General features: G+C 48.8%; 2 protein-coding genes and 1 long non-coding RNA gene across 5 annotated transcripts; 1 reads left to right on the forward strand and 2 right to left on the reverse strand.

The window, feature by feature from the left end:
* Positions 1 to 72,127: 72,127 nt before the first annotated feature.
* Positions 72,128 to 101,885, reverse strand: MDH1 (malate dehydrogenase 1). Its single transcript, XM_048501724.1, has 9 exons — positions 101,727 to 101,885; positions 88,485 to 88,583; positions 87,355 to 87,451; positions 85,195 to 85,370; positions 81,473 to 81,595; positions 80,423 to 80,599; positions 74,955 to 75,068; positions 74,446 to 74,535; positions 72,128 to 72,951 (listed from the first exon to the last, which is right to left on the reverse strand). The coding sequence occupies exons 1-9, from the start codon at positions 101,727 to 101,729 to the stop codon at positions 72,826 to 72,828; spliced, it is 1,005 nt and encodes a 334-aa protein (XP_048357681.1). The 5' UTR covers positions 101,730 to 101,885; the 3' UTR covers positions 72,128 to 72,825.
* Positions 101,886 to 102,747: 862 nt separating this feature from the next.
* On the forward strand, positions 102,748 to 411,078 carry LOC125435538 (WD repeat containing planar cell polarity effector). 3 transcript variants are annotated; one of them, XM_048501743.1, is made up of 18 exons: positions 102,751 to 102,863; positions 141,389 to 141,485; positions 182,334 to 182,416; positions 183,574 to 183,618; positions 184,636 to 184,686; positions 186,819 to 186,889; positions 187,141 to 187,200; positions 208,137 to 208,251; positions 212,099 to 212,232; positions 246,698 to 247,307; positions 257,917 to 258,105; positions 264,587 to 264,710; positions 281,797 to 281,860; positions 310,461 to 310,563; positions 370,090 to 370,246; positions 402,237 to 402,313; positions 406,115 to 406,143; positions 410,685 to 411,078. In XM_048501743.1, exons 3-18 carry the CDS (start codon positions 182,356 to 182,358, stop codon positions 410,724 to 410,726), a joined length of 1,932 nt encoding a protein of 643 aa, XP_048357700.1. In that variant the 5' UTR covers positions 102,751 to 102,863; positions 141,389 to 141,485; positions 182,334 to 182,355; the 3' UTR covers positions 410,727 to 411,078. The 3 variants fall into 3 exon arrangements, with proteins under 3 accessions (XP_048357692.1, XP_048357700.1, XP_048357707.1); XM_048501735.1 differs by lacking the exon at positions 141,389 to 141,485 and having other exon boundaries at positions 102,748 to 102,863; XM_048501750.1 differs by lacking the exons at positions 102,751 to 102,863; positions 141,389 to 141,485 and adding an exon at positions 171,141 to 171,145.
* Positions 162,199 to 183,238, reverse strand: LOC125435563. The gene is made up of 3 exons (XR_007244890.1): positions 183,201 to 183,238; positions 175,188 to 175,190; positions 162,199 to 162,420 (listed from the first exon to the last, which is right to left on the reverse strand). It is a non-coding gene; the product is annotated as an uncharacterized LOC125435563 (long non-coding RNA).
* Positions 411,079 to 442,780: the final 31,702 nt, after the last annotated feature.

Consider the following 442,780-nt stretch of genomic DNA (forward strand, 5'->3'; position numbering starts at 1 on the left):
CCCCACCTGGAAGTTGGCAAGCTGTTTGTGGGGCCCGATCTCATGTGCTGGACTCAGTGCAGTGAGTCCAGCATGCAGGGTCGGGCCCGCTCCCCCCCCCCGCTTTTTGAGGCTCTGAGTCTTGGGAAGGGAAGTGGGGGGGGGGCAATCCTGCATGGTAGAGTCAGTATGCTGAGTCCAGTACTCAGGATCAGACCCGCTTCTCCCCCCCCCCCACCTCACTTCCTGAGGCCCGGAAGTCTTGTGAAGAGAGATGGGGGGCCCCAATCCTGTGTGCTGGAGTCAGCATGCGGAGTCCAGCATGCAGGATCAGGCCCACTTGTCCCCCCACCTCACTTCCTGAGGCCCGGAGGGAAGAGAAAGGGGAGGTGATTTCTTGGTGCCCCACCCGCCCCGCCCCCACCAGCCAGCCACTTGCCACCTAACTGGTGATGATCACGTGGTTGCAGGAGTCCGGTAAGTGTTGAAGGGTGAGTGGAGGGGGGACCTGTATGGGGTGGTTGGAGGGAACAGACCAGGTGCTCAGGAGCAGCAGCAGAAGGCCATTGCTTTCACATCCTGCACGTGAGCTCCCAATGGCACCTGGTGGGCCACTGCAAGCAGCAGAGAGCTGGACTAGATGGACTCTGGTCTGATCCATCAGGTTAGTTCTTATGTTCTTATGTTCTTAACAGGATTGTTTGGGGATTAAATGGTGTTGTTTGGGGGGAGGATGGAAAGCGGGAGGCTTGGTGCAGGGGAGGATGGAATGGGACAGCTTGAGGTTGGCGTAGGGTGGAACAGGGAGGTTTGGGTCTGGCTGAGGGCTCACTGCTTGGGAGCTGGGAGATTGCAGGAGGGGGAGTGGAATGGCCAGGGGGGCAGCAAGGTGCACCTGGGGGCAAGGAGAGGGGGGGCAGATGAGTGGGGAGGCTTCGGCGAGGGGGAAGGGGGAAGCAAGACAGCGCTGGCCGCCTTGCTGTTTGCGGGGTGAGAGTCAGGAGGAGAAGGATTCTAGGGGACCCACAGAGGATTGGCAAATTACTGCCAGTGCTCCACAGAGCCTCGTTTGGTGCTTGGTGGGGTAGAAGTCGATGTGGGGGATTGGGGGCTTCTGCCAGGCTCTGTGGCGCATTGGTGGCTTACCACCAGTTCAGGGCCCAGGATGGTGTGGTAGGGGGGCTGGTTGGATGGAGGGCGGGGCAACAGGAAGGCTGTTCGGGGGCAATGGTCTGCAAGGCACCACTTCCCCACTTCCACCATAGCTGGGGGGGGGGAGGTTGGAGGACAGGTGGGGCAATGGGGAGGATGTTGGGCGTTGGCAGGACAGCCGGCCACAAGGCACCATTTTCCTGTCGCGGAGGCCTGGTTGAAGGGGTGGTTGGAGGGCAGGCAGGGCCATGGGGAGTCTGTGGGGGGACGGGTACAGCAAGATAAAAAATGAATTGATAAATAAATCAGGAGCAGCAGTGGCGTAGGAGGTTAAGAGCTCGTGTATCTAATCTGGAGGAACCGGGTTTGATTCCCAGCTCTGCCGCCTGAGCTGTGGAGGCTTATCTGGGGAATTCAGATTAGCCTGTGCACTCCCACACACGCCAGCTGGGTGACCTTGGGCTAGTCACAGCTTTTCGGAGCTCTCTCAGTCCCACCTATCTCTCAGGGTGTTTGTTGTGAGGGGGGAAGGGCAAGGAGATTGTCAGCCCCTTTGAGTCTCCTGCAGGAGAGAAAGGGGGGATATAAATCCAAACTCTTCCTCTTCTTCTAAATACAGCAAATTTCTTGAAACACAAAAGTGCAAATCATGCTTCAAAAATTGTTTGCGGCAAAGTTTTGTATCCTATCTGCTCTAAAACCGGCTTTCCAACCAAACGACTACATTTGGCACCCAGACCTGCCCTGAGCACTCAAATTCCAAAAGGAATTACATCTATAACTGCTACAAGGGAAGCCCACATTCTCACACACACACACACCTGCTCTATCACACTCTGAAATCTCAACCGTTTCGCAACACGTTTATCAAAACAATAAAACAACAGATCAGAGAATACACTCGCTATCCAAAGACGCCTTGAAGGCACAGAATTCTTCTGAAGCAGAGGGTACAACAGGAAAAGCCAACACGATTGAAAAACAAAACGAGTGCCTTCCTCGTATACAATACAACAACCTTTATAGGGCATATTAAAATAGGCTCCAGAGCATTACAGACATTTCTGAAGTACAAATCAAACGTACATTCAAAACACAGACAGATAAACTGTATCTAGCATTGGGCGTTACTTAGAAAATTATGTCTTCCTTGTATACTACATTAAAGGCTGCTCTGAAATCTCACTTGAGGTTAACCTGCACCGCTTCCCTAGATTAGGGTTTGGATTCATAAAAACTACAGCTTACTTATGGCAACACCATTCGGTTTTCAAGCCAAGAAACATTCAGAGAGGGTTTGCCATCGCTTGACTCTACATAGAAACCCTGGATTTCTGGGGTGGGGTGGAGGATCTTTCTTCCAAGTATTAACCAGGGTTAGTATCTGGTGAGTATCCTAAGCAGTGGTGGGATCCAAAAATTTTAGTAACAGGTTCCTATGATGGTGGGATTCAAACTGTGGCATAGTGCCAATGGGGCTGGGCGGGGCATGACTTGAGGCGTGGCCCGACATTCTAGGTGAGACATTCCTGGGCCGGGGGTTGTGTCAAGGACAGCCCAGCCACTGCACGCCAGGGGTCATTGGGCAGGAAACAGGTACGCACGCAGGTGCAGGCTGCCACGCACGCCGGTGCACCTCCTGCTAGACTGCTTCAAGTTCTGCGCGCTACTGTAGAGGAGGGGCGCAACTAAGGCAAAAATCACATGGCAAAATCACCAATTAGTAACCCCCTCTCGGCACACACAAATAATTAGTAACCTACTCTCGGGAACCTGTGAGAACCTGCTGGATCCCATCTCTGATCCTAAGGTCTGATGAGACCAGGGCTACATTAAAGCACGTAAGAACAAAAATATATCAGATACAAAGAGTTACTTAAAGCATGATGGGAAGCTGCAGCGTTCCCGATGGGTGGTGGTGGTTGTTTTTCATAACTGACCCCGCACAATACCATTTACTGCTTTTGAACGCCATCTAATTTTCGAGAGAGCTGAAAGCATTTGAGAGACATCCAAGGTCTGCTTGAGCGTGGAAGACTAGTTCTTTGGATCTGGGCAATAGTTTCATAGGATCTGTTTCCAAGGGTTTGGATAAGCCTAACGGAGATTCGCTACTCCTTCTCCTGATGTTGTACCAGCAGGATCCAACAGTGAATTGGAAACATCTTTGAACAGTGACTTATGCTATCCAGCATGGAAAACCATTGTTCCAAGAAACATAACTCTTTGGCTTCCAGCCTCTGCCGTCTCGCAGTTAATGGGAATACTTGTTTTTAACTCGCCTTTTTCTTTCTAAAATAGACATATTTTGGAATTTTTCCCACTGCTGCTCTTTTATCACTCGGTGATAAACACTGACCTGTCCAGCCAATTCCTTTTAACTTGTTTTAGTTGCGACAACAGCAACTGTTGCCCATTTATCCTTCCTGCCGCTGTCTGTTTTTCTTACACCATTTTGAATGTGTTTATTGGAAACATGTTCCATCGATCACCAAATAACTCACTGCCAAACGATTCTGCTTAGACTGCAGTCTTAATAGCAAGAGGGAAAACCTATTGGCATTACAGAAAGTTTTAAAGTTCATTGACTTAACTCCTCGCTGAATTGAGAAAAAGTTAATTCCCGGGAGTTTCATTGGCATCCTAGCTGTTACAAGTACCTCAGAAGTTCTGAAATATAGCATGTACCAGGGATGTCCAACTCTGGCGCTTCAGATGTTCACGGACTACAAATCCCATCAGCCCCTACTGTCTGCATTTTCCAGCATTTTTAAAATTCATATATTATACTATTACAATAAATGCAGGTTACTACTTACTAACCCCTATACTTGAGTTAATGTGCAGGATAAAATATTAATTGATTTCAACACACACACAGAGGCTATGAAGTCACAGCGACCCCACGGGTAAGGGAGGGGAGTGAGTGAGTGGTGGCATGCCAGGGAGGGGAGGAAGGGAGCCCGGCATCTGGACCTGCCCCACCCACCCTCGTGAAGGGAGGGGAAGGAGAGGGGTGGCATGCAAGGGAAGGGAGGGAGGGAAGTGAAGGGAGAGGTGGCATGCAAGGGAAAGGAAGTGAGGGAGGGAGGGGAGGGACGTGAGGGAGGGAGGGAAGTGAGAGGAGGGGAGGGAAGTGAAGGGAGAGGTGGCATGCAAGGGAAAGGAAGTGAGGGAGGGAGGGAGGGGAGGGATGAGAGGGAGGGAAGTGAGGGGAGGGAAGTGAGGGAGGGAGGGAAGTGAAGGGAGAGGTGGCATGCAAGGGAAGGGAGGGAGGGAAGGGAAGTGAGGGAGGGAGGGAAGTGAGGGAGGGGAATGAGTGAGGAGTGGCATGCAAGGGAGGGGAGTAAGGGAGGGGAGGGAATGAGGGGTAGCATGCAAGGGAGAGAAGGGAGGAGTAGAGGAAGAGGTAGCATGCAAGGGAAGGGGAGGGAGGGAGGGGTGGCATGCAAGGGAGGGGAGGGAGGGGGTTCTCCAGGCAAGAGATGTTCAGAGGTGATTTGCCACTGCCTGCTTCCACATCACACCCCGCCTTTCTTTGCAGGTTACCCATCCAAACACTAACCAGGGCCAATTCTGCTTTCCCTCCAAGATCTAATAAGATCAGGCTAGCCCAGGGGTAGGGAACCTGCGGCTCTCCAGATGTTCAGGAACTACAATTCCCATCAGCCCCTACCAGCATGGCCAATTGGCCATGCTGACAGAGGCTGATGGGAATTGTAGTTCCTGAACACCTGGAGAGCCGCAGGTTCCCTACCCCTGGGCTAGCCTGAGGCTAACTTGGTCAGAGCTTCAACATACATGGGCAAAGCAAAATCAAAGCATAGAAAAAACATACATAAATATTTCCTAAAGACAAAAAAATAATTTTACTAGAAAGAGGCAATACCAAACTTCAAAAATTAAAATGAAATGTAAATTGATTTACTGTGTACAATATTTTTCACGTGCATCTTTTTCTCTATTTTACAAGCATACTAATATTATTTTAGAGCAAAACACTGGCAAGCCAGCTTTTGATCTCGTCTTGAAACCCCATAAGGGGACACCACTTGACCAAGCTTTACACACACAGAGAGAAACAAATATTGTTTGTTTCTGCAAGCCAAAATCTGTTCATATTTTCAGTTTCCACTTGACAGAAATTTACACACACATACAAATATTGTTTTGGATACATATAACTGCAAGCCAAAACATTTTCATACTTGTTAAAAGCTGATCTTAACAGAATTTGGACAATACCACTATAGAAAACTGCTATAGACGCAATCCCACTGTATCACTGGGCAAAGTGATACAAAACACAAGGGGGGGGGGGGTTCCCCCAGAGGAATCCTTGCAAGATACGGTATAGCCATAGGCTGCTACCATGCACCATTACAATAAATAATGCTAATCACAAGTTATCTCCAGATTACCATTCGAAAATACATCACAGCTGATAAACTCTTGGACTTGGGATAACTTTTGATTTGGAGGCTTGCTCAATTGTCAACTTACTACACGGCTTCGGGCAAGTTGCTGACACTCAGTATCCATTCGCCATGTGCAAAACGACGATTGTGACGTCCATCACTAGACTTCTACTACTCGTAGCAAAGATGAATGAAAAGAGAACACGCTGTCTTTAACCTTACATACAAAGCTATGTATCTCCAGCACTTTCTCTATTCAGTTCCACTTTTTAGATAGCGTTCTTTAGGTGTGTTCTTGCACGTTTTTACTGAATTATTTTAAATGTTGTTTAATGTTCAAATAGGGAGCCCTGTGGCGTAGGAGGTTAAGAGCTCGTGTATCTAATCTGGAGGAACCGGGTTTGATTCCCAGCTCTGCCACCTGAGCTGTGGAGGCTTATCTGGGGAATTCAGATTAGCCTGTGCACTCCCACACACGCCAGCTGGGTGACCTTGGGCTAGTCACAGTTCTTCTGAGCTCTCTCAGCCCCACCTACCTCACAGGGTGTTTGTTGTGAAGGGGGAAGGGCAAGGAGATTGTCAGCCCCTTTGAGTCTCCTGCAGGAGAGAAAGGGGGGATATAAATCCAAACTCTTCTTCTTCTTCAAAGAGGTAAGCTAAAAGCTTTGCTCGTAACCCAAGTCTGATTCTGACAGATGTTGGTTTCAGGTGAACGGCTCGAGGTTGACTCCATCCTTCCGAGGTCAGTAAAATGAGTATCCAGTGTCAGATGACCGGGAAAAGAAATTGGCAAACCACCCCATAATGACCCAGAGTTTGCACAGGGACTACCTTTAGTTTGATGACCAAATGCTTTCATGTTTGCTATCTAAAAACTCTATTCCAGTGCAAAGGCAACATTAAAATGTCTTAAATAAATGAATAGAGCACTGGTCTAGTAACATGAACTACTAGGACCTATAATAATAATAATAATAATAATAATAAGAGTTGGATTTATATTTGTAGGAAAGTTATTAACAGAAGCCCTAACATTTACATTACGATCACATTTAGATTTGTTCTACATTTTGAAGTTACACAGATGTCAGCTAAAGCTTGAATCACTGTCCAAGGAAGCAACCCGCTTAGAAAATGAGTAATGTTGTCTGGTTATGAACACAGAATTTGAAAGAAATCCAACACAATCCGCCCAGAATTAAGCACTTCTTCTAAAGGAACATTTAAGCGTGTGTTTGCTGCTCTTTCTATCTCTCACAGGTCGATATGTTCATGCTCTACCGAGTTCAGAAGAACTTATTTCTAAGTAACTGTTCATGGAATACTAGTTACCTTATAAGTGTTTCTCTCTGATGGCAGGTCCATTACATTTGAGGGAAACTGCTATGTAAGGCACCTGATGAAGGTATTTTAAATATGTCACAGTACACCTTTAAACATCTTTGGAATTTCACTCCACAAATTCTGGAATCAATTTTTTGCTATTTAATTCTAGGGCCAAAACAAATTCACCCCCCACATGATGAGAAAACCACCCCTTGGGGGAGGGCGTTATATAAACTGAACAAATAAATCAATAACCTTGACGTTTCGACTGACAATAGGGGACAGCACACATTTCTTGATCTAAAATAATGTGGTTCAGTAGCTCTCAACAAAAAAGAAAAGAAAAGAAAAAGACAACACTAAGAAACCAGAAAGAACATGCTTCAGCAAAAACAGCAACAATTTTAAAAAATTCTAATGTGATTCAATATTTGATACATATGCAGAAACATGACACACAGATATGGGGAAGAGTTATGATACTGTGTTTCCCCGAATATAAGACAGTGTTTTATATTAATTTTTGCTCCCAAAGATGCGCTATGTCTTCTTTTCAGGGGATGTCTTATTTTTTCTGTGTTCTGTTCGTCGGGCATGCTTCCAAACAAAAACTTTGCTATGTCTTACTTTCGAGGGGATGCCTTATATTTCGCACTTCAGCAAAACCTCTACTATGTCTTATTTTTAGGGGATGTCTTATATTCGGGGAAACAGGGTACAAGTATTTAATTGTACATTTATAGAATTTACTCCATAGTCCTATAGCTGAAACCTGTCATACAAAGTACCCAGGAGAAGATTTAAGCATGCTTTACTGACTACACAATGACTGTCATAAATAATCTGGTCCACAGGTTATAGATCCAGTGGTTTCTCAAAACCTATACTGAGAAAATCAATGTTCTCAAATAGCAGGTTTTTAAAAATATAAATATATACTGGGTGGCTTGGGAAAGGGCATACTGTTCCCTACACATCATGTTTCAGTCTCCCATTCTCCCCAATTGATAAAACTATAATTTTAGCATATTCTACATTTTAGCCTACTGAAAACTGCCCAGTAGTTGTACATATCCAATACAGATCTGTTCTGTATTTTAAATGACGGCAAAACTCAGCATACCATGGGAGACATTTTGTTTGACCTAATATTTTCAAACCATTTGGCTGATAGTAAAAAAAGTCAACCTCAACTTCTAAGCCTAGTACTGAAATTTACAAGAAGGCTGGAAAGTACCATAAGTGGCTACTGGTAAAGGAAAGGACATGACAACTGTCAAATGGTTTGGAATTTTAGTATATATTTGAACTCCAAGACTATTATAAACCCCTACAATTTATCAAGATGATTTGTGATATTACTCAAACCAGCAGCTTGTGAAAATGTAAGTGAAACAATTTTTTATGCAAAATGGCCTCCTTCACTATTACGTTTAAAAACTGCAACATGCATATGTAAAGAAAAAAAAAACATTATAGACTCTGTGCTGGGCAAACTGTAACCGGACTGCTTACTTCTCGTCTGCTTACAAGGTTACTTGGCGTCTGGCAGCTGGCCCGTAAAAAATCATACTGCCTGTAGAGTGCCCCAGGATACAAAGATCAAAGTACTCTGGACAGTTGTACATACAGGTATTGAAAATGTCAGGCCCAACAGCTAACAGAAATACTTGAATTACCAAGCATGTCTGGCAGGACAGAAGGGCAAAGAGAGGATTCATTCATTTAAAAGAACCTCAAAGAACCCTTCCCCTGAATTGTGGGGGACCGGGGAATGCCCAGTGCAACACATCAAAGTCACAAGACCTCTCCAAACAATTTCTCACAGGCTATTCCCAATTTTGCAAGAGACGATTCTGAAAGTCATATCTCGTATACACACCGAAAAATGGAAAAGACAGTCACAATCCACCAAATCCACTGCATGCTAAAATGTATTTACAACAAATTCCAGGAAGAGGTAGGATTGTCAATAGCCATAAACTGTGAGTTAGAGAGTCTAGCTGATAAATTGTGGGTTTATAACTGGGCAGCCCCCTTCTGCAATGTGCCACGTTCAAAGCCACAACTGGACAGCCTCCTTCTGCAATGTGCCACCTTCAAAGCCACAACTGGACAGCCACCTTCTGAAATGTGCCACGTTCAAAGCCACAACTGGGCAGCCTCCTTCTGCAATGTGCGGGGGGGGGTGGGAGGGGGGGGGGGTGGGGGGGGGGCTTGGGGGGGGTGGGTGGGGGGGGGGTTGGGGGGGGGGCGAGGTGGGGGGGGGGGGGGGTGGGGGGGGGGGGGGGTGGGGGGGGGGGGGGGTGGGGGGGGGGGGGGGTGGGGGGGGGGGGGGGTGGGGGGGGGGGGGGGTGGGGGGGGGGGGGGGTGGGGGGGGGGGGGGGTGGGGGGGGGGGGGGGTGGGGGGGGGGGGGGGTGGGGGGGGGGGGGGGTGGGGGGGGGGGGGGGTGGGGGGGGGGGGGGGTGGGGGGGGGGGGGGGTGGGGGGGGGGGGGGGTGGGGGGGGGGGGGGGTGGGGGGGGGGGGGGGTGGGGGGGGGGGGGGGTGGGGGGGGGGGGGGGTGGGGGGGGGGGGGGGTGGGGGGGGGGGGGGGTGGGGGGGGGGGGGGGTGGGGGGGGGGGGGGGTGGGGGGGGGGGGGGGTGGGGGGGGGGGGGGGTGGGGGGGGGGGGGGGTGGGGGGGGGGGGGGGTGGGGGGGGGGGGGGGGGGGGGGGGGGGGGGGGGGGGGGCGAGGGGGGGGGTGGGGGGGGGGGGGGGGGGGGGGAGGGGGGGGGCGGGAGGAGGGGGGAGGGGGGGGGTGCGGGGGGTGGGGGGGGGGGGGGGTGGGGAGGGGAGGGTGTGGGGGGGGGGGGGGGGGGGGGCGGGGGGGGGGGGGGGTGTGGTGGGTGAGGGGGGGGGGGGGGGGGGAGGGGGGGGGGTGGGGGTGGGGGGGTGTGGGGGGGTTTTGGGGGGGGGGGGGGGGGGGGGGGGGGGTTGGGGGGGGGGGGGGTGGGGGGGGGGGGGGGTGGGGGGGGGGGGGGGTGGGGGGGGGGGGGGGTGGGGGGGGGGGGGGGTGGGGGGGGGGGGGGGTGGGGGGGGGGGGGGGTGGGGGGGGGGGGGGGTGGGGGGGGGGGGGGGTGGGGGGGGGGGGGGGTGGGGGGGGGGGGGGGTGGGGGGGGGGGGGGGTGGGGGGGGGGGGGGGTGGGGGGGGGGGGGGGTGGGGGGGGGGGGGGGTGGGGGGGGGGGGGGGTGGGGGGGGGGGGGGGTGGGGGGGGGGGGGGGTGGGGGGGGGGGGGGGTGGGGGGGGGGGGGGGTGGGGGGGGGGGGGGGTGGGGGGGGGGGGGGGTGGGGGGGGGGGGGGGTGGGGGGGGGGGGGGGTGGGGGGGGGGGGGGGTGGGGGGGGGGGGGGGTGGGGGGGGGGGGGGGTGGGGGGGGGGGGGGGTGGGGGGGGGGGGGGGTGGGGGGGGGGGGGGGTGGGGGGGGGGGGGGGTGGGGGGGGGGGGGGGTGGGGGGGGGGGGGGGTGGGGGGGGGGGGGGGTGGGGGGGGGGGGGGGTGGGGGGGGGGGGGGGTGGGGGGGGGGGGGGGTGGGGGGGGGGGGGGGTGGGGGGGGGGGGGGGTGGGGGGGGGGGGGGGTGGGGGGGGGGGGGGGTGGGGGGGGGGGGGGGTGGGGGGGGGGGGGGGTGGGGGGGGGGGGGGGTGGGGGGGGGGGGGGGTGGGGGGGGGGGGGGGTGGGGGGGGGGGGGGGTGGGGGGGGGGGGGGGTGGGGGGGGGGGGGGGTGGGGGGGGGGGGGGGTGGGGGGGGGGGGGGGTGGGGGGGGGGGGGGGTGGGGGGGGGGGGGGGTGGGGGGGGGGGGGGGTGGGGGGGGGGGGGGGTGGGGGGGGGGGGGGGTGGGGGGGGGGGGGGGTGGGGGGGGGGGGGGGTGGGGGGGGGGGGGGGTGGGGGGGGGGGGGGGTGGGGGGGGGGGGGGGTGGGGGGGGGGGGGGGTGGGGGGGGGGGGGGGTGGGGGGGGGGGGGGGTGGGGGGGGGGGGGGGTGGGGGGGGGGGGGGGTGGGGGGGGGGGGGGGTGGGGGGGGGGGGGGGTGGGGGGGGGGGGGGGTGGGGGGGGGGGGGGGTGGGGGGGGGGGGGGGTGGGGGGGGGGGGGGGTGGGGGGGGGGGGGGGTGGGGGGGGGGGGGGGTGGGGGGGGGGGGGGGTGGGGGGGGGGGGGGGTGGGGGGGGGGGGGGGTGGGGGGGGGGGGGGGTGGGGGGGGGGGGGGGTGGGGGGGGGGGGGGGTGGGGGGGGGGGGGGGTGGGGGGGGGGGGGGGTGGGGGGGGGGGGGGGTGGGGGGGGGGGGGGGTGGGGGGGGGGGGGGGTGGGGGGGGGGGGGGGTGGGGGGGGGGGGGGGTGGGGGGGGGGGGGGGTGGGGGGGGGGGGGGGTGGGGGGGGGGGGGGGTGGGGGGGGGGGGGGGTGGGGGGGGGGGGGGGTGGGGGGGGGGGGGGGTGGGGGGGGGGGGGGGTGGGGGGGGGGGGGGGTGGGGGGGGGGGGGGGTGGGGGGGGGGGGGGGTGGGGGGGGGGGGGGGTGGGGGGGGGGGGGGGTGGGGGGGGGGGGGGGTGGGGGGGGGGGGGGGTGGGGGGGGGGGGGGGTGGGGGGGGGGGGGGGTGGGGGGGGGGGGGGGTGGGGGGGGGGGGGGGTGGGGGGGGGGGGGGGTGGGGGGGGGGGGGGGTGGGGGGGGGGGGGGGTGGGGGGGGGGGGGGGTGGGGGGGGGGGGGGGTGGGGGGGGGGGGGGGTGGGGGGGGGGGGGGGTGGGGGGGGGGGGGGGTGGGGGGGGGGGGGGGTGGGGGGGGGGGGGGGTGGGGGGGGGGGGGGGTGGGGGGGGGGGGGGGTGGGGGGGGGGGGGGGTGGGGGGGGGGGGGGGTGGGGGGGGGGGGGGGTGGGGGGGGGGGGGGGTGGGGGGGGGGGGGGGTGGGGGGGGGGGGGGGTGGGGGGGGGGGGGGGTGGGGGGGGGGGGGGGTGGGGGGGGGGGGGGGTGGGGGGGGGGGGGGGTGGGGGGGGGGGGGGGTGGGGGGGGGGGGGGGTGGGGGGGGGGGGGGGTGGGGGGGGGGGGGGGTGGGGGGGGGGGGGGGTGGGGGGGGGGGGGGGTGGGGGGGGGGGGGGGTGGGGGGGGGGGGGGGTGGGGGGGGGGGGGGGTGGGGGGGGGGGGGGGTGGGGGGGGGGGGGGGTGGGGGGGGGGGGGGGTGGGGGGGGGGGGGGGTGGGGGGGGGGGGGGGTGGGGGGGGGGGGGGGTGGGGGGGGGGGGGGGTGGGGGGGGGGGGGGGTGGGGGGGGGGGGGGGTGGGGGGGGGGGGGGGTGGGGGGGGGGGGGGGTGGGGGGGGGGGGGGGTGGGGGGGGGGGGGGGTGGGGGGGGGGGGGGGTGGGGGGGGGGGGGGGTGGGGGGGGGGGGGGGTGGGGGGGGGGGGGGGTGGGGGGGGGGGGGGGTGGGGGGGGGGGGGGGTGGGGGGGGGGGGGGGTGGGGGGGGGGGGGGGTGGGGGGGGGGGGGGGTGGGGGGGGGGGGGGGTGGGGGGGGGGGGGGGTGGGGGGGGGGGGGGGTGGGGGGGGGGGGGGGTGGGGGGGGGGGGGGGTGGGGGGGGGGGGGGGTGGGGGGGGGGGGGGGTGGGGGGGGGGGGGGGTGGGGGGGGGGGGGGGTGGGGGGGGGGGGGGGTGGGGGGGGGGGGGGGTGGGGGGGGGGGGGGGTGGGGGGGGGGGGGGGTGGGGGGGGGGGGGGGTGGGGGGGGGGGGGGGTGGGGGGGGGGGGGGGTGGGGGGGGGGGGGGGTGGGGGGGGGGGGGGGTGGGGGGGGGGGGGGGTGGGGGGGGGGGGGGGTGGGGGGGGGGGGGGGTGGGGGGGGGGGGGGGTGGGGGGGGGGGGGGGTGGGGGGGGGGGGGGGTGGGGGGGGGGGGGGGTGGGGGGGGGGGGGGGTGGGGGGGGGGGGGGGTGGGGGGGGGGGGGGGTGGGGGGGGGGGGGGGTGGGGGGGGGGGGGGGTGGGGGGGGGGGGGGGTGGGGGGGGGGGGGGGTGGGGGGGGGGGGGGGTGGGGGGGGGGGGGGGTGGGGGGGGGGGGGGGTGGGGGGGGGGGGGGGTGGGGGGGGGGGGGGGTGGGGGGGGGGGGGGGTGGGGGGGGGGGGGGGTGGGGGGGGGGGGGGGTGGGGGGGGGGGGGGGTGGGGGGGGGGGGGGGTGGGGGGGGGGGGGGGTGGGGGGGGGGGGGGGTGGGGGGGGGGGGGGGTGGGGGGGGGGGGGGGTGGGGGGGGGGGGGGGTGGGGGGGGGGGGGGGTGGGGGGGGGGGGGGGTGGGGGGGGGGGGGGGTGGGGGGGGGGGGGGGTGGGGGGGGGGGGGGGTGGGGGGGGGGGGGGGTGGGGGGGGGGGGGGGTGGGGGGGGGGGGGGGTGGGGGGGGGGGGGGGTGGGGGGGGGGGGGGGTGGGGGGGGGGGGGGGTGGGGGGGGGGGGGGGTGGGGGGGGGGGGGGGTGGGGGGGGGGGGGGGTGGGGGGGGGGGGGGGTGGGGGGGGGGGGGGGTGGGGGGGGGGGGGGGTGGGGGGGGGGGGGGGTGGGGGGGGGGGGGGGTGGGGGGGGGGGGGGGTGGGGGGGGGGGGGGGTGGGGGGGGGGGGGGGTGGGGGGGGGGGGGGGTGGGGGGGGGGGGGGGTGGGGGGGGGGGGGGGTGGGGGGGGGGGGGGGTGGGGGGGGGGGGGGGTGGGGGGGGGGGGGGGTGGGGGGGGGGGGGGGTGGGGGGGGGGGGGGGTGGGGGGGGGGGGGGGTGGGGGGGGGGGGGGGTGGGGGGGGGGGGGGGTGGGGGGGGGGGGGGGTGGGGGGGGGGGGGGGTGGGGGGGGGGGGGGGTGGGGGGGGGGGGGGGGGGGGGGGGGGGGGGGGGGGGGGGGGGGGGGGTGTGGGCGGGGTGGGGGTGGGGGGGGGGGGGGGGGGGGGGGGGGGGTGGGGGGGCGGCGGGGGGCGGGTGGGGGGGGGGTGGGGGGTGGGGGTGGGGGTCGGGGGGGGGGGGGGGGCGGGGGGGGGGGGGGGTGGTGGGCGGCGGGGGGGGGGGTGGGGGGGGGGGGGGGGGGGCCGGGGGCCGGGCGGGGGGGGGGGGGGGGGGGAGGGGGGGGGGGGGGAGGGGGGGGAGGAGGGGGGGGAGGGGGGGGGGGGGGGGATGGGGAGGGGGGGGGGGGGGGGGGGGGGGGGGGGGAGGGGGGGGGGGGGGGAGGGGGGGGGGGAGCAGCATTCTCTCCTGACGTTTCGCCTGCATCTGTGGCTGGCATCTATCAGATCCTCTGAAGATGCCAGCCACAGATGCAGGCGAAACGTCAGTAGAGAATGCTGCTAGAACACGACCAAACAGCCCGGAAACTACACAGCACCCCAAATGAGAAATGTTTTTTTTTCTACTAGGAATGAGGAGATGAGTCATAAGGGAGAATGTTTGTGGCAGGAGGAGATAAGACTGTTGGATGACTGAGGTGAAGGGCAAGGCTTGTATCAGATTGTATGTATCATCATCATCAACCTTTTATTGGCATGAGTTTAAAATACAACAGAGAGGTTGAGGAGAATCAAGTTAAAATAAGCAAGTTCAAACATTTCCAGCAGTTAAAACAATAAATAAATAAATAAACTAAAATCTGTGGCGAATCTGTGGTGCCAGCGCCAGAGAGATTTGGGCAACGTCTAGGGATCTCTGAGGAGACTGATCACAAAGCAGATGAAAGATCTGACCTTGTCCCGGATGAGTAAGGCGTAGTTCTCAGTATATCTAGGTCTATATAATTGTCTTCTAGATGAAGGGCATATAGTTAGCAATCTAGGAGGGGATGTGCTCGATTGTTTCAATGGCTTTTTTTTTGTGAAGGCAGGGACCGCGTTCTTTGTTGGTATGGGATCTGGAGAAATCTGCAGCTCAGGACTTTTGCTGAGGAGTAGGGCCGTTCCAGTCCGAGGCTAGCATTAAAAGGTCTACGTCCAGATGCAGCGAAGATATATTGTAGAAATACCTCGGTAGCCCTTTACTGAGGGGGGGAAGGTAGGAACCCTCAGGTAGAATGCCCTTCATGTACTGAGTAGAAAGCAGTTGGTTTTCATCATCTAGTAGCCTTAGCGACAGAAGTTTGACTATTTGTGCTTCGTCCATGTTTGTGAAGAAAGAAAATCTAAAAGCGAAGCCCTAATGAATTAATTTTTTCTTGATCAAGAAGACTCCAAAGTGGAGAGATAGGAATCCGAGAAGCATTGGCTTTGTTAGGCTGTCCTGTTCTGATGTCGAAAATGGAGGAGGCGCAGCCAGTATCGAAGTGAGGAGAGCCATATACGTGTTTCGAGAAGATTTAGACCTAATTCCGAACATAAAGAGAGATATGACACGCTGTTCGAAATTCCAAGTAGTTTGCGAAAAAGCTAGATTGTATAGACTCAAGAGGCTTCAGATTATGGTTTAGCCAAACTGGGGCACCATACAAGGTTTTTGGAATCAGTCTGCCATCAAAGGCTCTCACAGCGGCTGGAACGCATTGACCCCCTTGGGAGTAGAAGAACCGCCTAATTGCTGCTGCGCACTGATTGGTGGAGAGGGAGATGTGTTTGTACTGCTCGGTCCAATTCAGATTATATTGGAAACGGATTCCTAAGTAGTTGAAACTTTTGACTTGGTCAATTCTGTTCCCATTGATAGACCATGCTGATGGTTTCCACGATTTTGAGAATGTCACAATTTTGGTCTTCTCATAGTTTATTGTGAGTTGATTGCATTCGCAGTAATCTGCAAAGGCGTGGAGTAATCGTTTCAGGCCTATCTTGGTGCGCGAGAGTAGAACCGTGTCATCGGCGTATAAAAGAGTGGCCAAGGGTGCGTTGCCAAGGATGGGCAGATTGTATGTATTGAGCATGCTTAATAGGCTAATGCATATTAACTTCTCCTCCTGTTCTGACGACAAATTGTATTATAATGAACGTGCAGGAAGAATACGGGAGGGAACAACATATTAAGGAGGAACATGTAAATAGGCAGACCGGAAAGTTGTGACTCTAAGTACCCTTAGCCAATGGGGGAACAGAGAGGGTGTGGCAGAGGCGTAGCTGGGCCAGAGTGCGCCTAGTGTGCACTCTGTGTTTTCAGCTCAGGCCCTTACCTTAGTGCGGAGGCTGGAGAAGTGGCCCTGTTCTCCTTTCGGAGGGCCTGGCTTCCGGCCAGGGTGGGAACTACACTTCCCATGAGACCCTGGGGCTCGCAAGGTCTCCTGGGAAGTGTAGTTCCCACCAGGCCATTTTCAGCCTGAAGGGAACAGGCCGCTTCTCCAGCCTGCACTGTTTCACAAAGGTCAGTGTGGGGGGGCACCGCAGGGGGGTGGGAGGGAGGCACCGCAGGGGGCAATTTTCCGTGCCCCCCCAGGCACGCACCCGGTGCAATGCGCCCTCCCCAGCACCCTGGTAGCTCCACCTCTGGGGTGTGGCGAATTCGGGAGAAGGGGATATACATGCTGTCGATATACTCTTTCGGCTGAATCTGCCCATGTCGGGAGGGCTTCCCTTTCTTTCCAAATAAAGCCACCAGAAACTCTCCTCTGTTGGCTTGATAATTTGGTAAAGAAATATTGGGCGCCACAATGGAAGCTTGGGCCGGTCGCTATAAGTCAGCTGTGAAAGAGCTCTGGTCTCATCAGATATGGAAGCTAACCAGGGTTGGCCCTGGTTAATACTTTGATGGGAGACCACCAACGAACTCCAGGGTTGCTACACCGAGGCAGGCAATGGCAGCCACCTGTGCCCAGACCTGGATGGCCCAGGCTAGTCTGATTCTTTCAGATCTCAGAACCTAAGCAGGGTCAGCATTTGGGTGGGAGACCACCAGTGGTGGGATCCAAAATTTTTAGTAACAGGTTCCCTTGGTGGTGGGATTCACACTGTGGTGTAGCGCCAATAGGGCTGGGCGGGGCACGACGGGGGCGTGGCCGGGCATTCCGGGGGTGGGGCATTCCTGAGCGAGGCTGTGGCAAGGACCTTGGGCGGGAAACGAATGCACGCAGGCACAGGCTGCCACGCACGCCGGTGCACCTCCTGCTAGACTGCTTCAAGTTCTGCGCGCTACTGCTGAGAGGAGGGGCATCACTAAGGCAAAAATCACGTGGCAAAATCACCAATTAGTAACCCCCTTTCGGCACACACAAATAATTAGTACCCTACTCTCGGGAACCTGTGAGAACCTGCTGGATCCCACCTCTGGAGACCACCAAGGAAGTCTAGGGTTGCTATGCAGAGGCAGGCAATGCAATGGCAAACTACCTATGCCCTGACCTGGATAACCCAGACTAGCCTGATTCTTTCAGACTTCCAGCAGAGTGCCTGTTGCATTTCTACAAAGGAAAAGAAGAAGAAGAGTAGAGGAGTTTGGAATTATTCCCCACCTTTCTCTTCTGTAAGGAGACTTGAAGGGGCTTACAAACTCCTTTCCCTTCCCTTTCACATAACAGACATCTTGGGAGGTAGGTGGGGCTGAGAGAGTTCCAAAGAACTGTGACTAGCCCAAGGTCACCCAGCAGGAACATGAGGTGCAGAAGCAAATCCAGTTTTGCTAGATAAGACTCTGCGGCGCATGCTGCTTACGTGGAGAAGTAGGGAATCAAACCTGGTTCTCCAGATCAGAGTCCACCTGCTCTTAACCACTTAACCAGACGAAACATCCAGGTGAAACAACATTTGCTTGTGCTCACAAGAAGTTGTAGAACGTAGGATGAGGTTCATAAAAGAGATCCTTTGCAATGAAAACTTTACTGGGGCAAATAGAGTCCAGTTACGCTTTTTGGCTTCCAGTTGCTATTTCTTGTTTACTTCTGAATTTTTGTTAAAAAAAAAAGCTAATTCCTTTATATATGATGTCATGTGTGTTCCTCCTCGCTGGGTGTTCCTGCTCACACAGGTCCAGGAAAAACAACCTAAATTAGTTCAAATGCCAATCAAAACCTTCAGTTTGATTTCCTGGACGTTGGAAAATGTATTCTATATTTTTTTTAAGTGACCATTTCATTGAGGCATTACAGCATGCTCATCTCAATTTAGAAGGAGAAGAAGAGTTGGATTTATATCCCGCCCCCTTTCTCTCCTATAGGAGACTCTAAGGGGCTTACAAACTCCTTTCCCTTCCCCCCCTCACAACAAACACCCTGTGAGGTAGGTGGGGCTGAGAGAGCTCAGAAGAACTGTGACTAGCCCAAGGTCACCCAGCTGGTGTGTGTTGGAGTGCACAGGCTAATCTGAATTCCCCAGATAAGCCTCCACAGCTCAAGCGGCAGAGCAGGGAATCAAACCCGGTTCCTCCAGATTAGAGTACACTTGCTCTTAACCACTACACCGCTGTTAACAGCCGAGATGAAGGGCCGCGTTATTCATAAACTCCTTCAAATCAAAGATTCTGTGACTGTCAAATGAATGTACTCAATTAATCTGTACATGTGTTACTGACTGTCCTAAATATGAAGCAGAAAGGAAAACGTTTCTAAGCGGATAGCTACACTTGCCCCCTTTCCTGATGCTGTGAAATTAAACTCAAATAAACTATGAATGAACCTCATTTGTGTTTTATGATCACAAACTTCCTGCTCAGGTGAGAATAAGTTATTTTCACTGAAACGGAGCCAAAGCAGGGTTTCATGGTCCATTTATATGCTCTGTCATTCACATCTAAAATTCCATAATTAAAAAAAATGTATAAATAGAAACACATTTGGAACAGCTCAGTCATTTCTGTGATTTCCTACTAGATTTGTGGGCACAGATTTCAAAGATTTTTATTTGTAATGGTTGCGGTGGGTTTTCCGGGCTGTGTGGCCGTGGTCTGGTGGATCTTGTTCCTAACATTTCGCCTGCATCTGTGGCTGGCATCTTCAGGGGTGTATCACAGAGGGAAATCTGTTACACACTGTGTCCAGACAGAAGGGAATGTTTTAGTGAACCAACTTGCTATGCAAAAGGTGTGGTTGATAGTATAGCGTTGCAGGTGCAGGTTTTCAGACCAGGAAGTGATTCACATTTATTTGTAACGTTAGACAAAGGAATTCAACAGTTTCCTCATATCCAGGAATTTCAGAATACATCACTTGATCCCTCATGTGACCTGGTCAGAAACAAGAAGGATCACACTGAAACTTGGGAAAAATGATTTTGTGCAGACTTACATAGGAAGAGCAGCTGCTACTGGTTACAGATATTAAGCTGTGTGAAAACAACAGCAAAAAGCCATATATATACGTATGTACGTACGTACGTATATATATATATATATATATACCCTGTTTCCCCGAATATAAGACATCCCCTGAAAATAAGACGTAGTAGAGGTTTTGCTGAAGTGCGAACTATAAGGCATCCCCCAAAAGTAAGACGTAGCAAAGTTTCTGTTTGGAAGCAGAACAGTACACAGAAAAATAAGACATCCCCTGAAAATAAGACATAGCGCATCTTTGGGAGCAAAAATTAATATAAGACACTGTCTTATATTCGGAGAAACACGGTATGTATGTATGTATGTATGTATGTATGTATGTATGTATGTATGTATGTATGTGTGTGTGTGTGTGTGTGTGTGTATGTATATGTATATGTATATGTATATGTATATGTATATGTATATGTATATGTATGTATATACATACGTGTGTGTATGTGTGTGTATATGTGTGTGTATACATATACATATGTATACATGTATATATACATAAACATATGTATGTATGTATGTATGTATGTATGTATGTATGTATGTATGTATGTATGTATGTATGTATATGGCTTTTTCTACTGTTATATATATATGGCTTTTTCTACTGTTGTTATATTGCTTCTTGTTATATATGCATGCCCGACGAACAGAACACAGGAAAAATAAGACATCCCCTGAAAATAACACATAGCACATCTTTGGGAGCAAAAATTAATATAAGACACTGTCTTATATTCGGGGAAACACGGTATGTATGTATGTATGTATGTATGTATGTATGTATGTATGTATGTATGTATGTATGTATGTATGTATGTATGTATGTATGTATGTATGTATGTATGTATATGGCTTTTTCTACTGTTATATATATATGGCTTTTTCTACTGTTGTTATATTGCTTCTTGTTATATATGCATGCCCGACGAACAGAACACAGGAAAAATAAGACATCCCCTGAAAATAACACATAGCACATCTTTGGGAGCAAAAATTAATATAAGACACTGTCTTATATTCGGGGAAACACGGTATGTATGTATGTATGTATGTATGTATGTATGTATGTATGTATGTATGTATGTATGTATGTATGTATGTATGTATGTATGTATGTATGTGTCATGTATCCCACTTGGGGAATAATTTGGGGGCAAGGATCCATTCCCATCATTTAATTTTAATAGCACATTCCCATTTGCCAGCAGATGTAACAGAACATAAAACACCACTGCTATAAACAATTCATTCAAACTGATTTCATCATGGTCGGAAAGTGATTCGTCTTCAGGTATGGCTCAAATCTGTTTTTCGGGAGCAAGAAAAGAGTCCCAGCACTCCAGATCAGCAAGGTTGGAACAAGGAACACACAAGGAAGAGGCCAGTAATGGAATGACTGGGACAGTGTGACTAGGTATGGTTTGTGCAACATCCTTGCAAATAATGCTGGTTCCTTGTCATCTTGGCAAGCAGCAAGGCTCTACCTGTGAGCATTCTACCCCACCTGGAACTTCCCAGCTTCTTCCACAATGGTGCTCAATGACTCAGGAACTTTGTGTGACTCTTTAAAATGCTACCTGTCTGTGGCTCTGTTGAGCACTGTTTCCTAGTGCAGAATCTGCCCCAGGTTTCAGGAAAATGGGCAAGGCCGTAGTCCCCACTGTCAGAGGGTCTGGAGAACAGGTAAGCTGTGAGCTGTCCTGATTGGTGGGTCTTGGGCCAGAGAAACAGTCTCATCCTATCCCAGTGATGGCGAACCTTTTCGAGACCGAGTGCCCAAATTGCAACCCAAACCCCACTTATTTATTGCAAAGTGCCAACCCGGCAATTTAACCTGCATGCTGAGGTTTTAGTTTAGAAAAAAACAGTTGGCTCCCACTTCCTCCGCCCCACCCACTCGAGCAGGGGCCAGTCTGCTCTAGCTTGCAGCAAGTCCCATGCACACCGCTCTGTGCCTCTCTAGCATCTCTGCCTCCTCTGCGCCCCCCGCCCCTCAGGCAGCAGCCACCCGGAGCACAGGCACCAGCCCCGCCAGCCAAGTCCTCCCTGCCCACCATGGTGCGTGCATATCGTGCTCAGAGGCCCAGGCCAGCCTAGATGTGTGTGTGGTGTGTGTGTGTGATTTTCCGCCCCCTACATGAGGAACTCTGTGTGCGCGTGCCCACAGAGAGGGCTCTGAGTGCCACCTCTGGCACCCGTGCCATAGGTTCGCCATCACTGTCCTATCCAGTACAACGTAATACAGTCTCCTTTATTTCAAATACTGAAACTCTAAAGGGTGCTTCAGTTTCAGACTTGGAATTTGCAGCTTCGCCCTTCTTAACGCTGCTGTGCGTTCGTGAATAGCGGGTGCCACGTGATAAAATTCCTTCTCCTGGTAATTACAGCCTCCTCTGTGTAGTTTTATCAAGATAGCGGCAGTTACAATGATTGCTGCGAGAGTCTGGAGAGGAGGGCATTTAGCTTTGGTAACTTAATACAAAAGCTTGAGTTAATTTGTGGCGAATTGCTACGTTTTTTTCTCTCTCCCTGAGGCCCTTTTCCACAGCAGGCTTTTAAAAAATGCAAGTATAGATACCCAACCACACACAATATCATTACCGTATGCTTGAAAAGCTCGGAAAACAGAAGGTAGGTACACTTTCATTACACTTCCACATCTCAGTTTTCGCCAAGCTTGTTCCCTGATGGGGATGAGTTGTTCCATGTGTTACCGCGCTGCCTGGGTAACTTTTATTCTCCCAGATCCGCCAGCTCTCAGCAGCGCAGAGGAACAGAAATGGGACCCAACACGGCGAGAATAGTGAAAATAAAAATGAGTTTATTGAGATGCTGACCTACGTGTCAGCACCTCCGCACCACGGCAACTGCAACTGCCTAGCAGCTTTACAGCAACTTTTATAAACAGTCTCCCGCCCGGGAAATCCGGGAGGGTACAGGACAACCTACAATCATTCATTCACAAATGCATAGGAACCAATCACTCATCCACAAATACATAGGAACCAATTAGAGTCCAGAGGGCAGTCCCTTCTCGAATTTCGCGGCCGAAGCAGGGCGAGGCGATGACGTAGGCACAGGCGGGAAACACACAAAAGAGTCCTTTCGGGTGCTTGGGGCCAGGAAACGAAACCTAACTATGATGGCACCCTTATCTGCCTGCTGGTGGGATTAAGGCGGATGGATGTGCTTCTTCCGGGGTCCCTTTTGTCAAACGTCCATTCATGGTGTTTGCAAATGAAAGGGACATGCCCAGGTGGAGCAGGGGTGGATTCCTGCCTTGAGCAAAGGAGGATTCCATACGGATACAAGTACAAAATACAACTGTAATTCCTACATCCTACCTAATACAACTCGTTCCTATCTAACTTATAACGAAATAAAACATAATTTCACCTTTATTGAAGAGCAAGATCAGAAATGGAATAATTCATTTCTGACTCCGCTATCAGATTTTTTTTAAATAAGTGAGTTATCTGTATTAGCTGGTGAGGTTAATACTGTGTTCGTTAAGAGTCCAGAAAAACTGAAGACTATATTGCTCCTTCAGAGAAATTACTAAAATGGGATAGTGGTCAGAATATTACCCTGTTTCCCCTAATATAAGACATCCCCGGAAAATAAGACATGGTAGAGGTTTTGCTGAAGTGCGAAATATAAGGCATCCCCCGAAAGTAAGACATAGCAAAGTTTTTGTTTGGAAGTATGCCCAACGAACAGAACACGGAAAAATAAGACATCCCCTGAAAATAAGACATAGCACATCTTTGGGAGCAAAAATTAATATAAGACACTGTCTTATATTCGGGGAAACACGGTATACTAAGTATGGGAAGGCCCAGGTCAAAATCCTTGCTTATCATGAAAACCACTGATGGACATTTCCTCTGTGAATCTCTCTAGCCCAGGGGTGTCCAACTCTGGTACCCCAGATGTTCATGGACTACAATTCCCATCAGTCCCTGCCAGCATGGTCAATCGGTTCTACAATTAGTCCATGAACATCTGGGTGCCCTAGTTGGGCACCCCTGTTCTAACCCCTCTTTTAAAGCCACCCATCCTGATAGTCATCACCACACCCCTGGATAATTAATTCCACAGTTTAAATTTACTAGTTCCTAGTAGCGATATTTGCTTGACTTTTATTTATTTTTATTTTACTTTATTTATTGGATTTTTCCACCGCCCTTCCCCAGTAGGGTCAGGGCAGTTTCCGACATCCGACGAGACAAATAGAGAACATTATAAGTACATTAAAACTTACGCTATAAAATTAAAATTAAAGTAGAACGGCATAAAACTAACCATCAGGAGATTTATACATGGCTCCACCTTCTGTTATAATTTTACCACTTAATTTAGTAGAACAACACGTAGAGAACAGCCAGATTCAAGAACTAATGAATCTTAGGAAGGCAAAATGTAACTACCAGTTGCTTTGCGTCTTTTCCTGTTTATTCCCCCACCCCATGCCCCCAAAAGTCACAGAAACATCTTTTTCCCCTTTGCTGATGCCAGACTTTGCTCCGGCTCACTGCTGAGACAACGTGAAAGCTTGTCTGGAGCAGACGAAGGTGGAGGCTGGGCCCTTTGCAGTCGCGACTGACGTCTACAGCATTTCAAAGCTCCACATTAGCGTGCAGTGGAATTTCCCACACAGAGGTCCTTCTTGGCTTTGCTCCTGAGCCCTTGAAATATTAAAGACGCACTCTTGCGCTTGTAGCTTTTGCCTCCGTCAAAATGCAGACTCCGTAGTCAGTGGAAATAAGGTTTTGACTGCTACTGTGACGTCTGCACCCCACCTCTTACTGACTCCAGTAGGTCTTCTTGGGGTTCTGTGGAACTTACTATCAATGGAGCATGCTTGGTCTGGAAATCGGTTGTAATTCTGGAAGAACCCCAGCCATTTCCTTGAGGTTGGCAACCCTATTAAAAGCATCAAGGGCTGTGGGAATGGGTAAAAAAGGCATCCATACTCCCCCTGTCCCCTGTGCACTCACTGCTGCTGCCCCAGACCTCCTAGGGATGCCAACTTCCAGGGGGGACCTGGAGATGCCCTGGAGTTACCTCATTTAGAATTGCTCATTGAAATTTGGATCAGGCACAGAGGTGGGATCCAACCAGTTCTCACCAGTTCTCTAGAAATGGTTACTAATTTTTTTCTGAGGGCCGAGAAGGGGTTACTAAAGCAACCTCCCTGCCCAACAGGGACTGGAGGTGCGTGTGTGCGGCGGCACCACTGTTTGAATCTCACCACCATCGGAACCTGTTATTAACATTTTTGGATCCCACCACTGGCCAGGCACCATGTGCGTGGGGAACTGTGGGGAAACCCATAACAATATTAAAAATCATGATAGTATTTTTATATTTATATATTTAAAAATCATGATAGGAGCAGCAGTGGCGTAGGAGGTTAAGAGCTCGTGTATCTAATCTGGAGGAACCGGGTTTGATTCCCAGCTCTGCCGCCTGAGCTGTGGAGGCTCATCTGGGGAATTCAGATTAGCCTGAACACTCCCACACACGCCAGCTGGGTGACCTTGGGCTAGTCACAGCTTCTCAGAGCTCTCTCAGCCCCACCTACCTCCCAGGGTGTTTGTTGTGAGGGGGGAAGGGCAAGGAGACTGTCAGCCCCTTTGAGTCTCCTGCAGGAGAGAAAGGGGGGATATAAATCCAAACTCCTCCTCCTCCTCCTCCTCCTCCTCCTCCTCCTCTTCTTCTTCTTCTTCTTCTTCTTCTTCTTCTTCTTCTTCTTCTTCTTCTTCTTCTTCTTTTCTCTCTCTGTGATGTAACAAACTCCGTGTTGTGCTCAAATTGCAGCGTTGTTTCACTGTGCTGTAATGACAACAACAACAACAGACCTTTATTAGACATAAATATCAAAATAAAATCCTAAAACAATAATTATGACAGAACAGCTGTAATGTCTCTCTGGCATGATTATAAGTCCGTGTTTTCTACATATTCATACATGACTGGTGCAGACGTCTTTATTTTTGTCATCAAGTCGCAGCCGACTTATGGTGACCTCTTAGGATTTTCAAAGTCACATATGTTGAAGGGTGGCTTGCCACTGCCGGTCTGCATGTCTCGACCCTGATATCCCTTAAATGGTCTCCAGTCCAAATTCTATGGAAAATCCTATGGAGTAGCTGCAAGTCAGTCCAGGACTGACCCGGCTTAGCTTCCAAGATCTGATGAGATTGGACCGGCATGGGCCATCCAGGTCATGGCAAGAGGTGGTTTGCCATTGCCTGCCTCTTTTATCAACCCTGTTTTTCCTGGTGGTCTTCCATCCAAGTGCTAACCAGGGCTGGCTTAGCTTCCAAGATCTGATGAGATTGGACCGGCATGGACTATCCAGGTCATGGCAGAGGTGGTTTGCCATTGCCTGCCTCTTTTTAGCAACCCTGGTCTTCCTGGTGGTCTCCCATCCAAGTGCTAACCAGGGCTGGCTTAGCTTCCAAGATCTGATGAGATTGGACCAGCATGGGCCATCCAGGTCATGGCAAGAGGTGGTTTGCCATTGCCTGCCTCTTTTTAGCAACCCTGTTTTTCCTGGTGGTTTCCCATCCAAGTGCTAACCAGGGCTGGCTTAGCTTCCAAGATCTGATCAGATTGGACCAGCATGGGCCATTCTAGTCATGGCAGAGGTGGTTTGCCATTGCCTGCCTCTTTTTAGCAACCCTGGTCTCCCATCCAAGTGCTAACCAGGGCTGGCTTAGCTTCCAACATCTGCCGAGACTGGGCTAGCCTGGGCTACCTAGTCCATGGCTGCCCACAGCTCCACTAATTATGCCATCCTAAATGCATTGCCTTGAAGGGATATAAAAGGATGTAATTATGTGGAGAGCAGCAATATAAATTACAGCTGTTCTTAACACTCACATCTGTGGCTGTATCATGTCTGATTTACTGGATGGCATCGTTTCCCTTAACAGCCTGATGGGAAAAGAAGTTCTGCTCAAGGAAACTCACGCAGGAGGACTGGAATACGATACTGTTTACTTAGTAATTTTGTATGCTCGAGTCATGTTGCCAAAAGAAATGGGGTTGTCTGGGCAGCGATCTCCAGCATGTAGTTTTGTCTGTTGATGAAGTAAACAAGGAACAGGCCGGTTGTGATGACGGCTTGTTAAAACCTAGGCACACATACTTGTACTTTACGTTAACGTCTGGCTTATAATTAAACCCAGACAGTGCCTGGGTGTGGTTTCTTCACCTTCTCCTAAAGGCACAGATAGTTCTTTCAGAGCTTGGGGTGGAAATGTGCCAAACCCCCCCCCCCCTTAATAGGCTACACATTCCTACACAGTGAGGCAAGGGAGGGGGGGCTGATCTCTGGTGTGCCAGTGTGAAATTCGCCTGACTTGGGGGCTTTGACGTTTTCTTCCCACATACATTCTGTCATCAAATCACCTGTAACACGGATCTTCGTATGAATTATAGGGCGTTTCCCCACTTGCCACGTACCCCCCTATGCCGCGCGCTGCTCTCAGCGCACACCATTTCTGGCGCGCGCCCGGGCTTCCCCACAAAGGGGTAATCAAAAGGCGCCGTTTGGGAGAGCGCCAGGAATGGCGCGCGCTGAGGAGGCGCGACAGCGGCAACGTCAGGGCGGCTTCGTTGTCGCCGCCCCTGCAGTGGGGAGTGCCGGGGGACCCCGCGCTACTTGCCTACGGTAGTGCGGGGCAGAAGGTAAGTGGGAAAACGCCCATAGTGTGGCGCAGAACTCATGAAGTAAAATTTGATGCATATTTGCTTTTGGTGTACACACACGATGGCTTCCTTTTTATCGTTTTTCAAACATTTTGCAACTAGATGGCGTGACTTTTGCCTTGGGATTTGTACACAGTGAATTTATCAGCATGGTGTAGCCATTAGAAGCAGGTGGACTCTGGAGGACCGGGTTTGAGTCTCCACTCTTCCACATGAGCAATAGATAGACTCCTATCTGATGAACCAGGTTTGATTCCCCATCCTGCATATGAGTGGCGGGCTCTAATCTGCTGAACTAAGTTTGTTTCCCCACTACTACGTACCAAATCTGCTGGGTGACTTTGGGCTAGTCACAGTTGTCTCTGAACTCTCTCAGTCTTACCTACCTCACAAAGTGTCTGTTGTGGGGAGGGGAAGGGAAAGTGATTGTAAGCCGCTTTGAGACTCTTTATGGTTGAGAACAGGGTATAAATCCAAATTCTTCTTCTTCAGCAATGGCGCAGTGGTTAAGAGCAGGTGCACTCTGATCTGGAGGAACCGGGTTTGATTCCCCGCTCTGCCGCTTGAGCTGTGGAGGCTTATCTGGGGAATTCAGATTAGCCTGTGCACTCCCACACACGCCAGCTGGGCCCCTTTGAGTGTCCTACAGGAGAGAAAGGAGGGATATAAATCCAAACTCTCTTCTTCTTCTTCTTCTTCTTCTTCTTCTTCTTCTTCTTCTTCTTCTTCTTCTTCTTCTTCTTCTTCTTCTTCTTCTTCTTCTTCTTCTTCTTCTTCTTCTTCTTCTTCTTCTTCTTCTTCTTCTTCTTCTTCTTCTTCTTCTTCTTCTTCTTCTTCTTCTTCTTCTTCTTCTTCTTCTTCTTCTTCTCCTTCTCCTTCTCCTTCTTCTCCTTCTTCTTCTGCCTGAACAGCACATAGGCTAGGCATTGTATAATACATAATATCACCTACATTTGAGTCCAGTAGTACCTTTGAAACCCACAAGATTTTCACGCTTTCAAGAGTTAAAGTTCCCTTTGTCAGAAACCTTTTGACTCTGGAAAAATTATACCCAGAAAATCTTATTGGTGTCTAAGACATTACTCATCTCTTAAGTAGCTGCCCTATTGCAGACTAACTCAGCTACCCTCTGAAAATATAGAATATAGATAATATAGATACTATATTCCATCATATGTAGATAGACTCCACATAGTGCGGATCAGCCCAGCTTTTAAGTTTCTTTTTCCTCGGAAGAGTTGAATAGCCAGGTCACGAATCATTCACAGGACTACTTCGGTATACATAAATCTACTGAAAAAGAAAACATGTGTTCGCACAAATAAAATGGAAAAGGGCAATGGAATTCAGCTCCCAAAAACAACAAAGAAAGCTAGACAGGACAGGATTTGAGCCAGCATTCACTCTGTGAAGGTAACATGAGACCCTGAGGAACTTTAAGGGCCCCTAGAGAAGAATGCCAGGAATCCAGAGAATTTCCAAAACAGGAAGCAACCCCATTGGTTGCAGACACTGTCTGTCAACACGCAGCAAGAAGCAAACAATGGGATGTATAGTCTGGACCTGACCTGGAAGACCTAGGCTAGCCTGATCCGGTCAGATCTTAGAAACTAAGCGCAGGGTCAACCAGAGGTGGGATCCAGCAGGTTCTCACAGGTTCCCGAGAGTTGGTTATTAATTATTTGTGTGTGCTGAGAGGGGGTTACTAATTGGTGATTTTGCCACGTGATTTTTGTCTTAGTTACGCCCCTCCTCTCAGCAGTAGCACGCAGAACTTGAAGCAGTCTAGCAGGAGGTGCACTGGCGTGCATGGCAGTCTGCGCCTGCGTGCATTCGTTTCCCGCCCAAGGACCAGCGCAGCAGCTGTGTCCTTGCCACAGCCCGGCTCAGGAATGCCCCGCCCCCAGAATGCCTGGCCAAACCCCCGTCACACCCCGCCCAGCCCCATTGGCGCTACGCCACAGTTTGAATCCCACCATCAGGGGAACCTGTTACTAAAATTTTTGGATCCCACCACTGGGGTCAACTTTAGCTAATCTATGGATGGGAAACCTCCAAGGGATACCAGGGTCTTGACATAGAGGCAGGCGACGGCAAACCACCTCTGAATGTCACTTGCCTTGAAAATCCTATGGAGTAGCTGCGAGTCAGATGTGACTTTACAGCAAAAAAAATTGGCCTAGATCATAGGTGTCAAACTTGCGGCCCTCCAGATGTTATGGACTACAGTTCCCATCATCCCATGCCAGCATGATGCTGAAAGGGGATGATGGGAACTGTAGTCCATAACATCTGGAGGGGCGCGAGTTTGACACCGGTGACCTAGATGAACACAGAAAACAAAGAGAGAAAAAGGAATCAGGGGACCTTAACAAGACCCCTAAGAATTCTGGGAACAGAAGATTCCATTCTTGCCAGAGGCTCACGCTCATTTCCATTAAGGAAATTTCTTAATGCAAAGCAGTGACATTCTTCTTCGACAAGCAGGGCAGTTTCTTGCTCCAGCACTTGGTTTGAACTACGCAGAAGAAGCTCGGAGTAGGTTCTCCTTGGGGGACTGAAAATAGCCCAAAGAGCACTCAGAGACAAGCAGGTAGCCGCTCATAACCAGGTTGCCCGAACCATCCAAAGTCCATTCCGCTTACTTTAAAAAGCATGGCCATTAATATTTAAAGGTGGGTCTAAGTGCTATTCCAAGCTGCGTATTTGAATACCCAAGGGTAGAACTGCAGAAAAACTCATAATGCCTCTCTCTTAAAAAATATACAGCCTCTAATGTTCTCTGCTTTGTTCTAAAAACCAACCCCCACAAGCATCAGTGGAAGTAAGCGAGAGCATAATTTTACCTTGTAGAAATTACACCATCTGCTCCACGGACCTAAAAATACCCATAAGCAGAAGCAGGTCTTGGAGGCAGTATTCCGAAAGCTGTCTTGATTTCTGCACTCCCAAATACGATTGCACCAGTTTTTCTTGGTATGAGGGCAGTCTGACTTTCCCAAGGGAATATTCACACAAGACTGAAAGTCATTCTTGCTTCGGCGGTTCCGTAATATAATTAAATCAATGCAGTCAATACCAATTCCAATCACTTAAATATACAGCATGGGGCAGAGTGCTTGCACATCGCAGAATATCCCTGTTCTATTTTCACGTCCACCATGTCAACCATCAAAAATAAATGGAAGTCTGGTGGTGGAAGCGTGTGAGGTCAGAACCCTGTTGTGGCAATTGACAGTGGCTTGCTTGGTGCCCAGGACCAGGTCTCTGCCCAAGCAACTGAGGCATGCGCAGAGTGCCTAGGGCAAGTGGTGCAGGAGAAGGCAACAGATCTGTTATCAGAAACGATGGGGGTCTGTCCCTTTTAGAGCGGGGAACTGGTGAGAGCAGACCTTTGACTTAGCAAGCGGTCCAGCATCTAGAGAGCTTTGTTGCAAGATCAGCTTTTGCGAGAAAATCCACAGGCGAGCACAATAAAATTGAACAAATTTATTTACGGATAATAGGAGTACACAAGCACACAATAATCAAATCAGCAGAACACACACATCATCCTAGGACAGTGGTGGCGAACCTATGGCACAGGTGCCAGAGGTGGCACTCAGGAAGGCCACTCTCTGTACGCAGCACGCAAACAGAGTCCACCCCCCCCCCCCCCACACACACACATCTTGGCTGGCCTGGGCTGCTGGGCTCGATTATTAGCATTAAACCTAAGACCTCGTTTTGGGGAGGCAGTGAAGGTAGCCCTGTTAAGCGCTGTTAAACCCCACTGATTTTCATGCGAAGAACTAAAGCGCGATCCTTTACCTGGAAGTAAGCTCGGTTGCTGGCAATGGGGCTTGCTTCTGAGTAAACCCTCCTAGGGTTGGGATTCACCCATTGGAAGAGTTGCTTGGTGGTAGCAAAGCCACCGAATACCACCAAGCTTACTCCCGAGTAACGCACACCTCGGAGCCAACCATTTTTTTCTAAACTAAAACCTCAGTATTCCGGTTAAATTGCCATGTTGGCACTTTGCGATAAATAAGTGGGTTTTGGGTTGCAATCTGGGCCCTCGGTTTCGAAAAGGTTCGCCATCACTGTCCTAGGATATAAGCAGTGTTGAGCAGAGAAGTTTGGAATAGATTAAGGAAATGGGGAATAAGGGTTATAGTCACCTGGTCTTGGAGTGGAATGGTTCAATCAGCAGAGCTGAGAGACCTGTGCTAGCTCTGGTAGAAGAAAGAACAACACATTGGGGACAATATCAACGGACAGGTGTCCAGAGATATTGAACACTGGCTACTGGGAGAGGGGGCTACTTGTAGGGGGAAAGGGACCTTTCAGGGCTATACAGAGTGGCTCTATCTCCCAGGACAGAGGGGAGGTCTGCCTTTCCAGGGAAAGACAAGGGACAGACATCAACTGAAGTTGTTGTGATGGGTTTTCCAGGCTGTGTGGCCTTGGTCTGGTAGATCTTGTTCCCAACGTTTCGCCTGCATCTGTGACTGACATCTTCAGAGGTGTATCACAGAGGGAAATCTGTTACACACTGTGTCCAGTGAGAAGGGAATGTTTAGTGAGGTATATATTGTCCAGATCTGCCAGACCACGGCCACACAGCCCGGAAAACCCACAACAACCAATTGAATCCGGCTGGGAAAGCCTTTGACAATACATCCACTGAAGTGTTGAGTCATTAATCTAATATTTGAGTACTTAGCCTGATGGGCTGAGCTGGGAGTGCCTGGAGGTGGGCAGAGCTGAGTCAATTCACAGCTCTAAAACAATGGCAATGTCAATAAGGTGGTCATTAGAGGGAGATGAGTCAGAGGAGGAAGTTTTGAGTTAATGCAATACTGGCAGAAACACTTGGGATGAACGCATTAACAAGTCCTTGGTCTTCTCAGGGTGAAAAGTCCAGAGTTGGAGATGGGAAGCAAAAGCTTTCAAGGCTGCTGAATCCCTTTAGGAAGGGTGTGAGGCAGGTATTTTGCAAGATCGATATAGGCAAGGACAAGTCCAGACAAGCTTTCATTGTTCTTGTGGGTACGCTAGCCAATGCAGAGAATGGGTTCCCCATCTTGGCAAGGCACTGCTAGATCGCCCAAGGTTTGGCACCGTGGGTAGAGACCAGAGGTGGGATCCAGCAGGTTCTCACAGGTTCCCGAGAGTAGGTTGCTAATTCTTTGTGTGTGCCGAGAGGGGGTTACTAATTGGTGGCTTTGCCACGTGATTTTTGCCTTAGTGACGCCCCTCCTCTCAGCAGTAGCGCACAGGACTTGAAGCAGTCTAGCAGGAGGTGCACGGGCGTGCGTGGCAGCCTGCGCCTGCGTGCATTCGTTTCCCGCCCAAGGACCGGTGCAGCGGCTGCATCCTTGCCACAGCCCCGCCCAGGAATGCCCCGCCCCCGGAATGCCCAGCCACACCCCTGTCATGCCACGCCCAGCCCCATTGGCGCTACGCCACAGTTTGAATCCCACCACCATGGGAACCTGTTACTAAAATTTTTGGATCCCACCACTGGTAGAGACACCGTTGTCCTAAAATAGAGAACCATGGTTGGTCCAGCAACAGCTATGGTTTGTGCAAATCCTTGCCTTCCAGACCCACACAGGCTCCTGCTGAGTCCAAGACAAACACCTGGGAGGTTGTCAGCCCCTGCTCCAAGAATGTCTGTCCAACACTCATCCGCCCCCCCCCCCACCATTTTGTTTGCCAAGACACCACCATCTTCACAGGTAGATGTTGGCCGTTGTTTCTTCTGCTCTTGGGCTAAAAGGTTGCCTACCCTGAACTAAAGGTTCTACCAGCACAGTTCAAATGGTAGAGCTTCAGTGTGGATTGGTTCATACTGTGACAAAATGCAGTTTCTGGTGTACTGTAGTAATGTAATGGCCATTTGTGCACTTGTGGTCTCCTTCACATGGAGACTACATTGGGCGTCTTAGTTGATAGTTCCATGGGAATGTCAACTCAATGCATGGCAGCTGTGAAAAAGGCAAACTCTATGCTGGGGATAATTAGGAAAGGAATTGATAATAAAACTGCAAGGATTGTCATGCCCTTATATAAAGCCGCGGTGCGACCACACTTGGAGTACCGTGTCCAGTTCTGGTCGCCACATCTCAAAAAAGGATATCAAAGAGATAGAAAAAGTGCAGAGAAGGGCAACGAGGATGATTGAAGGATTGGAGCACCTTCCTTATGAGGAGAGGCTGCAGCGTTTGGGACTCTTTAGTTTGGAGAGGAGATGTCCGAGGGGGGATATGATTGAAGTCTATAAAATTATGTATGGGGTAAAAAATGTTGACAGAGAGAAAATTTTCTCTCTTTCTCACAATACTAGAACCAGGGGGCATTCATTGAAAATGCTGGGGGAAAGAATAAGGACTAATAAAAGGAAACACGTGTGATTGGTGTTTGGAATATGCTGCCACAGGAGGTGGTGATGGCCACTCACCTGGATAGCTTTAAAAAGGGCTTGGACAGATTTATGGAGGAGAAGTTGATCTATGGCTACCAATCTTGATCCTCCTTGATCTGAGATTGCAAATGCCTTAGCATACCAGTGCTCGGGAGCAACAGCCGCAGAAGGCCCTTGCTTTCACATCCTGCACGTGAGCTCCCAAAGGCACCTGGTGGGCCACTGCGAGTAGCAGAGAACTGGACTAGATGGACTCTGGTCTGATCCAGCTGGCTTGTTCTTATGTTCTTATGTTCTTATTCCCTTTGGGTTTGATTCTGTGTTATGCACATGTTTCACCCCTTTAGCAGTCATCTCACCTTCAGATCAGAGAATCCCCACAGTTTCTGAATGCTCTGAAAGAGTGACTTTTCTGCTCTCTTTGCAGGGAAACAAAAGATATAGCACCACAGCGCCAAGCCTTTATTGGCATATAAGATGATACAGGTAAAATACAGGGGGGGGGGGGACAAAAACCAGATTTAAAACAATCCTCAAAGAGAATGATAACAAAGAATCTCTTAATAACAGAGTGATACAACAAAGTTAAAAAAACAGAACTATCCTTTAGAGTGCATAATTTTTAGTAAAAACTTGGCCACCAATTCACAAACTACAAGATCAGAGTTATTTAGCAAGTACAAGATCTTTTGAGTATCTGGAATCCTGTCACGCTTCAAGGGAAGAGCATTTTTGCAGGGAAAGTGTAACCTACTGTGGGTTCTGTGGGGCAGAACTCGGAAGGAGTTGCAAAGAACTAAATTTTAAAACAAAATGGTTTACTTCCTTAACAAATAATACTTTTAACATTTAACTTTTAACAATTTACAGTCCTTCTAGGTTGCATTTCAAGTCCTTATCTTGACAATCTACTGATAAATGCCAAGTCCTTCCTGCTGGTGGTTGGCTTATGAAGACTTCAGAGGCTTGGTGAATGGGATCCAAGTTGATGAAGGTCCCCAAACAAACTCCCATCAATTACATACATAGCAAGCCCTGAAACAATAAATTCTCTAACATTTACAAATATAGCAAAAATAAACAACTCCCTTCCCACTAGTTCCCAACAACTTTGCAGTTACCTTAAACAAGGTGCTAAGAGCTTATAAAGAATTAAATCAAGGTCCCAGCCTGGTAGCCTCACAGCTTCCTCCAACTTCACCAGTTTTTGCAGCCTTCTGCTCCTTTGAGTCTCCACTCCTTTCTGGGTCAACCCATTCTGAACATAGGGGTTACACAAGCAGAGATCAGTATGTGTTTAGCTTTCTTCAGGTTTTCTTGCTCCTTCCCACCTTCCCCTGGCCTCACCACAGCAGTTCCGCCAACTCTTTGGGAAACCATTTCAGAAGGATCAGAAGAGCTTTTTCTCAAAGAAAAACATTTCACTCTCAAGGTCAAAGACCCAGTGAAATTGACAAGAACTTGGCATGGTCTAGCAAGCTAATGCCAGACCAAAGTCAGGTGTGTCGTGTCATGTTGAAGATGGAGCAAGCTTGTTTTCTGCTGCTGCAGAGACCAGGACAAGGAGTGATAGATTCAAAGTGCAGGAAAAGAGATTCCACTTAACCATTAGGAAGAAATTCCTGACAATAAGGGCTGTTCGACAGTGGAATACGCTTCCTTGGAGTGTGGTGGAGTCTCCTTCTTTGGAGGTTTTTTAAACAGACGCTGGATGATCACACGTCCAGGGTGCTTTGATTGTGTGTTCCTGAATGGCAGGGGGTTGGACTTGATGGCCTTTGAGGTGTCTCCCAACTCTATGATTCTAAAGCAGGGGAAATAAGGCAGCAGGCAATCTCCCCAAATACAGGTTGCATGGAAATGGGGAGGGGGAGCGGGCAAAATGGCGGATCAGCTCAGCTAGGGTCCCTTCTCAGGGGGAGTATCCCTCTGTAAACAAAAAAACACAGGAAAGGCCCGCCACAGAGCGAACAGCTGCATGGCAGAGGTGGGGTCCAGCAGGTTCTCACAGGTTCCCGAGAGTAGGTTACTAATTATTTGTGTGTGCCGAGAGGTGATTGGTGATTTTGCCACGTGATTTTTGCCTTAGTGACGCCCCTCCTCTCAGCAGTAGCGCGCAGAACTTGAAGCAGTCTAGCAGGAGGTGCACCGGCGTGCGTGGCAGCCTGCGCCTGCGTGCATTCGTTTCCCGCCCAAGGACCGGCACAGTGGCTGCGTCCTTGCCACAGCCCTGCCCAGGAATGCCCTGCCCCCAGAATGCCTGGCCCCGCCCCCGTCATGCCCCATCCAGCCCCATTGGCGCTACACCACAGTTTGAATCCCACCACCATGGGAACCTGTTACTAAAATTTTTGGATCCCACCACAACTGCAGGGTAATTCGTGCATGCTTGAATTGCCAATATTGTGTCAGTGCCCAGAGATGCGTCTGTGATCTTTTCCCACTTGGGTTAGGCAGAGTAAAGTATTATTTCGCTTTTAATTGAAGACATAGCATGAGAGGTATAACAGCCTCTATGTTTCAGGAAGTCTATGCCTACATTAAAATTTAAGTCTAGTCTCCCAGCCCTGAACTGGATAATTGTCAGATCGCGATACTGGAGACAATACACAGAATCATGACGGCTAGTCAAGTCAAGTCAAGTATTTATTGTTTGAGCCATTGGCTATAACAATACAGAGATACATGCAGTTAAAACTTTTTTGATCCCAGCAAGTACCTGGCTTTTGCAAAGAATACAGTACATTTATCTGCTCAGGCTTCCCGCCACAAATCCCTCCCCTCCCAAATTCTCACAGAATGCAAAAGGAATGAAACAGGAAGATAGCAGTTTTGGAAGTGTGAATGTCTCAAGGACAGCATAGCGATAGTTGCAGGCACCTGCTACCCAGAGGTGGGATCCAGCAGGTTCTCACAGGTTCCCGAGAGTAGGGTACTAATTATTTGTGTGTGCCGAGAGGGGGTTACTAATTGGTGATTTTGCCACGTGATTTTTGCCCTAGTTATGACCCTTCTCTCAGCAGTAGCGCGCAGAACTTGAAGCATTCTAGCAGGAGGTGCACCGGCGTTTGTGGCCGCCTGCGCCTGCGTGCATTCGTTTCCTGCCCAAGGACCGGCGCAGTGGCTGCATCTTAGCCACAGCCCCGCCCAGGAAAGCCCCGCCTCCGGAATGCCCGGCCATGCCCCCATTGTGCCCCGCCCAGCCCCATTGGCGCTACACCACAGTTTGAACCCCACCACCATGGGAACCTGTTACTAAAAAATTTGGATCCCACCACTGCTGCTACCCCCTGCTGCCGAGCAGAGATAGCAAAGAGAAAGATCCATTAACGTTTCTAAGGCTGGGGTCTACCCAGGTGCGAAATCTTACCCCTGCCCTAACCCTTTTGATGGCAGAGGCACCTCCTGTCAATGACCCAGGCTAGCCCGATCTCATCAGATCACGGAAGCGAAGTACGGTTGGCCCTGGCCAGTGTTTGGATGGGAGACCTCCAAGGAATGTCAGAGTCCCCCCTCAGAGGCAGGCAATGACAAACCATCTGTGAACCTCTCTTGCCTTAAAAACCCTACAGGGTCATCATGAGTCATGCACCACTTGACAGCAAAAAAGAAGAAAAAATTGGTTCTGGTGGGTTTTCTGGGCTGTGTGGCCGTGGTCTGGTGGATCTTGTTCCTAACATTTCACCTGCATTAATTTCTCTGTTACTGTAAAAAACTCTTACTGTAAAAAAAAGTTCCTAATTTCCAGCTGGTATCTTTCTGTCCATAATTTAAACTCATTCTAGCAAGTCCTATCGTCTACTGCCAACAGAAACAACTACTTCTCCTCTAATTGACTGCCTGTCAAATACTTAATACTTTCAAATACTTAATTTTGTTTCTAGAAATCAAAAGAAGGATACTTTCCTGAAACAAGGAACTTTACCATATTTCTAAAACATGTTTGTAAAACAGCCCAACAGGGAGAATTATCCCGTTTTCTACCTTCGCTAACCAGCCACATAGGAAACAACAGGACTTTATGATTTTTGGACCTAATGGAATTTCTAACGGAAAAGCAGACCCAATTAGTAACCCCCCTCTCGGCACATACAAATAATTAGTAACCCTCTCTCTGGAACTGGTGAGAACCTGCTGGATCCATCCTCTGGGCAGAGGGAAAGGGGGTGCAAGGCAATTAAGCTGAGCAGAGATAAGAAGGAAAGGGGTTTTGTTTTGTTTGTAAGAGGAAGGTTTCGGAAACAAAGAGGCATTCTCCTCAGAAGGAGGCTGCAGCAAAGCAGGAAATAAAACTGAGCTGCAAGAGTCCAATAGGAGGACAACAGAGTCGGAGAAATAAAACGCTGCATATCTGACCTCATAGCACGGGAAGACGTTTTGAAAACGTTTCAGAGAAAAGAATCGTAAAAGGGCTTTCATGCAAAATGTTTTCAGGCTGGAAATAAAATGTTTTCGAAACCAAGGGTGGGGGAACAGTGCAGAACAGCACAGAGGATCCCCCCCCACAAACACACACACCTGGTAATGTATTGTCGAAGGCTTTCACAGCCGGAATCACTTGGATGCTGTGTGGTTTCCGGGCTATATGGCCGTGTTCTGGCAGCATTCTCTCCTTTAGCATTCTCTCCTTAATGTTTAAAAATATTTGTGCAGAAAGGACAACAGTTTCCCAGGGCCAATTAGAAGTGATGTCTTTAAAAAAGTTGAGTCCAGGTTCCCTACAGCCGCACTGATGCTAATGGAAATATCAGTTTACATCGACTATTGTGTGGTTCTTGTAACTAAAAATGCTGGGAATTGTACCTGGACACAAAGCAGAGCCACGGGAGAGCTCAATGGGCTAAGCCAGCGATGGCGAGCCTTTTTGAGACCGAGTGCCCAAACTGCAACCCAAAACCCACTTATTTCTAAGGTTTTAGTTAGAAAAAATGGTTGGCTCTGAGGCGTGCGTTACTCAAGAGTAGGCTTGGTGGTAGTTCATGGCTTTGCTTTGAAGCAACCATGCAACTCTTCGAACGGGTGAATCACGACCCTAGGAGGGTTTACTCAGAAGCAAGTCACATTGCCAGCGACCGAGCTTACTCCCAGGTAAAGGATCACACTTTAGTTCTTTGCATGAAAATCAGTGGGGTTTAACAGTGCTTAACAGGGTTGTCTACACTGCTTCCCCAAAACTAGGTCTTCGGTTTAATGCTAATAATCCAGCCCAACGGCCCAGGCTAGCCTAGATGTGTGTGTGTGGGGGGGCGATTTCCTCCCCACATGATGAACTCTGTTTGTGCGTGCCCACAGAGAGGGCTCTGAGTGCCACCTCTGGCACCCGTGCCATAGGTTCGCCATCACTGGGCTAAGTAGTGTTGAGAATCCTGCTCTGGTTCCTACATTTGATTTTACAGTACACCCGCAACCAAAAGTGGTAAAAAAAACCCCAGCTCTAGAGGTGTTACTTGTACATCAATCTTACGGTACATAATGGTTAAACATTCAAGTAAGCATTCAGATAAACTGGAGATGGGGCACTAAGGAACAGAGAAATCTCGGAAGGGGTGCAAATAATTCAGTGCGGCTCCAGAGAAAGGAAGGCTTATGAAAACGGTAATATAAATCAGTTGGTCTTGGCAGGACCGGCAGGGAACAAAGAGTCATTTCTCAGAACTGTGCCACTTTGAAATGAACTCTTACAGAGTAATGAAGTCAATATTTGTAGATCAATTCCTTCCTCCAGGAATAAAGTGAAATTGGAGTGTGCAGTGTATTTCTTACCAGGGTTAGGTAGAGGAGCAGCAGTGGTGTAGTGGCTAAGAGCAGGTGCACGCTGATCTGGAGGAACCGGGTTTGATTCCCAGCTCTGCCGCTCGAGTTGTGGAGGCTTATCTGGGGAATTCAGATCAGCCTGTACACTCCCACACATGCCAGCTGGGTGACCTTGGGCTAGTCACAGCTTCTCAGAGCTCTCTCAGCCCCACCCACCTCACAGGGTGTTTGTTGTGAGGGGGGAAGGGCAAGGAGATTGTAAGCCCCTTTGAGTCTCCTACAGGAGAGAATTATTATTAATTCGATTTGATAAACCGCCCTACCCCCGAATGGCGTATAAATCCAAACTCCTCCTCCTCCTCCTCCTCCTCCTCCTCCTCCTCCTCCTCCTCCTCTTCTTCTTCTTCTTCTTCTTCTTCTTCTTCTTCTTCTTCTTCTTCTCACAGGCTCACAGCCCCCGCCTCTCACCAGCCGCAGCCACAACAGCAGTCAAGGCCATCAGTCAGTCTCAAGCAAGTAGACCTTCCTCACTTAGCAAAAAGCTAGACAAAGGAACACCCAGAACAGCCATCAGAAACCGCACTCCAGCCGGCTCCCAGCACCAGCCTCTCACACAGCACCCTCAGTTAATCCTCCCCAAGGCTCAGGGAACAGGAAAACAGCCAGCAGCTCTGTCCTCAGCTCTGTCTCCCAGCCCCACTGACTCAATGACGCCTCGGGCAGGGAGGAGCCTTGCAATTCTGAGCCACCCATGCCACTATATGCTTATAGAAACAATAACTGCACTTTGCCCATGCAAGAAACACTCCGCAAGGGAAGGCAACGTCTCCCAGGGATGTTGACCACTGGGACCTAGGAGAAACTTCTTCTGCAACTTTTGATGATATGTGCAGAATCAGGTTGTCTTAGCAGCACCAAGCCTTGACTCGACTCTGACATCCTTATGATGTCTCTTCTTGTTAAGATGGCAAGCCCAGGAAACATGACATGCCCATTTTTTAGCTACTGCACACTGGGACTGTAGTTGCGACTGTCGGCGTGAGGAGGTTGGGAAGGGGGGCAAAGGGACAAGAGCGACAGCGATGAAATGCTGAAGGATCTGGTCGAGTGGTGGGATCCCAAAATTAGCCAATTACAGGTTCTCATGGTGGGATTCAAACTGTGGTGTAAGCATGTGGCAATATAGGGCTGGGCGAGGGGCACGATAGAAGAGGCATGGCCAGGCATTCTGAGGCAGGGCATTCCTGAAGGGCTGTGCTTGGGCAGCAGCCACTGTGATCATGGTAGGGAAGCGAATGCATGTGCAGGCTGCCCCGCACACTGCGGGACCTCCTGCTTCTAGACTGCCTCCAAGGTTTCAGTAGCTACTGCTGAGAGGAGGGTATAACTAAGGCAAAATCACATGGCCAGAATCACCCATTGTAACCCCTCTCGACACACAAATAGTGAAGTAACCTACTCTCGGGGAACCTGTGAGAACCTGTTGGATCCCCGCCTCTGAATCTGATTGCAACTGAGCGTTCAGATCTTCCTTAAAGGATTCCTTTAAGAGTAGGAAATAGGAAACGAACATTCTTCACTTACTTTGAGCAAACGATATCAACCAATGTGGTGTCACAACTTGTCATCCGTGCTTAGCGAAAACACGAAAGGCAATATGTTGCTTTTCTTTGAATTTCATAATTCTAACTGCATGGGTATAGGGCAGAAGTGGATTCCCTGTAAGTCCATGGTGACGGAAGGCCGAACTGGCGTCACAGAGTCTATTTCAGCTTGCACCTTTGCTGTACACAAAACAACATTCATGATCAGTGGGAGAAAAAACAGTTCCTGAGCTATCAGAATGAGATGAATTTGCCATTTTATATAAGAAGAAGAGGAGGAGGAGGAGTTTGGATTTATACCCTTCCTTTCTCTCCTATAAGGAGGCTCAAAGGGGCTTTCAATCTCCTCCCCCCCACAACAAAAACCCTGTGAGGTAGGTGGGGCTGAGGCTCTATTGAAGAACTGTGACTGGCAAGGTCGCAGCTGGCATATGTTGGAGTGCCCAAGCTAATCTGGTTCCCAGATAAAGCCTCCACAGCTCAGCCAGAGCAGGGGAATCAAACCGATTCTCCATCTTAGAGTGCTGCTCTTAACCACTATGTCACTGCTGCTCTGGCTCTGTATGCAGTGGGGATTCCCTCGCCAAAATATACATCCTAGATTTGCTGTTGCTGGTTGGTTTAGGGATCTCTAAAATCTTCAGGATCGTGGCTTCCCAAATTTCCCTGGATTTCTGAAAAGGTCAGGGACTACCTGCTGCTCTCTGCCTTGTTTTGGATTATTATTCTTGTGTTTCCTGGGCAACAGGATGGAGAGAGAAAGGGAGACATCTGGGGACTCAGAGAGGAGTCGAAGATCTGTCCACCACCAATAAGAAGAGTTGTAGAAGTTGCATGTAGCATGGAGGAGGATAGTCAGAACTGAATTGCTCAAACCAAAAGCGACCCATTTTCTCCCGAGGGTCTGGTTTCTGACTGCTTCACGAGGACCCGGTGGACTGGTCTCACTTCCTTGCCTTATTTTTTACTTCACTTACTGGACAGCTTCAGAGGGCCACGTGTTGGTCTTTAGTAAGCGTGATGGGAGTCCAGTAGCACCTTAGAAGACTCCCAAGACTTTCAGGGTATGTGAACTTTTGAGAGTCAAAGGTCACTTTGTCGAATACAAAGGTGAAATGGAGGCCTCAGACCTTACATCAGTGAAGGTGTGGGGAATGTCGCCGTCGAAGCATGGGGTGATACAAAGGTGCATTGCGCATTATGGTAACGATTGATGCTTCTCTGCTCAATCAGCAGTATGCAATTGACTGCATACCTGTGTGGCAACCTGGTCTGGGAGGTGGTAGATCTCAGCATTGTTGTTAGCTAAGGTAAAATCACCAGGGCTAGCTACTGCCCACGCTTTAATCCACACCCGGTGGCCCACAAGGTAAGCTCTCTGCCACCATCAAATACAGTTAGCCAGAAGTGAAGACCGTGGCACAGCGGAAGGCCTGTTACTGAGAGCGGGGAGTCAGCAGCCTTGGCCTCCAGCAACACGATAACAAAACACCACAAGAAGCAGATGCTCTATAATTGAAGTTACACGGTTTATGTATAGTGCAGCTATATACAAGTATTTACAGAAGCAAGGGAACAAATGGACAGCATGCTTTCATGAGCGTGGAAGTACCCTAACCAGCAGCACACAGTCCACATCTGTTTGGTATATATACAAGCATGGACCAATCGGTGTAAAGTCACAGTCCTGTACAAACTGGTTTGCGATCTGGTTTGGCGGTCAGCTCACTGCCTCTTATCGGCCAGGTATTTTGTCGCCAGATCACTGATCTGCTCCAGCACACAATATGCTTTCAGTGAGTATTGCTATACTCCTGACAGTTAGGAATCAAGTAGGCCAGGGGTCCCCGTGAATATAGTGGCAACAGACAAAAGGGTGCAAGTTTCAGGACCTGCACCTGCACGGTCCTCCTGAATCCCGCGTCTCAGAAACAGTGTTAAGGCGCCCGAAAACTGCTTTCGAACCGAATTAAATTGGAAGAGCGAGGCACCTTCACTGGAACTGGGTATGTGGGTGCTCCAGCGTCTTGAAACAGTGCTCCTTTAAAAGAAGATGTAGGGCTGACAATGGGCGAAGTAATTAGCAATAGGGACTGCGGCTTTCCCCTGGATGGTCTTTCCCCAAAAAAAAACCCTTTAAGAGGCCGCTGCTGTGAGCGCAGGTCATTTTCCTGGAGTGCAGATGCGCCAGCAGAAGATAGTTTCCTGTTCACGAACCGAGGGACTCTGTGGAACGCGGCTGGTTCCTAGCAGTGGTGCCCTGGAGAGTTTGCCAAGGAGCTGTCCAGCCCTGTGACCTCTCACCAGGAAGGCTTATAGAAAGCTGCGACCATCGCGTGACTCCCCACAACAAGGGCAGTGATGTTGATACCAATGGCATGGCATGCTCGTTCTCTGGAGGAATGTCATCTCTAGCGAGTGCAGGGGTTGGCTTAGAAGAAAAGGAGAAAGCAATATAACCCCCTCCTTCACCTGACCAGGGTCACAGCAAAACCCGGTCATGTGGTTGCAAAGGGAAACAACTTTTGTGTTTCTCTGTGCTCCATTTGTTCCTTGCCTTGGTGTGCCCCACCTTTACACCTCTTCATAGTTGTGGAGTCTCTGGGCGGGCAGTGGGCCTAATGGGAATATTAGGCTCAGGATGGAGGGATTGGGCATAGGCGGTGGTGAGGTGCTTCCTGGAGTCCTAAGGTTTCCTGGCAAGATCTGCTTTGAGATCCTGGGCCAGAAAAGAGACACTGTGACTGGACCTCCTCTTTTGCCTGAGCACCTGCCCTCTACTCACGTGTGACAGGAGTTTCCTCCCAGCTGGGTGACACTGTCAACTTGCACTATTCATGTCTGCTCCCAACTTTCCAAGCCTGGACTTTGAACATGGTGAGAGTCAACATGGAAAGATTGTTTCTATTACCTGCTTTCAAGCTCTCAGTCACTTTGAGGAAGCAGAGGAAAGTTCTCCTGTCAGGTAAGGATATCACAAAACAAGCTGTTGCTAGGTTTGTGTGTGTGTGTCAGCAGCTGGGAACAGTCAGTCAGGGCCCTAGACTCTGTCAGAGGCTAAACTCTAACAGAGTCACAGGAGTGGTGATGGCCACTAACCTGGATAGCTTTAAAAGGGGCTTGGACAGATTTATGGAGGGATTTATGGCTACCAATCTTGATCCTCTTTGATCTGAAGTTACCCAAAATGCCTTAACGAGCCAGGTGCTCAGGAGCAGCAGCCGCAGAGAGCCATTGCTTTCACCTCCTGCATGTGAAGGCTCCCAAAAGGCACCTGGTGGGCCACTGCGGTAGCAGAAGGCTGGACTAGATGGACTCTGGGTCTGATTCAGCTGGCTTGTTCTTATGTTCTTATGTAGGGAGTCCTCAAAGAGGCGAAATGGTCACAACTGAGACACCAGACTAGGATGCATCCATCCTTCAGACATCAGTGACCACATCAGCTCATTTAGCATTCTCGGTCAGAAAGGAAGCATTTGCAACTTCATACCAGACATATCTATTAATTAAAACATAGAACCTCACAAAGACATGGAAGATGGTTTTGGTTATGAGAAATTGCTATATGTGATACAAGAATAAAATATGATTGCTGATAATCTCCTGGACAGGCACCAGGGAAGCAGGGACCTACCTGAATGCAGTAAACCTGTGGCTTAGGTATGGTGGAAGGTCACCAGTTGGGTAGAAGTGGATGCGGACCTAGAGCCATGGTAGGGAAGAAGACTGTCTCCATGGCTGGAGGTCACCCTCCACCCGACTATCCAGGTGCAGGGTAGCTCTAGGGAAAGATTTAAAGATGGCTGCACTGGACAGCTGGGTGGTGGAAGAAGCAAAGATGCATGGAGAGTGCAAGGCGACGGGTGAGGCGGCACCGTGAGCACAGGGCAGATGATTGTGTGTTCCTTTGACTGTGTGTTCCTGCATTGCAGGGGGTTGGGCTTGATGGCCTGGGGATATCTTCAACTATGATTCTATGAAACTTGGTAGCTGAGCAAGAAGTCCTGGAACTACCTCCTGGATGGCCTCTTTCAAAAAGCTCTTTGTTGCAAACCTTCCTTTAATTTGTGGGTGAGTCTTCAGAGAATGGGTGTCCGGCTGCTTCCGAGCCTCTCACACTAGCTGGGCCAGCTGGCGGGACTAACCCCAAACTAGGCAGTTAACTTATCCCTTTCTAAATAAAAACTTGTTTGCTGCTCCATGACTATTCATACTTTTTTGAAAACTGTGAGTTTAAACCAGAGATATAAGTGCTAGTTGGCACTTCAGATGTTAACACAGCAGAAGGATGCCAGTTAAATAATGAGGAGTCAAGCGATTGGTAGTACTTCTGTGAACTTCTGGATGAATGGCCATGTGCAGCAAAGCCCAGCGCAATGTTGTAGGCGTCGTTTCTGTCCCAGCTAGAAAAAAACAGATCTAATGTTGAAAATATCAAATTCTCCTCATGGAAGCAGCAGCAGCACTACCTCCTTTTCAAAGAAAAAATTAGAAGAAAAAAGACATACATCCAGGAGCTAAGCCGGTCCACACTGACATCACAATGAGATTCTCAGGTCTCACTGACATCACAATAATTCTCAGGACCAAACAGGATCATAGCTGTAACAGCGAAAATGATGGACCTTACAGCCTTAAAGGAAAAAACCAAGCCAACTGATGGTCAGATGTTCCTGAGCGAGAGAGGCTAAGCACAAAATGGCAGCCATAGAATGTGGCTAAGCACAAAATGGCGCCCCCAGAATGTGGCTAAGCACAAAATGGCTGCCACAGAGTGAGGCTAAGCATAAAATGGTTGCACTGGTCTAAAGTGACTTTGCGAATCCTGAGCCAAATCCTGCCCTCTCTGCCTTAGTTCGTTCGGCTCTTGAATCCATTTGCACAATGTCTCCCTGAGCCAGTTTGCTTCCCTTTGCAAAACGCAGTTTCTGAACCAGGACAAAATTCTAGTTTAGTGCAACCTTTCTGCCCAGGCAAGGGGATGAGGGGAGGTTATCAGTAGAGGGCATAAATGAAAAGCAAGTTAAACGTGTTGCAATGTGTGCTAATATTTATTTTTGTTACAGCTGTTGGGTGGATGATTTTTTTAAAAAAAATCTTGTGCAACAGATGCCTTTGGTCAGTTGTGGGGCTCACAGAGCAGCAAGAGAGCATGAGCTAAGGGCGTGCACAGAATATTTTGCTGGCACTGTTAAAAGCGTCAGAACGCTCTTTCACAAGCCGTACAGAGTCAACCGAGGACAAGAAACAAATAACTTATTGTACGAAGTTATTCAGTGCCAAGATAAACTCTGTGCTATTTCTGGCAGAAAGAGAGAATCCAGCGATAATTCCCCTGTAGCCGACGGCACTTCCATCAGCGGAACAACTCCCAGGATCCACAAGGATGGGCGAACTTGGGTTCTGGAGTGGAAAGGAGGACTCAGGAGATGTTCTTGTCACCCCTTCTGTTAGCAGGAAAAAAATATTCTGGATGCAACCCAGATGTTCTTTAAAAAATAGCTGGCAGTAAGGACCACATAAGGTGGCATATGGGAGCGGTTTCTCGTTTCTTTCATTTTATTGTCTCAATTAATATCCTCCAGTTACTTACTTAGAGCCCCATCCGGAAGGTAGGTGCCATATTCCAGTGCCATATTCCAGTGCTGGGGGGGGGCTGCCCCCCAGCACTGGAATATGGCACTGAATGCCACACCAGCATACCTGTGCCCCCAGTGGTTGTGTAGCAGGGGCAGGGCCAGAGGCCACAGTTAGGACTTAAGCCAGCTTTTGGGTTGGCATCAGTTCGATTTCGATTTCGAATACCTTTAATGGCATATAAATAGTTTAAGATTAACATTGCAAGATAATAACAGCCTTTACAACTTCTGATGAGTTAAAATAACACCATTAAAAAATTTAGCCACCGCTTCCAACAACTCGTAGTTGTGGCTGTTTAAAAGATATATAACCTTCTGTTTATCTGTAATGCCTTCACTTCCATGCAGGAAGGGGATTATGTGCTTCTTCCTACCTATCTCATAAAAAGGGACAATTCAACAGCATATGAGATACTGTTTCCACAGAACCCATGCCACACGGGCATTTCCTTTCTTTATGTGGGATTCCAAGGTGGCGTCCAAGGCTAAAGGCAGAAGGCAGGGTATTACACCTAGCTAAGGTGATTGCTCTACGCCACCGGGCCTCAACCAGGAGATAAAGGCTACAATTAATCTATCCACAGGTATTCCCAGAGAGATCGGGGAACAGGTTTTATTAGCTTCCTCTAGCATCTGTTGAAACTCTCTATCAAAAAGTCTCTTCTTGATAGCCCCATAGACCTTCTGCTCTGTTAACATTAGCAGGTCCTCCAAGGAAATGGGTTGGCATCAGTTCATTGCGGTCCCGGAGGCTCCTCGGCGGCAAGGAGGCTGTTTGACTTTTTCAGTTTCCCCGTGCTGCCAGGAAGGCTCTTTGGAGGCAACGGCTGGGCGTCGCTGCGGCGCCACAGCTGAGGGCCCGGCTCGTGGGTGGAGCTGCCCTTCTTCGATGAAAAAAGCGCAAAGAGCTTATATCTGTTCTCCTACGGGCTGTTTGTGATTCTGGATGGGGAAGGGAGGGAACCACTAAGAATGCTGTAAGTGAAGGGCTTTGTGCTGTTTCTTGATCTCAAACTCCAGAGGGGGACTTGACTAAAGAGATAGAGAGGTCAAGACACGAGGCATATGTTTCTCTGACAATATCTCTTCGTGTGTAGATGGCTCCTTTCAGGGCAACTTCCTCCCTTCCTGCTTCTTCTCACACCTCCACTCTCCCACACACCTCTTCTCTATCCTGCAGCCATGCAGGTCCTGTATCTTCCTTTATCCTAATTAGTTAGACTAGACCAGTGGTTCTCAACCTGGGGGTCACGACCAGAGGTGGGATCCAGCAGGTTCTCACAGGTTCCCGAGAGCAGGTTACTAATTATTTGGGTGTGCTGAAAAGGGGTTACTAATTGGTGATTTTGCCACGTGATTTTTGCCTTAGTTACGCCCCTCCTCTCAGCAGTCGCGCGCAGAACTTGAAGCAGTCTAGCAGGAGGTGCACCGGCGTGCGTGGCAGCCTGCACCTGGGTGCATTCGTTTCCCGCCCATGGACCGGCGCAGCGGCTGCGTCCTTGCCACAGCCCCGCCTAGGAATGCCCCACCCCTGGAATGCCCAGCCACGCCCCCGTCGTGCCCCGCCCAGCCCCATTGGCACTATGCCACAGTTTGAATCCCACCACCATGGGAACCTGTTACTAAAATGTTTGGATCCCACCACTGGTCACGACCCCTTTGGGGGTCGAACAACCCTTTCACAGGGGTCGCCTAGGACCCTCTGCATCAGTGTTCTCCATCTGTAAAATGGATAAATGTTAGGGTTGGGGGTCACCCCAACATGAGGAACTGTATTAAAGGGTCGCGGCATTAGGAAGGTTGAGAACCCCTGGACTAGACAGAGGCGTAGGGCCAGTGCTGGGATTTAAATAATTCAACAACCTGTTCCGATGGTGAGATTCAAATAATTTAACAACTGGTTGTTTACAAGCACCATTTTAGCAACTGGTTCTGCCGAAGTGGTGCGAATCTGCTGAATCCCACCACTGCATAGGGCCCACGGGGACTTGTGGGGTCACATGTCCCAGGAATAGGCCATTTGGGGGGCAGAAAATCACCCCACACCCCTCCTTCTTCCCCCTGGGTTTGGCCCTCCAGCAGAGGCCAGTCCCCATCCCCCACAAGAGCATGGGCCGGGCAGCTCCGAGGAGGAGAAGGACCCGAACTCATCTGCCCCCTCCCCTCCCTAGCCAGCAAGGCCTTTCCCGCCCGCCCGCCCGCCTAAGCAAGCAAGCAAGCAAGCAACCAAGCAAGCAAGCAAGCAAGCAAGCAACCAACCAACCAACTTAGCACGCACCAGTCAGCAGCAGCAGTGAGGGGGGGGGGCAAAGAGGCCTGCAGCCAGTGGCATGGAGCATCCATGGCTGGCAGGCACCTCCCAGCTCCAACCCACTAGATGTACATAGGGGTGGGGAACTCTGTGCATGGTCTGAGACCACTAGGTGGGGCTGGGTGAGTGGTGACCCCTCCCCAGGCCTCACTGTCCCTAGACGGCGGGAGTCTCGGTACGTGTCCAGGCCGGGCATGGGGCTGCCACTGCCAATTTGACCACTACGCATGGCTGGAGCTTCCCGGGACAGCTGGCCACCCGCTCACCTTGGAGGAAGAGTGAGGTGGAAGGTGAGTGGGTGGCCAGCTGTCCCGGGACGCTCCAGCCATGTGGGCCAGCTGCCCCCTCACGGGAACCCATCTCTGTTGCTTGCACTCCTGTCAGGAAACCATGGAAGTGATCTTCCCCCTCCCGCACAACCATCTCTGCAGCAGCCGCCACCCCCCTCCCCCGAGAAGGCAACAGGCAGGCACCCTCCAGCTTTAGACCCAAGCTCAGCTCCTGGGACCCGATCCCGTGCTGTCCAGTCACCAAGGGGCACTAGGGAAAATGGAGCTGGGGGGGGCGCAAAACTCAGAATTTTCCACAGGCTCCATTTTTCCTAGATACGCCTCTGAGACTAGCTCGGGCGTTTCCCCACTCACCTTTAGTTGCGGGGCACTTGCGGCAAATAATCCGGGGGCGTGCTGCGTTCCCCACTACCTCAGCGGCAGCAACGCAGCGACCCCAATCCTGCCGCTCTCCTTCCTCCTTTGCGTGCGTTATTTTAGTTCCTGTTTGGCCGAGCAACTTTTCAAAAACCCCGCACTGAGCACGGGGGAGTGGGGAAGCCCAGGGGGTGACTCCGGGTTTAAGTTTCCCGCCGTTGCTGGTGAAGTAGAGCCCTCCGTCCAATTAGGCAATGGCGGGGTGTGCGCTATGCATGCGCAGCCTGGGTTTTAATTTTTTTCCTGTTTAATGCTGAAACACGTCTCCATGTCGTTCCAATACACTAGCCCAAAAAAGCCTTCCTGGGGCAAGAATTTTAATTGAATCGGATGTTGCTGCTTTCATTTTCTTGCGAGATAAAGTGAATTCCAGACTCCGAGAGGAATAGAAGGGACGACACGGCTTTGCCCCTGGACGGCATACAGCCGAGCTGGGCCGTCGTGGGTTCCCTTCTGTCCCAGACGACGGCTTTGCAGACAGGGCTTCTTCCTCTCTGCCTCGCAAGTTGCCAACAGGAGACGACAAGCATTAAATGCAACAAGAAGAAAGAGGGGAGAAGGCAAGGTGAATGGTCGGAGCCAGAACGCTAATGGAGGTGATTCATTCCAGGCGCCATCGAGCATCCCTCTCCGCTGCCTTGCCAGCCCCGGGCATGGCTCGTTGCTATCGGGGCCACTTTGCTTCGATGGGCCAGAGGGGAGCGAGTTTCTACATTAAATGCAGCTTTGAGGAGACTCCGATGATATCCATTAATCGCTCGGAATAAAGCGATTGGAAGAGGGAAGGTCAATTCCTTCGCATAGTTATAGGAAGAAAATTACTATTAAATATGGGGGGGGGGGGATGGTTAAAAAGAATTCCTTATTTTACTCAGCTCTCAAAATAACACCCCCCATCCCCCATTAATTAGGTTTTTTTCCCTACAAAGCCATGACGGGAATTCTGGCTACTGATTTCCCGTGGATTCGTCGGCACAGAGTGGAGACGTGGTTTTGTCCTTTTGAAAATTAAAAAAAAAACCGCTCCAGAACAGCGCAGCAACCAATCAGGACAGCCCCTGAGCAGATCGTGGAGAGTCCTGCATAGCTGCTGCGTGGCTGCAAAATTCATTTGACCAAGGGGAGGAAGCTGTGGTGGGGACCGTAAGCCCACGCTCAAAAGATCCCGCAGAAAAGGAAACCGCAGCAATCGGCCACCATTTTGTAAGTGGGGAAACCACCATGGAAACTGCATTTACTCTCCATCCCATCTAGAAATGGAGCTCCTGCAATAAATAAAGTTCACCCACCAAGATGGGCACGGATTCAAGGGGTTTGTGGTAGGTTTCACAGCTCTCAGCAATCTGTTGACATAGGCTGAATTGGTCCAAAGTAGAACCTGAAGGTGGCCAAGGGGCCCCCAGTTCGCTAACTGCATCCAACATCTTATCCACCCAAAATACCTCACAGATAAGGTTCAGATTCCTAGTAATTTGGGACCTTTCTGCCAAGGGCATCAATGACCAAATTATCCTAAATAATTGAGCTGGGTGAGAACTGGCGAATGCAACATTGCCCCCAGAGTATTCTTTCTTTGCGACCTTCAAGCAAACTGAAAGAGAAGTGTGTGTGACTCCTTGCACATCCATCAAACACAAAAATGACAAATTTACTTGCTTAAGCTGATGACTTGATTGCAGCATATGAAAATCCAGATGACAGCAAGGAAACAAGGAATCATCTGAACAAACGAGTTGAAGTCCAGGAAATAGGGGACGTTGCACATTACCTAGGCATTCAAGTACAGAGGGAAGAAGATGGAAGCTTTCCCAACAACCAAGAGCAAAAGATTAAAGACCAGATAAAATTCCTGAGGGTGGAAGAAGTCAATTCAGCACCAACTCCCAAGGAAATTAGCTATGTGAAGCAGCAAGTCTGCGCGCAAGAGCTGCCTGCTAACAGTGCACCTCATGAAGCATTGGGTAAGTCTCTTCACATTAACACACTGACTAGACCAGACAGTAGCTCACCAGTAGACTTGCTATGTAGAAAGGTTGCATCACCAACTAACAAAAAGACTGGAATGCTATTAAGATGCTTGTGGGGTATCTGAAGGGGACTGCTCACTATAAGCTTATGTTGCCAGTTTAGAAAACCCTTAAGTTAATGGCATATGTAGATGCAGACTGGGGAGCAGATATCAGTGGCGTAGCTACCATGGGGATGGGTGGACAGGCGTCCCGGGCAGACGCCGTTGGGGTCACATGGGAGTGGAAAATCGCCCCCACACCCCTCCTGCTCCCCCCCTTGCCCCGCCCTGCCAGGCCCAGCAGAGGCTGCTGCACATGCCCCTACCTGGCCTTTCCAGGCCCTGCCGCTGTCTAAGGTAAGTGGGGCATGTGGGGGAGGGGCACAGAAAACTCATGGGGGGCAGAAAACTCAGGGTCTGCCCCAGGCTCCATTTTCCCTAGCTACGCCCCTGGCAGATATGAATGGAAGAGAATCCACCAGTGGCCACTTATTTTTCTATGGAGGAGGGGTCATAAGCTAGTCAAGAAAGAAACAGGATATAGTAGCATTATCTAGGACCGTGGTGGCGAACCTTTGGCACTCCAGATGTTATGGACTATAATTCTCATCAGTCCCTGCCAGCATGGCCAATTGTAGGGGCTGATGGGAATTGTAGTCCATAACATCTGGAGTGCCAAAGCTTCGCCGCCACTGATCTAGGAAGAAGAAGAATATGTACCAGCAGCATGGGGTTGTCAAGAGATACAATGGCTCCGTCAGCTACTGACAGACCTAGGGATAGATGTTATCTCAGCTCATAGAAGTGCATGAGGACAACCAGAGCTGTATATCCCTGTCCGAGCAAGAAGATATAAATATGTGTACCACGCACACTGACCTAAAGTATCACCTGGTAAGAAAGCTCCACAGAGAAGTTACCAAGGTGATGTATTGCCCAACAGGAGAAATGATGGCAGACGTTTTTCACTAAACCACTGTATATCAACAGATAATAAGGTTAAGGATTTCCCTTTACACGCACACACTGCTTGCTGGTGCGCTGATAACATCTGTAGTTCCTGCAGCTGTATTTCAGTAAAAAAATTATTTAAACTTCAGGAAACTGCTCACGGGCCTCCTGCTGCTGCTGCTGCTGCTGCCTTCTGACCCCTAATCTCTGGCAACATTTGTGAAATTAAGCTCTAGGCCTTCAGCAAAAGTGAGTGAAAGTTAGCTGCAGCTTTTCCCCTACTGGGAAAAATCTCCATTGCTGTCTACATGTAAGGCTTCAGTACTTGGGAACCAAGCCATGACTTTGACTTAATGAGCTGAATCCTGCCAATTTTTTTCCAGTCACCTAATTCTTCCCCATGTAGCTCCCAAATGGCCTTTGTTCATGCCAACTCCAGCGGTCCCCAGCCCAGCTTTTTTGACGGAAAAAGGGGAACCCTTCTCCCTTTTTCATACGCTCAAAAGCTCATTGGATCCAGCCCAATGGGCCATGGTCATTCCACGAGCATGCCTATAAATGTGGCAAGGTTCCACTCCAGATGTTCAATAGTGAGTCAAATGAAGACATTCCAGCCTTTTTCACAGTGCCCACAGGATTCCTCCTGACGTTAACAGGATTCCTCCTGACGTTAACAGGATTCCTCCTGACGTTAACAGGATCTCTGTAGTCTGAAGATCAGTTGCAATTCTGGGAGCTGATGCCCAAAAGCTGGTAATCCAACTTGGCTGAGTTGCTGTATTAACAAACAAATGAAAAGAAACTTGATATTTGAAATGCCCTCTTTAGGGAGAAGCGGTGACCTACTTGAGATACATAATTGGAGTGCTAAAAAAGACAAGGCACCACCCCCACCACGCCAGTTCCAAAGAGCACTAAAAAGATGTTTCAGCATTAACAGCTGCGGCTGCACTTTCGAGTTAATGGATAAATGAAACACATTAAGAGACAATTGTGAAAGACAGTGGAAGAAAGAGCTGGCCGAAAGATATTAAACGATAACTTGCCTGGAATGTTTGCTCAGGCACCGTGCAGCTATTTAAAACACTGGCAACAGAAACAAGACACAGGAATATTGGTGGAGGCCAAAGGCTTTCACGGCGGATTCAGCTGGTTGTTGTGGGCTTTCTGAGCTGTGTGGCCATGGTCTGGTGAATCTTGTTCCTAACGTTTTGCCTGCATCTGTGGCTGGCACCTTCAGAGGTGTATCACAGAGAGAAGTCTGTTCATTCTATATCAGTGGCGTAACTTGGCAAACTGTAGCCCTGGGCAAAACCTGAATTTGATGCCCCCCCAGGCGCATGCCCAATGCAACACGCACCCCCCCCCCCTTGTAGCTATGCCCAGTGGCGTATCTAGGCAAACTGGAGTTTGGCGCCCCCATGGGCAGCTGCCCTCCCCCACTGTGACCAAGCAATGATTTTTTACACCAGGTTGTTTCAAAGTCACCATCACATTATAGAACATGCCCCAACTCACAAATCTGAGCACAGCAATAAGCCATGCCACATAGCAGAAATAATTTTTTGAAAACAGCCTCATCTCCTATTAGCTCCCATTGGAAACAATGGGGGATGGGGCACCCCTTTGGGAGTCCATAACTTTGGACTCCCTGAACCAAACCTCACCAAACCTGTGTGATAGCATCAGGAGAGTCTCCCAAAACATCTCTGAAATTTGGGTGCTGCTAGCCTAAACAATGCGCCCTCTGCAGGCTAAAAATGGAAAAACACTGAAAATACAAAAAATCCCACAAACAAACCTGCGCCCCCCACAGGGCTGCGCCCAGGGCAACTGCCCACTTTGCCCAATGGGAGGAACGCCTCTGTTCTATATCCTTTCGTTTTAATTCTATTTTTCTTTGGGCTTCTCTCTCTTCCCTTTCTTGTGCCATTCTGACCAACTGTAATTCCCTTTCTGCTTTTTATTTCTCAGGTTGTGTTTCTTGCTTTATCTTCCAGAGCTCTACTTGGTCACTATTCACAATGTCGTCAGTTTCTGTGCTACCCCCTGTAAGCAACAAACTCACTTCAGTCCCCTCAAGTGCTTTTACTTCAATAGGAGGCATTTTGACAAAACATTTACCTCACAAATTTTCTTAGATATTTATATCTTTATATAAACTGACATTGGTTCATTCCACACAGCCTAATAAGATGTGCCTGGGGGCTCTAAAATGGTATCCCGGGAAGGCACTCTACGCAGCTTTCTTCCAAAGATGTCTTTAGGATGCCTTCTTTTAGCTCAGGACGGTTTTTTTGAAGAATGCTTCAAAGTTCACCTTTTCCCCCTAAGCCACCTGCAAGACATCCCCTGAAATGCAGAGCTCAGCAGGCCTCTTATTTTTCTTGCCCAACCATTTTGCTCTCTGTATTGTCGAAGGCTTTCACGGCCGGAATCACTGGGGTGCTGTGTGGTTTCCGGGCTGTATGGCCATGTTCTAGCAGCATTCTCTCCTGACGTTTCGCCTGCATCTGTGGCTGGCATCAGATCCTCCGGAAACCACACAGCACCCCAGTTTTGTTCTCTGCTCAGTTTCACCCTCAGCTTTCGCCCAACATTTTATGTGCTGGTGAAGGGATTCTCCCTGCCTCCATTCTCTGAAAGTTGCCCTAGGACATTTGCTCTTCAGGCTCTGATCCCAGGCGTCTTTTCAGCCCCAAAAGTACATAGTTGTACTCAGCTCGTCCCAGAGGTGGGATCCAGCAGGTTCTCACCAGTTCCCGAGAGTGGGTTACTAATTATTTGTGTGTGCCGAGAGGGGGTTACCAATTGGGTCTGCTTTTCCGTTAGAAATTCCATTAGGTCCAAAAATCATAAAGTCCTGTTGTTTCCTATGTGGCTGGTGAGCGAAGGTAGAAAACGGGATAATTCACCCTGTTGGGCTGTTTTAAACACATGTTTTAGAAATATGGTAAAGTTCCTTGTTTAAGGAAAGTCTCCTTCTTTTGATTTCTAGAAACAAAATTAAGTATTTGAAAGTATTAAGTATTTGACAGGCAGTCAATTAGAGGAGAAGTCGTGGTTTCTGTTGGCAGTAGACGATAGGACTTGCTAGAATGAGTTTAAATTATGGACAGAAAGATACCAGCTGGAAATTAGGAACTTTTTTTTACAGTAAGAGTTTTTTACAGTAACAGAGAAATTATTAATGCCCCGCCCCCGGAATGCCCGCCCACGCCCCCGTCGTGCCTCGCCCAGCCCCATTGGCGCTACGCCACTGTTTGAATCCCACCACCATGGGAACCTGTTACTAAAATTTTTGGATCCCACCACTGGCTGATCCTGTCAATTCTAGCAATAGGTAGTTTTCCTGTTGTTGTTTTTAACTTGTTGAGCTATCTCTGAAGCGATGCAGACACACATAAAGAATCTTAGCCACTCGAAAGACGGGTCTGCCACCCATTGAAAAACACTGGGTTGACCTGCCCTCCATGGACCAACAAGTTAATCCACAGAGGGCAGTTCAACCCAATACTTCTTGATGAGAGGCTGGTCTTCTGACTAAGATTCTCATATTCATGTTTGCATAGCTACAGAGATAGCTCACCAATTTTTTTTTAAAAAAATAGGAAAACTATATATTTCTGGAATTGGCAGGACCAGCTGAGTACAGCTATGTACTTTTGGGGCTGAAAAGGTGCCCAGAATTGGAGCCTGCAGAGCAAATGGCTGCAGGGAGAATCTCTGCAGTCGCACACAAAATGTCGGGTGCAAGGCGAGAGTGAAACTGACCAGAGAGCAAAACAGTCAGCCAGGAAACAGCCTTTCCCCCCCTCTGACCCCTTTGCTGTCTGGAAAGCACACCAGAAGCTGGCTCTTTTTAAGATGTCCCCGGGACATCTTATTTTGGGTGTGTGGAGTCACCCAGAGGTGGGGTCCAGCAGGTTCTCACAGGTTCCCAAGAGTAGGTTACTAATTATTTGTGTGTGCCGAGAGGGGGTTACTAATTGGTGAGTTTGTCCCGTGATTTTTGCCTTAGTTACGCCCCTCCTCTCAGCAGTAGCGCGCAGGACTTGAAGCAGTCTAGCAGGAGGTGCACTGGCGTGCGTGGCAGCCTGCGCCTGCGTGAACTCGTTTCCCGCCCAAGGACTGGCACAGCGGCTGCGTCCTTGCCACAGCCCCGCCCAGGAATGCCCGGCCATGCCCCCGTTGTGCCCCGCCCAGCCCCATTGGCGCTAGGCCACAGTTTGAATCCCTCCACCATGGGAACCTGTTACTAAAATTTTTGGATCCCACCACTGGAGTCCCCTCTTTATAAGACGTCCCACAGACATCTTTTTTTGTGCTGTGCAGAAGAGATCATTTACTACACTGTCACTAGAGGGGAGGAATCAGGAAATGTGTCCTTGCCCCAAGTAATGGAATTAATTACAGCTGACTGAATCTGAGGGGAAAAGTAAACACTGGTGAATGTTTTTCTATCCCCACTTGTTTCTATGTGCCATAGGATGTTTTCTCTGTAAATGAATTAATGTTAGTCCATTTGCTGAATCAAGCAATAACCTCTCCCCAGTGGTGTAACACCAAGGGGACGGAGGGTGCATGATGCAAAAGGCACATGCCGGTGTGGGGGTGTGGCGGGGGCATTCCGGGGCACGGCGGGACCGTTCTGGGGTGTGGTGCAGCAGGCGTGGCGTGGCGTGGCAGGGGCACAGGACACACGTGTGCCCCGGGCACAGTTCCCCCTCACTCCGCCACCACCTCTGCCTCAGCCCTTTTAAAGGAACAGGAATCCCCAGCCTTTGCTAACTTGTCCAATTAAAATACAGGTAGTGGGTGCCATAACTCTTCAACATTTCAGGCAGATTCTTTGCTTAACAGGATGCCTTTTCAAATGAATTGTTTTAAATCCTTTTCTTGCATACATAAAGCTTATCAGACACTTGCTGGGCAAAAGCCCACCCCCTTTTAAAAAGCCTTCATGGGTGCCGGGAAAGGTGTCAGCGGCACCAGGGCACCCACGGTTTCCAAGTTTGGGGATCCCTGCTTTAAACTGCCCTCATTTCGTCCTCAGATTTTACTTTGAATGTCACCCATGTCATTTTAGCGTGACTGTTAAAATATTGACCCCTTAGTTAATGTTTGCACATTTTCTACTTCAGTCTGCGGCTTCTGCTCTCTGTTCTCCTCTGTGTTTGTCGACCGTGGCCTATATTTGCCATTCATGCTCTTACCGTGGCATTTTGATGAATAACATTTTGGCTCATCTCCTTCTATACTTATCAGAATTCTGCTCTTTGCCAGAAGCTTTTCTTGTTTTTCTAGGTCACCACCAAATTCACTCCCTGCGACAGTTGTTCAGATGATGTCAAACAAAGCTAAACCATACCTTAATTTCAAAATGCACGAGAGAGAATATTACAGATGCTGGTATTCTGTGACTGAGAAAATGCCATAGACCTTAGAGAATAGCATCACCCAGAAATCTGACAGCAATATAAATAACACTGTATATTGAGTTCCATAAAGAATCACTAGTCCCCAAATCCAGAGCCGGATTAGGATCCGCAAGAGTGCCGGATTAGGATCTGAGAAAGCAAGGTTTGGATAACCTGTATCTGGACACTTGGTGGGTGATCATAGAAGAGTTGGAAGAGACCCCAAGGGCCATCAAGTCCAACCCCCTGCAATACAGGAACACATAATCAAAGAAGAAGAAGAAGAAGAGTTTTGGATTTATATCCCCCCTTTCTCTCCTGCAGGAGACTCAAAGGGGCCTACAATCTCCTTGCCCTTCCCCCCTCACAACAAACACCCTGTGAGGTCGGTGGGGCTGAGAGAGCTCCGAGAAGCTGTGACTAGCCCAAGGTCACCCAGCTGGCTTGTGTGGGAGTGTACAGGCTGATCTGAATTCCCCAGATAAGCCTCCACAGCTAAGGCAGCAGAGCTGGGAATCAAATCCGGTTCCTCCAGATTAGATACACGAGCTCTTAACCTCCTACGCCACTGCTGCTCAAAGCACTCCTGACAGATGGCCATCCAGCCTCTGCTCCAAAGAAGAAGACTCCACCACACTCCGAGGTAGTGCATTCCACTGTCAAACAGCCCTTACTGTCAGGAAGTTTTTCCTGATGTTTTGGTGGAATCTCTTTTCCTTCTCCTTGAACCCATGACTCCTGGTCCTAGTCTCTGGAGCCACAGAAAACAAGCTTGCTCCCTCACCAACATGACATCCCTTCAAATAACTAAATCCCTAAATCATTCCTGGTAGGGCAAGGATTCCAGATCTTTTTACCATTTTGGTTGCCCTCCTCTGGACACATTACAGCTTGTCAATACCTTTCTTGAACTGCGATGCCCAGAACTGTACACAATATTCCAGGTGAGGTCTAATCAATGCAGAATAAAGAGGTACAATTACATCCCTCGATCTAGACACTGTACTCCTATGGATACAGCCCAGAATTGCACTGGCTTTCCTGGCTGCCGCATCTCACTGTTGACGCATGTTCAGTTTGTGGTCTACTAAGACTCCCAGATCCCTTTTGTGATCTTGAGCCAATCACACACTCTCAGGCAAATTTCCCTCACAGACTTGTTGTGAGAATAAAATTAAGAAGGGGAGAATGCTGTAAGCCACTTGGGTCCCCATTCGAGAGAATGGTGGGGAAATAAATAAAGTAAACAGATGTAGATATATTGCATATATGGCCTCATTGCCCCTGTTTCTCTATATGTGTTGTTTGTCTGTGTATGCCACAACTCTCTCAGACTCAAGAGAAATTCCTTGGAAGTTGCTGCCACCAGTTACAAATGTTGGAGGATACCTTGCTCTAGGTCAGTGGTTCCTAACCTGGGATACACATACCCCCAGGAATACGTGCCAGAGCATTTGGGGATGTGCGAAAAAATTATGGAATCAGTTTGCTAATATGGGGGTACAATTTTAGGGAACTGGGTTGCCAAGGGGTACGCAAGTGAAAAAAGGTTGAGAACCAGTGCTCTAAGTCAACCAATAATCCCCTTTCCCAACATCATCATCATCATCATCATCATCATCATCATCATCATCATCATCATCATCATCATCATCATCATCATCATCATCATCATCATTATTGTTATTATTATACACATAACAACACAATACAAGTGTCTGGAATTCATCTCTGAATATCGAGTCCTTCCCAAGGACCTAGGATATTAGAGGTATTTGCGTAGAATATGTGCAGTTCCTAGAAGTGCTGCTTTCTGCAGCATGTGGGCTGATGTTCTGTCCAAGTTTAGGCTTTCCAGATGTTTTTCAAGATTTCTTGAGATTCCTCCTAGAGCACCGACTACTAGTGGGATGATCATCATCATCATCATCATCATCATCATCATCATCATCATCATCATCATCATCATCATCATCATCATCATCATCATATAATATTATAATAATATAATATTATAATAATATAATATATTATAATATTATTATATTAATATTAATATTATTAATATTATTAATATTTGATTGATTAATTAATTTAATAGACCGCCCTACCCCCGAATGGCTCAGGGCGGTGAATGGCTCAGGGCGGTTCACAAAACAATCATCATTTGAATACAGCAAATAGTTTCAATTAAAACAATAAATAAATTAAACATTAAAACACTAGCTGCAGTGATCTTCCACAATTAAAATAAGTAGATGATGTCCGGCATTAACCCCCCCGGGAGGGGACTGGCCGATATTCAGTCAGCAGATGACAAAGCTATAAGGAGCAACAAAGAAGGGCATGTGTGCGAGCAGGGTGATTCTACCTGTGGTTCCTGTTTCTAAGGTCTACCTGGTATGTGAACTCAAAGTGTCCAACCCTTGGGTAAAGCAACCTAGAAAGTCTCTTAAAAGCCAAAAGAACAAATTGTACAGAAAAGGGGAAAAAACAGTTTTATTCTACACACACAAAGATAAGCTAATCAGGAATTTTTTTTTTTAAAAAAAAGTGAAACTACAGAATAGAGAAAACAAAAGCCAAACCATTTCCTTGCCATTCATTTGTATTCATATTTCTACCCTGCTTTCTCTGGGCTCAAGGTGATTGGCGGCGGTGGAAAATGCTGTCAAATTATACCTCCAAAGTGTCTCGCTTTTGAAAACTCTGCAGGGTTGCCATAAGTCAGCTGTGACGGGATAACACTTTCTACCACAACATAAAGCTAGTTGGGACTAGTAGTTCAAAAACAATCTGATAGATTGGCAAAGCGATGAGAAAGTTTAAATAAAAATAATTATAATATTTCTGTAGACAAGTGTAAAGGTAAAGGGTCATTACTGACTCATTACTAGGAGACTCTGCGGTGGCATAGTGCCAACGGGGCAGGGAGGCACAACGCCCCAGGCGTGGCGGGGGTGTGGCTGGGGCGTTTCCAGGGGAATGACTGGGGTGTTCTGGGGGTGTTCCAGGTGGGGTAGGGGCAGACAGAAGTGGGGTGGGGGCGCAGGGCACGCATGCGTCCCGGGTGCAGTTCTCCCTCGCTCTGCCCCTGAGACTATGTTTACGGGGTGGTTTGCCATTGCCTACCCTAGTTGTCTATACTTTACCCCAGAGGTGGGATCCAGCAGGTTCTCACCAGTTCCCGAGAATGGGTTACTAATTATTTGTGTGTGCCAAGAGGGGGTTACTAATTGGGTCTGCTTTTCCGTTAGAAATTCCATTAAGTCCAAAAATCATAAAGTCCTGTTGTTTCCTATGTGGCTGGTTAGCGAAGGTAGCAAACGGGATAAATTCTCCCTGTTGGGCTGTTTTTAAAACATGTTTTAGAAATATGGTCAAGTTCCTTGTTTAAGGAAAGTCTCCTTCTTTTGATTTCTAGAAACAAAATTAAGTATTTGAAAGTATTAAGTATTGGACAGGCAGTCAATTAGAGGAGAAGTCGTGGTTTCTGTTGGCAGTAGACGATAGGACTTGCTAGAATGAGTTTAAATTATGGACAGAAAGATACCAGGTGGAAATTAGGAACTTTTTTTTTACAGTAAGAGTTTTTTACAGTAACAGAGAAGTTATTAATGCCCCGCCCCCAGAATGCCCAGCCACGCCCCCAGAATGCCCTGCCCAGCCCCTTTGGCGCTACGCCACAGTTTGAATCCCACCACCATGGGAACCTGTTACTAAAATTTTTGGATCCCACCACTGCTTTACTCCCAGCAAGCTGGGTATTCATTTTACTCATCTTGGAAGGATGGAAGGCTGAGTCAGTCTTGAGCTGACTGCTTAAAACTGACTTACATTGGGATTAAATTCCAGTAATGAGCAGAGCTTTGATCACAGCACTGCGGCTTACCCCTGTGCTCTACGGGGCTCCTACTGACAAAAAAAAAAAAATTGCCATAAATCCCTCCTATTCCATCCAAGTCTAGCCTGGCAGCAGGCCTTGAGAGTTACAGGAAGCGGATACTTAATGGTCAACATTCATCCAGCACCTAACACTCCTGAATGAGTAATGGAAAGAGGCAAATAGGCTGCTGTATCAGGCAGAAGGGAAGTGTCTGTTTCTCCTGTTTTCTTTCTCATGCTCTTTTCAAGAGCTAGATGTCTGGGCAGGTATTTCGAATGAAGCTGCTGCCGCATTCTAACTTGGCCGGCTTTTAGACATTCACTGGCTCATTCCGCACATGCAGAATAATGCACTTTCAAACTGCTTTCAGTGCTCTTTGAAGCTGTGTGGAATAGCAAAATCCACTTGCAAACAGTTGTGAAAGCGGTTTGAAAACACATTATTTTGCGTGTGCGGAAGGGGCCACTGACATTTTCTGGAAGTGATTTGATTGTAGTGTAGTAGTTAAAAGTGATGGATTCTAATCAGAAGAAGCGAATTTGATTCCCCACTTCTTCTCATGAATGACGGTGGGCACTAATCTGGTGAACTGGACCTGTTTCCCCACTCCTCCACTTGAAATCAGCTGGGTGATCTTAGGCTTGTCACAGTTCTCTCCAAACTCTCTTAGCCCCGCCTATCTCACAAGGAGGCTTTCCCCACTACAGAAGGGAGCTAAGGTCGACTCGGTTCCCTTCAGTGGAGGGCGATTCCAGGCTGTCCCCACAGCAACTGAGTTGGCCCCCTGGAACCGAGCTAAGTGGGCGGGATCATCTTGGTGTCTGTTTCGCTCCTCGATCGTGATTGGCGCTTGTGTTACGGCGGGAAACGGGAGCGTTCTTTTTTTTAACAGTTTTTACAGTTTACAGTTTACAGTTACATGCGCTTTCTGCCTGCCACGACTCTCCCGTTCTGCGCATGCCACAAAAGCGGCTCGTGATTGGTTGAACGGATGAGGTGTCGTTTCGATGCTTCCCCACTTCGAAGCGGTATCGACCTTGTTCCGGCAAAAAAGTGTAGTTCATAACTGCGACAAGGATGTCACAGTTCGGGGGGGGGGGGGGAACTGAGACAAAACAATGTTGAGCTCAGTGGCAGTGGGGATTCACTGAGGCGAACCTAGGTAGAAACCAGTTCAACTCTGTCAGTGGGGAAAGCCCCAAGGTGTCTCTTGTGGGGAGAGGCAGGGAAGCAGTTTGTAAACCGCTGATCTCCAGAGAAACCCAGTTGCAGGAACAGGACCACGGTTGAAACGTTCAATGGAAGCTAAAGAAGAACATGTGCAGAAAGGAAATAGTCACCTGAGGTCTTCTGCAAATCCTCGGAGGAGCCATAAGTATGGGTTTCTCTTCTCTTGTTACAACAGTACGAGCAGAAGAAATCTCTGTTTCATTTTCTTGTGTAACACTCTGTTCTGCAAGAGAGACGGGCACAAAAGGCTGAATGGTCACCCCCATTCTCTCCTGCCTCCCTCACCCCCTTTCTCTCCTGCCTCCCCCACCCCCATTCTCTCCTGCCTCCCTCACCCCCTTTCTCTCCTGCCTCCCCCACCCCCATTCTCTCCTGCCTCCCTCACCCCCTTTCTCTCCTGCCTCCCTCACCCCCATTCTCTGCTGCCTCCCTCCTTTCTTCCTAACCACAAGCCCAGGACATGGCATACAGTCTGTCTCCTTCTTCTCCAGTCTCAGCCTTGGCAGGAAAGTTCCTCCCAACAAAGACTCTTATGTGCAGCCTTGCATCTCCTTCAATGAGCAGGGGAAGGGAATGTTTGCTCATGAAGAAGCGCTGAATGACGAGTAATCCAGGGAGGGAGGGAGGAGGTGAGGGAAAATGTACAGTCCTGGTCAGTGGATTCTTATAATCAGGGACTCAGAAGGATAACAAACATTTTTTGCTCTTGCTAAGACTGCTGGTGCGCAGGTTGTCATCAGTGGTGGGATCCAAAAATTTTAGTAACAGGTTCCCATGGTGGTGGGATTCAAACTGTGGTGTAATGCCAATGGAGCTGGGCGGGGCACGATGAGGGCGTGGGCGGGCATTCCAGGGGCGGGGCATTCCTGGGTAGGGCTGTGGCAAAGACGCAGCCGCTGCGCCAGTCCTTGGGCGGGAAACGAATGCACGCAGGCGCAGGCTGCCACGCACGCCGGTGCCCCTCCTGCTAGACTGCTTCAAGTTCTGCGCGCTGCTGCTGAGAGGAGTGGCGTAACTAAGGCAAAAATCACGTAGCAAAATCACCAATTAGTAACCCCCTCTCGGCACACACAAATAATTAGTAACCTACTCTCGGGAACCTGTGAGAGCCTGCTGGATCCCACCTCTGGAAGGGACTCTGTTCTACATGGAAGTCAATGCAGACAAAGCAGGTACAAAGTCTGAAACCCCTTGGCCATGGTGACGCATTCTTCATGTTCTACAGGCCAACCAAAGCAGGTCTATCAGAAGTAAGCTTTACTTCTCAATGGGGCTTACACCCAGGAAAATGGAAGCCCTAATTCCAATCCTCATTGATATCTGGAAATATCTGGAAAGACTCTACAGAAGGAGCATATGTTTGCCTTCCGACTCTAAGGTTAATGTGTTTTTTCTTCTCCCCTAGTTCTCCGGACGGCCTTCCTACCAGCTTCCTCTCTTCCGGCTCCACCTGCGGGCTGAACAGAGAATTTGCAACCGTTTGGAGGAATGGTGCTGAGAAAGGCTTGCTTCTGCTATTTAAATTGGCATCGGTGTTTTAGTGCAGATTAGAATTTTTACAGCAATGGTTTGTCAGATGTCAAATTGAGTACCGGGGGGGCGGGGGGCTGGTATCACCAAAGCGTTAGGGTTCCTACATCCTCTCATCCTTATTGTTGAGTTTATTGGGTGTCTTTTTAACCCTGTAATAAGATAATATGCTGTCATATACAATTAGAGAACCTGGACCACATAGTTCTCCAAGAATTCTTCTTTTTAAAGCAGGGGTTCCCAGCGTGGTCTGTGGGTGGGGCCAGGTGGATTTTTCCCCAATCAGATTTCCGATTGACTATTGGAGATTTGATTGGCTATGCAGACTTTTGAAAATGTTTCTTTGGGATGAAGAAGAAGAAGAAGAGTTTGGATTTACATCCCCCCTTTCTCTCCTGCAGGAGACTCAAAGGGGCTTACAATCTCCTTGCCCTTCCCCCCTCACAACAAACACCCTGTGAGGTGGGTGGGGCTGAGAGAGCTCCGAAGAGCTGTGACTAGCCCAAGGTCACCCAGCTGGCATGTGTGGGAGTGCACAGGCTAATCTGAATTCCCCAGATAAGCCTCCACAGCTCAGGCGGCAGAGCGGGGAATCAAACCCGGTTCCTCCAGATTAGATACACGAGCTCTTAACCTCCTACGCCACTGCTGCTCCACAGCACAAGGATAGGCACTGCGGTACTGAGGTTAAACTGGCAATTATTTTGTGGCAATTATTTCGTGGCTGGCTCCGTTTCCCGTGGCAGCTGTTTTTGTGGAAGACATGTTGTTGCTCGGCCCACTATGCTGTGTCAGAATTCCAAATGTACCTGCAGGCTCAAAAAAGGATGGAGATCCCTGTTATAAACTACCTGGCCCAGGTATCTCTCGGATTTATCAGAGTAGACAGCTCAAAAAGAACAATTCTTACGAGAACTAATTCAGATTCTCTACCTGGACAACCCAACAACTTGAGTGCAAAAAAAAACCCACACCAATAAAAAGTTTGGTAAAGTCAAGATTTGTTAATGCTGAACAATTCTTGTGACTTTGGCCTGTTCCGCACACGCAAAATAATGCGTTTTCAAACCACTTTCACAACTGTTTGCAAGTGGATTTTGCCATTCCGCACAGCTTCAAAGAGCACTGAAAGCAGTTTGAAAGTGCATTATTCTGCATGTGCGGAATGAACCTTTCTGACACACTTCAAAATTACTTCATTACTTGGGTATCTGTTTATTATGAAATACAGAGCTAGTAAAATGACTTTTTGCACACGTCTCATTTCCTCATTCTTCTACTTGTGTAGAGATGCTTAAGGCCAGAAATTAATACGTTTTTCCATGTTGGAATTTGTTAATCCTTGGCATTGATCCTATGTGTAGAATACTGTGCCATTTCGTGCTTTTTTATAGTAACTGTGAGGATTAAACTGCAAAAGTTGTGCTCATAAACCTGGAATTAAGATTGTTATCCTTAATGCCCCCCCCCCCCTCCCAGCCAACTCTTGTAAAAGAACCATATCGGGATAGGGGACAACATATTGAATGTGGGGTGCCGCAGGGGGCGATCCTCTCCCCGATGCTTTTTAATATCTACATGCGCCCCTGGCAAGTTTAGTCCGGAGTTTCGGGCTGCGGTGCTATCAGTACGCCGATGCATTTCACTCCAGCTCGTGTTCACGATGGAGGGCAGCCCGTCTGCGGCCCCTGGAGCTCTCCAGTGCTGTTTAGAAGCTGTAGCTGGGTGGTTGAGAGCAAGTCGGTTGAAGCTACACCCTGCAACGCTGGAGATAGTCCTTTTGTAGTTTGGGACCCGAGGGGAGAGACCCGGTGTGGATCTTTTGTTTGCCGTCGCTAAGCGGCAAGGTCTTACATCTAACCTCCGACTGTTAAGAGCTTGGTGGCTTTGGACCCGACATTATCAATGGAGGGCCAGGGTCCACTCAAACTGCCAGATAAGCTTTTTTACCATCTCGGCGATATATGCATGAGACAAAGGTAGCCCCGTGATCTGTCCAATACGTTCTGACCCTGGCCACAGTGATCCATGCAGCGGTCACCTCTAGGCTGGATTATTGTAACGCCGCATCTACGCTGGCCTGCACTCTGTCCGGTGATCGGAAATTGAAACTTCGCTCTCAACATGCACGGCAGCCAGACTACTTACAGGAACAGCTAGTTGGGACTGGATTACTCCGGTCCTATACCATCTACACTGACGCTGCCCATCGAAGTTCCAGGCCATCTTCAAAGTGCTGGTCTTGACCTTCCCAAAGGCCATTATTAAGCGGCATTGGGCCTACATATCTGAGGGATCGCATCTCCCATTACTGCTCCTACTAGGGCCCTCGGCTCTACGGAGAAGCGGTTGCTGGAAATCCCTGGCCTGCAAAAAAGATCCGGCTAGCCTCAACAAGGGGGGCCAGGGCTTTTACTCAAGCCCTGGCTCCCTACCTGGTGGAGACAGGCTCCCCTAAGGAGACCAGGGCCCTGAGGGACTCTTCAGAGTTTCACTTGGGGGGCCTGTAACAAAAGCCGGTTACCTGTTCCGCCAGGCTTTTGGCCAGCCGGGATGACCATCTGACCCCCATACCATCTTGGTCTCCTGTGGGCGGGAATGGGGTTGGGATAAGTCGCCATCTGTAAATTGTAAATTTTAAATTGTTTAAATTCTATTAATTTAAAATTGTTATAGATTGTTTTATATTTGTATTATGATGTTGATGTACACCGCCCTGAGCCCTTCGGGGGAGGGCGGTTTAAAAATGAAATAAATAAATAAAATAAATAATATATTATAGGCTTGGGGTTCTTGTTATTTTAATTGTTTGCCATCTGTGGGTTTTTAATTCAGTATTAGTTTTAATGTTAAATTCTATATTCAATGTTTAAACTTTGTGGAAAGCTTTGTGTTGGTTGGGAAGGGAGGAGGTATTAATCTAATAAAATAAAATAAAAATATGGTTTCATTTAAATAAAGTTTTTTTCTTTAGTTTTCTATAAAATCAGAATGATTTGCTGAGAGCCACTCTGAAAAATCATGTGGTACAACCAGAGGCGTAGCTCCAAGGGGGTGGGAGCGTGCGCACGATGCACCGGGCGCGCACCCCTGCAGGGGTGTGGGTGAGGGCATTCCGGAGGCATGGTGTGGGCGTTCCAGGGTGTGGCGAAGGATGCACCAGCGCACTGGGCGCTTTTCTTCCCTGTTACGCCTCTGGGTACAACCTTTTCTAGACTGTACCACTCCTTGTTCTGGGGATGTAGTGCTGTTTAAATGTTTCCTGTGAAGAAAATAACAAACCCCTTGGACGTTTTTTTAAAAGCGTGGCTTGAAGCGAAGATATTTCTCTTTGTCATGTGTGGGGAACCATTCATCCCATTGTACAGGCTGCCCACCGTATCAATGAGCACTATACTAAATGGTCTTAAAGATTTCTGATCTCTATCTTATTTCAGCAGCAATCCCAGACGCAGTCAGATTAAGATGCGAAGAGCGCCTTTTCCCCCCAAACATCCCTACTTTAACATTTAATTCAGGTCCATCTGGGCCTTAAAGTGTATGTGCATACCAGTCTCCTATAGAAACCAACCATAACAGAGGTGAGGGTATATAAGGAACAGGATGTTTTTTCCGCTACAGACCATAGAATTTCCTCTGCTTGAAAGATGCCATCTCTACAGGCCTTTGGGATTAACTTCAAAAAATGTTTCCATTTCTATATATTTAAACTGGATTAGATAGGATGGTTTGTTTCCTGCTTCATTTGCTCTTGTGGCTGTTTTAGCTGATTTTTTATTATAAACCACCTATAGTACTTATGAAAGTACTATAGGAGCAGCAGTGGTGTAGTGAGTAAGAGCTGGTGTACTCTAATCTGGAGGAACCGGGCTTGATTCTTCACACTTCTTCACACAAATAAACACTTCTTCACGCAACGTGTGATTGGTGTTTGGAATATGCTGCCACAGGAGGTGGTGATGGCCACTAACCTGATAGCTTTAAAAGGGGCTTGGACAGATTTATGGAGAAGTCGATTTATGGCTACCAATCTTGATCCTCTCTGATCTGAGATTGCAAAAGCAGACCAGGTGCTCGGGAGCAACAGCCGCAGAAGGCCATTGCTTTCACATCCTGCACGTGAGCTCCCCAAGGCACCTGGTGGGCCACTGTGAGTAGCAGAGAGCTGGACTAGATGGACTCTGGTCTGATCCAGCTGGCTTGTTCATATGTTCTTATGATTCCCCACTCTGCCACTTGAGCTGTGGAGGCTTATCTTTGGGAATTCAGAGTAGCCTGTGCACTCCAACACATGCCAGCTGGGTGACCTTGGGCTAGTCACAGTTTTTCTCTTAGCCCCACCTACCTCACAGCATATTTGTAGTGAGGGGGGGGGGAGAGAAAGGGGGGATATAAATCCAACTCTTCTTCTTATATAGAAAGGTGGCACAGAAATGTTCCATATGCTAAAATGTGTCCCTTCCATTTTCTGATCTGCTGATTTCCTTGGAAATATATATCATAAAAGCTTTTGAGATTGGGCTAAGCCTACCTTCGTTCCACTGAAGGAAATCAAACCTTTTCTCTGAACATCAACTGCGCGTTGTAGGTACTGGCAAAAGTTAGATTCTCTTCCCAGCTAACATAATCAGGATCCTGCACAATGTAACAGCTGTGGACAAGATGTCAAACCACCCAAGGCCAGCCCCCCTCCCCCCCCAAATGTGCACTAGATGAAAGCAGTTTTTGGGAACTATTTGGACATGATCAAAACTTGCTCTCTACTTGAAGGACCCCAGCATCAGGGTCCAGACCATCTACTACCTGCAAGGTCCACCTTCAGAGGCAATAATTTTTTCTCATTTAAGTGAATTATGTATTGTCGAAGGCTTTCACGGCCGGAATCACTGGGGTGCTGTGTGGTTTTCGGGCTGTATGGCCGCGTTCTAGCAGCATTCTCTCCTGACGTTTCGCCTGCATCGGTGGCTGGCATCAGATCCTCTGAAGATGCCAGCCACAGATGCAGGCGAAATGTCAGGAGAGAATGCTGCTAGAACACGGCCATACAGCCCGGAAACCACACAGCACCTTAGTGAATTATGCTTTTTCTTCCCCAAGAACTGAGTGGCTGAGTCACTATTAGTAAACAGACCAGCGGCATACCAGAAGATAATGGTGCCTGGGATGAGTACTGGAACGGTGCCCCTCCCCCAGCTTGCGCCTTCCTCCCCTCAAATTGTGCCCCTACCTCTCCAAACCAGCGGCGGGCAGGAGGAAAGGGACTCTGGAGGGCAGGTGAGCAGAGGTGGGGGGAAAGGGATTCTGGAGGGCAGGCGAGCGGAGGTGGGGGGAAAGGGACTCTGAAGGGTGGTCGGCAAGTGGCCAAACGTGCCCCCATGTGATTTAGGCAAGAGGCGCCTGGGGTTGAAGTCCCCTCATGTCCATCCCAGTTACGCCATTGAATCAGACTGCCATCACAGATATAATTTGAAATGGACAGATTAATAAACCTTGCCTCCCACAAGTCTCAGTACTGGGGTGTTTGGGGTCCACTGTTAGGGGTCAAGAAAGCAGGTGCATGGCGCTTCTGAGATAATTCGGCACCTTTGTAATAGACATAGGACAGCCATTCTCAACCAGGGTTCTGTGGTTTGCCCAGGGGTGCCGTGAGCATGTCCCAGGGGTACTGTGGCAACACTACCGCCCCCCCTCATTTTTGTGGTGTCTCCCATCGGCACCAGCAAGGACATGGAGCTGGCCCATGGGGCAGGGCCTGCCACAAAGTCAGCAGCCACCACCATCCCCAGTGCTTCCCTTCACCCTGGGAGGGGAAGGTGGGGGGTGTGGCAAGCAGGGGCAATGGGAGGGGATGGTGGAGGGTGGCGGCAGGGGTACCGTGAGATATGAAGAGTGAGGCCAAGGGTACCCTGACCTCGAAAAGATTGGGAAACACTGACATAAGAGAATGGTAAGAAAAACTTGCTCCATGACACTGCCCAGTATATAGTTAGATTTGAGTCCAGTAGCACTTTAGAGACGAACAAGAGTTTCAGAATGTAAACTTTTGAGAGTCAAAGCTCCCTTCATCAGACACGAGCAGGAAGGGTGATCTTGGAGTCCTTTTATCCTAATCAGGAGGTGGTTTTGCAAGGAATGTTTGTAAAGGATGCAAGGCACTATGCATGTTGTAATCAGCTTGATTAGAGTCCAGGGGATATGCTTGGGGCAGAAAATGAGCATTTGTTGTTAGATAAGAATCCTATTTCCTCATTCAGCCCTGGGGATTGTTCGAAACTTGTGAATTACCTTGCACCTTTGCATTCTTTCCAACACCCCTCCCACCTTCTGCCTAGGATAATAAGACTTTGATCTCCACTTTGGTTCTGCTGTGTCTGACAAAGGAAGCGTTTTCTCTGGAAAGTGAAAACCCTGAAACTCTAGTTGGTCTCTTAAGGAGGAGGAGGAAGAAGAAGAAGAAGAAGAAGAGTTTGGATTTATATCCCCCCTTTCTCTCCTGTAGGAGATTCAAAGGGGCTTACAATCTCCTTGCCCTTCCCCCCTCACAACAAACACCCTGTGAGGTGGGTGGGGCTGAGAGAGCTCCGAGAAGCTGTGACTAGCCCAAGGTCACCCAGCTGGCGTGTGTGGGAGCGTACAGGCTAATCTGAATTCCCCAGATAAGCCTCCACAGCTCAGGCGGCAGTGTGGAGAATCAAACCCGGTTCCTCCAGATTAGATTCACAAGCTCTTAACCTCCTACGCCACTGCTGCTCACTGGACTCAAGGAGCTACTGGACTCAAATAAAAACTGTTCTGCTGCTGACTAACACAGAGCCAGTGCGGTGTAATGGTAAAGAGAAGGCAGACTCTAATCTGGAGGCCCAGGTTTGATTCCCCACCCCTTCACATGAGCGGTGGATTCTTATATGGTCACAGTCACAGTTCCTTCCAAACTCTCTCAGCCCCACCTACCTCACAAGTGGTCTGTTGTGGGGAGAGAAGTGGCGTATCTGCCTGGGGACGGAGGGGTACGCCTTGTTCCTGGTTACATGGGGGGTGCAAAATTGCCCTCCCCATGTGACTAAGTCCGGCGCGAAGATGACGAGACAGCAGGAAGTCCTGCTGCTTCGTTGTCTTCGGGCTCCCTCGGCCCCACCCATGTTGTCATTGACATGGGTGGGGCCAAAGACACCCGAGGACACCATCCCCACCCACCCCTCCCCCAGGCACCCAGGAGCCTGCAGCATCGCTTCTGCTCCCCCAGGCACCCCTCCCCCAGGCACCCGGAAGCCTGCAGCCTTGCAGAGAGCAGAAGACACTGCCATCCTCCAAGAGGTGCTTTTATAAGCACTGAAGCCAGGGGTGGGGCCACACCCCGGGGGCGGGGGGCATCACCCCCCAAGCCCCACCCCCGGCCTCAGTGCTTATAAAAGCACCTCTCGGAAAATGTCTCTTCTGCTTTCCCCAGAGGGGAGGGCAGAAGCCGGGCTGCCGGGAGAGGGGGGGTGCGGCTTGAGGCAGAGCCCTGCCTCGAGGCACAGCGGGCAGGAGACAATTTGTCTCTGAGCGCCATTTCTACCTGATATGTCTCTGGAGGACAGGAAGGGAAAGGAGCTTGTAAGCCACCTTGAGTCTCCTTACAGGAGAGAAGGATAGGGTATAAATCCAAACTCTTCTGCTTCTGTCTTCTGAAACTGCCCCTCCATATTATAAAATCAGAAGCTACTGACCAGCCAGAATACATGAGTTCCTGGATGTGCAGTTAGAGAAGGGTATTTTCTCATCAGCCGAAAACAATTTGATTTATTTCTTATAATCACCATGACATCTGGGTAAATACTTAAATCACAGTCTATTTGTCGTGGAGCGTGTGCTTCATTTATTTCCCTGTATAGTTCCAAGTATTCAAGCCATTTTGTGTCTAGTATTGCTTTATTTCATAACGTCATGTGATTGGTTTTCTGGTGAGGATTTTTATTTTACACGCCTTACTAAGAGCAAATGAAGAAAGGTTACAGAAGGTTGACACAGGAAAAAAATGACAAGTGCTAACTCAACATTTCATATCATTTCTAGGAACGTTTCCCGATGGCCAATCTGTATACATTGTCACATTCCAAACTACATTTCCAACTTCGGTTTTAACAGTAGAAGGAAATTCAATGCTCCGTTTTTCTTTTCTAGAAAGTGCACGGGTACATTCTGTTTTTACTTTTAATAATCTAGTACAAGAGCCCACTCTGTCCAAATCACCTCTTAATTTTGTGCGGACGGCTTTGGTGTAACTCACACTGAAAGACGGCTGGTGCCCTTTCAGCTGCGGAGGCAAAAGGAGTCTCACGGTAACTATGCAACACCGGAAGCAAACGGTACTGAGCAGAGAAGATTTGGTCGAGTCTGAAAACTACTATTTTTTTTTCAAGAGCGGCTTGTGCAATCATATATTTACTAAGAGCACTCGATAATAGGCACAGATAACCTTTTACGATGCGTGGATCAGACACGGGGGAAAAAACAGCGGACACAGTAATAGCATTTGGTGCTGGATTCAGAGACGACTTTTAGACTCCTCTGGACTCAAGTGGTCTCCTGTCTCCTGGCCAGCACCTAGTCACGCACTGGACAAATACTCCACAGCCGTCTCCTTTTCCTCCATTAACTCCTTAGTGGTCAAATCCATCTTCTCACGAGAGAAGTCGTTGATGGGAAGGCCTTCAACAAACTTCCATGATCTATTCTGTTGGGAGAATAAGACCGGTAAGTTCATCTGAAACCAGGTAGTGCAATTGGATCGCTATACAATTTGATGAATTAATTGGGGGGATGGGTGGGTTCTGCAATCTGCGGCTCTCCAGATGTTCATGAACTACAATTCCCAATTGGCCATGCTGGCAGGGGCTGATGGGAATTGTAGTTCATGAACATCTGGAGAGCTGCAGGTTGCAGACCCCTGATACTAGGCTCCCGACCATGAACTTGTTGATGAAAGCCTAGATAAAGGGCGCGCCACTTCAGTTCAAGTGGCTTCAACTGTGGCGACCCCCCTCCCTCTCCTGTGTGTGGGGCTGACAAGCCGTCCCACCGTCCCTTTCCGAGGTGTTGGTCTCCTCGACTGCAGCCCCGGTCTTTGGGGCTCTCAACAAAGTCAGCTGCCTGAACCACAGGGTGCTGACGGGGGGGGGGGAGTACCCTCCCTTTCCTACTGTAGGCACTCCCTACCCTCGGCCAGGGTTCTCGACCGCCCTGCCTGCTAGGGTTGTCCCAGCCAGCCCCCCTCCCACCAGTAAGCGTCCCACCACCTGGTTGCTGGCCCTCGCCCCCGTGAGCCTTCCCCGCTCGTTCTCTCCTCCTTCCTTCTTCCTATCTCTTTTCTTCTCCTTCTTAGTTTCTCCTTCCTCTCTTGCCCCCCTCTCTATCTCTTCTCCGCAGTGCCTACTGCCTCCTTCTTCCATGCTTCTCCTTCTCACTCCTTCCACTTTCCTACCCGTCCTCCGTTCTCCACCTCCCAGCTTCCACAACACCCTCCCACATCCCGCTGTGCGAAGACTCGCCTGCCTGGCTCTCTCCTCCTTATAAGCCCTCGCAGGGGCTTCTGGGGCGTTCCCTGACCCGCCCCCGCACTCCACTGAAGGCCCGACGAGCTCCAGCTGAGCTGTGTCGTGGCCACTTCGCTGCCCTTCCTGCGGCCCGTCGACACTCCCTCGCGTGGGCGTGTCCTCACCGGGTCCAGCCGCCGGCTCGCGGCAGGCCCCGCCCCCGGCTGAACGAGTCCGGGGCGAGCTGTTGCGGCGACCCCTGGACATCAACTCTAATCAGTTAGGGGAGGGGCTGCAGCTCAGTGGTCAGAGTATCTGCTTGGCGTGCCAAAGCGTGCTCCACCTGGCTCCCAGTTGACAGTTGTTTGATGAACGATAAATGCTCTTGCATCAAAGCGCCATATTCAATGATGCCCAGAGTAGTGGTTTTGACAAAGGCACCGCATAAAAATGAATGTTAATTCTCATTAATTCAGAACGATCTTCTAATGATTCAGAACGATATTCTAGTACTATTTTCTCATCCGCTGCATCCAACTGACCGCACTATCATCTTTTTGTGGAACAGAGTATAGGAAGATACTAGAAGCTTCCCATAACATCAATATTATGAAAAAAAATCACATCAACGAATCTAAACTTAACAGTGCTCTTATCCACTTAACTGGTGTTTCAGACACACGTTTCTTGCATACCTTTATGACAACTGGGAAGGAGTAGATCAGATCCTCGGGGATGCCGTATGAATTTCCATCAGAAATGACACCCATAGACACAAATTCACCCTTCAAAGGGAAGAACAGAGTGGCTCGTTTTGTATAGTTGTGAGAATTTATGCACAACGGTTGTACAAGGGAGATTTTATAGCTTGCTATGGCCCCTTCCGCACACGCAAAATAATGCGTTTTCAAACCACTTTCACAACTGTTTGCAAGTGGATTTTGCTATTCTGCACAGCTTCAAAGAGCACTGAAAGAAGTTTGAAAGTGCATTATTCTCTGTGTGTGGAATGAGCCTATGTTTGATCGTATTCTAGCACATCAAAAAAAAAAGATCTACTACCTCAAAACAAATGATCACATTTGCGTAAATGATCACATTTCTCTACCAAAGAGTTCATGAAAGGGTCCATCAACTGTCCATGCCCAGCATAAAGAACAGCCACATAAAGGCTCACACCTTCCTAGTCCACGGCAGTGCTTACCTCTGGAGTGCCAAACCAGATGTCCCTCACGTGATCACAGATGGCTTTGGCCGCTGACATGGCGCTCGAGAGCTTCCGGGCCTTGATGACAGCTGCGCCCCGCTGCTGAACCGTCTGCAATGTCGACAGAAAGAAACGACTGGGGTTATATGAACCTGGTGCCACAACATGTACAGAAGCCCCAACCTGGACGTCCCAGGCGAGTCTCCGCCTTGTCAGATCTTTTATTTTATTAATTAATTAATTAATTAATTAATTAAATTTATGGGCCGCCTCATCCCTGAAGGGCTCGAGGCGGCTCACAACACGGCTGTTTCAACAGCAACAAAACCTTCGGGAACGTCTTACCCCATATGTCCCTGCACGGCCTCTATGTTCATCAGAGGCCAATTTGCTGGTGGTCCCTGGCCCCTCAATGATGCGACTAGCCTCTACCCGGGCCAGGGCCTTTACAGCTCTGGCCCCGGCCTGGTGGAACACCTTACCACCATCTATCCGGGCCCTGTGGGATCTTGGAGAGTTCCGCAGGGCCTGTAAGACCGAATTGTTCCACCGGGCCTTTGGGGGGGCCGGCCGCTGATGAGCGCTCCTTTCCCCCCCCTTTTCTTCCCCTTTTACACTCTGGGTCTTAATACTTATGGGGGCCCTCCGCTCTCTTATCTTGTTTTCTTCCAGGGTGGGTTTATGAAGTTTTATGCTGGACGCCAATGTAATTTTGTTAATTTATTGTTTTAATGGGGGTTTAATGTAATTGTTTGTTTTATTGTGTTGTTCACCGCCCAGAGCCCTTCGGGGGAGGGGCGGTATATAAGATTAATTATAAATAAATAAAATTGATACAACACAAAAGTTAACCCATTAAAACTCAGCAGCAATTAATAACAATACATAATTAAAACGACGAGATTGTGTCGAACACATATACACAGGCGCCCAATCTAGAGGCCGAAGAAGAAAAGAAAAAAGAAGAAGAAAGAAGGGGAGGAGATAGGCAGGGCCCAAGATGAAATTAGGGCCCAACCAAGGTGGTCCAGACAGGCAGCTTTGATGTCAGTTTCAGTGGGGGGCGGTGGAACCGCGGCCGGCCCCTCCAAAAGCCCGGTGGAATAGCTCCGTCTTACAGGCCCTGCGGAACTCGCCAAGGTCCCGCAGGGCCCGGACAGCTCGAGGTAAAGCATTCCACCAGGCAGGGGCCAGAGCGGTAAAGGCCCTGGCCCGGGTCAAGGCCAGCCGCATCCTCGCAGGGCCTGGGATCACCAGTAGTTCTGCCGCCGTTGATCGTAGCGGCCTATGTGGGACATAAAGGGTGATGCTGTCCCGTAGGTATGTTTTAAGCTAAGCAAGGTTGGTCCTGGATAGTAGTTGGGTGGAAGACCACCAAGGAAATCCAGAGTTGCTATGCACGGGCAGGTAAAACACCTCCAAACATCTGTTGCCTTGAAAACACTACGGGGTTGACAGCGAAAAGAAAAAAGCGCTGCAGGTCCTACAAAATGTCCCGAACAAGAGCTGTGCTGCCTCCTAAGCCAAACCCAGGTTCAGCCATGATAAATCCAGGTCCTCCCAATTTATCCTGAAGTACCTGGTTCACGTATGGCTACATTTATCCCAAATTCAAAACAGCTCAGTTTTGGATTTGGGATAAACGTAGCCATACATAATGGAGGGGATGCAACCACCTTTTCCACCAATGAAAAAAAGGAGGAAGGGTCCTCCTTTTGGACCACCCACAAAGTTTGTACTGGCACCAACATGGACAACATGTGAAACAGGGGCTAGAATTAAGGGGAGGGGGTTGGGGAAGATTGAGTAGGAAAGTTGGTAGGATCTATCTCAGTATCACCTACATGACTGTGTTGCCCAGTAACAGGGGCGTCATGTTCACACAATTGCCACCTGCCCGTAAATCCTTGCTTAGAAGTTGTGGATTACTACCTACCAGCTACCCTCTCCATCCCCCATTACAAATTCCTTCCTTTTTTATTCAGCAACACAAGTCAACGAAGAAAGAGAGTACAATGTATTGTCGAAGGCTTTCACGGCCGGAATCACTTGGGTGCTGTGTGGTTTCCGGGCTGTATGGCTGTATGGACCTCTCTGACAACCATTACGTCAGACTACACAGAGAAGCCATTGAAATCCACAAGCACATGGACAATTTCAATAGAAAGGAAGAAACCATGAAAATGAACAGAACTTGGCTGCCAGTGTTGAAAAATACTAGAGTCAAGATAGTGTCTAACCAGCTCCACACAAACATAGGATGACTATAGACAAAGGAAACAAAGGCCAGGATACTTCTATTCAGATGCTCCCACTATTGACCTTGCTATCTCCATTGTTACTCCCACGCTATAGACTTCATGGTTACTCATACTTTCCTATTCAGATGCTCCTCACCCATTGACCTTGGCTGTTCTTCTTCAAGTTGCCTCTCACAGACAATGTTTCTTCACCCACCCAACAGGTATATACACTCCACTTGCTTTCCCAACATCAGATCCTCTGAAGATGACAGCCACAGATGCAGGCGAAACGTCAGGAGAGAATGCTGCTAGAATACGGCCATACAGCCCGGAAACCACACAGCACCCCAAAGAGAGTACAGTTCAGTTCCTGCTTTTGAGTGGGTAGGGATACAAGTATCTGTGAAGAAGATACACCCTCATTGCCAGATCTCTTCAAGATCTCCTTCCACCATCGGTGACTCAAGTCAGCTTTGACTTGACTTTGGGTGGTAAGAAGATTTAGGGGCAACCAGGGAAGGACCTGCCCTGGATACCTCAGGCTGGCCCAATCTTGTCGGATCTCAGAAGCTAAGCAGGGTGAGCCCTGGCTAGTATTTGGAAGGGAGGCCTCCAAGGAATACCAGAGTCAAGATGCAGAGGCAGGCCGTGGCAACCCACCTCTGAACACCTCTTGCCTCGAAAACCCTACTGTTGGGTCGCCATAACGATTCGGTGGCAAAGAAAAGGGAAGGCAACCTAATAGCTCTGCAAGATGTTGTGAAGCCTCTGAAACTTTGTCTAGAGCAGGGATCTGCAACCTGCGGCTCTCCAGATGTTCATGGACTACAAATCCCATCAGCCCCTGCCAGCATGGCCAATTGGCCATGCTAGCCAAGAAGATAGAAACAGTGTGCCAAGCACGATGCAATAGAACCGAACAACTCAAAAAATCAAAATTGGCACACTGACCTGGATCTGTATGTAGATATCATTTGTAATAAACAATTCAAAGCAACATTTGTTCAAAGTTATTTTTTCATTGTTATTGCACACATGTAAATCCACTTACACTAATGCTAACCCTATTCTGATATACTATGAAAGAATTAAAGTGCATAATATATATAAAGTGCCAGTGTCAATAAATCATATCAATGTACAATTTCATAATTTCATTCAAGATATGATGACGAAGGTCCATATGAGACTTCAGACTAATGAGTTCCAAAATTTTCTTAATATGTCCATTGTTGCTTTGAATTGTTTATTACAAATGATATCTACATACAAATCCAGGTCAGTGCGCAAATTTTGATTTTTTGAGTTGTTCGGTTCTATTGCAATTGGCCATGCTGGCAGGGGCTGATGGGATTTGTAGTCCATGAACATCTGGAGAGCCGCAGTTTGGCAAACCCCTGGTCTAGAGGAGTCTGCTTGGAGTCATGGAGGAAGTGTGGAAGTGGCCATCGTTAACCTCCTTTGCTTCGTGACTGAAGATGGAGAACAGTCAAATTCCTAGGCAGTGGTACATAGCTGGGGCTTATTCAAGATCGGTATGCATTTGGTTGACGTTTCAGGAGATGAAAAGGCCAACTTCCACAGCACCCTTTACAGCAGGGCTCCCCAACTTTTCTTTGTGTCTGCAGGCCCCTTTGAAACTCTTACACAGGGTGGTAGGAACCGTCCCAAAATGGCTGCAGCAGGAGGTGGAACCAATCACAGATGGCTGCCAGGAGGGGCAATGGAGGAGGTCCGAGTGCAGTGAAAAAGAGGGGCAATTTTAAAAACACGCTAGGAAAGAAGAATGAGACAAAGAATAAAACCGACACGGTTGAGGCAGCCGCCACTGAAGCGACATAATCTTAATTTTCACAACCAGTCAGATCTCCGACGGCCAGTCAAAAATGGCCCGTATCAGGGGTCTGCAACCTGCGGCTCTCCAGTTGGCCATGCTGGCAGGGGCTGATGGGAACTGTCGTTCATGAACATCTGGAGAGCTGCAGGTTGCAGACCCCTGGCCCATCTACTTTACGAAAACAGTTGATAGACACCATGTGCTTGAAGGCTGCGGGAGAGTGTTAGTTTCTCCCTGCTTGGAAGGGACCTCCATCAACCCCCTGGCAAGTCGCATCATTTCAATACTGATAATTTTTGTAGAGAAAGTCGGCAGGCAAGCAATCAAAATTGTTCTTCTGGCTAAGTTTTCTGATACGATTCCTCTTTTACTTGTCACGTGTAAGGACATAACACAAAGAACAATAGCAATGAGTGTGAACCAGCACTCAACACCTCTTGCTTTGGAATGTTTGCTACTCCTGCCACACAATTGTGCAGCGGTGGCGAACCTATGACACGGGTGCCAGAGGTGGCACTCAGAGCCCTCTCTGTGGGCATGCACAAACAGAGTCGCACCCCCCACACACACACATCTAGGGTGGCCTGGGCCACTGGGCTAGTTTATTAGCATTAAACCTAAGACCTAGTTTTGGGGAAGCAGTGTTGATAATCCTGTTAAGCACTGTTAAACCCCACTGATTTTCATGCGAAGAACTAAAGTGTGATCCTTTACCTGGGAGTAAGCTCGATTGCTGGCAATGGAGCTTGCTTCTGAGTAAACCCTCCTAGGGGCGTGATTCACCCGTCGGAAGAGTTGCACGGTTGCTTCAAAGCAAAGCCACCGACTACCACCAAGCTTACTCCCGAGTAACGCACGCCTCGGAGCCAACCGTTTTTCCTAAACTTAAACCTCAGTATTCAGGTTAAATTGCCGTGTTGGCACATTGTGATAAATAAGTGAGTTCTGGGTTGCAATTTGGGCACTCGGTCTCGAAAAGGTTCGCCATCACTGCAATTGTGTTATGGGGGGGTTGGTGCAGAGGCGGAGCTACCAGGGGACCGGGGGGGGGGGGTGCGCGTTGCACTGGGCACGTGCCTGGGGGGGAATCGCCCCCCTCCCCCCACACACTTACCTTTGTCAAACAGTGCAGGCGGGAGAAGCAGCCTGTTTCCTTCAGGCGAGCCCCAGGGTCTCATGGGAAGTGTAGTTCCCACAAGGTCATTTTCAGCCTGAAGGGAACAGGCTGCTTCTTCAGTCTGCACTAAGGTAAGGGGTGGGGCAGGGAGGGGAGGTGGGGCAGGACACCACGGAGAGTGTGTGTGGAAAACACAGAGTGCGCACCTGGCGCACTCTGGCCCAGCTAGGCCTCTGGGCTGGTGGGAACGCACAGGATGACAACGTACCGCAATGAAGTCTCCCTTAAGCCAGTTGTCATCTTTCACTGCTTTATAGACGCCAATTTCGTTGCCTTGCACTTTGACCTTGGCATGGCTGACATCGGGATATTGAGTGGAAGAGTGATTCCCCCAGATGATGCAGTTCTTTACATCATCCGCACGCACGCCGACTTTCAGAGCAATCTAGACGAAGGGAAAGGAGGGAGAGAGGAAAAGAAAAGGTTGCTGCTGTTAGTGTTGCCATTTCTTTTTTTAAAAATATTTTTAATTGATATTTCGGAATTATTACAGATTGATATTGTAGATCGTATATTTCATCCTCCATATCCTCCCCCCCGCCTCTTCTTTAGATGCGCAGCAGCAGGTCCATTCTGTTCAATCTTCTTGTCCATTTTTCTTCTGTAATTCCAATTTCGTTTAACCAGTCTTTGAATTCCATCCAGATCCACTTCATATCTTTTAGTTTTTCTTGCCATATTTGATTTCTTGACATGATGTCGAAAATTTCTAATTGTATTTGCTCCCATATATATTCCAACCATTTCTGCATTGTCCATATTTTTTTGTCTTTCCACCCCAATGCAATTACTGCATGGGCCGCTCTGATCATGAATTTGAAAAGCTTTCTCTTTCTTTGTTCTATTATTATATAATCTGATATGCCAATGAATAATAAATCTATATTTATCTTTATTTTTACCTTTACATATTTTTCTATATATAAAATTTTCCCACATATTTTTTACTTCTGTACATTCTAACCACATACGGGTATATATTGCATTTTTATCCCCACAATGCCAACATTTCGGACTGAGTCCACTTATCATATATGCCAACTGTTTCGGTGTTCTATACCATTTTAATATTAGTTTCTTCTCCAGTTCTGCATATTTATCTATTTTTATCTTATTTATATTATCTATGGTCCACCTAATAAGATCCATGTCTTAGAGTTGCCATTTCTAAAACCTGCTTTAAAAGACATTATTTGTTTTAGATCACACACACAACAAACGTCTCTCTCCCTCCAGGACCAAGAAGACTAGTTTGTACCTGGGATTTAGCTCTGTTGTGGTCCAGACGAGTCAAACAGCTGAAGTTCTCTTTTGGGATGGATGGAGCAGATTTGGAGGCAGTCAGGCAGTTGGTATTGGCTGGATTGCCCACCACAATGACCTGTGGGAGATTGCGAGAAGAATGTGAAACATATTTACACTGTCTGTTGATTTAATCAATCAACTGAACTTCTTCAGTTGCCTGCAAACTGCATCAATTAAAAAGGCTATTTGCTGAAACAGAGATGCTGCATAGAGATATTGTCATAAGTGATGTCACGCCAAGCCTGCGGGGTAGCAAGCTGGCTTCAGTAAGATTTGGGTTCTTTGCTTTAAAACTCCACTCCAGCTGAGTTCTCAACGATTTTTATTGTAAAAATTCAAAACAAAGAAATAAAACAAACTTTGGTTACAGAGATCTCTCTGCTAGGCACATCCCTTTTGGATTCCTTTGTCCCCATTCCGGGAACCCATGGCCCAGAGATGCTTCCCTGACCACCTCTGGAGATGAAATCTAAAATCCTTTGTTTTCACCTTCTCAGGAAAACTGTGTTCCGGCCACGAGGTAATTTAGGCCTTTGAAGTTGCATCCTGGCACCTTTGCATGTCTTCCTGTTCTCCATCCAGGAGATCAAAGACCCAAGATGCTTTTCACAGTCATGTGTGATTTCCCTTTGCTCTAGCGATAAGAAGTGAACTAAAATAATCTGCTCAGCAACCATTATTAACAGGAAAGGTAGTCTTCAGTATCTCTTCTTCATGCTGTATTACAGGGGAACATGAGAAACCACGGAAAGTACATATACAGCTCTGGGCTGTTTAGATAAAAGGTGTTTAGATAAAACTTGTGCTAAACAAACAACAATTCAACTTGCTTCTGACTTCTAGAAAGAGAACACACACACTGGGAGTCAGCGTGGTGCAGAGGTTATGAGCAGGTGGACTCTAATCTGGAGAACCTGGTTTGATTCCCCACTCCCCCACATAAGCAGTAGACTCTTATCAGGTGAACCAAATTTGCTCCCCCACTTCTGCATTCCTGCTGGGTGACCTTGGGTTAGTCACAGTTCTCTCAGGACTCTCTCAGTCCCACCTACCTCACAAGGTGTCTGTTGTGGGGAGAAGAAGGGAAGGAGTTTGCAAGCTTCTTACAGGAGAGAAAGGCGGGGTATAAATCTAAACCCTACTCTTCCAAACTCTTCTTTATAAAAAACATAAACTCTTGTTACAAAAACTGTGGCATATCCTGTTTAAAGTGGAGTAAGACTCCTTTCCTAAATCAGGGATCCCTAAACTTTTTGAGCCTGCAGGCAACTTTGGAATTCTAACACGGGGTGATAAATGCCATCATAAAATCAGAGGTGGGATCCAGCAGGTTCTCACCAGTTCCCGAGAGTGGGTTACTAATTATTTGTGTGTGCCGAGAGGGGGTTACTAATCAGGTCCACTTTTCCGTTAGAAATTCCATTAGGTCCAAAAATCATAAAGTCCTGTTGTTTCTTATGTGGCTGAAGGTAGAAAACGGGATAATTCTCCCTGTTGGGCTGTTTTAAAAACATGTTTTAGAAATATGGTAAAGTTCCTTGTTTAAGGAAAGTATCCTTCTTCTGATTTCTAGAAACAAAATTATTTGAAAGTATTAAGTATTTGACAGGCAGTCAATTAGAGGAGAAGTAGTTGTTTCTGTTGGCAGTAGACGATAGGACTTGCTATAATGAGTTTAAATTATGGACAGAAAGATACCAGCTGGAAATTAGGAACTTTTTTTTACAGTAAGAGTTTTTTACAGTAACACAGTAACATAGAAATTATTAATGCCCCGCCCCGGAATGCCCAGCCACGCCCCCGTCGTGCCCGCCCAGCCCCATTGGCGCTATGCCACTGTTTGAATCCCACCACCATGGGAACCTGTTACTAAAATTTTTGGATCCCACCACTGCATAAAATGGCCTACACAGGAGGCAGGGCCAAGCACAGAATGCCAGGTCGTGAGATGATGCATAAGTCTAATAGCGACTCTTCAACATTTCAGGCAGAAACTCTAACAGGATGCTTTCAAGTCTGCACAGTCAATCAAATCTTCAGAGGCCAATCAGAAGCCTTGCTGGGAAAAACTCCACTTGGCTTCTAAAAATACTCAGCAGGGCCCTGGAAAGGGGTTGATGGGGAGCCCTTCCTAACATTTTAAGATAATCTATGTTTTCCAGCTTGATCAAAGTGCAACCCCATCCCTCAGTGCTTAATATTGTACAGCTGTGGTCCCCAACCTTTTTTTGAGCCTGGGCGCACCTTTATAATTCCAACACAGTTCAGTGGCTGTCACAAAATGGCTTGAGGCAGGAGGCGGAGCCAGACAAAACATGGCTGCCGCAGCTGACCCTCAGCCACACAGCGAAGATCCTTGTGCTGTGGTGGCAGTGGTTTCCAAAGCAACCTGTTTCGAAGCCTGTAGAGTCAATCAAACCTCCAACAGTCATCCAGAAGCAAAACCTCCGCTTGGCCTGGCCCACTTTCTAAAAAACCCTTGGTAAACACCATGAAAGGTGCTGGTGGGTGCCATGGTGGACACTCCTATTGTACAGAACTATTAGGTATTTTTTAATAGAAGTGACACTTAAAAAAGGAAGAGCGTTATCTGTGATGGGCAAAGCTTGGAAGGTCACTGCCAACTAATGGTAGGTCAACTTTGTTTTGGTCCAACCTGCCTTCATGCAATCCTTCAGTGCTCCACGTGCTTCATGTGAAATCGTCTTAATGATTTTTGGAAGAGGCCTCTAAAGTTGATGTGGCGTCCCACCCCCCCCTCGCCCGGGCCCTTTGGGCGGTGTATCCTTCTCCCTAACCTGGGGGTTGGTCTCCCCAGACGATGACTTTCCCAATTGGCCCAAGGGCCAAGAAACCACCACGCCCACAAAGCACTGGGTATACGGGGCAGCCCTCGCCACGCCACCCTCCTCCTAGTAGGTCTCCTTGCCTCCCTTCCCGTCTGGCTTGAGAGTTTACACCCTCCCTCCCTCCCTTGTTGCTTCACAAGGAGAGGAGTTTCCATGGCCTTGTCTCTCCCCTGTAGCCTCACAGGGAGAGGTGTTTACAGCTTGTGTGAACGACTCCCACCCTGTTACTGCACAGGGTGGGGACCAGCTTGAACTGGGGTCTAGGAGGTTCTCAAAGGAGGTCTGGGCTTCAGGGTCCTCTTCCCTCCTTCCCACTTCCCACCATTGAACTGTCCCTTTCCCTTGTCTCTTCACACCACCCCCCACATTCTCTGCTGCTGCGGCAGCTCCAGACTCGCCCTTTCCCACTTCCTTATATACCTTCTGCCCTCTCATTCCTCTTCCTCGTCCCAGCTGCTTCTCCAGCCCATCTTCTACAGCTGCCTCAGCTGTGGGCTTGCTGGGCCTAAGCCTCCTCTCTTCCCTGCCTTCCCCTTTGAACAAGGCCTCTAAGGCCTTCACCCTCCCTGCAAGAGGCTCCTCTGCAGCCTTCCCATCTCCCGCAGTGCCAGCTGGTGCGGGACTCAGTGGGGTAAGTCCGGGCGCTGCAGCCGAGTCCGGACAGTTGACTAGTCTTAACACCATCATCTTGCAAGGTGGAGAGAAATGTGGGGGCAGGGTGGCTGATGCTGAGATAACACAGCTGGCACAAGGGCACTTCGTGAGCTTACGGCCAAATGGTGCAAGTCCACAGGACGCATCTGGGTTATGTCCTAGATGCACTCACCTTGACCGTTTTCTTGGCGTACTTGTCCAGTGCCGAGCCTTGGGACTTAAAGATTTTCACGTTGGCCTTGAGTAAATCTTTCCGCTCCATGCCCTCTTTCCTTGGCATGGAGCCAACCAGAATGGCTACATCGAGGTTTTTAAAGGCAACATCTTCTTTGTCTGTTGCAATGACCTCTGCCGAGCAGAAACAAAGAGATCAACAGTGGCATTGGTAAACTGAATTACAGCAACATTTGGCGGACAAATCTCAGAATGAACCCAGTGTGAATACAGCTTCAATCAAAATCCCAAGGCTAGTCAGAAGAATGTCATTCCACACATAAAGCAGTAAATTATACTACTGATAGGCAAGTTTTATTTCTCTCTGCCAAGAAACTTCTGTTTCCGTCGGAATAGTACAATACAATACAATAGACCTTTATTGGCATAAGAAACAAAAGCGTGAGTATAGACCATCACTAAATTTAAAAGAGTTGTACATGGCGTCTATGAGTAGTTTTACATTCTAAAATCACACTTCATTTATAAAAATAACGAAGATTAAAAATTTTTTGTCCATTCCATTGTACACGGGATTGTGAACAGGTATAGTAAAACTACACTTAAAAGACAGGATTAAGATATTCGTTATTCATAGCCTATTTACTAAAAAAGTATAGCCTTCCCCAAGATCTATAAATTGTATATACTAATTAATACTATAAATTACTATAATACTATAAATTACTAATACCATAAATTACTAATACTATAAATTAATTAAATGTCCATAAAATGCAATAAATAACAGTGAGCTCCTTATAAACACCTTCTAAAATACCCCAGGAGTATCAGAGGTATGGAGTATTTCACATTTAAATAGTTTTGTACTTGCTTATTTTACATACCTCTTAAGGACATGACTTGCAGCAAATAACTGGCTATTCTCCCAAGTATGGAAGGATTATTACTGTTTAACAATTTTGGGATTGATATTTTGGGGGGCACATTTCCCATTATCGGTAGTACTAAAGCTTCCCTCTGGGGATTATATTTTGGGCAATAGTCGGAATAGTACCAGAACAGGGGCTCATAGCCAAATATCTTGAACTATTAACTGAACCCCAACAGAGATGGATTATTACAAGGGCCAGATGCAATACTTTTCCATCGGCCATTACAAAGGGTCGCTACCTATCTATCCCTCTCCAGGATCGAGTCTGTCCACACTGTAAAAACCAAGTGGAGACTCTTGCTCACATTATACTTGACTGTCCGAGATATGTGGGTATTAGGAATTTCTCTCCTGGGCGGGTCTTAGACAAATCTGAAAGAGACTCTGACAACTCTGTGTGGAGTTTTTGTTAAATAACATAGAGGCCATGCTCTTGAAAAAAGTAGCAAAATTTCTTTTACAAGTGACAGAATTTTCTAAGTAACGTCCAATGCTAGATACATTTTATCTGTCTGTGTTTTGAATGTTCTTTTGATTTGTACTTCAGAAATGTCTGTAATGCTCTGGAGCCTATTTAAAATGCCTAATAAAGGTTGTTGTATTGTATTGAATATTGAAACTTCTGTGCCTATGGAAAGAAGGGTGGTAATTTGTACAAAAGCAAGTTAGCTTCTATTATTTGATCTTATCTAAACACTAAGCCGTTCTAGACCAAGGGTCCCCCCAAACTTTCTGAGCTTGCAAGTACCTTTGGAATTTAAAAAAATAATAATTTTTTTTTACAAAAAAGAAAAAAAGGAACCAGGATCAAACATGGTTACGGTTAGTATCAGAAACGAAGAGACAAAACCAAATTATACATATAATATTATATAAAAATTTAAAAACAATTACCAACGATGGCTATTCTTGATATAAATTCTAATAATCCAAAGTATATAAACGACACTGCTAAATTACTTCTATTATAACTTTCTAATTTCCCCCCCACAAAATAAAAGTGGTATTGACATATTATTTTTCATAATGTAATTGAATGCATGTGGCAAGCACTGCTCATGCAAACTTGATACCTCCTCTGTTTCCAACCCATAATAATGAGCAAGTCTGCCAATAAGGCCTCTTGCCCTGTCCCCTTTAGTCCTCCAGTCTAAATGTCTGCAGGCCACATTGCTTCTTTGCACAGAACCAAAAGTCAGCGTCAGATTTGTTTCGAGGGGTCACCTCTTAACAGCGGAAGAGCGCAATCTTGCAGTTCCATAACGACGCCGTCCAACACGGCCATCATAGGAGTGATATCCAACAGTATAAGAACAAGAGGCTATAAAGAAACAAAATAAAATGGTAACGAAACAAAATAAAATGGTAAAGTTATGCAAAATGACTTTGTTCAACACGCATCAACCACAGCCAGGCAGATTATTATTCTTTTTGTGCCGTGATAAAAAAAACATTCACTTCATTTATAGTCCGCCTTTCTCGCAGAGACTCAAAACAGCCTACAGCCATTAAAAGTCAATAATACAGCAAGAGTTAAAATATGACAAAAACTGTCCAGAAAAACATTTCAGAGGCATTGGCAGGTCCATTACAGAAATGGACAAAATAAACATACAAGCAGTCAGATTTTATTTTACAGTTCTGTGACAGAAACATACTCTGCAGAGTACCCTGTAACATAGGCTCATTCCGCACATGCAGAATAATGCACTTTATTTATTTATTTATTTATTTATTTATTTATTTATTTATTTATTTATTATATTTGTATACCGCCCTCCCCGAAGGCTCAAACTGCTTTCAGTGCTCTTTGAAGCTGGGCGGAATGGCAAAATCCACTTGCAAACAGATGTGAAAGTGGTTTGAAAACGCATTATTCTGCGTTTGGGATCCAGCACCACATAGTGCTGGTGTGGTGGGTAAGAGAAGTGGACTCTAATCTGAAGAACAGGGTTTGATTTCCTGCTCCTCCACATGAGAAGCAAACTCAATCTGGTGAACCAGGTTTGATTCCTCACTCCAACACATGAAGCCCGCTAGGTGATCTGGGCTAGTCACAGTTTTCTCAGCCCCACCTAGCTCAGAAGGTATCTGTTGTAGGGAGGAGAAGAGAAGGTGATTGTAAGCTGCTTTGAGACTCCTTAAAGGTAGAGCAAAGCCAAATTCTTTTTCTTCTAGTGGAAACCACATTTCCCACAATGCAACATTTGTTTCCTCTACTCAAAGAAACCCAAACCAAGTAGGAGTCAACAGAGCTTTAGCCTTGGTTTTGGAGGCTTGATACCAATACAGTGATAGCCTGTAGGCTCCGCATTACTGCGTATGAGTATAATACAATTCCCTTTATCTCTTACCTGATCTTTGCCAAAAACATCACCTTTAGCAATGCTGTAGAGCAGAGAGTAGGCAATCTGACCGGCGGCCCCAGTCACCAGGACTCTGATTGGCTCAGACTACAAGAAAAAACATATTTGCGGTCATCAGTGTGAGCATCAAGCAACGCATCCTCTCTTGTTATAGATCCAGTAAGCACTTACAAAGTTCAGTGAAGACCTATCATGATAAAACGCCTTGGCCAATCTATATATATAAAAAGCTTTCCGTGTATGTGTTGATGACAGGGTACCTCAGTAACTGCTGGGCCAATTCCTCTGAAAATTCCCAGCCAGTCAGTCAGGCGAGAGTGTTTTCAGATGTTCACATACCTGAAATTTCATACCTGGCCCAGGTAAAAACGCCTTTTTCTTGGCGCTCCCTGGTGAAGGACAGGGAGGGGCCTGTGTGTAACTGTCACTCTTAGAATGTTCGTGCCCTTAGAATGTTCACTCAGATGGCCAAAGATGAGCAGTGGAAACAGCACATAGGCAGTAACTCGAGTGGAAGTGAAACACATACACACACATACACACGAGGGAGAGGGGAGGAGGAGGAGGAGGAGGAGAAGAGGAAGAGGAGGAGTTTGGATTTATATCCCCCCTTTCTCTCCTGTAGGAGACTCAAAGGGGCTGACAATCTCCTTGCCCTTCCCCCCTCACAACAAACACCCTGTGAGGTAGGTGGGGCTGAGAGAGCTCTGAGAAGCTGTGACTAGCCCAAGGTCACCCAGCTGGCATGTGTGGGAGTGTACAGGCTACTCTGAATTCCCCAGATAAGCCTCCACAGCTCGGGCGGCAGAACGGAGAATCAAACCCAGTTCCTTCAGATTAGATACACGAGCTCTTAACCTCCACTGCCACTGAGAGGGAGGGGTGGCATCAGAGATGGGATCCAGCAGTTTCTCACAGGTTCCCGAGAGTAGGTTACTAATTATTTGTGTGTGCCGAGAGGGGGTTACTAATTGGTGATTTTGTCACATGATTTTTGCCTTAGTTACGCCCCTTCTCTCAGAAGTAGCGCGCAGAACTTGAAGCAGTCTAGCAGGAGGTGCACCAGCATGCGTGGCAGCCTGCGCCTGCGTGCATTCATTTCCCACCCAAGGACTGGCACAGCGGCTGCGTCCTTGCCACAGCCCCGCCCAGTAATGCCCCGCCCCTGAAATGGCCGGCCATGCCCCCGTTGTGCCCCGCCCAGCCCCATTGGCGCTACGCCACAGTTTGAATCCCGCCACCATGGGAACCTGTTACTAAAATTTTTGGATCCCACCACTGGTTGGCATGCAAGGGAAGAGAGGGAGGGAGAGGAAAGGGACGGTGGGGGAGGCATGCAAGGGAAGAGAAGTGAGAGAGGGAAGAGAGTGAGGGGTGGCATGCAAGGGAGGGGAGGCAGGGGCCCAGCATCTTGATATGACCCACCCACCCTAGCGGAGGGAAAGGGAAGGGAGGGAGGGGGAGGGGTGGCATGCAAGGGAAGAGAAGTGAGGGAGGGGAGACAGTGAGGGGTTGCATGCAAGGGAGGGGAGGCAGGGGGCCCAGCATCTTGATATGACCCACCCACCGTAGCGGAGGGAAAGGGAAGGGAGGGAGGGGGAGGGGTGGCATGCAAAGGAAGAGAAGTGAGGGAGGGGAGACAGTGAGGGGTTGCATGCAAGGGAGGGGAGGCAGGGGCCAGGCACCCTAGATTCCCTGAATACTGCAGTTACAGTTAAGAAAACCAGGCATGCATTACTCAGGAGTAAGCTCAGTACATCAACCATGACATACTTTGAATGGCTGCGTCGCACCCCTCAGAGGGTTTCCTCAGAAGCGACACCCATTGCCACCAACCAAAGTTACTCCCAGGTAAAGGATCATGACCAGCCAGCCTAGATGTGTGGGAGGGGTGCCTTTCCATTCCCCCCCCAAGGAATGCGGGCACACACATCACTGACATCGCACAGTATCAGGCTGCATGTTTGCATGAGCATGTACTGCTGGCCTCTGCAATTGATTTGCTGCTACTGTTCCTTTCCCATTTCACCACAATAAGCCACAGCAACGCGTGGCCGGGCCACGCTAGTCTATATATATAAAAATCTATCAGTTCGTTTTTCTGCTGACAGGTAATCTCCCAAACTACTGGACCAATTGCTTTGAAATTTTCACACAACATAGCATTCACGTGCGGCCAGGTTTTCATACTGTTTCCACACCTCCTGTTGTGTACATGTCACAACTGTGCCAGTTATTGTGTACATGCTACACCTGTGACAGTTGGAACCACAGTTCTGTTCCGCAACAGCGCCATCTGCTGGCTGTCAAAGCAACACCCTCTGATACAAGGGAACCAACCATGCCTTCCTTGAAAACCACTGCCTTATGGAGTGAAAGGGATGCGGCGGGCTATCTGCACATGGCCCACCCACCCTAGCAGAGGAAGGGGAAGATGAGGGAGGGTCCGGGGGTTTGCTGGACCAAACGCTCTGAAATTTGAACACAACATAGCTCATGCCTCCCAGCGTCTTTTACGCTAGACAATTCGCCTGCAAGGGAAGGGCGTGAAAGGGACAGGACCAGCCCACCTGGACATGGCCCACCCACCCTACAGAGGAAGGGGAACGTTAGGGAGGGACCTGCAGGGTTGCCATGCAAGGGAATGGGAGAGAGGGAGGGGAGCGAGGGGCCCCTTGCCTCTCCCCTCCCTTGCAAGCATTGTGCAATGACACATGTTCGAACCGTTCGCTTCCCCTTTTCTTCCTTTTCCACTTCACCCGACTCAGCCACAGCAAGGCGTGGCCGGGCCCACTAGTTATTTAGGAAAAAGGAGTTCTGCTGACTTCCAACAGAAAGCTACCTATAAGCAGCGAGGAAATAACAGTTCAGTACTAAAACAGCTGGAACTTATTTGACTGACTTGCTTCCATTCCGTCTACAATTCTAATGGTCCCACCACCCTCCGGCCTGAATTCTGCCCCTCCGCTGTCCAAAGTTGGAAGCCGCCATCCAACTGAAGCATCTCTTCCTCCGACAGAACAGCCAAATGTTGGAAGAAGCTTCTTTCACCGGAGAAACTTCTCCCAGCCTAAGATGGGGAAACGTGTTTATTTTAGAACAGTATTTTTTTAAGAACATAGTTTAAATTAATTGAAGACCTTCCTATGATAATTCCAAGGAGAACAACGAATGCTGCAAGTTACATGACAGACAATATTGAGAATACGACATGCAAAGTACAAATTGCAAAAAGGTTAATTGCAAGTTTTATAACAAGTACAGTTAGAGAGCAGCAGTGGCGTAGTGGTTAAGAGCAGGTGCATCCTAATCTGGAGGAATCGGGTTTGATTCCCTGCTCTGCCGCTTGAGCTGTGGAGGCTGATCTGGGGAATTCAGATTAGCCTGTGCACTCCCATACACACCAGCTGGGTGTCCTTGGGCTAGTCACAGTTCTTCGGAGCTCTCTTAGCCCCACCCACCTCACAGGGTGTTTTTTTAATTTATATCCCCCCTTTCTCTCCTGTAGGAGACTCAAAGGGCTTACAACTTCCTTGCCCTTCCCCCCTCACAACAAACACCCTCTGAGGTGGGTGGGGCTGAGGGAGCCCCGAAAAGCTGTGAGTAGCCCAAGGTCACTCCCAAGGTGTGGGAGTGTACAGGCTAATCTGAATTCCTCAGATAAGCCTCCACAACTCAAGCGACAGAGCTGGGAATCAAACCCGGTTCCTCCAGATCAGAATGCACCTGCTCTTAGCCAGTGCTCTTAGCCACTACGCCACTGCTGCTTACAAGGAGATTGTAAGCCCCTTTGAGTCTCCTACAGGAGAGAAAGGGGGGATATAAATCCAAACTCCTCCTCCTCCTCCTCCTTTTCTTCTTCTTCTTCTTCTTCTTCTTCTTCTTCTTCTTCTTCTTCTTCTTCTTCTTCTTCTTCTTCTTCTTCTTCTTCTTCTTCTTCTTCTTCTTCTAAATGCTTAGGCAGGCATTGTCTTCTGGCCTTGTGCCAGATCTTCTATTCATTGAACTTCTTGAAACTTAACACTTAAAGAGGTAAGGGGTTGTCTCCGGGTACACAGATTTGCAAAGTGACAGTGGGATTAAAGTCTTTTTCTCAACTCTGCGTGTTTATTTTAGAACATTTTTTACTGTAAAGAAGAGGCATGTAATCTCTGCAGACACAAATTCTCACTTGTGATAACTGCAAAATCATGCATCTGTTATATTTTCTAGAAGAAAAAATTGCCCAAAATAATCTTACAGTAATCTCTGGATGAGCTTGACATTGCAAATTAAATAGGGGGAATTATTTACCAAAATTTTTAAAACAATGCATGAATATATAGTCTCATGCTACATAATAAATAAAACCGTAATTTTTGTTTCATAATGAGTAACTTCTGGACTGTAATGTATCTTAAACAGAAAACTATTTAAACTATCTTTAGATAAGTTTTTCCTTAAAAAAGCATTTTATTTTAAAAAATCCAATGTAAAATTTAAAAATATAATAATAATAATAGTAGTAGTAGTAGTAGTAGTAGTAGTAAGCATCATCGACATAGCAGTCCCCGGTGACAGCAGGGTCATTGAAAAAGAACACGAGAAGGTCACTAGATACCCTGATTTGAAAATCGAGCTTCAGCGTCTATGGCACAAACCAGTTGAGGTCGTCCCAGTGGTAATCGGCACGCTGGGCGCCATCCCAAAAACACTAGGGCAGCACTTGAAACATCTTCGAATTGACAAAATTAACATCTGTCAAATTCAGAAGGCAGCCCTGCTGGGATCCGCACGAATGCCACGCTGATACATTACAACTTCCTAGGCCTCTGGTTGAGGCTCGAATTGTAATGAAGGCCAACAACCAGCTAAAGATCTGGCAGCTGTGAAATCTACAATCATCATCATCATCATCATCATCATCATCATCATCATCATCATCATCAAACATTTATTTTTATCCACCCCCTATTCTACATCTGCCTAAACTGAAGAGAGATCGTTAATGGATGACATAGTGGTGGGAATGGGGGAAGGCTGTTAAAAACAGAAACTGAAATGCCTGGAGTCTTCATAATATATAAATCAGGTTTTTGCCTTCAGCTAATCGTGTCACAAGAACAATGGGTAATAGCCGTCTGCAGTCCAGTATCTGCATCAAACTGACATAGTACCTGGGGAGATCAAAAGCTGATTGTGCGACAGAGAACACAAAGAGTAATTTGGCACCCCTTCTGTTAAAGGTCTAATTGCAGACGGAGAAGAAACCGTGCTCCGGAAAGTGTGCATTTATGCTCACTTTTCAAAATTGGTCACCGAAGGTTCGCCTTTCCAAAAGCCAGGTATTAGTTACGCTTGTTTTACGAGATGCAGGACAAAGATATTTCTTTGGGGCTGTTTGGCTTTTCAGAACAAGAGAGATTAACTTCACTCAAGGAGCTGCCGCAGATGGGCTAAAAAATCTTGGACCCAAAAAAGGCTTAACTAAAATCAAGGTAAGTTTGCCGAAGCCACTGTTACCTACCAGTTCGGTCACAGTATGCAAGCAGCAGAGGCAATTAGCTCTGAACAGAACTGGTCTAAACCAGAAAACTGAGTGATATCTTGTGGGCTTTTTCTGCTGAGGAATTTGCACTTGGGATGTGCAATTATAAGATTACATAGCACTCTCGAGAAGAAATTTGAGGAGCGGAGAAAGTTTAGTTCTTGTTAGAAATGCGCTGTCAGCGTATACAAACTTGAAAAAAAAAATCAGGATTCATGGCCGGAATAAATCACATACCCTAACACGAATGTTTAAAAGGATGCCATTAAACTTCTTTGACATACGGCTGATGGGCTTGTACAGACCAAGTAAGTGGGATTCAAAAACTAAACTTTCTATGCAAAAATTTCATAAGGCAATTTTGGATTTGACTATAAGGAGTCGTAAGGAGCTTGGAGATTCCCCTATTCTTACATATTGTTTTGTGCCACGTGAGGGAAACAGAATTTGTGGCCCGCTGGCAAGGATCAGCATAGAAGTTTTTGAGCCACTGGAGGCAGGTGCGAAACACGTGTAAGGCCACCTCGAATCAAACAGTCTGTTCCTGATACTTTGACTATCTCTGGCTATAGTCCTAAAGACATGTTCTTGGCAGTAAGTCACACTGAATAAAATGGAACATACTTCTGTGCAGACATGCTTAGAATTGCTTTCTCTGTTTCGGAACAGTTATGATGCGTCTCTGGTTTGTTCGTTTGTAACAAGTTGTTTGATGCGTCTTGCGGGTTTGCACCAGATGTGTTTTGCATTATTGGTTTGTGTTGTAGCTGCGGTGTTCTTTTAACATGCCAATAAAGGCTTTCTGTTTCCAGTTGTTTGGCGATTGTTTGGTTTTTATTATCTTTGACAATGAGCCGGTTTGAGCTACCCTGGAGGTAGATGTGTGGATACGGAATTGGTTTTGAAAAGCAGAGCTGATTTTTTAAAACTTATATTTTTGCTCTTCGATCTTTTCTGGCTTTGTGGGCTCCATTATGTGATTGTTGTTGTTGTTGTTATTGTTATTATTATTATTATTATTTATTAGATTTACTAAACCGCCCATCCCCTAAGGCTGTGGTGGCGAACCTTTGGCACTCCAGATGTTATGGACTACAATTCCCATCAGCCCCTGCCAGCCTGGCCAATTGGCCAAGCTGGCAGGGGCTGATGGGAATTGTAGTCCATAACATCTGGAGTGCCAAAGGTTCGCCACCACTGCCCGAAGGGCTCTGCTTAGAATTACAACTGATTGCTTGGAATTACAACTGATCTCTAGACGACAGAGATCAGGTCACTCGAAGAAAAGGGCCGTTTAGGAAGGTGGACTCTATGGAAATGGACACAATGAAAATTTTATTTATTTGATTTGATTTATATCCCACCCTATCCCCGCAGGGCTCAGGGCGGTCACAACATAAGCTTAAAACAATCATTAAACATAAAAAATATAGTATCCCAATACAATAATAAAAACCAATTAATAATAAATACTAAGCACCAGGCTAACAGTTAAAAAGCGAAGGCATTAAATGATCTTTCTCCACCTTTCTCCCCTCCACAAGCCACACCCTCCTCAGGCTCCACCCACAAATCCCCAGGTATTTCCTAACCAGGGGCTAACAACCCTATTATATGAAAAATAAACCCAGCAAAATTAGACCCATTCATGGCAGTGGCGGAGCTACAACAGGACAGGGGGGACAAACACCCCGGACGCAGGCACGGGGGGGGGGCAGAGAATCGCTCCCCCCACCCCTCCCCACAGGTTCCCTCAGGCTCCCTCCATGGCCTGCAACAGCCCCCACGGACCACAGCAGGCTGCTTTTTTCACCTTTAAAAGGCAGGTAAGGGGTGTTGGGGGCGCGCAAGAGGGGCACGTGGGGGGCGCCATTTTGCCCCAGGCACCATTTTCCCTTCCTATGGCACTGATTAATGGACAATGCAGACACTTCTACTATGCAAGAAAAGATAAAGACTTTGAAAATATCCAACAGAAAAGAAAAACTCCGAGGAGTCCATCAAAAGAAACAGATGGCAGAGAGCCACTAAGACCTAGTTCACCTATGTAGGAGAATGAAAAGATAGAACAGACCGGGATGAAGGTGATGGATTCCACTGCTGGACATTAAAAACTCCGTTCAAATACAAAACATGCAGAACAGAGAAAGAAATTCTAACCTTCCTGATTGCTTGCTACCGTATTTCCCCGAAAATAAGACAGTGTCTTATATTAATTTTTGCTCCCAAAGATGCGCTATGTTTTATTTTCAGGGGATGTCTTATTTTGCTGTGTTCTGTTCGTCGGGCATGCTTCCAAACAAAAACTTTGCTATGTCTTACTTTCGGGGGATGCCTTATATTTCGCACTTCAGCAAAACTTCTACTACATCTTATTTTCAGGGGATGTCTTATATTTGGGGAAACAGGGTATGCTGGTTTTTTTTTTTTAATCACATCTCATTCTAGAGAGGTATTTCCCTGCACCCAACTGTACTCTGAAACACCATTCTACAGCGATCTCGGATCTCTGTCGCCTCGTTCTCCTGCCATTTGTAAGCTGGGCTCACGTGTCGGCCACAGGAAACAAAGGACAGGAGAAACTCAATCCCCTCAAAAGCTTCGGAGAAACTTAAAAGGGAGATTTTGCAAGCAGCCGGGTGGAACGGGATTTCTAAATTGCTCACCTGCCCCCTTTTAATTCCAAGCACATCGCCAGCTTGTCCTGTGCGAATAGTCAACTTAATAAACCCATGTTTGTCGGTAGGACAGCGGCGTGGCACAAGATTGGAGTTTCTACATACTCAGGTTGGCAGATATGTATCGGGGCTTTACATAGCGGAAAAGATAAGGAGTGAGAACGATCATTATAATCTAGTCGCCACAGAACATAGAGGGCAGTTGAGTGCTCATGGGAGGGGAGGAGGAACAGGGAAATTGGCAAAGGAAGAAGGTGTGGGTCATACAGTGCCCATTTCCCCCTAATTTCAACCCCAATTGAAACAATAGTTTTCAAGGCAGGAGACGAACCTCTGCGTAGCGACCCTAGACGTCCTCGGTAGTTTCTCATCCAAGTGCTAACCGGGATCAACCCTACTTAGCTTCTAAGATCTGCCCAACCCTAACCCATCCACGATAGGGCAATGCAGCCCAGAGCTCTCCAACATGGTGCTGGGGACATCATAGCACCAGCCAAGTGTTTTAAGGAAGTGGGTGGGACCAGGTAGGGGTTTTGCCCAGAAAGTCTTCTGATTGGCCAAACGGTTTTTTTAAAAAATCTTGCTTTGACAGCAGCTGACAACACAGCACAAGGATCTTCACTGTGTTACTGAAGTTAAGGGGTGGCAGTTATGTGGTTGGGTCTGCCTCCTGTGGCAGCCATTTTGTTTCAGCACCCACAGTGCCACATAAAAATTCCAAATGTGCCTCCAGACCAGCCATTCTCAACCAGGGTACCAGGGTACCCTGGGGTGCCGTGAGCATGTCCCAGGGGTGTACCTCAAGGACAACACTACCCCATTTTGTGATTGTGTCATGCCCATCCGAGCGCCAGCAAGGACATGGAGCTGGCCCATGGGGCAGGGCCTGCCACAAGGTCAGCAGCCACCCCCCCAGTGCTTCTCTTCACCCTGGGAGGGGAAGGTGGGGGGTGTGGCAAGCAGGGGCAATGGGAGGGGAAGGTGGAGGGTGGCGGCAAGGGTACCATGAGATATGAAGAGTGAGGTCAAGGGTACCCTGACCTCGAAAAGGTTGGGAAACACTGCTCCAGGCTCAGGGACACCTGCAGGTTGGGGACTCCTGCTGTAGCCATTAGACTGCCAAAATTCAGAAGTTACAAATCAAATCAGAGTTCAGCAGCCCCTGTGCTACGGGGGCAAGGGGAGAACTTCCAATTCTGTGAGGAGACCTGTTTCAAAACAGATAGACACAAATAGCCATTGCAAAGAACTAGCGCAACAGAGAATCAAGAAGGAGCATGAAACTGGACAAAACAGAAGCTAGCATGGAGAAGAATATCTGAAAGGCTGGCTTCCTTCCTTCCTTCCTTCCTTCCTTCCTTCCTTCCTTCCTTCCTTCCTTCCTTCCTTCCTTCCTTCCTTCCTTCCTTCTGTGCTTCCTTTCTTCCCTCCCTTCCTCCTTCCTTCCTTCCTTCCTTCCCTTCCTCTGAGCAGCAGTGGCGTAGGAGGTTAAGAGGTCGTGTATCTAATCTGGAGGAACCGGGTTTGATTCCCAGCTCTGCCGCCTGAGCTGTGGAGGCTTATCTGGGGAATTCAGATTAGCCTGTGCACTCCCACACACACCAGCTGGGTGACCTTGGGCTAGTCACAGCTTCTCGGAGCTCTCTCAGCCCCACCTACCTCACAGGGTGTTTGTTGTGAGGGGGGAAGGGCAAGGAGATTGTCAGCCCCTTTGAGTCTCCTGCAGGAGAGAAAGGGGGGATATAAATCCAAACTCCTCCTCCTTCTTCTTCTAAGAAATATTTCAACTTTTGAAAAGGAGGCTGCTGGATCAGGAGCACCAAACTAATTGAAAAGGCCACAAGCTCTTGCTCCCCTCTTGCCCTGGGAAGCAGCGGGGCTAAATATCTTCATCAATTAATCCCGCCCAGGTCTCGTAGTCGTAATCAATCAAATCTCCAATAACCAATCAGAAGCCCTATATAGGCTCACCCCACACACTTTCTAAAAACCAGGAAAACCATGGGGTCATTGTTGGGCATCACTATGTATAACCATTTCCCCACTATTATATATTATTTTCCACACATGCAAGGAAACATGAGTTACATGTCCTAAAACACCTTGAAGGTGACCTCCCCCTGAAAAATGAAAAAAATTGTGTGAGATTTGTACGGAGGAGAAGGAGGGATTAAGAGGGGAATTGAACAGGGTGAAAAACACAGCAGAGATTCTGACAAGAGGTTACAGAGCACAGCAAATCGCTTTCCTAAAAGGAATAATCCCTGAACTAGAGATCTCTATTCAACCCTGTCCAGAGCAGGCTTTTTTAAAAAGCAAAGATGGTCCCATTTTTTTCAGGGGTTTCTCTGCTCTGCAGCCATACAGACTTAAAGCTTACTTTAAAAAAAAAAAACCACGAGTGAAAACAGGAGTTGTCATGATTCTATACACGTGCCTTTATGAAATAACAAATCCTGCAATCTTGGCTAGGGAAAACTGTCAGGCTTTCGGATTAAATCTCAACATGGAGGGTGATCTTAAAGAAAATAACTTTCTCAAGCAGATGCTCCTCCGTGCCAGATGGCAAAGGTTTTTAGGCGCTAAAATTAGGGCATGCAACATACAGAGAAATGTTGCAACGTTTATGTCTGATTTTCATGAGATACTCGGATTGTACGGGAATGAAAGAACCAGTGAGAACATTAAGCTGTAGCATGTTTAATGGATGACATTGAGCAAGAGTATTTTTTTGCCGGGCAGGGATGTATAAGTGTTCACTAACCAGTTCTAGGAGGAAAAGCACAAGGTGGAAATTCAGTTTTCTCTATACTGGGATTTTTAAGCCTCGGCTATGAGCTGTAGCGTCAGTGCAGTACAAAAACTCAGAAGACATGCTTTTCAGTCGGAGCAATCCATGATACAATCCACCGGTTGGAACAAACCTTTTCTGTCATAGCGGAATGGGTTGCAGCACTCCGGAATCGGTAGCAGAACAGAAAAGCTGGAACCAACAGACTGATTTAACACCTAATGCAATCTTTAGCAATACCCAGCAGAAAAATCACGGTCTTCTACGATTACCAGAGAGGGAAAGCAATGGCAGTTGTTAACAAAATGCCAGGGAATGCAACTGTATTTTACATTGGCTGTTGATTACAGCTGTTTCCCCCTAATCTCCATTTAATCCCAGTGATGTCAAAGTACAAAGCATATTTCCTGGCCAACCTAGACATAGTATGAAAGATCCACATTTTAGATTACACAAGATAACACCACTTATTCCTGGAGAGAAGGCCAAACGTTCAATTTGGACCGTGCGAGATAACAGTCCCGCCTGTTACACGGTAGAGTATTATGTGCTGCAGGGACAGATCAGGAAAAAATGTGCATGCGTGCCTGACTCTCTCAAGTTGGGCATGCCTGCCCTGCCTTCTCCTCCCAGGGTTCCAGATGTGCGGCCACACGCTTCTAACAAGAAAAGGATCGGCACACGAACAACTTCCAGCAAGAGTCACTGACCAATGCGAGACTGCGATTTGTCAGGCTTTTCCTTTGGCAAATATCAAGGTGTTGAAACCTGCCAAGAATCAAGCGTGCATCCGCTTGAAGAGCACCTTGAAAAGGATCCTCAGCCATGCCAGCAATTCCTTCCTGATAATTCAAAGGAAGCTGCTGTGAGCCGAAAGAAGGCAAAAAGAGGGTTGTGATTGGAGCTGCTAGGCTGGCAGGTCCCCCGGCATCAATCTTTGAAAAGGGAAATCTCAAGCACCTCCATGAACAACAATGACCTAGTAAAGTCCGATTTGAAACTCTTCTCCCTCGCTGGCCATTTTCCTTCCTTTCTCCTCTGCTTCTGCCGCTTGCAGAGACTTCAAGGTGCCCTGCTGAACAAGGAGGTGTGTAGGCCTTCCTCCAATCCCAATAAGGGGACTCAGGACTCGTTCCGTTCCACTCTCCCATTCACAAGCACTAAAAGTTCTCTCCTACCCCTCAGCTCTAACACCCCCCCACCCCCACTCCTTCCCCCCTGCCCTTCAACCATTACCTGCTGCAGGCAATTTTCCATTTTCTTCTCAGGTCTGAATGAAACAATCTGTAGTGTGGACTGCACTATGCAGGGTGGCGGGTTCCGGTCCTGCACCGTCGTTTGCATAAAAAGTCTCCAGAACAGAGGATACGGTTCCAGCCCTCTTTCCTGGGTCATTTTTTAATTTGCAGGAGGGGTTTAAAAGAGGGGAGTATTCCAAGGCCCCTTCCGCACATGCAGAATAATGCACATTCAATCCACTTTCACAATCCGTTGAAAATTGATTTTGCTATTCCACACAGTAAAATCCAGCTTCAAAGTGGATTGAAAGTGCATTATTCTGCATGTGCGGAAGGGGTCCAAGACGTGTTTCTCAACCCGCATTTGCCCAACTCAGCTTTTCACCTCCTCATTCATATCTCAGGTGTGCACAAATTAGGTTCCGGACAAGACATGGTTCACTTAACACCCTTTTGGGTTTCAGTGCCAAGGAATTCTTCTGAGCCACGCAAGTGCAACCGTAAGCAGGCCTTAAGATTTCCTCCCCCTCTGCCCCAAGAAGAAAGGGCAATTCCCACAAGAATCACAACGTCAAGGTGGGCTATTCCATCATATTTTTCTCTTGGGGTGGGGCGGATAATTCATAGCTCTTGCCAGCTACAAAATAAACACGCTAGATCTTTTTTTCCGGCTCCCCCTTCTTGTTAAGACACCCTTATCGCCCATCCCACAATCGCCAGTCCAGGAATACACTCTTGCTCTGCAAAAGCGTGGGTTCAAATCACGACTCCGTTATGCAGTTTACGGGATGACTTTCGCCAGTCCTATTCTACCTGATCTACCTTGCAGGGTTGTTGTGAGGGCTAAGGACAGGGAAGAGAACCATGCAGCTTGGAGGAAGGGCATAAGACCAAAAAGCGGCAAAGAGCTAAAGGACATTTATCTGCCTTGTGCATTTTCATGCATTCATATTGAGCCCCCGCCCCTTCGTCTCCCACAAGTTCAGTATCACTAACCATGATGATAATAGGAGAAATGACCACTTCTGCTCCTCGAGGTCACCTCTAAGCACAATCACTCCACTCCAGCGATGAAAGGGAGACCGAGAGCACCGCTGGGAAGGTAACCCAAAAGGGGTGGAGAAAGAATATCTCGCCCCCCTCCCGGTCTCCTTTTACCACCTGGTCACTGTAGTCCTCAGAGCTTCGACGTGCCGCTAGGCGAAATGCAACCGCGGCTTCATGGAACTACAACTCCCAGCATGCATCGGAGACTGGCGCCTTCGCCCTCACGACAGGTTTGACGGACAAGACTAAGCGCAGGCTGGCCGTTCAGATTTGCGCATGCTCCCAGGGTCTGGCGAAGGAGAGACTTTAGGAACTAACGGAAGGTTCGTGGTTTGACGTAGGACTCACGCGCTTCTTGGTGAGGAGGGTGACATTGATAAGCGCATGCGCAGGAGAGCCATGCTTCTATAGGATCTGGAGCGCCGCCATCCTCTTTTACGCATGCGCAAGACTATTTTGGGACGGTTCTGGTGCCTTTTCAGGGCAGTGTGGCCGTGGTCTGGTGGATCTTGTTCCTAACGTTTGGCTTGCATCTGTGGCTAGCATCTTCAGAGGTGTATCACAGAGGGAAGTCTGTAACCCTATACACACCTATACCATACACACATATATAAACACACATATATACACAACTCTATATGATCCAAACAGAAACATATAAATATGTGTTTGTGTACATATGTGTGTGTGTGTTTGTGTACATATACTTATACACAAACAAATACACTGATATATATATACACACACACACACACACAAACAAAAACACACAGGCACCCATATATGTTTATATATAGTCTGCGCTCTGATCGCGGCCACTAACGCGGTTCAGGGACTCAGACGAAAACGAGACCGGAAGTGCTGCTAAAAACCACCTCATGGCTTCCCGGCGGGCAAACTTTTCCGCGCACGCGCACATTGAACCTGAGGCGAAGTGGGCGGAGCCAGCCCTGTTTTTCCCTTCCCCCCCCCCACCGAACGGACGCTTCGCCGGTTGCCTGGCGACGAGAGGAGCGCGCGCGCCCGACGGAGCGGAACGGCCGCTTTCCCCGCCGCTGCTTGGCTGCCCCGCCGCCCCCGCGACTGGTGAGAGCTCCGGGCTGGGCGGGAGAAGGAGGCTCGAGGAGGGTTTTGACGTCTTGCCAGATTTCCTCGCGTGGTTCTGGGCCTGGCTTCTGGGGTTGCTAACTTTGGGTCGGGAAATTCCTGGAGATTTGGGGAGGGGAACCTGGGAGGATCGGGGTTCGAAGAGGGGAGGGTCCTCAGCAGGGGATGATTCCGTAGAGTCCAGCCACTTTCTCCAGGGAAACTGACCTTTATGGGCTGAAGGGTGGATGCCATTCTCCATGCCCCACCTGGAGATTGGCAAGCTCAGCGCTGCCCTTGCTGCTGGCGCGCGCGCGCGTTAAAGCTGTTCTAACGGAGAGCGGATGCCCGGCTTCTGCTGCCTGCCTCCATTCACATGGCTCAAAGAGTCCACGTTACTCGGAATGCACAATTGCACTGGAGTCTACTGGGACCTCTTTCCAAGGATGGCTTTTTACACCCAAATACACTTTAGCAATCATTTGCAAATGGATCTCCCTGTTTTGCAATATCTGGTCATTGTCTGTAAATAAAGTCTTCTTCTTCTTCTTCTTCTTCTTCTTCTTCTTCTTCTTCCCTGTTTTGCACAGCAGAAAATAAATAAAATAAAAACCCACATGCAAATGGTTTTGAAAGTGCATTTGCCGATCAAGCTAGTTTCAGAAGTTAGGTGCAGTGGTCTGCAGGAGCACAGCAAGATTTGGGTCCAATAGTACATTTGACACACACATCCCGATTTTGGGAGGTGGGTGGTTGTGAGTTATCAAGGATCAGTTATCTGGCAAAGGGAACTTAGACTCTTGAAAATCTACACCCTGAAAAATCTTGCTGCCAAGCCGAGAAGGCGCTAATGGACTCAAAACTAGTTGCGTTTTCCAGTGTGTGTGAAAGATCAGGAGTGGAAAATTGCCTGGTGCTTTATAGACTAGCAAAGCGAAGAACAGACAAGGGAAGTACACACTGCATCAATAGGACGTAGATCAAGGGATGTGATAGGACGACTCTATTCTGCCTCGGTCAGCCCTCACCTGGAATACTGTGTCCAATTCTGGGCACTGCAAGGATATTGACAAGTTGGAACGATATTGACAAGTTGGAATGGGACCAGAGGAAAGCGACCAAAATGCTGAAAGGCCTGGAATCCATGCCCGCCTACAAGGAGAGACTTAGGTTTGTTTAGTCTGCAGAAGAGAAGGCTAAGGGGTGAGATGATAGCCATGTTTAAATATTTGAAGGGATGTCGCGTGGACGAGGGAGCAAGCTTGTTTTCTGCTGCTCCAGGGATTAGGACAAGGAATACCGTGTTTCCCCGAAAATAAGACAGTGTCTTATATTAATTTTTGCTCCCAAAGATGTGCTATGTCTTATTTTCAGGGGATGTCTTATTTTTCTGTGTTCTGTTTGTCAGGCATGCTTCCAAACAAAAACTTTGCTAGTTTTATATGCCTTATATTTCTCACTTCAGCAAAACCTCTACTACGTCTTATTTTCCGGGGATGTCTTATATTCGGGGAAACAGGGTAATGGATTTAAGATACAGGAAAAGAGATTCCATGTAAACATTAGGAAGAACTCCCTGGCAGTAAGGGCAGTTCCAACAGTGGAATACGCTGCCTCGGAGGGCAGTAGAGTCTCCGTCTTTGGAGGTTTTTAAACAGAGGCTGGCTGGCCGTCTGTCAAGAGTGCTTTGACTGTGTATTCCTGCATGGCAGGGGGTTGGACTGGATGGCCCTTGGGGGCCACTGTAAATCTGTGATTCTATAAGTACTGGCCCTCGTGGCATTGCGAGTGTTGCAGAAAGCAGTCAGCTCAACAATGGGTATTAGCACCCCTGTCACTCCCTCCTAAAGTTAGGGGAGGAAAAAGGCAGGGGGGAAAGCAGTTGGTTAACTGGCATCAGTTGTAAATGAAGGGTCTGAGCAAAATGGCCTTTGAGGCTTTAGCAGAGTTGCTAAGTGCTTAGTTATGCGTACTCCAGACCACTGGTCACCTTCTGGAGCCGGGGTGTCAAATTCATTTGTTGTGAGGGCCAGATAGGACATCAATGTGACTTGGGTGGGTTGGGCCCAGGGAGGGGTGGCTGCCTCAGCTTGCTTCAGAATGGTACTGGGGGTGGGGGGTGCTTGTACTAGTGAGCCTGCAGCAGGGATGGGGTGGCTCCCTTGAAGAAGAAGAAGAAGAAGAAGAAGAAGAAGAAGAAGAAGAAGAAGAAGAAGAAGAAGAAGAAGAAGAAGAAGAAGAAGAGGAGGAGGAGGAGGAGGAGGAGGAGGAGTTTGGATTTATATCCCCCCTTTCTCTCCTGTAAGGAGACTCAAAGGGGCTGACAATCTCCTTGCCCTTCCCCCCTCACAACAAACACCCTGTGAGGTAGGTGGGGCTCAGAGAGTTCCAAGAAGCTGTGACCAGCCCAAGGTCACCCAGCTGGCGTGTGTGGGAGTGCACAGGCTAATCTGAATTCCCCAGATAAGCCTCCACAGCTCAGGCGGCAGAGCTGGGAATCAAACCCGGTTCCTCCAGATTAGATACACGAGCTCTTAACCTCCTACGCCACTGCTGCTCCTATTAATAATAATAATAATAATAATAATAATAATAATAATAATAATAATAATAATAATAATAATAATAATAATAAACACAACACCCCAGACATAACAGTGATAGAGAAAAAACATGTTTGGATCATAGATGTTGCTGTGCCAGTTGACAGCAGGGTAGAGGGAGGGACAAAAGAGCTGGGAAAAAGAGAGATCACAAAATACAAGGACCCACAAATTGAAGTTGAACCATTGCTGTGTGAAAAAAGAACAACAGTAAATCCCACTAGTGAGTGTTCCAGGTGCTCTCAGGGAAGGAATCCCAAAGAGAAATCTTAGAAAAAAACATCTGGAAAGCCTCAAACTTGGACAGAACATCCAGTCCACACATGCTGCAAGAAAGCAGCACTTCTAGGAACTGCACACATTCTGCATAAAAATTACCTCTAATATCCTAGGTCCTTGGGAAAGGGACTCGATATTCCAGAGATTAATTCAGACACTTGTGCTATGTGTTGTTATGTGTATAATAATAATAATAATAATAATAATAATAATAATAATAATAATAATAATAATAATAATAATAATTATTATTATTATTATTATTATTATTATTATTATTATTTATTAGTCTTGATAGACCGCCCAACCCCCGAAGGGCTCTGGGCGGTGTACAATGAGACATAAAACAAATACAATATAAGATAGGATGCAACTTGGGTGGGCTGGGCCCAGGGTGCGGTGGCTGAACTCACTAATAAATCCCATGGAATTCACTAGGATTTTCCCCACTATAATAAGGTTTTGTGGTTTCCTTTATTGACCTGATGTACCACATCTGTAAGCATAATGAGGTAGACTAATCAAAGAGAGCAGTCCCTGAATAGTTATGGACTCTCAAAATGTATCCCCATCTACTATTAGCTCCCTTTGGAAACAATGGGGGATGGGGCACCCTCTTTGGGGGTCCATAACTTTGGTCCCCTGAACCAAACTTTACAAAACCTGGCTGGTATCATCAGGATAATCTCTTGCTGATACCAGCCAGGTTTGATGATGTTTGGTTCAGGGGGTCCAAAGTTATGGATCCCCAAAGTGGGTGCTCCCATCCCCCATTGTTTCCAATGAAAGCTAATAGTAGATGGGGCTACCCTTTTGAGGGTCCATAACTTTGGACCCCCTGAAACAAACTTAAGAACATAAGAACATAAGAACAAGCCAGCTGGATCAGACCAAAGTCCATCTAGTCCAGCTCTCTGCTACTCGCAGTGGCCCACCAGGTGCCTTTGGGAGCTCACATGTAGGATGTGAACGCAATGGCCTTCTGCGGCTGTTGCTCCTGATCACCTGGTCTGTTAAGGCATTTGCAATCTCAGATCAAGGAGGATCAAGATTGGTAGCCATAAATCAACTTCTCCTCCATAAATCTGTCCAAGCCCCTTTTAAAGCTATAAAGGTTAGTGGCCATCACCACCTCCTGTGGCAGCATATTCCAAACACCAATCACACGTTGCGTGAAGAAGTGTTTCCTTTTATTAGTCCTAATTCTTCCCCCCAGCATTTTCAATGAATGTCCCCTGGTTCTAGTATTGTGAGAAAGAGAGAAAAATGTCTCTCTGTCAACATTTTCTACCCCATGCATAATTTTGTAGACTTCAATCATATCCCCCCTCGGCCGCCTCCTCTCCAAACTAAAGAGTCCCAAACGCTGCAGCCTCTTCTCATAGGGAAGGGTCCTCCAGTCCCTCAGTCATCCTTGTTGCCCTTCTCTGCACTTTTTCTATCTCCTCAATATCCTTTTTGAGATGCGGCGACCAGAACTGGACACAGTACTCCAAGTGCGGTCGCACCACTGCTTTATATAAGGGCATGACAATCTTTGCAGTTTTATTCTCAATTCCTTTTCTAATGATCCCCAGCATTGAGTTTGCCTTTTTCACAGCTGCCATGCATTGAGTTCACCAACTTCACCAAACCTGGGTGGTATCATCAGGAGGGTCTCCTAAAGATACTCTGAAATGTTGGTACTGCTAACACAAACATTCCTCCCCTGACAGGCACCCTCAATTTTTCCCCAGATTCTCCCTTTAAATCACCCCCCCCCCCTTCTGAGTGGATTTAAATGGAGAATCGGGGCTTACAGAGCTAGTTTACTGTTCTTCTTTGAAATAAATATTCAAAAACATTTAACCTACTGATGCCTCAATTAATGTAATTTTATTGGTATCTATTTTTATTGTTGAAATTTACCAGCAGCTGCTGCATTTCCCACCCTCGACTTATACGCGAGTCAATAACTTTTCCCAGTTTTTTGTGGTAAAATTATGTGCCTCGACTTATATGCAGGTCGACTTATACACTAGTATATACGGTAATTCAATAAACAAATGCTTTTACAGGTACCTTTAAGACAAAAGGTAGACATGCAATTTTAAGCATGCTGAATAATTCTAATGAAATGTAGTGGGACTTCTGAGTAACTCTGTTTACGATTGCATTACATAGCCACCTCATATTTTCCTACTATTACCAGACAAATCTATTCTCTGCAACCTCCTGCCTACTGAGGCGCAAGTTCTACGGAATTCCGTGAAACTTGTTTCCCAATAAACACACAGGATCAGATTGCGAGGGGAAAATTTCTTCCTGACTGCCTCCGCGCAGGCTTCACATGAACAAACAGAAACCCTCTGGAAAGGTCCGTGTTCTGTTTGCATAGCGGCTGGGGATTTAAAGTAATTAAAAGTTAGTGCCATAAGAATTGCGCATAGAATTGAGAGTTGGTGTGGGGGTAGAAGAAGAAGAGTTGGAATTTATGCCCCACCATTCTCTCCTGTAAGGAGTCTCAAGGCAGCTTACAAGCTCCTTTTCCTTCCTCTCCACACAACAGACACCTTGTGAGGTAGGTGGGGCTGAGAGAGTTCACACAGCAGGAATGTACGAGTGTGGAAACACATCTGGTTCACTAGATAAGCCTCCGTCAGTCAGGTAGAGGAGTGGGGAATCAAACTCGGCTCTCCAGATTAGAATCCACCTTCTCTTACCCACTACACCATGCTGGTAAGAGTCTTGGACTGCACCTGGGGAGACTGGAGCTCATATGCCTCACTCTGCTAGGAAAATCTCTGAATAGCAATGGGCCCATCGTTCTCTCTCATTTACCTCACAGTGTTGTAGCGATGAAATGAAGGGGGGAATATATCCCCTTTTGCTGGCTTATTGAATCACTCTGCGTAATCTGCTACCCTGAACTCTTAGAGGAATGGTGAGATGGAAATAAATGCTTTAAACTACGTGGGTAGTGTATAGTCCTGATCTGCCCCCTCCCCTCCCAGTTCTCAGAAGCTAAGCAGGGTCGGCCTTGCTTAGTATTTGGATGGGCACCCTCCAAGACTGTAATGTTGGTTAAATGGCAGGCAGGCACGGAAAGCATCTGCACCCTCTTAAAGTGGCACCAAGGGCATGTTCCCTGCTTGCCCCACCCTAGATACGCCTCTGCCTCCAAGGAATACCAGGGTTGTGATGTGGAGGCAGGCAACGGTAAACCACTGTCTGATGTCTCTTGCCTTGAAAACTCCATTAAGGGTTGCTGTAAGTCAGCTGTGACTTGATGGCACATTAAAAATAGTGCTTAGAGCAGTGGTGGTGAACCTTTGGCACTCCAGATGTTATGGACTACAATTCCCATCAGCCCCTGCCAGCATGCCTGATGGGAATTGTAGTCCATAACATCTGGAGTGCCAAAGGTTCGCCACCACGGGCTTAGAGTGTGAGCCATCTTTGTAGAATCAAAGTGTCCTTTAACTGAATTTGGATTTGAATTAAAAAAAAACAACTGAAATTGATCCAGGCTTCAGTAGTGACAGCTTTCCCTTCGTCTTCCGGTGCCTGGTGGTCACTTTCAGGTGCCTTGTCCTTCAAGCTGAGCAACTTCCAGCGAGTTCTAGGGCGAAGTTACTTTTTAACATTGCCGTTTGCAAAACTGAATGAATAACTGAAGACGGTAGAGGGGGCCCCCTGACACTTTAAGCGAATGTTAAGTGACTTTCGCCTGCATAATTGCTTGGGATTTGCATCATGAATTTTCATTAGGTGCAAAGAGTTTGGCCAGAACTGAGGTTAGAAAAAAAACTAGCAAGCCCAGTATTCTTTTGAGGAGATACTGGATGGAGGCCAATATATGATGGAGACAGGGGAAAGGATCTCTTTCAGAAAGCTAGCTGGTGGGAGCTTTCTGTTGTCAGTCTGTTGTACCAGCCTCTTAGTACAATTGTACGGTCCACCCTTAAAGCAGATTGCTCAGTTGTTTTCCCATAGCATTGATGCAGCAGAAGGGAAATATATTATTAGAGAGTAATATGAATATATAAGTTTTAAGTATTATTTGTTAAGATAGAGTTAGGTGTTAGTAAAGGTCTTAAATTGGATTGGATAAGACAGAGTTAAAATATACTATAGATTGTAAGTTTAGGAAGTGAAAGCCATAAGCTATAAGCAGATAAGTTAAGATAAGATTAGAATTTAAGAATATAAAGCAGTGGTTCTCAACCTTCCTAATGCTGTGACCCTTTAATACAGTTCCTCATGTTGTGGTGACCCCCAACCATAAAATGATTTTTGTTGCTACTTCAAAACTGTAATTTTCTGATGGTCTTAGGCGACCCCCGTGAAAGGGTCGTTCGATCCCCAAAGGGTTGCGACCCACAGGTTGAGAACCGCTGATATAAGGGATAGTATTGTTAAGAAAAGTTATACCACAAATGTTCAGTTGGATATAGCACTATCCATATATACCTGCCTTAATTTTATCACTACAACACTGTGAGGTGAGAAAGAATGGCTGGCCCATTGTTACTCAGAGATTTTCCAGGCAAAGTGAGGCATACAAATACAGCAATAAATTTTTTTTGCCCTCTGTTTCTACCTGAAACTTCAAAACCAGGTGTTCAGTGTGTGGTGTACACATGATGTTATACAGTGGAACCTTGGTTTTCATTGACTGCGGTTATCATCGGTTTTGGTTTTCGTCAATTTTTTCTGTGAACATTTTGTCTCGGTTTTCATTGGTTGCCTCGGATTTTGCCGCTTTCGCCGTTTTTGTCGTCTTAGATCGCTGCTCATTTCCTATGGAAATCAATGCCTCGGTTTTCGTCGGTTTCAGATTTTGCGGATTGTTTTCGGATGGATTACCGACAAAAACCGAGGTTCCACTGTACTTTAAAAGTATTATGTAAGCATAAAGATATTGATGCATCGTGTGATCCTCAGTGGCTATAAGCCCCAGTGGGTTCATTGATACCTGCTTCAAAGGAAATGTATATAGGATTTTAACCTTAGTTACTTTTTTTTCCAGTAAATGTTTATTGAAGTTGCAACATTACAAAAAAAAACATGCACTATATATCAGTTAAATTTTTTTACATGAAATTGACTTAAAACGAGAAGAAAGTATAAGTAATATAGACCCCTGTTGGGGATTGTCATATTCATAATGTACATCTTATTCAACTACACTTAGGTTTGACTTCACCAATCGTTATGTTATTCTCTGGGGAAAAAATAATTGATTGTTACTAGCCATCTATGTTACACAACAAACATTATCGTTCTTTAGTTACTATCGTTCGTTAGTTACTTAAGGATTCATTTGCAAGGGCCATTCTGTTAGAACATGTTGTTATGTGTAGTACATTCAGGAGTACAAATAAAACAGTAACTGAACAAAAGAAATGTAAGGAGTTGTTGTTTGTGGTAGTTAGCGTAGATGGAACTTGGTGATTTCAGCAACCATTTTATGCTAAAAGTCTTTTCATTTCTTTTGTTCAAAACTGGTAGGGTAACATTATTAAATGTTGCTTGCTTTCTCCCACCTCTTTAGATCAGGACTGACCTAAATAGCCTTCGCAAACATTCGAAAAACTAGACACACGCACCGGTTAAATCTGTGAATTTAGATCTGCAGGGGGGTTTTGAATTTATAGTTCCGACTAGAAATTAATTCTACTGAAGCCGGAAACAACAGGACACAAAACTAGTGAGCCAGTTTTTAGCTACCTGCTTCGGGATTTCTGCGCTGCTCAGCACTTGTTCAAGTAATCTTTAACTCAAATTGCAGGAAATACTTGAAATTCCATTCTAACCATATCCAGCAGAGAATATTAAAGCAATATTAAGTTTCGCATACCTGAAGCAAAATGCTCTCACAGCATCTTAGGCGCATGAATGTTGCTGGAACACACAGAATTATAGACTAATATTTCATTTTACTCAGTCTAAAATGAGAGCCCAATTTTAATTCTTTCTCCGAAAACGTAGCAGACCGCGGGGGAAAATGATACATTTGAATGTTCTGTTTTAATGTAGTCTAAAGTTTAGCGTCTTCCCTTGTAGTGCTAATACTATAGAATTTTCGGAACTTTTTAGAAAAGAGCTCCATGCACTCTAATAGAAACCGTATCAGGTTGTATGGAATATGTGAAGTTCAGTAATTGCTTTTGTGCTGGTGACGTCAAACAGGGTTGCGTTTGGGGCTTTCTGCTGGCTACCAAGGGAATGTTTGCAGTTATGGCACCACTTCGATTAGTGTAACTTTACACGGGCACAGGGGCATACAGGCACGCAAAGGAGTCTCTGGCCCCTTCCGCACACGCAAAATAATGCGTTTTCAAACCACTTTCACAACTGTTTGCAAGTGGATTTTGCTATTCCGCACAGCTTCAAAGAACACTGAAAGCAGTTTGAAAGTGCATTGTTCTGCATGTGCGGAATGAGCCTCTGATAGAGAACAGCATAAGAGGTTTTGCAGAATCCAACAGCTATCATGATATCACGCTAGTCGAAGAATCATGATGTGACCACGCGGTTCCACTCCTCCCTTCACTGACTCCATATCCAATCTTGGCACAAAGCCAGGAGTATAATATAAAGCTCAGTGGGGGAACAAGGCTAACTCTTTTGATGTGTTGCATAGGTAGGGTTGCTGGCCTCCAAATGGTAACTTGAGATCTCTTGGGAGTCCAGCTGATCTCCAGGCAACAGAATTCCCCTAGAGCAGGGGTTTGCAACCTGCGGCTCTCCAGATGTTCATGGACTACAAATCCCATCAGCCCCTGCCAGCACAGCCAATTGGACCTGCTGGCAGGGACTGATGGGAATTGTAGTCCATGAGCATCTGGAGAGCCGCAGGTTGCAGACCCCTGCCCTAGAGAAAATGACCATTTCGGAAAGTGGACTATATGGTACCCCTCCCCAAACTTTACCCTCCTTAGGCGCCACCGCCCCCCCCCCCCAATCTGCTGATATTTCCCAACCTGGAGCTGGCAACCCTATTGTCAGGATGGCTTTGTTGGGAGCGGGAGCTTTCTGGAGTGTTTTTCGCTTTTGCAGGTGCAACGCTGTCTACCTGGTCTGGCCGTGGAGTTCTGCTGCTGGAACGGGCCTCCAGGCTGGGCTTCTCTTTGACTCTCTGTTCCCCTGTGGGGGTGGGGAGCGTGCTTTCTATATTATCAACTGCTTGGCGCCTTTTCGCCAGAAACGTCTTCCTTTGTTCCTCGCATGCCTGTCAAGAAAATCCTTGAGAACTTGCAAGTGGTTTGTTGTCTGATCGGGGAACTAACACCTATGCATAAGGCTGTACCCTTTGCTTCTGTGGCTAAATAACTGTGCTTTTGGTGAAGGGGGAACCTGGTGAAAGGGCACCCAGTTCCAAGTGAATACCGCTATCCCTGTGCGAGTGCTGTTCCCGTCACCCAGTATCAGAATTCCAAAGGTACTTGCAGGCTCGAAAAGGTTGGGAACCCCTTCTCTAACTAACATGTCTCATTGGCTATTCTCTCTAACATGTCTCATTGGCTGTTCTCTCTAACTAACATGTCTCATTGGCTATCCCTGCTTAAGCTTCAATAGTTTGAGGCCCGTACAAATGGGGGATAGTTGAAATAGTTGTGTCTTGTTCGCTAACTCTTTGTTGCAACCATTCCCTAAATAGAAGAAGAAGAAGAGTTGGATTTATATCCCCCCTTTCTCTCCTATAGGAGACTCATACAAACTCCTTTCCCTCCCCCTTCACAACAAACACCCTGTGAGGTAGGTGGCGCTGAGAGAGCTTAGAAGAACTGTGTCTAGCCCAAGGTCACCCAGCTGGCGTGTGTTGGAGTGCACAGGCTGATCTGAATTCCCAGATAAGCCTCCACAGCTCAGGTGGCAGAGCGGGGAATCAAACCCGGTTCCTCCAGATTAGAGTACACCTGCTCTTAACCACTATGCCACTGCTGCTCCTGTGTGTGCGAATGTTGTAAGATGACCTGCAGATCTCCCAGGTGCATTTTATCAAATGCTAACTTTTTAACAGTCATGGCAAACAAGCGTCTTGTGAGGTGAGCTTTCATAATTCATACCTCTCAAAGCCCATTCATCTTTGCAATATGAAATTAAAATTAAAAAAAATTAAATAGCATATTTGGCACTGTTATATCTATGTGCTGCAATCAGGATGTTAGTTTTGGCTCATGCCAGACACTTCTCGAAGCAGTATAAAAATTGATTTTGATCGTAGATCCTCATGCGTATTGCTGGCTCTAAAATACTAAGGGAAAAAAACAGAAGCGCAACCAGATGCGTATAGGTTACATTACTAAGGTTGTGCAAGTTTGGCACATATTTTAAGAATCAGTTTTTAGTCATCAAACCAATTGATATAGCGGAATTTGCCACAGTAAGTAACATATTTTTACAGTTCTGGCAGAAGAGACTTGCATCCAACCATGAGTCTAAATATTTGTGTGTTGTCTGCCTGTTTCATGAAAGAAAACAAGCAGAAAGACGTAGTATTGTAAGGGACAACACACAGCATATTTAAACTCATGTTTAGATGTATGTCCTGACAGAACTATAAAAATGTGTTATTGTGACAAATATCATTATATCAATTGTTCTGATGAATAAAAATTGATAGTTAAAACACATGCCAACAATGTGACTAATACAGGCTCTACAATGCTGTCTTTTTAACAGTGTAATCCAGAAATCCCCAGCCTTTTTGTGTCTGTAGGCACCTTTGGATAAGGTGACCAGATGGTCACCTTTATGAACCGGGACGGGGGTTAGGCGGCCGCGTAACAGGGCGGGAAACGGCAAGCCCCAGAAGGCCGTGCTCCAGAGGCCGCGCCCGGGAGGCTGCAGCACTGCCTTGGGCCCCAGAAGGCAGTGTGGCAGCCTCCCAAAAATCGGGACAATTTAAATTAGACGCGGGACAAATTGTTTGAAGGCGGGACTGTCCCGCCAAAAGCAGGACATCTGGTCAGCCTGCCTTTGGAATACTGATAAAGGGTGATGGACACAACTTCAAAATGGAAGCCAAAGGAGGCAGATCTGACTACAAAATGGCTGCCACAAAAGGCAGAGCCCAATCACAAAACATCGAGGCGTTGAAGTCATGCATACCTCCAACAGCAATTCTTCAATATTTCAGGTAGAAGCTTTGTTTAATTGGATAACCTTTTAAAATGAGCATATTGGTTCAAAAACTTTTTTGCACACACACCGCTTACCTTCAGTCACACAGTGAAGATCCTTCAGATGTAGTGGCAACTGTTGATTTTATACGGAAATGTTGTTATTCTGCACACAGACTTTTTGATGCTCGGACTGAGGGATCCTTTCTCCCTGACATTATCCCAGTGGCGTAGCTATAATGGGGACATCTGTGGACAAATGCCCCGGGCGCCCCGCTGTGAATCATGTGGGGGGCAGAGGTGGGATCCAGCAGGTTCTCACAGGTTCCCGAGAGTAGGTTGCTAATTATTTGTGTGTGCCGAGAGGGGGTTACTAATTGGTGATTTTGCCACATGATTTTTGCCTTAGTTATGCCCCTCCTCTCAGCAGTAGCACACAGAACTTGAAGCAGTCTAGCAGGAGGTGCACCAGCGTGCGTGGCAGCCTGCGCCTGCGTGCATTCGTTTCCCACCCAAGGACTGGCGCAGTGGCTGCGTCCTTGCCACAGCCCCGCCCAGGAATGCCACACCCCCAGAATGCCCAGCCACGCCCCTGTCGTGCCCCGCCCAACCCCATTGGCGCTACGCCACAGTTTGAATCCCACCACCATGGGAACCTATTACTAAGATTTTTGGATCCCACCACTGTGTGGGGGGCAGAAAATCACACCCCTACCCCTACCCCCTTGCTCTGCCAGGTCCAGCATAAGCTTTTCTGCCAGCTGCTCTTTTTCAGCCAGCTGAACTAAGGTAAGTAGGCGGGAAGTGGGGGGGGGCAGGGCGCTCCCACTTTTTAGCCATTCAGCCGGCTGCTCTTTGCAGCCAGCTAAACTAAGGTAAGTGGTCGGGGTTTGGGTGCCACGCGGGGGGTGGGGGCCGGGCACCATCCCCCCCACGCCTCTGCACAGAGGTGGGATCCAGCAGGTTCTCACCAGTTCCCGAGAGTGGGTTACTAATTATTTGTGTGTGCCGAGAGGGGGTTACTAATTGGGTCCGCTTTTCCACCTCCACGCCCTCGCCTCCCCGAGAGGCATCCTGCCTTTGAACATGAAGGTTCCATATAGCAATTGTGACTAATAACGTAACTCCCTGAACTGGGTTAATCCCCTCCAGGTACTGCAATTCATTGATTCTCAGCCTTTTGTACCTTTTATCTCTATCAAAGAACCTGTGTGTTTCGCCATTGCTGTGTTCAGATTTGTGAGGGGGCATTTTCTGTAATGTGATGATGATTTAGAAATGACCTGGTGCAAAAAAAATGGGGGGGGGGGTCGTGGTGGGGTGGCTGCCTATGGGGGGGGCATCCAACTCAGGTTTTGGCCAGAGCTCAGATTTGCCTAGGTACGCCTCTGCCCCCTTTGCTGAGGAGGAGCTGGTGAGGGAACCTGTTATTAAAATTCCACCACTGCCTCTGCGTTACCCCTGTTACCTGCATAAGCAATTTTCAATTAGTAGATTTTCATTGGCCAACAGAGCCGGTTCTTTTGAGTCATTCCTGTAAGATGAACATGAGAATAGATGGGAAAAGATACCTAAGAGAACTTTGAGAATGTGTTTTAATGCAATGATCCTTTAAGGAACTGACCTTATTCCTTCTTACGACAGCTTACGGCCTTTTGTACTAATACACAGAAACAAAGCGAACTGCCTTCCAAGCGCTTGTTTTCACAACAGGACTTTAGCTATTAGTTTTCTGACATCACTCTAGCACCGCTGTGCTAACTCTTGCTGTTTCTACAAATGCTGTGGTTGTTTTTCACACTGGTCATTTGTGCAAAAGTAAAATTACACTTGTAGATGTCTGCTACTCTTATAGATGAAAATTATCTGTTAATTAGGAATGTGCTAATTACAGCTTCATTATATCATGAGTCCAAAAAAACCCCTCTCTTTGGATAATGTTACATCCCAAAGGAATTAATGAATATAACTAGTTTAAAACATATAATTCTGTAAAAATGCTTGTTTTCAGACGGTTGGGGCACGTGCTGTATTATTGGTGAAGTAATACACATCTGTCTGGTCCTGGATAACCCAGGCTAGCCTGATCTTGTCAGAACTTGTTAGAAGCTAAACAGGATCAGCCCTGGGTTAGTTTTAGGATGGGAGACCACTGAGAAAGGCCAGGGTTGCTATGCAGAGGCAGGTGATGGCAAACCACCTCAGAACATCTGTTGCCTTCAAAACTCTATGCAGGAGTGGCCAACCAATGGCGCTCCAGATAAGAAGAACATAAGAACATAAGAAAGAGTCTGCTGGATCAGACCAGAGTCCGTCTAGTCCAGCTCTCTGCTACTCGCAGTGGCCCACCAGGTGCCTTTGGGAGCTCACATGCAGGAGGTGAAAGCAATGGCCTTCTGCGGCTGCTGCTCCCGAGCACCTGGTCTGCTAAGGCATTTGCAATCTCAGATCAAGGAGGATCAAGATTGGTAGCCATAGATCGACTTCTCCTCCATAAATCTGTCCAAGCCCCTTTTAAAGCTATCCAGGTGAGTGGCCATCACCACCTCCTGTGGCACCTCCTGTGTATTATATGCCAATAAAGGCTTGGTGCTACTACTCTGAAGGGGGAAATGATAGTTCCAGCAGCCTTCCCCATCTATCCTTCTTTTCCCCACTTCGCTCACAAACCTTTGCTTTGGATGGGAAAGAAGGGTGGTGTTTTTTCCCCACTCTTCCTCTTCCATCAAAGATACTGTTTGCCTCATCCCGAGAGAACCTAGAGATGACTGCATATTATTTCCCTTACAGGACAAGGTAGTGATGGTAGTAGAGTGCTTTGGAGAAACAGCAGAAGAAAATCTTTCTGTACCCGTGCATGCAGATCTTTCCTGGATGGAACATCATACTTTTTTTTTTTTGTAGAAGCTGCTGTTTTGTGACTGGGCGCTCCCAAGGTCTTGAAAACAATTAAGAAACTCCCAGAGACACTGTTGGCTGGATGTCAGTGTGACTCAAGGATTGCAGAAGAGGACCACGTTGTCCATTTCATGTTTGGCCTAATATTCCTGGAAAAAAGAATGGCCGCCACTTTCTTCTTCGCTTCCGTGGAGGAGTAGCCGGCGAGAACGGCGCACTATGACAACTGTGAAGGGCACATAAATTTTTTAAAAATGCAGATTGAAAATGGAGATTGGTGCAGTGTGGCAAATTGGTACAGTGACGGGAATCTTAAGAGAAATATGATCAATTAATTGGACTGTTCAGGAGGCAAGACAGCAGGCATTGAAGGCATTAAATGGCTAAGAATTAGGAGTAGTAAAAGGAAACACTTCTTCACGCAACGTGTGATTGGTGTTTGGAATATTCTGCCACAGGAGGTGGTGATGGCCACTCACCTGGATAGCTTTAAAAGGAGCTTGGACAGATTTATGGAGAAGTCGATCTATGGCTACCAATCTTGATCCTCCTTGACCTGAGATTGCAAATGCCTTAGCAGACCAGGTGCTCGGGAGCAGCAGCAGCAGCAGCAGCAGCAGCAGAAGGCCATTGCTTTCACATCCTGCAGGTGAGCTCCCAAAGGCACCTGGTGGGCCACTGCGAGTAGCAGAGTGCTGGACTAGATGGACTCTGGTCTGATCCAACAGGCTCTTAAGTTCTTATGGGTGCAACATGCCCACGTAAGGGAGCAAAGGTTTCCTGCCCATAGTTATTTTGTTTGTGAAGTGTTGGGAATTTGGGCAGCAGTTGCATGGTTTACTTTCGTTTGGTGACCATTCTACGGATGGGAAGCTGCGCGACTTGCCTGCTGGCATTTTTACTGATGCTAATGATGCACAGACTAGTTTTCATAATGTTACAGCTGCAGTTCTGGACCAAATTATGTGGATGCACGATGTATATAATCGGAGGATATTTGAGAGGGATTTTGCACTTACTTGGGTGGTTCCAGGTGCAAGTTGATTGTGACTGCTGTTTGTTACATTTCCTGATGGAAGATTTAAGTTTTTGTGTTTATTTTATTAGGCTGTTTACCTGTGTGAGTTCTTGGGAGATCTGATAGAAAGTTTTTGGAAGTAACAAAGAAGAAAGGCAGGATGCAAATTTTGTAAACAAATTATTGAAATAAATATTATCGATGTAGATCAACATGTAGCTTGTGTGCTGTAGACCCCGTTCCTAATAGACCTCATTAAAACCAGAGGTGGGATCCAGCAGGTTCTCACAGGTTCCCAAGAGTAGGTTACTAATTATTTGTGTGTGCCGAGAGGGGGTTACTAATTGGTGATTTTGCCACGTGATTTTTGCCTTAGTTACGCCCCTCCGCTCAGCAGTAGCGCGCAGAACTTGAAGCAGTCTAGCAGGAGGTGCACTGGCGTGCGTGGCAGCCTGCGCCTGCGTGCATTCGTTTCCTGCCCAAGGACCGGCTCAGCGGCTGCGTCCTTGCCACAGCTCCACCCAGGAATGCCCCGTCCCCGGAATGCCCAGCCATGCCCCCGTCGTGCCCCGCCCAGCCCCATTGGCGCTACGCCACAGTTTGAATCCCACCACCATGGGAACCTGTTACTAAAATTTTTGGATCCCACCACTGATTAAAAACACTTTGAAAACTATTAAAATACATGCAAAACATGAAACGCTGGTGAGGCAGAAGGGATGCCCAAAGAAACAAAAAAAGATTTCATCCACTGGTGGAAGATGGCAGCGGAAGGGGAAAGAGGGATCTCTCTTCAGGGACAGTTCCAGAGTGTTGGTGCCATGACCAAGAAGGCCATCTCCTGAGTTGTCATCAGCCATTTCAGATGACAGGGGCATCTGAAGCAGGGCTTTTGAAGATGACTGAAATGGTTCATAAGGGATTAGGCAGTCTTTCAGATCTGTTGTCCCAAACCCCTACAGGGCTTCAAAGAGGTGCCTGGAATTGTGGCTGGAAACAAATTGGAAGGCAGTGTAGACAGGCTAAACATGGACTGATGCGGTCCCTGTGGTCCAGGGGTGTCAAACTTGCGGCCCTTCAGATGTTCATGAACTACAATTCCCATCAGTCCCTCCCAACATGAGCATTGGCCAAACTGGCAAGGGCTGATGGGAATTGTAGTTCATGAACATCTGGAGGGCCGCAAGTTTTGACACCTGTGCTGTGGTCCGTTCCAATCAACATCCTGGAATGGAAGGCTGCCCCCTTGTGAGGCCCTGCCATGGTTGGTAATCTCTGGCAGTGCCCACACTGGTTTCATTTTTGGGCGCTGCCAGCCCCTCCCAGCCGGGTGCCACCAATATGGATTAGACCAGTGGTGGCGAACCTTTGGCACTCCAGATGTTATGAACTACAATTCCCATCAGCCCCTGCCAGCACGGCCAATTGGCTATGTTGGCAGGGGCTGATGGGAATTGTAGTCCATAACATCTGGAGTGCCAAAGGTTCGCTACCACGGGATTAGACTGTTATCGGAATTTATGCTGCATACTGAACTTTAAATGTTTTTGGATGTTTTATAAGTAATTTATTGGTCTTTATTGTAGAATGTTTAGAGGGACTAGAGCCCTTTGGGGATGCAGGCGGTCTACGAAATCTAATGAATGAATGAATGAATGAATGAATGAATGAATGAATGATCCATTCCAACCAATACAGCATTCTGATATGGGCCCTATGATCTGATATGGTTCCTGCGATGCATGCCAGTCAATATAGCATTCTGTACTGGTTAAAGTTTCCAAACAATTTTCAAGGTTAGCCTCCCCTAAAGGCTTCTCACTGCTGCCACAACTACTACTACTTTGACAGTGTCTGGATGCTGTAAGGTGTGAATGGATTTTTCAGGTACAGACTGCACATGGGAACACCCTTAGTAGGGACAGAACTTTGAGCATTCCTGCTATGACCTGGAAAGATGATCCTCAAGGATGATGAGTGGCTGCTCATCCCCCCCCCCCCATATCTTACAGACTACAGCACAGGTGTCAAACTCGTGGCCCTCCAGATGTTATGGACTACAGCTCCCATCATCCCCTGCCAGCATGATGCTGGCAGGGGATGATGGGAACTGTAGTCCATAACATCTGGAGGGCTGCGAGGTTGACACCTATGGACTACAGAATGACTAGTAGAACTGTCTCCATCACTGCATGTCCACGATAGGTACCCCTTTACTCATCACATGACCAACTAGCAACAGTGCAGAAGCCAAACTAGAACAAGAGAGATGACAACCCTCCTTCACCCTGGAATGCTGACAGTATTGTCTGTTCGGGCCACCCGCTCCATAGGTCTCAGATCACGCAAGGGAAAAGGCGCCTTGAGTCTTTGGCCGGTGGCAGTGCAACCTCAGCTTGTGGGTTCTGTGGGGCAGAAATTGGAATGAGTTTGCAACAACAAATTTTAAAAACAATATGGTTTACTTTCTTAACATATAACATCAAACATCAACATTTAACATCACACTTCAAGGTCCTGTTCAGGTTGCATTTTCAAGTCCTTATATTTACAGTCTACTGATACTGCCAAGTCCAATTCTTCTTTGCAAGTGGGTTTGCTCCTGAAGACTCCAAGGGCTTGATGAACAGGATTCAACATGATGAAGGTTTCCAGGAGAACTCTCACTCATTACAACACAAAAAAAAACCCTTAACAAGGGCGCCCAAGCAATACTGAGATTCTCACTGCACTTTGGGGAGAGCATACATTCCTGAAGCCGTTAAATTGTTTAAGGCAAAACTACCTACCACAAATATATGGAGCCCAACTAGGCAACATATCCAACTTTACACCTCTGGAAAAAGTTACAACAACATTCCTTAGATCTCTATTCAATACACCAAAATGCACGTCCAACACTGTATTGAGACATGAAGCAGGAATAGCTAAAGTGGAAACTATAGTCTGGAAGAGAGCCATCAAATATTGGATTAAAGTCCACCTACACCCCCAGGGCCTATTACCAGCATTTCTGTCAACATCACCATACCCAATCTGGTCGGAGAAGATTATCCTGAAGCTTAAACAGATTGGGCTAGACCAGGGGTCGGGAACCTTTTTCCCTCAAAGAGCCATTTGGCTCACCCTCCCCCCCGCCACTCTCCACCGCTCGCCTGCTTCACTTGCTCGCTCATACCATCTCCACACTCATTCCCACCCACCCCGCCTGCAGGGCAGGCGTAGATGGGCCCGACTTGGGTTATCGTCTCTTCTTGTGTGGTCTCTGCGATGGGGGTGAAATACGCTTCCCCCTGCTGCTGCTGCTGCTCTGTTTTTTCTGCTGCTGCTGTTTGTTTCTGCTGGGCCGAGCCACTACCGCCCAAGGTGCCCGTGACTGCATTTTCTCCCCCTCCTTCTCCTCCTCCTCCTCCTTCGCTCTCGCTGGTCCCCCTCCCTTCTATGGCCTTGGCCCGCTCCTTGGACTGATAAGCGAAACGCCTCAAAAAATCCCCTGCGTTGCCAACTCCCGTTGTTTTCGGCTGGGGGATCCTGGACTGTTTTGGGGATTTCTGGGCGAACGGCTGGTGCTGGGGGGCCCCAACTCGCGCGGTGGGCTGCTGGGCTGGGCCTCCCCCTCCTCCCGATTTCTCGGCTCTCTCCGATGCTCCCTTCTGTTGGCCGGGGGCGACTTTCGGCCCTCCCGTCCCCGTGGGTGGTCTGAAAATTTCGGATCCTGTTGGGATCTCTCCGGGGTCTCCCTCCGGTCCCCGCTGGGGGGTTGGTCCGGACTGCCCCGCTCCCTCCGGCTTTGTTTCGAATTTTGTTTGATGGGGGGCTGTTTTAATTTTTCCTGACCAGGTGGTAACCGCCGGGGCTTCGTGCCGGGGTGGGTGAGGTGCGCCGGGGTCTGACGATCCCCTCGACACCTTTTCCCCAAACCCTAACCCTCCGGGCGGCGCTGTACCCCCACTTTTACGGGGGGCCCTTTTTGGCTCTCCCGGGTCGGGTTTCGGTCCCGCGGCTTTGTGCCGGTGTGGGGCGTCTGCATCTGGGGCTGCCGGTCCTCCCTGGCGTGTTTCCCCGTGTCCCCCCCCCCGGGGGGCTGCGTGTTGTCGTTTGTTGGGCAGGGGGCGATTTTAATGTGGAAGGCGGGGGAAGACGGACCCAGCGGCTCGGCCTTGCCGGCCGCCGGGAGACTGAAGCGCCCGCCCTGCTGCTTGCAGGGCGGGTGAAGACGGACCCGGCGGCTCGGCCTTGCCGGCCGCCGGGAGACTGAAGCGCCCGCCGGGGGAAGACGGGCCCGGCGCTCGGCTCATGGAGCCGCAGAACAGCGGCAGAAGAGCCGCATGCGGCTCGCGAGCCGCGGGTTCCCGACCCCTGGGCTAGACCCTATGCTGATGCTTGAATGGGACTTGCCCTTAGCTCTTAAGATGGTATATCAACGATTGGACGACATTGACTACCAAAATGATAATGCCCTACTTCCTGCCTCTAAGGGTGGTTCATTGAAATCTGGTAGTGGTACGCCCCTCACATTCAACATATGCTACCATAGCCAACACCGATGGGCCTTTTCTAGAGCACGGCTTGGACGTGATCATCTATGCTTATAGGCAGATTTGGGAAAACCCCTTGGCATTTGAGGATATGTGCTTGTAACTCTGGGGACGTTGATTCTATGATACATATCTTGTTACACTGCATGCTGCATAAGGCAGAAAGAGAGCTCTTTATTTTACCTCTGCTTGTGCAACACAGCTTGATAATTGCAAAGGATCCTGACCAAGAGATCAGGAAAATGCTGTTGGAAGACAAGGATGCAACCATCTCCCAGCAGGTAGCAAAGTTCTGTGCATTGGCGTATAAAAAACGCAAGGGCCTACTTAATCAGGGATGAGCTGAAAGCCAAACATTCATGTAAATGGTTAGCTGTAATAATTGTTGTAATTTGCTGTTGTGAATGTGTGCTGTTGTTTTGTTTTGTCTTTGCTGGCCTTTGGCCGTATTAAACTATCTATCTTGCAAGTGGGTTGGCTCCTGAAGACTCCAAGGGCTTGATGAACAGGATTCAACATGATGAAGGTTTCCAGGAGAACTCTCACCCATTACAAACATAAAAAACCCTGAAACAATAAACTCCAACATTTACAACATAGCAAATATAAACAACTACCTTCCCAGTAGTTCCCAACAACATTGCAGTTACCTTAACAAGGTGTTAAGGGCTTATAGAAATCAAAGTCCGAGTCTGGTAGCCTTGTCTCCTCCAAACTACATGAGCTCTGCAGCTTTGAGTCTCCACCCCCTACTGGGTCATCCCATTCTGAGCATGGGGGTTAGAGCAGCATTGCTTGGAGTGGCTGGCAGTCTCTGAGAAATGCAGATGCGCACAGATGGTCTTTATACTTCTAAGAGCGAAGGACTTTCTGCACCTCTGCCACAAGTGTGGGAGACCTGGTTGAGCTAGTGCACCTAGGGTGAACAATACACAACACAACAGGCAGAGTTGTGCCACCCACTCCCAACTCCCAGGTAGGGCTGATGCTCTCTGAAGGCTCCTGGGAGTCTGCGCTGTGATTCCCTCTTCCACAACTTCTCAATGATGCAGTTATACTCTGTCTCAGAAAAGAAAACGTTAGTAAGGCCAATTGAGGTGCTGCAGTCAAAATACGCTTCCACATTAGAATATAGTCCTGAACAAATATTAAAATTCATTCATTTTTGCATGCTGTCTTTGTCAAAAACATTATTTTGGGCATTATCGAACATGGTACTTTGATACAAGAACACCAAATGCTAAAATTTCCCCGGCCCCTCAATGATGCGGCTGGCCTCCACACGGGCCAGGACTTTTACAGCACTGGCCCCGGCCTGGTGGAACACCCTTCCTCCAACTGTCCGGGACCTCGGTGAATTCCGCAGGGCCTGTAAGACTGTGTTGTTCCACCGGGCCTTCGTAGTGTCCAGCCACTGATATGGTGCCCCCTCGCTGCTCTTTGCCTTAGCGCTGTTACATCAGGGTCCCCTCATATTGAGGGGCCCGCCGTCCCCCTTCTTGGGGTAGGTTTTAATTGGGGTTTTCTGGACGCCTCTTGTTTATTTATTTAACTTTTATCCGCTGTTTTATGTGAGCTTTTAGGTTGTTTTATTGATGATTAATGGGATGGAGCTTATGTATTTGTGTTTTGTGTATGACCTGCTCCTGCTTGATGTTTTTGAATTGTGTTGTTCACCGCCCGGAGCCCTTCGGGGATCGGGCGGTATAGAAATTGAAGAAATAAATAAATAAAAATAAATAAATAAATAAAATAAAATGTATTTTTTAAACTTTAAAATAGATGGGGGAGCATGGCTAAGTAGGCGCCAGGACCCAGGCGGAGCATTTTACAGCAAAGAAGATCTGGCATGTTGAGATCTGCAGCCAAGGAATATACAACCCTACTAACATGTTTTTTCTGAGATGAATTATAGCGGTTTACCCAGGGAGGGAGGGCTCTGATCTCTCTGTCCTGGGGAAATACCACTATGCAAACCTGCCTGAAGAAACTTGGTGAGGAGAGCATCAGAATGTCTGGTTATGAGCCCCCCCCCCCTTTCATTTCTCCATTGCATTCCAACAGCTTATGTTTTAGTGCAAACCCCTAGGATCCAATGGAGAGATTTCCCTTGTGAGTGTGGATCAGAAGTCTCACTTTCTGACTCCCATTTCCTACTCAACCCCCTGGGATGCAATGGGGAAATTTCATGTCGGGGAAGGGAGGAAGAGTCAGATGTGGCATTCTGACCTCCCCCAACTTATCAGTTTTGTTACATTATATCTGTAAGGAATTCCATAGAAGCAGAAATAAAAGGCTCTTTGGTGTAAAAGACCGTTTATTCAGACATCTTAGAAAGCTCAAGTACACGCAGTGGCAGGAATAAGATCTCCCGCCAGAAACACAGGTCGGTAACCCTGTCCATCCCATCCCCCCTCCCCGATTCCCATGGGAACGGAGGTCCCATCCCTCGCAGAGATAAGGTCTCCTCGCCGAGAAGCTGGGCCCACGCCTGGCTGTGGAATGTAGTCAGCCAGGCTGCTGCCCTCTCATCAACACCATTGAATCCTTTACACTCTGCCTCCCTTAAAGGAAGACCCTCCCCAGGTTTGTGCGGAAAGGCGCTGCAGTGCTAGGCCAAGGGCGGGCCGCCAATATTTTCTCGGAATAAACCCATTGATTGGTACCCAGAGAATAATTCCCACCCAAGAGATTAAATATTGTAAGCTGCTATAATAAGTTTTAGAGTCCAGGATGGCGCCAATTTCAGTAATGCTTTGGCCACCAATAATAGTCGGTGGGGCTCTCCGGCTTGCCAGGCAGAATGGAAACGGAGCCTTTTGAGTAAACTGGAATGGAAGACAGGATGAATGTTACTAAGAGAGTTAGGTAAATCCAGCACCCGGCAGTGACATCATTAATCACTTAGTAATCTGGAAAAGGTCCCACTAATCTTTGCCCAGTTTAGAAAAAATTTATGCCTCTGAGATTTTTGGTAGACAACACACCTGGTGGCTCTACCACGAGGGAAACTGAAGGCAAGCTTATCCGGCTGCAGCTTTTGGGAGTCTTTAGCCTGTTGTAAGGCAGTCTGGACCCATTTCCACCGCCAGATGAAATCCATTGTTGAAACCTCAGATCCAATGCTTCCGCAGGTAGTTGCGCAACGGTGGGAAGGAGCCACCAGACACAATTTCAAGGGGGTTTTTCGTACTGCTATGAACCGCATTGTTATAGCCGCATTCGCAAACGGAATGAGCTCGCACTCCAATTATTCTGGTGGTAGTTGGTGTAACAACGCAATGATGCTCTGAACGGTTCGCTTCTCTCCACTCACCACACTTTGAACGTGGTAGGGCGGCAATCACCGGGCGCCCTAACAACTCCTAGAAAAGCTTTCCAGAACTTTGAAATGAACTGGGGCCGCTGGGTCGAGACCACCTTAACGGGGGGCGGAGGTAGACGGTAAACATGCTGAATGAACAGACGAAGCTAACTTAGGAGCCGTGGAGGGGATGGAAGCACATGGGAATAAAATGGCTTGTCGAAAATGGGTCCACCACCACCCACAAGACCGTTGCCAAGGACTTTCTGGCAAAATCTGTAATAAAATCCATGAGATGACTTCCCAGGGGCGGGAGGCCACCGAGAGGTTTCAACAGACCATGGGGCTTTCCCGGACGGCTCCGGCTTCTGCACAAACAGAGCAACCTTTAATATACGCCTCACGTCCTTACATCGCCACCAGAATTCCACGCGGCCAATGCAGAGTTTTTAGAAAGCCAAAATGTCCAGCCGAAAGGGCATCATGGCAGGCCTCGAGAACCCGCCTGCTTGGCGGAGGGAGTGGCGCACGCATCAACAATCCCCCCCGCCACACGCCATTCTCCCTCCAAACGCACTGGGAGTCGCCCTCGCCGAGGCGCCTCGGCCGCCTCGGGCCCTCAAGTCTCTCTGGGGAGGAAAGGAGAGACCTCAGACTGGGAATGGGCGGAGAAGGAGGAGTGATGTCTGAGATCGGGTGACAGCCAGCCCCTAATTGGGAGGGGAGAGAACAGTGCTGAATGTCTCGTGTTGGCTCCACCCTCGGGTAGGGCGAGCCGCATCAGCCAGTTTTCTATTGGTTTTTTCCGGGAAAAAATGGACCGCGGAAAGAGAAACGAGAAAGAAATCGCCCAACGGTTGTTTCATGGACATCTTGAGAGGGCTGCCAAGTTCTGTGATCCCACCAAACTTGAAGGGGTGTTTAGCCCCTCCAGCCAGTGGCCAAGGGAGTGCTACTTTTAATGGCCGCAGTCTCTTTATCCCCCCCCACAGTCCAGCTGAGTTCAGTGCCAATCGAGAATTTCCTTTTGATAAATAAGCACACGGAACCAGCCTATCATCTTTATTTCTGCAACAGGGTTGCCCTGCTTTGTCCGAGGCATCCACGGAACTACAAACGTAGGATCTGGGTCAGGGTGCTTTAGATAGGTTCGTGGTGTGCTAAGACTTTGGGTGCTGAAAGGCTGTCTGACATTCTTCAGACCATGGTAAAGGCCCCGGCTTATGACAGTGGATCTTTACCCTAGTGCGTAAGAGGTCTGCAGAGGAGAGTCAGTTCAGCTAATTGGGGGGTATAAAGTCGCATAGAAATTAGGCAAAACCTAGAAAAGATTGGAGTTCTTTCGTTGGTGGTGGGGGCCGCCATTGAGGACCGTGATCAATCTTAGTAAGCAGGATCCATTTTAGGCCCTCGGCTTAGATTCGTAACCCAAATAGTCAATAGAAGTTTGGTGGAAACAGCACTTGGAAAGTTTGGCAAAGAGGGAGTTGTTGAGCAAGCCGCTTCAATACTTCCCAACCAATGCTTCTTATGCCTCCATGGTTTGTGAATAAATTAAAAACGCCATCTAAGTACACCACTACTCCTTGTACAATAAATCATGGAGAACTTCATTGATATGGGCCATAAAGCTCCAAACTTTATAATTTAACCCAATGGCATTATTGGCATTCAAAACTGTCCAAACTTTGTGTTAATGCAGTCATGTTCATAGCCTTCAGCAATTCTGACCCTGTAGTAAGCTTCTCCCTCAAGTCCAACTTAGTAAAGATGCTGCCCCTTTGCCCACGCGCCTAAAAGGCCTTTGATCAAAGGCAAAGGGTATTTATTGGACAGGAGACTGCATTGAGACTCGGTAATCTGTGCAGAGCCAGAAAGACCCATCTTTCTTTTGGCAAACAATTCAGGAGCAGCATGTGTGTTTGGTAGCCTCACTGCATGAACCCTCACGAGCTTAGGTTCTTGTCTAAGAAGGCACGGTTCCTTCTCTCATTGACTCATACGGTAGATTCTACCTGGGCAGTTGCTCTGGCTGGGTATTTTCACGATTTTGCAGTCAGTGTCTCTGGGTGGCAACTGATCGATTCTTTACCCTGGAAATACTCTTGGCTAGATCTTGGTACCGGTGGGATGCCGGGTGAATCGGGACAATCGCTGATGAAGCCAGGGGTGTGTGTGTCAGGAGAAGTCGAAGCCTCCCCACCATGTGTTCCCGCAGGAGGGTCAGTGAATTCCAAGATCCTTTCTTTCCAAAGAATTTGGTTCATGTAACAACAACCATGGCATGCCCAAAACTATGGAGGTTTGGCCACTGGCGCCAGAATAAACTAATTTTCTCCCAATGGTCGGCGAGCTGAGGAGAACCGCTGCTTTTGAACTGGGCCGGTCCTTCGCCCCGAGGACTGCCGCCCATTTGGGTGCGAGGAAAGGTATGGGCTTAGCCAGGGGATTCTGGTCTAGACCTATTCACCTGGGGCCGAGATTAAACAATGGAGCAGCCAGAATCCGCTGGGCGGGCTGAGGCTATAATAATGAAAGTATGCTTAGCGGGTTGGCCAGAAACTTTGGATTAGAATAATGGGAGCCTGCCTTCACCTCACCGCTGGCCTGAGTCGAACCCATGTCCATTGGGGTTGAAGAAAGGCAAATGCTTCTCCGGTCAGCTTCTTCGATGACTGCTTTAGACGACGTCTGGGGCGGCCCTGATTTGGTGGCTTGGTAGATGGGCAAGGCCGGAGTGGTTGGCTTCTGTTTCTTCGGCATATGGCTAGATGACCGGACCTCCCGCAGAGTAAAGACAATCCCAGTCGGCGACGGGCCGGAGGTGGTCTCGGTAGGGGCTGGGCTTGGCTTGGTGGACGAGTGGCCGGGCTTGGCGTGGGCGGCCTCCGCACGAGCGCATCTGCCATATCGCCACTTGGGATCCCAACAATGCAATCCAATCAGCAATAGTGCGGGGACCAATTGAAAACACCGCTTCACGCAGCTTGTCACGACAGCATCCGGGAGTAGAAGTATTCGGTGATTTCATGCCAGGCCACTCAGGAGGGAGTCGAGCAGCCGCCGCGACGGTTCACGGGCAAACGGTAAACGAAAGGTTGCCTTGCTGAATAGTTTTGATGGTGCTGATAGCTTCCATTTTCCGCACCTGATCTTGGAAGCCGCAGCCCCTCAAGGCTTGGAGGAATGGCGGGTACCGCGGCGAGAATCTTCTTCATCTTGCAGGTTCAAAAGAGTCACAAACCAGTCGGCTGTTGTCCCATCCAGGACTGGAGCCGATGTCTCGTGATTTTTTCAAGGCCAGACCGTATAAATCATCATAGTCCTCCATGTGGGCACGAGTTGCAAGATGAAGTAGGAAGTTTGGAAGCGGTCCCATCGAAACGGGCAGGTATTGAGGTCTGTAGTAAACCCTCTCCATCGCCTCTTTGGCTACTCGCAGAGGGGCGCGTTGCGCAGGCTGAGCGGCTGAGGTGCCGCGCCGGGGGCCGGAATCGTGGAGGTATCAACGCCGGTGCCGCTGGTGTTCCCGTGGGGAGCTGGTCCTGGAAGGTGGCTGGACTCCAGCAGCTGCCGCCTCCTCTGGCTTCGCTGTACCCGCGGATACGACTCCAACTTGGGCTGTCCTGGTCTGCTGCTTCAGTTCCTCTCCGCTGCAGCCAGCCTCCTTGCGAAATAATGCATCCTGGTGCGCGATGCAAAGCTGCTTTCTCCCGCTCCAATTTAGCTAGTTCGGGTCTCCGCTGAACAGCTGCAGCAGTTCTACTTCGAAATGCGAAGGCCTGAACACTTTCGTTGACGCTTGTAAGTTCAGTTTGGAGTGTTCCAGGACTTTATCATAATTTATGATCTTATGATATTGCCGCTGGAGCTACTTCTTTGGCACGGGTCCAATTCGAAGTTGGACTTTGCGCCGCTGCTCCCCGGTCTCTCTGCAGGTTTTCACGCCTTGCTGCAGCGCTGTTCCCGCCTTCCCCATAGCTGGCGCTCACGGGCCCATGCTTCTGGGCATCTCGCAGTCGCCCACTTCCTCATCCCAGCTCTCTTCGGCGGGAGAGGGAACAGATCCGCCAGGCCCGACTCCTCGCCGCCTGGAAGCTGGTGGCATCGCCCACCGCGGCTCCATCGGGCATCTCTGCAGCCAGCTGGTCCGATCAGGGGGTCTGATCGAAGCACGCAATGGATAATTCTCCCAATCCCTGCATAGTCCCAGCGAGTGTGTCACCGGTGGCTCGGATCGGGCCCTGTGCGCTGTGCCAATGGAGGGTTCTTTGGGGAGCATCACCAAAATCACGAGTCCAGGAATCGCTCAATATGGACTCCTGGGTTGCCGCATGAAAGGTGGTCAGGCCCGGCTCCTCCGGGTGACAGAGTTGCATCTGAGGCTCTGTAATCCACACGAGAAGCAGGTAGATATCCTGGATCCACAGGCCGGGATCCATAGACAAGTTTCCCAAAGCGACTCTTGGCGTCCCCTATGGTCGAGTCTTACAGCGTCCCTCTCGCTCCAACGGGAGTAAAGGAAGACTCGCGTGCTGACATTTGAGGGGATCGGAAAGGAAGTCACCAGCGGTGACCCTTTCTCCCGCCGGTTCCTCCAGATCCAGAAGGGAAAGGACTGGCGGAAGACCCTCTTTGGGGAGCTACCGCACCTTCCCCAGAAACATCCAACCTCTCCATGCCGAGGCACCAGAGGTCCACTGCACTAGGAATATAGATGAATTAGTTAGATTCTCAAGCCACAATGTAAGGAATTCCATAGAAGCAGAATAATGTGGCTCTTTTGGTGTAAAAGACCGTTTATTCAGACATCTTAAGAAAGCTCAAGTACACGCAGAAATTGGCAGGAATAAGAGATCTCACGGCCAGAAACACAGGTTATAACTCTGTCCATCCCATCCCCCCTCCCGCATTCTCATGGTAACGGAGGTCTCATCTCCCCAGAGATAAGGTCTCCACCGTGGAGAATGGCTGGCCCATCGCCGGCTGTGGGGAGATGTGAGTCAAAGGCCAGGCGGCTGCCCCTCTCATCAACACCATTGAATCCTTTACAATATCACGTAGTAGTGGAATGATCTTGCTGATCTTCAAGAGGTGCTCCGGCTAGTCCTCCGAGTTGTCTGTGCAACCAGCAATTTCCCTGACTCTCTGACCAATGATGTGCTGCGCTTCCAGCTCACTCAACCCTTAGCCGAGGTTCACTCCGACTCTTTGGTACACTGCCACCACATGGGTTGTTTTCGGAAGTACTCGCCAAGGGGACCAGCGCTTCCAGCTTTCCACCCTGTGCTGCAGTTCTAAGGCTCGGCCTGATGTCTTTGTCTCCAGATACCCAGCAGCTCATCCTGTGGGGAGTTTACCACACTTGCGCATTGCCGGGGACTTAGTAGTTTAGGCACTCTCTCTACTTCCCTTGTCCTGGCACCCATTTTAAATATCAGGTTTCAGTGGTAGAGGTTTATGTGGTATGGAGAACAACTACTAGCGTCAGTTTTTTCTTTTGCTATCAAGTTGCAGCTGACCATGGGGAACCCTGTAGAGCAGGGGTCCCCAAACTTTTTAAACCGGGGGCCAGTTCACTGTCCCTCAGACTGTTGGAGGGCCGGACTAAAAAAACTATGAACAAATTCCTATGCACAAATGATTTTAAAATATTTGATTTCACCTTTCAGCCTTTCTGTCATGGTCTATTTTTAGAACAGTGACCAAAGTATGTCAAGTACAGGGTGGGCTCCAAATATTGTTGGGGAGGCTGTGGAATACCTTCCCCTGTAAAAAAAAAAAAAGCAGAACTTTCCCAATGAAGCATTCAATCTAACCCAGGATCAGGTATCTTCCTGGGTTCTTTCCTCCCTAGCAGCCAGCGAGCGATTCACCAGCCTGGCTGATGCCAACGGGAGTGGGGCAGAACAGAAAGCCTGAGAGCAACACATGGAGTAGCGAGAGGGAAGGGCGGAGCAGGCGTTGCCACATGTAAGGTTTCCAACTCTGGGTCAGAAAATTCATGGAGATTTGGGGATGCAATCTGAGAAAGGCAGGGTTTGGGGTGGGGAGCCCACCGCCCAAAGTAGTCATTTTCTCTAGGAATTGATCTCTGTCACCTGGAGGTCAGCTGTAATTCTGGGACATCTCCAGGCCTCCCCTAGAGGTTGGCTACTCTTACATAGAGGTAGGATCCACAAATGTGTCTTCTGCCTGTGATCAGCAATGTTTAGAAAGCAGCAACTCCAGTCACAGAAAAAGAGCAGACCTGTGGGTATTGCCTTGTTGCATAGGCTGGTTGGGGAGAAAGGAGCCCAGGAGCCCAAGGGAGCCGATCTGGCAGACCCTGAAGGCCGCGGGTATATCCAGAGCTCTGTTTTCCCTCCAGCAGACCCAACAGTCAAAGCCGCCTACCAGCCCGTCCCACAGGGTGGGGGGTGGGGATCACCCTGTTTGCTTTCAGCTGGCCTTGTTGGCAGGGGCAGAGGTGGGTAGCCCCATTCTCGGGTTGTGGGTGGCCTGAAGGCAGACAAGCGACTGCAAGCACAACAACCCAGTGGGAAATCCTCCTGCACCGCCAGACCCACGCCCCACATCAACTGCCGTTGGGGCTGGTTCCTCCTCCCCCTCGAGCCCCCACTGCACATGAATGGAGCCATTGCCGCCATGCCTGGCGGGCCAGATAAATGCCTTCAGGGGGCCACATTTGGCCCCCGGGCCGTAGTTTGGGGACCCCTGCTGTAGAGTTTTCAAGGCAAGAGATGCTTGGAGGTGGTTTGCCATTGTCTGAGTCACCAGAGTTAGGAGCAGCTGTGGCGTAGGAGGTTAAGAGCTTGTGTATCTAATCTGGAGGAACCAGGTTTGATCCCCAGCTCTGCCGCCTGAGCTGTGGAGGCTTATCTGGGGAATTCAGATTAGCCTGTACACTCCCACACATGCCAGCTGGGTGACCTTGGGCTAGTCACAGCTTTTCGGAGCTCTCTCAGCCCCACCTACCTCACAGGGCGTTTGTTGTGAGGGGGGCAGGGCAAGGAGATTGTCAGCCCCTTTGAGTCTCCTGCAGGAGAGAAAGGGGGGGATATAAATCCAAACTCCTCCTCCTCCTCCTCCTCCTCCTCCTCCTTCTTCTTCTTCTTCTTCATGACTGGTATTCCTTGGAGGTCTCCCATCAAAATACATGGGCCGATCCTGCTCAGCTTCTGAGATCTGACAAGATCCAGGCGAATATCTGTAGTAGTGAAGGAGGTATTAAAAGGAAAAAGTCCGCACATGTACTATGCACAGTGACTGAAGAAAATATACAAAAGACAGGTGTAAATATGCAATTTTCCTGCCCCGCACTCTCTATATTCTAGCCGATCTTATTCTATAGCAGGCTCCTTAACTTAAAAGTTGCAGTCTTCGAAAAGCTTCCCACTACGTTGGCATCTTGGTCTAGGAGCCAGTCCTTCGTCTGCTCCACGTGACGAAAGCACCCATAAAGATGGAACTAAAGTGTGAACATTCCTCTCTCCAGATGTAGCCAGCCAAAATGGGCCTGCCAAAATAGATTGTTTTATCTCCTGTATTTCTCACCCCTCGTGTGTTAAAGAAACTTTCCCTGAAACTTCCAGGAATATACAGTCTAGCCCAGGGGTCTGCAACCTGTGGCTCTCCAGATGGTCATGGACTACAAATCCCATCAGCCCAATTGGCCATGCAGGTTGCAGACCCCTAGCCCCTCACACCGCCTAGTATTGTGGTGGCGAACCTATGGCACTCCAGATGTTATGGACTACAAATCCCATCAGCCCCTGCCAGCATGGCCAATTGGATTTGTAGTCCAATTGGATTTGTAGTCCATAACATCTGGAGTGCCATAGGTTCGCCACCACTGGATCTTTGTCCTATCTAGCAAGGTTTGAGCTGACCACTCCACTGTCTCTGCCCGGGCTGAATCTTTGGTAGGATGTTTTGGAGGTCACTCGTTCATGGGGTAACAATAAGTCACGAGTGACTTGACAGCAATAGTCCCTCTAAACGTTCTGTAGTGCCGCATGGAACTTCAACAATGCTGGGGGCGATTCTGCACATGAGTAAAATAGGTTCGACCCAGTTCCCTGAGAAGGGTACTGACCTAGGTCGAAGCCATTGTTGTTCCCCACTGCAACCAGCTTGATCCCAGCTCGGAGGGCGGAATCATCCTGTGCCTCTTCACCGCTCCGTTCCGATTGGCTGCTGTTCTACGGCCATGTTCCATCTATCCCCACACATGTTATAAAAAAAACTGCCACAGGAATGGAGGGACGAAGGTGGCGTATTTTGATTGGCCAGCTGTACGCATGCCCGAAACGCTCAGCTGTGATTGGCTGAATGGGGGACTCCTGGCATCAGAGATTCCGCACTTTACTGGAATCGAGCTGAGTTTGAGCGTGGTTCCCTGAAAAAGTAGTAGTCCCCAACTGGAGTCGGAAATTTGACTGTTACCTGGGGCGAAGCTGGTACAAAACCACGTCGATCCCAGTGGTTGTGCGGAGCACTTAGGTCAAACTCAGCTTGAACTTAGGTCGATAACGCAAGTGCGGAATCGACCTGGGAGAGCTCCCACTGGTGGACAGCCCCTTATCTGCATGGCATCAGTACGGTGGCTGCGTGACTGCGCATGCATGCACCCTACAGGGAAGGTTGCTCGGCAGTGCTTAACACACATACTTGTGCATGCACACACAGGGGAAAGACTTGAAAGCAATTGACTCCCTTTTTTCTGAGACAGAGTATAACTGCATCATTGAGAAGCTGTGGGGGAGGTCTTTAAGGTCTTTTTCTCAACACTGTATGTTTATTTAGCAACATTTTTGCTGTGAAAGAAGAGGCATGTAATCTCTGCACATGTTCACATTTGGAGAATTGCAAAACGAAGCATCTGTAATAATTTCTTCTAGAAAGAAAAATGGCCCAAAATGATCCTACAGAAACCTCTGAAAGAGCATGGCATTGTGAATGAATTCAGTTGTCCCAAAATTAAAACATTGTATGAATAGACGGCCTCCTGCTACATAATTAAAAACGAATCCTCATTTCACGATGAATAATCTTTGGACTATAATGTAACAACAACAACAACAACAACTAGCCTTTATTAGCATACAAAACAGGACAGAATTTCAAAGTAAAACAAGATTAAAAAACACAGTTAAAATGACTAATTTCCAGTATAAAATTTGCAACAGTCTCACAAAAGAGCACATCAGAGCTGTTCAGGAGGTTGGGTATCTTGTAACACTCTTGCCACTGAGAACATTGCAGGAAAATGGAATTCATGTATTTCATGCATATCTTATCATATTTAGGGCATACAAACAGAGAGTGTTTCAACTGTAACCAGATCACAAGAACCAACCCTTTTAGAACGTTCTGTATTCTTACATCTTCCCTCCAGAAGAGCTGATGGCAATACATTACATCTTTGGACTGTAATGTAAAGTAGAAAATTATCTTTAGACAGATTGTTCCTCAAAAAGCATTTTAGTTTTTTTTAAATTTCAATTTAAAATTTAAAAATCTGTTTTAAATTTTTTAAAAATTACTTTTTATCTACCCTGCTTTTTTACCCATTTGATCTCACAAGCATACATCCCTCCCTCAACTTCACTTCTTACATTCTGAACCAAAGCATATTGGCTTTACTGAAAAGCTTACTCTGCAGGTTCATTGTGAAACACAAACCTTTGGCATAATTTCTCATTTTCCCTTTAGTAAAATTCTTCACAAGTTGTGGGTAGCAATAAAACTTCTTTGAATTGAATGGAGCTAGCATATCACTTTAAACTTTTTACTGCTCTAATACAGGGGTAGGGAACCTGCGGCTCTCCAGATGTTCAGGAACTACAATTCTCACCAGCCCCTACCAGCATGGCCAATTGGCCATGCTGGTAGGGGCTGATGGGAATTGTAGTTCCTGAACATCTGGAGAGCCGCAGGTTCCCTACCCCTGCTCTAATAGTTTTCTCCTTCACTCTCCTACCGTGATCAAAGAATATTATTCTGGCAAAGGGAAAATAACAGCATTTTGCCCTATGACTTTTTATGTGAGATCCCCCCCCGCCCAATTCTGCTTCCATGAAACATATGGAAGGTTCGCCATCACTGGACTAGGCAAATGAAATGGACCTTTGGACAGCCACCTCTGCATCCAAAGAAAGGACCAAATGTTGCAGCATCCTCAAGGTGCAAACTTGCTGGCCTTGGTGTGTCGTCTGCTGCTGCTTCAAAAATTCCCCCCCAAATTCCCCTTTAATTTCTTATGCCAACCCGCAATATATCAGAACCGGGATGGGGGGGAATCGCAATGGGGAAGGCATAACTCTTCTGACCCGAATGGATCAAGGGCCTGGTTCAGCTATCCAACCAGGCGTCCACGTGTTTTTAGAGAGGCCAGGCCCCAACTCAGATTCATTTGTTATGCACCACTACAAAGAATCACAGATAATCATGTGACGCTGCTTTCATTCCGAACGATCTGTAATTCTATATTTTCAGAGAGGACGCATTTCTGGAACACCTGCAGGTTTCCATAGGAGTCTAAACGCAATATGCCACACATTTTTACACCATGGTCGCTTGGACGACAGTGAAAAATAAGTTGCAATTGTTTGTCATGCTGATTGCTCAGAGAAAGAGAAATAGTAAAACAAGTTCATATCCCCAGGCATCCTGCACATCTGAGTTATTACTAGCGTACATTCTTTAGCTGACAGTGACTGCGGTAAGCTCAGTGTAATGACTTTTGACTAACTTTCTTAATCCTTCACCTTATGCACGGAGCAGTCAATCTTTGTGTTGTCAGCTGAAATATCTTTGCTTCAGTTGCAATCATAAAAGGTCCCGAAGGTCCCCCCAAATCTATCTATCTTCAAATAGACATGCTTACAGCAAAAATCTCCTGAAGGGCTATTATGTATGTTAATAAATCCAAAAAGACATTCTTCCCACACTTGCTATATCTTTGAGGAGAAAAAAATGCCATTTACCCTTCCATTTGTGGGGCCGTTGATCTCAAGAATGGTCTGCTCTTTCTTCAAACATGTTTGCCTTCAGTGGCGTAGGAGGTTAAGAGCAGCAGTGGCGTAGGAGGTTAAGAGCTCGTATATCTAATCTGGAGGAACCGGGTTTGATTCCCAGCTCTGCCGCCTGAGCTGTGGAGGCTTATCTGGGGAATTCAGATTAGCCTGTGCACTCCCACACACGCCAGCTGGGTGACCTGGGGCTAGTCACAGTTCTTCTGAGCTCTCTCAGCCCCACCCACCTCACAGGGTGTTTGTTGTGAGGGGGGAAGGGCAAGGAGATTGTAAGCCCCTTTGAGTCTCTTTACAGGAGAGAAAGGGGGGATATAAATCCAAAACTCTTCTTCTTCTTCTTCTTCTTCTTCTTCTTCTTCTTCTTCTTCTTCTTCTTCTTCTTCTTCTTCTTCTTCTTCTTCTTCTTCTTCTTCTTCTTCTTCTTCTTCTCAGTTCCTGCAAATGGGTTTTTATTCACCCTGCATGTTTTTGCAGGTATAACATCATGTCTTTGGGGATGAGAGTAGCACCCAGTAAAGTGCAGGATTCTGTCCCACATCTGTGGCCTGCTCCCAAATATTGCCCACTGGTCCCTCTTGCATTAATGGAGTACCATCAACATACCTTGTTTTCAGAGGCAGAGTATCGCCCTTAACTTTAACGGAAGGTGGGCCCTGTTCTCTGTTTACTAATGTCTGATATTACTGCGCTATTCAAAATGAGAAAAGCTGTGGTTTTATTTTTTTTTCTAGGAAGCATCTCTTGCTACATTGCCATAGAAGATTGCTTCTATGTAATCTGATGCCAGTTCAGTTTTCCTTTGGCATGAGTGTTGGTAACACCTGGACAGGAAAGGAGACTATTGGCAGTAACTTTGTTCTTTGAATGGACTGAAGCCTACTTCTTAGTGTAGTTTAAAAGTCCCCCTAAGAAGTGTGAAAATTCTTTGTATCGTTCTTCATTTGGGCAGGAATGCTCCCTCCATCATACTCCCAAAGTACCTCATCAGTTTCTTTGCCATTTGAAATGTAAAGGGGTCTTCTAATTGCATATTTGGTGCCTGTGGTAGTTCTATCCCCGTGGCCTTCAATTTCTTATAATTTGCCTTGGATTTTCCTAGAAAGCTAATTTTCTGTGCTGCGAGTGGGAATGAAAGCCTGAGGTTCTCTGTCACATTAAGAATGTAATCTGTGATTCGTATATGTATACATATATAACACATACATTTAATCTGAAAGCCCATTTTCCTTTTCCTTGGGAAAGATGGCAGTCACCTGGAATTTGGTAATCCTTTAATTTAAGTATACATGTCAAATGTTTGAAGAATAAGCTTTTCATGTATAATTTTTAATGAATTGAGTGGAATGCGCTTCTCTCTTCTAGAGTTGGGGATAATGGATGTGGGGAACAATATTGCGGGAACAGCTGTATAACTGGAACATGTATAATTTCTGCCAATGTGACCTTTTAAAGGTATGATTCTACTCCAGCAGTGCTCAACTTTTACGAGACTGGTGGCATTTTTGGAATTCTGACACAGTGGGTGCCTCGGCAAAATGGCTGCCTCAGGAGGCGGAGCCAGCCATAAAATGGCTGTTACGGCTGACCCCCAGTTGCATAGTGAAAGAGTCTTCTGGTGTGGTGGCAGCTGCTGCTGAAGCAATGTTTTGAAAAATCTTCAAGCCAGTCAGAAGCTATGCTGGACCAAAGCCCCACCTTGTCCTGCCCACTTAAAAAACTCCCAGTGGGTGCCAGGAGAAATGTCAATGGGTGCCATGGTGTCCACGGGTGCCATGTTAAGGATTCCAACTCTACTCAGTTACGACTGCAAATTGAGGTTGAGTTGTATGGGCATCATCTCTGGGCTCTGTCCTGTCATATAACCATCTGGCTATCTTGTTCAGAAGTAGTCAACATATGTTTAATAGCTATGGAAAGCTAGTGTGCTTAGAGGGCATACATAGTGTCACTCTTGGCAAATATAGGTCCTTATGGCAGAAGTCACTTAAAACATTTCCAAGAGATTTCGATCTTCCCCTTTATCACAATGTTTGTCCACACTCACTCCCTCGAAATGATTCATGGCTTCTGTGAGGTGTTTTCCCCTTCTTTTTTTGGTTATTTGTTTCCCCACTCCTACATTCCTGCTGGGTGACCTTGGTCTAGACACAGTTGTTTCAGAAGGAGAGGAACGGAGGGAGTTTGTAAACCACCTTGTGTCTCCTTCACAGAGAAAAAAAGGGGTGTAAATCTAATTATTATAATTTGTAGAATTGATTCTTCAGTGTTTCCTAGCTGCGATTCTCCGTAGCTGTGTATTCGATGTGTTCAAAGATTTAATTGGCCATGCTGGCAGGGGCTGATGGGAATTGTAGTCCATAACATCTGGAGTGCCAAAGGTTCGCCACCATGGGACTAAGGCATAGAGGAAACAAATTGCCACCCACACATTTTCTTATTAATTTGGTGGAATTAATTCTAGATAACAGTTATTTCAGGTTCATGGAGGAATTTTATCTTCAAACTACTGGACTCAGTATGGGCAGTAGTTTCGCCCCTTCCGCTGCCAACTTGTAGATGGAACAATTTGAACTGACCTATATTTTAAATGTAGAAAATGATCCATTCTATGATAATTTACTTGTGTACAAACGGTATATTGATGACTTACTATTTATGTTTAAGGCACCTCTTGAATTTGGTGTATTTCTTGAATGGATTAATAGCCTTCAAAATAGCCTGTCATTTAGTGGTCAGCCGGATCTGGTTGAGATGAACTACTTAGACACCACAATATATGTAACTGCGGACCGAAAAATAGCTTTTAAGCAATTTCGAAAAATAAATGATTGTAATAAGGCACTACATTTTAGGTCCTTCCATCCAAAACATCTACGCCAGAATTTACCGTACACGGCGTTGATAAGAGCAAAACAAAATTGCACAGAGTGCAGCGAGTTCAGACGGGAGGCACAGAGGATTGTTACCAACTATTATAGTAGGGGTTATCCGGTGAGCCTCTTAGAGCATGCATGGGATAGAGTAAGTAGGGTAGATCGGGGAACGCTGTTAAGTTCCCCCCACCTCTACGGCAAGGATATGTTGGTCCTTAGAGTATACCAATCTAGCTGCGGACATAAAAAGGAGTATTTTCCGTCATTGGCATATAGTGGCTGATCTCCCTGGTTGTAGAGTACCACCACTAATTGGACTCCGAAAAACACAAAATATCAGACAAAAAAATAATTAGAGCGGACTTGCAAATGAAACAACATACATTACCCATACACCCAGGACATTCTCCATGCGGTAAATGTTCCCAATGTCGACGTTCTATGACTACAGATAGTCTGGAGATTCCAAGAGATGGAATTAAGTGGTCGTTAAAATCGTTTACTTCTTGTGAAACAACACACTGTGTTTATGTCATTCAGTGCCCCTGTCCAAAATTATACGTGGGGAAGATAGTACGCGCCCTTAAGACGTGTATCTCCGAGCACAGAAGTTGTATCCGGTTGGGTAAAGAAGATGCTCCCTTAGTTGACCATTTCCGAGAAATGAAACATTCAGACTCAGACCTCTGTTTCTATGTAGTGCAACATTTCAAGGATATAGTGCCCTTTGTAAATATAGACAAGAAAATTTTACAGGCTGAAAACAGGTTAATTTACACTTTCTGTACTAACAAGGTGGGCTTGAATAAGGCATTGGAATTTGCCTGCCACCTATGAGTCATCACAGGTGTTACTAATTACAGATCATCTGCGCAGCACCAAATAGGGATCAATTACTGGAATAGAGTGGAAAACACACCACCAAAGGCAGGATGGGAAAGACAGCTCTGAGGAGAGATTGTAAGTGTCTGACTTTAGATTTATGAATGAAATTGTTTTTTTAATGAATGAAGTTGGACATCCTTATGAATGAAGCTGTATATGTATATGTATGATGGGATATAGTTCTAGAAACAATGACTGATGTACAAACTTTCTGGATTTATTTTCAGATTACCCGTAGGAAACCTATAAAAATTAGATACATTAGCATATGTTGCTGAAGAAGGAGTCAAAAAACGCGACTTATGCGCAAAGCGTTTCCTCTGTTTGCTTAGATATGATACTTAAGTGGACTGCCAAAAACTGAATAATGATGAAATAGACCAATGTATGGAGGACGGAAAAATAGAATTTGGTTCCTATGAATTATGAGTTTGGAATTATGAAATATGGATGGATATCCTTTAGGAATTATGAATGATAAAATTTGGATTTATGTATGAAATATGAAGATATATGAAATGAAATAAGACGACAAACTGAAATAATAGTAAAGAATATTTAATTCACATCAGCTTGAGTGCAATGGTTTGTTGTATTGTTTGACGTAGTGCATGCTGCACTCAGTTTTTGTAAATCTTTTGTGGAAACACTTCAAAATAACCATGGTCATTATTTATTTTCTTCTATTTGTTCCTGTGCCTATTATTAATTGTTTAGCACGGTGCAATTAAGCAGGTGCACCTTTCCTATCATTTACTTCAGCTTTTTACCAGCTGCCGCATCTTTTCCTCTCTTAATAGTGGTGTCACCTTCCTAGTTTTAAAATTGGCACATGAGATTCCTGTTAAGAGAAACAAACTATGCTTCTGTGTTGATCATAGACCTAGTGATTAGCGAAAGGTACTTGCCTGTGACCTGGCTCCACCATATGGGTAGAAACTCAAACTCCACCCTGAAAGAAATATTGAAATTAGTATGTTCCAATCATAGTAAAAATTAGGTTCCTTGGTCTCCCTTCCATGTATCAGGCAAGTTTATAAGCTAACCATTTCCAGAGAAATTACTTTCTAATGCTGTTTTATGTAGTGAGCTTGAAATTGCCAGTTTTCTTAGAACACACTCAAATATTTGTTGTATTATCAGTGCAAAGTAGCCTGGCAGATCAGGGGGAATGAAATATGTTATATGTTTTCTGTGTATTCACTCATACCAGAATTTTTTTCTGGTAATTTTGAACAATGGTATCATTTTCTGCATACCTTGAATCTAATTTAAAACAGAGAAGAATGGTTGGGTGCTAATTAATGGCTATAATTTCATCGAATCATTATGAATGTGGAGTGTAAAACAGGCACATAGGTAAACTTTTATTTGAAAGCAGTTAAAGTTTAATGGGTCCTGCTCTGAAAAATTCCAGAGTGCAATGATATATACAAATAATTTGTATTTAGCCTGACTATAGTTGTGAAGTCTGGACGGTTCCATTCATATAATAGAATACTTCTTTCGTAAGCCAGACGCATATCTGTGTTTGATGACTCTAAAGGTGAGCGTGGGGATCTACACTACCAGTAAATACAGTCGCATAACCATCTTCTTTGTCTGTTGTGGGGATCGCAGAGTAGGTGTCTGTTTCCTTTGATGTTCATATAAAACAGATAAAAATGCATAAATTGCTTATAATCAGAGATGAATTAAAGCCAAATAGCATCCCAGAGGACAAAGCTCCCCAGGCACCCCATCAGTAGCCTAACCAAATGACAGACCTAGGGGAAACTTCAAAGCTGCAAATATAACTGCCAGGGATATCCACAAAGAATCTAGATGCTAATGGAAACCTAATTTTCACAGTTCTGAGATGTCTTGGTTTTCTAGCCAAAAAAAAAAAGTGAGAGATGCTACTCATAAACAAATACTTGGTCAAATTTTCTGTTTTGTGATTCTTTCAAGAAAACATAGCAAACGAATGTCTGATTACAACCGAAAACATTCCGCATTATTAACATTGTCTAAAGAATATATTGTTGGAAATGGGAACGCACTACTTCAGGGTGGAAGAATATTCTTGGGAATGTCTTCACTTCTTATAATCAGTGTAAAATTTTACTCCGCTTCTCAAATTGCATATATATGAAAAAAAATGACTATTTATTGCATACTGAGAATAAGGCAAAATTTGGGGAACATATTTTGTCCCTACAATGGCTACTGGTGGAATAAGAATAATTTTTCTTCCAACAGTCATCACTTCTGTTTCTTGCCTGTTTTGACCAACTATTCAATAGCATAATTCGCTTAAGTCCGAAATTTCAGTTTTCGCTTTTTTATGAGTTAAACATTTAATTAACTTTTTGTTCAGTTGTTTTTGTACCATGATACAACAGGTTGTTGTACCAGGAAATGGTTTTTAGGGGAGAGTTCCTTAAATTGGATGTTACTGTCAAAAATGAGCACAAGGAATATATAGCAACCCTATAGGAGCAGTAGTGGCGTAGGAGGTTAAGAGCTCGTGTATCTAATCTGGAGGAACCGGGTTTGATTCCCAGTTCTGCCGCCTGAGCTGTGGAGGTTTATCTGGGGAATTCAGATTAGCCTGTACACTCCCACACACGCCAGCTGGGTGACCTTGGGCTAGTCACAGCTTCTCGGAGCTCTCTCAGCCCCACCTACCTCACAGGATGTTTGTTGTGAGGGGGGAAGGGCAAGGAGATTGTAAACCCCTTTGAGTCTCCTACAGGAGAGAAAGGGGGGATATAAATCCAAACTCTTCTTCTTCTTCTATCCACAAACTGGGTGTCCGGCTGTGGCACCACCTCCACCCCTGGCCACCGCTCCCAAAGAGGCTCCCTGGAGGCATGGGGGGGGCTGGAAAAGTCAAACAGGCTCCCCGCTGCTGAGGAGCCTCTATGGCCCCAGTGGACTTAAGTTCAAAGCACAACCTACCAGTATAACCCTAGCAAAGGCCAGGAGGGAGCCGACTAAGGGCAGCTTCTCCCCTAACCATGCCCCCAGGCCACTCTGCTACATCATTGGCGGCAGCAGGGGTCCTGGGATGCTGACATGGCATCCACTGACATGTTCCATCACTGGGGGGCAGCAGTGGCCACATTCTGGGGGGAATCACTCCTCTACCAGGGAAAGTGCCTTGGGAAGGGCAAATCCACCGACACGGCAGCATGGTGTTCCCAGGAGTGCATTGCCCCGCCCCCCGGATGGGAGTCATATTCCTGTGAAGCCATCATATCTGCATATTGTACTTTGGAGCTCACACAGATGCAAAGAGAGTGTATCCCTACCCTTTGGTTGACAAACAGATGCTACACATTTTTAATTCAGATTTATTTGATGATCTAAAAGTGCTGTAAGTATCCACGTGCTTGTAATATTTGTATATACTGTTCAAAGATAGAGATGATAAATAAAATATTATTATAGTCTGGGGGGGAAACTTTACTGGCAAAAGGCCAAGAGTACAATCTTATCAGATTACAAAACGTACTTCTTTTCAGTCCATTAACATTCCTATGGGACATAATTTATTAGACAAAAGTGTATTTGTTACTGTTCCCGTTAGTATCCTTCTCTTAGAAACTACTTTTCTCAACCTCTTTCAGGAATTTTTTTTAACCTCTTCGGGAAAGTCTTGGGCAAAAGTCTCAGTTTTGGCCTAACAGCATCAGATGTGAAACCCAGATTTCCTATAAACAGAAGAAGAGAAGAAGAAGAGTTTGGATTTATATCCCCCCTTTCTCTCCTGTAGGAGACTCAAAGGGGCTTACAATCTCCTTGCCCTTCCCTCCTCACAACAAACACCCTGTGAGGTAGGTGGGGCTGAGAGAGCTCCGAGAAGCTGTGACTAGCCCAAGGTCACCCATCTGGCGTGTGTGGGAGTGCACAGGCTAATCTGAATTCCCCAGATAAGCCTCCACAGCTCAGGTGGCAGAGCTGGGAATCAAACCCGGTTCCTCCAGATTAGATACACGAGCTCTTAACCTCCCACGCCACAGCTGTCCAATTCTCTTGTTCAAAACCTATCTTACTGAATAACAAGTTCAGGAGACTATTCCACACATGTTTAAGGTGCTCACTTGTTTATTGCTGTGATTAGAATAATATTTAACAATTGTGTGCACAACAGAGGAAACTTTCAGACAATCCCTTTTTATTTGAGGTTCAAGAACAATAGTTCGGGATGGCCAAGAATTCCTTTGATAAGCTTCAACTGATTTGCCGGTTGTTTCCTTTCCTGGCCAAGATACGGATTTTCCAGAAAAAAAATTGATTCAGAAAACTTTCATACTGCAATAAGGAGAGCATGACCTAGCTTTTTTAAAAAAACTTGTTTTATAAAATTTAAAGAGTGCATCGTGTTAACTTTAGCCTTCACTAGCAGCAAACGCTTGAACTGAAATGTTTGATAAGAAAAAAATAAATTGTGTGGTTTGAATGTTAAATTGAGACAGAGCCAAAGCTTTATGAAGAACTTATAATAATAATAATAATAATTATTATTACACTTTCAAACATAATAATACAAACATTAAGAGACAATAGAGCCTCTTAACTTCCCTTAAGTTGGCCTTGGTGTTAACCTTTAAGGCCTTGCGCTGCCTGGGACCTACGTACCTGCGGGACAGTCTTACCCCATATGTCCCGAATCGGTCTCTGCGCTCGGCAGAGGCCAACTTACTGGTGATCCCTGGCCCCTCAATGATACGGCTGGCCTCCACCCGGGCCAGAGCCTTTACAGCTCTGGCCCCCGCCTGGTGGAACGCTCTCCCGCCAGCTGTTCGGGCCCTGCGGGATCTTGCTGAGTTCCGCAGGGCCTGCAAGACAGAGCTGTTCCACCGGGCCTTTGGGGAGCCTAGCCGTTGACAGGGGCCCCCTCCCTCTCCTTTTATTTTACAACATCAAGTGGATCCTACCGCCCCTTCCCCTCTTGGGTTTTTTTTGGAGAATTGAAGCTGGTGCCATCTTGTCTTAATGTTAATTTTAATAATGCTGTATTTTAATGGGGTAGGGTTTATTTTTTATTAGAGCCATACTAATTTATATTTACTAGATTTTAACTTGATATTGTGCTCTATTATATGTTCACTGCCCTGAGCCCTTTGGGGGAGGGCGGTCTATAAACCCAATAAAGAATAATAATAATAATAATAATAATAATAATAATAATAATAATAATAATAATAATAATAATAATAATAATAATAATAATTTTCCTCTTAAATTTAAGCAAAGGCACTGAAAACTACTAACATGCTAATTTTGCACCTCCAATATGACGGAGTCCATCAGTGTGTTTTTTGGCACTGGCTTGCTTCTGAATAACTGGTGATAAAATGTAAAGGGTTCTGACAGAGGCAGGAAAGACAGGGACCTCTGAGTTGCTCTCTACCAGCTGACTGCCTAGCAAAGCACAAAGCTCATCCCCGGCAGGTGTGTCACCGCCTTGTGTCGACGGCACGAAGGTTGACACAGATTTCCTGATGTCTCCAGACTTGGCAGCCTCCCCCTACGGCTATGCGGGGAGCAAACCCTCCCTCTCTTTGGAAACCAAAGACGCACAGCATCCCAGCCGAAAGCAAGCAGTCGATCCTGGCTTCTCGCCAACCCTTCAACGCAGGAGGCGCTTTAGAAGAGCCCAGGAGGCATCACCTTGGCATCTGCAGAAAGCTCTAATTTGGAAGCAGCTGCCTCTTTTGTTGGGCAGCGCTGGCCTTGGAGCCTCCCTGTGTTGTTGCAGGACCTCCCAAGCTTATGTGATGGTCCCTGTGGCAGCCATTTTGTAGTGGTGTCCATTATTCCTTCTCAAAGTTCCGCAAGTTTGCACAAGCTCATCATAGTTGAGGACCAGTAGATCAGGATAAGTGGAAAAGTGTTTGCATTTAGCATTTGGTTAATCCCAACTGGTGAGGTGTGCACAGAATACATAAAGCCATGTTTATACTGTTTATTGATTGATTTGATTTAATATCTCCTCCCTCTTCAAGCTCAGACAGCGTACAACAATCATAACACAATAAAAATACTTAAAATATTTAAATATCACATCAATATATTACAATACCCTGCTACAGTCCTATGATTCTGTAAGCTACCAAGTGGCGATTAAATCTAACCCAGTACAAATATTGTCGAAGGCTTTCACGGCCAGATTCAACTGGTTGTTGTGGGTTTTTCAGGCTGTGTGGCCGTGGTCTGGTAGATTTTGTTCCTAACGTTTCGACTGCATCTGTGGCTGGCATCTTCAGAAGCGTATCACAGAGATAAGTTTGTTTAACTGTGGCTGGCATCTTCAGAGGTGTATCACAGAGAGAAGTCTGTTAAACATGACTTCTCTCTGTGATATACCTCTGCAGATGCCAGCCACGGATGCAGGTGAAACGTTAGGAATAAGATCCACCAGACCACACAGCCCAGAAAACCCTCAACAACCAGTACGAATAGATTTGACATGCCAAGGAACCCAAACAATGTCAAAATAATGATAATACAAGGTTAATGGTTGAGTAGAGGATACGATTTGATGCAAGTTGATGGGGAGGCTTTGGATGTTAACTGTAAGTGCCTCAAACAGGCCCTGTGGAACTGTATTACGTCCTGCAGGGCTCTGATCTCATCAGTCAGAGCATTCTATTAGGCTGGAACCAGAGCTGAAAAAGTCCTGCCCTGATCAAGGCAAACGGGACTTCCTTGGGGCTAGAGACCACCAGTATATTTGAATCTGCTGAAGAGAGAGTTCTTGGGGAGACATACCAGGATAGTTAGAGTTGGCGTTTAACTGTTGACCTTTACATTTCTATATGGTCTGGCCAAGGTACACTGAAGACCATCATTCTTCCTTATGGCCCCTTCCGCACAGGCAAAATAATGCGTTTTCAAACCATTTTCACAACTGTTTGCAAGTGGATTTTGCTATTCCGCACTGCTTCAAAGAGCACTGAAAGCAGTTTGAAAGTGCATTATTCTGCATGTGCGGAATGAGCCTAAGGCCCCTTCCACACACACAAAATAATGCGTTTTCAAACCACTTTCACAACTGTTTGCCAGTGGATTTTGCTATTCCGCACTGCTTCAAAGAGCACTGAAAGCAGTTTGAAAGTGCATTATTCTGCATGTGCGGAAGGAGCCTAAGATTGGTTTATGGTTTATTAGATTTGTATACCGCCCTCTCCCGAAGGGCTCAGGGTGGTAAACAACAGCTGCAATAGCAATACAATATCATATAATAGGCAACAAACATCAAAGAACATACTATCAACAACATGAAATAAATATCAATATCTTACAGTGAAACATTCTAGCTACAATACGTATAACCTTTTCAACATAAGGTTATAACAAAAGCATCCACATCATATCAAATGTTACATAAACCAAGGCATTAATAATCATAACATAACATCATGGAATAACAGAGTAGCAACATTTTAACATTTCAACAACATCAGCATCATGACATCCTTAGCAGCATAAACAAAACGTAATGAATAGATGGTGACTTTCTCTTTCCAGAATACAAATACCAGAAACTGAGGCCATTTCTGCACGGCCACGCTGGCGGTTGGGTCGGCGTACATGACACTGACCCAACCCCCCCCCCGGGACCGTTCGCATGTTTGGGAAAGGGGGGGAATGGCGCCTTCCAGCTGCTGCCGTTCGCACTGCAGCGGTTGGAAGCTGCTGTTTCCCAAAAACCTCGCTCGGGGAGCGAGGTTGGGAAACAGCGGCTTTGCGCCGCTGGGGGGGGAGCGAGGGCAGCGCGGCTACGATGCAGCTGCGCCCCCCATGTGAACAGCTCCCTAGGGACGGCGTTTTTGGCCCGTGCGGAGGCCGGAGGACACGGTAGGGTGCTGTTATTGGCCCGTGCGGAAAGGGCCTAACACACACACACCCAGTCACTACAGTTAGCACAGGAAGCCTGGCGTACAAATAGAATCAAGCACATTCTACCAAGCTGACACACAAGCTAAACTAAACTGACTCTAACTAACACTGGCTGAATGCTATAATGTAAACACTACCAAGATAATAACATCATCTGGGGAAAACCTAAAACAACTTCACTAAACAGCAACAACAACACGTCAGACTAAACAATGTGGTTATGAAGATCTCCTTTCTGTACAGTTTTCCTTGTAGGTTCTGCTGCATTTCCCCCCAATGGCTGAATAGGGTTGTTGTAAGGATAAAATGAAGAATTGGGATAATGTTGTAAACCACTTTGGGTCCCTATTTTGAGACTGCCGATACATTGGTGTATATACAAATCCAGTGTAAGATCCTTTGTGGTTTTCTATTTATATATTTATTGCTTATATTTATATCCTGCCCTCCCCTGTCTAGCAGGGCTCAGAGCGCCTCGCAACAAAATGATACAATACTTAAAACTTAAAACGCACTATATACGTTTCTAGTTGCAGCGAGGTGCAAACACGTTGGCCAAATCTCTTCAGTAATTCTTTATAAGAGTAAGCATGCAAAGCCAAATTCCACTAAGTAAGAATTTTGGTCATCTTGTGATCTAACTTCTTGTACATTCATCCATGATATTGTATCAAAAATAAGACAGAACAGTCTCACTTAGCCATTGGCATTGTACACAGAGGTGGGATCCAGCAGGTTCTCACCAGTTCCCGAGAGTGGGTTACTCATTATTTGTGTGTGCCGAGAGGGGGTTACTAATTGGGTCTGCTTTTACGTTAGGAAATTCCATTAGGTCCAAAAATCATAAAGTCCTGTTGTTTCCTATGTGGCTGGTTAGCGAAGGTAGAAAACGGGATAATTCTCCCTCTTGGGCTGTTTGAAAAACATGTTTTAGAAATATGGTAAAGTTCCTTGTTTAAGGAAAGTCTCCTTCTTTTGATTTCTAGAAACAAAATTAAGTATTTGAAAGTATTAAGTATTGGACAGGCAGTCAATTAGAGGAGAAGTCGTTTCTGTTGGCAGTAGACGATAGGACTTGCTAGAATGAGTTTAAATTATGGACAGAAAGATACCAGCTGGAAATTAGGAACTTTTTTTTACAGTAAGAATTTTTTACAGTACCAGAGAAATTATTAATTCCCTGCCCCCGGAATGCCCGGCCACACCCCCATCGTGCCCCGCCCAGCCCCATTGGCGCTACGCCACTGTTTGAATCCCACCACCATGGGAACCTGTTACTAAAATTTTTGGATCCCACCACTGGTGTAAATGTTCAGTTCCTCTCTCCCTTTTCTGTGCGTGCCCTAGCTGATCATATTCTCAGAACTCAGAAGTTCCCTCCTTCTAAAAGCGTCCCTTCTCTTTTTGTCACTGTTCAGGCGCCCAGCCCCTTGCCTCTCCCACGTAGCCACGGTGCCTTCCAGCCAGGCTCAGGGGTGTGAGCTACTTCTTCAGCCAAAGAGACCTTCCCCCTCTATGTCAAGTGGATTTATTATCTCTGTGTGCCCATTCTCTGGGGATTCAGAAAAGCATTTCTTGAAATCTTGAGTCAAATGCAGTGTGCCCTCCTTCACTTCCTTCTCCTTCTATGCATCAGCTTCAAATTGGACGTGTGAGTTGACCATTTCATTGTCTCCGGCGAGGGAGGCCATTGATATTTCCAGAGCTTTGTGTGTGAGGCTGGAAAGCGATTGACTTCCCCCCCTCAATCTCTGTTTGTCAACTTTTTAACAAGCTAAAGGTGACAGTTCTGTGCAGCCCAACTCCCTAAATTACAACCTCTGTCTCCATGAGGGTTTGCTAAAGAAGAGTATATCTTTAGAACAGGGGTAGGGAACCTGCGGCTCTCCAGATGTTCAGGAACTACAATTCCCATCAGTCCCTACCAGCATGGCCAATTGGAGAGCCGCAGGTTCCCTACCCCTGCTTTAGAACAACCCTGTAAAGTTGGAGAATTTGGACTGATGTGAATCCACACGTAATATATGGCAGATGCTGCTTGTCTGAACGGAAGGAAGCCAAGGGCTTCGGATTGGGAAGATGATCTGCCATCAGCACAGCCTTCAACCTCCAGCTGGGAGTGGAGTCGATCTGGTTCAAAATTTCTGGCTTTTTCAAGAGATCACAGCGGCTTAACTTCATTTCTTGCTTCAAATCACAGAACGTTGCTTGCCAGCACTTTGCTAAGAGCAGTCTGTAAAGTGCTTAGGATAGCAGCTAAGCCAGAGGTGGGACCCAGCAGGTTCTCACAGGTTCCCGAGAGTAGGTTACTGATTATTTGCGTGTGCCGAGAGGGGGTTACTAATTGGTGATTTTGCCACGTGATTTTTGCCTTAGTTACGCCCCTCCTCTCAGCAGTAGCGCGCAGAACTTGAAGCAGTCTAGCAGGAGGTGCACCGGCGTGCGTGGCAGCCTGTGCCTGCGTGCATTCGTTTCCCGCCCAAGGACTGGCGCAGCGGCTGCGTCCTTGCCACAGCCCCGCCCAGGAACACCCCGCCCAGGAATGCCCGGCCACGCCCCCGTCGTGACCCGCCCAGCCCCATTGGCGCTACGCCACAGTTTGAATCCCACCACCATGGGAACCTGTTACTAAAATTTTTGGATCCCACCACTGAGCTAAGCCCAACATGAGAGCAAGGCAAAGAGATGCCCAGTGTGGGCCCACATGAACACAAGTCTGAACTCTCCATAGAAACCCAAATGACTTGAATGAGGCTATCAGACTTTGGTCACATCCCGAGAAGAAGAGTCACTGGAAAAGACAATAATGCGAGGAAAAGTTGACGGCTGTCGGAAATGAGGAAGACCAAACACGAGATGAATTGACTCTGTCTTGGAAGCCGTAGGCCTCAGTTTGCAAGGCCTGATCAAGGCTGTTAATGATAGGATGTTTTGGAGGCCATTCATTCAATGCTGGCTTTTTCACCATTACTCATTACTATTCTAGTGTCTCTTTTGGAGCAGCAGTGGCGTAGGAGGTTAAGAGCTCGTGTATCTAATCTGGAGAAACCAGGTTTGATTCCCAGCTCTGCCGCCTGAGCTGTGGAGGCTTATCTGGGGAATTCAGATTAGCCTGTGCACTCCCACACATGCCAGCTGGGTGACCTTGGGCTAGTCACAGCTTCTCGGAGCTCTCTCAGCCCCACCTACCTCACAGGGTGTTTGTTGTGAGGGGGGAAGGGCAAGGAGATTGTCAGCCCCTTTGAGTCTCCTACAAAAGAGAAAGGGGGGACATAAATCCAAACTCTTCTTCTTCTTCTTTTGGTGCTTTACAGATGGGGAGAAATGGTTGCTGAGATGAACAGTAACAGGTAGGCACCTCATGACTGTGGCAATGAGATGGGCACATGGTATGCAAAATAATTGGCTTCTGATGCAGCCAGTTCACACAAGAAGAGCCAGTGTGGTAGAGTGGTTAAGAGTGGCTGACTCTGATCTGGTGAACTGGTTTAGATTCTCCACTCCTCCACATGAAGCCTGCTGGGTGACCTTGGGCTAGTCACAGTTCTCTCTAAACCCTCTCAGCCCCACCTGCCTCACAAGGTGTCTGTTGTGGGGGGAGGAAGGGAAGATGGTTGTGAGCTGCTTTGAGATCTCTTAGGCCCCTTCCGCACACGTAGAATAATGCGTTTTCAAACCACTTTCACAACTGTTTGCAAGTAGATTTTGCTATTCCGCACAGCTTCAAAGAGCACTGAAAGCCGTTTGAAAGTGCATTTTTCTGCATGTGCGGAATGAGCCTTACAGGAGAGAAAAGTGGCGTATCAAAACTAGCTCTTTTTCATTTCCATGGATTGGATCTGCAGTGGTGGAGAACCTATGGCACGGGTGCCAGAGGTGGCACTCAGAGCCCTCTCTGTGGGCACACACAGAGTTCCCTCTGCCCCATCACTAGGCTGGCCTACCGCATTTTGGCTCGATTATTAAAGGCATTAAAACCTAAGACCTAGTTTAGGGGAAGCAGTGTAGCAGTAACTTCCCTGCTTGAAGCCGCCTGTTTAAACCCCACTGGATTGCTTTCATACAAAGCACGATCCTTTACCTGGGAGTAAGCTTGGTTGCTGGCAATGGGGCTTGCTTCTGAATGAACACTCCTAGGGTCGTGATTCACCCGTTGGAAGAGTTGAACAGTTGCTTAAAAGCAAAGCCACCGACTACCATCAAGCTTACTCCTAAGTAATGCACGCCTCGGAGCCAACCGGTTTTTTCTGAACAAAAACCTCAGTATTCAGGTTAAATTGCCATGTTGGCACCTTGTGATAAATAAGCAGGTTTTGGGTTGCAATTTGGGCACCCGGTCTCGAAAAGGTTCGCTATCGCTATCGCTGTGATAGTGTAAAATCTCTGCTGTACCTCAGACATTACCCAGGGCTGTCTGGTAGCAAGTCCTGTAAAGCGTTTGAACTGGAGACCTCATGCCTGCCAACTGTATGCCCTTCCGTCTGGTCTTTCTTGCAATGATTTGTTTGTACATTGCCAGTTGTGAGGGATTGCAGTTGCTCCGTGATTTGGGTCTCTTCGTGCAAAAGGAGTGTGGAGTATTAGATGTACTGCTGTTCTACAAGGGAACGATTCTGAGTGTGCGTGTTGCAAAGTCCCAGCTGAGTTCCGGTGACCCGGTAGGGCTTTTTAGGCAAGAGACGTTTGGAAGTGGTTTGTCATCGCCTGCCTTCACCTCGTGACCCTGGCAGTCCTTTGAGGACTCCCATCCAAATATTTGCCAGGGTCAACCCTTCTTGGCTGCTGAGAGCTGCTGAGATTTGTATTTCAGTTTATACCCTGCAACCTGCGGCTCTCCAGATGTTCATGAACTACAATTCCAATTGGCCATGCTGGCAGGGGCTGATGGGAATTGTAGTTCATGAACATCTGGAGAGCCACAGGTTGCAGACCCCTGCGGGAGTAGGGCTAGCCTGGAGCTATCCACATCAGGGTAGTACTTCTGTAGATGTGCATAAATAAATAAATAAAGAAGAAGAAGAAGGAGGAGGAGGAGGAGGAGTTTGGATTTATATCCCCCCTTTCTCTCCTGCAGGAGACTCAAAGGGGCTGACAATCTCCTTGCCCTTCCCCCCTCACAACAAACACCCTGTGAGGTAGGTGGGGCTGAGAGAGCTCCGAGAAGCTGTGACTAGCCCAAGGTCACCCAGCTGGCGTGTGTGGGAGTGCACAGGCTAATCTGAATTCCCCAGATAAGTCTCCACAGCTCAGGCGGCAGAGCTGGGAATCAAACCTGGTTCCTCCAGATTAGATATACGAGCTCTTATCCTCCTACGCCACTGCTGCTCCTAGAAGAAGAAAAAGAATATCCATTTTTAAAAAACCACAACTATCTGGAGCAGTGGTTTTTAACCCTTTAACCCATTGCCCTAAAACTGTACTCCATACAAGCAACTTCATTACATAATTTTTTCCCACATACCCTCAAATGCTCTGGTGCGTACCCCTGGTTGGGAAGCACTAATCTACAATATTTAATTGACATATTTTTTATCAGTTTCCTTTTTATTCAGGTACCAGATTGGCTGAGGCCTTTTTGTTTTCTTGAAGTATCTCTAGCCTAGCAGAGAAAAGTGGCAGCATAATTTAAACTGTGCAGGAGAAGACCAAATCTAAGGAAACCCCACAATTCCTTGAAAAAGAAGAAGAAGAAGAAGAAGAGGAGGAGGAGGAGGAGTTTGGATTCATATCCCCCCTTTCTCTCCTGCAGGAGACTCAAAGGGGCTGACAATCTCCTTGCCCTTCCCCCCTCGCAACAAACACCCTGTGAGGTAGGTGGTGGGAGACTGAGAGAGAGCTCCGAGAAGCTGTGACTAGCCCAAGGTCACCCAGCTGGCGCAGGTGGAGAATTAATACATGGGGCTAATCTGAATTTCCTGTAGGATAAGCTCTCCATTTTTCAGCTCAGGCGGCGGAGCTGGGAATCAAACCCAGTTCCTCCAGATTAGATACACGAGCTCTTCACCTCCTACGCCACTGCTGCTCCATTCATTAACTGTGGGCTGGTCTTGTTCTAATCTATACTATTCAGTTCTGATCAGACTATTGGTGCTAATGGAAATAAGAAGGTAAACATAAAAGATTTTAAAAATTTTAACCGTTACTTGGTGGGGAAAGCTGTTTGTCTTGAGCATAATACAAAACATTTGGAAAACCTCTGTGTCTGTAGTAATGGGTGAAGAGAGAGATGGGCAGATATGTTTTGCTTTGGAGTTTTCACAGCATATGTTCATAGTGGACACTCATGTAGAAATGTTCCTCATTGATTTTGTTTGTTTTATTTACTTCCTGTTCGCCCCACAATAGTTAGATGGACAAAGATCCAAACGCACAGCATGTAGTGAAGGGCAGGACAATAGGTCATCCTGTAAAGGTTATGAAATATTTTTCAACACTAGATGGCACTATTGTGTAATGTGTGTATTGTGGTGTGGCCACTTTCTGTAGTGAACCCTGCCTGTAATACCTTTTCAAGTATTGGAATTAGTTTTAAAAGTTATGGAAAAGTTATTAAAATTCTATTTTTGCTTGGAAAATCCCCAGAATGTTAACTTAAACCTTTCTTTTCTATGCATTAAGCAAGGAGTGTCCTGGGATCATTTAAGTTATGTAGTGAAGCCTGCATACTAGTAGTTATATAGTGCTACTAGTCAATAATACTTGCACTATGTTGAAATTATTCATTACTTTGAATCCAGGAGAAAGAGAGAGAAGTCATTCAATTGATGCTTTCTGCTAGATGAGGAACAGGTAATTTCAGATTCATTCTGAATATCATAAAACAGACTTCCCTTGTATTACTCCAGGAACACCTTAAAATGCCTTAGGATTAAAGCAATTATGTGAAATCCTATATTGCCTGCATTTGAAGCTGGTGGTTGATCGGGTAAAAGCACGAAATACAGCTCTCTCCTATCTCCCGACCTGACAGAATGGCGAGTGTGGGTCGCTCCCATCTTGTCTACCAGAATTATGCACGCTTCAAGTGATCCCACAATATTAAAAAAAATAAAAATAAATGGTGTTGGAATGATCTAAAATATTGTGTGTGTGTTTCTTTAAAATGACAGATACATTGTAGGAAGAAGGGTGTGTGTGTAAAGGGATAAGTAAGGGAGGGGCTTGGTTGTTACTGGAGAGTGACTATAAAGAATCTGTGCCAAATTGAGAGAGTCAGTCAATTTGGGCAGAGCTGAGAGAGAGAGAGAGAGAGAGAGAGAGAGAGAGGCTGTCTGTGCTAAACTTATAATGAAAAGATGGCTTGATGAGGTTAACAGCCTACAGTTATACAAGTGGAGGACCAAAGACATAGGAAGAAACATTGAGCGATTAGAAATGGAGTCAAATCCTAATATGGTCTCAAGAGATGTAAAGGAGAGAGTGGATTGTTGTGTAGGGGAAGTCACCTCAGCAGAAGCAGTTGCCTCAGATTGTTTTATTTATTTTTAATTATTTCGTGAAACCTTTAAGCTGAAGAACGTATATCAATAAAAATGTGGTTTGTTACATTTCACCTGGAATCCCACACTAGTAGTGTCTTCAGGATCGCATTAGCCTTTCGAAACAGCTTTCAAGATCAGACACACGACTTCAGCAGGAAATAGAAAGGGATTTGGAATTAAATTCCTGGTGGCAGCGATATATAGATATGGAAAGAATGTAATAAACAAACATTGTTTTGCACCCATCATGTTTATTGAGAAAGAAATAAGAGAGTGGTCATTGCAGGGATATTCACCGTTTTAGCAATGTGCCATAATTGATGTTTGTAACACTTTGATATAATTTTTTAAAAGGCAATAATCTGGTTGAAAATGTATAGATGTTCTCCCTCTGAGCTGGAGGACATTTTCTATGTATTCCCTACTAGTCAGGGGGACACAAGGATTCTCCTTCCTGTTTCCCGTAGGTCTTGGCTCCTCCTCTGTCCTTTTTCCTGCCTCAAAGGGAGAGCAGCTCTCCTGGTTGCCTGTGCTATCGCCTATCTATATTCTGCTCTGTTCTTATTTAAATTTTTACCTTTACGTTCAGTCCTCATTCTCCTTACTTTGCCATTCCCTTCTGAGGCTCGAAAGAAGGGTTGGGTAGGGGCGAGCTCCAGATTGGAGCAAATTTGTCTACTTGCAAGGCTTGCAAGACTGTGCCGTGCAGCTGTCCGAGCCATGCAGCAGGATTCAGTGCAGAATCTTCCTCTCAGAGGAGGATTTGGTGGCTCCAGTGGTGGGATCCAAAAATTTTAGTAACAGGTTCCCATGGTGGTGGGATTCAAATTTCCAGTGGCAAGTAGGGCTGCCTAATGGGGCTGGGCGCGGCACTACTGACAGGCGGGGCCGGGACATTCTGGAGAGGCGGGGCCTTTAATTCATTTTCTGTTACTGTAAAAAACTCTTACTGTAAAAAAAAAGTTCCTAATTTCCAGCTGGTATCTTTCTGTCCATAATTTAAACTCATTATAGCAAGTCCTATCGTCTACTGCCAACAGAAACAACTACTTCTCTTCTAATTGACTGCCTGTCCAATACTTCATACTTTCAAATACTTAATTTTGTTTCTAGAAATCAAAAGAAGGAGACTTTCCTTAAACAAGGAACTTTACCATATTTCTAAAACATGTTTTTAAAACAGCCCAACAGGGAGAATTATCCCGTTTTCTACCTTCACTAACTAGCCACATAGGAAACAACAGGACTTTATGATTTTTGGACCTAATGGAATTTCTAACAGAAAAGCAGACCCAATTAGCAACCACCTCTCGGCACACACAAAGAATTAGTAACCCACTCTCGGGAACTGGTGAGAACCTGCTGGATCCCACATCTGTGCATAACTACAGAACGTAATAAAGCAAAATATACACACGATATTAAAACCCTTAAAGCACAGCAGCATTAACACAGCCACCATTGGTCGACCTCAATATGTTGACGGCGCCCGATCCCAAGGCCGGGATATGCATGCATATCCTTTATGCATGCAAGATTTAATTGCCTGTTTCCAATGGTCTTGCTGGGTCATCTGCTAAGGATCCCTTTTTTGGTCTGGCTATGTCCTTGCTCTCTTCAGTCAGTGGACTCCTTGGTCCATATCCTTTTGCAATGCCCAGTTGAGGCTAAAACAATTGTGCCATGTTTTAATAAGTGTCCCATGTTTTCTCAAGCAACTTCAGAGCAAAAGGCTCCGTTCCTTCATCCCTGGAGGAACCGGGTTTGATTCCCCGTTCTGCCGCTTGAGCTGTGGAGGCTTATCTGGGGAATTCAGATTAGCCTGTGCACTCCCACACACGCCAGCTGGGTGACCTTGGGCGAGTCACAGTTCTTCTGAGGTCTCTCAGCCCCACCTACCTCACAGGGTGTTTGTTGTGAGTGGGGAAGGGCAAGGAGATTGTAAGCCCCTTTGAATCTCCTGCAGGAGAGAAGGGGGGATATAAATCCAACCCTCCTTCTTCTTCTAAAATAAATGCATATTTGAAATTCCGTCTGAGATTATTGACAAAGAAACTCATTATCCGCTAAAATGGAATGGGAGCAAAAAGATAGTTCTCTAATCAAAATGATCCCAAAGGAATCTAAGCAACCTGGACAGCTCCCAGAGGTGTCCATGAAAAGTGAGCAAAAAGTTATTGACTTGGTAAATTACGTGTTCAAATTTTAAAAACCCAGAAATTGTCGATAAAGACGAATAAAGCCAATATACATCAGCTATGGGGACAGATGAAGCAAGCAAAATGAAGAAGAAGAAGATGAAGAAGATGAAGAAGAAGAGGAGGAGGAGGAGGAGGAGGAGGATATAAATCCAAACTCTTCTTCTTCTTCTCAATGTACTTATTTTGTTGCTTGTTCTATAGAGTCCGCAGGGAGGTGTTTTTACACATCGATCTTATTTAAGTTTTATGGTTTGATTGTTCAAGACTTTGGTATAAGAACAGGGAGGGCTGAAAGAAGGATCAGGAAAACCATGCAGCTCATTCCAGAAAGCAATTCTTTCTCTCCGTGAAAGGATTTAACAGACTTCTAAAAGCGGTTCTCTTTGCTGCCAACACTGCACTGGACTCCTAGTCTTTCTTTGCCAGGACGTTGGCTTCAGTAGCAGCAATGCAACACGTGTTGTGGCTCAGAGCCTGGCAAGCCAACTATTGTGTTTGCATACCCCTTTCAGGGGGACAAATTATTTGGAGACGCTCTCGACAGTATCTTAATAGAATCTAAAGAGAAAACCATAGCCATGCCAAGACGTTTATGACGCTCAGACTGAAGGCCTCTGGGAAACGCTTCCTTTGGGGCCCAGCGCACGTTGCCTAGATTCAAATTCGACAGTCAGAGGAGCGAATGGACCCAATCCAGACAGCCATCCCAAAGGAGATCCCTGAAGATTCAGCTTCCCTGAAGATTCAGCTGGAGATTCAGCTTCCGAGTGGACAGATCTGGGCAAGATGTGACGGCCAGCATGACTCTGGAGTTGCCCCAGCAGTGGTACGACTGGTTCTTTTCAAGGACGCCTGGATCCCATCCGGTCAACAAACCGCCTTGCGCTCCTCGACTCACAGTACGACACTGTATATATCTTAACGATTCTTGACTGTTCCTTGCTGTTCTCTTGCAATTTAATCAGCAAACCAAACATCTTCGCAAATTGTTCGCAAACTATTAAGCATAATACTCTGTCTATCACTGCAAAAAGGAGGAAACAGGAAGAAGAATTCTTGTTCCGGCCTCCCTGACTAGATGGTGGGAAACCCCCAGAAGATGTTCTCTTCTGCTTGGAGGAGGACCCTTCAGGGTACATTTCCAGTGGTCATTTGTTCACATCCCTCCAGTACCTGATTTATTGGCAATCTAGCCAAGTAAAGACTGAGATCACTCCTAAGCTCTGCCCATCCCCCCACCCCCAGTTGTCGGTACATCGTTGAGCAAAAGTCTAATCTTTGAAAGACCTTCCAAGATTTTTTTTTGCTGGTGGAAATCCTCCTTTGAATCTGTCTTCACCTCTTTGGATGTTTGGTAAACATGATTAGAGACTCCAGTTTGCCTAAAAAACTACACACGAAACTGATTTGTCATACCTCACAGGTATAAAGGTTTCATAAGATCAGCCAAACTATTATTTACCTCACTTTGTTATTCAAATGCATTGGCTACTTGACAAAACGTAATAAGTGAGGATTTAGGTGACCTGGAAACCACCACGGAGTTGGCTCCGGCTCCTAAAACGCTGCGTTGCTGTTCGGGGCTCGAGGCAACGCGCCAGCACAAATAGCACCCACTTAAGCAGAGCTGATGCCACCGGGGCCCTTTCAGGATCAAACTTTCGTACCAAAAGCCTAATCTTCTATATGCAGTTGCTTATTATATATGGTGCATGTGATGTAAACGCCTCTCCCATCTAATTACATAAATATGTTTGAAGTAACATGACTTGGCATTATTATCAAGTAGCGCAGGAACACGTGTGTTCGGCAATCCTAAAAGCTGGCAAGTCAAGGAGAGTTGTGTTACTAAGCTGCTCACTTTTTCAGTGGAAAAGCCGAGGTCAAAAAGCCAGGCCCGCTTATCGCGGAAAGTTTCCTCCCTCTCCCTTTCATAGAAGACTGCAAACCACACTTGACTGTCTCTTCTCTGAAATATACATCAGTTGTATGGCAGTGGAATCAATTCTACAGAGACTCCTTAGCTCCAGAGAAGCTTCTTTGGAGGTTTTTAGAGGCTGGATGGCCATCTGTCCGGAGTGCTTTGACTGTGTATTCCTGCAGGTCAGGGGTTGGACTGGATGGCCCTTGGGGTCTCTTCCAACTCTATGATTCTGTGGTCGCTTGTGGTTCAGAATTATTTGCCCCCGAGAGATGAGTACAGTTTTCATGTGGGTACTTTTGACAAACTTTGTCCATATTTTCGGATTCTGAAACAAATTCCTCTTTCCCCTACTGCAGTGCTCTTCTAGCCCTTCCCACCCTATATATCACTTCTGTGGCAAGAAGAAGAAGAAGAAGAAGAGGAGGAGGAGGAGGAGGAGGAGGAGGAGTTTGGATTTATATCCCCCCTTTCTCTCTTGCAGGAGACTCAAAGGGGCTTACAATCTCCTTGCCCTTTTCCCCTCACAACAAACACCCTGTGAGGTGGGTGGGGCTGAGAGAGCTCCAAGAAGCTGTGACTAGCCCAAGGTCCCAGCTGGCGTGTGTGGGAGTGCACAGGCTAATCTGAATTCCCCAGATAAGCCTCCACAGCTCAGGCAGCAGAGCGGGGAATCAAACTCGGTTCCTCCAGATTAGATACACGAGCTCTTAACCTCCTACGCCGCTGCTGCTGTACTTGTTCATACAACAGTATTTACGACTAGTTAATAAATAAAAGTGACATGGAAAGATCACTGATATTCTCTCAGGAGCTAGCATTTTGAGAGAGGGAGAAAGATTCATTGTTGTGTGTATTTGTATTTGTGTATTTGTATTTCAACTTGTGTGTATTTGTATTTCATTGTTGTGTGTATTTGTATTTGTGTGTATTTGTATTTCAACTTGATTTATTGCAGAAGCCTGTTAGTCCTAATGCCACTTCCATGAAGTTCTATTTTCTCCTAGACCAGGGGTCGGCAACCTTTAGCGCCCAAAGAGCCATTTGGCCTCGCCTCCCCAAGCCCTGCCCCCACCCCGGCCTCTCCAAGGCCCCCCTTCAAGCAGGGGTGTAGCTAGAGTAAATGGAGCCCGGGGCAAAATCTGAGTTTTGCGCCCCCCCCCCCCCATTTGGGCAGCGTCCCTCCCCCACCATGACCAAACAACATTTTTCTGCACCAGGTCATCTCAAAGTCACTATCACATTATAGAACATGCCCCAACACACAAATCTGAACACACCCAGGGCTCCCTAGTTTAAACAACATTGAAAGTGATGCTATTTTTTGAACGCGGGAAATCCACCCTGAAACAGCATCACTTTTAATATTGTTTAAGCTTCTACAAAGCCCAGATTCTCCTTTTAAATCCACCTTAAGAGGGGTACTCTGGGCTCCCTAAGGTTTAAACTAACGCATTGAAAGTGATGCTTTGCTTTCGGGGGGTAGATATCCCCACCCCAAACAGCATCATTTTCTGAATGTATTTGTTGGTTATTGTGGAGTTTTCTGGGCTGTGTGGCCGTGTATCTTGTTCCTAATGTTTCACCTATGCATCTGTGGCTGGTATTTCCAGTGATTGTTATCACCAGAAGAAGTCTATTATACACTGTGTCCAGCCCTTTCTCTTATAACAGAACTTCTCTCTGTGATGCACCTCTAGAGATGCCAACCACGAGATGCAGGCAAAGCAGTTAGGAACAAGATCTATCAGACCACGGCTACACAGCCTGTAAAACTCACAACTACCAGTTGAATCTGGTTTTTTGAAAGCCTTCAACAATACTTTCAATTTTTTTTTTTTTTAATCTAGAGGAGCCCAGATTCTCCCTTTAAATCCCATTCCAAAGGAGGTGGATTTTAAAAGAGAGACAATTCCCTGGGGGAAAATTCGAGGAGGTGCCTGTCAGGGGAGCAATGTTTAAGCTAACAGTACTAAACTTTTAGGCTATCTTCAGAGAGACTCTCCTGATTTAACCACCGCAAGGTTTGGTGATTGAAGTTTGGTTCAGGGGGGTTCCAAAGTTATGGACCCTCAAAGGGAGTAGCCCCATGCTACCATTAACTCCATTGGAAACAATGGGGGGATGGAGCTTACCCCTTTTGCAGGGGTCCGCATAACTTTAGACCCCCTGAACCAGCCACCAAACCTGGGTGGTATCAGCAGGAGACTATCCTTATGATACCACCTAGGTTTAGTGAAGTTTAATTCAGGGGATCCAAAGTTATGGACCCTCAAAATGGTAGCCCCATTTACTATTAGCTCCCATTGGAAACAATGGAGGATGGGGTCACCCATTTTGGGGGTCCATAGCTTTGGACCCCCTGAACCAAACTGCACCAATCTTGGCTGGTATCATCAGGAGAGTCACCTGACAATAGTCTGAAATTTTGGTGCTGCTAGCCTAAAAACTGCGCCCCCTGCAGGCCAAAAATGGAAAAAACCTGAAAAATAGAAAAAGCCACTAACGAACCTGCAATTTTTGCGCCCACCACAAGGTGGCGCCCGGGGCACTTGTCCCCGGATGTCCCCATTGTAGCTACGCCTCTGCCTTCAAGCCAAGCGGGCGGGATAGACAGTGGCAGTGATGCCAATAATGGCAAGTTGCACTTGGGAAGCAGCGAGTACGCCTCCTTCCCCGCCCCCTCCTTCCTCCCTCTGGCGTCCTTTCCTCTCCTTCCCAGGCGCCAGATGAGAGAAGGAGGGGAAAGGACGCCGGAGGGAGGGAGGGAGGAGATGCGCTCACCACATCCCAAGTGCAACTTGGGGTCATTGGCGTCACTGCTGCGGAGCCGCAGTACAAGGACGAAAGAGCCGCATGCGGCTCCGTAACCACGGGTTGCCGACCCCTGTCCTAGACCAACCAAAGAAAGTAAGAGACCCTTGCTATCTGAGGCTAGGCAGGTGGGAATTGAAAAGCAGGTCTTCCTTGGTGGTGACACCAACATTTGTAACTCCCTCCAGGGAGATTAGTCTGTTTCTCTCGATCGTCTTCCGCCAGTGGGTAAAGCTTTCTTTGTTTTGTTTGACGTTCCCTCTCTAACTCTTACTAGCCTTTCTCACAATCTGTGCATTTTATGTTTTATTGTGCTTTGTGGGTTTTAAATTATATTCTTGTATTTTAAATGTTTGTAATGTCTGCAACGTTTTAATGTTTTGTTTTGATGTTTGCTGTCCTGGGGACCCTGAATTGGGTGGAAAGATGGCAGAGAATGCTCCAAATAATTTTTTTTAAATGACCACTGTCTGGAAATAGTGACTGGAAATAGAAATTGCAGTTTGGATACCTTCGGTTTGTGCGTGCGTGCCCGCTGTCAAGTCACAACTGAGTTATGGTGACCATGTTGGGTTTTCAAGGCAAGATACATTCGGAGGTGATTTTCCATTGCTACCTCCATGTGGACTGAGAGAGTTCTGAGAGAACTGTGATTGTCCCAAGGTATGTGGAGGAGTGGGGAATTGAACCTGGTTCTCCGGATTACAGTCCACAACTCTTAACCACCACACTATACCGGCTCTCTTGGTCTGATGTTTCCACCTGCTTTTACCAGCCTTCCTCTCTGTTGGTGTGTTTTTATGGTTCTAGCATTAAACGATTTCGAATACCTAATGGCATATAAATAGTTTAAGATTAACATTGCAAGGTAATAACAGCCTTTACAACTTCTGACGAGTTAAAATAAGACCATTTAAAAATTTAGCCACCGCTTCCAACAGCTCGTAGTTGTGGCTGTTTAAAAGATATATTACCTTCTGTTTATCTGTAATGCCTTCACTTCCATGCAGGAAGGGGATTATGTGCTTCTTCCTACCTATCTCATAAAAAGGACAATCCAACAGCATATGAGATACTGTTTCCACAGAACCCATGCCACACGGGCATTTCCTTTCTTTATGTGGGATTCCAAGGTGGCGTCCAAGGCTAAAGGAAGAAGGCAGGGCATTACACCTAGCTAAGGTGATTGCTCTACGCCACCGGGCCTCAACCAGGAGATAAAGGTACCGGGCTACAATTAATCTATCCACAGGTATTCCCAGAGAGATCGGGGAACAGGTTTTATTAGCTTCCACTAGCATCTGTTGAAACTCTCTATTGTGCTCTATTTGTTTTGAATACTTTATGTTCTTGTAATTTAAATGCTTGTTAACGTCTGAAATGTCTTACAGTTTTGAGGTTTGCTGCCTTGGGGATCCTGAGGCCCCTTCCGCACGTGCAGAATAATGCACTTTCAATCCACTTTCCCAAATGTTTGCAAGTGGATTTTGCTATTCCGCACAGTAAAATCCAGCTGGAAAGTGGATTGAAAGTGCATTATTCTGCATGTGCGGAAGGGACCACAATCAGGTGGGAAGGCAGCATAGACACGTTTTCAAGAAACTGAAAAAATATGAACACTGTCTAGAAATAGTGACAGGAAATGGATCCCTTCGGTCTGATGTTATCACCTGCTTTTTCTTGCAGGAGACAGCCTGAAGGCCGATCCCAAACATTTTGTTTAGAAGTTCTAATTTCAGACCTGGGTCTTTATCGCAGCAGATCTTTGGCAGGGCATTCTGAAACCCATCTCGCAGGCTTGTGTGAAATGTGTCGGTGGATCTGCATAACACAATCCCTTCTATTGAAAAGGGCAGCTCGCACTTTGTCGACAGAATTAGATATTCATTCATCAAAGTAACTGAACATTACCTTGAAATCCCGGTGAAGCCAGTGAGTCTTAAGGGTGTGCCCGGGCTAGCTTAACTACTGAGCAAACCAAATCATTTCTTGGAACAGCTGATTTGGGGGGGGGGCTGGGTGCCATTTACTAGGCTGTGCGGGATTACCAGCCTAGATAGAAAGCACGTTGGTCCAAATCCTTTCATAGAACCTTGGCCAGTTGCCATGAAAAATGTAGCTGAGACTTCAGAACTCTGGCTTCGTTCTATCTCAATCATGGCGTTGGGATGTTGCGCGCCACAGAGTTCTTCAGTTGACTGCCTTGAAGACCGAAAGCGTTTGCACGGTCTACCCACACGAGTGAACTCCTTCCCTGCCTTGTTTATCTGCTTCTCGATGCCAGAGGATCCCTGGGGAAGGCATCAGGGGGCGGAAATCCGTCCTGAGACGCCACAGACCGCGCATGCGCTGTGGCTGTTGGAGCTTTGATGTGGCGCTGCCTCTTCCCTCTTGGGGTTGGGTTTGCTGTCTCGGGCGTGTGCGCATTTCGGGTTCAGGGTGAAAAGTGGAGCGGTTGTGCTGGGGATTACCTCTTAAAAAGTTATTCCACTGCTTGGGATGACTGCCCAAGTCTTCTTCCGTCCACTGCTGTTTGCATGCTAAGTTTATCAGCATAACCTCCTCTACAACTGGAGCTGCAATAGGTATCCGTGGCCTGTCTCTGTTCCCTACCCTGAAATAATTTCCCCCTTGCAGCAGTGGCGTAGGAGGTTAAGAGCTCGTGTATCTAATCTGGAGGAACCGGGTTTGATTCCCAGCTCTGCCGCCTGAGCTGTGGAGGCTTATCTGGGGAATTCAGATTAGCCTGTACACTCCCACACACACCAGCTGGGTGACCTTGGTCTAGTCACAGCTTCTTGGAGCTCTCTCAGCCCCACCTACCTCACAGGGTGTTTGTTGTGAGGGGGGAAGGGCAAGGAGATTGTGAGCCCCTTTGAGTCTCCTGCAGGAGAGAAAGGGGGGATATAAATCCAAACTCTTCTTCTTGCTGGAGGTGCTTCCCCAGTGGCAGTTTCAGGGTCTAAAACCAAGACTCAAAAGCAGCCACAAGGACTTGTTTGAGACCGCAGGAGTACACTAAAGTATAGACACGCTTTGGAAACGAGTTTGGTTTGCATGGGTTGGATCCAGCATAAAATTTATCGCTTATGCTCGAGCTCTTGCATTATGTTTTACTGTTTGTATATTGTTGTGAACCGTCCCGAGCCTGAAAAGGGGAGGGCGGTATGGAAATCTAATAAATAAAATAATAAATGTAGAAACACAAGCAAAAGACAGCAGTGAGCAGGGCTGGGAAAAGTTATCGAGGGAACGTCAAACAAAACCGTGGAAGAAGAAGAAGAAGAAGAAGAAGAAGAAGAAGAAGAAGAAGAAGAAGAAGAAGAAGAAGAAGAAGAAGAGGAGGAGGAGGAGGAGGAGGAGGAGGAGGAGGAGTTTGGATTTATATCCCCCCTTTCTCTCCTGCAGGAGACTCAAAGGGGCTGACAATCTCCTTGCCCTTCCCCCCTCACAACAAACACCCTGTGAGGTAGGTGGGGCTGAGAGAGCTCCGAGAAGCTGTGACTAGCCCAAGGTCACCCAGCTGGCGTGTGTGGGAGTGCACAGGTTAATCTGAATTCCCCAGATAAGCCTCCACAGCTCAGGCGGCAGAGCTGGGAATCAAACCCGGTTCCTCCAGATTAGATACATGAGCTCTTAACCTCCTACGCCACTGCTGCTCCTCCTTAACCTCCTACGCCACTGCAGAAGGCCATTGCTTTCATCCTGCACGTGAGATCCCAAAGGCACCTGGTGGGCCACTGCGAGTAGCAGAGTGCTGGACTAGATGGACTCTGGTCTGATCCAGGAGGCTCTTTCTTATGTTCTTAAGTTCTGCCTGCCTGCCGCGCTGTATGAGCCAGGTCTGTTTTCATAGTGGGGAACCTCCAATGGTACTGATGACATCCCCCCCCCTTGTTTTGATATGTTTACTCTGTGTAGGTATGTTATCTACCTACTTTTGACCTTCTGCCGTTAGTTTGTAATGGCTTCTCCCAGCTGCCCTTCTGTTTGCTCAGTACCTGCTGTCTGATCGTGATGTGCCGCGCGTGTCTTGACTCATGCGTGCTTTTACCTTCATGCTGCGATATCAATAATACACTTCTAATTAACTGCATAGCACCCCAGTTCATGTTTGCATCTCTCTTCGTTCTCTGATTCAGCTTCCTATTGTAAGACGATTGACTTTGATGTGAAGTGTGGGACATATTGCATGCCATGCGTGACCTTATATTATTTCCCGGCAAAACCTGGCATCAGCTCAACGAACTGCAGTATTCAGGGAAGTAGATAACGGGCCTTTCCCCACTTACCTTCTGCTGCGCGCTACTCGGGCCAAGTAGCACGGGGTCCCGGGGCACTCCCCACTACAGGGGTGGCGACAACGCAGCCGCCCCGACGCTGCCGCTGTCACTCCCCCTCAGCGCGCGTCATTCCTGGCGCTGGAGGAAACGGCGCCTTTTGACAACCCCGCACAGAGTGCAGGGTCGTGGGGAAGCCAGGGCGCGCACCAGAAATGACGCACGCAGTGAGTAGCGCGCAGCGACGGTGGTAGAGGGAAAAGTGGGGAAAGGCCCAACGTTTAGCATTGTATGACGAATTCGACTTGTAAACGAAGGAAGTTTTGAACTATACCTTAGTTACACAAAGTGGTACGTTACACCTTATACTAATAAGGCTTTTTTGAATGCTCAGATAATTGGCGAGAAGGGGTGTAACATACTGTTGAGCTGAAAATTCAAATGTTAGGATAAATATGCAGACAACAGGAAGAGTAGGGTAGTTTAGGAAGCCATTCCTGACTCCTGCCTAATTGGAAACGTGTTAATTGGACAAAAAAGTACTCTAATGGTATTCCTCATATGCATTACTTTTTATATGTTGGATTTTTTTTGTGTGTTAAATTGGTTGGGTCTTACTAAGTGGCACCCAGCCAGCCTTCCTCGGAGTGCCCGCTATAAATCCATCAAGACTTCTAATGATGGAAATTGGACTAATTAGCTTGGCTACACAAACAAAGGGAGAAAGTATAATGTAATAAATGTGCTAATTGATGCCTAGGGTGGTAAGGTTACAGTTATTTTGTTATATGAAACCTCAGCTGTCTGCACAAGATTTTTGTGCTGGAACAATGAACTGCTGTAACTACAACAGCAGTCTGTGGAACAGGACAAAGAAAACATAAACTCAAGAGGTCATCCTTCTCCTTTGCTAGTTAAAATGAAGAGAGTGTTATCAAAAAGAGAACAGGGGCCAAAACGCACAGAGGGCCAAGGTTAAATGGCTTGGCTACATTGTATTTATTTGCAGCATATTTCTGCATTTCTTTTCTAAACCTAGAATGTGAACATAAGAACATAAGAACGAGCCTGCTGGATCAGACCCAAGTCCATCTAGTCCAGCACTCTGCTACTCGCAGTGGCCCACCGGGTGCCTTTGGGAGCTCACGTGCAGGAGGTGAAAGCAATGGCTTTCTGCTGCTGCTGCTGCTGCTGCTGCTGCTACTCCCGAGCACATGATCTGTGAAGGAATAATTCAGACAGTGGCACATGCAGAACTGAACACCGTACTCCAAGTGCGGTCGCACCACTGCTTTATATAAGGGCATGACAATCTTTGCAGGTTTATTATCAATTCCTTTCCTAATTATTTGCAGGTTTATTATCAATTCCTTTCCTAATTATCCCCAGCATAGAGTTTGCCTTTTTCACAGCTGCTGTGCATTGAGTTGACATTCCCATGGAACTATCAACTAAGACGCCCAAATCCCTTTCCTGGTCTGTGACTGATAGCACTGACCCTTGTAGTGTGTATGTGAAGTTTGGATTTTTTGCCCCTATGTGCATCACTTTGCATCTTGCTACACTGAACTGCATTTGCCATTTCTTAGCCCACTCACCTAATTTATCAAGGTCTGCTTGGAGCTCTTCACAATCCTTTGTGGTTCTCACCACCCTACATAATTTGGTATCATCCGCAAACTTGGCCACCATGCTACCTACCCCTACTTCCAGGTCATTTATGAATAGGTTAAAGAGCACTGGTCCCAATACGGATCCTTGGTGGACACCACTCCCTACATCTCTCAATTATGAGAACTTCCCATTTACACCCACCCTTTGCTTCCTGTTTCTCAACTACTACTACTACTATTACTACTACTACTACTACTACTACTACTACTACTACTTTTTCTTCTTCCAGTATTGACCCTTCTTACTTCCTTGCTCACAATTTAAACTACTGTCCAATCCCCTGCTCTTATTTTAACTGTTTTATTTCTTGTTGTGTGATTATTTGAGGAACTACCTTTAGTATTGTGTTGGTATCAGGCTTCAAAACCCAGAAACAAATCTCCCAAAACTGGGTGTATGTAACCTGGACCAGAACCAAGTATTTGTGCAAGAGGTTTCTCTCTTAAACTCTCTCTCTCTCTCTCTCTCTCTCTCTCTCTCTCTCTCACTCACTCACTCACTCACTCACTCACTCACTCTCTCACACACACACACAGAACGGAGCCCCTTGGGGATGGGGCGGTATAAAAATCTAAAGAATAAATAAATAAAATAAATAAATAAAATCTAAATTTTAGTTAAAAGTAATTTACAGATTATATATATTAGGTCTGCTATCCCGAGGAAGACAATAGCAAACCTCTGCTTATCTCTTGCCTTGATAACCCCCATGGCACGCTTCACCTTTTATGTTTTAATATGTTTATTTGTCTGTGTATGTTTGTTTTGACCTAACGTTTAGAACTTTTAATTCTGTCTGCCCCCCACCCCACCGCACCCTCCAGACAAGCAGGGAAATTAAAACCAACGAAGCTCATTCATAGCTCTCCATAACAAACTGTGATCTGAAAACTGGGAGCCAGTCCAGTGAAAGTTAGCTCAGTCTGGCCAATTTTTCTTCTCCCCTCCGGTATTAATAATGGTTTTGTGTTAAATGTGCGCAGATGCCAACTGTTCTGTTGCAACTCAGAGATAGAAGAAGAAGAAGAAGAGTTTGGATTTATATCTCCCCCTTTCTCTCCTGCAGGAGACTCAAAGGGGCTGACAATCTCCTTGCCCTTCCCCCCTCACAACAAACACCCTGTGAGGTAGGTGGGGCTGAGAGAGCTCCGAGAAGCTGTGAATAGCCCAAGGTCACCCAGCTGGCGTGTGTGGGAGTGTACAGGCTAATCTGAATTCCCCAGATAAGCCTCCACAGCTCAGGCGACAGAGCAGGGAATCAAACCCGGTTCCTCCAGATTAGATACACGAGCTCTTAACCTCCTACGCCACTGCTGCTCCATGTTTTGCTCCATAGAAACCGTGTTTTGCAGTTCAGTTACTTAAAGGCATTGCTTTATATCAGCGATGGTTTGTATCATGTGCCACATGAAACCCTGCTTAATACCGGGGGAAGAAAAGTGAAGGAAAATCAATCCACAGAGGTGAGATTGTGCGTGCTGAGACAGTCGGCTTCTGATTTGCAAACCGTTGCTGAAAGAATCGATATTTTTGCTTCACCAGGGAAGGGTAGACCAAAAATATACTTTGGCACCAAAGTTTCCTGTCAGCCGCGCAGCCACCTGGCCACCATATTGATGCTGTGCAAATAAGGGACTGCCTCGCAGGGGGAACTCTCCTGGGCAGCTCAATTTCATGCAGTGTTTGGGAAGTTCTGCACAGCACTGTGGAACAGTTAGAGGAATTATTGTTGGACATTCGAGCTTTTTTAGAGGTGCAGACCAGATAGACTGCTTTCTCTCTTTCTCTCTCCCACCCCCCACCCCCACCCCCAATAATCTGCATCTCTTGAGGACAGAATGTCTCTCTCCAGCAACTCAGTTAGGAACTCTAACAATTGATTTGGGACATGTTTTCCAAAATTATGTTGGTATGAGCAGCAGTGGTGTAGGAGGTTAAGAGCTCGTGTATCTAATCTGGAGGAACCGGGTTTGATTCCCCGCTCGGCCGCCTGAGCTGTGGAGGCTTATCTGGGGAATTCAGATTAACCTGTGCACTCCCACACACGCCAGCTGGGTGACCTCGGGCTAGTCACAGCTTCTCGGAGCTCTCTCAGCCCCACCCACCTCACAGGGTGTTTGTTTGGAGGGGGGAAGGGCAAGGAGATTGTCAGCCCCTTTGAGTCTCCTGCAGGAGAGAAAGGGGGGGATATAAATCCAAACTCTTCTTCTTCTTCTCTTCTAAGACGATCAACATACACAGCACGACTCTGTTTTGCGCACACTGAAAAAGTTTGGAGTGTTTCAACAGGTTTAGTCAAGTATCTGCCTCAAGGAGGTCTGGAGAGCTGACATAAGCGTTTTCTGCACTCCATAACTACCCCAGGGGAAAACTGGGATCATACATACCAGGCTGTTTGTATCTTGGTTTCTCCCTTCATACAGTTGTCCATTATCGTGTTAAGACTGGGGTGAAGTACTCCAGGTAATTATGCATGAGCCCCCGATTCAGTTTCATTTTCCACGCAAACATTTCTGCGCACGCACGATCATTCCTGTTTTCCCAACGTTCTGATTGGCTGAAAAGAATTGCCAATTTACCGATTCTTGAAAACCCCGGGATAAGGGAAATCTCACGGGGCGGGCCCGATTTAGGGCTGGAAGCCATGTGTAAATCATGCGCAGACCGGGATATTTCACCTCCCCATCCCAGGATATTTGGTCTGTGCAAAAAGCACCATATACAACTTTAAAAAGACAAAAGAAAGAAACTGAGGCCCTTTCCGCACGGGCCAAATACGGCGCCCTGGGGACGGCAAAAACGCCATCCCCAGGGAGCCATTCGCACAGGCAGCACTGCTGAAATGCAGCAGCGCTGACCTGGCTCCCCTCCACCTCCCCCAGAGCGGCGTCAGGCCGCCTCCAAAAACCTTCCTCCTGGAGGGAGGTTTTTGGAAAACAGCGTGTTCCTGCCGGCGCAGTGCGAACGGCACCACCGGGAACACGCTGTTTTCCCCGTCCTCTCCCACTCACCTCGTTGTCCTGTGTCACTCTACTGGACTGCTGAGACCCTCCCTCGCTGTCCTCCAACCCCTGGAGGTCGGAGGGCAGCGTGGGCAGGTCTTAGGAGTCCAGCAGGGCGATGCAGGACGGTGTGGTTAGTGGGGGGACGGGGAAGAGGCGGCTCTGTGCGGAGCCGCCTCTCCTGCGCCAGCCTCTGCGGGGGCCGCTCACACGGTCCCATGCGAACGCCCCTCACCCCTCCACCGGCAGAATTCCTGCCGGTGCAGGGACGCCCTTTCCGCACTGCGGAAAGGGCCAGAATCTGAGTTTTGTTAGGGTAAATGAATGCTCATGGAATGCTAGTGGCCCAGTCTGGGGAAAGGGGGTGAAACAGCTTCAGGGAGAGGCGGAATCACCTCATGTTGACACATTTGCCCCCACCACCGGTATGGGGAGCGAATGTTGGTGGTTTCCAGCTGGTCCTCAGCTCTGCAGTGACGAAAGGTGTACCTGCCCTGTGGAGGGCTTTCAGGTGGGTGGGGTTTTTTGCCTTTTGGCTGCTTCCTCACGCCACCTGAAAACCCCTTGGAGGCAGGGGGCAGCACTGTAGCAGCACCGTCTCTGGCCTCGGGCATATAATTAAGTATATAACCTGAACACGCAAAATCCAGGTTCTTATTTTTTATCTTGTTATTATGATTACTGATCATTCTTTACGCCCACAAACAACTGTGATCTCCTACGATATTATTGCGGAACTCATGACATTTTGTGTTTGTGTAACCCCCCCATGCTCAGAATGGGTTGACCCAGAAAGGGGTGGAGCAAAAGGCTGCAGAGCTCATGTAGTTTGGAGGAGACAAGGCTACCAGACTCGGACCTTGATTGGTATAAGCCCTTAACACCTTGTTAAGGGTTTTTTTTGTGTGTTGTAATGAGTGAGAGTTCTCCTGGAAACCTTCATCATGTTGAATCCTGTTCATCAAGCCCTTGGAGTCTTCAGGAGCCAACCCACTTGCAAAGAAGAATTGGACTTGGCAGTATCAGTAGACTGTAAATATAAGGACTTGAAAATGCAACCTGAACCGGACCTTGAAGTGTGATGTTAAATGTTGATGTTTGATGTTATATGTTAAGAAAGTAAACCATTTTGTTTTGTTTTTTAATTTGTTGTTGCAAACTCATTCCAAGTTCTGCCCCACAGAACCCACAGATAGAGGTTACATTTGTGCTTAAAGAATATGGAAAATGTTCCATACATGAAAACCAGAGCCTTACTTGAACAGAGCCTTTTCTGACCCTCGTGTTTGCCCTAATATACTAAGCACATGATATAATTTTGGTATTGTTACACATGTAAATGTCTCAAAATTGAAAGCTCTGTAGCTATAACATGACTATTTATAATTGCAAAGATAGGACTTATTTCCAGACTTCTTAAAAATGTGAAGAATTAATTCAGTGGAGCATGAAACAACTTCTCAGCGAATGGAAATAAGTTTACAGTGTGTGATTTTCATGCCACTATTCTTAGGTTATCAGATAATGTATTTCTTTTCAGTGATTATTATACAAGCCATAGTTAGGCCTTTTTTCTTATAATATGAGTTTCAGTGTGACTTTCAAATCAATATGGAATATTATTGTGCCTCCATTGGAGTATTGCTGTAAAAAGGCACATTTGTACAGCTAATGCTGGCAAACATTTATAATTTTGACAAAGCTCGATGCTCATACACACACTCTGTTAAATACTACAGTTTTGAATAGCAAAATCTGACTGTTAGCCTTTTAAATTGACATATACCTATAAAGGCTTGGTGCTACTGTAACCCCCATGCTCAGAATGGGTTGACCCAGTAAGGGGTGGAGACTCAAAGCAGCAAGAGGCTGCAGACCTCATGTAGTTTGGAGGAGACAAGGCTACCAGACTCGGACCTCAATCGGTATAAGCCCTTAACACCTTGTTAAGGTAACTGCAATGTTGTTGGGAACTACTGGGAAGGTAGCTGTTTGGTTTTGCTATGTTGTAAATGTTGGAGTTTATTGTTTCAGGGTTTCTTTTTGTGTTTGTAATGGGTGAGAGTTCTCCTGGAAATCTTCATCATGTTGAATCCTGTTCACCAAGCCCTTGGACTCTTCAGGAGCCAAGCCACTTGCAAAGAAGAATTGGACTTGGCAGTATCAGTAGACTGTAAATATAAGGACTTGAAAATGCAACCTGAACAGGGCCTTGAAGTGTAATGTTTGATGTTTGATGTTATATGTTAAGAAAGTAAACCATTTTGTTTTTAAAATTTGTGGTTGCAAACTCATTCCAAGTTCTGCCCCACAGAACCCACAGATAGAGGTTACACTACTACTTTTAAATTGGTGAATTTTTAGGGCAGCAAAGGAAAAGCAGCCTTTTCCAGAGCAACATTCGGCAGATTTACTTAGAATCTTAGAATCAGATTTACTCAAGAATCTTACTTAAAGTGGCCTTTACTTCTAGGAAGTGCACTTAGAATAGCAGTGTTAATGGAATTCCACCAACTTGCGATGGGGTGTGGCAAGGAGGAATTAAGGCTGTCTTACTAAAACAGTTTTAAAATGTTTAAGCTGAATCGATGTCATAGAACTCATGGTAATCAAGTGCATAGTTAAGTGCTTGAGTGCCATTGATATTTGATGGATGGCTCTTGTTGGATTAGAGAGAGAGAGAGAGAGAGAGAGAGAGAGAGAGATCATATAACCAGAAAACAATTCACAAACCCAGAAAAGAGTAGTTTATTTACAGCCATTGACCAATGATATTACAAAATAAAATCAAACAACTCCTGAAACAGCTGCACTTACATTGACAAAAGTCCCCCTTATGACATAGTTGCATCACACATTTGCAGTTGGGTGCCTTCTTTGCAGCGTTAAGATGAATGGGATATATAACTCCAGTAATCTTCAGTCGTGCATGTATAGTGCTGAACTGTCACATTTGCTTGGAGGATTTTAATTGTTGTAACTTGAGGCTGTTTGATGGCTTGTTTGTCCGTCCGACAACTTTTGCTCTTGATAATCAGCCACTTTGGCTTATTGTATGCCGCCGTAGGGGAGCGACAGGCTGGATCAGGAAGATAGTAAAGCTGGTGACCATAAGGTCAGCCCTTGGATCTCAAGGATTATTCTAACAGCTGGCTACAATCTCCCCCTTTTGGGTTCGCTCCATGCTGTCCTGGATGAAACTGATTTTTAATGCTGTTTCAATCAGGTTTCAGGTTGATATACAAACCACCTTGGCTTCTCTGATAAGCGGGTACTGGAAGAGATGGGGATGTGTGTATTGATTCTCCTGACATCTGATTCCATCAGCCATGGTATCCCTGTGGACTGTTTTGGGATTCGGTCTCATCCTGGCTGATGACAGGTTCCAGAAGGTGGTACTGGGGAACTCTTTTCTGGCAGTTGTACCTTCGAGTTCTGCAGGGTTCTAGCCGAGGTCGTCAGGAGATTTGTGAATCACAGGCCCTTTCCGCACGGGCCAAATAGGGCGCCCTGGGGACGGCAAAAACTCCATCCCCAGGGAGCCGTTCGCACAGGTGGCACTGCTGAAACACAGCAGCGCCGACCTGGCTCCCCTCCACGTCCCCCAGAGCGGCGTCAGGCCTCCTCCAAAAACCTCCCTCCTGGAACGGCACTGCTGGGAACACGCTGTTTTCCCCATCCCCCCCCCACTCACCTTGTCATCCTGCGTCACTCTGCTGGACTGCTGAGACCCTCCCTCGCTGTCCTCTGACCCCTGGAGGTCGGAGGGCAGCATGGGCGGGTCTTAGGAGTCCAGCAGAGCGACGCAGGACGACGAGGTGAGTGGGGGGGATGGGGAAGAGGCGGCTCCGAGGTGAGTGGGGGGATGGGGAAGAGGCGGCTCCCCCCTCTGCAGGGGCCCCTCGCACGCTCCCGTGCGAACGGCCCCCACCCCTCCACCGGCAGAATTCCTGCTGGTGCAGGGGCGCCCTTTCCGCAGTGCGGAAAGGGCCACAGTGTCACATTAGTAACTCAAAGCTCTGCTTCTCTTTTTAATCTAAATGTGATGGGGCTGTAGGCATACTTCAAAGGCTTAAAGACCAGCTAGTGCAGGGGTAGGGAACCTGCGGCTCTCCAGATGTTCAGGAACTACAATTCCCATCAGCCTCTGTCAGCATGGCCAATTGGCCATGCTGGCGATGAGGTTGATAATCACAGTTCTTGAACATCAGGAAGCTTGCAGGATCCCCTGTTCTGTTTATGGATGGTTCAGATGATGGGTCCCCTTCCCTCTCCCCTTCCTCAGGGTGGGTAGGCCATGACCAAATGCTAAGACCCCTCCTCTCCCCTATTGTCTGTTGTGGGGAGAGGAAGGGAAATGAGTTTGTAAGATGTTTTGAGACTCGTTGCAGTAGAGATAAGTGGAGTATAAATCCAACTCTTCTTCTGTGGAGGTTGTTGGGGCACCTCAATTTCACTGTCACTGTTCATAATGTTACTTGCAGGGGGCGCCTTTTGTGATCACATCCAGCCTGTGTTGCGCCAGCTGCATTGGCTCCCAGTGGAATTCCGAATCATCTTCAAGGTGTGGGTTCTGACCTTTAAGGCCTTACGCGGCCTGGAACCCTCGTACCTTAGGGACCGCATTACCCCATATGCCCCTACTCGGCCTCTGCGTTCAGCAGAGGCCAATTTGCTGGTGGTTCCTGGCCCCTCAATGATGTGGCTGGCCTCCACCCGGGCCAGGACCTTTACGGCCCTGGGCCTGGCCTGGTGGAACACTCTCCCTCCAGCTGTCCGGGCCCTGTGGGACCTCGGTGAGTTCCGCAGGGCCTGTAAGACCAGGTTGTTCCGCCGGGCCTTTGGAGTATCCAGTCGCTGAGTGCGCGCCCCCCCTTAAACCCTTACACAGTTATTTTACCATCTTATGCTACCCTCTTAGAGGGGAGTCCGGCCGTTCCCTCTTTTTAGGGAGGCCTTTAAATAAATTGGGTTTTGGGACGCCTGATATTTTTGCACTGACAGCTGTTTTTAATAGATTTTATTGGTTTTAGTAAATGTACTGATTGTTATGATATATTGTACACATGTGGATATTGTTGTGCACCACCCAGAGCCCTTCGGGGATGGGACGGTCTACAAATCCAAACAATAAATAAAAATAAATAAATACTTTTTAGTTCCATATCAGATTAGTGATTTCTTGCAGTATCCTCTATACCAGGGGTAGGGAACCTGCGGCTCTCCAGATGTTCAGGAACTACAATTCCCATCAGGCCCTACCAGCATGGCCAATTGGCCATGCTGACAGAGGCTGATGGGAATTGTAGTTCCTGAACATCTGGAGAGCCGCAGGTTCCCTACCCCTGCTCTATACCATATAAGAGGCATATATAGTATTTTTATGTACAAGTCTATCAGGATCCATCAAGATTCAATTTTGATTAGATCTGCAGAGCCAACTATGTGAACTAATTACTTGATTTTTTTAAAAAAAGTTTAGATTATGATGTGTATTGCGGTTTAATTTCCTCTTCCAGGTCACAAAACCAGTGAATCATACATGTATTCCGTTACACCATTCTTCTGAAAAACATTATTACTTCATTTTAGTCCAGAAAAGTCTATGTAGCACATTGGCTTTTAGACAAAAATAATTTTAAAAAAGTTAAAACACAGCGGAACGAAATACAATTCCCGAATTAAAAGGGAAAAAAAGATATTATTGCAATTACATTAATTACAACTTTGAAGCTGTCATTTGTTGCTGTTAATTTTATGCAACAGTAAATCTTCAGAAAAATTAAACGCTGGGAAGTTTTCTGCTATATTCTTAACTGATTGGGTTTTAGCTTTACAATGCTTGATGAAGTTAATTTTAATATGTTTGATGATAAATAATAAATATGGCACTGTTCCTTTTATTCACCAGTAGCCTAGTAGTCTAACAGGCCACCAATAATTGGAGGTGGTGTAAGAACATCACTGGTGTGTTACAATTATTGTAAAAAGACAACATCACATTCATATTTGTAGTTCCTGAACATTCATATTTATACTGTAGGATAAATAGTCTGCTTCAGAGGAGGGGGCATTTAAAACTCTGACCCTTCTTAACTCTTGGCTAGTTTCCTTCTTAAATTAATAAAATAGTGATTAGTCCCTGCTCTGCCAGAGCTCCTCTCAATTTCTCCCTGCATCCTGTGACTTTTCCCACAGATTATTGACAAAATAAACAGAAAGGGCACGTTCGCATATGCAGAATAATGCACTTTCAATTCACTTTCAATGCACTTTGCAGCTGGATTTTACTGTGCGGAATAGCAAAATCCACCTGCAAACAATTGTGAAAGTGGATTGAAAGTGCATTATTCTGCAGTGCCCAGAGGAAAAATCATACAAAGACTAAATAAGTCTGGCTGTTGTGGGCTTTCCAGGCTGTGTGGCCGTGGTCTAGTAGATCTTGTGTGGCTGTGGTCTGGTAGATCTTGTTGCTAACATTTCACCTACATCTGTGGCTGGCATCTTCAGAGGTGTATCACAGAGAGAAGTGTGGTACACACAACAACCACTTGAGTCCGGCTGTGAAACTTATAGAGTACAGTGTATTCTTCAACAATACACTAGTGTATTGTTGAAGAAGAAGAATAGTGTAGAAGAACACACTAGAAGAATAGTGTATTCTTCAACAATACACTAAATAAGTCTAGTTATTTACCTTCCCGTTGTTTGCATTGCATTGTTTAACTCCCCAACTTCCTAAGTTCTTGTAACTCTTTCAACCTCTTGACGTTTTTGTAGTAAAATTAATTTCAGCATTAAGTGTTAAAGTTATGGTTTTAAAAAAATAAAAGCAAAACCCACTTGCAAACAATTGCCACTGCGGGTGCTGTGTGGTTTCCGGGCTGTATGGCCGTGTTCTAGCAGCATTCTCTCCTGACGTTTCGCCTGCATCTGTGGCTGGCATCTTCAGAGGATCTGATGTTGGGAAAGCAAGTGGAGTATATATATCTGTTGGAGTGTCCAGGGTGGGTGGAGAAACATAGTCTGTGAGTAACAAAGAAGGCAACCAGGTCAATAGTTGAGGGCATCTGAATAGAAGTATGAGTAACAATGAAGACTAGCCTGGGCGTAACACTGGAGATAGCAAGGTCACTGGTGGGAGCATCTGAATAGAAGTATCCTGGCCTTTGTTTCTTTTGTCTATGGTCATCCTGTGTTTGTGTGGAGCTGGTTAGACACTGTCTTGACTCTAGTATTGTTCAACACTGGCAGCCAAGTTCTGTTCATTTTCATAGTTTCTTCCTTCCTGTTAAAATTGTCCATGTGCTTATGGATTTCAATTGCTTCTCTGTGTAGTCTGACGTAGTGGCTTTCAGAGTGGTCCAGAATTTCTGTTTTTTCAAATAATATTCTATGTCCAGGTTGGTTTATCATGTGTTCTGCTATTGCTGATTTTTCTGGCTGAAATAGTCTGCAGTGCCTTTCGTGTTCTACGTCAGACTACACAGAGAAGCAATTGAAATTCACAAGTACATGGACAATTTCAACAGAAAGGAAGAAACCATGAAAATGAACAGAACTTGGCTGCCAGTGTTGAACAATACTAGAGTCAAGACAGTGTCTAACCAGCTCCACACAAACACAGGATGACCATAGACAAAAGAAACAAAGGCCAGGATACTTCTATTCAGATGCTCCCACCAGTGACCTTGCTATCTCCAGTGTTACGCCCAAGCTATAGTCTTCATTGTTACTCATACTTCTATTCAGATGCCCTCAACTATTGACCTGGTTGCCTTCTTTGTTACTCACAGACAAGGTTTCTCCACCCACCCTGGACACTCCAACAGATATATATACTCCACTTGCCTTCCCAACATCAGATCCTCTGAAGATGCCAGCCACAGATGCAGGCGAAATGTCAGGAGAGAATGCTGCTAGAACACGGCCATACAGCCCGGAAACCACACAGCACCCAAGTGATTCCGGCCGTGAAAGCCTTCGACAATAAATTGCCACTGCCTTTCTTGTCTTGTGCAGCTTTGACAAATTATTGTTTTGTTTAATAAAAATTAATCGTGAGACTTTTTTTGCAAATGGTTGTTAATACTTGCTTGCCAATTTACTTATTGTGACGGTTAAATTAATTATTATAACTGTTTAACCATTTTAACTGTTTTGACTGTTTTCATTATTTTAATTATTTACTCATTTTTTTAAACCGATTTTATGTGAGCTGCTCTGAGCCCTTGAGGAGGGAGTGATGTACAAATCGAACTAACTAATTGACTAAATATAAAGATGTCATAAGATGGTAGGAGATCATTTACATTTTTTGGCAGCTATTACATTGCTGAGGGACTTACGCAAGCCGCAGACGAAGAGAGCAACAAGAAATTCTGAGTATCGCTGAAAATTTGTGCAAAGTTGTCATGCAGAAATTTTTTCTTTTAGATAAAATTCATACAGAGGCCGCATTAGAAATTATTTGACGTACTTAGGAAATCATGCACTTGAACTGTATATATATGGAGAGAGAGAGAGAGAGAGAGAGAAAGCACATGTATTTTACATGGCTCCCAGACTAGTTGCGTTGGCTGTGATGACTACCCTAAATTCTCCTATATGTCCTTTCCTCTTTCCTCTGTATCTACCATTTCCCTGAAAATAAGCCCTACCATGATTTTTCAGGATTTTGGGAGGATGCTTGAAATATAAGCCCTACCCCCAAAACAAACCCTAGTTACAGATTCCCTGGCACAGCTGATCTGGTCATGTGGGGGGCGCAAAATCATGCAAAAAAAAAGACATCCCCTGAAAATAAGCCCTGACACATCTTTGGGAGTAAAAATTAAGACCCTGTCTTATTTTTGGAAAAACATGTTATCATCCACTGCCTCTTCAAGCCAGCAACTCTGTAGCGCTGTTCACAAGTTACAGTGAACACATGTATAGTCAGTGGACCATGTATACTAAGGTGACCAGATGGTCACCTTTGTGAACCGGGACGGGTATGGCTGAGCGTAAGTGCTGGTATACGTAAGCGTAAGGCGCAGTCGCGAGGATGAATCAGCCTGGAGCTCCCGTAAGCCTCACCGCTGCTGACAGGGCGAGGAAACGGCAGCGCCTCAGAAGGTCGCACTCCCGCGCCCGTGCACGGGGGAAGAGCTATCCGATCACCTGCTTAGCGCCCAGAAGCCGGCAGTGCGGCAGCCTTTCAAAAACCGGGACACTTGAAAAAACCCGCAGGACGCGGGACAAATTGTTTTAAGGCAGGACTGTCCCACCAAAAGCGGGATGTCTGGTCAGCCTAATGTATATGCTATTTTTCTTTAGCCATATGTTGAGTAGTTCCTATGTTACGTTCAATGCATGTAGAACTGGACATGTGATTTCAGCCCCATGTTTACCCAGATACTGGTCCCAATTTTTTGTTTGTACCCGCATCAGCAGACATTTTCCTTGAGGGCAAAGCTTGCAGTCATAAGGCTAAACTCTGGGTTTGAAAAGAAGACAGAAACATAACTTATGTAATCTGTGCCAGTTCCATTTTGATTATAAACTCATGGGAAACGGGTGGTTCGTGTTGCTGTTCTGTTTTACAGATGAGTGCCCATGAAGGAGCTTATATTCTTTTTAAAGTTAAATTTCTTTTTACTGTCTTCCTTCCTGTAGAATTAGTCGGCGATTGCATCAGATGGCTGCCTTTCTTTCTGAAATGCATCTTTGGTCTTTGAAGAGCACCTTACGTGCAGAAGGTAAAGACATTATTAGTGAATTTCCACCGTTTTAAAAACAAGTTGAAGGTTGACGTGGTCTGGTTAATATTCACATGTATTGTGCCTCTTAAAAGGAAACATAAACTGTGTGACGACTTTTTAATCCTACCTACTGTCGCCTTTTGTTTCTAAACCACCAATCTCTGGCCTGCAGTGGTTTCAGATCTCTTTAACTTTCAGGTGTCGAGAAAAACATTATTTCCCAAACAGTGTCCATAGGAATAGCTGTTTCTGCAAATCCTGGGCTGTAACATGAGCACATGAGAAAAAGCATTCGTAAATTGCAGAACTAAACCTGTGCCATAATGCTTGTTCCTAATATAGCAGAGCTATGCATCATTTTATTATTATTTCACAGTAGTAGTTCAAATTCCCTCTGTCTCACTGTGTGCGGGCAGATTTCTTACCGGATTTGGCCAAGCAACTGGGGAAAGAGCCTTGCAGGTGAAGGAAGGTCTCAGCTGAAGGAAGGTTTATAGTTTTGTGGCTGTTGTGGGTTTTCTGGACTGTGTGGCTGTGGTCTGGTAGTTTTTGCTCCTCACATTTCACCCACTGTTATGGTTTTTCTGGGCTGGGCGGCCGTAGTCTGGTAGTTTTTGCTCCTAATGCTTCGCTTGCATCTATGTGGGCAAAATGTTGACAGCAAAAACTACGAGACCACGACCACACAACCAGGGAAAAACCACAACCCAGTTGTTTCCATCTGTGAAAGCCTCCGACAATACATTTATGTATTGTCGAAGGCTTTCACGGCCGGAATCACTTGGGTGCTGTGTGGTTTCCAGGCTGTATGGCCGTGTTCTAGCAGCATTCTCTCCTGACGTTTCGCCTGCATCTGTTCCTGGCATCTTCAGAGATGCAGGCGAAACGTCAGGAGAGAATGCTGCTAGAACACGGCCATACAGCCCGGAAACCACACAGCACCCAAGTGATTCCGGCCCGGAAACCACACAGCACCCAAATACATTTATGGCTTTTTGTTTTGTGTAGACCTCACACACCCGCACATCTCCAGCATTCTTGTGATTTCATGCAGTGATTCTTAATCCATGAAATATTGGCCCAGCGCCCAATAAAGCGTGTTTGATTTCAGTTGCCGAAACATAGCGCTATATTCTGTTTTCTTCATGATATAGACCAAGACATTGGGATCTATCACTACTGCGACAGGAAAGAACCAGGTAAGGTATAAACGTTTATGGTGATAAAGAATATATACTCTTGAACTATCCACCTGAAGAATCAGGGCCTCCTTCCCAACATGCAGAATAATGCACTTTCAAACTGCTTCCAGTGCTCTTTGAAGCTGTGCGGAATGGCAAAATCCACTTGCAAACAGTTGTGAAAGTGTTTTGAAAACCCATTATTTTGCGTGTGCGGAAGGGGCCAGGGTTTTTTTTAAGCTGCCAGGACTGTAATAAAAACATATCCTCCCCAATTTTTCCATTAAGCAGTACTTTATTGTATTGTGCTGAGTGACCTTAATTTCCTCTACATTTACTATAGTTTAAAAAATTGTTAGTTCAAATTGTTTTTGTGCATTGGGCTAACAAAGACCAAAAAAAAATCCTTCCCAAGTTTTAGCCTCCTCAAGCAAGAACACGGGATTTAAACGTAATGCGATATTTCAGAGTGATCTTGGGCATGCCCAAGTTATTTTTCATTTATTTGAGTTCCAGCAGAGGGCATTGTAAATTCATAGGAGCGTGCCGGAGTCGGCCTTCTGGATATTCCTTACCTATTTGAAATGGGCATTTTGGAATGAATGATCAATTTTCTTTATCTGATTAATCCTTTTAATCCTGGAAGACTCAGGATGGGCCAAAAGGTCTTTTCAGCTAGAATTACTTCCTGTTTTAGGCCAGGTTAAAGCGATGGCTTCTGAGGGCATCCCGTGTCGTTCCCGTCAGGTTTTAATATGTTGCCTCCACAATTCCGTTGACAGACCGACTCAGCTTCTGGTCTGGATTCAGTCGCAGTTGACTTCACTGACTGATTAGACTAAAGCCTCTCTGAACTTGGCCCACCTGTTCGGACGGCTTCGGGTTTTCGGCTTGTGGCAAATTTCAGGCATCTGCCCCTGCGAGGAAAACTTCAGAACTTCTGCCTGCTTCCAAACTTCTGTATTTTCCCAGCTCTTTTTTTTTTTTTTGGTGATGCGTAACGCTTAAGATTAACTTTTCCCCACTTCTTTTTAGAGTCACCACGAAACCCGGGTTACTTACAAGAGAAGCAACAGTTCGCACAATGTAAGGACTTCAGTTTCCTCAGATATACATGTGTTGGAAAGAAACCATATATGTTCAGCCATTTCTTTTTGTTTCTTGTCCCCTCCCCTCCCTAACAAAAATGTTAAGCTAAAGTCAGAATTTGGGCTCTGTTAGGGGAGAGGCTGCTTAACGGGTCGTAGCAATGCTTCCCTCAAGCTACTTCTGGCCTTATGGGGGGGAAAGCTACTGATATACTTACTGTTCTCCCAAGGAGCATAATAGCCCAGTCTTATCAGATCTCAGGAGCTAAGCAGAGTCAACCCCGGTTAGTGCTTGTTGGGAGACGGCCAAGGCGGTCCAGGGTTGCTATGCTAGTGTGACCAGACGTCCCGCTTTTGGCGGGACAGTCCCGCTTTTCACCAATTTGTCCCGCGTCCCACAGGGTTTTTTAAACGTCCTGATTTTTGGAAGGCTGCCACACTGCCTTCTGGGGCGCTCCCCTTTTCCCGCCCTGTGACAGGGCGGGAAACAGGGGAGCGCCCCAGAAGGCAGTGCGCTCCTGCGGCCGCGTGTGCGCGAGTCCTGCTTTAAAAAGGTGAAAATCTGGTCACCTTACGCTATGCACAGGCAAGCAATAGCAAACCGCCTGTGTATGTCTCTTGCCTTGAAAACCCTACAGTGTTGCTATAAGCAGACTGGGACTTGGCAGCAAAAAAGAGAAGCCCATTCACTTCTATGGACTTAGGAAGGTGTTTGTGGATGATCCCGTAAAGGACCTTGACGGCAAGTGATTTTTGAGTAAAGAAATGGCCAGAAGTGGAATGGTTAAGCAACTGTTCCCTGCCCTTGCCCCGCTGTGGCACAAAAGGTCACCCCAGAAGTGCTCTCGCTTTCCCTAGGAAAAGTGAGAAGCACATGCAGGACAAGAGGAAATGCATTGGGGAACGAACCCTGATTCGTCTCCTCTCTCTCTGTGCCACCAAAAGTAAGTGTGTCAGATCAAGAGTTCTTGCCCCGACGTGTTTCCGGTCCAGAGGCTAGCACCGGGTGCGCAATGCTCCGGGCGTGCACCCCTGTGGGGGCATAGCGAGGGCGTGGCAGGGGTGTCCCGGGGTGGAGGACGCACTGGTTCACCGGACGCTTTTCCCCCTTGCTACGCCTCTGTTCCGGTCCCGCCGCGTGCCCGGCGCTGGTGGACAATTGACCTTATGTGTGGATAAGGATGCTTGCGTTTATTGAGTGTGGCTGAAATGGGTTGACCAGTGTAATTTTAGTAAGGTACAAAAAACAGCCATGCAGCTACATGTGCAGAATCATTTGGTCAACCCCTTCAATTGTTAAATAAACTTGAGTTTACATTTAGGACACATACTGGCACAGAGATAGCCAGGATTCTGTTTTCATCAAACTAACTACTGAGAAGTTTCCATGTGGAGACTGGAGGCGAGGTCAGCTCTGCTCGCTGGCGTTGTGCTGCGTACCTGTCCTGTCTCTCACCCCGGGCACTGTTTTAAGTAGCTATGCTTCTGCATTCTATTATTTTTTAAAAAATACGAATTAAAATAATCAAACCAGAATTCAAATGTCATAACAAAAGTCTGTTTGCCAGTGAGGAACTTGCTGACCATGTGATCCTAAAAATAGTTTAGTGCCACAGTTTGAAAGTCGTTGGTCAAACTGAATTACAGTTGGTAGTGAGTCTGGTTACAACTGCTAAAATGTGTATACCTTCTTTTGGGAAGAAGGTACACATCTCAAATGTCTACAGCCCTCGTAGCCCTGGGTGTACAGCCCTTGTCAAATAAAGAAGAATTATTCTGGACAACAAACACATTCGTTTATTCGGAGAGTGATACGGCTGTTAATGTACTAGAGCAACAACTGTCACAGCAGTGTTTCTCTTTATATGTTTCTTTAATAGACTAAATGTCTTTTCATATGAAAAATTACCAATGAAATGTAGTAAAATCTAGTGGTCAACCCTTCAGTAGTAAAATCTAGTGGTCAACCCTGAGCCCTTCGGGGTAAAATCTAGTGGTCAACCCTGAGCCCTTTGGGGGGGCGGTTTACAAATATAATTCATCATCATCATCATCATCATCATCATCATCATCATAATAGTGTCGGTTATTTAGTAACTATATATTTTATCTTCTTTTTTCAATTGCCAGCTCGAGATTATCCATGGGTGCTTAAGAATAAACGCCCGGAAAAGCTGCACGATACGCTTAAGGAGCTAGAGGTACCTTTTCCGAAAGTTTCAGACATGGCAACAATTAATCCAAGTCTTCAAACTTCTTTCAACAGCTTTAATTTTCATAAAAGATAGTTCCTTCTGGCGATAAACGTGCTTTTGTCTGGCGGGCTGTCCAAAACAATTCAATCTTTGTTAGGAACCTCAGGGCAATCGCTTGTCCTTGAAAATCAGAAGTAGTTTAACCACAAGCAAAATGTACCACCAACTAGATACTACTGTTTTCTGTTGTCCTTCAGGAATTGATGCAAAACAGACCGTGCGTGCTGAGCAGATGGAAGAACAAATACGTCTGTCAGGTAAAATGTTTTGACATACTCTTGTGAACTTCACTCAGCACGGCTGAATCATTAGGTGGCTGACGGAACGGCGCAAAGTTAACTTGGAAAGAAAATGCAAAAAGAAAAAAGAAAGCAGTTCTGCAAAAGAGATTTTTAACGTGTGTGTTTATTTCAAGTAGAAACAGGAAACAGTTTAACGAAGCTGTGAAAACGGATACGTTCAAAAGGGGGCATCAATAGCGCGTGGGATCTGGTGTCCGCGTTTAAACTGAAGCGTGAGGAATATTCAACAACTTTGAACTCAGACATACATTTTTATTTTTTTATTTTATTTTATTATCAAATTTTTCCAATTCCAAAGCCTTTATTGGCATTATAAATTACAGAGTTAGTAAAAAGGGGCATTTATCTACTGAGACATTAAAATACATTAAAACAACGTTGAACATTCACAACATTCACGCACACATAAAATAATTTAGCCGTTACTACTATGAGGGCAATGATTGCTCCTGACCAAATAGTTCCTCAAAAAACTTGCAACATTCTCACATATGAGATCACAGGAACCGTTGAGTAGAAAATTCATAACAGATGGTAGCCTGACATCGTTTGAGCTCTCTATCAATGGACAGATGTATATAGAGCGTAACGACTCGTACATTGGACATTCCAATAGTACATGTTGAACAGTCTCAACAACGGCCATATTACATTGGCATAACCTGTTCTCATATGGAGTTATTATCATATTTATATACCGCCCCATCCCCTGAGGGCTGTGGGTGGTGAACAACAAAATAATGTTACATAAACAGTAGTAACAACAAATAATTAATATAAATATATAGCACCATTAAAACATAAAATTACAGCGTTCCACTTGGCGTCCAATATTAAAACTATCAATAAAAACCCCTCCCAGAGAAGGGACGGTAGATCTAGGTGTCACAGCTCCTAGGATGTTAAAAGGGAGAGACAAAGAGGGCGTTCACCATCAGTGGCTGGCCTCCCCAAAAGCCCGGTGGAACAACTCGGTCTTACAGGCCCTGCGGAACTCTCCAAGATCCCGCAGGGCCCGGACAGTTGGAGGAAGAGAGTTCCACCAGGCAGGGGCCAGGGCTGTAAAAGCCCTGGCCCGGATGGAGGCCAGCCGTGTCACAGTAAATTGGCCTCTGCCAAACGCAGAGGCCGTGTAGGTACATATGAGGTAAGGCGGTCCCGAAGGTACATGGTTTCAGAAAGTTCAGGTAGTCACAGAAGACATTCATTACATTTTATTCTGGAAGCCTTTTTCTGCACAGCCCAGAGGCGGGACATTTTGAAATAACCACCTACCGTGTTTCCCTGAAAATAAGACAGCGTCTTAGATTAATTTTTGCTCCCAAAGATGCGCTATGTCTTATTTTCAGGGGATGTCTTATTTTTCTGTGTTCTGTTCGTCGGGCATGCTTCCAAACAAAAACTTTGCTACGTCTTACTTTCGGGGGGATGCCTTATATTCCGCACTTCAGCAAAACCTCGACGACGTCTTATTTTTCTGTGTTCTGTTTGTCGGGCATACTTCCAAACAAAAACTTTGCTATGTCTTACTTTCGGGGGGATGCCTTATATTTCGCACTTCAGCAAAACCTCTACGACGTCTTATTTTGGGGGGATGCCTTATATTCGGGGGAACAGGGTAGCTAAATTAGTTGTCAAATGGAGCAAAGTGTTCAAGTGCTCAGAGGCCACTGTGGCGTATGTTATGTCTGTAGTTTGTATCTACATAAATATCCATGTAATGTATAAAGAAAACATCTGCTCACATCCTTGTTAGCAGCATGGGAAGTGGGAACAGGTTGGCTTCTTTGAGTGTGTGATCCAGCGTCTTCTAATCAACAGCTTCTTCTTCTTCTTGAAATATGTTTAATGTATTTTTAACTCATTAAAGCCTATTTCTGGCCCTTTTATCTTTGGTGTTGAACAAACATGCCCTGGAGGTTACCGCAACCTAGCCAAAAGTGTTGAACGTTGTTGAATATTACAAATCTGTGGCTTAACCCGCAGCCCTCAGCCAATGGCATTGATGCAAGCCCCATTAAGAACCGGTGGAACGCTTTGATAGCTGTAGCTGTACTTTGCAAAGCTGAAATTTGCATTCATTTGTAACAATAGTGTGTGTTTACAGCAAAAAGTCTGTTTAATATGTTTTGACAGCCCAACCCTGAGGGTGTTGCGGCTAGGGATGGGGCTGCTACCGCACTGCTGCGCCACACTTGGAGGACTTTCAGGCAGCATAGAAAGGCACACAAAACACACAAAAAACCCAGCTGCCTGACAAGCCCCCTTAAAGCAAAATGGACCTTTGCCACAATTTCATGAGGCATTAGTCAGCTGCTGGGGGTGGGGGTGGGGGGCATTCCCGGATTGAAACCCCGGTGGAAACTGACTAAAGTTGGCTCCACCCCCTGGGAATACCCCTAGCCTGCCCCCATTTGCACCAGCGTCCTCCATTAAGCCGGCACAGCTCTGGGGGAGGCACCCTCTTCCGGGTCAGGTGCCGCAGAGCTGTGTGGCACCCATCACCCTCTTTGCTCACCCTGCCAGCATAGCTGCTGCGTATGCCATCCAGGTGGACAAACATGTTAGCGTAAGCCACACCGCTTCCAAGATGCACCCCCCCTCCTGGATTGGGCTGTAAAATATTTATATTTATATGTTTCACAAGGCTGGCCCTGGCCCCTGCCTGGTGGAATGCTCTCCCTCCAGCTGTCCAGGCCCTGCGGGACCTTAATGAGTTTCACAGGGCCTGTAAGACTGAGCTATTCCGCCGGGCTTTTGGGGAGACCAGCCGCTGATGCCCCCTCCTCTCCTCTCCCCCTTACTATTTAACAACTGGGGTCTTATTGTTCCCTCTCAGGGGAGTTTAATTATTGGACGCCATCTCCTGTTATTGTTGCTGTTGCTGTTCGATATATTTTATGATTGGACGCTGTATTTTAATACACTATCGTCATTGTAGGATGTGTGCTTTTATTCTTGTTGTAAACCGCCCTGAGCCCTCTGGGGGAGGGCGGTATATAAGTTCAATAATTAATTAATAGATAGATAGATAGATAGATAGATAGATAGATAGATAGATAGATAGATAGATAGATAGATAGATAGATAGATAGATAGATAGATAGATAGATAGATAGATAGATAGATAGATAGATAGATAGATAGATAGATAGATAGATAGATAGATAGATAGATAGATAGATAGATAGATAGATAGATAGATAGATAGATAGATAGATAGATAGATAGATAGAGGGAACTTCTTATTCACAACCATTCAAAACAGAATCTGTTAAAATAACCACAGAACCAACAGCCATAAGATAAGGAAGATTCAAATACCATGCAGCTATCACAAAGGACTAAGAGCAATTTTTAATTTTTTTGCTTCATATATGGTCCACTTTTTTTCAAAGAAACTCAATTCAATCAGCAATTGAGTGCTAATTTTACTGTTATTTTGTTGTCCGTTGCTGCTTGTTTTGTTGATTGTTCAACTACTGATTTGACTGAGTCTCTATGAGAAAGGTGGACTGCATATGAAGTCCATGAGCCAAACAGTTTCAAGACTGGCATCAGGCAAATAGTAGGGAGAAGTTCCGTAACCAAACCATCATCATAATGAATCAGTCTTAAGTATCGAATGTGTCTGTGTGCAAAATGCCACCATGTCATGGCTGACTTACAGCAGCCCACAGGGTTTTCAAGGCAAGAGACCTTGAGAGGGGAATTGCCATTGGCTACCTCTGCATTGTGACCCTGGACCTCCTTGGTGGTCTCCCGTCCAAGTGCTAATCAGGGCCGACCCTGCTTAGCTTCCAAGATCTGATGAGATTGGGCTAGCCCAGGGGTCTGCAACCTGTGACTCTCCAGATGTTCATGGACTACAGTTCCCATCAGCCCCTTTTTTGCATTGGTCTTTTACCAAAGGGAAAACAGTGTTCAACCAGGGAGAAATGGAACAGAAGATGCAATAGGGGAAATTCAGCCAGAATCAATTAAGAGGTAGTACAGGAATACCTGACTTCTTTGAACGAATTCATAACTCCAGGGTCTGGTGACCTACATCCCAGGGTAGAAGAACTGGCAGAAGTTGTCTTAGAACCACTTGCTATAATCTTTGAAAACTCCTGGAGAACAGGAGAAGCCCCACAGGCTGGAGGAGGGTAAAAAGGCGGAAAAAGAGGACCCACACAATTAACTCCTATTCAGCCTGACATCAATACCAGGAAAGATTCCAGAGCAGATCATTAAACAGACAGTCTGGAAGCACTTAGAAGGGAATACTGTGATCACTAAAAGTCAACCTGGCTTTCTCAAAAAGGGAATACTGTGATCACTAAAAGTCAACCTGGCTTTCTCAAAAAGGGAATACTGTGATCACTAAAAGTCAACCTGGCTTTCTCAAAAAGGGAATACTGTGATCACTAAAAGTCAACCTGGCTTTCTCAAAAAGGGAATACTGTGATCACTAAAAGTCAACCTGGCTTTCTCAAAAAGGGAATACTGTTGATCCTGAGAGTCAGCCTGAGAAACTTTCTCAAAGGGAATGCTGTGATCACTAAAGGTCGAAACCTGGCTCAGCCGGGCTTCACCAAAGCCTAACCTGGTTTTCTCAAAAGGGAAGACAAATAACACACTGACTAAATAACCTGGCTTTCTCAAAAGCTGTGGCTGACTCTATATATTCTCTAAGTGCTTCCAGACTGTCTGTTTAATGATCTGCTCTGGAATCTTTCCTGGTATTGCCAGACAAAGTGTCATCAATGTGTGTCAGCAAACTAAATACTCTTCCCAAGCTCCTTTTTTCTCCAATATCTCCTCAATATTGGTTTTTGAGATGTCCTCTACAGACTAAATTGATTTGCAACCTGTGACATGCAGTAAACTACCTTCCACTGTTGTTGTAAGCAAAACTGTCTTGCCTTTTTCTTGGGCTAGTACGGTGATAAGAGCTAGAAAAAGAAGAGAAGAGTTTGGATTTATAACCCGCCTTTCTATCCTGAAAGGAGACTCAAGGCGGCTTACAAAGTCCTTCACTCCCCACAACAGGCATCTTATGAGGTAGGTGGGGCTCAGAGAGTTCGGAAAGAACTGTGACTATCCCATGGTCACCCAGCAGGAATGTAGGAGTGGGAAATCAAATCCAGTTCACTAAATAAGAGTCCACCACTCATGCGGAATCAAACCTAGTTCTCCAGATCAGAGTCTACCGCTCATGTGGAGGAGTGGGGAATCAAACCTGGTTCTTCCGATTAGAGTCCACCTACTCTTAACCACTACACCACGCTGGCTCTAAATGTTGAGCCTAGTCAACTTTCCTGGACCAGTGGATGAGCTGCAGAAATAACAAGAGCAGGGACAATATTTTTTTTTAAAGCTCCATCTTGCAGAACTGATTTAATGAGCATTAATCCATGGGAAGTCCTCCTCATCCTAAATTATAGCATATCTTAAATCATGTAATCTTAAATAACAATATAAATGTTTATAGACCCAGCCCATATGACAAAGGGCCCTTTGGTGCCTCACATATTAAAAGTACTAATGAGCAAATTACCATGTAAACTTTCATAGGCTGCGGCAGACATTTATTAGAGGTGTGATATGACTGAAGAGTTGGCAGCATTATACATATTCATTGCAGAAGATCTAGTGCATAGGTGTCAAACTCACAGCCCTCCAGATGTTATGGACTACAGGGGATGATGGGAACTGTAGTCCATAACATCTGGAGGGCCGCGAGTTTGACACCTATGATCTAGTGCAGGGGTCTGCAACCTGTGGCTCTCCAGATGTTCATGGACTACAATTCCCATCAGCCCCAGCCAGCCTGGCCAATTGGATGAATGTTGGATGCCAGCATGGCCAATTGGAGGAATGTTGAGCACCAATGAATAAAGGATCCCACTGAGAATACTTCCTCGTTTTTATCTACGTGTTGACCTGCCTGCAAAGTCTAGCCTGAAGATTCAAAATACAGTTGACATAAAAGTAGAATTTTTTCCAGTTCAGTATTTTTAACGCCCTGGTACATTACATGTTTGTTACATTTCCATTGCATTTGCAAATGTAGCAAGTCTGCCTGCAGCCCTGTGAATCGACATTTTGTGTTGACTTTTGGAAATCAACGCTGCTATTTATTCTTTCAGGCCAACATCTATAATTGCAGGACTCCGACATATGCTTAGCAATTTTGTGTAGTTCCTTGGGGAAACTACTCTGTCATTTGACAAATTTCAGAGCGTAACAGTGTTGGCCTGCAGCAGAACGGCTAGATTTGAGACTGGTAACACCTCAGAAACCAACAAGATTTTGGGGATCCATCAGTACCCTGTTGAAGGGAGCTTTGAATCTTGAAAGCTTAACACCCCAAACTGTAAGGGACTACTGGACTTAAATCTCTAAAGCTGTATTGGACTCAAATCTAGCTGTCCATCTGTCAAGTGTTTTTTTTTAAATTGGATATCTGTAACAGAAACAGTTGATTGCTTGTTGCATCCTGGAGTCTGCTCATATATATCCCAAAAAATGGCCCGATACAAAGTTTTAATAACATCTCGTTTTAAAATTTGGACAGAACGTATTGTTGGGGAAATAGCAGCATAAAATTGGTTTGGCAAAGCGTATTTATCTTATTTCCCCCAGCTATTATTTGACTCTTGCATTTTAAAAACGTGCTTAGAACTGCCACAGATAGATTCAGAGCAGATAATTAGCTATGGACTTGCGTCTCTCCTTCACCTGCACTTCTCTGCTGCAGTTGGAGAGGACAGTCAATTCTTCGGATAAGTCAGAAACCTCTTTCTTTTGCTGTCATCTTCCTATCAGGGGTAGGGAACCTGCGGCTCTCCAGATGTTCAGGAACTACAATTCCCATCAGCCCCTACCAGCATGGCCAATTGGCCATGCTGACAGAGGCTGATGGGAATTGTAGTTCCTGAACATCTGGAGAGCTACAGGTTCCCTACCCCTGAACGCAAGCAAATTCTACATCTCGTAGACTGTGTGTTCCAACAGCTTAGTAGCATCTGCTGCTGCTGCTGCTACTGCTACGCAGAGCAATTTCAGAAGTTCTCAGCCAGGAGCCACCTGCTTATTACCGCCTCTTTTTTTCCTTTTAAATATTTCCCACTATGATCAGTCACTGAAACAGATGTGGAGAGGGAGATGAGGAAGCTTATGGTGGCTTGTATATCTTCTGATGCAATTTCATCAGTCTGTCTCCTGAAAGGACCTGAATTGTCATCAGACCTATAGGAAGAAGTTCTGGTTCCCTTCCTATCCAGGTGGGGGGGTTGCCTCCAGGAAAGGCCTCCAATCCTAAGGTGGTAACATTAGCATATGCCAACAAGTAGTAGTAGAAGAAGAGTTTAGATTCATATCCCACCATTCTTTCTTGTAAGGAGACTCAAGGCGGCTTACAAACTCCTTTCTGTTCCCCTCCCCACAACAGACACCTTGTGAGGCAGGTGGGGCTGAGAGAGTTTGGAGAGAACTGTGATTGGCCCAAGGTTACCCAGCAGGAATGTAGGAGCGGAGAAATAAATTTGGTTCACCAGATAAGTCTCTGCCACTCAGATGGAGGAGTGGGGAATCAAACCCAGTTCTTCAGATTAGAGTCCACCTGCTCTTAACCACTTCACCACACTGGCTCTCACCAAAGAGTGTTGATCCAGGTTGAGGATGAGAAATGTTGTTCAAGAGTGAAAGACTGGATGAGATGTTTTAAATAGTTTGGTTTGTATGTGTTGGTCCTGGAATGCAAACGGTGGGCAGGTGGGAAAGTTTTAAATAAAAATTTGAACAGCCTTCATTGATGCTGGGAAGATCAATAGATACTGGCACAGCCGTTTGTGGACTGTATACTAATTTACTTAATTAACCCTGCCTGCACATTCATTCCTCCCCTTCTTTTCTTTCCCTTCCAAGTCTCCCGTGTTGCAATCCTTTTTCTCAAATTTCGTTGACCTCTTTGGAACAGTTCAATACCTACCGTTTATTGAAGGCATAACCAAAAAGATCTCTCTACTCTCAAAGATTATTAAGGTTGGCACACAATGTGCTGCATCCCTGCGTAATAACGTGCAGCGATGTGTTAATACAATAAACGCATCCTTGTGTAACTTTAACAACGATGTGATCGTAATCTCGGCTGTTTCTGATTTTGTATCATATTGGGGGGCGGGGTGTAAAATTATACGCTGACTTATTGATTTTTTAACTGACCTGCGTGGCATATGATTTTCCAGCTCTTTTACAAGTCTCAGCCGTCAAAAGTGCCATGTGACTAAAACGTGACGATCTCCTCGTCGGTCGCCTTCGTGCTGTAATTTGCTTATGTACACGTTTGCTTGCCTTTGCCTGGCCAGAGCTTGATGATCAGATAAGATGTGCCGCGCTATGTGCTGATGCGGCTTGTACGAAGAGCTACGTAGCAAGTATGAGCAGGTGATCTGGTTTTGCAATCTGTGTAGCAACACGGCAACAGGGCTCAAATCAAGACAATTATGCAGATCCGACATTTGAGACGTTCGCGTTGGGAACGAGTCGTGTCAACGCAGCTCCTTGCGCATAGTTGTAGTGGTTTGTTCTATTATCCATCGGGCACTCCCAGGGGCAAGCCCTAGTAATTTCGTTTCAGTGAGTGTTGGCGCAGGTATCAGCCCCTGGAAGGATAGCAATCGTGAGCTACAAACACATCTGTACCCATTGTTATGAAATTTAAGCCACCTTGAGTTCCTGTTGGGAGAGGGGTGAGCTACAAATATTTTAATAAATAGAGAGCTGTGTGCAGTTCTGGTCACCATATTTCAAAAAGGAGATTGCAGAACTGGGAGAAGTACAGAAGGGGGTAACCAAGAGAATTAAATGAGACTGCTGGGGGGCTCTATGCCCAGGGCCTGGACAAGGGGCTATGTCCTTTACACTGCAGGGGGCTTCAGTAGCCTCACCATCCAGACTGGAGGCAGCTGCCTGCCTCCTCCACTTGCCCCCTCCCCATTCCCCACCACCAGTTCCAGTCTGCTGCCTTCCAAAGACATAGAGTCCACTCACTGCATGGCCCTGCCTTGCCCTCAGTTGCTGGCCCTGGGGGCTTTGTGATTCTCAGTGTCCAGATGACGGCTGGCCCAGCCGCCACCACTCATCTCGAAGTGAAGGGCAACAGGTATGTTTGGTATATATAATCCTGTCAAGCAAAGTTGCGGGCGGAAATGTGGATTGTGCGGCGCATCAAATTAGAATAGTTATCTGTCAAAAGACCAGCCTTTTTACCTCAGAAGTTCATTAAAACATAAGCAGAACTTTACTTAAACTGAGAGGGGTATTTACATTATATACACAGCATCACATAATAGTTACAAGCATAGCTAATGGTTTGTTACGATATCTTATAGTCTAGTCAGAGCACATTTCTATATCATTTGGTTTACAACAGTATACAGAGCACAGAGAAACATCTTTCTACTCAGTCAGTCAGAGAGTCTCAAAGAGTGTGTGGGAGGGAACAGAACACTACCAACGGATTTTAACTGTCATCTTCAGAATGTTCGTGCAGCTTCCCAGAATTCCATGCTGCTCTTGCTGCTGCTGCATGCAAAGCAAGGCTGGAAATTCCAACACAAAGATGGTCCATGACATCAGCTGGGAATGACAGGGAGAAGGGGCCTGGGGTATGGGAGCAGAGACCGGTGCCTCCATCCATGCCGACAGTCATTCTGTCCTCGTCCATGTCCATGACCCATGCTCGCAACCGCCTTGCCTCTCTGGCCCCTGACTCTGCAGCCTGGACACTGTGGTCCATCTTCCCATTGCTCTATGTCTTCTTGGCTCAGCACAATGGGGCAGATCCCTGAGTCGTGGAGTTCCAGTTTTCTTTTCTGGGGGGCAACCCCCCACCAAAATCACCTCCATAATAGCCTATGGAAACTCTTTCTGGGGCTTGTAGGTGGGGCTGAGACAGTCTGGAGAGAACTGGGACTAGCCCAGGGTCACCCAGCTGGAATGCAGAAGTAGGAAAGCAAATCTAGTTCACCAGATAAGAATCTGCCACTCATGTGGAGGGGTGGGGAATCAAACCTGGTTCTCCAGATTAGAGTCCACTGCTTTTAATCAATACACCATGCTGGTTGATGGGGAGGAGGTTTGGTGACCACAGGGGAAGGAAGTGATTGGCTGGGCCCATAGTTGGCATAGGGAGCTCCTGCAGCCCTCAGCTCCTCCACGGCAGCAGCAATCACCCCAGTGCCGTGTGTGTGTATGTGTTGATTTGTTATCAGTTTCATATGAGTTCTTTAGGATGGTGTGAACATATGGCCTTCTCAAGCAATATAGGTTGTCCTTGAGCCTACAGTGTGTAGCAGTGATGACTCGCTATCGGTTCAAAGGTGTTTGTTGTTCAGTGGGACCCTTGCACCTGTGGAAGTCCAAACAATTCTCTGAAATGCTTCAGTAGATCAACATGTCAACTCAAGTAAGGGATAGGAGTCCTATAGGAGTCAACTCAAGTAAGGGATAGGAGCAGCAGTGGCATAGTGGCTAAGAGCAGTGGCTAAGAGCAGGTGCATTCTGATCTGGAGGAACCGGGTTTGATTCCCAGCTCTGCCGCTTGAGTTGTGGAGGCTTATCTGGGGAATTCAGATTAGCCTGTGCACTCCCACACACGCCAGCTGGGTGACCTTGGGCTAGTCACAGCTTCTCTGAGCTCTCTCAGCCCCACCCACCTCACAGGGTGTTTGTTGTGAGGGGGGAAGGGCAAGGAGATTGTGAGCCCCTTTGAGTCTCCTACAGGAGAGAAAGGGGGATATAAATCCAAATTCTTCTTCTTCTTCTTCTTCTTCTTCTTCTTCTTCTTCTTCTTCTTCTTCTTCTTCTTCTTCTTCTTCTTCTTCTTCTTCTTCTTCTTCTATTAAATCTTTCCTCGCTGTTTTGGATGCCGGAGCTGCATTTGGAAAACGTATTGACTTGGGTCAAACTGCTGACGTGGGCCTGCTGTTGTGCCGCTGTTTTTGTTGATAATTGTAGAAGCTTCTCTTTTTTGGGGGGAGGGGGGGCTGCCAGCCACTTCAGGGCTCTTTGGAGTAAAAAGCAGGGGTGCAACTACTTGAAATGTTTAAAGGTAATGCAAAGGGTCCTTTGTGTGCGGGGGAAGAGAGGGCCTGCATCATATTCTGTCGCACTACCGGGGAGTACTGCAGGAGGAGTCTGAAACCCACAAACAAAGAGCAGCACTCAGAGGGGATCCGTTGGTAATTAGGAACATCAAGTAAACTCATCAATGGGCTTTTTGCCACAAAAGATGCTCCCTGCGGTTAGTAATGTATCCAACTTGTTTAGCATGTCGTCTGAACTTGCTTAAGTGCCATTAATACATCTCTTATCTCGCCCCAAAGTCATGTCGGTATTTTGGCCGGCCATTTCTGAGTCCCATTTCCTGCTTTCTTTATGGTTTGCACTCGTCCCTGACCCCAAATATATCCCACTGGCTCAGTTTGAGCGCATATCTAGCCCTGGCTCCTCTCCTTTTGGTTTCTAAGACCAGAATGAAACGTTTTGTTTATTGCAGTGATGGCGAACCTATGGCACGGGTGCCACAGGTGGCACTCGGAGCCCTCTCTGTGGGCACTTGCACACAGAGTTTGTCATGTGGAGGGTGGAAAATCACCCCCCCACACACACACACATCTAGGCTGGCCTGGGCCCCTGAGCATGACGTGTGCGCACCGTGGTGAGCAGGAAGGACTTGGCTGGTGGGCTTGGTGCCTGTGCTCTGGGTAGCTGCTGCCCGAGTGGGGGTGCAGAGGAGGCAGAGATGCTAGACAGGCACAGAGCGGTGCGTGCGGGACTTGCTGGAGACTAGAGCAGGCTGGCCCCTGCTTGAGCAGGTGGGGCAGAGGAAGAGGAAGCTAACCGGTTTTTTCTAAACTAAAACCTCAGCATTCGGGTTAAATTGCCAGGGTGGCACTTTGCGATAAATAAGTGGGGTTTGAGTTGCAATTTGGGCACTCGTTCTCGAAAAGGTTCTCCAACACTGGTTTATTGTATTGTCGAAGGCTTTCACGGCTGTATTCAACTGGTTCTGGTGGGCTTTTCGGGCTGTGTGGCCACACAGACCACGGCCACGCAGCCCAGAAAACCCACCAGAACATTTTGTTTATGTCCCCCCTCATAAAGAATCCTGCCCAAACACTCAGCATTTACCTGAACTGAGTATATCCTTCTCTTATAAGCACCTCGTGCTCTCATCTGATACACAACATGCCGTCTTGCTTTCCTCCCCTACTGAATTTGCTTGCTGCCCAGCTGCTTGGACTCCCTGCATTGGTAGTGGCCTCTCCACAGAATCCCATGATCAGTAGTGTAGATCTCTCCAGTCTCCTTCCAGTTCCTGCTCCTCTGCCTATGAGTGTAACTTGCTCCTCCTCTTTGTCTTACATCACGAGCTACTGCTAAGGTAGCAATTGCATGCAGTGTTGGCCAAATAATCCTGTCATGAGAGTACTTCCACTAGAAAGAATGAAAATTCTGACAGTTATAGCAATAGCAAGGAAGGAACAAAAGGTAATTAGACTCCTCCCTGAAGGTGGAAGGTCCAGCAGGTTCTCCCCAGGGTTTCGAAGAGTAGGTAGGCTAGTTATTTATGTGGGCCGAGAGGGGGTTACTAATTGGTGATTTTGCCACGTGATTTTTGCCTTAGTTACGCCCCTCCTCTCAGCAGTAGCGCGCAGAACTTGAAGCAGTCCAGCAGGAGGTGCACTGGCGTGCGTGGCAGCCTGCGCCTGCGTGCATTCGTTTCCTGCACAAGGACCGGCGCAGCAGCTGCGTCCTTGCCACAGCCCCGCCCCGGAATGCCCGGCCACACCCCCGTTGTGCCCCGCCCAGCACCATTGGCGCTACGCCACAGTTTGAATCCCACCACCATGGGAACCTGTTACTAAAATTTTTGGATCCCACCACTGCTCCTATATGTCCTCACAGACCAGCTCCAGAATCCTACGCTTCTTCCCAGACAAGACCCGGAATCATACATTTCTTCACAGACCAGGCCCAGGATCCAACACTTCCTCACAGACCAGGCCCAGTGGCACTGTGACTTTTATACCACCGTAATGGAAGAGATGGATGCAAATACACTCTCATCAAAGTTGATGGAAAGCCCAAGACAGAAATCTCATTCAGGGACCAATCACAGTAAATCATGAGGAGAGCGCAAACCCAAGAAAGGGAACCAAGCCAGAGGTGGGATCCAGCAGGTTCTCACAGGTTCCCGAGAGTAGGTTACTAATTATTTGTGTGTGCCGAGAGGGGGTTACTAATTGGTGATTTTGCCACGTGATTTTTGCCTTAGTTATGCCCCTCCTCTCAGCAGTAGCGCGCAGAACTTGACGCAGTCTAGCAGGAGGTGCACCGGCGTAAAGTGGCAGCCTGTACCTGCGTGCATCCGTTTCCCGCCCAAGGACCGGCGCAGCGGCTGCATCCTTGCCCAAGAATGCCACCCCCGGAATTCCCGGCCACACCCACGTCGTGCCCCGCCCAGCCCCATTGGCGCTATGCCACAGTTTGAATCCCACCCACCATGGGAACCTGTTACTAAAATTTTTGGATCCCACCACTGGACCAATCACAGTAAATCATGAGGAGAGTGCAAACCCAAGAAAGGGAACTAAGCTCAGGTATCAAAGTGCCTACAATGGGATTCAACCCCCTTTCTCAGGGGAGCTCGGGAGCTTGTGTTTAGAGGCATTAGTTGTGGTTTTCCTAGCAACTGGGTCGTAGAGACTTCTGAGGCGAAGTTCTCTGAACATGTACCTATAAAGCCCCCCTACGGACACATCAGTCTTGCAGATTTGCGTACAAATTCTATTGGCTTGATATCGAGGCCAAATTGAGCAGCACCATCTAAACAACACCGAAATATACTAGAACAAGGAGCATTTTAATATAGTAACTTCTGTGAATACTTAGTGATAAATAGCAGGGGACTTGCAAGGACTCCTGGGGTAGGGGACATTCCACCATCACTTTCTCCCCCTTCTTCTTGCACCATCAATGCTTTCCTTCTCCCAATCACCTCGTTTGGCAGATGTTAAGAGCAGAAACCATACCCAGCTGATGGAGATATGGAGGAGAAAGCACCTCCAGCTCAGACCACCACCACCCACCGTCAGGTGGTTGGCAGCAGGAGGCTGGGCATGTTCTCTATTCTGAGCCTTCCAACTCAACCCACCATTTGCATTGAACTCTTCCAATGCTCAGAGGACCCCCTTTGGAATTGTCACTAGCAACCTCTACACCTGTACATGTTTGAGAGTTCTATTTTACCTCCCCCCCCTTTCCAGTTTTGTTAAGTTTGGGGAATTTTCTGTAAACCAGATTTGTTACCAATCTCTCCTACCTGTATCTGGTCCCATTGCATGGATTGTTTTGAATTGAACTCCAGGTCCATGTTCAGAATTAGACATAAAGATTACATAGATAGTCTTTACATACCGTACATACCAACTGGATGGTGACCTCAGCCAGGGGCTTTCCAGGCAAGTGAGAAACAGAGGTGGTTTGCCATTGTCAGCCGTGAAAGCCTTCGACAGTACACCAAACCCTACTCTTTAAAAGTCATAAAGTGTAGTTTAGCTCTGGGCCCCTCACAGTTTATCAGCTCAGTCTACCACATAGGGTTATGTACAGTAGTGGGATCCAGGTGCGTAACAGGGTTCCCATGGTGGTGAGATTCGGCAGTGATGTAGCTTAGTAGGGGCTGGAAAAGGAATACGATACTGAAGTGGCCGGGCATTCCGGGGATGGGGCATTAATCATTTCTCTGTTACTGTAAAAAACTCTTACTGTAAAAGACCCCTATAAATTCAAAGCTGGTATCTTTCTGTCCTGAATTTCGGCGCTCATTATAGCCAGTCCTATATCGTCTTTACTTAGCAGAAACAGCCACTTCTCCTCTAATTGACTGCCTATCAAATGCTTAATATTTTCAAAATGCTTAATTTTGTTTCTAGAAATCCAAAAAAGAAGGAGACTTTCCTTAAACAAGGAACTTTACCATATTTCTAAAACATGTGTTTAAAACAGCCCAACAGGGAGAATTATCCCGTTTTCTACCTTCGCTAACCAGCCACATAGGAAACAACAGGACAATGATTTTTGGACCTAATGGAATTTCTAACGGAAAAGCAGACCCAATTAGTAACCCCCTCTCGGCACACACAAATAATTAGTAACCCACTCTCGGGAACTGGTGAGAACCTGCTGAATCCCACCTCTGGTTATGTAGGGTTGCCAGCCTCCAGGTGATGGCTGGAGATCTCCTGGACTTGCAACTGATCTCCAAGGCTGCAGAATCAGCCATTGTCTACCTACAAGTTCACATTATCAACTGGGAAATAAATGGTGATTTTATCTAATCCAACTGCATCCTCAGATTAAACCAGAGTTTTGGAAGATGGCGATGCAAGCCGGAAGACTGTGACCGTGTCTAACATTTTTATTAGGACAGAACCTTGAAGGACATCTGCCTTGATTGGTGGAGCTTGACGGAGAGATCTAGATTTCTGGTTGCAAAGATTTAAACACTCCGACAAAGTATGAATCCTACTGTTTGCTATGTCACTTGAGAAACTGCCCCAACTGATTAATGGTCTGGGCTTCCATATTGTAGTACCAGAGAGCACAGTTCTTTTGTGATGCCACCAAATGTTGAAAGAAGGGATGGGATAGCTCCAGGCTAGCCTGATCTTGTCAGATGCCAGAAGCTCAGTGTGGTTGGATGGGAGACCTCCAAGGAATACCTGGATCATGATGTGGAGGGAGGCAACGGCAAACCACCTCTGAATGTCTATTGCCTTGGAAACCCTACAGGGTCTCCGTAAGTCTATTAGTCAGCTCTGACTTGATGGGGAAAAAAAAGATCCTTTGTCCACAAACTGCCAAGAGAGAAATTTCAGCTAATCTGCACCTTCCATCTTGTTTCCTTTAAATTTTAAAATAATGTTCCAGCCTCTCAGAATATTTAGACGATTCACTTACTCAGGTTCCATCACGGCCCTTAGAACAAATTCAAGTGTGGTATAGAACCCTGCTACTTAGAACGTGCCCAAACGTATGAGAATGTTTACCAGAATGGAACCAAATCACACAGCCTTACCATCAGTGAATGAGGGCATTATTATCACAAAAATAGTCTCCAAACATAGATTAAACATCTGTAATATTTTATTTATTTATTTATTTATTTATTTATTTATTGTTTCGATTTATAAACCGATTTAGTTATGCAGCTGCCTAATGCAAAACTAATACGAAAACCAAGAAGAGCATTTTTGTGAAAAGTATTATAAAACCATGTGAGTCTAGAAATAGTTTCTCCTGGAGCCTGACCTCCAGTTGTGATTGTATTTGGTACCTTCATGAGGCAGGATGTTCCAGAGATGTGATCAGTGATGGGATCCAAACATTTCAGTAACAGGTTCCTATAATACTTAATAAAAGGCTTGTGTGTGTATTATTATTATTAGCCGTGGCAGGTTCCCATGGTGGTGGGATTAGAAACTGCCAAGGCGTAAAGCCAATGGGAGGCGGGCTGGGTGGGGCACAGCGGGGTGTAGTAGAAGCATTCAGGGGGGGCAGGGCATTCATGGTAGGGGCTGTGGCAGCAGGACGCAGCAGCTGCGCCGGTCACTTAGGCGAGCAGGGAATGCATGCAGGCGCCAGGCTGCTGCGCTTGCGCAGTGCACCTCCTGCTAGACTGCTTCAAGTTCTGCGTGCTACTGCTGAGAGGAGGGGCGTAACTAAGGCAAAAATCACGTGGCAAAATCACCAATTAGTAACCCCCTCTTGGCACACAAATAATTAGTAACCCACTCTCGGGAACCTGTGAGAACCTGCTGGATCCCACCTCTGGATGTGATATGTCAGCTGAGAAAGTATTATCTCTGGCCTGCCTTATATCACTCGACTGGGGAACCCACAGATGGGTGTCTGAACAAGATCAGGTTCACATGGAAGCGGACAGTTTAGTTTAGGGGTTTAGAGGTCAAAACTGACTCTTCGGGTTGCATTCTTTCCAATAAGGGCTGATGTAGAATACCAGTCAACCTTGACCTACAAAAGTCACTTGAGCATGCAAAGGAGAAACTGGACATTTAAAAAAATGCTGACCTGATCCTTTGGGGAGGGGGTGTAATCCCACCCTGCACCAGACAACCCTCCCCTCCTGTGTAGAATCCGGCCCCTACTCCAAGAGGACTGAAGATGAATTAATTCCATCTTCCATGTATTTCATGCTGCCACTCATCTACAGAACACCAACCGGTTTCGCAGGTAGAAATCGATTCTGACCATCTTGCTATGAAACACGTCATAAGAACATAAGAACATAAGAACAAGCCAGCTGGATCAGACCAGAGTCCATCTAGTCCAGCTCTCTGCTACTCGCAGTGGCCCCCCAGGTGCCTTTGGGAGCTCACCTGGAGGATGTGAAAGCAACGGCCTTCTGCTGCTGCTCCTGAGCACCTGGTCTGCTAAGGCATTTGCAATCTCAGATCAAGGAGGATCAAGATTGGAGGGATCTTGCAGGGATGTCCTAGCCAGTGTGGAGTAGTAGTTAAGAGCGGTGGACTCGAATGTGGAGAATCAGGTTTGATTTCCCACTCCTCCACATAAGCGGTGGACTCCTATTAAGTGAACTGGATTTGTTTTCCTGCTCCTACACATGAAGCTTACTGGGTGACCTCAGGCTAATCACAGTTCTCTCAGAACTCTCGATTTCGATTCCGAATACCTTTAATGGCACATAAGTAGTTTAAGATTAACTTAGCAAGATAATAACGGCCTTTACAACTTCTGACGAGTTAAAACTCTCTCAGCCTCGCCTACCTCACAAGGTTTCTGTTGTGGGGAGAGGAAGGGAAGAAGTTTGTTAGCTGCTTTGAGACTCCTTGGAGAAAGACAGGCTATAAATCCAAATTGTTCTCCTCTGTTGTTGCAGGACGTTGTAGTTTGCCAAAGGACTAGTACTTCTTATATGAAGGGATTTCTTTTGTCTCTCCACGGAGAAGACAAGTGAAGGCAAAACTGAAATATTATGGCTTTTCAAAGCAATTTTTTTTAAAAAAAAAAATAAATAGGGACTATTTATTTGGTGAGCCAAATAATTTGGTGAGCCAAATAATTTTGAATGCTGAAAGATGACATGATTTGAACAAAATCACGAGTTCTCGTTATGACCTAAACCCATTAGCGAGGTTGAGCTGATGCCTTATTTTAAATACCTGGACAACCCTTGACTTTAGAAGAATTTATACGTTGATAAGGTGTAATATATTTCCTGCAGCCGTCGTTCACGGAAAATATGAAGGAATTCCTCCAACAGAATGTATTTGCTTGTGTGGTGAGGGGCTCGTTGAGACATTACAGCATGTCTTGTTTGACTGTAAAAATTACAGTCGGGTAAGAGATGGCCTTATTACTCTTATTATATCCTGTTTCCTAGAAAGAGAAAGATTATCCTTTCGATTATGTTAAAGGACACAAATAAGGAGATAACTTAAAAGGAGATAAAACGTAGCTAAATTTGGATGGATAGTGAGCAAAATTAGGAAAATGTTGGTCAGTGACTTATAGACAGGTAAAGCCATTATAACTTGCGCTGGTCAGTTACATTTTAAATGTGTTATTTATGATATAAATGTTGATATAAATTTTAACCTATTGTATAAACTTTTATATCTACTGTATACTATTTCATTCTTCAGTATCACTTAGGTTGATATTTTATGTTCTGGTCAAGGACTGTATAAATAAATGATGATGAACAGTGTATCAGTATGAAAACAAGCAGTCCCGGAGAACTCTTGGCAAGATCTCAGTTCTCCGTACGCTGCATTGTACCCAATTTGAGAGAAATCACCAAAGCCAGATGTTATCTCGTTCTTTAGATACCGTATTTCTCCGAAAATAAGACTGTGTCTTATTTTAATTTTTGCTCCCAAAGATGGGCTATGTCTTATTCTCAGGGGATGTCTTATTTTTCCGCTCCACAGCTGCATGCTCTGGTGTTCTGTTCGACGGGCATGCTTCCAAACAAAAACTTTGCTACGTCTTACTTTCAGGAGATGTTTTAGATTTAGCACTTCAGCAAAACCTCTACTACGTCTTATTCTCAGGGGATGTCTTATTTTCGGAGAAACAGGGTATGTCTAAATAGGTATGTCTGTACTTTACAGACCATTGCTTGTTAAACTATCTTAGGAGCAGCAGCGACATGGTGATTAAGAGCAGGTGTACTCTAATCTGGAGAAACTGGATTTGATTTCCCGCTCTGCTGCCTGAGCTGTGGAGGCTTATCTGGGGAATTCAGATTAGCCTGTGCACTCCCAACACACGCCAGCTGGGTCACCTTGGGCTAGTCACAGTTCTTCGGAGCTCTCTCAGCCCCACCTACCTCACAGGGTGTTTGTTGTGAGGGGGGAAGGGAAAGGAGTTTGTAAGCCCCTTTGAGTCTCCTTAGAGAGAGAAATCGCGCCCCAGGCTTCAGCCTGGAGGCGCCATTGCAGGGGGGGAGGAACGAGTGAAAGCCTCCTCCCCACCGGCCGGCCGAAGCCGGTACCCGGCCACGTGACACAGACACGACCAGCCTATGAAAGGCTGTGTCGGCGGGGACCGGCCTCTTTTGAGTGCTATTCTATTCATGTATAAGAATGTATTTATAATAATGCAGTAGTTTGCATGCCGGACCTTCCCACCTCGGGGGCCTCCATATGAGGTCCGTGGTGGCGATAGAGCTCTCGAAGGCAAAGCCTTGGGGCCGCTCTGAGAGCTCGCTGCCCGGCAGGGAGGGGTGTCACAAATTGGGTTTGCGTCCATGTGGCCCCTAGTAACTTCCTGTTCCAGTTCCCTTGGAGGATGTGCCGGACAGGGGTTCTAACTGAGATAGCCCTGAAAGGAGGTAACAGCTAGGCTGCCCCTATAACCAGGATTTAAAAGCGGTTTTACGCGCTTGCTCTGGGGGCCAGGATCAATGCTCTGCCATGCATCCGCCCAGCTTCAAGGTTTGGGTTATATGTTAAAATAAAATGGGCTGCGGCCAATTTCTTTTCCAACAAGTATGTGTTAGTGTCTTTGATGAAAGGAGTCTCCACACATCCCCATGCAAAGGGGAGATACAAATCCAACTCTTCTTCTTAAAATCTCACTATGTCTGCCCCATAAGATTAGGCATGGAACAAAGCAACATCGTTGCATTTGAAATGTTACCCCTGATAGCACCACTGAAACACTTGGAAAACTGAACATGTGGGCAAATGTGCGGATAAATTACTACCAATGACTGTGTGCTGTTTTGCAGACCTGTTTTCTCTGTCCCCCTCCCCCAACCATTCCTGTTTTGAATAGTTTTTTTTCCTTCTCCAAAGCACATTTTGCCTATGGAGTATATTTTTCAGTGCCATCACGCTCAGCCCCATGAGCCACTGAGTGCTTTAACTGATGTATAGAGCACATCAGTGTAGGGGTTATCGAGTAGCTCCACCTTACCGGCTTGAGTCTGTTTGCTGCGGTGTCTTTTCGCTTATCCGCATTTCACAGGGCAGCTGCGTGGGGAGGGATTTCAACCATGAATGGCAACATCTGCAGCTACTATTTTCCATGCAAATTACGGGGAATTACATCCTATAGCGAAGCATTTCATGCATAGTTATAGCAGGTACATTCAAAACTCTCGGTACGTTTTGCCTTTTCCTTCTGTCCGATAATATTTTCTCGCTCACAAAGGCCTCGCAGTGCGTCGAATACATTTTGTCATCCAAGCTCTAGTGTATAAAACATAAAAATACAGATATTACCGAACATGCCCCTTTTCTATTGATGTCATGTGTCTTCTCTCCCCTCCTGTCTGGATTCAGCTCCTCTTTCATTCAGGTGTGCTGGTGTCCCTAAGCGTTTCTGGGCCGCAGCTGGAACGAGTGGTGATTGACAGAACTCTTGTGGGGAAGCTCATCTCAGACACCATCAGCGATGGTAATTATGCCCGTGCGCAATTCGGTTGCCTGCGTTTACAGGGGAAGAGCAGAAATAGTGTGTCAACAGGTAGACCAATTATTACCACTGGGGACTTGCAAACATGGTAAGTAATTGCATGTAAGTCCACAGTTATAACCACCACCCCCTTAGGACCGAAAGCACTCAGAGAACAATATTTGACTTCAAAGTTTCTGGTCTTGCTGGCACTTACGTTTATTTTCTAAACCTCAGCTCCTTGTATAATTTCCCCCAAGGTATCAAAGTCTAGCACCAATCATTTTTTCTTCCTCATTTGAGTGTTTTTCTAGGAAAGTTACTAGAAGCCGACTGCAACACAAGGGCAAATTGCAAAGGTCCGCTGAGCTGCCTGTGTTCAGGAGCTCACTAACAAGGCTATAGGCCAGTGATGGCGAACCTATGGCACGGGTGCCAGAGGTGGCACTTGGAGCCCTCTCTGTGGGCACGTGCACACAGAGTTCGTCATGTGGGGGGCAGAAAATCACAATGGATGCAACGTGAACAACTCCACAAACAACAAACGCGCTGCATCAACCGCTATTTTATCAATTGCGCTAAGCCCACATATAAAGTGCAATACATAAAGTGCAACCAGTGAAAAGTGCAAACAACATCAGAGCCTAGACTCTTACAATACTACACATATCACATCACCCTACAACATAGTCAAGGTGACTAAACGATGTCTTCTTCGCTCGGTCCTATGTCTTCCCTTCTGAAGGGAAACTGAATGGACGTGAGGAAGTCACCTTGAGTAATTATCCCGATTAAGATTGAAGAATTAATTGTAATCTGAAGAAGAATCTATCGAAAACGGTTACAGTAGCGGAACCCGTTTATGATTGGATATTCAATTGACGGACTTGGCCCAGACCGGTCCGCATTGCCATATAGCCTTACTTCTACTGACTGGAATGCAGTATAGGCAGCTATTGATAAGTGATTGATTATCTTCAAAGAAGAGATCCGGTCCAAGTACCTATACGGACGAAGACATAGGACCGAGTGAAGAAGACATCGTTTAGTCACCTTGACTATGATGTAAGGTGATGTGATATGTGTAGTATTGTAAGAGTCTAGGCTCTGATGTTGTTTGCATTTTTCATTGGTTGCACTTTATATGTGGGCTTAGCGCAATTGATAAAATAGGGGTTGATGCAGCGCGTTTGTTGTTTGTGGGGCAGAAAATCACCCCCCCCCCACACACACACACACCTAGGCTGGCTGAACCACAGAGCACGACATGCGCGCACGGCGGTGGGCAGGGAGGACTTGGCTGGCGGGCCTGGTGCCTGTGCTCCAGGTGGCTGCTGCCCGAGGGGGGGCGTAGAGAGGAGGCAGAGATGCTAGAGAGGCACAGAGCGGTGCGCACGGGACTTGCTGGAGGCTAGAGCAGCACGATCAGTTGAGGTGCCGTGGTTGAGAAAATAGTATGCTTCTGCAATAGAATATAGCCCCAAATGAATAGAAGAATTATCATTCATTTTTACACACTGTATTTGTCAAATGGTGTGCATTACTATTGCATAATTAAACTGAATGCCAAAATGCATTTTTACTTTCAAACCGATGGGGAGAGCAGGACTAGGTCGGCATTAGGACCCCGGAGGAGTATTCTACACCAAAGAAGGTCCAGCACGTATTGTCGAAGGCTTTCATGGTCGGAATCACTAGGGCAGTGATGGCGAACCTTTTCGAGACCGAGTGCCCAAATTGCAACCAAAAGCCCACTTATTTATCGCAAAGTGCCAACACGGCAATTTAACCTGAATACTGAGGTTTTAGTTTAGAAAAAAACAGTTGGCTCTGAGGCATGCATTACTTGGGAGTAAGCTTGGTGGTAGTTGGTGGCTTTGCTTTGAACCAACAGGTGAATCATGACCCTAGGAGGGTTTACTCAGAAGCAAGCCCCATTGCCAGCAATGAGCTTACTCCCAGGTAGAGGTTTGTTCTTTGCATGAAAATCAGCGGGGTTTAACAGCACTTAACAGGGTTACCTACACTGCTTCCCCAAAACTAAGTCTTAGGTTTAATGCTAATAATCAAGCTCAACGGCCCAGGCCAGTCTAGATGTTTTGGGAAGGGCACTCTGTTTGAGCGTGCCCACAGAGAGGGCTCTGCGTGCCACCTTTGGCACCCATGCTATAGGTGTAAGCTCGCTGTTTAACCTTGAGCAAAAGCTTTCTGCAAAGGTTGGCAGTACGCCCAGCTGGGCATCTTATCTTGTTGCTATAGTCTGTCTGTGTGAACTTGGCTGAAAACTGTCTCAAGGAGAAGTGGATGAGAACCTGCAATTGTTATCGTTAGCTTTGGCGGGAACTAGGATAGAGCGGCTGTCGGTTCTGGGGGGGCTCAGTTCCCGCATGGCCTGTGATTGACTAAGAATGCCAGCTCAATAAAGAACTTCAACGGTTGCTTTTGATCTGGACTTTACTGGTTCCTTGCATTAGGTTCACCACCGCTGTACTATACTTTTAGATAAATTGATTTTATGTTCTATCTATAGGAGTTTTTTTCTCAATACTGTAATCTGTTGACAATTTTCTGGCCTTCCGGAATCACCCGCTTCTGACTGGTGTAATTTACTCCCGGACTGTTTTGATTCAAAGATAAGGGGGCAGCTGTTGTATATGAAACATCAAAAATCTACTCTCTAGGTTTCATACTTGAAGATCTCTGTATGCTGTCACCCAGAGAGATTCTGCAAACCTTAAAAAGCAGACTTCTAGAACAGGAATACCATATCTTGTTGGGCCAAGCAAATAAATCATGCTCACCCCTTTCTGTCGGAATAGTACCAGAACAGGGGCACATAGCCAGATATCTTGAACTATTAACTGAACCCCAACAGAGATGAATTATTACAAGGGCCAGAGGCAATACTTTTCCATCGGCCATTTCAAAGGGTCGCTACCTATCTATCCCTCTCCAGGATCGGGTCTGTCCACACTGTAAAAACCAAGTGGAGACTCTTGCTCACATTATACTTGACTGTCCGAGATATGTGGGTATTAGGAATTTCTCTCCTGGGCGGGTCTTAGACAAATCTGAAAGAGACTCTGACAACTCTGTTGTGGAGCTTTTGTTAAATAACACAGAGGGAAAAGTAGCAAAATTTCTTGGAAAAAAGTAGGAAAATTTCTTGGAAAATTTCTTGGAAAATTTCTTGGGAAAAGTAGCAAAATTTCTTTTACAAGTGACAGAATTTTCTAAGTAACGTCCAACGCTAGATACAGTTTATCTGTCTGTGCTTTGAATGCACTTTTGATTTGCACTTCAGAAATGTCTGTAATGCTCTGGAGCCTATTTTAATATGCCTAATAAAGGTTGTTGTATTGAAGGATTGAAAATCTCCAGATGTGTTTCTCCCAGGGCTCAGCAGCTACAAGGAACCCGTCTGCTGAGCTTCTGCAGTCTCACTGGTGTGGTTTTGTTACATTTATGCTTGACAGCATAGTGAAAACACTATTTCTGTTCAGCCAACGAAAGGAATTGCAGAAGGGGGTTACACTCCAAAATCTAAAAGGACTGAAGAGAGTATCAAATACGAATACAGATGAAGTATTTCATATCAGAGCAGGGATGTGGTACTTGATAATTTATTCAGGTTTACAACGTCTGAGTCCTCCCTAAGCTTTATTTCTCATTTCCAGGGAGGGCCTGACAAAATGAAACCTTGATGCCTTTCAGGAGATTATAAGAAGCCCCCGTGTTATGTTTTACAGCGTAGCTTTTCTTCCCTTAGTGCCTCGGCGGAGAGTTTGCAGATTTCTTTCTGTTATTGGTGACCAATATTGCCACGCTGACACTTTTTGTATGTTTTCAGCTGTTCTCAACGACAGTTTCCTGATCTTGTCATTCTGGGACCAGACCAAGCTCTGTTTCGTTCACTTCACCAAGAAGGCAAGTTCTCCCGACGTGAACAAAAGGCTTGAAAAACTCTCGTCTTTGGATTTTAAGGTACACGCGTCGGCAATGTTCACAGTCTTCCCTAGTTTCAGACAAACCAAAAATAATGTTGAAATCTTATTGTGGATTAATGCTCCCCCCCCCGCCCCCCGTTTTAATGAGGAGAATGAAAATGAGTCGTTCAGTATTCTGTTTTAGAGAAGTCTATACATGGCTGCCAAAGATCCATGAACAACAGTACAACTAATTATATTCAAACAAACCAACGCCATTACTAAGGGTCTCTACTTATCCATCCCTCTCCAGGATCGGGTTTGTCCACACTGTAAAAATCAAGTGGAGACTCTTGCTCACATTATTCTTTCCTGTCTGAGATATGTGGGCATTGGGAATTTCTCTCCCAGGCGGGCCCTAGACAAATCCGAACGTGACTCTGACTGCTCTGTTGTGGAGCTTCTGTTAAACAACACAGATGTCATGCTCTTGGGAAAAGTAGCAAAATTTCTTTTACAAGTGACAGAACTTTCTAAGTAATGTATACAGCTATATAGTCTTCCTGTTTGCGCCTTGAATGTACTCTTGATTTGTATTTCAAAAATGTCTGGCAACGCTCTAGAACCTACTTTTAAATGCCAAATAAAGGTTGTTGTTGTTACAAGATAATTGTTACAAATCAACGCTGGATTAACCCTTTTGCAAGCATTTCGTGTCCTGACCTAGATGGCCCAAACTTCTAAAGCCTCTGGATCTAACCAGGGTTAGCTATGGTTAGTACTTGGATGGCACACCACCAAAGAAGTCCAAGGTTGCTCTGCAAAGGCAGGCAATTGCAAATCACCTCTAAACATCTCTTGCCTTAAAAACCCTATGGGGTAGCTTTAATCAGCTGAGATTTGACATCGCTCTTTAAACAGCAGTGGCGTAGTGGTTAAGAGAAGGTGCACTCTAATCTGGAGGAACCGGGTTTGATACCCCGCTCTTCCGCCTGAGCTGTGGAGGCTTATCTGGGGAATTCAGATTAGTCTGTGCACTTCCAACACACGCCAGCTGGGCAGTGGTGGGATTCAGCAGGTTTGCACCACTTCGGCACCACTTCGGCATTTTAACACTTCGGTTGTTAAAATGGTGCTTGTAATCAACCAGTTGTTAAATTATTTGAATTCCACTTTCAGGAGATGTTTTATATTTAGCACTTCAGCAAGACCTCTACTACGTCTTATCCTCAGGGGATGTCTTATTTTCGGAGAAGCAGGGTATGAATGAATAGGCATGTCTGTACTTTACAGACCATTGCTTGTTAAACTATCTTAGGAGCAGCAGCGGCATAGTGGTTAAGAGCAGGTGCACTCTAATCTGGAGAAATTGGATTTGATCCCCCGCTGCGCCGCCTGAGCTGTGGAGGCTTATCTGGGGAAATCAGATTCGCCTGCGCACTCCCAACACACGCCAGCTGGGTGACCTTGGGCTAGTCACAGTTCTTCGGAGCTCTCTCAGCCCCACCTACCTCACCGGGTGTTTGTTGTGAGGGGGGGAAGGGAAAGGAGTTGGTCAGCCCCTTTGAGTCTCCTTACAGGAGAGAAAGGGGGGATATAAACCCAACTCTTCTTCTTCTTCATGCCACTAGGCATTCCACAGCATGTGATCCAGGAAAACTTGAGGCCCCCACCCATTGGAGGCCTTTCTTGCACATCTAGAATTCGTATCCTGCTTCTAATAAACAGACAGCTTTCTCATCATGGATCCTGAGAGTACGAACAGGGTAGAGTACAACAGGGTGGAAAAACTATAATAATACTGCACATGAAGTACATAAGATGATATTCTTTGCATGGAAACGTTTGATGGGAATTCACGCCAGTGACAAAGAGCCTACCCTTCAGTCCGTACCATGTCCGTGTGCTTACTGTGTATGAAAATGCTACATGAGTGCTTTTGGAAGAGTATGTTGCATGAATGAAAATGTTTTGGCGTTCAGAATATAACAGCTAGTTGGTGGCGTAATCCTTTGGCACTCCAGTTAAAGTTATGGATCATACTTATCAGCTTCGCCAGCATGGCTAATTGGCTGGCAGGGGCTGCGGGAATTGTAGTCCATAACATCTCACAAGCAGTTGCCCGCCAGCATGGCCAATTGGCCATGCTGGCAGGGGCTGGTGGGAATTGTAGTCCATAACATCTGGGGTGCCAAAGGTTCGCCACCACTGACATAGGCCCTGCATACTACTTTGAGATGGGAGCTTGGAATTTTGCGCCTTCGGCTCTCCAAGTCGATGAAATTGTAGCTCTTTGGGAGTGTTTCCTGACAGTGTTTTTTTAAAGTTCCTGATAGGCACAGGGCAAGGCCCTGTCTTCAGAGCTAAGGCTCTGTCTGGTTACTCAAAAATAACCATTCACAAACTTCTTCAGTGTTTAGAGTTTTTATTTAAAGCATTCGTTTAGCTGCGCAGTTGGGAACTAAAACTTTCCGTAAAAATTAGACAGAGGGCAGGTTCGAAGAGCTGCCGCCTGCGTAACATAATTTATAGTTAGAAAAACATACCTCCCCGCTTCTTGCTTATTGGGTTGAGTCAAGTAAACGTACAGACTTGGTCATCTTATCCCACCTCTTACTACACCTTTTTATCTCATATTTTTAATGTAACTTGAGTCTAAAACACTTCATGTATAAGGTTTTTATAACCACTGTTTTGTAAACATCTTACTCACTCTTTATTTCTGTAGAAGGGGCCTTTTTTCTTTCAACTCAGAGCTTGTGTTAGGCCGCTCTATGAGTTTTATTTTTCGGTGCCTTCTAATTTACCCTTTTGCATACTTTTGTGTTTACCAAATTTTCAGCAAACTCAATTCCAAGCATCAGTTTTGTTAGCTGAGATGATTTTATATGACGTACTCCACCCTTTGTGCAGGCTAACTTTTCATCCTTGTACAGGCTACCTATATGTGTCTATACGGCTTAAAACACTATAAACTATATATGTGTACATATCATTCCCACTTCATTCAGTTGGTTTTTTTTTCCAAAGTAAATTGTGCCGTATGAACTGTGGCAAAAGACACGCGCTGAACTCACCATCTCTGGTTTAGTATTATGATCCCTTTTCTAGCTGTGGTATTTAACGATGCATGTTCACCTAGAACTAAATCCCGCTGTGTTCAGTGGGGCTTTACTCACAGGTAAGTCTGCACAGGATTGCAACCTGAATTGCTTGAATTATTCATTGGTAAACTTGTGTAACAGACTCAAGGATTTCAAATTCAGTTTTTCCTGTGACTTTATTTCATTTGTTGTACATCTAGGATTAGTGGCTTAATTTTGTAGATAACTTTCATGTCTAATTAAATTCTTTTACTTCTGAAAAATGTGAGTGCATTAGAAAATGTGAGGCTGGTGATACTCCATAGAAAACGCACAGACATTTTCCTTTCATCCAATGTCTTCTCCTTCGCCATGTATATGGCACCGAAACTCGTTTGCCGCCTTCTGTTGCTATCTTCCACCAGAGAAGACTCCCCCCCCATTTCCTAAACACTGTTTTTATGTTTTGTCTGTATTTGAAATCTGTTTTTCAGAGTTTTAACTCACCTTTTTTAAGTCTGCTTTTTAAATTGTTCTAACGATACATGTTGGGGGATAGACTTTTAATGGTTTTAAAACATGAATTTATCAAGCATGGTTTTAAAACATGAATTTATCGTGACCATCTCACCTCATATGTCCCAATTTATCGTGACCGTCTCACCCCATATGCCCCATATGTCCCAATTTACTGGTGGTCCCTCCCCCCTCCATGATGCGACTGGCCTCTACCCGGGCCAGGACTTTTACGGCCTTGGCCCCTACCTGGTGGAACACCCTTCCATCAGATGTGCGGGCCCTGCGGGACCTTGGAGAATTCCGCAGGGCCTGTAAAATGGTTTTGTTCCACCGGCCTTTTGGTGAGGCCGGCCGCGGACCCCCCCTCCAGGATGCCCCTGTGTTATGTGCCATTTCATCATCAGCACGCCCAATATAATATCTAATTGGCACTGCTTCCCCCCCCCCCCCCCGGTTTTGGGATCGGGCGCCACACATTTTTATAATCTTATTGTTATGTATACTGTACTGATGCTGCTAGTTTTATGAATTTTGTAAACTGTTTTAACTTGTTCTAATTTATTTTTATTTGGTGTATGTTGTTTTGGCCACTGTATGTTTGGCCCAGTGTACACCGCCCAGAGCCCTTCGCGGGTGGGCGGTTTATAAATTTAATTAATTGATAGATAGATAGATAGATAGATAGATAGATAGATAGATAGATAGATAGATAGATAGATAGATAGATAGATAGATAGATAGATAGATAGATAGATAGATAGATAGATAGATAGATAGATAGATAGATAGATAGATAGATAGATAGATAGATAGATAGATAGATAGATAGTTAGTTAGCCATCTTGGTGGCTCTTGTAAGGGCAGCAAGGTGGGATACAAATTGTCAATAAATTATAAATATAAAATAGAGATCAGTAAAAAGCTTGGTCTTAGGATCGCCAAACGTCCCCTTCTTCTGGTCCCCATCCAAAAGCCCTAAAATGTGCAACACTGGAAAATATTTTACTAGCTGATTTTTTATCTCTGTCTCCCTATTTTATTTCTTTGCTTAATGAATTTTGCATCTGTCCAACGGGCTTTTCTTGGCTTGTGCTACTTTTTTCTTTTTTCTTTTTCTTTTTTTTTTTTTGCCACACTACATTATAACTTGTTTGGGAACACTCTCTGCTAGGATGGGCATCTAATACATTTTCCAGGCGGTTTCAGTCGAAGGCCCCTTTTCAACAGTGACTTGTGTTTGCAAGATTGATCCAACCTCTGTAACATGGATTTGAGACAGTTCACTGTTCATAAGGAACTGAGCCGATACGTTGTTTACTCTAAAATGATGCGCACTTCTGGCCTGCAGAGTATTGGCTCAGCTTAGGCTTTTGGTAGCGACGATCACAATCCGGACCCACCTAGCAAAACGGCCTTGAGATGACACTTGCTGTGATTATTTACTTTCGTAGTCTGTGATTCTTCTAGCTCAGGGGTCTGCAACCTGTGGGTCTCCAGATGTTCATGGACTACAATTCCCATCAGCCCCTGCCAGCATGGGACAGCCCGTCATGTGCAGACCTCTGATCTAGCTTGGTTGCAGACAGGTTGCAGACCTCTGATCTAGCTTGGCCTCACTAACCACGTTTTGGACTTGTATGTAGCCCGCTACATATAGATCCAGCAAATGGCAAGTATTACCTTTTAAACCTGGGGTGTTTCCCCACTCAGCATGATCCCCCCTATGCCGTGCGCTCGGGCATCCCCACGACCCCGTGCTCTGCACGGGGTCATCAAAAGGTGCCCTTTGCAAGAGCGCCAGGGATGCCGCGCGCTGAGGGGGCGCGACAGCGGCAGCGTCAGGGCGGCTGCGCTGTCGCCACCCCTCTCGTGGGGAGTGCCAGGGGACCCCGCGCTACTTGCGCGGGGCTTAAGGTAAGTGGGGAAAGGCCCCTGGTGGCCAAGTTATTTGCTTAGGAAAAAGAACTGAAGCAAAGTCAGCATTATCTATTTGAACCAGCTAAGAATCTCATAGTAGTGAGCTGTATTTTTCGCTTAGCAGAACGTTTACTGAAGCGTGATGTTAAACGAGAAAGGAGAAACAAACGTGGCTAATGAAGACCATTGTAGAATCCCATACAGTTTTTGGATGTTCACATAGGAAACACTTTGCACACTGATTAGATTAAATAGTGCCCAGTGCAAAAGGCACACTTTGCACCAATGGATACTTGAAAATATAAAACCAGAGAATCTTTCACAGGTACCAAAGGACGGGTTCTTGTTGCATAGGAACTTCCTATTATACTACGAAATCAGGAAAGCTTTTGAATTCCTTTGTGCAATTTCTTTAATTTGGAGTGTGTGCTATGAGAAGGCTGTTTTCCATTTCATCACAGTCCCACTACAGAAGGTGGGTTGTTCTGAACTACGGCCCTTTCCGCACAGCAAATTCAAAGCGGGTTGCAGGCGAGGTACATGAGCCCGTCCTCGCCCCAGGCCGTTCACATGACGGGCTGTCCCATGGGCAGCCAGGGCATCAGCCGGGGCACGTGCCTTTGCACGGAGGCATGGCCGTTTTGGTTTTTTACTTACCTCCCACCTATGTGCAGCTATGCAGGCAGGCACATGTGAACCCTCAGAGCCTTGCTGACGCCTCATGTCGCAGTGGCGTAGTGCCCAAGGGGCAGGGTGGCACGGCGCTCCGGGTGTGCCCCGGGGCGGGGGCGGGGCCAGTGTGTTCTGGGGTGGGGGCGGGCCACAGCAGGGGTGTAGGACGCACACACCCCCCAGGTGCAGTTTTTCCTTACTCCACCCCGTAATGTCCCCAGAAGTGCCTGCATGGCTCCGCAGATGGTAGCCAGGAGTTAAACAAAAAAGAGGAAAGTGCAGTCGCATAATTTTTTAAAATTTATTTAAAACATTATTATTTAGATTTTTTAGTGCCCTATCCCCAAGGGGCTCCGGGCGGTGTACAACAAAACTAATACAAATCAAGTTCAGGAGCAAACTATACAATTAAAACAACAGCAACCCTCCGAGGCGCCATCGTTAAAATATACTGGATTTCATTAAAAACAGCGGTAATACCATAGTAGAAGGCGCCCGGTAAACCCTTTTTCTTATAATGCGCCTCCTGCTCAGCCGTTCACTCAGCTGGAGCTGCAAGGCGCATTAAAACAAAAGAATCAAACAAATAGCAATTCTTGAAAAAAACTGGGTTGGGGGTGGGAAATGCGGAGCAGACTCACACTAGGAGCAGTAGTGATGCGAAATTCCCCCCCAACACACGTTAGGGTGTCGGGTTAGGGTTAGATGCCCCCCTTTCCCTCTTCCTCCCTTTACCACACGACTAGGCCTACCGGCCTCCTTTGTCCTTTTCTGTGTTCATTTGTTCGTTTGTTGGTATTCTTGTCCTTTTGTGTTGTGTTCCTTTGCTTGTGGGGTCCCCTTCTTCTTTCGGAGTTGGAGTGCCCCCTTCTGTTCCTCCTCCTCCACTCCAGATCTTAGGATACTCCTTCTTCTACTTGCTGATTTCCACTAGGCCTACTGGCCTCCTTTCCTACTTGTCACGCCTAGGCCCACTCTTGGGCTGATGGGAGGCCTGGTTGAGGCTTGCATTCCTGGGAAGGTCATCCAGGAGGGTACCTACACATTAGTGTGTCGGGTTAACGTTAGATGCCCCCCCTTTCCCTCTTCCTCCGTTTACCTTACCGCTAGGTTTTGTCCCGTGGTTAGCCCAGATTTATTGATCCATGCGGAAAGAGCCTGTCAGGACAGTAAGGAACAGACTATAGGGGTTTGCCCTTCAAAAATGCATTGTTTGGGGGAGGGCATGCTTGGGGGAGGAGCAGCAGTGGCGTAGGAGGTTAAGAGCTCATGTATCTAATCTGGAGGAGGAGGGTTTGATTCTCCGCTCTGCCGCTTGAGCTGTGGAGGCTTATCTGAGGAATTCAGATTAGCCTGTGCACTCCCACACACGCCAGCTGGGTGACCTTGGGCTAGTCACAGCTTCTCGGAGCTCTCTCAGCCCCACCTACCTCACAGGGTGTTTGTTGTGAGGGGGGAAGGGCAAGGAGATTGTAAGCCCCTTTGAGTTCCTTCTGCAGGGGAGAAAGGGGGGATATATATCCAAACTCCTCCTCCGCCTCCCTCTCTCTCTTTTCTCTCTTTCTCTCTTTCTTCTTCTTCTTCTTCTTCTTCTTCTTCTTCTTCTTCTTCTTCTTCTTCTTCTTCTTCTTCTTCTTCTTCTTCTTCTTCTTCTTCTTCTTCATGTTCCCAAATGCTTGGGAGTATTAGTACAGTCAGTTGAGGCGCAGGGGCCAAGACAATTCCGCATTAGAATATGGTTCTGAACTAATATGAGAACTGTCATTCATTTTTGCACGATGCCTTTGCCAAACCATTATTTCGTGCATTATTGAACATGGTACTTTAATACAAGAGCTGAATTATAAAATGTATTTTGACTTTCAGACTTTCAATCAGATGGGGGGAGCAGGGCTAGGTCGGCACTGGGACCCAGGCAGAGCATTCTGCAACAAAGAAGGTCTGGCACTTTCTGTGGCAGAGGAATATACAACCCTGCTAACACCTTTCTGTATACAGACTGCAGTTTGGGGAGCCATTTTGGGCTGCGGAATTTTCGGTACCATGTTGCAAAGGCCTCTCTCAATCCCTCCTCCCTCAAGGCAGCAGTAGAACAAGAAGGGAGAGAGAGGAAACTGTTAATATCTCTGATCCCCTTGCCATCTCTAAGTACATTCACTGTGTTCAGGGTATAAGCCCTTCTTTGGACCAGACCAGGGGTCGGGGACCTTTTCCATTCAAAGAGCCATTTGGCTCGCTGGCTCGCCTCTCGCCAAATTTCCCGCCCACCCACTCACAATCAAGAGCCTCACTGGGCTGTCTCACAGCTTCCACCCTGCTCAAGCAGCTCGCCTCGGGCCACTTGCCCGCCTCGCCTGGCCATTCCCCCACCCATTTGCTCGTCACTTCTGCTCGCTCGCTTCTCACTACCAGCTCATTCTTGCCTGCCCGGGCCCCACTCCACTTCACTGGGGCTTGCTCCCCCACCACCACACTCACCTTGTCTCGGCTCCGCTCGCTTGCCTGTTTACCTGCTTGCCTCTCTCGCTTGCCTGCCCCCTGCTTGCCTGCTCACTCACCCCCTGCTCACTTGCCCGCCCGCCCGCTCGCCCACCCACCTCACTGCCTTTAATTTCTGCGTGGGCTTGCCCGGGAAGGGGCAGCCACGCCGGGAGCCGCACAAGAAGCAGCGAAGAGCCGCTTGCGACTTGCGAGCCGCGGGTTCCCAACCCCTGGACCAGACCAACCTGCAGGAGTCACCTGGGTGTCCCTGGGCCTTTCATAGTCTCAACCTAACCTACCCTCCCAAGATTCTTGTTGTGGAACAGTGTGAAAAATTGCTTTGGGTTCTCAGCAGTGGTGGAGCGAGGGGGAACTGCGCCTGGGGCGCGCATCGCATCACCACCCACCCCACCTCGGAATGCCCCACCATGCCCCCACACCGGGGGGCGCCTGGGACATTGTCTCCCCGCCACCGCCCCGTGGGCACTACGCCACTGGTCTTCAGTCAGGAAGAAAAGTAGGGTATACATTCCGGAAGGTGAGGCCTTGGCTCAGTGGAAGAGCAGCTGCGTGGCATGCAGAATGTCCCGGGTTCAACCCCCAGCGTCTCTGGTTACATAGATCAGGTTGATGTGAAAGACCCCAATTTAAGACTCTGGAGAGCTATTGCCAATCTGAGTAGACAGAACCGTCCTTGACGATATGATTCAGTTTCCTATGTATACGTATGTGGGTGTGTATATATGTGTGTGGGTGGGTGTTTTCAACTGTACATAGAGCCTACAATAGAAACTACATAGAACCTACAAACAATCTACAGACCCACTAAGAAAATTCAACAAATGCTACATTCAGCAAAGGCTAAGAGGGGTCCTCTAGCTACTGCAGGAGTCTACCGCATACCATGTAGCTGTGGACAAGTCTACATAGGAACCACCAAATGCAGCGCTCAGACACGAATTAAAGAACACGAAAGGCACTGCAGACTATTTCAGCCAGAAAAATCAGCAATGGCAGAACACTTGATAAACCAACCTGGACACAGAATATTATTTGAAAACACAGAAATTCTGGACCACTCTGACAACCACTACGTAAGACTACACAGAGAAGCCATTGAAATTCACAAGCACATGGACAACTTCAACCGGAAGGAAGAAACCATGAAAATGAACAGAATTTGGCTGCCAGTGTTGAAAAACTCTAGAATCAAGACAGTGACAAATCAGCTCCAAACAAACACAGTACAACTGTAGACAATATCAATCAAAGAAAACAAAGACCAGGATACTTCTATTCACCTATTGACATTGCTATCTTCATTGTTACTCACAGGATACAGACTTCTTTGTGACTCACATACCAGGCTACTCTATTCAGAGGGCCTCACCTTTTGACCTCACAGTATATATACTCCACTTGCTTTCCATTCCTACTATCAGATCCTCTGAAGATGCCTGCCACAGATGCAGGTGAAAGGTCAGGAGAGAATGCTGCTAGAACACGGCCATACAGCCCGGAAACCACACAGCACCCCACTGTACATAGAGCTTTCAAATGTGGTTAGGAGCATCTCATTTTGTCAACTTGTGTGGGGTTAGAAGAAGAGAAGAGTTTGTATTTATACTCCACTTTTCTTAACTGGAACAAATCCCAAAGCAGCTTACAGTTGGCTTCTCTTCCCCTCCTCACAGCAGACCCCTTGTGAGGTAGATGGAGCTTAGAGAGTTCCGAGAGAACCGTGACTGGCCCAAGGTTACCCAACAGGCTTTATGTGGAGGAATGGGGAAACAAATCCAGTTCACCAGATTAGAGACCACCGATCTTGTGGAGGAGTGGGGAATCAAACCTTATTCTCCAGATTAGAGTCTAGCACTCTTAACTGCTACTCCATACTGGCAGATTTAGAAGAAGAAGAGTTTTGGATTGATATCCCCCCTTTCTCTCCTGCAGGAGACTCAAAGGGGCTTACAATCTCCTTGCCTTTCCCCCCTCACAACAAACACCCTGTGAGGTAGGTGGGGCTGAGAGAGCTCCGAGAAGCTGTGACTAGCCCAAGGTCACCCAGCTGGCGTGTGTGGGAGTGTACAGGCTGATCTGAATTCCCCAGATAAGCCTCCACAGCTCAGGCGGCAGAGCTGGGAATCAAACCCGGTTCCTCCGGATTAGATACACGAGCTCTTAACCTCCTACGCCACTGCGTAGAGTGGAAATAAAGGACATCAGAGGAGAGTTTTCTTCCCATACCTGGCTGTTTCTGTATGACTCTGAGTCAGTTTTGGGAGGCAGGCAGATTCACCCAAGTCACAGGTCTAACATATATATGTACAGGCCACACGCACACGGTTGAGAAGTGGCTGTGGCTCAGTGGCAGAGTATCTAGTGGACACGCAGAAGATCCCGGTTCAATCCTTGGCGTCTCCACTCAAAAAGAACCAGGCAGTAGGTGATATGAAAGACGTTTGCCTCAGACCCTGGAGAGCAGCTGCCCGTCAGAGCAGACAATACTGACCTAGGCCTGGTTCAGTATATGGCAGCTTCATGGTACCCGTCCATGTGCTGGACATATGATTAAATTGCTCGTCTTGTGAAGCTGATCTTGAGCGTCTGGAATAGCTGGAAAGCTTAGAGGAAATACAGCATCCAGTTATATAGCGCCGTCTCTGTCAATTAGAGCATGAGCATAACTACCAAGGTTGATTGATTGATTGATTGATTTGAGCAGGTTTAAGCTGCTTTTCTGCTCTGGGTCCCCTAGAGCAGCCACAAATAAATAAACAAGTTTCCAAACTATTAAGAGTTGGCTTTTATGTCCCACTTTCCTTCTCAACTTTTAAGGAGTCTCAAAGTGGCTTGCAAACGCCTTCCCTTGCTCTCCTCACCACAGAAACCTTTGTGAGGTAGTCATGAAGGGTTGAGAAAGTTCTGAGAGAACTGTGACTAGCCTGAGGTCACCCAGAAGGCTTCATGTGGAGGAGCAAGGAAATAAATCCAGTTCACCAGATAAGAGTCCGCCTCTCATGTGGAGGAGTGGGGAATCAAACCCGATTCACTAAACGAAAACAAATACATTTGGCTTATCCCAGCCTGGGAGTTGGATCTTCATGGATCTCTTGGGATTGCCTCTATGGACCTGTCAGGGTTCAACAGAAGCATATCTAGGAAAACTGGAGCCCGGGGACAAAACCTGAGGCCCCCCCCCCCCCCCGGGCCAAACACACAAACCCTTCCCCACCATGACCAAACAATGATTTTTTGCACCAGCTCACAAAACACCTCCCACCCTCATCAAAACATACATGGCTCTCTCCCCACCAACTCTCTTTCCTAATTTTGTTCTTACACTAACCCTATGAGGTAGGTTGTTATCCTGAGAAACAGCTCCAAGCCACTTCAAGTGGGTATTAAGCATGTAAATCTTTCACAAATCACCCCCAGCAAAACATTTACCAAACAAATGCCAGCATCATCTCTCACAAAACACCTCCAGTGGAATCCACCCCCAAACAGCATCACTTTCAATGGTGTTTAAACTAGGGACTCCCTAGTTTAAAAGATTCTTCTTTTTAAAAGATTCTTCTTTTAAATCCACCTTAAAGGGAGAATCTGGGGTCCCCAGTTAAAACAAGTGATGCTGTTTTGGGGTGGATTCTCCCCCACCCTGAAACAGCATCACTTTCAATGTTTAAACTGGGGACCTCACATTCTCCCTTTAAGTCCATGTCGAAAGAGGTGGATTTAAAAGAAGAATCTGGGGAAATTTGGGGGGGGGGTGCCTGCTGTCAGGGGTTCAATTGTTAAGCTAGCAGCACCAAAATTTCAGGGAATCTTTAGGAGACTCTCCTGATGATACCACCGAGGTTTGGTGAAGTTTGGTTCAAGGGGTCCAAAGTTTTGGACCCTCAAAAGTGTAGCCCCCATCTTCTATTAGCTCCCATTGGAAACAATGGGGGATGGGGCACTCCTTTTGGGAATCCATAATTTTGGACTCCCTAAACCAAACCTCACCAAACTTGGGAGGTATCATCAGGAGGGTCTCCTGAAAGATCCTTGAAATTTTGGTGCTGCTAGCCTAAAAACTGTGCCCCCTGCAGGCCACAAACTGGAAAAACACTTAAAAATACAAAAAACACAAACAAACCTGAAATTTTTGCGCCCAGGGCCATAGGGTACCCCATGTCCCCTAGGTAAATACGCCACTGGGGTTCAATACCTGCAGAAAGAAAGAGGTGGAGGGTTTGAGGTCAACCTAGGGACCTCAGCTGCAACAAGCCCGCAAGATCTTCCTCAGAAAGTGGGATATAAAAACTAATGAGCTATGGACAGCTGAGGAAGGGATGGAGGGGGGGGAGAGAACAGGTCTGAATCTGATCCCCCCACCCTGCTTCCCTTCCTGAATAGTTGATCGGCTATCAACACCTACTACCAGCTGCTCACCCGGGCTTGGAATTTTGTACAGTTCCTTTAACTGTAATGGAGTATCAGCGCTGAGCTTCTACAAGATCACGGTGCAGCGAACAGACATAGGCTTGGAACCGCCCAGCTTTTCCACTGGGACAAATGGAAACTACCCCAGAAATGTTATGTCGGGAATGCTAGAAAGGCTGTGCTGGGGATAACGGAATTGACAAAAGCCACAAGGGAGAGAGGTGTTAGTAAGGAGGGAATTGGGCCAAGATTAAGTGAAAAGGCCGGCTGATTCCAGCCCATTGTCTGCAGACTAATCAGATCATACCATTCACTTCCAGATGTCACTTGTGCACAGGGTAATTTACAGCATCAGAAATACCCTGTTTCCCCGAATATAAGACATCCCCTGAAAATAAGACGTAGTAGAGGTTTTGCTGAAGTGCGAAATATAAGGCATCCCCCGAAAGTAAGACGTAGCAAAGTTTTTGTTTGGAAGCATGCCTGACAAACAGAACACAGAAAAATAAGACATCCCCTGAGAATAAGACATAGCGCATCTTTGGGAGCAAAAATTAATATAAGACACTGTCTTATTTTCGGGGAAACACGGTAGTACACATGGGGTAATTTCTTTTTGTTCATTTAATGATTAGTCCATTTAATGATTAGTCATGAAGCAAAGGGAAAGTCTATATTCCTGTGGTTAAAAAAAATACACACACACACACACACACCCGGGATTGCAAGAAATTTGTATTTCTTTATACTAATTATGTACTGTGTGTACTTTTAAAAATTCATAGACATTGTAAACGGTGCAATATTAACAATCACGTTAAGGTAAAAGAATGCTTATAGCTGTGATGTATTCCTTCTCATAATTGTTGTAGCTTATCTTGTCTGTATTCAGTCACCTGCAAAATTATAAAGAAACTAGAAAAACGAGATAATCACATAAGACCGAATCTTAAAGCCCAAAGCGTGCTATAGGCTTTTCTGAAAAGAACAGCGATTAATATCTTGTAAATGTCATGTTGACCCCAACACATGGAGCAGAGGCGTTCCTCCCATTGGGCAAAGTGGGCAGTTGCTCAGGGTGCCCCCTTGTGGGGGGCGCAAAAACGGCAGGTTCGTTTGTGGGATTTTTTTGTATTTTCAGTGTTTTTCTGTCTTTGGCCTGCAGAGGGCGCAGTTTTTAGGCTAGCAGCACCAACATTTCAGGGATTTTTTGGGAGACTCTCCTGATGATATCACCCAGGTTTGGTGAGGTTTGCTTTAGGGAGTCCAAAGTTATGGACTCCCAAAGGGTGTGCCCCCATCCCCATTGTTTCCAATGGGAGCTAATAGAAGATGGGGCTACACCTTTGAGGGTCCATAACTTTGGACCCCCTGAACAAAACTTCACCAAACCTGGGTGGTATCATCAGTAGGGTCTCACGAAGATACTCTGAAATTTTGGTGCAGGCACCCCCTATATTTCCCCAGATTTTCCTTTTAAATTCTCCCCCTTCCTGCGAATGCTTGTTTTCTTTCTTTTATTCTTTCAATGCCTAATAAAGGTTGCTGCTGCTGCTGCTGCTGCTGCTACTGTTGTTGTTGTTGTTGTTGTTGTTGTTGTTGTTGTTGTTGTTGTTGTTGTTGTTAAATCCACCCCCTTTGGCATGGATTTAAAGGGAGAATCTGAGGTCCCCAGTTTAAACATTGAAAGTGATGCTGTTTCAGGGTGGGGCAGAATCCACTCCAAAACAGCATCACTTTCAATGTTGTTTAAACTGGGGACCCCAGATTCTCCCATTAAGGTGGATTTAAAAGGTAGATATCATTGAAAATAATGCTGTTTGGGGGTGGATTTCAGCATCACTTGTTTAAACTAGGGAGCCCAGATTCTCCTTTTAAATCCACCTTAAAGGGAGAATCTGGGGTCCCCAGTTTAAATAACATTGAAAGTGATGCTGTTTCCCCCAATTGGGGGGGACTGGATACAACGCCATAAAATGTTTTCATTTTGAAAGCATTTTGAAAATGTATTCAAAAAATATTTCTGTTGTGTGACATGGCCCATTGCTGTGTTCTGATCTGTGAGTTGGGGCATGTTCTGTAATTTGATGGTGACTTTGAAACGACCTGGTGGAAAAAATCATTGTTTGGTCACGGTGGGAGAGGGTGGCTGCCCAGGGGGAGGGGCATCAAACTCAGGTTTTGCCTAGGACTCCAGTTTGCCCAGGCACGCCACTGACATGGAGTCTCAGCACTGTCGATGGCTCTCTTCCCTCCGAAGCAATGACCCCACTATATGGGGAATTCGGATTACTTTTTTGCTTTGTTTTTAAGTATTTCCATATGATGTTCTCTCCTTCAATGCTGAAGGAAACATCACCCCTAGCTTTCAAACCAAAAAAAAAACCCATGGGAACATGAGTCTTCCCCTCCACACAAAAAGATGCATCAAGTTCCTCCCCCAAAAACAAATAGCCCTAGTTATGATGTTCATTTATCAGCCATTGACACGGACATGTATTAACCTGTCAGAGTTAGTGTTAAATGTGTGGGGTAGTGGTTAGAGTCTCCTGCTAGCATCTGGGAGACGCAGGCTCAAATTCCTGCTCTCCCACGGAAGTTTGCTGGATAACATTGGGCCAGTCACACCGTCAAAAATTAAATGGTTAGAAGAGACTAATTAAATGTGGGTTTTTTCTGTTATAATTCTGTTTTTCCCACCTCCTTAATTAAACAATCCAGCATCTCTGCCCATGAAGGGCGGAGCGTTGATACCTCACTGAAGAGAATATGTCAGCCAGACTTCTTTCCATTCCTCCTTCTATACAGCCAATGATGGCTGATCCTGTCCTTCCTATGTAAACTACTTAGAAGAAAAGCTGTGATTTTTTTTCCCTGAATGGGCCTGAGGATATGTCCAGGAGAGCATTATGAGCTGAACATGGAGAGACCTGGGAAACTTAGATAGATTCCACACAACAGATTTATAATGCGTTGTCATTGTTATAAATGAATTTGTTTTCTATTTAGGGAAAACGCGTTCATTTATAACTATTGCAATTCATTCTAAATCTGCTGTGCGGAACGAGCTTTACTGTACAGTTTGATAAAATGACAGTAGAGGTTGGTGACTTTGACATCTAGCAATTAATTATTTTGTGTGTCCCATGAAGCACTTTTGAATGCACGGTCATGCCATTTTCCGTCTTTTTGAAGCTACTGTGGTTATTTTCCCACACGAAACTCCCCTTGCTGTGCATTTTATTTTTCTGCACGCCCCAAAATCTTGGAAATTCAAAACCACCATCCAGTTTTCTGAAACCACTGACCTTTTATAAGTCTCCCCCCCTCCCCCAATTCATCTAGCTTTTTAATCCATTTCAATTTGGCCAACTGTGAGGAGCGGAAGAGTAGAAGGAGTTAATGTTTACCACGAGAGAACAACAGTGGTAATTACTTTGATTTCAGTTCCTTTTGATGTGTATTCAGCAGGATGAAGAGGTCAATAATATTATGACCATGCAAATAGAAAAAGAGGGCTCTTTCGAGAAGGGGGGGCTGTTTAAAAAAAAAGCACCAGAAAGGATTATTAAAGCATTAACCTTGATTTTTAATGGCCTCGGTTGAGTGGTGAGATCACAATTTGGATGAGCCTGATTATTTACTAAATACAATACATAAATGCGGCGGGTTCTTAACACCCAATGCACTCTGCCATTATCGCATTACTGCCACCTTTTGTTGCCTTGCAGACAGGAATATGAAAGCAATCTGTCGTGTAGTGAGCCTGGCTCCAGAAGCATTTCTCTGATAAGGAGACCCCCTGCCCTTTGCTAGTGTCTGGTCCAGTAGGCTTAGCCATGCGCTTAATCCCCAGAAAGTACTTCGATTATTGCTGACCAGCAATACCGAGATAGTTTTTTTCTCTCTCTCTCTTCCCACCACCCCCTAGCTATCAACCTTCCATTAATTCCTTAAGCAGAAATGTGGCGCAATCTATATTTCCTTGGCATGTGTCACCCGGATGGTGTACCGCTCGTGTTTTCAAATCACCATGCTCCCAAACAGCATAGTTTGAATAATAAATGCCACAAATCCTGCCGGAGGAACGGAGTTCTCAAGAGCCACATAAACTTTACGCACGGTGCTGTAGCTGCTCCGTGTTATTTGGAGAAAAGTCTATCCAGCCATACAGCGGTTGGTGTTCTTAATCCGGGGGGGGGGGGCGGCGGCGGCGGCAGGGAGGAATGTATATTCCATTCAAACGTAGTAAATGACCTTTTAAACGTTTGGTGGTGTGGCTGAAAAGAGTACTCATAGCCTTTCAGTCGGTATTGGAAAACTTAAATGTGAGTCACCTTAAACCCTTCGGGTAGGTCGATCTTGTCAGGCACCCATGACTGTACGTTTTGATATTGATTGGAGTCATAGCTGCAAATTCCTTCTTAGCTCACATCCTTCCCTATCGACATATAAAACTGGGAGCGTGCGCATCGCTGTTTCGAAGAGCGCTTGTATTTAGTGTGGGACTGCGGGGAAGGGGGGGACCCATAAGATGTGTCAAAAATGGAAAAGCTACTACTGAGATGGTTTTCAGACCTGAAGCTGCATTTAAAGACAAACCATGGAGCACGTTCCCTCCAGCTAAGCATTTGGAACACATTTGTGTTAATGGAACTCTGAAGTGCGTGCTTGAATCTCTGGAATCAGTAGGATTTACAGTTATTTGCGCTGGACTGGATTGGGTCCTTGGTAATTTTAAGACTGCTCATTATACACCAATTTCATTTTAAGCTATATCATCCTCTGCGTTCCCTCCCTCCCCCCGTATTTTCACACCTTATTTCTGCAGGAAATTCCACCTTACAACCCTCCGTATTTTAAAGCAATAACTTCCTTTTATTTGATTGCTTGCGCTATATATGCTCTTGCGTCAAAGAAGTACCCCCAGAATGAACATACAGTGTGGAATTGTTTGCTTACAGTCGTGGTGAGTCCTAAAAATAGCAATTGCCGATCACGTCACTGAAATAGTTCTAGCTGCAGTAAACAAAGCAACTGGAATAAAATGACTCTTTTCCTTGAATTTGCTGATTATTATTTTTTTCCTTTCCTCAAAAGCCCTGGGTCTTAAATGCAAATTAGGTGCCTTTATTCTTGGCTGGTTCCTGTCCCCGTCTGATGGGAAGCCAAGTCTAACAGCCCCATCCGGGGGAAAGGGGCTTGCGGGAGTGGTGTGGTCTTGCATCCGTGCATCTGCCCTCCCCGGGAAAGGAGACAGATATGCCAGCAGCCCTCCACCCCTTAGCTTCACCATGGCAAAACCTACTAGTCAGTTCCCAGCCGGGGTTTAGGGCTGGCGTAACCTCTATCTGTGGGTTCTGTGGGGCAGAACTTGGAATGAGTTTGCAACCACAAATTTTAAAAACAAAATGGTTTACTTTCTTAACATATAGCATCAACATTTAACATCACACTTCAAGGTCCTGTTCAGGTTGCATTTTCAAGTCCTTGTATTTACAGTCTACTGATAACTGCCAAGTCCAGTTCTTCTTTGCAAGTGGGTTGGCTCCTGAAGACTCCAAGGGCTTGGTGAACAGGATTCAACATGATGAAGGTTTCCAGGAGAACTCTCACCCATTACAAACATGAAAAACCCTGAAACAATAAACTCCAACATTTACAACATAGCAAAAACAAACAACTCTCTTCCCAGTAGTTCCCAACAACATTGCAGTTACCTTAACAAGGTGTTAAGGGCTTATACAAATCAAGGTCCGAGTCTGGTAGCCTCGTCTCCTCCAAACTACATGAGCTCTGCAGCCTCTTGCTGCTTTTAGTCTCCACCCCTTTCTGGGTCAACCCATTCTGAGCATGGGGGTGACATTGGCAGCTCAGCAGCCCTGTTGTAAGACTGATTCCACCCTTGGCAGTGGCGTCAGTCCTGTAAGCTCTATAGACAACCGGGGAGGGGGGACGGGGGGGACAGCACTGCAGTGGTGATGCATCCGGCCACTGAGGGCTTTGGAAGAGGCTGTAAGCTAGTTTCAGAGGGTGTTGGTCTGTTGGATCCTGGTCCAGTAGTACCTTAGAGACCAACAAGATTGTGGCATATACTTTTGAGATTCCAGTTTTGAGATTCCAGTTCCAGTTTTGTGGCATACACTTTTGAGATTCCAAAGTTCTGACAAAGGGAACTTTGACTCTCAAAAGCTTACCTCTTGAAAACGTGCTACTCAGTGGTGGGATCCAAAAATTTTAGTAACAGGTTCCCATGGTGGTGGGATTCAAACAGTGGCATAGCGCCAATGGGGCTGGGCGGGGCACGACGGGGGCGTGGCCGGGCATTCCGGGGACGGGGCATTAATAATTTCTCTGTTGCTGTAAAAAAAAACCTCTTACTGTTAAAAAAAAGTTCCTAATTTCCAGCTGGTATCTTTCTGTCCATAATTTAAACTCATCATAGCAAGTCCTATCGTCTACTGCCAACAGAAACAACGACTTCTCCTCTAATTGACTCCCTGTCAAATACTTAATACTTTCAAATACTTAATTTTGTTTCTAGAAATCAAAAGAAGGAGACTTTCCTTAAACAAGGAACTTTACCATATTAGTAAAACATGTTTTTAAAACAGCCCAACAACAGGGAGAATTATCCCATTTTCTACCTTCGCTAACCAGCCACATAGGAAACAACAGGACTTTATGATTTTTGGACCTAATGGAATTTCTAACGGAAAAACAGACCCAATTAGTAACCCTCTCTCGGCACACACAAATAATTAGTAACCCACTCTCGGGAACTGGTGAGAACCTGCTGGATCCCACCTCTGGTGCTACTGGACTTGAATCTAACCAAATCAAAACTGCAACAGAAGCTGTTGGGAGGGAGATGGAACATCGGGTCACTTCCACCTGGATGTTTTGATCCACTGTCCTTCTTCAGCATTATTTTGGGTATCCACAGGACCTACTTTATTCCTCCTGTTTCCACATTCCCCCGCACTTCGCTGCAATCTTTTGTGAATCTGGCTTGATGCAGGTGTTTGGGATTGCTTAGCAAAAACACCCGCTCTCCAAAATGAGCTCCCTCTACAGGTCAGGAGAATTTCCTCCAAAGCAGCACATGCAACAATAGCTTTAGGCTGGAAAGAAAAGGAAAAAAATGGACAATCCAGAAATGGTTGGAATATATCTGGGAACAAGTGACACTGGGCATTTTCGAGATAATAGCAAAAAATAAACTGTGGCAAGATAAACAGGGCGAAATTTTGAAGATATGGACAATATAGGCAGACTGGATGAAAGAAGCTGGAGTCAATGAGGAGAAATGGGAGAAGAGATTACGAAGAATGAACTTACTGCTGTTTGTTTGATAGAACTATGAAGAAAATACAGGGGGGAGGGGAAAAGGGGAAAATGTATTGTTTGAAAACGAATGTAGAAGAGTATTAATATAAAATGGAATATTCAAATGATACAATAAAAATTTTTTTAAAAAGGAGAATTTCCTCCACGTCGGTTCTTAGAAAATCATTCAATATGATAGTTTAATAAGGTGCTTAACTTATATCAATTTTGGATAGTTTTGTGAAGATATTTATTTATTTATTTATTTATTTATTTATTTATTTATTTATTTATTTATTTATGGGTTTTGTATACCGTCCTACCCCTGGAGGGCTCAGGGCAGTGCACAACATAATTTCCTCTTACAGCACATACAAACAAAACCCCATTAAAATTAAAACACAGCAGTAAAATTATCCAATCCAATCCAAAAACCTTTATTAGGCATAAACAAGAAGTACCATACATTCCAAGTACAAAAACAGGATCATTGTTATTTATCATGTAGAACATGGATCAAAAACGTAGCAACTGCTTCAGAAATTTCTACATGAGGGCTGTCCAATAGCTTAGACATTTTTAGTTTGTCTGAGAGAAACATAAATTCTAGAGGCAGGAAAGCTCCCGCAGTAAAATTAACAAAGATGGCGTCTCGCAAAATCTTTTGCAAACGAGATAAGGATTGTATCATTCAACCAGCTTTAGTGTTGTTGTTGTTTTTTAATTGTGTGTTGCTGTTTTGGGGCCCATTTAGTGGGGGAGAGAATGAAAAAGGTCTAGAAGCTTTGAAATTCATGTTGCTGAAGGATCGGGCCCACCACATTTCCCTTGCCTTTCCTGCGACTGCAGTGAGATCTCATTGCATTTTTCCAGCTACACGCCCCACTACTTGCCCCGATTGCAGCCACTATGTTTGCCCATTTCTTTTTCTGGCTGGCGCCTGATTGCCGCACTGATTGGCAGTTTTTTCTTCACCTTTTCTTCATAATTTCTTGTGAAGTTGTGTCGCTGTCCTTGCGCAGGCAAGGAAAACACACTTTGCCTACTCTTTGAAGCTTCACTCTTCGAAGCTTTTCGGATCTACAATGTGGTGAATTTGGTGGTGGGGAAAAAATGTGTCTGGAAGTGAAAGTCTGCCCCAAAGGGAATTTACGCTCACGGCAGGGCAGACTTGTACTCCCAATCTAAGGTTCATTCCGCACATGCAGAATAATGCACTTTCAAACTGCTTTCAGTGCTCTTTGAAGTTGTGCGGAATAGCAAAATCCACTTGCAAACAGTTGTGAAAGTGGTTTGAAAAAGCATTATTTTGCTTGTGCGGAAGGGGCCTAAGTCTAATATTAAACTATGCTGGCGCTGAAGGGTTCCTGCTTTGCCATTGTGAGCAGACACAAAAAATGAAACCCAAGATTTTGGTGGTGGTAGAAAGCGCCATCAAGTGACAGCCCTGGTTGGGTTTTTAAGGCAGATCTTCCGAAGTGTTTTGCCATTTCCTGCCTCTGCATAATGACCCTGGACTTCCTTGATGGACTCCCACCGAAATACTAGCCGGGACTGGCCTATCTTATGTTACAATATCTGACAAGACCCAACTAGCATGGGACATCTCGGTCAGCACAGAAGCAGTTTGCCATATCTCGCCTTTGTGTAGCAACCCTGAACTTCCTTGGTGATCTCCCATCCAAGTACTAACCAAAGACAACCCCACTGAGCTGTTGAGATCTAGCTGGTTTGGACCATCCAGGGACTGTATATATAGTGATCCAAGGCAATGAGCTAATTGGTCTATGCAAATAGTTTGAGTATAAATTCAATAGATAATTCATAAACCGTTCATAAAGATTATTCATAAAGATATATTGTGCTTATACGATCAGTAATATTCAACTGGATATAAAGGTAATAACAAAACATATAATGAGGACACATAGGCAACTTAAGAAGCGCAATGGGACTGTCCTTAGTAATAAATTCTCAAAGGCATTGTATAGGATGTCATAAGCATTGTCCATAAGGCACCAAGCCTGCAACACTCCTATTGCGTTCCAATCAATGGAAAGAGTCAGTATCACCAATATTCAATGAGTAAAGAATATTAAAACGAATTGCGGTAGTAGACAGCAGCTCCAGCAAGTGGATGAAGACACCACGGCGACAGCAGCCACATCCGCAGAACGCGTTGCGCGCTAGTCCATGTTTTCAACAGAAATTTCTTCAGTGCGTTCAGGTGAATCTAGTAGAAATGGAGATTGAATTCTCTTCTTGTGTGTTTAGCTAAGTAAAGCAGCATACAGCTTCAACATTCAGTGAATCAGCAAGTTACAAAGTAATGTATATGTTTTGCTACTACCTTTATATCCAGTTGAATATTACTTATCATATAAGCACAATATATCTTTATGAGTAATCTTTATGAACGGTTTATTAATTATCTATTGAATTTATACTCAAACTATTTGCATATACCAATTAGCTAAGGTGACCAGATGGTCACCTTTGGGACCCGGGACGGGGGAAGTGGCTGCGCGCGTGCGCGCAGCCGCAGAAGCGCACGGCCTTCTGGGGCTTGCCGTTTCCCACCCTGTCACAGGGCGGCAAATGGCAAGCCACAGAAGGCTGGGGGGTGGGGGGGGGGGGGGGTGTGGGGGGGGGGGGGTGGGGGGGGGGGGGGTTGGGGGGGGGGGGGGTTGGGGGGGGGGGTTTTGGGGTGGGGGGGTTTGGGGGGGGTGGGGGGGGGGGGGAGGGGGGGGGGGGGGGTGTTGGGGGGGGGGGGGGGTGGGGGGGGGGGGGTGGGGTGGGGGGGGGGGGGGGTGGGGGGGGGGGGGGGTGGGGGGGGGGGGGGGTGGGGGGGGGGGGGGGTGGGGGGGGGGGGGGGTGGGGGGGGGGGGGGGTGGGGGGGGGGGGGGGTGGGGGGGGGGGGGGGTGGGGGGGGGGGGGGGTGGGGGGGGGGGGGGGTGGGGGGGGGGGGGGGTGGGGGGGGGGGGGGGTGGGGGGGGGGGGGGGTGGGGGGGGGGGGGGGTGGGGGGGGGGGGGGGTGGGGGGGGGGGGGGGTGGGGGGGGGGGGGGGTGGGGGGGGGGGGGGGTGGGGGGGGGGGGGGGTGGGGGGGGGGGGGGGTGGGGGGGGGGGGGGGTGGGGGGGGGGGGGGGTGGGGGGGGGGGGGGGTGGGGGGGGGGGGGGGTGGGGGGGGGGGGGGGTGGGGGGGGGGGGGGGTGGGGGGGGGGGGGGGTGGGGGGGGGGGGGGGTGGGGGGGGGGGGGGGTGGGGGGGGGGGGGGGTGGGGGGGGGGGGGGGTGGGGGGGGGGGGGGGTGGGGGGGGGGGGGGGTGGGGGGGGGGGGGGGTGGGGGGGGGGGGGGGTGGGGGGGGGGGGGGGTGGGGGGGGGGGGGGGTGGGGGGGGGGGGGGGTGGGGGGGGGGGGGGGTGGGGGGGGGGGGGGGTGGGGGGGGGGGGGGGTGGGGGGGGGGGGGGGTGGGGGGGGGGGGGGGTGGGGGGGGGGGGGGGTGGGGGGGGGGGGGGGTGGGGGGGGGGGGGGGTGGGGGGGGGGGGGGGTGGGGGGGGGGGGGGGTGGGGGGGGGGGGGGGTGGGGGGGGGGGGGGGTGGGGGGGGGGGGGGGTGGGGGGGGGGGGGGGTGGGGGGGGGGGGGGGTGGGGGGGGGGGGGGGTGGGGGGGGGGGGGGGTGGGGGGGGGGGGGGGTGGGGGGGGGGGGGGGTGGGGGGGGGGGGGGGTGGGGGGGGGGGGGGGTGGGGGGGGGGGGGGGTGGGGGGGGGGGGGGGTGGGGGGGGGGGGGGGTGGGGGGGGGGGGGGGTGGGGGGGGGGGGGGGTGGGGGGGGGGGGGGGTGGGGGGGGGGGGGGGTGGGGGGGGGGGGGGGTGGGGGGGGGGGGGGGTGGGGGGGGGGGGGGGTGGGGGGGGGGGGGGGTGGGGGGGGGGGGGGGTGGGGGGGGGGGGGGGTGGGGGGGGGGGGGGGTGGGGGGGGGGGGGGGTGGGGGGGGGGGGGGGTGGGGGGGGGGGGGGGTGGGGGGGGGGGGGGGTGGGGGGGGGGGGGGGTGGGGGGGGGGGGGGGTGGGGGGGGGGGGGGGTGGGGGGGGGGGGGGGTGGGGGGGGGGGGGGGTGGGGGGGGGGGGGGGTGGGGGGGGGGGGGGGTGGGGGGGGGGGGGGGTGGGGGGGGGGGGGGGTGGGGGGGGGGGGGGGTGGGGGGGGGGGGGGGTGGGGGGGGGGGGGGGTGGGGGGGGGGGGGGGTGGGGGGGGGGGGGGGTGGGGGGGGGGGGGGGTGGGGGGGGGGGGGGGTGGGGGGGGGGGGGGGTGGGGGGGGGGGGGGGTGGGGGGGGGGGGGGGTGGGGGGGGGGGGGGGTGGGGGGGGGGGGGGGTGGGGGGGGGGGGGGGTGGGGGGGGGGGGGGGTGGGGGGGGGGGGGGGTGGGGGGGGGGGGGGGTGGGGGGGGGGGGGGGTGGGGGGGGGGGGGGGTGGGGGGGGGGGGGGGTGGGGGGGGGGGGGGGTGGGGGGGGGGGGGGGTGGGGGGGGGGGGGGGTGGGGGGGGGGGGGGGTGGGGGGGGGGGGGGGTGGGGGGGGGGGGGGGTGGGGGGGGGGGGGGGTGGGGGGGGGGGGGGGTGGGGGGGGGGGGGGGTGGGGGGGGGGGGGGGTGGGGGGGGGGGGGGGTGGGGGGGGGGGGGGGTGGGGGGGGGGGGGGGTGGGGGGGGGGGGGGGTGGGGGGGGGGGGGGGTGGGGGGGGGGGGGGGTGGGGGGGGGGGGGGGTGGGGGGGGGGGGGGGTGGGGGGGGGGGGGGGTGGGGGGGGGGGGGGGTGGGGGGGGGGGGGGGTGGGGGGGGGGGGGGGTGGGGGGGGGGGGGGGTGGGGGGGGGGGGGGGTGGGGGGGGGGGGGGGTGGGGGGGGGGGGGGGTGGGGGGGGGGGGGGGTGGGGGGGGGGGGGGGTGGGGGGGGGGGGGGGTGGGGGGGGGGGGGGGTGGGGGGGGGGGGGGGTGGGGGGGGGGGGGGGTGGGGGGGGGGGGGGGTGGGGGGGGGGGGGGGTGGGGGGGGGGGGGGGTGGGGGGGGGGGGGGGTGGGGGGGGGGGGGGGTGGGGGGGGGGGGGGGTGGGGGGGGGGGGGGGTGGGGGGGGGGGGGGGTGGGGGGGGGGGGGGGTGGGGGGGGGGGGGGGTGGGGGGGGGGGGGGGTGGGGGGGGGGGGGGGTGGGGGGGGGGGGGGGTGGGGGGGGGGGGGGGTGGGGGGGGGGGGGGGTGGGGGGGGGGGGGGGTGGGGGGGGGGGGGGGTGGGGGGGGGGGGGGGTGGGGGGGGGGGGGGGTGGGGGGGGGGGGGGGTGGGGGGGGGGGGGGGTGGGGGGGGGGGGGGGTGGGGGGGGGGGGGGGTGGGGGGGGGGGGGGGTGGGGGGGGGGGGGGGTGGGGGGGGGGGGGGGTGGGGGGGGGGGGGGGTGGGGGGGGGGGGGGGTGGGGGGGGGGGGGGGTGGGGGGGGGGGGGGGTGGGGGGGGGGGGGGGTGGGGGGGGGGGGGGGTGGGGGGGGGGGGGGGTGGGGGGGGGGGGGGGTGGGGGGGGGGGGGGGTGGGGGGGGGGGGGGGTGGGGGGGGGGGGGGGTGGGGGGGGGGGGGGGTGGGGGGGGGGGGGGGTGGGGGGGGGGGGGGGTGGGGGGGGGGGGGGGTGGGGGGGGGGGGGGGTGGGGGGGGGGGGGGGTGGGGGGGGGGGGGGGTGGGGGGGGGGGGGGGTGGGGGGGGGGGGGGGTGGGGGGGGGGGGGGGTGGGGGGGGGGGGGGGTGGGGGGGGGGGGGGGTGGGGGGGGGGGGGGGTGGGGGGGGGGGGGGGTGGGGGGGGGGGGGGGTGGGGGGGGGGGGGGGTGGGGGGGGGGGGGGGTGGGGGGGGGGGGGGGTGGGGGGGGGGGGGGGTGGGGGGGGGGGGGGGTGGGGGGGGGGGGGGGTGGGGGGGGGGGGGGGTGGGGGGGGGGGGGGGTGGGGGGGGGGGGGGGTGGGGGGGGGGGGGGGTGGGGGGGGGGGGGGGTGGGGGGGGGGGGGGGTGGGGGGGGGGGGGGGTGGGGGGGGGGGGGGGTGGGGGGGGGGGGGGGTGGGGGGGGGGGGGGGTGGGGGGGGGGGGGGGTGGGGGGGGGGGGGGGTGGGGGGGGGGGGGGGTGGGGGGGGGGGGGGGTGGGGGGGGGGGGGGGTGGGGGGGGGGGGGGGTGGGGGGGGGGGGGGGTGGGGGGGGGGGGGGGTGGGGGGGGGGGGGGGTGGGGGGGGGGGGGGGTGGGGGGGGGGGGGGGTGGGGGGGGGGGGGGGTGGGGGGGGGGGGGGGTGGGGGGGGGGGGGGGTGGGGGGGGGGGGGGGTGGGGGGGGGGGGGGGTGGGGGGGGGGGGGGGTGGGGGGGGGGGGGGGTGGGGGGGGGGGGGGGTGGGGGGGGGGGGGGGTGGGGGGGGGGGGGGGTGGGGGGGGGGGGGGGTGGGGGGGGGGGGGGGTGGGGGGGGGGGGGGGTGGGGGGGGGGGGGGGTGGGGGGGGGGGGGGGTGGGGGGGGGGGGGGGTGGGGGGGGGGGGGGGTGGGGGGGGGGGGGGGTGGGGGGGGGGGGGGGTGGGGGGGGGGGGGGGTGGGGGGGGGGGGGGGTGGGGGGGGGGGGGGGTGGGGGGGGGGGGGGGTGGGGGGGGGGGGGGGTGGGGGGGGGGGGGGGTGGGGGGGGGGGGGGGTGGGGGGGGGGGGGGGTGGGGGGGGGGGGGGGTGGGGGGGGGGGGGGGTGGGGGGGGGGGGGGGTGGGGGGGGGGGGGGGTGGGGGGGGGGGGGGGTGGGGGGGGGGGGGGGTGGGGGGGGGGGGGGGTGGGGGGGGGGGGGGGTGGGGGGGGGGGGGGGTGGGGGGGGGGGGGGGTGGGGGGGGGGGGGGGTGGGGGGGGGGGGGGGTGGGGGGGGGGGGGGGTGGGGGGGGGGGGGGGTGGGGGGGGGGGGGGGTGGGGGGGGGGGGGGGTGGGGGGGGGGGGGGGTGGGGGGGGGGGGGGGTGGGGGGGGGGGGGGGTGGGGGGGGGGGGGGGTGGGGGGGGGGGGGGGTGGGGGGGGGGGGGGGTGGGGGGGGGGGGGGGTGGGGGGGGGGGGGGGTGGGGGGGGGGGGGGGTGGGGGGGGGGGGGGGTGGGGGGGGGGGGGGGTGGGGGGGGGGGGGGGTGGGGGGGGGGGGGGGTGGGGGGGGGGGGGGGTGGGGGGGGGGGGGGGTGGGGGGGGGGGGGGGTGGGGGGGGGGGGGGGTGGGGGGGGGGGGGGGTGGGGGGGGGGGGGGGTGGGGGGGGGGGGGGGTGGGGGGGGGGGGGGGTGGGGGGGGGGGGGGGTGGGGGGGGGGGGGGGTGGGGGGGGGGGGGGGTGGGGGGGGGGGGGGGTGGGGGGGGGGGGGGGTGGGGGGGGGGGGGGGTGGGGGGGGGGGGGGGTGGGGGGGGGGGGGGGTGGGGGGGGGGGGGGGTGGGGGGGGGGGGGGGTGGGGGGGGGGGGGGGTGGGGGGGGGGGGGGGTGGGGGGGGGGGGGGGTGGGGGGGGGGGGGGGTGGGGGGGGGGGGGGGTGGGGGGGGGGGGGGGTGGGGGGGGGGGGGGGTGGGGGGGGGGGGGGGTGGGGGGGGGGGGGGGTGGGGGGGGGGGGGGGTGGGGGGGGGGGGGGGTGGGGGGGGGGGGGGGTGGGGGGGGGGGGGGGTGGGGGGGGGGGGGGGTGGGGGGGGGGGGGGGTGGGGGGGGGGGGGGGTGGGGGGGGGGGGGGGTGGGGGGGGGGGGGGGTGGGGGGGGGGGGGGGTGGGGGGGGGGGGGGGTGGGGGGGGGGGGGGGTGGGGGGGGGGGGGGGTGGGGGGGGGGGGGGGTGGGGGGGGGGGGGGGTGGGGGGGGGGGGGGGTGGGGGGGGGGGGGGGTGGGGGGGGGGGGGGGTGGGGGGGGGGGGGGGTGGGGGGGGGGGGGGGTGGGGGGGGGGGGGGGTGGGGGGGGGGGGGGGTGGGGGGGGGGGGGGGTGGGGGGGGGGGGGGGTGGGGGGGGGGGGGGGTGGGGGGGGGGGGGGGTGGGGGGGGGGGGGGGTGGGGGGGGGGGGGGGTGGGGGGGGGGGGGGGTGGGGGGGGGGGGGGGTGGGGGGGGGGGGGGGTGGGGGGGGGGGGGGGTGGGGGGGGGGGGGGGTGGGGGGGGGGGGGGGTGGGGGGGGGGGGGGGTGGGGGGGGGGGGGGGTGGGGGGGGGGGGGGGTGGGGGGGGGGGGGGGTGGGGGGGGGGGGGGGTGGGGGGGGGGGGGGGTGGGGGGGGGGGGGGGTGGGGGGGGGGGGGGGTGGGGGGGGGGGGGGGTGGGGGGGGGGGGGGGTGGGGGGGGGGGGGGGTGGGGGGGGGGGGGGGTGGGGGGGGGGGGGGGTGGGGGGGGGGGGGGGTGGGGGGGGGGGGGGGTGGGGGGGGGGGGGGGTGGGGGGGGGGGGGGGTGGGGGGGGGGGGGGGTGGGGGGGGGGGGGGGTGGGGGGGGGGGGGGGTGGGGGGGGGGGGGGGTGGGGGGGGGGGGGGGTGGGGGGGGGGGGGGGTGGGGGGGGGGGGGGGTGGGGGGGGGGGGGGGTGGGGGGGGGGGGGGGTGGGGGGGGGGGGGGGTGGGGGGGGGGGGGGGTGGGGGGGGGGGGGGGTGGGGGGGGGGGGGGGTGGGGGGGGGGGGGGGTGGGGGGGGGGGGGGGTGGGGGGGGGGGGGGGTGGGGGGGGGGGGGGGTGGGGGGGGGGGGGGGTGGGGGGGGGGGGGGGTGGGGGGGGGGGGGGGTGGGGGGGGGGGGGGGTGGGGGGGGGGGGGGGTGGGGGGGGGGGGGGGTGGGGGGGGGGGGGGGTGGGGGGGGGGGGGGGTGGGGGGGGGGGGGGGTGGGGGGGGGGGGGGGTGGGGGGGGGGGGGGGTGGGGGGGGGGGGGGGTGGGGGGGGGGGGGGGTGGGGGGGGGGGGGGGTGGGGGGGGGGGGGGGTGGGGGGGGGGGGGGGTGGGGGGGGGGGGGGGTGGGGGGGGGGGGGGGTGGGGGGGGGGGGGGGTGGGGGGGGGGGGGGGTGGGGGGGGGGGGGGGTGGGGGGGGGGGGGGGTGGGGGGGGGGGGGGGTGGGGGGGGGGGGGGGTGGGGGGGGGGGGGGGTGGGGGGGGGGGGGGGTGGGGGGGGGGGGGGGTGGGGGGGGGGGGGGGTGGGGGGGGGGGGGGGTGGGGGGGGGGGGGGGTGGGGGGGGGGGGGGGTGGGGGGGGGGGGGGGTGGGGGGGGGGGGGGGTGGGGGGGGGGGGGGGTGGGGGGGGGGGGGGGTGGGGGGGGGGGGGGGTGGGGGGGGGGGGGGGTGGGGGGGGGGGGGGGTGGGGGGGGGGGGGGGTGGGGGGGGGGGGGGGTGGGGGGGGGGGGGGGTGGGGGGGGGGGGGGGTGGGGGGGGGGGGGGGTGGGGGGGGGGGGGGGTGGGGGGGGGGGGGGGTGGGGGGGGGGGGGGGTGGGGGGGGGGGGGGGTGGGGGGGGGGGGGGGTGGGGGGGGGGGGGGGTGGGGGGGGGGGGGGGTGGGGGGGGGGGGGGGTGGGGGGGGGGGGGGGTGGGGGGGGGGGGGGGTGGGGGGGGGGGGGGGTGGGGGGGGGGGGGGGTGGGGGGGGGGGGGGGTGGGGGGGGGGGGGGGTGGGGGGGGGGGGGGGTGGGGGGGGGGGGGGGTGGGGGGGGGGGGGGGTGGGGGGGGGGGGGGGTGGGGGGGGGGGGGGGTGGGGGGGGGGGGGGGTGGGGGGGGGGGGGGGTGGGGGGGGGGGGGGGTGGGGGGGGGGGGGGGTGGGGGGGGGGGGGGGTGGGGGGGGGGGGGGGTGGGGGGGGGGGGGGGTGGGGGGGGGGGGGGGTGGGGGGGGGGGGGGGTGGGGGGGGGGGGGGGTGGGGGGGGGGGGGGGTGGGGGGGGGGGGGGGTGGGGGGGGGGGGGGGTGGGGGGGGGGGGGGGTGGGGGGGGGGGGGGGTGGGGGGGGGGGGGGGTGGGGGGGGGGGGGGGTGGGGGGGGGGGGGGGTGGGGGGGGGGGGGGGTGGGGGGGGGGGGGGGTGGGGGGGGGGGGGGGTGGGGGGGGGGGGGGGTGGGGGGGGGGGGGGGTGGGGGGGGGGGGGGGTGGGGGGGGGGGGGGGTGGGGGGGGGGGGGGGTGGGGGGGGGGGGGGGTGGGGGGGGGGGGGGGTGGGGGGGGGGGGGGGTGGGGGGGGGGGGGGGTGGGGGGGGGGGGGGGTGGGGGGGGGGGGGGGTGGGGGGGGGGGGGGGTGGGGGGGGGGGGGGGTGGGGGGGGGGGGGGGTGGGGGGGGGGGGGGGTGGGGGGGGGGGGGGGTGGGGGGGGGGGGGGGTGGGGGGGGGGGGGGGTGGGGGGGGGGGGGGGTGGGGGGGGGGGGGGGTGGGGGGGGGGGGGGGTGGGGGGGGGGGGGGGTGGGGGGGGGGGGGGGTGGGGGGGGGGGGGGGTGGGGGGGGGGGGGGGTGGGGGGGGGGGGGGGTGGGGGGGGGGGGGGGTGGGGGGGGGGGGGGGTGGGGGGGGGGGGGGGTGGGGGGGGGGGGGGGTGGGGGGGGGGGGGGGTGGGGGGGGGGGGGGGTGGGGGGGGGGGGGGGTGGGGGGGGGGGGGGGTGGGGGGGGGGGGGGGTGGGGGGGGGGGGGGGTGGGGGGGGGGGGGGGTGGGGGGGGGGGGGGGTGGGGGGGGGGGGGGGTGGGGGGGGGGGGGGGTGGGGGGGGGGGGGGGTGGGGGGGGGGGGGGGTGGGGGGGGGGGGGGGTGGGGGGGGGGGGGGGTGGGGGGGGGGGGGGGTGGGGGGGGGGGGGGGTGGGGGGGGGGGGGGGTGGGGGGGGGGGGGGGTGGGGGGGGGGGGGGGTGGGGGGGGGGGGGGGTGGGGGGGGGGGGGGGTGGGGGGGGGGGGGGGTGGGGGGGGGGGGGGGTGGGGGGGGGGGGGGGTGGGGGGGGGGGGGGGTGGGGGGGGGGGGGGGTGGGGGGGGGGGGGGGTGGGGGGGGGGGGGGGTGGGGGGGGGGGGGGGTGGGGGGGGGGGGGGGTGGGGGGGGGGGGGGGTGGGGGGGGGGGGGGGTGGGGGGGGGGGGGGGTGGGGGGGGGGGGGGGTGGGGGGGGGGGGGGGTGGGGGGGGGGGGGGGTGGGGGGGGGGGGGGGTGGGGGGGGGGGGGGGTGGGGGGGGGGGGGGGTGGGGGGGGGGGGGGGTGGGGGGGGGGGGGGGTGGGGGGGGGGGGGGGTGGGGGGGGGGGGGGGTGGGGGGGGGGGGGGGTGGGGGGGGGGGGGGGTGGGGGGGGGGGGGGGTGGGGGGGGGGGGGGGTGGGGGGGGGGGGGGGTGGGGGGGGGGGGGGGTGGGGGGGGGGGGGGGTGGGGGGGGGGGGGGGTGGGGGGGGGGGGGGGTGGGGGGGGGGGGGGGTGGGGGGGGGGGGGGGTGGGGGGGGGGGGGGGTGGGGGGGGGGGGGGGTGGGGGGGGGGGGGGGTGGGGGGGGGGGGGGGTGGGGGGGGGGGGGGGTGGGGGGGGGGGGGGGTGGGGGGGGGGGGGGGTGGGGGGGGGGGGGGGTGGGGGGGGGGGGGGGTGGGGGGGGGGGGGGGTGGGGGGGGGGGGGGGTGGGGGGGGGGGGGGGTGGGGGGGGGGGGGGGTGGGGGGGGGGGGGGGTGGGGGGGGGGGGGGGTGGGGGGGGGGGGGGGTGGGGGGGGGGGGGGGTGGGGGGGGGGGGGGGTGGGGGGGGGGGGGGGTGGGGGGGGGGGGGGGTGGGGGGGGGGGGGGGTGGGGGGGGGGGGGGGTGGGGGGGGGGGGGGGTGGGGGGGGGGGGGGGTGGGGGGGGGGGGGGGTGGGGGGGGGGGGGGGTGGGGGGGGGGGGGGGTGGGGGGGGGGGGGGGTGGGGGGGGGGGGGGGTGGGGGGGGGGGGGGGTGGGGGGGGGGGGGGGTGGGGGGGGGGGGGGGTGGGGGGGGGGGGGGGTGGGGGGGGGGGGGGGTGGGGGGGGGGGGGGGTGGGGGGGGGGGGGGGTGGGGGGGGGGGGGGGTGGGGGGGGGGGGGGGTGGGGGGGGGGGGGGGTGGGGGGGGGGGGGGGTGGGGGGGGGGGGGGGTGGGGGGGGGGGGGGGTGGGGGGGGGGGGGGGTGGGGGGGGGGGGGGGTGGGGGGGGGGGGGGGTGGGGGGGGGGGGGGGTGGGGGGGGGGGGGGGTGGGGGGGGGGGGGGGTGGGGGGGGGGGGGGGTGGGGGGGGGGGGGGGTGGGGGGGGGGGGGGGTGGGGGGGGGGGGGGGTGGGGGGGGGGGGGGGTGGGGGGGGGGGGGGGTGGGGGGGGGGGGGGGTGGGGGGGGGGGGGGGTGGGGGGGGGGGGGGGTGGGGGGGGGGGGGGGTGGGGGGGGGGGGGGGTGGGGGGGGGGGGGGGTGGGGGGGGGGGGGGGTGGGGGGGGGGGGGGGTGGGGGGGGGGGGGGGTGGGGGGGGGGGGGGGTGGGGGGGGGGGGGGGTGGGGGGGGGGGGGGGTGGGGGGGGGGGGGGGTGGGGGGGGGGGGGGGTGGGGGGGGGGGGGGGTGGGGGGGGGGGGGGGTGGGGGGGGGGGGGGGTGGGGGGGGGGGGGGGTGGGGGGGGGGGGGGGTGGGGGGGGGGGGGGGTGGGGGGGGGGGGGGGTGGGGGGGGGGGGGGGTGGGGGGGGGGGGGGGTGGGGGGGGGGGGGGGTGGGGGGGGGGGGGGGTGGGGGGGGGGGGGGGTGGGGGGGGGAGTCCATAACATCTGGAGTGCCAAAGGTTCGCCGCCACTGTCCTAGAGTGTGTTAGCTCTTGTTTATTATATCAAGCCAGTTCTAGGTTATTATCATTCTGATTTGACCATGAAGAAGAAGAAGAAGAAGAAGAGTTTGGATTTATATCCCCCCTTTCTCTCCTGTAGGAGACTCAAAGGGGCTTACAATCACCTTGCCCTTCCCCCCTCACAACAAACACCCTGTGAGGTGGGCGGGGCTGAGAGAGCTCCGCAAAGCTGTGACTAGCCCAAGGCCACCCAGCTGGCGTGTGTGGGAGTGCACAGGCTAATCTGAATTCCCCAGATAAGCCTCCACAACTCAAGCGGCAGAGCGGGGAATCAAACCTGGTTCCTCCAGATCAGAGTGCACCTGCTCTTAGCCACTGCTCTTAGCCACTACACCACTGCTGCTCTGAACCTCGTGGGTATTAACTAAGGTCCTGGTGTGTCAGAATTAAGCCAAGAACTCCTAATTAAATTCAAGATTGGTCTATTCACTTTCAACTCAGTTCATTGTTTTATTTATTTTGCACAAACAAAGGCTTGTTCAGAGATATGAATCGAGCAAAGAACGATTTTCTCAGGATATCACAATCCATAATCCTCTGGATTGAGGTTCCCAACCTTTTTTGAGCCTGCAGGCCCATCTGGAATTCTGACACGGGCCAGTGCGTGCAGCAGCAAAATGGCTGCTGCAAAATGGCTGCCGCAGGAGGCAGAGCTGGCCACAAAATGGCTGCCACAACTTAACTTCAATAACACAGTGTAGATCCCTGTGCTGTGGTTGCGCCTGCCGCCAAAGCAACATTTTTTTTGGGGGGGGGGGGGAAATCTGCACAGCCAATTGAATCTCCAATAGTCAATCAGAAACCTTGCTGGGCAAAAGCCCTTTCTGGCCCCAGCCACTTCCTATAAACACTTGGCGGGCTCCAGAAAAGGTATTGGCATGAGCCAGGATGCCCACGGGCACCACACTAGGGTCCCCTGCTCAGGAGGAACAGTTTTTGACTGATATAATATTATATTCACCAATTTCCCCCCAGATAGCATGATTTGGCCTGAGAGTTCCAGGTATAAAAATACTGAATCGATCGTTTCTTGAATGGATAGAGAACATATTTATTACATTCTGATGGCCGAGTTTTTCATTAGGCGAAGAATCTTCCACAGGTAAAATTATTTGTATTTGGTCATTGACCGTAAATAAAGACTTCACTTCACTTCAGGTAAAATTATTGAGCGAAGATAAGACAAATTTACCATTGAAATCAACTAGGCAACTGAGAAAGCTGTTACTTCTAAATTTGCACTACTGCCAATGGTTTTTTTATTATAAATCCCAAATATTAAAGCAGAATTTTATTTTGAATGTATTAATAGCCAATATTTTAACCCATCTGACCTATGCCTGGGTGATTTGTAACAATATTGGATTGCGTTTCAGATTCTGAGTTACGTCCGTACAGGCGGAGATCCCCTTGACGCCGGATTTAGTCTTAGTCAACCTTACCAGGTCTATACTGTTGAACGTTCGCTCAGTCCAGATCAAGACCCCGTGGCTGACAGTTGCGTCTATGAATACGTTAGGAATAAAGTTCAGTGTGTGGCAGTCTCCAAAATACCGCTACGATCAAAGGCCATCAGCTGTTGCAGAAGCCACATGGAAGACAAAGTGGTCCTGGGATGTGAAGATTCTTCGATTGTCTTGTACGAATCCTACCGCCAAGTAATGCTCACTGCAGAGGCCGAATTGTTGCCTTCATTAATGTGCTGTCATCCCAGCGGAGCCCTGGTGCTCGTGGGCAGCTCCCAAGGGGAACTGCAACTGTTTGACATGGCATTGTCCCCCATTAAAATGCAGCTCTTGGCAGAAGACTTCTCGCCTAAAGCCACGTTGCAGCTCAGCAAACACTTTGAAATATCCAGCAGTCTCGTCCAGATCCAGTGGGCCGCCCCTCAGGTTCCACCCCAAAGCGCGGAGGAGGTGGACGTCCACGATCTTCTGTTACTTCAGTTCGACAAGGGACCTATTGGAGGGCTTCGTTTCAAAACTGGTAGGTCCGTCTGTTGTTCCTTACATCGCATTGCAGTTTGCATTATTATTTATTTATTTATACCCCACTTTTCTTCCCATTTGGAACTCAAAGCGGCTTAGAACATCATTATCCATTTCCATTTTTTCACAAACCACTCGTGAGGCAGGCTATGCTGGGCCCATGGTTGCCCAATGAAATTCCATGGAAGAAGAAGTATTATTATTACTATTACTATTACTATTACTATTACTATTATTATTATTATTATTATTATTATTATTATTATTATTATTATTATTATTATTATTATTTAAATTTAGTATACCGCCCTATCCCCAAAGGGCTCAGCTTTCCCAGGATTCTAATCTCTCTGTCCACCATGCCAGTGGTTCCCAACCTAAAGTATGTGTATTTCCAGGGATACACGCTAGAGCAGGGCAGGGGTGGCAGGGGCTGATGGGAATTGTAGTCCATTAACATCTGGAGAGCCGCAGGTTGCAGACCCCTGCGCTAGAACGTTTAGAGATACACAAAAAAATTACATAAGAGCATTTGCTAATATGGGGGTACAATTTTAGGGAAATGGGTTGTCAGGGAGTATGTGGGTGAAAAAGGTTGGCATGGCACTTCGCCATGCCAGCACTTTGACATGCTTTTCTCTTTTGCAACTAACTCGTACTGTCTTGCAGTGAATCTGTGAGGTGGGGGATGAACTTGGACAGGAAGAGACAAGTTCAAATCCCCATTCTGCCAGAAAGTTGCCCTTCTGCCAGTCTCACGCTCATGGGCCCTTTCCGCACGGGCCAATTACAGCGCCCTAGGGATGGCAAAAACGCCGCCCCAAGGGAGCTGTTCACATAGGGGGTGCAGCTGCTTCGCAGCCGCGCCACCCTCGCTCCTCCCCAGCAGCGCAAAGCCGCCATTTTCCCACCTCACTCCCCAAGCGAGGTTTTTGGAAAACAGCGGCTCCCAGCCGCTGCCGTGAGAACGGCAGCAGCTGGAAGGTGCCATCCCTCCCCCCTTTCCCAATTGACTTACCTTCCCTGCGACCGTCCGGCGCGTCGCCGAGGCCTGGGGACACGCCACCCCCACACTGCAACTCCGGAGAGGTCGCGCAGGGCAGGGGGGCGTATCCCCTGGCCTCGGCAACATGCCGGACGGTCACAGGGAAGGTAGGTCGATCGGGCGACTGCGCTCCACGGTGCAGTCTTCCCTGTCGGTACCGGGACCGTTCGTGTGAACGGTCCCGGGGGGGTTGAGTCGGCGTCATGTACGCCGACCCAACCCCCAGCGTGGCCGTGCAGAAGCAGCCTTAGTTTAATGTATCTCACATGGTTGCTGTGTGGTTTTTAAATGGCAGAATTGGGGTGGGAGTAAAATGTAGCCTGCCCTAAACCCTTGGAGAAGTGTGTGTGTGAGAAAGATGCTCTGAGGCAAGAGGTGGTCTGAGGCGGTTTGCCATTGTCTGCCTCCGTGTGGGCTGAGAGAGTTCTGAGAGGACTCTGGCTGGCCCAGGGTCACCCAGAAGGCTTCACGTGGGGAGTGGGGAGCTGATCCCAGTTCTTCAGATTAGAGCCGCCTGCTCTTAACTACTACATTGTTAAAAGAAGCACAATAACAATCCAAACATTATTCTATCACCTTAAAGGTGCAGTCATGTACAGATTTACTCAGATGTCCCTTTGCCTTCAGGTAAATATGATAAGGAGGTAATAATAGGTTGATGTAAATTCCCAGCTTTTTTTTTTTTTTTTTTTGAGTAAGTCTCTATCCCTTTCCTTTGTGGTGATATAAGGGGGAAATCATAGCTCTACAAAGGAAGAGGCTAGGGACTTCTTAAAAATGAAAATTGGGAATTCCGTATTACAACAACAGTATATAAGTTTGGGTGCTGTGTAGTTTCCGGGCTGTATGGCCGTTTTCTAGCAGCATTCTCTCCTGAGGTTTCGCCTGCATCTGTGGCTGGCATCTATCCTCTGAAGATGCCAGCCACAGATGCAAGTGATTCCGGCCATGAAAGCCTTCGACAGTATATAAGTTCATGGATAATTTAGGATCTTGAGGTTGGGGGGGATAATGATAGTCCAGTCATTGGAAAGTAGACTGGAAGTGGGCGGGAGAAAGGAAACTGACAGAAACATGAAGCATGAAGGGAAAAAGTAACTCAAAATCAGCTTCCAGGAAAAGATCCAAGTGAAAGTTGTCTCAAAAGAACTGCAAACAACACAAAAAGAAGCAAAGACTAAAGAGACCGAAATGCACGCGGAAGTCAGGCGATAAACTGAAGCACCATGGGGCCAGAGCCAGCGAAAACCTCCATGAGGAAAAGCTCTTAGTCATATTTACGTTCTTTGGGAAAGAAACTGTCCTTGTTACTCAAGAAAACCTGCAGCGGAGAGGGAATCTTGTATACAGTCATTATTATGGAGCAGCAGTGGCGTAGGAGGTTAAGAACTCATGTATCTAATCTGGAAGAACCGGGTTTGATTCCCAGCTCTGCTGCCTGAGCTGTGGAGGCTTATCTGGGGAATTCAGATTAGCCTGTGCACTCCCACACACGCCAGCTGGGTGACCTTGGGCTAGTCACAGCTTCTCGGAGCTCTCTCAGCCCCACCCACCTCACAGGGTGTTTGTTGTGAGGGGGGAAGGGCAAGGAGATTGTGAGCCCCTTTGAGTCTCCTGCAGGAGAGAAAGGGGGGATATAAATCCAAACTCCTCCTCCTCTTCTTCTTCCTCTTCCTCTTCCTCTTCCTCTTCCTCTTCCTCTTCCTCTTCCTCTTCTTCTTCTTCTTCTTCTTCTTCTTCTTCTTTCTTCTTCTTCCTTCTTCTTCTTCTTCCTCCTCCTCCTCCTCCTCCTTCTTCTTCTCCTTCTTCTTCTTCTTCTCCTTTCTTCTTCTTCTTCTTCTTCTTCTTCTTCTTCTTCTTTCTTCCTTCTCCTTCTTCTTCTTCTTCTTCTTCTTCTTCTTCTTCTTCTTCTTCTTCTATTATGAGACACCTGGGCCCCACTTCGTCCAGTCATACGCTTTAACAGTTGTAGACATCTACAGGAAATGCTAATTAACGCAGCTCCCTTTGATGGATTGTTACATGATGTCTATTTCTAAATGACTCCCTTACCTGTCAAACAGAGGGCTCTCCACCTGTATCTTCTCCCTTGCTTTTCTTTCGTTCTCCCTCGTGGCTTCTACTCACACCAGCCTTCCAGCGAGCGGAGTTTTCCCTTTGCCGTCTCTAGGACTTTTATGCTCTTACCGAGACAAACGGCTCTCAGTGCAGGGATTTGGAGGCCTTTCCGCTAATTGCCAGGCTTGTAAACTTAATTGGACTGTCTCCCAGGGCGCAGTTCGTAAATCAATTAGGCAACGAGTTGGCTGTCACCTCTCCTGCCAAAGCAGGGTCACTCGAAATTGCCCTGCCCAAGAGAAGTCCAGCCCCAGATGGGAAGATGTTGACCTCCACTGTTAAAAGTTATCGCGTTTGTAAAATTTGTCTCGTACATTTCCGTGAAATCCGTTCTGTGTTTGGGAGATTGTCCCTCCAGTTAATTCAGTAGGTGAGTCGGAATATAAAATCCACTTTAGGCTATCCATTGGTTTCTCTCTCTTAACTTTACAGATATGATGAAGGAGTGCATGCAACTAAAGCCCCAGTATGAATCTAATTTCGTTTATTCTGCCAAATGTACTCAGTTTTTGATGGGATTGTATCTCCTTGCCGTGTTATCTCTGTGCTTTTAAGTCTGCTTTTATGCTGATTTTATACTCTGAGGGCCTTTCCGCAAGGACTAATAAACATGAGTGTAGGACAGTAAAAAAACTGGTTTTGGGGGGAACCCTACAGATCCCACCCCTAAAACGAGTCTGCCCCGTGTTATTTCTCCCAAATTGTTTTTTTTTAAGAATCACGTTATTCACGAATCTTTTCAAACATCACGGGATGCAGCTGCTCGCGAGCGAACAACTAGGCAGGAAGCATTTTATTTGCCTCCATGTTCCTTTTTTAAAAATTTGTGGCTTGCAACTGTGTAGCTACGTAGGTGCAGATGGTCGTATCGTGAGACGTCAGCATGGCTGTGGGGTTCACTTGTGCATGCCTGCGTAGCTACGCATGGGTGGGAAGTAAATTTTCAAAAAGAGGCATGTCTCCAATGCAAAGGCGCGGCAGCAACCTGGATTGTTTCCGTGGGCTCCAATTGCTGCCTGCACAGGTGCATGTGAATGTGAAAACAGGAAAATGGGTTCCTTTATCCCGACTGCAATCCGTTGTACATTTGCTGTGCAGAAAGGGCCTGAAGTTTTACTGACTATTGATGATTGATTTTATTGCTGCTTGTTTGTAATTATTAAAATAACTGAATGAAGTATTTTTTTAACATCCTATTGTTACTGTTTTATATTGTGAACTGTTTTGGGCATACTCTAGTTCAGTGGTTCCCAAACTTATTTGGCCTACCGCCCCCTTTCCAGAAAAAATATTACTTAGCGCCCCCTGGAAATTAATTTTAATAGCAATTAAACAGAAATATATATGTATTAATGTTTCTACCTTTTTCGTAAAATATAGTAAAGAAAGGTGTAAATTAGAAACATTGAACTTTGAAATTATGAAACCATGAACTCAGAATAGAAAGGTGATACAAAAAAAGTTAAAACAGTCGAAATCATCTTAATGAGAAGGATGAACCTGGTGTGCCCGCAGCAATGCTTGTAGTGCTCATGTGTTTTGGAACGGCAATTCAGTGGCACCACATGAACAGTAGCAATGCGCGATTGCACATACCTCAATGCAAGTAAGGGAGTATGCGGGAACCGAGTCAACGTCCAGTACGTCGTTCAAAGAAAAATTAAGCGTTATGAGCGGAATACATAAATCAATTTTTCTAAATCTTCTCTTCTTTCTTTATGCTTTCACCGCCCCCTTACAGTTATTCATCGCCCCCCCCAAATGCACCTGTGGCCATCACCGCCCCCCTGGATCACTGCAGCACCCACCAGGGGGCGGTAGCGCCCACTTTGGGAATCACTGCTCTAGTTGATACTGCATATATAATCTTATAAATGAAATAAACATTTAATATACCATTATGCCCTTCCGTATCAAGAAGGCATTGTTCCGTTCGTACGCAATACTTGGCGTCCCATATAGGTTCCTCGTGCAGAAAGTTATAAAGATGCAGGTATAGCGTAGCAGCAGCAGCATTCAAAGAACTAACTTGACCTTAAGTGCATTACTGAATTAAATGTCAGCTCAATGTAATATAAGGGTGTTTTGTATTTAAATGTCATTTATTTTTCAAAGAGAAACATTGGTGTGGTCCAAATTACAAGGGATGTTGTAGTTGTCAGCTTTAGGCATTGCTAGAGGAAGGCAAGTAATTTCAGGGGGGGGGGGGTTAACCCCAGTTGTTAGGAGTTGTGCTTAATAAATGCTACTAATTCCATCTCCCTTCCTTCAGTGGTATGGCTTTGTTGGTCATAGCCTGTCAGAGTATAGGGTTGCCTTTCAGAACCCAGCAGGGCACCCTGCAACTGTCTAAGGATGAGTGCAAGGTCAGGCCAAGAGCCAGCGTGGTATGTCAGTGCTTAAGAATGGTGGACTCTAATCTGGAGAACTGGGTTTGATTCCCCACTCCTCCACTATGAGTGACGGGCTCTTTCCTGATGAACTGGATTTGTTTCCCCGTTCCTACACCCAAAGCCTGCTGGGCGATCTTGGACTAGTCACAGTTCTTTTGACCTCTCTCAGCCACACCAAGTTGCCTCTTGTGGAGAGAGGAAGAGAAGGAGTTTGGAAGCCCCTTTGAGACTCCTTGCATAAGAGAAAGGTGGGGTATAAATCCAAATTCTTCTTCTTCTCGTGACCCCATGGTCAGCCAAATCTGTTTTTTGTGCCCTTTAAAAAAAATTGTAACACCCAGCGATGAAGACTTTTGGAGACCTTGAAGTGTTTTGTGCCAGTTTGGTTGATGGTAACCAAGGGTGAGAGCCCTCGTTGTGTTGTGGCTAAGGGGTCCGAGTAAGAACTGGGAAACCCAGGTTTGAATCCCCACTCGGCCATGGGAACTTCCTGGGTGACCTGGGGCCAGTCACATACTCTCAACTCTGACCCTGGATAGTATTTGAACAGGAGGATACAAGGGTTGTGACACAGAGGAAGGAGATGGCAAACCACCTCACAACGTCTCTAGCCTTAAAAACTCTACCAGATCACTATGTCAGTCATGACTAGATGGGGAAATAAATCAAGGGTATTCCATGGGTTTTGTTCTTGTTTCTGAGTATGAATTAAATCCCACAGGCCAGCAATTCCCAACTAGGGTTCTGCAGTCCCCTGGGGTGCCCTGAGCACGTCCCGGGGTACCGTGAGAAAGCTACCGGACCCCTCCCTTTCCCCCTCCCCACTGCCGTGCTGCAGCTGCGGCCCTGATGAACCAGCTAACTGCAGCCTTGAGGGCGTCTACAGGCTGGTGGCTGTGGTGCCTTGGCCCCCTGTGCCACCCAAGAGTGCCCTTGCCACCCACACTGCCCCGCCCCGTGTTCCTGCCGCCCCCCTCACGGCATTCCTGCCTGGCGATGGGGAGGGTTCGGGGGTGGAGTCCGGGGCCTGGGCTGGCATCCGCCCCCGGGCACACGGAAAACCCCTTCCCCCGCCCCCAAAACTCCAGCCAGGCCATCCATAGGCCCAGCAAAGCCTCCCTGCCTCCCCCTCCCACCCCAATCATCCAAATTCCACCCTCCCCACCTAAACACACACCTTTCAACCCTTCCCTAGGCTGACCAGATGTCCCGCTTTTGGTGGGAAAGTCCCGCCTTTAAACAATTTGTCCCGCGTCCTGCAGGTTCTTCAAATTGTCCCGATTTTTGGGAGGCTGCCGCACTGCCTTCTGGGGTGCAAGGCAGTGCGGCAGCCTCCTGCGCGCGCGGCCGCAGGAGCACGGCCTTCTGGGGCTTGCCGCTTGCCGCTCTGTCACAGAGCGGGAAACGGCAAGCCCCAGAGGGCAGTAAGGCCATATACCATGTCAGCCTCCTCCCCCCTGTCCCAGATCACAAAGGTGACCATCTGATCACCTTCCCCTTCCCCACCCCAGTACTCACCTTCAATCACTTCCCCACTCCTACCCACACCTTCCAACCCTCCCCCACCCTACTACTCACAGTCTTGTGAGGGGGGGGATTACGAAAAGGAGATGAAGAAAGATTTGGCATGTGATCTTTGGATCATTTTAGTAGGTGGCCTCTGTTATTCTCTGTTTCCTGCCTTAACTTGTGAATAAACTCATTAATGTATGCAGTCCATTGGTTGAAAGTGACTGACTCCGTACCGGAAATAGACCCTGTACCTGTAGAAATATTCAAAATTGCTTGGTTGAGGCATGAATCTTCTGGTGGAGAGAGATGTTCCCAAGATGCTCTGCATTCCTGAAGTTCATTACATTCCTGCCACTTCAATCCTGTTGGTCACAGTGTTGTGCATCCAACAGCTCTGAAGGCCTCTTCTGAACTCTGCTCTCTCAGCAGAAGTTTGCAGTGGCTTCTAGTGGCAGGATCGTTCCCAGGATTGATTCCGTTAGGATAGTCAGCACTTTCGAAATAAAGCCAGCAATCTCAAGGTTTGGTTGAGGCGAAATATCCCTGGAGAGGAAGGCTTTACAAATTAACGGTAGAAAGTTGGCTTTGGGTGTTTGTTTGTTTTTTTGTATGGTTGGCTTGCTTCAAAGGGCTTTTCTGTATACTCGACTTACTCCCGATTTTCTTGGGAGAGGATCCACAAGCATTAGAATCAGTCTGGACACAACTCTTCTACATGTCCGCCCTCTTTCTGCATTTTCACAGTAGTGGAGTCAGTTTGTTTTCTTCTGCATGTCCCTAAAACAATCAGGAGTTTTAAGGGAGGATGCTGTCCTTATCTGTGGCCATACAGCACCGCCCCTTTTAGTTTTTTTGCATACTGATATTGATATATTAATATCATGATAAAAACCATTATGTTGCAGTTTCTGCCGAAATATTTGAACTCGGTGTAGTTCTACAATTTTACCTGAATACCCGAGCAATACAGACTGTTTTTTATATCTCCTTACTTCTCAGCAGTGGCGTAGGAGGTTAAGAGCTCATGTATCTAATCTGGAGGAACCGGGTTTGATTCCCAGCTCTGCCACCTGAGCTGTGGAGGCTTATCTGGGGAATTCAGATTAGCCTGTACACTCCCACACACGCCAGCTGGGTGACCTTGGGCTAGTCACAGCTTCTCGGAGCTCTCTCAGCCCCACCTACCTCACAGGGTGTTTGTTGTGAGGGGGGAAGGGCAAGGAGATTGTAAGCTCCTTTGAGTCTCCTACAGGAGAGAAAGGGGGGATATAAATCCAAACTCCTCCTCCTCTTCCTCCTCCTCCTCCTCTTCTTCTTCTTCTTCAATAGCTCCAGTGAAACTACCTTTAAAGTGGCAAGATCTGTGCTATGACAATCTCAATAATTTACTATTTCGAACCTTGTACATGACCTGTGTTGAATATTCATTTTCACAACTGTTGTAGATTATGCACCATTGTTATATTTGTTTGCTGATCAGGGATGAAAAGAAACACTGACGTGGATACATTCAGAGGCGTAGCAAGGGGGAATAGCGCTCGGTGCACCGGTGTGTCCTCCGCCCCCATCCTGCCCCGGAACGCCCCCAGAACACCCCAGAACACCCATGCCATGCCACAGTTCCGCCACGCTCTCACCTCACCCCTTCAGGGGCACGCCCATGGTGCATCATGCGCGCCCCCGCCCCCTTGGAGCTACGCCTCTGGATACATTGATACCATGGCTGCATTTTTAAAGAGACTAAAATGCTGATATATCGAAGTACTGTTGGAATGATAGGATGAGCAGATCTCTAAATCCCAGAGTTGATTTAAAAAAAATTAAGCCCCTTCCGTCACACCGATATAAGGAATATGGAAGGCAACAGAGTGGGATTGAAACTTATTTTTTTAAAAGAATGTAACCTGGGAATTCAGAGAACCTGCTTGATCTATCATTACAATGGTATATTGATGTATCAGTATTTTAGTGCCTTAAAAACAAAACAAAAAATGAAACAACTTATATTTAGGGGAACAGAGAGAATGGTTTGATGATGACAACTGTTCAAATCATCAAAAAGTGGCTGGAAGTACATGGAACAAAGAAACGTAACAACAACATTATGCATAAAGAAAAAGATTACTCAAAATTGGCCACTGGAAAAAGATTAGGGTATATATGGTCTAAAAGCAACTGTGTGTGTGGGGAAGGGGTGGGGGTGGGGAAAAAAACAAAAAATCCAAACCAAAAACTTAAGTGTGGAAACCAGGGGATAACCCACCCCCTACAAAAAAACTGTGGAAAAGCCCAAAGTCTTGAGATTTTATAAATCTGGTTGTGGTGGGTTTTCCGGGCTGTGTGACTGTGGTCTGGTAGATCTTGTTCCTAACGTTTTGCCTGCATCTGTGCAAAGGATAAGAGAGACCCCCTCACTTCTGCAGGAGTCTATCGCATACCCTGCAGCTGTGGAAAGGTCTACATAGGAACCACAAAATGCAGCATTCAGACTCGCATTAAGGAGCACGAAAGACACTGTTGGCTTAACCATCCTGAAAAATCTGCAGTTGCAAAACATGTGTTAAACAAAACTGGACATAACATTTTATTTGAGAACACTGAAATTGTGGACAACTTGGAAGGTTACTATGTCAGGCTGCACAGGGAGGCCATTGAAATTCACAAACACCAAGACAACTTCAACAAGAAGAGACTCTGAAAATTAGCAAAGCTTGGCTACCAGTACTTTAAAAATGGACTGATAAACCCACCCGCAATACAATGCACTCAACCACACCTTTGCATAGCAAGTTCCACCCAAACACTTACTGATTGTATTGTCGAAGGCTTTCACGGCCGGAATTTGTAGAGCATTTGTTATGGTCGCATTTTCTAGCAGCATGCTTTCCTGACGTTTCGCCAGATTCAGTGGTTGAGATCTTCAGAGGCCTGATAGTAGTATTTTAGAAAGCAAGTGGAGTATATATACTGTGAGGTCAAAAGGTGAGGCCATCTGAATAGAGTAGCCTGGGTTGTGAGTCTCAGAGAAGTCTGTAGCAGGCTACTCTATTCAGATGGCCTCACCTTTTGACCTCACAGTATATATACTCCACTTGCTTTCCATTCCTACCATCAGATCCTCTGAAGATGCCAGCCACAGATGCAGGCGAAACGTCAGGAGAGAATGCTGCTAGAACACGGCCATACAGCCCGGAAACCACACAGCACCCAACTTACTGATTGGTTCTCCACCCTGGGACATGGACAATATACCCCACTAAACTTTCCCTTCTCACTAGACACAGTGTGAAACAGACCTTTCTCTGTGATACACCTCTGAAGATGCCAGCCACAGATGCAGGCGAAACGTTAGGAACAAGATCCACCAGACCACGGCCACACAGCCTGGAAAACCCGCCACAACCAGTTGAATCCGGCCGTGAAAGCCTTCAACAATACTTTTATAAATCCTTTTTTGTATCAAGGAGTGAAGAGGTTTAACTTGGTTGAAAAGTGCTAAGAAGATCATTTCATGCTGCCTTTGTTTTCTCCCACGACAGGTGTTTTCCCAAGAGGCCATTTTGGCCTAGTTGAGATCATCCAGGAGTATATTCATCAAGACGAGATGGATGAAGCAATTAATATCCTGAGCGGCATGAACTGGAACACAATGGGGCATCAGTGCTACGTGAGCCTCAGTGCGATAGTGAATCATCTTCTCAGACAAAAGCTGACGCCTGAGAGAGAAGGTTTGTTTGATGTGTGCGTCTGTTATGTACCGGTCAAGTCGCTACTGACTTATGACAGCCGTATGAATTAACAACCTCCAATATGTGCCATCATTAACAGCCATTTCTCAGGTCTTCTGAACTGAGGGCTCCATCTTCTCCTAATTGTCCATCCATCTCATGTCTGGTCTTCCGCTTTTTCTGCAACTCATCTTAGCCCCATTGTTTTTTTCCAGTGAGTCTTGTCTTCTCGTGATGGGGCCCAAGTTCAGTCACCTCCGATCAGTCATTTTAGCTTATCTGGTGAATCAGATTAGCTTGTGCACTCCAACAACATGCCAGCTGGGTGACCTTGGGCTAGTCACAGTTCTTCGGAGCTCTCTCAGCCCCACCCTCCTCACAGGGTGTTTGTTGTGAGGGGGGAAGGGAAAGGAGATTGTAAGCCCCTTTTAGTCTCCTTACAGGAGAGAAAGGGGGGATATAAATCCAAACTCTTCTTCTTATCTGATCTGGAACTCACTCGCTTGTCTTTTTGGCGGACCTCCAAAATCCTCCAAAACAGCATATTTGAAATGAATCAACCTTCTTCTTTTTGCTTGGATGAGTGTGAAGGGCTGTCAATTTGTGTAAAGGGCTGTCAGTTTGTGTGTAAAGGGCTGTCAATTTGTGCAAAGAGCTGTCGATTTGTGTGTGCAAAGGGCTGTCAATTTGTTTGGGTCAGGGGTCTGCAACCTGTGGCTCTCCAGATGTTCATGGACTACAATTCCCATCAGCCCCTGCCAGCATGGTTGCAGACCCCTGGTTTGGATGTATGCAAAGTGCTGTCAATTCGCAGCCAACGTATGGCAACCCAGTATGGTTTTCCAGGCAAGAGATAACAGAGGTATTTTGCCATTGCCTTCCTCTATATTGGGACCCTGTTCTCCGACCTACATACTAACCAGGGCCCTCCCTGTGGAGTGTTTGAGATCTGAAGACATCAGTCTAGCTTTGACCATGCAGGTCAGGGATACATTAATGAATGTGTATAGTTTTGAATTAATGCACATAAGATGATATATGTTAACTTTGAACAGGCAACATTATACTGACTGTGCCGGCTTGTTTAAAGGGAAAAGACTTGAACGGATCATTTACATCAGGGGCGTCCAACTTTGGCACCCCAGATGTTCATGGACTACGATTCCCATCAGCCCCTGCCAGCATGGCCAATTTGGCTATGCTGGCAGGGGCTGATGGGAATTGTAGTCCACAAACATCTGGGGCCCCAGAGTTGGACACCCCTGATTTAGACTGACACGAGTAGTTAAGACACTTTTGCTCTGTTTAACAAACACAACATTAAGATGTTTTTTATTTTAAAATGTTATCACTTGTATGTGGGCGGCGTGTATCTTGGTTTTAATGAACCATGCCCGGGTGACCCTTTTCAAAAGAAAACTGTGAGAGATTTGAATTTGTTCAGCAGCAATTAAACAAAGAAATGCCACATTCGCCGACTTTGCACGCTTCCCGTTGTATGCCCTTAGACCATTTCCCCGTCTCTCCTGTATCTGCTCCGGCGCTTCCAGTGACTTCTGAAACCCCCCAACATTAACAGATCAATCCGGGGCTCAGGTTCATCTCTGCTTGATCCAGGTGGAACGGCTCTCTGTCGAATAGCCCATGTTCTGATAGAACTTGAGTGGTTCCCCGGATTTTGTTGGGCGGGGAACATTAAACAGGAAGGCTTCGTGCCATGTCTCAGCGTGGAGGTACAGTTGAACAACAAGTTCCCTTTTTTGCGGCTAGAGGGAAGTTCGCTAGAGGGTACGGTGAATAACGGGTCTCAGAAAAAATGCTTCTGTACAAACCTGCCCCCAGGCTATTAGTCTGAGACAAACCCAGCAGGAGCGAGTTAGGAGTGATGCTGATTTCCATAACCTCTTTCTGTACCAATAGACAAGGTCAAAAATCCGTTCTTGTAAAACATCTGAAAATACTAGCTGTAACATGGAAGAAGGGAGGGGTTGGAAGGCTTTTTGTGAAACTTCGTGTAAACACACGTTGTTGGCTCGTTTAAGAAACGGATATCAATTTGATTTGATTTGTCACCCTTTCCTTGAGCAGAGGCGTAGGAGGTTAAGAGCTCGTGTATCTAATCTGGAGGAACCGGGTTTGATTCCCAGCTCTGCCGCCTGAGCTGTGGAGGCTTATCTGGGGAATTCGGATTAGCCTGTGCACTCCCACACACGCCAGCTGGGTGACCTGGGGCTAGTCACAGCTTCTCGGAGCTCTCAGCCCCACCTACCTCACAGGGTGTTTGTTGTGAGGGGGGAAGGGCAAGGAGATTGTCAGCCCCTTTGAGTCTCCTGCAGGAGAGAAAGGGGGGATATAAATCCAAACTCTTCTTTAAACTCTTCTTTCCACATGTGTGCCCTTTCCACACACACTGTTCCACAATATGCCATCCAGGATTTATTCGACTCCAACAAAGCTGACATGGTAATTTGTTTTCTTTCTTTCTTTTTTTAATCAGACGAACCCAGAGAGTTCTTTTGTAACGATGCGATGGTTATCTCTGAGATCTTCATTTGTGCCGTCAACATCAAGCTGGGCTGTCTAATGAACCTGTAGCTGCTCGTTCTTGCTTGTATCCCGTGTAAGCCGCAGCGTTTCAGGAGTGTGAAACATGTGGTCAGGGGAAAAACAGCCACGACTAGAGAGCGTAGCTTGTTTTTCCGGCATGAAATTTTAATCAACATTGGCGGGTGCTTTTGAAGGGAAACACCTTGAAAGTTCAGCTTATCTCGCCATCTAGATGCAAGATACCGCGAGGTCTAATTTAATCGCAGGTTGTCCGTGCTCACGGTGTCGAACTATTAGAGTCTTAGTTGTTATCAAATCTAATAAAACAAAAGGCAGCCCTGCTTAGAACCAGGAGGTAATTATTGCTAAAGATGGAAGAGCCGAAACGAATGTGAACAGCATTTACGGTGTCTCGTTAATCCAACAAATCGTATAATAAGCTTAGCCATTTACCTAAACATATTGCTGTCTACATCTTCAGATAACTCAGAGCCCATGGGTTGTGACCTGGCAGGCGAGTCCTGTGAGTGCAGAAATCTGACATTCACAACTTGTCTCTGCTTTCCTGACTTGTCGGGAAAGGGCGGAGTACAAGTCAAATAAATAAATCTTCTCCGGCAGCTGTGGATAGTTGATGACGCGGCGCCTGATCGTGTCCTGAAGTCTGTGCCTTAAGAATGGTTAAGCAAGCTGCGATAATGAGATACTGAATTACCCATTTGCAGAGGATTGTTTACATCTACTGAGGAAGTAACCTGTGAAAACGCTTTGCTATCGCGAATGGCGTTATAGATAGAATGACCTTCTGCTGAATAGTTCGTGTTCCAAAGAAGAAGTATAGCATCACTCTAGTTCCGTGGTGGCGAACCTTTGGCACTCCGGATGTTATGGACTACAATTCCCATCAGCCCCTGCCAGCATAGCCAATTGGCAGGGGCTGATGGGAATTGTAGTCCATAACATCTGGAGTGCCAAAGGTTCGCCACCACTGCGTTCCTTTGTAGTCAAGACTGTTACTTAGGGAATTGGTTGATTCATACGTGTGTTGTGTACTCTTGTATAGTGGAAGGTTTTGTGTTTATACCGTTCTAGATTATCAAGGCACCTTAATTACTTTTTCACCTCACGAAGTAAATGCTTTTGTTCGACACAGGTGTTGCTGTATGGGTATAGATCAGTGGTGGCGAACCTTTGGCACTCCAGATGTTATGGACTACAATTGGCCATGCTGGCAGGGGCTGATGGGAATTGTAGTCCATAACATCTGGAGTGCCAAAGGTTCGCCACCATGGGTATAGATTGTAGTAGCAGTAGGACTAGTGGTGTTTTCCACATTGATAATTGATGAGCCCCTGTCTGCTCACAGAGTTCTGGCTTCTAGGGCAGGGGTGTCAAACTTGCGGCCCTCCAGATGTTCATGAACTACAATTCCCATCAGTCCCTCCCAATATGAGCATTGGCAAGGGCTGATGGGAATTTTAGTTCATGAACATCTGGAGGGCCGCGAGTTTGACACCTGTGTTCTAGGGGATGCAGTTGTAGACTTGGGGAACTCTTAAATTCACGTATTAGAAATGTTTTTGAACAACACAAACAAAATCTGCATTGTGCAGCCACCTTTTAAAACTCTGAGATGAGGCGGTAGCAGAGTAGGAAGTGCTTAAAGCAGAAACCCTTCTAGAAGAAGCAAGCCTAGATTTTTGGCAACAGTGTCAGTTTAGTATGCAGTTTCTTGGCGTGTGTCAGGCATTCTGAAGGAAGAAAAATGATCCCACTGTTGTTAGGTCTCCTTGGCAGACCCTTCTCTTGGGAGCCATTTCTGTGTGGTGCACTACATCTGGTGACTGGTGGCACAACAGAGGAGCCATTTTAAAAAGCCAGTGAGGTTAGAAAGCGGGGGGGGGGAGGAACCAGCACAGAGGTGGGATCCAGCAGGTTCTCACAGGTTCCCAAGAGTAGGCTACTAATTATTTGTGTGTGCCGAGAGGGGGTTACTAATTGGTGATTTGGCCACGTGATTTTTGCCTTAGTTACGCCCCTCCTCTCAGCATTAGTGGCAGAACTTGAAGCAGTCTAGCAGGAGGTGCACCGGCGTGCGTGGCAGCCTGCGCCTGCGTGCATTCGTTTCCCGCCCAAGGACCGGCGCAGCGGCTGTGTCCTTGCCACAGCCCGGGAATGCCCCACCCCCAGAATGCCCGGCCATGCCTCCATCATGCCCCGCCCAGCCCCATTGGCGCTACGCCACAGTTTGAATCCCACCACCATGGGAACCTGTTACTAAAATTTTTGAATCCCACCACTGAACCAGCATGGTGTAGTGGTTGAGAGTGGCGGATTAATATCTGGAGAATTATCTGGGGGTTTGATCCCCCACTCCTCGACATGAGCAGTGAACTCTGACCTGGTGAATCAGATTTGCTCCCCCACTCATAAGAACATAAGAACATAAGAACTAGCCTGCTGGATCAGACCAGAGTCCACTCCTGCACAAGAAACCTGCCGGGTGACCTTGAGCTAGTCTCAGTTTTCTCAGAGCTCTCTCAGCCCCACTTCCAATGGTGTCTGTTGCGGGGAGAGGAAGGGAAAAGGAGTTTGTAAGTCGCTTTGAGATTCCTTACGGTTGAGAAAAGCGGAGTAGAAATCCAAACTCTTCTTCTTCCTTCTCCACATAAAGCCTGCTGGGTGACTTTGGGCCAGTCACAGTTCTCTCAGAACTCTCTCAGCCCCACATACCTCACGCGGTGTCTGTTGTGTGGAGAGGGATAAGCTGCTTTTTTGACTCTTTGCAGTAGAGAAAAGTAGCGTATAAATTCAAATTCCACCTCTTCTTTGTCTTTTTTAAATGGAGAGCTGATAATTGTTTGTTCAAACTGCTTCATACTGATGTGTCAAGCTTTCCACATGCAAATAATTGTCTCTGGCCTTTTCTAGCAAAAGATCCTTATAAACCGAGGTGGGCTCAAGAGATGGAGAAGTGCCTTAATAAATGTGGCCTTCCATATAACATCCATATGATCAAAAATTGGGATCATTTTAAAAGTGAACTTACCCAAAGAATCAAAGATGTATCATGACAGTCTGATCTGGCAAGATATTCAGATTTTCCTCTATGCTATACACAGAAATATATCACTGCCCCTGCTCCTTATTTAATTTATCTGGATAATAAAGATCTAAGGAGAGCTTTTACTCTTGCAAGAAGTGCACATTTACCTTCTGCTGTCTTAGAAGGGAATTATCAAAAGATACCTTATGCTGCAAGGTTATGTTCTTGCTCTCTGAATGCTGTAGAAACTATAGAGCATATGTTATTAAAGTGTCCCCTCTATGAGGCAAGGAAAAAATGCCTGTCACATCTACTACACAAGATGACATATTGTTCTGATAAAGTTTGTTGTGAAAAACTATTACAAGATAAGAAGGAGAATATTACTAAATGGGTATGAAAATTCTCTCTATTCGTTATGAAAAAGAAAAAAATGATCTGAATATGGCATTCCCCTTAGATATTTTTGTTTTGTCAAGTAATTTTATTCTGTTTGGTGTGTCTACAAAGTATAATGATATATAGATGGATAGTGCTGGAATACGGGAGAGAGATCTGCATTCTTGTTTTGCTGTAGATATTTTGGAGATTTGTAATATATTTGGCCATTGACTGTAAATAAATTCTTCTTCTTCTTCATGCAGATAATTAGAGAAGGGTTCCTCTTTTGACAGCTTCCACACACGCCCCTTGCTCCTTGCAAAAATCGTTGTACAAATGACTGTTTACCAGTGAGAGTTGCTTTTGTAGTCTCTGTCGCCTTTTTTATTTCATCTTCCTGGCAATAAGTTCACTTTTCCTCTGGGTTTGAAAAACCTGACTGGTTGCTGATGCTGCTCAGCTTGGCTGCCCCGTTTGTTTGAATGCCGCTTTGTTTGAACTCCACAGCACAGCTAGAGGCAAGCCTCGGAACGTTTTACGCGCCGACGAGGCCTCTCTCGGAGACGACGGTGTTGGGATACAGGGATCCTGTCAGCAGATACGCGAGAAGATTCTTCCACCATCTGCTGAGGTAAATGTCAATCTTGAGATTTTTTGTTTAAAAAAAATTCTAATTAACCGTTCATTTCAATAACTTTACATTTTTAACATGGCTAGCATATTTTTCTTGGAGGACCACCCTGGAAAACTAGGCATGCCCTGACAGTGTTTGTTTAGCTGTTCCGTCCTCCTTTTAAAAACTTGTATAAAGCATAATTTTGAACTCCTCTGTCAACTCCCTTGAAAAGGGGGATTTGTCTTCTGTTCAGTTTGAGAGACAATTGAGTGATTCCCTGCGTTTAGACGAAAAACCAAAAACTTTCCATTGTTGAGTGCTTGTGATTCATTAATGATAATATATATATATATATATATATATATATATATATATATATATATATATATATATATATATATATATATATATATATATATATAAACCTTTAATGGCATAATTAAAACAACAGCAACAATATACCAGCAACAATGGCAACACCAGTGTAATAATACAATCTCCAGTACAGTTATAACCGTTTGCTGCTGACGGAGCACAAAAAGTTAGCCAGCGCTTCCAATATACTTGCAGACCCACAATCCAACAATGTTACCACAATTGATAGATCAGTATTATCAATGGGGGTTTTTAACCACGGGTTTAGATATTTATTTATTTAGATATTTATTCCTGGCTAAACTGAGGGCCAGTCTTGACTGAGGGCCAGTAAAATTTATCATGATTAAGTGGAAATGACCTACGTGCTATCTCCTCAGTCAGGCTAGTGGCTCAGTAGGGTTCCACCTCATTGGGGTGAAACCCTAATGCAGTGGTAGAACAATCTCTTTGCCATAGGTTCTCTCCATGCAGTGGTAGAACAATCTCTTTGTCCTAGGTTCTCTCCATGGCATCTCCAGTTACAAGGATCAGGTGATGGATGCTGTAGAAGGCCTTTACTTGAGACTGCAGAAGCGCTTCCAGTTTGAGTAGAGTCTGCAACTTGCGACTCTCCAGATGTTCATGGACTACAATCCCCATCAGCCCCTGCAGCATGGCCAATTGGCCATGCTGGCAGGGGCTGATGGGATTTGTAGTCCATGAACATCTGGAGAGCCACAGGTTGCAGACCCCTGGAGTAGACCATACAGAGTTTAATGGGATGATCCAATATAAGGCAGCTTCATGTATTCATTTGCTAGGGAGGGGCTGTGGCACAGTTGTAGAGCATCAGCTTGGCATACAGAAGATCCCATGATGATGATGATGATGATGATGATGATGATGATGATGATGATGAAGAAGAAGAAGAAGAAGAAGAAGAAGAAGAAGAAGAAGAAGAAGAAGAAGAAGAAGAAGAAGAAGAGGAGGAGGAGGAGGAGGAGGAGGAGGAGGAGTTTGGATTTATACCCCGCCTTTCTCTCCTGTAAGGAGTCTCAAAGCAGCTTACAAACTCCTTTCCCTTCCTCTCCCCACAACAGATACCTTGGAGGTAGGTGGGGCTGAGAGAGGTTGGAGAGAACTGTGACTGGCCCGAGGTCACCCAGCAGGCCTCATAAGGAGGAGCAGGGAATCAAACCCAGTTCACCAGAGAAGAGTCCACCATTCACGCGGACAGGTGGAGAATTGAAGCTGGTTCTCCAGATTAGAGTCCATCACTCTTCACCACTCCGCTACCCTAATGCCGAAGACTTCTGCTTTAGACCCTGCCAGTCTGAGTAGACAATAAAGACCTTGACCAGCCAATGGCCTAATTCAGTAGGAGGCAGTTTCATGGGCTCGTGTGTGCAGATAAATAAATGAAAGACGTCTTAAAAATGTATTGAAAAAATTCAGACTTTTAATTTGTATCACTGAGGCAATTTCTAATTTTAGTTTTGGAAGACTTACAAAACTTTGATTACATTTTGGTGTTTCATTCCTTCCTCCAAGGACCTCAAGGCTGTAGACATGATTTTATTTGTGTGCTATCCACTCAGGAACCCTGTGAAGCAGGAGGCTGGAAGAGAGTCTTACCTCAGGCAAAAAAACCAAATGTTTTTACAGATGTGCCAGATTTCATAAGATGCTCATAAAAAGAGAGATTTTTAAAGATAGCGCCTTAAGCAGACCTTGAAGATATTTGATGAGTTTGGCTCTGTGATGCCGTATCCCATCGTTGAAGGTTGAGAGCTGTTAGAACAGAGAACCCACGACACTAATGGTTAGATCAGGGGTCTGCCACCTGTGGCTCTCCAGATGTTCATGGACTACAAATCCCATCAGCCCCTGCCAGCATGGCCAATTGGCCATGCTGGCAGGGCTGATGAGAATTGTAGCCCATGAACATCTGTAGTCCATGAACATCTGGAGAACCGCAGGTTGCAGACCCCTGGGTTAGATGGTGCACATGCGAGAGATCACACATTGCGTAGTAAAATGCATGGTAGTACCTCATCCACTCGGGAATACTAGACATTCTGTTAAGGAGCAGAAAACAAAGTCAGGTTGGGGTTCCTTTTCTTCCAGTTTTTAAAAATGTGTACCTCAAAATCAAAGTCCAAAACATGCACAAAACCAGAAATTCACCAGATTCTAAAGTATCGTTTTCATCAAGACTTCCAGGTTCTTCTACACTGAATATTTTAAATATCAGTCTTAAAATCAGGGGCAGAAAGACATTGGGGTTCCTGAGGATGAGCGAGCAGGATTTTCCATCGGGCCTTTGGTTGAGGCCGCTACGGCTCTTGTTCCATCTTGCTGGCCTCCCAATCCACCACCACCCTTCTCCTCCCTTGATGTGCTTTATTGTTTATGGGAGGTGGGAGAGAGAAAAAATTTAGGCTAATTTGGGACTAAAAATGGTCGCTGATGTGATTAATTGTTATTTTAATTCCAGATTTCTCTCTGGAATTTCCCCTTTTTTGGTCACTTGGATTGGAACGAATCTGAAATTTCGCCTTCTGTGAGGAGAGTTTACTGTAGTTTACAATTTGCTTCAGTGCAAGTATACTAATTGTCTCTCGCAGCACCGTTCCTTTAAGACAAGGTTACCACAAATCAGCACAGTCTTAAGGCAAGGCTTAAGGCAATGTAATGTCGAAGTCTTTCACCACCAGACTCAACCGGCTGTTTGAGCCATACGGTCGTGGTCTGGTGGCACACGTTCAGTGGTGGATTCCAAAAATTTTAGTAACAGGTTCCCATGATGGTGGGATTCAAACAGTGGCGTAGGGCCAATGGAGTTGGGTGGGGCACGACGGGGACGTGGCCGGGCATTCCGGGGGTGGGGCATTGCTGGGTGGGGCTGTGGCAAGGACGCAGCCGCTGCGCTGGTCCTTGGGCGGGAAACAAATGCATGCAGGCACAGGCTGCCACGCACGCCGGTGCACCTCCTGCTAGACTGTTCAAGTTCTGTGCGCTACTGCTGAGGAGCAGAGAAGGGGCATAACTAAGGTAAAAATCACATGGCAAAACCACCAATTAGTAACCCCCTCTCGGCACACACAAATAATTAGTAACCTACTCTCGGGAACCTGTGAGAACCTGCTGGATCCCACCTCTGGACACGTTGCAGTAGTCCAGTCGAGAAGCTATCAGAGTATGTGCCCAGGTTCCCTTTGTCCAAAAACAGGCAGAGCTGGTGAAACAGATGGAGAGGATGGAAAGCCCTTGCGGCTGCTGCGGTCACTGGAGCTTCAAAGGATAGTGATTAATCCAGGAGCACCTCAGGTCTTGCACCCGGTCCTTCTGGGGCAATACAATCTCATCCAAAACCAGGTGCTATAGGTATTATCACAGAACATAACTTTCAGGGCAAAGATTTAACAGTGGCATTCTGAAAACAGTCCTGACCTGGATAGCCCAAGCTAGCCCAGTCTTGTCAGATCTTGGAAGCTAAGTAAGGTCAGCCCTGGTGAGGTCTTCGATGGAAGACCACCAAGGAAGCCAAGGGTTGCTCCCCAGAGGCAGTGGTGGGATCCAAAAATTTTAGTAACAGGTTCCCATGGTGGTGGGATTCAAACAGTGGCGTAGCGCCAATGGGGCTGGGTGGGGCACGACAGAGGCGTGGCTGGGCATTCTGGGGCGGGGGCATTCCTGGGAGGGGCTGTGGCAAGGATGCAGCCGCTGCGCCGGTCCTTGGGCGGGAAACGAATGAACACAGGCGCAGGCTGCCACGCACGCCGGTGCACCTCCTGCTAGACTGCTTCAAGTTCTGCACACTACTGCTGAGAGGAGGGGCGTAACGAAGGCAAAAATCACGTGGCAAAATCACCAATTAGTAACCCCCTCTCGGCACACACAAATAATGAGTAACCTACTCTCGGGAACCTGTGAGAACCTGCTGGATCCCACCTCTGGCCAGAGGCAAGCAAACCACTTCTGTTCCGAGCTGAATGGCCCAGGCTAACGCAGTCTCAGCAGCTAAGCAGGAGTGGCTCTAGTTAGATTAAAAACCATCAAGGAAGTCCAGTGTTGCTATGCAGAGGCAGGCAGTGGCAAACTACCTCTGCCCTGACCTGCTTAGGCCAGGCTAGCCCAATCTTATAATTTCTCAGAAACTAGAGATCAGCCATGGGCTCCCTGAATAGGAGGCCACCAAGGAAGTCTAGGGCTGTTCCACAGAGGTGGCCAATGGCAAACCACCTCCCTCCATCTCCTGCCTTGAAAACCCCACGAGCGGTCACCATAAATCTGCTGCGACTTGATGGCACTTTCGACCACTGCATTCTGAAGCTGTTAATAAGCATGCTGTGCAGAACAGGTTTCCGGTTAGTTTGGGAAGTTGATCAAAAGATATTCGTGCTGCATTCCTGGGAGTGAATTTCAGTTACTACGATCCCAGCCTCTCGTGCAAAGACGGCCTCAGCTACAATTATTGATCTCCTTTCCAAAGCAAAAAAATGGGGTTGCCACGATTTAACAAGATTTCAATTTAAGAGGTTAAACAGGTTCACCGCCGAAACATTACACATCCTTCCTTTCAATAACACTGCTAATTACTTTTTTTAAAAAAATGCAAGCCAGTTCCACTGCAAATTTCCGTAGCGTTCAAATACTTTGATGAGTAGCTGTGCAATTTAATTCTCTCACGCAGATCACACTGTAAACAAACCCTGGGCAAAATATTAGGGAAAGAAAAACAAACAAAACCATGTCGTCTCCACGCTTCTTTAAAAATGGAATTCCTTTTTTTATGCAACAACCTTTATTAGGCATATTAAAATAGGCTCCCGAGCATTACAGACATTTCTGAAGTACAAATCAAAAGTACATTCAAAACACAGACAGAGAAACTGTGGATTCAGTGCATTGGATCGTTACTTAAATAATTTTGTCACTTGTAAAAGAAATTTTGATCCTTTTCCCAAGAGCACGGCCTCTGTGTTATTTAACAAAAGCTCTCCACAACAGAGTTGTCCGAGTCTCTTTCAGATTTGTCTAAGACCCGCCCAGGGGAGAAATTCCTAATACTCACCTATCTCGGACAGTCAAGTATAATGTGAGAGCAAGAGTCTCCACTTGGTTTTTACAGTGTGGACAGACCCGATCCTGGAGAGGGATAGATAGGTAGCGACCCTTTGTAATGGCCGATGGAAAAGTATTGCATCTGGCCCTTGTAATAATCCATCTCTGTTGGGGTTCAGTTAATAGTTCAAGATATTTGGCTATGTGCCCCTGTTCTGGTACTATTCCGACAGAAAGGGGTGAGCATGATTTATTTTCTTGGCCCAACAAGATATGGTATTCCTGTTCTAGAAGTCTGCTTTTTAAGGTTTGCAGAATCTCTCTGGGTGACAACATACAGAGATCTTCAAGTATGAAACCTAGAGAGTAGATTTTTGAGAAGTAATCCTGATCGAAATGTTTGCGTGTGCAAACGCAGTTGTGTAGCACCAGGTTCTGGGATTTTAGAGGAAAGGACGGTCATGTATAACCTTGATTCATTTCCCAGCTATGCAGTTATGAGAGGAAGGGCTGCATGCGTGGACCCACGGACCACTGCTTGCCAATTCTAATGAAGAGAGAAAACTAGTCTCAGCCATCCATCTGTTTTCCCCTTGACTGGTTTCCTTGCTTTTTTTCACACCGCCATAATTGCATAGTCCCAGAGATGTGACTAAAATGAGGAATTTGCCACTAGAGGATGTAGTGCTGGCCACAGGCATATACCTCTTCAAAACAGGATTGCTCCAGTTCACACAGAATAGGGCCCAGTGGTGGCGAACCTTTGGCACTCCCGATGTTATGGACGACAATTCCCATCAGCCCCTGCTAGCATGGTCAATTGGCAGGGGCTGATGGGAATTGTAGTCCATAACATCTGGAGTGCCAAAGGTTTGCCACCACGGGACTAGGCCTATCAATGGATACTAGCCATGGTAACTAAAGGGAACCTCCATGTTCACAAGCAGTAAACAACTGAATACCAGCACTGGGTGACAACATCAGGGCAAGGTCTCAGCATCTACGTCCTGTCTTTGGACTTTCAGAGAAACTGGTTGACCCCTGTATGAGATGGGGTGCTGGTGTAGATGGACTACTGCACAGGTGTCAAACTCGCAGCCCTCCAGATGTTATGGACTACAGTTCCCATCATCCCCTGCCATCTGTGTACAGTTCTGGGCACCACAATTCAGGAAGGATATTGACAAGCTGGAACGGGTCCAGAGGAGGGTATCCAAAACGGTAAGAACATAAGAACATAAGAACTAGCCTGCTGGATCAGACCAGAGTCCATCTAGTCCAGCACTCTGCTACTCGCAGTGGCCCACCAGGTAAAAGGTCTGGAATCCATGCCCTACGAGGAGAGACTTAGGGAGCTGGGTATTTTGAGTTTGGTGAAGAGAAGGTTAAGAGGTGACATGACAGCCATGTTCAGATATTTGAAGCGATGTCATGTTGGTGAGGGAGCAAGTTTGTTTTCTGCGGCTCCAGAGACTAGAACCAGGAGTAATGGGATCAAGGTGAAGGAAAAGAGATTCCACCTAAACATCAGGAAAAACTTCCTGACAGTAAGGGCTGTTCGACAGCACTACCCCGGAGTCTGGTGGAGTCTTCTTCTTTGGTGGTTTTTAAAGAGAGGCTGGATGGCCATCTGACAGGAGCGCTTTGACTGTGTGTTCCTGCATTGCAGGGGGTTGGACTTGATAGCCCTTGGGGTCTCTTCCAACTCTTGATTCAACTGGTCTGATCTAGCAGGGCTCTTCTTGTATCCTTATGGTTCCATTTTGAGGGTGAACCACACCGTGTGGGTGTAAAGTGCCATCAAGTCCCAGCTGATTTATGGCAACCCTAAGGCAAAAGAAAGGAGCTGTGTGCCGTGGTGGTTAAGTGCTTGCACTGCCACTCACATGGTCAGGAGTTCGAGCCCCCTGTGGGTCAGATATCCTGGCAGCTGGCTCATGGTCAACTCAGCCATCCATCCATTTCTTGGTCGGTAAATGAGTACCTAGCTCATAGCTAGGGGGTAAAGAATAGCCTGAGAAAGCAATGGCAAACTACCCCACAAAAACGGCTTGCCTATAAAATCACTGCTTGCAGTGGCACCCCAGGGTCGAACACGACTGAAGGGGAAACTTTACTTTAAGGTGAAAGAATCTCATAGGTCACAGGTGTCAAACTTGCGGCCCTCCAGATGTTATGGACTACACTTCTCATCACCCCCTGCCAGCATGATGTTGGCAGGGGGTGATGGGAACTGTAGTCCATAGCATCTGGAGGGCCGCGAGTTTGACACCTATGTCATAGGTGGTTTGCCTGTGTGTTGCGACCCTGGACTTCCTTGGCAGTCCCACTCAAGTACTGAGCAGGGCCAATCTGACGAGATCTGGTTATACTAGCTGTACTCAAAGTCTTTTTTTTAACTTCATATTTTCCAGTATCGAACCCTATTATCAAAGCCCTGCTTCCAAAACTGAACCCTCAATCAAATCAGCTATGCAACCCACAAGGAAAGCTGAAGCCACATTGAAAATGGCGGGAGCCCTGTGCCAACATCCAGAGGCGTAGCTGGGCCACACTGCGCCCGGTGCACACTTGGCGTTTTCTGCCTGCCCCGTGCGCCCCCCCCCCCCGCCCTGCCACACATACTTACCTTAGTTCAGCTTGAAAGTACAGACTGGAAAAAGCGGCCTGCTCACTTGAGGCTGAAAATGGCCTAGTGGGAACTACCCAGGAGACCTTGGGGCTCGCAAGGTCTCCTGGGAAGTGAAGTTCCCACCAGGCCATTTTCAGCCTCAAGTGAGCAGGCCACTTTTTCCAGCCTGCACTTTCAGGCTGAACTAAAGTAAGTGTGGAGCCATGGGGGGGCGGGGGGTGCCGCAGGGTGGGGTGATTTTCCACAACCCCCCCAGGCGTGCGCCCGGTGCATTGGGCACCCCACCCCCTGGTAGCTCCGCCTCTGCCAACACCCGTGGCTGCTGTACCATATAAAGTGGCACAGGTGCAAGCGTTGAACTACTTCATTGTTGGGCTACCGCGGGACTGCAAAGCAGTTATATCCAGAAGCTGGCCTCTGCAGCAGCGGGCGTCTGCTGCAGATGCCTGCCCTGGCATCGGGGGGGGGGGCGTTCCTCAGTCGGCTCCCAGACCAGGAAAACCTCCTTTGTGCAACGCAGACTTAAGCCACCCAAAAGTGTGGAATAAGTCACTTTATCCTATGGGCTTTCCTGGGGGGGAAATGGTTTTCCCCTTCTCCTCTGGAGCCCACGTCACTGATTGCCTCTTCGGAGGCGGCACGGCAGCGCCATCCCCGGCTGCTGTTCTGTCGTGCCCCTTTGGATTGATCACTGATCATTGCAACAAGAGAAAATCTCAAGATTAAACTCCACATTTCATGTAAATGCGATGATCCTGGTACTGTGAGACAAACCTTTGAAACCGCTGACCTGATACAGGCCGTTTCCCCACTTTGGTTGTTTCCCCTTTGCTGCGCGCTACTCTCAGCGTGCGTCATTTCTGGCGCGCGCCCGGGCTTCCCCACGACCCCGTGCTCTGCGGGGGTCATCAAAAGGCGCCGTTTTGAAGAGCGCCAGGAATGACGCGCGCGGAGGGGGCGCGAGAGCGGCAGCTTTGGGGCGGCTGCGTTGTCGCCGCCCCTGTAGTGGGGAGTGCCGCAGGACCCCGCGCTATTTGGGGAGCGTAGTGCGCAGCAAAAGGTAAGTGGGGAAAGGCCCTCAGTTACATCCACAGTGTTGAGAAGCCAAAAAAAGTCACTGTCCCAACACCTAAGGGAAAAGTCGACCCACAACCCGAGAAGCCGTGCTCCTTAACTCCTAACTTCCAGATGTTCCACCGACGGGCCGTTTTCCAAATTCCCGAGATAGCAGATCTACACAATGGGGGGATTTATAATGGAGGCAACAGCTCATCCTGAACCACACTTGCCTCTGCTATAGTGATGTCTTTTTGGTGTGTCGACATGCTGATACGTTTGCTCAATAAAATGCAGCTTTCGAGACATACTGTCAAGTTTACATGATCACCGGAGTGAGCGGGCTAAAGCTGGAGCAGAAGAAAGGCTGAAGAGAATTAATGTAATAAAAGCTGGGATTTTAACAGACAGGGGTGAGCACAATGAGCGTGAAACAACAGGTGTCATCAGCTCTTATCAGCATTTTTAATTAACATCTGTTTGCAGCCCAGAGTACTTTGGAAGAGTATGCTAGAGTGTGCCTGTATTTATAGATAAAGGCAGACTGTTGAGAAGTTACTGAACAGTAAGAGGCTGGGGGAGCTAAAAGGGAGGGAGGGGTGGCGTGCCGTGGGGGGTGCCGGTTGCCGCTTTTACAAACCTGAAGGAAATCCATTATAACAAAATTGCAAGGTAGGGAGACATTGCTATGGCAACAAAAATTATTTTGTCTTAGAGGAAAACGAGAACGATAAGGCAAATTCAGAGGATGGGAAATTCAAAGGGAACCAGTGTTGGAAAGAAAGAAATGGACGGGATACGTTTTAAAAGCGGCGACGGCTTTAGTGTTAGAATTATTCAATTAGCATTATAATTTTCCATCCCTCTTTAGTCCCATCCATTAAGAGTCTCGAGGAGGCCCTTTCATACATTGAAAGAGCCACACGGTATGACCTCCCGATGAAAAAGAAAAGCACACTTCCCTTTTCCGGCAACATGAAAGAAACGGTGGCTCCTCCACGTGGCGTAGGGCTAACCCGCACCAAATGGACACCACGCAGAGACCACTTCAAGTCGTTCCCGGATCAATCTCGCATGGCAGCCAGTCATATTAATTAGGGGGTGTTATCCGGAGCCATGTTTTAAGGACTTGGGCGCCACACAGAGACCAACTAGATTCCCCATTCCCTGTGACAAGCCACCGTTGTATACAATCTGCTCAACAGAGACTGTCGCCGGATTAAGTAATGGAAAGCCATCCCTACAAAACAGCTATTTGGTATTCCCCAATCTGGATTCCTCCTTGTTTGGATTGGACTGTTTGGACTTGGTGTAGCTCTTTGACCTCTCCGAGAAATGGAGCGGAGGCCCCACCCAGAGCCAGAAGAACAACTCAGCCCATTCAGTCAAGGCTTAGATGCCTCTTTAGCCTTGGCACTCATGCCAGCCTGTCTCACTAGTGTGGCATTCAGCGGAAGTGAAATTTGTGCTTTTAGAGCTTTTAGTAACAGCAGCCTGAAAGAGTGTCAGGAGGTCAGTGAGCCCAAAACTGATTGAAAGCCCATCTGTTTTTGTACTTTTGCAGTCAGGTTATTCAAATTGTTCCATGTAGAGTTCCTGTGGTCAGAGACATATGTTCCTGGGCACACGCCTTTTGGTCATGCAGTGAGGCGAGGGGGGGGGCTCGGCGGTAGGCAGCCACGCATCCACCTGGGCTGCCCGTCGCTGCCAAGCCCCGCCCCATCCTCCGTGCAGGCTGGCTTTTGCCCTCCTCAGGCTCTGGGGACAGCACGCCCCCGAGCGCATGGAGGGCATAAGAACATAAGAACTAGCCTGCTGGATCAGACCAGAGTCCATCTAGTCCAGCGCTCTGCTACTCGCAGTGGCCCACCAGGTGCCTTTGGGAGCTCACATGCAGGATGTGAAAGCAATGGCCTGCTGCTGCTGCTGCTCCTGAGCACCTGGTCTGCTAGGGCATTTGCATTCTGAGATCAAGGAGGATCAAAATTGGTAGCCATAGATCGACTTCTCCTCCATCAATCTGTCCAAGCCCTTTTTAAAGCTATCCAGGTGAGTGGCCATCACCACCTCCTGTGGCAGCATATTCCAAACACCAATCACACGTTGCGTGAAGAAGTGTTTCCTTTTATTAGTCCTAATTCTTCCCCCCAGCATTTTCAATGAATGCCCCCTGGTTCTAGTATTGTGAGAAAGAGAGAAAAATTTCTCTCTGTCAACATTTTCAACATTTCTTATAGACTTTATAGACTTCAATCATATCCCGGGAGGAGGTGTTGCCCTTGGGTGCCATTACCCCTTGATATGGTTCTGACTGTGGTCCATAGTGGTAGTCAGGTGACGCGTAAACATGGGGGAGGTTTGACAATGGGTAGGGAACTTGATATTGTTCAATTGTGATGTTCTTAAATCCGACTGAAAAATGAGATATGTTTGCTTCATGATGGAATCCGAGATGAGCGCATTGATTTGACGTGTGACTGAAACCTGGTTGGATATATCTTCTGCTTCAGAACTTCAGTCAGATATGTAATCCCAAATTTTAGGGGTGGGGCTATAACTTCATGACCGGTTGGGTCCAGAAGTTCATGGCCATCAAGTCTTTCTCCTTCCAAGGTGTGAAGTTCAGGCAGATGGCCAGTGTAGATGGTATTTATCTGGTGTTGGCGACCAGGAATAGATTAGAGTTCCTTCTGGTCTACTTGTTTATCAAGGGGGACCATAGCTAAGTTGGGAGAGATAGTTTTAGGCTTGATGTTAAAGGCTGCTAAAATGTTCATTCAGGCAGACTTCAATGTCCACATCTGGTTATGCCCTGAAGTTCATGGCCATCGTAACTATGAGCCTGTTCCAGGTTGAACTGTGCTCCATGTATGAAAAAAGGACAAGGAGTGGATCTACTGATCAATTTCCTGTTGATTTGATGAGGGAGTTTAAGGCCATTATCATGATCATGACCTTGGGCTAGTCACAGCTTCTCGGAGCTCTCTCAGCCCCACCTACCTCACAGGGTGTTTGTTGTAAGGGGGGAAGGGCAAGGAGATTGTAAGCCCCTTTGAGTCTCCTGCAGGAGAGAAAGGGGGGATAAAAATCCAAACTCCTCCTCCTCCTCCTCCTCCTCCTCTTCTTCTTCTTCTTCTTCTTCTTCTTCTTCTTCTTCTTCTTCTTCTTCTTCTTCTTCTTCTTCTTCTTCTTCTTCTTCTTCTTCTTCTTCTTCTATTGAAAGGACAAGTAGATTGAAAACTAGATTGTATATCTTTGGCCACTAAAAGAAGGATATCTTGCAGCTAATACAGTACAGTAGGGAAGGGGCTATGGCTCAATGGCTGAGCATCTGCTTGGCATCTAAAAGTTCCTAGGTTCAATCCCCAGCATCTCCATTTGCAAAGCAAAGCATAGCCTTTATTGGCATAAACAACAACAAAACCCAGTTAACAGTGGTGATATTAAAACACACAAAAGGACGTCAAATAAATACAAACTGTTACAAACTCTGAATGATTTCCATGAGAAAACTTGCTACCTCTTCACAAAAAACTGAATCGGAATTATTCAACAAGAGAAACAATCTGAACAGATCTGTTAGCTCAGGTTGAAAAAGAGGACATAAGTTGGCATGTTTGGATCTAATTCTGGCAAATCTAGTACAGCGTAGTAACTGGTGATGAGCCAGTGTTTCAACTTGATTGGGGTTGCAGCTGCATAGCCTCTTGGATTTTTCTAGGTTATTGAACCTGCTGTTTAATAGGGGCATGACATTAAATCAGTGGTGGGATCCAAAAATTTTAGTAGGTTCCCATGGTGGTGGGATTCAAACAGTGGCGTAGCGCCAATGGGGCTGGGCGGGGCATGATGGGGGTGGGGGCGGGCATTCCGGGGGCAGGGCATTAATAATTTCTCTGTTACTGTAAAAAACTCTTACTGTAAAAAAAAGTTCCTAATTTCCAGCTGGTATCTTTCTGTCCATAATTTAAACTCATTATAGCAAGTCCTATCATCTACTGCCAACAGAAACAACTAAAGAGTCCCCTGGACCCAACAGTAGTTAAAGGGTCCCTCCTCTTACTAGCCGGCAAGCTCCGGGCTATGAGAAAGAAGAAGAGAGGGGGAGGTGAGGGTGTGGAGAAGGAAAAGCGGATCCAATTAGTAACCCCCTCTTGGCACACACAAATAATTAGTAACCCACTCTCGGGAACTGGTGAGAACCTGCTGGATCCCACCTCTGCATTAAATCTAGCAATGGCGAGAACTCCTTGAGCGGGGATTGGTTAAAGAGTATAAATGGTGATCCATACGTCCCTGCTCAAATGAAATTAGGAATTGCGTAGGAGAGCAAGTTTGTTTAGCTGCTAGAGATAAGTTAGCAAATTCCTGATCTAAGAGCCGACGTTTTAATAACTTGTATACCTCTGAATAGGAGAGAGAGTAGAGTAATTCAAGGGTCATCTCTGTTTAAAAAAAGACCTCTGCTTGAGACTCTGGAGAGCCATGGCCAGTCTGTGTGGACAAGACTGACCTTGGAGGATGGATGGTCTGATTCAATAAAAGGCAGCTTCATTTTAGGGAAGGGCTGTGGTTCAGGGGTAGAGCATTAGCTTGGCATACAGAAGGTCCCAGGTTCTATTCCCCAGCGCCCCAGTTGAAAGGGCCAAGCAGTAGTGATGCAAAATACCACTGCCCGAGACACCGGAGAGCCAGTCTGATTAGACAACCCTGAGGCCCCTTCCGCACAAGCAGAATAGTGCACTTTCAGTCCATGTTCACAATTGTTTGCAAGTGGAATTTGCTATTCTGCACAGCGGCAAAGTGCACTGAAAGTGGATTGAAAGTGCATTATTCGACATGTGCAGAAGGGCCCTATCTCAGATGGACCAAGGCAGTCTAAGGCAGATTTGTGTGTTCAGTATTTTGGACAAGTTCTGCCACAGCTCGCAAAGTGATCTGGAGTTTTGACTTGGAATTAAATCCACAAGTTGACCACATTTTAGTTTCTATCTGTTCAAAAGCGCAGAAGAAATTCCACCGAAACCTGATTTCTCCGCATTAACAAGGACATAATGTAAAACACTCCATGATGCCCCACTTTTTAAAACACAGCGGCTTTAGGATTATTTGAAAATACGTTTGTAAGCTTCCACAAGCACGATCTCTGGAGAGGTACCTCAGAATTTTTTTAAATAAAGAAAACAAACAACAATCTAACACAGTAAGTTATATCCTTTTGACCGTTGGAGTTAGTGGGTTTAAAAGGGCATTCTGTTTAGGATGGCACTAAACTTAGAAATAGGAGCACAGATTTCTCTTGACCATTCTTTCTAAAATTACTCTTAATTCTTTTATGGAAGCCGTATTTTATATTGCATATTAATTTAAGCCACCAACATTCAAAGACTTTTTGCCATCTTTCCTTTTCTTTTAAATAGAGGTGATATTGCATCATAATTTATTAATTCTCACAGTTTAAAACCATTCTTCCTTCTTAGTTTTCTTAGCTTTAAAAAAAATTATACATTGCAGATAAAGGAGAATTGGTTTTTTTGAGTTTGTAAAACTCTGCCTATTGTTTCCGGCTGACAAAAAAAAACAGCTGATAGGAGAATATGTGAGGAAATTGGTTCTTATGAATAATTAATAATATTGTGCTTAAGAAATGGGCAGGCTGCCTAGAAAATGAATGAAGGAGTAAATTATTAAATTGAAATATTAAATGAAATAACTGAATTAAAAGTAATCATGTAAGCCCCGAAGTAAACGTTTGGTAGTTGTAGTTGATTTAACCTATTTTCGTCATCTGTTCAGATGCTTAAATACAATTGCGTGATGTTAAGTAAATGCTCGAATGGTATTCCAAATACCAAATTTGCATACGCATCTCAGAATATTGAACAAATTAAAACTTCATTTTCGTTGGATTTGATTACATGCAAATTGTTTCCAATATTCATTACTCCAATTGTCTTCTTTTAGAAGGATTTTAAATTCTCATTTACATATCACACATCATCCTTCACTGGACTTCTTGATGAGGCAGGTTCTAAGACTTCTTCATTTATAAGGAAAGGTTTATAATTAAAACGGAGGCACAGCCAGTCTGCTAGAGATGATTTTCTAAACATGGTGCATTCAGACTAAAGATGAGGAGGAAAATATTCCTCCTTTTATCAGCCCAGCACAGGAATATGCTTACATGGCCAATGAGCATGTCTAAGACAGCTTGTTGGTTGTAACCAGCCACTAAAAACATTTTCTGGAGTCAGTATGATTTTTTCATCAGAGGCTTAGATGACTAGAGCGGATTTGGCAGTGCGCTCGTGACAAAGGTACAAGAACGTCTTATAGGATGTTTGAGATCCTATGAGGTGGCAGTGAAAGAGTTACTACGGCCTCCGTTGCATCAGCTAGCTCTTGCCCAGCTCAGTTGTTTAGAGTAATCAGGACTCTCACATACCTCTCAGCATGATCTCAAGAAGTTGTGATTCGTCAATTAGATGTGAGCAGAGGTGGGATCCAGCAGGTTCTCACAGGTTCCCAAGAGTAGGTGACTAATTATTTGTGTGTGCCGAGAGGGGGTTACTAATGGGTGATTTTGCCACGTGATTTTTGCCTTAGTTACGCCCCTCCTCTCAGCAGTGGCGCGCAGAACTTGAAGCAGTCTAGCAGGAGGTGCACTGGCATGCGTGGCAGCCTGCGCGTGGGTGCATTTGTTTCCCGCCCAAGGACCGGCGCAGCGGCTGCGTCCTTGCCACAGCCCTGCCCAGGAATGCCCCACCCCCGGAATGCCCGGCCACGCCCCCGGAATGCCCCACCCAGCCCCATTGGCACTACGCCACAGTTTGAATCCTAGAGTCTCCTTTTCAATGATTTTATGGCTCAGTGGATATCTGTAAAATCTCTTCCCATGCCCAAAATATTCCAAATTCTGTCATTTTGTTCTCCCGCTTAAGCAACATGTCATCCTATACAAATATGCAATATGTCATCTATGTTTCTTAAAAGGACGGATTGCATCTCTTGTGTTTTACCAATAGATGTGGCTTGGTTGTCCTGCAGGTCTGATCATCATACCACGTGCAAATGCACCCTTGCTTTCATTAGGGGAGTTTGGGGGAAAGTGGCCAGACGCTTTGCTTCTTCCAAAGGCCCCCTCCCCTGCCCCCAGCATTTTAAACATGGGGCACCAGACATTAAAACACAACTGGGAGAACATGGGGCACCAGACATTAAAACACATGGGGCACCAGACATTAAAACACAAGCTGGGGGGCGTAATTTGGAGCACGAAAGCCGAGAAGAGCCACTTCTGCCCTTCAGGTCAACCCCTGCCGGATGTGACTTCCCCTCCATCACTGTGGGCTGTCAGGAACGTTGCCAAAGTTCAGGTGGCGGCTGGAGATCTGCTATTACATCAAATCTCCAGGCAACAGATCTCAGTACCCCTAGAGAAAATGGCCGCTTTGAAAGGTGGACTCAGAGGCATTATACTCCGTCAAAGTGTCTCCCCTCCTCAAACCCCGCCTTCCTCAGGCTCCACCCCCCAAAACCTCTCGGTATTTCCCAACCTGGAGCTAGCTATCCTGGCCATCAGCCTTTCATAAGGTGACCAGATGGTCACCTTTGTGAACCGGGACGGGGCAGCTGCAGGAGCGCACTGCCTTCTGGGGTGCTGCCGTTTCCCGCCCTGTCACAGGGCGGGAAACGGCAGCGCCCCAGAAGGCAGTGCGCATGCAGCCGTGCGCGGGGGAGACTGCTGCACTGCCTTGCGCCCCAGAAGGCAGTGCGGCAGCCTCCCAAAAATCAGGACAATGGAAATAACCAGCGGGACGCGGGACAAATTGTGTGAAGGCGGGACTGTCCCGCCAAAAGCGGGACGTCTGGTCAGCCTAGCCTTTCAGTACATGCCACGTGGGGTTGGGTAACAGATTGCATTTCTTCCTTTAAACTGAAAAGGGATCAGACTCTGAATTGTATTGTGTCTTTCTCCTTACCTTGCAGGTATCAACGATTTGAAAAGGCTTTTCTGCTTGCTGTTGATATGGGTGCCCGTGACTTATTTATGGTGAGTTCCTTCTAGAATACGATGTGCCAACGGGTGAGTTGAGTGTCAAGGCTGGAGAATGTTAGTGGGAGTCAGCATAACTTATACATTAGGGCCCAAATATGGTGGTAGAAATAGACCATTATATTTATTGTCTTTTTATGCCACTACTGTTGTAACCAAAGAAGAACCGGTACACTTTTAAAATTACCAACCATCTATGATGGCACAGCCCAATATGAGAACCACAAGCAACAATCAAATACCATAATGCAGTGGTTCTCAACCTTCCTAATGCCACGACCCTTTAATACAGTTCATCATGTTGTGGTGACCCCCAACCCTAACATTTATCCATTTTACAGATGGAGAACACTGATGCAGAGATTCTTAGGCGACCCCTGTGAAAGGGTCATTCGACCCCCAAAGGGGTGGGGGCAGTGGTGGGATCCAAAAATTTTAGTAACAGGTTCCCATGGTGGTGGGATTCAAACTGTGGCGTAGCGCCAATGGGGCTGGGCGGGGCACGATGGGGCGTGGTCGGGCATTCCGGAGGCGGGGCATTCCTGTGTAGGGCTGTGGCAAGGACGCAGCCGCTGCGCCGGTCCTTGGGCGGGAAACGAATGCACGCAGGCGTAGGCTGCCACGCACGCCGGTGCACCTCCTGCTAGACTGCTTCAAGTTCTGTGCACTACTGCTGAGAAGAGGGGCGTAACGAAGGCAAAAATCACGTGGCAAAATCACCAATTAGTAACCAACACACAAGCCTTTATTGGCATATAAAACGGGACAAAGTTTTAAAACAAAACAAGGTTAAGAAATACAGTTAAAATTGCTAAAATTACTAATTTCCAGTATAAAATTTGCAACAGTTTCACAGAAGAGCACATCAGAGCTGTTCAGGAGATTGGGTATCTTATAACACTCATGCCACTGAGAACATTTCAAGAAAATGGAATTCATGTATTTCATGCGTATCTTATTGTATTTAGGGCATAGAAACAAAGAATGGTCAAGTGTTTCAACCGTAGTCCTATCACATGAACAAACTCTTTTTGAACGTTCCATATTCTTAAATCTTCCCTCCAGCAGAGCTGATGGAAGCACATTACATCTTGCAGTAGCCGAGGCTCTCCTCTGGGTGGGATTAATCAGCAGACGAAGATATGCTGCCATAATTCCACGCTCGCCTGGGATTAATAATGTAGTCGGAGAACAGGTTGTCTTGGCAGCACGAGTCAAATTATGAAAATCAAGATCCAAGAGCCTATTCTTAACTAGTCTGAAGGCTTCCACCTTTGTGAGCATAAGGAGTGATTCCAAGGGGAAACCAACAGCTTCAACCTTTCTAAAGATCAAAGTGTACCATTCTGAAATAAAGTGATCTGATAACAGAGAGGGAATATAGCTATTGGATCCCACTAGAACAGGGGTAGGGAACCTGCGGCTCGAGAGCCGCATGCAGCTCTTCTGCCCTTGCACTGTGGCTCCACGAGCCGAGCCGCCGGCCCCATCCTTGCCCGCCCTGCAGGCAGCAGGGCGGGCGCATCCATGCGCTTCTCAGAATGAGCGGAGTAAAAGGTTTAAAAAACCCTATATATAGTATTATCTTTATTTTAAATTTCAAAAATTATTTGCGGCTCCCAGTGTTTTCTTTTCTTGTGGAAAATGGGTCCAAACGGCTCTTTGAGTGTTAAAGGTTCCCTACCCCTGCACTAGAAAATGTATATGCAGCCAATATTTTATGGCCCTTATCCATGCCAAGGTTTCTAGAGTTGTTTGGCCCATCTCAATGCACAACGCAGCATAAGGCACACATCTAGGGAGCCCCATTAGTTTCCGAAGGAATTTGGAATGTAATAAATTAAATGATTTATTCCTGGGCGGGGCTGTGGCAAGGACTCAGCCGCTGTGCCAGTCCTTGGGCGGGAAACGAATGCACGCAGGCGCAGGCTGCCACGCACGCCGGTGCACCTCCTGCTAGACTGCTTCAAGTTCTGCGCACTACTGCTGAGAGGAGGGGCGTCACTAAGGCAAAAATCACGTGTCAAAATCACCCATTAGTAACCCCCTCTCGGCACACACAAATAATTAGTAACCTACTCTCGGGAACCTGTGAGAACCTGCTGGATCCCACCTCTGTGCCCACCCACAGGGAACCTGGTCCCCCTGCTGGTGCTAGCCAGCCAAGAAACGTGGGCTGCAATCCACTAAGGCAAAAATCACGTGGCAAAATCACCAATTAGTAACCACCTCTTGGCACAAACAAATAATTAGTAACCTACTCTCAGGAACCTGTGAGAACCTGCTGGATCCCACCTCTGGGTCGCAACCCACAGGTTGAGAATGGCTCCCATAATGAGCCTGGGAAAATAGACATATCTCCACCTGTCATCTAGAACTTGAGCTTCCATCCGTGGAAATGGATCTATAAATTAATCTGATCCTTTAGACCAGGGGTAGGGAACCTTTAACACTCAAAGAGCCATTTGGACCCGTTTTCCACGGGAAAAGAAAACACTTGGAGCCGCAAATAATTTTTGACATTTAAAATAAAGATAACACTGTATATATTGGGTTTTTTTACCTTTTACTCCACTCATTCTGAGAAGTGCATGGATGCACCCGCCCTGCTGCCTGCAGGGCGGGCAAGGATGGGGCCAGTGGCTTGGCCTTGCCAGCAGCCGGGAAAGCGCCCACCCTGCTCGAACGGGGTGGGCGAGAGGGGAAGCCCGCGGCACTGCCCAGCTGGCCACGGGCAATTGGTGCACCTGCCTTGCTGCCTGCAGGGCAGGCAAGGATGAACCCGGCACCGACTTTTACCCGATCGCCCGGCGCCGCCCGCTTAATGGGCGAGGCGAGGCTCCGCTGCAGCCCAGCCGTCCATGGGCAGTTGGTGCGCCCGCCCGCCGGCCTGCAGGGCAGGAAAGAATGAAGCTGGCATCTCAGCTTGTGGAGCCACAGTGCAAGGGCAGAAGAGCCGCATGCGGCTCTCGAGCCTCAGGTTCCCTACCCCTGCTTTAGACATAGGTGTCAAACTTGCGGCCCTCCAGATGTTATGGACTGCATCCCCTGCAGCTGGCAGGGGATGATGGGAACTGTAGTCCATAACATCTGGAGGGCGGTGAGTTTGACACCTGTGCTTTAGGAAGAGTTCGTTCTCATCTTGGCATGTATTATTAACCATTTATTGGCATGTGGTATTACTGTAGACCAACAGCATCTCAGTCTTGTCTGAACTGAACTTTAGTTGTTCCGTACCCAGCTCATTCCTTACTCTTGTTCAGAGAGTCCACTAGGAAGGGACTATGGGTCAATGGTGGTAGAGCATCCGCTTAGTATGCAGAAAGCCCCAGGTTCAATCCCTGATATCTGTAGTTAAAAAATTTTCTTATTAACTGATTTTCTTATTATCTGATATTGATTCCTATGTTTCTTACAAGATGGCTCTCTTTGCCCTGGCGGCTAGGAAATTACGAGCAAAGTATTTAAAGCGCTGTTTGAACTGATGTTCCAAAGTACTGGAGGTTAACTTAGGCTAGCTGAAGAAGCTGCAAAAACATCTGACGTGGAAAGTATTTGATGGGGCATTTTAATTTAGAAATTTCGAATACAAATAATTTATATTTTAATGTAAAACTAAGTTATTGTTTTAATGTAAATGTTTTAACTGCATGTATCTCTGTATTGTTATAGCCAATGGCTCAAACAATAAAGACTTGACTGACTAACTAGTAGTTAAAAAAGATCAGGTAGGAGATGACATGAAAGATCTAGGAGAGCCGCTGCCAGAGTAGCCAGCATGATGTAGTGGTTAAGAGCAGGTGGACTCTAATCTGGAGAACCAGTTTCAATTCCCCACTCCTCCTCATGAAGCCTGCTGGGTGACGTTCGGCCAGTCACAGTTCTCTCAGAACTCTCTCAGCCCCACCTACCTCATAAAGTGTCTGTTGTGGGGAGAGGAAGGGAAAAGGAGTTTATAAGCTACTTGGAGATTCCTTACAGGAGAGAAAAGCATGGTATAAATCCAAACTCTTCTCCTCCTCCTCCTCCTCTTCCTCCTCCAAGGGTCTGAATCAGTATAAGGGTGGTTCGTATGTCCATATATGATTTTTTCCTCTTATTTTCCTGAAAAGCAGCAGAGTTTCACATCACCAACATATTAATGATGCTTTACTGCAAATCTCTAGATGCCTTTCCCAAGAAACGTCACTAGGAACACTACAGGATTCCATTAGAGGTGTTATAGGTCCAATGTGCCTCAAGTCTGGAGAACCAGGTTTGATTCCCCACTTCTCTACATGAGCAGCGGACTCTGATCTGGCGAGCAGGCTTTGTTTCTCCGCTCCTCCACATGAAGCCTGCTGGGTGAACTTTGGCTAGTCCCGGTTCTTCAGAACTTTCTCATCACTTTGCATCACCAACATATTAATGATGCTTTACAGAAAATCTCTAGACGACTTTCCCAAGAAACTTCACTAGGAACACTACAGGATTCCATTAGAGATATTATAAGCCCAATGGGCCATTTTTTCTGAGGAATTCTTTTTTTTAAAATCCTGATAAAAAATCTATGGGTCATCAAACCTTTCCCCCTCTTTTAAAAGTTCCCTTTTGGAATGAGGGAAATGCTTTTAAAGACGAGAAATGCATAGTGGATAATATTTAATTCTCTCTCGTGGGTCTGTTGAAGAGTGAGTTAAGCCTGTAATTAAACTGCTTTGCTCTTTTATTGCTTTTGGAGAGGCCAGAACGCTGCAGAAGCCATAAAGATTTTATTGCAATAAATTAATTTCCCGACTATTACTCGATGTACTGTTATGCACTGACACTTTTAAGGAGACCGCAGATTGCTGTTCAGTTTTTTTTTACGAAACCCTTTTGGTTTCTGGCAGTCGTGTGAACACTGGAGACGGGCAGGGACTTGCTGATGATTGTTTCAGAAACTGTTTGCTGTCTTCATTGCCTTAAAAAAGATTCTGAGTCTAGATAACATTATTCACAGGCATGTAGTATTTGGGCAGTGGTGGGATCCAAAAATTTTAGTAACAGGTTCCCATGGTGGTGGGATTCAAACAGTGGCGTAGCGCCAATGGGGCTGGGCGGGGCACGACGGGGGCGTGGTGGGCATTCCAGGGGCGGGGCATTAATAATTTCTCTTCTACTGTAAAAAACTCTTACTGTAAAAAAAATTATAGTAATTATAGCAAGTCCTATCGTCTACTGCCAACAGAAACAACTACTTCTCCTCTAATTGACTGCCTGTCAAATACTTAATACTTTCGATACTTAATTTTGTTTCTAGAAATCAAAGAAGGAGACTTTCCTTAAACAGGAACTTTACCCTATTTCTAAAACATGTTTTAAAACTTAATACGGGGAGAATTATCCCGTTTTCTACCTTCGCTAACCAGCCACATAGGAAGCAACAGGACTTTATGATTTTTGGACCTAATGGGATTTCTAACGGAAAAGCGGACCCAATTAGTAACCCCCTCTCGGCACACACAAATAATTACTAACCCACTGGTGAGAACCTGCTGGATCCCACCTCTGTATTTGGGTATAAAAAGCACTTTTTGGTATAGTACTAAGAATTCTCACTACCAATGTGCATGGGAACTTGCTCTACCCTGTTTTCTAAAGACTCCCCAGGTTTCAAATCAATTGGATAAAGGAGTCAGAGGACAATCACCCACGGAGCAGATGCCACGGTCCTGGTGTGACTTTTGCGCCAGAGTGGGGCAAGGGCGGGGCAGAGCCGGCAGTGGGTAATAAGCATGACTTTACAGCAGTGGTGGGATTCAAAAATTTTAGTAACAGGTTCCCGTGGTGGTGGGATTCAAACTGTGGCGTAGCGCCAATGGGGCGGGGCGGGGCACGATGGGGGCGTGACCAGGCACTCAGGGGGCGGGGCATTCCTGGGCGGGGCTCTGGCAAGGACGCAGCCGCTGCGCTGGTCCTCGGGCGGGAAACGGATGCACGCAGGCGCAGGCTGCCACGCAACCCGGTGCACCTCCTGCTAGACTGCTTCTAAGTTCTGCGCGCTACTGCTGAGAGGAGGGGCGTAACTAAGGCAAAAATCACGTGGCAAAAACACCCATTAGTAACCCCCTCTCGGCACACACAAATAATTAGTAACCTACTCTCGGGAACCTGTGAGAACCTGCTGGATCCCACCTCTGTGCCCACCCACACGGAACCTGGTCCCCCTGCTGGTGCTAGCCAGCCAAGAAACGTGGGCTGCAATCCTCCCTCACCCAGATCCCATTTGCTGATCATGAGCAGCTGCCAGACAGATTCACAACCCAGCAGCACCGGAGAAGGGGGCCCGCTCCCCCCCTGACTTGGTTGGTGATTGTGGAATAGCCCTTTGTGACTGGATTTAAAATAACAGTGAGGAAAGTTCTCTCCAGAAATAGACATGCCCACTTCCGCTCAGTCGGCCATTTTACCAAGAGAAAAGAGGTATGGCCTTGGTTTGCAAAGGCAAGTAGTAATTGTGGTGATCCAAATTGCTTTACCATGGGGACATCCGGGGACATGTGCCCTGGGCGCCACCTTGTGGTGGGCACCAAAAGAATTACCTTGGAGTTAAGTTTGTGGCTTTTTTCTATTTTTCAGGTTTTCATTTTTTTTGGCCTGCAGGGGCGCAGTGTTTAGGCTAAGCGGCACCAAAATTTCAAACTATTGTCAATTGACTCTCCCTGATGATACCAGCCAGGTTTAGTGCAGTTTGGTTCAGGGTCCAAAGTTATGGAACCCCAAAATGGGTGACCCCATACTCCATTGTTTCCAATAGGAGCTAATGGTAAATGGGGCTACCATTTTGAGGGTCCACTTTGGACCCCTGAATTTCAGCTAGGTGGTATCATAAGGATAATCTCCTACTATTCCTGAGTTTGGTGAGGTTGGTTCAGGGGTCCAAAGTTATGGGCCCCAAAGGGTGCCCCATCCCATATTGTTTCCAATGGGGAGCTAATGGTAGGTGGGGCGACGCTTTTGAGGGTCCATGACTTTGGGGTTCCCTAGACCAAACTTCACTAAACCTGGGTGGTTTCATCAGGAGAGTCTCTGAAGATAGCCTAAAAATTTGGTACTGTTAGTTTTAACATTGCTCCCAAACAGGCACCCTCAGAATTTTCCCCAGGTTCTCCCTTTAAATCCTCCTCCTTTGGAGTGGATTTAAAGGGGAGAATCTAGACTCTAATTAAAAAAAAATTGAAAGTATTGTTGAAGGCTTTCAAAACCAGATTCAACTGGTAGTTGTGAGTTTTACAGGCTGTGTGGCCGTGGTCTGGTAGATCTTGTTCCTAACGTTTTGCCTGCATCTGTGGCTGGCATCTTCAGAGGTGTATCACAGAGAGAACTCTGTTATAAGAGAAGGCTGGACACAGTGTATAATAGACTTCTCTCTGTGATACACCTCTGAAAATACCAGCCACAGATGCAGGTGAAACATTAGGAACAGAAAACCCACAATAACAAACATTGAAAATGATGCTGTTTGAGGTGGGGAATCTACCCTGAAACAGCTTCACTTTCAATGTGGTTTAAACTAGGGAGCCCAGAGTATCCCCTTAAGGTGGATTTAAAAGGAGAATCTGGGCTCTGTAGTTTAAACAACATTAAAAGTGATTTTGGTCCCTTCCTCACATGCAGCATAATGCACTTTCAATTCACTTTCACAATTGTTTGCAAGTGGATTTTGCTCTTCCACACAGCAAAATCCAGCTGCAAAGTGCATTGAAAGTGGATTGAAAGTGAATTATTCTGCATGTGCGGAAGGGGCCGCTGTTTCACTTTCAATGTTGTTTAAACTAGGGAGCCCTAGGTGTGTTCAGATTTGTGTGTTGGGGCATGTTCTATAATGCGATGGTGACTTTGAGATGACCTGGTACAAAAAATGTTGTTTGGTCGTGGTGGGGGAGGGATGCTGCCCATATGCGGGGGGGGGGCGCAAAACTCAGATTTTGCCCCGGGCTCCGTTTACCCTAGCTACACCCCTGTTGGTGATAGTTGTCCAATGAACTATAAATGCTCTTGTATCAAAGCACCTTGTCCAGTAATGCACAACATGAGGGTTTTGACAAAGGCAACATGTCAAAACGAATGATAATTCTAATATTCATTCAGGACTATATCCTAATGTGGAAACAGACTCTTTTCTCGACTGCTCGACAAACCCGAAAAACACCCACAATTAAAACGAGGAAAGGGAAAGAAGTTCAAAATAAACAAATATATTAAACTGCATGGTACTCAAAAGAACGGTAAAAATGTTACCTTTTCTGAACTCCCTGCCACCAGTGACCAAATGTGGCTCCCCCTTATTAACCAGCCCCCAGGGCAAAAGGACAGAGGAAAGGCTAGCTGATATTAATAATGAATGAATATGTCAGCGCATTCTGTTGTGAAGTGCTGTTCAGGTAAGATTTAGCCTGCCTACCAGGGTCTACCATAATCCAAGCAGGGTGTTTACTGAAAGACACAAAGGAGGAGGAGGAGGAGGAGGAGGAGGAGGAGGAGGAGGAGGAGAAGAAGAAGAAGAAGAAGAAGAAGAAGAAGAGAGGAGAGGAGGAGGAGGAGTTTGGATTCATATCCCCCCTTTCTCTCCTGTAAGGAGACTCAAAGGGGCTTACAAACTCCCTTCCCCCTCCCAACAAACACCCTGTGAGGTGGGTGGGGCTGAGAGAGCTCAGAAGAACTGTGACTAGCCCAAGGTCATCAGCTGGCGTGTGTTGGAGTGAACAGGCTGATCTGAATTCCCCAGATAAGCCTCCACAGCTCAAGCGGCAGAGCCGGGAATCAAACCCGGTTCCTCCAGATTAGAGTGCACCTGCTCTTAACCTCTGGAGCAGCACAGCACACAACAGGCACAAAATGGCCAAAGTTTAAGAGATGGCAGCAGTTTAAAATTTTTCCTCTGCTCCCAAAAAGATAGTGTGATTGTCCAAGACAAATTGCCCAATCGCTCCCAGGACTAAGATCAGCTGGGAGAAATCTGTTTATTATTTATTTATGTTTTTTAAAAAAATTGTTACCCCGGTCTTTCCCAACCAAGGTCATAGTAGCTTAACATGCATATTTCAAAAACAACAAACAAGATCCAGTCTAAATATAATCAACAACTATAAAACAATAAAGTCACAATAAAGATTAAGAACACCACCTGTAATTAAAATAATCATAATCATGATCGTAATACCATCAAAGGGGATTACAATGGAAAAGGACTATATGTAAAGCTGTACATAATTGTTTATTCTATATATGTATCCGTGGATGCTACCTGAATAGTAGAATATTAGATGAAATAAGTAATAAGTGATACGGAAGATTCTCTCTCAAATGTTTCATGTTTTCACTGACTATTAAGGTCCATTTTATTGCTATTTCGTGTGTGTGTGTGTGTGTGTGTGTTAAAATGTGATGACTGACTTGTGAATTGAGATGATTAGATAGGAACTGAAATAAACTGAACAGTATTAAATTCTTTCAATGGCAGTACTGCCTCCAAACAGCATGGTTTCCTGATTTGATGGCATTAGGTTGCGAACAGAGGTCTAGGATGGGAATTGGCATAACCTCTGGAGTGCTCATATCAAGCTCCACCGAAAGTCTGGACTAGTAGATCCTAAAGCAAAAAAAGTGAAAGCACTCCACTGCTTCCCTGAGCTTCTATCCTGAACGCCTCTATCTTAGGATTGGTGGTAGAAAGGGCCACCAAGTCACAGCTGACATGCCAACTCCAGAGCATTTTCAGGACAAGGGAGGAGCTGAGGTGGTTTGTCATCCTTTGTCCCTGCATAGCGACTCTTTGCTTGCTTGCTCGATGGCCTCCCATCCAAGCACTAACCAGAGCCAACCCTGCTTTGCTTCCAAGATCGGGCCAGCCTGGACCATCCAAGTCAGGGCTATCTCAGTATTAAAAAGCCCAAATTCTAGCACTATGTGGGGTCAGCACCCTGCAGAAATTAACTTTGGCTTCTGAGACAGGTGGATGCAGTGTGGGGTTCAGCAGGTTCGTACCTCTTTGACAGAACCGGTTGTTAAAATGGTGCTTGTAAACAACCAGTTGTTAAATTATTTGAATCCCAGCACCAAAACCGGTCGTTAAATTATTTGAATCCCACCACGGAGTGGATGCAGTGGTGGGATCCAAAATTTTTAGTAACAGGTTCCCATGGTGGTGGGATTCAAACTGTGGTGTAGCGCCAATGGGGCGTGGCCAGGCATTCCTGGGCGGGGCTGTGGCAAGGACGCAGCCACTGTGCCGGTCCTTGGGCGGGAAACGAATGCACGCAGGCGCAGGCTGCCACGCACGCCGGTGCACCTCCTGCTAGACGGCTTCATGTTCTGGGCGCTGCTGCTGCTGAGAGGAGGGGCGTCACTAAGGCAAAAATCACGTGGCAAAATCACCCATTAGTAACCCCCTCTCAGCACACAAATAATTAGTAACCCACTCTCGGGAACCTGTGAGAACCTGCTGGATCCCACCTCTGGGTGGATGTCATGACATACTCCAGCCAGATTTCAGTGTATAGCCTCCATCTACCTCCCCTTTTATCCATTTTTATGTGAAAAATGTCAAATTCTGCATGCTACCCTTGAAATGTGACGACTCAGACGTCAAACGAGGGGTCTGTGCTTCGGCAGTCTTGCCAACACAGTTTGCCACAAGGGCAAAGTGAGCGCCATCTTAAGAGGCCATGTGGTCAAGCTCCGGGGGGAAGCTCTTGTCTTATAAGATCTCGCGGCACAATGGGGCAGCGAAGTCAAAGCTATAATGCTTCCCTAATCTCCCAGCATGTTGTGGCTCCATCGCAGATTTTATTGTTTTTGAAGAGAGAAAAACAATAGCAAGAAAACCTTCGCGGGTCACATTCGCTCGGCTCTTTTACATAATGAAGACATCTGTTTAAATTAAGCTTTAAGACCGGCTGCTAATATAATTTATCCTATTAAGCCTCTTGCCCTTCTGGTTTGATCTTGATATTTAAATCGTATGTTAAACTGCACAATTACATTCTCCTTTTATAGGTTGTAAAAAAAAATTCCTTCTTAATTATGCAAAAAGAAACAGGGTGGACTTTTTAAATGCTTTTTAACGTACAGCTCTAATCATCTAGTTTATTCCAACTAATTAGAAAGATGCGGGCCCTTTGATAAACTTTCCGAAGTAAGCGCGCTTCAAGAGAACATCGCGCCTCTGTGAAGTTAATTATATACGTTGCATTTATTTAAGAACATAAGAACATAAGAACAAGCCAGCTGGATCAGACCAGAGTCCATCTAGTCCAGCTCTCTGCTACTCGCAGTGGCCCACCAGGTGCCTTTGGGAGCTCACCTGCAGGAGGTGAAAGCAATGGCCTTCTGGTGCTGCTGCTCCTGAGCACCTGGACTGTTAAGGCATTTGCAATCTCAGATCAAAGAGGATCAAGATTGGTAGCCATAGATCGACTTCTCCATCAATCTGTCCAAGCCCCTTTTAAATTTACCAAGGTTAGTGGCCATCACCCCCTCCTGTGGCAGCATATTCCAAACACCCATCACACGTTGCGTGAAGAAGTGTTTCCTTTTATTAGTCCTAATTCTTCCCCCCAGCATTTTCAATGGATGCCCCCTGGTTCTAGTATTGTGAGAAAGAGAGAAATATTTCTCTCTGTCAACATTTTCTACCCCATGCATAATTTTATATACTTCAATCATATCCCCCCTCAGACGTCTCCTCTCCAAACTAAAGAGTCCCGAACGCTGCAGCCTCTCCTCATAAGGAAGGTGCTCCAGTCCCTCAATCATCCTCGTTGCCCTTCTCTGCACTTTTTCTATCTCTTCGATATACTTTTATTTATATTTAAACCTCCGTTCGTTCCTCTTTTATGGCTTTTATTTCATCGTTTTCCCCCCGACCTGTTACTTTACAAGCTCTTTTATGGAAGGGCAGATGGTTAAGGTTTGTGTCAGAACCTGCTCGGCCCAGATTTTAAGAGTTCAGGGCTCATAAATGGCGGATAATAAACAGAAACTCCTTCCCGACAACACTAAGGTGCTGTCGCTCCATGAAGAAGCTGCTTGAGGAATTAGCCTAGAGCCGTGCTGGCAGGGGCTGATGGGAATTGTAGTCCATAACATCTGGAGGGCCAAAGGTTCGCCACCACTGGCCTAGAGAGAGTCTCACTAAAGAGAGTCTCACTCGCAGTGAGTGAGCTGGCTTGCCACTTGGGAAAGGTAGACTACAGGTGGAGGCTCAGATCTCCTCAGAGGCACGTAGTGATTTTTAACCAGCAGAAGCAGTTAACACCGGTGACGGCCATTCCTCGGGAAGCTGGATCTGGCCCTGGTGACCCATTCTGTGACCATGGCCGTGTGGTTTGTATAGGACAGTGGTGGCGAACCTATGGCACGGGTGCCAGAGGTGGCACTCAGAGCCCTTTCTGTGGGCACGCGCAAACAGAGTCCTCCCCCACACACACATCTAGGCTGGCCTGGGTCGCTGGGCTTGATTATTAGCATTAAACCTAAGACCTAGTTTTGGGGAAGCAGTGTAGGTAAGCGCTGTTAAATCCCACTGATTTTCATGCAAAGAACTAAAGCGTGATCCTTTACCTGGGAGTAAGCTCGGTTGTTGGCAATGGGGCTTGCTTCTGAGTAAACCCTCCTAGGGTCGCGATTCACCCATGTGATTCACCTCCTAGGGTCGTGGTTCAATTGCTTCAAAGCAAAGCCACTGACCACCACCAAGCTTACTCCCGAGTAACGCATGCCTTGGAGCCAACCATTTTTTCTAAACTAAAACCTCAGTATTCAGGTTAAATTGCCATGTTGACACTTTGCGATAAATAAGTGGGTTTTGGGTTGCAGTTTTGGCACTCGGTATCGAAAAGGTTCACCATCACTGGTATAGGACTTACCCTTGTAAATGGTCTGGAAACATCAGTTGGTCAAAATGCTGCCGCCAGGCTGTTATTCAAGGTTGCACGATGCAGCCGTAGGGTTAGTTTCACCTCTGGTTGGCTGGTTGTGTCCAGGTGAACTTCAAAATGCTGGTTTTTACCTTTGAGCCCCTCTGCTGCTTGTTGCTACAGTACCTGAAAGACCAGCTCTAACATCCCAAGTCTTGCCCTGACCCCCTGCCTGGAAAGGTGAGACGGTGGCTGTCAGGGACAAGCTTTGACCTTGGTGGCACCACACCATTGAAACATCCCCCCTCCTTGGGTCTCACCTGGAACCTGTTTTCCTCTTCTTTAAGAAGAAGAAGAGTTTGGATTTATATCCCCCCATTCTCTCCTGTAGGAGACTCAAAGGGGCTGACAATCTCCTTGCCCTTCCCCCCTCACAATAAGCACCCTGTGAGGTGGGTGGGGCTGAGAGAGCTCCGAAAAGCTGTGACTAGCCCAAGGTCACCCAGCTGGCGTGTGTGGGAGTGTACAGGCTAATCTGAACTCCTCAGATAAGCCTCCACAACTCAAGCGGCAGAGCTGGGAATCAAACCCGGTTCCTCCAGATCAGAGTGCACCTGCTTTTAGCCACTACGCCACTGCTGCTCCAGGCCAAAGAAATAGCTTTTTAATTGAGAGGATTGATGGTTTAAAAACTGCTCTGACGGCCCACTTCGAACCTGAGGACAGTTTTACGGAGGACAGTTCAGGCCGCTGAGCTGAGTTTATGCCGTTTTTATGCCTTGGCTTGTTTTGATGCTGTTGGTCCTGATTTTGTTGGATTGCTTTTACCTTACGAGCTGCCTCAAGGAGATGTTTAGAGAGACTGCATGTAATTTTTTTCCCTAAATACATTGTAAAAACTTCTTAGTTATTATTTATAAAATAAGACTTGCATTATATCCGAGATCTGCACTTTCCTTTCTGTCTGCTGCTAAACACCACGCTATATTGGTTCTATTGACGACAGTAATCCCCCTCTCTTCTTGGCCTTTCCTTTTAGTGGTGTCTTCTTAATTCATCTTATTGTCGCTGTTGGCTCCCTGCCGTTCTCAGTATTAACTCCGGGTTTCTGCTCTTTGCTTTCAAAGCTTGGCACTTTTTTTAGTTTTTGCCTGTTTTTCAGTCTGTGACCTTTTCGTTTTCCCTTGATCCCCCGCGGTCCCCCTTTTTACCTTTAAACCTCGGGGAGTTTCCCAGAGAAAATATAGAACTGCGCTGGGGTGACTGGTAAATGTTGGAATCAGTGGGGCTTTACTGACTAGGCGTTGACTTTTTGTTTGCATGCATAATTCCCGTTATGTGCATTTTCCTTATGCGTGTGCATGGATGTGCATGCTTTTAGGCATGTTTTATTTATTTAATCAATAGAAGAAGAAGAGGAGGAGGAGGAGGAGGAGGAGGAGGAGGAGGAGTTTGGATTTATATCCCCCTTTCTCTCCTGCAGGAGACTCAAAGGGGCTTGCAAACTCCTTTCCCTCCCCTCTCACAACCAGGACTAGCCAAAGTTCACCCAGCAGGCTTCATGTGGAGGAATGGAGAAACAAAGTCTGCTCACCAGATCAGAGTCCGCGGCTCATGTAGAGAAGTGGGGAATCAAACCTGGTTCTCCAGACTCGAGACACATTGGACCTATAACACCTCTAATGGAATCCTGTAGTGTTCCTAGAGAAGTTTCTTGGGAAAGTCATCTAGAGATTTGCAGTAAAGCATCATTTATATGCTGGTGATGCGAAGCTCTGCTTCTTTTTTCAGGAAAATAAGGAAAAAATCATATATGGACATATAAACCTCCCTTATACTGAATTCAGATCCGAGGAGGAGGAGGAGGTGGAAAGTTTGGATTTATACCATGCTTTTCTCTCCTGTAAGGAATCACAAAGGGGCTTATAAACTCCTTTCCCCTTCCTCTTCCCACAACAGGCACCTTGCGAGGTAGGTGGGGCTGAGAGAGTTCTGAGAGAACTATGACTGGCCGAACATCATCCAGCAGGCTTCATGTGGAGGAGTGGAGAATCGAACCTGGTTCTCCAGATTAGAGTCCACCTGCTCTTAACCACTACACCATCCTGGTTCTCAAAACAGCTTTGGAACGATAGTTGAAACAGTTTTGGAAACTCCTAGGCCGCTGTGCAGAAAGGGTGCCTCTCCACCAGCAGAAATTATGCCGGTGGAGGGGTGGGGGCCATTTTAACGGGAGTGTGTGAGCGGCCCCGCAGAAGCCGGCGCAGAAGAGGTGGCTTCGCACGGAGCCGCCTCTTCTGCGTCCCCCCCCCATTCACCTCATCCTCCAGCGTCGCTCTGGAGGCTGTCAGAGACCCGCCCATGCTGCCCTCCGACCCCTGGAGGTTGGAGGGCAGCGTGGGCGGGTCCCTGACGGCCTCCAGAGCACGCTGGAGGACGAGATGAGTGGAAGGGACAGGGAAAGCGCCATCTTCCCAGCGGTGCGGTTCGCACCGCGCTGATGGGAAGACGGTGTTTTAGAATAACCTCGCTCAACGAGCGCTCACTCACGCCGCTCCAGGGCAGCCAAGACAGCACTGCTGCGATCCAGCAGCACCTCCTGTGCGAACAGCTGCCCAGGGGTGGCGTTTTTGCCGTCCCTGGGCCGCTATAAATGGCCCATGCAGAAAGGGCCTTACTTTGCCTAATGACATTGCAGGGGTGGGGCAGTGAGGTGTGTGGGCCAAATTAGACAAAATTGGATTCCCCAATATTTCTCATTTTTTGTAAAAGTAACCTGGTGGGCCCCCAACTTCATTGGATTGATAGTGCTATGAAAAGAGGATTTAACCCTTTCCCTCAGCATGACCAGTCCCATGTCCCAAAGGTTGCCCCTCTCAGGAGAAAGATTAGCTGCCCCCACTCCATTCATTATGCCCCTGCTCCAGTTCTCCTCCCATCCTTATCTGTGGATGCCTTCAAGAAAAATTACAATGTCAGAAGAACCAGCCATGAGTCTTCCACATCTCATCTCTTTTGATGCAAAACTGAAGGAGAAACCGCAGCTGCAGTTCTTCAGTTATTCTGTCAGAGAAATATGAGCCATCTCCAAGTCACAGTGTCGGACAACGGTACTCGAAATCCCTCAGGATTGCTGGACCCCATTTCCAAACTTTCCCTTCAGTCGCAGATTTTCTGAAATTATATTATGGATTAATATTCTGTTTTTAGAAAGCTGAACAATGCAAACAAGAGACCAACCCGCCTTTTTTTTTTAGCTTTCAGGAACTTCTGGAATTATGAAATAGCATGGTGGGCTCAGTGACAAAATGTGGCAGAACCAGCCATACAGCAGCTTACGTTCAGTCACTGTTTCTGCACGGCCACGATGGGGGTTGGGTTGGCGTACATGACGCCGACCCAACCCCCCTGGGACCGTTCACACAAATGGTCCCAGAAACTACCAGGACAACGGCGCCGTGCTGCGCCATCGCCCAATCGACTTACCTTCTCTGCAACCGTCCGGCGCATCGCCGAGGCCAGCGGACACGCACACCCTGCCCTGCGTGACCGCTCCAGAGTTGCAGGGCAGGGGGGGCATGTCCCCAGGTCTCAGCGACGCGCATGACAGCTGCAGAGAAGGTAAGTTGATGGGGAAATGGGGGAGGGATGGCGCCTTCCAGCCGCTGCCATTCGCACACTGTTTTCCAAGCCACTGTTTTCCAAAAACCTCGCTGGGGAAGCGAGGTGGAAAAACGACGGCTTCACACCGCTCGGGGGGAGCGAGGGAGGCGCAGCTGCGCAGCAGCAGCAGCAGCGCCCCCCGTGCAAACGGCTCCCTGGGGACGGCTTTTTTGCCGTCCCCAGGGCGCTGTTTATGGCCCGTGCGGAAAGGGCCTCAGTGAAGGGCTGTGTGCTCTGGTGGCAGCTTCCTCCAGAGCAATGTTTATAAAAATCTGTACCGCCAACCAAATCTCCAGCAGCTAGTCGCAAGCCTTGCTGGGCAAAAGTCTCCCAGGCATGGCCCACTTTCTAAAAACACTTGGTGGGCCACAGGAAAGCTGTCAGAGAGCCCCAAAGCACATATTTTGACCTCTTGGGGGACCCCTGATGTAGTTCATTTATGCTCAAGCACTGCCTGATTGGTCTCACCTATTGTAAGAAGTGAAGGAAGAGGAACATGAGGGGGAAAGATCCTGATGAATTCGACAGATGGACTCCAGTGCTAATAAGTATCCCAGAGAGAGTTCTCCCAAAAGAGCCATACACAGAGGTGGGATCCAGCAGGTTCTCACCAGTTCCCGAGAGTGGGTTGCTAATTATTTGTGTGTGCCGAGAGGGGGTTACCAATTGGGTCTGCTTTTCCGTTAGAAATTCCATCAGGTCCAAAAATCATAAAGCCCTGTTGTTTCCTATGTGGCTGGTTAGCGAAGGTAGAAAATGGGATAATTCTCCCTGTTGGGCTGTTTTAAAAACATGTTTTAGAAATATGGTAAAGTTCCTTGTTTGAGGAAAGTATCTTTCTTTTGATTTCTAGAAACAAAATTAAGTATCTGAAAGTATTAAGTATTTGACAGGCAGTCAATTAGAGGAGAAGTAGTTGTTTCTGTTGGCAGTAGACGATAGGACTTGCTATAATGAGTTTAAATTATGGACAGAAAGATACCAGCTGGAAATTAGGAACTGTTTTTTTACAGTAAGAGTTTTTTATAGTAACAGAGAAATTATTAATGCCCCACCCCCAGAATGCCCAGCCACACCCCCAGAATGCCCCACCCAGCCCCATTGGCGCTACACCACTGTTTGAATCCCACCACCATGGGAACCTGTTACTAAAATTTTTGGATCCCACCACTGGCCAACAGACCAAAAGGACCACACTGTACCATAATAGTACAATATAATAAAAATCCTGTTCTTTTTTCTGAAAAGCATCACAGGAGATGTCAATGGAACAACGATGTCAATTCCCACAAAGTTCAGATGCATGAGAAAAGGACACAACATGATGAATACCACCTACATTTATCGGGGGCCGTGGCTAATCCTACTTATGACAGCAAGGATCAAGCTATATTAAAGTTGTTAGTTTTAAATCCTTTTGTAGTGTGTTCCAGCCTTCAACTGCTGACAATTCGAAAGGGCATCCACTGTACCGTTAGAGGTAAGGAGAGGCCCACGGAACAGACACTTTAATAAAAGTGTCAGATCTTTGCTGATGGACGGATCAGCAAAGAACAAGAAAATTCTGAACGCTGCTTGGAATTCCAGAAATATTTTATACAGATAAGCGTGCATCAGATAACTTGAAATCAGCGTGGGTTCAGGACTGACTAAGGTATACAATGGAAATGAATACTGAAAAACAAAAAAACTGGAACCAGGTAGATCGCAAACAAATCTTACCAGTTTTCATGTAATAAATAGCTACTAGCCCAGAAATGCAGCTGACATTCATATTTTATAGATCTGAAGCTCTTTGTAACTGTGTTCCATAGACTGAGGCCCCTTCCGCACTCGCAAAATAAAGCGTTTTCAAACCACTTTCACAACTGTTTGCAAGTGGATTTTGCCATTCTGCACAGCTTCAAAGAGCACTGAAAGCAGTTTGAAAGTGCATTATTCTGCGTGTGCTTAATGAGCCTGACGTTTGCAGTATTGCTGGCCTAAAAAAGTTTCACATTTTCCAAAAAAAAATGTTGAAATAGAAGTTTAGCAAGCGCATTTGAAAACCCATCTAGTCACCTTCAAGTTTCCTTGATGCTATTTATACCTGACATCAGAGTTTATATCATAGGAACATGAAGTCATTATCAATGAAAGGGTGGACCACAGTTGCTGGTTTGGGCAGTAATCTCTTGACTTCCATTCTCAGATCCTGGTATTTCATCATTCCTCCTCCTCCTCCTCCTCCTCCTCCTCCTCCTCCTCCTCGTTCACATTATTCGCTAGCTTCAGGCCAAAGTGTAGGTGACATTTTGTAACTCATGCAGCTCCAAAATGGGACAACCTGCAGGGTCAGTCCACCCTGGGAGAATTATTGGGGGGCAGAAGCCCCTCCACCCCCCATGTCATGCAACCAAGCTGAATTGGGGCCTGTGCGGTGCTTTACAAAGAAGTTCCCCACAGTCACTACAGCGAAAGTGAGTCAGGTCAGCATGCTAAGAAATGTACCACGTACCTTCAGAAGGGTATAATCAGTGGTGGGATCCAAAAATTTTAGTAACAGGTTCCCAATGGTGGTGGGATTCAAACAGTGGCGTAGCGCCAATGGGGTGGGGCGGGGCGGGGCACGACGGGGGCATGGCTGGGCATTCCGGGGGCGGGGCATTAATAAGTTCTCTGCTACTGTAAAAAAAAAACTCTTACTGTTAAAAAAAAGTTCCTAATTTCCAGCTGGTATCTTTCTGTCCAAAATTTAAACTCATTCTAGCAAGTCCTATCGCCTACTGCCAACAGAAACAACTTCTTCTCCTCTAATTGACTGCCTGTCCAATACTTAATACCTTCAAATAATTTTGTTTCTAGAAATCAAAAGAAGGATGCTTTCCTTAAACAAGGAACTTTACCATATTTCTAAAACATGTTTTTAAAACAGCCCAACAGGGAGAATTATCTCCCATTTTCTACCTTCGCTAACCAGCCACATAGGAAACAACAGGACTTTATGGTTTTGGGACCTAATGGAATTTCTAACAGAAAAGCGGACCCAGTTAGTCACCCCCTCTCGGCACACACAAATAATTAGTAACCCACTCTCAGGAACTGGTGAGGACCTGCTGGATCCCACCTCTGGGTATAACTCAGCACACAGCCCCATCTAGGAGGCTGGTCGGCCGTGACTGCACCCGCCAGTTGCTCCCATGGAGACTTCCTGGTGGTATGGGGAGACTTGCAATGGAAAAAGGCCGCCCCGCCCCCTGGGAATCCCCTTGGGGTTAAAAGGACTGACGCCACCAAAAGAGTGGCGTAAGTCTGAGGGGCCGGATTGCCCTCAATCTCAGGAAGAAGTTGACTGACGTCAGCTCTTGGGAATGCCCCCACCCACTCCCCCTCACGCTGGTGCCCAAGCAGGACAGAATTCTGGGTCCTACAGCAGTGTAAGTGTGTGTGACAGGCAGCCGCAGGCCTGTCTGCCCCTCTGCAGGGGAACGTGCCCCAGGGAGGGCAAATGCATTGGCACAAGGCCATCCTACTCCCTAGAGCCCTTTCTTACTTCCCCTCCTTGGATGTGGCATCGATGCTTCATGAATATATTTTACAAATTCTTGTTGGGAATTTTATCACTTTGGCTAACATTCTTTACCATAAGCAGCAGATTGGGCAAGGCAATTAATGCCGACATCAACCCCTACAACAGTGATGGCGAACCTTTTCAAGACCAAGTGCCCAAATTGCAACCCAAAACCCACTTATTTATCGCAAAGTGCCAACACGGCAATTTAACCTGAATACTGAGGTTTTCATTTAGGAAAAACGGTTGGCTAAGAGGCGTGCGTTACTCGGGAGTAAACTTGGTGGCTTTGCTTTGAAGCAATCGTGCAACTCTTCGAATGGGTGAATCACGTCCCTAGGAGGGTTTACTCAGAAGCAAGCCCCATTGCCAGCAACCGAGCTAACTCCCAGGTAAAGAATTGCACTTTAGTTCTTCACATGAAAATCAATGGGATTTAACAGCACTTAACAGGGTTACCTACACTGCTTCCCCAACATTAGGTCTTAGGTTTAATGCTAATAATCGAGCCCAGCGGCCCAGGCCAGCCTAGATGTGTGAGGGGGGGCAACTCTGTTTGTGCGTGCCCACAGAGAGGGCTCGGAGTGCCACCTCTGGCACCCGTGCCATAGGTTCACCACCACTGCCCTACAACAAGCATAAAATGAAAAGGTACAAAGTTGCTCACTGCCTGGTGAAAAACAAGACTGCCTTGTTCTCTGTTGTTATCTTAACTAAACTGACAGTATAAACCTTTACCCTCTTAAGAACTTGCCCCGGGCTCCTTTCTGACAATCATTTTCGCCTATGGACAGAGGAAGTACAAAATTCATAGCAAATTCTTATTAGTTTGCCCCAAGACATGCATTCTTCCCGAGCCACACCTGCTTTTAATTTCAGACGAGGTCCAGGCATATTCACTGTACCGGAATTCTGAGGAGTTCTATGCCTTCCTGTTTAACCCGTGTTCCCTCGTCCCTTCCAAAGGTGTCTCGTTGCCCTAAAATGCTATTTGTCTTTGCATTTTTACACCTTTTAAAAAAAAAATTAAAGGAACATTCTTTGTTTTTTTGTTTTTTTATTTATTTATTATTATTTATTATTGCATTTATAAACCGCCCCATCCCCTAAGGGCTCTGGGCGGTGGACAACAAGTATTATTATTATTATTATTATTATTATTATTATTATTATTATTATTATTGTTGTTGTTGTTGTTGTTGTTGTTGTTGTTGTTGTTGTTGTTGTTGTTGTTGTTTGTTGTTGTTGTTGTTGTTATCATTATATTATCATTATATTATCATTATATTATCATTATGTTATCATTATCATTATTATCATTATTATTATTATTATTATCATTATCATTATCATTATCATTATCATTATCATTATCATTATTATATTTATTTATTTATTTATTTTATTTTATTATTTTATTATTTATTACATTTAATAGACCGCCCTACCCCCGAAGGGCTCAGGGCGGTTTACAAAACAATCAACATTTGAATACAGCAAATAGTTTCAATTAAAACAATAAATAAATTAAACATTAAAACACTAGCAGCAGTGATCTTCCACAATTAAAATAAGTAGATGTCGACCGGCATTAACCTCCCGGGAGGGGACAGGCCGATATTCAATCAGCAGATGGCAAAGCTGTAAGGAGCAACAAAGAAGGGCGGACTCAGCGGCCAGCCTCACCATTACAAACAATATAGCAATAACAATAACATTTAAAATCATTAACATTAAAATATATAAAATTACAGCGTTCTGTATGAACCATATGGCGTCCAGCGTTAAAACTATCAGTAAAAAACCCTCCCGGAGAGGGGGACAGTATAGGTGTCACGGACTCCCAGAATGATAAAGGGAGGGACAGGAGGGGCGCACACAATCAGCGGCCGGCCTCCCCAAAGGCCCGGTGGAATAACTCGGTCTTACAGGCCCTGCGGAACTCTCCAAGATCCTGCAGGGCCCGGACAGTTGGTGGAAGAGTGTTCCACCAGGCCGGGGCCAGGACCGTAAAGGCCGTAAAGGCCCTGGCCCGGGTGGAGGCTAGCCGTATCATTGAGGGGCCGGGGACCTTGCTGCCTCTATACTTGCACCCTTAAGCTGCTGATTTGTTACATCCTAGAAGGATAAGAACAAGTTGTACAAATTTACTACAATTATGGCTGCGTTCACGCGGGTAAGACTTGGTCAGTCTAATTAACAGCAAAATGCCTTTTTCAAAGGTTTTAATTTGTTTGGGTTGTAAATCTTGGCTTTCCAAATCATTAAAAAGTGACTGCTTCTGTTATAAATTATTAGCAACTGAAATAGGAAAGAGCTTGAAAGTGAGGTATTTTTATATGATAGCAGGTACAATTTTGAAAGGGGGGGAAAGTCCTTCAGAGAGCTATTACATTTTCAGTTTTTCACTGACTAGTCCCAGATTGTAAAATAACACCCACCAGCGGTCATGTATAGGATCCCCACGTGTACGTTAGTCATGCCATTGTAGTTTCATGCCGCTCTCGGCACTTGGCACACCAATCAGCCAGTCTGAACTGTCCCTTATGGCAAGATGACCAGACGTCCCGCTTTTGGCGGGACAGTCCCGCCTTAAACCAATTTGTCCCGCGTCCCGCGGGTTTTTTTAACTGTTTATTTATTTATTATTTCATTTTTATACTGCCCTCCCCCTGTCCCAATTTTTGGAAGGCTGCTGCACTGCCTTCTGGGGCACTCCCCTTTTCCTGCCAGGGAGCGCCCCAGAACACAGTGCGGCAGCCTCCCGCACACGCGGCCGCAGGAGCGCACTGCCTTTGGGGCACTCCCCGGTTTCCCGCCCTGTCACAGGGCGGGAAACAGGGGAGCACCCCAGAAGGCAGTGCCCCAGAAGGGGAGCGCCCCAGGGCAGGAAACAGGGGAGCGCCCCAGAAGGCAGTGCGCCCGGGTCCTGGTTTAAAAAGGTGAAAATCTGGTCACCTTACCTTATGGTGATTTGCATGGGAAAGATAAACATATACATATAATCGAGGCATGGCATGTGGGTTGAAGCCAAGCACAAAGTGGAACTTCGAAATACAAGCAATGATCTAGGATGGGGCCAGCTGGGGCTCATGTCCCAGGGTGCTGCTGGGGAGGGGGCACCAGGCAGTGGCGTAGAAGGAGCAGCAGTGGCGTAGTGGTTAAGAGCAGGTGTGGAGGCTTGTCTGGGGAATTCAGGTTAGCTGGTGCACTTCAACACACACCGGCTGGGTGACCTTGGGCTAGTCCCAGTTCTTCTGAGCTCTCTCAGCCCCACCTAACTCACAGGGTGTCTGTTGTGGGGAGAGGAAGGGAAAGGAGTTTGTGAGCCCCCTTGAGTCTCCATACAGGAGGGAAAGGGTTACAAACACCCTGTGAGGTAGGTGGGGCTGAGAGATATAAATCCAGCTCTGCTTCTTCTTCAGGCAGCCCAGAGCCCTCCACCTCACTCCAGAAACCCTTTCACCCCTGTTGGCAAGTTGCACCCTCACACTTGAACTGCACATGGAGTTTGGGGGCAGGTGTGCAGTTAAAGGTTGGGCCTGGGTCCAATATTCAACTCCCAACTAAGTGGAGACCAACCTTGAACTAGAGGCTCAGCCTGGCTGGATCCTGTTCAATACTGCTGGCTCCGTCTCTGAACGCCACATGATTTTGGAGGTGGAGTCAACAGTACAAAGCTGGACCCACCCAGGACAGAGTCCCCAGTTGAAGTCTGGGCTCGGCCTAATTGGCTCCAGCTTTGAAGTGCGGACTTTGGTGATGGAGGTGATGGAGTCCAGCCTTGAACCTCGCCCCCTCCACCTCGAACTCCGCGTGGAATTGGGGAGGTGCAGCTCAATACTGGGCAGTGCTTGTCCTGGGCATAATCTTTAACAGTTACACCCCCTGCGTACAGAGAAAGTGGAATGCTTTAAAGCACAGGTGTCAAACTCGCGGCCCTCCAGATGTTATGGACTACAGTTCCCATCATCCCCTGCCAGCATGATGCTGTAAAGCAACCAATGTAGTCATTAACAAAAAAATGAGTATTGTCCAGCAGTTCGCTGGCCTTCAGCATCAAGAGGTGGGTCTGTGGCCCACCGTGCGCTTCTTTTGGAGAGAAGAAAGAGGGAAAAGGAACACTCCCATCTTCCCTGTGGCCCCTTCCGCACATGCAGAATAACGCACATTCAATCCACTTTTCCAATCCTTTGAAAATTGCTTTTGCTATTCCGCACGGTAAAATCCAGCTTCAAAGTGGATTGAAAGTGCATTATTCTGCATGTGCGGAAGGGGTCTAAGGGCCTTTCCCCACTTACCTTAAGCCCCGCGCTACTTGAGGAGAGTAGCGCGGGGTCCCCCGGCACTCCCCACGACAGGGGCGGCGACAGCGCAGCCGCCCTGACGCTGCCGCTGTCGCGCCCCCTCAGCGTGCGGCATCCCAGGCGCTCTTCTTAAGGGCGCCTTTTGATGACCCCGCACAGAGCCTGGGATGCCACGTGCTGAGAGCAGCGCGCAGCATAGGGAGGATGGAAGAGAGTGGGGAAAGGCCCTAAGTTACAGCTGAAGATCATTGTGGACCTAAATAACTCCAAGCCAGGTGGGACGGAAGTCCGAAACCGTGAACTGCAACTCAGTTCTTTGCTCAGACCGACGAACTCCCAGCATTTCTCCCTGCATGCATTTCTTTTCCTTACCTAGACACACATTCTAATCAAAATCTCATTGATTTTATCTGCAAAGGAGCCAGGAATTTTCTCACAGCTAGAGGGACTTGCATCAGCAGCCAAGTGAAGACAGTCTGGATTAACCAGCCTACTTGCCACCTGGAACAAATCCACTGATTGAGGCTTCACAGATAACACACTGGAAGCCAAGGAAACTTTCCTATTCTTTTTTCCCCACTTTTTTAATACATACGGAATAAAATGCAGTTCAGATAACTTGATGCACCCAAATCTTCTAACACCGGATTTCTCCCTTTCTCCCTTTGTCCTATGGCTTCATTTGTTTTAAGATCACATCCCAAAACCTTGGAAACTTGAAATGCAAAACCATTCGGTGTTGAAAGGTGTAAGCGCTCTTAATTAAAGTCCGTGTCCACCTACGAAACACGTTCTGGTTTAATGTTGTGGTTTAAGTGTGGAACCAAGGCCCTTTCCGCATGGGCCTAATACAGCGCCGTGGGGAGGGCAAAAACGCCGTCCCCAGGGAGCCGTTCGCATGGGGGGGCGCAGCTGCTTCGCAGCCGCGCCACCCACGCTCCTCCCGAGTGGCACAAAGCTGCCGTTTTCCCACCTCACTTCCCGAGCAAGGTTTATGGGAAACGGCGGCTTCCCCCCCGTGCCCGAGCGACCTACCGTCCCTGCGACCATCCAGCACACCGCCGAGACCTGGGGACATGCCCCGCCTGCCCTGCGACGCCGGAGCGGTCGCACAGGGCGGGGGGGGCATGTCCTCTGGCCTTGGCGACACGCCAGACAGTCGCAGAGAAGGTAGGTCGCTCGGACGACGGCGCTCCGTGGCGCCGTCTTCCCCACTGCAACCGGGACCGTTCGTGCGAAAGGTCCCGGGGGGGTTGGGTCAGCGTCATGTACGCCGACCCAACCCCCATCATGGCCATGCGGAAGCGGACTTGGGATTCTGAAATGTACATCCCTTCGCTGCCGTGGAGTTCACTGTCGGTCACACTGAACCACTTTCCTATGTGAAAAATATGCTAACAGGGTCGTTGTACTAATTTTGCTGCTTCACATGGAGTATCAGTCTCTGCAGAACAGAAAAATCAGGGAAATAACTCTCCCCCAGAGTGAAGTTGGTGGGTGGGGGTCAAGGCACGGGGGCTGCCTCCCCTCACCACTGTCCCGAGCCCATTCGGGCCTTCCTTTTCTTTGCATGACTGCAGGGGATATGAGTTGGGTCAAGAAAACCCAAACCCTACTCTTTAAAAACCATAAAGTGTAGTTTAGCTCTCGGCCCCTCACGGTTTGTCAGCTCAGTCTACCGCACAGGGCTATGTACCCTGTTTCCCCGAATATAGGACACCCCCTGAAAATAAGACATAGTAGAGGTTTTGCTGAAGTGCGAAATAGAAGGCATCCCCCGAAAGTAAGACGTAGCAAAGTTTTTGTTTGGAAGCATGCCCGACGAACAGAACACAGAAAAATAAGACTTCCCCTGAAAATAAGACATAGAGCATCTTTGGGAACAAAATTAATATAAGACACTGACCCTGCTTATTCCAATTGAACAAGGACACATGGCCAATTATTTACAGTGGATCACCAACCCTAAATTAAGAAGAGCTTTAACACTGGCCAGATTCAATCTAATGCCTTCTATGCTGCTCTATGGCAGATATCAACAAATTGATAAACAGAGGAGGCTATGTCCATGCAATATGGGTCAGGTGGAGACACTCGATCATACCCTCTTTCATTGTGTAAGGTTTGCAAAAATCAGAATGTAACAATCTGCACTTATCCCATTTCTGTATAACAATCTAACTGATGCTCTTAAGATACCTATGCTTTTGAACAACATGGATCCCACAGTGTGTGAGAATGTAGCAAAATTTCTGCTAACAATAATAGACGTAAGTCTAGATGAATACCAACCAATGTCTATGTATTATGACCACATATAGCCAGCAGTAATTTTGCTAGCTTCTGTCAGTATCCGATGACGTTTAAGTGAGTCAACTTAGCTGAAGGAATGTCCTATAGTTACAGAAGGACCATGTATATATTTTAGTATTTAGTATTTTAGTACCAGTGTCTATAATTGTGAGCAATAATGGGCAAATTTTGTATGCTGATTTTGTATGTTTATTTTATGCCAATAAAGGCTTGTGACTGACAATATAAGACACTGTCTTATTTTCGGGGAAACACGGTAGGGTTGCCAGCCTCCAGGTGATGGCTGGAGATCTCCTGGAATTGCAACTGATCTCCAAGCCTGTAGAGATCAGATCAATTAATTCTCACTAAAGATGTTGCAATTATATACAATTATAAAAGGCAACCTTGGCTGGGGTAATTCAGCTTTAGTGTTTCAGGGGTGCAGAGAGCGGTTGTCTGCTAAGCTTTTACAATCATAAATGTTAATGCCAAAGATAATTAAATTTCCTCTTATTGCAAAAACAGTGTTATTGGGTATCCGATTGGAAAACCTTCCTAAGAAGCCCTAAGGAACTATGTTGACGTTTATTAACTGCAGCAAGAGTAACAATTACATCCTGTTGAAAATCCGATAAAGATCTTACTGTAGAACTGTGGGAAGATAAAATCAGAGAATATGCTATAACCTTGTAAACAGAGGTGCAAAACACCAATTTAATGAGAGGTGGAAACTTTATGTCTTATATGAAGCTGAATTGAGCATGTGAAAATAAAAACAACTGGATTATTGTTGTTGTTGTTGTTGTTGTTGTTGTTGTTGTTGTTGTTGTTGTTGTTATTTATTAGGCTTGATAGACCGCCCAACCCCCGAAGGGCTCTGGGCGGTGCACAATGAGACATGAAACAAATACAATATAAGATCTCATAAATACAATAGCGATTAAACATTACAATTCATTAAAATACATAATGATTAATGATAATGACTAAGCTATAAGTAATTGACCAGTAAAGACGGTGTTGAGTGGGCGGACAGAAAATAGCAATATAAAGATTTCGTGATGGTTTGTCTGATAATATCAGAATGTCATATTGGGATCCACTAATTATTGATTTAATGTAGCCTGGGGTAGATGTACCGGGTATCTTTTTGCTTTGTTTCTATCGATTTCGAATTCTTTCTCCTTCATATCCTTTTTAATTATACCTTGAAAATTAATTTAAAAATTACTCTTAAAAAAAAGAAAGAATTTTTAAAAAGTTAATGAGGTAACCAAGATACAACCTATGGGAATGTGAGTGTGAATGGAAGAAGGAATACCTCCTAGAAACCGTAGTGGCGAACCTTTGGCACTCCAGATGTTCATGGACTACAAATCCCATCAGCCAATTGGCCATGCTGGCAGGGGCTGATGGGAATTGTAGTCCATAACATCTGGAGTGCCAAAGGTTCACCACCACTGTCCTAGAACTTGTGACATGCGTAAAACCCTGTCCCGTCTCTAGGACTTTGGGTTCAGCCATGCATTTAGCCTAACCATGTTACCCTCCTGCTTCTCCCTCTTGCGAATGAGCGTTATGCTGAGCTTTGACTTTATTCTGCCGCATCTCAGAAAGCATAAAGGGCCCATTAAGAGTTGCACCAGGGTTGAGAGCTCTGCTCGTTCCATTGTCAGCGAGTGCCTTATTCAGTGTTAAGTACCAGCGCTGAAGTACAAATAGGATAATCAGCCTGCGTTCCGAACGAATAACACTGAGAAAATTATAAATATAGCCTCATCGCTTCCATCTGCGTTTCTGATCTGAGCAATAAAGGAGCCCTTTTTCCCTGTCAAATTCTCCTTTGTTGGTTGCCCAAGATTCGTTTTAGATTAATCTTTTATTTTGCTTTATTTCTAAAGGACATCCATTACTTTGCGCTAGATAAGGGCGAATTGGCACTAGCTGAAGTAGCAAAGAAAAAGGCGGACGCCATTGACACAGAATCAATAACCGCTGGAGCTGGTAAGAATTAATGCTGTGGGGTTTTTTTAAAAAAGGGTCTTTTTTGTTTTAATCAATACTGGTTCTTGTACAGGTGTCATGTTATCTTTGCAGCAGTGTTATTGGTTAATTGGGATTGTTTTGTGTGGGGGAGGAACAATGAATGGCGTCTTGATCTGGGTAGGTTTACAGAAACCACTCTTTTAGATGCAGAAGTGAGAGCGATAACAATGTAAAAGCTCTGGTATAAAGCCGAATATGGGTCAGGGAGGATGTACCTTCCATTTTGCACCGGGATTAAATAAGGAACGAGACCCTGAAAATGATGTCGATGCCATAAATGCTGCGTAAAAGCCGCGTTTTAGGGTCGTGTTCGCTCTCGGCAGGTTTTGATCGAGATCAAAAGAGTTCACTTCATTGAACCAGTGGGATTCGGTGAGGGATGATTTCCAAAATAAACCACATGATCTTGTTCTTAAAATAATTGTGTTGAAGTGAATGGATCACGAGATTAAGGAAAATGTATAAATGAGGCTTGTAAGACCAGACCCACAGAGATCTTGTGACTAAAAACCAGTTTGTATTTCCATAATTTTACATTCTGGTACACGTCGCCCAATACAAAATACCTTCATTCATGAATTTTTTTTACAGGCAGGTGCTGAATGCAAAGCATGTAGATTTGATAAGAGGTGTGTATATCCTGTGCGTGAATCCACATCAAGTACAGTGTGCGTAATGAGATTTAGACCTGAGGGACGTACAGTTTGCTTTCCTTCCCACTGATGATTGTATCATAAGAACATAAGAACATAAGAACTAGCCTGCTGGATCAGACCAGAGTCCATCTAGTCCAGCACTCTGCTACTCGCAGTGGCCCACCAGGTGCCTTTGGGAGCTCAAGTTAAAGAGGCATTGTTATTTTATGTACAAGCAAACTATTGTGAATCTTAAGAGAAATATTTATTTATTTCTACTGGAGAAGACCAAAAAAAGTTTCAGTCAAAAGTTACGTACCAAAAAGAAAGAGAGAGAGAGAAAGTAGATTAGATCTGTACTGTCCTATCTAAAATATCTTTTTTTCCCCTGCACTAAATATAGGAGACTCTTAAATGTAATGGATTGAAATATCTCATATCTCTTTTGCCATTTGCCACACAGGCCGAAAAGATAACAGCGTTCTAAGGCGAAGATGGAAATATGTGCTGGCCTGTGTTTGTGTTCTTTTGACCTGAGTAATTTGGGGCTAAATTGATGAATAAGGCATATACTAATATACTAAAGACATATACTAAATCAGGATTTCCAGAGCATATACCCCAAGCATCTAGTGGGTCTCTAAGATACTAGTGGACTTGAACCTATCTGTACTACTGTGGACCAACATAGCTTCCCTCTGAAAGAAATTTCTAGAACTCAACTGGGAGGTGCTTTTCCTCCTTTCTTTTTGCAGTTTTAACCATCCTCCATTATGTGTAAAGGAAAAAGAAGAGTTCCTCTGGACTCTTAATGAAGGAAAATTACTAGAATGAGAAAGATTATGTCACAAAAAAAGGGCTTTCCAAGAGGTGTTCTAACTGGGAACAAAAAAATGGGAGCCAGACAATCAGTTCCTATTCCTTTTGTTTCAGTTCAACCCTCAATGTAGCCACAGGTCAAGTATGTAACAGAGGCTCATTCCGCACACGCAGAATAATGCACTTTCAAACTGCTTTCAGTGCTCTTTGAAGCTGTGCGGAATAGCAAAATCCACTTGCAAACAGTTGTGAAAGTGGTTTGAAAACGCATTATTTTGCGTGTGCGGAAGGGGCCAGACCCACACCTCTAAGGCTCTAAAATCTGAATTAGATCCCAGTGGAAGTCGTTTTCAGGTAGCCGGCTCAAGGTTGACTCAGCCTTCCATTCTTCCAAGGTTGGTAAAATGAGTACCCAGCTTGCTGGGAGTAAAGTGGGGGAGGCAATTGCAAGCCACCCCATAAGCAAAGTCTGCCTAGTAAACGTTGTGATGTGATGTCATCCTAGGTGTCAGTAATGACTTGGCGCTGGCATAGGAGATGACCTCTACCTTTAAGGCAGTGGTGGGATCCAAAAATTTTAGTAACAGGTTCCCATGGTGGTGGGATTCAAACAGTGGCGTAGCGCCAATGGGGCTGGGCGGGGCACGACGGGGGCGTGGGCGGGCATTCCAGGAGCGGGGCATTAATAATTTCCCCTTTTACTGTAAAAAACTCTTACTGTAAAAAAAGTTCCTAATTTCCAGCTGGTATCTTTCTGTCCATAATTTAAACTCATTATAGCAAGTCCTATCGTCTACTGCCAACAGAAACAACTACTTCTCCTCTCATTGACTGCCTCTCAAATACTTAATACTTTCAAATACTTAATTTTGTTTCTAGAAATCTAGAAATCAAAAGGACACTTTCCTTAAACAAGGAACTTTACCATATTTCTAAGACATGTTTCTAAAACAGCCCAACAGGGAGAATTATCCCGTTTTCTACCTTCGCTAACCAGCCACATAGGAAACAACAGGACTTTATGATTTTTGGACCTAATGGAATTTCTAATGGAAAAGCAGACCCAATTAGTAACCCCCTCTCGGCACGCACAAATAATGAGTAACCCACTCTCGGGAACTGGTGAGAACCTGCTGGATCCCACCTCTGCTTTAAGGCTTCAAATAGCAGAGATCTGGGTTTAAAAGCTGCTCTGTAGGAGGAACTATTGGTGGCTTTATCAATTATCGTTATCATTATCAAGCTGGTGAGAGAGACCGAAAGGAGTCCAAAGGTATATTTGAGAGCCACCAGTTCTGTCAGATCTGAAGAAAGACTCGAGAGACAGTACTGAGGAACTGAGGAAGTGGGAATAAGCAGATTACCTCTGAGTCCTGAAGTCATTTACAAATGACTACGATTAAAATGAATAAGATTAATTCAAAACATAAGGAAATGCCCTGATCAGATGAAAGCGTTGTGTTACACCACAGTGTTAATGGAATTCATCTCACAGTTTAGAACAGTGGTGGCGAACCTATGGCACGGGTGCCAGAGGTGGCACTCAGAGCCCTCTCTGTGGGCACATACAGAGTCCCCCCCCCCCACACACACACATCTAGGCTGGCCTGGTCTGCTGGGCTCGATTATTAGCATTAAACCTGAGACCTAGTTTTGGGGAAGCAGTGTAGGTAACCCTGTTAAGCACTGTTAAACCCCACTGATTTTCATGCGAAGAGCTAAAGCGCGATCCTTTACCTGGGAGTAAGCTCAGTTGCTGGCAGTGAGGCTTGCTTCTGAGTAAACCCTCCTAGGGTCGTGTTTCACCCGTTGGAAGAGTTGCACGGTTGCTTCAAAGCAAAGCCACCGACTACCACCAAGCTTACTCCCGAGTAACACACGCCTCAGAGCCAACTGTTTTTTCTAAACTTAAACCTCAGTGTTCAGGTTAAATTGCCAGCACTTTACGATAAATAAGTGGGTTTTGGGTTGCAATTTGGGCACTTGGTCTCAAAAAGGTTCGCCATCACTGGTTTAGAAGATCTAGTTGTAAATGAGAGTTCTCGATGAGAGAGCTTGAAGAGAGTTCTCGAAGAGTAATGGAGGAAGTTGGAAGCTCCCAACTAGAAATTCCTATTCTTCATAACTGAAGAGTTCAGGCAGTGGGTTTTAGTCTGATGAACTCTAGTCTGGGACATACTTTCAACTCTCTACTTCATTTGAAGGAGATTGGTTTACTTCACTGAAGATCCATTAGCAGCGGCTTCAAATTTCCACGAACTAACAAAAAGGAAAGTTTGCTCGAGTTGAATCTAAACATTTCTGAAGAGTTTCATGAATATGGATCCGCCAGCAGGTACCTCCGTGCAGCTTTTCATTTGTGCTTTGTAGATTAATGTTGAAATCTTTGAAGCCTCTGGCAGCTATTTGCTGTCTCTTCGTATGGTCAAGTATTTTAGTTGTGGCTGCATCTGCACTGTGAATTAAAAGCAGTGTGGCGTGCTCTTTCCATTCTTACGGCTCATAAAGAACTTTTGCACCCTAGTTTAGAGAATCTATCCGAAGTGGTTTCTCAATTTCACACTAGCCAAGGTACCATCTTACCTGTGTTTTCCCCCCTGGTGCTGAAGATAAAAAGGAGAGAAGGCTGCACGCCTAGATGTTTAAAGGACTGTATGTTTTATATGCACAGAAAAAGCCAGCGTAGGGACCACTCATCCACTCTGAGATGTTCAAATGTGGTTTGCCATTGCCTGCTTCCGACCCTAATACTCCTTGGAGATCTCCTAACCCTAATATTCCTTGGAGATCTCCTAACCCTAATATTCCTTGGACATCTCCTAATTTGCCAGGGTCAAGACTGAGAATCCGTGATGGGTCCAAGGTCACCCAGTAAGTTTCCATGGCAGAGTATGGATTCAAACTTGTTTTTTTCAGATACTGTTCCAATACCTTAACCACTACACCATGCTGTCTGTCTCAAAGCCAAAAGAGAAGGCAAAATGGAGCACAAACATGTGGTATAGGCCCTTTCCCCACTTAACTTATGCTGCGCGCTACTCTCCTCAAGTAGCACTGGGTCCCGCGGCACTCCCCACTACAGGGGCGGCGACAACGCAGCCGCCCTGACGCTGCTGCTCTTGCACCCCCTCAGCGCACGGCATCCCTGGCGCTCCTCAAAACGGGGTCATGGGGAAGCCCAGGAGCGTGCCAGAGATGATGCGCACTGAGAGTAGCGCGCAGCAAAGGGTGGTCAAAGGTAAGTGGGGAAAGGGCCATAGACACCAAACACCCCTCTTTTGCAAGTCTTGTATCTTCTCTTTTATTTCTTCGTTCACTTGCTTGCATCTCTATTATTGAGTTATTGAACTCATATCTTACACAAATTCCCAGGAAGTTTCCCATCCTGACACTAACCAGACTTAACTTCAGCAAAGTTGCTACCCTACATTCCCCCCCACCGTGCCCTGAAACCCAAGTAGAAACCAAGTAGAAGAATCGTCATGTGATAAAGCACCAGCTATGAGAGCCATATATAGTGGCTAGGAGTGGGTGGACTCTAATCTGGAGAACCAGATTTGATTTCCCACTCCATGAGCAATGGATTCTAATCTGGAGAACCGGGTTTGATTCTCCTCCACATAAGCAGCGGGCTCTTACCTGGTGACAGAGGCGTAGCTCCAAGGGGGCCAGGGGGTTCGCGACACACCAGGCATGTGCCCCTGTGGGGGCGGGGTGGGGGCGGAGGATGCACCAGTGCACCGGATGCTTTCCCCCCCTTGCTACGCCTCTGCCTGGTGAACTGGATTTGTTTCCCCATTCCTCCCCATGAAGTCTGCTGGGTGACCTTGGGCTAGTCACAGTTCTCCCAGAACACTCTCAACCTCACCTACCTCACAAGGCATCTGTCGTAGGGAGAGAAAGGGAAGGAATTTTAAGCCGCTTTGAGACTCCGTACAAGAAAAGCAAGTGATAGGCACAGGGCAAGGCCCTGTCTACAGAGCAAAAGCTCTGACCGGTTACAAAAATAACCATCCAAAAGCTTCTTCAGTGTTCAGAGATTTATTGTTTTCATTCAGTTCTGCGCAGAAGAGGGAACTCTCCCCTGTTAGCAACAGGGAGGAGGTTCAAAGGGGCTGTTGCTTGCGTAACATACTTTATACCCTCTTACAAACACCCCTCCTTGTCTTCTGACCATTGGCTAGATTTGGAATACGTACACATTGCCATTTGAATCTCCACTCCTCTCCAAAGCCCACCTTGCTTTCTACAATTGGGCGTGTATTCTTTATGTCATCTTGCCCCGTTCAGAGATCTTGGTTGCTATAGTACTTCACTCTTATCTGTGTTTGTGAGCTTCTGCTAATTCCTTATCTCCTTGGTGGGGCCCTGTTTTCCCAAATCAAAGCTCAGTGTCAGGCTGCTCTATGAGTTTCGTTTCTTCCAACGAAAGTAAGTTTTTGAAGTGCTTGGTACCCAGTGAATTACTCTAATATAACTTGTATGATTAAATACAATGGCTTAAAACATCATAAACTATATGTCCATATCACAAGGTATAAATCTGAACTCTTCTTCTTTTTCTCCTGTTAGTTTTTAAACTCAGAATGTCTATGTCATTTGAGCTACTTACGTGGACCAGACTTGCCAACCTTGAATCAAGCAAAATGAGAAACAATACGATTCTCCGCCAAATTTAAAATTGGGGCTGAAAAGGCCGGGCCACCCTTGTCGTTCCTCTCGACTTTAGGAGATCAGACAACTGTTCGTTTGACTTGAGGTTCTGAAGAGAGCCGGATTCAGCTGATTTCTCTGCTATCTCTTCCCCGTCTGGGCACAAACGAGCGTCGTTAAGATTAATTTGATAAAAGCTTTTTAAGCGGCAACACTCTCAATGGGCTTTTTATGTTTGAAATCCCATGTGAGTGCATCTTGTGGCATTACGAGATCAAAACAACGCTTTCTTTGTCAAATTGGTGACAGATGGCTACGAAGCATTACCATAAGTTTTTAAACAGTCGTATCTAGCGGTTTTTTTGTGTACAAAGCACCTTACCATCCTTCTCACAATTATCCCCCAGACAAAATTTATACTTCTGTTGCATGTAGATGAAATGGTGACTGGATTGTAGTGACTTGGATAAGAAATGTTTATTTCCAGGTCTCCCAACACTAAGCTCAATGTTCGGACTCCTGTATTACAGCGGATTCTTAAACATACTTGTCAACTGAAGTTAATTTTTCCCAGGTCAGCCCTTCAATAAAATCCTGCTTAGTGGCCCCTGAAGATTATTTATTTATTTATTTATTTATTTATTTATTTATTTATTTATTTATTTATTTATTTATTTATTTATTTATTTATTTATTGAACTTTTATACCACCCCATCCCCAAAGGGCTCTGGGTGGTGTACAACACAAAAAGAAACAATGTAGGCAACTAAAACATTTAAAAGCAGCGACAACCGTAAAAACATTTCTAGTAAATATAATAAATTACAATAAGATAAATGGTGTTCAGCAGTCTACTATTAAAATTCCTTCCCCTCCCCTAAATCGGGGGGGGGGGGGAAATGGCGTCCAATGTTCTAATTCTAAAAATTCCCTCCCCCTCCAAAAGGGAGGAATGGCGAGTCTGAGATGACAGTTGGCCCAGATGTCAGGACCAGAGAAAAGGGGGCACCATCAACGGCTGGTTCCTCCAAAGGCCCGGCAGAACAGCTCCGTCTTACAGGCCCTGCAGAACTCACCGAGGTCCCGCAGGGCCCGGACAGCTGGAGGAAGAGCGTTCCACCAGGCCGGGGCCAGAGCCGTAAAGGCTCTGGCCCTTGTGGAGGCCAGCCGTATCGCCGAGGGGTCAGGGACCACCAGTAGATTGGCCTCAACTGATCGAAGAGGCCGTGCAGGGACGTATGGGGTGATGCGGTCTCGAAGATACGATGGTCCCAGGCCGCGTAAGGCCTTATTCCCCATTAATTGTTTTTTTTTTCAATTCAGACACACACACCCCTCCAATTTTTCCAAAATGGCCACCATGGGTATCTCTGTAATCCCTTGGCCTACCACATGGGTATCTCTGTAATCCCTTGGCCTACCACAGTGTTTTTAACTGCATTCTTCTGGGGGTCACCTAATAATTCTTCTCTACCCATCAGTTTTTCAAAACTCAAGCCTTTGAAATTCATCATTTTTTCCTGGTCCTCAAAGATAGCTACCACCTCCTTTCAATACAAAGGAGGCCCAGGAAGTGGCTGCGGATTAATTCAACATTAAAGTTCTATCTTTCTGTGAGACAAGATATAGGTAACTGTGGACCAAACACACACACTCAGTCTTACCTATTTCATAGGGTGGTCTCTAGGGTAGGAAGGTTGTAGTCTCCTGACTGTTGTTTGAGTTAGAACTTTGCTATGTAGGAATGTGCGGGCTTAATTGGAACACCTTTCCCAGAGCAGGGGTACACCTGGATTTTTATCTTGGAGAGTGTGTCCTTGGAAAAAGTCCAGACTTGAGAACTGGTAGTGGAAGATGATAGGGGGGCGTTGCTTAGCAATGGAGCAACGGAGCAGAAGGGGGGTGCAATGTGGGAACTAATAGGGCGGCTGCGCGCAAAAGCTTTAGTTTTGGCAAAGATCCTTGAGGTGTGACTTGTTTGAACTCCAATCAATAAATCACTTTCGTATCCACTGAGTCTGTTTGGGGGGAGGGGGCGGTCCACAGAACATGGCAGGTGGTCGTAAGGATAGCGTAGAGGAGAAAAGAATGCCACGAACCACTTTGGGTCCCCTCGGGGTAGAAAGGCAGGATGTACATGAAGTCAATACACGTGGAGCTTCGCTTGAGGGAGGTCCAAAGCTGCAGTTAGTTGAGAGGGCAGCCACAAGATTGGTAGCTGGGTGTATTGCAGAAACCATATTATTCCATGATTTTCAGATCTTCACTGGCTTTCTGTTTGATTCTGATCCAAATTCAAAGTGCTGGTTTTTATTGATAAAGCACTATACCATCAAGGACCTGGGAACTTAAAATGGCCAGCTGTCCCCAAATAGGCCTGCTTAGGCACTGTGTTCTTCTTTTCAAGCTCTTCTTGATGTCCCTCCACCATCTGTTGTGAGACAGGTTGCCTCAGGAGATAGACCCACTAGAACAGGGGTAGGGAACCTGCGGCTCTCCAGATGTTCAGGAACTACAATTCCCATCAGCCTCTATCAGCATGGCCAATTGGCCATGCTGGTAGGGGCTGATGGGAATTGTAGTTCCTGAATTGGGGGGGGGGGGGGGTGGGGGGGGGGGGGGGTGGGGGGGGGGGGGGGTGGGGGGGGGGGGGGGTGGGGGGGGGGGGGGGTGGGGGGGGGGGGGGGTGGGGGGGGGGGGGGGTGGGGGGGGGGGGGGGTGGGGGGGGGGGGGGGTGGGGGGGGGGGGGGGTGGGGGGGGGGGGGGGTGGGGGGGGGGGGGGGTGGGGGGGGGGGGGGGTGGGGGGGGGGGGGGGTGGGGGGGGGGGGGGGTGGGGGGGGGGGGGGGTGGGGGGGGGGGGGGGTGGGGGGGGGGGGGGGTGGGGGGGGGGGGGGGTGGGGGGGGGGGGGGGTGGGGGGGGGGGGGGGTGGGGGGGGGGGGGGGTGGGGGGGGGGGGGGGTGGGGGGGGGGGGGGGTGGGGGGGGGGGGGGGTGGGGGGGGGGGGGGGTGGGGGGGGGGGGGGGTGGGGGGGGGGGGGGGTGGGGGGGGGGGGGGGTGGGGGGGGGGGGGGGTGGGGGGGGGGGGGGGTGGGGGGGGGGGGGGGTGGGGGGGGGGGGGGGTGGGGGGGGGGGGGGGTGGGGGGGGGGGGGGGTGGGGGGGGGGGGGGGTGGGGGGGGGGGGGGGTGGGGGGGGGGGGGGGTGGGGGGGGGGGGGGGTGGGGGGGGGGGGGGGTGGGGGGGGGGGGGGGTGGGGGGGGGGGGGGGTGGGGGGGGGGGGGGGTGGGGGGGGGGGGGGGTGGGGGGGGGGGGGGGTGGGGGGGGGGGGGGGTGGGGGGGGGGGGGGGTGGGGGGGGGGGGGGGTGGGGGGGGGGGGGGGTGGGGGGGGGGGGGGGTGGGGGGGGGGGGGGGTGGGGGGGGGGGGGGGTGGGGGGGGGGGGGGGTGGGGGGGGGGGGGGGTGGGGGGGGGGGGGGGTGGGGGGGGGGGGGGGTGGGGGGGGGGGGGGGTGGGGGGGGGGGGGGGTGGGGGGGGGGGGGGGTGGGGGGGGGGGGGGGTGGGGGGGGGGGGGGGTGGGGGGGGGGGGGGGTGGGGGGGGGGGGGGGTGGGGGGGGGGGGGGGTGGGGGGGGGGGGGGGTGGGGGGGGGGGGGGGTGGGGGGGGGGGGGGGTGGGGGGGGGGGGGGGTGGGGGGGGGGGGGGGTGGGGGGGGGGGGGGGTGGGGGGGGGGGGGGGTGGGGGGGGGGGGGGGTGGGGGGGGGGGGGGGTGGGGGGGGGGGGGGGTGGGGGGGGGGGGGGGTGGGGGGGGGGGGGGGTGGGGGGGGGGGGGGGTGGGGGGGGGGGGGGGTGGGGGGGGGGGGGGGTGGGGGGGGGGGGGGGTGGGGGGGGGGGGGGGTGGGGGGGGGGGGGGGTGGGGGGGGGGGGGGGTGGGGGGGGGGGGGGGTGGGGGGGGGGGGGGGTGGGGGGGGGGGGGGGTGGGGGGGGGGGGGGGTGGGGGGGGGGGGGGGTGGGGGGGGGGGGGGGTGGGGGGGGGGGGGGGTGGGGGGGGGGGGGGGTGGGGGGGGGGGGGGGTGGGGGGGGGGGGGGGTGGGGGGGGGGGGGGGTGGGGGGGGGGGGGGGTGGGGGGGGGGGGGGGTGGGGGGGGGGGGGGGTGGGGGGGGGGGGGGGTGGGGGGGGGGGGGGGTGGGGGGGGGGGGGGGTGGGGGGGGGGGGGGGTGGGGGGGGGGGGGGGTGGGGGGGGGGGGGGGTGGGGGGGGGGGGGGGTGGGGGGGGGGGGGGGTGGGGGGGGGGGGGGGTGGGGGGGGGGGGGGGTGGGGGGGGGGGGGGGTGGGGGGGGGGGGGGGTGGGGGGGGGGGGGGGTGGGGGGGGGGGGGGGTGGGGGGGGGGGGGGGTGGGGGGGGGGGGGGGTGGGGGGGGGGGGGGGTGGGGGGGGGGGGGGGTGGGGGGGGGGGGGGGTGGGGGGGGGGGGGGGTGGGGGGGGGGGGGGGTGGGGGGGGGGGGGGGTGGGGGGGGGGGGGGGTGGGGGGGGGGGGGGGTGGGGGGGGGGGGGGGTGGGGGGGGGGGGGGGTGGGGGGGGGGGGGGGTGGGGGGGGGGGGGGGTGGGGGGGGGGGGGGGTGGGGGGGGGGGGGGGTGGGGGGGGGGGGGGGTGGGGGGGGGGGGGGGTGGGGGGGGGGGGGGGTGGGGGGGGGGGGGGGTGGGGGGGGGGGGGGGTGGGGGGGGGGGGGGGTGGGGGGGGGGGGGGGTGGGGGGGGGGGGGGGTGGGGGGGGGGGGGGGTGGGGGGGGGGGGGGGTGGGGGGGGGGGGGGGTGGGGGGGGGGGGGGGTGGGGGGGGGGGGGGGTGGGGGGGGGGGGGGGTGGGGGGGGGGGGGGGTGGGGGGGGGGGGGGGTGGGGGGGGGGGGGGGTGGGGGGGGGGGGGGGTGGGGGGGGGGGGGGGTGGGGGGGGGGGGGGGTGGGGGGGGGGGGGGGTGGGGGGGGGGGGGGGTGGGGGGGGGGGGGGGTGGGGGGGGGGGGGGGTGGGGGGGGGGGGGGGTGGGGGGGGGGGGGGGTGGGGGGGGGGGGGGGTGGGGGGGGGGGGGGGTGGGGGGGGGGGGGGGTGGGGGGGGGGGGGGGTGGGGGGGGGGGGGGGTGGGGGGGGGGGGGGGTGGGGGGGGGGGGGGGTGGGGGGGGGGGGGGGTGGGGGGGGGGGGGGGTGGGGGGGGGGGGGGGTGGGGGGGGGGGGGGGTGGGGGGGGGGGGGGGTGGGGGGGGGGGGGGGTGGGGGGGGGGGGGGGTGGGGGGGGGGGGGGGTGGGGGGGGGGGGGGGTGGGGGGGGGGGGGGGTGGGGGGGGGGGGGGGTGGGGGGGGGGGGGGGTGGGGGGGGGGGGGGGTGGGGGGGGGGGGGGGTGGGGGGGGGGGGGGGTGGGGGGGGGGGGGGGTGGGGGGGGGGGGGGGTGGGGGGGGGGGGGGGTGGGGGGGGGGGGGGGTGGGGGGGGGGGGGGGTGGGGGGGGGGGGGGGTGGGGGGGGGGGGGGGTGGGGGGGGGGGGGGGTGGGGGGGGGGGGGGGTGGGGGGGGGGGGGGGTGGGGGGGGGGGGGGGTGGGGGGGGGGGGGGGTGGGGGGGGGGGGGGGTGGGGGGGGGGGGGGGTGGGGGGGGGGGGGGGTGGGGGGGGGGGGGGGTGGGGGGGGGGGGGGGTGGGGGGGGGGGGGGGTGGGGGGGGGGGGGGGTGGGGGGGGGGGGGGGTGGGGGGGGGGGGGGGTGGGGGGGGGGGGGGGTGGGGGGGGGGGGGGGTGGGGGGGGGGGGGGGTGGGGGGGGGGGGGGGTGGGGGGGGGGGGGGGTGGGGGGGGGGGGGGGTGGGGGGGGGGGGGGGTGGGGGGGGGGGGGGGTGGGGGGGGGGGGGGGTGGGGGGGGGGGGGGGTGGGGGGGGGGGGGGGTGGGGGGGGGGGGGGGTGGGGGGGGGGGGGGGTGGGGGGGGGGGGGGGTGGGGGGGGGGGGGGGTGGGGGGGGGGGGGGGTGGGGGGGGGGGGGGGTGGGGGGGGGGGGGGGTGGGGGGGGGGGGGGGTGGGGGGGGGGGGGGGTGGGGGGGGGGGGGGGTGGGGGGGGGGGGGGGTGGGGGGGGGGGGGGGTGGGGGGGGGGGGGGGTGGGGGGGGGGGGGGGTGGGGGGGGGGGGGGGTGGGGGGGGGGGGGGGTGGGGGGGGGGGGGGGTGGGGGGGGGGGGGGGTGGGGGGGGGGGGGGGTGGGGGGGGGGGGGGGTGGGGGGGGGGGGGGGTGGGGGGGGGGGGGGGTGGGGGGGGGGGGGGGTGGGGGGGGGGGGGGGTGGGGGGGGGGGGGGGTGGGGGGGGGGGGGGGTGGGGGGGGGGGGGGGTGGGGGGGGGGGGGGGTGGGGGGGGGGGGGGGTGGGGGGGGGGGGGGGTGGGGGGGGGGGGGGGTGGGGGGGGGGGGGGGTGGGGGGGGGGGGGGGTGGGGGGGGGGGGGGGTGGGGGGGGGGGGGGGTGGGGGGGGGGGGGGGTGGGGGGGGGGGGGGGTGGGGGGGGGGGGGGGTGGGGGGGGGGGGGGGTGGGGGGGGGGGGGGGTGGGGGGGGGGGGGGGTGGGGGGGGGGGGGGGTGGGGGGGGGGGGGGGTGGGGGGGGGGGGGGGTGGGGGGGGGGGGGGGTGGGGGGGGGGGGGGGTGGGGGGGGGGGGGGGTGGGGGGGGGGGGGGGTGGGGGGGGGGGGGGGTGGGGGGGGGGGGGGGTGGGGGGGGGGGGGGGTGGGGGGGGGGGGGGGTGGGGGGGGGGGGGGGTGGGGGGGGGGGGGGGTGGGGGGGGGGGGGGGTGGGGGGGGGGGGGGGTGGGGGGGGGGGGGGGTGGGGGGGGGGGGGGGTGGGGGGGGGGGGGGGTGGGGGGGGGGGGGGGTGGGGGGGGGGGGGGGTGGGGGGGGGGGGGGGTGGGGGGGGGGGGGGGTGGGGGGGGGGGGGGGTGGGGGGGGGGGGGGGTGGGGGGGGGGGGGGGTGGGGGGGGGGGGGGGTGGGGGGGGGGGGGGGTGGGGGGGGGGGGGGGTGGGGGGGGGGGGGGGTGGGGGGGGGGGGGGGTGGGGGGGGGGGGGGGTGGGGGGGGGGGGGGGTGGGGGGGGGGGGGGGTGGGGGGGGGGGGGGGTGGGGGGGGGGGGGGGTGGGGGGGGGGGGGGGTGGGGGGGGGGGGGGGTGGGGGGGGGGGGGGGTGGGGGGGGGGGGGGGTGGGGGGGGGGGGGGGTGGGGGGGGGGGGGGGTGGGGGGGGGGGGGGGTGGGGGGGGGGGGGGGTGGGGGGGGGGGGGGGTGGGGGGGGGGGGGGGTGGGGGGGGGGGGGGGTGGGGGGGGGGGGGGGTGGGGGGGGGGGGGGGTGGGGGGGGGGGGGGGTGGGGGGGGGGGGGGGTGGGGGGGGGGGGGGGTGGGGGGGGGGGGGGGTGGGGGGGGGGGGGGGTGGGGGGGGGGGGGGGTGGGGGGGGGGGGGGGTGGGGGGGGGGGGGGGTGGGGGGGGGGGGGGGTGGGGGGGGGGGGGGGTGGGGGGGGGGGGGGGTGGGGGGGGGGGGGGGTGGGGGGGGGGGGGGGTGGGGGGGGGGGGGGGTGGGGGGGGGGGGGGGTGGGGGGGGGGGGGGGTGGGGGGGGGGGGGGGTGGGGGGGGGGGGGGGTGGGGGGGGGGGGGGGTGGGGGGGGGGGGGGGTGGGGGGGGGGGGGGGTGGGGGGGGGGGGGGGTGGGGGGGGGGGGGGGTGGGGGGGGGGGGGGGTGGGGGGGGGGGGGGGTGGGGGGGGGGGGGGGTGGGGGGGGGGGGGGGTGGGGGGGGGGGGGGGTGGGGGGGGGGGGGGGTGGGGGGGGGGGGGGGTGGGGGGGGGGGGGGGTGGGGGGGGGGGGGGGTGGGGGGGGGGGGGGGTGGGGGGGGGGGGGGGTGGGGGGGGGGGGGGGTGGGGGGGGGGGGGGGTGGGGGGGGGGGGGGGTGGGGGGGGGGGGGGGTGGGGGGGGGGGGGGGTGGGGGGGGGGGGGGGTGGGGGGGGGGGGGGGTGGGGGGGGGGGGGGGTGGGGGGGGGGGGGGGTGGGGGGGGGGGGGGGTGGGGGGGGGGGGGGGTGGGGGGGGGGGGGGGTGGGGGGGGGGGGGGGTGGGGGGGGGGGGGGGTGGGGGGGGGGGGGGGTGGGGGGGGGGGGGGGTGGGGGGGGGGGGGGGTGGGGGGGGGGGGGGGTGGGGGGGGGGGGGGGTGGGGGGGGGGGGGGGTGGGGGGGGGGGGGGGTGGGGGGGGGGGGGGGTGGGGGGGGGGGGGGGTGGGGGGGGGGGGGGGTGGGGGGGGGGGGGGGTGGGGGGGGGGGGGGGTGGGGGGGGGGGGGGGTGGGGGGGGGGGGGGGTGGGGGGGGGGGGGGGTGGGGGGGGGGGGGGGTGGGGGGGGGGGGGGGTGGGGGGGGGGGGGGGTGGGGGGGGGGGGGGGTGGGGGGGGGGGGGGGTGGGGGGGGGGGGGGGTGGGGGGGGGGGGGGGTGGGGGGGGGGGGGGGTGGGGGGGGGGGGGGGTGGGGGGGGGGGGGGGTGGGGGGGGGGGGGGGTGGGGGGGGGGGGGGGTGGGGGGGGGGGGGGGTGGGGGGGGGGGGGGGTGGGGGGGGGGGGGGGTGGGGGGGGGGGGGGGTGGGGGGGGGGGGGGGTGGGGGGGGGGGGGGGTGGGGGGGGGGGGGGGTGGGGGGGGGGGGGGGTGGGGGGGGGGGGGGGTGGGGGGGGGGGGGGGTGGGGGGGGGGGGGGGTGGGGGGGGGGGGGGGTGGGGGGGGGGGGGGGTGGGGGGGGGGGGGGGTGGGGGGGGGGGGGGGTGGGGGGGGGGGGGGGTGGGGGGGGGGGGGGGTGGGGGGGGGGGGGGGTGGGGGGGGGGGGGGGTGGGGGGGGGGGGGGGTGGGGGGGGGGGGGGGTGGGGGGGGGGGGGGGTGGGGGGGGGGGGGGGTGGGGGGGGGGGGGGGTGGGGGGGGGGGGGGGTGGGGGGGGGGGGGGGTGGGGGGGGGGGGGGGTGGGGGGGGGGGGGGGTGGGGGGGGGGGGGGGTGGGGGGGGGGGGGGGTGGGGGGGGGGGGGGGTGGGGGGGGGGGGGGGTGGGGGGGGGGGGGGGTGGGGGGGGGGGGGGGTGGGGGGGGGGGGGGGTGGGGGGGGGGGGGGGTGGGGGGGGGGGGGGGTGGGGGGGGGGGGGGGTGGGGGGGGGGGGGGGTGGGGGGGGGGGGGGGTGGGGGGGGGGGGGGGTGGGGGGGGGGGGGGGTGGGGGGGGGGGGGGGTGGGGGGGGGGGGGGGTGGGGGGGGGGGGGGGTGGGGGGGGGGGGGGGTGGGGGGGGGGGGGGGTGGGGGGGGGGGGGGGTGGGGGGGGGGGGGGGTGGGGGGGGGGGGGGGTGGGGGGGGGGGGGGGTGGGGGGGGGGGGGGGTGGGGGGGGGGGGGGGTGGGGGGGGGGGGGGGTGGGGGGGGGGGGGGGTGGGGGGGGGGGGGGGTGGGGGGGGGGGGGGGTGGGGGGGGGGGGGGGTGGGGGGGGGGGGGGGTGGGGGGGGGGGGGGGTGGGGGGGGGGGGGGGTGGGGGGGGGGGGGGGTGGGGGGGGGGGGGGGTGGGGGGGGGGGGGGGTGGGGGGGGGGGGGGGTGGGGGGGGGGGGGGGTGGGGGGGGGGGGGGGTGGGGGGGGGGGGGGGTGGGGGGGGGGGGGGGTGGGGGGGGGGGGGGGTGGGGGGGGGGGGGGGTGGGGGGGGGGGGGGGTGGGGGGGGGGGGGGGTGGGGGGGGGGGGGGGTGGGGGGGGGGGGGGGTGGGGGGGGGGGGGGGTGGGGGGGGGGGGGGGTGGGGGGGGGGGGGGGTGGGGGGGGGGGGGGGTGGGGGGGGGGGGGGGTGGGGGGGGGGGGGGGTGGGGGGGGGGGGGGGTGGGGGGGGGGGGGGGTGGGGGGGGGGGGGGGTGGGGGGGGGGGGGGGTGGGGGGGGGGGGGGGTGGGGGGGGGGGGGGGTGGGGGGGGGGGGGGGTGGGGGGGGGGGGGGGTGGGGGGGGGGGGGGGTGGGGGGGGGGGGGGGTGGGGGGGGGGGGGGGTGGGGGGGGGGGGGGGTGGGGGGGGGGGGGGGTGGGGGGGGGGGGGGGTGGGGGGGGGGGGGGGTGGGGGGGGGGGGGGGTGGGGGGGGGGGGGGGTGGGGGGGGGGGGGGGTGGGGGGGGGGGGGGGTGGGGGGGGGGGGGGGTGGGGGGGGGGGGGGGTGGGGGGGGGGGGGGGTGGGGGGGGGGGGGGGTGGGGGGGGGGGGGGGTGGGGGGGGGGGGGGGTGGGGGGGGGGGGGGGTGGGGGGGGGGGGGGGTGGGGGGGGGGGGGGGTGGGGGGGGGGGGGGGTGGGGGGGGGGGGGGGTGGGGGGGGGGGGGGGTGGGGGGGGGGGGGGGTGGGGGGGGGGGGGGGTGGGGGGGGGGGGGGGTGGGGGGGGGGGGGGGTGGGGGGGGGGGGGGGTGGGGGGGGGGGGGGGTGGGGGGGGGGGGGGGTGGGGGGGGGGGGGGGTGGGGGGGGGGGGGGGTGGGGGGGGGGGGGGGTGGGGGGGGGGGGGGGTGGGGGGGGGGGGGGGTGGGGGGGGGGGGGGGTGGGGGGGGGGGGGGGTGGGGGGGGGGGGGGGTGGGGGGGGGGGGGGGTGGGGGGGGGGGGGGGTGGGGGGGGGGGGGGGTGGGGGGGGGGGGGGGTGGGGGGGGGGGGGGGTGGGGGGGGGGGGGGGTGGGGGGGGGGGGGGGTGGGGGGGGGGGGGGGTGGGGGGGGGGGGGGGTGGGGGGGGGGGGGGGTGGGGGGGGGGGGGGGTGGGGGGGGGGGGGGGTGGGGGGGGGGGGGGGTGGGGGGGGGGGGGGGTGGGGGGGGGGGGGGGTGGGGGGGGGGGGGGGTGGGGGGGGGGGGGGGTGGGGGGGGGGGGGGGTGGGGGGGGGGGGGGGTGGGGGGGGGGGGGGGTGGGGGGGGGGGGGGGTGGGGGGGGGGGGGGGTGGGGGGGGGGGGGGGTGGGGGGGGGGGGGGGTGGGGGGGGGGGGGGGTGGGGGGGGGGGGGGGTGGGGGGGGGGGGGGGTGGGGGGGGGGGGGGGTGGGGGGGGGGGGGGGTGGGGGGGGGGGGGGGTGGGGGGGGGGGGGGGTGGGGGGGGGGGGGGGTGGGGGGGGGGGGGGGTGGGGGGGGGGGGGGGTGGGGGGGGGGGGGGGTGGGGGGGGGGGGGGGTGGGGGGGGGGGGGGGTGGGGGGGGGGGGGGGTGGGGGGGGGGGGGGGTGGGGGGGGGGGGGGGTGGGGGGGGGGGGGGGTGGGGGGGGGGGGGGGTGGGGGGGGGGGGGGGTGGGGGGGGGGGGGGGTGGGGGGGGGGGGGGGTGGGGGGGGGGGGGGGTGGGGGGGGGGGGGGGTGGGGGGGGGGGGGGGTGGGGGGGGGGGGGGGTGGGGGGGGGGGGGGGTGGGGGGGGGGGGGGGTGGGGGGGGGGGGGGGTGGGGGGGGGGGGGGGTGGGGGGGGGGGGGGGTGGGGGGGGGGGGGGGTGGGGGGGGGGGGGGGTGGGGGGGGGGGGGGGTGGGGGGGGGGGGGGGTGGGGGGGGGGGGGGGTGGGGGGGGGGGGGGGTGGGGGGGGGGGGGGGTGGGGGGGGGGGGGGGTGGGGGGGGGGGGGGGTGGGGGGGGGGGGGGGTGGGGGGGGGGGGGGGTGGGGGGGGGGGGGGGTGGGGGGGGGGGGGGGTGGGGGGGGGGGGGGGTGGGGGGGGGGGGGGGTGGGGGGGGGGGGGGGTGGGGGGGGGGGGGGGTGGGGGGGGGGGGGGGTGGGGGGGGGGGGGGGTGGGGGGGGGGGGGGGTGGGGGGGGGGGGGGGTGGGGGGGGGGGGGGGTGGGGGGGGGGGGGGGTGGGGGGGGGGGGGGGTGGGGGGGGGGGGGGGTGGGGGGGGGGGGGGGTGGGGGGGGGGGGGGGTGGGGGGGGGGGGGGGTGGGGGGGGGGGGGGGTGGGGGGGGGGGGGGGTGGGGGGGGGGGGGGGTGGGGGGGGGGGGGGGTGGGGGGGGGGGGGGGTGGGGGGGGGGGGGGGTGGGGGGGGGGGGGGGTGGGGGGGGGGGGGGGTGGGGGGGGGGGGGGGTGGGGGGGGGGGGGGGTGGGGGGGGGGGGGGGTGGGGGGGGGGGGGGGTGGGGGGGGGGGGGGGTGGGGGGGGGGGGGGGTGGGGGGGGGGGGGGGTGGGGGGGGGGGGGGGTGGGGGGGGGGGGGGGTGGGGGGGGGGGGGGGTGGGGGGGGGGGGGGGTGGGGGGGGGGGGGGGTGGGGGGGGGGGGGGGTGGGGGGGGGGGGGGGTGGGGGGGGGGGGGGGTGGGGGGGGGGGGGGGTGGGGGGGGGGGGGGGTGGGGGGGGGGGGGGGTGGGGGGGGGGGGGGGTGGGGGGGGGGGGGGGTGGGGGGGGGGGGGGGTGGGGGGGGGGGGGGGTGGGGGGGGGGGGGGGTGGGGGGGGGGGGGGGTGGGGGGGGGGGGGGGTGGGGGGGGGGGGGGGTGGGGGGGGGGGGGGGTGGGGGGGGGGGGGGGTGGGGGGGGGGGGGGGTGGGGGGGGGGGGGGGTGGGGGGGGGGGGGGGTGGGGGGGGGGGGGGGTGGGGGGGGGGGGGGGTGGGGGGGGGGGGGGGTGGGGGGGGGGGGGGGTGGGGGGGGGGGGGGGTGGGGGGGGGGGGGGACAACATGATTCATTATTTCTAAAACCTTAGCTGGTTGGCTTAACTTGCTATCTGTTTTATGTAAAGACTGTCCTAAAACATACTGGGGCAGGATTTCAAAAGTAACCTGAAAACATTTGTCTCAATTAACAGGTCCCTTTTCTTCCTTTGGGGGTGATCTTTTCCACGACTCCGCCTACCTAGTTAGGAGAAGAAAAGGAAGCTGTCCTCCGAGCATAAAATGAACTTCCGGGATTTGCCCAGGAAGCGGGGGAAAACAAGTTTTGCTTAGGAAGCCTCTCCAAATGGGATAAGGCCGGCAACAAACGTTACGATGCTGCTGCTATGAGAAGTTTTGCAACAAAAGGAAAAGGAAGGAAGGAAGGAAGGAAGGAAGGAAGGAAGGAAGGAAGGAAGGAAGGAAGAAAGGAAGAAAGGAAGAAAGGAAGAAAGGAAGAAAGGAAGAGTGCTGGAAGGAAGGAAGGAAGGAAGGAAGGAAGGAAGGAAGGAAGGAAGGAAGGAAGGAAGGAAGGAAGGAAGGAAGGAAGGAAGGAAGGAAGGAAGGAAGGAAGGAAGGAAGGAAGAGTGCTGGAAGGAAGGAAGGAAGGAAGGAAGGAAGGAAGGAAGGAAGGAAGGAAGGAAGGAAGGAAGGAAGGAAGGAATGTTCAACTCCAGTGAATTCTCTACCTCTTTTGCGTCTGTCTGGACTCCTCACTGAGGGCTTGCAGCTTGCAAGAGCTCTTGTTTCAGGTCATCCTCCCACCCGACCCCACCGCCCTCCTTCCCAGCCCCCTCGCCGTGGGGTTTCCCTCCCGAATGATCCCCCTGCCGGGCTTGGAGCTCCCTTCTGCACTCAACAACCACAGGGAATTCTAGGAGGCGCTCGGCCATTTCGTTGGATAAGAGAATGGAAAAGTGTAACTCGCCATCAACCATTCTTGGAGGTCCCTACGAAGCACGCTGCTGTTGGTTATATATGTTGATGATAGATGTCTCTGTATAAATAAAAAATATGCAGATAATATATGGGGGGGGTCATCTTGTGCTTCCGTCTTCTTCCAAACAAAAACAGAAACGTGGATTTGGGGCAAAGGGATGTCTTTCCATTCAAAAAATCCGACTCCATTCGTTTCAGGGGCAGCTTTGTAGGTTGGCACCCGAATCTTTTGGATTCGGAGCCCGATTCTAACTGCCCCCCCCCCAGGTTTCCTTGGGGAGTTTATTCCCAGGGCTCTTCCATTGACACCAGTCCAGGGCAACCAGGAAGGCTGCTCAGTCCTGAACTGGCGCTTCCAGTCGCCTCCATTCTTGCCTAACCAGGAATGGATTAAGGACGCCATTTACATATTTTTGTTGGGGGGGGGGGGATCAGGGCCGGTTCCCTGGGCCGTTTGATTCCTCTCGCTTTGAAGGAGGGAGACAATTCAAAGAGGCAAGGGAAGAGTTTAATTTCGGCAGCGATTTTAGGTGCAGCCGCAGGCTTCGCTGTTTGGGATGTTCCATTTAAATTAATAAGGATTAAAAAGATCCGATCAAACTTTACGGGCGTCTTGTGAGTTGTTTTTGTATACACAGGGCGGGAAAGGAATGAAGGGGTTTGCTAAATTTGCTAAAAAGGCAAACTTTCTTTTAAAAAGTGTGCAAACATATAGGGCGACTTGCTCAAATATATGCTTTCAGAAAGTTGCAATATGTATTTATATAGGTTTTTAGAAGGTGTATAAAAAGCAATTTGCTATTTATGTATGTACGTGGGAATGATCTGTCAAAACAACTTCCTAATGAGCTACAAAGCAACTTTCTAAAACAAAACAACATATTGTGTGTGTGTGCGTGTGCGTGTTGTGAAAGTGTAACTATTCATTAGCAATTCATTAACATATTCATATATTTATGCGAATTGCTTTTAGGTCCTCTCAGTTGTCCTGCCTCTTTCCATTCATGATACTTTTCCCTCTTCCGACTTCCCATATTCTTGGCTTCAAATTAATATAGGAAGTTGGTCTCTCTCTGTGCCTATAAAAAGCAACTTTCTATCTACCTATAAAAGTGTGTGTGTGTGTGTGTGTGTGTGTGTGTGTGTGTGTGTGTGTGTGTGTGTGTGTGTGTGTGTGTGTGTGTGTGTGTGTGTAGCAACTTTCTAAGTCAGATAGATCGCTACAAAGCAGCTTTCTAAAACTCACACACACCCGGTTTGGAAAAGTGTAATTATTCATTAACAATTCATTCATATATTCATATTCATATATTTCTGCAAATTGCTTTTAGGTCCTCTCAGTTGTCCTGCCTCTTTCCATTCATGATACTTTTCCCTCTTCCGACTTCCCATATTCTTGGCTTCAAATTAATATAGGAAGTTGGTCTCTCTCTGTGCCTATAAAAAGCAACTTTCTATCTACCTATAAAAGTGTGTGTGTGTGTGTGTGTGTGTGTGTGTGTGTGTGTGTGTGTGTGTGTGTGTGTGTGTGTGTGTGTGTGAAGCAACTTTCTAAGTCAGATAGATCGCTACAAAGCAGCTTTCTAAAACTCACACACACCCGGTTTGGAAAAGTGTAATTATTCATTAACAATTAATTCATATATTCATATTCATATATTTCTGCAAATTGCTTTTAGGTCCTCTCAGTTGTCCTGCCTCTTTCCATTCATGATACTTTTCCCTCTTCTGACTTCCCATATTCTTGGCTTCAAATTAATATAGGAAGTTGGTCTCTCTCTGTGCCTATAAAAAGCAACTTTCTATCTACCTATAAGTGTGTGTGTGTGTGTGTGTGTGTAAAGCAACTTTCTAAGTCAGATAGATCGCTACAAAGCAGCTTTCTAGAACACACACACACACTCTCGGGTTTGAAAAGATGTAATTATTCATTAACAACTCATCCATATATTCATATTCATATATTTCTGCGAATTGCTTTGTAGGTCCCTCTTCAGTTGTCCTGCCTCTTTCCATTCATGATACTTTTCCCTCTTCTGACTTCCCATATTCTTGGCTTCAAATTAATATAGGAAGTTGGTCTCTCTCTGTGCCTATAAAAAGCAACTTTCTATCTACCTATAAAAGTGTGCGTGTGCGTGTGTGTGTGTGTGTGTGTGTGTGTGTGTGTGTGTGTGTGTGTGTGTGTGTGTGTGTGGTAAAGCAACTTTCTAAGTCAGATAGATCGCTACAAAGCAGCTTTCTAAAACACACACACACACCCAGTTTGGAAAAGTGTAATTATTCATTAACAATTCATTCATATATTCATATTCATATATTTCTGCAAATTGCTTTTAGGTCCTCTTGGTAGTTGCCCTGTCTCTTTCCATTCATGATACTTTTCCCTCTTCCGCCTTTCCATATTTTTGGCCTCAAATTAATGCTGACCGTCCCAAAGGCCTTTGTCCCTTTCCCTTCCTTGACTTGGAGGTCCTTTGCAAACGGGTTCTAGCGTCTATTGGGGGGGGGGATGTTTTGAGGGTTCCTGGGCTCGGTGGAGCTGCGGTGGGCTGGGCTGGGCTCCTCTTCTCCCCTGTCGTCGGGCGGCGGGGTCCGGGCGCTGAGGGGGGGCGGGGGACAGACCCGGCAGGGACCCTGGGGTCTCCAGGACAAACAGGGGGGGGAGGGGTTGGGCTCCAAAGGGAGAAAGGCCAAGGATGATAGATGAGAATGGGAATGATAAAAAAGGAGGAGGAGGAGGAGGAGGAGGAGGAGGAGGAGGAGAAGAAGAAGAAGAAGAAGAAGAAGAAGAAGAAGAAGAAGAAGAAGAAGAAGAAGAAGAAGAAGAAGAAGAAGAAGAAGAGTCATGAAGGCCCTCTCTTCTAGTGGTTGGCTCCACCTTTCATGGCAGCCATTTTGTGGTTGCGCCCACCATCCGATGACAGACTTCCAAAAGTGCCCCGAGGCTGAAAAAGCCTCTCCTTCAAACAGTTATTTTCTTTGTGGGGGAAAATATTCCCCCTTAACCTCTACAAAACTATGATGTTCTGCGCGTGCTAGTTTTCGACTGAGTGTGTTCCCACTGCTTTATTTTGGGGGAAGCATAACCTTTCGAGCCACATATGCGGCCCGACCGTATACCACCGCTGTGTCAAACTCCAGTCACCTCTGCCTTCCTTTGCTGTATCATGTCATCAGTTTTGATCTATACATTCCACTGCTTGGCAGCTTAAGCTCCTCATAATTGGGAGCACATCAAAGGCGAGCTGTTTTCCAGAGAGCCAAGTGAGGCTGTGCATACCATCATGTGAAAAGGTCCTTTTGGAACCATAACATTTTTAACCTTTTCCCCTTCTGTCTCACCGCTCTGCCTGCTATAGAATGAGATTTGCATGTAGCAAGAGCATCATGGTTTTATACGGCGAGATTCCAATCCAGTAGCCAAGAAATTGGGGCTACACGCTTTCAGTGGGCAAAGCTTTGCTTTTTGAAAGCTCGTACTTCGAAAATGTTGTTGGTGTCGAAGGCGTTACTGACTCGAGTCTGTTGCAGTTCAAAACAGCCACCCTCTAATACACTTTTATACAATATATTTGTCGGGAATCTCAAAGGCAGAGATTGGTTTGACACTGAGTGTAAATATTTGAATCAACAGATCCGGATCATAGACAACAGATTTAGAGTCTCCAAGGCCAAATTCCCACCTCCTGAATTGCTTAGTCTCAAACAGACTTTACGCAACCTTATTAAAATAAAACGTCAAGAGTCAATAAAGCGCAACTGGGAGCAACTACTAAATGCCACCCTATCCAATAACACAAAACAATTCTGGCAATTAACAAATAGGGCCATGTGTCAAAATCTCCCAATAGCAGCTGACATCACCCCTTCATTATGGCAAAAATATATTTGTCTAATGGCTACTGTGTCAGTCTTTACGGTGTATCGGCTCTTTCTTGAACATTAGAGCTCTGAAATAAGTCGTGCCAACCGTGTTTGCGGCATTAGGGGCGGGGTGGGGGGGAGACGGTATGAGCAGCTACTGCGGCGTTTGCATTTTCAGAATCACGGAGGTGGCATCTTTATTAATGTGGCTTCTTCGGTGGACCTATTGAAATAAAATTCAGCCGCTGATCAGCATCTGACCGTCCCCAACAATGCGCATGAATGCTACCGGTACAAAGAAGGACAATAAAAAGCAATATTCCCATCAGTAGCAGGATACCAGCAACAGAATAATCCTACTAAGAACAAGAGTAATCTCTGCAGGTAGATATGAGCCACAGCTGGCTCAAATCCATGCACCAAGAAGGTGTATTCCTTTAAGCAGTCCTGAGCCCTGTTGTGCCTTGTTTTTAAGGAGTGGTCTGCAGAGCCATTTTTCTGGGTATTTGTGGTCAAAGGCAATGTCCAGATGGGGAAAGAAAAACAAAAGGAACGAGAAGGGCAAGCTGAGATTTCTTGGTGGCGATATTCGTCATAGCACCGTTTCATACTTTTTTATAACCCAAAATGAAGGGGTGCTTTGAGCGATCCTGGAGAATTCAGGGCAATGTGTCAATTCTGTTTGGGGGTTTTTTGTTTGTTTATTTCATTTAGGAAAGAAAAAGGGACCTGCAAGTGTGTTGAGAATCCCAGCCGTAGGTTGCCAAATCCTCTGAATTGTCACTCCTGAGCGCGTTAATTTAGATAGGAGTCGGCAACAGCATGTCCTTGTAAGCAGTTGGTATGCGCGCTAAGTTTATAACCTTTCTTCTGTTTACCCTGTGAGACATAATGCGATGTGACAGGGTGTAACACATCACAGAGATGATGTGTCAGCTGAGGAATTTCAAGCGGCGCTATTTTTCCTTGCTTAAAAAATATGTGAGGTTTTAAACAGGCGCTGCTCCCAGAATGTTAATACGTCAGGGAACAGTTGTCTGTTTTTTATCCTATCCCGACGTCTCAAACACAGCATTAATTGGTAATTAATAAAAATGGCAGTTCTTTGATGTTGCGAGAGAAGGGCAGGCCTTCCTTGTGGGGAAATATGTCATCTTGGCACAATCACATGTTGATTTTGAGGACACTAACAAGATGGTGTTTCCCTGATTCTCTAGACCAGTGATGGCGAACCTATGGCACGGGTGCCAGAGGTGGCGCTCAGAGCCCTCTCTGTGGGCACGCACAAACAGAGTTCGTCATGTGGGGGGTGGGAATCGCCCCCCCCACACACACATCTAGGCTGGCCTGGGCCGCTGGGCTCGATTATTAGCATTAAACTTAAGACCTAGTTTTGGCATATAAAACAGGACAAAATTTTAAAACAAAACAAGGTTAAGAAATACAGTTAAAATTACTAATTTCCAGTATATAATTTGCAACAGTTTCACAAAAGAGTACATCAGAGCTGTTCAGGAGATTGGGTATCTTATAACACTCATGCCACTGAGAACATTGCAAGAAAATGGAATTCATGTATTTCATGCGTATCTTATTGTATTTAGGGCATAGAAACAAAGAATGGTCAAGTGTTTCAACCGTAGTCAATATCACATGAACAAACTTTTTTAGAACGTTCCATATTCTTAAATCTTCCCTCCAGCAGAGCTGATGGAAGCACATTACATCTTGCAGTAGCCAAGGCTCTCCTCTGGGTGGGATTAATCAGTAGACGAAGATATGCTGCCATAATTCCACGCTCGCATGGGATTAATAATGTAGTCGGAGAACAGGTTGTCTTGGCAGCACGAGTCAAATAATGAAAATCAAGATCCAAGAGCCTATTCTTAACCAGTCTGAAGGCTTCCACCTTTGTGAGCATAAGGAGTGATTCCAAGGGGAAACCAATAGCTTCAACCTTTCTAAAGATCAAAGTGTACCATTCTGAAATAAAGTGATCTGATAACAGAGAGGGAATATAGCTATTGGATCCCACTAGAAAATGTATATGCCGCCAATATTTTATGGCCCTTATCCATGCCAAGGTTTCTAGAGTTGTTTGGCCCAGACCACTTGTGTATAACAGCTTGCTCCAAGCTGTAAGCTTGTAACCCATGTATCTGTCTTATTCTTTAAGAAGAATAAAGGGTAACATTTCTTCTAAGCCCGTTCTTGTAGTTGAGTGTCACTCAGTACAGTTCTAACAAGTCTTTCATCACGTACCTGAAAACAGGTCTTCAGCAAAACAGATGACTTAGCTATACATCTTCACCCCCTTTCTCGACTCATTGCAGACTCCCAAACCACTTGCAGTTTAGAAATACCTGTCACATTTCTATCCTGCCCTCCCTCCGAGGAACTTAGAACACTGTGCGTCATCCTATCCTAATAACAGTCCTGGGAGGTACATTAGGCTGAGGGTAACGACTGTCCAAAGGTCACCCGAGGTTGTTTCGCATGCTTGACTGACTTCTGATTTTTTTGGCAGTCAATCCACAGTTCTTTAGAATGTGTGCTGTCCCTCTGCATTTTCACAGTTTCTAGATACCAATTTTCTTGTATCACATTTCAGAGGCAAGGCTCAGCCAATGGCATGTTCAAAGATAAGAGCAAAAATCAAAGGAAGATGAGATATATAAAGAAGAATGCTAGAAGATGGGGTGATTGAAGAACAATACACTCCTAAGAACACATTCCTGATAGAGAGCTCCACTTAATGGAAAGTTTCAGAGGGCAGCCATGTTTAGGCTGACCAGACGTCCCGCTTTTGGCAGGACAGTCCCGCCTTAAAACAACTTGTCCCGCGTCCCACGGGTTTTTTCCAAGTGTCCCGGGTTTTGGAAGGCTGCCGCACTGCCTTCTGGGGCGCAAGGCAGTGCGGCAGCCTCCCACGTGGCCGCAAGAGAGCATGGCCTTCTGGGGCGCTCCCGTTTCCTGCCCTGTGACAGGGCGGGAAACGGGAGTGCCCCAGAAGGCCGTGCGCTCCTGTGGCCGTGCACGGCCGGCCGCCCGTCCCAGTTCGCAAAGGTGACCATCTGGTCACCTTAGCCATGTTGGTCTGCAGTAGAAGATCTGGAGTCGAGTCCAGTTGCACCTTAGAGATCAACAAGGTTTTCAGAATATGATCTTTCAAGAGTCAATACTGCTTTTGTCAAATACTCTCAAGGATCTCCATTCTGACTTGTATCCGATGAAGGGAACATTGACTCTTGAAAGCTTTCATTCTGAGTAGACCTACCAAGGATCACTCTGTCAGAGACCAGATCAACCTATGGCAGATTGGGGGAGCCGTGTTTTCTAGCTCTACCCTTCCTGCTAATCCTTGGTGGGCCTAGCAGAGCAGTGCCAAGATGGGGAGCCCATTCTCTACATTAGTGTACCCACCATGACGGAAAATCTTGCCTGGTCTTGTCCTCATCCATATCTGCTTTGCAAAATAGCCCACTACTCCCTTCCTAAAGAGATTAAAGCAAAGGTAATACTTCTGGTGTTGAAGCCCGCTTTCCACCCCCAGCCCTGGACTATCTGCCTCATTAAGATAAAGAGATAACTAGTGTGATTGCTCCAAGTGCCCTTGCCAGTACAATACTAATCCTAATGTCTTCCTCTGACTAACTTTTCTCTCCAGACTACCTTATTTACATTTTCCATTGTTTTACAGCTATAATTTAATCAGCTAACTTCCCCCTTTCAGGCACTCCCTGGCTCTGCCCATCAACGCCAAGTGCCCAAGCATTAATTTTAAGTACTATACCCATCAACTTGAGCATCGACGCTCAAGTTGATCACTTCTCTGTTGTCTTTCCCTGGAAAGACAGGGCTCCCCTTTGTCTTGGGAGGTTAAGGATTGCTCTGCATAACCATGAGAGTCCCATTTTCCCTATAAGAAGCCCTCTTGCCTAGCACTCAGTGTTCAATATCTCTGGACATCTCTCTGTCTGTAGATATTGCCCCAACTTGTTGTTTCTTCTTCGACCAGTTGCTCAGCCCTGTTCATTGGACAGAGCCACTTCAGGATCTGGTAAAGTATCGCCCCTTAAAATTCCCCCATTCCCTCCGTCTATCTCCAAACCTATGCACTCAACACTGCTTATATCTTAGGACTGTGTGTGTGTTCGGCTGCTTTGATTATTGTGTGCCTGTAGGCTTATTATTTTCCCCTCAACAAAAACGGTTAAACTGTATTTTGCTCTCCTGCAGATTTCTTGCAAAAACAACTTTCCATAAACATAGGCCCTTTCCACACGGGCCAAATACGGCACCCTGGGGACGGCAAAAGCGCTGTCCCCAGGGAGCCGTTCGCACAGGTGGCGCTGCTGAAACGCAGCAGCGCCGACCTGGCTCCCCTCCACCTCCCCCAGAGCGGCGTCAGGCCGCCTCCAAAAACCTCCCTCCTGGAGGGAGGTTTTTGGAAAACAGCGCGTTCCCACCGGCGCGGTGCGAACGGCACCGCTGGGAACACGCTGTTTTCCCCGTCCCCCCCCCACACACACACCTTGTCGTCCTACATTGCTCTGCTGGATTGCTGAGACCCTCCCTTGCTGTCCTCTGACCCCTGGAGGTCGGAGGGCAGCGTGGGCGGGTCTTAGGAGTCCAGCAGAGCGACGCAGGACAACGAGGTGAGGGGGGGAACGGGGAAGAGGCGGCTCCGTGCAGAGCTGCCTCTCCCATGCCGGCCTCTGTGGGGACCGCTCGCAGGCTCCCATGTGAACGGCCCCCACCCCTCCACTGGCAGAATTCCTGCCAGTGCAGGGGCGCCCTTTCCGCAGTGCGGAAAGGGCCATAGTCAACAAATTCTGAGTTCGTCCAACCCCTCGCTAAGCCATAGGTCTGCGCTTGCTAATTCCCCAATTCTAAAAGGGACAGACCCTTACCACTTCAGATAACAAGGGTACCCAAAGAAGATAGATATGCTGAGGCTATTAGAAACCTGGAAGATTTGTGATGATCAATGGGTGCAGTTATTCCTGGATATTCAGTGACTTGAAAGGACAGAGAATATTGTCCTGATTGCTGTATATGTCAAAGAGGGCATTAAGTGCAATGAATGAATGGCCTTAGGAAAAAAAGATTTAGTCACAGACTACCTGTGGGTTGACGTACTAAGCCAAAAAGGAATTTAGTGCTGGAGAAATATCACCAACACCTTAACTAGTGCTCTGATAGTGATCTTCAGGTGGGGAAAGAAATGACAGGCAGGCAAAAGAGAAAATTATCCTCCCATTGATAGGATAAATATACATTCAAGTTATGACAAAGACAAACTGTATAGTTGCAGTAAACGATTATGACATAGAATGGTTAGTCATGGGTCTAACAAGAGGGACCATTTGTAACATTGAATGAATCCGGTTAGAGATGTAATCCAAGTTAAACCCTAGAATACAGCCTTAACAACAAATCAAATTCAACCTAACTGAAAGTTAAGAGATTGCCTAAAACAGGACAGGTAGAGATGTTTAATTCTTCAAAAACAACAGTATTTGTCAGTTCAGTATGGAAGCTTTCACTTTTTAAACATTATTATTAATAGGGAAAAATTTATATCACAGATGAGAAAGGGTTCAGACAAGTTCAAGAGAATGCCAGTTTAGTGTCAGTGAAGTAGAAGTCTTAACTGTGAACAAAAATTTTAAAAGATCCCATACTGTGGAGAACAAAAGTTGCTAAAAGCATCAAGACAACATTTCTTTTAAAAATATCCAGGAGACTGGTGAGAGAAGCAGTTGGACCTTTGGGTGACCAAGTAATAAAGAGATTGCTAATGGAAGATGGGGAGATGGCAGAGATGGCAGAGAAGCTGACTGAATTTTTCATTCTGTGGAAAGTGTGGGGCTTGTACCCATGCCAATGCCAGTATTTTCATGAAGGGAATCTGAAGAGTTGAGTCAAAGGCCCTTTCCGCACGGGCCTTTTACAGCGCCCTAGGGACGGCAAAAACGCCGTCCCTAGGGAGCTGTTCGCATGGGGGGCGCAGCTGCATTGCAGCCGTGCCGCCATCGCTCCCCCCCAGCGGCGCGAAGCCGCTGTTTCCAAACGGTTTTCTGGAAACAGCAGCTTCCTGGAAGGCGCCATTCCCCCCCCTTTTCCGATCGACTTACCTTCCCTGCGACCTTCCGGCGCGTCACAGAGGCCTGGGGACACGCCCCCCGCCCTGCAACTCCAGAGCAGTTGCGCAGGGCAGGGGGCGTGTCCCCTGGCCTCGGTGACGTGACGGAAGGTCGCAGGGAAGGTAAGTCGATTGGGCGACGGCACAGCACTTCGCCGTCTTCCCTGTCTTTACCGGGACCGGTCGTGCAAATGGTCCCGGGGGGGGAGTGGCCAAATGAAGAGATGAAGTTCTAGATCTATTCAATAAATTAAAAATTGGTAAGTCCATGGGTCCTGATAGCATACCCCTGAGAGTTTTTAGGGAACTCAAAGATTAAATTGTTGATCTCCTAACCCCATGGTGGCGAACCTTTTTGAGACCGAGTGCCCAAATCGCAACCCAAAACCCACTTATCTATCACAAAGCGCCAACACGGCAATTTAACCTGAACACTGAGGTTTTAGTTTAGAAAAAACGGTTGGCTCTGAGGTGTGCTGTTACTCGGGAGTAAGCGTGGTGGTAGTCGGTGGCTTTGCTTTGAAGCAACTGTGCAACTCTTCCAACAAGTGAATCACGCCCCTAGGAGGGTTTACTCAGAAGCAAGCCCCATTGCCAGCAACCGAGCTTACTCCCAGGTAAAGGATCGTGCTTTAGTTCTTCGCATGAAAATCAGTGGGGTTTAACAGCGCTTGACAGGGTTACCAACACTGCTTCCCCAAAACTAGGTCTTCGGTTTAATGCTAATAATCGAGCCCAGCGGCCCAGGCCAGCCTAGATGTGTGTGGGGGGGGGGGGGGACTCTGTTTGCACGTGCCCACAGAGAAGGCTCTGAGTGCCACCTCTGGCACCCGTGCCATAGGTTCGCCACCACTGTCCTAACCCATTGTATGTAGCTTATCGCTAAATTTAGCTGATGTACCTGAAACCTGGGGAGTAGTAAATGTTACACCATTTTTTAGAAAAAGAGAAAATCTGGAAATTACAGGCCAGTGAGTTTAACATGTGTCCCAGGCACATTAGTAGAAACAGTAATCAAACGTAGAATTATTAGGCAGATAGAGAAACAAAGCCCACTGAAGATAAATCAGCATGATTTCTGCCAAGTGAAGTCCTACCTCACTAATCCTGTTGCATTCTTTGGGGAAGTGACCAGGAGTGTAGATAGCGGTAACCAGGAGATATTATATACTTGGGCTTTCCAAAGGCTTTCGATAAGTCTTTTGACTTAACCAAAGACTACTGAGGAAACTCAGGAGCCATAGGATAAGAGGATGGGTTCAATTTATGGATTTAAGATTGGATAAATGACCAGAAGCAAAGAGTAGAAATAAATGGGCAGTCCTCACAATGGAGGGGAATTCAGCAGTGGGATCCCACCAGGATCAGTATTAGGGGCCAGTATTATTTAATTAGTCCATGAATTGACTGGAACTAGGGGTGAGCAGCGTCGTATCCAAGTTTGCAAGTGACACAAACTCATTCGGAATTATCTAAACTGGGGATGAACGTGAAGAGCACAAGGAGGACATCCACAAATTAGCTATGTTAAAACTAAAGTTCTCATTTCTGCCAAGAGTCGGAAGCCTATAACTTGGCAAATTAAGGGACACAAAATCGAGCGGGTCAAATATTTCCGATATCTTGGCATTTGCTATAGGTATAATTTGTCATGGTCCTCACAGCGACAAGCAGTAACTACCTCGGCACATACTAACATTACGGCACTATATTGCTTTTTCTACAGTAAGGGCAATCAATACATTCCTCCTGCCTTGAAGGTTTTTGAGGCTAGGATTGGTCCCTTGTTACTGTACGGTTTCCCCATTTGGATTTCAGCAATAAATAAATCATTTAATTTATTACATTCCAAGTTCCTTTGGAAACTAATGGGGCTCTCTAGATGTGTACCTTATATTGTGTTGTGCATAGAGATGGGCCAAACAACTCTAGAAACTTTGGCATGGATTTTTGGCAAACTTTGGCATCCATAAAATATTGGCTGCACGTATATTTTTAGTGGGACCCAGTAGTTACATTCCCTCTCTACTATCAGATCATTTTATTTCAGAATGGTATACTTTGATCGTTAGAAAGGTTGAAGCTATTCATTTTCCTTTGGAATCACTTCTAATGCTTGCAAAGGTGGAAGCCTTCAGACTAGTTAGGAACAGGCTCTTGGATCTTGAGTTTCATTATTTGACTCTTGCAGCCAAGACAACCTGTTCCCCGACTACATTATTAATCCCATGCGAGCGTGGAATTAGGGCAGCATATCTCCGTCTGCTGATTAATCCCACCCAGAGGAGAGCCTTGGCTACTGCAAGATGTAATGTGCTGCCATCAGCTCTTTTGGATGGGAGATTTAAGAATGTGTAACGTTCTAAAAGGGTTTGTTCCTGTGATTTGGCTACTGTTGAAACACTCTCTGTTTGTATGCCCTAAATACAACAAGATACACATGAAAATATATGAATTCCATTTTCTTGCAATGTTCTCAGTGGCAAGAGTGTTATAAGATACCCAATCTCCTGAACAGCTCTGATGTGCTCTTTTGTGAAACTGTTGCAATTTTTATACTGGAAATTAGTAATTTTAATGGTGTTTTTAAATCTTTTTTGCTTTTAAATTTTGTCCTGTTTTGTATGCCAATAAAGGCCACCTTGTACATTGAGTGGCTGGTCCCATTCTGGTGTTTTTGAAGCCCATATACCAGGGGTCTGCAACCTGAAGCTCTCCAGATGTTCATGGACTACAATTCCCATCAGCCCCTGCCAGCATTGGCCATCTGGAGAGCCGCAGGTTGCAGACCCTTGCCATATACCATCTCACTTATCTTATGAAGCTTGTTTGGGGTGACTGTGGCAAATTGCTAGCTGTAAAAGCCTCTTTCTTAGACTAGATTTTTCTCTATTAAAAATTGTTCATTATGTTGAATGATTGGCTGACATTACCATTGACAGAACGTTTATTTATTTGAAAATCCATAGGCCATCTGACCTATGTGACATAGCTCCCCGAATGACACTCTACATTATACCTGAAGTGTTTGACTCTCTCTCTCTCTGAGAATTCCACTCCCCATAGACAGCGGGGCTAAGCGCCTTTACCATTTAACTTCGCCTAGCCTTCGAAGATCAATTTCACTTGCTAGGTGTAAAGTTCTACCTTTGGCAATAACAGGGGGAAGACACTGAAAAATTCCCTATCAATGAAGATTATGGGCGTGCAGTGTGAAATCTGTACAGTCTGTTGGTCATACGTTATTACTTTACTGCCCTTCCTATAAAGCAATTGGGACAAAGTTATTGTCCCCTTTGTGGTTCAAAGGGGAGAGTCCTTCTGACCAACAAATATACTTTTTCTGCTGAAAAGAACATTGGTGCTATAACAGAATCAGTAGCTAAATTCCTCTGTAATATTGTTCAGCTGTGCTCCTCAATGAATGGTATAGGAGGAGGAGGATGAGTTTGGATTCATATCCCCCTTTTCTCTCCTGGAGGAGACTCAAAGGGGCTTACAATCTCCTTCCCCTCACAACAAACACCCTGTCAGATGGGTGGGGTTGAGAGAGCTCGGAAGAACTGTGACTAGCCCAAGGTCACCCAGCTGGCATATGTTGGAGTGCTGCTATCTACTACCACAATTCGTTTTAATATTTTTTTACTCATTGAATATTGGTGATACTGACTCTTTCAATTTATTGGAACGCAATATGAATGTTACAGGTTTCTTGCCTTATGTACAATGTTTATGACATCTTATACAATGCTTTTGAGAATTTGTTACTAAGTACAGTTAGGTTTCCTAAGTGCCCTCATTGTATGTTTTGTTATTACCTTTATATCCAGTTGAATATTATAATATAATTACAATATATCTTTATGAATAATCTTTATGAACGGTGTATGAATTATCTATTGACTTTATACTCAAACTAATTGCATATACCAATTAGTTCATTGCCTTGTATCACTATATATACAGTCCATGTTTCCTAGGCTGGGCTGGCCTCAGATTTTTTAGTATTGGTTTGACTGTATATATTTGCTGATCTGTTTAATATGTTGGAGTGCGCAAGCCAATCTGTTCACCAGATAAGCCTTCACAGCTCATGTGGCAGAGCAGGGAATGAAACCCAGTTCTCCAGATTAGAGTACACCTGCTCTTAACCACTACACCACACTGGCTCTACACCAACGTTGGACTATATTTTCTCCCCTGGCTGTAGTTCTTTTAATATTTATGTCTAGCTTATTGCTGATTTTACCAATAAAGGTTTGATGATGATGATGATGATTATATCTGAAGAACCTATTCTTTTCTTGAAATTTCAGTATCCCATTTCCTGGCAAGCATGCCTTCCTGACTTTTTAAATAGATGGGATTTTCCTGAAGAATTTCTTGCAGAACAAGATTATACTAGAACTAGAGCCCTAGACCTGTTGATCTAGATTTACAAGCCGATTTGGCAGGGAGATAAGAGTTCTAAGGTTTCAACAAATTGTTTTCCTTTTAAACAGCTTTCTAACCAAGTAGATTTTAGATCTGAGAATTTGCACCTTTTTAAAAAAAGCTTTTCCCCCTCTTCACTTTCAGACAATGTATGTGGTAAAAAACACTGTCATTATATGTGTGTCAAATGCTGCTAGAACCTTACCCATGATGCCCTTCCTTATAATTTAAGGAATATTCCTAGCTGTAAATTACTTGGGCTTTTCCTCAAAAGATATCAGATTGGCCCACGTAGTCTGAGTTGCTTTTTTGCGAAACAGTGATAGATGTGTCACGCTAAAGATCGCAAAGTTTGCTCTTCAGGCTGCCAAGGCCAGATGCTAATTTGTTGCTGGTAACGTGCAAAGCTCTCAGGGAGATTGATGGCGTAAACCCAGGTAGGTTGAATTCAGTGGGACTTCCTCCCAGGAAAATGTTTTCAGGGTACCACTGTACTTGGCTTAAGTGAAATATACAGGGGCTGCAGATGTTCATGGACTACAAATCCAATCAGCCCCTGCCAGCATGGCCAATTGGCCAATCAGCATGGCCAATTGGCCAATCAATTGGCCAATTGGCCATGCTGGCAAGGGTTGATGGGAATTCTAGTCGATGAACATCTGGAGAGCCGCAGGTTGCAGACCCAATTGGCCACGCTGGCAGGGGCTGATGGGATTTGTAGTCCATTAACATCTGGAGAGCCACAGGTTGCAGACCCAACTGGCCATGCTGGCAGGGACTGATGAGAATTGTAATCGATGAACATCTGGAGAGCCACAGTTTGCAGACCCAATTGGCCATGCTGGCAGGGGCTGATGGGATTTGTAGTGCACGAACATCTGGAGAGCCACAGGTTGCAGACCCAACTGGCCACGCTGGCAGGGACTATTGGGAATTGTAGTTGATGAACATCTGGAGAGCCGCAGGTTGCAGACCCAATTGGCCACGCTGGCAGGGACTATTGGGAATTGTAGTTGATGAACATCTGGAGAGCCGCAGGTTGCAGACCCAATTGGCCATGCTGGCAGGGGCTGATGGGATTTGTAGTCCATGAACATCTGGAGAGCCACAGGTTGCAGACCCAATTGGCCATGCTGGCAGGGGCTGATGGGATTTGTTGTCCATGAACATCTGGAGAGCCACAGGTTGCAGACCCAATTGGCCATGCTGGCAGGGACTGATGGGATTTGTAGTCAATGAACATCTGGAAAGCCGCAGGTTGCAGACCCTTGAAACTGTGCCTCTTTCACATGCTTTTCACTCTTATTCCATTTTCACGATAAACAATCTTGCAGCCCTTTAACAATGAGTGCGTGACAAACTTGGATGAGTCAGGCCCTGCTTCATCAGGTGCATGAAGTATTGGGTTCCGTTGGCAGAAGGGTGGGGCGAGATGAGCTAGTTATTACTAAGAGAAGGGCCAGTTTCTCCGGACACTTGTGTGTTACATCCCACAAAGTCGTGCAGATAAAAACAAGATGCAGTCAAAAGAGTGAACCATCAGCTGACACCCTGTTATTTGGTTGTGACAGCTTTTTTTCCCCCATCAAGTTCCAGCCGGAATGTGTGGGTGCGCATTCCTCAATTTCCCATTTCCCTGTCCTGAGATGACATCATTACTTGCCCTGGTGCCTGGGAAGGGGGCAAAGAACAGCTCACTGGAGCCCGCGTGGTGGAGGGGTTAGGAGCGGTGGACTCTAATTTTTTTTTTATAGCAAGCCTTTATTGGCATAGACAGCAGTACAACAATAAAAAAACAGATTAAAAAGCATATACAATACAGGATATACATGTTAGGACGAAGGAAATCTACTGGCATTTAGTAATTTCCAGGAGAAAGTCTGCCACTATCATACAGAGAGAAGGATCAGGGTTGTCCAACAAGTAGTGTAATCTAAATAAATCGGGGAGATCGGGTAAATGTAAAGGAGTGAGATTCACATACTTGGATCTGATTTCCTTGAATGTGAGACAGTGAAGTAATTGGTGGACCAGAGATTCAACTGAGCCATCGTTACATGGGCACAATCTTTTAGCCTTTTCTTGCTTATTAAATCTGCCATGTAACAAGGCAGAAGGCATAACATTAAACCTGGCGAGCATTATGGCTCTCTTTTGAACAGGGTTTATTAAGCAATACAGGTAGTGTGCTAAGTGGCCCCGTTCAAATGGGAGAGAAAAATACAGGGGGGAGCATGTTTTCTTGGCTGCGGTGATTAGGGTAGAGAACTCTCTATCCAATAGTTGACCTTTTAATTTTCTATAAGCTTCTGAATAGGACAAAGGGCAAAGTGAATCCACTGACAGTCCGATAGAGGCAATTTTTTCTTCAATTATGGAAAACCAGGGGTTGGAATGGGTGTCAGAGAGCAGACGGTGGACCAGGGAATTACAGTCCGAGAGAAAACGAATTCGCAGCCAGAATCTAAAAGTCCTCAGCCAAGCGGCTGATTCCAAGGAGTTTTGACCTAACTCCAGACAAAGGGCTGCATAGGGCACACAATTTGGGTGTGGACTCTAATTTGCAGAACCTGGTTTGATTCCTCCTCCACATGCAGCCTGCTGGGGATCTTGGGGCCAGCCACAATCCTCTAAAAACTCTTTCAGCCCCACCAGCCTCAGAAGGTGCCCGTTATGGAGGGGGGAAGGGTGATTATAAGCTGCTTTGAGGCTTCTTTTAGCAGAGAAAAGCAGGTTATCAATCCCAACTCTTCTTCTTTGGAAAACAGAATGGGAGAACGTCCCTCGCTACCCTGGCGCTGGAGTTCCAATCCAAATCACAAACCCGCTGCTGACGATAAAATGGGCACGGCTTGGTGGAACGCCTCAAACTCAGCAGCGCCTCATGCTTAATTGAGATTAATTTTGAAAATCCTACTGAGAGCCCTGGATGGCCAAGACAAGCCTGATCTGTATTGTCGAAGGCTTTCACGGTCGGAATCACTGGGGTGTGGTGCGGTTTCCGGGCTGTATGGCTGTGTTCCGGTAGCATTTCCTCCTGACGTTAAGAACATAAGAAGAACATAAGAACAAGCCAGCTGGATCAGACCAGAGTCCATCTAGTCCAGCTCTCTGCTACTCGCAGTGGCCCACCAGGTGCCTTTGGGAGCTCACATGCAGGAGGTGAAAGCAATGGCCTTCTGCGGCTGTTGCTCCCGAGCACCTGGACTGTTAAGGCATTTGCAATCTGAGATCAAGGAGGATCAAGATTGGTAGCCATAAATTGACTTCTCCTCCATAAATCTGTCCAAGCCCCTTTTAAAGCTATCCAGGTGAGTGGCCATCACCACCTCCTGTGGCAGCATATTCCAAACACCAATCACACGTTGCGTGAAGAAGTGTTTCCTTTTATTAGTCCTTTTATTAGTTTCGCCTGCATCTGTGGCTGGCATCTTCAGAGGATCTGATGGTAGCACTCCACTTGTTTTACTTCAGTCAGATCCCCTGAAGATGCCGGCCACAGATGCAGGTGAAATGTCAGGAGAAAATGCTACTGGAACACGGCCATACAGCCCGGAAACCCCACACCACCCAAGCCTGATCTCATCAGATACTGGAAGCTAAGCAGTGTCAACCCTAGTTGGTTCTTGGATGGGAAGCCACCAAAGAAGGCCAGCATCCCTGTGTAGAGGCAGGCAATGGCAAGCCCTCTATTATTATTATTATTATTATTATTATTATTATTATTATTATTATTATTATTATTATTATTATTATTATTATTATTATTATACACAGAACAACACAGCACAAGTGTCTGGAATTCATCTCTGAATATCGAGTCCTTCCCAAGGACCTAGGATATTAGAGGTATTTGCGTAGAATATGTGCAGTTCCTATTATTATTATTATTATTATTATTATTATTATTATTATTATTATTATTATTATTATTATTATTATTATTATACACATAACAACACAGCACAAGTGTCTGGAATTCATCTCTGAATATCGAGTCCTTCCCAAGGACGTAGGATATTAGAGGTGATTAGCGTGAGGAATATGTGCAGTTCCTAGAAGTGCTGCTTTCTGCAGCATGTGGACTGATGTTCTTGTCCTAAGTTTAGAGCTTTCCAGATGTTTTTTCAAGATTTCTTGGGATTCCTCCTAGAGCACCGACTACTCAGTTGGGATTACTGTTGTTCTTTTTCTGCCACAATCGTTCAACTTCAATTTTGTAGGTCCCTTGTATTTTGTGATCTTTTCCAGCTCTTTGTCCTTCTACCCTGCTGTCAACTGGCACAGCAACATCTATATGATCCAAACATGTTTTTCTCTATCACTGTTATGTCTGGGGTGTTTGGTAGTGTCCAGGAGTGTCATGTATTCTGTTTTGTATTCCTAAAAGTCCCAGAGTATTTTTTTTGCTTCTTCACTTTTCATAGTGGTCATTTTTTTATTATTATTATTATTATTATTATTATTATTATTATTATTATTATTATTATTATTATTATTATTATTATTATTATTATTATTAATTCGGTTTAATAGACCGCCCAACCCCCGAAGGGCTCTGGGTGGTGTACAATGAGACATAAAACAAATACAATATAAGGTCTCATAAATACAATATAACAATAAAACATTAAAATACATTAAAATACATTATAGCAGGAATTTCAGAAATTACAGATAAAATGAATGGCTTTTGCCCGGAAAACTCCACATGGTCACCTGCAACTTGACAGCATTTTACGTGTGCGTGTGTACATGCTGTGAGAATATGTGTAAAATGCATTGTGTTCCATTTGACAGACGTTCCATTTTTCCCCCTCACGATGCATTTTTAAAGATCCCGTATGTCATAGAATTGTCAAAGGCATCAAAAAAACTTAGTATCCTTCTGGTTTTATTTAAGCCTCTTGGGTTGAAGACTCACACTGCGGGCAAAACTTCTAAACGTGACAGCATCATCGTCACAGTGTTCAAAAACCAGTCTGGTATTTGAAGAAATACGAAGTCAGTGAGCATTTGGAAGGACAGGGTGTAAATTTCTTAAAACTGAAGAAAGAAGTGTTTCCGTCCACTAGCGCTCCTCTGTCAATTGTGATTTGTTTCTTGTTGCATTGCGTTACATTAGGTTACTTTATGTTCTGTTTGTTTTTTTATTTCAAATTACTCCTCCTTTCCACACAAAGGGTTCCATTCTCTCACCAACAATTTTTGTTTCAATAAAATAATTATATACATTTCACTGTAGGTTAGGGATACTTACTCCTGACCTAAAGTTGGGTAGCTGGTTGTATGTATCTTTACTGTATGCTGGGTAATTCGACGCTGCTGATAGAAATCAGCGATGCCTTAAGTTGCATTTAAAAGTAAATACTGGAATTCCCATCTTTTTGACGGAGAGTGGAGGGGCGCAGCAAAACAGTCCTAATTATTTTTAAGCGATAACAACATATATTCATTAGGATATGCTTTGCACTCTCCAGTTTTAATAGTGTGCAATTTTTCACCGGATCAGAAAGCCCGTTTAATTTGCTGCAAGCTTAAACGTTAAGTTTCAGCCTTATGACCGTGAGTTAAATCGAATTAAATCCCACATGTTTGCTTACCGCGGCGCGTGCGATATAATTTCTTTAGCAAGCTGATGTTTGACTAACTTAACACTTTCAAATTTTTGTGCGGGTGAAGGACAGGCCGTGGAAAACGCTCCGGGGGCTCAGGTGGGCAGCTGGCTCCCCTGGATTCACCTGTGAGGTCTTCAGCTATCTTTTCGCCAGACCACATCCTGAGACTATGTCTGCTGAGGCTGGTCTTGCTGACAGGCTGGAGAATGCAAACACCTGAAGCCCTTAGAAGTTTAAGCCCAAATCAGTTTTGAAGTAACAAGAAAGGGTGAGCAACTGGGTCAAATTTCAGTCACTTGTCAGCTAAACGTGTGCACTGGGCTATTAAAAATTTGGTCAGGCACATCTTGACAGTTCGGCCTTTCATATTTTTCTTTGCTATAACTTGAGTTACGTGCAAGTTAAAACTCACCTTATTAGAGGAGAGACTGTGAGGTTTTTTATGTTTTTAGAAGTTCAACCCAAGTCAAGAAAACCTTTAAACCGTCCTCTCTTTTTTTAGAAGCAGAAGCAAGCCTTTATTGGCATAGACAACAGCACAATAATAATAAAAAACAGATTAAAAAGCATATACAATGCAGGAAATAAATGTTAGGTCGAAGGAAATCTACTGGCGTTTGGTAATTTCCAGGAGAAAGTCTGCCACTATCATACAGAGAGAAGGATCAGGATTGTCCAACAAGTAGTGTGATCTAATTAAATCGGGGAGATGGGGTAAATGTAAAGGAGTAAAATTCACATACTTGGATCTGATTTCCTTGAATCTGAGACAGTATAGTAATTGGTGGGCCAGAGATTCAACTGAGAACCATCCATTTATAGACTACTCCCTTCGGGGGTAGGGCGGTTTATCAAATTGAATAAATAAATAAAATAAAGGAGTAAGATTCACATACTTGGATCTGATTTCCTTGAATCTGAGACAGTGTAGTAATTGGTGGGCCAGAGATTCAACTGAGAACCATCCATTTATTGACTACTCCCTTCGAGGGTAGGGCGGTTTATCAAATCGAATAAATAAATAAAATAAATAAAAATAAATAAAAAGCAAAAATAGAGGACCTTAAAAACAAAACAGGACTTGTCCACCGGGCTGGAATGCAATTTCAAAAGCAAGAATATGTGATTGTGTATGCATTTCCTTCTCCTAGCCCTAGTTTGCATAGGATTATGTAGCTAGTAAAAGCTGTGGTGTCCCCATTATCATTAATATTCCCTTTGGGTGATGTTGCTGTTTTAAAGAAAAAGAGCATGGGGCGAGGGGGGGGGGGGCTTTGACTGAAATAGATTAATCAGTTTTTCTTTTTAAGACATCCATTATTTTTACACTAAAATCCTTCCTGGCTAAAATCGAACTGAGCTGTGGACTTACAGGCCGTTTATATATGCAGTATTTATCCTGAAGCTGTTTGCCCCGCAGTGGGGTTTTCTTGCATTTTGTCGTTTACACTTGAGGAACTGTCCCTATGCTTCCATTTTGCCTGCTTCCCGGTTGTTTCTGCAACCTCCGTTTGGAAAGGTTCCCTGCCTTTTTTGTTGTTTATTTCTGCCCTTTCAATGGTCTGTCACTCCTGTGTCACCTACAACAGAAGAAGAAGAAGAAGAAGAAGAAGAAGAAGAAGAAGAAGAAGAAGAAGAAGAAGAAGAAGAAGAAGAAGAAGAAGAAGAAGAAGAAGAAGAAGAAGAAGAAGAAGAAGAAGAAGAAGAAGAAGAAGAAGAAGAAGAAGAAGAAGAAGAAGAGGAAGAGGAGGAGGAGGAGGAGGAGGAGGAGGAGGAGGAGGAGTTTGGATTTATATCCCCCCTTTCTCTCCTGCAGGAGACTCAAAGGGGCTTACAATCTCCTTGCCCTTCCCCCCCCCCATACAAAAAGTTGCACCACAGATTTCAGAAACTGTTTGGAGAATCTGATCTGAAGCGCAGTGAATTCTGAAGGGGGGAAATGTGTCCGTAATGGAGAATCCAACTCAAAGGGAATGTACGTATGTTGAATATGAAGGAGACCACAAATGGCCACAGAGTCACCTGGGACATCTTTCTACAACCCTGGTTAACCTTACATAACCTTGGAGTAGTGGGGCTTTGTTTTTTTTTCCTCCAAGAATGAATAAGAATGAAATTATGGTGCCTAGATGAACTGAAGAAGTAGGTTAGCTGTGGGTAAGTCCAGTATTCCTCTATGCCAAACACTAAAACAGATTTGTTTCAGTCTACATAAGGCATGTAAAATGTAAGTGATAACACTATTGCTGTGTCATATTGACCTATTCCAGCCAGGAAAACACTGTGGCTGTGATGTATGTTCCTTTAAATATGATTGTTCCCCTAGCACACCTGATGTTTATTAAGCCTGGTGTTTTATTGTGAGCTGGCTGTTGCTCTCTTGTAGTTCTTGTTCTCTTTCTATGTTCAGAATCACTGTGGGCCTTTCCCCACTTACCTTAATCCCCCCTGTGCTGCGCGCTGCTCTCAGCACGCGGCATCCCTGGCGTGCGCCCGGGTGTCCCCATGACCCCGCGCTCTGCGCGGGGTCATCACAAGGCGCCGTTTAAAAGAGCGCCAGGGATACCGCATGCTGAGGGGGCGCGACAGCGGCAGCGTCGGGGCAGCTACACTGTCGCCGCCCCTGTCATGGGGAGTGCCAGGGGACCCCACGCTACTTTCGGAGAGTAGCGCGGGGCTTAAGGTAAGTGGGGAAAGGCCCTGTGTCTCCAGCCTTCTCTCTTTATTAAACTCGATTGCTGTCCTATGAGCATGTCTGAGGATTGCTGCATTTGCTGCGACTCAAAGAGATTACAGTGACTGTGATCAGACATTGCAGCAGATCACATTTTATAAACCATAGTCTGGTTAGCTCTAATATAGAATGATGTCTGAATGCAGAAGGGTCAATAAACCATGGTTTGTTGGTGGGTGCCAAATTAGGATTCCTAATCACGGTTTGTTCCTGATTTGTTAACTGTGGTGTGTGACATCTGAATGCAAAAATCCCAGTTTGTTTAAGTAGCACCACCCCGTCAGCCTTCTGCATACAGTGGTGGAAAGATGGACCAATTGAAAAAATAAAAAACTCCCCCCCACCACAACTTCATTCAGCTATTGATGGTGTTATCTAAGGGTGGTGTCATCCAAGGTTAGCTGTCGATAGTGTGATCTAGCGATGACTCATCAACAAGGGACGTGCTTGAGAGTCTAAATTTCAGAGTGGACGTTTAATAGACAACGAAATGGCAAAAGAGAAAGCTGGGAGACGGGAGAAACCAAAACATCGCTTTCATTTCAGAGTACAGTTCATGGAGATTCATGGAAGAAGCTGGACAGAATCCGCCTTAGCAACAACACAAGCTCTTAAGAAACGAGGAGTTGTCAAGAAATAGGTAGAAGCAGGCAAACGATGTGGAGAAGAAATGCCAAAGAACTGAGATGAGCAATTGTGATGAGCACGAAATGATGTGCTAACAAGGGCCAAAAACCGTATCCCGGGGACAGTAAAAACGCCATCCCTGGGGCACTGTTCACACGGCTGCCACCCCTACAATGAGGCAGCACTGTGCTTCCTCCCCAACACACACTGGGGCGGAAAAGCTGTTTTCCTGCCTTGCTCAATGAGTGACGCTTTTGGGAAACAGCATTTCCCTGCCGGTGCCATGCAAACGGCACCTGGTTGGAGGCGTTGCTTTTCGGCACCTTCCTTTTTCCCCACACTTACCTCTCCGCAGGGAGAGAAGGCAAGCGTGGAGTAACAAAACGGAGGCTGCTCTGGGGCCACTCGCAACTCAGTGTGCGAACAGCCCCGGGGCTCCACTGGCATCATATATGCCGGTGGGAAGCCGCTGTAGTGGCCCACGCGGAATCCACCTCAGTGCTAACCCTTCTATGCTTATGCAAGGAAGAACCTGCCATGTTTGGAGAGAGCCGGCCTGTGTGTTTCTGCTTCTGTTGATTCTCCAGCACACGTGTTCCTAGAATATCGTTTTTACCAGGAGCTAAGATCAAGTTATATTATCCCTCTTCTAACAGACCAGTAGCACCCTATTTATTAAGTGGCAGTAATCCTAAGGCTACAAGGAGCAGCAGTGGCATAGGAGGTTAAGAGCTCGTGTATCTAATCTGGAGGAACCGGGTTTGATGCCCTGCTCTGCCACTTGAGCTGTGGAGGCTTATCTGGGGAATTCAGATTAGCCTGTGCACTCCCACACATGCCAGCTGGGTGACCTTGGGCTAGTCACAGCTTCTCGGAGCTCTCTCAGCCCCACCTACCTCGCAGGGTGTTTGTTGTGAGAGGGGAAGGGCAAGGAGATTGTCAGCCCCTTTGAGTCTCCTGCAGGAGAGAAAGGGGGGATATAAATCCAAACTCTTCTTCTTCTACATTGGCAGTGGCAAAATTTATCTCCTCATATCCCTTAAACAATAGATTTAGAAATATGCTGCTTAGGGTTTGTGAATCGAGGAGCTTCCGAGGGAGAAAAGCAAGGAAACTCACAATTGTGTCCACCCAGCCACAGTTGTCGGTGCCTGAGGCAATTTCCCCCTATCTAAAAATCTATAAGAAGAGTGTAAGTACACATTCTCATTATCTATCGACACCATCAGCACTTCTGCGAGGAGAATGCAGATCCCGAGGTTTCTCTTCGGCCTCCTCTCCAAGCAAAAATGTTAAAGTGGAGGTTGTGTCGAAGGGGGGGAAAAAATCCCTTCTTTTCCAAAGGCATAAACAGCACTGATTTCCTACCCAGACATTTAAACATAAGATACAGCTAGGCGCTGAAAGTACAGTTGCCAATCGCCAGGTGGTGGCTGGAGATCTCCTGGAATTACAGCTGATTTCCAGGTTACTGAGGCCCTTTCCGCACTGGCCTTTCTGCTTCTGTTGATTCTCCAGCACACGTTTTCCTAGAATATCGGGACAGCAAAAACGGCTGCAAAAACTGGGGACGGCAAAAACGCCGTCCCGAGGGAGCTGTTTGTATGGGGGGCACAGCTGCTTCACAGCTGCGCCGCCCTCGCTCCTCCCCAGCGGCGTGAAGCCACCATTTTCCCACCTCGCTCCCCGAGCGAGGTTTTTGGAAAACGGCAGCTTCCAGCCGCTGCCGTGCAAACAGCAGCGGCTGGAAGTCGCCATCCCTCCCCCCTTGCCCCATCAACTTACCGTCCCTGCAACCGTCCAGCGTGTCACCAAGGCCTGGGGACACGGCCCCCTGCCCTGCGACTCCAGAGTGGTTGCGCAGGGCAGGGGGGCGTGTCCCCTGGCCTTGGCGACGCGCCGGACAGTCGCAGGGACGGTAAGTTGATCGGGCGACGGCGCAGCACGGCGCCGTCTTCCTGGTCGTTATTAGGACCGTTCGTGCGAACGGTCCCGGGGGGTTGGGGCAGCGTCATGTACGCCGACCCGACCCGCAGCGTGGCCGTGAGGAAGCGGCCAGAGATCAGTTTCCCTGGAGAAAATTGCTGCTTTGGGAGATGGACTCACCCTGCTGAAGTCCCCACCAAAACCCAGCCTCCCCAGAGTCCATCCTGAAAATATCCAGGAATTTCCCAACCCAGAGCCGACCACCCGCTCCCTAAGGTTCTTGAAGGGCTCGGTCACTGTTCCTCGGCCCAAGAGCTCAGTATTCTTGAGGCACCTCCCAGAGGCACTTTGAAATCATTTACCCAAAGAAATCACCAGTTGTGTCTCAGGGTTCCCTTTCTAGCAGCGGTCCCTCTAAGGCCTCCATAGGGTTCTGTGGTGCAGAACTGAGCCGCAGCAAGCGCTCACCCTGCTGGGCGGCCACCCGACCCGCTCGGCACCAATATGGTGAATGTTGGTACTCTATTCTAATGGGTGGTGGAAGGTAGGAGTTGAAAGTCCACAATATTTTATTTATTTATTTATTTATTTTTTCGATTTATTATACCGCCCCATCCCCGTAGGGCTCTGGAAGAAGATGAAGAAGAGGGAGGAGGAGGAGCAGGAGGTGGAGCAGGAGGAGTTTGGATTTATATCCCCCCTTTCTCTCCAGTAGGAGACTCAAAGGGGCTTACAACCTCCTTGCCCTTCCCCCCTCACAACAAACACCAATTGGCCATGCTGGCAGGGGCTGATGGGAATTGTAGTCCATGAACATCTGGAGAGCCACAGGTTGCAGACCCCTGATCAAGGGCTTGCCCTTAGTGTTTCAAGCCTGATACAAGACAGCAAGTACCACTGCATAACTAAGGACTTTCTTTGAATTTTGGAGAAAGGATTATTATTCTACTTAATTTGAACTGAGCTTTATCAAAGTCACCTTTATAAAAAGGCCCCGATGAATTTTGTCCTTGGCTGGGCCAACAATTACAGTATAATTCTGAGCAAGTTGAAGTTTAATCAAAAGTAAGGTGCATTTTATTCAGTTGGGTTTACTTCCAAATAAATGCACATAGGATTGCAGTCCTGGAGTGCTATCAACTTTTAAGTTGGTGTATAACACAGGATTCCGGTTGTTCATCTTGGCAAGTTTATTTATATTCCTCCTTTTTTTCCCTGTTGGAACATGAGAAAAGCCCAGAAAAGCCCCAATCTAGGCATGGACCTAAACCAGACTTGCTTAACTTCAGCAAGATTGCTGGATCATGCTTATTTTATTCCTTTATTAAAAACATTTGTTGGCTGCCTTTTTCCCATGCAGAATTCAAGGCGGCTTACAATGTACATAAAACAACAAAGATTTTTAAAAAACGTACATAGAAGACCACAATTTAAAACCTCCAATTAGGACAGCCAATAAATATATGTCACAGAAAAAGATTTTAGTAGAGTTGTATATTCCTCGGCCACAGAACTTTGTTGTAGATTTCTCCGCCTGGGCCCAAGCGCCTGCCTAGCCCTGCTCCCCCCATCCATTTAAAAGTTTGAAAGTAAAAAAATATATTTTGGCAATCAGTTTAACGTATCAAAGTACTGTGTTCAATAATGCACAAAATAATCGGTTTGACAAAGGCAGCATGTCAAAATGAATGATAATGCTCATGTTTGTTCAGGACTATATGCTAATGTGGAAGCATATAATTTTCTCAGCTGCTGCACCGCAGCTGTCAGTACTAACATCTTTTTCTGAGATGAAGTGTAGCCAAATGCAGCCCTAAATAAAACTGTCTTCACCTGCCTCCTGAAGATCAAAAACAAGGGCATCAGGTGCGCCTAGACAGGGAGGTGGTTCCCTAATTGTGAGGATGCCATTAAAAAAAGGCCTTGTCTCGTGTGCCCATGAAATGAACTTTTTTGATTGGTGGGACAATCAGGGAGCTTCTCCCTGTGAACTTAATTCACTGCTACGAACGTTTGGGGGATACTCTGGTCTCAAGACATGTCTTTGAGAGCAGCAGTGGCGTAGGAGGTTAAGAGCTCGTGTATATAATCTGGAGGAACCGGGTTTGATTCCCCGCTCTGCCACCTGAGCTGTGGAGGCTGATCTGGGGAACTAGGTTGGCCTGTGCACTCCCACACACGGCAGCTGGGTGACCTTGGGCTAGTCACAGCTTCTCGGAGCTCTCTCAGCCCCACCTACCTCACAGGGTGTTTGTTGTGAGGGGGGAAGGGCAAGGAGATTGTAAGCCCCTTTGAGTCTCCTACAGGAGAGAAAGGGGGGATATAAATCCAAACTCTTCTTCTCTTCTTCTTCTTAAAGGTCAAAACCACCATTGTGCCATGTTTTTAATGTCAAAACCATCACCTTGAATTGGACTCGAACTGGGATCAGATCAGTCGCCAGTGTAAGTGCTGTAGCATCAGAGCCACAAGCTTCCAGTAGCCGGCCACAACCAGCAGTCCGTAATCTGTCGCAGAAGAAGATGCTAGTATGGTCAGGTGCGGTTCAGCGGTCAAGAAAATTGTATGCTCCCTCCCACATTCGAATGTAGTCCCAAAGGAATATGAGAATTCTCTGACGGAGCTCTCTTTAAACCTCCCAAGCACAGGTGGGGGGGGGATGCTTTTTAAAATTTTATTTTGGATGTACCCAAGGCCCGACCTGGCAGGGAGATCCTCCTCCCCGAGGTGGATGACCAAGAGGTCCGGCGTGGCCAGCTGGAAAATGTACTCGATGAGCTTGGGCTCCAGCTCATGCCAAAGCATGTGCCCCTGCCCCATCCAGGCAATTCTTACATGCGCCCCGAGTCCGAGATGCCGGCCCCATTCGGAATTGCAGGCGTAGTCCCCGACTCTGTTGACGAGGCTGTGCCCCACGACCCACACCTGCCGATAGACAGTCTGCGGCGTCCCTGGAGGCACTGTGGAGGGAAATCAACAGGTCAGATGTGGGCGAATGTACGCCCGAAAGGCCTCCGACCGCCACCTGCCCAAGTTGCGGATGTCCTCCTGGGCCCTGCACTCTTGTGCCGCGGTCGTGGCGGCCCCTATTCTGAAAGAGTGCAAGCCGAACTCAGCGGCTGGTAGCCCGGCCCGGGCCAAACATGCCCTAAACACCGCCAGCATCTGGAACCTGGTGAGGGGGGACCCATCCTCGTGCACCAGGAGCATGCCACCCACCCGAGGCCTGTGCCGTAGCCACTCAATAAGGGGGGAGGGGGCAGGTAGCATCGCCCGGTAGAACTGGCATGGTGACCCAGGCCCCGCGGCCCTCTTGGTCGGTTTTTGAATGGGCCAGCCATGCGTAGACCATGTCCCCCGACAGGACGAGGTGCTCCATTTGCAGCGCGGTGCTGGAAGGTCGATCCCTGGTAGGGGCGACCAGTTCCCCAGGCCTGAAGGCCCCGTGGTGTGCCAGGTGGAAGGCGGCTGTGAAGAGCAAGCGCTCATAGCGCGAAGCGCACACCTGCCTTAACACTCCAGTAACCGCCCTCAACACTTCCTTGGTGACTGGGCGCCTGAGATCCCTCTGCCTGGTGCCCACCCGCCGCCACCCAGCCACAAGGCGGCGGACTACGAACGCCTTGGTCACGTCAGGGAAACCCGAAACTCTGCAATAAAAGGCGATGCCCGCCAGGTGCACCCCCATGGTGCGCGGGTGCATCCCCTGCCCATGGAGCCGGACCAGATACTCGAGGAGGAGGCCAGTGTCCACCCCGCCGCAGACCGGGCGCCCGGAGGTTGCAGCGAAGCTCAGGAAGTCGCACACGGCTCCGTCGTACTGCCTGCACGTGGCTGGTGCCAACGAGTTCAAAACACCTGTGATGACATCTCGTTGCCAAGGTTCCAGAGGGACGCCGGCACTGTCGCCGGGAACAGCTCCGCCCCGGGGGCCAGGCGCCGGAAACGATCCACCTGCTGGCGAGATAAGGCGTCAGCAATCTCATTCTGTAAACCTGGAATGAAAGCAGCTTTGAAGGAAATATTATAAGTGAGGCAGGTAAGAACCAAATTGCGAACCAAGCGCATGACCCGTGCCGATTTGCTCGACTGTCTGTTCACCACGCGAACCACTGCCTTGTTGTCGCACCAGAAAAGCACCCTTTTGTTAAGCCAGAAGTTGTGCCAGATGTGCACCGCCACCAGGATGGGAAACAGCTCCAGAAAGGTGAGATCCCTGGTGATGCCCTGCGCGTGCCAGTCTGGTGGCCAGAGGCCCTGCGCCCACTGACCCTGGAAGTACACACCGAAACCAAAGGCCCCAGAGGCATCAGAGTGCACCTGCAACTCCAAGCCAGGTTCCAAAGATGACTGCCACAGAGAGATGCCGTTGAAGCTTCGGATGAAGGACAGCCAGACCTGCAGGTCTTCTTTCATGCCCCGGGAGACCCTGATGTGATGGTCAGGAGACTTGCAGCCCAACAAGGACCTCGCCAGCCGGGAGCAAAAGGCCCTACCTGGGGCCACCACCCTGCAGGCGAAATTGAGGTGGCCGAGTAAGGACTGCACCAGGCGCACCCTGCATTTCCGAAGAAGGAGAACGGACTGGAGCAGGGCGGAAAGGGCTGAAAGTTTGTCTGCCGGGAGTGATGATGTGCCTAGAACCGTGTCCAGGTGGATGCCCAGGTAGCTGAGGGCAGTGGAAGGCCCCTCCGTCTTGTTGGGAGCCAAGGGAACCCCCAGCTCGGCGGCCAGGGCCTGAAAAGCCTGCAGGGCAAGATCACACTCCCTGGTGCCCTGCCTGCCGATGAACAAGAAATCGTCAAGATAATGGGTCACCAGCCCGGAGGGCACCCTCTGCCTGAAAGCCCATTCTAGGAAAGTGCTGAAAGTCTCAAAAGCGGCACAGGCAAAGGAGCAGCCCATGGGCATGGCCTTGTCCACGTACCAATTTCCTTGGAAGTGGATGCCCAGCAGCTCAAAATCAAGGGGGGAAATGGGCAGGAGCCGGAAGGCGGACTGTATGTCACACTTTGCTAGGTAGGCACCTGGACCCGCCTGCCTGATAAAAAGGATGGCCTCGTCCAGGGTGGCATACCGGACCGAACAGACCTCGGGGTCAATGAAATGGTTCACGGAATCGCCCCGGGGGTGGGAGAGGTGTTGAATTAAGCGAAATTCCCCCGGGGCTTTCTTTGGCACAACGCCAATGGGAGAGACCCTGAGGTTAGGGAGGGGCGGGTGGCTATAAGGGCCAGCAATGCGGCCAGCCCTGACTTCCTTGTTAAGCTTGTCAGCCACCACGCCAGGGAGATCATGGACTGATTTTAAATTGCTCGCTTGGTAAGCCCTCCTCGGGCCTTGATATGGGATACGGAAGCCGGAAGAGAAGCCATCCCCCAGCATGCGCGCAGCCCTCCTATCGGGATACCGCTGCAGCCACTCCATTAGCACCCCCAGCTGAACGGGTGTAGGAGCCAAAGACTGCAGCTGAGCGTGCAACTCAGTGTTTTGCGGGGGCGGGAGCGCTGCCCTGGCCACCGGCTTCTTTTTGGGAGGGCCCGGCGCCGGGTGACCGGGCCTGCCGAAAGGGGGAGCATCCGGTCGGCTTGGGGCAGCCGACCCTGCTGTGGCTGCCGGAACAGTTGGAGCAAACGTGCTCAAATCTGCATTTGGGCCGCTGGCAAGCGCCTCTGTTAAATTCCCAGCACAGCCCCTTTGCCCCCGCCCGCCCCGGGTAGGCTCTGCCGGGTTTCCCTGGGACGGATGGTTCCGCCGCCCCTCCCATGGCGGGCTGGACCACGACCATCCAAGTTTGGTCGTGAATGAGATCCCAACGGAAATGGCACTTGTGCGAAGCGTTCTTGCGGATGGCCTCGTCGTAAGCGATGGCCGCAGTTTCCCCGGCCAGCGCCTGAGCCCGCAGCACATGCGCCATGTGGGCTGCCAGGTGCCAAGCCCGCAGGGGATACGCGGCCCCGATGAGGGCCAGGAATTCAGTGAAACCCTGCAGCCAGTTATGGAAATTCCACTCGGCTGCCGCCGGGTCCTTTCGCTTTTTGTCGGCCTTCCCCCCCGACAGGCCCAACTCCCCCTCCCGCCGCAGGAACTTAAAGATGTCCACGTAATACCCATCCAGCGCCCGCTCCCGGAGCTTCCTGGGGAGATGGGACCCGGGCGGGTTGCCGCGGTCGTCTTGGGCCGGGCCAGGGGATGGCGCTTCCCCACCCCCCAAACGCCTGCACTTTGCAAGCCACGGTGGGAGAGCAGGCACCCTCTCCCCCCGCACCCAAAATTCCCCGGTAGCCTGCGCATCATCATCCTCGGTGGACTCACCCGATGATGAAGAGCTGGGAGATCGCCTGGAGGAACGGGAGCGCCTCGACGAATGCTTCCTCCTCCTGCCCTCGAGGCCTAAGGGCCGGGACGGATGCATCCACCGAGGTGGAGCGTGACGCTGACCGGTGGCGAAAGGTGCAGCTCCTCCGCTGTTCGGGCTCGCATCCGCCTCACAGACCGCACCGGCCGCCACTGACGCTGTGGTTTCAGGGCTCCCCACCCCCCACCGTGGGACTGGCTCGCCAGCCGGCCCCACCGAGGGCCTGGGAAAGGTGTGCATCAGCATGTCCGCCAGGGTTGCGGACCAAGGCGGGATCAGGGCCTGTCCTCGGGCCGGGCAAGTTCGGGCCGAGAAGATGCCGGGCCGGGCACTCCTCCGGACCGCTGGGAGGACTCCCCACTGGGGGAGACTGTCCTGCCAGGGCCCACCGGCCTGCTCCCTGCTGATGGGGGACAAGCCTGCCCGCGGGTCGCCCTCGCCGCTGCCCTGCTCCGGTCAACAACGGGGCTGCTGCCTGACGCCCCAGGGCTGCCTGGGCTCCTGACCTCTGTTCAGTAGAGCATGAGCTCTGCCCGATGGTGCCGGGCCGCCCCTGTAGAAGGCTCCCTGCTCTTGGCCTGCTTAGGCCCCATATGCTGTGAGACCAGTCACGCACTCCAGAAAAAGATGCAGAAAGAAGAAAAAAGTTGTATAAAGAAGCTTAAGAGAGCCAGAGAAAAAGGGAAGGAAAAATCAGCTAAGAGGCCGTGACCCGACTCCTTCCAGGCCTTACGCGAGACACCAACCACACGACCACGCCTTGCTGGTTCTCGCCGCCGGGAAGGGCGCGGACTGGGGAAGGCGTCTTAATATACCCAGGCTCCTCCCGCCTTTTTTGCTGGGAGCCAATCATTGCACCCGGTTCTGCAGCATGCCGCCAGGCCATGCATGCCCCTATTTTGCTGCGTTGCTCACCCCGGCAGCAATGGCTGCCCCTGGTTATTCAGGTGCATCTAATTTATTAACGTGTTGTGAGAAAACCACCTTTAACAGGCAGTGAACGGTACCTAGTTGGCTGACTAGTCGTTCATTTGGATTCGCATTCAGTTCCTGGAGCATCCCCTCCCCCCAAAAAAACCCTCATATTTTATCTTTAGAAAGAGTTGCATGTATTGAATGTATTAAATTTTTCAAAGATCAGCATGAAGAGTTCTGATTAAATACGGGCTCCAGCTTTTTTAAAAGCGCCTTCTGTCCCAGTTGCCTTAGGAGGTCATACATTACGATTACTTTGTAAACATCAGATTGTACAGAATTGGCTGCAGCGCACCACGCAGAGCGCAAACACACATGAAAAGTAGTTTTTTTAAAAGGGCTTATCTTCTACTTGTCAACTAGTTTATTTTTCATGCCAAGAAGTTTTTTTTAAAATATAAGAGCAGCTGTTACTTTGTAAATATTTTAATGGTTCTTGTTAAGTAGAGCTGTCAATGCCACAGACAACATTAAGAGACGGCTTTCATTCTTCCGTGCGATCGCATGCCTTTGAGACGTATTTCATCCTAGAAAGTGCTACAAGAATAGAAGTTGTTCCTGATTTGCAGGCACAGAGCCAGTGCACAGTCGGTTTATTTATATTACTGTGAGCTAAACCGAACAGGGGCAAAGATCCACTTAAGAAGGTATTTCTCTAAGTCTACTCAAAACGTCCCTCAGGCCAAATTGTACGAGCATGCGCAATCCGCTTCTCATGGAAATAGGTGGCTGGTTCTTATAGCCCAGCTAGTGACTTCCATCAAATCAGAGGAGGAAAGATCGGGTGCGTCTGTGTGTACAGCTTTATTCTGTTGGTGTGGCTCCTAAAATCCCATCCAGATTGTGTCTTGTCTTGACAGTGAACATAAGAACATAAGAAAGAGCCTGCTGGATCAGACCAGAGTCCATCTAGTCCAGCACTCTGCTACTCTCAGTGGCCCACCAGATGCCTTGGGGAGCTCACGTGCAGGATGTGAAAGCAATGGCCTTAAGAACATAAGAACAAGCCAGCTGGATCAGACCAGAGTCCATCTAGTCCAGCACTCTGGTACTTGCAGTGGCCCACCAGGTGCCTTTGGGAGCTCACGTGCAGGATGTGAAAGCAATGGCCTTCTGCTGCTGCTGCTCCTGAGCACCTGGTCTGCTAAGGCATTTGCAATCTCAGATCAAGGAGGATCAAGATTGGTAGCCACAGATCAACTTCTCCTCCATAAATCTGTCCAAGCCCCTTTGAAAGCTATCCAGGTGAGTGGCCATCACCACCTCCTGTGGCAGCATATTCCAAACACCAATCGCACGAATACCAATCACCAATCACACGTTGCACGAAGAAGTGGCCCCTTCCGCACATGCAGAATAATGCACTTTCAATCCACTTTCACAATTGTTTGCAAGCGGGTTTTGCTATTCTGCGCCGCCGCAAAGTGCACTGGAAGTAGATTGAAAGTGCATTATTCTGCATGTGCGGAAGGGGCCAGTGATAACCTTTGGGATCTTCTGTTGGAAAGTGGCTTAAAACAAAAAATCCTAAGGTTGTGTCATTGCTATAAAAGTACGATACGCTGCTCGCAAAGACAGTGTTGTATCCTTTAATGGCAACATGAGGCCTTGGAAGATGGAATCTTTAATCCAGAATAATTAGTGAGATACCAAATTAAAGAAGACAGAGGCCAAACTAATGTGTTTCAGAAGTTCAAAGGTTTCAACAAGCCTGATAGGGTTGGGGACTCCTGATTCGGAGGGATGTTTGGAGGATACATTACGTTGTGGCACCCTCATTATTACAATGTTTATGACATCTTATACAATGCTTTTGAGAATTTGTTACTAAGTACAGTCCCATCACGCTTCTTAGGTTTCCTAAGTGCCCTCACTGTATGTTTTGTTATTACCTTTATATCCAGTTGAATATTACTTATAATATAATCACCATATATCTTTATGAATAATCTTTATGAACAGTGTATGAGGTTTTGTAGGAGGTTAAGAGCTCATGTATCTAATCTGGAGGAACCGGGTTTGATTCCTAGCTCTGCCACCTGAGCTGTGGAGGCTTCTCTGGGGAATTCAGATTAGCCTGTACACTCCCACACACGCCAGCTGGGTGACCTTGGGCTAGTCACAGCTTCTTGGAGCTCTCTCAGCCCCACCTACCTCACAGGGTGTTTGTTGTGAGCGGGGAAGGGCAAGGAGATTGTCAGTCCCTTTGAGTCTCCTGCAGGATCAGATCAGAGTCCATCTGATCTGCAGGTTTGACTGTATATATTTGCTGATCTGTTTAATATCCTCATTATTACATTCAGGTGCCAAGCAAAGACTAGCACAGAGAGTAAGCTGCAGCATTGCAGTCAAAAGTTCGGCTCACAACCTGAGTTCGATCCCGACAGAAGTCAATTTCAGGCAGAGGCGTATCTGAGCAAACTTGAGCCCAGGGACAAAACCTGGATTTGGGGCCCTCTCCCCGGTATGGGCGGCCACCCTCCCTCACCATGACCAAACAATGATTTTTGCGCCAGTTCACAAAACACCTCCAGCCCCCAGCAAAACATACATGGCTCTCTCCCCATCAACTCTCTTTCCTAATTTTGTCCTCACACCAACCCTATGAGATAGGTTGTTAACCTGAGAAACAGCTCCAAGCCAGTGCGAGTGGGTATTAAGCATGTAAATCTCTCACAAATCACCCCCAGCAAAACATTTACCAAACAAATATCAGCATCATCTCTCACAAAACACCTCCAGTGGAATCCACCCCCAAACAGCATCACTTTCAATGGTGTTTAAACTAGGGAGCCCAGATTCTTCTTTTAAATCCACCTTAAAGGGAGAATCTGGGGTCCCCGGTTAAAACAACATTGAAAGTGATGCTGTTTGGGGGTGGATTCTCCCCCACCCTGAAACAGCATCACTTTCAATGTTGTTTTAACTGGGGACCTCAGATTCTCCCTTTAAATCCATGCCGAAGGGGGTGGATTTAAAAGGAGAATCTGGGGAAATTTGGGGGGTGCCTGCTGTCAGGGGTGCAATTGTCAAGCTAGCAGCACCAAATTTTCAGGGTATCTTTAGGAGACTCTCCTGATGATACCACCCAGGCTTTGTGAAGTTTGGTTCAGGGGGTCCAAAGTTATGGACCCTCAAAGATGTAGATGGGGCACCCCATTTGGGAGTCCATAATCTCACCAAACCTGGTTGGTATCATCAGGAGAGTCTCCCTAAAAATCCATGAAATTTTGGTGCTGCTAACCTAAAAAGTGCATTTCCTGCAATCCAAAAACTGAAAAAAATACTAAAAAATACAAAACACACACAAACAAACCTGAATTTTTTGCGGGGGCCCCATGTGGCCAAATGGGGGGGCCAGGGACATTTGACTCCCCATGTTCCCATGGCAGATATGCCACTGGGGAGAGGTAATGGCGAACCATCCCATGAAGTCGTTACTGTCGACGCAAGGAATAGGCGGGATGCGGCGATATCATCCAGTAGAGAGAAGCCAGTGGCGATATAGCGTGATCCGTGGATCTGGCTACTCTGATCCGTGGGTCTGGCTAATCTACCGAGCTGACGATCCCTGGCACCTTTTATTAGGGTTTTCGGGAAGGCGGGAGAGCGGGAGAATGTTGCACAATACATGAATCATAGGGGCTGCGGACGTGCGAGAGGAAACATTCCTGTCTGGGCCTAATCCATACCTGGGGGTATGCACCTTTTGTCCCTTTGTCCAGGACATCTTGTGACCCGTGAGTCACGGGGGTCTTGTGACCGGTGAGTCTGCTTGCCCAGAGGGCAACAGATGGCGCAGGCATTCCTGTGCTCTGTCTGAAGCTCTGCTGGGTTCGCTGGCTCACCCCAACAATCTCAAAAACATAGTCTGTATAGGGAACATCATGATGTGATGTCACCCCATGGGTCAGTAATAACCTGGTGCTTTAAAGAGGACTACCTTTTGCTTTTTTATATATATTTATAACGATCACAAAGGCAATCTCCCTAATCCCATGTATGCCAGTCTTGACTGGGATCGACTGAACAAATTACCAACTAGTACAGGAAACGGTTCAGCCCAGTCCAGCAAGAACCACTGATCTGGAGGTGGTGTGGGCAGATGAGCGGGTTTTACTATGAATAGCTAATGTTGTCTAAAACTAATCATTTCTGAGCACTGAGGGCACAATAAAGGCTTAATGGGATGTCCGTCCTCCATTTCTTGCCAAAGCTTTTTGAACTTATACTGGAGTACATCCAACTAGCCTTTCCACTCAGTCATGCCCTACGTCCCCCTTACTACTGCTAGGGCTGCTGCCCTTCAGGTGGGATCTGGAGTCGTCCTGGTAGTACACCATGCTCAGTCCATATTAGAATAAGGCAAAAAATATTATTATTATTATTATTTTCTAATCTTCTACCAATGTAACAATTAACTACACTTTGTTTTTTCTGTTGTGAATAAAGAATTACACCCGCTCTGTCAAAAATTGTATAACTAGAAATACTTGTAACAAAGAAGAAGAAGAAGAAGAAGAAGAAGAAGAAGAAGAAGAAGAAGAAGAAGAAGAAGAAGAAGAAGAGGAGGAGGAGAAGGAGTTTGGATTTATATCCCCCCTTTCTCTCCTGCAGGAGACTCAAAGGGGCTTACAATCTCCTTGCCCTTCCCCCCTCACAACAAACACCCTGTGAGGTGGGTGGGGCTGAGAGAGCTCCGAGAAGCTGTGACTAGCCCAAGGTCACCCAGCTGGCGTGTGTGGGAGTGTACAGGCTAATCTGAATTCCCCAGATAAGCCTCCACAGCTCAGGTGGCAGAGCTGGGAATCAAACCCGGTTCCTCCAGATTAGATACACGAGCTCTTAACATCCTACGCCACTGCGTATAATAATACCAAAGTATATAATACCAAAGTATATGTCTTTGTACTTTTTTTAAAAAAAACCTTTCAATAAAGATAATATAATATTTTCAAAAAAGCTTTATAATTGCAATTTGTAGTCTGGTAGTTATACACTGAATTACGGTGTCACTTTTGACCACTGAGGAAAGACAGTTGGCCCAAACTCATCTGCTTTTAAGGGTCAAAAAGTGTTCCCTCTGGACCCTTCTGTCCAGTGTAATTGTGATATTGTAGGTATTAGTAGAATATTACGGGCCTTTTAGAAGTGTTGATTATTTTCATTTGTAATAAATACATACGTATTCTTTGTATTTAGTAGTTTTATATTTAGTGGCCACTTCAAACAATTTGTTAACCTGGGTGCATGAGCATGATGTCACGATTAGACAGGGGCCCCCAACCTGGTGTCCATGGAAACCGGGATGCCTGCTGACACCTTTTCATGTGCCCAAAGCTTCTGATTGTCTACAGGAGATTTGATTGGCTGTGCAGATTTTGTAAACATGTTCTTTGGGCAGCAGCTGCCACCCCAGTACAAGGATCTGCCCTGTGTTACTGAAGTTAAGCGGTGGCGATCATTTTGTGGCTGGCTCCACCTCTTGAGGCAGACATTTTGTGGCAGCCATGTTGTCACTGCAACCATTTTGCCATGTCAACATTCCAAATGGGCCCTCAGGCTCAAAAAGTTTGGGGACCCCTGGGCTCGAGTGTCAGATTAGGAGCAGGGTAACCCAGGTCTAAATCCCCACCCTGCCATTGAAGCTTTGCTGGGTGACCAGGGATCCCAGACACTGACAGACAAAACAGAAAAGATCTGTAGAAAACCCTTTTAAAGTCTTTATCTGTGGTCGTTTCCCCACTTACCATCGACCACCCTTTGCTGCGCGCTACTCTCAGCGCGCGTCATTTCTGGCACGCTCCCGGGCTCCCCATCAAAAGGCGCCGTTTTGAGGAGCGCCAGGAATGACGCGCGCTGAGGGGGCGCGAGAGCGGCAGCGTTGGGGTGGCTGCGTTGTCGCCGCCCCTGTAGTGGGGAGTGCCGCGGGACCCCGCGCTACTTGGCGAGAGTAGCGCGCAGCAGATGGTAAGTGGGGAAACGACCCCCGCTCCCTTTCTTAATCCATACTTTGAATGCCTGTGTATATGTGTTGTGCCATCAAGTCATTTCCGAATCACAGCAACCCTACAATGTCCTATGTAAGAGAAGAAGGACATATTTATTTATTCATTCATTCATTCATTCATTCATTCATTCAGTTATTTATTTATTATTTGATTTGATATACCGCCCTATCCCCGAAGGGCTCAGGGCGGTGAACAATAAAATATAAAAGCATACATATAAGTTAAAAACAGTTACAGTCTAAAACGATGTCCCACAAAACCCATATGCAACCCTCCCAGGAGCAAAGTAGTGGGTCCTGATGTCGGTAGGGACCCCTGTAGAGCAGGGGGGCGGGGGTGGGGCACCCTCAGCGGCTGGTCTCTCCGAAGGCCCGGTGGAACAACTCGGTCTTACAGGCCCTGCGGAACTCTCCAAGGTCCCGCAGGGCCCGGACAGCAGGTGGTAGAGTGTTCCACCAGGCAGGGGCCCTGGCCCGAGTGGAGGCCAGCCGCATCATTGAGGGGCTAGGGATCTCCAGTAAATTGGCCTCTGCTGAGCGCAGAGGTCGACCCGGGACATATGGGGTAATGCAGTCCCGAAGGTACGAGGGTCCCAGGCCGCGTAAGGCCTTAAAGGTCAATACCCACACCTTGAAGATGATTCGGAATTCAACCAGTAACCAATGCAGGTGGCGCAACACAGGGTAGATATGTTAGTGCCGTGTTTTCGTGCAGTGTGGACATTTAGCGAAAGCACCACAATAGACATAGCATAACCCAGCCAAAATAAAATTCGTTATCATTTCTGTTTGTGCAGTTGGGTAAAAAGGCTTAACTGCTACAAGATCTTACTGCAATTCATGACCAGTGAGTGTGATAAAGATAAGAATGATGTTCCCAGCAAATGGCACCAGTACAGTGATTTATCCCACAGAGTTTTGTTTGTTCTACTTGTTCTTAATAAAATTGTGTACAGAAGAGCACACTCCCAGACAAAGTAGGAGCGCTCCCTCGTCCCATTTTAAAGTGCCCATTTGAACCATCTCAAGAGTTAATAAATATTCATGAGTTGAATGGGTGGTACTCTCCATATCTTCTTTCCTTATGAAAGCAATTACCATATCCTACATATTTTATACTATGTGATGATGATAATAATAAGCCCCATTCTTTGATTTTGTTTTTAAACTAGAAATTCTACGACACAAAGACAGAGAAGACGCCTTAAGCGAGACTTTTGCAGACTTGGCAATATCACCTCCAGAGGACCGGAGGTTTCAAAGCAGTCTCCTGCTCTCTGGCTCCAATTCTCTTTGTTCCACATATGCGACACAGAACAGCTCTGCCAGGTAAGGTGCTAAATACAGGTGTGCATTTGGATATGCCAAACTGAAAAAGAGGCACAATTTTAATGGAGCCAAAAAGGCAAAGCCCCAACCCCCCTAATTTTTCACAAAATGTTTTGCTTTTTCAAGTCTGTTATATTTGTGGGGCTCTGGGGGGGGCAGTTTTTTTGAGGTAGAGCCACTAAATTTGCTGTGTAGGTGCAGGTGACTCTCCTGACGAAGGAGAAAAATGGATACAAATTTGGGGGCCCATGAAATTGCACCCCTCCCCCAAGCTTTACCAAACAAGGAGCAGCAGTGGCGTAGTGGTTAAGAGCAGGTGGACTCTAATCTGGAGGAACCGGGTTTGATTCCCTGCTCTGCCGCCTGAGCTGTGGAGGCTTCTCTGGGGAATTCAGATTAGCCTGGGCACTCCCACACACGCCAGCTGGGTGACCTTGGGCGAGTCACAGCTTCTCGGAGCTCTCTCAGCCCCACCTACCTCACAGGGTGTTTGTTATGAGGGGCGAAGGGAAAGGAGTTTGTAAGCCCCTTTGAGTCTTCTATAGGAGAGAAAGGGGGGGATATAAATCCAACTCTTCTTCTTCTTCTTCTTCTTCTTCTTCTTCTTCTTCTTCTTCTTCGCAAGAACCACCATGATCTGAGGTGGTGTAGATTTGTTTTGGCTCTTTTACTATGAATAATAATGTTGTCTAAACTAATCACTTGAGCAACTGAGGGGTACAATAAAGGCTTAATGGGATGTCCTGGTCTTACTTCGCTAAAAGTTTCTTTTGAACTTATACTGGAGTGCCATCCAACTAGCCTTCCACCTAGTCATGCCCCCACGTCCCCCCCATTTCACCAAGGGCCACCTTCAGGTGGGATCTGAGTCATTCCAGTAGTACACCAGCCTGGGTCCATACTAGAATAAGGCAAAAATATTATTATTATTATTATTTTCTAATCTTCTACCAATGTAACAATTAACTACACTTTGTTTTCTGTTGTGAATAAAGAATTACACCCGCTCTGTCAAAAATTGTATAACTAGAAATACTTGTAACAAAGAAGAAGAAGAAGAAGAAGAAGAAGAAGAAGAAGAAGAAGAAGAAGAAGAAGAAGAAGAAGAAGAAGAAGAAGAAGAAGAAGAAGAAGAAGAAGAGGAGAAGGGAGCTTGATTATATCCCCCCCTCTCCTGCAGGAGACTCCGGCCATAATCTCTCCTTGGCTCCTTCCCCTCACAACAAACACCCCTGTGAGGTGGGTAACAGAGAGCCCGTGCTGCACTAGCTCCAAGGTCACCCTATTGGAGGGTGGAGGTACAGGCTAATCTGAATTCTAGATAAGCCTCCATAGCCTCAGGTGGTGAGCTGGGAATCAAAACCCGGGTTCCTCCAGATTAGATACACGAAGTTTTAACATCCCACGCCACCAAGCGAGCACAATACCCAAAAGAAGGCAATACCAAAGTATATAGTCTTTGTAATTCTTTTTAAAACCTTTCTAATAAAGATAATATAATATTTTCAAAAAAAGCTTCTTTATAATTGCAATTTGTAGTTCAAATATACACCGAATGGGTGTCACTTTGACCACTATATATACATTCAAACTCATCTGCTTTTAAGGGTCAGTGTTCCTCTGGACCCTTCTGTCCAGTGTAATTGTGATATTGTGCATTTAGTAGAATATTACGGCCTTTTAGAAGTGTTGATTATTTTCATTTGTACAAATACATAATGAGCCCTTTGTATTTAGTAGTTTTATATTTAGGTGGCCAATTTCCAAACAATTTGTTAACCTGTATGAGCATGATGTCATCGATTAGACAGGGGGGCCCCCAACCCATGTCCATGGAACTGATGCCTGCTGACACCTTCAGCCCAAAGCTCTGATTGTCTACAGGAGATTTGATTGGTCGCAGATTTCCGAAAATATTGCCCTTTGGGCAGTAGCCACCCCAGTACAAGGATCTGCCCCAGCTACTGAAGCAAGCTGCATGATCATTTTGTGGCTGGCTCCACCTCTGAGGCAGACATTTTGTGGCAGCCATAAGTTGTCACTGCAAACCATTTTGCCATGTCAACATTCCAAATGGGCTCCCTCAGGCTCAAAAAAAAAAAAAGGTTGGGACCCTGGCTCGAAAGTGTCAGATTAGGGAGCAGGGTAACCCAGGTCTAAATCCCACTCTGCCATTGAAGCTTTGCTGGGTGACCAGGGATCCTAGACACTGACAGGACAAACAGTAGCAAGATCTGTAGAAACTCCTTTAAAGTCTTATCTGTGGTCAAGCCTCACCACCTACCCAACCCCTGCCACCTTCTGGGTCAGCCTCCCCGGGTTCTGTATCAAAGCAGTTTTGAGGAGCGCCAGGAATGACGCTGGGCTGCTGGAGGGGGGGGGCGCCAGAGCTAGCTAGTGGCTGCGCTTGTCGCCAGCCCCCCCCTGTAGTGTGGGAGGCCAAGGGACACCAAGGCCACTTGGTGAGAGAAGGCAGCAGATGGTGGCGCAACCACCCCGCTCCCTTTCTTAATCCATACTTTGAATGCCTGTGTATATGTGTTGTGCCATCAAGTCATTTCCGAATCACAGCAACCCTACAATGTCCTATGTAAGAGAAGAAGGACATATTTATTTATTTATTTATTCATTCATTCATTCATTCAGTTATTTATTTATTATTTGATTTGATATACCGCCCTATCCCCGAAGGGCTCAGGGCGGTGAACAATAAAATATAAAAGCATACATATAAGTTAAAAACAGTTACAGTCTAAAACGATGTCCCACAAAACCCATATGCAACCCTCCCAGGAGCAAAGTAGTGGGTCCTGATGTCGCAGAACTCCCTGTAGAGCAGGGCGGGGTAAACCCCAGCGGCTGGTCTCCTAAGGTCTCGTGGAACAATCCTCAATTTACAGGCCTCCCAAGTGGAACTCTCCAGGTTCCAGAGGGGTCCGGACAGTAGGCAGGAGTGTTCCACAGGCAGGGGCCCTGGGTCCGAAAGTGGGAGGCCAGCCATCATTGAGGGGGGCTTAGGGGACTTGTAATTGGCCTCTGCTGATGCTAGAGGTCGACCCGGGACATAAGGGGGTAATGCAGTCCCCAAGGTAATGTAGGGGTCCCAGGCCCCGTAAGGTCTTTAAAGGTCACACACCTACACCTTTGAAGATGATTCGAATTCAAATCCAGTAAATCCAAATGCAGGTGGCTAAATTACAGTGGGTAGATAATGTTAGTGCCGGTTTCGTGGAAAGTGGGACATTTCTAGCTTCTAAAAAAAGCACCTCACAACAGATTATTAAAGTATAACCCAGCCAAAATAAAAATTCAAGTATCATTTCTGCTCTGTGCTGGGTAAAAAAGGCTTTAACTGCCACAAGATCTTACTCGTACTCCATGACCAGTGAGTGTGATAAAGATAAGAAATTTCCGATGTTCCCAGTAAAATGGCAATTCAGTACAGTGATTTATCCCAATAGAGTTTTGTTTGTTCTACTTGTTCTTAATGTACCAGGTACAGAAGAGCACACTCCCAGACAAAGTGAGCTTCCCTCGTCTCCATTTTAGTGCCCATTTGAACCATCTCAGAGTTAATAAATATTCATGAGTTGAATGGGTGAAAATTTCCATATCTTTCCTTATGAAAGCAATTACCATATCCTAAGCATTTTATACCATGTGATGATGATAATAATAATTCCATTCTTGATTTTATTTTAAACTAGAAATTCTAATGGCTAATAAAGATAGAGAGACGCCTTGTTTAGACTTTGTAGACTTATAATATCACCTCCAGAGGGGACTGAGGTTTCAAAGTAGTCTCCTGCCTCTGGCTCCACCCCTTTGTTCCACATACACAGAATAGCCTTAAGCAGGTAAGGTGCTAAATACAGTGTGCATTTGGATATGCTAAAACTGAAAAGAGGCACAATTTTAATGTGGAGCCAAAAAGGCAAAGCCCCAACCCCTAATTTTCTCACAAAATGTTTTGCTTTTTCAAGTCTGTTATATTTGTGGGGCTCTGGGGGGGGCAGCCATGGGGTAGAGCCACCTAAATTTCATGCAGAGGCAGGTGACTCTCCTGACTTAAGGAGAAAAAATGGATACAAATTTGGGGGGCTCCATGAATGCACCCTCCCCAAGCTTCACCAAACAAGGAGCAGGCATGAAAGTGGCAAGAGCAGGTGGACTCTAATCTGAGGAAACCGGGTTTGATTCTGCTCCAAGGTCAGCCTGAGCTGTGGAGGCTTCTCTCAGAATCTAGATTAGCCTTGGGCACTCCCACACACGCCAGCTGGGTGACCTTAAGGAAGTCACAGCTGAGCTCTCTGCCCCACCCACCCCTACAGGGTGTTTGTTATGAGGGGCTAAGGGAAAGTGAGCTCTGTGCCCTTGAGGCCTCTATAGGAGAGAGAAAGGGGATATAAATCCAACCTTCTCCTTCTCTCTTCTCTTCTTCTTCTCTCTTCTCTTCAAGCTCAGGACGCTCTTCAAGGAGACTCCAGTGTTTGGTGGCTCTACCTTTAAAAATAACCCCCCCAAACCCTCACAAAGTTTCCCCATTAACTAACATAGAAGTCATTCCTCCTTCAAGAACGCTGAGTTTGGTGAAGATTGACTAGAGGTCCGGGTTTTATCGAGGCCCCAAATTTCATCCATTATGTCCAGTGGTAGAGGATGGATGGGGCACCCTCTTTGGGAGACCATAAAATTGGACCTTCTGACCCAATCTTCTCCAAAATTGGGGGTTCTTGTGAGGAGAGTCATCAGTAGCTATGCTGAAAATGGGGCAGCCCTACCTTAAAAATCCATGTCCCAGAGCCCTAGAAAGATTTCCCATGGGGGTTTAGTGGACATGAACATTTTCAGCTGTTCAGGAAAAAAACTAGAAAACCCATATCAGTGTGGGGCTTTTTTCAACTTCTTTGAAAAAAAATGGGTCTATTAAACCCAAATTCAAAAAACACCAGAGAAAATTGGTTTACACCCCTAATGGTACAAGAAAGCTGCAAGGTAAAATCATCTGGATAAAATGGGCACTTAATTTGTCAAGTTAGCTGCTTTCCCACTTGCCTCCCCCCCCCTTCGCTTTTTCGCACGCTTCTCTCAGCCATTCCAGAAGGCCACTCAAGCCTCTAATGACCCCACGCCTGCACAGGGTCATCAAAAAGGCTACTGCAATGAGCAATCTGGAATGATCGAAGCCTGAGGGGCTGACAGCAGCAAGGCTACGGGCTGCATTGTCACCAGTGGGAGGCGCTAGACCCCAAGGCCACTTTAGCAGCTACAGCAAAAGGTAAGTGGGAAAACGCCCACTAACATCTAGCACAGTTCCCAGCCAGCAGAGACTTTAACTTTCACTTTAAAAGAGATTTTACCCAATGATTTCAAAAATATGTATTGCAACATAGGAATATTTCTTTGAAGGCAGATTCCTGTTAGTAAAAGAAATACTGTGAATGAATACCAATGCCCAAAATGAAATGCAAGAATTCTGACAGTATTCAAAGGCAATAATGCATATACATTCAACCATGTTAACTTCTAAAGAAAGTCTCCCAAGAAAGCTTGTTTTAAAACAAATTAAAGTTTTTTTTTAAAAAAAACAAAACAGTATTTTTTTGTTTCTTGCAATGGGATCAAACTATAATATGATTTACAAACTATAATAATCCCGCCTCCCATCTTTGCAAGTTCCTTTGAATGCAATTCAGAGGTGGGATCCAGCAGGTTCTCACAGGTCCCCGAGTAGATTACTAATTATTTGCGTGCCAGAGGGGCTACTTAATTGCGATTTTGCCAAGGTGGATTTTGGCCTTTAGCTACTCCCAGCAGTAGCTGAACTCTAGCAGTCTACAGGAGGTGCATCGCAAGGGTGCCTGCTTCATGCTCTGCTTCCCGCCTAAGGACTGGCGTAGCCACCAAGGCCCTTGCCACAGCGCCCCTACCCAGGAATGTCCCCACCCTAGAAACACCCGCCACCATTAAGCCTCCAGCTTTACACGCTCTATCATGCCACGCCTAACTGTTTGAATCCCACCACCATGGGAACCTGTTACTAAAATGTTTGGATCCCACCACTGATGCAATGGAAGTTAATTCCAAGGATTACGATGCTATCTTCTGTGAATCTTGTAAAGTGGTCCGAGCACATTTTAGCAATCTGTTTACAAAATAACCCCAATTTCAGTAGGCATATTTAACAATAGTTGACTTTCAGTCCTTCTAGAGGCAAATGTGCTTCTCTGTGTTACTTTATTCTCTTTCTTGCTCTGCATTGTCTTGGAGTTCAACTTCAACGTTTTATTTCGTCACTCGTTTTGCTCACCGCTGCCAACTGGCCAGGCCTGGTGTCTCGCCACAAGCCGCTGATCCGCCCAATCAGAGCCTGTTTGCAGTCACTGACGCTGCATAAGCCAATTCTGCCGCCTCCCCAAGGCGGAGAGTGTCCTTTGCCAAGTTGGAGAACATAAAGAAATCTTCCAACCCTCACTAACAGCTCTATACAGCTGCGATTCCAATTAATCCTGCCAACTCTAAAATAAGGCAGATCCGCTGCCCCTGGGTTTTATCAGTTTCCATCCTCTCGAGTTACCAAATACAAAAGAAAGTCTCAGACCCTTCCTTGTGGTTCTTTGAAACCACAGAAGTCCCGTGAATTCTGCCAATTCTAAGACAAGTTTTAAAGAAACCCCTTCTAAACTTCAGATTGACACAGAAGGTAATTTACTCCAACTAGAGGCCAAGAAGCTATTTGCTATATTATCCATTGCAAGTGAACATAATGTTCTCATTCCAAGGAAAATATGTATAAGTGTTTGCACCAGTGGTGGGATCCAAAAATTTTAGTAACAGGTTCCCGTGGTGGTGGAATTCAAACTGTAAAGGTGAGCACCAATACATAAATGACCATGGCTGTGGCATTCCGGGCCGTATTTGGGTAGGGGTAGTGGCAAGACGCAGCTGTGCCTGTCCCTTGGGCGTGGAACAATGCACGTGAGGCTTATGGCTGCCACATCACCGTGCACCTCCCTGCTAGACTGCTTCAAGTCTCCAGCGCCACTGCTGAGAGAGCTTAACTAGGGCAAAAAATCACTGGGAAAAATCACCACTAGTAACCCTCGGCACACACAAATAATTAGTAACTCAATTTTGGGAACCTGTGAGAACCTGTTGATCCCACCTCTGGCTTCTGGTGCACATTATCCAGAGTTACCACCTCCTTCTCTTCTGTATTAATATCTCTTCCTTGCCTGCCCTACAGAAGGTTCTGATGAAAAAGGCTTCTGGAGTTAGTAGACTCAATAGTTTGAGTCACGTTCTGTACATAAATAAAAATTCACAGCAGGAACCAGCCATTATGGCTACACTCTCAAATACGTCTATGCATCGATTAGTAAACCGTGAGGTTTTCAAGTTCACCAACAGCATGGTGTAGTTGCTAGGAGAATAGACTCTAATTTGGAGCACTGGGTTTAATTCCCCACTCTCTCCACATGAGTGGCGGACTTTTATCTAGTGAACTGAATTTGTTGCCACATGAAGCCTGCTGGGTGACCTTAGGCTACTCACAGTTCTCTCAGAACTCTGTCAACCCCACCTACCTCACAAGGTGTCTGTTGAGGGAAAGGAAGGGAAGGAGTTTGTAAGCCGCTTTGAGACTCCTTGCAGAAGAGAAAGGCAGGGAATAAAGCCAAAACTCCATGTTTATGTACCATTAAAGGAGGGCTACTAAAAAAGCTATTTTTATGGGCTGGTGGATTCTCCACGCAATGCGACGCTCTAGGCGGTTATAGATGTGTGAGCCTGTGGTGTTTTGAAAGTCCCTTATTGCAAGAAATGATGGGATAGTACCCGTGTCTCTGCAGCTTAGGAAGAAAGGTTAGAGAACATTGCAAGTGTGTTTTCCTGAGCTGTAGTTTTCTGATCTCCGCAGTCCTGGAAACAATTTCTCCCTCAGAGATAGCTCATTGAAAGAATGAGAGCACGGCCAGAATAGGTGTTATGTAGAGCCTGGGTTGTGATGTATTGCAGAAGAGCATTCTCCTGACGTTTGTGATGATCTCTGAAGATGCTACAGCCACAGATGGTATAAACGTCAGGAGAATGCTGCTAGAACATGGCCATGCAGCCCGGAAACCACACAGCACCCAAGTGATTCCGGCCGTGAAAGCCTTCGACAATATAAAGTTATTTTTGTATCTTGGAAATTAAACCAATTAAAATCATTAGGTAAAAGGTTCGCCTTCAAGGAAAACTTTCTATAACTCAAATATATCGATACCAAACAAACAGACATACTGAATTCAAAGATCTGTAACCATTACCATATAATGTGTACAAAAGGAGAGTCGTGTGCTTCTATTACATAATCCTGAGCGATTGGAATAATCTGACCTTTCCAAAGTTGTATCTAATATAAAATATGCTATATCTATAAAAAACCACTCTGGAATCAGAAGACAGGGAGCCTTTGTCCAATTAGGTTATAATTTTTGTTGCTGTTAATAAATTGATTGTTTTATCAGATTGGATTTATTTAATTCCACCACTGCCGGATAATTCAATAGAACACTGTGGGGCTAAAATGTAATATAATTTGTTCAATATGGAAGTCAGCAGGCATTCAACAGTTTTTTTTTTTTAAAGGCTGAAAATGTTAAAAAGTCTGCATGAGGTTCTTCATAATCATTCCTTAATTTATGAATCCATTTGAATTTATAATGGGTGTGAAGCAATTCTCTTTGATGGCATACTTTGAATGAATCGTCTTAGAGGCCGTCAGTTTATTTAGATTGCTCATCCGTCCCCATGGCCAGACAGATTGTCATTCCTCGATCTTTTTTCCCCCTCACTTTGTATGAGAGGACAGAATTTTAATGTCCTCCATTTGACACATTTCCTGCTCAAGAGTTTTATGTTGTCGACTGGTCTAGACGGCTGCCACGGGATTAATTTGTGTCTTTTTTCCCCCCAATCACCTCTTTGTACTATCAATGAGTTGAGATATTACATACAGGGTTGACCCAGCCTGGGCTTTCAAGTCAGCTTTTATTTCTCTCAGTGGCTGATTCAAGACGGGCTGTAAACAGCGGTGTGAAAACGGTGTGAAAACAGTATAAACCCTTTTACACCATTTTAAACCCTTTAACACCATTTTCACACTTGGGTGCTGTGTGGTTTCCGGGCTGTATGGCCGTGTTCTAGCAGCATTCTCTCCTGATGTTTCGCCTGCATCTGTGGCTGGCATCTTCAGAGGATCATCTGAAGATGCATAAACGCCAGAGAGAATGTTGCTGAACATCGGCCATACAGCCCGGAAACCACATACAGCACTCCAAGTGATTCCGCCGTGAAAGCCTTCGACAATACATTTTCACACTGTTTTCACACTGCTGTTTTTGGCCCGTGTGGAATCAGCCAGTGTTATTACTGTGCCTATCACACATTTGTTTTGTTTACACGGGTTCCATGATCCCCAGGACAGCCTTTTTGGTGGTTAAAGGAGATCCCTTTCCCTTTTCCACCAGCAGAAAAATCGAGTTGAATCCAACTTGTTCTGTTGCACCTTCCTTGGTTGCAAGGTGATCTATTATATATAGTAAGCTTGTCTTTCACACTTCTGTTCAGGAACATTTTTGTTTCTCGCTGGAAGAAATTCTGACCGTACCTCGCTAGTTCATTCCACATGTTTTGCAATGCCATTTGAATCACAGTTTTGATTTCCCTTTATCAGTTTTTATTTGGATTCTGCTCGTGCCTTCTAGAATTCCCAGCCTTTTCAAGCACATGCAAAGCTTGGCTGATATGACAATATTGACATTATTTGGGGCCATCTAATGTTATTTACCTAGCTGCTAAGGAGAGTCTGACCTAAGGGGGCTCCAGGCTAGCCCTCGATCTCTGGGCTAGGTCTCAGTTGCCAGGTCAGCCCTGGTTAGGACTTGGATGGGAGACCACCAAAGAAGTCCAGAGTTGTTCTGCAGAGGCAGGCAATGGTAAACCACCACTGAACATCACTTGCTTGAAACCCCCATTAAGAATCATCACAAGTCAGCAACAACTTAACGGTACTTTCTGCCATCAGAGTTAGAAAGCTTTTTCCTTACGGGTCACGGAAGTTCACTGGTGATCTTAGGCCAAATCCTCCGGTGTCTTAATTCCATGGCCACAATGGTGCAGAAAGGGGCTGGGCCCCCATCAATCACTTGTCAAGCCCTTCCAATCAGCCCTAGGCAGTGGTGGGATCCAAAAATTTTAGTAAATACGTTCCTTACAAGGGTGGTGATTCAAACAGTGCGCGAGCCAATGGGGCTGCAAGTGGGGCAAATTTAATGGGCATGGGCATTAATAATTTATCTGTTACCGTAAAAAAACTCTTACTGTAAAAAAAAGTTCCCTAACTTCCAGCTGGTATCTTTCTGTCCAATTTAAACTTCATTATAGCAAGTCCCAACAGTCTACCGCCAACAGAAACAACGACTCTCCTCTAATTGACTGCCTGTCCAATACTTAATTTCAAATACTTAATTTTGTTTCTAGAAATCAAAAGAGACTTTCCTTAAACAAGGAACTTACCATATTTCTAAAACATGTTTTAAACAGCCCAACGGGGAGAATGTCCTGCTTTCTACCTCGCTAACCAGCTTCAAGCATAGGGAAACAATAGACTCTTAAGGATTTTTGGACCTAATAGAATGTCTAAATAGAAAAGTAGACCCACTAGACCCCTTGGCACACACAAATAATTAGTCACCCACTCTCGGGAACTGGTGAGAACCTGCTGGATCCCACCTCTGGCCCTAGGGTTGATGTGAGACCCATCGTGAGTCTTCCCATTGTAAATTGTCTGTGTAAAAAAAGGAAGGAGCTGAGGTAAAAAGGTGTGAATCCTATTGTAAATCTTCCAAATATGAATTCTCTATGCAATTAGTTAGAACCGAATTAGCAGTTAGCAGGGGTTTAAGTGTCCTGATTTTAAAAGCCGGGATGGGGATGGGGATATAGGACATCTGAAACATTTTTTTGTGCTTTTCTAAATTTTTGTAATCCTAAATTGATCGCATTGCTTATTAGATCCCTCGTGCTATTCAATTACATTGCTTTACACTACGTATCCACCTTGAATCTCAAGTACAAAATTGGTAAATAAATCTAATAAAGCAATGGGCCAAATAAATAATGAAAATAGCCTATGATTGACTGGACTATTAAAACGTGCTAATTTCCCACCACTTACCCACCTGGGCTTTTGAAAAATTCTTCTCTCTTGACTACAGACCTGATCCCTCCCTCACAGAGTTGTCTCCCCATGGTAGAGCAGCAGTATGTAAGAGGCCAAGAGCTCTGCATCTAATCTTGGAGGAACCGGGTTTGATTCCCAGCTCCACGGGCCTGAGCTTGAGGCTTATCTGGGAATCTAGATTAGCCTGTACACTCCCACACACGCCAGCTGGGTGACCCGGCTAGTCACAGTTTCTGGATTTCCCAGCTCCACCCACTCTACAGGGTGTTTGTTGTGAGGGGAAGGGCAAGGAGGATTGTCAGCCCCTTTGAGCTCCCCTACAGAGAGAAAGGTATATAAACCAAACTCTTCTCTCTTCTTCTTCTTCTTTCTTCTTTCTCTCTCTCTTCTTTTCTTCTCTCTTCTTCTCCTTTGGTCAGAAGAGCAAAATGGATATCTAGGAGTCTTTCCACCCTGTGCCCTTTGAAGGAAGAGTTGAAAATCCATTTATGTAGACTGCCTTTTGTTTGAATGAGATCCCCTTTTGAAAGCAAATCCCAACTATGTTTACCTCTGCTGTGCCAAACACCTTTTCTTCGGCATCCATAATCCTACCATGAATCATAAATTGTCAGTTTTATAGTGCAGAGTCCCACACACAGTTCATTGGGTGGTTTAATGTGGATACCTTCTAGTTGTCAAAAGAAGGGCCTGCATGTGAACATAGGTTTTATGCGCCCTTTTTATGACGGTTTGAATGGAATGAAATCTATAGTAGCTAGAGAATGAACAATGCATTGTTTCCGTCTTGAACTGTTAGTTTCTGTCATTTCCCCCCTGCCACCCCGCAGGCTATTTTAGCCAGGGAGCTGTGCCAAAAAGCAAATAATATCAAAGGTGTGTCGGAGAGGGTGTACCATAAAAAGAAGACATCTCAAAATATTCTAATAGAACAGGCTTTGGTTTGCAGAAGATGGAACAAACTGGTTTACTTTAATAGCAGATAACACCTTTTAGGTGCCAGTGGTGTTCAAAGTTGAGTCCATTTTATTTTCTTTAAAGTTCTTTAAAAATCCTACTATGAGTGATCTGAGTCCAGCATAGAACGGGTTACAGTAATCTATCCTGGAGGTGTGTCAGGCCTGCCCCATACTCGGCCAACCCTTCATCAACAGGAAAAGGTAGGTGTCATCGTCATATTGATGGCAGCCCAGCCCCAAGCTCCAAATCAGCACCTCCAGGGGTCACATATAGATGTTAAACAATATCTGGGAAAGGATTGCCCCTTACGGCACCTCACACATAAGAGGTTTCACTGAAGAAGAAGAAGAAGAAGAAGAAGAAGAAGAAGAAGAAGAAGAAGAAGAAGAAGAAGAAGAAGAAGAGTTTGAATTTATATCCCCCCTTTCTCTCCTGCAGGAGACTCAAAGGGGCTTACAATCTCCTTGCCCTTCCCCCCTCACAACAAACACCCTGTGAGGTGGGTGGGGCTGAGAGAGCTCCGAAGAACTGTGACTAGCCCAAGGTCACCCAGCTGGCGTGTGTTGCAGTGTACAGGCTAATTTAGTTCCCCAGACAACCTCCACAGCTCAAGTGGCAGAGCAGGGAATCAAACCCGGTTCCTCCAGATTGGATACACAAGCTCTTAACCTCCTACGCCACTGCTGCTCCTACGCCACTGCTGAGACATCCTCTCCCCCAATGCTACCCACTCCTGGAAGAACGAGGTCAGCCACTTTAGCGCCGTCCCCGGCACTCCAGTGGCAGCGAGGCAGTGGGCCTAAAGATCGTGATCTGCTGTGTCAAATGCTACGGTGACCTGCCTCAGTCCAGCTGAAGATGGAGCTCACCTGTGATGGTGACCAGCACAGTTTCTGCTCCATGGCCAGGGTGGACGCCAGACTGGAATGGGTCCAAGTTTGATGTGTCATCCAAGAATGCTGCAGCTACTCTACTGCTGCTCTCTCAACTACCTTGCCCAGAAATGGTAGACTCAAAAGTGGGCTGTAGTTGGATGGATCCAAGGGGTCCATTTCTAGGCAAGACTTCTTTGAGAGCAGTCACACCACTGCCTCCTTCAGCGCCCCCCCCCCCCGAAGTCTCCCTGCAGGAGGGAGAGATTATTTCCCGGGGGGGGCTCATACCTCATCACCACTGGCCTTCACCAGCCATGGCAGTTATGGATCAAGGGGGCAGGTGGAGTGCTTCCCAGACACTAATATCTTGCCAACATCCGCCTCAGAGAGCAGGCTGAAATGGTCCAATGTAGGACCTGAAGATGGGCAACGGGCCTCCAGTTCCCTCACTCTATAAAAAGTTGGTGACAGGTCACAGCGGAGCATCAAGACTTTGTCTGCAAAAAAATACTTTCAAGAGCCTCTCTAAAGGTCCCCAAACCCGGTGAAAGTTAATGGTGCAATGGAGGCTGCATAGAATCAATTCTTAGTAGCCTTCACTGGCATCTGATAGGGTGCCCCCCTCACATCTAGGCTGGCCTGGGCCGCTGGGCTTGATTATTAGCATTAAACCTAAGACCTAGTTTTGGGGAAGCAGTGTAGGTAACCCTGTTAAGCGCTGTTAAACCCCACTGATTTTCATGCAAAGAGCTAAAGTCTAAAGTGTGATCCTTTACCTGAGTGTAAGCTTGATTGCTGGCAATGGGGCTTGCTTCTGAGTAAACCCTCCTAGAGTTATGATTCACCCTTTGGAAGAGTTGCACGGTTGCTCCAAAGCAAAGCCACCAACTACCACCAAGCTTACTCCTGAGTAACACACGCCTCGGAGCCAACCATTTCTTCTAAACTAAAACCTCAGTATTCAGGTTAAATTGCCATGTTGGCACTTTGCTATAAATAAGTGGGTTTTGGGTTGCAATTTGGGCACTCGGTCTTGAAAAGGTTCACCATTGCTGTCATAGGATTTCATAATGTCCTATAAGCCATTCTTGTAGCTTTGTCCCAAGCATTCTGCCAAACTCACTTTAGGTATCTCAGCCTTGCCCATCACCCGTAGCTCCTCAGTATAGTAGGGAGCTTGTTTGGCCCGGGAGCAGGGAGGATGTTGGGGACAGATAACCTTGATGGTTGTGGAGAGCTGGCTATTCCAGTCCTCCACCAACTCATCAAGGGAACCACCAAAGGGCTTAGAGTCCTTCAAAGCATCCCAGAAACCAAGTGGATCCATAAGTCTCCAGGGGTGGGCATAAATAAGCCCATCGCCTAAGCAGGATGGGGCAACAGTATCCACCTGGGCCTTCAGGGCAAAGTGGTCAGACCACGGTACCTCCTCAGAGGCAATTAAGTCCACAATTACCCCCATGCCAAACATCAAATCCCGTGTGTGTCCTGCTTGATGTGTGGGGTCCATATTAACAAGGTAGAGTCCCAGTGCCACCATGGAACTGTAAGGAATTCCATAGAAGCAGAAATAAAAGGCTTTTTGGTGTAAAAGACCGTTTATTCAGACATCCTCAAGTCGCACCGCATACCCACGTGGCAGGAATAAAGTCTCCGCCAGAAGTATTGTGGTTATAATCCTTGTCCATCCCATCCCTCCCCGGTTTCATGGAATGCGTTCTCATCTCCCTCGGGATGAGATATAGCCTCCATCAGAGTTCCTACCAGATGCCAGCCCAACGCTCGGATTTTGGAATTCAGCTGGCGCCAGGCGGTTGTCCTGACCATCAACACCATTGAAACCCTTACACCTGCCTCCTTAAGAAAAAAACTTCTCCCCCAGGTTTGTGCGGAAAGGTGCGGTGGAAAGCAGAAATAAGGGCGCTTTCACATTTTCCGAATAGACCCATTGATTATACCCAGAGGAATACCCCACCCAAGCGACTAAATATTGCAAGCGCTTACATTAAAAGCGAGTCCGTGGGATGGCGCTTTCAATTTCAGAATGCTTGTGGCCATCAATTATAGCTTCCATGGGTATCTCCGAGGGTCGCGCTGGTGGCATCGGAAACGGGAGAGCCCTTCTTTGAGGTAAACTGGAATGAAAGACAGGATGGATATTACTAGAGAATTAGGTAAGTCTAACCGGCAGTGACACTACTATTAATCACTTTTAGTATCTTAAAGGTCCCACCTAATCTTTGCCCAGTTTTGAAAATTCTATGTAACGCCCTGAGATTCTTTTGTAGACACAAATATACCCAGGCTACCACACGAAGGGGAAATCAGAGCGGTGTTTATCCGCTTAGTTTTTGGGAATCTTTAGTTTGTTGTGGCATGGTCTGGACTGTTTTCCACCCTCGGGTTGTAGAGATGAAACCACTGTTGAACTCTTGAGGTGGATTCAGTGTTCTATGGTAGTTGTGGTAACGGAAGGACCGCCAGACAATAATTTCTTTGGCGGTTTTTTTGTAACTGCTATGAACTGCATTATTAGGCGTGATTCTGTAACTGGAATTAAATTGCACTTAGTTGTCTTGTGGATATTGGTAGAATCGTACATTTGTTCGAGTTCTTGTTTTGTTTTTCCGACTTTAATTTCTCGATCAGGAGTTGAGGTTCTATTTTCCTGCAGCTTCCAGAACCTTGAAATGAATTGGGGTCTCAAGGTCAACACCACCTTGACGGGGAGTGAGCGTAGACGTATATATATGTTGAATGAACAGATGCAATCCTAGGAGCCGGAGGGGATGGAAGTACATGGGATGAAATGGGCTTGCTTGGAAAATAAATCCACCACCACCTACAAGACCAAAGCTGTCTTGGCCTCTGGCAAATCCGCACAAAATCCATGGAGATGACTTCCAGGACGGAGCAGGCCACCGAGAGGCTTTAACAGACCAAGGGCTTTCCCCGAACGGATTTGGCTCCGCATCAGAGCATCCCTTTGATATATGTCTCAATGTCTTTGGCGCATAGCGCCACCACCAAAATTGGACGGGTACAAATGCAGAGTCTTAAGGAAGCCAAAATGTCCAGCCGAAGCGGGCATCATGACAGCTCCTCGGTTCGCTTTCACGGAGGGGGGAGTGGCACGGTATCAACAATCCCCCCCCCCCCCTGGCTTCCAAACACTATCTAACAATTAAGCTTTACTCTGGGATTCCTCCGCTGGCTGCTCAAGAAAGCCCCTCGGGCCTCGAAAGTCTCCGAGGGAAAGGGAGAGACCAGGCTGGGAAATGGGCGTAGCGGAGGAGCGGACGCCTGAGATCGGGTGACAGCCAGCCCCAATTGGGAGGGGAGAACAGTGCGCTGGATATCCTCCAGAAGGCAGTTCCACCCTCGGGCAGGGCTGAGCGCATCAGCTAGTTTATTGGTTTTTTCCAGGGAAAAAATGGACGGTGAAAGAGAAACGAAAAGAAATCGCCCAACGGAGTTGTTTTATGGACATCTTGAGGGGTGGAGAGGGCGCTGTTCTTGTGATCCGGCTCAAACTTGGAAGGGGTGTTTCACTTCCAGCCAGTGGCGCCAAGTGGAGAGCTACTTTGATGGTCAGAGTCTCTCTTTATCCCCTACAGTCCAGTTGGAGCTCAGCACCGGGAGAATTTTTTTGATAAATAAGTACACGGAACAAGCCTATCATCTCTTATTTCTCTGCAACAGGGCTGTACCCAAGCTTTGTCCGGTGGGTATCCAATGGAACCACAAAAGGAAGATCTGGCCAGGGTGTTTTAGGATAGGTCTGGTAGTAAAAAGCTGGATTTCACTGTTGAAAGGCTGTCTGACATTCCTTAGACCAAGAAGTAGCCCCGGCTTGCAGCCTGTGGGTCTTTACCCAGTGCAAGAGGTCCGTGGAGTGGGAGAGCTAGTTCAGCTAATTGTATAAAGTCACGATAGGAAATTAGCAAAACCCCAGGAAAGACTGGAGTTCTTCCACATTGGTGGGGGCAGGCCATTGAGGACTGCTTCAATTCTAGTAGATCCATTTTTAACCTCGAAGAGATCCGTAGCCCCAAAGAAGTCTAAGTGGAGGATTGGTGAAAACAAAATTTAAAAAGTTTTGACAAAAGGCAGTTGTTGAGCAAGCCGCTTTAATACTTCCCAACCAAGGCTTGCTGCTCCATGGTTTGTGAATAAATTCAAAACATCATCTAAGTACACAACTACTCCCCTTGTATAGTAAATCAAGTGTAGAACTTCGCTTGATGAGGGCCATAAAGTCTGGGGCCCCACTCTAACCCGGAATGGTATTATTAAGCATTCATAATTCGTCCAAATTTTGTGTTAAATGCAAATAAATGTTCATAGCCTTCCCTAATCCTGACTCTGTAGTATGTTTCTCTTTAAATCCAACTTAGTGTACACGCCCCTGCTCCAATGCATCTAAAAGGTCCTTGATCAAAGGCAAAGGGTATTTATTGGACAGGGAAACCCGCATTGAGTCCCTCGGTAACTGTGATAGAGCTCCTTTAAAGACCATTCCTTCTTTAAATAAATAAATACAGGAGCAGCGCAGGTGTATTTGGTAGCTCATCAGATGAATCACAGCAAGGTTCTTGTGTTCCAAGAAGGCACGGGTCTCTTCTCCTCATTGGACTCTACGCGTAGATCTTCTAAATTTGGGCAGTTGAGCCCCGGCCAGGGCCACGACTTTTGCAGTCAGTCTCTATGGGGTGGCAATTGATCGATTCTTGCTCCTGAAATACTCTGGCTAAATCCTGTAAGCCGGTGGAATGCCTGTGATCTGAGCAATTGAGCTACAGCTGGACGGCCAGGGTGTATGTCATTAGAGGTGAGTTATCCCCCCAATTCATGTGTTCTCCACAGGGCCAGTGAATCTCTAAGATCCGCTCTTTCCAAATGATATTTGGTTCATGCAACAATAACCATGGTATGCCCAGGGACACAATGGAGTGTTTCCAATAATTGGGCCAGAATAAACCACTTTCCCAAATGGTCAGCACAGCGGAGGAGAACCGCTGCGCTTTGAACTGGCCGGTCCTTGGCCCTCGAAGGCCACCCATTTGTGCGTGGAACGGTATGGGTTTAGCGGGGAACTCTTGGTCTAGTCCAAGTTCTTCCGCCACTCTAGTCAAAGATTACAAATGGGAGACCCAGAATCTACAAGGGCTGAGAGGCTATAATACCGAAAGTGTGCTTTAGCGGGTTGGCCAGAATCATTGAACCAGAATGGGAGCGCTTCTGCCTTCACTCACCGCGATCTGGGAGCTCCAGAACTCCATCATCCATGGGCTTCTTGATGATATAAACCGCCACTTTGGTCACTTCGTAACCGCCAGACGAAATTCGCCGGAGGCCCGATCTAATGGTGGCTTCGGCAGATGGGGTGCCGGAGCTGCTGGCTTCGTTTCCTTCGGCAGTTGGCAGCCAGATTTAATCTCGTCCCTCCGCAGTAAAAGGCATCAATCCCAAACGCATCGCTACCGAGGTGGTTTCAGTAGAGACTGCTGGCTTGACTCTGCGAAATGCAGAGGTGTCGAAAGTAGCTGGTTTTGGGCGATTTCCGCTGAAATGCATCCAAACGACGCCACTTTGAGATCCCACCAATCCATCCAGCAATAGTGCTGGACCAATAAGGGAACACCGCTGCAGTTTGTCATCGACGGCATCCCAGAAGTATTCACATTTCATACCAGGCCACTCAGGAGGGAGTCGAGCAGCCGCATGTAAATTCACGGGCAAATTCGCAAAAAGAGCGGTTGCCTTGCTGAATAGATTAATGGGTGCGGATGGCTTCATTTTCAGCATCCGGATTCCAAGCGCAGCCCTTAAGGCTTGGAGGAACGAGGCACCGTATGTAGTATCATCCCCTGCAGGTCAAAAAGAGTCATTAAACCAGTCGGCCGCTGTCAGCTTCCATCCAAGACGGAACCGATGTCCCGCATTTTTCAAGGCTCAGACCGTACAAATCGGCCATAGTCCCCATGTGTATACCGAAGCTGCAGGATGAAGTAGGGAGTTTGGAAGTGGTCCCATCAAACGGGTAGGTATCGAGGCTCAGTAGTACCCTTCCACGGCCTCGGAGCTCGCTGGGCGGCGGTTACAGGCTGAGGCGGGCGCGCAGGGAGAGCCGTGGAATCGGGTGGGGTGGGAGGCACAGGTGCCGGGCGCCGCTTGGTGCCTGGTGGGGAGCAGGCCTTGGAAGGTGGTGGCAGATACGCTGCAGTGGGGCAGGATCCAGAAGCGCCGCCTGGCGCTGGCTGTACCCTCGGTAACGCGACTCCAGCTTGGGGCATCTTGTCCCGCTGTTTCCCCGCCCTTTCCAAGGCGTAAGCAAATCTCTTTCCCTATGCAGTCAAGGCATCTTGCGCATGCAAAGCTGCTCTCGCTCCAGTTTGGCCAGTTCACCTCGCTGAATGACCGTGCTAGTTCACTTTGTGCACGCATGGCTCAATGCTTTCGCTGACGCCTAAGTCCATTTTGGAGTGTTCCAGGACCCTATCATGGACCGATAGATTCTGCATATATTGCCGCTGCAACGCCGCCTTTGGCACGGGTCCAGTTCGAAGTTGGATTTCTTTGGCGCTTGCTGTTCCCGCATCCTTTGCAGGTTTCACGCCTTGCTGCAGCTGCTCCTGCTCCTCTTCCCATAGTTGAAGCGCTTCACGGGCCCATGCTTCTTGGGCATCTCTCAGTCGGGCCACTTCCTCATCCCAGCTCTCTTTGATCGGAGGGGAAATAGGTCCGATGAGAAGGCAGGCTTCGGGTTCTCCTCATCGGAACTCAGCACTCCTCATGTCCACCGGGCGGCTCCAATGGGTTTGGTGCAGCTAAGGTCCGGGATTCAGTCCGGATTGAAGTTGGTAATGGATAATTCCTCCCAACTCTCGGATATAGTCCCGGGTTTCAACGTAGGTCTTAGGACGGGCCCCAGTGCTATGCCAATGGGATTCTTGGGAGCATCATCGAAATAATATCCAGGAATCGCTCAATTGACCTGGGTTGCCGTAGATGAAAGTGGTCAGGCCCATCTCCGCGGATAGGTTGCATCTTGAGGTTTGTAATCCACATCGAAACGGTAGGTATCCGGTCCACAGGCGCATCGCATCCATAGACAGCTACCAAACGACTCCACATGGGTCCATATGATCGTTTCCTCATTCCTCGGCCCCAACGGGCGGCGGGAAGACCTCAGGTTGGATATTTAGGGATCGGAAAGAGTTACCTGTACAGACCACTCTCCACCGGGTTCCTCCAACTAGAAGGGAAAGCCTGAGCCCTTTAATAACAGCCTTCCACAGTTTCAGGAATATTCAACCCTCTCCATGCCGACAATTAGAGGGTCCACCACACTGGGAGGATAGATGAATCCAGGTTTCCTGCCACAATGTAAGGAATTTATAGAAGCAGCCAAAGGCTTTTGGTGTAAAGACCGCTTATTCAGACATCCTAGAAAGCTCTACTGCATACTCCACGTGGCAGGGAATAAAGTCTCCCCACCAGAAGCACAGGTTACAACTCTGTCCATCCTTCCATCCCTCCCTGTTTCTCATGGGAACGGTGTTCTCATCTCCCTCGATGAGATAAGGCCTCCACCAGAGTCTCCGCCGCAGATGCTGGCCCAACGCCCGGATTTTGGAATTCAGTCAAGGCCAGGCGGCTGTCCTGAACATCAACACCATTGAAACCCTTACAGGAACACACTAGGTGCGCTGCTGGAGTAGATGGGGCTGCATCAACTTGAACGTTCAAATCCCCCAAATATTATAAGCCTAGTAAACCTCAAGGCCCACTCCACTACGACATGCATGGCGGCCGGTACGCCAGCAGAATACCCAAACTCTCCATGGCAACCCACACCCGGCCCACACTATCGGTACTGGAGATCAATGGGATGGGGGATGGTATGAAGGAGAAAGCCTCCCAGATTAGCATCACCACACTTCCCAGTCCCCTTGTCTGGGACAGGTGCAGGTCCAAGAACCCTAGTAGGGTAAGCTCTTTTAAGGCGACAGTTTCACCCTCCCTCGTCCAGGTCTCGGTCACACATACCAGGTCTATATTTTGTGCTGCAAAATAATCTTGTGGTGTCACAGTCTCGTTATTAATAGGCCTGCCTTTACACCACACCAGTGACAAAGAGGAGTTATTCCTTTTATAATACAATACAACACAACAACCTTTATTGGGCATATTAAAATAGGCTCCAGAGCATTACAGACATTTCTGAAGTAGAAATCAAAAGTACATTCAAAACACAGACAGATAAACTGTATCTAGCATTGGACGTTACTTAGAAAATTCTGTCACTTGTAAAAGAAATTTTGCTACTTCTTCCAAGAGCATGGCCTCTGTGTTATTTAACAACAGCTCCACAACAGAGTTGTCAGAGTCTCTTTCAGATTTGTCTAAGACCCGCCCAGGAGAGAAATTCCTAATACCCACATATCTCGGACAGTCAAGTATAATGTGGTTTTTACAGTGTGGACAGACCCGATCCTGGAGAGGGATAGATAGGTAGCGACCCTTTGTAATGGCCGATGGAAAAGTATTGCATCTGGCCCTTGTAATAATCCATCTCTGTTGGGGTTCAGTTAATAGTTCAAGATATTTGGCTATGTGCCCCTGTTCTGGGGTTATTCCTTTTAGGCCCCCTACCATCGTATCTCAGGATGGGATGAAAGTCGGAAGGAGGTGGAGCCTGATTATCTCAGCTACTTTCTCTTGTATGGCCTTCTCCCACCACAATAATTCCCCCGCCCAGTATTATGGGCCTCCCCGGCTCCATGCTGACCTCTTCAAGATGGAACGACCTCCTAAAACATCGCACAAAATGCTAACCTAAATCCAACCCTGACTGAACTACTCCTAACTTCTTCAGTTCACTAGCTGGCTAAACCAACACAATAGTCCCTCATCCCTTTGCAGGGTCGCTGGATATTCTGCCAAGAGTTTGGCATTTGCCACCAGTTCTTGTGCTGGGCGACAACAAATAATGAACGTAACTAAAGTCAAACACTCTCTTTAAAGTTTCATGCATTAGGAAACTCACTGCTGGATATCAGTTAGAATATTTACTCTTTGGGGTACAATTGGTGCTCCACCGTGTGTATTTAATGCCAACGATTGTTGATTTCCAATGATCCTTTTTCTTTCTTTCTCCCTCTGAACAAACGGCCTTTGTCACAAAGTATGTGTGGGAAGTTTTCCGCATTCTTTTTGATGGCAGGGGAACCTGGCGTTTGGCAAGTGCTGGACTCCAAACGTTTTGTCGCATCGTGTTGTGGGTCGCCCTGTGCCAAAACTAACTGCCACCCTGACAGAAAAGCCTAACAGTTATTTTTACATTAATCCAACCCTGGCAGGCCCAGACTGACATTATTTACTCATCTCACAGTCTTTTAAATTCATTTTTTTATTTGGTACTGAGAAGGGAGGGAGCCAGCACGGGGCAGGAGTTGAAAGTGTCGGACGAGGACAGGGGTCTGCAACCTGCGGCTCTCCAGATGTTCATGGACTACAATTCCCATCAGCCCCTGCCACCGTGGCCAACAGGTTCAAATCCTCATTCTTCTATGGAAACTTGCTGCGTGGCTTTGGGCCAGTCACACCCTCTCAGCCCCAACCTTGGCAAGTATTTGGATGGAGATATCCGAGGAATGCCCAGGGGTGTGACGTGGAGGCAGGCGATGGCAAACCACCTCCAAATGCCTCTTGCCTTGAAAACCCCACCAGGGGTGGCCATAAGTTCAAAGGCGTAGCTGGGCCAGAGTGCGCCCAGTGGGCACTCTGTGTTTTCCGCCCTCTCATGCGGTTGCCTTTGTTCTCCGTGCCCCCCCTTACCTTGGGTGTAGGCTGGAGGCCTGACCTGTTCCCTTCCAGGCCTTCGCAGGGTCCGCCTGGGTGGGAACTATACTTCCCAGGAGACCCTGGGGCTCGCAAGGTCTCCTGGGAAGTGTGTGGGGTTCCCACTCAGGCGCCAAGTTAGCCGTGGAAGGAACAGGCTGCTTCTTCAGCCTGCAATTGCTATTCCTACGAAAGGCAAGTGGGGGGGGCTGGAGGGGAAGGCACCAGCTGAGGTGGGGGGAATGATTTTCCACTCCCCAGGCACACACCTGGTGCAACGTGCACTCCCCGGCTGCCTGGTAGCTCTGCCTCTGCATAAGTTAGCTGTGACTTGATGGCAAAAAACATACACTGAGAAGGGAGTATGTGGTATAATAGGCCCCGTCCAATTTCTGCATCTATGGTAGCAAGAAACGTTGCATTTGGAGTACTTCTATGGCGCAAAGCTCTTCGCCACTTTTTATCTAATACATATAAAGCTACCTAAGTTGCTTTTATCCCCTTCTGAGCTTTCCATGTTTGTTGACTTGAATAAATAAAAAAAACAACCCAAAACGACATCTTCTTCTAAGCCTTTTGGATATATACGAAATCCTCCTGAAGCGCCGGCCAATTTTATAGAAATGTCCAAAGAGGATGGACCATTTTAAGCTCTCTTAAAAACATAAAAATAGAAGGGTTACAGCAATTTGGCAGCCAGAAAAGCAATTTACAGGTCACCATGGAATCCAAAGCTATATGTTGGAAAGCTGATCAAGAGACTATGGGACAGATAATGGGAGAACTGAACAGCAAAAGAATCTCCACGTTTTGAAACGCGCCTAATCTGGTCTCCAATGAAGTTCCTTAGTTTCTTTGCCTGAGCCAATAAAGCTTAGTGGGATGAGGCGGACGCATTATTGTAGCTTTAGCCCGGCTTGGGAAGAGCCGAAGAACTGCATGATTACTATAAATTCACAACGGCTTGCATAACCCTCGTTCAGTTCAGTATATTTGCTTCGGCCATTGGCCAGAGCATGACAACGGAATAACAACCAACTGCATAATAGAACAGATCCATCATTGTCAGAACGCTAAAAAGGCTCAAACGCGAGGAAAGTCTAACGAGGAGGGAGGAGCACATCTAAAATTGTTTATATTATTGTGGGACAAAAGGGGACGTCTTCATTCATTATTTGCATCATCAAAGGCTAATGTGACCGAACAGCTCAGAAGTCAGTGTGGAATATAAAACCTTCCCACTTCCTGGCCTCACGTTCTACTAGTCGAAGATGAAAGAAAGGCACTTACGTATTGACCCAAAATTTAAAGGCTGCCTTTTCCCCCCCCTCTCAACGTGATCCCTCGGTGACTTACAAACAAAAATAAAAACCAATTACTGCTTTACCCCAATTTAGATTGTCCTGACATGAAAGCTGATAACTAAAAGCAGGAAGACTAGTGTCAACACCCCCACAGACTAGGGCATTTTGTGCACTTACTGGTTGCGGCGCCGCTGTGTGTTTCACAGTGGGGTTTCCCCGTGGCTTTCTGTTCGACACAGAAGTCTCTCGCTGCAAAACACCCCTGGAAGAGGCGAGACACCATTTTGCCTGCCCGCTGCTGCCTCGCTTGCTTCCTTCTTAGCACCTCTGTTGGTTTGTTTCCCATCTTTGGTCTAGCATCATGTCACTGGATTAAAGATAGATAATCACTGCTAATATTTATGCCCTTCAAACTGTGTTTAATGTAACGGTGGAGCTGGTGGAACGGCTGCCTGCCAGCCGTTTCCATGTTTCTGTTGACTGCTGCCTTTTTCCTTTTTGTCTGCTGACTCCCTTTTGCTCTTTTTAATGACTTCTGTGTTGCTTCACTGGCAATCCTTTGCTGCATCAATAGACCTTTAGACTCATCTATATATATATAAAGCTAACAGTGTTTTTGTTGATGACAGTATACCTCAGTAACTGCTGGGCCAATTCCTCTGAAAATTCCCAGCCACTATAGTCAGCCAGGCGAGAGTGTTTTTAGATGTTCACATACCTGAAATTTCACACCTGGCCCAGGTAAAACGCCTTTTTCCTGGCGCTCCCTGGTGAAGGACATGCAGCTGCCTGTGTGTAACTGTCACCCTTAGAATGTTCGTGCTGCTTAGAATGTTCACTCAGACGGCCAAATAGGAGCAGTGAAAACAGTACATAGGCAGTCACTCGAGTGGACGTGAAACACATACACACACATACACACGAGGGAGAGGGAGGGGTGGCATGCAAGGGAAGAGAGGTGAGGGAGGGAAGAGAGTGAGGGGTGACATGCAAGGGACGGGAGGGAGGGGCCAGGCACCCTAGATTCCCTGAATACTGTGGTTACAGTTAAGAAAACCAGGCACGCATTACACAGGAGTAAGCTTGGTACAGCAACCGTGACATACTTTGAATGGCTGCGTCGCGTCCCTCAGAGGGTTTCCTCAGAAGCGACACCCATTGCCACCAACCAAACTTACTCCCAGGTAAAGGATCATGACCAGCCAGTCTAGATGTGTGGGGGGGTGCCTTTCCATTCCCCCCCCCAGGAATTCGGGCACACACATCACTGACATCACACAGTATCAGGCTGCGTGTTTGCATGAGCTCGTACTGCTGGCCTCTGCAATTGATTTGCTGCTACTGTTCCTTTCCCATTTCACCACAATGAGCCACAGCAACGCGTGGCCAGGCCACGCTAGTTTTTTTTTTAAATTAAAAGAAACCCTTCCCAACAATCTGGCGGAAGTAGAGTGGGGAAGGTGGGAAGAAGTGAGAAGACCCAAACAGGAAGTAACAGATGTCATCTCCTTCGCTTTCCTTGCGAAGGCATTGGAAAAAGTCACACTTTCCCTGCTTTCGGAAACTGCAGGGATTCTCTCATCTGTAGCGCAGTGAGTTCAGGGGAAATGTGTGTGCAGTCGAGAATCTGACCCAAAGGTTATGTACCCTTGTGTGGAGCAGACCACAGTGCATAAATGATCTAGGCCTCATTTCAAAGCTCTTCTAAATGAATTCTTTATTTGGTCAGTATTTGAAATGTAGCGTTTGTTGGAAAAGCTTTCTTATGAAATCCTCACAAGTGTTAAAAATTAGACTGTTGAATTTTAGGCAGTTTTAGGAGTGGGGCTCATGCAAGCAATTGTGCAAGGGGCTGTGGTTGAAGAGGGGCCACGGCTTAGTGGTTGAGTATCTGCTTACTATGAAGAAGTCCCCAGGTTCTATCCTTGCCATCTCCGATAAGGATCAGGTTGTAGGTGGTGTAGAAGATCTCAGCCTGAGACCCTGGGAAGTTGCTACCAGTCAGAAAAGCCAATACTGATCTTGAGAACCTAAGAGTCTAATTCAGCATAAGGCAGCTTACTCCGTTTAATTTTTGCAACTTTCCCTTTCCTCTGTAGAGATGAAGGTTGGGTGAGGGACTGAAAAAATAGCTGCCCATCCACTATTTTTTTGAGAATTCTTGGTACAGTACTAGAAGATTGGAGTTGGGCAAATGTCCCCATCTTCAAGAAAGGGGGAAAGGAGGATCCAGGTAACTATCAACTTGTCAGCTTGACATCTATATAGGTCTGGAGAGGTCTGGAGAGGTTTTAGAACAAATTGACAAACAGTCCTTGAGCATCTAGAAAGGACGGCTGTGATTATTAAGAGCCAGACCGGGTTTCTCAAGAACAAGTCATATCAGACTAACCTTATCTCCTTTTTTGAGGAAGTTACTGCCTTGTTGGCTCAGGGGGAAGCTGTGGACATAGTTTTGATAAGGCTCCACATCATATACTTGTTGACAAGCTGTAAAATGTGGTTTGGATCCTATTACTGTTAGGTGGCTCTCTAACTGGTTGACAGATCACAATCAAAGAATGCTTCTTAGTGGTTGCTCGTCCCCTTGGAGAGGAGTGACAGGGATCTAGAGTGCCTTTGGGATCTGTCCCGGACCCTGTCTTGTCCAATATCTTTATGAATTACTTGGATGAAGGAATAGAGGGGACACTTATTAAATTTGCAGATAATACTAAATTGGGAGGGGTAGCAAATACGATAAAAGACAGAGGCAAGATACAGGTTAATCTTGACAGGCTGGAAAAACTGGGTTAAAAACTAATAAAAAGATTTTCAACAGAGATGAATATAAAGTTCTGCATTTAGGTAGGAAAAATCATATGCATAATTACAGGGATGGGAGAGACCTGTCTTGACTGTAGGATGTGTGAAAAGGGCTAGGAGTCTAGTAGACCATACACTGGAGATGAGTCACTGCCCAGAGCCCTTTGGGGGTTGGGCGGTATATAAGCCTAAACAAACAAACAAACAAACAAACAGTACGATGCGGTAGCTAAAAGGCAAATGTGATTTGGGGCTGTATCAGCACAGATAGTATCCAGATCAAACAAAGAGATGCTTTGCTTTTCTCTAGTTAGACCTCACCTGGAGTGTTGTGTTCACCTTTGGCCACTGCAGTTTAAGAAGGACGCGGACAAGCTGGGATGTGTTCAGAGGAGGGCAATGGAGAGAGGTCTGGAGACCAAATCCTATGAGGAAAGGTTGAAGGAACTGGGTATGTTTAGCCTGGAGAGGAGACAACTAAGGGATAATATGATGGCCATCTTTAAGGATATGGAGGGCTGTCGTATAGAGGTTGGAGCAGTTGTTTTCTTTTGCCCCAAAAGGTCAGAGCAGAACCAATGGGTTGAAAATTAAGTCAAAAGAGTTTTCGGCTAAATGTTAGGGAGAACTTCCTGACAGTTAAGCCTTTCCTCAGCAGAACGGGCTTCCTCAGGAGGTGGTGGACTCTCCTTCTTCTGAGGTTTTTAAGCAGAGGCTAGATGGCCATCTGACTGCCCAGCTGTTTCTGGAAATTTAAGCAGATCATGAGAGGCAGGGCAGGAAGGGGTGAGTAAGTGCTCTGCTCTTGCAGCCCTTTCTTAGGGCCTTTCCCCACTTACCTTAAGTTGCGCGCTTCTTGAGGAGAGTAGCACGGGGTCCCCCAGCACTCCCCATGAGAGGGGCAGCGACAGCGCAGCCACCCCGACGCTGCCGCTGTCACGCCCCCTCAGCACGAGGCATCCCTGGCGCTCTTGCAAAGGGCGCCTTTTGATGGGGACGTGGGGACGCCCGTGGTCGTGGGGACGTGGGGACGCCCGGGCATGCGCCAGGGAGGGAGGGACGCCCGGGCGTGCGCCAGGGATGCCGCGCACTGGGAATTGCGCACAGCGACGGCGGCCAAGGGGAAAGTGGGGAAAGGCCCTTAAATGACCAGGGAAATGCTGATTACCCCTAGGGGGTCAAGAAGCAATTTTCCTGCAGATCAAATTGGCCAGGGATTTTGGAGGTTTTTTAACATCTTCTGGGCATAGAGGAGGGGTCACTGGAGCGTGGGAGGGAGGTAGTTGTGAGTTTCCTGCATTGTTCAGGGGTTTGGGCTAGGTAACCCTAAAGGTCTCTTCCGACTCTAAGTTTCAAAGATTCTAATGCCATCGTACACAATGGCTTCAATTGGCTTAGAAGGATGTAATTTTCCTTATGACTGCACTGTTAGACTACAGTCCTCTTTCCTCAGAGTAAACTCAACTGAATAAAATGAGGCATACTTCCGAATAGGATTGCTGCCATAGGCCCACTCCGCACGGGACAATAAACATGGGTGGTGAATGGTAAAAACCCAGTGTTAAGGTGGAAATTCGCACAAATCCCTTTTCCAAACGAAGTCTACCCCTGCGGTTATTTCCAAAAACGGGTTTTTGAGAATTGCACTCATTCAGCGAAGTCTCTTTCTAAAAATCCCGGTTTGCAGCGCTGCTTCTGCAAGCCGCAATCGGACCAGGCAGGAGTCTCCTTTTTCCTTTTTTAAAATTTCATGGCTTACATCTGTTTAGCTATGGTTGTATCATGAGACGTCAGCATGGCTGTGGGGGTTTATTTGTGCATGCCTGCATCTGTGCGAAGGCGCGATAGCAACCCGCGTTTTTTCCATGGGCCCCAATCGTAGCCTGCCCTGTTGCATGAGAATGCAAAAACAGGAAAACAGGTTACTTTATCCCGACTGCAACCCACTATACATTTGCTGTACAGAAAGGGCCTTAGTCAGGGCTGTTGAAGCAGCGGATTTACTCGGAGTAGACCACCTTGCAGGACGCAATGTAGACAAGAACTGATAGACTCACAGTCACCAGTGCAGTTCTATTTTATTGCTATCTACTAACAAAGGGCTTCGCCAGGCCACAGGTGTTTTTAGGCACACCATTACACTGCTGTCTGAGCTAACTATATACAAAAGTGGTACCAATCAGGTGCCCTCACCTTATCAGGTTTGCACACGGTACAAGCTGTGCACTCGGTACTAATCTGCACACGGCACCTGCTAGAAGGAGGGTCCAGTTGTCATTTAGATTCAGCCACAGTAATTCATTACAAGTTTCTGATATTGCACAGAATTCGGCCTCATCAGTAGACAGGCGGACTGAACATTCGATCTTAAAAAAGATCAGATCTAGTCTTCTGTAAGGATAGTTCCTTGCTATTCCCTTGCTTTTTATAGAACCGTTTAGACTTTTTAATTGCTCTTCTTTGATTAATCATGGATAAATATATAGATTTGAAAGTAAAAGGGGGTTTAAGGACATATTATGCAGCTTGTGCCTTCAAGTGGATAAAAGAATGGATGGTTTTGAGAAAAGAAAGATTACTAAATTTAGAAGGCCATAATAACACAGGTATTTGTGACCTGAAAAAGAGAGATTGGAGAGATCCTTTAAAAATCATCTTGAAAATATGGAAGACACATACAACTGGAATACAGTGTGCCAGGGTGGTATAGTGGTTAAGAGCAGGTGGATTCTAATCTGGAGAACCGGGTTTGATTTCCCCAATCCCCCACCTGAGTGGCAGAGGCTTATCTGGTGAACCAGATGTGTTTCCACACTTCTACATTTCTTGCCAAGGACCTTGGCTAGCTCACAGCTCTTTTCAGAACTCTCCCTTCAGCCCTCTACCTACCTCTGGCCAAGGTGTCTGTTGTGGGGAGAGGAAGGGAAAGGAGCTTGTAAGCCACCTTGAGTCTCCTTACAGGTGAGAAAGGTGGGGTATAAATCCAAACTACTCCTCCTCCTCCTCCTCCTCCTCCTCTTCTTCTTCTTCTTCTTCTTTTTCTTCTTCTATATGCTGGCACATCTATGTGGCTATCACCAATATAGCATTACAACTAAGAGATTATAGAAACAATGGAATATGGTTACGATATAAAGCAGGATCAGTCCTGGTTAGTATTTGGATGGGAGGCCCCCAAGGAATACAGGCTTGTGACGTGGAGGCAAGCAATGGCAAACCACCTCTGAATATCTCTTGAGAATCCTACAGGGTCCCCACAAGTCAGCTGTCCTACAGGGTCACCACAAGACAGCAAAAAAAAATTGTATTCATGCTGTTATCAGACTGTCAACCTTCTTGGGTTACCGGGTTTTTCTGGGTTGAGGTTTTTCTCCTTTCTGTTTTGGCAAAACAATGGCCCTTTCCGCACCACAACGGTGCAGGGGTGCGTCGGCATAAACAATGCCAAAGCACACATCCCCGGACCGTTTGCATGGACGGTCCCGGGAGGGCGGCAGGTGGCAGCACAGCCTTCGCACAGGCTGCACCGTTGCTGAACGCCTACCTTGTCTCCTGGCTTCCGGCTCGTCGCAGAGGCCAGGGGACATGCCCCCTCAGCCTGGAGCAACGACTCTGAAGATGAGCCGGAAGCCAGGAGACAAGGTAGGCATTCAGGGATGGTGCGGGGGAAATGGCGCCTTCCAGCCGCTGCCATTTGCACGGCAGCGGTTGGAAGACGCTGCTTCCGAAAAACCTCGCTCAGGGAGCGAGGTTCAGAATCAGCGTCTTTGTGCCACTCAGGGGTTGTGAGGCCGACGCTGCTGTGATGGAGCGGCGGCGGCAGTGCAAACCGTCCCCAGGGGCGCTGTTTTTAGCTTCCCTGGGGTGCTCTTTCTAGCCCATGCGGAAAGGGCCAGTAAGACCAAAATTAGATTAAGCATTTGGAGCAGAGTTCCCTGGCATTTTAAAAAGAGGAATTCTGGGTCTAAAACCATCCCCCTCTGCCCCTCCCTTCCTGCATCAGGACCATGGAGCAGCAAGAGAGGGGATTTAACCCTGTTCCTCCCCTAAATTGTTTTACCTACCAAAACTACCTCTCTCAAGCTATTGTTAAACTTGGCAGGGAAAGAAGAGTTTTGCCTTCCCTTCCCCTACATGGGGGACAAAGGTTAACTCCTGCTATCTCCACACCACAGCTGTAATCCAAACTGGGCGACCCTGCGATTGCAGTTTTCATTTCAAAATGCTGGGGAGATCTAATTGTATATCTTCCAGAATCTAATCTGACTTGGCCCTTACCATGCATAGACCCCATTGTGTGTATGTGCTGCTGTTGCTATGGGGATGTGTTTAGTTTTGAGTGGGCTCAAGTGCAGTGGTGGGATCCAAAAATTTTAGTAACAGGTTCCCATGGTGGTGGGATTCAAACAGTGGCGTAGCGCCAATGGAGCTGGGCGGGGCACGACGGGGGCGTGGCCAGGCATTCCGGGGGCGGGGCATTAATAATTTCTCTGTTATTGTAAAAAACTCTTACATTATAGCAAGTCCTATAGTCTACTGCCAACAGAAACAACTACTTCTCCTCTAATTGACTGCCTGTCAAATACTTAATACTTTCAAATACTTAATTTTGTTTCTAGAAATCAAAAGAAGGATACTTTCCTTAAACAAGTAACTTTTACTATATTTCTAAAACATGTGTTTAAAACAGCCCAACAGGGAGAATTATCCCATTTTCTACCTTCGCTAACCAGCCACATAGGAAACAACAGGACTTTATGATTTTTGGACTTAATGGAATTTCTAACGGAAAAGCAGACCCGATTAGTAACCCCCTCTCGGCACACACAAATAATGAGTAACCCACTCTCGGGAACTGGTGAGAACCTGCTGGATCCCACCTCTGCTCAAGCGGTGAATAAATGTGTAAATAATATTTTATCCTATATATAGTGTGACCATTCTTGATGTAATACTCTATCCTCTTTCTGTAGAGAAACAGACGACAAGGAAAGTGATTTGCTAATGAACATGAGACAGCTACACAAACCCATCTCTTGGTGTCCAACAGGTAAGTGTAATGGGGAGAAGTTTGGAAATTTGGTAAATGGAAATATCTGGGAAGAGCTGAATTCAGAGGGCTCATAATGTCCCAAGCAGGCCTTCTCAGACTCCTACTGAATTCTAGTCTAAATAACAATCCCTGGCACCTCCAATTAAAAGGACCAGGTAAAAGGTGGTGTAAAAGACCTCCGCCTGAGACCCTGGACAGCAGCTGCCAGTCTGAGTAGACAATACTTACTTTGATGGTCCGATTCAGTACAAGGGAGCTTTGTGTGTTCAAGAGAGAATCCAAGAGAAGGCACAGAAACGGAGGAAGCACAAGAAATGCACAGTGCACACCAAAGGTGAATGGTAATGAAAGATAGTTTGAATCATAGAACCATAGAGTTGGAAGAGACCCCAAGGGCCATCAAGTCCAACCCCCTGCAATGCAGGAACACACAATCAAAGCACTCCCGACATATATGTTCATCCAGCCTCTGTTTAAAAAACCTCCAAAGAAGGAGACTACGACTCATTCTGCACATGCAGAATAATGCACTTTCAAACTGCTTTCAGTGCTCTTTGAAGCTGTGCGGAATAGCAAAATCCACTTGCAAACAGTTGTGAAAGTGGTTTGAAAACACATTATTTTGCGTGTGCGGAAGGGGCCTACACCTACACCAGTGCGGAAGGGGCCTACACCTACACCAGTGAATTCCACTGTCAAACTGCCCTGACGGTCAGGAAGTTCTTCCTAATGTTTAGGTGGAATCTCTTTTCCTGCACCTTGAACCCATTACTCCGTGTCCTAGTCTCTGAGGCAGCAGAAAACAAGCTTGCTCCCTCTTCTGCATGGCGTCCCTTCAAATATTTAAACATAGCTATCATGTCCCTCCTTAACCTTCGCTTCTCCAGACTAAACATCCCCAGCTCCCTAAGCCTCTCTTTGTAGGGCAGTGGTGGCGAACCTATGGCACTCGCGCACAGAGTTCATCATGTGGGAGGGGGGTGGAAAATCCCACACACACACACACACATCTAGGCTGGCATGATCCTTTACCTGGGAGTAAGCTCGGTTGCTGGCAATGGGGCTTGCTTCCGAGTAAACCCTCCTAGGATCGTGATTCACCCATTTGGAGCGTTGCACAGTTGCTTCACCAAGCTTACTCCTGAGTAACTCATGCCTCGGAGCCAACCGTTTTTTCTAAACTAAAACCTCAGTATTCAGGTTAAATTGCCGTGTTGGCACTTTGAGATAAATAAGAGGGTTTTGGGTTGCAGTTTGGGCACTCGGTCTCGAAAAGGTTCACCATCACTGTTGTAGGGCATGGATTCCAGACCTTCTACCATTTTGGTTGCCCTCCTCTGGACCCGTTTGGCTACCACATCATTCAGAGCTAAGGCAGGTTGTTTCCAAATGCAGAGGCAGGATTGGTGCCCCAGATGGGAGGAGAAATGGTTTCTCTTCTGCATTTCCAACCCCTGCTGCCAACTGTAATGTTTTGGACAATGACTGAGAGCCCCTTTGCCAACACAAAGGGCCTAGGGCCCTGTGGTGGCGAACCTTTGGCACTCCAGATGTTATGGACTACAATTCCCATCAGCCCCTGCCAGCATGGCCAATTGTAGGGGCTGATGGGAATTGTAGTCCATAACATATGGAGTGTCAAAGGTTCGCCACCACTGCAAAAGACAGCTGGCATGTTTTTTTTCAAAACAGCTGAGAAAAACGCCATTTTGTTACAGGTGTTTCGAACTCAGGCTTGGCAGACTCTGCCCAAACTGGCACACACCTTCAGTAGCGGGCAGCAAATCACAACCAGCTTGCAGCAAAACTAAATCGTTAATGATGCTCGCTTGACTCTGCTTCCTCCCAGGCAGAGGAAGGTGGAAGAAGACCAAGAGAGTTGCCAAGCTGGCTCAGCCTAGGAGAACAGGGACCGGTTGCCCAGCCTTCTGGCTCGTTCTCCACTAATGGGAACATGGGAAATAGGGGAAGGTGCTTGGGGCAAGGCATTTGGTTAGGTGTTGCCCCGAGCACCCCTTTCAGCAGAATCGGAGCACTCCGTGGCGTGACCTGTTGTATCAGAGCATGCATCTTTCTCCCACAGATATTCAGCGTTATAAAAATAGACCTATTCGTTTTATTTCGCCGTAGGCCAATTTTATACTTCCTTGCTGTTTACAGATGCCGATCTTGATTTAAAATACAGTGCTGCCAGGTTTTGTGCGGCAGCACTGGAAATACGTCGTAGGATGAGCTTAATTCAGAGGTGGGATCCAGCAGGTTCCTAATTATTTGTGTGTACCGAGTAGGTTACTAATTATTTGTGTGTACCGAGAGGGGGTTACTAATTGGCGATTTTGCCACGTGATTTTTGCCTTAGTTACGCCCCTCCTCCACTCCTCAGCAGTAGCGCGCAGAACTTGAAGCAGTCTAGCAGGAGGTGCACCGGCGTGCGTGGCAGCCTGCGCCTGCGTGCATTGTTTCCCGCCCAAGGACTGGCGCAGCGGCTGCGTCCTTGCCACAGCCCAGCAATGCCCCGCCCACGGAATGCCCAGCCACGCCCCCGTCATGCCCCGCCCAGCCCCATTGGCGCTACGCCACAGTTTGAATCCCACCACCATGGGAACCTGTTACTAAAATTTTTGGATCCCACCACTGGCTTAATTAATATTAAGGTTGTCTTATTAGAGTGTGCTGGGATCTGATCGTTGAGCAGCCCAATCCGGAGCCCCAGGTAGCCAGGGACAGCGCTGCTGCAATGCCGCCCCACTGCCTCCACGGGGCTCTCCAGTGGTGCAAAGAGGCAGAATAGTTTCTTAAAATCTGCCATCAGACAGACAGACAGACAGACAGACAGACAGACAGACAGACAGACAGACAGACAGACAGACAGACAGACAGACAGACAGACAGACAGACAGACAGATAGATAGATAGATAGATAGATAGATAGATAGATAGATAGATAGATAGATTTTTAATTATCTCCTTTATGCTGGACTATGACTGTAATAAAGATTGACTGACTGACTAACATAAAGACCAAACCATATCAAGGAGAGCATGCTAACACCACCATCTCCCTGACAAAATAATTCTATATTCAGAGAGGGATAATTTAAATATATGGACTCTCAAAAATTCCATGGCACTTGGGCAAGGAGCCAAAACCTTAGTTGTACAGGAAACCTATCATATAATCACTACAGTGCATATTGGCACATTTCAGTGGACTTTTCCGGGGTATATTAAAGGCGAGTCCCCTGTTTTCTGGCCATCGTAGCAACCTGCCAGTAGATAACAGCTCATCTGAGTCACTGCACTGTGGGAAGCAGGGTTCCCAACTTCCAGGCACAGCCTGGAGATCTCCCAGGACTATAACCGATCTCCAGACTACAGATATCCCTAGAGAAAATGGCTGTTTTAGAGAATGGATTTTCAGGCATTAAACCTTCACAGGCCCCACCCCCAAATCTCCAGGAAAGTGGTAAAAATTTCCTCTGCAGTACTCTCTCTCTCTCTCTCTCTCTGTCTGTCTGTCTGTCTGTCTGTCTGTCTGTCTGTCCGTCCTCCAGATCTGAATCAGAAATGATTCCACAGGGTTTCAGTTTGCCCTACTGGACAAACCTACAGGTACTGACATTGTTCCTTTGTTGAACAATTTGTTGCCCTGAAATACATTCCCAATAAAAGATAAAGTAATAATGGCAGGAAGAATGTTGACCGTGTGCTTTTTATGGAGAAAGTGAAGAATTAATGGAATCATTCCTTCCTTCTTGTTTGTGTTTAGTGAAATAACACTCATAATTTTGTTTTTAGATGCTTCTGAGGAAACACGTGATGGACAGGTAAACAGTTTTGTTTTGTGTTGCAGTAGAACTATAGTCTGTCTCAGAAAGATGTTAGGAGGGTTGTATATTCCTCCACCACATTGCTCAACATGCCGGACCTTCTTTGCTGTAAAATACTCCACCTGGGTCCTAGTGTCTACCTACCGTGTTTCCCCGAAAATAAGACAGTGTCTTGTGTTAATTTTTGCTCCCAAAGATGCGCTATGTCTTATTTTCAGGGGATGTCTTATTTTTCACTCATTTTAATGCGCTGCCTTTGTCAAAATCATGATTTAGTACATTAGTGAGCATGCTACTTTGATACAAGAGCTGAATGCTAAAATGTATTTTTACTTCCAAACGGATTGGGGGGGGGGGGGAATGCAGACCTACCCTGTTTCCCCGAATATAAGACCTCCCCTGAAAATAAGACGTAGTAGAGGTTTTGCTGAAGTGCAAAATATAAGGCCTCCCCAAAAGTAAGATGTAGCAAAGTTTTTGTTTGGAAGCATGCCTGTCAAACAGAATACAGAAAAATAAGACATCCCCTAAAAATAAGACATAGCGCATCTTTGGGAGCAAAAATTAATATAAGACACTGTCTTATTTTCGGGGAAACACGGTATTTGGATGGGAGACCATGAAGGAAGCCCAGGGTTGCTATGCAGCGGCCGGCGATGGCAAACAACCTCTGCTCATCTCAGTCACCTCAAGTAGGTTGTGAATTGCTGGCACTTAATTGTTATCATGATTCACCTGCTGCATAAACAATTTGGTAACAAACTTGAATTAGATTTTCACACTCTGAAATCGTTCCAGTCAACTACCAATCAGCACAAAGAATAGAGTTACTGTGAACAAAAGGAGGAGGGGGGGGGAAATAATAAATGTGGCCTAATATTTGGCCTGGCACACCTTCAAACAAGTTTCCAGGCATTCTGGTTGTGTAATTGGTGTGCGTTTCCTCACTGCCAGGGCAGGGCATGGAGTTTAATCAGCCTGACCTTTCCCAGCCTTAATGTCAATTTTGGCAAGCTCAAGAGAGCTTGTTTGCATCTCCTTTTTGCCCAGGAGAGGGCTGTTTAGAGAGTTGGGCTGGGAGAGGCTGGCCAGAGTTACAGAGTCGGGTACCTGGGGAGAGAGAGAATCATCTTCCTTCACCCACTAAAGATTTATTTTATTTATTTTCTCCCTCGTGGGAGCCCAAAGTGGCTCACAGAGTTCTCCTCTCCTTCCTTTTCAATCCTCCCAGCATCCACCCAGGAAGGGAGAGGAGGATGAGAGTAGGCAACTAACCCAAGGTCCCCCAGCAGCAGAGAGGGGTTTCGAACTTGGTTCTCCCAGATAGTAGTCTGACACACTAGCCTAAGGACATAGGTAATGGGGGGTTCCGGGGTTCAACCCCCCCTGACATGTCAAAAGCTCCACCCCCCGTTTGTGTTTTTTTTGTTATTTTTAGTGTTTTTTTTCAGTTTGTGGCCTGCAGGGGGCGCTGTTTTTAGGATAGCGGCACCAAAATTTCAGGGATTTTTCAAGAGACTCTCCTGATGATACCACCCAGATTTGGTGATGTTTGGTTCTGGAGCTCTAAAGTTATGAACTCCCAAATGGGGTGCCCCATCCCCCATTGTTTCCAATGGGAGCTAATAGAAGATGGGGGCTACACCTTTGAGAGTCCATAACTTTCGACCCCCTGAACCAAACTTCACCAAACCTGGGTGGTATCATCAGGAGAGTCTCCTAAAGATACCCTGAAAGTGTGGTGCTGCTAGCTTAACAATTGCACCCCTGACAGCAGGCACCCCCCAAATTTCCCCAGATTCTCCTTTTAAATCCACGCCCTTCGGCATGATTTAAAGGGAGAATCTGAGGTCCCCAGTTTAAACATTGAAAGTGATGCTGTTTCAAGGTGTGGGAGAATCCATCTCAAAACAGCATCACTTTCAATGTTGTTTTAACTGGGGACCCCAGATTCTCCCTTTAAGGTGGATTTAAAAGGAGAATCTGGGCTCCCTAGTTTAAACACCATTGAAAGTGATGCTGTTTGGGGGTGGATTCCAGCATCACAGCAGCCGACCATGAGAGGGGGTGCAAAACTCACTGGGCTCCATTTTTCCTAGTCAAGCCTCTCAGGGGAGGGCAGAAGGGACTGCCGGCCGCCGGCTGGGAGCCCAGCCGGTGGGGGGTGAGGCAGGGCAGGGGAGTCTGCCATCCCTGGCCTTGGAGAGCTGCTTTTATAAGCACTGAGGCTGGGGACAGGGCTTTGGGAAGCATGGCCACGCCCCCAAGGGGGGTGGGGCTTGCCCCCCCTGAACCCATCTCATAAAAAATCTATACCTACGTCACTGCTCTAACCACTACACCGTGCTGGCTCTCAAGATCCCCAAATCAGCATTCAAATGTCTATCTCTGCAGTGACTGTCTCTCCTAGCCCAGCCCTGTAAACACCTTTGGCTTGGGCAAGCATAGACGGAACAGGGCCCAGGCTATTTCCACCTAGCCTCACCCCAGCGGTAACTTTATCTTTGCACTAAGTAACAACTTTTATCTCCAGGGGGCATCTGAGAGAGTCTTGTGATTGCTACAGGTCCCAGTGGCTTTTGAGATGAAATTCTTGGAGTCACCTTTGTTGACAAAAGGTAGATCATCCCAGCTAACAAGGAGTGTTTCTGGAGTAACCCCATGAGCACCTTCTTGACAGCCGCTTCAGAAACATACAAGAGCTTGTTCATCGGTTCTTGTGTTTGATATGTGAGAAGGTAGAATAGAAAGGAGTTCCGTAGTTTGTGGGATACAGAGAAGTATTTCAACATTTTCTTTTTTAAAAAAAAACAACAACAGCTGTTAAAGTTTGTTGGGGAGCAAAGAACGCGTCACACACTTAAAAGGAGGTTGCACTTAGCCAATATAATATGTAAAATGATTTCTTTTCAACAGATTTTAGTATAACCATTCATAAGGTATGAGTATATAACATTCAGAAATAAAAAGACCATATCCATGGTTTAACCAACTGAGAATTGGGTTCTATTTACACCCAATAAATATATTTCAAATGTTTATGTAGAAACCAAAGTTCAATATCCAGTTCATAAATTATATCCACGTTGATAACAACTTAGAGAATCAATCGGAGTAAGTCTCTCAATATCCAGTTCATAAATTATATCCACGTTGATAACAACTTATAGAATCAATCAGAGTAAGTCTCTCAATATCCAGTTCATAAATTATATCCACGTTGATAACAACTTATAGAATCAATCAGAGTAAGTCTCTCGAACGCCTCACGTGTGTTTGCTATGTGAGAAGATAGAATAGAAAGGAGTTCTGTAGTTTGTGGGATACAGAGAAGTATTTCAGCATTTTCTTTTAAAAAAACAACAACAACGGCTGTTAAAGTTTGTTGGCAATGACCAATGAAAATCCACACTTCGGCTCTTACCCGCATCCTTTTTAATACGGAGAAAGGGCAAAAGACACTGCAGGAAACCAAACACTGGGATACAGGTGCCAGCCTCATAATTCAAATTTTACATAACTTTTACGCTGACTCATCTCCTTGTTAGAACAAGTATACCATAAGATGGAGCTGCTGCTCTGGTGAAGGCATCTTATCCCAGACTGATCTACTTTGGCATGAGACACCAAGGGGGGGGGGGGGAGAGAGAGAAAAACACCACCTTTCTGAATCCATCTTGAACTTGCCAGCAACAAATGAGCCCGAAGCAGACGTAACTTGCTCACTCCCGGCTGTCAGATCTTCGCTCACGCAGCTAGAACATATGTTGTGTACCGGAGCCAGGCGAGTTGTCTTTTGTTTCAAGCTCCACGCCTAGTTTTCTGTACATCAAGAGTACCGAAGCATTCGTCTGCCACACCGGCAGGAAGTTCTGTGTCGCAAAGAAACCTTTTTTTCTTTAGCGACTCTTCACTCCCCCAATAAAAACATACATTCCACAGGCAGGTGAACAAGGATTTCGAAAGAACAGAAACAAGAATTCCCCAAACAGTTCCCATTTTAGGGAGCGCATACCGTGTTTCCCCGAAAATAAGATGGTGTCTTATATTAATTTTTGCTCCCCAAGATGCGCTATGTCTTATTTTCAGGGGACGTCTTATTTTTCTGTGTTCTGTTCGTCGGGCATGCTTCCAAACAAAGACTTTGCTACGTCTTACTTTCGGGGGATGCTTTATATTTAGCACTTCAGCAAAATCTCTACTATGTCTTATTTTCAGAGGATGTCTTATTTTTGGAGAAACAGGGTAGTTTCAGACATTTTAATTTTTAGAGTTCTGCTCGCTCTGTTTGCATGCTGCTTGACCAAAACTACACTAACTTTATTTATTACAGCTTGAACTGAATTAATGTTTGTAACATTTTAATTTATTTCAGTTTCAGTTCTTGGCTCATTTTTTGTTAAACACAAGCAGGGGTCTCTTTGAGCGAAACTGAATAAAAAGGCAACATTTGTTTCCTTACATTTCCCTATATTTTTAAACCTGCAGTTATATAATCCATATATCGTAACCAGCATGCTCCTTACTCTCTTCTGCAGGCGACCAGTTCTGTCAAGGTGGTGCACTTTGGTCTGGTTTGAGCCAAGAATCTGATGCCTCAGAACCTGCAAGAACATTGAGAAAGAACCCAACACCTGTTCTGTTAAAGAGCCAACGGATGATAACATTCAAATCACGCTGTGACAAACATTAAGCTCCTTCAGTTCTGTTTATTTCTATAAGTTAAGCACATACTTAAGTCTTCTCCCATCGAAATCAACAGAACTTCCCCAGATTTAACTTTGGCTGGATACTACGTACCATATTTTAAACCAGAGGCATAGCTAGACCAGAGTGCGCCCGGTGCACACTCTGGCTTTTGTGCCCGCCCCTCCTGTGGTGCCCCCCGCGGTGCCCCCCACCCACCCCCCGGCACCCCCCCCACGCACCCCCCCACACTTACTTTTAGGAAAGGAGCAGGCCGGAGAAGAAGGCCGGAAACCTGCCTGCGTTGCCTGGGCCCGGTGGGAACTACATTTCACAGGGGCGCCTGGGAAATGTAGTTCCCACCAGACCCAGGCAACGCAGGCAGGCTTCCAGACTGCTCCATTCCTAAAAGTAAGTGGGGTGGTGCGCCGCAGGGGGGGCGCCGCGGGGGGAGGGGGAGGGGATTTTTCTGCCCCCCACGTGACTAGAAATGGTGCTCCCAGTGCATCGCGCACCCACCCGGCCCCCTGGTGGCTTAGCCACTGTTTTAAACCCCGTTGGTTCAAATTCCTAGGTCCTTCATCCTCCTAATAGAGTTTGGTGTTGTGCCCGTCAAGAAAGAAGGCACTAGATTGGGCACTGTAGCTGTCCGCCTGCAAAACTTGACCCTCATTGGTAATCTATTTTATGGACACCGTGCTAAGAGAGTCAACGAGGGTTCGCAGGATCCCAGCTGCTCCCTGGAAGAAGAGTTGATCTTTTACCAGCAAATTGCTAACGCTAGAGAGCCTGCCTTTCTCTATATAGAACTTACTTCTGTGTTTCTGTTAATTTTCTGATACTGCTAATGCTCCTTCAGTTCTTCTGCGTGGAGTTGTTTTTTATACCTTCTTAATAAACAAGTTTAAAAATGTTGGTGTTGTAAATTCTGCTCCACCTCGGCTCTTCACACCAGGATTTGAATGGAATCCCTCACACAAATTAAGTTACTCAGCAGGATTTGTTGAATCATATTTTTAAAGAAGCCATTAAATACTGATGATTGTTTATTTGTGTAGGAAAAAAGCCCAGATCTGCTTCTTTGCTGGGGGGTTTTTTCGTATTATTCAGCATAAATTTTTATTTTTAAATTCATATATATCCTTGCTTATGATTAAAGAAGACCATTGAACTACCATAATAATTGCACAGAATGGAGGATTAAGCAATTTATTTCTTATGACAGTGATGGCGAACCTATGGCACGGGTGCCAGAGGTGGCACTCAGAGCCCTCTCTGTGGGCATGTGCAAAAAGAGTCGCCCTCACCGCACCCACCCCCCACATCTAGGCTGGCCTGGGCTGCTGGGCTCGATTATTAGCATTAAACCTAAGACCTAGTTTTGGGGAAGCAGTGTAGGTACCCTGTTAAGCGCTGTTAAACCCCACTGATTTTCATGCAACGGGCAAAGGCATAATAATTTACCTGCAGGGTAAAGCGATTGCTGGCAATGGGGCTTAGCTGCGAGTAGAAGCCTTCTAGGGTTGTAGTTACCCGTTGGAAGAGTTGCACGGTTGCTTCAATGCAAAGCCACTGACTACCACCTGAGTAACGCACGCCTCGGAGCCAACCGCTTTTTCTAAACTAAAACCTCAGTATTCAGGTTAAATTGCCGTGTTGGCCCTTTGCGATAAATAAGTGGGTTTTGGGTTGCAGTTTGGGCACTTGGTCTCAAGAAGGTTCGCCATCACTGTCTTATGACAATCACAACAGAGGAGGACAGGAGAAAACTAGGTTGCAAGACTATTATGAGAAAGTCCAGCAAAATGTTATAGTACTGGGGTCTGCAACCTGCGGCTCTCCAGATGTTCATGAACATCTGGAGAGCCGCAGATTGCAGACTCCTGTTATGGGAGACCCAGGCAGGGAAATGCCTTGAATGGTGGATACAATGGATGGAGAACTATAACAAGTTTGCAGTAGATGTGGGCCCAGGAATGCTTCTGCAAACTATCTCCTAAGATGGTGGCTGTAATAACATCTGGTTGCCCAATTGTTCCAAGTCACATGTACCTTCTATGTACCTCTTCAAGATGCTTCCTCCATAATTCCTTTACACAAATTGCAAAAGCTACCTGGGAAAGAAAGTATAAATATTTGGTGATCATGATTGCTCAGTGGCGTAAGAGGTTAAGAGCTCGTGTATCTAATCTGGAGGAACCGGGTTTGATTCCCAGCTCTGCCGCCTGAGCTGTGGAGGCTTATCTGGGGAATTCAGATTAGCCTGTACACTCCCACACACGCCAGCTGGGTGACCTTGGGCTAGTCACAGCTTCTCGGAGCTTTCTCAGCCCCACCTACCTCACAGGGTGTTTGTTGTGAGGGGGGAAGGGCAAGGAGATTGTAAGCCCCTTTGAGTCTCCTGCAGGAGAGAAAGGGGGGATAAAAATCCAAACTCTTCTTCTTCTTCCTCTGGAGAAGACCCCCCAAAACTATATTTTATCTCAAACACCAGTTGATACAAGATATTTTTCTTCCCCCAAAGGATGATTAAAACCCATAAATGAGAAGATATATGAAAATACACTGAACTAGAAAGATGGTTTCAACTTCCTTTTGGCTGGTTTTGAGGAAGATCAAACACTGACATACCGCCTATGCTACTGGTCTTCAATCTGTAAGTTATGACCTCTAGGATGGTCATAAAAGACCCATAAGCCAAGTTATGAAACTCTGCAGGTGCACTTCTTGCTACTTTTTGGAAGGACCCACTGCTAGTTCACATGTGTATAGCACAAGGGCTACACCTTGTCTCCTGCCTCTCCTTGTATGCAGGGGCGTAATGCCCATTGGGCAAGGTGGGCAGCTGCCCAGGGCACCACCTTGTGGGGGGCATCAAAATGCAGGGTTCGTTTTTGGGTATTTTAGTGGTTTTCCATTGTTGGCCTGCAGGGGGTGCAGTTTTTAGGCTAGTGACACCAAAATTTCAGCGTATCATCAGGAGACTGTCCTTATGCTACCCCCCCAAGTTTAGTGCAGTTTGGTTCAGGGGGGCCAAAGTTATGGACCCTCAAAACTGTAGCCCCCATCTCCTATTAGCTCCCATTGGAAACAATAAGGGATGGGGCACCCCCTTTGGGAGTCCATAACTTTGGACTCCTTGAACCAAACCTCACGAAACCTGGGAGGTAGCATAAGGACAGTCTCCTGATGATACACTGACATTTTGGTGCTGATATGTCTAAAAATGCACCCCCTGCATGCACCAATGTCCTGGTGCAAAAAAAAATTGGTCGTGGTGGAGTGGCCGCCCGGGGGGAGGGGGGCATCCAACTCTGGTTTTGCCCAGGGCTACAGTTTGCCTCGTTACGCCCTTGCTTGTATGCATTTTGAAAGAATGAAGCAAGGTCACTCTATGGTAAAGAGGATTCCTGTTCGTTCAGGGGTTCACAGACCCACTCTTTGACCTTCTCTTCCAGCGTAGCCTGGCTCAGTTGCTCCCTACCCCCACTGATCAGTTCTCAACTTGTAGTTCAGTGGCTACCCCATCAGTGATGTGCTAACTCTTGCTTCTCTCCTACCTGTCACATGACTGTGATGTCATACAAGTTCCTGTCATGTGCTTGCAGCTCAGTTCACCCCAAGTTTAATGGGTACAGTTTGTGATCTTTGCCCTAGAAAGAGTGAAGACCACAAAGGTTGAAGACCACTATCCTAGCCTGCAGTCTCTTGAATAGTCCCACCACTTTGGTGGCCCACGCAGAAGAACTTTGTACAGGACAAAAGTGTCCTGAAGCAGGAAGCCACCCAAGAACACTGAAGAATTGCCTCCTTTGGCCTCTCTCAACTCACTCAACAAAAGCTCAAGCATAATCCAGCTAATGGCAGTGCAAAAGAAATCTAGAAATCTCAAGATTTCTCTACTCCTCCCTACATAGTGTCACAAAGAAAATTTGAATTTCCACTTAAGGCTTTATGAGAGGTATTCTGCTTACAGATAAAATCTTCACTCTTGACGTCTGTGAAAGAGCAGTCTTCAACTGCCAGGATAATTTCATAGAGGAAAAATGCTCTCAGTTTCCCAATCGAGTCTCATCTGAATACTTGAATAAGTATTATTTGGCTTTGAAAAGGGCACCGGGATGCTTTCAAACACATAAGTATTCACTCGCAAAGAGTGGCTGTAGAATCCACTAACAGAAACTGGCCTGGGAAATAAACCCTATATTGTATTTGTCATGAATACATTTCCCCTAAAGTTCCAAGATCAGTTATTCCCCATTGTGTCATGGAGTCTGACGACTTCTGTAATTTATAACTGAAACCATAACCGCCTGGGTGTTCAAAACCAAAATTACCTAAAATTTAGTTATATCCCTAAATTTGCGTTCTTACTGAACAAAGAGAAGGAAATTAATGTTCAGAGTTTTGCTTTTTTTTTTTTTTAAAGAGAGCCCTTTACAAATCAACATTCAAGATATTGGTTTTTCTGGACTGCAGTGTTTTTTTAAAAAAAAAAACAACCTTTTTTTTAATGTACAACATGTTTCCTGTGGATGATAGGTTTAGTAGCACAAAGAGGGGGGGAAAGGAGAAATAAAGCACCAAGACTTATCAGTAATAGTCAGATGAATGCATTAAATCCATGCTGAAAAGCTTATGTCCTACACACACACACCTGCCTTGGCGCGCACCATGTAAAAATCATTGAATTCCCAGCACTCCAAGTTGGGGAGGAAGAGAATATTGGCCACAGAATAGCTATAAGGTAGCATCGGGAGGAACTCTGTGGTGTTCCTCCACATACAAACATGCATTAGATACAAACTGAGTCACACAGCCTTGCTCACCCATTATATGAGGAGAATTGGTCTACAAACTGGAACATATAAATGCCACTTCTGAGGCTGATGCCGTCTGACAGACACAGCCTGGAAACCTCGATTGAAACATGAAGCGAGGTGCGGGCTCGTTACTGAGCCACAGAGCTATTTTGCTGAATCGCAGCCATATTTCTGTCAGTGCGAGTGATGGTCTATATGAGGGATTAATCTGACACCAGACAGTGATCCTTAATCCTTCAGTATATCATAATCTTTGCATGCTAAGAGGATTTTGGTTTTTTAAAATATACAGGAAGTGTGGCTAGAAATGTACAGAAGATCAGGAAAGCTGTTTCTCAGGGGAGGGGAAAAAATCTGTTTGTTTTTTTAAATAAAATCCCATTATGGATTTATTTATTTTTTTGGAGTTCTGTCCTCTCCAAGTATTGAACAGGGATTTAGCTGGGAGCTGGCATATTTTTTTTTCTTTATTCTGAAGCCTGCAATTGTGTTCATCCGCCCCCTTCCCTGCCATTTGTGGCCGGGTGGGAGTGAAACGAAAGGATCTCTGCTACACGACAGTTCATTTGCAAGGAATGGCACTGGCCTATATTATTGACAAAATCAAAACACCTTCTAAGCTCCTGTACATTTTCTGTGTACAGCTCCTTGGATAGCTCAGCTAGCCATGGCTGTAACCGTTCAGATAATGAAACAAACACAGGCAAAAGAACTCCAGGCTTGCAAAGCTGAAGACTGTATTACACAAATAGCAGCCGAATATTTTCTCGAGGCCTGCACGGGTTTATCTGCACAATAATCACTGTAGACATCTTATGTGCACTTTAAAAACCGCTGGGATTTGTAAAGCTACTTTTACCATGCAATATGTTGATTGTATGCCACAAGCCGTCATAACATTTCAGACTTAGGGCAATCCTATGAATTAACAAACCTCCCCAACATCCTATTTATTTGGAGGTTTTGAGGTACGAGATGATCCTCTTGGCTGCCTTCCGCGTGGTACTAACGTGAGTTAGCAGAAGTGTCACTGCCGTTGTCTGTGAAAGAATCTCCACCAGTGTCACCTTCCATTAAGACAGTGGCCCAGTAGCTAGTCTTTGAGGATTACCTCTGGAAGTGTCTGTTCTCTTCTGCGGATGTGGCCATTGAGTCCTGAGGGAGGCGAATGCATCTCATTCTGGTATCTCAGCTGTGACATTTCCACCTTGAGTGACTCTGCTAGGAGTTTAGCTTTTTGAGAGAGTCTAAGGCTCATTCCGCACATGCAGAATAATGCACTTTCAAACTGCTTTCAATGCTCTTTGAAGCTGTGCAGAATGGCAAAATCCACTTGCAAACAGTTGTGAAAGTGGTTTCAAAACGCATTATTTTGTGTGTGCGGAAGGGGCCTAAATTGCTGACGGTCGCGCTCTCCACTTCTCTGGCACACTCAAACTCCTTGACCACATTTAGGTGTATGTCCAAGAGGTGGCATATGTTCATGACTTATATTTTAAAAGTACATTTTATATGTTCATAACTTTTTAAAAAATATTCATCAGTTACTTAATTTAAAGATGCACTAAGGACACAGCCTGGGAGGGGGAGGCATCATAGTATAGCTGGATCTTACCAGATCTCGGAAGCTAAGCAGGATTGGTACTTGGGCGGGAGACCACCAAGGGTGGCTCTACAGAGACAAGCAATGGCAGATAACCTCTGGCTCTCACTTGCCTTGAAAAGCCCCTTGCTGGGGGTGGCCATAAATCAGTTGCGATGGTACATATGTATAAACTAAGGTAGGGAAGACGGCGTGTTATACCCCAATCTCATCAGAACTCAGAAGCTAAGCAAGGTCAGTACTTGGACGAGAGGCCACCAAGGATGGCCCTGTAGAGGCAGGCAATAGGCAAACAACTCTGGTTGTCATCAGGACCTTAGGCAATAGGCAAACAACTCTGGTTGTCATAAGCCCCTTACTGGGGTCACCATAAGTCAGCTGCAATTTGATAACACTTATGGGGGGTGCCAATGACAAGTTCCCACAGAAGCACTAGAGGTTGAGAGATAATTGCTTAAAATGCAGCTGGTTACTAATTTTTTTCTGAGTGCCGAGAAGGGGTTACTAAAGCAACCTCCCTGTCCAATGGGGACTGGAGGAGCATGTGTGCAGCAGCGCCACTGTTTGAATCCCGCCACCATCGGAACCTGTTATTAAAATGTTTGGATCCCACCACTGCGTGTAGTGCTTGTAGATAGCTCTGTGCTGACTTTCTAGGTAGCCCTATTTCCATGCCAAGAAAAGCTGGGTGCTGCAAACTGGAACAATTGCGTTAACTGAATTTACCTATGTTTGCTTTGTTTTCGTAATCTATCCTGCTATATCACAGACTGGGGGGGGGACATCAGCCCAAGAACACCAAAGTCAGGCCTTCCTGCGCAGTCCACAGATCACAAATGTTTGTGATAGAGGCAGATATCATCAAACTGTCAAACTTTGCATCCAATACCAAATTCCACACTTGGAAATTAATGTCACAAGTGTGCTTCCTGACCACAAATGCCTGTGTAGCATCTGATTTTCCTGTGAAATGGAATCAATACCCATTACAAGGCAATCGATTTTTAAAAAATGACTGAACGTTAATGGTACAGTTTTTGGTTGCATAGTGCTTACTTCTTGGTAAATCACCGAAAGGCAGGTTTTAAAAGATGTTGGCGGTTTTTGGTTAATTGTGGGGTAGGGGGAAGAATCAAGTCAGCCCTTAGACTAGGTCACGCCTGACCCTTACAGATTATAACAAACCCTGTTGAAAGCAACACGAACCAGCGGCTGAGATCCATTTTTTTAAAAATTTTATTTTAAAGGTATTTTTTTGAACGCTGATCCTTCTCTAGCAGAAAATCTCTGATCCCTCAACATGCCTCACGCCCTAAAGGAAATTATCTGTGAGAGTTAAAGAGATCACAGATCAGGTTTCCACACGCAGCAGAATACGGTGGGAACCAAGACAAAAGACTGGACGGCAATAATTCAGCATACAGACGGGGAATAATGTTTTTGATCTTTCTACCTACATCTTAAAACGGAGCAGGCTAGAAAGGAGCCTTCCTGGGTTTTGTTATGTTTGACTTGCAAGAGCCCCTTACGGGGGACCACGTTCAAAATGGCCTCCTCCCCCCCCCCCATTGAAATGGTATCGTCCATTCTTGCCACCTCTCCCTTCTACGCGTGTGGGTGGTAAAGAAAGGCTGTCCGCCAGACTTGTTATTAAACTGGATTATGTTGTCAAGTTCTAGAGACTCTTATCCTGAGACATCAACCGAAGCCTCACTTTTCTCCTACCTCTTTTCCCGGAAAAAAAAAATCCCTTCGTCAAATAGAAAAGGAGCATAGGAACCGGACAGACGAGAACCGGGCCCTCTGTTTGACTTGCAAAAGTTTGGCACATTCAAAATGGCAGCTTCCATCTGGCCTCTGTAGAGCGGTACAACATCTCGCTCCCCGTCGTGCGTGGGTAGTGAAGATGGCATTGAGAACCAGGCATGTTATTAAGCTTACGCTGTGAAGATCTAGATGCCAACTTGTGACGACACACAAAGGAATTTCAGGTTACTTCCCAGAGGTGCCTGAAAGGAGAGTGTAATTATGTATATGGAAGCGTGGCATCCTACATTTATTGAGCTTAGTAAAACAAATTGGTGGGAGTGCTGAGCCCTTCCCAACACCCACCTGTTCTCCAACGCAAATACCCCCTACCCAAAAAAGTATTTCCATTAACCAATAGAAACATGTTTGGGAAATGTATTTGGGTTTACCAGAGTACTATTTAAGTCTCCCCAAAATATCACGGGTCATCCACAGACTACTGGGATTCCCTAAAGCAGTGGTGGCGAACCTGTGGCATGGGTGCCAGAGGTGGCACTCAGAGCCCTCTCTGTGGGCACGCGCAAACAGAATGCCCCCCCCTCCCACACATCTAGGCTGGCCTGGGCCACTGGGCTTGATGATTAGCATTATTATTAGCATTAGCTAATGGATTATTAGAATTGTTAGCATTAAACCCAAGACCTAGTTTTGGGGAAGCAGTGTAGGTAACCCTGTTAAGTACGTTAAGCACTGATTTTCATGTGAAGAGAACTAAAGCGCCAATCCTTTACCTGGGGTAAGCTCAGTTGCTGGCTTAATGGGGCTTGCTTCTGAATAAACCCTCCTAAGTGCGTGATTCATCCGTTGGAAAGGGAGTTACACGGTTGCTTCAAAGCAAAGCCACCAACTACCATAAACACTCCTGATGTAGCGTGCCTTGAAATAACCACCATTTTTCTAAACTTAAACCTCAGTATTCAGGTTAAATTGCCATGTTGGCACTTTGCGATAAATAAGTGGGTTTTGGGTTGCAGTTTGGGCACTTGGCCTCGAAAAGGTTTGCCATCACTGCCCTAGGATGTTGTACACTCCAGTTCTCAGAAATTATAATTCAGTCATTTAAAAAAAAAAACCTCCCAGAACAAAAAAAGGCACATTTGTGGAGAATTGCTCATTCTTCCCTTCTTAGATTTTGTAAGCATTTAAGCCATTGAGGTTTAAGATTTTCCCCTCATTGCTATCTGTATTGTATCTGTATTGTATCTTTTTGGAGATTCATCACCCCTATAATTCCCTAGAAGGGAAAGTCTGTGGCTCAGCATTAGAGCGTTCACTTGCATACACAAAGGGTCTAGTTCAGGGGTCTGCAACCTGAGGCTCTCCAGATGTTCATGGACTACAAATCCCATCAGCCCCTGCCAATTGGCGTGCTGAAAAGGGTGAGATGTAGTCCATGAGCTGTGAAGAAACCACAGAATACAGACCTAGTCTAATTCAGTGCTAGGCCCTTCAAAACATACAGGTAATGCACTTTAGTTCCCTTTCAATGCACTGCAGCTGGTTTTACTGTCTTGAATAGCAAAATCCCCTTGCAAAAGTGGATTGAAAGTGCATTATTCTGCATGTGCGGAAGGGGCCCAAGTTAAAAAGGTCAGGTAGCAATGTGACAGCTTGTACCAAAGTCCCAGGGGAGCTGCTGCCAGACACAGTACACAATACTGACCTCAGGAAACCAGTGATCTGATTGGGTAGAAAGCAACTTCATGTATTCGAGAACAAAATTACATCATTGATACCTCCTATGTGTACACAGCCCTTTTCTTTGGCCATTTCTGCAGAAGTGAATGAATGAATGCAAAACCATTTCAATCCCCCCCCCCCCACACACACACACAGTTTGTTCACACTCACCCTCTCAAAACCATTCCTGACTGCCATTTTCTAACTGTTCTGGTTTGTTTGTTTTTACTTTTCCATGTTTTGATGTTTTAAAATCTTATGCTGTAGTTCTTCAGAAGTTGGGTCTTCGGAGCTATAAAAACATAATCCCATGCCTCCCCCGCCCCCGCCAAAAAAAAAAACTGATTAAAATAACCAGGCAAGATGATGGAGCAAATTCAGAAAACAGCTCCAAGAAGGAAGTCAAGGGAGCGCAGAGCGGTAAGGAAAACGTTTGAAAGAGACGTGCACGGCAAGCAAAAATGTTTTGAAACACATTCCAACCAAAGAATCGCCAAAATTGAGCCTGCATTTAAAATGTTTTCAGGCTAGAAATAAAACGTTTTAGGCTGCAAACATGGCAGAACACATAGGAGAAAATGTTTTATTTCCTGCCTTAAAACGTTTTATTTTGGTTGTGCGGAAAGGGCCATGATGTTTCTTTTATGCACAGATTTGCCATGACCAGGATGACCGAGGTTAGCCTGACGAGATCTCAGAAACTAAGCAAGTTTATTAGTCTGGTCACTACTTGGATGGGAGACCACCAAGGGAATCCAGAATTGCTAGGCAGTGGCCACTATGAGATCCTCAAAGGTAGAGAAAAGTGGGGTATAAATCGAAATTCTTCTTCAAAGTTGATTTACATAGTACTTATTTTCTTCCTACCTGGGGCTCCACCTTGCCACCTTTGTTTGCTTCTTGCCTTGAGAGCTCTATGGGGTCAAGTCAGCTGTAACTTGATGATGATGAAGAAGAAAAAGAAGAAAAAGAAGAAGAGAAGAAGAAGAAGAAGAGAAGAAGAAGAAGAAGAAGAAGAAGAGAAGAAGAAGAAGAAGAAGAAGAAAAAGAGAAGAAGAAGAAGAAAAAGAAGAAAAAGAAGAAGAAGAAGAGAAGAAGAAGAAGAAGAAGAAGAAGAGAAGAGGCTTACAAACTGTACTGCTTCCCCTCACAACAAACATCCATGAGGTGGGTGGGGCTGAGGCTCAGAAGAACTGTGACTGGCCAAGCTCTCACTTGGCTGGGTGTGTGGGAGTGTACAGGCTAATCTGAATTCCCCAGATAAGCCTCCAGGCAGCAGGCTGGGAATCAATGCATAGGTGTCAAACTCGCGGCCCTCCAGATGTTATGGACTACAGTTCCCATGATCCCCTGCCAGCTGGCAGGGGATGATGGGAAGTGTAGTCCATAACATCTAAAGGGGCGCAAGTTTGACACCTGTGCTCTAATGTGTATGTAATGCTACTGGTTTGTAGCCTATGTTTGCTCAATTCTTTTAAAACCACGACACTATCATGGCGTAGGGGTTAAGAGTGGTAGACGCCAATCTGGTGAACCAGGTTGGCTTCCCTACTCCTCCACTTGAAGCCTGTTGGGTGACCATGGGCCAGTCACAGTTCTCTTGGAACTCTCTCAGCCCCACCTGCCTCACAAGGTGTCTGTTGCGGAGAGAGGAAGGGAAGGAGTTTGTAAGCCACTTTGAGATCCTCAAAGATAGAGAAAAGTGGGCAGTGATGGGATCCAAAAATTTTAGTAACAGATTCCCATGGTGGTGGGATTCAAACAGTGGCGTAGCGCCAATGGGGCTGGGCGGGGCACGAGGGGGGCGTGGCCCGGCATTCCGGGGGCGGGACCTTAATAATTTCTCTGTTACTGTAAAAAACTCTTACTGTAAAAAAAAAGTTCCTAATTTCCAGCTGGTATCTTTCTGTCCATAATTTAAACTCATCATAGCAAGTCCTATCGTCTACTGCCGACAGAAACAACTACTTCTCCTCTCATTGACTGCCTGTCAAATACTTAATACTTTCAAAGACTTAATTTTGTTTCTAGAAATCAAAAGAAGGACTTTACCGTATTACTAAAACATGTTTTTAAAACAGCCCAACAGGGAGAATTATCTCCTATTTTCTACCTTCGCTAACCAGCCAAATAGGAAACAACAGGACTTTATGATTTTTGGACTTAATGGAATTTCTAACGGAAAAGCAGACCCAATTAGTAACCCCCTCTCGGCACACACAAATAATTAGTAACCCGCTCTCGGGAACTGGTGAGAACCTGCTGGATCCCACCTCTGAAAGTGGGGTATAAATCCAAATTCTTCTTCAAAGTTGATTTACATAGTACTTATTTTCTTCCTACCTTGGGCTCCACCCTGCCTCCGCTCCCAAATCTCCAGGAATTCCCTGACCCCAGCGATAGCAATTCCGGTTTGCGTGCGGTGAGGTCACTTCCCGAATGCACAGAACCTTACACCTCCTCACTGAAAATGATACCATCGAAATACAATACTAAGACTTTTTGTGTGAATCGTAATCACATTTTGTTAAGCTGCAAAACAAATTGTACAATTATCTCCTTGTTTATTCCTTTTGCGTCTCTCCTTCTCATCGCACTATATAAATATGCCGAAGGGTCTCACGTTCCGGCGCTGGTTTTGGACACCTTCCGCTGGGCCACACACACACTTCTCGACTGCCATGAGCGGAACTGGCTAGTAAACAAACATCCCCGGTATAAGACTTTCCCATGGACAGGTATTCAGTAGAGCACACTTGGTGCCCTTGACCAGAGGTGGGATCCAGCAGGTTCTCACAGGTTCCCGAGAGTAGGTTACTAATGATTTGTGTGTGCCGAGAGGGGGTTACTAATTAGTGATTTTGCCACGTGATTTTTGCCTTAGTTACGCCCCTCCTCTCAGCAGTAGCGCGCAGAACTTGAAGCAGTCTAGCAGGAGGTGCACTGGCGTGCGTGGCAGCCTGTGCCTGCGTGCATTCGTTTCCCGCCCAAGGACCGGCGCAGCGGCTGCATCCTTGCCACAGCCCCGGCCAGGAATGCCCTGCCCCCAGAATACCCAGCCACGCCCCCATCATGCCCTGCCCAGCCCCATTGGCGCGACAAGTTGCGAAGGAAAGGGACGTCAGAGGGGTATCATGCCAAAGGTATCATGGCCTTCCTTCTACAACAGCCATTTTCTTCAGAGGAAATTACCTTGGAGGGTTGGAGATAAATTGTAATTCTGGGATATCTTCAGATCCTGCCTTGAGGTTGACAAACCTACTTTTCCACCTGTCCTTCCAGCGCTAACAATGAAGACCCAACTTGGCTCTGTACAGCTTGCAATAAATCAAGCATCCTTTGCTCAGGTTTAATGGTGCATGATTCTCAAATCCGGTTAAGGTGAATTACTAGGATTTAAGCCAATTGACTAAATTCCAATTCTAAACACATTACTTAGAAGCAAGTCCCATTGATTTCAATAAGGATTTATTTCCAAGTAACATATTCAGGGTCAGAGTATTAATCATCTTAAAGCCCGTGTACTAAAGCTGGATTGTAGATCAGATTGAGGTTTATTTGCTATATGGGTTTAATTTAGGTAACTCCAGATTACCTGGATTGGAGATTGGACTGTTTTGGCCTTGAAATATATATACCTACGGGACGGACAGCCCTCCATATTAGCCTTGTAAGACATCCTGGTAGTAGAGGGTGCTGTCAAGTCGCAGCTGATTTATGGTGACTCCGCAGAGTTTTCAAGACTTCAGAGATGGGTTGCTATTTCCTGCCTCTGCCCAGGGTTTACCAGACGGGTTAAATGTCCTCGGGTGCTTCCTCTTCCTTTCTTCCCCTCCAACTCTTCTGAAATCCTTTTCACTGGGAAACAGAGTGAAAACATAACAATTTAGAAAGATCCTCCTATAGTTTTTTTGCTGCCTTCCTTGGTTTTTTTATCTTCCTATTATATAAAAGGCCAGCTGTGGTAGCGACAACACACTTCCAGCCAATCACCACACACACGCGGCTTGGGGGTGGAGCTTCCACAGAATGGGTAAAAAACCGACACAAACAAAGTAGTGGAATGTGGCAGTTACTTGCTCTCTCTCTCGTTCACCCCACTCTGCAGGTGCAGGCATCGGCCGCTTCCTGGGGGAGAGTCAGAGGTGGGATCCAGCAGGTTCTCACAGGTTCCCGAGAGTAGGTTACCAATTATTTGTGTGTGCTGAGAGGGGGTTACTAATGGGTGATTTTGCCATGTGATTTTTGCCTAAGTGACGCCCCTCCTCTCAGCAGTAGCGTGCAGAACTTGAAGCAGTCTAGCAGGAGGTGCACTGGCGTGCGTGGCAGCCTGCGCCTGCGTGCATTCGTTTCCCACCCAAGGACTGGCGCAGCGGCTGTGTCCTTGCCACAGCCCCGCCCAGGAATGCCCTGCCCCCCAGAATGCCCAGCCACGCCCCGTTGTGCCAGCGGGCCAGCCCCATTGGCACTACGCCACAGTTTCAATCCCACCATCATGGGAACCTTTTACTAAATTTTTTGGATCCCACCACTGGGGAGAGTCATTACTGCTGGTCGTTGCAACTGTTGTGTGGCGATACAAGTGCCCAGGAAGAGAAGCAGGTGTCTGGGAACAGGAGGAGGAGGAGGAGGAGGCAGATAGTGTCACGGGGCCAAGAGGAGAGGAAAAGCAGGAAGGGTTGCCCCCCCTTTGGTGGCTGCCATTAACCCTTTGCTGGCCAGTGCAGGTGTCCAGGAAGAGGATGAGGAGGGAGCTGGTGATGTGGGGCCAAGGGGGAAGGAAAGGCAAGAGGGGTTGGACCCCTAAGTGGGCATCATTCACCCACCAACAATTTTCTAGAGCCTGTTGTATTTGTCCATACAATGGGCTTCACTGCTTGTGCTGAATACTTTACCATCATCTGCCAATTTAGCTACTACACTGCTATTTCTCAATAGTGATGATGATGATGATGATGATGACGATCATGATGATGATGATGATGATGATGATGATGATGATGATGATGATGATGATGATGATGATGATGATGATGATGATGATAAGACTCATTCAACAGCACCGGTCCTAATACTGACAGTGTGAACCCCCCAATGCCCACTCCCCCACCCCATTGTGGAAAATGTCCACTTACCCTTAGGATCTGTGTCCCATAATTTACCTGTTATTCAGTCCTTAAAAGGACCCAGCCTGCTGAACCATAACTGCTCACCTTACCTAGGAGCCTTTGATAAGGTGATTCGTCAAAAGCCTTTTGGAAGTCGAAGTATGTATTGTGTTAAATAACTCAATCTTTAATCGTTGTTTATATTAATTTCCCTGGAACAGATGTTAGACTCCTTTTTGCCACCAAGTCCCAGCAGAGTTATGGTGACTCCTCACGGGGCTTTCAAAACAAGAGACATTCAGAGGCGGTTGCCGTTGCTTGCCTCTGCGTAGCAGCCCTGGGCTTCCTTGGTGGTCTCCAGAGGTGGGATCCAGCAGGTTCTCACCAGCTCGAGGAAGTGGAGTTTACCTAAAGTTATTTGTGTGTGTCGAGGAGGGAGGTTACTAGGTCTGCTTCTTCCTCGTTAGGAAATTCCATCAGGTCCAAAAATCATAAAGTCCTGTTGTTTCCCATGTGGCTGGTTAGCGAAGGTAGAAAACGGGATAATTCTCCCTGTTGGGCTGTTTTAAAAACATGTTTTAGAAATATGGTAAAGTCCCTCATTTGAGGAAAGTCTCCTTCTTTTGATTTCTAGAAACAAAATGAAGTATTTGAAATTATTAAGTATTTGACACAGGCAGTCCAATTAGAGGAGAAGTAGTTGTTTCTGGTTGGCAGCAGACTATAGGACTTAACTAGAATGAAGAGTTTAAATGATGGACAGAAAGATGCACCAGCTGGAAATTAGAATTTTTTTTACAGTAAAGAGAGTTTTTTTACAGTAACAGAGAAATTATTGATGCCCCATCCCGAGATGCCGGACCCACTTCCCGTCGTTCTCAGCCAAGCCCCTCTGGTGCATTCGCCACGCCACAGTTTGAATCCCACCACCATGGGAACCTGTTACTAAAATTTTTGGATCCCACCACTGGTGGTCTCTCATCCAAGTTACTAACAAGGGCTGACCCTACTTAACTTCTGAGATCTGATGAAATCAGGCTAGCGCTAGCCTGAGCTATCCAGGGCAAGGCAGAGAAGAGCAGAGGTGGTTTGCCATTGCTTGCCTCTGCGTAGCAGCCCTGGACTTCTGTGGTGGTCTCCCATCCAAGATCTTAACCAGAGCTGATTGTGCTTAACATCCAAAGTCTGACAAGATGGGAGTAGCCCGAGCCATTCAAGTCCAGCTAACTTAACTGCCCTGGAATCCCGTGGATCCCCTCTAGATCCCTTTATGAAAACTGCTGAGACGTTTGCTGTTTACCAATGAATTAGTATTGAAATTTGACAACCATCACCATGGACAGAAGCAATTCAAGACCAAAGAAGACCAAACTGTGTGAAAGGTCATCCAATGTGAGTGTATCGTTATCAAAATGACAGACCCCATACAATAAACAGGAACACTTGTGCCATGCCAGGTGCTCAGACCAGGTGCTCAGGAGCAGCAGCAGCAGAAGGCCATTGCTTTCACCTCCTGCACGTGAGCTCCCAAAGGCACCTGGTGGGCCGCACCACAGAGTAGCCAGCAGGAGTGCTGTGGACCTAGATGGACTCTGGGTCTGATCCCAGCTGGCTTGTTCTTATGTTCTTATGCCCGTGGTAACAAGAGCCCTTTCTTCACAAATCCCGGATAAAGTTTCTAAAAAGTTTTCCGACCTCCCCTTCACCATGATGAATGTCTGCACTCATCCCCTCGAAACGATTCCTGGCTGACATGTTGTGATTTTCCCCCTTTTAAAAAATTCATCGACAAATTGATGCTTCTATGCTTCACACCCTTGTGCTGCGATTATCGGCGCCTTCTATAGTCCCTGCATCAACGAATAAGCCCCCAAAACTGAAGCAGGTCTGCCAAGAACAAGCAAAGGGGGATGGAGAGCCAGCTCACAACATGGCACCAAAGAACTTAAGTAAAGGAAGAGGTGGATGGGAAGTGTCTTAAAGAAAGTGTACCAGTAGTGTACCAGTAGTGGTACCAGTAGGCGACCAGTAGTGTACCGCTAACGGGGACATGAGATATCCCATGTCCCTGGGTGCATGCCATTTCATCGTGTGGGGGGGCACTGGGCGCCGGACGGGTCCCCACACCTGGCCTCTCCCATGGCGTAGCAACCAGACCGGCGCCTGGCAGCTCCCCTCGTGCCAGGGCGCCGCTCACTGGCCAAGATTTTTGCCTTGGCTTCCGGGCAGCTCCACCTCCCCCCCCCAGGGAGACCAGAGAGGGCAGGAGCCGGCTTACCACCACGGCACCCACCTGAGTTATCCCTTGAGCCCTGGCCTCCTTGCTGGCTCCCATTAGAGGGACACGGGGGGGGGGAGCCGGGCAGGGGAGGACGTGGGGAGCTGGTCATGCCCCCAGCACCAGGCAGCACCAGCCCCCAGCTGGCTCCCATAAGAGGGACACGGGGGGGGGGGAGCTGGGCAGGGGAGGACGTGGGGAGCTGGTCATGCCCCCAGCTGGTCATGCCCCCAGCACCGGTACACCCCTTCAGGCGACTGGAGCCATTTTGAAAACGTTTCAACTAAGGAATTGTTTTAAAAGGGCATTCATTTAAAAACTTTTGAGGCTGTAAATAAAACCTTTTGGGAACCAAAGGGAGTAACAACAAGGCAGAACTTCATGGAGGGAATGCTTTATTTCCTGCCTGAAATTGTTTTCCACATTTGTGCAGAAAGGACCAGAGGCCCTTTCCCCACTCACCTTAAGCCCCGCGCTACTCGAGGAGAGTAGCGCGGGGTCCCTCGGCACTCCCACTGAAGGAGGAGGCGTGACAGGCAGCAAGCCTTGAGAAGCTGCTTTCTGTCAGCGCCCGCTTGGCGCCGGTATCTAGGCAGACTCTTCTGAGCGGCGCATTTGCACGGCGACCCGGTACAGAGCACGGGGTGCATTGGGGAACCGCTTCTGGTAGCGCCTGGGATGCCCGGCTGCTGTACTGAAATGGCGTGGCATAGGGGGGATGGAAGCGAGTGGGGAAAGGCCCAGAGATGGACTGGAACAGAGGCAGAATCTGTAGCTCATCTATGTACCCATCTGCATGTAGTTACGAAGCAGAGAAGACCTTGTCTTCACAAATTAAAAAAAATACCCTATTCAGTTACAGGAATGTGCTCACCCAATGATTTGATAAAGCTGGAAGATGCAGGCTTTTTTTTCGACTTATAAGACATAGCTTCTCCCAGCTGTTTTCTTAATCTCCTTCGTAGCGAATCACAGGAAGATGAATGAGAACACCTATTTATTATTCAAGGTTCATTGCAGTTTAATTCATTGTTCCACCACCACCACCCACCTCCCACCCCCACCCAGAGAACTCCTTAATTCAACAATCTTGTGCTACCGACTTAGAATTAATTATATGTTACTGGATACGGAAGGGATGCGAAAAACGTACTGCTGTGTTCGGTTCGTTCGCAGATAATTACCAAATAATTTCAGGTGCACCCAAACTTTCCCCCCTCAAATGTCACGGCTTGAAGAGAGAGCAGCTCGATATTGTGGGCCCTGGGAAGGAACAAAGCGAAGGAAATGAAATGCTAAAAGTTTTTTTTCCTACAGGGGGAACGAGAGAGGAAAAGGCGGCGAGAAGGGAGGAGGAAGGGATGAGAAAAGGGACGGCATCGAAGTATGGATATGAGCTGGTGTATCCAGTTATTACTGGGTAAAGCCATAATCCTCTTTTGCCAGAGGTGCACACACAGCTACAAAGAATTAATTTTGCCACCCAGTAAAATATTCTTTTGATTTTGGGTTTGTTTGTTTTTTTTAAAAAATAAGCTTGTAAACATCAGGGCTGTGGTGGAAAGTGCCAAGTCGCAGCCGATGTATGGGAACCCTGTAAGGACTGCCGTTTCCTGCCTCTTTGTAGCAACCCTGGACGTCCTCGGTGACCCCCAGAATCCAAACTCTAATCCTGCCACTATTAGCTGAACAGAGTAAGAGGCTCAGGGTGGGAAATGCTGACTTACAACGACCCTGCAGCGTCTTCAAGGCAAGAGACATTGAGAGGTGGTTTGCCCCTGGCCGATTATGCACGGTGAGGTTTCCGTGACTGCAAAGAGAATTGGCCAGGGAGTATTTGTTTCGGGGTATTTGTTTCGGGGCATTAGAAGAAGAAGAAGAAGAAGAAGAAGAAGAAGAAGAAGAAGAAGAAGAAGAAGAAGAAGAAGAAGAAGAAGAAGAAGAAGAAGAAGAAGAAGAAGAAGAGGAGGAGGAGGAGGGAGGGAGGAAGGAGGGAGGGAAGGGAGGAGGGAGGGAGGAGGGAGAGGAGTTTGGATTTATATCCCCCCCCTTTCTCTCCTGCAGGGGGAGACTCAAAGGGGCTGACAATCTCCTTGCCCTTCCCCCCTCACAACAAAACACCTCTGTAGAGGTGGAGTGGGAGCTGAGAGAGCTCCGAGAAGCTGTGACTAGCCCAAGGTCACCCAGCTGGCGTGTGTGGGAGTGCACAGGCTAATCTGAATTCCCCAGATAAGCCTCCACAGCTCAAACGGCAGAGCTGGGAATCAAACCTGGTTCCTCCAGATCAGAGCGCACCTGCTCTTAGCCACTGCTCTTAGCTAGTATTTGTTTCGGGGCATTATTATTGCTCACTGCCCTGTTTGCAGCGGGGCAGGTTTTACCCATCAGCTGGCTTTTTGCTTTCGTCCAAGGGAGGGGTGATGTTTCACTGGTTCTCTATCGCACATGTGTGCTTTAATTTTTAATAAGGTCTTAATTTTTTATCTTTAATCTTACCAATAGATTGATATGTCAATCTGTCAATCTATCGATAGATGGATATAAAAAAGGCAAACTATTAAAGAAAAGTCTTGAGTGTGGCATCTGCCTATTGCCTGAAGAGGAAGAGGAAGAGGAAGAGGAAGAGGAGGAGGAGGAAGAGGAAGAGGAAGAGGAAGAGGAAGAGGAAGAGGAAGAGGAAGAAGGAGAAGAGTTGGATTTATATCCCCCTTTCTCTCCTGTAGGAGACTCAAAGGGGCTTACAAACTCCTTTCCCTTCCCCCTTCACAACAACCACCCTGTGAGGTTGGTCGGGCTGAGAGAGCTCAGAACTGTGACTAGCCCAAAGTCACCCAGCTGGCATGTGTTGGAGTGTACAGGCTAATCTGAATTCCCCAGATAAACCTCCACAGCTCAAGCAGCAGAGCGGGGAATCAAACTCGGTTCCTCCAGATTAGAGTGCACCTACTCTTAATCACTATGCCACAGCAGCTCCTATTTACATTTACCACAACATCATTAATAATACAGGCGTTATCCCAAACAGCTGGCGATTAGCCATATTAGTACCAATTTACAAAAGGAGAGACCCTACTGATCCTTCCAATTACCGGCCAGTTAGTCTACTATCAGTAATTGGAAAGCTCTATTCAAAATTATTATTAATTAGATTACAAACTTGGTTGGATCAAACTAAAATCATTGAACCTGAGCAAGCAGAATTTTGTAGAAATAATCAACCTTGGATCACTGTTTAGTACTCTCCCATCTGGTAAACAAGTATGCTACTCGTAAGACATCTAAATTATTTGCTGCTTTTATCAACCTAAAAGGAGCCTTTGATACCGTGACAAGAAATCTTCTGTGGGACAAGATGTGGTCATTGAATGTTGACCCCAGGCTTCTATTCCTGATCAAACAGTTGTATACCAACACTGCTTGCCAAGTTAGATGCTCCGGGGAAGGTCAGTTAACTAGCAGAATTAGCACCCCTAGGGGTGTTAAACAAGGTTGCATACTGGCTCCTACTTTATTCCTCAATGATTTGCCTCATGCTTTGGCGTCAGTGAATGGGCATAGTCCTAAGTTACATCTTACCCATGTTCCTTTACTGTTGTATGCAGACGATGCAGTGTTATTGTCCTTGTCCAGTATTGGTCTTAAACGCCTAATGTACAGTTTTGCTAATTATTGTGAAGAGAACAGACTGGAAATTAGCTATGTTAAAACCAAAGTACTCATTTTTGCTAAGAGTTGGAAGCCCATGTCCTGGCAAATCAAGGGTCACAAAATTGAGCAGGTCAAATATTTCCGATATCTTGGCATTTGCTAGAGGTATAATTTGTCATGGTCCTCACAGCGACTAACAGTAACGTACAAACATTACAGCAATATATTGCTTTTTCTACAGTAAAGGCAATCAATACATTCCTGCTGCCTTAAAGGTTTTTGATGCTAGGATTGGTTCCTTGTTACTGTATGGTTCCCCATTTGGATTTCGGCAATAAATAAATCATTTAATTTATTACATTCCAAATTCCTTCGGAAACTAATGGGGCTCCCTAGTTGTGTGCCTTATGCTGCTCTGTGCATAGAGATGGGCCAAACAACTCTAGAAACCTTGGCATGGATAAGGGCCATAAAATATTGGCTGCATATACATTTTCTAGTGGGATCCAATAGTTATATTCTCTCTTTGTTATCAGATCACTTTATTTCAGAATGGTATACTTTGATCTTTAGAAAGGTTGAAGCTATTGGTTTCCCTTTGGAATCACCCCTTATGCTCACAAAGGTGGAAGCCTTCAGACTAGTTAAGGATAGGCTCTTGGATCTTGATTTTCATTATTTGACTCTTGCAGCCAAGATAACCTGCTCCCCGACTACCTTATTAATCCCATGCGAGCATGGAATTATGGCAGCATATCTTTGTCTGCTGATTAATCCCACCCAGAGGAGAGCTTTGGCTACTGCAAGATGTAATGTGCTGCCATCAGCTCTCCTGGAGGGAAGATTTAAGAATATAGAATGTTCTAAAAGGGTTTGTTCTTGTGATCTGGTTACGGTTGAAACACTTGGACCATTCTCTCGTTTGTATGCCCTAAATATGATAAGATACGCATGAAATATATGAATTCCATTTTCTTGCAATGTTCTCAGTGGCAAGAGTGTTACAAGATACCCAACCTCCTGAACAGCTCTGATGTGCTCTTTTGCGAGACTGTTGCAAATTTTATACTGGAAATTAGTAATTTTAACTGTGTTTTTTAATCTTGTTTTACTTTGAAATTTTGTCCTGTTTTGTATGCCAATAAAGTCTTGTTGTTGTTGTACATTTACCACAATGTTTGTCCACACTCACCTCTTCAAAACGATTTGTGGCTGCCATTGGGTGTTTTTCGTTTTTTTTCCGTTATTTATTAAATCAATGCTTCAGTGCTTCTTTGTGCAATTCTTGATCGCTCATATAATGGACTCTTTGAAAATTTAACACACACACACACACAAACAACAACAAAAAACAAATGATGAAAATAAACAGGTGATGGGGAACAGAGTGAGCTCGAAAAATGGTGTTGAGGAGGAAATTTGGGGACGACAGAGAGGTGTGGAACGCATATTAAACAGATAACATGGCGATTTAAGACGTTTTGAAAACATCTCAACCAAAGAGTTGTTTTAAAAGGAGCTTTATTTAAAACGTTTTGAGGTTGGAAATAAAATGTTTTCAGAACATAAGGGGGGGAATCATGCAGGACTCCATGGAGGAGTATTTCCTGCCTCAAAACGTTTTAAAATGTTCATGCAGGAAGGGCCAGAGGACCTCAAGTTTCCACACAGAAAGAGTTGCCTGTAACCTGCAAGGATCCAGATGTAGATACAAATTAGAAATCAAATAAGACTTGAGCCAAAAATTGACAGAGTAGGCGGCTTATCAGCGGAAAGGTGCGTTACCAGAGTAAGATAAGCGCAGCTGTAGACGGCTTGGCACGGCACAAGAACAACTCCACACCACACAGCAGTTTCACTTCAAAGAAGGTTTTTACTTGTTGGTGCAGGTTGTATACAGTGAAACAAATGAACAATCTGGCAGCATGCCTCGCAGCAACTAAGAAACCCTAACGGACACTGTACAATGAATGTGCTCTGTCTATATACTATCACTGACCAATCACTGTGAAGGTCACTGGACTGGATCAAACCGGTTTGGTTCAGTTGCATCAGGTTTTACCAACTGACTTTGGATGGCCGGTGCTGTCATTTAGATTACCATGATCTGTGCACAAGATGCACACCATATTTATTTTTCTTTCCTGACAAAAATATACATAATTCTCCTCTCAACGTTAATCTAGAGTAATTAATTGAATAACAGAGAACAAAAATTCTGGGGATTTTTATTTAGATTTCAGTAAAACAAAAGAAAAGAAGCCCCAGACGTACCTCCCAAAAAAGACAGAGATCCTATCTGGCCAGGCTTCCTCTACACTGGGCGTCCCCAGCCTTTCTGATCCTGTGGTCACCTTTGGAATTCTGTCACAGGCCAGTGGGCACAACAATAAATCAGTTGCCACAGGTGGTAGAGCAGGTCCACAAAATGCCCAAGAGTGAGGTCAGGCATATCTCTACTAGTCAACAATCCAGGTGGAAGCTCCGTTTAACAAGGTGCCTTTTAATCTGCATAGCCAATCAGATCTTCCGTGGCCTGTCACACGCTCTGCTGGGCAAAAGCCCCACTGGACTAGGGTCCTTTCCAAAAACCATGAGGGGCCCCATATCGGTGGACCCTGCCATCCCCCTCTTAGGGGGTTTAGTTGTGGGGCGCCATCTGTTGCATTTTGTAACCAAAACGCTGTGTTTTAAGGAGCAGCAGTGGCATAGTGGCTAAGAGCAGGTGCACTCTTATCTGGAGGAATCAGGTTTGATTCCCAGCTCTGCCGCCTGAGCTGTGGAGGCTTATCTGGGGAATTCAGATTAGCCTGTGCACTCCCACACACGCCAGCTGGGTGGCCTTGGGCTAGTCACAGCTTTCTGGAGCTCTCTCAGCCCCACCCACCTCACAGGGTGTTTGTTGTGAGGGGGGAAGGGCAAGGAGATTGTAAGCCCCTTTGAGTCTCCTACAGGAGAGAAAGGGGGATATAAATCCAAACTCTTCTTCTCTTCTTCTTCTTAATGGGGTCTAGTTTCAATGTGTATTGAGCCATAATTTATTTTAATTATTTTCGGTGGTTACTGATATTATCCTGTGCTCTACCTGTATACTTCTGTTGTTCACCGCCCTGAGCCCTTCGGGAGAGGGTGGCATACAAGTGTAATAATAATAATAATAATAATAATAATAATAATAATAGCGAATTCGATCGACGGCAATGACGGCAGCTAGACGGCGCATCTAATTTGACTGACGGCAGCTAATTTTAATGACGACAACAACAACAACAATAACAATAACAACAACAACAACAATAATAGTAGTAGTAATAGTAATAGTAATAGTAATAGTAATAGTAACAACAACAACAACAACAACAACAACAACAACAACAACAATAATAATAATAATAATAATAATAATAATAATAATAATAATAATAATAATAATAATAATAATAATAATAATAATAATAATAATAATAATACTTCCTAGGCCTCTGGGTGAGGCTCAAATTGTAATGAAGGCCAATAACCAGCTAAAGATCTGGCAGCTGTGAAATCTACTACTACTACTACTACTACTACTACTACTACTACTACTACTACTACTACTACTACTACTACTATTATTATTATTATTATTATTATTATTATTATTATTATTATTATTATAAGGATGGTGATAATAATAAGGATGGTGATGGTGATGGTGATGGTGATGGTGATGGTGATGGTGATGGTGATGGTGATGGTGATGGTGATGGTGATGGTGATGGTGATGGTGATGGTGATGGTGATGGTGATGGTGATGGTGATGGTGATGGTGATGGTGATAATAATAATAGAGACCTCTACTCTAAACCTCATGTAATGTCATTATCAAATATCAAATCCCAACTCCCTTGCAAGCGCAAAGTGGTCCTTACGCACACTTCCATTAAAATCTCCTGCAATTAAAAGATTGATCGTGGGAATATCCAAATCTAATTCCCCAAGGAATACAGCAAGATGGTTCCAGTAACCCAGTGATTCCTGCTGGTTAGAACGAAGAAGAATGTCTCCATTATTATAATTAAAACTAAGCTAAAAAAAAATAAAACTCAGTAAAAAAACCCGGGCAATATTATCATGTGTCTGGAGGGCAGTAATTTTAATAGAAACGTCATTTAACGTAACAGCTCTTCTTTTCAAAGACCACACCAGACTCTCCAAAGAATCTGCCACGAGGTTTGTGCCACTGTCCGAGACTTTATAGCACTTTCTCTAAAATTCAGGTTGAGGCTGTCCCTACTGCTTCCCCCAACTGCTTCCAACCAACATTTCCCAGCATCCTTCATCCAATCACAATTTTACTATGGAGCCTAGTGAACGTTTTGCCCTATCTCAGTCTCTTCCCAGTTTTAACTCAAAACAGCAGCGGCTCATCACAAGAGTACAAAAACCTGCTACTTTGCTTCCCTGGTAGTTACTTGAAACCCAAACATGCCTCCAGAAATTCCAGTACTTCTTTTGATAAAGAGTGGCAGAAGCTCGAGGGCTCATCAACTTTTGTCTCTCAAATGTATTAGTCAAATGTAGCATAAACCCCCCTGGCAATTGACATCAGATTGCTTCATCCAGACTCTTTCCTAGTTTGCATAGATGAGACACGGCCGTATGGTATAAGTTTCTCCCAATGACGACCAGATAAATAAAATCATTTAACAGAAGGGAATTGGAGAAAGCCAAGTGCTCTGTGGTGCCATCCAAACCACAGTTACATCCTTGAAGTCAGTGATGGCGAACCTTTTCGAGACCGAGTGCCCAAATTGCAACCCAAAACCCACTTCTTTATCGCAAAGTGCCAACAAGGCAATTTAACCTGAACCCTGAGGTTTTAGTTTAGAAAAAACGGTTGGCTTTGAGGTGTGCGTTACTCAGGAGTAAGCTTGGTGGTAGTCGGTGGCTTTGCTTTGAAGCAACCGTGCAACTCTTCCAATGGATTAATCATGACCCTAGGAGGGTTTACTCAGAAGCAAGCCCCATTGCCAGCAACCGAGCTTACTTCCAGGTAAAGGATCGCACTTTAGTTCTTCGCCTGAAAATCAGTGGGGTTTAACAGCGCTTAACAGGGTTACCTACACTGCTTCCCCAAAACTAGGTCTTAGGCTTAATGCTAATAATCGAGCCCAGCGGCCCAGGCCAGCCTAGATGTGTGTGTGGGGGGGGGCAACTCTATTTGTGCGTGCCCACAGAAAGCGCTCTGAGTGCCACCTCTGGCACCCGTGCCATAGGTTCACCACCACTGCTTTAAGTCAATGAGTTTACAAGGGTGTAACTGCGCTTGGGACTTTACTAGAACATCCCTCGGAATAATTCCTTCATTGAGATGCGTGTGTTGGACATAATACACTACACTCTCTACTGCCCTTTTTATGCTGTTATCCGTACCAAATATATCAATGACATCCAGATAGGTCTGACAGGCAATGTGGAGGAGAAGGTTTGCTTTCTTATGGCTGATGGGTTTTCCTGAAGTTACAACTAAAGTAGCGACTTTCATGTTTCTAGCAGCAAAAAATTAGAGAAAACTTAACTAAAGCTCCAACTTTAAAAGCTATGTTGTAACATAGGTGGCCGAATCCCCTCATAGTTTCAACTTGACTTTGTCTCAATTATGCACAGAACTGCACTGTAACAGTGAAGTCCTATATCGCCTGGAACTGAAAAATTCATATTGAGAACTGTAGTGATTTGATAACTCCTGGATTTCAGTTTGTTATATTTGCTCAACACAAATCCCACTGTGGTCACTGATGGTTATTCTCAGGTACATACATACAGGATTACAGATTTATGAGATCTTTACCAATCTGGACAGTCCAGATTTTGGAAGCTAACCATGGTCAGTCATGGTTAGTACTTAGATGGAAGATCATCAAAAAAGAACAGTGTTGCAGAAAGCTGGCACATGTTTGCCCAAAATGTAAACCCATTCTTACAAGTCCTGCTGCCAACAGAGCAGTTCCCTGCTCTCCTCCAAGTGACAGCCTTTCAAATACTTCAAGAGAGTAATCATCTCCCCCCTCAATCTCTTCTTCTTTAGACTGAACATTCCCAAGCCTTTGAGCTTTGTTTCCAGGTCCCTGATCATCCTCACACGAGCCCAAAAAGGGAGCAATGGCGTATCTAGGGGGGACAGAGGGGACATACAACCCAGGTGCCATTCACTTGGGTCACGTGTGGAGGCACATTTTGGCCACCACCCCTTGCCCCCTCCACCAGTGCCCAGCCAGACTCCCCCTCCTCCACTGCCACCACCACCAGTGATGGGATTCAAACTGTGGCGTAGCGCCAATGGGGCTGGGCGGGGCACAACGGGGGTGTGGCCGGGCATTCCAGGGGTGGGGCATTGCTGAGCGGGGCTGTGGCAAGGACACAGCTGCTGCGCCGGTCCTTGGGCGGGAAACGAATGCACGCAGGCGCAGGCTGCCACGCACGCCGGTGCACCTCCTGCTAGACTGCTTCAAGTTCTGCGCGCTACTGCTGAGAGGAGGAGCGTAACTAAGGCAAAAATCAGGTGGCAAAATCACCAATTAGTAACCCCCTCTCGGCACACACAAATAATTAGTAACCTACTCTCGGGAACCTGTGAGAACCTGCTGGATCCCACCTCTGACCACCACCACCACCACCACTACTCAAAGGGATGGAGGAAAGCTAGCTGCATTTTAAAATGCAATTAGCTTTCCTCTGTCTCTTTGACTGGCAACACACTGGGGGCAGCGGGGGAGCGGGGGAAACAAAAACTGCTCTCAGGCTAACGGTATGCCACTGAAGGGGAGATGTGACCTGTTAAGCTGAATAAATGTTGATGATGATGATGATGGCAGCTGACGGCTGACGGCGGCAACGGCGACGGCGAGCGGCAACGGCAGCGGCGAGCGGCGGCGGCGAGCGGCGACGACGGCAGCGGCAGCGGCGGCGGCGATGGCGATGCCTGGAGAAAAAGACATATACTTTGGAGGATGTAAGGCAAAACTTCCCCTCCTCTCAGCAAGGGGCAAACTCCAGGAGCAAAACAGGGAGGCAACGTTATCCAGTTCTTCTTCCCGGTTGCATTCCAAAGATCCACACAGTTTATTTGCCCTGTTTTTCAGATGTCAAAAGAGATGAGTAGAGGAAGGAAGAGCCACACCTGCAGAATACAACTCCGGGTCTAATTTCAAAGTATCACTCACACGGCTGTTATCAAAAGAAATACTGTGACATTTGTAGAAAGGAAAAAAAATCATATAATTCACAGTTTATATTTGTAATAAAATAGTAGGAGTTTGTTCCAACTCTCATTTCCAGTGATATCCCTAAAGCTAAAGTGTTCTGCTTTTTTAAAAAAACTGGCTAATTTGTCAAAGAATTTATCAAAGGGACATCACATAGTTTTAAATGTGGCTATATAATCACAAAAGAAACATTTGACCAAATGGGAGACAGACTTCCAGCAAATTTATTCAAATCAAGGTTAAACAAATAACATTTCCAAACTTTTTAATAAGGGTATAACATCTCTCACTGAGAATTTTTTTTAAAAAAAACAACAGCATTCCAGCCAAAACACCTTGGAAACTATCACATTTTTACTTTTGGAAATAGCAATTGCTTGCATTGTGACCCTGAAAACGACGTTTCTACCATGCTTTGTAGTCAAGCTAAAATGTTTTTGAAACCAGTAGTAACTCACTGCTTGAGATTTTCAACCATAGCTTATAGTTATGATGAAATTCATAATATTGTGAAAGATGGTCCTATTTGAAAGTAATAAGACCACAACTACTGCTGCACTCTATTTTTTTATATTTCATTAATTATATTTAATTATATGTTTATATTGCATTAATTTGTTTCATTAATTAATTTCATTAAATTTTGCATTAATTAATTTCATTATATTTTTATATTCCATTAATTATAAGCATAATTAATGAAATATTAAAAATATGAACAATGATATAAATTCATGTATATATATACACACATGAAAAATTAGTTACAGCCAGAGTGCAACAGTAGTTGTGGTCTTATTACTAATATTTACTGCTGCACCCCTTTTGTATGTGAGCCTATTTGAAAGTAAACATTTCTTGTATATTTATATGATCACCAAAGCAAGAATATCATTTGCAACTCTTTCGGAAGAGGAGAGTGGAAGTGGAAAAGAGTGGTTTGGAAATGTTTGGGTGTTACTGCACATGGCAAAACTGTATACCAGCCCACAGCCCCACCCCCAGTATTAAATAGCAAAGAAGTATTGTAAATCTGGGGACTTGGTAGCCAGCGTAGTCTTTGGCATTTCCAGTACCAATGTGGATTATCTAAAACTGATATGAATAGTTAAATATGTTGGTATCTTGTGATACAAATACTTCACCTTTGGTCTGACAATCTCAGAAAGAAAAAAGGTGATTGCTTTAGATAACAGAACAGTTTTTAGTATCTCCTCGATGGCCGTTCAGTTCTGTTGTTTTCCAGCTGGAAGATTCTCCAAATGTCCTTTGGCAGCATCCTCCTTTCAATTTGTACCAAGGAGATGCACACAGATTTCCCTGGTTTAAACACAAGTTAGTCGGTTCTGTGGATGTGTGAGAAATTTGGATTATCTAAATGTGGATTATCTAATGTGGATTATCTAAAACTGATACAAATAGTTAAATATGTTGGTATCTTGCGATACAGACCTTTGGTCTGACAATCTCAGAAAGAAAAAAGGTGACTGCTTTAGATAACAGAACAGTTTTTAGTATCTCCTCGATGGCCGTTCAGTTCTGTTGTTTTGCAGCTGGAAGATTCTCCAAATGTCCTTTGGCGGCAGCATCCTTTCAATTTGTACCAAGGAGATACACACAGATTTCCCCGGTTTAAACACAAGTTAGTCGGTTCTGTCGATGCGTGATAAATGTAGCCCTGTTTATTTTCATGCACAACCTTCCCGCACATGCTTTTTCACTGCAGTTATACCCCACCAGCCTGAAGCAAATTTTTAAGTTGAGTCAGAAAAACTGTAGGACAGAAAAGAAATAGCTCAGTTTATTATGGAAATGTTGACAGACCCTTAAATTATAGCAGTGCTCCTAGGCACAGTTAAGAGTCCCGCTTGGATTGTGAATTTCAAAAGGAGGAAAGAGGCAAGGCTCATATTCCCCCTGCAGCCCTTTATTAAGACATATATTCAGCTATGGAGACAGCTGGGCATATACTTCGGTGGGGACCTAGATTAACACTAATAGCCTCTTCATTTCCTTCCCCATCACTCTGAGAAAGGAGAGAAAGAATTTCCTTTTGACACTGCGAGGAGAAGAGGGGGTTAAAGATCTCCCCTCAGGACTCAATGGCAAAGTAAACTAGTGCGGGGCCTGGTGGTTTCAAAGACTGGAAAATAAACAGGAGTTTGGTAGCAACTTAAAACCTTACCCCTTTTGATGCTAACAGAAGTTTTTGTGCCCTTTCACCACTTTGTCAGAATCAGAATCAGTAGCAAGGCTGAAATAGTCAGGAAATGCAGAAAAAGTCCAAGGAACAGTATGCTGGAATTTTATATTTTATATATAGTATAGAATATATACTATATATAGTATATATACTATAATTCTATATATGTATATACTATACATAAACATACTATACATTTGTATACACTATACAAATTCTATACACGTATATGTGTATGTATATGTGTGTATGTGTATACACATGCACACACATATACATAGCACGCACGCACGCATGCACACACACATATATGTATGCTGGTCTCTAAGGTACCACATGGAGTTGTGTGGCATAGCAGTTAAGTGCTTGCACTGCCACTCACACGGTCAGGAGTTCAAGCCCCCTGTGGGTCAGATATCCTGGCAGCTGGCTCTTGGTCAACTCAGCCATCTATCCATTTCTTGGTCGGTAAATGAGTATTTAGCACATAGCTAGGGGGTAAAGAATAGCCAAGGAAAACAATGGCAAACTACCCCACAAAAGCGGCTTGCCTGTGAAATCACTGCTTGCAGTGGTACCCCAGGGTCAAACACGACTGAAGGGGAAACTTTACCTAAGGTACCACAAAACTGGTGTTACTTTTGTTTGCAGAAGATCCTCTGAAGATGCCAGCCACAGGTGCAGGCGAAACGTCAGGAGAGAATGCTGCTAGAACACGGCCATACAGTCCGGAAACCACACAGCACCCCAGTGATTCCGGCCATGAAAGCCTTTGACAATATATTTTATTTTATTTACTTTATTTATAATCTGCCTTTCTCCCGCATGGGGACCCAGGGCAGTTCATATCACTCTTCTCCTTACAACACCCCTGCAAGGTAGGTTAGTTTGAGAGTGGGTGACTGTGCCAGTGGTCATCCAGCAAACTCCCATGACCAAGGGGGGATTCAAACCCAGGATTTCCAGATGCTAGTTTGATACTTGTACCTACTACACTGTGCTGGCCTCTCTCTAGAGAGCCAAGTAGTGGCGTAGGAGCAGCAGTGGCGTAGGAGGTTAAGAGCTTGTGTGTCTAATCTGGAGGAACCGGGTTTGATTCCCAGCTCTGTCGCCTGAGCTGTGGAGGCTTATCTGGGGGAATTCAGATTAGCCTGTACACTCCCACACAAGCCAGCTGGGTGACCTTGGGCTAGTCACAGCTTCTCGGAGCTCTCTCAGCCCCACCTACCTCACAGGGTGTTTGTTGTGAGGGGGGAAGGGAAAGGAGATTGTAAGCCCCTTTGAGTCTCCTTACAGGAGAGAAAGGGGGGATATAAATCCAAACTCTTCTTCTTCTTCAAGTGCAGACTGGGTGAAATTGCAACTGGTGGTTTGTACAGCAATACATGGAAATTTGTTTATGTGTTTAGAATATTTTAATGGTCCCTCTTCAAAGTCCTGCTCCAGGTGGCCTACAATTAAAATAATGTAATCACACAGGTCAACAAGCTGTTTTTTCAAAAAAGCAGTAAATAAACAAACCACTGACTTTGCCATACACTGTGTCTAA

The sequence above is a fragment of the Sphaerodactylus townsendi genome, linkage group LG01 (genome assembly GCF_021028975.2).
Source record: "Sphaerodactylus townsendi isolate TG3544 linkage group LG01, MPM_Stown_v2.3, whole genome shotgun sequence".
Classification (NCBI taxonomy): domain Eukaryota; kingdom Metazoa; phylum Chordata; class Lepidosauria; order Squamata; family Sphaerodactylidae; genus Sphaerodactylus; species Sphaerodactylus townsendi.

Coding starts and splice junctions, on each gene's coding strand:
- MDH1 (XM_048501724.1), bottom strand. Junction 81,596..85,194: donor ACGCCAAGAAAACGGTCAAG/GTGAGTGCATCT, acceptor AATCTCCCACAG/GTCATTGTGGTGGGCAATCC. Junction 72,952..74,445: donor CCTTCCCAGTTGTCATAAAG/GTATGCAAGAAA, acceptor TTCTCCCAACAG/AATAGATCATGGAAGTTTGT.
- LOC125435538 (XM_048501735.1), top strand. CDS start 182,356: ATGGCTGCCTTTCTTTCTGAAATGCATCTTTGGTCTTTGAAGAGCACC. Junction 310,564..370,089: donor ATCAATAACCGCTGGAGCTG/GTAAGAATTAAT, acceptor TTTTTAAACTAG/AAATTCTACGACACAAAGAC. Junction 406,144..410,684: donor AGGAAACACGTGATGGACAG/GTAAACAGTTTT, acceptor TCTCTTCTGCAG/GCGACCAGTTCTGTCAAGGT.